Genomic DNA, 487,587 nt, shown 5'->3' with positions numbered 1-487,587 from the left:
TACAGGTTAATGCACTGAACACATTGCTGACGTGGAGCCTCAAACATCACAGGACCACTTATCTATAATACACACAGAGACAGAGGAGGGGGTGCAACTGTCTGTCTTAAGCCTCGATGGAATCAAGGCCCCCAGACTGACCTGTCCCACAAGGACTTGTCCACTGACTTCACCTGTTTTTCCAATGTCCCCATAAATGCTGGCTTCAAGCTGCTACAATTCAATTATGTTTATCGTACTTACTTGACTCCAGCCAGGCTACATTGTGTGTTTAGAGCCACCCCTCATACCTGTCCCAGATGCACACAGATTTTTATCTTATGACGTGACAATAATGCATGCTCTTCAGCCCCTCTGGAATGAGATGTGTCAATTACTTAAGCGAGTTACCAGTATAAGGCAACATGTTTACATGCAGAACCCGTGCCTGCTGGGCTTGATTGATGCCCACCATAAGACGGACAGGGCTGGGAGAAAATTTGTTCACTGCGCCCTCACTCTTGCACAACGAGCAGCAGTGATGAACTGGAGGCTGGCCTCTCCACGCCCCCCCCATTCTGCTCTTTGTCCTTAAACCAGTTGTTGCCTCGATTTTCCATGGTAAAGTTTTGTCAGTATGATGCGCTGTTGACGGCAGATGCTAAGCCTGTGTTATCTGGACATTTAAAAGCTTTCAATAAAGAGCAATTTAAAAAAACAATATTTGGAACTTGTTACGCCCATTTCTGCTATTAACAGCCACGTCGTACATGCAGACATGTTATACTATGTTTAGTATATCAGTATGGCCCATCCCATCTTTGTCCTTCTTTTCTCAGTGTTTTGGTCACCGCTCCTAACATCATCCATGTAGATGTCGCCGAGTCGGTAGCGATACAAGTGGAGGGACTCACCAGTGCCGTCACAATCGAAGTGTATTTTGAGAACCAGCTGAAAGGCAAGAGATGTTCCAACACAGAGACCTTCACCTTAAACAGCAACAACAATTACATGGAGGTCAAGAAGCTGAAGGTATGAGCCATCTTTAACTTGTTCCATCTCTGTCCCAGCACAGTGACTCTCTCTAATCTCTGAAAGCACAGTGAGAATCCTTCTCTCAGAATATTTCAGGTTAATATGGACTTAATCTACCCCCAATGCTGTGTGCAATGAATGTCCTCTCCTCTGCAGGTTGAGGATCCTCCCCTTTTTATAGATTCTTCCCTTCTGTAGATCGATGGCCCTTCCTTTTACAGGTTATTGAGAACGCTCCCCTCTGATGTGAATATCCTCCCCTCTGTAGATGAGAATCACAAACGATGTAGACTACTGAGACTCCTCCTATGTGTAGGTTAAGGAGACCCCCTACTATTGGTTATTGCAGATCCTCCCTTCTGTAGGTTGAGAATCCTCCCCTTTGTAGGTTTTATAGATTCCTTCCTTCTGTAGATTGATTACCCTCCCTTCTAAAGGTTATTGAGAATGCTCCTCTCTGATGTGAGAATCCTCCCCTCTGAAGTGAGAATCCCCATCGCATGCTGGAGACCTGAATAGCCAGGTGTTAAGTCCTTTGCGAAAGGTCCTTCCCATTGGTTCTGCTCTCAGATTTGGTGGTAAAGAGTTCCATATCTTGGCCGCCAGATAACTGAAGGAAAAAGGCCCCCACCTGGTCCTCAGCTCTTGAGGCACCTTTACTAGATTGGCCCCAACAAATCTTAAATTACGTGAGGGAGTATAGGGTATTACCATAGATTGCAGGTATCTCTGGCCTTTGCCCGTCAGAATTTTGTGTTAATGGCACATCGCCTTGTACAACATTCTTTTCTCCACTGGAAGCCAGTGTAGAGTCGCCAAGGCATTTGAGATGGATGTCCTTCTGGGAAGATTAAAAACTAAGCGGGCTGCCGCATTTTGAATCCGTTGTAATTCTTTTAACCTGCCCTTGGTAGCACCAAGGTAAAGGATGTTACAGTAGTCTATCTGCGAGGTTACTAAAGCATGTACAAAAGTTTTCCTGGTCGTTAAAGGCAATAGGTCCAGGATGTTCCTTCAGATTTGAGGGCCCCAAAGCATTTCCCGGCTACGCTACTTATTTGACTCTCAAACTAAAGTTTGTAGTCAATCCATACACCCAAATGTTTTGTTTTGGATTTAGGGATCAGGGTTTGGCCTAAGACATCCTGCCGTGAAGCTGATAAACAGATAGAAGGTACTTTGCCCACTATCATTACCTCCGTTTTGTTGCCGTTTAATTTAAGGCAATTATTGGTCATCCTGGAGGCTAGTTCTTTTAGATAAAGGGCCAGATGTACGACCGTATTTTGCGGTCGCAAAGGGGTTTTAGGCCCGTTTGAGATCGCAAAAAATGTGTGGCCCATGTACCAACACTATTTTGTGAGTCGCTAATCAATTAACGATTCGCAAAATAGGGTTAGCGACTTGCTATTAGAAAGGAGCATTTCAAGGGCGTCCCTCCCTAATAGCGACTCCAAAACACTCTCAGTCTACCACTCTTCTCAGAAGGGTGCTAAGGCACTCGCAAACGGGAAGGGGTTCCCAGGGGATCTCTGCCCCTTAGGGAAAGCGTGCACAATTATTTTTTAAGGTCAAGCAGTGGCCCCAGGGACCAGTGCCTGCCCTTAAAAAATGAAACTGAATTGTTTCATTTTTATTTTTTAAATGCTTCCCATTTTCCTTCAAGGAAAACAGGCTGTATTTAAAAAAAAAATGCTTTATTTAAAAGCAGTCCCAGACTGCTGACCCCAGCAGGCCACCATCCCTGGGAGTGCTAGCCATTCCCAGTGGGCTCAAAAATTGCAACTGCCTTAATAATATTCATGAGGCATGCAATTTGCGACCCCATTGGGAATCGCAAACAGTGTCTTAGACACTGTTGTACATAGCATTTTGCAACTCGCAATTTGTCGCCAAATGTTAAAATCATACACCCGGCCAAAAGAGAGAATTGGGCTGCAGCAGCCTCCGCATTTTGAGATGAGGTGACTATGAGCTTCGTATCGTCCATATATGACACAATTTTCACATTGTACTCTTCCACAATTTCCGCTAAGGGGCAGATGTAGAAGTTAATTTAAGTGGGACTCATGATTGAGCCCTGTGGTACCCATTCTGAAAGTGAAATGCTATCTGACATGTGTGGGATTAGGCAACTTGGAAGCTACTGGATTGGAGGAATAAAGTCATCGAACGCAGCGATGTGCCACCGACACTGCATAGCATAAGCCTCTGAAGGTGTAGGCTGTGTGATATGGTGTCAAAAGCCGCACTTAGATCTAGCAACACCATAGCGGCTGTATGCCCTTCATCTGCACACCGTCTCAAAGTTTCGGTGGCAAGACGGAGGGCAAGTATTAGCCTTAATGCCCATTGCTGCACATTTCTTGTTTAAGTTTTCAAGGAACATTCATAGTACTTCTAGTAGGGCAATCTCAGTGTGTTTTGGTGAAATTCAGATTCTGCAAATGCTGGAGAATTCTCTAAGTAATTTTGGAGCTCTATAGCAGCTGCCTTTCCCAAGAGTTTCAGCAGAAAATGTACATTAGTTATAAGGTAATAGTTCTTACAATTGTTGGAGTTTGTTGATGTTTTATTTAGTAAGAAAAAACAAACATCATGTGGAAATTCTTAATTCTTTTTTACACAGTCTGATCAAAGGAACACTCAATCGATTGATCAGTATAGGGATTCGTTAGTTTGTTCTTGCTTCAATTCAAAGACATTTCTCATAAATACCATGTTATGTACCTACACCTGTCACCTGTAAATAAATCTCTGCAATTTAATTAACATCTGGATTCCAATTTGTATGGGCCAGTTCCACAATTATTCATGGGAAAAAAACAGAAGGGGGAGAGAAAGGGTTCCAACAAGGTCTCTGAAAAATAGTCTTTTGTTTTTAGGGAAAATGTCCACATTTTCCATACGTGCAACAATGACTGTTTAGTTGTCTGTATTCTAAAACTAAGCGGTATGAATGGTCCAATTTCGCTGCTAGAAACAAAGGATTATTCATTGGTGAGAAGCAAGGCTTGATTATGTCTTGATATTCAAGTTGTGTTAGAATTTCCCTAACTGGATGTTTAGCTTCATGTTTTATGGGGTATTGTGATTACACTTGCGGGCTGGACCTTATGGGTATTATAAGGTAAGATGGAGCTCCATCCCAGTCCAAGAAGAGGTTTTAGCCATTTATAGTCATGGCCATGACCAATATATTCCATACTGTGCAGTAGGGTTTCGTACTATGGGGGCATATATATTGAGGTTCCTCATCTATTTGTAACTACTTATTCTAACTCATTTGCATCCCTGCTCCTCTCTTCTACACTACATGCCTGCGTCGGATGTTCCCAGGCAACAAGTAGTTCCTTCCACTGTTCAGCTATGGGGCGGCGTCCTAATCCATTTGATTCTTCTCTGATTAAGGCTCTACACTCTGCTCCAGCTCAGCTGGTTACATCTCCTTTCCAGGCTCCTATCAGTGGCCCAGTGGTAGATTTCCAGGGCATTGCTATTCTCCTTTTGGCTAGAGCCAATGCAAGATCTACAAATGTATTCCCCATCTTCCGCTTTGGTGGTCAGGGGAAAAGACCCAGCAAACATACATCAGCTGTGGCGTTTAACGTGGGCCCCAATATATCATCGATCCTCAATAATATTTCATCCCAAAACAGATGGAACACAGTACAGGCTCAGGTCATATGTATAAAATCTGCATCACTGTGAGAACACCTCAGCCAGCTGTGCATTTCCCCACCATATGCAACCTGGAGGCAGTGGGGAGTCACATGCCATGCGCACAAAGTTGAATTGTATGTATTTCAACCTAGTGTTGTGGGAAATCTTCTTGGGGGATGCCAAGATTCTGCCCCATTCCAATTCAGCAAACTCTCTATCTAAGACAAACTCCCAATGTCTCTGCAGTATGCACAGTGGAGTAAGGGACGCTCCAATTAATTAAGCATAAAACCATTTTACCTGATGCCCAGCCGTACCTAGTGTAACCAGTGAGTGCAGTACTACATGTGTCCCAGGATCCTCCTGGTCCATTCGCCACAACTTTTCAAAAGTGCGGGTCAGGGCTTCATACTGTAGGAACTATCTAGGCGGAAGACCACAGCTTTCCATTAGTTCCTCAAAAGGGATTAAACTTTCGCCTGATAGTAGTCACCTACTGTCTCCAGTCCCACCTCTGTCCAGGCTATCATTTGTTCGGGTGTGAATATCGACAGAGGATCCCCATGGGGCAAACTGACCATTGGCAAGACCAGTGTATATCGGGGGATCCCTGCTATTTTGGCCTTGCATCATTTCCAGCACTGCAGGGTTGTGGTCTGCAGTATCAATCGGTAAGGGAATATCACTGTGGGGTCAAGCATCTTAGCTAGTAATAGGCAGGGGCATTTACCTGGCTCCATCAGGAACGTTCCCTCCATGTTCACTCCCTCTAAACACTATGCCAACCATTGCATTTAGGAAGCCAGGAGATAAAGCACGAAATTCTGCACTCCTAGGCCCCCCTCTGCCATGGGTCGGTGTAATATCTTCAATGAAACTCTCTGCCGCCCATCTCCCAGATAAGTCCAGCGGCAAGGAATCCAATTGTCAAAACCATCCTGTAGGCATCAAGATCAGGAAGTTAACAAAAAATATAGTAGACAGGGTAACATGACCATTTTGGTCAATTAAATCCTGGCCGTGATAGGTAATCGCAAGGAACCCACAAAGACACGCAGGACCGAAGAGATCGAAGCAATCTATCTAAATTTCCCTCTCTTAGCTCGTCTAGAGAGTGGAAAATGTGAATTCCCAAATATTTGCATGTGTTGGGTGCCCAATTAAGGTCTACAGATAGGGCTGGGGGTCGGGGCAAGGCGCCAGCCAGAGGAAACAGGTAAGTTCTGTTTTGTTGACCTGTAGTACCAACAGTTGTTCAAACCTTCCCAGAAGACCCAAGGCTTTGTCAGAACCCACCACAGCCTCCTTCAAATAAATCAGGAGATCATCTGGGTATAAAGGGAAGGCATAATTTTGCCCTTCTACTATCAACCCCATCCCTTCACCTCCCTGTCCAAACAATGTGGCTAGAGGCTCAATTGCCTAGGCAAGTAAAAGGGGCAACAGAGGACAACCCTGCCGAGTGCCGCGGGAAATCCAATATTGTGCAGACACTGTTTTACCCATCTTAACTCTTGCTGTGGGGCATGTATAAAGGACTCACATCCATTTTACCCAACCTTCCCGAGACCCATACGTATCATGGTCTCGATTAAGTAGCCCTAGCCTACTGTGTCAAAAGCCTTTTCCAGGTCAATCGATAAAATAGCCACCTGCGTGAGAGATCATGCCTCTGACTATTACAACACAGAGTAAAGTCTATGCAGATTGAATGAGGTATTGCGGACGGAATAATACCATTTTGGTCAGCATGTATTAGAGTCCGCATATAGGAGAGCAATTGGCACGCCAAAACCTTAGTAAGTATCTTGACATCCATGTTTAGGATAGAGAGTGGTCAATAATCTACCACCCCGGCTCCTGAGACAATCATTTTGGGAAGCGGGATACCAAGTGTGTTCCGCATTGATTCAGGAAGTTTACTGGGTCTCAGGGACTCAGCATTGAGAGTCATCAAGTGTGGTGCTAATTTGGAAGCTTGAACTGAATAAAATTCCGCAGGGAGATCATCTGGTCCCAGCGTTTTACCTGTGGCCTTAGTTGTGATAGCCTCACAGACTTACTGTAACGTTACTGGGTCTTCCAGTGTCTCCTGCGCCTGTCTATCTAGTACTCGGAGCTGTAAGGGGGTCAAGAAGTCTCTGATCTCCATCAGCAAGACCAGAGGAGGAGCGGTATATAACATATCATAGTATTCCCGGAATAAAGCATTAATCTCTTCTGGATCACAGACAGATGCGCCCGCCTCAGACCAGTCATGTGTGATCGGTGTCCCTTGGGTCTCTGGTCTAAAAAGCTATGCAGTAGGCGGCCAGCTTTCCCCTCCTCTTTCTGTACCTTATTAAGGTATATCTTATCATCATGGCATCGTAACCTTTCCAGTGTACCGTAAAGGGTCCGCATTTCCTGTAAGCGTTTCAAAGTGGCGGCGTCCGCTCCCTGCATGTTGTCCAATCTGTGAAATCTGTACTCTAATTCTTCCACCTGCCTATGGAGTTCTCTCTGTGCCCCAACTGACTGACCCAGGCAGTGTCCCCTGCCACCACCTTAAATGCCTCCCATTCCACCAGATGCTGTATGGGCATTAGTGGAAAAGAAGGTTGTGATAAAAGTGCCCAGGGACTCCCTAAAGCGGACATCCTCCAAAATCAGGTCGCTGAGTCTCTATAGGGGAATCAGGGGCGGGTCCCCAAGGGTTGGCAGGTCATCAATAATGGACTGAGGTCTGAAAAAGTATGCCCCAGGCATTCAGTATGTATGATAGAACCACTAAAGTCCGGGGAGCACAGGAAGGCATCTAGTCTTGTGTGTAACTGATGCATGGGAGAGAAAAAGGAATATTCTGTATTCTTTGTGTGCTGTACCCTGAAAATGTCCTCCAGCCCACAGTGCTCCTTCCAGTCTCAGAACCCCGTGGCTGTATGGTGGGTCTGGGCCCCTGGTGGAGGAGGATGGGAATAGTCTAACGAGATATCTGTAACACAATTAAAATCACCCCCTAGTATCATGGTCCCTTATGTTAAGTCAGCCATCATGGCCGAGAGGTAATGAAGGAAAGTCACCTGGTCTTGATTGGGGGCATATACACTACCAAGCGTAATATCCCAGTCGAGCAGTCTCCCAGTAAGTAGCACATATCTGCCCTCCCTATCACGGCACGTACTGGTTCAAAAGGGACCCCCGCCCGTATCCAAATTACCGTGCCCATGCATAGGCTGAAAAGGAGGTCGCAAAAATCTGCCCTCTCCATCTTCTACTTAGTTTCTCCAATTCGTCATGCAGGAGGTGGGTCTCCTACAGTAGAGCTACCTGTATGCCCCGCCTCTTCAAATACCTGTGCAAGTAATGTCTTTTAATCATCAAGCCCATCCCTTTTATGTTACACATTAGGAACTTCAGTGTATGGTGTGTTGATAACATGATTGCAAATAAATTCCCAGATTCCACACACTTCCGCCTCCCTGCCGATCCGACCTTCGAACAAAGGATTCATTCCCACTCATGCAAACAAAACAAATCAAACCATAAGAAAAACACCCACATTCAACAACTCCCCAGTCCTGGAGCAGTCTGGCAACAGACAGCCGCCCAAACTGTAGACAGACCATCAACTTCCAAAGAGAACCCAAACCAACCAGAGGAGTGGTCCATCTAGGAGGTGTGGCCAGATGTAGAAGGAACAGTCACATACACAATCCGCACAGGCACAGTTCTTGACCCTGCCCAGTTAGACTCTGAAATGATTTGGTGGGGTGCAGCCCATCGCAAGGGGGGCCCAGGCACTGTATTTGTATGTTCCAGTTTCAGATAATGTCATCTGCAGTCCTCTGGGTAACTATTGGCAGGGTAACACTATCCTCACGGGAAGAATCTGAGTCCAACCCCTCGGTCCCCTTCATGGAGCGCCTCCGAGAGGATATCTTTGTCTTGCATAATCTCGGCCACTGCCTGAAGGGCCACAGCTCTTTCCCTCTCGGTTTGAGATGGACTTGGTGTCTTCTGCCCCGACGTATCCTGCTGTGGCCAAGATAAGTCTCCATTGGTGAATAATGTAGTTTCATGACAATTATCTTGTCTTAGGGGCATCTGGCAATAGTTTTTGGTTAGATCAATGGTACTTATATAGATGGCTTTCCCTAATTTCTCTATTAACTTTCCACCTGCAGGCGTAGGTTAGGCAATACAAAAAGATTCATCAAGTTTGAGAACTAGCACCATGGGAGAGAGCCACTTACTATCAGAAGGTTCTATGATGTCTATAGAAAGTATAGTTACCACCTATTTCTCAGGAATGTACGTTCTTATAACGCATTCTTTTCCCCCGCAGGGAATCACAGCGCGGTCGTTACAACGACCGCGTTGTGATTCCGCATACCATTACTCGTCAAGTCGGCACAACGAGTTGCGGAGGGGGGGGCTGGATGTTCGAATAGTATAATTTACTATTCCAACTCCAGTCTGTCCGGACACTAGGGAAGGTGTTGGATTTTAAATCCAACACCCCCCCCCCCTCCTCAAGTCGTTGTTCTGACTTGCGGATTAATGGTATGCAGAATCACAATGCGGTCGTTGTAACGACCGCGTTGTGATTCCCTGCGGGGAAAAAGATTTGTGGTAAACGTTGTTTACCATTTCTCAGTGGCTTGCCTCCGTCCTTCAGATATCTAGTATAGCCTACCCTCTTTGCAGTGCCATGTTGAAAAATAGATCTAGCTAGTGTTGTTTTGCAAGGATATTTGGAAAAACATGTCCTACTGTTTCCATGAGCTTATCTAGGTGTCTTATTTCACTGTTGTTAGTGTTTGCTGTTGTTGTCCAAGATCCATCACATTTTGTCTTGCTTGGTACTAGTCCAATTTCTATAGATTTTTGTTCAATACTTAAAGTGGTAGTTTTTGGTCCAGTTGTGGTACACAAAATGTAACTAGTACGACTGCTACAGTTATGTCGTATATAGTCCATCCTATAGGGCTAGTAATTTGCTGTCAGAGGCATGTAACAATACAAGCACTTTATCTCTTGGAGTAATCTGTTGTGAATAACTCCCCTCATTGAAGTACAGTGTCTAGATCTCTGAAACTATTTGAAGGTTGTTTGCGATTATCTCCCAGATTGCTTGCAATCTTTGTCGTAAAGCTAGCACATACTCAACAAATGAAACAATCTTCCTTTGTCCATTCTACTATGGTGAGATCCAAAATAGTCTGACAAACTGCACCCTTAAGTCAATAAAGGCTAATGGCGTACTGTGAAGGGCAAACAATGTAAGTGCTAATACTTTGGTCCAATTTTTCCCAGTAATGTTGGTGGCTTTTTGAAACATCTGTATTACTCTACTAGCCCATCGTTGGTTGAGGTTTTTATTTGCTTGATTTGCTTGATACACCTGCTTGAGTAGTTGGGACATAAAGTTAGATGCTTGATTTGTTTTGATCTCTATTGGTTGTCCAACATGTTAAAAGAATTACAACGTGAGCTACTCTAATCCCATGCATTGGAGGAAGTCAGTTTCTTTTTTTACTGCTCTTTTTATTGATTTTAGTACATTAAAGTAAAACATTACATGAACCTGTGACAAATGGCGATGAGATCTATCCCCATTTATCATTACGATCAACATTATAAAACCAGTGCAAATTCTGCCGCCACTAAGGAGCAGTACAGACCAATGTTCCTGGCTTATCCTAGGGCTGAGTTGAGCTGATTCCAGGCGTGTCATATTTTAATGTACCCCACAAGTTTTAGACCATTCTCTAATGGAGGGGGCATGGGCATCTCGCCAGTGGTGCGTTATATCTCTCTTTGGTACTAAATCATCCATAGCTTCTACGGCTCGAGTACTGCGGCATCTCCCTATGTTGTCCATGATGTCTAGAAGGAAAATGTTTTGGTCAAATTCCAGGTGTCTACCGAGAACATTTCCTGGGGCTCTGTTCACAGCGTGCCAATCACTTCAGATAACCAGGTATTCCTAGATAGTGTGATAAAATGTGCCCAGCGAGTATTCACATTGAAGGCAGTCAGGGCTGATGGCACTCCCCATACACCAGAGTCAAGAGGGAGAGTAGTAAAATTTATGAACGTATTTGAATTGAATGAATCAAAATTGCAAAGATATCGTCAACAGCCTGGTTGCCATTTTAGCCTCCGTCCACTCATCATCATCAAGGGCTCCCAGATCTGCCTGAGGTGGTAGAAGGTCCGGCGAGTGGATTACCAGGGATTTATATAACCTTGAGATGCCTCCATACCCAAGAGAGTCCAATACTTTCTAGGAGATTGTCTTCAGGGACAGCAATGAGTTTATCTCGGTGAGTATCCACGGCGTGTCTTAGCTGAAGTTTCCAATACAATTATGATTCATTGAGGTGGAAGTCTGCAGCCAACTCATGAAATGACCTTATATGACTGCCTGCTCAGACATCTCCCAGTGTAGAAATGGCTATTAAGTCCCATCTTTTGGATTGGCCAACCATGTGCCCTGCCACAGCAGTGTTTCCGCTGTTATTTTAGGAAGCCATTTGATTGTGGAATAATGAGATTGAGTTCCAACCTGTTGGTAGATCACCTCTGTTCCTGTGTAGCCAGTCATTAATGGGGACCAATTGGGAGGCCCAATAGTATAGATAGGTAACACTTCTCAAACAAGACTCAGGGGTTTACCCACTGATAGGAACGCACTGACCTGAGCCTGCAATCCTGCAAAACATGTAAGTGGCAATATGAAGGGATAGTGCTGAAGGACACAGAGAAAAAGGATCTCAGTTTCTAACACAGGTGGGTTGGGCAGACAAAGTAGTATTTTTATGGAAATATAATAGGTGTTTCCATCAACGGATCTACTTGAGAGATTGGCTAGGATTTTTTATAGGAAATTTCAGGGACCCCTGTCTGAGGCATACACAAGTAGGGATTTGCGATATTGTGTAGTCAACCATTTCTGACTGAACGCGCAGCAGTGACACCATTGATACTTCCCAAATTGTTCTTCGTCCAGGTTGCCTTTTGGGCTAATCATTTGGAACTGTAAAGGAATATAGTGGAGCCATGCGCTGGAGTAATGGATAAACATTTAGAGCAGCGGTACTCAAAGTACGGCCCGCGGGCCAGTTGCGGCCCGCCAGGCCTTTCCATGCGGCCCTCGTGTAAAACAACAGACAGTTGGAATCAACTGCAATTCCGCCTGTTGTTATTCCTCGGGGGCCGCATTCACTGGGTAAAGGATGAAAGACGCATGCGCAAAATCAGTGTCTTGCAAACTCACCCGCAAAAGGTCATCCTACTGCAGCTTCCATTAAGAAACAAACTTGATATACATCTGTTGGTAGGTATATAATATATCTTATTTTGGGCAAGAGCGTGAGAAGGAGAAACTTTCTAACTGCCGCATTAAAAAGCCCCCTTGATTTGTTTGCTTTGATGCGGTGGTTAAAGCATACATGCCAACATTTCAAAAGAGCAAAGTGGGCGATTTAAAAAAAACAAAAAAAAACGGTGAATCGGGTTACTGTCATGTATGGGCCTTGGAAGTGTGCTGCTGCAGGATCGGACATTTGAAACACAAATGCACGTTTTTTACTTACCTTTCAGAAGCATGGAGCGCAATGGCAGGCACAGAGAGGGTGATGCAAGTGTTGTGTATGGCCTGGCAGGTTGCTGGTAGTGCATACCCCCCCCCCCCTGTGTGTGGCAACCCGGGCTGAAACAGCTTCCCGAGCCGCCCCCGAGTACTTCACAGGTCTTTAAAAGACCATTCACTTGTTAATGGGGCTTTGTTGGTTTTTCACCACTTCTAGAACCCCTGCATGCCACTCTGACTATTGCTGCAAGAATTAGCACTTACATGATCCCAAGCCCTGTCAGCTGAACCCCTCCCCTCCCCCCAGGAATCGGGTTTTTGCTTGCAGGAATCGGGAGGCGGGAGACTAGCCTTGAAATCGGTAGTCTCCCGCCTGAATCGGGAGGGTTGGCATGTCTGGTTAAGTGATTGTAAATAGATATTCCTTCTTGCCACATACTGCTACAAGCAAAATGTGAATAAACATGAGAAATGAAGCATAGTTTAATTGTCCACTGATGTTGCTGGACTGTGCTTGTTTTCCATTTTACAAAAATAAATGACAGTAAAATATTTTTAAAGTACGTTTGGCCCATATTCAGGGGGCTTGTATTTGTGGGCTGGCAACTGACAAAGATCTCCGATGACGCCAGAAATCAGCACACAGAATCTAATCTTCAACCAGTTACCACTGACAGGTCAGCATGGCCTGTAGAACTTGGCGTGTTTTAGAATGGTTGCACGTTTAATTTTCGTCACAAGGACAATGAGTTCTCAGACAGAGACAGACAGAGTGGCAGAGAGACTGAGAGACAGAGAGGAAGAAAGAGGGAGAGCGAGCGAGGGAGAGAGAGGCAGAGAGACGTAGAAGACGGAGGGAGATGGAGAGGGAGGGAGGGAGACAGGGAGTGAGACAGAGGGAGGGAGACAGAGTGAGGGAAGAGAGGGAGAGAGGGAGAGAGAGGGAGGGAGACAGCGAGAGGGAGAGAGACAGCGAGAGGGAGAGAGACAGAGAGAGGGAGACAGAGAGAGAGGGAGACAGAGAGAGAGAGACAGAGAGGGAGAGAGACAGAGAGGGAGGGAGACAGAGGGAGGGAGGGAAACAGAGAGAGAGAGAGGGAGACAGGGAGACAAGGAGAGAGAGAGGGAGACAGGGAGAGAGAGAGGGAGACGGAGAGAGGGAGAGGGAGATGGAGAGAGAGGGAGACGGAGAGAGGGAGAGGGAGACGGAGAGAGAGGGAGACCGAGAGAGAGGGAAACCAAGAGAGAGACCGAGAGGGAGACAGAGAGGGAGAGGGAGAGAGGGGGAGACAGAGAGGGAGGGAGACAGAGGGGGAGGGAGACAGCGGGGGAGGGAGACAGAGGGAGGGAGACAGAGGGACACAGAGGGAGACAGACAGAGGGAGACAGAGAGAGAGGGAGACAGGGAGAGAGAGAGGGAGACAGGGAGAGAGATAGGGAGACAGAGAGAGAGAGAGGGAGAGAGAGAGAGAGAGAGAGAGAGAGAGAGAGAGGGAGACAAAGGGAGGGAGACAGAGGGAGACGAAGGGAGGGAGACAGGGAGACAGAGAGAGAGACAGAGAGAGGAAGAGAGAGGGGGAGACAGAGAGAGGGGGAGACAGAGAGAGAGGGAGACAGAGAGAGGGAGACAGAGAGAAGGAGACAGAGAGGGAGGGAGACAGAGAGGGAGGGAGATAGAGAGAGAGAGAGACAAAGGGACACAGAGGGAGACAGACAGAGGGAGACAGACAGAGAGTGGGAGACCGGGAGAGAGAGAGTCCCTGTTTGGCAGTATATCGTATGCCCAAATGGGCTGCTCTATATGAGACAGCACGTTGCGTACGATATACTGCCAAACAAGGACTCGGGAAACTTTCATTCGCATACTCCTGACTGTCTGAGCCTCTGAGGAAGAGAGTCATCGAAACGCGTTGGGCTCAGTCAGGTGTGAATAATTACAGGCAAGCGTGACGAACCATACCTAATAAAAGCTTATGGGGAAAAGCAGCCTGTGTTCGAGTGCGGTTCTTCTGATGGACAAATCCCCAATGAGCTGTATAGATATGTGTGTGTGTATGCCGGGTCTGGTGGCTCAGAGGATAAATGCGTCCGCTGCAAGGGCCTGTGTTCAACCTCATGGTCAGTCTTTTTTGTTGCACTAGCCCCACCCCCCTCCACGACTGACCCCGCCCCCACCGGTGCGGCCCTCGGCCACAAACCACACTGTAAATTTGGCCCCCGAGAGAAAGTTTGTGAGTACCCTTGATTTAGAGGATAGACGGTGGTATGATAGATTTGGCAAATGGTAATCATGGTGGTCAGCACTTCATTTGGTTCATAAAGTTTCTTTTCTGCCACCACTAGAATCTCAAAGACTTGATGAAAGTTTTGTCGATCTCCGTCTGCTTGTTGTTGCTCAGTCTGCACAGTACGGTTTAGCTGCTGCTGACTATCATCTAATTTTTGTATCTATGTTTCCATAGTTTGGTGAGGTTGTACAATATCTCGCTTTTGACATCACCTGTAATATTTTCATTAGGAACCAATCGGGAAATAGACTAAAAAGATCAGTAGAGTTTGTCTTCTCTTTTTTTTTCTTTTTCAGAAATTTATAATAGGGCTAAATCACACATTACGCCATGGGCAATGTTCTCCAAAAACACATACAGTCTTTAAGGTAGTTAGGCTTTCCCTCTGTTCAAACGGAATATTGTTGATGAGAGTTCTTTCATTGAGTCTGAGAGGCCTTCTCCCCATCACAGTCTTTTTCAATTTGAGTCCTATATGAAGAGTCCCAGGTTCGCAGGAGCCCTGAGAAAGCTATGGGTATGTAGTTAGCACTGTGTTTGGACAAAATATTAAGTTGTGAATATTGAGAGACAGAAATATTGGAAATAAAATAACATGATACAAAAATATCACTATGCAAAATATTGTTGTCAAAAGTATAGCTTTTTAGGTAAGTAATTTAGTTTTCAAGAATATTGTTATTTTTATTATCGGTTTCTGTAATAGAGTTGTAAAAAAGATCGTTTTAAAAAAATATAGTTTGTAATTTTAAGTGATTTACAATTTTGCATTTAATTGTTAGTAGTAATTTATAGTGTTGTAGAGGGTTGTTGGGGTTGTAGAGTGATATGGTGGGAAGTTGATTAAGTAATGATTCATTATTTAGTTATATTTTAGTTTGTATTGGTTAAGGGTGGGGAGTTAAGTAATGATAAGAAGTTGCGTATTGATTCTTAATTAATTATTTGATAAATAATTATGTAAATTGTGTAATATTTATATATTCTAGTTATATTTTTGGTGCAGGTTGCTAGATTTGTAGGGGTATAGGGTGGGGATTTAATAAAGCAATAAATGATTAACAATTTGTTATTAATTGATAATTATTTAATTGATTAGCAATTATTAAATTACGCTAAAATTATTTATTTTTGGTTTATTTTAAGTGTGGGCATCTAGGTTTGTAGGGGTATAGGGTGGGAATTTAATTAAGTAATAATTAAATAATTATTTTAATAAATGTTGTCAATTGTAAGGGATTACAATTACTTTTAAAATACTAAAGAATAATTATTAAAATAGTAAATAATTGTTTGTAATTGATAATTATTTTATTGATTATTAATTGTGTAAACTGCTTAATTGTTTTTTATTTTGTTAATTAGTATGTTTATGTAATGTTAATTAATAATGTTTATATTAAAAGTGTAACACTTTGTCTAAATTAATAGGGATATTCAATGTTAAGTAATAATGTTTATATTAGAGATATTCAAATAAGTGAGAATAGTAAATAGAACCCCTACTAAATCTAACACTTTCCCTAGTGTTGCTTGGACTGCAGAGGGAAGAGTAAATTTAACCCCTCTGAAACTCAGCACTATCCTTAGCGTTGAGCTGACTGGAGTGGGAATAGTAAATATGTATCAATAGTGGTAGGTATTGGTGGAATTTATGCAGTTTACATCACACTGATGATATATACTAAAATATTTAAGATGTACTACCTTAAACTATATATATATATATATATATATATATTCAGTGAAAAAACCATAGGTTTCACACACGTTATAGTTAGGAATTAGCATTTAAAAAACCTTAGAAATTCAGTGAAAAAAACCATAGGTTTCACACATGTTATAGTTAACTGGACATTTTACTCGTAAAAAACCATTGAAATTGCCCCGTTATAGTTAGTTCAGCTAACTATAACTCGCGCGCCCGCAATGCACTGCTGATGACGTCACATATTACATCACTCATGACATGGTCAGTGACATCACTCATGACATCACTGATGACATCTCAAATGACATCACTGATGACATCATCCTTGTGATAGAGTGGCAGACCTCCTCTTCCCCTAATATAACCTTTGATACACACAATCAAAAATAGAAATTAAAATTTTAAAAACAATGGACATACCAATACCAGTTACAACAACCTATACAGTAATTCTAAGATCCAAATACACATCCACTCATTCACCAACAGTCCTATACAGTCACTCATACATGTACTCACTCATCATATGTACTCATACACGTATACATCCTGTTACACAATGCCACTCATCCATAGAGGTACTCACACACATAGTTAGTCATGCTAATAAAGAATCAAACATACATTTACTTGCATATACAGTTATACACACACCACCACACTTACTTCTACGGAAACTTACATATACTTAGTCTTTTAAACAATCACTTATAGAAACACATACTTATTCATACAGGAACTCTTTCAATCTCTCACTCTCACATAAACTCACATATATACACCAATAGTCACATATACTAGTTTAAAACATATGTAGTTACACATAAAGACACTATTGAGACAGTCATTCACTCACTAACACACCCATACATACACTCATCCACCCATACAGTCCTGCACACATGCTGTCTTCAACACATACAAACAATGAGTCACTCATTCATGCACCCATGCACTACGTAATACCCCTCACCGAACCAGACACTCACACTCATACTGATACTCAAAAAACCAACTAATAACCTATTTAGACACTCATGTAGCTACACACCAACCCATGCAGCCACTTATACACAAAGTGAGAGACTGATACAGATATTTACATATTTAAACATTACTCACTAAGCCATGTATTCACTAAGATACACTTAATCAGTCAGTAATACAATCAATTTTTCAAAAACAATTCATCCATTTAGACACTTATATACCCATTTATTCTTCCATCGACCTTGAGATATACATATATAAAACATATTTAATTTTCAGAAAAACACACATTCACTGGATGATGTCATCAGTGATGTCATCAGTGATGTCATTTGAGATGTCATCAGTGATGTCATGAGTGATGTCACTGACCATGTCATGAGTGATGTAATATGTGACGTCATCAGCAGTGCATTGCGGGCGCGCGAGTTATAGTTAGCTGAACTAACTATAACGGGGCAATTTCAATGGTTTTTTACGAGTAAAATGTCCAGTTAACTATAACATGTGTGAAACCTATGGTTTTTTTCACTGAATTTCTAAGGTTTTTTAAATGCTAATTCCTAACTATAACGTGTGTGAAACCTATGGTTTTTTCACTGAATTTCTAAGGTTTTTTAAATGCTAAGTCCTAACTATAACGTGTGTGAAACCCATGGTTTTTTCAGTGAATTTGCAAGGTTTTTTAAATGCTAATTTTGTTTTTTTTCTTCTATTTTTTTAAACATATTTTTATTTTAATTTTCTATCCTTTTTTAAAGACTAAGGTTAAATTTTTAAAATTCTATAATATGTTTTTTTTAATATATTTTATAAAATAAACATGGTAAATTTATTAGCAATACATTTTTTCCTTTTTTTTTAATTTTTTTTTAGTACATGTACCGTAAGCTTACGGTAAGCGTACGGTTTACGCAACGTCCGTAATTTATCTACGCTGTTTGCGTATAGTTACGCAATTTGCATAGCCGTGCGTCCTCCGCGTGGGACGCGTACGCGTGTACGCTACACGCGCACGTTACGCGGAAGTGTCGGGTAGTGACTGTTATGCGCATGCGCGCAAGCGCGTGTCTTTTTTACGCGCATGCGCACTTTTGCCGTAAGCGTACCGTAAGCGTACCGTAAGCGTACGGTAGGTCATGTGATCATGAAACACAACTTTTGATTGGTTGAAACTACTTTCAGTTCTAGAACTCTCCTACACCACACCCATTCCCCTCATTTCTGCTTGTGATCCCTTGGGAGAAGGAGCTGGTTTGTCTTTGGGATACGATGGCAGAACAGCAGAGCTCTTCTGAGAGTGAGGCTAGCACTAGCAGCACTGTCTTGAGGCAGAGATCGAGGAAACAAAAGCCCTCTTATGTATGGGATTATTTTACTTTTCCTGAAGGCCAGCAAAAGGTGAATGCACTCTTAGTAACTTGCAGGCTGTGTCAGCGTGTACTTTCTAGAGGTAATCCTGACAGGAAGTATTCCTTTGGGAATCACACCATGAAGAGACACCGACAGGATGTACACAGAAGGACACATGGTCATCTTTTTGGAGGTAACTCTTCAGAAAGACAAGCAAGTACATCCACAGCAGCTCAGCCTGGACCATCATCTGCAGGGCTGACTCCTTCTTCTGCAGGTCAGGTGAGCCCTTCATCTGTGGGGGGAGCATCTCCTTCTGCTGGCCCTCTGGAAATTAACCCTCGATTTCGGAGGGTTGATATTCGATGTGCCTCTTGTCATGATCTAATTTGTCATAGGGAGACCAGTGTTTCCCTAGTGAACAACAAAATAGATCAGCACACTTGTCACAGAGACTAATTTTTCCATGCTTTCTTTCCTCTGTCCCTGCATGAACACAACGGTTCTTTTAAGAGCCAACCTTATCTTTCATCTTTTTTTTACATATGTTTTTAAAAACTTTTTTTTTTTTTTTTACCGTACGCGTACGGTGCGCGTACCTTTTTTTTATTTTTTAAAAAAAACACTAAAAATCAATTATCACATTACAAGGTCCTTGAGAGACTACAATTATTATTATTGACTTACCATACTCACTCAAAAAAATATTTATTCATTTGTTTTTTTAAAAAATAGTTTTAAAAATGGTTCTAGTTTTCGAAAATTTTCTATATCAATCTGAAAAAAAAGAAAAAAGTATTAATATTTTTAAAACAATTTATAATACAGTACACATATTTACATTTTTTTCCAAAAAATATTTTTGCCTTATTTTTGCTGTTTTCAGAATATATTGCATTTCACTATAAATTGTGAAAGCAATTGCATTCATCATTTTACAGCGGGCAAAAAAAAATAACAATCACAAAGATTGTAATAAAAAAGCCCAGAATCTCTTTTTACTTAAACTTAACATTATAGAAATGCATAATATTCTAAAAAAATATCATCTAATACCAATAGTTATTTCTTTAAAATACCGTCTGATATGTTTGTTTCAGAAGTATAATCACAATATTATATCTCAAATAACTCCAAAATACATCTGATTCCATTTCCTTTAGGCAAAATAGTAATTTTAAATTTTTTTTGGGAATAAATTTCAAACGGTAATCCAATAAAATTCTAAAGTTTAATTTGTCCAGATCTCACCGATTCTCTGTAACATTTTGGTTCACGACAATTTTTTGAATAATTTATTAAGTCCACAATAGAATTGGTTACTTTTCCGCATGGCCAAATAGTAATTTTTAAAATCTTTTTTGAAAAAATTTCCAATGGCAGTCCAATAACATTCCAAAATTTAAATTGTGCAGATGTTACCGATTATCTCTAAATTATTGGTTTTTCAAAGTTTCATTTAAAATTAAAAAAGTCCACATTACAATTGGTTATCTTTCCATTAGGCCAAATGATAATTTAAAAAATCTTTTTTCTATAAAATTGCAATGGTAATCCAGTAAAATGGTAAAATTATTTTGTCGAGATCTTGCCAAATCTGTCTAAAATTTAGGTTTCAGGAAGATTAGATAGGAATTTGCTAAATCAAAAGGCAAACGTTGCTTGAAAATCAATTGGGAATCATTACACAGTGTCCAGCCTTTTTCACATTTAAGATAAACTGTGTAATGTCCAGAAGTAACAGTAGGTCCATCATGGAAAATTATTGCAACAGTTACAAAAGTTTTTCCTGAAATTGATAATTGCTGTCCTGTAAACTTCTTTATTAAAGTATCCAATTTTGAACCATCAGCTCTACATCGTTGCATCATTAAAATTACATACTGTCCGTATTCCTTTAAAATTAATGTTGAAAACATGTCAGATTTACACTCACCACATTTCATGCTATGATTAGCATCTTTAACTAATTTTGCAAAAGTAACTGTTTTACTCTCTGGCAATGTCAAATAAATAAACCTTTCATTATCAACATTAGAGCCACATATATTATAACAATTTTCACAACTATGTTCCCATTTATAAGAGAGACCAAAAAAAATTTCAATGGGAACTCCTTCTTCTTCCACTACCTGAAGAAAATACAACAAGAATTCCTGTGCGTCTTGCTGTACATTTTGAGAAAACTGTGTTCGTCCTGAACATACATCTAAAAGTTTTCTAATTTCAGTAGCACTTTCTATTTGAGTTTTATCTTTACTTAGCTTTTGAAAAAGGAGAGTCAGCTCTGAACAGAATCTTTTTCCCTGATTTACTATTATCTGCTCTTGCAAACTTTCCAGATAAAATGCAACATTCAGCACTACATTTGCGTAGCAGTTGACACCAGAGCTATTTTCAAAATGACATCCTACAACCTGTTCTTCATTTTCCTTTTTCTTTTTGCTTACAATTACATCACTCCTCTTTTTTTTCCTCTTCTCTACATCTTCATTACAGATATTCTCATTTTTTCTTTTACGAGAAACTACACGTTTCTCTAACACAGGATACTGACCTAAATGAGGAGCATAGCTTCTTCTTAATCTATTATACTCCTTTACACAGTTTGTATCAGCACTAACTTTTGAGTCATCAAAGTCTATCATGAATAAACCTGATAATGTTTTCACTCGTGACAAAGCAACATATGCCATACCCTCTTTGAACACAGTTGAACCAATGTTCACAAATGCACAATCTACAGTCAATCCTTGAGACTTGTGAATAGTTACAGCATATGCTAGAGAAAACGGAAACTGCTTCCTACGTACATATAAGTCTTTCACAAGCATGAAACGAACTGTACAACGACAAATATCTTTAACTTCTTCTAACTGATCAAATTTTATTTTTAAACATTCAACTCCTTCTTTTTTCTGATAATTAATAAAACCCACAACTCTTCCCATCGCTCCATTAACTAAACCTTTTTCAACATCCAAATTTCTTCTTAAAAATACTCTACAGTTCATGCAAACATATAGATTTTTTTCTAATCCAGCAGTTTTGGAGATGTTCTTCTCTAGTGAGTCCAATTTATTTTTCATTTTGCCTGTTACTGTGACAGTAATTCTTCCATCCTCAATTTTGTCCACTGCTTCCAATTTCCTGATCTCTTCCTTTTCCAATTTCAAAAGCTCCTCATTGAATATTGAGCATTCACGTAGAGTTGGCATTAAGCAGATGACACTTTTGTTTTCTGCAATGTTCTTGTATATCTTCTCTGCAACTATTTCTTCCTTTGGAAGTAAATTATGTAGCAGCCGACTCTGTAATGCTTTTTTGCCAACTTCTGTGAGTAGTCCAATCCTGATATCTTTCAGAATACTTCCATATTCTTCATCGTTTGCTTGCCTCATATTAGTAGTAAGTTCCTTGTACTCAAAGAAGGACCAAATATTTGTATTACCGATGCTTCCCAATGACTTCTTCGTGTCTTCATGTGTGACAGTATTAAACACTGGTTGTCCTTTAACTGGAGTAAGTTGCAAAAGATCTCCAAAAACTATGACGTGTTTTCCACCAAATAACATGTCATAGTCTGTCTTCAAAATTTGCTGCATTCTTAAATGCACAAAGGCAAGCATTAAGTTTGATACCATGCTCACCTCATCAATAATGAGAACTTGCATCTTCTTCAATACTCTTGAAACTTCCAAGGATGCTTCTCCAGTTAGCTTGTTGAATTGTATTTTGTTCTCATGCTCCACTGGTAACATTAGCAAACGATGTAAAGTGATTCCTTTTATGTTATATGCTGCTAACCCAGTTGGAGCAGTAACCACACAAGACAAAGTAGAATCCGTTTTTTGCTTTAGGTAGCTTCTGATGACTTTTATTAGGAAACTTTTTCCAGTTCCAGCTTGTCCGCTTACATACGTCCTGATTGGATGAAATGATGTGCATGAGCACTCTTTTTTTTCATGTAGAAATCCGTGATCAATTTTGTTTTTGATCTCTTCATAAATTTGTTGCTGCTCTTGATTCAGTTGTCTTTCCAAATTTTCTAAGTCTATAAATTCTTCTTGAGCTTGATTCATAGCCGTTTCCACTTCATTCATGGCTATTGATGCTTCATTTTCAACGATTGGTTGTCCTAGGGGATCTTGACTGAGTGTTCCTGAACTTTGGCTGTCCTGAGAACTATCTCTAGCTATTTCTGCTGCAATTGTAGTTTCCTGTTCAATTTCTTCATTTAACATTTGCAGATAAGTTGAGAATGTACTGCATTGTATGCTGTCTTTGCAAGCATTAAAAGAATCTTCATAGCTCTGGAATTCTCCCAGTAGTTCATCCTCTGTACGCCATGGTTTAAACAACTGTAAAAGAGCCAAGTAGTAAAATTCCTTCTTGTCAGTAGTGTCGCAACTCAGCTTCCGGTGATTTATCAAACTTCCTTTTGTTTGCTTCACCAAACATCCTTCTTCACCAACGACTTTATATTTTCCATTGTTGATGTCTTCTGCAGCTTTCCGTGAATAAATGTAGTTCTGCAGCACTTCATAGAGACACATGTTCTCCAGATGATGACTTCTCTTGGGATAATATGTGTCCAACATGTTTGATTTCAAAATATCTGTACTTTCTGGGTCATTCTCGGCCAAATATTCAATTTCTCCTACAGATTTCAGTACCCGATTTCTCATTGCTGCAAGGCCTAAACTTGCCCAAATTATTCTTCTTGACTTCGAGTAGAGACTTGCAGAAGATAACCTATCTGAACATTCGTAGGATCCAATTTCTCGATGCGATAACATCTTCAAACTGAAACTGTACAGCTTCTTACTGACAGTCTTCTCGTGAGAAATCTCTTCCCACATTTCCTTCAATTCTGTTTTTTCTGATTTTGTAATGTAAGACGTTACATATCGAGCAACAGCAATGGAATTGTCAGCAACATACTGTATATCCATGTTAGCGTTCCACATGGATAAAATGACTGGGTTGTAGTCATTTATATTTTTTGATTCTTCTTTTCTTTTAAGGTTGTAGGTATTCTTAGGTGATTTTCTTGTGATAGTATGTCTCACAGCTGACATAAAACTGTTTACTCTTCCATTTGAAAGAACAGGTCTAGGAAATCCAAATCGACATTTAGTGTAGTATTTTTCTTTGCTCTTGTATTTCCGTCGACAGTATTTTCCACACCGATGACTTTGGAAACGTAAAACTTGCTCCTTTAACTTGTTCTCTTCTGTGCTTTTTGGTATAGCACATGTTGCATATTCTTCAATGTAAGATAACACTGCTTCATCAGTATCTGTTCCAAGCTTTGGGGCATCCTTGATCCACAACAGCATATGAATATGAGGAGCACCTCTTGCCTGGTACTCTTTTCTCCAAAAGAAATCCACTACTTCTCCAAGGGGTGGATTTTTTTTATTGCAGATGAAGGACATCATAGCCTCAAATCTATGATTGAAATATCTGCAAACATTAACCGGATCCAATGAGCACAGTTCTCCTGCTGTCTTGTATTCGATGTTTTTAATGTTTGAATTGGCCTCTCGTAGAAAATCCAGTAAATCATCCCAAGCATACTCGGCACAGCTTAGGGTAAGGAACCATGTTGGTGTTCCTAAATTCCGTAACATGCATTTTAGTTCACCATGGCGTCGGTACCAATATTCATTTGTCCCACGCTGACAAGCCATCAGATTGATCAGTTGTGTTTCCAAATGATCATCTCGGTGCTGCACTTTCTCCATAAAATCCTTAGCAGACACATTTTGTAAATGTACTCCACTTTTTAAAATGTGATTTACTGCATAAGACAGTGCAGACAAGTCGCTTTCAAATAAAAGATGGAACAAATAAGGAATACTTTGTCGAAATCTGGGATCTTCAGCATATAGTCTTGTAGTCCGATACTCAGAAGCTGGAATCTGTTCTGGACGTTCATCGTATCGTCCTCCTTTTCCTTTAGGAAACAGCTGGGGAAAACATCGAGCTTCCAAGCTCTCCTCCCATACACTCACGGGAGTTCCTTTTGCTTTCTTCATCTGAAAGAGATCAATATTGTCTCCCATAACTTCTTTCGAATGAAGAGGATGTATGCTAAAATGTTCATAAATTTCTTCTTCCTTTGACTTGTCCACTTTTTCAATTTGTCCAGTTGGTGTTTCTGTGTCTTCTTGTAAATCTTCTTCTTCTTCTATATAAATTGATTCATACCATTTGTTATTCTTTTTCAAATACAAATTTGCTCTTTGTACTTTCCGCACATCTACCAGCTCCTGCCAAATCTTCTTATTCTTTGTAGGTACACCATTAACCAGAATAATTAATGGTTCAGTTTCCAAAGTATCCGCATCAATAGTTTCCATATTTTTTTTCAAATCCAAGGGCAAATACACCACTCTACCTTTTAAACCTCTCAGTAAATCTGAAGGAGGTAATTTACCAGTTTTCGGCTCCATACGTACTATGGTCTGGAACGGATGAACACATTGAATGAGTATAGACTCATATGTATTTAATTCAGAAAGTTCAGCAGGAATAGCATCCAATTCTAAATTATTATGTACAGCTCTGGTCGGCATTCTATTTTCCTCGAACTTGTTGTAACAGTATTTACAAATACGCTGATCTTCACCCAATTCAAAACAATTTTCTAGAAATATATATGTGGCAAAATCCTTCCACTTATAATTATCTTCATTTTCACTCTTTCTGTAGAGATCAACATTCCTAGTTTGTTTTCTATAATGAGTTCTGCGGCAACAAATACAAGTAAAATTTGGTCTTTCATTAGAGACTATTGCAAATTTTGTTATGTGATCATTAAATGTGTTACTTACAGAGGGTTCTACATTCTCTTCCACTTCTTCCTCATTTACTGTGTCCTTCTCTGCACTGTTTTTTTCAGGACCAAAGTAACAAAACTGAATTTCATCAACAACCTTCTCTACATCTGATACCGTTCCTCGGAACAGAGCCCTATTCAATTCATTTAACTTTATTGCTGGACTTTTGGCAAAATACAACCGTCTCACAAACTTTCTCATTTCAGTATGATGAACAGCCAGCATCCTAAAATGATGGAAAACACTATTGCACACTTTTCTAGATAGACAAGCCAGAGAATGACCCTGCAAACCAGTATTCTCTCTCACTCTGCATGGATCCAGACTTTGAAGCACCTTAATCTTCTGTTTTACACTTTTTTTACTATATTCTCTTAGAAACTCTCGAAATTTGTCAATAGATTCCTGACGCACAGTGCAAATACTACTACAATTCCAAGTGTACACTGGGGCTTTAGGACGTCTCCCCATTGCCTCATCTGCCATCACTTGTACCTCATCTCTTGGAACCATTATCTCCTTCTCCATTATGCAACCATTTTTTACTTCGTATGAACGACCTCTGGTGTCAACTGCATGCAGCAAACTATTACTTTGAAAATAGCTCTCTTCATTAAAAAAAGGTTCACTACTTGAACTATGCATCCACTTTCCTAAAAACACTTTACAAAAGTTTGTTCTGTTCACTACTCTTTTCCTTTTGCTATGTGATTTCAGTACATTAACCATTTTGTCTAATGTACGCATCCTATTCAAAATTAAAATGAATAGTTTCCTTTTTAATTCTAATGCCTTTGCTGCAATGGCTTCAATTTCTTTTTTTCTCTTAAAAAACTTAGCCTTTTGCTTATATTTCTTCACATCCTTTATCAAATTGGACATAACTCTTCTCTGAAACATTTTTCTACGTATCTCTTTAAACGCTGTTTTTCTGTTTAAGTTTAACTTTTTAGTTGCAGAAGGTATATTTGCATTAACTAAATTCTCAATTTTTTCTTGTCCTTTTTGTTTGAAATCATTCTTTCCTGTACAGACATTTTGTACATTTTTCCTTTTTTTGAATATATTCCTTAGAAAATCTTTTTTTTGCTTACCAGAAGATTTTTTCTTCCTTCCAACATCAGCATCTTCTACTAACTTTGATCCTCTAGTTGTCTTCAAATATAGTTTTTTTTTTTGCGTTTTTTGAACTCTGGATTTTGTAGGCATCTTTAATTTTGTTCACTGCTCTTCAGCAATACCTGAAAAAAACTAAAAAAAAATTCCTTTATTTTATTTAAATATATTACTACATTTCTTTTCACAATAGTCACAAAACGAAATTTCTTTGCCAATTTGAATGCACACTAACTGCTCTTTTTTTTGGGCAAGTGAAAATCACTTTTACAAACTGTCACATTATGAAACCACTTTTCAGATTTTTTAAAAAGCCCATGTCCAGACTGCTACACTCCAGCAAGGGCAACCAGCCTTAGTGATGCTGAATGTATTTGCATTACAGACTGAAACCTGAAAACTCCACTCGCTTGTAAATACTGTGCATGATTATACATGGCAAGCACATGGGTGTGTGCTAAGAGTCTGCTTCTTCCCCCAAAAAATCGCTCCCCCTTTCCATCTAATGCAACTGTGAAATCACCAGAGCAATACGCAATAAATCTCTGCCTATAATTCCTCTCTGCACACAGTCATGTTTTCACATTAGTCCCAAAACGAAATTTCTTTGCCAATTTGAAAGCACACTTACTGCTCTTTTTTTTTTGGGCAAGTGAAAATCACTTTTACAGACTGACACATTATGAAACCACTTTTTTCGATTTTCTTAAATGCACATGTCCAAACTTCTTTTTCAGACCACCTCCATGTGTAACCTGGGTGGCTGCCTACACTCCAGCAAGGGCAACCAGCCTTAGTGATGCTGAATGTATTTGCATTACAGACTGAAACCTGAAAACCCCACTCGCTTGTAAATACTGTGCATGATTATACATGGCAAGCACATGGGTGTGTGCTAAGAGTCTGCTTCTTCCCCCAAAAAATCGCTCCCCCTTTCCATCTAATGCAACTGTGAAATCACCAGAGCAATACGCAATAAATCTCTGCCTATAATTCCTCTCTGCACACAGAGTCATGTTTTCACATTAGTCCCAAAACGAAATTTCTTTGCCAATTTGAAAGCACACTTACTGCTCTTTTTTTTTGGGCAAGTGAAAATCACTTTTACAGACTGACACATTATGAAACCACTTTTTTCGATTTTCTTAAATGCACATGTCCAAACTTCTTTTTCAGACCACCTCCATGTGTAACCTGGGTGGCTGCCTACACTCCAGCAAGGGCAACCAGCCTTAGTGATGCTGAATGTATTTGCATTACAGACTGAAACCTGAAAACCCCACTCGCTTGTAAATACTGTGCATGATTATACATGGCAAGGACATGGGTGTGTGCTAAGAGTCTGCTTCTTCCCCCAAAAAATCGCTCCCCCTTTCCATCTAATGCAACTGTGAAATCACCAGAGCAATACGCAATAAATCTCTGCCTATAATTCCTCTCTGCACACAGTCATGTTTTCAGTCCTTCTTTGACCCCCTCACAAATGTAAGGGGGTCTGTAACTCTCCTCATTGCCCCCTTTTCTTGTTTTCACTCTTTTTTTTCTGAGTGAAACACACAAAATGGCGGCCGCCGCTTCCTTGTTTCGGACGATTCGAATGTTTACTAAGATCTAACAGCCAATCAGAATCGCGCTCGCGCACGCCACCGTACGCGTACCGTAAGCTTACCGTAAGCGTACGGTAAGCGTACCGTAAGCGGGCTCAGATATATATATTGATTTAAAGGCTATTTTCTCAGAATCTACTGAACAGATTTACACCAAACCTACAAAAGGCACTTCCTTGACATAGGGACTACCTCTCTGCCAAATTTCTAGTAATTCTGTTCAGCCGTTCGGGCTGTAGCTCGTTCTAAAGGTCCTATGGAAAAATGCATGGGAAAAACGCGTTTTGGGACCCCCATTTTATCTCAGCCCCCGCTTGACGTATCCCCCCGAGACTTTCAGGGAAGGAGCGGAGCGTAGCGCCCCACCTATTTTGAGAAATTCGCGAGGATTCATCGACCGGCGCCAAAGTTATTCAAAATAGAATGTTGCGGATTTCCTATGGAAAAGGGGTCCTAACTATATCCTGATCTGGGCGCTTATCCAACATGGGATAATCACACAGATCTGTCCCTTGATGAATTGCAGTCATTCATTACTAATACATCCTTCAATGTTTCTACCCTGGATCATCAAGGATGGTTATTATGACAGAAAAGTTCAGATTCCTGTCAGCATCGTTTTCTGGGTCTGCTCCCTGGTTAGACACAGCTTAGGGTGGATCCCCGATTAGATCTTCCCATTCGGTCACTACCTATTCCTTAGGTAAGTTATGTCAAAACTGGCTGCAACACTCCACCTTGGCCTCTGTTAAACTTAATTTATCCAAATTAAATGACAAAGTAAATCTGAATGATTTTGTTAAGGGCCCTGTGGGTGGCAGGTCCAAAAGATGGGTGTATGCTGTTTACAACGAAGTTTGGAAATTATCTCAAACTGAAGCTGCTTCTAGATTAAGAGCTATCGATCAAGCAAATTTGAAAAAAGTGCTTTCTGTGATTGATAATAGCATTAACACCCTTTCTTCCAGAATTTACACACTAGATAATATTGTTTCATCTGTTGTGGATATTGTACAGGATGATATGTCTATTTTATATCATGGTCAAAATCAATTGCGTTCTATAATGCAGTTTGCATGGACTTTTTAAACATTGAAGGCTGGGAAAGTTCCCTGGGACTACATGAACACATCATCTTTATTCCTGCCGTTTAATCTGACTGATAAACAACAGTTCATGTCCATTAAGGATGCAACATACTCATTATTGCATATTGAAAAGTTGGAACCTTAACCATTCTCTGTGGCCAAATCGAACTCAGCTGTGTGGCTTATCCATGGATTAATCACTCTACTATTTCCATTGTTTAAGTTCAGTTCATGTATGAAACACTATGCCTTAGGCAGATATGAACCATTGGGTACCGCTTTCCTGCATGAAGTTTGGTCACTCCCATTTACATACAGGTGCCTGAGAGAGGGTAAAGAGGTTTATTTAAAAGGAGAGGAATGCACTTCCACACCTGATCACTCAGTAGTCTGTAGCAACATCCAATTGCATGATGCATGCAACGTTCACGCCCCGAATTTAGCTTGTATTTTGAAGGGAAATCCTGTGCCAGCGATCACACCCACTTTCACTTTATTAGCAAACGGTAGTTATTTGCTTTTAAATAATGAGGCATGCTGCGGGATGCTAGTAGGGATTCCGTACATTGTAAATGTCTCTCAACGAGTAGTCTGCTGTAAGAATGTCCTTTTCCCACCCCCGCATGTGAGACTGGATGTATCCATCTGGCCTTCCATACCAACCTTGAAAGCAGAGTTCAACAAGATGAGCAGAATAAGGGCTCTATTGTCTCAAAAAGAAGTCGCCCTGACTTCCTCCCATGAAACATTTGTCCTTCACATGGCTAACACCCGCACTGAGATGCATGCTCTTTTAAATACTGATCTCCCACTTCATTTCGGTGCACTGATTCACACTATATTCAATGCCTCGTCAACAACTGGCTTGGTGCATTTTTTCAAAGTTGTGGGCTCTGGCCTTGTGACCTCGTTCCAAACAATATTTGGTGTGATACTGGCATTTTTTCATTCTATTTTTTCCAGCGTCTTCGGCGGGCTTCCGTTAATTCTCGCCTTGTCTGCTGGTGAGCTGCTGTTGATTTGTTTGCTCCGCAATGGCTGCACGATCTTTGCGACACGACAGCTACCAGATGCTTGAATACTATGGAACTGTAGTGGAGACGGGGTTCTATGTGCACACATTGCTATGTTAGCATAAGCGCTTTAGATGTAAAACGCCATCTTGCCACTTTGCTACTTCTGCACACGACAGTGCAGGTAGCTGCTATTACAAGTAAAACTGCTTGCTTGCTTTTTCTTCACATGAGAACTGTCTATTATTCACATCCCTAGACGTGCACCGCGACCTTAGTCTGAACACTGTGTGCAGAAGCCGTCACTGTCAAATAACAATGTATGCTTTTGAATTCAGGTTGATCGGCCCATGCTCTAGCCATAACACGCACACAGCTGCAAATATCTGAAACTCGGGTGCCTTTAATATTGCATTTGCATGCATGATACAGACACTTGTAGAAAATCTTTCCAGACACAGAGAGCAGAGCTGATCCTGTGATGTGATTCACCTAAGCTGATATTTACGGTATGGGGTCCCCCATTCAAGCCTAGAGACCTTCGATTAGTTTCATAAAACTAGCTTACTAGCGAAGGGAGGGTGGCTGTTTTCCACTATCATTTGTAATATGATTTCTCCCTTTATTTTCTATGGTATTGTAACAATGCTGACGGTTTTGATTTTTATCATTTGTCTGCTTATGTTGGCCCAAGTACTGCACCTTAGAGCACGTAGTTAAAAATAAACATTTTAAACTTTTCCGTGTCTTTGATTACTCATGTTGTGGACTGATATGAGAATAATAACGAAAAAGTGTTTCTGATTCCCACCATTGCTGAGAGTACTCTAAGTCGCTTGTTCTGGGTTGTCTAATCATTGGTAGCTTCGAGATGATACGGAGAACGAATGAGACACTGATGCTAGTCGGATAGGGGTTCTGGGTACTGAGGTGAGTTTTTTGGTACACCACAATTCACTTGGGTCCTGGTTTCCTGTTCATAGTTCTGTGCATGAGCAGAATCCCCGCAACACCTAACGTTTTGGTCTTATGATTGAGAAGCCTTAGTAGTGCTTATTTTTGTCCACAACACCCTCACTCTTGTTTCCGGTTGACAGGAGTGACGGTTTAAACCTACTTATATAGTTGATTTATGGGTTCATTCAAGCTTGACAATTAAAAAGGTTTTCTTTTTCAATAACTACCCTTTTTATGCTATGGGTTAATATAGATTGTTTTTTCTTCTCTGCGTCCTTATGGCTGAAGTCGTTATTGCAGTGCATAGTCGCGCACCTCTCCGGTGTCATTTGACGCAGTTCGGGGTGCCTGACGATGGGATGTCTATTATATTTGTAGTGAGTGCCGATGCATCGTTCCCCTATGAGCTGTTTTACTCTTGGGTTACTTTTCCGGAGGTGAATGCAGATGATAAGACGTTTCACGCATACACTCCTACGGCTGTTCCAGTTAATTATACGCCATATAGGACGCAGGAGATTCCTATTTCTGTTTGGCAGCATCGTATTTGGTTCAATGGCGCCCTCCCCCCCACCATTACACCAGTTTGGTTAGGTCCCTTGTCTATTCCAGGGGCCACTTGGCCAGTCTTGGCCGGGTTCACACCACATCCACGGTATTTGATAGCCCCGCTGGATGAGTTACGTCAACTCCATACCGCCCTAATTGCGGTACATAGGGCTTTAGTGCAATACGTTTCACGCAATGTCCAGGTGGGGGCAGCTGGGGTTGCGGCGCAACCAGCTGGCATGGCCGGGATTACTATTAGTCCCGTCATGGTTAATTCGGTAATGGGCAAGCGCCCCCAGAATAAGGACAATATGCCTTATTGGCTTGCTGAGAAATTTGACCAGCTGGAAGCAGTTTTTCCGAATTCTACTCCTGTGAAAAAACAGAAGATCCTCACCATTAGTTTGCAGAAATACTTAGTCCCAGAGGTAGCTGATTGTGATAACTGGGGTAAAGTGTTTGCAGCAGTCTACTAGAAGTTCTTCGGCACCCCGTCTATGGCTGTACTGCCCTCCGTGATCAAACGTGTTCAGGATCAACACGGTCCGGACATTGTTACAATTCCATAGAAAATGAAGGGAGGAATCATATTAAAAATGATAGTGGAAAACAGGTCCTATAATACCTTGTGAACCACCCTCCCTTGGCTAGTAAACTAGTTGTATAAACTAATAGAAGGTCCCTAGGTTTAAATGGGGAACCCCATACCTCAAAGATCAGCTTAGGTGAATCACATCACAGGATCAGCTCTGCTCTCTGTGTCTGGAAAGGTTTTCTCCAAGTGTCTGAATCATGGATGCAAATGCAATATTATAGGCACCCGAGTTTCAGATATTTGCAGCTGTGTGCTTGTTCTGTCTAGAGCGTGGGCCGATCAACCTGAATTCAACAGCATACATTGTTATTTGACCTTGACGGCTTCTGCACACAGTGTTCAGACTAAGGTCGCGGGGCACGTCTAGGGATGTGAACAACAGACCGTTCTTATGTGAAGAAAAAGCAAGCAAGCAGTTTTACTTGTAATAACAGTTACCTGTAGTGTTGTGTGCAAAAGCATCAAAGTGGCAAGATGGCGTTTAACTTCTAAAGTGCTTATGCTAACATAGCAATGTGTGTACATAAAACCCTGTCTCCACTACAATACGATATTGTTTACTAAATCCGTTGGAACACCCCCTATAAATCTCTTTGCATGTTGCAGACCATTAGGAAATGCCGTTCTTAAATAGGGTGTAACGGTTCCTTTTGCTCCACCCCTTCTGCCCGTTAGAGTAGCATGCTAAAGATCCCCCATTTCCCAACCTGCCACCCCACATCCGAAATCTTTGAAAAATGCCCTTCTGGGCTTCCGAGTTTTTTTCACAACAGGCTGCCGAGGAAGCCTTTGTTGAGCCATTCCATGGAGTTTTCCTATCCCCTCCAGTGGATCTGTTGCCATGGGTAAGGAGAACCTTGCTGCAAGCAGCGTGGCAGCTCTTTTATCATCCTGTACCCACTGCCGTCCCTGCTGTGTCATGGAACCAGCGTAGGAGGAAGACCATACCATGCAGTAACTGCTCTACTGGCTGCTCTTTTTGAGGGGGTGAGGTTTGAAGCTTAGTTGTCCTAGATACAGAGGAGAATCTCAAATAAGGCTTGTCCACTGTGAGGAGCCCTGACGTTTTCAAAGCGGCATCACCCCTCTGGGATATGAAACTGTGTCTTCCACTCCACGGAATTCTCATATAGGTGCGCAACCAAGTGATTTCTTTTACAAGGAGCCATGCTTTACTAGGCTTGGTAACCTGAATGATCTGCTTAGCATAAGTTCTCTGGACATGATGCAACTGCAAAGTTTCTACAGCACACTGGTTCCAGTTGTCAACTGCACCTGACAGTTTCTGGTCTCTCCTCTCACAGGTCACAGCCCAGCAGGTGAAAACTTGCAAACTTGAAATTCTGAAGAAGCAAACATACATCCAACTGGTTGCTTCAGGCCCTGTGTTTCCGAAAGACAGAAAGGTTCCCATCCTGCTCTCCACCAAGAAGGGGTACCTGTTCATCCAGACAGAAAAGCCCATCTACACACCCGCCCAGGAGGGTAAGTGGCTCTCTTTGAATAAATGCTTTCCTCTGGGGTTTTTGATCACTATAATATGATTTTTTTACTGGCACTGAGGTGCTGGAACTAGGGGTGAAGGAGGTGCTGCAGCGCCCCCCCAGATAACCTTTGAGGATTTATGCTGCATAATCACTAACAAAGAGTCCTTTAAAGTGTTTTACTTGTAGCACTTTCTGCTTATTCCAATTCAGAGGTTCAAGTGTCGACCAACTCCCCATAATAAACTGCTTCTAATCATTCTAACATGGAGATCTGTGTTTACCTTTCATTTCTCTGGGTGCAAATTGAGTGTATTTTCTGGATCAACAGATCAAATGTTTCTACTGGGATTTTATATAACAGCCTGGAGGCTGGCATAGGCTGATGATTTAGGGACAATTGATATTAATGTGTTACAATTCACCTGGAAAGTGGATGGTTTGGTATCAGTATGGGTTAAGCTCATTCACTGACCAGAGAAGTCTGCATCAGGATGAAACGTGGCCTGGCATGTGCAGGCATCAATGCAGAGAAGGATGCCATTGTACCGTGAGGCGAGGATGCTGCTCAGCGTGTGCTTTATGCTGCAAGGGATCAACCCAGTAATAACTTTGTGTTTTTCAGTATTATCACTATTGAACTTACAAGTTTACTTTCTCAGCAAATTGAACCAGGAAACAGACTATGAGAATCATTTCCGTGTAGAATCTACACTTCACAATAAACCAGGTGGTGAGATAGTAGCAGCCCTTGTTTGAGACATGTGCTGTCCTTCGATCCAACTTTTCAATGTTAATTGAATTTGAATTGATGTGTGCAGTGCTACGAGCTGTCCAGTCCAGACCGATTTGACAGCATGAACAAACCACTGTAACATCTAAATGTTTTGAGGAATATAAATCCTGCATTATTTAGAGTGATATTAAAGAATAAACATGTGTAGCAGAAGATGTCCTTGTTGCAATATAGGAACATAGGGTTATTTTCTTGCTATTATAACTACTGAATTCAAAATATACATATATATGAATATTTAAATATTCACATAAGGTTATTCTTAGAGATATAAACATATGAATATAACAATTTAATACTCACCGAGTTGTAACCTATAAAAATGTCAAGTACATAATCAAAGAGTCCATCCTCGATGTATAACTAAAATTCATAAGAGTACATAAGACCTCTTAAAACCACAGTTCATTCCTCTAGGATAACACAGTAAGCATCAGAGTAAAAGATCCACCGGCTCTCATTGGTGCGCCATCTGCTTTTCAGATACCAGGGCTGATAATGGCAGTGATAGTCTACACAAAGCCTCAAATGCCATAGGCATAGCCTGTAAGGGCATTGGTACTCTCACAGACCTAACAAGTCCCTATCAGACTGGGTGCCCTGATACTCCTTCCTGACACCTTGGATTTTCACCATGAAATCCTTAGAGGTGTTGCTGTCTTCTCTGCAGGATGAGTTGGTCAGACCAATACAGGTTCTGGGGTGTTTGTAAGGGTTGGAGGTGCTGCTGCTGGAGCAGCAGGCTACCTTCAAGGGTTGTGCCTCTGGCTTTGTAAGGCAGCGTGCAAAAGCTCGCTTGCACACATACCTTTGCTCATTTTGTCATTGTTCCCTTTCTTCTTCTGCGACCAAAAACCCACTTCCAAATAACAACAGGGAAATGTTTATTAAGATGGATGAGTTTAAGGAATATTCCTGATCTGAGAGCAGCTTGAGCTCGTAATCCAGGACGCATTCCTGTTAGGGCTCTTCTGCAATGCCCGAGGTCTGGCCCATGGGCCTTGTATGCAATAGATCACATTAACCTAATTCATACTCTGTTGCCTTACAGTGAAGTTCCGGGTCTTCGTTCTCGACCACGTGATGAGGCCTGTAGAGGAATCTATCACACTCACAGTTCACGTAAGTTACTTTTAACAATTCTAGACACCCTTATCACAGATTACATGGTCATGAAAGGTAGCCCCCTGTCCTGACAACTCAATCCCATGAAATCCAAGCACATTTCCTGAAGATGTCTTCCATGCTAGAAGCTCACTTGTGGAACAAAGAGTGCACAATCCCTGTACAGCCACGGTGTAGTTCTCTTACAGTAATAATGCCCAGACCCTTTCCCAGTGAAGATATTTGCTACCACCTCTGGCCTCCATTACTGAAGCTCATAGCCCAGTCCCGTAAGGGAATCTATCCTGCAGGCCTTGAGCCAACTGGTGTGAGGGTGTTCCTTTACTTCTATCCAGTCTCATTTTGTACGTGCAACCCTCCCCTCCCCCCTCCAAAGCCTTCAGTATTGAGCCTCTCTGCGGGTGTATGGGTTCGCGTTCATCCAATTTCCAGTGCCCAATATTGCATGTTCATTACCTCCCTTCAGTGCCATCTGGTTCTCAACCGCTCCCTGTAAGTGGAAGAGCATGCATCCGTGTAGTGCTGTCTGAAGCCCAGAACCTACTAGAGCCATGGCATTTCCTCACTCGTACGCCCTCCATTACTTAGCCCAATAGCTAGTGGCCATCTCTAGGCCGTCTGAATCCTAGAGACGAGTATTACATTCCTCCCTCTTATACGCTGCGGTACTCAGGCTCATCCTCCTGGTGCTCTCCAGTGCTACAACCTATAGCCCATCACTGTAAGTGACATCCCTCCCTCTTACACTCTCCAGTACTCAGACCAGAGCCCACCCATGAGTTCGCACTTGTGCCCATTTCTGACACGAATTCCGGTGTACAACTTGAAGCTGCTGTTAAATCTCAGTAGGTCACTGCTGCTGCTGAAAGCTAAGTTGCAGGGCATGACACTTTTTATCTTGTGAATGAGGTGAATATATTCTGCATAATAGCCCTTTCCTGTTTCTTTGTCAGAATGCGCAAGGGTTGCAAGTGAAGAAGTCAGAGAAACGTTCTGATGCGGGAATTATCAACGAGCAGGTCACCATCCCAGACATCTCTGAGTAAGGCAAAGCATTTGCATCTTTTTTCCAGGTTGGGGTCTCTCACACAGAACACTCCATGGAAAGGGGTTGTAATTGTTGTCTCCATTCCTTTCACCTGGTATCGCTGTGATTCAATGTCTCCCGCAGAGACCAGATGAATTTCTGCTCCCACACATGCACAGTGTATCTCTTAGCTCCAGTATCTCTCTATAATGCCTAGAGTATCTAATCTTCAGTGTCTTGCATTGCCTTAGGCATGACCAGAGTATTGTTGAGTATTTCTCCAGGAAAGTCTTCCTCCATGTGTCTCATAATCAGTGTCTTCTTCAGTGTCTCTCATGAGCGGTGTCTTCTTCAGTGTCTCTCATGAGCGGTGGCTTCTTCAGTGTCTCTCATGACCATTGTCTTCTTCAGTGTCTCTCATGACCATTGTCTTCTTCAGTGTCTCTCATGACCAGTGGCTTCTTCAGTGTCTCTCATGACCATTGTCTTCTTCAGTGTCTCTCATGACCATTGTCTTCTTCAGTGTCTCTCATGACCGGTGGCTTCTTCAGTGTCTCTCATGACCATTGTCTTCTTCAGTGTCTCTCATGACCATTGTCTTCTTCAGTGTCTCTCATGACCAGTGGCTTCTTCAGTGTCTCTCATGACCATTGTCTTCTTCAGTGTCTCTCATGACCATTGTCTTCTTCAGTGTCTCTCATGACCGGTGGCTTCTTCAGTGTCTCTCATGACCATTGTCTTCTTCAGTGTCTCTCATGACCGTTGTCTTCTGCATCTCTTGGGACTAGTTTCTCTCCTGCCTCCAAGGAGTATCACATGGGAACACTATTTCACGCCCATACTGACAGTATCGCACTGGAAACAGCAGCAGTGACTGAGAATTTGATGGTAACACGATTCAGTGAGATATGGCAGGAGTGGTAAATCCTCTGGTGGAGGATTCTTCACCGGTGCAGAATACTCAGGCAGGCTTATAGTATGGTGAAGGCCACGACGTCAGTGAATTCTCCACTGTTGAATGCATTTTCCCCCTCCTCTGCAAAATTGAGGGTTTTCTATTAGCACCCAACTCTGAAGCTGTGGTCTCAGAATACCCTAACCACAATGCTGTCCTAAATATTGTTCAAAAGTATATTGCCCCCTTAGAGTTATTGATAGAAAATCTGCCGCTGATGAGACAATCTTTTTGTAAATGATACACGGGACGGCCTTTCTATCAGGCAGTACTTTTGCTAATGATATACTGATGTATGGGGTGGAGCAAAAATGCAGCTTCATGATAGGGAACGGTGTGTCAGGGGTGGGTGGGTGGAAAGGGAACCTTCAGCAGAGCCTCTAATCCGAGTTGTCTCCTCTTGTTACCCTGTAGCCCCGGGGTCTGGAACATCACAGCCAGGTACACCTCCTCCCCCAAGGCCAGCTCTTCAACCCAGTTCGAGGTGAAGAAGTACGGTAAGGTCTATACTGCTGCAGCATGTGTTTGCCCTGAGGAGAAGAGCACATACCCATCGATAAACGGGGTTATGAGAGCATCTTGGAAGTATACCATGCCCGCTGGTTTGCAAGCACGCCTTAAAAGAGCAGAAAGAGAGGACGCCTCCGGATATCTAAGTTCCAGATGGAAGCGTTCTCTGTGAATGGCATTAGAGTGTGGTGCACCCAGGCACACTATCTACCCCACTCCAGGCAGCCCTGGCACAGGACCACCATCAGCTGGCAGAGTCCTCCCCTCAACACATGCCCTGGCACAGGACCACCATCAGCTGGCACAGTCCTCCCCTCAACACATGCCCTGGCACAGGACCACCATCAGCTGGCAGAGTCCTCCCCTCAACACATGCCCTGGCACAGGACCACCGTCAGCTGGCAGAGTCCTCCCCTCAACACATGCCCTGGCACAGGACCACCATCAGCTGGCAGAGTCCTCCCCTCAACACATGCCCTGGCACAGGACCACCGTCAGCTGGCAGAGTCCTCCCCTCAACACATGCCCAGGCACAGGACCACCGTCAGCTGGCAGAGTCCTCCCCTCAACACATGCCCTGGCACAGGACCACCGTCAGCTGGCAGAGTCCTCCCCTCAACACATGCCCTGGCACAGGACCACCGTCAGCTGGCAGAGTCCTCCCCTCAACACATGCCCTGGCACAGGACCACCGTCAGCTGGCAGAGTCCTCCCCTCAACACATGCCCTGGCACAGAAGGCTGAATGCACTCACCAGACATTCTTACAACGTTCAGGTGCATGCAGCCGCACTGAATCACTTAATATCAATCAGTGTAATATCTTAGATGGAGGCGGGTGAGTCTGTGTTATATCAGTCCTAGGAACATTGATGGGTGCAATGAAAGAGAGCCTGGTCACATTAGCTGTCCTCTCCATCCACTGGAGTCAAGCTATCCTGCCTGATGATGGGTGATACCCCGAAACCGGTCCTACGAAGCTTGTTTCTGGTCCAGGAAGGACCTGGTCTGGCAGTTCGGGCTGGACTGTTCCCAGGAGGCACAGGGTCAAGGCTGATTTGCATATGGCCAGGTCTAAACTGGGTAGCATGATGAGCAAAAGAATGATGGGGTTCACCCAGATCTCTTGACTGGGGGTGGATGTTTTGATTTGTTCTGCATTTCGTCCATCAGTTGTGTGATATTGCTTCCAATTGCAAATAATGGCATAAAACCTGTTATATCACACAGCTACAAAATACACCGATTTTCTGACAAAAATAAACGCAAGCAGGGACAAAGTCAATAGGTTTCTATTTTGTACAACAAAACCACACAGAGGAATGCAGCATCTGGGTACAAATGCACAAAAGAGCATTTACGCAAGCACCTGCTCTCTATCAGACATAAAGGCACTCACACATACAATAACAGATGCGTCAAGTACCACAGACCAAAAGTTGTACACAATACTGTGCGCAAAGTCACTAGGTGATGTGTAGTACTAAGAGAGCAAAGAGTGATGTGCGCCAGTGAAGCACTCGCGATGCATTTCTTACGCGAAATTACACTGTTATGCCACTTTGCGTAAGCACACTGCATCCGCATTACTGTGACTACACAAGGGCAGCAGGTGAGCAGCTGTTGTTTGCGGTGCTTCATTTTTTTTATCACGAAATGCATCAACATAGTGGAAAATCCGGAGCACCCTCACTAAAAACTGCAATCTCATAAATCCTCGATTCCCCATTATTGCAAAAAAAAAAAACACGCTGGCGCCGGTCGGGCGAGGTTCACTAGGGCGCAGATCCATGCCAGTCTCACGAGGAGCTCCATGGCTGGGGTCTCTGGGAGGTTCAGTGTGCCAGATGCTTGACGTCTTTAGGATAATGTGCCTGTGGCTGAGATTTATGCCTGAGACAATCTACTGCAGGGACCACTCAGCCTTCATCCTTCCAAGTTCAATAAATAACTCTGAAAACGCAAGGCTGCAGACGCAAGGGATATATAAATAAGTTATCAACATATAGTAGGGGATCAGTGGCAAAATCAAGGTTCTGAGTGACATAATAGACAGCTCCAGGTTTGCTCTTGTGTATTTGATGTCACTCAGAACCCTCGATGAAAAACATTCCCATTATTCACTGTTACCCATCTCTAATTCTATATGATACCCTCCAGAGGCATGTAATGCTTCTGTGACGGGGCTCTCCTGGCCCATCAGCTATGTGAAAATTAGTGCTTTTCCATTCCATTTTTCCTTCACATTGGAATCCAGAATTAATAATGAATAAAATGCACTGCAAGGGCAAGGATGCAGAGTTTAAACTTGATATGTGCGAGCTTCTCATGCATCGAGTCATAAAACTTCAGATCAGATCCCTGTCAGGCTTCCAGGGACCATCTATGATACCTCTTCCCTGTCTCCTACATATAGTGTTGCCGAACTTCGAGGTGAAGATCCTTGTCGACAAGCCATACTTTCTGCTCTCAGAGAAGGCGTTTGACTTCATCATGGAAGCCCGGTACTGTGCACCGGGATTGAGGAGCTCAGAGGGTGGGCAGGCTGTCTTTGGATTGTTGCTCTGGATGCCTCTTGCCCAGAAGAAAGGGCCAAAGCATTCCTTCAGCATTCCTTGTTTCATTTTATTTATTTCTCAACAGCTTTCCCCTTCCTTCTTCTTTCCAAGACTCTGTCCAACATAGAAAATAATCTCTCAACCCTGTCGGCCAAACTCTCACTCCTGAGAAAAGATTTCAACTCCCTCAACTCCAATTCCCCCTTCAATCATTCTAATTCCCCCGGCTCTGGCTTACAACGCACCTCTAATCCTAAACCTTGGAGTACTACTCCCTTCCACTGCCGTTCTCATAGGCCTCTCCACGCTTCGAATTATCTCTCCTCCACTTACCTTCTTGACCTTTGCAACTCTTACCTTCCTAAATCCATGATGAATGATCTTCCCCTCCTCACTCCAGCATTCCCGTTATTCTGGGGACATGCAGAATCCCCTCTTCTCCCCTCTCCCCCAGACCCCCACCCCAACTTACCATCATCCATTCGTGCTCTTCCCCTAAAGACACTCCTAACCCCCTCTCCTTAGCTCTTGTGTAATGAGCATGCAAACCATCAGAGAGTTGCTTCCTAGCCAATGCTTCCCAGATTTTAATGCAGAGCATGATCCATCTGGAGATGGTCCACTTCTGCACAGCCTTGCCCTTTTTCACATGCAACTGAAGCAAGCAGAGATTTCAGGAAGCTATCCCTTAACAGTTCCCCGGAGCAGAGCCCTGCTGGGCAAGGGAAAGAAAGAACAGGAGATCCTGAAAATTGGGGGACAGAAAGGGGATCAATGTGTCTTTCTGTACACCATGACACAAATTCCGCTGATCGGCAGGTATAAACCATCTTAGTAGAGGGACGCCTGACTGCCAAGGCCAAGCAGGCATTTTATCCTACTGGGCGGTACCCCGGTTGAACGTAACCCTGAAGACTGGTTTGGAAAGCCCAGTGGCATTCCTGGTGCTTCTTACACCTTCACCAGGTGTCCATGGTTAACTACATAAAGCGAGACATAAGATGAGAGCACAAGATGAATGGAAGGAGAAGAAAGTAGAGAGAAAGCGATCAGATGGAGAAGATAGGGAGGAGATGGAGAGAATGGAAAGAAAGAGAGAGATAGCTTGAGCAGGCACAGCCGGCACAGGTAACAGCGGTGGGGTGGCGGGGTGGGAGGAAGTCAACAGACGACGGCATAGGGAAAATTAAATACATTTAAAAAAATACTTACCTTGCACTCACCGCATCTCCGAGTCGGCGATGCAGCGAGCGCCAGGTAAGTGTTCTTTTTGTAAAAAAAAAAAAAAAAATCCTATCCCGTCGTCTGTTGACTTCCCCTCACCCTGCCCCGGCACTGCCTCGCCCCTGCCCCACCCACGCCTGAGCTTGAAGAGACGAAAGGATTGGGGCTAAATTGAGCATTTTTGCTAGGGCTGCTTTTGGTTCCGCAATCTAGATGTGACTTTCACTCTACCCGAGAGGGTCTTACTTAGACCTTACATATTATTATGAGAATAAAATGAGCTTTGTGATTTGTCATGTAAGGTGTAAAAAAAGAGTGTGAATTCTCTTGCACATTTACATGAAACTGATCTTTTTCCCTAAATTACACTATATGGATATAGAATACATAAACTATTGATAAAATATCATCCTATAAAAAAGCAACATTATACTTTGAATGAATGAAAATGAAATAGCAAACAAAATAATGCACTGCAAAATTATAAATACATGCTAGTGAAAAAATGGTGAACAAGAGCAGAAAGGAGGCAAGGCATATGACAAATCTGTGTACTGATGCAAGTGTATGGGGGTATCTTCTGCCATAAACTAACTGTTTGATGTGCGTGGAGGGGGGCAAAGTTTGTCAGTAACTATGCCCAACTACATATGGAGAATATTTTTGGCTGTGAGAGAGCCACTGATCTGCTTCTTATACAGACTTCTAGCTGCAGATTCCTCACATTTTAAATATTCTCCAGGCGTCAGACTGGATCCGCAAACTTTTCAGAAGCACTTCTGTGCACAGGTAAGTCAGTGGTGCTGTGTGGCTCAACACTGATGCCTTTCCACTCCGGATATGCAATGTTATGTTAACCTCATTAGTTATAGCATAGAACAAATCCTCCCCGAAGGAATATCCCAGCGCTATGCTGATATAGAAGAGCAACAGCTGAACCAATCGACTAGAATAGTCATGTTTTAAAAAGATTTTTTAACTTTCCAAACTCTGAGTAAAGTTTGATATGCAGAGCTAGTTTGTTCCAGTGGAAGGGAGAGACCAACCTACCGCCATAACTGGCAGTGCGCATTCGCAGAATTTGCAAAAAGGCTTTGTCTTTAGAACTTAAAGGTCTGGTCAGGTTATACAGTTGGAGCCTGTTTTGCAGGTAAGATGGATTATTCACATTTAGTGACTTATGTGTGAGACAGCACATGAGCCTGGATAAGCAGTGCAAAGAGTTCAGAATCATCAGAGCAAAAGAGGATCTAGATGGACGATTGCCAACCAGTCTGGCTGCCATGTTCTGTACCACGTGGAGTTTGGACAACAGAGCCTTGTTTGCAGCGACCAATAATGCACTGCCGTAGTCTAAAAGATGTGTGATTAAGGCTTGCCCCAGTGTTTTGCTGGAAGTTGGAGGGAGCCAAGGAAAAGCTTTTTTCAGTAATCCCATGGAGGTGAAGCAGTTTCCACAGATAATAGATATATGCTCTTTTATAGAGAAAGTGAGATATGACTTTATGCCCAGGTTTTGTGCTACTATCTTCTTCATACAATCAGAGAAGCGGGATTTAACCCCTGCTAGATTGACCAAAAGAGATGACCAATTGTGTCTCATCAGCATATGAGATTGCCTCAAAACCACATGCCTTGATGAGCTGTGCCAGAGTGGCAACATAAACGTTGAATAACGGAGGGCTAAGTGTGGAACCCTGTGGTACACCTTTGTCAACAGGCGTAGTACGAGACTTAAAGGGGTTCAGAGAATTGGATTGGGTACAATGATTTAGAAAGTTGATGAATCATTTGGGCGCCTTACCATAGACTCCAATGTCGTGCAGCCTGCGAATGAGAATCCCATGTATGATCGTATCGAAGGATGCCTTCAGATCTAGAAGTACTAGCGTCGCTAGGGTGCCCGCATCCAAGGACAATCTAATAGTGTCCATGACAGCCACTAGCACTGTCGCTGTGCTGTGGCCTGCTCTAAAACGAGAGTGGGAGGACGCGAGGAGCCAGTGTTTTTCCAAGGGGCAAAGAGTTGCATGTTTATGATGTTCTCCAGAAGTTTGCAGAGGAGAGAAATGGGCCGGTAATTTGATGTAATGCCTGGGTCAGCGTTTGGCTACTTTAAGATGGGGGAGACTAGAGCAGTTTCCCATGCAATGGGGACTGGAGCTGAGGAGTGAATAAGCTGGAGATGCTTGCCATAATGCCGGGTGGGCACAGGCCCAGTGGGGATGCTGATTTGACTGATTCAACCTCAACAAGGTGTCTAGCAGTTTTGCGGTCGTGGTGCTCACCGTCCCTGTGTTCAAGGTCAACTGGCCATCCAGTCCACTCTCCCCCCTGCAGCCCCATCTGCCAAACCCCTTTAAAGAGCCCTTAGTGGAGCCCAGCTACCTAATAAGAAGCAGTATCTGATGGTTCTTGCCCAGTTGGCAGGTCACAATATGGGACAGGTGGATCCTGCAAATTGTTGGAAAGGGGTATGTCCTACCCTTCATTTCCATGCCGTTACATCTTCCACCATCCCCCTAATGACTGTTGTTAGATTATCTGTCCCTTTTAAGGCAGGAAGTGCAAGTTCCTTTAGCCAAAGGGGCTATAAGGAGGGTACCTGCACCGGAATTAGGTTGTGGTTGTTATTACTGCTACTTTCTGGTGCCAATGAAGGATGGAGGCCATCATCCTATTTTAAACCTGAGCACACTCAACGCCTTCATTTAGAATGAAAAAGCCAAGATTCTCACGCTAGCCCAGGTCTTGTCTGCCCTAGACCCTGGAGACTGGATTGTGGTGTAGTACCTGCAGATTCCTATTTCCATATGCCCATCCTACATGCCCATTGCCAATACCTGAGGTTAGTAGTGGGACTGGAGCTTTTCCAGTTCTCTGTGCCCCCCATTTGGTTTCCCCACTGCACCCCAGGTGTTCACAAAAGTGATGGTGGTGGTAGCAGCAAACCTTTGGAGGCCAGTTGTCCCATTCGTCTCTCTACCTTGATGACTGGCTGATGAAGGTGGGCTCACTCAAGGCAATAGTCAACAACCTCCAGACAATGACAAAACTTCTGTCATTTTTGGGATTCACTATGAGAGTGCCAAAGCCATACCATACACTCCTTCTCAGACACTCCCCTTCATTGGAGTCATTCTGGACATGGTTTGGTTTTGTTCTTTTGCCCCAGAAAGGACAGTCCAGGACATTGAGGCTATGGTTATCCGCTGTCCTGGATTTCAGTGAGGTCAACGCTGAGGCTACTGGGACTGATGGCCTCCTGCATCCTGCTGGTCAAGCATGCCAGATGGCTTACGAAGGTTCAGCAGTGGCATCTGAAGACTCAGTGAGCCCAATACAATATCAAGGGAACCTCTCCCACCACGTCCAGTTCTCAGTGGAGACTCCAAAAGATCCACAATAGTGGTCACTGGACCGTGACCGGGTCAGCGGCAGACACCTCTACCCTACCCAGAGGTGACTGATGCATCCCTTCTGGGTCGGAACGAGATAGGAGAGATGGAGAACAGAGGCCTCTGGTTTCTGGGGGAAGCCCAGCTCCATTTCAACCATCTGGAGCAGAGGACCATCTGTTTGGCATTGAAAGCCTTACTACCATCCATCAAGGGTAGTTTGGCACAGGTGCTCACAGACAACACTACCACCTGGTTGTACTGCAACAAACAGGTTGGGGAGCAGGGAGAGGTCATGGACACTGTGCCAGGAGGCCCTATGCCTCTGGACCTCCAGTGAATTTTTCTTGGTGGCGAGCCACCTGGCAGGATAATTGAATCCCAGTGTGGACAAGCTCAGCTCTAGGCACCTAGCAGATCACAAATGGCAGTTTCACCCGCAGGTGACACAAGGTCTTTTCCGCAAATGGGGAGAATCTTGGCTCGGTCTGTTAACCACTGAGAATGGGCAATGTCTGCCACTCTTGCCCAGAGTTCTCACAGAGGTCAGGACTGACCAGGTCCAAGACATCCTTGTGGCCCTGGATTAGGCACCAAGAGTAACTTTCTGGTTTGTGTCCCTTCACACAGCCATCTTCAATTAGGTACTGATTTGGTATCCGTTCAGAAGGTGAGGAATCTGCGGATAGATTTCTTAATCAGAAGAACAAGTTACTTACCTAAAGTAATGCTCTTTTGGTAGAAACTCTGTCTAGCTGCAGATTCCTCACTGGCCCTCCCATGCTCCCTGATCTGTGATTGAACTCAAAAGCAACTACTTTCCAGAGCACAATGGCATCACTACTGGCATACAGAAGTACAGCTGAAATGTTTCCGGATCCAGTTTGACACCTGGGGAATATTTAAAAGGTGAGGAACATGCAACTAGGTAGAGTCTCTACCAGAAAGAGTGTTCTAGAAGGTGCGTAACTTCTCCTTTGCAAGCAGGAACGCAGACTTTGTTTGAGACAGTACACCAATGAATCTAAATTCTTTTCCAGCTACGTCTATGGCAAGAGTGTTCAAGGGGTCAGCTATGTGAGGTTCGCTATATTGGACGTAGATGGCTCAAAGAAATTCCTGCGAGGCACGGAGCAGCAGATCAAGGTGAGTGGGTGTGACTTGACTGTCTGTCTTGGCGCATGTGTGGGTCCACAGAGCTCCAGGTCACCACAGGGCAATGGGAAAAGCACGGAGTGGATTGGCTCCACACCTTTAACAAAGAGGTTGCTTAATTCAGGAGCAGTGAATAGGTGCATCTACTCAGAGGATGACTCTATGCATTGCAAGCATCATCACTGTGAAGAAAGTTAAATTATGCTGACTATTTATAAAGCCCACATTGCATGAGACTATTAGGGATGTTACTCAACTCAGTGATTCTCATGCTATCAACTTAAAAAGTTGAAAACTTGAACTGACTCAGCCTAGCATAGGAACTGAGGGCCACATTGACTGCTCCCGCTCCCAATGCCATTCTCGCAAACAGATCTTCCTCTCAATTGAGTTGTCAGGTAAATACAAGTAAAGAAAAATTAGAAATCCAAGCGTCATTTCTCCCTGCTCTGCTACTTTCGTCTTGAGAAGTCGCAAGGACATCAAGGTGCCTCTCAATCTTGATCCCAGTCTCTTAGCGTGTAATGGGTCCCCCAACTTGTCCTGATGCACCCAATATTTATCAGTCTCCTTTGACAGAAACCACGATACACATATTTGGCACATTTCTGGCTCCCTCTGGTGCGCCGTCAGGTCTCATTTATAAAAGAAAGCCTCCTGTTAGGTTACTCTCAGCACAACCATCCTTGACACCGTCTGTGCCTCTTGTCCTCAATGTAGACTCTGGGGCCAACGCCCAACCTGACTCATGATTCCCGCACCATTGGCCATGCCTGTACCAATTTCAAGGCTTCAGAAGGGACATAGCGGCAAAGACAATTCGAAGGCCCGCCACTCGAGCAGTTGACCACCACCAGTCCGGCCGGAGCCAGGGATCCAGCCTACAACGGCTCAGTTTCCCATTCCCTCAACTTCAGCTCCAAAGCCGCTTTAGTTTGCCCTCTGTAGCGCATGCCACCCTGCAACATGCAGAATAAGTTATTACCTTCATGGGTGGCAGAGCATCACATCCTTACAGTGGGTGCTCCATATCATTCAACAGGGCTATGTCCTATCATTCCTGTCACACTCCTTCTTGCCCAGAGTTCTGAAGAAGATCAGGCATAACCGGGCCCAAGTCTTGAGTGTGGTAAACTTTCTGGGCCTGTTTGAGTGGTTCTTCTCTTGTCGCAGCAGCAGAGCACTGGCCTGCACCTGGGCCTAGACAATATACAACTCTATGCATGGAGATTACGCAGTGACACTTGGCTGCTTTCGCTCTTCCTCCCAAAGTAGTGGATATCATCCTAGTGACCAGGCATCTATCTACGAAAACGGTTTATGCTGGACACTGGGATAGATTTGAAGCCTGGCGCGCATCCTTTCATACAGATCCATTACAAGCAAAGTTGTTGTATATTTTAGTTTTTGTGCTGTCTTTAGCCCATCACGGACTTGCAATCGGCACCATTATTGGTTGCCAGCAGTTTTTGCCTTTTTGCATTTCCCAGACCAATGATTTGGTTCATACGTGTCAACCCGAGCCATTTATGATGCCGCGGTTTGACCTCAATTTTCTTCTCACATTTTTTATGTGTACCACAATTTAGCAGATGCACAGCTGTCCTTTGTGTCCGTTGGCTCTAAGACAGTTTATTTCACAGTGATAACTTCAGCTTGCTGCATGAGTGAGCTACAAGCTCTGTAATGCATCCATGGTACACCACCTTTTCCCCCGTAAAACTGGTGTTGCAGGATTCCTGCCGAAGTAGGTGACTTTTTCAAGTCAGAAAATCTATCACCCTTCCTAGATTCTTTGCTCCACCTCTTCCCTTGAAAGAGGAGGAGAGGCTATACTGCTTGGACGCCAAGAAGGCCTTGATCATGTACATCGATTATACTGAGGACCACAGGGTCATCGATCAGCTATTACAATCTGTTATACACTGGCCCATAAGTAGCCTCCGGAACATGTGTGGGTTCACTCGACCAGAGCGAATGCTGTACCTGTTTCAGGCAGCTGTCCACAATGTGGGCATCTGTTAACACATTCACAAAACATTACTGAGTTGATACCCAGGTAAGACTGGTGAGAGCTTATGTTCCATTACTCTGTAATGTACCTAGCAGGGCACAGGCCTGTGTCAGTGTGCATAACGCCCTAGAACACCAGAACAAAACAAGATACAGACCTCATAAGCATTTAGACATTAAAGATGACACGCCACATCTATTGGGTTATCTATCCTCAGATGTGCGGAAATGTAGCTTCTGGAACACCGGTGGCAAGGTGTCATCATTGTGGTGGGTTATTCAGTTATTGTATCAGAAAGCATAGATCAGTGTGATCAGCAAATACATTTGCTTACATATTGTATCAAAAGAAATCTATGAGTGTGATCAGGAAATCATCAATGTCTTTTGTTTATGTACTCTATCAATCAATATCTACATTTCTATCATTGTGATCAGCTAGTTATCAATGATGTTTTCTTAGTTACTTCTTTATATGTCTTTCTCTACCAACAGCTGGTGGAGGGGAAGGCTGAGGTCAGTTTGACAGGGGAAAGCATTTCAAGCATTTGTAAAACATTTAACCTGTCCCTGGCCGATCTTTTTAGGTACTTTGCCAGCACTAATCTCTGCTGATAGATCTCAGTCTTGACCTGCAGGGTCACTGCTCTTCAAGCACTGCCAATGCATCTCAACCCTGACACACAGGATCCTCTGGGCCAACTTACAACATGGACATCAGGACAGTTCTGCTAATACACCTCAAATGACCTGAAGAACTCAGTGACATAACAAACACACAATGACAACCCCCGGCCAATAATTCACCCTAAAGCGTGTCTTGAGGTAGTCCTGGGAATCCTGCTGTTTAGATATTTATTTCGTCTAAAAAAACAAAAACAGTACGAATACTATGAAAACTGGGGTTAAGATGGTTAACATTGAGCCTAAGTGATCAGTTGCGATGTCTAGTATTTGTGCAAACTATATGAGAAATTTAAGCAAACAATAAATACATTTACAGTTGCTGATGAATAGGGCAGCACTGCCTCATTTAATTCTAGTAACAATGGATTCCATTTGAATACTTTTTCCAAATCTGGAGAAAAAAAGTTTGCCATAATGACTGGTGGGAGTGAGGTCTAGTGCAGAGGATCTTGAAGATAAATACACTGCTCGGAACCTCGAGGAGGCCAAGTGCTACCAAGTGCAACTAGCACATTAGAGTTTGTAGATCTTGGATGGAGTGCAGCTGGTAAAAGATGCCAGAGAGGTTTGGGGGCAGCACCATTTACTGCTTTGTACACATGCCTGGTATGTGGCAGTTTTTTTGGGTGGAAATCCAGTCAGCTTGGCATGATAGGATGATGTGGGAGTCTGCCTAAAAAGGAGTGTAGAAGGTACCTTGTCAAGAGAGTGGAAGGCCAACTATTTAGGTTATAAAAGCCCTGTATTGCAGTACTATACTGGTGACTTGATGAGTGTTTTGCCATGTAGAATGGGATATCTGTGTGACTCTTTTGTACATTCCAAACCTGATATTATTCTGAGGTTGTTGTAGTAGTTATGTATGATTGTGTTTTGTTTCGAGAGGTGCCAATGAGGAGGAGAAATACAGGACTTCAGAATTGGAGGAGGTTCACATGAGGAACTGTAAAGCAATCTAGAAACAAATGATAGTAGGACAATTAAATACATGTGACTGAAGGAGACCAAAAAATTAGGAAATAAAAATAGATTTTAGGGCCGTATGTATGAATTTATGTAGTATTTTATGTTGAATGTGTATAATATTTATATAGAGCAAGAAGGTAGCGGAGCGCTGTACAGGGTCAAAGACAAGCATAAAGTCAATGAGTGATAGACGCAGTAGCTCGGTTATGGACGTTTAATGCATTGCGATGTTATGGACGGTTAATGCATTGTGATGTTATGGACGGTTATTGCATTGCGGTGTTATGGATGGTTAATGCATTGTGATGTTATGAACAGTTAGTGCATTGTGATGTTATGGATGGTTATTGCATTGTGATGTTATGGACGGTTAATGCATGTGATGTTATGGACGGTTAGTGCATTTTGATGTTATGGATGGTTAATGCATTGTGATGTTATGGACAGTTAATGCATTGCTATGTTATGGACGGTTAATGCATCGTGATGTTATGGACGGTTATTGCATTGTGATGTTATGGACGGTTAATGCATTGTGATATTATGGACGGCTAATGCATTGTGATGTTATAGTCCGTTAATGCATTGTGATGTTATAGACAGTTAATGCATTGAAACTTTATGGACCGTTAATGCATTGTGATGTTATGGACGGTTATTGCATAGTGATGTAATGGACGGTTAAGGCATTGTGATGTTATGGACGGTTAATGCATCGTGATTTTATAGTCCGTTAATGCATTGTGATGTTATGGACGGTTAATGCATTGTAATGTTATGGACGGTTATTGCATTGCTATGTCATGGACGGTTAATGCATTGAGATGTTATGGATGGTTAAATCCTTGTGATGTTATGGACGGTTAGTGCATTGTGATCTTATGGACGGTTAATGCATTGTGATGTTATAGTCCGTTAATGCATTGTGATGTTGTGGACAGTTAATGCATTGCGATGTTATGGATGGTTAATGCATTGTGATGTTATGGATGGTTAATGCCTTGCTATATTAAGGATGATTAATGCAATGTGATGTTATGGACGGTTAATGCATTGTGATGTTATGGACGGTTAATGCATTGTATGTTATGGACGGTTAGTGCATTGTGATGTCATGGACGGTTAATGCATTGTGATGTTATAATCCGTCAATGCATTGTGATGTTATGGACAGTTAATGCATTTCAATGTTATGGACGGTTAATGCATTGTGATGTTATGGACGGTTATTGCATTGCACTGTTATGGATGGTTTATGCATTGTGATATTATGAACGGTTAATGCATTGTGATGTTATGGATGGTTAATGCATTGAGATGTTATGGACGGTTAATACATTGTATGTTATGGACGGTTAGTGCATTGTGATGTTATGGACGGTTAATGCATTGTGATGTTATAATCCGTTAATGCATTGTGATGTTATGGACAGTTAATGCATTTCAATGTTATGGACGGTTAATGCATTGTGATGTTATGGACGGTTATTGCATTGCAATGTTATGGATGGTTTATGCATTGTGATATTATGAACGGTTAATGCATTGTGATGTTATGGACAGTTAATGCATTGAGATGTTATGGACAGTTAATGCATTGTATGTTATGGACGGTTAGTGCATTGTGATGTTATGGACGGTTAATGCATTGTGATGTTATAATCCGTTAATGCATTGTGATGTTATGGACAGTTAATGCATTTCAATGTTATGGACGGTTAATGCATTGTGATGTTATGGACGGTTATTGCATTGCAATGTTATGGATGGTTTATGCATTGTGATATTATGAACGGTTAATGCATTGTGATGTTATGGACGGTTAATGCATTGAGATGTTATGGACGGTTAGTGCATTGTGAAGTTATGGACGGTTAATGCATTGTGATGTTATAATCCGTTAATGCATTGTGATGTTATGGACAGTTAATGCATTTCAATGTTATGGACGGTTAATGCATTGTGATGTTATGGACGGTTATTGCATTGCAATGTTATGGATGGTTTATGCATTGTGATATTATGAACGGTTAATGCATTGTGATGTTATCATCCGTTAATGCATTGTGATGTTATGGACGGTTAGTGCATTGTGATGTTATGGACGGTTAATGCATTGTGATGTTATGGACGGTTATTGCATTGCAATGTTATGGATGGTTAATGCATTGTGATGTTATGGACGGTTAATGCATTGTGATGTTATGGACGGTTAATGCATTGAGATGTTATGGACGGTTAATGCATTGTATGTTATGGACGGTTAGTGCATTGTGATGTTATGGACGGTTAATGCATTGTGATGTTATAATCCGTTAATGCATTGTGATGTTATGGACAGTTAATGCATTTCAATGTTATGGACGGTTAATGCATTGTGATGTTATGGACGGTTATTGCATTGCAATGTTATGGATGGTTTATGCATTGTGATATTATGAACGGTTAATGCATTGTGATGTTATGGACGGTTAATGCATTGTGATGTTATGGACAGTTTATGCATTGTGATGTTATGGACGGTTAATGCATTGTGATGTTATGGACGGTTAATGCATTGTGATGTTATGGACGGTTAATGCATTGTGATGTTATGGACGGTTAATGCATTGTATGTTATGGACAGTTAGTGCATTGTGATGTTATAATCCGTTAATGCATTGTGATGTTATGGACAGTTAATGCATTTCAATGTTATGGACGGTTAATGCATTGTGATGTTATGGACGGTTATTGCATTGCAATGTTATGGATGGTTTATGCATTGTGATATTATGAACGGTTAATGCATTGTGATGTTATTGACGGTTAATGCATTGTGATGTTATGGACAGTTTATGCATTGTGATGTTATGGACGGTTAATGCATTGTGATGTTATGGACGCTTAATGCATTGTGATGTTATGGACGGTTAATGCATTGTGATGTTATGGACGGTTAATGCATTGTATGTTATGGACAGTTAGTGCATTGTGATGTTATGGACGGTTAATGCATTGTGATGTTATGGACGGTTAATGCATTGTGATGTTATGGACGGTTAATGCATTGTGATGTTATGGACGGTTAATGCATTGTGATGTTATGGACGGTTAATGCATTGAGATGTTATGGACGGTTAATGCATTGTATGTTATGGACGGTTAGTGCATTGTGATGTTATGGACGGTTAATGCATTGTGATGTTATAATCCGTTAATGCATTGTGATGTTATGGACAGTTAATGCATTTCAATGTTATGGACGGTTAATGCATTGTGATGTTATGGACGGTTATTGCATTGCAATGTTATGGATGGTTTATGCATTGTGATATTATGAACGGTTAATGCATTGTGATGTTATGGACGGTTAATGCATTGTGATGTTATGGACGGTTTATGCATTGTGATGTTATGGACGGTTAATGCATTGTGATGTTATGGACGGTTAATGCATTGTGATGTTATGGACGGTTAATGCATTGTGATGTTATGGACGGTTAATGCATTGTGATGTTATGGACGGTTAATGCATTGTGATGTTATGGACGGTTAATGCATTGTGATGTAGTATTCTGCATACAAAATTGAATGAGAGCTCAACAGAGGAAATTATGTCCCCGAAGAAGATGAAGTAAAAAAGAAGAGAGCGAGGGACAGAGCCTTGACTGACACCTACTGAAAGTGAAGCATATGTGGGTTTGGATTTCCAGACACGCGAGGTAGATCGGTTAGAGAGATAGAAGACAAGGCGTTTTATCACATTATGGATGTTTATAAATCCACCACAATACTGGCCAGCAATTTATGATTATGGTAAGTAGATGTGGAGTTAAGAATAGTAAATGTATACTTCCTATGTATGCTTACCTTGACAGTGTGTCTACGCATGTGACATCCAGCCCTGTGTATGTTTCCTTGTAGAGGAGAATGTGCCTGGACCATAGTGTGAGCCAGAGGCATGAGTCAGGATACCATTATTTTGATGAAATAAAAGTGGGTTGAGGATGTTGTGTATTTGGCTCAGAAATGAGGTGAGACGGAGGGCTGGAGTGTATCAGTAGCGTGTAAATGATATCTCAATCAAACAGTGGGGGGGTCAACGATCGGTAAAGAATGGGATATTATGTTGGGTAGCGGTATTGGATCCATGGGGTTCTTAGAGTAAGCACTGGCGTAGAGTATATGTTGAATAGCAAGTGATCAGAGAACAGTTTGAAAATAGGGTGTGTTATAAGCGATTATTGTGTCAAATTCCCTAAAGAGAGGACCAATTGTGCTGTTAGAAGGAAGTTATATTTTTTCTGGTGTGCAGAGAAAATAGTGGAGAAAACGTATTGTGTGGACAAAATATCTTGTTAAGAATATCGAGAGCAAAAATATTGTCAAGGTAAGTTTCTATAGGTAAGTAAAGTTTTACTATATATAATTCCACATATATGTACGTTAATGATATTTATATTTTCAAGATACGTAGATGTGGAGTTTAGAATAGTAAATCTATACTTACCATTTTGCACAAACGCTCTCGATGTTTTGGTCCTCGATATTTGTGACACAATATTCTGTCCTCACGATATTTGTGTTTCCGATATTCTGCCAGTAAAACGTTTTGTCTTTGAATGGGCAATGGCTGATGTACAGTGACATCTGAAAGCACATGGGATGGTGGCTGGTGTGCTACTGTTACACAATTTATTGGCACTCAATGCAAAAACCCCAGAAGAATGGAAGTCTAAGATGGCCCTGCGGGGATCCCAACTTGTAACCTGCAGATCACTGCATACTTCAGTCATGAGCATGCAACTCACCCATTCTGTGGACTAAAGCCACCTTGCCAGGGTCCTTTTATATTAACGCATTTCTCCATAGACACATAATAAATAAAACTCTTTGAAACATCAGACCCAAAACTTAGGTTAACTGGGGCCTCCTAAATGATACACCCCCTACACAGCTGGAGGGACCCAAGTAAGGCCCCAGACTCACAGTCTGCTGCTAAAACTAGGAGCATCTTGACTTTGCTGTTTCTGTAAATTGTGATAGAACTTAAAAGCTTAAAAGTGCTGTGTTTACAGTTTGGACCCCTTGTTTCACTCTACAGCTGGGGCCCTCGAAGAGCAGGAGCTGAGCACTGTTAAATTTGTGGCATCTCCTTACGTGGTGGACCTTTCGAAGACCGAGCGGTATTTTTTTCCGGGGACGTCTTTTAAGGTGCAGGTGAGTATGACATAAGCTAGACAAGTGCACGGCTCCTTCTGGGAGTGATGAGGCTGAACATAAGAGGGCAAACACGGTGACTGAACACATCACTATGCTGCTTTATGGGATATGTAGTCTTACTTCATCATGGGAAAGCCATAGGCAAAGGAACACACACACATTATGTAAATAAATAAAGACAAGTAATCAGCCCTTCACATCTGTTCCATTGGAGACACTATGGTGGTCCCGCAGTAGGTCAGGAATTTGTTCAAGATGGCCCAGAACAGAAGCGCTTGCTATTTCCTATGCTAGAAAATGGTGGAAAAAAATTATTACATGGAAAACACTACCAATACTTTAAGTCAGCCAACAAGCACATCACCCACTTCTGACACCATGAGAGTTTCAATGGTCTTTATCTGGATAAGCATGTATATATCTCACTGATTGACAGTATCTCTGTCTCTGTTCCATCATGAATTTGATGGGACCTCGAAAGATGAGGCTACTGCTTCCCTCCGCTAAGATGTTAAGAATATCGAGAGCAAAAATTATTGTCAAAGTAAGTTTCTATAGGTAAGTAAAGTTTTACTATATATAATTCCACATATATGTACGTTAACGATATTTATATTTTCAAGATACGTACACAGGTTTCACACAAGGATCCCTCTGGAATCATCTTCTGCATGTGACAGTACAGGCTGGTCTTGGTGCCCATTCAATCCTTGGTTGCTCAAAAATGAAGACAACTTTCTATCCATAATTAAGGCCCAATTTAGAGTTTGGCAGACAGTGTACTCTGTAGCAAATGTGGCGGAGTACACTGTCTGAAAAACCCTCAGTCCATCTGCCTCATTTAGAAACAGAAGACGGGCCTTACGCTCTCCATCGATGAAACCCCCTTTAGCTCTGTTGATGGGAAACTTCCTCCAGTGGCACGACAGAATAGGGGTTGTCAAAGTAAAGACATTTCACTGTCCACTGTGTTTAGGCTAGTTAGTATAATGTCTATTTTTCCTGTTCGTCACTGCCAGAGAAAGCCTGGCAATGAGGGACAGAAGAAAAAAAGAAAGAATGTCCTTACACTTCTGGGTGAAAAATGTGGGGGTCAGTGGTTTTTCTGAAACAAACTCCAGCTTTAGGAATTTGCTTCAGAAGAGCAAACTTTTGAAAAGTTGGGTGAACGTCTTTCAAAACTAACAGCAGCCATCCACCAAACGTTTTGAGCACTGGAAGGAACCGCTGTGATAGTGGATCCTTTCAATCTACTGAAATGACTACTAGGCCGGCAGTGATCTCTAAATTTGTTAGATGGTAGTCAATCACAATAGCAGAGGTGATGTCCTCTGTCACCCGGCTAGACGAATTACCGTTCGTCAAACAATAATTCGGGCCCGAGTCTCTGATTAAATCTAGCTTATTTTCCAGAAACTTAGCTTTTCCAATGTAGGTTTACAGCCCTGGAAAGTGATGAACTATTTTAGTCTCCATGGGCCACAATACTGTTTATTCGTCCGGTCTACTCCGTAGACCAGACGAATGGCACCATGCATGGCTCTGCATGACTTAGTAAGTCCAGAGTGATACAAGGCAGAGCAAATCGCTGTGTTGAGTTACTCTATGTTGAGAAGACATTCCGTGGGTGGAGCTTATCTTAATAGATACGTCACATTTCTGCTATCTCCCTGTCACACCCCACTCTACATATCCACCTCGCATATGCAAACATGGAATGTCAGCACTAATATCTGGGGGTCACACAGAATCCCTCTTTAGGCCATATAAGATGATCTATCTGGAGCCTCCATCATCCCTTTTTCTGCTGATCAGAGCCTTCTTATGATCTTGAGATTCCTTTTGATGACTGCCATAGCCCTTTGATGCATTTGTTAGCCATTACCCATTGTTTTTGACTCCAGCCATCTGAGTTTCTCAAACCCTTTCCGCCACCCTTCACTCCTTCACAGACGACACTCATTTTCACCCATCCACTGTCAAACTCCTCTGTCAAGTTTCAGTCCCTGTGCCCCCAGATCCTCCCTCAGGTTACTGTGCCAGCATCAGACCGTGTCTTCTACGCTCAAAGGTTAGCGCATAACAGTCCCAGCTTTATATTCACTTTGCATGCTCAGATTTTTCAGCAAATACTTATCAGTTCTATATGTGGGCTGGATAGATAGGGGTTTCTATGGGTTGGCAGTATAGAAGCATAAATAAGAACCATTTTCCTCCTGATCCTGGTACTACTGATCCTCATCCTGATCCGGCTGGTTTGCTGGATCCTTATCCACCTAGCCCTGATGTCCTGGTCCTCCTAGGGCTGGCAGTCCTTGTCTTTCTGGTTTGTGTCTTCCTGGTTTGTGTCATCCTTATTTTCCTTGCCCTGGTCCTAGTGTTCCACCTGGTACTGCCTCCATTGGTCCATTTCCTCTATATTAGGTTCTCTTGCTCTGTGCCTGGTCATTTTGGTCCTCGTCTGGTCCTATTGGTCCTTGTGATTCTGACTGTCCTGGTTCCACTGATCATCAACAAGCCTTGTCATAATACCCTAGTTCCCAGTTTCTAGTCCCCCTGCTCGGCTTGGAATGTTACTTCCTGGTTCCTTGGTTTTGACCTCTCTGGTCATCCTAGCCCTTTTCCAGGTCCTGTCTATTCTGATCCTTCAAGTCCACCTAACCCATCACCATATGGTCCTTGGCCTTAATGGCCATAGTCCACCTATTCCTGACCTGACTAGTTCTCCTGGTCCTCCTCCAACATGTCATGATACTCTTGGCCCTGGTCCTCCTGCCCGTTGTTATCTTAGACTATTTGTCCACTTTATCCTGATCCTCCTTGTTCAGGTCATTCTAGCCTTTCTTGTCCTGGTCTTCCTTTTCTTCCTCATCCTAGTCCTGCTTGTCCTGGTATGCCAGTTCCTGATTCTCTGGGCCTCTGTGAATTGAGCTTCCTTTTCCACTTCGTTGTGGGGCCACTGGTCTTCTTAGCTCGTGTCTTGTTGGCTCTGGTTGCCTAGCCAGCTCCTCTTTATTCTTCAGGTCCTGTTCTCCTAGTCTTTCTCACTCTCAGTCTGTATTTTTCTTGTAATGGTCTTCCTATTCCTGGTCCTCACAGTCTGTATTTTCTTCCTGGGTTTGTATCCACTAGACTTGATCCTTTTGTTTCTGGTCCTCCTTGTTTGGGTCCCCTTGGTTCAGGTCCTTTTGGTTATCCTCATCCCTCTTCTCCTAGCTCCATCTTTTATTTCCTGGTCTTCTTGATCCTTGTCCATTTAACCTGGCCCTACTGATCCTTCCCATCTGGCTCATCTAATTCCCAGGCCATCAGTTCCTTGTCCTGCTGGTCACCTCGGTATACCTGGCCTCTTGTGTCCTGGCCGTCTTAGGCATTGCCATCTTAGCTCTTGTCTTCCGGCTTATGATCATCCTTGTCCTCCTGGCCTCGTGCCTTGTCCTTATAGTCCTTCTGGCACCACACTCAATGGTCTGGGCCCTCTTGGTCATGATTATTTTTGTTTGGGTCCTTCTGAGCCTTGTCATTTTGGTCCTGGTTCTTCTGGACATCCAAGAAGGCCAGCCAGCACCGGGCAGACTAAGTGAAATAGATAGTGGTGGGAGGAGAACCCGGACCTAAATGACCAGGCTTAAGAGGACTCGAACAATGGATGTCCAGTCTCCTTAGCCTTAGTCTCGACTCCTGATCTTCCTCAACCTGGTCCTACTAACCCCAGGTCCTGGTCTGCTCCACTTGATATTCTGGGCACTGGTCTTATGGCTATGGTCTTTCTGGCACTTCTAGGCCTATTCCTATAGGTCTGATCCTTATAATTATCTTTGCTCTGGTACTGGTCGTCTTGACTGTGGTCCTATTCTATGTACTGACCCCCTTGTCTTGTTTGTTTAATCTAGCCTTCAGTCCTATTAGCCTGAATCTTGTCTTCCTGGATCTGGTCCTGATCCTCTTAGCCCTGGTCTTATGACTGCTTGACCTTGTGCTGCTCGTGCTGCACAAACCCATCATGCTCCTCCTTTATCTGGTCCTAATGGGCCTGGCCAGCCTTATGCTACTCCAATTCCTAGCACTGGACAGGATCTACAGGCTGTGACCACTCTAGTCCTGCTGTCCCTGCTCCTGCACCTCCATTTCCTCTTCACCCTAGTTCTCCTGATTCTGGTACTCAAGGCCCTGATGCTCTTTTTCCTGATCTTCCTGGTCCCCTTAGTTTTTCGTTTCCTGGTCCTATTAGAACTTTTTTTCTTTTCTTCTGACTCTGGCTACCTGTGAACCTTGTCTCAGCTGCCTGGCACTCGAGGCCAACATCATGCTATTTTTGTTTTTCAGAGTCCTTGTCCTTCTAGAAATTCTGTGCTCTTGGCCTTGTTCCTTATAGTTTGGGTTCTCCTGGGCTTAGTTCTCCTGGACCTACCCCAACTGCTATCTTAGTCTTGGTCTCCTTGGTCCTGGTCCTTCTTATCCCATTGAGTTTTTCATCATAAATATTTATTTTTGCCCATCATGTCCCTTCCTGGTTTCCCCAGCCTTGGCCCATCTTGCCCTGTTCCTCTGTGGTCCTCTTGGCCCTAGTCACCTTGACCATGTTTGCCTCACTGCCAACCTCCTGGCCCTGGTACCGCAGGTCCTGGTTCGTCTTGCTTCTCGTGTCCTGACACTCTTAGTCTTTGTCCTCCTGGTTTGGTTTCTCCTTGTTCTCTGGGATCTGATTCTTGTCCATTTAGTCCTACTGGTACTGCAGACATTGATCAAGGTCCTGTTGATCCAGGTTCTCCTTGTTCAGGTCCTCCTCAGCCTGGTTATTTTGGTCCTGGTTCTCCTCCCACCACTGTCTATTTCACTTAGTCTGCCTGGTGCTGGTTGGCCTTCTTGCCTCAGATCCTCCTCACCCTGGTCCTGCTACATGAAATGATTGGCCTGGCACACTTGGTATTCGGACCCCTGGTCCCCTAGGTCCTGATCTTCATGACCCTCTTAGCCCTGTTTCTGGTCCTCAATGTCATGATCCTTTTAGTTTACGTAGTCATCTTGCCCTTGTCTTCTGTGTACCCTTGGCACTGCCCCCCCATGGTCATCCAAATCCCTGTCCTTCTTATTCCTGGACATGCTGGCCATTGCCCCCCAGGTCCTGATCGACTTGAACCTCTTCAATCTGATCCTGATCCTCTTGGCCCTCGTCCTCCTGCACCTTGCTTGTATGGCTCGGCAAGAACTTGTCCTGTCACAGATCAGCCGAGCCTTCTCTAGTTCTGATGTTTCTTGGTCTTCAGTTCATGCTATTCGAAGAACTTCCTGGCCCTGTATTTCCTGGTTCTGGTTTGACTGGCCATCATTCCCATGTACTCCCGCCCATTAGCTGTTTGGATCTTAGGTCTTCCGTTTCACAGGCTCCCTGTACTGGACCTTTTCATCCTTCTCACCCTAATTCTCGTCCATCAGTCCTCCTGGTCCGTCTCCCCTGGTTTATCTAGTCCCCTGATTTGCCTGTTCCTAATCCTTCTGATACTGGTCACATTGGGCCATGTAGTCCTGGTCTTAGTTCTGGTACTCCTTTGTCAGGGCTTCATATATTGGGTCTTCTGAGACTAGTTCCACTGGCCTTCATAGCCCCCAGTCCTCCTTCCCAATCCTACTTCTAATGGTCCTCCTGCTCTCCTGGTTTGCCTATCCTACCTTCTTCTTGTCCATCTGACCATGGGCCCCTCTATCATGGTCCTCCTAGTAATGATCGTATTAAGTCTGACCTTCCTCATCCCTCTTGCTCTGGTCCTCCTAGTTCCTATGTTGTGGGTCACCCTGGTTCATGTAGTTATTGTTACCCTGGTTTAGGATGCCCCTGATTCTGACACTCCTAGACCTACTTTTTTTGTCCTTTATAACGCCTTGGTCATTCTAATCTAAGCTCTACAGATCCTGCTTATCCTGGTCCTTTTCGATTGTGCTCTTCCTGTTGCTGGTCCTTTTGCTTCTGAACCCTTGGGTCTCCTTGATCTGATGTCTGTGGTCTTGGCCCTCCTGCCACTGGTCCTTCTCTCCATTTGGTCTCCTGGTAATGGTCCTCTTTGATCTGTCTACTTGGTTTTCCTACTCCTGGCACTGGTTTTCCATATCTCTCTGGTCCAGGTAGGTGTTCACAGGCCCTCATCACCCTTCTTGTCACCCCTCTACCTCTGGTCTTTAAGTTCTGTGACCAGATCCCTGTTTTACATCCTCCTGTTTCTCATAACCCTGATTCCAGTAACTCTAGTGCTGTTTTTCATTGTACTGTTCCTCATCGTCTACTTGTTATTGGTCCCCGCTGGCATTGATAACCCTGGTCCTCAAAGATCGGATATCCCTGGGCCTGGTTCTTCTTGTCCTCTTGGCACTGGCCATCCTAGCCTTCCTAGTCGTCCACCTTTTGGCCCCTATTCTCCTACTTTTCATTCTCTTCCTCCGACTGCTTTCTTCCTCAGTGCCACATCTACAGTGTCTTTAGTCAGGTACCGCGTTCCAATACTATCACACAGATTTGTATTTATCTATATGCTTTTTTCTTGCAAATTTTCTTTTGCTGAGACTGTACTGTCAGATGCAGCAATGAGATACAGGACCTTGCCCACTTAAAACAAACACACTGCCTAACATGTTAAAAATCAAAACTACAATTCCCAAATGTATTGTGCTAATGTCAATGACGCTGAAGTGGCCACACATGACATGGGACCAATAAGCATTAATGCCGTAAACCTACCCTGCTGAGTTAATAGTATGAAAAGGCGTGCTCATTCACAGGCAACAGAGTGAACGTATCCTGGGAATTACCCAGATGCATTACTTACCTGTTTCCTACTTTCACTTACCCATTCCACAGAAGCCCCATACAGTGTCTTCCTCAATGTCCCTTCTGCAAGTGCCCCAAACCACTGTGCCCCCAAACACCATTTAGCTACTGATCGTGTCCTTTCCTGCTGCTCCTTGATGACTGCTGCTGTTTTGCCAGATTTGAAATACTAACCAAGCACAATCCCCCTCAAACAGAAGCCTAAAGCTTGCACAATGCCTTCCATAAGTACCCTAAAAAAAGGAGCCCAGCCCTCAAACACCATCAATAGGAGCATCATGAACATTAGATAAGACAATGTATTCTCCTGAGTAAATAAAACATCTGTGTAACATGTTTTAAAATCCTACTCAGTATTCTTTGCTGGCAGCCAAATACTCCCTAACTGAAGCACAAATATCTGTGTGCCAGATCCAGAAGCTTCAGTTTTATTTCCACGTCTCATTTGAATATTAAAATAACATATATGTTTTTATTCAAAATGTATTTTATGTTTTTTTCATCTGAAAATAGCTTAGCTCAATTCATGCACTTACCTTTTTGCAAACTATTGTACATGTGTATATGCACTCAGTTTCAAATACTTCACACATGTTGCATCCCCAATACAAGGTGGCTACCACACTACTATTGCCTGGAGTCCCTTTTTAGGTCTCGCCTGACCCAGCGCATGCGCTGGTCTGGCGAGACATTTTGTAAGGGCTCCAAAAAGTGCTACCATGGCCAGCCTAGAGCTACAGTGCAAATGTGCGGGCGCGCGCGCCGCGCTTGAACGCGATTGCTTTCACTTTGGCGGCAGCACGGCCGCTTGGCATAGCCAATAGGTCTCGCTTTTGGGACCTTATAAGTATTTAGTTATGCAACTGTTGCATGGCTAAACACTTATAAGGTCCCAAAGGCGAGACCTATTGGCTATGCCAATGCTTGTTTCTTTATGGCCAGCTAAATAAATACCTCTTTCACAATATTTATGTGTCCGCTGATCAACCAGCATTGCGGATGGTTGCGCTGTAATGCGAAGGGCTGGCCGGGCGTCGCGGATGGTCATTGTGGGAGCACGATGAACCCAGCATTGCGGATGATACCTGCTGTAGCGAGAAAAGCAGGCCGGGCGTCAAGGATGGTCATCGCTGTAGCACGATGATCCTGTTGGGTGTCAAGGAAGGTCGATGATGGAGTTTCACGTTGGTGTTCACTGTGGGCTGACGATGCTGCTGCACAAACTGCTGATCTTGAGTTGTTGGTCATGCTGGCAGTTGATATTGCGCAAAGGTTCAGTTTCACTGGAGCTTTGCATTGGCAGTCAGCGCTGGCACCAAGGTCTTGGTGAGAACGTGTCCAATTGCTGTCATGAAAAAACGTCAGGATTTATCCTGTAGGTTCAAATGAGTGCACTCTGATGTCTGCCAAGGGTCCAGCGCCTTGGGAGGCACCTCTTGGGGATCAGTGACTCACTCTTGCAGAGGCCCGCAGGGCTCAGGCAGGTCCAGTTGCAGTCCTAGGCAGCAGGTCAGCGGACAGATGCAGGGAGGCCCCTGGAGCATGTTGTGTCCCAGGAAGTTAGCCAGCTGATCCTTGGAGTCACTCAGGTTAGCCTGGGATGAAGGGAGCAGGTCTTGTTTTCCTTCTCAGCAAGCAGGTCAGGCCTCAAGCAGCAGGGCAGCCGGGAAGTCCTTCTTCTGCAGTAGCCAAAAGAATACTGAAGAGTAGGTCTGAGGGTCTTATTTTCATACCTGGTGCCCCATTCGAAGTGGGAGAAGCTTCTAGAGCCCCCCCCCCCCACAGAGGTGTTTGGAACTTTGGAACTTATGTCCTTCCTGACCTGGCCCAAGTTTGTCTTGGGTCACAATAGACTAGTGTGAACCCCTTTGTGAGTGTGCTGAGTCAGCCCCTTTGAATTGTGGAAGGTGACAGCTCCCCCTGCGTCTAGAGATGGCCCATACTACCAAGACCTAGTCTCCTTTGTGATACCGTTGATTACACAAAAGCCAATTGCCGGCTACACTTAGTCATGTTACCCAGGAAACAGACTGATGGTACCAAATGGTTAGGACAAGAAAATGCAAACTTAATAAATGTGGCATTTTCAAAATTTTGACTTAAAATCTGACTTTCTGTTTCATTTAAGAGGGTTTTCAATTACAATTTCTTAGACACCAGGCATGAATTTCCGCCCTGCTACTTAGCAAAGGTTATCACTCATTAAATGTAATAAGGGCATCCAATATTATCCTATGAGAGAGGTAGGCCTTGCTGTAGTGAAAAACAAGTTCAGGAGTTTTAAAATACCAGGACATGTAAAGCATAAAAGCTTAAAAGTACATGGGCAAATTTTTAAATACACTGCACCCTTCACTATTGGAAAAAAGGGAAGCTTTAGGTCTGGGAAAAGGTTTATTTTGCCAGGTTGAAATGGCAGTTAAAACTGCATACACAGGCCGCAATGGCAGGCCTATATCATGTTTTACGAGGCTACATAAGTGGGTGGCACAATCAGTGCGGCATGCTCTCTAATACCGTTTAATCCACAGGCCCTGGGTACGGCATACCACTTTAATAGGGACTTATAAGTAAATTAAATGTGCCAACTGTGTGTAAGCCAATTTCACCAAGTTTAAAGGGAAGAGCACAAGCACTTTAGCACTGGTTAGCAGTGGTAAAGGGTGCATAGTGGGTGCCCTGGTGTCACTCGTCTGATCAGTGTGCCCTTGCCCTCGCCTTGCCCTTCTGACTCGTGTTGGTGTCTGTCTCCTGCCGTTTTTCTTTTTTAACTGCTTGTTCTGCCTCTGACTCGGTAACTGCTTTGTCTGTGCTGTTTGTTCTATCTCTGTTTAACTGCTCCTTTTTGTATCCATTGTTCCTCTTAACCACTTGTTTCTGCATCTTTTGCTTCTTTCAGTGCTCCGGTTTGCATTGTGGTCTCTTCTGACCCACCCACCCTCAGACTTGCTCTGCCGATCCTGCTTCTCATCTTGCTAATCCTGCTAGACTTTCCCGCTCTCCCTGCCGGACTTTCCCAGTCCTGCTTAGCGTGCCCACTGCCCTCTGCGCTCCTCCCACTCTCCAAGGTCCTACTTACTGAAGGCCGCAGCGTCAGAGGACAGCTCGTCGGCACCGGTCCATGCCTGGGCCACACTCAGCACCAGGAACCCTGGTCAAAACTCCTCATGCAACTTCACCGTCGAGAAAATCCACCTGCTTAACCCTGAATGCCGCCACGAAAGCTGCTGCCTCAGCTCAGTCCACAGTTGGCCTCTTTGCCTGCTCGCATTGCTACTTCACCTACGTACACACACCCACTCCCACCAACGACACACACCACATATCTCACAAAGTCAGAACTCAAGACCCGCACTCACACAGCACCACCCACCCACCCCACACAACAGCACTCACTAACAATGATACTCATCAACACATGATCACTCCGCAAGCACTTCACCAAGATTTGGGACCTCATCGACTCCCATGCACAGGACCTCTTCTTCGTCACCAAAACCCGACTCAACCCCACATTGGTGCCGGAAAAAATCCTGCACCAAGACCAACCCCATAAACCAGAGGAAGGACTCACCATCATCCACAGAGACACCATCCAGTATACCTCTCACACCAATCCTCAAGCCCCTTTTATGGAACAGGTGCACTTCAAGCTTAAAACTGACAGTATAACCCCTATCAAAGGCACCCTCACCTAGGACCTCCTCACCAAATTTTTCACCACGGGCACCAAAGACTTCATACTTCTAGGAGATCTCAACTTTCATCTCGACATCCCTACAGATTCCATCACCTGGGCATGCTCGAAAGTCTACAAGACACCGGCCTCACCTAGTGTGTACAAGACCCTACCCATATTGCCGCACACACCCTGGACTCCATCCTATCTCCCAGCAATAAAGTTAAAGTCAGCCACATCACTCCACTCACATGGGATGACCACTCCATCATCTACTTCCACTTAACAGGGCCACCAACTACCCTTATGGAGTCTAGCAACACCCCAAGACGCAGCTGGAAGATAGTTACAGAAACAGAATAGAAACAGAATAGCTCAATGCCCTCCAAATAAACTACTCAGACTCCACCAACATCCTCATCACTGACACAAAAAACTTCAACAACTAGATCACCACCTTCGCACCTTGGCACCCCCGAAAAACACCAAACCCAAAAAATCCAGCTGGTACAATGATGACCTCAGAGAATCCAAGAAGGTTTGCAAACAACTCGGAAGGAAATGGAGAACCACCAAAGGAACAACTGCAAGAAACACCTAAAAGGCCGCACTTAGACACGTTCATCATCAAGTGAAAGAGGGCAAAAAAGGCCTTTATCCTGAGAATGTAATCTAGCTCCAAACACTGCTAAGAACTTTTCACCATTGTATAGGAAATCACCAACCCAACAGCAGCAACCAAGATCTACAGCCACTTCAAACCCCAGCTACCCCCTCATCGACCTTCCCAGCCTGCTAACCTCATCAACCAAAGACGACAAACTGACAGCATGGAATTCTCTTTCCATCGAGGACACTGCAGCAATGATGATGACAGTCTACCCTGGTGCTCCCACAGACCCCTGCCCCCGCCAAATCTACAACCTCGGAAGAGCCACGTTCAGTGCTGAACTCACTGCCATCATCAACATCTCTCTCAAGAACCTTCCCAGATAGGTGGAAACATGCCGAAGTCACTGCCCTCCTCACAAAAACCTTCAGCCAAATCCGAAGTACTCAGTAACTACCGTCCCATCTCGCTTCTCCCCTTCACAGCCAAAGTCATCAGGAAGACCATCAACAGACAACTCTCTGACCACCTAGAATGCCACAAGCTCCTGGACGCCTCGTCATCACGATCCCAAAACAACCACAGCACCCGAAACAGCCCTCATTGCTGCCACAGATGTCATACTCACAATACTCGACCATGGACAGACCACCGCCCTCTTCCTCCTCAACCTCTCGCCGCTTCTGACACAGTCTCCCATCACATACTCATCGCCAGACTACTCACAGCGGGAATCCAAGGACCAGCACTCAAATGGATAGCTTCCTTTCTCTCTTGAAGAACACAATGAGTCAGACTCACATCGTTCACTTTAGAATCAAAAGGACCTTATCTGCCGTGTCCTACAGACATCATCACTCAGCTCCACGCTTTTCAACATGTACATGACTCCTCCGGCAAACATCATCAGATTCCCATGAAATCAACATCCTTTCCTGCGAGGATGACACCCTGCTCATTCTTTCCCTCGAGATGCCACTGTCACCACCAAGACAAACTTCAAACAATGTATGGCAAGTGTTGCCAATTCGATAAAAGAAAACTGCCTCAAGCTCAACACAGACAAAGTGAAGTGCTGATCTCTGGGAATAAAACCTCACCTTGGGACTCCACCTGGTGATCCAATTAACATTTGACCCACATCTACCCCAGCCCACTACTCTAGAAAGCTAGGCCTCATCCTGGACATCAACCTCGCCATGAAGCCACAGGTCAATGCCGTCACAGCCTCATACTTCCACGCCCTCTGCATGTTATGTAAAATCTTTAAGTGGCTCCGACTGGACACCAGACGTACCATCACGCAGGCCCTAATCACAGGCAGATTGGACTACAGTAAGGCACTCTATGCCGGCATCCCAACCCATCTTATTCACAGACGCCAAACCTCCAAAATGCTGCTACCGCCAGACTCGTCCTCAACCTCCCACGCCAAACCCGCACCACTCCTCAGAAAGCTTCATTGGCTCCTCATCCAGAAGTGCTGCCAGTTGAAATCTCTCACACACGCATTCAAACCAGTACACAACACAGAACCCACATACCACATACCTCAATCACTAGCTTCACTTCCACCAACCCACCAGAAAACTTCGCTCAGCATCACTCTCAGCGAAACAAACACCACTCATCCACAGAAGCAGAACATCCGGGAATTACCTCCCCCTACACATCACGGACTCCTCCTCAGTTCTTGAATTCCACAAGAAGCTGAAGACCTGACAATTCAATTAGTCTTCTTGCAGAACCCTCAAGACTTCCTGTACCCAAGCCCAGCCTAACCACACGCCTACACTCACCTACTCAGCGCTTGGATGCTCACACGGGTGACAAGCTGTGCTCTACAAATCCAACTTAAATTACATTACAGAATCCTAAGGCAAGCAAAAATAAATTCTGCAAAATAAGAGGAGTGGATGCAAAGGGTATTGGGGAAGACCACCTTATGGCTGACAGGTCAAACAGTGCTTTACACGTGCAGTGCATCAGTCAGTTATGGTTTCATTACTATATTGAGATTGACACATTCTTTTGTGAATACTGTATTTCATTTGTGATTAACACTTATCAATTAAATTACCATTTCCAGTTTGGATTACCAGTGGCTAATCCTTTTAAGAGTACCAGATTGCATTGCGTATTGTATTTTTTGTATTTCTACAGATTTCATAAGTTCTTGACTTTAATTTTAACAGATAGATAGATAAACACATACACATATATATATCTATGTATGGATATGTGTAAATATCTCTATCTATCTATCTATCTATCTATCTATCTATCTATCTATCTATCTATCTATCTATCTATCTATCTATCTATCTATCTATCTATCTATCTATCTATCTATCTATCTATCTATCTATCTATCTATCTATCTATCTATCTATCTATCTCTCTCTCTCGCTCTCTCTCTCTCTCTCTCTCTATATATATATATATATATATATATATATATATATTACGAATATTCCTCCGCTGAATTTCACCAAACGGCTCTCCCGAAGGATGGACACAGACCCAGAAATTTGTGCAAAGTTATTCCTTTATTCCTTTGTCGCCATATATATTATCTACTGCCGGTCGCCAGTAGATAGTTATAGTTAGGACCGTGTTTCCATAGGAAATCTCAAAATTCTATTTTGAATAACTTTGGCGCAGGTTGACGAATCTTCGCAAAATTGTCAAAACTAATGGGGCGCTCCGCTCAGTTCCTACCCTGAAAGTCTCGGGGGGATTCGTCAAGCGGGGGCCGAGAAAAAGGGGGGTCCCAAAACACGTTTTCCCCATGCATTTTCCCATAGGACCTTTAGTCGAAGGTACAGCCCGAACGGCTGAACAGAATTACTTGAAATTTGGCAGAGAGGTAGTACTCAGGTCAGGGATGTGCCTTTTCCATATATGGAGTCAATCTGTTCAGTAGTTCCAGACAAAATTGCAGTAAAAAGCACATACATATCTATAGCCGCGCACCGTGCGCGCACCGTGCGCGCACCCTAACGTGCGCGAGCGTAATTCTGATTGGTTGTTACATGTCAGTCAACGTTCGAATCGGTCGAAATCAGGAAGTGTCGGCCGCCATTTTGTTTGTTTTCAGTGCGAGAGTGGAAAAGGAAGGTGGCGAACGTGAAAAGGGGGCAGGGTAGAGAGTTCCTGACCCCCTAGTCTTTGTCAGGGGGTCCCTGAAGGACCCCGAAGGCAGAAAAAAACATTTAAATTTTTTTTTTTTTAAATCGCGGGGGTGCGCGCACCGTGCGCGCACGGTGAAAAACCATTAAAAAAAATAATAATGTAATACGTAGTTTATTGAAAAATAAATATATAAAAAAATAATAATACATACATAACTTAGCATTTAAAAAAACCATACAAATTCACTGAAAAAACCATAGGTTTCACACACGTTATAGTTAGGAATTAGCATTTAAAAAACCTTGCAAATTCACTTAAAAAACCATAGGTTTCACACATGTTATAGTTAGGTGGATATTTCACTCGTAAAAAACCAATGAAATTCCCCCGTTATAGTTACTTCAGATAACTATAACTCGCGTGACCGCCACTCTATCACAAGGATGATGTCATCAGTGATGTCAAGAGTGATGCCACTGACCATGTCATGAGTGATGTAATATGTGAGCAGAGGATTGCGGGCGCGCGAGTTATAGTTATCTGAAGTAACTATAACGGGGGAATTTCATTGTTTTTTTACGAGTGAAATATCCACCTAACTATAACATGTGTGAAACCTATGGTTTTTTAAGTGAATATATATATATATACGCTTGACTTTAACCTTCATTTGGCTCTGCCATTCACAGTTGAGCTCGACCCCATCTTCTCTACTTTTATAGTGTATTGGCAATGCCAATCCCTCTGCCTATAAGGGAATGTTGTATGGTAATATGAAGCATTACAAATAAACTGCATGGGGATGGCTATGCTTTTGTGTGGAAGCAAAGAACTGTTGAATAATATTGGTGTAGGTCAAAAGCTCAAATGCACTGAAGAGCCAGAGCTAAACATGCATGTAGGTTAATGACTGCCCTCCTCCAATATGTGTTGCTGGCAGGTAAAAACACCATTGATGATTTAGTTATCTAAGGCACTTTAATAGCATTAGAATGTCATGTGTGCACCTGAAAGTTCAAGCTCAGACAGATGGTTAAATAAACAAAATGATCACAACTGTGTGCAGTGTAACCACATTTTGTGGATGCACACAACTTCTGCCCAGTCAAAACATATACTCCCAGCTCCCAACATGTGGGCAGAGCCAAAGCCCCTCTCTAGTGATACCCACATAATTGTCTGGTGGCGACTTTGCTGTCAAGCCAGTCCATAAAAACTATAATGCATCTTGAGGAAAATCTATCTTCCCACCTATTTCACATTTTTTATTAAATACATATCCTTTCTACTGTAAAACATGTTATGGCCCTCAACAGTCTTCCTGGTGAAATATTTAAACTCAATAAGGAATTCACAGATCCCAAGGCCTGTGAGAACTCTGCAGCTCTCCCTAGTTCTATAACTAACGGTTCACTTTTTTATTTTCTTTAAAATTAAAACCATTGACTCTTCTCTTACAGACATGGATGTTTTCTGCGCCCCCTTTGCCTCACCACCAATCTGGGAATAGGCAATGTGCGGTGTTGCAAGTGTAGCCAAATCAACATTAGCACTTTGTTCACTGACCTCTGAAATTCCTCTCTGGCACCTTTCATTTGGACTAGATGAGAGACTTGGTTTCCCACCTTTTGAACAGCCCAGTGCTGATCCCTCTCTGATTAGCAAGTCTGACTCCTTTCCCTTTTCCAATTCCCTGCTAAAGTATTAGTATTCGAGGTGAACCATCAACTCTCCCATTACATTAAATTCTATCATCTTCTCCAACCTATTCAATTGGTTTATGCCCTCTGGCGGAACAGCCCTTCTAGCCATTCTGACCATTTTGGGTGGGCTCTAGAAAATGAAGACTAAGAAGTACTTATCCTTCTTGATTTCTGCCACCTCCTTTTCGATGGTTTTCACACCATCTGCCAATGCCAGACTTAAATAGACATCCATGGCAGAACCCTTTCATAACCCATCACAATGCAGTGCAATTGCCGCCCATCGGGTTCTCTCTGATACAGGATTCCACAGGAGTACTTCCTTCGCCCCACCCTGTTGGATGCCATTGGCCATCCTCATCTGATCTTTCTGAGTCACAATGATGGATTATGCAGATGATACTCAAATTATGGTGACATTAGACTCCAGCCTTAAGAGATTTCAGTCCAAGTTTGCCAGTGGACCAGCGTAAACAAAACAAACTCCCTCCATTTGAACAGCCACTGGATGGAATTTCCGGTCTTTGGAACTGATAACTCTATCTGGAACTCCATCTTGTGCCTCGAGATCTGGGAGCAACATCTACAAGATTAGCAGGGGAGTGATTTCATCTCAGTAGCACCTGCTGTCATGGTTTTTCCCACTTTGACAGATGATGGTTTAATGGTGGTAGACCTGTGAGGTATGAATGATGATTATTGAAGGATGGAGAAGGCCTCACCTGTTTTTAAAGACAGTCTAGTGAGCCATGAGCCCCTTCTGTGTCTCTAGTATTACAGATTCTACCTGGAGTCTGTGCTTGTTATTGATTGCAGTAATGTACATGCAACAGAAGTATGACAGTGTGTTTCCTGTCTTTTTTTGGCACAATTCATTGCCATTGACCAAAATTACGTGTTTCATATTGTTTGTGTCATTTAACAGACAATGGTATCTCACACGGATGGCTCCGTGGCTGCCGGGATCCCTGTGAAGTTGGCCATGCAAACAAATGGAGCCCCTTGGCATTCTCTGGCAACTCAGAAATCAGATCAGAATGGAGTGTTGGAGTACTACATCAACACACCCACTACTGCCAAGACACTGGAGATATCGGTGAGTGTCTCTTGTCTTTGGTTATTATTAAAGAACGTACAGGCTTGGTGGATCACTAGTAAGAGCTAAAACGAAGGGTTCATCTCTCTAGATTTTTGTACCAAAGATCATCTTAGTCATACAGCCATTAATGTCTTGTCTTCTATCTTGTGGTGTTCTTTTTAGCATGTGCAAGAGAAGAAATCAACATATGTGTTACGTTTTGCTATCTGACTCTTGTATTGCTTCCAAATATCACTAGTATCTCTTGGTAGTACTTTGGTACAGCAGAGTCTTCCCACAAATACTCAGTGAGTTATAGACAAAAGTCTGATCATGGTATAGATAAGTGCTACATATAGCTAAGTTAGAGTGTACATTGCATTTTAGAGTGGAGTGGATATAATTGCCCATGGCTGGTCACTTGTGTGTACAATGGCCATTATGTGTGCAAAAGGACACTTTTGTGTTGGAGGGTGATTAAAAGCTTTGCAATAGATAGCTGTAATCGTGCCCCATGTTTTACTTCTGCATAGCTAATTTTTTCTTCCCAGTGGACCCAATGTTTGGAGGCCACTGGCTTCTTTTCGTGTTATTGGTATGCCACAGGGATGGGATTCATCAACGCCCTTGATTAAAATGGTTCCAGTCGCTCATCACTGAAGTCCTTCACTTCACTCAGAGTGTGTGTGTTGTTGTGTGGTTGTGCTTATGATTGTGTGCTGTGCGAATTGTGTCATTTGTGAAAATACTCTGCATGTTTTATAAGATAGCGGATCACTGTTAAGGTCACTGCATTTTCCCCAAGCTTGCAGCACCTCAAAGGCCCCATTGGTGTGTTAACCTCGTTTGGTTTCTGGGTTGCATTCCACATTCAGACTATGCCATGGAAAAGCACACTGGCTAAAACTTGGGATCTCTGGTCTGAGACTTCATAATACTTATCCTTCTAACCGTGTGTTTCTTCTCATCCTTCAGTGTAGGAAACCTAGGATATACAGGTGAAGCTGCTTCTTGTTCAGGTTTATGTGGACATACATTTTGAGGACGGCACACATTTTGAGCGAGCCGTCTGATTAGCACCAGTGGCTTCAATTCCGTACTCTCCCTCCATAACATCGAGTTTGTATTAATTTTGGATTCCAAATAAAACTCTGCAGCACCAGTTGAGAAAAGGAAACCATACCCAATGATGAGGTAAATGTCGTGGTGCTGTGTCCTTTTTAGGAGAGTAGAAGCTATACTATACCTACATTAACCACCGCCTGAACGTCCACCAACCAACGAGAAGACTTCTCTCTGCCCCCCTTTCACTTGTGCATTCTCCCCACATCTACAGAAGCAGAAGTGGAAGACGCTCCTTCTCCACATAGAAGCAAAGACCTGGAACAGCCTCCCCACGCACCTCTGGACCATCACCTCACTTCCAAATGGCCCTCAAAACCTTGCTATTCGAAAAAGCCTCCTGGGCCTGCAAGCACCTGGATGCCCCATCGGGTGATTAGCCGTGCTTTATAAATCCTGATTGACCGATTGATACTGTTCAGAGTGGTGATGATTATCTCTGGACCTCAAGGATGAGCTCAAGGCCCAGCTGACAGGGTCATTCTCTAGAACAGTCTGCCAGTTAGAGGCAGCCCTGCAAATTCTGTATCTCGAAAGCGCCAAAGCACAGGCTGGGCACACTGAAAGCTTGCGTCCGCTGATTAGCCAGTGTGTCCCTCTCAGACTGCCACCTAAAAACCTGCCCTGATGTAGTGAGCACCACACCCATTACCCAGTGGTGGACAGGAGCATGCATAAAAGGGGTTGCTGAAACACCCTTTAATTTGTGGAAGCCTGTCTGTTCCTCCCTGGGCCCAAGAGAAGCTCGGCTGTTGCCACCGTTAGTAGTGGGTTTCATTGGCTGAGGCTAGTTAACTTGAAGTCTTCACACAATGTTTTTACCCCACCTTTCGCCCTTTAGTACTTGCACTTCTTCTGCAACCAGGAAAACAAACCTGGTCTAGCCCCTGATGTTTCTATAAAATGCATCTTGAAGCAGCAGGTTTCATATCTTGTTTCTGAATTTTAGGGTTTCTTCTGAAACCACTTACTTAATGATTTTCTACTTAGTTGTCTCAGCTTAAAAAATTGCTTCATCTCTTTTTATTTAATGTTTTTGTTGTCACATGTATCAAACTCATCCGACATAGAGGTAACAAGGTATCTTCTCTGTTTACAATGTTACAATTGCTGTAATTTAAATGGAAGTATGCCCTTCTTGTGGCCCTGAGGGCCTTTTAGCAGTCACTAGCCAATCCGTTGGGCTCCTTGGCTGTCACTAAACCTTCTTTGTAGCACTTGCAGCATCTGAAAGAAACGTTAGTTAGTTAGATTCCTGACCTTAGAATATCCCCAGGCGTCAGGCTGGATCCGGAAAGATTTTTCATCAGCAATACCCTTGCGCGTCGCTAGGCGTCGTCTGCGGCTCCACGTCCGTCGTCGGCGTCGTGATCGCCGGGATGACGTCATCGGAGTACATAGACGCCGTCCTCGCGTGCTGACGTCAGTTCTTGTACATAGCTTTCCGCGCCAGGAATGCAGAGCCATGCAAGAGACCGACACTGGTGCCCAAAAAATTATTGGGCCCTGAAAGGGATGACCTCAACTCTACATATCGGTTCGCAGAACGGGGAGGATGGGTGGGGCGGTGAGGAATCTAACTAACTAATGTTTCTTACAGATATATCGTTACCGAAGGTAAGTAACTTGTTCATCTGAAAGAAACACGTTAGTTAGATTTCTCACCTTAGAATAGATACCCCAGCAATACCACCCCGGTGGTGGGCCTGCGATCCAAGATCACACCAGAAAGTCCTGGAGAACAGAACGGCCAAAGAAGCCGTCTCTCCGGACTTGGCTGTCCAGGCAATAGTGTTTGGCAAACGTGTGCAGCGAAGCCCACGTTGCTGCCTGACAGATGTCCTGTAAGGGGACTCCCCGGCCCAGGGCAGTGGTCGCCGCTGTGGCCCGAGTGGAATGGGCCCTCAGCCCTACAGGAGGTTCCTTTTTACCTAAGGAGTAACAGGCCTTGATACACAAAACGACCCACCGAGAGATGGTTCGTTTGTGCACCGCCCGCCCCTTCTTAGCGCCCACGTAGCCAACAAAGAGTTGGTCGTCCACCCGGAACTGTTTGGTGTGGTCCAGCTAGAAAGACAGCGCCCGCTTTGGGTCCAGATAGTTGAGCCTCTCTTCCTCTTTCGAGGGATGCGGAGGCGGAAAGAAGGTGGGCAGAGTAACAGACTGTCCGATGTGAAAGGCAGTTACTACCTTAGGAAGAAAGGAAGGACGAGTCCTGAGAACAACTTTGTCCGGATGGATAGAAAGGAAAGGAGGCTTAGAAAAGAGGGCCTGGAGCTCACTCACCCTTCTAGCAGTGGTGATGGCAACCAGGAAATCAGTCTTAAGAGTGAGGAGACGAAGGGGACAATTATGAAGTGGCTCAAAGGGAGCGCACATCAGAAAGGTCAATACAAGATTCAAATCCCACTGAGACATTACGAAAGGGACAGGAGGAAACATGTGAGTAATGCCCTTAAAGAATCGAGAAACAACAGGGTTTTGAAAAGAGAAGGCTGATCAGGAAGCCGTAAGAAAGCAGAAATAGCTGAAAGATATCCTTTAAGGGTGCCCAGAGCAGAGCCCTGATGGGCCAAGGAAATAAGAAAGAGGAGAACCTCAGAAAGAGGGCCGGAAAGGGGATCCACAGCCTTTGCCGTGCACCATGCCCCAAATTTGTTCCATCTGCAGGCGTATACCGATTTTGTGGAGGGACGCCTGGCTGCCAGAATAACATTACAGACTTCAGGAGGCAAGTCAAATGGCATCAACTGCCGCCGCTCAATCTCCACGCATGGAGGTGGAGGCTGGACAGGTTCGGGTGGAGGACCGTCCCCTGCTGCTGCGACAGAAGGTCCTCCTGAAGAGGCAGTCGTATCGGGGGATCGATCGACAGACTGAGTAGCTCAGGATCCCAGTATCTTCGTGCCCAATCCGGAGCCACCAGGATGACTTGGGCCCGGTCGCGCCTGATCTTCTTCAGCACTCTGGGCAGAAGTGGTATAGGCGGAAAGGCGTACAACAGACCCCAACTCCACTCGCTACGAAAGGCGTCCCCGAGCGAGTGCCGCCTTGAAAACTCCAACGCGCAGAACTGCTGACACTGCATGTTCTCTTCGGTGGCAAATAGATCTAACCAAGGCTCTCCCCACTGCCGAAAGAGGCCTTGCGCCACGTCCGAGTTTAGACGCCATTCGTGATCCATCATGCACCGGCGGCTGAGTTCGTCTGCTCTGTCGTTCAGAGAGCCCGTGGTGATACCCTCTGGCCTCCTTCGGCGTAGCTGCGCCTTAGGGCACACGAATCGGGGGAATTATCAGCTGTGCAAATGGTTGTGGAAACAGGAGTGCTGGGCCCCACAGTCAGGCGCGTGGCACTCCCAATACAGTGAGTGCAGTGCATGGCTCAAATGAAGCACCACACTCCAGCTCTTAAAACAAGGAGGGAGTGGGGAGAGACAGCAGAGAGCATGGTGGAGCAAACAATGAAACCATTAACAGGGCGGCGCTTGTAAAAGGGCGCCGTGCTGATTATGTATGCATGGGTGTGTGTGATGCTCGACCAAAAAAAAAGTGGTCCCCAAAATAATATATACACAATCACAGTGTATGGAAACTCTAGTTGGTCAGTGCTGCTTCCTACAAAAACGGAAGTGGCGTATCCAATCAACAGCCAACAGTAAGCGAGATAAGAAAAGCAATGCCAGAATCAACCAATGGCAAGGGACAGGAGAAATTACCCTGATTATTGTGTTTACTATAGGTCTTGCGACAGCGTATGCGCTGTCTACGCGAGACCTAACGAATAGTTTTAAAGCATGCTTAAAGCGTACTTTAAAACCATTCGTTGTTTAATTTTTAATTTAGAATGAAACACTTGGTAGAGAGCCTGGCCATGCTTAAGGGAATCCTACATGCCACAGCATGTCTTACTCGGGTCCTAAGAAATGTGATCACATCACCTCCATCCTGATGGAACCCCATTGGCTCCCCTTGCCATCCTGCATCATCTTCAAAACCAGATGCATCATTTACAAACCCATCACAATCAGCACCCTTATTTATTTTCCGGAGAAGCTCACTATCTCTGCTGGCTCTTGGCCCAGCCACAACACCATCTGACGGTAGACTAAGACCCTTGACCATTTTTAGGCAGGTCGCTCCCACGCCACACAGCACCACCTGTGTGCCCGTGCTCTTAGCCCAGCAGCCGCTGCTGCTGTCGAAGTTCAAGGCCCTCCACCACCCGCAGGCTACCACCTGCGCCTCATCCCTGGTGGCCAGTGGTAGGCCGTAGGTTTGTCTTCGCTCTAATTGTATTGCCTCTGCTGTATTTGTCTATTGTTCTTTCCCCCTTGTTCCCTGCTTATTTTCTGTGCCCTGTGCCCTTTTGCCTTCTGTCTCCTCTCTCCGTCCCTGCCCCCGTTTTCGCCGTAATTGTATTGCCTCTGTAGTATTGTCTATTTGTGCCTGTTTATTTGTTCCTCCCCCCTTGTTCCCTGCTTATTTTCTGTGCCCTGTGCCCCGTTTGCCTTCTGTTTCCTTTTGCCGTTCCTGCCCCTGTTTTTTCCCGCCGCTGTGTCCCCTACGGCCCTGCCCCCTGCTCGCCCATTCGTCCGCCCCCCCTCCCAGCTGCCTCCTCCCTCCCACCTTCCCTTCTTATGGCGGCCGCGCGCAGCGTTCGCGCCGCTGGCGTGCCGAAGGCGCGCCTAAGGCATGCCTGTCTACGCCCGTCCGCGCCTGGACCGCGCCCAGCCCGAGAACCCCTGGCCCCCGCGAACGCCACATCGCCCATCTCCCCTACGACCCCAGCACCCTCTACGCACTCAACGCCGGACGATCACGCACCTGCTGCCTGGCTGCCCCGAAGCACACCCAAGGACCCTTCTCCAGCCGGAACTGCAGCTTCACCAGCACTGGCCTGCCAACCCACCGACCAAGAAAGAACCCAACTACCTCAGATGCATTCTTCCCAACACCCGCTCTGCCCGCAAACATGCCGTTAAACTCTGGGACCTACTCGACTCAACCTCCCCAGACGTCGCCTTCCTGATGGAGACCTGGCTGAACCACTCCTCGGCACCCGACATCGCCATAGCCATCCCGGAAGGCTACAAGATCACCCGCAGGGACAGCACCAACGGAGTAGGAGGAGGAATCACCATCGTCCACAGGAACACTCTCAGAGTTTCGACCAACACCAATGACACCCTCAGCACCGCCGAACACCAGATTCACACCGACCCCAACACCACCCTCTGAGGAACCCTCGTCTACAGACCCCCCTGGACCCCGACCACAGTTCAGCGACTCCATCGCCGACTTCGTCAGCACACACGCCCTCGCCTCCACAGACTACATCCTCCTCGGGGACCTGAACTCTCACCTCGAGAACAACAACGACACCAACTCCGCCACCCTGATCGACAACCTCGCCAACCTCGGACTCAGGCAACTCGTCACCACACCCACCCACTCCTCTGGCCACACTCTTGACCCCATCTTCTCCGCAAGCACCCTTGTGTACTTCAACCACACCACCGAACTCCACTGGACCGACCATCGCTGCATCCACTTCACCTTCCGGAAACCCACCACGCACCACCGCACCCAACAGATCCCTCGCCGCTGCTGGAGCAAAGTCACCGAAGACCAGCTAACCACCACCCTCGCCTGAAGCCCCCCTACCGACCCCACCGACCCAGACACCGCCCGCAACCTCAGGCAGTGGATCGACATCTGCACCAACACCCTCTCCCCGCTCAAGAAACCCTCCAACAGCCACACCAGCAGGAAAGCCAGCTGGTTCACTGAAGACCTCCAGGCTTCCAAGCAAACCTGCCGAAAGCTAGAGAAGAACTGGCACCATGAACGAGCACCGGACAGCTACGCAGCCCACAAGAATGCCACCCGCAGACACCATCACCTCATCAGACCAAAAGGGCCTCCTTCAAAGACTGCCTAGACAACAATGCACGCAACAGCAAAGAGCTCTTCAACATCGTGAAGGAACTCTCCAACCCCAGCTCCAACACCAACGGCATCCCACCTTCACAAGACCTATGCGACTCGCTGGCCACCTTCTTCCATCGCAAGATCGCGCAGACATCCACAACAGCTTCAATGCCACGACCGCCCCGACAACCACTGAGACCTCCGCCCCCACGACCACCATCCGCACCGACCGCCTGCTCTCCTGGACCAACATATACGACGACAACGATATCAAAATCATGAACACCATCCACTCCGGATCTTCGTCAGACCCATGCCCACACCACATCTTCAACAAAGCCAGCACCGCCATCGCACCCCTTCTCCGGAAAGCCATCAACATTTCCTTCGAGACAGCAACCTTCCCGGAGAGCTGAAAGCCTGCTGAGATCAACACCTTACTCAAGAAACGCAGAACGGACCCAAGGACCTCAAGAACTTCCGGCCCATCTCCCTGCTCCCGTTCCCGGCGAAAGTCATTGAGAAGACCATCAACAAACAACTGCCACACTACCTCAAGGAGAACAGCATCCTGGACCCATCCCAGTCCGGGTTCCATAGCAACCACAGCACTGAAACTGCCCTTATCGCCGCCACTTATGACATCAGGGCCCTGCTGGACAACGGAGAAACCGCGGCCCTCATCCTCCTGGACCTGTCAGCCGCCTTTGACACGATCTGCCACCGCACACTACGCACACGCCTCCATGACGCCGGGATCCAAGAGAAGGCCCTGGACTGGACCACCTCCTTCCTCTCCAGCCGAACACAGAGCTTCCGCCTCCCCCTCTTCCGCTCCAAAGCCACCGAGATCATCTGCGGTGTACCCCAGGGCTCATCCCCAGCCCAACGCTGTTTAAACATCTACATGGCACCGCTCGCCCTCGTTGCCCGGCTGCACAACCTCAACATCATCTTGTATGCCGATGACACCCAGCTGATCCTCTCCCTCATCAAGGACCCCCACACTGCCAAAACCAACCTCCACGAAGGAATGAAAGCCGTCGCCGAGTGGATGATGAACAGCCGACTGAAGCTGAACAAGACGGAGGTGCTCATCCTCGGATCCACCCCCTCGGTCTGGGACAACTCCTGGTGGCCGACCGCACTGGGAACAGTTCCAACACCCACCGACCACGCACGCAACCTAGGGGTCTTCTCGACTCCACCCTCTCCATGACAAAGCAGGTCAACGCCATCTCCTCCTCCTGCTTCAACACCCTCCGCATGCTCTGCAAGATCTACAAGTGGATCCCCACCGAAACGAGAAGAACGGTCACCCAGGCCCTCGTCAGCAGCAGGTTGGACTACGGAAACGCCCTCTACGCAGGAGCCTCGGCCAAACTCCTGAGATGACTTGAATGCATCCAGAACGCCTCTGCACGCCTGATCCTCGACATCCATCGCCGCAGCCACATCACACCCCACCTGAGAGACCTGCACTGGCTCCCCATCAACAAGAGGATAACCTTCAAGCTCTTCAACCACGCACACAAGGCACTCCACAACACCGGACCAGCGTACCTCAACAGATGACTCAGCTTCTACACCCCCACCCGCCAGCTTTGCTCCGCGAACCTCGCTCTCGCCACAGTCCCTCACAAAGAGCGACCTCCGGCAGCAGATCGTTTTCCCACCTCGCCGCCAAGACCTGGAACACCCTCCCCATCCACCTACGGCAGACCCAAGACCTGCTGACCTTCAGAAGACTCCTCAGGACCTGGCTTTTTGAGCAGTAGCAGCATTCCCCCCCCCCCCCAGCGCCTTGAGACCCTCACGGGTAAGTGGTGCGCTTTACAAGTGCTATGATTGAGTGATTGGTTGATTAAGAAGGGTAAAAATAGAATAAGCAAGGCAGCAGGCCTTTTCTATCTATACACCCAGGCCCTCTTTAATGGACACTATCACAATGCAATAACCATCCACAAACCAGCTGTCTCTCCTATCACTTGTTGACTTCATGGTTGTCTTTGGCCCTGTACAGCGCTCCGCTGCCTTTTGGCTAGGCAATACTACATACATACATACATACATACATACGTGCAAAGACTGTGCAAATATGCGGTGGAACACTTATATAGATGGGGTAGAGGCTTTTCTCTCAAGAAATTCACAGTGACGCAGCAAATGATCCGCAGGATGTCATGATGACCCCACTAGAGACACAGGGGGCAGGGGCAGTAGAAAGCAGAGAGCTGAAAGAAAAAGTGATGGCTGCAAGGTCAGTCTGAGCAGGTCTAGAAAGGTGAGGAGAAAAGAAGCTGTGGAAGGGAACGGGAAGGCAGCAGGTAGCAGTAATGTGGACAGGGCACAAGTCCTAAAAAAGAAGTGGGGGGACGCTCCAAGTTAGGTGGTGTCACCGGAAGTGACATCATCACAGAAAGTGACACGTCACGAAATTTGCCTGTCTCCGTCTGATATGCGGTGAATACATACAAGATACAAGTAGAGGTATAAATACTTCAATAAGTGGCAGTTACTCAAAACACAAGAACACACTATACACAGGACCTATTCCTCGGATTACACGGTTATTACAGACTCGGGCCGTAGGCACTACGGGCATCTGTCGGGGTCCCTGGAAGTGACATGCTCGGCGTGTTGACAGCGCAGCTCCTTGAAGCCTTGGGGCCTCGTATGTGCTCTGAGAAAGGCTGGCAAGGGGAGGGCGCGGGGTGGAAGGGGAGATTAGTCTGAGCCTCGGGTGCATTTGAAAGGCTATTATTCGCGCGCAGGTGCAGACTCGGGTATCGGCTCCATCTTTTGGGCAGGGGGGACGGCGTCCACCCGGTAAAATAAGTGGGGGGACGCCGTCCACCCGCGTGGTACCCCGACTCGAGCCCTGAATGTGGAGAAGGAAAGCTTCGTGGTAGTATAGCGGGGAGCAGGGCAGGGAAATGGCATTGTGAAAGAAGACAGGAAATGGGGGGACTAAATAAAAGGGGCACAAAGTAAGTGCTAAATAGCAAGCAAGTTGGTGCCCTGATGTATTCAAAACACATACCATAGCAGAGTTTGCAGGGGTTGGGTGCTGAAAGTGAAAATATGTGTTCTTTTTGTATGATTGCTTTGTGTGTGCTGGAGCATGGTGAACTGGTGCGCATTCTTGGAACCAGCTGCTTCGACAGCAGGCCTGCCTTACCTCTCCTAACCTGAGCCTTCCAGTGGAATGTCCAAACGGGTCTTTTTGGTGTTGTTTATGCATTAATCTCAATCTCCATAGCTTCGTTACCTCTCCTCTGGTTTTCTCTCTCTCTCTCTCTCTCTCTCTCTTCCTCTCATCCTCCCCAACGTGAAGTGCAAGAAAAGCTTGCCTACTCACTGAAACTCAGTCACTCTCTTGCTCACTCAGTCCCATACTCACTCACTGCCTCACTCACACACCCACACGCACGCACGCACACACACGCGCGCACGCACGCACACACACGCGCGCACGCACGCACACACACGCGCGCGCGCACGCACACACACACCCTCTTATTTACTCCCTTGATCACTCTGATCTTTAGATGGACAGGCCTGATAAACAACAACGCTTTCTACTGATGTCACTCAGTAGGCCATGGGTCCCCTCTGCCTCTGTGAGACCTCGCTGAACTATGACCTTCTTTTGATGCGGCTTTTCTTATATTTATCGACAAAAACAGTGTAGCTGACCATGGTTAAGCACATCCCATTTCAAAGTAACTTAGTGAAGTCCTGGTTTGTGCACGCGACGTCCGGAGCGTGCTACACTTACGCTCCACTGCAATCGCAGATACAAAGTTTTAAGAAATGAGGACGGTGCACAATATAGCACAAATTGCGTAGTTTCAGTCTTGTGACACAGTCTTTATTTTCTTTTTACAGTACGGCACAGCCAACGCGTTTCGTTCCAGAGGAACTTCGTCAGGGCTTTTATCCGTTTGAGAACAATTCCTATCTGTTAGTTTCTTTAAAGCTTCCTGATATTTAAGGCTAAAAATTTCGTTGATCTCCCAATATAACGGGATGCATATACTCCTCGACGATAGAACAAATATCGGTCCTATTCAATCAAATGTTTCGTTTCTGGAGAAGTCTCCATGCCGACCGTAATACGGGTCCACTCGTGGCGTCTGAAGCAAAATCGTGTGCTGGAGACTTCTCCAGAAACGAAACATTTGATTGAATAGGACCGATATTTGTTCTATCGTCGAGGAGTATATGCATCCCGTTATATTGGGAGATCAACGAAATTTTTAGCCTTAAATATCAGGAAGCTTTAAAGAAACTAACAGATAGGAATTGTTCTCAAACGGATAAAAGCCCGGGCTTTTCTTATATTGTTTTTCCCTCCACCCCCCATGCTCTCTTTAGGCAGCCATCGGTGAGGGGGAAAACTCAGAAACCAGCCGGGTGACTGTCAGTGCGTACCAATCTTTAAGCCAGAGTTACCTCTACATCCAGGCACTCACTAGCTTGGCGGTGAAGCCTGGCACACTGGCATCCTTAACCTGAAGCCTGTTACCACTAAGCCGGAAGCGATCATCTTCCTGTATTATATGGTGAGTCTATGCCTGGGAGCATCTTGATGCTGCTATCATCGCCCCCGGGAGGAGGGTGCTGAAGTTGTCTAATGAAGGCAGTTAAGGGCAATATTAAAACACACGGATGTTTTGCAGACTTGGACAAGAGGGTGACTGGGGCTATGCCTTAAATGGGGCCAGAGAAAGAAAATTAATGCAGGCATCAGAACATGATAGACTTAAAGAGGTTCTAAAATGTCTCCTGTATCCCTAGGCGGGCAGGTTGCAAAGCCTTTAGCAGCATGTTGAGTCTGTGCATTGGGGGTGGCGGTTAACGAGGGCTATAATTCTGTGTAGTGTGGCTCAGTTACCAAATGCTCTAACAATGTCTGTGGATCACTTCCACTGTGGGGCAATAATAGGGGGCTTGTAGACATATTGGGGCAAATACCTGTGCCAAAGTAACTGCAGGCACACCTGCTGAGCTTCCTTGTCCGGCAGCAACAGCACTGACATGAAGTAATAATATTAAAGGGAGCCCAGAGATCAGGCACTCCACCAGGAATAGATATTCCAGGAACAGATGTCATTGAACAGGATGAGCAGGAAAGAAGCAAACAGGCAGGAGTGGATAACGTGCAAGGCAGGGATGGAAACAAAACCAGGACAGGACTCGAATCCGAGGACCCAAGATCAGTCGCAGTTCTGGTTTGAGAATCCGAAAAGTGAAAACCAACAAATAATATAGACGTCAAAGTAGGGAGCGGAGGTCCTGGTCTGCAAGGTAAGCGGATAGCCAAAGAGGGGTTGAAGGCATGTGTTTGATGCACCGGTGGAAGGTACTGACACCAATCAAAGCATGTATGCAAACATCCAGGGAGTAGTGGCAGAGTTCTGAAATTGGTCTACAGACCGAGAATTAGAGCAGGAATGTGCCGCTGTGAAAATATCTTGTGTAACTTGATGCTGAAGGTGGGTAAGGTGGAGATCACCTTCTCCAATGAGTAATAATATACTGCGACTGTGCCTTGTGGAGGGCTCTTGAAGGCACAATCATGTCTGACTGTCGTTCAGGAAGAGCAGAACAGGGCTCTAATGAAGAAAATGGACCCACAGCTCAGTCTGTGATGATAATCTGTTCCAAAAAGTGAGATATAGAAAATATCGCAAAAAACAAAGTACAAATCATAGATAGAAATCTATCAAAAATATTCAAATTCTATTCCTAAAATAACTAATTTGAAAAGGCACTTGCAGTTGGTGAGGTTGCAGTAAGTAGCCAGCACCAGAAACAGCTGTCATTGAAATCGCATCAGACTGTCAGCCTTGGCCGGCATCCCAAATCATCACGGTCTGACCTCCTGGAAGACGTCACAGATTCGAAACACTCACACAAGGGTAGTCATCATACAATGGGAAAACATATTCAAAGGGCGGCCATCATGCAATCAGTGTCCATCCAGAAATATAAAACAAACACTGGGAAAGACAATCAGTCTTCCCTTTCATAACGGGTTACAGCTCTGCTGCCTTTGTCAGTGCTTGTTAGCTTTTTTGTCGTGACAATTGTAAACATAGTTCATCCAAAATGGCATCTGGTATATCAGCACGCACATATATGCATGTCAAAGACCATTCCAAGATAGTTGGTGGTGCATCAGCACGCATGCAAACACATAGCCTTCTTGGAATGGTTCTTGACATATGGGACAAGCATTCCAAGATTTCACGTCATGCATGTGCATCCAAGCTCATGCAGGCCACAGCCAGCCTTCTTTATTTTATTGTTAGACTTTATTGTGAATTTACAATGTCAAGATGGCAGATGGTCCTTTTAGAATCAGTAAATAGGAAATATGTGATAGGAAGTATTTAGTTACATCAAATGTGTCGACCCTCCTGAAGTATAGCAGTAAGAATAGGTGGTGTTATTAGACATGTTTTAAAACTGTTTGCCAAACTGATTAAGATCCAGGTTTCAGTTATTTCTCATTTGTCCTCATGTATTTTTAGATCACAGTATGGTGTATATTTTTTTAATTTGCTTTCTTTTTTCTCTGTCTGGCCATTTTCATCTCACTGCTGTCTTGTTTCAGCTTCACTCCACCCCACAACTCACATTATATCTCATTTCACTTTTCTTCCCAAGTTTTTAGACCTTCACTTTGTTCCATTCCTTCTCTTTTCTCGTATTCCCTTTCTCCCACTCAGTTCCTCTTTCATTTCTTCCTCTCTACATTCTACTCATATACTCCGGTTCCTTGTGACTTCAGTGTTCCTTATTCAACCCCTTCGCAGGCTTTGAACAAAGGCCAGATACTCTTCTTGAGGAGAGTGGCAAAGGCAGATCTCACCAATATCCAGTTCATGGTCACTGAAGATATGATCCCATCTTTCAGGCTGGTCGTCTACTACTACCTCGGGGACGAGATCGTTGCCAACTCGGTGTTGATGGATGTGGAGGATTCCTGTGAAGGAAGGGTAAAAAAACTTGAAAGGGATGGGGAACTAACACCTTTGCAAGGGAAGAGATGTCTTACTTTCTGCAGGGGAGAAGAACGCACTTCCATTTATTTCGTTATTTGGAAAAAGGCATATGATAGCATCTTTATAAAGTTATGAATCGACCAAGATCTGCATTGCTATGAAGAGATCAACAATCTTGTCCCTGCAATTTGTGCTTTGACAGATAATGGAAATATTAAAAACAGTAAGCCTGCCAGCAATGTTAAAAAGTGAGAAGAATATAAATAAATTGAAAGACCATTGATTGCGGGACGATGGGAGAGTTCTGTACACTGTATTAGTCCCTGAGTAGAACAGAATGAAGTTCATTGGGTTAAAGTCAATTTGAACTAAAGACTGCTTGATCTACTTGCCCCAAGAATTTAGAGTTCATTTGACCACAAGGTAAATGTATACATGCAGATTTATTTACGTGTAAATTTACTCCCGCACCTATTTGTAAATCTACATTTGTTTGGTATTCATCATTTCTGAGTGTTGGACATGTCTCCAGGCACTGAAACCAGAGGGTGGAGGCATCTAAAACTGAACGTACAAGTTTAAAGTTATTACAAGTTACTTTTTTACATGCAAGCTGTGATCTCCAACCCCTGGGCAGAGATCAATACCATATGGGTAGAGGTCTCCACCACTCGGGAGGAGATCTCCAGCACTAGGGCAGAGATCTCTTTATGATAAAGTATAGTATATAGTTTAATATTTAAAAAAAAGACATTAAAAATATTTTAATGTAAAATATAATTGTAAATTACTTCAACATGATTATTATTAACCTAGATAATATAATGGAATACAATGTTACAGCACATTAACTCATCAAATTAAATGCTTATTAAATATTCAAATAAATAATGGGGAGAACCTGGCAAGGAATGAAACGCGAAAGCGCTCTATGGGAATGCATACACGATTGACTGGTAACCTTGGACAAACCTAGATTTCAAGTGCCTAGATTTTTATGAGTGGTGAAATATTGCGGGGCGATTTGGGTTGGGAAGAGCCCAACAGCCACCCCTACACACCGGAGTTCCCTCTATGGTCCCTAACTAAGTTCTGAGAAGTAGCACGCATACATGATTGTGATGCATGGATGGAAGCGGGGGTATGTATGGTTGGGGATGTGTATGACAATGGTACCCTACATACATTTGAAAAGGTAGGTGACGTATATCTCTTTGCCAGAGGTCAGTTCCTGACATTCAATGCAGTGATCGGTGTAGTCGCTGGTACATGGGATTCACATGGGAATGAAGCCCTAGGTCCAAGGCGCTTCTCGTGATCCTTACTCATGGGAGTGATATGCCGGCGGTGATGTATTTGCATAATAAACGTGCAATAGCGGGCAGATTGAAAATATCTGAGGATCACTGGTGGCGGTGTCTGGGATATGTGTCTGTGGTATCTAGGAACCCATGCTTCTACTACACTCAAATCAAATGTTTACGTCATACATACCTGTCCATGCAGTGTTTAGGGAAGATGGCTGGGGTAATTGACACTGGGTGTCCCTGATGTAAAGTAGTGAATGCAAATGTTTTGCCAAATGAATAATTAGAGGCTTTTTGGAGAAAGTGCTTTGTCTCCTTGCAAATGTTATGGGTGGGCAGGTGAAATTGGGGCAAGTCCCATAATATAAATGTCATAAACATTCGGCAGGGTTTCTGGGTCTGGCATTGGTTTCGGCAAAGTAGATTATATCCATGTGTTGGAAAGCCACGCCAGCACCAGAGTCAGAGTATGGTTAAAAGATGTGCACAGTTGAGCGCAAGCTGATGTTGGAGCACAAATGTGAATACATAAACGGGCAGAGGCGCATAAGACTTAAGACTCATTTATGATCAGGAAGGAAGATTGACAGGATAAATACGCTTATGGCTAATATGATTAATAGTGTGGTTGGTACTATCTTAAGAATAAATGTAACTGCACCATGCCAAATTTTAGAGTGCGAATGCCATGCAGAACTTATATAACCGTACCCTGACAGCTGACCACATGGTTCACGATTTATGTGAAGCAAGACATCTTTTCTACCAGCAGATCAGACTAGTTTACTATCAATCATTATCATTGATGGGCACCCATGTCATGTGATAGTAGTCAACCTAATCGGTTTAAAATACTAAACAGAATGTTCCTAAGGGCAGATCCCTTTTAGGACGTAATCCCTCACTCACCAATGGTGACATGCTTCATCATAGGGACTCTCCTCCCAAAGGAAAACCCTAGTTCCTTTGGGGGCTACAACCCCCTCACTGAGAGGGAGGAGCTCAGGGATGTTTTATTTCTAGTTTTGAGGACTAACTAAGTCCCCATGTGATGAGCAAAGATGTATGAGCAAGGATGGAGCGCAAACAATGAAAAGTGGTGAATATGTGAAAAGAAGTGATCATTAAAACTGGCTAGGAGGCATCAAAACCAAACTTTAATCAAAAGATGCCTACTGTCAGGGTTAAAAAGCAGTGCACCTGCGGTATGGATTTGAAACCGCTATGGTGTAAGTTTAGGTGGTCAACATGTTTCAGCCCTAGAAGACCCAAACTGGATCGGGCTTTCGTCAGGACCTTGCAAAAAAACGCTACTGCCAATGAAGAAGTGTAAAAGAAAAACCGAAAAGGATATGGGGCCAGAGCACTGTCATAGGCCTCTATCAAAACCTGCTGATACCTGTAATGGAAAGAGAATAGCAAACATCAGGTATACATAACGTATGTCTCAGCAATGTAAATGCGTGCTAAAAAAGATCTGCATCAACATTAATCCAAAGGAATAAACACCTTACCCGCAAAGGCTGGGTACAGGATCTCACCTCTACCTGGCAACCGCTCAGGAAGGCAGCACCGCTCTACAAAAATATATATTCAATTTGTAGGGTATAGAAAAGAGTAAGTAAAATCTCAAATATGATCGTATAGTCTGTCATTTAAAAATAACCCAAATCCGATTCAGAGCCCTTCCGAACGGGATCGTAATCAACCCCTAAGTAGTAAACCTAAATGTGAGTTTTCCCCTGTATAAAAAGACCAGGGAGGCGGCGGTGGAAATTTACACTTGGAGGCTTGTGAATTATATTTTGTAGTAAGTAGTGCTACTATAGTACGACTGTATGTACTGAAACTTTTACAATCCATCTTCTTTTATATATAATCATTGTTTTCAGATACATTCCCTGTTATTCTATACCTGTAAATTATTTTAGGTAGGTCCCATATCTGGGGAAACTGGATGAATTAGCTCCTGTGACGTATTTCTTAAAACACTCTGTGCCTCTTGAGCATCTGTTTCAGGTGAAGCATCTCACTGCCTCCCAGAGACATACTCCCAAATCCCAACTCCTGTCCATAACTTTTTTTATTATTAAGCTACTTTCACTTGCTGTAAGCCTGGGGTGCCCAACATAAGACCAGGGAGGTCAGATCCATGCCATATATTCAAGTCACAGACATGAGATATATTTACATTCTGTATAATCCTGATCAACTCACATGGATCTTGCCTTACTGAATCAGATATAGACACACTTGCTGTATTTATTCACTTGACACACAAAAGGTCCGTTGCTCTTATATCAGAAATAAACCTTCCTAATAACATTAAGAACTCAGGTGTATTGCAAAAAATGTCAAGTCAGGCATCTAAATATATATTTTTTAATCCTTTAGTTGCACGTTGAAAGCAATGTGAGGGATGTCTTGAAGCCGGGTGGTTCTTTGAAAGTGACGATTGAGACAGATGACCAAGCGAAGGTCGCTCTCGCTGCTATTGACATTGCTGTCTACATTCTAAACAAGAAGAACAAGCTGACCCAGAAAAAGGTAAGGCAGTCTGATACTAACCTGTGTGCAGCTTGATAAAGAGACCACTTTTACAGTACTTGTTCTCCATCACCAAGGCTTCCCTGTCATGTGCTATCACCTAAACCTCCACGATGAAATCACGATCATCAAAACCTCTACTACTCCTATTTTGGCAGATGTTTGTACTACTGCTTCTTGCCAAAGCATCATCATCAGTCCACTGCAATGTCTACTTTGATCACTTAGTGCCCCACTACATTATGAAGCACCATCAGCAGTAACTTTATGATTTCTACTGTGATCACTGAGCGCACCATCCATTACCAAACTTTTCAGTACCAGCAACATTACAATTTCTACTGTGATCGCTGCACACGCACAACTTCCTCTCCTCCTTTTCTGACAACTAACCCAGCTATCAAAAATATCTCTACTATTATTGCTGCTTGTACCACTGTGTCCTGAAAAACAACTATCATCAGTGCCACTACTATTAATTAAGTAGCTGTCTGAGCTACTTTTCACCACCAACAATAACTTCACTGCTTGCATATCACATCCAATCCCTCTTTTTTCAATCAGTACAATCCACGAAAAACATGTTTGTGTCCTCATTGATTGACCACTATCATGATGACAGCACTTCCACTCCTGCTTCTAAAAATTGAATCACCTCCGGACCCTAGTCCCTTCCTCATCTACAAACTCCAGCAATACTACCTGTTTTGCCGCCACAAACTTTGTTTGTAGGACCTTTACCACCACTATTACCACAACATTTGGTAAGTATACCATTAGATGCATGCTCCTTCCACTGCCACTTTATGGTGCCTGCTCAACCATGGCTATTTATACTACTTTAACTATCTCAACTTTCTTCATTATCACTGCTTGTACCACCACCTCTACCATTATTGGCACCGTTCCCTTTGTAGACACTCCCTCTATTGCTTTTCTACTCCCATCATCCGGAATACTATAGCATTCTCCCTAAGTACTTCCCCACACCACACTGCATCACTACTTATTCACCTATCTGTCACACTGAAGTCCATAATCACTTTCTCGACTGTATATTTCATCCAGCTAATGCTGTTGTCATCATTTGCCCCAAACCCTGCATCTGCTACCTCAGTGCAACCATGCACTAATGAATGGATTTACTGTTTGAAAAAGTGCAGGTGGGCTGTGAGCAGGGAATGGGTATTCTAGGGCTGGAAAAGATTGTACATTTGTGAGTATTCACAAACATACATTTTTGTGGGTATTCACATACTACTTGCCACTTTGCAAACAGTACATCTATTTCCATGGTGGTAAGAGGAGTGTAATGCCCCCAAAATTGGTGTACAGGAAGAGGTTTCTCCAGGTTTCTCTAGGAACTTAGTTTAGTTAAGAAAAAAACTAGACAAAGCCATAGAACTGTCAATTTTTTCAAGCATTAGTATTTCTGATGGATTCTTCTACCCATGTGACAATCCCCAGGGCACTAAACTAGATATGGAAACTCAAAAAGTAGTGCTCCTGTGTGTCAGTAGGTGACGCCTTGTTTCTGTGCGCCAACGTTGTCCTGCTCCAGAAGTGTTAATGTTAATGTTCTGTGGTATTTATAAAGCGCACAGCTACTCCATGGAGTGTCCCGGCACTAACAGGTCCCCCTTGACAGAAAACAGTGTGCAACCTCATCGACAAAGTCCTCATTACTGAAGGAAAAGCCAGGTCTTAAGTTGGCGCCTAAAACTAAGAAGCTCTTGTTCTTGTCTGAGAGAAAGAGGCAGACCATTCCATAGTCTTCCAACTACCACCTGGAATGAACGTCCCCCCTTTCCTAGCCCGAAAGAATTTAGGCACCGACAGCAAATGTTGGGTCGATGACCTCAAAGTCCTGGCTGGGGTATAGGGTGAACTGAGCCTCATATAAGCACCACCCAATCATCCTGACGTCAGCTCCTTTGTTTCTGCTCCTTCAGATGAAGATCAGTATCTCCGCTCGTCTATTTCTTCACTCTGTGAAGTCATTTTTTCATTAAAAGATTTTCTAGTGTGCAATGGAACATGTCACCCCCAAGATTGCAGAGTTTAAGCCTGGTAAGGGTCGTTGCAAACAGATGTCTATGACAGATCCCCATGAGGTTTGTTTGGGTTCCGCACATGACTCTAAGGCCTCAACGCTTGCACGGTGATGAATCTGAAGGATATTTGTGATCGCAAAATCCTGCAAGACTCCACTTAGGTCTCGCTACAGGTTGAAGTTGAGAATGTGGAGTTGAAGTATTTTGGTAAGTCCAAGAACAAACATAAAAATCCAAGAGAGACTGGGCCTCTTCCTGCCACTCTCGTTCTCTGCAGAAGGTGCTAGGGAGTCACCATGACTCCAAGTCTCGCTCTCATTCCTTCAAAGAGCCAAATCTGACTTTGATTCCAATGCATCCTGTGTTCCTGGGTCTATCAACAATGTTGCAGCAAGTCAAAGCCTTTTGAGAGGCCATGCAGCATATCTTTGGCACCCTTCCGTTACTCTTTGGCACACCTTCAGGCTCCAAGGATATGCAGAGTGCAGAGGCCTCCAGTCATGTTGCTGTCGATTAGTCATCATTTGGCGCTGTTTGTACCCTTTGAACAGAGTTCGAGTTCGACAACAGCATTGATGGTGATTTTGGATATGTGCTAAAGTCTGCGCTGGTCCAACGGATGTCGACAACAGCACCAACTCATCCAGAACCGGAAAAGGAGCCTCAACTCATTGTGGTCTCTGACTTGGAGCTGAATTTATCTCAACTATCTTGTAATCAGACCATGCATTGCTTACGAGTGCCTTCCTCTTCAAACCCCTGCATCCAGGTTTTCCAGGCCATGAACGAGTACGACCTCGGCTGCACGATGGGGAATGGCAAAGATTTTGACGGTGTCTTTAAGGATGCCGGTCTTTCATTCATATCCAGTCAGACCTCCTCCAAACTCCGTGAAGGTAAGGTCTTTTGACCATGTTGTCAGTCACAGATACATCTCTCAAACAGTTTTCACTCTATTTATTTTCCCTGTGTGCAGCAGTGAACGGTCTCTGTGCATTGCAACCAAGGCCATGTGGTTTACAAACATGTGACAACTCGCTAATCAAGCGAGTGAGGTCCCAGAATCTGTGTTATTTGCCAGAAAGTATATAATTTACCCTTTAACACAAGATGGCACCTTAGTGTTGACCCCTTGTCTGACGCTTAGCCCTTCCGCAACCATTCAGTCAATAGAGGACACTGCAGAATGTTAACAGATTATTTAGTAAGTATTGTATTGTAATTAGATTTATATAGCACTTACTAGCCCTAACAAGTTGTTGATGTCCTTTATGCAAAGCAGGACTCAGCTCCGGAACCGAAGTAAGAGGTTAATCCAGTGGTTATTGTTGGTGTAGGGTTTTGTCTAGTTCTCTCAAGGAGACCATTCCTAGTCTCCATGTCGGCTCCAGTGTCTTGGAGGTAGATTAGCATTAGTATCAGTTAGGTATGATCATTAGCGTGGGGGGAGGGGTGGCATGTGAGTTCATGCAGATGGTCGGTGGGATCAATAGGGGAGCTGGAGTGCATTAGGTATTGCTAGGTTGCATGGGCTGACCTTCAAAGAAGGGCAGGTTGTGATATTTATGATTTCACCAAACCAGTAATAGAGATTAAGGCAACTATGCACAAGACTCAGAGTAGGCTGTACTCCGAGGGCAGGCATGCAGAAGAGGGAGGGCAAGGAGAGGCCATTCAAAGTAAAAAGGAGGGAAGGTGACCGTTGGAAATTTTAAGACAAGGTCAACATTTTTAAGCAGGGTTTTAAGCACAGGGAGTAGACTTTTGAGAGAGCTTGCAATCCGAGGATGCAAAACTGTAAAAAGAAACATCATATTTGCATGTGAGATAGTTCTATATTGGGCACCTTTGATAGGCCATAGAATCAGGTGAACAGTCAGTCTACTTCTAGGCTATTGCTAGAGCACTGCTTCAGTACGGACAGCTGATCAGCTGAGGGGTTGCAAGTGTAAAGTAATGGCTGACAGCAGAGATAAGGAACTGTCAAGCACTTTAGACTGTGCTACATTGATGCAATACTCTCATTATCAAAGCAACGTGAAAGAATATATAAGGTAAATAATGCAAACCTCAAAAGGAGATTCTGCAATTACTCCAGCCATATCTTCTGATGTTTACCCTTAAAATGTGCCTCACAAATGCTTTGCCTACATATGAACGGAAAGCATTTGGATGCCCAGGTTTAGCATGGCACAGGATGGAGGTGAGAATAGCTTTGCAGACAGTGAAAGTGCATTGCCTCCATTACTGTAGCTGGAGTGAGGAGACCCAGACACTGAAGTAAGGAGGGAGAGACCAGGCCATTTTATTTAACAAGGAGATGCAGATTCGTCTGTCTGAGCTGCAGTTTGTTGTTCAAGGTGAGGAGGTTTCTAGGTCATATAAGTTATTTGTCTGATAATTGCTTCAGGAAGGATGACGACAGCCATGTGCCCATGTTGTGGGTGCTCCAGGTTAGAGAGAGCCCCAATGCTTCCTGCTGTGAGGTACACCACTTTGGACAAAGAATGTTTCTCAAGGGCAGCCGAAGAAAGGTATCAATAGTCCCAATCTAACACAGAGCTCATTTAGGGAAACGGGCAATACATGTAGAGGACCAGGCATATGATGTGGGATGCAGGATTTCATTTCTACTCCTGGGAGTGAAATCAGTTACACGGACCTGGGTCGGTGTGATACCTGTGCACTAGGAGGGGAGAGGCAAAGACTTTCTGTGCTACCACCATCCTATTAAGAACTTCTGGGGCATATTATCAAGCACAGCGTTAAAATTATTGCCGCTTTAGCGGCAAAAAACTGCCAGCCGTAGTGCTGTAGAGTCCTGCTCTCCGTCTCGAACTTTTCAGACTGTGATTATTTGACATCAGCGTAACGCTGATAGCCAGCACGTTCATAGCATCCCACTATAATTACCATATTCACTATCTTACTACTCAGAAGATTATCCTTGCTCGCCTTTAAGTTGGTTTCCCCTGACGAAGGGACGTGTCAGCCCCGAAATGCATCGGGCATGTTCTTAAACCTTCGATTATGATTTCAAGTGTTGATCATGATGTAATGACCACTTGTTATGTTTTGCCAAGATTATATTACTGATATCTGAGATATCTATATGTTCACTTAAAATGGATTATTGCATATGTTCATTCATGTCAATGTAACTAAATACATGTTTGAATCATAACTTCAGTTTTGATTTTTGTTAAAGTATTCTGTATTTATATGCAAATTGGTAAATGTTTTGTAAACTTATTGAACAGTGCACAGTGTATATGACCACGTCGGTTTGTGTTTTCCCTGCTTTATACAAGACGCTTGACCCGGCAGCAAGCGTTACACTGTTGCACCCTTGTTATTAATTAGAATAGCCAGTACACAGGTTCAAACAGGTGTGCACCTCCTAATATATTCATCAAATGCCAAAGATAAGGACTTACATCTTGTCCGTGTTCAACTTGAGGCAGTTGCCTTTCATCCATTTCGTTAAGTTCTTCATGCAGTTGTGGAAGTTGGTCTTTGTCTGGGTGAGGTTGGCTGAGAGTGATAGAATAGGATAGGATTTGTAAAGCGCACTATACCCGAAGGAGTCAAGCCGCTGGGCAGACAAAAACAAGGGGAAAAAAGCACAATAGCAGATTAAGAGGGGAATAGCCTTGTTTTCAGGAGTTTCCTGAAAGCTGAAAGAGAGCTTGCGTTGGCAATGGCAGGGGGAGTGAGATCAAAAGTTTGGCAGCGGCAACCGAAAAGGAGCGGCCGCCCCATCTGGATCTGCAAAATCTGGGCGAGACCAGTTTGTTCTGAGTGGATGATCTCAGAGTCCTCCTTGGAGTATACCAGTGAAACAAAGATTTGAGTTGGGGCGAGCCTTTGCTATGCATGGCCTTATGTACCGTGCTTAAGACCTTGAGTGAAATACGCTCCCTGATGAGGAGCCAGTGTAAGGTACGGATCCCTTCTCTAGCAGACTGATGTTTGGGAATAATTAAAATCAGTCTTGCTGCTGAGTTCTGTACCACCTGGTGTTTATTCAGTGATGTTGCAGTGATATTAAGGTATAGGGCATTGCAGTAATCAAGACGAGAGGTAATCAGTGCGATAATGGTGGGCCGATGTAGTTCCGAGGGAATGAATGGAAGCGCCTTTCTGAGGGTTCTTAAAATATAGAAATATGTACTAACTGTACGATTGACTTGGGCATCAAAAGTCAGGTCCTCATCAAAGTTTACCCCCAGATTTTTAGCAGTTTTTACCGGGGCTGGAAGAGATCCACATTCTGAATGCCACCAGGCATTAGACCAGACAGAGTTCTGTGGTCCAAAAACTAGGATCTGGGTCTTGTCTGTGTTGATCTCTAGAGAGTTTTCCTTCATCCAACGATTAAAAAGAGTAGGGCTAAGCGAAGAGCCCTGAGGGACCCCGCATGGGAGAGCAAAAGCTATTGTTCTGAAGCCTCCAAAACTGACTGTGTTCACTCTATCTGTTAAAAAGGAATGAAGAAGCTGCAGGGCTTTTCCCGTGACCCCCCACTTCCTGCAAACATTGGACCATGCACGCTGGGGAGACGGTGTCGAATGCTGCTGATAAATCAAGCAGAATCAACACTGCCAAGCCCCCTTGGTCTACCTGCAACCGAATGCAGTCAGTGGCTGCAATAAGGGCAGATTTGGTGCTGTGACCGGCGCGGGATCCATTCTGGGAACGATCAAAGATTTCCTGTGAGTCAATATACTTCCTCAGTTCATTATTAATGAATTTCTCCAGGATTTTTGCCGGGGCAGGAAGGAGGGGAATAGGATGAAAATTCTTTAGCTCCAAGGGATCGGCATTAGGTTTCTTAAGGAGAGGGAGAACAATAGCTTCCTTCCAGATAGCTGGGTAGCAGCCAGATGAAAGTATTCCATTGAATACCTCGCACAGGAAATTAGCTGCTGAATCTGGTGCCAGTTGAAGTGCGGAGGGCATGCAAGGGTCAGAGGGTGCTCCGGATTTAAGACCGAGGAGAAAAAGTGAGAGGTTGTCATCGGTGTAGGAGCTGATGTTGATGTTGTGTGATCTGACGATGTCTAAGAGTGGAGTCATGTAGATGTTGAAGAGGGTGGGGCTTAGAGATGAGCCTTGGGGTACCCCACAGATGGTGGCCTTGGCGTGCAAGGAGATGGGAGGGGACTCTCTGGGTACGTTCTGTGAGGAAGAACGCCATCCATCTGAGAGTGTGGCCTGTGATTCCGATCTGGCAACGTTGCTGGATGAGTGTGTGGTGTGACACTGTGTCGAAAGCTGCAGAGAGGTCCAGGAGGATGAGGGCTGCTGTTTCACCTCTATCTAGTATATAGGAGCATAGAGTAGAGTATCATAGAGTAGGGTGGAGTAGAGTGGAGCGGCTTAGAGTACAGGGGAGTTGCATGGAGTGGAATAGCGCAGAGTAGAGTGGCGTAGAATAGAGTGATGTGGCGTGGCGTAGAGTGGTGTAGAGTGGCATGGCATAGAGTAAAGTAGTTTAGTAGAGTGGAAGAGTAGAGTGGCATAGAGTAGAGTAGAGTGATGTAGAGTGGTGTGGCGTTGAGTGGTGTAGAGTGGAGTAGAAAAGCACTGTGTAGAGTTAAGTGGCAAAGACTAAAGTGGAGTGGAGTAGAGTGGCGTTGAGTGGCATGGAGTGGCATAGAGTGGAGTGGTGTAGAGTGGAGTGCAGTAGTATAGGGTAGAGTGGCACAGAGTAGTACATTTGTGGTTGTAAGGTGTCAATAGAGACAGCAGATAGGATGAAAGAAGCATAAATTAGAAGCTATATACCCGTGTTAAAAGTAGGAAAGCACATTGCAGATCCAGGAATAATGCTGAAACGCTTTTAAAATAAAATAAAATAAAATAAAAAAATAGCATGTTGCAAAAAGCTGAGGAAGTACAAAGATGAGGAAGAACACATATATGGTCCATGCTCCAGAGAAGAGCTAAGACTAGAAAGGAAGGGAAGCCTACGGGAGCTAAACAATTGAAGATTGTAAATGAAAGTGAGAATGAAAACAACTAGTGGTATGCTGTGGGCTAGTTGTAAGCCAGCTGAATTGTAAACAATACATATCACAGCACAACGCATGCTCTGTGTAGGGGAGATCTAAAAACCCCACCACCCGTTTCTTAAAACATGGCACAATTAACATAATGAATTACCAATTAATTACTTAATAATAATTAACAAGCAATTGATACATAATTATTAATACATTAATTCCCACAATTACCCTATAAATTATAAAATAAAAAAATATTAATATATAACAAATATTAATAAATTTATTAAAATTAAATTACTTCCCACCCTAATCCTCGATAAACCCTCAACCTGCTCCCCAAAAAATGACACAATTAACATAATTAACAATTAATTAACAATAATTAACAACCAATTGATAAAAAACTAATAATAAATGAATTCCCACAATTAACAGTATAAAACATAAATTAAATAAATATGAATGATTACAAAATATTAATAATTTGATTATAATCAAATTACTTCTCATCCTTTTCCCCTATAAACCCAAAACCTGTTGCTAAGAAAATTACACCATTAATATAATTACCAATAAATTAAATAATAACAATTAACAACCAACTAATATTTAATTAATAATAAATTAACTCCCACAATTAACACTATAAAATCTAAATTAAATAAATAATAAATGCAAAATCTAATTACCATAAAATGAATAACTGCTAAAAATTGAACACATATATTAAAAAACAAAAGCAATACTTATACAAAAAAATAGATCACATACTTTTAAAATACATACTAAAATACATAACACTAATTAAAAAAATCGATTTTTTTAAACAACTATATTTTTGCAAACGATATTAATGACTACGATATTTTCAAAAACGATATTTCTTACCTTAAAGTCGATATTCTTGATCACGATATTCTTGCTTTCAATATTTCTTTATCATGATATTTCCAACTCGATATTTGTGCATTTCGACATTTAAAACTCGATCTTCTGTCTGTGGACCACAGGGAACATCTCACAAGGGGAGCTTTATCTACTGCAATTGTCATCCTCCCTCAGGCCATATCTCCTAAGTCTGAGTGGTGTGTAGTATGTTTGATGGAGGAACTTAAAATGAATAATGAGTACATTTCAATTTGGGGTAAGCTCCCCTGTTTGTGTGCAGCAGAATGTCCATTCCGCTTGTGTGAGGGGTGTATCTAGAACCTCATTCCATTTGTCCCTGAGGGAGTTGCTGGACTGGGCTTTGTCTAGGTGCGATGCGTTATAGAGCCTGGTGACTAGTTTCTGTCTAGTTAGAGTAGTCAGAAATATCTGAAGTGCTGACAATGCCGGGGGTTCCTCCGGGAACTGTGGATGTAGACTGGGAATAGATGGGCACAGACTCAGGTACGCAAAATGTAGTAATCGAGTCCATTGAATAAACTTTCTGTCCGGGAACATGTCAACAACTTCACTAGTAAGCTTAGCACCTTGGGTTCCTTCGTGACTGATATTGCTGGTTGGTGACCTAACGGTAATGCCTTCCCATATAGTGGGGTTTTGCGTGCAGGGTGTCGTGCATGGGATGAGGGGCACTTTAAAAGATTTGTCCAATTTATACTTAGGCTTGACAGTCACTCAAACCAAAAGTATAAATAATCGAGTCCAGATATGTTTCCGGTTCCTGAACATATACGGCCATATTGTCTGCATACATTGAGATCGCTATGGGGCGAGGTATAAAGCATAGTGCAGACGCAGCGTGTCACTGGCGTATAACACATGCCAGGGGTTCCAGCGCTAGGGTGAAAAGGATCGGCGACAGTGGGCAGCCTTGTCTTGTGCATCTGTGTATGGGTATTGCCTCAAATGTGACCCCGTTCACCCTGAGTCGTGCCAAGGGGTCTGTATATAGTAGGTAGACCCAACGAAGAAAGTCGTGTGGCACCACCCAACCGGAGGAAAATGGTGAACATGTAGTACCATTAGATCGAGTGAAAGGTTTTTGCGGCGTCTAATAAGACCGCAGCAGCTTTCAAAGAGGGGTCGAGCTGGGCGAATAATGCAAATATGGTGCGCAGATTTTGCGCTGTTGAGCGGTTGGGAATGAAGCCATATCTATATTAATTATTGACAGCAGCCAATATGAAGAGCATTGGTTCGGGGGCTAATCTGGCTTTAAAATCGTTATCAGGAGGGCCTCCTTAAATGACGCGAGAGCACTTGCCTATCGTATGCTTCTGCAAATACCCTAAGCAATTTCGGGGCCTAAAGATCTGCATATTCCTTATAAAATTCCACCAAGACAGGTTGCGTCAGGTATTCTCTCTGGCCATCTGTCAACCATGCCTTGGCAATATCGCCCATATATTGCGAGGTCTCGGCTGCTGTCGCTCCCTCGTAAGAGCTGTATAATTGAGCATAGAACTCGGAGAATTCCGCCCCAACTGAGGGGGTGCCATAGCAGGGTATTCAGTTGAGCCAGATCAGCTCAGTTACATTGGACTGTGCCCATGGAGCTTTCAGTGACATGGCCAAGTGGCATTCTGGCCTGCCGGCTTCCCATACACCCGCGTCACAGGTCTGCGGCACATATGGTGCATTTTCTGCTCTGCCAGAGCCTCATATTCGGAGATTTGCGTCCTTATATTTGCCAAGGTTCTTATTTGTGGGTCGCTCTCGTACTCTCGCTCCAATTTCTGCAGGTTGCCTTTCAGTTTCTGTAACTGGGTGAGGATGTCCTTTAAAATCCATGCATGCGTTCACATGCACACCCCCCGGATGGTGGCCTTGAATGCTTCCCCCCAAAGGACCCCAACGCTGTCGACCAAGTCTGTATTTATGTTAAAGTATTCCACTATAGCCTTGCTCACTGTGTCTCGGAAAGCTGGATCTAATAGCTCAGTGGGGTGCAGACGTCATTGGAACTGTCTAGGTGCTTGTGTTGGGATAAACAGTGTCAACAGAACCATGGTGTGATCTGATAGCGTTTTAGTCAAGTGACGTATATTTTGCACCCATGTGTTCACCTCCCTTGTTCCGAGTCAGTAATCTAAGCGAGACCAGGAACCATGGGTCGCTGAGGTGTAGGTATTCTCCCTTCCACTCAGATGTCTCCAGATGTCTATTAGGCCAAAGTCATCCATTTCATTGCACATCAGCTGCACTGCCTGTTTCCCCCTAATCTCCCTTTTCACTGATCTGTCCATGTTCGGATCCAAATATAAATTTAGGTTGTCTCCTTATATGGTCGCTGAAGGCTGTAGTGCCCTTAGCCGGTGCCAAAAGTGCGCATAGAACTCTGGTCCGTCCACGTTGGGACCATAGGTATTAATAATAGTCAACAATGTGCCACAGAGCACGCCCTGTACTATCGCATGCCGGGCATTTTCATCAATCTCGGAATACATTGCCGCGAATGGGACCCCCTTTTTAATTAATAGCTTGAACCCCCTGGTGTAGTTAGAGGAAGAAGAGGCCACTCGGTATCCCACCCATCTGGCTCCTGTCGTCTCCGCCGCTTTGCCTCTGAGGTGCGTCTCCTGCAACAGCGCTATTTGTACCTTATGCCTATCTTGGTAGGCTAGCACTTGTCTCATTTTTTGGGGGTTATTAAGCCCACGCACATTCAATGTTATTAAATGTAGTGGTTCAACTTGTGGTGTTTTACCCATCTGCTTTAGCTGCGTACCCTTGTGTGTGTCTGGTTCATTTTGATCACAGCTTCACATCTGGCAGTTTCAGCCATCATAAATCTGTAGGCTTTTAACATAAAACTAACACTCCCTCCCCCTCCCACTTCAGCATCCCAACCATGCTAAAGGCATCATCCTTAAATACCTGAACGTCCCAAATACAGTGCATTAATAGACTATACCGTAATCGAGACATAAGACCCCCATGAACGATAACTCAAGTGGGGATCACCCAAGGGGGGCAGCAAGTCGCTCGGCGTAACCTCCTGGTAGATGGAGGCAACAAGGGCGCTCATGCACCACTGTCTATACGTGAGACGAATAGCTGAGCAGGTTGGGCGGGTAGGCCGTGTGTGCAGCCTTTAATGACTCATCTATCTCAAGGCCTTAAACATTGTCTCTTGCCACACCATTCCTATTCAGTACAGTACTTACAGACCCTTCAGATCTCACACAGGGTGGTCCTTGTTCCCACAGGATCTTGTATTCTGTACAGCCGTCCTCTCAGATTTCATCCGCTAGTTGACTGTTCACCTAGACGTGAAGCTATCTGCTGGGGTATCTGACCTGGGGCCCCTCAGTCCTCCTGTTCCTGGTCGGGCCGCTGGGTCCCTGTAATCTGCTTCACATATTCCTTTGCCGCTTTTTGGAGGTGGAGCATATCTTTTGTGTGCCCTTGTAGTCGATCTTAAGTTTGGCTGGATATAACATAGCATACTCGATGCCCTCTTTTTGCAATTTCTTCTTTACTTGGAGGTATTCCCTGCGAGCGGCCTGTACCAACGCCGTAAAATCTGGGAAAAATTAAAGGGCATTCCCTTGATATTGGATCTCCTGCCATTCTCTGAACTGGCGTAGTACAACATCCCTATCTCGGTAGTTCAAAAGAAACACAACAATGGGGCACAGAGGAGTTCCAGGGGGAGGCCTCGCCATCAGCGATCTGTGCGCTCTGTCTACCACCAACACATGCGAAAACTGCCTGGTATAAAAGATCTCCTTCAGCAAGCGATCTACATAGACTTCATTGTTTCCTGTGTTGGTGGTTTCCGGAACCCCCATATTCCGCAGGTTATTCCTTATAGATCTAGCTTCGATATCCTCGTTTTTTAGCTTAGATCACCTCCAGGACCTTCTCCATGTTTAAGCATTACTCTTGAGTGCTGCGGAGTGTGTCTTTAATGTGGATATATGTTGCTCTGTCTCCATTATCCTGGCCGATTGCTTATCCCGTTTGGTCACCATATGATCAATGCATAGGTTTAGCTTGTTGATTTTCCTGTCAATACATTGTAGGCTCTGCTGCATCACTGCCAGCATGGAGGCCAGCCCCAATGAGCTCTGGGGTTGAATGTCCTGTTCCGAGTCTGATATTGCTTCCCTGCTGGGTTTGGCCGCTCTCTTGGTTTCAAATGTTAGTCGGGATTGCTTCTTATCTGTTTTGCCCATGGTGGAGTTCTCTGCGTCCAGTGGACAGGCTTTGCAGCAGTGTATGTGTTGCAGTGGCCTTGTCGGATTACGATCGTCCTCCTGCACCACCTCTCACTCACTGGGTCTGCGCGGAGGCTAGACCCCGTCCCCTGTAGCCAGCGCGAGTTATGCAGATTCGAGAGTTAGGCTGAGGCGGGCCCAGGGTAGTTTTTGGTGGTGTGTTGTGGAGGTGCACACTCCCTTGTCTTCCTCAGCGGCGTGTTATTTCAGGCAAGTCTCTACTAAGATCCCTTCTGGGGCTTAGGCAGTGCTCTATAGTAATATAAAGCTCTGGGACTAGCCAGGGGCAAGAACAAATTGGAGGTTATTTCTGTGGTCAGCTATTTCTCTGCTGTAAGGTCACTTGGGGGAGTCGCAATTCAAGGAGCGCCGATTTATCGTTCGCACAAACTATAATATAATTTCTTGGTAGTAGTTTTGTTGATCTTTTACTTTATGTAATTTCCAGAGCAGTTTTCTCTCTGCAGGCGTGTGAGGCGCCCGCACATAGTTATGGAGGGGTCCGGTCCAGTCACAGCCTCCCGCCCGGTCAAGCTGTCAGCGTCTGTGGTCCAGGACGGCCCATCGCTCGCCTCGGGAGCTGTGTGCTCCTGGGCCAGCCGTACAAATCTGCTAGTCGGCCTCACCAGGGTCTGCCATCATCTCTCCCACCTGCCTCTTTCTGGAGTGCCTGGTGGTCCCTTTGCAGCGGGTCTCACATCTTCAACACGGTTCCACTCACCGCGGGATGGTAATTTGCTTTGCAGACCACCCTCAGCAGGTCCTGCTTCACGGAAGTGCAGCACCTCCCGCTGCCCACAGGATCTGCCGCCGCGGCTTCTGTTAGCCTCTTGTTAAAACTCTCTTCTCTTCAGTGCCAAACAACCTTCAACAGAGGGCAGCACACGCTTCACTCTGCAGGCTCAATACCCACGGCTCCCATTCACAGCCAAAGTCATCTAAAAGACAGTTAACACCCAGCTAGCAAACTTCATCGAAGCCAACAATGTCCTGGACATCTCCCAATCCGGATTCCAGAGCAGCCACAGCACAGAGACCACCCTACTCACCACCACAAAAGACATCCGCTCCCTCCTCTACCAGGGCAAAAATGGCAGCCCTCATCCTCCTGGTCTTCTCAGCTGCCTTTGACACTGTCTCCCACCGCACACTAGCCTCCTGACTATACAACGCAGGCATCTGCTCACAGGCAGAACTCAGTGAGTCAGACTCCCGCCTTTCCTCTCCGAACCAACAGAGACCAGATGCCGAGTACACCAGGGATCCTCCCTCAGCACCACCCTCTTCAATTTCTACATGGCCACCCTCGCAACCATCGTCAGAAACTACGGGCTCAACACAGTCTTCTTAGCGGATGACTCTCAGCTCATCCTCTCCCTCACCAAATAACCTAACATCACCAGGTACAACCTCCAAGAAGGGATGAAAGCTGTTGCCAACTGGATGAAGAGAAGCTGCCTGAAACTCAACTTCGAGAAAACAGAAGTCCTCATCCATGGCCCCACCCCTTCAACCTGGGATGACACCTGGTGGCCCCCTGCCCTCAGAAACTCCCCCACCCTAAGGGACCATGCACAAAATCTCGGCATCATACTAGACTCAGTGCTCACAATGAACCTCCAGATCAACGCTGTATCCTCGTCATGCTTTAACACCCTCTGCATACTCCCAAAACATTCAGATGGATCTCTCCTGAATCCAGAAAAAGGGTCACGCATACCCTCATAAGCAGAAAACTGGGCTACGGCTACGCTCTATATGCCGTAATCAACAAGAAACTACTTCACAAGCTCCAGACCATCCAGAATGCTGCAGCCAGATTAGCCCTAGACATACCCCGCCATCACCACATCACCCAAGACCTCCGCGATCTCCACTGGCTCCCCATCGAAACAAGGCCCTCCACAACATTGGACCAGCATACCTAAATGACTGCCTCTCCTTCCACGCAGCCAAGAGACACCTCTGATCAGCTGACCTCTTTCTGGCTACTGTCCCACGCATCCACAAGACCAGAGCGGGAGGGAAGTCCTTCTCCACCTCTCAGCCAAGGCCTGGATCAACCTCCCCCTCCACACTGCCCCAGTTCAGGAAGGACCTCAAGACCTGGCTCTTCGGATGACCCCAGCACACTACAGAGCCCCCCCCCCGCCTTTAGCGCCTTCAGACCCTCACTAGTGAGTAGCTGCGCTTTATAAACCACTGATTGATTGATTGGCACTATTTTCACTTAGATCTTTAAAATTGCATATCTGTGGTTCTACTGATTGGATTTTTGTCATTTTGATCTCAAATAATTTAGGGCCAGATTTGGGCCGTTTACAAGCACTATAATGGCTTTTGTGATGCACCAGCCCTAATTTGTGAGTGACTAGCCTATTACCGACTCGCAAAATAGGGTTTGCGAGTCGCTATTAGGAGGGGCCTGCCAAGGGCGTCCCTTCTTAATCGCGAGTCGTAGGGAAATGTACAATTGTTTTTTGATTGGAATGTAGTTGTAAAACAATCACAGTTTACCACCTAATCAGGTAGGTGGTAAGCCAGTCGCAAACAGGAAATGGTCCCAGAGGACCTCCCCCCCACTTTATGAATGATAGTTAAAACGATTTTAAGAGCAGGCAGTAAAAATAAACCTATACGTTTACTTTTTCTTTATGAAACACATCCCTTTCTTCTTTAAGGAAAAGGGGCTGCATTAAAAAAAAGATGTTTTATTTAAAAGCAAACACAGACATGGTGGTCTGCTGTCCCCACAATCAAAAAAGAGGGGAGATGGAGGGAATGGTTAGGTTCACCCTCCAATGTACCTGTAGTTCACAAAAAAATCTGTAAATGTCAGATCCAAAAAACCTGAGTCTCCTCACTCACCCAGGGTTGCTCCAGGTGACATGCTTCATCATTGGGGCCCTCCCAAATAGCTGCTGTTTGGAGCGTGCTGCAACTTGCGGAATTACGCAGGAGCACTTTTTTTGTGGAAAAATGTGTAGTGCAGTGTTAGTGGAGTGGTGAAAGTGATGTTAAAAAGTACCTAGCTAGTGAGCTAATATTTTATTCTTGCTCCTAGTTAGTATGGATAAAAAGGGGGTTAAGTAGTAGGGGAAAAAAGTAAGTATTATGTGTATACAGTCCCGAATATTCGGTCGACATGTTTCGAGGTATCCCCTAAACCTCCTCAGCACCACACGGGGACCAGCTCCATGGATGCCACTCCTTGTGAAAACCTATAATAAAGTGAGGATGCACACCTAATTTGTGAGCACCCGATTTAAAATACATACGGTTTTGTCTTTGACTCATGTTATCTGTTCAGGGAATAAAACAGTATTGAAAAGTTAGCTCATAATGCCTGCCCACCTCTCACGTGGGCAGGTCCATACCCAATGAGGTAATCCGATCAATGTACTCCTCTATAGTTGGTGCCTTTAGAGATAATAATTAATTAGTGCTTTAATCTAATGTGACACAATCAAACACATCAGACGTCTCCTTTGTGAGAAAGCATAGTTAAATGCAGAAATATAACTTTAAAAACACTTGTGAAAAAATTAGACACCACATGACATACAACTTATAAACACATAATGTTTTCATAATTTTCAGGAACATACTTATGCTTTGGCAATACTATGCCTCATGGCCTGCCAGGGTAGAGGGGCTTGTAGTCATACCCTAAAGAGACACAGAGCATTGTAGTTAACTGTGCGCAAAGGAAAGAAAAATAAGAAAACAACCAGCAAAGCATATTGCTGTGTCTGCACATAACGTGGATGGGAGATGCTCAAAGAGAGAAGAAAATAGTGCTTTGAAATGTCCGGAAGGGCCTTTTGAGGAAAAAGAAACGTAATAAGTCAAAGCACACCTCCGTCTAATAACACCTATTGGCTCCCGGCAGACCGCATCTTAGCGCGTCTGTCTCCTGGTGCAGTTTAAATAGGAATGAAAAAGCCCAGTCATGCTTGTAAACGAAGTTTGACTAGACTGTATATGCTGCAGCAGAACAAAGATGGCCGCTCCTGTTGGCAATACTATCGCAAAATAGGGTTTTGGAGTCGCTATTCGGAGGGGCCTGCCAAGGGCGTCCCTTCTAATCGCGAGTCACAGGGAAATGTACAATTGTTTTTTGATTGGAATGCAGTTGTAAAACAATCACAGTTTGCCACCTACTTCAGGTAGGTGGTAAGCCAGTCGCAAACAGGAAAGGGTCCCAGATGACCCCTCCCCTTTATGAATGATATCTAAAACGATCTTAAGAGCAGGCAGTAAAGATAAACCTGTACATTTCATTTTTTATTTTTGAAACACATCCCGTCCTTCTTTAAGGAAAAGGGGCTGCATTAAAAAAAAAAGTTGCTTTACTTAAAAGCAAACACAGACATGGTGGTCTGCTGTCCCCAGCAGGCCAACCCTGTGTTATTGCCTAGTTCCAATGCATCACAAAGTGCGACCTGCCTCATATTGATGAGGCAGGACAATTGAGACCCCCTTGGGAATTGCTAATGTGTCTGGGACACATTAGTACATTTCATTCAGCGAGTCTCTAATTGCGAGTCGCAAAAAATCACAAAATGAAATGGTCGTATATCTGCCCCTTAGTAAATTCTACTCTCTTTTTCTAAATTGCTGTGCAATTATTCTTGTGTTGTGCTTTCACTTTATTACGGTTTGAAGTGCTGCATAAATACTTTACACATTGGCTCTAACTTAAGCCTGACTGCTTTTGTGCCAAGCTACCATAGGGGTAAGCTCTGGTTAATTTGGGGTTTACTTAGGTTTCACCCTGACAGAGATTATGGTTGCTGCTTGAAAAGGGTTTATCCCTCCTCAACCAGTAACCCAATTTCTAACCATCACTAGAGCGAGGAGGGAGTGGGAGACAGGGGACAGATTACCAAACACTAGAACCCTGATCTCAGAGGGGACTGTATATCCTGTGTGGATAGTGGTAAAAATACGATGTTAATTTTTTGGGATAAAAGTGAGTACTTGGCTGGACAATAATTTATTGATGCACATATCGTGGGTTGTGAGCCTATGTCCATCCCTTGTATCCACCCTCCTCCCCTCCGATGGAGCACTATACTGCTTGGACCACGCTATTACTGAGAGTCAAGTGCTGAAGGGGTACTTCTCCCAGTTGCTGTGGATCCATAGTAGGTTTCGTCCCAGGACATGAGAAGTAAAAGGCCTCAACCACCAAGGTTGGGCCCAGTGGCTCATGCTTGCCCTGTGGCCTTCTGAGCGGGGTTCTGATAGTGTTGTTAACCAAGTCATTGTCAGACTGACCTCAGTCCCTTTGTTCCCAAGGGAAGGAGCGAACTACATCTGTATAGGGTCCTTCAGCCTGGCACTTCACTTCCAGCTCATTCTCATTCTTGCACTGTCTTGTCCAGCACATGGGAGATAAAAGAGGCAATTGGAGATATTCTCCAATATGTTGAGACAAACTGTTTGTTTGCAGTAATGGAGAAAAATAAGCAGAAACCTCTACATTCTCTTTTGTTTTTTTGCTCACTATTTTCTTGCGTCACCTTCATGAGTTATAATTTCATAATGAAATATCCTCTTATTTTTGGAGGAAGAGCAAAATCTAGAGCTTAGTCCATTGATGGAAATTCCATTTACTTCCAGATTTAGCACTTCCTCCAGAATTTTTCACACCTACTTAACTCTAAATCTCGATATTTTGTGCTCAGTCTTCTGTTTTGATGTTTTATCTCACAGGGTACGGGTGCAAAGCACAGCCAAGGAGAAAGAAAAGGGCTCTGGACTACCAAACCGCAATCAACAACAAACGTGAGTAGAATGGGGGAAAATAATATTTGATCTCAGGCTACCAACGCCTTTCCAGGACAGCGCTTGGTAAAAGGAAACTATTATCTTACCATGGCCCGAATCCTCTTCTTTATCGCATCCACGGCTTGATGTTTCCTCTTTCTTCCCTACCAATGGTGACCCCTCTTCTACAGTGGGAGGAAATTATGGGATTGCATTCACCAGTGAGCGTGAAAATCTGTGAAATGGAAATTTGAATGTATTGCAGGAATGATGCATTTATGTAGGCCACCTCACTGAAAAGGCATATTTCAGAGAACCACTCACCACTAATATTCAAGTATGTCACCGCTTAAGCTTGGGAGAAAGGTCCTTGTCTTTGTGGAGTCAAGCACAGGTGATGCACCAATGTGACTTGTATTTATGTATGTATACATTTATGTGACTTATGGGTTTGAGCTTTTTCTGTAAGTGGATAAAGGAGGAATCCCGCTATATCTGTGGCTATGGTGCTCTGACAATCATGATCTCAGTCCTCAAAGGTTCTCATCATTTGTCTTTATATATTCATTTTTTATGGCTTTACATATAGAAAACTTTTTTGTTAAATTTGCACATTGCACACTTGCCCATCTCAGTTTAAAAAAGGTCTGTCAAATAAATTTTCACTTAGAATTTGACCCCACCTGTGATTTGCACATTGTGCTGCATCACATGGTCGGGAGTCATTTTTTTGCAATATGCAGTGCACACAAGCTGTTATTCGCTTACGACACAGCCAAACCTTAAACTGCATGTACAAATGGTGCAATCACACATTCTCTTACACGAATGAGCTCTTGCAAATGTGCACTTACTCTACATGTGAATGTATATTATGTGTGGGGGAGCAGCTTCGAGGACCTTCCTCTCACTATTGGGGCCCGTGTGGCTCAGATCGCTCCCTCAGACGCACTGTCTACTTCTGAAATGGTGCAGCGTCAAGCATCCTTAATGAGGCCCATGATGGACTCAAAAAATGACTCCATGATGCAGAGCAAAATAGGATGCTCAATCAGTCATAGGCAAAATTCAGGAGCCCTTGTGTTTAAGCTGTTCATTTATTTTAGTTTTCATTTACATTTGCTGCGCATGAAACAATCGCCTGCAGATATCTAAGGACTAATACTCCGTGGCATATGTCGGCCAGCTAAAATGAGCACGACAAGATAAAAGAAGGAAGTTCAAACTAAGAACTGGGACACAGCCAGGTCTTCAGCAATTTCCTGAAAATCAACAAGGAGATTCATGTCACAGTTTAAGTGGAATGCATGACAGTCGGTCTGATGTGACAGAAAAGGGTCTGCACCCCACAGAGTAACACCGCAATACTCAGTACTCAGAAGAGGGAGGCTCCCTCTGATTTTAAACTGACATTGGGTTTGTGAGAAGAAAATCTCCCTGAGGGTTTGGATGTGGGTCATTCAAAGATTTATGATAAAGTCCTTTGTTGGTTTGAAAACATACAGATTATGCATTTGAAAACCCTCAGCTGGTAAAGGCAACAGAGTTCACTTGATCCTCCATTAAAAGTGGTCGATCAAGCTTAACACTCCCTTTTTTGACATACAGGATGGGTGTTAGTTCTTTGGCCCAATGAAGCATGCCACAACATGTGATTCCACCTCAGTGGTGGCCGAATGGAGATATGATTTTCTTTTTCCCCCCAATTTAATTTCAAATGGCATCCCTTGATTCCCAACAAATTGCACCTCAGAACTTCCCCATCTACACCGTTAACAGGTGTATTACCGTTGTAAAGCCACCAGGCAGCATGTCACTAGCAGTTCTTAAGTTCATGCACAATGAGGGCTTTTTATTGCATTGTTTTGTTTCTTCTTCACCCCCTCTTGTTCTGCTCATCACTTACTGCCTTTTACCTCCTGTATGCCACAGTCGGAGAGTTTACTGATATCAAACTGAAACAGTGTTGCAAAAACGGCATGGCGCTCCTGCCCCCACACATGAAGCGCAGCAGTGTACAGAGGTCCGTCAGAGTCCCAGATGAGAAATGCAGAAGTGCCCTGCTGAAGTGCTGTGAATTTGCTGCAGAGCAGCGGAAGAAATACAGGAGGGTGACCTCTGGGCTGGGAAGAAGTAAGAATCCATGCTTCTTTGTGACCTTGTTCATTGTATGTACTTGTGATATGACTATCTACATCTTACCAACATATTGGAATATATTAGCAGTCAATAATTGTACTGTGGCAGCACTATTAGAAAATATGTTCCTTTTCAGGGTGAAGCACTTGCCTATTAAATACCACTTACTATGTCTTTAAATGTGTATGTATATGTGCTCATATTCTCAGTGTATAAAAGAAACAACATTTCTCTAGTAGGGGATTTTCATGTATAGTCATAAGCGTTGAATAGTCCCACCCGCCTGCGGGTACCCCGTAGCACTTTTCCCAATATATCTTCTTAAGTGCTGAGATTTGCCTTTCTTCAGGAAGGTCTTGAAAAGTCATTAAAAAAGTCATAATTCAGCCAATAGGATTAGGCTACAGTGGACAAAATTCTCAATGTTGATGGAACAAAAGGGGACTATCCAAGGAAATAGGCGCTTAATGCATGAACAACTTTGTAAGGTCAGAGAAGAAATCCTGCACAAACCCTTTTTCTATAAGAGAGTAGGATGAAGACATGCAGGGCAATATAGCCCATAGGCTGCCATTTTTAGGAAACAAAAAGGAGAATGTGCCTTTAAGAACTGTGTGACCTCCAATATCGCATCATGCTCAGCCAGCGGCAATTACCACAATTCTTTTTTCTGGCTCCTGCTGACAGGACACTTGGAACATTGAACTCGACCTTTTGAGGTGTTTTCTCCAAAATGTAGACTTAAATATCAGTGATTTTTGCTTCACTTGACATCTTTTGTCAAGTGAAGCCCCTTGACTTTTGTCTTAAATGCTGCCTTCCGATTGGTTTGAGGGTTGTTAGTCCCTCCTCATTCATCACTTGTATCCTTCCACGGCTATTGGCCCCTTTACTCCTAACACTATTTTCTTTTAGGTCTCACCTAGCGTTGCAGCGCAAATGCGCTGTAATTACTTTGCGAGGCATGCAGTATATACTGTAGTGTGGAAGCTCCGCTCACTCTCTGCCCATTGGCTTTTGTCTTAAATGCTGCCTTCCGATTGGTTTGAGGGTTGTTAGTCCCTCCTCATTCATCATTTGTATCCTTCCACGGCCATTGGCCCCTTTACGCCTAACACTATTGTTTTCCCTGTCTCCTCACCCACCGCCCCCTTCCTCAGTCTGTGACTTCTCACCCTCCCCCACCCCCCCCTCACTCCTGTTCGTGTTTTCTTGCCTGCCGGCACTTCCGTTTTCATCTTTATGATTGCCACCTTGAAATATGCGAGTTCAAGATGCATGCTGTACAAAAACTTCTCGTGTTTAATGAACTAGATTTTAATGTTACTCTAAATATAATATGACTCTAGGCAACATTCGGGGTATGCATGGCAACTGACTACTCTTAATTCACAAATGGCATTGTTGTCGAGCGGGAGGAGCGGCAGTATTTTAACTTAAGCTTAAAACGAGCACTTTTAATAACTTCCTCTCAATTCAGTGCTATAATCTTGTGTACTGAGGTGACCCGCTAAACAAATGCACTTTTTTGAATTCTGAAGAGACCTTATCGCACATTTACATAATTTTTACTGTATGATTAACATGCCGATCATTTTCACGGCTCACCCACTGGCTCTTATATGCTTGGCCCGTCTCCGGCTGGCTCTACCTGCTAATTAATATATTGGCTCGCACACCTCTAACAAAGAGAGATGAATGGATACATGATTGTGAGCCTGGTAAATGGTAGAGAAATAGACTGGTGCAGACAAACAGACAAAGTCAGTCTCCATTGCCTCACGTCCAAATCATCACTTTCAATAACCTGGAAATCTGGCGGCAACTCCTGCGTGCCCCAACCTCATCCCCCTCACCTATTCTTAGCAGAAGCGGCATATTCTGAGCTGTGCCCTGCTGGTGCAGAGGAGCACGGCAGAGTCTGTAGAAGCGCTGGGATCCCTAGCCTCTCTGGGCAGGTACCTAAGCCTTCCGGGTGCCTTCACACTCAGGATAAATGAATACATTTGGTTCTCTGCTTTAGTCGCCCCTCTGTGAGCACTGACTGGTAGATGGAGCTCTGTGTTAATAAACACATTAAAAGAGGTGGTTGTGTACAAACAAACAACAGCCACAATACCGTACGTTTTGAACGTGTAGTTAAGTACCTCATCGAGTATCTCATTGGCTGATCATAACATGGCACCACCAAAATTACATTTGGACACATTTGCTCAACTGTAAAACACTCCCTTCTATGGGTCATTTAACAACTCAGGGCTTTGGGGTTAGGTAACCTACTTCGGATGCTGTGTAAAAGAGTAAATACAAAAATTAATGCAATTAAACTAAGCAACCAGTACTGTCTAAAACACTGTGAAAACGGACATGCATTCTGGCATTTTGTTTAGTTAAGGTCGATTTTCTCATAGATGCGAGTACAGTACTCTTAATATCTTAATGAAATCTGCACACTTTTAACTAATAGCACCGGGCGACCTTTAACAACTAGACAATGAATACATTTCCATGTACCCCCGAAGCCCCCGCCCCCTTGGCTAACTTTATTGCCTCCCAGTGTTTGGGGGATAACCAAGACGCAGGAGAGTGAGTCAAATAGTCTAGAAAATTAAAGAGAAACCGGGATTCGGTCCCATACTCCCGATCGCGTTGGTTAGTTGGTGTGCATGTGTGTCGACACTTCACCCATGAGGTACGTGCCAAGCAATTGTTGACACAATCCACACTTTGCGTCTTTTTCAATATATTACGAAGTGCAGGACCTTTCCAAGGGATTTTGCACACTACATACATTCACTCCAAAAATAAAACGTGTAGGTAAAAAACATTGCCATTTCAACGTCAATAGCTCTAACTCACAAATGTGAGACCTATTTGCATTGCAAATGCTTGTTTTTAAGGTATTGAAATCACTTGAAAACACTGGGAAAAAAACACCAGAATATACCAAAAATAGAAACTGAAAACAGAAAAGCCTAATTGTGTCTTTTCATTGATAAGGCTTGTGGATTCAACATCTAATGGCAAATGATTAGCGGGTTCAAGAACCCATAAAGCCCGACTCTAGCTCATTACTTGCCTTGACCTCTTCTTTTCTTGCATGTCTTGAACCCACAGAGCTCGACTCTAACCTGTAGGTTTCACCACTGTGCCATGACTTCTTAATGAATGCAGGAACTAATGCATACATTCCTGCCTCAAGCCCTGTGCTATTCCACACCACCTACCTCACAGCTTGAATTGTAACCCATCCATTCATAGCTAGAGTACAGAGTAAGTACCACCATACTCCAAGTTTTCTTCACAGCTAGAAAGTCAGCACTAGGCTAACCAACGCCTCCACCCTAACAGTAAAGGTGAGAACACATGGACTTATAACTTATCCATCAAAACCAAGTCTAGAGCCATGGACCTCAGAATCTCAATTGAGCTCTCACTGCTGGTTACACCTCCTCTCTCAGTCCAATTAAAAAAGCATAGACTTCTGTCTCTAGCCCACACACTTGCACTACTTGTCCACACCACTTCCTTTAAAACCCTGAGATGCTTTTGCCACCACCCCACACAATTTCTTTCAAGCGCTCACAATTATGCCAAAGTCTGTCCAAACTCTTGCAATTTGGCCACAATTACTCCCTCAGGGCAAGAAAAAAGAAGGCCCTATCGGAGTGCATAGGCAAAAGCTCCAGCAGTGGTAAACAAATATTCACAATCATCAAAGACTTAACTTCACCAGCCGCCACTACTAACTGCATCACTCCCTCGCAAGAATTAGGTGACAACTTCTCAGAATTATTCAGCGACAAAATCAAAGCCATATACAAAATCCCTCAACTGGACTTGTTCCTTCCCATAGGAAGAGCAAAAGAGTTAACTTGCAACCCTACACATTGAAGGCCCAGAACCTCATATCTGGAATGCCCCAAGGATCATCCCTCATTCCAATGTTATTCAACATTTACATGACTCCAATAGCGGACCTCATCAGATCCTCAAAATACTGTCCTAAGCATGGGATACCCAACCTACTCTCTCTGTCTAACAAGGCCCCTATTACAAAAACAACGTTGCCACATGCATGACCGCAGTAGCCACAAGGATAAAAAAAACAACTGCCTCAAACTAAACACAGACAAAACTGAAGTAGTGATCTTTGGAAGGAAAGCCTCTGCCGAGATCTCTAACTGTTGGCCAATTAATTTCTGACCTTCACCCACCCCCACCACAAATGTAAGAATTCTTGGAAGCATCCTAGACAACAAGCTCAACATCACAGCCCAAATAGGCACAGTGACCACCTCCTGCTACCACATCCTTAGGATTCTACAAAAGATCTTCAAACGGCTACCTGGGAACACTAGGAAAACAGTTACACAGGCCTTGAACACCAGCCGAGTCTATCACGGCAACACATTCTACACAGGAATCACTGAGTAGCTCCTGAGCTGGCTCCACACTATTCAAAACACCACAGCAAGACTCATACTCAATCTACCTTATTGCAACCACATCACCCGACTCCTCAGAGAACTGCACTATCCACTTAATTACCCAGATTAAACTACTCACCCACACATACAAAGTACTATACATCAGCCCTGCACACAATAACGGCATACATTTCTAACCACATCCCCAAGCTAGACCTTTGGCTGAATCACCTCACGGCCTTCAACTGCACCCCCCTCATCATAGACTCAGCCAAATCTCTCGGAATCACCCTGGACAAGCACCTGAATATGAAAAATCATATCAGCAATGTATGTAAGGGAGCTAACCACTTGATGAGGACCCTGAGAAACATCAAACAATTCCTGCCACAAAAGGATTTCAAGCAGGTGGTCCAAGCACTGGTCTTGCCAAGGCTAGACTACGGCAGTGCTACGCTCTGTGACCTTCCCAAATACACCCTTGCTCCACTAAGGGCATCACTGAAAGCTGCGGCCAGACTGGTCACAGGTACCAAATGAAATGAGCACATATCCCCAGTCCTAAAATCTCTCAAATGGTTACCCTATGAAGCTCAAATTCAATTAAAGATTGCAGTTCTGGAGCACAAAGCCCTGCATTTCAAAACTCTCAGGTACCTAGCACAAAAGCTTGAATTATCCTGTGGTGGGAGAGCCTGAAGAAGCGCTAACACTTTCGTCCTGAAACTCATTCTTAGCAAAAAGAGAACTTGTCACCAAGCCTTCTCCGGTGCTGCCCCAAAGATATGGAACTCTCTTTCACCAGAAGTACGCAGAATCTCCTCAACAACTGCTTTCAAACTGTAACTTTTGAACCCTCCTGAGGCACAGCTCGGAGTAGCATGGAAAACTGAGCATAACTTTGTTTTAAAAGTGTAAAATTTCACTTTGCTTTTAAAATCACTCACCTTCCCTGTCACATCACTGCAGTGTGCAGGCACCCTTTCCTGCTGAAAAACGAGCACTGGTAAGGGCAAAATCGCCGTTTTCCCGCCAACTTCATTCCCCTCTCCCTGACTGGGACACGCCCATCTTGAGGCCACGCCCCCCCTCTTCAAAGTTATAAAAGACGCGCTGACTACTAGCGCTTTAGATAACTTTTGAACCCTCCTGAGGCACAGCCGGGAGTAGCAAGGAAAACTGAGCATAACTTTGTTTTAAAAGTGTAAAATTTCACTCTGCTTTTAAAATCACTCACCTTCCCTGTCACATCACTGCAGTGTGCAGGCACCCTTTCCTGCTGAAAAGCGAGCACTGGTAAGGGCAAAATCGCCGTTTTCCCGCCAACTTCATTCCCCTCTCCCTGACTGGGACACGCCCACCTTGAGGCCACGCCCCCCCCTCTTCAAAGTTATAAAAGACGCGCTGACTACTAGCGCTTTAGATAACTTTTGAACCCTCCTGAGGCACAGCCGGGAGTAGCAAGGAAAACTGAGCATAACTTTGTTTTAAAAGTGTAAAATTTCACTTTGCTTTTAAAATCACTCACCTTCCCTGTCACATCACTGCAGTGTGCAGGCACCCTTTCCTGCTGAACAACGAGCACTGGTAAGGGCAAACTCGCCGTTTTCCCGCCAACTTCATTCCCCTCTCCCTGACTGGGACACGCCCACCTTGAGGCCACGTCTCTCGCATTGCTCCCTCCCTACAAATATGTGCATGTTCCGGAAGCGCAGCGGACGAGTGCAGCGGGCGCGACGAATGCACGCCGAAGGCGCGCATAAGGCAAGCTCGTCTGTGCTCGACCGTGCCGAGACCGGGCCAGGGGCCAGAACCTCTGATCAATCCCCGCGACAGGCTCCCCACATCTACCCCAAATCTACATTGATGGCACTGCGCACGCCTAACACCGACTGCGCTCAATATAATCCACACCTATGGTCAGATACCACAAAATTTACATGTCCGCACTGTAACGTGAAGCTACAGATAATGAATGAAAAAATCAAAACGCATGCTGTCACTGCATCTATGTCTTCCGACATCACCGCTGCACTAATCAATGCACGATCTCTTGTCAAGCACCGGCAAGAAATACACGATCTTATTATCAACAACAACCTTGATTGTCTCTTTCTCACAGAGACATGGACAGATGGAGCATCCGATCCTGACATGGCAGTTGCGACCCCCCCAGCCTATAACGCCTATCGCCTAGATAGAGTGGGGCAGCGCGGAGGAGGACTAGCCATCATCGCCCGCGACCACATAACGGTCAGAATATCTCACATTCACTCCACCTCCTGCGAAGCCCTTCTTTTCGATCTTAAACTCACCCCATCGTTTCTTTTTAAAGGCATCCTACTATATCGACCTCCAGGCTCTCGCACCAACTTTCTAGCAAATCTGGGTGCAATACTAGAAGCTCCAGCGCTGGAAGACTCATTTACATTATTGGGCGACTTGAACTTCCATCTTGAGAATGCATCTGACAAAGATACCCAGTCCTTGAAATCAGACATGCACACCATGAGTCTTCGGCAACTGGTAACCACCCCCACCCATATAGCCGGTCACACGTTAGACGGCATTTTTACTAATATGCAAGGCGTTAATATAATAGATACCTTACCAATGCCATGGACCGACCACTTCGCCATTTTTATAAAAATATAAGTCACATTAAATAGACTCAGACTCCACTCTGTACCGAAACCACAAACCATCAAAGTTTGGAAGGACATCGATCACGCTGAGCTAACGAGCCTACTTGAAAAAACTCGTCCTGACTCAACATTTGATCCAAACTTGGCCACACGACAATTTCAGGAGTGGATAGGTACCGCCACCCACTCCTTAGCCCCAACTAAAAAACTCTCTAGAAACAGAGCAACGCCATCAGCCCCATGGTTTACAGAGGAGCTCCGTATTAAGAGGCAATTCTGTAGAAACAGGGAGAGACATTGGCGCAGATCCTACAGCGCTGAAAGCAAGACCAGCTATAAGGAAGCACTCGGACAATACAAAGCTCTTATTGTCGAGACAAAAAAATCCTATTTCACTGAACAAATCAATTCTGCTAAAAACTCAAGTAAAAAACTTTTTGAGATAACTAAGGTCTTAGCGGGAAACGCACCGGACCTGAATCCTCCACAATCCCAAGTCTTTTGTAATTCTCTGGCTGATTTCTTTTTCACAAAGGTAAATGATATATATCAAGCATTCTCCACAAAAACAGTAATCAGCCCCCCCATATCTAACAACGGGACCAACAATATCGAACTTTTTCAGTTCTTAGACCTTGGAAAAACACAAATCAAGGAAACAACGGCCACAATCAAATCTGGCTCAGCATTAGATCCTTGTCCTCTAAAAGTCCTTCGTCCGATCATGGACTATCTCTCCCCTGACATTGTATCAATCTGCAACACAATGTTCATAACTGGGATATACCCAGACTCCCTTAAAAATACCTTGGTCAAACCCCTACTTAAGAAAGTTAATTTGGACAAGGACCAACCAAAAAACTACCGCCCCATAGCCAGTCTCCCCTTTTTAGCAAAGGTAGTGGAAAAGGCTATGAACTCACAACTCTCAGAGTTCATAGAAAAACATCAACTACTGGACAACACCCAATTTGGTTTCCGCAAGTTCCACGGAACCGAAACTGCCTTAATAAAAGCTACAGAGGACATAAGAGTGATCCGGGACCGGGGAGGTACAGCAATACTCGTTCTGCTCGATCTGTCGGCAGCCTTCAACACTGTCGACCACAAGATCCTGGTCGACCGTGCCGAAAACCTGGGCATCCGCCAAATGGCTAGAAATCTGCTCTCCTCCTTCTTGGATCACAGGTGGTCACACTGGGGCCCTTCCAATCGCACAAGCTGTCACTACCGTGTGGGGTTCCCCAAGGCTCATCCCTTAGTCTGACACTATTCAATATCTACGTGTCGGACCTGGCCTCTGTCATCAAGGCCTATGGGATGAGCCTTTCTTCGTACGCGGATGACACCCAGCTTGTGTTGGCCATTAATGGGAATGGAGACAAGGTAGCTGAAAACTTTCAAGAGGGCATGCGGGCGATCGGTGAGTGGATGGCCTCTAACTGTCTAAAGTTAAATGACGAAAAAACGAAGGTCGTCATATTTGGACATCTATCCCCAGGATGGTCAAACACCTGGTGGCCCCCCACGCACGGAACACCACCTACACCAGCCATCACCGTCAGAAATGTGGGGGTGATTTTTGACGATAAATTAAATTTTATGGCCCACTCAAATAAAATACCAGCAACAGCCCATCACAAACTTAGGTTGACCAAGAAAATCATGCCGTTTTTACCAACCTCAGCAGGTAAGACGCTGGTAAGCGCCCTCGTGCTGTCATCTCTTGACTATTGTAACGGCTTATTCATCAACGCCCAAGCAAGAGTGACCAACAAAATGCAGACCATCCAGAATGCTGCAGCCCGCCTCCTGTCTGGAATCCCTAAGTTCTCACCAATCTCTGAGACTATAAGGGACTTGCATTGGCTCAAGATTCGAAACAGGATCAAGTTTAAAGCGCTGTGCATACTCTATAAAGCATTGCACAACTGTGGTCCACATTTCCTGAAATCCCATCTCAGATACCAGTCCTCCATAAGATCGCTCCGATCTAACAACCTTAAAATCCTTCAAATACCACGAACAAAAACAGTTAACTGGGGTGATAGACGCTTCCTTGTGGCAGCTCCCAGGTTATGGAACTCCCTGCCAGCATCCATCAAAGACAGCCCATCCCTGATGCATTTCCGTAGAAAGATAAAGACCTGGCTGTTTGATCAAGAATAGTTACCGGCTTAACCTCGGGAATACCTTCAAAGTTTCTAGCGCCGAGACGCCTACGGGCAATTGTACGCGCTGTATAAATCTCAAAAATAAATAAATAAATAAATAAATAAATAAATAAATAAATAAATAAGCCAAAAGATTCCTAATGGACAAATTCCTACCTTAATCTAGGCTAGGTTCACTGGCTCGAAATCATTGATCCTACAACCATTGTTCCATCATGTAATGCTGCTCTTCTTTACCGCATTGTGTGCCCCCTTTGTTGCCCGCTATATACCTGTTTATTGTATTAATCTCCTTTGTGTCATTTGTCTGTGAATCATGCGATTATTCATGTTGTGTATTCATACTTGATGTCGATATTGGGTTTATGACCTTCCTTCCACCCTTTTGTAAAGCGCTCTGATATCCTTTGGGGTTTTGTTCATGCTATATAAAACTTTATACATAAATAAATTAATACAAATTAAATACATACCTCCCAGGCGCCTCACTGGCATGCATTCTCTGTATCCGCAAATCCATAGCCGGAGCCCGTTTCTTCTCATATCTCTCCGCCAAAACATGGAACAACCTCCCTCACCACATCCCAGCTTCCTCATTGCTTCTCGGGTTCTGCAAGAAGCTGAAAATATGGCACTTTGATTAACCTCACCAGACGACAGCTGCTTGCCCACCTGCAAAGCACCCAAAAACCCTCATGGGGGATTGGCTCACTAAACAAATAAAAATAGCATAACATGGCATGGCAAGGATTGGAATCATTGGTTGACTAGCTACTCCCTCACACCACTTGCTCCCTAGCTACTCTCCCAAGGTCTTGCTAGCTGTTGCCACTAGCCAATACCTCTTCAAAACCCTGAGGTTCTTTCACCAACAATTCACTCTTCTTCCCTAAAAGCCCTGAGGAGTTCATTCTACAAGACTACATCTCTCTGCACACACCAGGTCTAAATAGAATGGACTTGTGTGTAACTGGCAAATTTCACCACTCCTCCTGACTACCTCCTTTCTAGGAGGTCTAAAATCATTGGACTCTCCCCATCAGCCTTACGTTAAAGAGCTCTCAAGTCTAGCCTACACATCATCCTCCAAAGAACTCTTGCCACCATCTCACATCTCTTCTTTTTAGGTCATACCGAGCTTGTGTCCTTAAACCACACGTCCTCCCTCATAGTTAGAATCATAACTAGGAGACTCCTGTCTTAAGGCCTGTGATGCCACCACCACACAATACCTTAAAAGTTTTCAGCATCTCTAGCCACTAGCCCGCACTGGTTCTTCACAGTAGAACTAAAACCAGTGGACCAAAGTCTCTAGGCCTGCGCTCTCCACTTGCTCATACCTTCCTCCCTCAAACCCCAGAGGATCTCTTACCACTAGCCCACACATCATCCATGAGGAGCTCTTTCCATTAGCCCACACATATTCCCTCACAGCTAGGGTTAGAACCATGGGACTCCTGCTTATTCCCTAAGCCCCCCAGCACCAGCCCACACCTCTTCCCTCATAGTTCTAAGGAGCCCTAGCCATTAGCTCACACCTTCTACCTTACACCCAGTTGAACCAGTGGGTTCCTCTCTGTAACCCTGTGCATAGCTCTTCCCTCAAAACCCTGAGGAGCTCCTGCCCTTCTTCTCTCTCACAGTAAAGAATAGAACCAGTGGACGTCTGTATTCTTACCTGAGCACCCACCACCAGTCCATATCTCTTCCTGCAAAATCACAAGTCGCTCTTGCCACTTCTACTCCTTCTCCTTACTCTGGGGATTAGAACCAGATCACTTACGCATACAGGCCTGAGTTCCCATGACTAGTGCCCCTTTTCTTCCTTACTGCATAGTCAAAAAATCACAGATTCCTTTCTCTATCTCTAGGTTTGTCCTTAGATCACCCATGTTTATTCACAGGCAGATACAAAGAGTGCCTTCCTGATTATCTTCTTCTTGTTTTCCTAGGATTCTGTATTGCGGAACCAATTGGAGTGAAGGTTTTCCAGCCTTTTCATATTTACCTGCCTCTCCCTTATTCTGTCAAGCGTTTTGAACAGCTAGAGATTCGCCCAACCCTCTACAACTATGTTGAGCAGGATCTGGAGGTAAGCGAACATGAGGGTAATCTAACTAGAAGTGACAAGCTATTCCACATTAGTATCAACTACAGAATATTATGCTACCAGAATGTAGTAGAAAAAATATCAACAAAGTAATTATATATAGGTAAGTTCAGGATTACTTAACTCCTCTGCAAACATAGTCAGTTGCTGAGCTGGTCTGAAGACCAAGCCAGTCAGCGTAGAAGGTGAGGATCATTCCTGCAGCAAGGTGGTGTCATAATTATAAATTTACATATTGCTATGACTGCATAGACCACTCTGCAAGCTAAATACTAGCCATCATCTCTAGAAACCTCACACGGCCTCAGGTGATTATGCATTAACTGCAAACTGATTGGCCTCATGATATTCTCAAACCAAACCTCCATCCGTTCCACATAGATGAAGCACCCAGTGAGAAACAAAGAGTTTACTTATCAAGCAGGTGTGCCTCAAAGGTCAAAGTGGCTGGGCCACAGACAGGCTTGAAATCAACGTTCTCCAAGTCCTGCAGGTCAAGTCAGTCAACAAATCTCCTGACAAGGTAATCTCTGGTTACCAGTACATCTCCTTCTAAGCTCATAGGGAGCAGTAGCTGTCCTTGTTGGTTCAGCGCACATGAACGTCAAACACTTCATGTCGCATGCCCTGCTCATCACTCTGTACTGATGGTTGCCTAAGGCACTGTCACCTCTGTATCACAGTCTCACTACTCTGGAATAATTCCATGTTTAGTATTTAGTAGCTACATTCTCTAGAAGGCCAACCAATAACAGTGCCGTATGTTTACTGTTTACACGCTTTGGTCTCTGCTGGCAAACTTTTAAATAGGTCCAGGTGTCTTTGGAGAGGACAGAAGGACTCTGCAGCCGAGCCACGTCAGGTCCAGAGAAAAAATACAAGGTGCTGGTGCCCCAAAATTCTGCAGTTGCAGTGCCCTTTTCCATCGTGCCCATGACGAAGGTGAACATCCCCGTCACTGTGTTGGCTAAAGGACCACTTGGCGATGGAGACAAAATCACGAAGTTCCTAAAAATTGTGGTAAGTAACTCTCAGTAGTCTGCCTTTTTATCCCTCTGTGTCTTATTTATCTTGTCTCTTTGAATCCCCTCACAATCCTCAGTACACTTTCCAGTACTTCCTCATTCATAAAGAGTAATGAGGTAAGCGGGTGTAGTGTCTCACGTTTAGATGTCTCCTAATGGTTACGTTACGATGTGGCACAGTGGCTAGCTCGAGATGTGGATTAGTTGGTAAAATGAGATGTGGCCTTGGCATCAAGCTGACATGAGATCTACTGGCCTACTTGAAATGTTCTCTAGAGGCAACAGTGGTATGAGTTACAGTGGCCATGTCTTCGCTTGGCCTTGTTGCTACGTTATGATATGAATTGGTAGCTGATTATGAGATGTTGTCTAGATGTTATGTTACAATGAGCTCTAGTGCTCAGATACAATTGCAATAGGGTCTAGTGCCCGGATTGAGGCATGGTATAGATGCCAAGTTCAGATGTGAAGGGGTGGATAAGTTTGTTATGCTCTACTGACCTAGTGGCTTTGTTGATATGTAGTTTAGCAAGTTATCATGTGATTTAGTGGTAGGCTGGGATAAATATAAACCCTTCTGGCTTGGTGGCTAAGTGGAGAAGATAGCTGGTGGCAAACACAATCGCTCAGTTGTATGTAAGCAAGTGATTCTCACAATAAAGCCTGAAATCAGCTGCCAGATTCCTAGATATTTGATTGCAAGTGTAACTTAGAACATGCAGGTCTGCACCTAGAGGTGTCTAATTCAGTTTTCTCTAGTCTAGTCCTCTATATTCCCCAGATCTCTTCCTGGACAGTCCATATTATCAGTTACTCTACCTCCTTTCTCAATCTCTCTGTCTCACTCCATCTCTCCAGAATCACTATGGTTTCTTTACTTTTTTGGCAGAGAGAGGGAGTAACTAAACTTGAAGAACAAACATATAATCTTGACACCAATGGTAAGTATGATTCCTCATGTCCAAAGATTGGTGTTTCTTTGCTGGTCCTAGAGTACATTGTTGTTGGTTGTTGATACTCTTTTGAGTGCCTCTGTACATTGTCCAGCATGATGAGAATTTTCCTTTGGGAACCTATGGCAAGTTTGCCGATGGGAACGTTAAGGACTGGATATTGGTAAGATGCATTACAGCCTACAGAAGGAGTGTAGATATCTTTAGATCCAGGATGTTTGCATAAGATTGTTCTGGATGGTGGTAGAGTACTTTGTGGATGTTTGAAAAATATTTAGGGGGTTGGCTGGAAAACCTGTTCAACACCGGTTGAGAATCTGCTGGTCACAGGTTTCAATCCAAGAGCCTTTTAGCCTTTTACGGTGGATAAAACAAGTGACCAGCAATTGAGTAACAATAATACTAATTAATAATCACTGCAAGGAACAATTTAGTGTGTGGTGTGCCCTACACAATTGGTCAATATTGTGCTTAGGTGAAGACCTCTAAAGGCATTATATGCTACAAAATGCTGGTTTAGGGATCCAGCCTTAAATATGTTGTAGCAGTTTTGTGTTTCCTTGCAGATTATATGGAAAAAATGATCTCTGGGTTGGGTAGGGAATTTTAGTCTTCTAAAGCCCAGTTGAGTTATATCCAAAGGTGACTCTTCTTCTGTTAGGACATTAACTAAGAAAATGCCTGACATCCTAGTCCTTATTTCTTAATTAGAGCACAAACGTTGTTATCAAAACTCCCCCGGAAATGCACACATCCAGTAGAAGGGAGGGATGACTATTAATGTCATGTTTAATGAAAAACAACTATTGAGAAACTATGAGAAAACACAAAAAACTGTAACATGAATAAGTTATGGTATTTGGCCAGGTCTAATGATAAAAGTATTATTCATATCAAACATAATAGTCTAAAGTGGATACACCCATAATAATTCTAATTTGAAATTATTCTAATTTCCCAGTTCTGCTCACGCTTCATTCATCTCTGAGCACCCTGTGACATCAAATGCCATTCCCTTGTCAGATTCCAGAAGGTTAAAGAAAAAAGCTCTATTGAGTCTAATGTTTATAATATTAAACACATGTACTACTAATAACTAAATAATATTACCGTCTATTTTAAAATAATTGTAAACCCTGAGGCAGTCTCCTTCAAGAATCACAAAGTGAAATGACTAGCTGTTCTAAAACAGAATAACGCCTGGTGTAATGTATTGTGGAACATGTAAAACAAATTCAATACTTCATGACTTGCCCAATGATATTGCTGTCTATCCCATGATAAATTAACCCCTGGTGCAATGTGTGTTAGTTAATGTAAAAAACACGCAATATTGATATCAAGAGTTGCTAAATAATTACCCAGTCTATCCATTAATATGGTCCCCTGTTATTCATTATGTTGTGTAAATTATAAAGTGCAAGCAACGCCTTCTTCAAGAATTGCTTAATAATACTTTCTCGTGACATAAAATAGAGTAAACCCAGACACGGTGTGCTGTGTAAAATCTATAATGTTTATCCTAAATTGAAGTCCTTACCTTTGGTACTCTTTTCAGTCTTCCTAAAGATCTCACATTTGTATATTGAACCAGCGGAAAGAAGTTTCGTTGTTTTTGGTTTTGGTCTGCTTCAACCTTGTTTGTGTCTGCCTCACACTGTCTTCTTTTTCACTCCTCTGTCTTTTCCTATCGCAGATTTACAGGGCAGGGCATTTGAGATTCCCGGGGCAGAGCCGTCAAATTTGATCCCCGAAGGTGATGTTAGAATAAGCTTGCGGGTCAGCGGTAAGTCCAGACCTCAGTTGTTATCCTGTTGCCTCAAATACCCCAAATTGTAGATTTGTCTTAGGTTAAAAATGCCTGTTCTGGCCATTTGAAGAACCCCCCATTGTCCTGGTTAGGATGGTTAGGAAGGACAAGGATATTTTGGACTAATTTCTAATTACTTCTTAAAATAGGTTTGCTCTGTAAGTGCCACAATTCACCATACAACTACCACTGCAGTATTCAAAACGCTCTCCTGAAAAACATATGTGCCTTTTCCTTTTTACACGTTGACAGTGTAATAGGATTTTGTGACCACTTTGTAAAAAAGGTTATATAAGTTGGAAAGTGGCAAAGCCAAAGGAAGACTCCATGTATTGTTACATTCTAAAAAGCAGTCCTTAGAAGGCAGAAAAGCAACATAAATATGCATCTTTAAAGGAAGCTTTTCAATTGTGTGTTAGAAATCTTCAGTGTTCTCCAGTATTAGATCTTTCATAGATTCACATGCTTGAATCATCCCCGTCATCATCGTGGGAGTCCCACGATATACATATAAAAGAAGTAGGTAAAATTACTATAGGCTACCATGCAATGAAAAGTCAGTGCAATAGCCTATCCACATTCTTTTGTAAAGGCTAGGTTCCTCAGATTTTCTAGCACACGTCGTGTGAAAGTGAGTCACCTTGAGCTCTGCTCAGTTTTCTCTGTTTTTCAAGTTTTGTAGCAGAATTTGTCTGAATCTTCGAAGAAAGGTCTCTTCAGGTCGTGTGGATCATGTGGGAAAAAGAGACTACATGCTGAGGTTCCACATAAGAACTGCATCTACTGCCTTTACCCTCTACACAAGGTAAAAGACTGCAAAATCAGTTGAACCTTCTCTACAAAGATCCGCAAGGACAGGGAGGGTAGATTATTCATTTGGCTTCAAAAACTTAAGTCAAAATCTGGTGTTCTTTTTGAGGATGAGGAGAGCTCTACCTCACTGGCCTCAAAGGAAACACCTAAAAGGAGAGAGAGATCTCTTGAATCTCCTGAAGTTTCCAAGAAAAAGACATCAAAAAGATCTCGTCATGAGGAGGAAGGTACCTCCCAAAAAGGAAAGCTTCCATTTCCTACTGTTGAGAAAAGCCATAAAAAAGACAAATATTCTTCGATCCATTCAATGAAGATCTATGTCTCAAAGAAGCTTGTACCACTGACAGTGTTATCTTCAGAGTCCCCGTCGACGAAAAAAAACATCTTCTAAACAAGATTATCCTTCCTCATCGTCGAAAAAATCTCCATCGCCGACGACAGACTCTACGACAGTCCCATCGACGACGCTTCCGCTGATGACGATTGCGGTAGTGCCATCGACCTCATTGTCGACGGCAACACTGACGACGACTACTTCAACCTTTTTGTCAGCAACCCCGTCGGAGACGGTGAATCTCATTGACGATACCTACGACGGCTTCAGCTTATGCTATCATGTCCTTGTCGACGACGCAGACACCATTTCCGTCAATGAGCTGACGACGATGTACCCCACACGTGGTCTTAAGCGTCCATCTTCCTTGCAGTTTACGCCAATGTATCCGTCAATGACGTTCTCATCGACAACACCGTCGACGAGGCAATTTTTGCAAAATCCTGCGATAGTGTCTCCTGTACCTCCTTCAACATTCTTGGAGGAATCAGATGATGATGGGATGTTCGGACCAGATTACATGTAAAGTATAAGGAGGATGATGACGAGGATTATGGAGGATATTATCAACAGGGATATCACCCTCCTCATGCAAAAATGCAATATATGGAGCCAGTTTCTGAACCTATGGTCCACTTTCCTGTCGCAATGGTTCAAGACCTTCAGGAATTATTAAGAGATTATCGTACACGTTTTCCATCAGCACCTGTTCCTCCCCCTCCGCAGCAACCACCGCCTGTTGTTTCACCACCTCACACTTCAATACATGTGTCTGCATCCTCCCTGGTGGGAGATACTAGTGGGCCGCAATGGGAGATACTAGTGGGCCGCACCAACATCCAGATACCTCAGATGAGGGAGAAGTTGAGGATAATCAGCCTCAAAAGGAAGGTCAAACAGGAGATGAATGGGATGACTATGTCATATCTACACCAGCGTCTCCATCTCCACAGATGATAAAGTCTCCGCCAGAAGACATCAGCGGCTTTCATGCTTTAATTGAGAGAGCAGCATCACGTTTTCAACTATCCCTAACAGTAAAGCAATCAGACTGCTTTCTTTATGATTTTAAAGACTTATATAGAAAATCGGTTAGGTCTATACCTATTGTTGACCACATATGGGAAGAGGGACTAAAAGTAATGAGGACACCAGCCACAGTTATCCCTGTCTTGCCCAGAATTGACAAGAAATACAAGGCTCCGGACGATGCTCCAGCGTGTCTAATAAGTCATCCTAAGCCTGACTCCGTTATCTCTCAGGCCGCACAACGGAGATCAAGGAACCCTCTACCAGCCATTACTGCTCCACCTGACAGGGAAGGGAGGCGCTTGGAAAATATTGGGAAAAGGTTCACAACCACATCAGGAGCAACTGTTCGAGCTGCTAACGCTCTTGTGATTTTAGCTAGGTACGATCGACAGACGTGATCGGACATTGCCAATTTTTAGAATTCCTTCCAGAAGACAAGAAAATGGAAGTTAGAAAAATCCTGCTTGAAGGAGAAAGGTCAGCATCCGAGATTATTGATGCTTCCATGGATATTGCTTCTTTGGCTTTCCGTCAGCTTGCTGGAGCCGCTGTCCTGGGACGCCAGGGTTGGCTGAAGGCAACTATGTTCTGCCCTGAAGTTGAAAACAAGATCTCGGATATGCCATTTGATGGTGAATCAAGCATATCGATGACACTTTGCTGACCATCAAAACAGATACAGACAGGGCTAAGGCTCTAGGAACGCTCCAATACAGAAAGACCCTCTTTTGTGGAGCCCGGGGCAGAGGAAATTATTCTTTTCGAAGAGGTTATCAAAGATACCAGCCTCAAACCTACACCTCTTACCGGCCATCCTACCAACAGTAACAGCAATATCATGCACCGCCACAGGCTGCCTACTCCAGACAGCCTAGACGAAAACAACAGGCTTAGCCCAGAGATTTGGGCCGTAAACAGTGACGGCGCTTTACCTCCTGCCGCACCTCAGTATTCTCTGAAGAAAACCCTTCTCTCACATTTTTTGCATCATTGGGAGGAAATAACATCAGACACATGGGTCCTAGATATAATAAGGTATGGCCATACCTTAGAGTTTACCACAACGCCACCTCATCACCCACCTCAAAGATCAACGCCACCCCAACTTCAGTTATTAAAGAAGGAGGCTTTGATAATGCTTCAAAAAAGAGCAATAGAACGTGTTCCACGCTTTCAAAAAGGAAAATGTTTCTACTCTTGCTTTTACCTGATAAAAAAGAAGTTGGGGGAATGGCGTCCCATTTTCAGACCTCAGAAAGCTCAACAAGTACCTGCTGAAGAAATCCTTTCGCATGGTTACTCTTCAGGAGCTCTTACAACTTCTGAACCATTCGTATTTCTTCGCTCAGCTCCAAGGGTTTTCACCAAGTGCCTTGCTCTCGTGGCAGCATTTCTACAGCTTAAAGGCCTACAGATCTTCCCATACCTCGACGATTGGCTGGTGAAAGCCCCCTCTCTTCGTCAGGCTTCAGAAGACCTCTCTTTCTGCCTGCAACTATCCCGCTCTCTAGGGCTCGCAGTCCATCTTTGAAAATCCATTCTTGCCCCTTCTCATCGACTAACATTTCTAGGGGCACTTATAGACACTCTACAAAACAAGGTATTCTGATGGATACATCTACATGTGGATTCCTCACCTTATGAATATCCCCAGCGCCAGCATTGTGCAGAATGTTTTCCTAGCTCTCCACACCGACGAGGACGTTGGCTCCGCTCGCGACTCTGCATGACTTCACCGGAGCTATAAGAGAGCCTCGTTGGCGTGATGACGTCAGTTCCCTTTTTTCCGCGCCGTCGACACGTAATGGTTTTCTAGCACTCTCCATATTTTGTGGAGTTACTTTGTTGTTCCTTCTGTTTTAACTGTTGCTAGAAGTTATGTCGTCTTCAAGGAAGTCTGGTTTTAAACCCTGTAGGGAATGTGGGGGTCACATGTCCATCACTGACCCCCATGAAGATTGTTTATGGTGCTTGTCATCGGATCACGACGTGGAGGACTCTTCCTGTTGCAGGAAAATGAATCCTAAAGTCAAAGTCGTCGACATACATCGAAGTCGAGAAAGCACAAGAAAAAAAATAAGACATGGATCTCGGCGCCGCTCGACAAAGGGTAAGGCTTTGAGGTCGCCTTCGCCTGCCCCTAGACATTGCCGTAAGGATTTTGTATCTCCTTCGCCCTCTCTTTCTCCTCGTGCGACTCCAGAGAAGTCTGCTTCGCCTAGAGGCACTCCGGCGCAGTCTCCGGCGCCGAGGGATTCACCGCCTTCAGACGTCGAGCCGGTTCAGGGTGTCCCATCTTCTTCTGTGCCAGAGATTGAACCGGTGGATAAGGCAGTGGATCCAATCGTTCCGACGTCGGACACTCCCCGTTTACTGGCTCGAATCCATATCCTCAATTCCCGGCTCCAGGGGCGCATCTGTTGCATTTTTTAAATACTATGTACAGAGTTTTTACAAGGGCGGCTTTCCCATACGGAGAACCTTCTGGTCCTGTGGGTCCGCTGGCATTCAACTTGGGGGTGCCCCAGCACTATGCCCAGGCACCTTTCATGCCTTTCAAGCCGATGGCGCCTTCATGGAAATTTCCGGCACCGAGAGTCTCGACGCCGTTGATAGAATCCTTGGCACCGTCTGGTGAGCCTTCCTCACGGTCACATGTGGATCTCGTGCCTCCTTCGGAGCCTCCTTCGACGCCGGCCCGGAGCAATCGGCGCCACGTACGACGCCCAATGCCGCGTCCGCAGATTCGTTCTCGGAGAGAGGCTCAGAGGCTTTTAGAAGAGGAGCAGTATAGTAGAGAGGAAGTAGAGGAGGGCGAGTTGGAAGAGTCTCTGGATGAATTTGAGGGAATTCAGGAGGCAAGTGGTTGAGATACCTCTCCAGAGTGGGAACTCTCTTCTACAAGGGCTTCACCTCCTCAAGAGATAGCTCCCTACCATTTGGTGATAAGGAAAGCTGCGGAGCTTTTAGATTTGCAGTTACCTACTGCCGAATATAAACCAAATTTGTTGACAGAGGTTTTGCATTCACCTTCCTCCATAGTTGAGCCTCTGTCACCCTTATGAAGCTTTGTTGGATCCTATCCTCGAGGTTTGGTGTAAACCACTCTCTTCGCCTGCCGTTTCTAAGGCTGTGGCTAGAAGGTATAGGACTGCACCAGGGGATCCAGATTTTCTCTCTTCTATCCATCTCCAGAGAGTTTGGTGGTGCAAGCATCTTGCTCCAAGCAATCTTCAGGTGCTTTTCCACAGGCCCCAGCTGACAGGGACTCAAAGAAAATGGAACAGTCGGCTAAAAAGGTTTTCTCCTCTTCTAGCATGGCACTGAAATCGACCAATGCCACTTGTCTGTTGCATACATGCTTTGATGGACTCGGCAAAACAATTGGCTCCCAAGTTACCTGATGTGGAGAGGGGAAACTTTATGGAGGTTCTGTCAGATGCTTAGGCTGTGGCTACACAGGTTATTCAATCAGGCCTGGATACGGCTGACTCAGTAGCCAGAGTTATAGGCTCCTCCATAGCTACAAGAAGGCAGGCTTGGCTTTGTTCTTCTGGATTTTCCCCTGATGTCTAGGCCACTCTTGTTGATTTTCCCTTTGACGGGTCGAAGCTCTTTGGTGAAAAAGCAGATTCGGCCTTACAAAGGTTTAAGGATAGCAGAGTCATGGTGTAATCCTTGGGATTGTAGACCCAGTCGAGAGGTTTAGGCTACAAGAAATATCGAGGCTTTTGGAAGGTCTTCCTTTCGCAACTTCCGTCAACCTCAGCAGCAGCAGCAAAATCCACTCTATAAATCATATAGAGGAAGAGCCAAAGGTCGCCAATGTGGTTCTGCCCGCAATCTCGTCTCCTCCTCTTCTGCTGCCCCCGCTCACTCTGGTACCGCAGGAAAGCAGCCCTAGATCCCCCATCCTGGATCATGTGGGTCCTGTAGAGGGTCAGCTGTCTCACTTTCTGCAAGGTTAGAAATCGGTCACGACAGACCTTTGGGTTTTAAACCTTATGGAGAATGGGTACGCCCTTCCCTTTCGGGAATTTCCTCCTCCTTACCCTCCTTGCCAAGGTTTTAGTTCAGAGGACCATTTGCTTCTTCTGCAGAAGGAGGTTCTTGCATTACTACAAAAAGGTGCGATAGAGGTGGTTCCGGAGCAGGAGAGGGGTCAGGGATGCTACTCCCAGTATTTCCTGATCCCCAAAAAGGACGGCAGGTTACGTCCGATCCTGGATCTCAGGGTCTTGAATTTTCACCTAAAGCAGTAGAAATTCAAGATGCTGACCCTTGCTCAGGTTCTTCTGGAATTGCAGCAAGAGGACTGGATGGTGTCGATCGACTTACAGGATGCATATTTTCATATCCCCATTCTGAAGTCGCACAGGAATTATCTCAGTTTTACGGTTGGGTCGCAGCACTACCAGTTTGGGGTCTTCCCGTTCGGTCTTACTACTGCACCTTGAGTCTTCACAAAGGTGATGTCAGTGGTGCCAGCTCATCTCAGAAGGTCAGGATTCCAGTTTTCCCCTATCTGGACTACTGGCTGCTCAAAGCGGAGTCGCCAGAGATGGTGCTTCATCATCTGCGTGTAACATCTCAACTGTTGTTCAACTATGGTTTTTCAATCAATGTGTCCAAATCTCACCTGGTGCCCTCTCAGCGCAACCTTTTCATAGGGGCGGTACTGGACACTACTGTGTGTCGAGCATTTCCTCCTCCACAAAGAATTCTCGACATTCAGGAGATGATCCCTTTATTCCAGACTGGAGCGGTTGTTCCAGTTCTGAAGGTCCTTCACCTGCTTGGTCTGTTCGCCTCCTGCATTCTGTTGGTCAACCATGCACGCTGGCACATGAGGGCCCTCCAGTGGTGTCTCCGCAGGCAGTGGTATCAGCACAACGGGGATCTCAGGGAGTCAGTCAGGATCTCCAGAGAAGCTGCAGCGGATATGTTTTGGTGGAGCGTGGAGGGCAATCTGTCTCAAGGAAAGCCCTTTCATCTTCCTCCATCAGTGGCCACAGTGATAAAGGATGTCTCTACCCTAGGGTGGGGTGCTCATCTGGGGGATCTGGAGATCAAGGGTCTTTGGTCACCAGAGGAAAAATTGTCTCATATCAATCTTCTGGAATTGCGGGCGATACGTTTGGCGCTCAAGGCCTTTCTCCCTTCCCTTCGCGGTCAGTCAGTTCAAGTCCTGACAGACAACACTACCGCGATGTGGTATGTCAACAAGCAGGGAGGAGTAGGGTCGTACCGTCTCTGCAGAGAGGTGTTGCGACTTTGGTCCTGGGCTTGGGACCATCGGATTTGTTTGATGGCAAAAGACTGGGGCATTTGTTGCAAATCTGTAGGTCATGGCATTCAGTATTAGAAATCAATTAATTGAGTGAAAAACATTCTTTTTTTTAAACTTTATTTACCAGTTTCATGTGCATTACAATAGATCCATCGATATTCGTAATATAGTGACAGTTTTTAGAAAAACTGAAAAAATAAGTAAAACAGCAGAGACATGTAGATTAGACAACATATGCAAATTGGACTAGAATGGATAGTTCTTATATGACCTTCCATCCCACCTGTCTGAACACAAAACCTCAGTGTGAAAAACATTCTTAATTGTGCGAAATACATTCCTTAATGTATAGGTTGGTGGTACAGCAAGATTAGTTACGTGATTGTACAATTAATGGATACTAATTACACACACATATATATATATATATATATATATATATATATATATATATATATATTACCTACTGGCGGTCGCCAGTAGGTAGTTATAGTTAGGACCCCTTTTCCATAGGAAATCCGCAACATTCTATTTTGAATAACTTTGGCGCCGGTCGATGAATCCTCGCGAATTTCTCAAAATAGGTGGGGCGCTACGCTACGCTCCTACCCTGAAAGTCTCGGGGGGATACGTCAAGCGGGGGCTGAGATAAAAGGGGGGTCCCAAAACGCGTTTTTCCCATGCATTTTTCCATAGGACCTTTAGAACGAGCTACAGCCCGAACGGCTGAACAGAATTACTAGAAATTTGGCAGAGAGGTAGTCCCTATGTCAAGGAAGTGCCTTTTGTAGGTTTGGTGTAAATCTGTTCAGTAGATTCTGAGAAAATAGCCTTTAAATCAATATATATATCTGAGCCCGCTTACGGTACGCTTACCGTACGCTTACGGTAAGCATACGGTACGCGTACGGTGGCGTGCGCGAGCGCGATTCTGATTGGCTGTTAGATCTTAGTAAACATTCGAATCGGCCGAAACGAGGAAGCGGCGGCCGCCATTTTGTGTGTTTCACTCAGAAAAAAAAGAGTGAAAACAAGAAAAGGGGGCAATGAGGAGAGTTACAGACCCCCTTACATTTGTGAGGGGATCAAAGAAGGACTGAAAAGTACAAAGAAAACATTTATTGATTTTTAAAAAAATCACGGGGTACGCGTACGGTAAGCTTACGGTAAGCGTACGGTAGAAAAAAAAATAAAAAAATAAATGAAATTCAGATTTAAGTGTTTAGATATTAGGGGGCTCTAAAAAGAGCCGTTGTGTTTATGAAATGATTTTTTAGTGGTACCTACAAGTAAGTACCGATGCAGAGTCTAAGGTTCAAGAGGAAGACTCTGTTCCCTTCATCATTGAAGTGCACACCATCTCCTCTATAAATGTCTTGCATGTCATAACGCAAGTTGTTGTGGTAAATGGCACCCATACCATAGTCACGGAGGAAAGCAGAAACAGATTTGTTGACGTGCTTTCTTGCTTTGTCAATCTGCGGACAGAAATGATTGGACCAGTTCCATTTTTGCCTTTGGCATATGTTGGAAAACACAAAGGCAGTTTTAGGGAAAAGTGAAAACAGTTGTGCAAAGGTGTCCTTCATAAGCATTTCCAGACCTACCCCAGTCAAAGTGCCTAGGTCATTGCCACCACAGTGCACTATTATGAGGTCAGGGTGTTGGATTTGCATGAAGGATTTCACCAATGGCATCAATTGGTGCCACTTTAACCCTCTCTGACCAATCCATTTAATGTCTACATTTGGCAAAGCAAGGTCTCTCACCATATCTGTTTTCTCTGCAAACTTTTCACTCCAGAAGACATAGCTGTGCCCTACAATCCACACTGTGAACATCTTCAAAGGAGAACTGGATGCACTCAGGAGGTGTCTTTCAGTAGAATGGCAATATGAAAAGAAAGACAGTTTGGAAATGGAGGCATACATATTTTTTTCAAAACAAAAAGAACTGATTGGCTGTTTCATACCATTCTAGAATAAAAACTAGGCTGTATGTGTAAACTAATAGAAGCATGTTTTGTATTGGTACAAAAAAATGTGTTACCAAAGAACAGTACTATGGATTTGCTGTTAGGTTTGAAAAGTCAAGCACTCTTGCTCTGTGGAATTGAAACATTGTGTGGCGAACTTCTGACCTAACTCCACACAGCAGTGTTCCATGAGCTGTTGCTATGGTAGCAGGCAGAAGTCAAGTTGGGGGAAGGGTACTAGGCAGAAGTCAAGTTGGGAGCAGGGTACTTTTGGAAAAGGGTTGGTTTTCAACCAATAGAAATGTGTGATTACATTTGAAAAAAAGGGGGAAGCACTGAGATTTGAAACTTACATGTATATGTGTGGAAAAATAGAGGGAAAGTTTGCCATTATCTGGTTCTGCTGAGAGGAGAGAGGTGAACAGAACAGAGATCCTGGCTCTGATAATCTGCTGTTTGAGTGCCACATTTCTTTCACAACTAACTAATTTTAAAGGTGAGGTTAGAGTTTGAGAGGAGATGTATATGGTAAATTAAGAAATGAATAATAGAAATGGAAATTCTTTTTGTTGAAGTTGCGTTTATCATTTTCTGTTTTGGGAGAAATTTAAATGTGAGGAACATGTAAAATAATATGGACTATGTTTTCACGATAAATTAAGGTGTACTGGAAAAAAAAAGAATAGTTTAAGGGTTTGAGGTTGGACTCAGTAATGCAAATACATTCAGCATCACTAAGGCTGGTTGCCCTTGCTGGAATGTAGGCAGCCACCCAGGTTACACATGGTGGTGGTCTGAAAAAGCAGTTTGGACATGTGCATTTAAAAAAATCAAAAAAGTGGTTTCATAATGTGTCAGTCTGTAAAAGTGATTTTCACTTGCCAAAAAAAAAGAGCAGTAAGTGTGCTTTCAAATTGGCAAAGAAATTTCGTTTTGGGACTAATGTGAAAACATGACTCTGTGTGGAAATAGGAATTACAGGCAGAGATTTATTGCGTTTTTTTCTGGTGATTTCACAGTTGCATTAGTAGGAAAAAGGGGGAGCGATTTTTTGGGGGAAGAAGCAGACTCTTAGCACACACCCATCTGCTTGCCATGTATAATCATGCACAGTATTTACAAGCAAGTGGGGTTTTCAGGTTTCAGTCTGTAATGCAAATACATTCAGCATCACTAAGGCTGGTTGCCCTTGCTGGAATGTAGGCAGCCACCCAGGTTACACATGGTGGTGGTCTGAAAAAGCAGTTTGGACATGTGCATTTAAAAAAATCAAAAAAGTGGTTTCATAATGTGTCAGTCTGTAAAAGTGATTTTCACTTGCCAAAAAAAAAGAGCAGTAAGTGTGCTTTCAAATTGGCAAAGAAATTTCGTTTTGGGACTAATGTGAAAACATGACTGTGTGGAAATAGGAATTACAGGCAGAGATTTATTGCGTTTTTTTCTGGTGATTTCACAGTTGCATTAGTAGGAAAAAGGGGGAGCGATTTTTTGGGGGAAGAAGCAGACTCTTAGCACACACCCATCTGCTTGCCATGTATAATCATGCACAGTATTTACAAGCGAGTGGGGTTTTCAGGTTTCAGTCTGTAATGCAAATACATTCAGCATCACTAAGGCTGGTTGCCCTTGCTGGAATGTAGGCAGCCACCCAGGTTACACATGGTGGTGGTCTGAAAAAGCAGTTTGGACATGTGCATTTAAAAAAATCAAAAAAGTGGTTTCATAATGTGTCAGTCTGTAAAAGTGATTTTCACTTGCCAAAAAAAAAGAGCAGTAAGTGTGCTTTCAAATTGGCAAAGAAATTTCGTTTTGGGACTAATGTGAAAACATGACTCTGTGTGGAAATAGGAATTACAGGCAGAGATTTATTGCGTTTTTTTCTGGTGATTTCACAGTTGCATTAGTAGGAAAAAGGGGGAGCGATTTTTTGGGGGAAGAAGCAGACTCTTAGCACACACCCATCTGCTTGCCATGAATAATCATGCACAGTATTTACAAGCGAGTGGGGTTTTCAGGTTTCAGTCTGTAATGCAAATACATTCAGCATCACTAAGGCTGGTTGCCCTTGCTGGAATGTAGGCAGCCACCCAGGTTACACATGGTGGTGGTCTGAAAAAGCAGTTTGGACATGTGCATTTAAAAAAATCAAAAAAGTGGTTTCATAATGTGTCAGTCTGTAAAAGTGATTTTCACTTGCCAAAAAAAAAGAGCAGTAAGTGTGCTTTCAAATTGGCAAAGAAATTTCGTTTTGGGACTAATGTGAAAACATGACTCTGTGTGGAAATAGGAATTACAGGCAGAGATTTATTGCGTTTTTTTCTGGTGATTTCACAGTTGCATTAGTAGGAAAAAGGGGGAGCGATTTTTTGGGGGAAGAAGCAGACTCTTAGCACACACCCATCTGCTTGCCATGTATAATCATGCACAGTATTTACAAGCAAGTGGGGTTTTCAGGTTTCAGTCTGTAATGCAAATACATTCAGCATCACTAAGGCTGGTTGCCCTTGCTGGAATGTAGGCAGCCACCCAGGTTACACATGGTGGTGGTCTGAAAAAGCAGTTTGGACATGTGCATTTAAAAAAATCAAAAAAGTGGTTTCATAATGTGTCAGTCTGTAAAAGTGATTTTCACTTGCCAAAAAAAAGAGCAGTAAGTGTGCATTTAAATTGGCAAAGAAATTTCGTTTTGGGACTAATGTGAAAATATGACTCTGTGTGGAAATAGGAATTACAGGCAGAGATTTATTGCGTTTTTTTCTGGTGATTTCACAGTTGCATTAGTAGGAAAAAGGGGGAGCGATTTTTTGGTGCAGAAGCAGACTCTTAGCACACACCCATCTGCTTGCCATGAATAATCATGCACAGTATTTACAAGCGAGTGGGGTTTGAGGTTTCAGTCTGTAATGCAAATACATTCAGCATCACTAAGGCTGGTTGCCCTTGCTGGAGTGTAGGCAGTCACCCAGGATACACATGGTGGTGGTCTGAAAAAGCAGTCTGGACATGGGCTTTTTAAAAAATCTGAAAAGTGGATTCATAATGTGTCAGTCTGTAAAAGTGATTATTACTTGTCAAAAAAAAGAGCAGTAAGTGTGCTTTCAAATTGGCAAAGAAATTTCGTTTTGTGACTAATGTGAAAACATGACTCTGTGTGCAAATAGGAATTACAGGCAGAGATTTATTGCGTTTTGCTCTGGTGATTTCACAGTTGCATTAGTAGGAAAAAGGGGGAGCGATTTTTTGGTGCAGAAGCAGACTCTTAGCACACACCCAGCTCCATTCCATGTATAATCATGCACAGTATTCACAAGCGAGTGGGGTTTGAGGTTTCAGTCTGTAATGCAAATACATTCAGCATCACTAAGGCTGGTTGCCCTTGCTGGAGTGTAGGCAGTCACCCAGGATACACATGGTGGTGGTCTGAAAAAGCAGTCTGGACATGGGCTTTTTAAAAAATCTGAAAAGTGGATTCATAATGTGTCAGTCTGTAAAAGTGATTATTACTTGTCAAAAAAAAGAGCAGTAAGTGTGCTTTCAAATTGGCAAAGAAATTTCGTTTTGTGACTAATGTGAAAACATGACTCTGTGTGCAAATAGGAATTACAGGCAGAGATTTATTGCGTTTTGCTCTGGTGATTTCACAGTTGCATTAGTAGGAAAAAGGGGGAGCGATTTTTTGGTGCAGAAGCAGACTCTGAGGACACACCCAGCTCCTTTCCATGTATAATCATGCACAGTATTTACAAGCGAGTGGGGTTTGAGGTTTCAGTCTGTAATGCAAATACATTCAGCATCACTAAGGCTGGTTGCCCTTGCTGGAGTGTAGGCAGTCACCCAGGATACACATGGTGGTGGTCTGAAAAAGCAGTCTGGACATGGGCTTTTTTAAGAATCTGAAAAGTGGATTCATAATGTGTCAGTCTGTAAAAGTGTTTATCACTTGCCAAAAAAAAGAGCAGTAAGTGTGCTTTCAAATTGGCAAAGAAATTTCGTTTTGTGACTAATGTGAAAACATGACTCTGTGTGCAAATAGGAATTACAGGCAGAGATTTATTGCGTTTTGCTCTGGTGATTTCACAGTTGCATTAGTAGGAAAAAGGGGGAGCGATTTTTTGGTGCAGAAGCAGACTCTGAGGACACACCCAGCTTTTTGAGTGGGTATGGTAAGTCACCAATATCATGGTTCCTTTTTTTCTACTTCTCTACAATCACATTTTCAGTTTTTAATTGTAGTCTCTCAAAAAAATAAAAAATTAAAAAAACCTTGGGTGCGCGCAGGGTGCGCGCACCTCAAAAACATTTCAAAAAAAATATCTAAAAAAAAAATTTGTTTGGTTTAGTTTATAAGTGGCTCTTAAAAGAGCCCTTGAGTTAATGGAGGGAAACAGGAAGAGAAAAACGCAAAAAAAGAAAAAACATCTATGGCCTAGTGCACGGATGCGCATCAAATTTTCTCTGAAGGAGATCAAGACTGGTCTCCCCCACAGAAATAAGAGAACCGCAATCAGTGCACCGTGTAGACAACCTCGCCAAACAAGGTGGACCAACTAGAGGTATAGAAACAGGTGAAGGCACCATCGCAGCTGAAGTGCTCCCCTGAGCTGCCGAAGATGTGCTCGGCTGAGCTGCTGCTGATGTCGTCGGCTGAGCAGGTGGAGGGTTTTCTCCAGAAGCTCGACGAAAAGTTACTGGATGCATTTTGTAAACATGTCTCAACATAGTGTGAATGCTAAAAGAATATTTCTTGTTAGGATTCCCACGAGATAAGACTTTTTTACAAAGTAGACATGTAACTTTCGGTGCATTTACCTTTTTCTGACCTTCTGGAAAAGAGAAAAACTGCCATATAAAGCTGTCTTTCTGCTTCCTGTTCCTCTGCCTCTCAAGAGTGTCCTGGTCACTGTCTGAAGTAGGTTGCTGTTCAGCCATTGTCTCTCAACAACAGAATAGCTCCTTCTCCAAAGGAATCAGAACTAATAATGAGGGGAGTAGGTGTGGTTTGGGAAGAATCTGGAACAGAAAGTACTTCAAACCAATCAAAAGTGATGATTCTTGATCACATGACTTGCCATGAGGGGATTGGGTGTGGTATTGAAACAATTAGAAACTGAAAGTAATGATAACCAATAAGAAATATTGTTTTATTATGTATAAACCCGAGGTGCGCGCACTGCGCAAGCTCCGAGCGCGCACCCCGTGATGACGTATGCACGAACGCGTAAGCGCGCAGGTGCATACGTCATATGCGCGTACCTAGCGCGCATACGTTGAACACGCGTATACGCGACCGTTATTGCGCATAATTTTAGCGTATGGGGAAGTAAACCGCGTCGAGCGCGTAGGACGCATGCACGCATACGTACGTACGCATACGTACTGGGTGCGCGCTCCCAGCGCGCACCGTGAAGTATATTTGCGTACGTAAATAACGTACGCCGGAATTCATAAAAAACTTACGAAATAGTACTAGGAGCGCGCTCAGAGCGCGCACCCCAAGAATTTATATAAAAAAAAAAAAAAAGTGGACATAAAATAATTTAAAAAATTCAAAAAAAAAAAAAATTATCCTAATTGAATTTTTAAAAAAAATAATTTAAAAAAAAGATACAGATAATATATAAATGAATATATAGTAATTTTATTTTAATAAAAAAAATATCTTTAATTAAAAATACATAACTTAGCATATAAAAAACCGTACAAATTCACTGAAAAAACCAAAGGTTTCAAAAACGTTATAGTTAGGAATTAGCATTTAAAAAACCTTGCAAATTCACTGAAAAAACCATAGGTTTCACACACGTTATAGTTAGGAATTAGCATTTAAAAAACCTTGCAAATTCAATGAAAAAACCAAAGGTTTCACACATGTTATAGTTAGCTGGACATTTCACTCGTAAAAAACCAATGAAATTCCCCCGTTATAGTTAGTTCAGCTAACTATAACTCGCGCGCCCGCAATGCACTGCTGATGACGTCACATATTACATCACTCATGACATGGTCAGTGACATCACTCATGACATCACTGATGACATCTCAAATGACATCACTGATGACATCACTGATGACATCATCCTTGTGAAAGAGTGGCAGACCACCTCTTCCCCTAATATAACCTTTGATACACACATTCAAAAATAGAAATTAAAATTTTAAAAACAATGGACATACCAATACCAGTTACAACAACCTATACAGTAATTCTAAGATCCACATACACATCCACTCATTCACCAACAGTCCTATACAGTCACTCATACATGTACTCACTCATCATATGTACTCATACACCTATACATCCTGTTACACAATGCCACTCATCCATAGAGGTACTCACACACATAGTCACTCATGCTAATAAAGAATCAAACATCCATTTACTTGCATATACAGTTATACACACACCACCACACTTACTTCTACGGAAACTTACACATACTTAGTCTTTTAAACAATCACTTATAGAAACACATACTTATTCATACAGGAACTCTTTCAATCTCTCACTCTCACATATACTCGCTTATATACACCAATAGTCACATATACTAATTTAAAGCATATGTAGTTACTCATAAAGACACTATTGAGACAGTCATTCACCCACTAACACACCCATACACTCACTCATCCACCCATAGAGTCCAGCACACATGCTGTCTTCAACACATACAAAGAGTGAGTCACTCATTCATGCACCTATGCACTACGTAATACCCCCACCGAACCATGCAGACACTCAGACTGATACTCATAAAACCAACTAATAACCAATATACACACCCATGTAGCTACTCACCAACCCATGCAGCCACTTATACACAAAGTGAGAGACTGATACAGATATTTACATATTTAAACATTACTCACTAAGCCATGTATTCACTATGATACACTTAGTCAGTTACACAATCAATTTTTCAAAAACAAATCATCCATTTAGACACTTATATACCCATTTATTCTTCCATCGACCTTGAGGTATACATATATAAAACATATTTTATTTTCAGAAACACACACATTCACTGGATGATGACATCAGTGATGTCATCAGTGATGTCATTTGAGATGTCATCAGTGATGTCATGAGTGATGTCACTGACCATGTCATGAGTGATGTAATATGTGACGTCATCAGCAGTGCATTGCGGGCGCGCGAGTTATAGTTAGCTGAACTAACTATAACGGGGGAATTTCATTGGTTTTTTACGAGTGAAATGTCCAGCTAACTATAACATGTGTGAAACCTTTGGTTTTTTCATTGAATATATACATGACTCTTAGCTGAGAAGTCACTGACAAAGCATCCTGTTATAAGTATAACACAGACTGCAATAACTCCTCTCTCGTTACGGTTAGGTCAGAATTTCCATTGATAAGAAATGTTCTTGTTTTCTTAACTTTCATACCATTAAACAGATCTGTCCAAAACTCCCCCTCCCCCCCAAAAAAGTGCCTCCAATTTGGGTTCATCGTGCCAAGTTTCATGCAGATTCCTCAAGCGTGGGCCTAAAAATAGGGATGTTCCAAAAAGTGACATTTCCCATTTTAACTCCCACAAGATTCTTTGCTCCTTTTAACTGAATTACACTAAACGTGGCATGTCATCATCAGCCAAACTGTATTCGGATGACAGAGACATCTATAAAAGCACAAATGATTTAAAACAATTGTAATTACCTACATTAAAATAACTAGTGTACAGATTCATCAATTAGAATGACTAGGCAAATGTAAAATAAAATAATCTAACCTTTGCTAAAATATTCTTGTGAAGGGTGAATAAAAAGCTTATTAGTTTCTCATCCAGCCCCTGTTCAAGTAAAGTCGCTTATAGTTTTGATCAATTAACACAGTCTAACGCCATTGACTGGTCCATACATGCCAGGTATAGTGGGCAGTGCTGGGCAGTGGTTTATTTGCCTATGACCAAATCAAGGTTGGGGTACTGCTCCACAATACCCAGCCACTCCCTAAATATATATTGGCAAAAATTAAAGATGCTATTTATGTTGGCCCAATATCAGATTATGTTATAAATGACTCTGCTAATTTTGAATGAGATGTCAATAAGAGAGATGGGCCGATAACTTCTAGGGTTAGAGTGATTGCCCTTTTTAAAGACGGGTACAGTGATCAAAGGTGACCAGGATCTTGGCAGTTGTATATAAGCTAGGCTATTAAAGATGTTGGACATCAATGACACCCATAACTTTAGGTTGAATTTTAGGAGGTTGATAGGCCCCCTGCCAGGACTGGGAACTTTACCTGCTGGGTTCCGCTGTATTGCTAGTGTTACTTCATATAGCAAGAAAACGAACCTGCCTTCAGGGGTGTTGCTAGTAAAGGGCTCATAAGCACTAAGGAGCGTATTTACTAGTTTTGACGCAGGGCAGCTCAGCAAGTCACTTTACTGCACTGCCCTGCGTCAAAGGAAAGGGCAGGAATGCACCGTATCTATGAGATAGGCACATTCCTGTCCTCTTCCACTGCGCTGGCACACAATTGGATGCCTTGCACCAACACAGGCACCCATGCACCATGGTGCATGGTTGCCAAACTCGGTAAGAAATTGAGGATCTAGACAGTGTCGGCCCCACAGGATCCAAACCTCTTCGCAGGCACCACTGGTCCATCTGATCCAGGCTGACCTGTACCGTTTAATGATACTATCTGCCAATGCTGTCGAAAGTCCCAGGACCGACCAACGTCCCCTGGAATCCACCAAGCATCAGGGAGAGCGAGTTTTCCAACACCAGTCAGTGCGGCAGGCGATCCGAATTGAGAAGAAGTGGAGAAAACAGGGGGGAGTGGGATTGGAGAATCCCAGGAAAGTTCCAGAAGAACCAGAAACCAGAGATCTCTTTGTTGGTGTAATCATCACCACATCCACTTTCTGTCACCGGATCTGGGCCGTGGCCTGGGTGAGCATTACAAATAGGCAAAATGCAGAGGCCAGTCTTGCATGAAGGCGTCCTTCACCACTGCTTGTGGGTCCGGTCTCTAGCTGAAGAACCAGAGAAGTTGGTGATCCAGCTGCGATGCTAGTAGGTCCACTAAAAATGGACCCCAGCATTCTGGAGGGCGGTAAACGCTTCTGGATGAAGCCTCCACAAGCTTGAGTCCCAGAAATGCTGAGAGTGCCAACCCACCACCACGTTCGCCTGACTTGACAAGAACTCCACTGTCTCTTAGACCTGATGGTCCAGGCAGTATTGGCATAAATTTGTGGCCAGGTCGGAGAGGATCTTGGAAGCCCGTGCCCCCCTGATGATTGATGTATCGGGCTGCTGAGACATTGTCCACCTTGAGGAGAACAGAAGACTGAATCCTGCCCCTCATCCAACACTGGACTGCGAATGACACTGTGAGGCACTATAAGCAATTTATATGGGAGGTCGTCTCGTGGGGGGACCAAGAACCTCCGGTGAAAAAATCATCACACCATGCACCCCAGCCTGACCTGCTGGCCTTGGACTCGATGACGAGATCTGGGTCCGAACCAAAAATCGCTCTCCCTTTCCAGGCTTTCATGTGAGAAAGTCACCAGATTTCTCCCATTGCCTCATCTGAGAGGGACTCTGTCTGTGAGTATGTAAGACCCTTGCGCAGATGATTTGCCTTAGGTCTTTGAAAGGACCGATAATGTAGGGGTCCCAGAAAAATGACCTGGATGGAGGAAGAAAAAAGGCCGACAAGATGGGCAATTTGATGCAGCGACGTGCAGGGCTTCACCAGAGTTCTCATCAATTTGTGTCTAATCTTTGCTATTTTCTGAGATGGAAGGTTCAGGAAGGATGTGGTCGAATCAATAATAAATCCCAAGAAGGTCACTCTTCGTTGTGTCGTTGACCACGAATCCCAAGTCTTCCAGAAGGTCTATTGCCATTTGTAGTTGAAGCGACAACTGTTGTGTACACTGAGCTATAAGAAGCATATCAATAATGAGACGTTTCCCCGGCACCTGCAGGTGTTCCACCACCGGTTTGAGAAACTTGTTGAAAAACCAAGGGGTGGTGGGGAGTCTGATGGCGCCAAAGAAACTGAAGAAACCTCTGGTGAGGAGGAAAGATTGGGATTGGCAGATTAACGTTCTTTAGCTTCATACGGACCATCCAGTTGCCCGGACGCAACACATCCCGCAGGAGGTGGATGTTCTCCATCTGGAAATGGCAGTAAACCAGCCATTTCTTGAACTCTCGCAGGCTTATGACAGGACGACAACCTTCTTTGGTCTTAATGACCAGAAATAGGTTGCTTAGAAACCCGTGGGGGTGGATGGCCATTGAACAAATGCGCCTTTTTCCAAGAGTGATTGAACCTCCACCTCTACAAGCGCGACTTCCTGAGAAAATAATTGGATCAGCTGAGGGCCGGTGGGTTGGAGCGGGGTGCCGTAGAATTCTGTTTGAAATCCCTGCACTGTCTGCAGGACGCACATGTCTGTTGTGAGTGTCCTCTACCTTGTGAGAAAGAGAACTAGTCTGCTTCCCACCTGGATCAAAGGAGAATGATGAGTACTTACCAGAATTGGAGTGGTTAGATTGCCCCTTGAAGCTTCTGAAGAGTTGACTTCTAGTGGGTAAAAGATGACAAAACAATGCTTGTCCTGATAATTGCAAAACAATTGATGGACAGAATGCTGAACAATTTCAAACATTCACCCCCAGTACAGAGATCTGGGCCTAAATGTATTTTTCTGCTCACCATGCCATTTAAGTTTGCAACCTGCAATATGCAAATAAGTCTTGACCCTGCTCCCCATAGGAACAGGCCAGCCTGAACTGCCAGGCCATGTCCTCCCTGGTCCGGAAACAATAATTATGGGACCAGTTTCAGAGTATCAACCTCATCAGCCAGGCTAGCTTAACTCCAGTAACATGGTGAGCATGGGACCCACGTCTGGACATACCCTTCCCACTTAGGAGGACAAATGCAAAAAAAAACTATTGATGGACAGAATGCTGAACAATGTCAAACATTCACCCCCAGTACAGAGATCTGGGCCTAAATACATCGTTTTTTGCTCATCATGCCATTCCACTTTGGACCCAGGCATATGCAAAGCAGTCTTGATCTTGTTCCCCATTGTAACAGTCCCATGTGAACATTCCAGCCAAAATTGCTAGGCCAGGTCCTCCCTAGAAGGGAATAAAGCATCCTGGGTCCTGATTATAGCCTTGCCTGAAGTCTTGTCCTCTGGAAGGGGCTTGGGATGCGAATCAGCTGTCCGAGGCCCCCCAGGAAAAACCCAATTCGGGAAAACCCTCTTGATAGATGTTTGAGCTTTGTCTGAGGTGAACGTGTTGACAAATATACTGAGCTTGTTAATAAAAAGGCTCCCCAAACAGCCCTCCTTGGGCCACTGCCTCCAAGGTGATGAGGTTCCCAATCTTTGGGTCCACCTATATCAAGACAGAAAAACGTCCCTTCATGGATAGAGCGTAGTTGCCATTACCTAAAAAGATAATCGCCTTCTGTCTGTGCCGATCCGGAAAGCACCTGGGGGGAAATCAGGGAATCTGAAGACTTGGCATCCTCCGCCATGTCGAAGATTTTAGGATTTTAGTGGCCCACCATGTCCAGGAGCTTATCTTGGCAAGCTCTTTAGGACCTGTCGATACCCTTCTTGGGGTCCTTGACAAATTTTGCTAGGAAAGTAGCCATCCTAAGGTCGATCTTCAGTGTCAATGTAACTTTGTCGGCCAGATGTGGGAACTGCGCCCACAGGCTGCTATGCGCCGCTTTCTCCAGAGGTTTGCGTAGGCGGTTTGCCACATAGTGTGCCACTTTGTTGCCGGGGACCCATTCTGCTGATCTCGGATGAAGAATCTCATCTGGATCCATCATATCGGATCATGGCTCTGCAGCGGGGTTTTGGTGGCTGCAGGGGGGGGCACGCCACAGACTGGAGGATCCCACCTCCTCATCCGACAGTGAGTCCTCATTCTGATCAGGGGAGGGTGCTCCAGCGATTCCGCTGGATCAGAAGGGGGAACCCGCGGGGATTTGGGCCATAAAGGCCTGCTTAAGGCACACAAAGGCATCTAGATCCATTCCCTCCACACAATGGTACTTCGCCAGTGCTGGGTCAAACTTTGTAGGTTCTGGGGGCCCGAGAGGGCCCTGGAGCCTCCTGTGGTGCCTGAGGGCACTTGGCGCATTTGTAAGCAGTCAGTTGCACAATGCACTCTTCACAGGGCCCATGACCTCATTAACTGCCCCGTAAATAGAAGCGCCCACAGCATCATAAAAATCATCACCCCAGGGCAGGGCATCCAAAGGTTCCTCATATATGTCCCCTTCAACCTCCATAAGGAAGGCGTATCTTGAAAACAATGACAATACAGGCACTTATAGAGCTTTTTACCCCCCTTTAGGGCTAATGTAGGTAGTCAGGTGGCTGTAAATGGTGGACTGCGGGTTCAGTCAAGGGTTTCTAGTGGGCAAAGCCACATACAATATGGGTCTAGGCCCAGGAACACGTTCCCCCACTGCCAAAATCAGTAGGGGAAATCAAGTGCCTGGGAGCGTGTTCTCCCAGAGGCCCTTGTGGCCAACAACAGTAATAAAGACCCCTGGGGGCATAATAATGCACTTACTACTGACCCAAGCAGGGCGTCAATGCAGCAAACCTTAGGGGACTTCCCCAATCGTTTACAGACCCCAGCATGCTGGGGCGTCACGCTCCAGGGCAAAAAGGCTCCAGGCGGCAGCTACCAGCACATGATCCCAGCATCCGCTGATGTGAATTAACAGGAATCGCGCGTCAGTAGAGGAGTGTCAACCATCCCGTAGTGCCACCAAGTGGGTGGAGGATCGCACCACGAATCCACACCACACCAATAGCAGCTGCGGACGAGTGTAAAAACACATTCCTGCAGCCATAACAAGCACACACACCAAATTAGGAAGGACTATGGGACACCTGGTGGAGTCTGATTGGCTCATTGTTGGAACTGTTATCTGCCATGGTTGGGCCATTTGTGGAGTTATTCTCAAGGACTCATGGGAGTTGTAGTTTTTTTGTGCATACTGTTGGGGAAACATTTTGTTTAATGAATGGCTGCTTCAATAAAACGCAGATAAGCATAATCCTCGCCTCCGGTCCTGAAATGGAATTGGATTGGGTTGGCTGTAAGTTGTCCATCAATTGAACCTCTGGTTTTATGGTATCTTTAAAGTCTCTTTGTAAATCCACCATCAATATTTCATCTCAATCAGATGATGATTTTTTGCTGCAAAGCAATGTCTGGCTGAGCCCCTTCTGTAGATCTTGGACAGGATATGAAGGACAGAATCATGGCTATTTGATTCTCATGAATGGAGCACTATCAAAGGTCTTTTCCATGAGCACCTCAAGAGGATCATGTCTCCAAAATGCTAAGTGATCCCTTACATGACTGTATCAGTGACTAGTGGTGTTTAAGGTCAACATTAGCTCCAGTGCTTGGAGGGCATGCCACATTTTGTTTCTGCTGTTTCCTCTTTATTAAGAAAGTGCATCAGTTGGGTGACATGCCTGCATTCTCACTAAAGGGGAGTTAACAGATTATTTGTGCCGAGCCTCAAAATGTTGGACTTGCCATATATTCCCTCTGTATCCCAAATTGTATATTTTACATGTGTTTGCTTTGGTAAGGATTGTATTGATATCTTCCACCATACAATCTTGCTTAAATTCTTTTGTAGACAGACTCAAACATGAAACATTAGTCTAGTGTTAATATCCCTAGCTTATGCCAATATCCTGTGAACCTGGTGACAAACCTGAAAACTGCTTATTAACATGTTGAAACCAAATCTGCATGTGGTCAGTACCGCCCATGTCTATTTAAATAAACATGAGAAGACAGACCTCTTGAATCTCCTGATCGTTCCCCAGATTCATATGAGGGACGGAAAATTGAACTTTTGGGTTACATCAAACATGTTTTAGTTTTCAAGGGAAGGAAAATTAGAGGCAAGATCTACCTTGCCCTCAATGGATTGAACATCTTAGGCTGGTACCACCAAGGGTTATTTGGCATTATTCTCAAGCCTTGTACGAAAGAACAAGTTCTTGTAGTTTCAGAAGAGTATCAGCAATGTAAGTGGAAAGAAAGATTTCCATCTGTTTTCGGTGATGGTTTGGGAATGATACGAGGTTTCAAACACACGATCATCATAAAGGATGGAGTCCTTCCTGTTAAGCACAAGTTGAGGGGTGTGCCTTTCAACGTCTGGGACGATCTTGAAAAGGAACTAAAGTCTTTGTGTGATCAAGGGATCATCGATCCTACAGAGTCTTCTCTTTGGCTCTCATCATTGGTCATTACACGCATGAAGTGTGGGATGTTACGTGTTTGCGTGGACTTGAGATCTTAAAATAAAGAAATTTGGATTGATTCTCACCCCTTACCCAAGATCTGCGACCTGTTTGCGTGTGTCAGGGGGTCAAGGTATTTTTTACAAGTTAGATCTTGCCTGTGGGTATCATCAAATTAGGTTACATTCTGAATCACGCCATCTCACTGCGTTTGTGTCACCCCTAGGTACGTTCCAATACAAGTGAATGCACTTCAGGCTAGCTTCAGCTGCCTCTGTCTTTCAACGCATCATGCAAAATCTACTAGGTGGTATTGACAGAGTTTTAGTATTTCAAGATGATGTGTTGATTCATTCCAAAGATGTCCCATCACATGACCTCTTACTGAGCAACGTTTTGGGGATTTTTCATGAATATGGTGTGGTGGTCAAATCAGAGAAGTGTAAATTTCTCAGTGAAGAGATTGAGTACCTTGGTCATCTTGTTTCTGGTGAAGGAATTAGACCCAGGAAGGGACTGTTAGATGCTATCACTTATGCTTCTGCACCAGTGGACAAGACCGGTGTCAAATCTTTACTTGGTCTATTAAAGTATTATGAACTCTTATCTTGTTTGTGGGCAATTGAAAAGTTTTGCCCATATGTCTGGGGCAGATGTTTTATTATTGAGGACTGATCACAAACCTTTGATTAGTATACTTGGTGCTGGCACCAGTAAATGTTGTTCCCCTAGGATTCTCTGGATGGTTCTCGCCTTATACAGTATCAATTCGACATCGTCCATGTCTCCGGTGGTAGGAACATTAGGGCTGACTTTTTGTCACGGTTTCCTGTGAATGAGGATGAAGGGGAACATGGTTTCCTAGATTCTAGTGAAGATGACACTGATGACTGTTTTGTAGCTGCACTGGATTTACAGGAACATGATCTTGGCACAGAGGAGAGCTGGTTGAGTGCCCTTAGGAATGATGATGTCTTGCAGCAAGTGTGTGAGTTTGTCAGGTATGGGTGGCCCAGAGAGCGCGTTCTTTCTCCACATCTCCAACCTTTTTGAGAAGGTTGAGTGAGAAATTTCTCTGGAAGGTGGAGTTTTGCCACGCTCAGACAAGCTTATTCCCCCGCAGAGCCTTAGAAAGGGCATTATTGCCAAAGCTCATGATGGTCATTTGGGTTCTACTCTTACAAAGCGATGTATTCGTGAGGTTTTCTGGTGGCCCTCTATGGATGTTGAAATCAATGATGTGGTTGATATGTGTGTTGTGTGCTGCACAGCTGACAAGGGGTTGAAAATGTCGACTCCATCTCTCCTTCCTATCGAGTGTCCATCTGGACCTTGGACTAAAGTCGGTTTGGATATAATGGGTCCTCTTGAAATCTTGCCTGGTGGTTGTCGATTTATTTTGGTGCTTGTTGATTATAGGTCAAAATGGCCAGAAATCAAACTTGTCAAGGATCCCTCTTCTGCTGTTGTTATATGTTTCCATAAAGAAGTGTTCATGAAGGAAGGGTTTCCTGAGACCATGGTCAAGGACAATGGGACACAATTTATTAGTGCTATTTTCCAGTCTTTTCTACAGTCATGTAACATTAAACCTGTAAGGAGTTTTCTTTATCACCCCCAGTCTAACGGTCTCGTTGAGCGCATGAACAGAGTGGTGGGTGACTGTATCAAATGGGCCAAGTCTAGTGATTTTGATGTGGTGAAGTCCTTGGATAGCATGCTCTGGTTCTATAGGACGACTCCCCATTCTACGACCAAAGTATCTCCATTTGAACTTTTAAGGGGAAGGAGAGCCAGCACTAGCTTGTAGCCTGCTTGGATGAATAAATGGGTTAAGACCATATCTGATGTTGAATGTCTCATGAATTTCGCCAGAGAAAATGTCTCTATCTCACAATCCAAACAAAAGTCATGGTATGGCAAAAAGAAAGCTGTTAAGACTGTTCCTGTTGCCGTGGGAGATTTGGTGCGTGTAAAGTCCCCCATACATGTTAAAAAGGGGCAAAGCAAGTTTGGTGCTCCCATTTCTGTCACCAAGGCGGGGAGGAATGCTGTTTAAGTTGAGGGAGGAAAGTGGTGGAATGTAGGTAAGATTGTTAAAGTCAGGAACGTACCACTTGGTGTTTCTGACTCTTCTTTAAGTCATGACGTTCTTGTGCCTTCTCAGGTTCCTGTTCGGAGAAGCATGAGATCTAGAGCTATTCCCAGCAGATACCGATTGTAGTTTATTTTGTTCTTTACCTTTTCTTATGCTCCTTGGGTTGTTGTTTTCTTTTTCTTTTTTTCGTTTTATTGAGAAAACGTTGTATTCTCTGTATTACTTTACTTTGTGCTGTAGCCCTATGTTGCAGCTCAATGTTCTAATGCTGGTGTCATTCCTGTTAGAATGTTCTATGGTTGCCTTGTTGCTGGGCTTGTTGTATTCAAAAGGTTTGGAGGGCGGTTGGAGCTGGGTGGAGATTTGCCTATGTCTCCTGTCTGCCGTGTAGCCCACAACTAATAAAGTTGTGAAATCAACTCCTTTGTGCCTGCTTCATGACTACATACTCGCAAATTGTGCATGCAATTCCCATTCATTCCTATGGGACTCTAGGCCCATAGGAATGAATGGGAAGCAATTCCTTAATTGCGAGTCTCAATATGCGAGTCTCAATTAAGGAATTTGTAGGAATCGATAATTTATTTGCGATTCCTACATGCATAGCCAATAGCGAATCTTTAATTGCGATTCCTTAAAAATCGCAATTAAGGATTCGCTATTGGCTATTTTGATGCATGTGCACCTGGATCTTTTATGTATTCAAGCCCGTCGTCAGGCTGCAAATCCTTGGTACACGAACATAGCAGAAAACAGTGTAAAATATATATAGCATACTATACACAGTTCAAAAAAGGCCATAGGCCTAAACAGCATAGAATCTTTAATAGCATAACCACCTCATTAGAAAGAACCCAAGCTTCAGCCAATGAGGTGGAATCTTAAGCTCTCCTACTCCCCCTAAAGGCCACCATAGTTCTGATTGCTATTGCATGTCGTGTAAATGGGAGTCCCCTGTCAGAGCTCTGGTCTAACATATCAGTAAACCTGAAATTGTTAGTATATATTGGTCTGCCCTGAATTCAAATCAGCCCTGTCTTTAGTACTGCTGTACTGTGAGTTCTGTTTAGGGTAGATTATGATATTTTCTGGACCAGCAAGGAGATCATTTTATCTGGCAACCAACTGTCACCATGGCTAACAAAGAAAATAAATCTTTATTTAAACTGTGTTCATCTTGTGGCAACAAGAAGATCTACACTGATGACCCACAATCTAAATGTATGTATTGCCGTTATCCAACACATAGGCCAGCAGATTGCAATATTTGTAAGTTTTTCTCAACTAAAACCCTTAGAAAAAGGAGGTTGGCATTATTCCTTATGAATAAAGAGAATTTTCCTTGTTCTAAGGGAGAAGCCCCCTATTCAGGGTAGGATTCAGTGAGAAGTGCCCTTTTAAGCACTTCCACGAAGGCAGCGCACAAGACAAGAATTATACAAGATTTGATCAATTCCATGCTGTAAGAAATGGGGTGATTGGTTTAGGGGTGTGAAATCCTTCTCATGCAGCAATCACAAATGTTCTCACGGTGAAGTAACAGGCAAACCCTAAATTTACCTGTGCCCAACCCTCGGGTAGCTTGGCACTGAGCAGTCAGGTTTAACTCAGAGGCAATGTGTAAAGTATTTGTGCAACACTCGAAACAGTAACACAGTGAAAACACACTACAAAAGGAACCCACATCAGCTTTAGAACAAAATGCTTTTTTTTAATTAAAAAAAATAAGACCAAACAGACAAAAATCCAATCAGTATAACCGCAGTTATGAATTTAAAAAAAATGTAGGGTAAAATAACACCACAAAGCACCAACCGTGGCTATCTGGTTGTGTGAGACCTACAGAAAGTCACAAGTTCAGGCCGACCGCGATGGAACGTGGGTCGGATACAGGGGCCAAGTAGCTCCCGCTGAAAAGTAACCTTCTCAGTCCAGCGCCAACAGTCCTCTTCACAATGAAGGGGGCCGCAACGAGTAGGGAAGTTTCACGGATGGCCGTCGATGCTGCGCGAAGAGCAGGCCGGGCACCATGGGCGGTCATCCCTGTCGTGTGAAGATCCTGTTGTCGCCACGAACGGTCGGGCTAGTTCTGTGCGTTGTAATCATGTAATCGAAGCTATAGCACGAAGGGTCGGGCTGATGGAAATTCGCATTCCGGGGTGTGCGAGTGACAAGGATTCAGCGCCAACTGGCCCAGTCATGGAGAGTGCAAAAACTTCAATTCAGTCTTGCTGAGGCCACGCCAAGGGTCCTGGACCTGAGTGGCACCACTTGGGGGTCAGGGGTTATGTCAAGCTGGATCTGGGTAAAGGTGCAGGTGATTGGTAGCCAGTTATGTCCCTCTTGCTCAGGACAGGAAGCCAGCAGACTAGCCCTTAGAGTCACTCCGAGAGTCCTGGGTTCAGGTGCAGGTCCAAATCATTCTGCATCAGGCAGGAGACAGGCAGGCAGCACGTCAGCACAGCAGAGCAGCAGTCCAGCGGAGTGGCAGTCCCTTCAGCAGCGCAGCAGTCCCTCTTCCTGGCAAAATAGTCACAGATTTTTATACCTGGTACCCTTCATCTGGAAGGTGGGAGAAGCTTCTAGAAATGCTTTTTGAAGTCCCCAGGCATCCTGCCTTCCTTGTCCTGCCTCCAGACTAACTATCGGGGGTAAGTAGCCCCTTGAAGTGTAAGTAAGTCTGTGTCCAGGTCCGCCCTTTCATCCTGCCTGTAATGCCCACCTAAGCTATCTATGTGCATGACTGCCGGGGAGGAATACACAAAGTCCAACTGTCATCTATACCCAGTCATGTGACCCAGAGACAGGCTACAGACACTAAATGGCTAAGGCAGGAAAATGCCAACTTTCTAACAGTGGCATTTTCAAAATTGTAATTTAAAATCCGACTTCACCATAAGTTAGGATTTTGCATTACAATTCCAAAGACACCAACCATGAACAGGTTACCTGCTCCCTTTTGGAAAATACAGCTTATTTAAATGTAATAAGGTAACACCAGTGTTATCCAACAGGAGAGGCAGACCTTGCAGTATTGAAAGAAATTAATTCAAGAGTTTTTCACTACCAGGCGATGTAAAACTTAAAACTACATGCCCTCCTTTTGAAATACATTGCACCTTGTCCTGTGGCTCTTTTGGGCCTACCATGGGGGTGACTTATATGTATTAAAAATAAACGTTTAGGCCTCGCAAAAGGTTGAAACGGCTGTTTGAAATGCATGCACAGGCTGAGATGGCAGGCCTGAGACATGTTAAAAGGGCTGCTTAAGTGGGTGGTACAATCAGTGCAGCAGGCCCAATAGTAGCATTTGATTAGAGGCCCTGGGTACATGTAGTAACAATTTATTAGGGACTTATAAGTAAATTAAATGTGACAATTAGGTCAATGATACTATGTTTAGAGGAGAGAGCACAAGCACTTTAGCACTGGTTGACAGTGGTAAAGTGCACAGAGTCCTAGGGCCAACAAAAAAAAACTCAGCAAAAAGAGGAAGGTCAAGGCAAAATGTTTGGGGTTGACCCTGCAGAGATGGCCAGTTGCAGCACATGCCAAGAAACACTGCAGGAGGTGCCACAGGTTCCTCCTAAATTTATTTTTGAACGTCTGGTGTCACATCTGTAGAAGGAGTCCCATGTGTGGCAATGCAAACTTTAACAAATATGCACGCCCAGCCTGTCCAATGTCAAAGGTGTCACTGTCCTTATTTGAAGACATATGGTCAGAATTCACTTTTTTTCTTGAGGGTTAGAATGTGTCTATACTGCATCTACCTGATGTGTTTTATACACAATACTAAATGAGAGGCCTTCCTTGTTATTTTTATGTTTCCAATCACTGCATGTGTAGTTAGAAAATTAATGGCTTGTGGAGATGTGCCGTGAGGGGAGGGTACGAGGCATGGTCTGTAAGAGATACTATGAAAGCTGTTAGTAGGCCTCTTATTTCCTTTAACATAGCTAGGGTAACCTGCAAGTTCTGTCAGGCTAGGTCTTGATATGTGGGGTTCCCTTCCAACACCAGTCTGGACTACTCCAGCGACATAAGCATACCCACTTCAATAAGAACTGTGACATGTTGTAGCTATCCATGCACCCAGTAATCTGATAGACTTCTAGCCGCAGATTGCTCACCTAAGAATAGTCCCCAGGAGTCAGACTGGATCCAGAAAACTTTCATGAGCAGTACCCAGGCACGCCAGTAGGTGGCATTGTTAAGCGCCATGCTGGAAGTGATATGTGCTGTGCCTATTTAAGTGCCACCTCGGCATGCTGATGTCAGTTATCTTTTTACTGCACCAGCCAACGCGTATCTGGAGAAGACTACCCCAATCTTTTTTGACTGACTCATTTGCAACTTTTTGTCAACAATTTTTTGAGACTCTGTCTGCTGGTGTGGCAGGGATGTCCACAGTAAGTCTGATAACATCTCTCATACCATACTCCTTGAGCGTATCCAAGAAATTTGCTTCTCCCACAAGGTTCTATCCTGGATCAAACCCTTCCTGACTATCCTGTATCAAATCCTTCCTGATGGTAGCCTTAGGAAAACGCTTGTCAGCTGAAAGACCAGTTGCAATGGGAGTTCCACAGGGCTCATCTCTCAGCCCTGCTCTATTCAATATTTATATGCCCCCCCTCATTTCCCTGATAGTCTCATAGAATCGCTACTACATCCTATGCTGACGATATACAGTTAATCCTTTCCTTAGACAAAGGTTATTTCGGCTCTGAACTCAACTTCCAAAACTGCTTCTGCAATATCATACTCTGGATGCAAAACAATCACCTCAAATGCAACACAGATACATTTGAAAACTGATTTTCCATAAATCAAACCTGTTCTACTCTATCCAATGGTGGCCCATCTCCGTGTACCCCCCTCCTTTCACCGTGGAAATGGCAAAAAATCAAGGGGTCAAATTTGACATCACCCTCCCTTTTCTCCAACAAGCTGTGGCAGCGGCTGGCATGTGTTTTAACCTAATAGAAATGTTTTATCTTCTTCCTCTGAAAGCCAGGAAAACTGTTCCCTTCGCCCTAATTACTTTAAGACTTGACTACTGCAATGGTCTATACGCAGGCTGCTCCAAGCAGTCAAACCATAAGCTCCAGATGGTACAACATGCTGCTGCAGGTTTGGTGATGCAACTTCCTAAGTTCTCTGCCAATCTTTTGAAGCCGCCATCCTTTTGACTCAAATCCTGGTGGGGGGGAGTCCTTCATGGTGCTGAGCTCCAAAGCCTGTAACCAACTCTCCAGCTCTCTCTGCTTCATTGACAATGAAGATAAATTTAAAAGCTTGATATTCGTTCATTTCAAGCAATGTGGTGCCTGCCACTGACAAAGGTCAATGACGGGCTCACACCTCGCCTGTCTTTGGTGACTTGAGGTTGACCATGATGCCAAGACGTGATCCAATTTTGCACCATGCACCCCAAAGCCTTGAGGGAGAGGTCCCTCAAGCTCCTCACTACTTGACGTGCGATGCCGCAATGATCTTGATCCCGGTTGAGAGGAAGTCCCGGCATTAGTTGCAGAGTCACTCCCAGCAATCGTTGTCACAATCAAAGTCATCCGGGCGTTCAAGTAAGTCCCACAAATGGAAAAAGAGTAAGTAGGTGAAGAGATCTTCGACTTTGCCCCGTCCTGTCAAGTCATCCAATGAGACGAAGGAACTCAGGATTCAAGGTCTGGCACCACAGTTGAGCCTGCAACAGGGCCATCTCCGTGCCTCTTTGAGTTTCTGGGAGTCAGAGCGACCCACTGGGGGCACAGTCCACATACTCATCTCAACTATAATACAGAGCTGGATGTGTGTCGCCCAATGCCAACTTCGTCGCTGACTGGGGGCAGACCTCAAGGTCAAAGCCTGTGAGCTAGGACTTGGGGATTATTGGGAGGGGCCACTGGACCCTGATGAATACCAGCCCCAGATACCACTGGGGACACCGGGTGTGAGGATCTGGCGGATGCCAGAGGACTGGACACCTCCCCAGATAATGGCTTGGTTTCTCTTCCTACCGTGGCTATGCAGGAGGGAGTCTCATTCCCTAAGGTGGTGAGGAAGGCAGCTGAGATCATGGACCTTCATCTACCAACTGAGGCTGTCAAGACAAATGTCTTTACTGAGGTGCTTCAGTCAGTAGTCACCACATCTGAACTGCTTCTCCCATTTAATGAAACCCTCACAGGTCCAAGCCCTGCCCACGAGTTCCTGTGAATAGGTTGATAGCCCGTCATCATCACCCTCCAGTAGTAAGAGCAGACTGCCATAAGTTAGGAAGTGTACCGCCGGAAGGTCATACTTCTCTTGCAACTGTTCATAGGGCAATAGGACACCATCTTGGAATAATGCCCGTAGGGGGTTCACTCCCAGGCCTTTGCCCATGCTCTACCCAACATGCTCCCAAAGAGCTCAAGAGAATTCAATGGACTTTCAGGGGAGTAACAGGGTGCACACGGCATGAGTCGCAAACTGAGGTGTAGACTGATATATGCAATCCAAAACAAACTATTCGTATGCAGAAAGAGTCTGGCACTAGGTGGAAAGGCATGATGGACTATTTGCAGTGGCTGGGAAATGTCATGAAGGCCCAGTTCCTCTGTAACGCAACCTGCCAGCCAGCACGTATGCCATTGCAGCTGCACCGCCAGATAATAATGCTCAAAGTTAGGGGCTCCCCTGTTCCGCAGGCAACTGCAGTTTACGGAGCACGATGCGCCTCTTCCCTTTGTTCCAGATAAGGCTTCCTAGAGCTGAGTGTAGTGTGTAAAAGCTAGATTTAGGGAGGTGAACCAGGAGGTTATGAAAAAAGGTACAGCAGTCTAGGCAGCATCGCCATCTTTGCCAATGAGACTTGGCTCTGCACTGTGAGTGGTAGCGTACCCCAGAAAGCCATCTGAGGCAGTAACAAGCCTATAGCCCTGGTAACATTGCCATCGTTTATGTCTTGTGTCTCATGATATATGTTTATCCTGAGGTAGCGGAGTGTGCGGGGTTTCCAATGCACCAGGTAGGTATCGACCACATAATGCCGTTTGGGAAGTCTGGATGTAAGGGGAACAAGCAGGACTTAGCCCAGTTCACCGCTAGCCCTGAAGCAGCTCGAAATTCCTGCAGCATGGTCAGTATTCCATCTATGCCCTCTTGAATGTCCCTTATATATATCTCAACATATCATCCACATATAACAAGACAACGTGTATCCCCTTTTGGCAGAATGCCCCAGGGTTGTTCCTGTTGTCATAGTCATTGGGCCAAAGTCTCCATTGTCAGGGTGAAGAGCAGGGATGGCAGTGGACAGCCCTGTTCGGTCCCCTTGTTACTGAGAAGGGAGGGGAAATACACTGACCAATTTTAACTCAGTCAGTAGCCTCGGTGTACAGGAGATGTATGAGACTTTGTAGTCTCCCCGTGATGCCAAAGGCGGTCAAGGTCAAAAAAGGATACTCCCACTCCACCGCGTTGAAAGCCTTCTTCAGGTTCAGCACCAGGCAGCCGCCTAAGGCCACTGAACCCGGGAAAGCTCTAACACTTGATGTAAACGGGAGATGTTAGAAATGAGGATCTCTAGTTGGCAGAGGTAGGTACCTTTGTCCAAGTAGGGATCCTTTTTCCTAGTCAGGGTAAGGGAGTTACACTCCTAAAATAACCCCTGCTCACCGCCTTGGTAGCTTGGCATGAGCAGTCAGGCTTATCTCATACGCAGTGTGTAAAGCATTTCCACATAACCAACAGTAATACAGTCAAAACACTTCAAAAGGACACCCCACCAGTTTAGAAAAATATCCAATATTTTTATATATCCAAAACAAGACCAAAACCATAAAAATGCTCAATACAGTATATAAAAATATATACTTGGCAAGATATCCCTAAAATTGCAGAAATATCTTTAAAACACAGTTCGTACCAGTCGGTAGCTCTGTCCAGGGCTACGGCTAAGCTGATAACAACAGAGTCTAACAGTTCCAGCCGACCGTGTCGGTATGGGCCAGCGAAAGCGTGGACAGACTTGTTAACAGTACCTTTCTCGTTGCGGCTGACACGAGGATGCTAGCTGGTTGTGGCAACCTTCGCAGTTGCATTGCAAAATGGAAGCGGTGCAGGGTGTGGTGCCCTCTCGATGCGTTGTAGGCAGCGGCTCAGTGACGATCGTCCAGATGGCATTGGTGAGACCAAGGTGTACGGTGCAGGGCGAGGTGGTGCTCGATGCGGTGCTGGCAGGTTGCGGTGCAAGCGACAGAGCCAGTTAGCGGGAGTTGGCGTCGGTCAGCCCAGACTGCTGTGTGAGAAGAGAAGGTGCGTTGAGGAACTTACGAGCGGTGCCCCCAACTACGATGCAGTCATGGGCTCGAAACCAGCAGCAGCGACAGCGTCGTTGAAACAAGGGTGGCGAAGTGAAACGAGGCGGTTTGGAGTGCGGTGCCCACAGGTCATGGTGCAAGCAGCGGCTCGGTGGCATCGGTCGTCGTTGACGGTAAAACAGGGGTAGTGGTGCAAGATGCGGACAGTGCCTTTTGAGGTGCCGTCAGGTCACAGAGCCAGCGACAGAGTCGGTTGCTTTCCCCTCTTTGTGGCAACTGAAACAGCAGTTCCAGAAGCGGTACCCAGAGGTTGGTGAAGTCTTTGCAGTCTCTGAGACTTCAGAACAGGAGGCAAGCTCTATTTCAAGCCCTTGGAGATACTCAGCACAAGTAAATAAAGTTCAGTCCAGTCCTTTCACTACCCAAGGCAGAGCAGCAGCTGCAGGCCAACCCAGCAATGCAACAACACAGCAAAGGGGCAGTACTCCTCCTGGCAGCTCTTCCAGCTCTTCTTGGCAGGTTCCTTGATTCCAGTGCGTTCTAAAATCCTGTGGTCTGGGCCCCAATATTTATACTCAAAATTCCTTTGTTCTCTCAGGCAGAGAGTGTCTGTGCTTAGTCCAAACCAGCTCTGTCTGGCCCAGCTTCCTGGCAGGAGGTGGAGACAGCATTGTGGAAGGCAGACAAGTCCCATTCAGGTGAAAAGGAAATCTCCTCCCCCTACTCTAAATGCAGCCCAGGTCAATTCAGGCCAGCCCTGACTCATCGGACTCTCTGGAGCCACTGCACCTCACCAGCCCCTATCATTCCAAAACCAGACAGTCAATACACATCCTAGCAGAGGCACACTGGATGGCTAAGCAAGAAAATACCTACTTTCTAAAAGTGGTATTTTCAAACACAGAATGTAAAAATCCCCCTCACTAAAAGATGCATGTTAACATTCTGAGTTCAGGCATGCTAAACTTTATTTTCCTACCTTGTTCCCAGGGGTAGTTATGTTTATATGCTGTTATAAGCAAACTCCCCATTTAATCCTATGGGAACAGGTAGCATTGCAATAGTGAAAAACAAAATTGGCAGTATTTTACTATCAGGACATGCCACACAGGCATGTCCTGCCTTTCACATACTCTGCACCCTGCTCACAGGGGTACCTTGGGCCTACCTTAGAGGTTACTAATATGTAAGAAAAGGGAAGGTTACGGCCTGGCAGTGCACTTGCCAGGTCGACATGGCAGTACTAGACTGCACACAGACACTGCAGTGGCATGTCTGAGTTACCTTTGAAGGTCTGCTTATGTGGGTGGCACTACCAGTGCTGCAAGCCCACTAGCAGCATTTGATTTACAGGCCACTCACAGTGCACTGTACTAGGGACTGATTAGTAAATCAAATAACCAATCATGGAATCGCCAATCCATAACAACAATTTACAACAGGAGGTCTTGCGATTTAACACTGAACAGCAGTGAGAAACTGTGCAGAGACACTAAACCAGCAAAAACAGAGTCAAAACCGGGAAGTCAGAAAGCCAAAAGACAGAGTAAACATGCCAAAAGATGGCAGGTCTAACAGCGGATATTAATGGTGGTGGACGGCCCAGGCACAAAGCCGCTCTGATCCAGATGCACCAGCCATGGCATATGCTCATATAATTGCCCTACTATGATCTTACTCAGCACCTTATAGTCTGATCCTAACATGGACAGCGGTCGCTAGGAGGCAAGCTCCAAGAGATCTTTATCGGACGTTGGGAGAGACACCAAGAGAGACTCCCACATTGGAGGTGGGAGATGACCCTCCAACTGAACGTTCTGTTATACTTCCAGTAATTTTGGGGAAAGATGAGACTCACATGCCTTATAGAATTTTTGTTGAGTGCTGGGGTTTTACTAGCCCCTCATATTGTTCCGCGTACCTTCTTTAACATAAGAGAAGCATCAAATGTGTTCCTATCTAAAGGGGCCACCATATTGAGTGTCACTGTAGCAAGGAAGTGACATATGGCTACTCACCGATCTACTGGGGGGGAATCATATAGGGTCTGTTAATGTGCAGTCAATGCATCGTGTATGTTCAATTGATGCATGACCACCTGCCCACCAGGAGTTCTAATCATTGTTATCGGTGTAGCTGGAGTGGCGCTGTGCAATAGTCAGCTTAATAACCGACCCAACGTATTCCCATCTGGGGGCATTTTCACTTGGTACACGAGAAAGTCTAGACAGAGCAGCTGCTCAATGGTTTGTGCATGGCGTTCTAATGTCTCTGTGAGTGCTCCTACAGGGACACAGTCAGCTTGGGCCGCAGCCTGTAACGCACCCAGTGACTCCTCAACTCGGGCCAAATCTTTTTGCAGTGTTGCCCGTTTTCACACAGTTGATAGAATGCAATGACCTCAAATCACAACCTTCATCGCTTCTCAGTCTAATAATTTAGAAGTGGATGTACCCCAGTTGTCTGTCAGGCAAAAGTGCAATGACTCAACTGGTGAATCACGAAACACTTGATCTTCCAGTATGGCAGGTTGTAAGTGCAAGGTGGGGGATGGTGGTTGTGGTGCTCTCGATTCCAGCTGCAGCTGTAGGGTATTGTGATCCAAACAGATCTTCCCCAAATATTCTGTGTCCGCAGCTAAAAGCATAGTGGCAGGATCACAAAGTCTCCAATCCAACCGAACATACAAATCATGCTGGGCCAAATAATAAGAGAATTCCCTAGAGTCAGGATGCAATGATATCCAACAGTCTAATAAAGACCAGTGGGAAAGGTGGGCTGCAGATGTCACCACTGGGGAGGTCGGAGTTGGCAAATGCGAGCGATCCAGTTGCGGGTCGAGTATGCAATTGAAATTCCCACCCAATATCCATGGTATGTGAGCCCATTTAGTAAGGATTGCAGATAATTTCTCTAGAAAGGTAGCGACACTTGGGATCAATCTCGGACCCTATGAAGCGGAATGAGGCCCCCTGATCAAACCCAGATCAATATGTGGTGCAGAAGCATTTCCCCCTCCATCGCTTTTGGAATCTAATATCGCCTCCACCCCGACCACATGTGTCTCCTGCAGTAGAGCTATCTGTGTGGGAAACAGTGTTTACAACGCTGTTTCCACAACGCAGTGCTATTACAACGTGGTTGTTACAACAACCGCATTGCTAGTATGCAATACCTTTACATAGCAAGTCATTACAACGCCTTGCTGTAGGGGGCGCAAAGGTTTTGGATATAAAATTCAACATCTTCCCTGCTGTTGTGCAAACTGGGGTAGGAATAGTAAATAATACTATTCCTAAGTCCAGTGCACCCCCTACAGCAAGTCGTTGTAATGACTTGTGATGTAAAGGTATTGAGTACTAACAACCCGGTCGTTGTAACGACCGCATTGTAATAGCATGCAATGTATTTGCATGCGTTGTAACATGCTATATTCATATGAGCGCCCCTCCATCTGACATATTGCTGAACTGCATGTCCGTCTACGCATTGCCCGTACCGTGGACATTCCATGTGATTATGCCCACCTTAGTCATCTCAATAATGTAATATGTGTTTTAGCCCCAGGGAGAACTGCAAACCGCAACACCATATCCGTGCTAGTAAGCATTAGATCAGATTGAATGGCAAGGAACAAGATAGCACACCCATGATTCAATTAACTGCAAACAGAACCCGCAACTCCCCACCCAGGGCAACCCCTGAACACTTGGTTGCTCAAACCAGTAACAATGGGTCCCATTGTAGGGCTACTCCTAAGAATGCATGCATACACACAGAAATCGCCCAGGGGTTAGGCGAGTGAGGCTGCCAGTGTGTCCATAGTACCATCTCCTTGAGACAGGCTGAAGGGATAAACAGTTCTGGTCACTTCGGGAGACGCACTACTTCACAATCTATATCATAAGAAGTCAGGAGTCGGTCCCTAATAGGGCTCCGGTTGTAGGCATGCAGGTTGTGAGTTTCTGCGCCATCACACTATCTCCTCTGCTGTGTCACACCCAGTAATACAATTGAGGCCACACTGCTAACGGAATGTGGGAAGTCAGATATGATGTACCGTCCTCCGAGATATCAATCGATGGTGATTGGTGATCAGCCCGCAGATTAACTGCTGCTGTCAGGGCCTGAGCCTGTTCCTCCTTGGTCTGTTAAAGGGTAGGGCCCCTGTGGACCTCCACTCCGCTGGTTCCATGGGGCCCTTGATTCTTGTGACGCAAGGAGTGAGCCACTTGCCCCGGGCGCAGGCGAAGGACGCATGGAAGTTCCGTAGTGCCGCTGCTCCACCCCGTCCCAAGCATCCCCAGGCTCTGTGAAAAAATAACTCTTGCGTCCAACCATAACTTTCAGCTTGGCTGGGAAAAGCAGTGAGTAGCGTAGGCCAATCTGTCTGAGCTTATGCTCAACTCGCAGGAAAGAGACTCTGCAGCGTTGCACCGTTATGGTGTAATCCGAGAAAATTAATGCCCTCGCATTGTAATCCTGAAGTGATCAAGCAATTTGCAATATCATGTCTTTTCCTCTGTATACGGGCCACTACAGGACAGGAATGGTCCCCCACCGGAGGCCACTGTGCTGGGACCTGGTGGGCACGTTCAATAGAGTAGTGATCGGACAGCAATCCAGGAGCCACCTTCTGTGAGAGCCAGGACTCGAAAAACTGCACAGGGTCAGAACCTTACTGTTGGAAACAGCCCACTCCCACTCCGCAGGGTGGTGGTGGACTCCCCGAACACACTGTGGTAGCTTGGCTCGAGTGGTCAGGAAACAGGCGCAGTGCTAAGCATACAATATACCCATACAATAACCATGCGTGCATCCGTTCCAAAAACGACTCTACACCGTAAAAATTATGAAAATATTCTTTCTTTATCTTTTTCTCTTAGTTGCTGATTGGAAAAATAAATAAGACAATCACAATATACAAATTTAAATAGTGCAGGTCAAATAAATACTGGCTGTTTGATGAAATAAATAGGGGTGATCATAAATAACAGGGCATAAATACAAGTGCAATATATACAGACAATTAAATACTTTGAGGCAATAAATACTGTACCAATAAATATTGTACACCATCAAGTCCTGAGGACCTATAAATATAGTGCAGCAATAAATAGGTAAAAACTCAATAAATACAGTATCCCCAATAAATAATTAAAAGTATACCGCAACCCTCATATAATCAGATGACACTTCAATTCTTAAGGGCAGATTTGGCCCAGGCACAGCTTGTAGGGTTGTGGAAGGCTTGAGGGGGGCTACTCCCTGGCTGGGACAAGGCTGAGGCCTAAGCTGAGGTAGATCAAAGGGGGGAATACCAGTGCCCTGGCTTTCTCTCTCCACACAACCTCTCTAGGTTAGTCCCAGTTCACCCCTTGCACAGTCAGGTTGGTTTCAGCACCTCCCTAGCCCCTTAGAGCAGTCTCTCAGGTCTCCACAGGGCCTTAGGCGCCCTCTACTCCACTTACTGCCCTTTTTCTGATGTTCCGACGCCGCTGGAGTCGTGTCGACGCCGTGAGGCGGTTCCGGTTCGGTCTCGGCGGCCTCGGCACAATGTCAGTTCTTTGACGACGCCGGTAGGCGGTTCCGGTCCGATGTCGGTGGCCTCGGTTCGATCTCGACCTCCGATTCGACGGCGTCGGGCAGTCTCTTCACGATGTCGACTTCGGGCGGCTCCGGTCCGATGGCGCCCTCGGCTCCGATGACGTCAGCCGGCCTGGCCTCGATGTCGACTTCCGGCGACTCCGGGGTGCGATCCTCACCCCCGACCTCCGGTGCTCCTCCACACAGGTTCCGGGCGACTCCGGAGTGCGATCCTCACTCCCGACCTCCGGTGCTCCTCTACCTCGGTCTCCGACGACTCCGGAGGGCGGACTTCACTCCTCCGATGACGCCGCTCGCTCGACCTCGGTTCACTTCCTCCTCGACCTCTGGTATTCCTCACGACCTCCGTCGGCGCCCTCTCACGACCTCAGGCGGCTCCGGGTACGACGTCTGCGACTTCAGTCAGCGCCGCTTCTCCACCTCGGGCTCCAGGTCTTCAGGCTACTCGACGCCGGACTCCAGGGAAACCAGTTCTCAGGTCAGAATCTTGCTGTTTTCTTGGTTCTAAGGCCTGTTCCTGCTGTCCAGGTCCTTAGGATAAGTTTCTTCTGTCTTCTTCCCACACAGGGCTATAGGCTGGGATCCATCAGTAGGGACAAGTATCAAGGGTGGGTTTATGGACCCCACTCCAGGCACAAGTTTCCACCCCTGCTGCTTCACTCCTTCCTCCTTCACTGTTGTGCTCCTCTCTCTTCACCAGTCAGGTGCCAACTGCCAGCTCCAACTGCCAACTCTCTCTCTTAACCTCCCAACATTCTAAACGGTTTCCAACTGTCACAGAGTTCTGGAACCTCCTGGAATGTTCTGGAAGGTGCTGGTAGGTTCCAGTGGATGCTGGTGATGTCACAGGTGGCCACCATCTTGTGCTCCAGGCCCTCAGACAGAAGTTTCAGGGTTAGCTAAAATGGCTCCCTGAATCTGTAGCAACACGAAAAAGTCTGGTGGTTCCCAAAAAGGAAAAATTCAAACAGGGTTTGAGGCAAAAGTGGGACAAAATAAATAATGATGAGGAGGGACCACCCAAAGGGCTGACAGGTCTAACACGCGTCCCCCCCAGCTGAAAGTGGGGAGAGCTACCCAACCCCTTGGGAGTTCTCATCACTAAGGCGGAAATACCTTGAGAGACCGTCTGCATTGGCGTGGTCCACTCCAGGCCGATGTTCCACCTGAAAGTCCATCCCCTGTAGGGAAATAGACCACCTCAACAACTTGGGATTCTCCCCCTTCATCTGCATCAGCCAGCGAAGGGGTCTGTGGTCGGTCTGAACCAGGAAGTGCGAGCCAAACAGGTATGGCCGCAACTTCTTCAGAGCCCATACCACTGCAAAGGCTTCACGCTCTATTGCACTCCACTTCTGTTCCCTGGGAAGTAGTCTCCTGGATAGGAAGACCACGGGTTGATCCAGGCCCTCTTCGTTGAGTTGCGATAACACTGCCCCAATGCCATGTTCTGATGCATCTGTCTGGACAATGAACTTCCTGGAAAAGTCTGGGGCCCTTAAGACCGGGGCCTCGCACATGGCTTTCTTCAATCTCTCAAAGGCTTGCTGACAAGCCTCCGTCCAGACTACCCGTCGAGGTTGTTTCTTGGACGTGAGCTCCGTGAGGGGGGCTACGATGGTACCGTACCCCTTCACGAAGCGGCGGTAGTATCCCGTGAGGCCCAAAAATGCTCGGACCTCAGTCTGTGTCTTGGGGGGTTCCCAGGCCATGATGGCCTCGATCTTCGCCTGGAGGGGTTGCACCGTTCCCCTACCCACCAAGTGTCCAAGGTACACTACCGACCCCTGCCCGATCTGGCACTTGCTGGCCTTGATCGTCAATCCAGCTTGTCTCAGGGCCTGGAGAACAGCTTGCAGGTGACGCAAGTGATCCTCCCAGCTGTTACTGAAGACGGCTATGTCATCCAGATAAGCAGCAGAGAAACTCTCCATTCCGGTGAGGATCTGGTTTACCAGGCGCTGAAACGTGGCAGGTGCGTTCTTGAGCCCAAAGGGCATCACACAGAACTGGTAGTGGCCATTGGGCGTGGAGAAGGCTGACCTTTCCCTTGCTCCATCAGTCAACGAGATCTGCCAGTACCCCGAAGTAAGGTCAAAGGTACTTAGATATTGGGCAGCTCCCAGCCGGTCAATCAATTCATCCGCCCTAGGGATCGGATGAGCATCAGTTTTTGTCACTGAATTCAGTCCCCGGTAGTCCACACAGAACCTCAGTTCTGGTTGGGCACCCGGTGGTGCAGCTTTTGGTACTAACACCACCGGACTGGACCAGGGGCTGCTAGAAGGTTCAATCACTCCTAGCTCCAGCATCTTAGTGACCTCACTATGAATGCTGGCCTTCACCTTGTCTGACATCCGGTAGATCTTGGACTTCACAGGTGGGCTGTCTCCTGTGTCCACGTCATGGACGCACAGGTGAGTCCTACCCGGGACAAGGGAGAACAATGAAGAGTACTGCCCCAGGACCTGGCGACAGTCCTCCTGCTGTTCAGGAGTTAGAGATGGGGAGAGAATCACTCCCTCCACCGACCCATCCTTTTCTTGAGACGCAAACAGATCAGGGAGAGGCTCGCTTTCCACGTCCTCTCCTCCGTCAGTCACCATCATCAAGATGACTTCGGGCCTCTCGTGGTGGGGTTTGAGGCGGTTGGCATGCAGCACCCGCAGGGGCTGACGAGGGGTCTTCAGGTCCACCAAGTAGGTAGCCTTACCCTTCTTCTCCAACACCTCAAAGGGTCCTGACCAGCGATCCTGGAGGGCACTAAGCTCTCCGGGTTCGATCACCCACACCTTCTGGCCAGGCTCCAACTCCACCGGGTGAGCGTTGTGGTCATACCACGCCTTCATCACTGCTTGGCTGGCTTCCAAGTTGTCAGAAGCTTGCTTCCACAACTTAGCCATTTGGCTCCGGAAGGCCAGCATGTAGCTCACCACATCCTGGGGGAGCTTTCTGGGAGTTCTTTCCCATCCGTCTCTCACCAGGTTAAGAGGTCCACGTACAGGGTGCCCATACAGAAGCTCGAAGGGGCTGAAGCCCACTCCCTTCTGTGGCACTTCCCTGTATGAAAAAAGTAAACAGGGTAGGAGGACGTCCCATTTCCTCCGCAGGCTTTCAGGCAGACTTCTGATCATGCCTTTCAAGGTTTTATTAAACCTCTCCACCAGACCATTGGTCTGGGGGTGGTAAGGAGTCGTGAACCGGTAGGTCACTCCACACTCCTTCCACATTGCCCGCATATATGCTGACATGAAGTTGGTCCCCCTGTCGGACACAACTTCCTTGGGAAAACCCACTCGGGTAAAGATTCCCATCAGGGCCCTAGCCACAACAGGTGCTGTTATGGTCCTCAGAGGTATTGCCTCTGGGTACCGTGTGGCATGATCCACCAGAACCAGGATAAACCTGTGACCAGCTGTAGTTGGTGGATCTAATGGACCCACAATGTCGATGCCCACCCTTTCAAAGGGGGTGCTAACGACAGGGAGTGGTTCCAGGGGAGCTTTCAGCTTCACCCCTGTTTTCCCACTGGCTTGGCAAGACACACATGTCCGGCAGTAGGTATCGGACGACACTTTCATCTGAGGCCAATAAAAGTGTGGGACAAGACGGGCGAAGGTCTTGTCTTGCCCCAGGTGTCCTGCCAATGGTATCTCGTGAGCCAACTCTAAAAGGAAGGCTCGATAACGTTGAGGAACTACCAAGGCTCGTGACGATCCATGTAGGGGTGCCTTGGGTTCACTGTAGAGGAGGCCATCCTCCCAGTAAACACTGTAGTTCCCTTCAACGTTCCCTGCTGCCTGGGCTTCGGCCTGTCGCCTCAGCCCCTCAAGGGTAGGGCACTCCCTCTGGCCCTGGCAGAATTCCTCCCTGGACGGGCCTCCCTCCACGTGCCACTCGGCCGGGATGGGTAGGTCCTCCAGGTTGGTAACGTCCCCCTCCGCAGACTCCTGGTCCACCACCTCCGGTGGCCTATCCGTCCTACGGGGTGGAGACGCCGAGGCAGGCTCCTCCTGTCCTCGGTTCTTCCCTTGACTGGCAGCTGGCTGGGCCTTTGTTCCAGGCTCCAGCCGGAATGAACTCCCTCTTCGGGTAGTCTCGGACCTTGTGCTAACACAGGCCCAGTCAGGTGTACCCAGCATCTCGGTGTGAGTCCGGTATTCCACCTCCTTCCAAGCGTTGTGCTCCATGTCATTGCCCAGCAGACAATCGACTGGCACGGCAGGGCTTACGGCAACTCGAAGTGAACCTGCAACCCCCCCCCATTCAAAGGGAACCTCGGCCACGGGATAGTGGCCTGTTCTGCCGTCAGCCATCGCGGCTGGGTGGAGTACATCGGGAATTACCTGCTCTGGAGACACCAGTTGGCTACGCACCATAGTCATACTGGCTCCTGTGTCTCTCAGAGCCTCCCCTCTTTGGCCGTTGATGGTGATCCACTGCCCATACTTTGCGGTATTTGCGGGCACCTGGATCTTAGGAACCATCTCCCGTTCTCCCAGGGACACTAAAGTGACACCCGCCCACTCCCTTCCCTTAGTTAAGGGCATCTCCTCCCCGAGCACTACACTAGCTACTCCGGGGGTCTTTCCTCCAGTGGGAGGGGGTGATCGTTTCTGACACTTCGGATCTCCTTTATAGTGTCCAACGCCACCGCACTCGTAGCAATGGACAACCCTTCGCTGCTGACTCTGGCCAGGATTAGGGTTTCTGGGTGGGTTAGCCTTAGAGGTGAATCCTGTTCCCTTCCTTTGGAAGTTATTTTGGGGGCCTTTGGAGAACTCCTTTTTCTTTTCCCCTCCCTCTTTCTTCTGGGGGGCGCCCTGTCCGGCCTTTTGAGTATCCCCTCCAGTCCCCCTTGTGGACACCCGGGTACTAGCCCAAATGTCCGCCTCCTCAGCAAGCTTCCGGGGGCTGGTCAGCTTGCTATCCACCAGGTGTTGCCGCAGTTCAGGGAAACATTTCTCGAGTAGGTGTTCCTTCAGTACTAGGTCAAACAGCTCCTCGTTCCTTACTTCACTGCCCTGAATCCAACCTTCCAGTGCCTTCTTTGCATAGTCCAGGAAGTCCACCCAATTCTGTGTGCCCAGCTTGTGACTACCCCTGAACTTCTGTCTGTACTTTTCAGGTGTTAGTCCAAACTTTCTGATGAGCGCCAGTTTCATGGTGGGGTAGTGGGTCTGCTCATCCTCTTCGAGGGCCAATAAAGCATCCCTACCAGCTGGAGGCATGTACTTATACAATCCCCCTCCCCAGTACTTCACTGGGACCCCATGGGCCCTCAACGAGACCTCATAGGCTGCTAGCCACTTGGCGATGTCGTCACCCGCCCCATAGCTAGCTACTATGTCCTTTGGCAGGTAAGGTTTGGATTCCCTGGTGACCTCTTGGTTTTGGCTGCCACCATCAGGAACAGGTTGTGCCCCTATTCTTAGGATCTGAAGCTCTATCTCTTTCAGTCTTATCTCATGAGCCATCCTCTCTTTCTCCGTCTCATGAGCCAACCTCTGTTCCTCCTTCTCCTTCTCCAGCTTTGCTAAATCCCATGTGAGCTGTCTCTTCTCTCTCCGATCTGCTAACTCCACGCTGGATAAGCCCCCACTAGAGACAGTGCTGCCCTTCCTAGAAAGTGTCCTGGGCCCTGCTGACAGGTTCCCCACCTCAGGTTGGTACATCTCAGCCCCCTCGGGGTTAGGCTCTCCATCCCTGTCTTCCTCCTCAGCCTTGCTTTCTCGGCGTGCCTCCCCCCAAGCCCTTAAGCTGGTTTGGAGTGCACCCTTCTTTGCTCCTGGGGGACAGTACACCCCCTCCCGCTGGCAAAACTCCCTGAGTTGGGCCACAGTGTACGTTTCTAAATCTTCCAGTACGAACTCCATCTTGCCCACTCAGGTTAGAGGTCAGGTTTTGTGCAGTAACAATGCAGGGGGGTACCTTTAGTAATACCTCCTCCCACCACCAGAGTAAATTTGGAAAAAACAAAAACCCACAATTTGGAAGGCCGCTGTGAGAAAACTCCCGGTGTAGGCCTATGGACTACCCACAGTTATTGTTGAGTATATGTAGGCACAGCTCTATCCCACCACTGAACACCAATTTATGTTGGAAACAGCCCACTCCCACTCCGCAGGGTGGTGGTGGACTCCCCGAACACACTGTGGTAGCTTGGCTCGAGTGGTCAGGAAACAGGCGCAGTGCTAAGCATACAATATACCCATACAATAACCATGCGTGCATCCGTTCCAAAAACGACTCTACACCGTAAAAATTATGAAAATATTCTTTCTTTATCTTTTTCTCTTAGTTGCTGATTGGAAAAATAAATAAGACAATCACAATATACAAATTTAAATAGTGCAGGTCAAATAAATACTGGCTGTTTGATGAAATAAATAGGGGTGATCATAAATAACAGGGCATAAATACAAGTGCAATATATACAGACAATTAAATACTTTGAGGCAATAAATACTGTACCAATAAATATTGTACACCATCAAGTCCTGAGGACCTATAAATATAGTGCAGCAATAAATAGGTAAAAACTCAATAAATACAGTATCCCCAATAAATAATTAAAAGTATACCGCAACCCTCATATAATCAGATGACACTTCAATTCTTAAGGGCAGATTTGGCCCAGGCACAGCTTGTAGGGTTGTGGAAGGCTTGAGGGGGGCTACTCCCTGGCTGGGACAAGGCTGAGGCCTAAGCTGAGGTAGATCAAAGGGGGGAATACCAGTGCCCTGGCTTTCTCTCTCCACACAACCTCTCTAGGTTAGTCCCAGTTCACCCCTTGCACAGTCAGGTTGGTTTCAGCACCTCCCTAGCCCCTTAGAGCAGTCTCTCAGGTCTCCACAGGGCCTTAGGCGCCCTCTACTCCACTTACTGCCCTTTTTCTGATGTTCCGACGCCGCTGGAGTCGTTTCGACGCCGTGAGGCGGTTCCGGTTCGGTCTCGGCGGCCTCGGCACAATGTCAGTTCTTTGACGACGCCGGTAGGCGGTTCCGGTCCGATGTCGGTGGCCTCGGTTCGATCTCGACCTCCGATTCGACGGCGTCGGGCAGTCTCTTCATGATGTCGACTTCGGGCGGCTCCGGTCCGATGGCGCCCTCGGCTCCGATGACGTCAGCCGGCCTGGCCTCGATGTCGACTTCCGGCGACTCCGGGGTGCGATCCTCACCCCCGACCTCCGGTGCTCCTCCACACAGGTTCCGGGCGACTCCGGAGTGCGATCCTCACTCCCGACCTCCGGTGCTCCTCTACCTCGGTCTCCGACGACTCCGGAGGGCGGACTTCACTCCTCCGATGACGCCGCTCGCTCGACCTCGGTTCACTTCCTCCTCGACCTCTGGTATTCCTCACGACCTCCGTCGGCGCCCTCTCACGACCTCAGGCGGCTCCGGGTACGACGTCTGCGACTTCAGTCAGCGCCGCTTCTCCACCTCGGGCTCCAGGTCTTCAGGCTACTCGACGCCGGACTCCAGGGAAACCAGTTCTCAGGTCAGAATCTTGCTGTTTTCTTGGTTCTAAGGCCTGTTCCTGCTGTCCAGGTCCTTAGGATAAGTTTCTTCTGTCTTCTTCCCACACAGGGCTATAGGCTGGGATCCATCAGTAGGGACAAGTATCAAGGGTGGGTTTATGGACCCCACTCCAGGCACAAGTTTCCACCCCTGCTGCTTCACTCCTTCCTCCTTCACTGTTGTGCTCCTCTCTCTTCACCAGTCAGGTGCCAACTGCCAGCTCCAACTGCCAACTCTCTCTCTTAACCTCCCAACATTCTAAACGGTTTCCAACTGTCACAGAGTTCTGGAACCTCCTGGAATGTTCTGGAAGGTGCTGGTAGGTTCCAGTGGATGCTGGTGATGTCACAGGTGGCCACCATCTTGTGCTCCAGGCCCTCAGACAGAAGTTTCAGGGTTAGCTAAAATGGCTCCCTGAATCTGTAGCAACACGAAAAAGTCTGGTGGTTCCCAAAAAGGAAAAATTCAAACAGGGTTTGAGGCAAAAGTGGGACAAAATAAATAATGATGAGGAGGGACCACCCAAAGGGCTGACAGGTCTAACACTTACGCTCCCTCGGGGATGCCCACAATGCGGAGATTGTTGCAACGGGAGCGAAGCGCCCCTCTGTGTCCTCTGCGCCTTGCCTTCAATTCCTGCACCTTTGTGGTAAGGGAATGTATCTGGCCCACCAGATCCTTCATTGTGGGACGCAGTTCTGTGATCTCCTGTTCATTATGCGTGACGCGATCTGCTAGTTTACTGTGGTCTTCATGTACCAGCCCCAGTTCAATCGCTACTGCATCCACCCTAGTCTGCAAATCTTGACGGGTATCTGCTATGGCAGCAAGTATTTTGTCCAGTGTAAGGTCAGTAGTCGGCTCAGATAAGGGTGTGGCAGAGGTCAGGACACAACAGAGATGCGGATCTCGACATCGGGTCGGTGCTGCTACCGCCTCCTCTGTGACCCATGTTGTCAATTCCACCAGCAAGCAGCCTTGCCCAGGCTCAGCAATCCGGGAAGCGCAGTGGAGATGACAGATGACCAGTGCAGACCCGCCGGTCCCCCACACTCTGAGCAGTGGAGCGGCATGAGCAGTCCAACCAAGCAGGAATGTCCAAACATTGGCGGGACTCCCACTCCCAGTCTCAGACCACACGGCGTCAGCAGCCATGTACTAGTCTGCGCCAGGACATCTTCACATATGAAGCAGGGCACAACAGGGAATGTGGAGCCTGTTCCTCCCGTTGCAGGACCCACCACTTCCCTGTTCCCTGTGCCAGAGGGGCACGAACAGTCTCAAGGCTGCCTTCTTTGCGCTGCTTCCGGCTATGCTCCTAGCAATAAAGGGCAGAGGGGAGTGTCCACCACACAAGCTCCTTGGCCACTCCCAGTCAGGAAACAGGCCAGTCATCCAATGTAACATAGATACGGGTCACTTCAACTCCACCAATGTGACTGCGTCCTGCAATGCCTCATTCAGAGCTACCAGATGTCAGCACATCAGATTATAATGGGCCTAGTCCCCCATAAGTAAGTAATGTTTAAGGAGAGAGGGGAAGAGGGCGCCCCCTCCCTGGAGAATCCGGCTACAGGGGGTTCAGGGCCATCCAACATGGAGGTCCTGTGGCTTCCCCATGTTAGGAGCTTCAGCCGCTGCTCAGAAAGGGCACAATATGGGCGATGGATCCAGCCATCTGAGGCCCAGCCAACATGCCTACATGGGGCTCTTTTACCCCACCTCCTCACACGATCAGGCGACAGCCCCAAACACTCTCCAAATGCAGAGGAGAGAAAGGGGGGAAGCAGCAACGGGAAGGCAGAGAGCTGCCTGCTAACCAGGCCAGCGTCCACGCGGGCCCCTTGTCTGCCCCGAGCCCAATTCCCAGCTGCTGTATAGGAGGCGGCCACAGGAGATAAGTCATGGGCCCAGCGGGGGTCAGTATCCGGACCCCCATCCTCCACCTCCACTCACCGCACAAGCCACGGAGACCTGTCACCTGCCCGAAGGCCGCCCAGGCTCCCACAATCCGCTCTGGGCTCACGCTGCAGGGCTCTGTTGATGCAGTCATGCGGGGCACAGGTAGGCACCGGGCACCTCCTCTGCTGGTCTCCTAGGTGCTAGGGCCATACCGGCCTGGTTGCAAGAATCCAAGCTGCTCCGCTGGGCTAGTAGACACTCTACTTCAGCCACAGGCCACTTTGCAGGCCCTGCGGGCCTGAGAGGCTCACAGTCAGTAGGCAAGCTTGCAAGTCACAGGATATGTTAATACACTGTTCAATCAGTGCTGCCATTTTCCCATCCCTGAGCCACTACAAATAAACCCTTGAAGGCGCAGATGGCAGTGGCGTTACTGGATTGTGAGTCTCTCTGCGGAGCAGTCCTAAAGCCTACCCACCATCTTGCAGCACCTGGCTATGCCCCTTAAAATAGGAGTTTTTAAGAAAACAGGTTGGTAACTTGTGTTGTTTCTAATACGGTATTGTTATCCTATGGGGAAAACACATATATTGCATAAGGGTACTTAGCAGCAATTTACAGGGCCAGTCTTCTGGAGTTAAGGTAAGTATAGGGCAAGGTCCAAGATAGGACCAACACATCACCTCGGTAGGCTCTGGGGTGTCCCAGTGCAGAGGTGCTTTATGGCGTTGGGTGCCCCGTTGGTTTCAAAGGGAAACGGTCCTGGGAAAAAGAGGCTGAAATCTAGGACTGGGGGGACACTACAGTTGAACGTAGGGACACCGTGGATACACTTCTTCTTTGGCTTTCGAGCTCTGGTGAAGTGGTGTCATTAGTAAGGCTGGGTGCTAAACTACGCTCCGCTGGCAGAGTTCACTGAGTTTTTGTCACTCCACCCTCCGCTTGGAGTACAAAGTTTGGCAAAAACCCCACCTCTGCCGCATAGTGGAGTTTACCTGTGCTGCGCAGGCCACTCTCAGCCTTCACACCGAGACAGGCAATGGAGTGCTTCTGTTCAGATGGAATCAATGACACACAGCGGCAGTTGGCGCAGATCAATTCGCTGTGTCAGCCCAACGGGGAAAGTGGCACATACATGGAGACAAGTCGTTGCCATGGCTATTGACTACCACAAGCTGCACAGCCTCACACGTACAAGATGGAGCTGTGCTGCACCTTGGCTTCCACAGAGTGGGTTATGCTTGCCCCTATGGGCCGCGCTGCCACTTCACCTGCAATTTCGAGGAGTGGCGCCAGGCCGAGCGAGCCTCTCCCTCCCTCTGGGATCTCCCTCCCGTGGAGACTTCAAATGTGCAGTAGCAGCAGCACCCAGCAGAGGGGCTCCGGTGAGAGGCCTAATTTCTTACGACTTCCCCACCTCGCGGCGAACTCGGTGCAGGCTGGGCCCGAGCAGGCCGAGTCCTACACGCTTCCGTTCTCTGTGGGCCACCAGCCGACTCACCCTGCTGGCATCGCCTGCAGCGTCACTTTCTCTGGCTTCCCCACCACTGCGCAGACTGGGCCTGAGCCGGCTTAGCCGGTAGCTTCACACACCGCTGCAGCTCTATGCAGAGGAGCTGCAACTGGTCTCAGACAAATAAATGCTTTTGACTTCTTGGTAGGCCATTAGAAGAAGAACCTGCACAACCAGCACTGCCAGCACCAGCAGCGCCTCAGGGTCAGCCTTCTGCCGGAGGATGAACAACATCACAGTAAGTAAGTGCACTTTTAAATTAACCCACAATCAGTACTAATTAATGTCCAGTCACGTTTTTCTAACAGGAAAATGACATCATAACGTATTGCTTTGCTTCTCCGCCGAATTGATCTCTCATCCCTCTACCTTTCTATTTTCTGTCCCACACCTGAAGCTTGAGCTATTGTTACTCTGCCCACTCGCGGAACTCAGCTTAGCATGGCAGAGTTTTTGGGTCGCTTCGCAGGGTTCCGTGTAGCTCTGCCAACTCCGCCCAGACTCAGTCTTTAGGCGCTGTGTCCGTGCTGCAGGAGACACTTGTGGATAAGAAGGCCTGCTCAAAGAAGCTGCAGGCAGCAACTGGAAGTACAGTTTGGGCAAACCCAAGGTGGTGGGTATCAGGACCTCCCTGGCACCGTTGGCCCACATCGACTCAGACTGGGGTGCACGGGTGCAGTGGTGTTTTCTGGTGTCAAGTTTTCACGGTCCAGAGTCCTCACGGTTCTTCTTGGGTGCCTACAGGGTACAGAGAAGTAGCTCTGCTACCTCACGAGAGATGCTGGTTACTCATTGAAGAGCTGGCAGTCCTACCAGGCTTTTGGAGGCAGAACAGCTGCAGGCTGAGCCTTCTTTGGTGCCGGCAGGTCAGTTGCTACCCCGCAGTTCTAGGTCTTTCCAGCTCTTCAGTGTCTTTCTTCTTCTTAGGTCATCAGAATCTCCTTTCCTGGTGCCAGGGGCTTCCCCAAATACTAGATTTTGGGGTGTTAAGGGGAGTGAAAGATGGTAGCCAATGAGCTACTTTTCCTTTCCCCCTATATGACCACTTTCTGTGGGAAATGGCCCTAACCCTGTCCCAGAGTTCCTAAATCCAGAACCACCACACCCCACTGACCACGACCCCCTGACAACCTGGGCCAATGCGAGCATCGAAGACACCATCAAGACCATGGGCACAATCCACTCCGGCTCGCCGTCTGACCCCTTTCCACACCACATCTGCAACAAAGCCGGCAGCTCCATCGCACCCCACCTGCGCAACATCATCAACCTCTCCTTCAAGACCGCGACCTTCCCTGAAAGCTGGACACACGCCGAGATCAACCCCCTACTGAAGAAACCCAAGGCGGACCCGAGAAGATAGTCAACATCCAGCTCACCCGCTGCCTCGAAGACAACAGCATCCTGGACCTCTCCCAGTCAGGATTCCGCAGCAACCACAGCACCGAGACCGCCCTCATCACCGCCACAGCCGACATCAGAATCCTACTGGACAACGGCGAGACGGCGGCCTACATCCTTCTGGACCTCTCCGCCGCCTTCGACACCATCTGCCACCGCACACTACGCACACGGCTCCACGACGCAGGGATACGAGACAACGCCCTGGACTGGACCTCCTCCTTACTCTCTGGCAGAACCCAGAAAGTCCGCCTCCCCCCGTTCCGATCAGAAGCCTCCGAGATCATCTGCAGGGTCCCGTAGGGATCCTCCCTCAGCCCAACGCTGTTCAATGTCTACATGGCGCCTCTCGCACTCATCGCCCGACATCACGACCTCAACATAATCTCCTACGCCGACGACACGCAACTGATCCTCTCCCTCACCAAGGACCCCCTCACCGCCAATTCCAACCTCCACCAGGGAATGTAGGCCGTCGCCGACTGGATGAAGGATAGCCACCTTAAGCTGAACACAGACAAGACGGAGATCATCATCCTCGGGCCCAACCCCTCAGCATGGGACGACTCCTGGTGGCCCACGTTGCTGGGGACTCCCCCCTCACCCACCAACCACGCACGCAACCTGGGAGTCATCCTCGACTCGAAACTGACCATGACCAAACAAGTCAACGCTGTCTCCTCCACCTGCTTCTACACCCTCCGTATGCTCCACAAGATCTATAGATGGATCCCGACAGCCACTAGGAAAACAGTCACCCAGGCCCTAGTCAGCAGCAGACTCGACAACGGAAATGCCCTCTACGCCGGAGCCCCGACCAAGCTCATCAACAGACTGCAAAGAATCCAGAATGCCTCTGCACGCCTGATCCTCGACGTCCCGCGCCGCGACCACATCACCCCCCACCTGAGAAACCTGCACTGGCTCCCTGTCGACAAAAGAATCTCCTTCAAGCTTCTGATCCACGCACACAAGGCACTCCACAAGACCGGCCCAGCCTATCTCAACAGTCGACTCTCCTTCTACGTACCCAACAGGAAACTCCGCTTCGCAGACCTCTCCCTGGCTACCATCCCACGCGTCCGTAGAACCACAGCCGGAGGCAAATCCTTTTCCCACCACGCCGCCAAGACCTGGAACACCCTCCCCCTCATCCTACGACAAACCGAAGACCTTCTAACCTTCAGAAGACAACTCAAGACCTGGCTGTTCGACCAGTAGCAACAGCACCCCCCCTCCCCTCCCTCAGCGCCTTGAAACCCTTGCAGGTATATAGAGGGCTTTACAAATTTTCTGATTGATTGATTGATTGATTCTACCATCACCAAGATGGTGGAATTTTCCTAAAGGGGGGCGCATCAGGCAGGTCACCTTAGGGGTGTGACTGGCTGGTGGTGCACCACGCCTCCCTGCATATCAAATTTCCTGCCTGACCTGGTACCAAATGGGCCCAGGGCAGAGGGTTGGCATTTCCTCTGCCTGCTGATTCTGCAGTCACCTATCAAAGGTGGCAGAGGTCTTTGAAGCCTCCTGCCTTGATATGCTGATTTCTTAGCCATCCTGCTTGGAGGAGGTGACAACACCTCTGGCCAGAGCAGGCATTGTTTCTTCCCTCAGAGAGCGTAGGCTCTTACCTGCAGTGGGGTCAGACACCTGTCTGTGGTGGCAGGCTGGATTGCACCAGCCAGCCAGCACACTAGTAGATGGTAGGTTTTCAGGGGCCCTATCTAGGTTACCCTCTGGGTGAAGGATTTTAATAAATCCACCACTGGAATCAGTGTGGGTTTAAAAATATAACGTGTTTGATACCATAGATTTCAGTGAAGCTATCATGTCACTGGGAAACTCGTTTTACCAGAGTCCATCACATGTACTTAAAATGGCTTAACTGTTCACTTGTGATATCTAAGAATTGACTTAGACAACACAGGGGGCATATTTGCTCATGCAGATATGCCCACACATGTAGTATAGTGGACCTTGCCTTAGGGCTGTAGGGCCTGCTGGTGTGGTGGCTTACTTATACTGTATGCAGTGTCTACAGGCATGGCACAGAGGGATGTGTTTTATGTTGTATTTTCACTTTTCTGTGCACCATGGCACACAGCCTGCAATGGTGTTGCACAATACTTGCTGCAGCCCTTAGAGACACTCTTTAGCTTCCCTGCCCTAGGTACAAGGGGTGCCCTTTACTACAGACTTACAGGAGGTGCTGATGGTATTGACAATTGGGGGAACAATTGTACAGTTTACGGAAAGAGAGCTGCCACTGGGGACTGGGATAGCAGAAACCCAGTGCACTCCTGTCAAAATGGCATCAGATACCAGGCAGAAGGTGGGAGTGACCATCTCAAAAAGGGGCACTTTCCTACATTATGCATTGCATGCAACACAAGTGACTCAGCACTCATATTATCAGAAACAATATTAGAACACAACCATTATTCATGATCTTCTTAAAAACATATTTTGACTGCAGTCATAGCCTGTCAAAATAAGTTTTTAAGAATGAATAAAGAAATCTGTTAATTCATACAAACAAGTTATTGCATTGTGTGACTCTGTGCATATCAATATCTTACATACGCTAGAAGACCTATGGTTGTGTTCTAATTAAAACACTTTGATTGCTGAGTCACTTGTGTTGCAAACATTATCGTGGACTTTGTCCTATACTGGAGTTTACGGTGCACCTATTTCATTCTTTATTTTCCTGCATATTTACTAGCGTGGTAACTGTGATAATTGTTTCCTCAGCCATTACCATGTAAATCAATTGTGATATGCACTGTAGATTGCACATATGTACTTTAATTCACACATTCACAGTCACTGCATCGTTTCTTGGAGCACCTTTTGAAACAATGTGTTGCTAAATGGGTTTGTATATATTCTGAGTATAATCTCATTGTTGTCAATAATAAACTAAACTAATTTCTCTATAACAAGCAAGCAGTTGATAGCCTTCTTCAAATTGCCAAGGCAGCAGAGGCCTGCACTTCCCCATAGGGGACCATTGTGTTGCTGTATTGGAGTTTCCAAGATGAGTCTCACTTGTAAACGCTTTTCATCTCAAGTGGAGCTCAGGCCTCCTGTATACCTATTTACCAGTTCCACTCCTGGACAGAGTTCTCAAGAAGATCATGAAGGACCAGGCCCAACTCATTCTGGTGGCCCCAGACTGGGCTCGGAGAGTCTGGTATGTTGAGCTGTTGAGTATGTCCATCAGTCCTCCAATCAGGCTGCCTCTTCTGGAAGATCTCCAGTCCCTGCAGCAGGGGACGTTTCCCCACCAGAACCTGTCAATGCTCTGCCTTCATGCGTGGAGATTGTGCAGTGACAGTTGATGGCTTTTGACCTTCTGCCCGAAATCTGTAATGTTATTTTGGCAGCTTACGGTCCCTCCATGAAAATGGTATATGTCAGCCATTGGAGCAAGTTTGTGGCATGGTGAACAGACAAACAGTTCGAGCCCTTATCTGCACCCATTTCCCAAGTTCTTTTATTTATAAGTCCCCTGGCCCAGCCAGGCTCTGCATTAAGCATGTTGAAGGGTTATTTGTCTGCTATCTCAGCTTTCCTGCAGCTGGCAGATCAACCTTCCCTTTTGAAGTCCCCTATTGTGAATAGGTTCCCTAAAGGTCTTCAGCACATGCTTCCTCCAGCTCTCTTCATTATGCCTCAATGGGACCTCAATTTGGTTCTCACTTTTCTACTATGCGCTACTTTTGAGCTGCTTCATAACTACCCTTTTAGGCTCCTCACCATCAAGACAGCCTTCTGGTGACAATTACTTCTGCCCGGAGGGTCAGTGAACTGCAGGCGCTGTCATTTTAGCCTCCATGTATTTCCTTTTACCCAGACAAACTGATCCTTCAGACTCGAGCATTCTTCTTGCCGAAGGTAGCCACCCCTTGCAAGTAGGACAGCTCATTACCTTGCCTACTCTTTACTCTCTTCGTCATCCCTCCAAGGAAGATAAGAGTCTCTACTGGCTCAACCCAAAAAGAGTGCTTTTGTTTTGCCTTAACCTCACACAACCATTCTGGGTGGACGATCAACTCTTCGTGGGGTATTTCGGAGCCCACAAAGGGAAGATCATGCAGAAACGAACCATCTCTGCATTGATTGTGTTCTGCATTAAGAGCTGCTACACTCTGACCAAGAAGCAACCCCCGGAGGGGTTGCGTGCGCATTTCACCAGAACAAAGGCTGCGAACACTGCGTTAGCACACAGAGGTCCGATCCTAGACAACTGTCAAGCTGCAACGTGGGCTTTGTTGCACATGTTCACAAAATACTACTGCCTAGACCATCAGTTCCATTCGGATAGGCATTTTGCCTGTTTGGTCCTGCAGGACTTTCTAGTCTAAATCAGGTTTTCAGACCCACCTCCGGAGATGTAGTGATTGGATATCTATTCTAAGATAAGGAATCTGCGGCTATCCTCTTCCCCGCTCTGTGAACAGATTTTTAGGTACAAGGCTGTTTCCCTTTCAGGGCCCTAGTTTCACACACCAGTGTCAGTGTTCTTCGTGGCACTGCACTCCTGGCTTGGAAAGTTACGAAAAGAAACTGAAGTTTGGGTGTCACCTACATAGGCAATGCACGTCACTTCCAGCGCCGGCAATGCCATGGGAGTAACTGATTCCACCTATCGGCGCACAGAGGTACTGCTCCCCAAAAAATTCCAGATCCAGTATGACACTTGGGAATATTTCTAAGGTAAGGAATCTGCAGCTAGACAATGTCTCTACCAGATTAGGCATTACCAAAGGTAAGTAACATTATCATCAGTGCACAGTCCTTCCATCTCATAATGTGCTGGATTTTCTCTATATTTCCAATGTCTGCACTACTGCCTGAAGTGTATAATGTAATGGACCACAGCTGCATCAAAATGCATTCTGTATAAATGTTCTGATGGATAAAAATATAGCCTAACTGTCTCTATTAATGCTTTCTTGTTTCTTTTCAGGTCACGCGCGACTCTTGACTTTTAGGAAAGAAGATGGGTCATATGGAGCTTGGAAAACCACTCCTAGCAGCACCTGGTCAGTTTTATGCTTCCTGCACCTTACTTCTTTGGCCGGTATTTGTTAATAGATAAACCTAGATTTTCATGTCTATACACAGTACCCAAAATTCATAAGGACAAAAACAACCCACCAGGGAGACCAATAGTATCAGGTATTGGAGGTCCAACAGAGTGAATCTCTGAATTTGTAGACACGTTTTTACAACCATACGTGACTAATCTACCATCCACTATCAGAGATACAAAACCTATTTTGAACATTATCACTGATATAACTTGGGACGAATCTATGATCTTAGTTACCTTGGATGTGGTGTCCCTATACACCAATATTTTACATGAACATGGATTGTCAGCGCTTCGACATTTCCTTTATGAGAGACCAGTTGAATTTTTGGCACACTCGGAAATGCTCATCATGATGTCAAAAATGATTCTTGAACACAATGTTTTCTTCTTTGATGGGGAATGGTACCAACAGACATGCGGTACTGCGATGGGTTCCAGATTTGCGCCGTCCTTTGCCTGCCTGTTTATGGGGTGGTTTGAGGGGGCTCATATCTGGGGCCCATCCGGAGCAGCATGGCAGAACTACATCATGTATTTTGGTCGGTATATAGACGACTGTCTTCTAATATGGACTGGGAATGTCAGTGAGCTTCATGAATTTTATAACTATTTGAACAATAACACGTACAACATGAAGTTCACAATGAATTATAGTGCTAACAAAATTGTCTTTTTGGACGTTGAACTGTTTATTGAAAATGACATCATCAACTGTAGAATGTACAGAAAAGAGACTGCTTGTAATTCTGTCTTACACTCAGCTAGTGCCCACCCTAGGTCTCAAATTAACTCAATACCCTATGGGGAATTTCACAGAGCACGCAGGAACTGCAGTAAAGACTTGGATTTCCATCAAATTACTTTAGACATAGAGAGAAGATTCATAGATCGGGGAAATGACCCAAGAGTAATTGACAAAGCCAAGAAAAGAGCATACTTACTAAAGAGAAATGAGACATTGAAACCCCGTATGACTAATACCTTGTGTAAACGAGAAGTAGTGAGAATGATTACTCACTACCACCCCTGGTCACACAAAGTTTTTAATATTTTGAAACACTATTGGAACTTGTTAACTGCAGACCCTGACTTGAATACATTTTTAACCAAAAATCCTAGCCTGACATATCGGAAAGGAGTAACTATCCGCAATATGGTCAGCCCTAGCTACCCTAAGAATGATAGAGGTAACCTTACTTGGTTACATAAAAGTAATTTGGGCTTTCCCCAATGTGGAGACTGCAGCATGTGCAAACATGCTCTGTCAGGTACACAAGACTTTCAATTTAATGGATCCAAGAAGTTTTACATTAATCAATTTATAAACTGCAATACCAAATTTGTAATTTATGTTATTATCTGCAAATGTAAAATGATTTATGTAGGTAGCACTATCAGGAATCTGAAAACACGTATTTCTGAACACTTTAGAGCTCTAAAAAAACTTAGATGAGAGATATCCAATTGTACATCATGCACTGGAATGCTCAAAACAGGATAAGCACTTATCCTTTAAATTTCATGCCTTAGAATCTGTTCCTCTTAATAACAGGGGTGGCAACCGAGAATTAAGGTTACGACAGGCAGAGGTACGTTGGATCCTTAAGCTCCACGCGGTGGACAGGGGAATTAATATTGATAGTGAATTACAATTCTTTCTGGGCACCTGATGAGTTTGTGCCCAGTGTTCTATTGTTCCCTGTTTACATGCTTTTACCTGAGACATATCTTCCTGTTAGGATTACATACCAATACAGGTTAAGATGTTTACATCTAATGTTTCTCAGAATTGTAGGTTGCGAACACATATGGTTTTCCGTAATTGACAGATATGAACTATTTTTGAATTGATATACTCTTTAGGTATCTAGTAGGATGTCACACATCTAATGTCTCTACATCGTGCAATTTACTATTATGAACTAATATTATGTACAGACATTGAAGTATTGTCCTGTATACTGTTAATGTATTTTCCCATATTTACTTATGGTTAGTTGTGAAAGATAGTTATCACAGTTAATTTTCTCTTTTGCCTTTGACCTAATAGGAATGATGTACCTTTTTTTTATATATGCTCCACATTTACTTTCTTTCCTTCTCCCTTTTTTGCTCCTCTTTTGCTCCCCTTTCGATTTACTAATATCTTGTTAATTACATTCTTTTCGGTACATAACTTATGTATAGATGACTAGAGGCATAATGGGCTCTCTGCTCTAAATTGACTTCAGTAACTCTTTTACATTAATTCTCCACTATTTCCTCTCTACCTTTTCAGTGTCTGTTGCCTTCTGTACCACATCGATATGAGTGGAGACCATAGAACGCGATGTTGGTATCATGAATTGACATTTAAGAATGCCAACATTATCAAGAATTTTCTCTTTAAAAATAAGACTTAACGCTCTAACTTTATACTTTGCGACTCTTATATGAGTGGTGTTTCACCACAGATCGCATTTTCAACCCTCCGTACTAGGGACGTTAGTTTTTGGTCTGACACAGTTCATACTTGGAAAAGTAAGGCCTGTAGCCTGATAAGATCAACAGGTCATGATGATGCGCTAGTACCCTTAACTTAATACGTTTAATATCAGGTTTAATTTGAGTTCGTCAACTACAACTACCATACTAGTGACTGGAACCCACTCTAAGATGGCGCTCTAGTAATTTATCTATCATGGCTAATATCATGGCTAATATCTATGCCTTTGCTCTAGTCCGTCATTGATTACTATGATACTAGCAATATAAACCTTTTCCAAGATGGTGCGCATTGTACACGCCGTTGCAATCTCACGAGGTCCAGATGGAGGAAAGCAATATTTAGTTCCAGGTAAGCGCGATTATTGTACCTATGGATACTAGTTATGAGCAAGATAGTTTACTCTACTGTATTATTAGGATATATTTATAAAATGGCGTAATTTCTTAAACCTTGATTAAATTTGTAATGCCATAAGTGATATCATTGTGTGAATCGGGTATGTGTACTTTTCAACCCAATATCGACTGGTCCATTGACTTCTCACGCATAATAAGCTTGGACCCCTTGTGAGTTAGTAAAGATTGTTTTATTGACCCCTTATGTTTAACTAAATCTCATCTCTTGCGAGATGGTAGGACTGTACTGCTACTCAGCTGTTAAATTCTAGTGCGGACATCTTGAACCCGTTTCTCATCATTTTTTAATTGTGTAGCTGTTATGATATTTAGATACTGATTTATTCTGTCTGTCCGCCTATTGCATAGCGTAACTCGTAGCCCTTTTGAGCAATTTTTGGGTGAGAACTGATCGCATAAGACCGTTGTATTCGCTAAATTTTACTGTTATATTGCTATATGTAGCTCTTGTTCTTCTAGGATTTGAGGCTGACACTGATGTTTACTTTTTTGCAACTTAATAATATGGATACCTAAGTACATTGACTCTAAGAAGAATTTTGATTTAATACGCCAAGTATGCATTATGACTTTTTAACTGAACAATCGTGTTCTTGTCACTAGTTATCGTAACATGGTGATCTCTGTTGTATATACATTGACTGCTTCTTCTCTTTATACGGTTTTGTAATTTTGGACTTAAGACTATTTAATTAATTGACTATTCAGAGTTATAGTAGGACTATTTTATTAGTAAACTTAACTTGGTATTTATTTTCACCCTTTAGGACTTTTTGAAGCCAATATTTATACATATGCTTTTCTTTCCTTCTTATTATATTTGAAATCAGAACTTGATACTTTTGTAAGTTCTGGCCAGTTAAGACTTTATACTAGTAAGGTGCATGGTTATGTCTGATTTTCTACTTTCACTTGATTATCCTAATTGGTACAAGTGAAAAATTATGGTTCTGTTCGCCTTTTCTCATAAACCAAGAGTGCCCCTTGGATAATATCTCTTGATGGGTACATTTGAACTCTAATCCACACTTACTTTCCATGGTGGATGACTCTTATTTAGTTATATTGCACTCTTACTTTTCTTGTACTTGGTGAGCAGATTCACTATGGGTGTTTTTCTTGCAAAAAACTTTCACATTATATTAGGTTTCCTACCTATACTTCTTTTTTTTCTCTTTGGATGTTCTTGTCCCACTCTAGCTTATACTGCTATCATGTATTATCTATCTTACTGGCAAAGATTTGAGCCTAGTTTTGTCTAAAGTAATGGTGTAATTTCATCTTGCCTTTAGCCCTGAGGAAGTCCAAGACTTACTGTCTGTTTGGACGAAACACATGTTGGCAATCTGAGTGATTTGAAGATCTGTCTGAAATGTAAAGGCAATCTGAGTGATTTGAAGATCTGTCTGAAATGTAAAAACAACACTGGATAAAGAAGACTGAAATAAATTGAAGAAGAAGATAACTAAACTTGATATTTGGACTTTTGCTAGTGCTCTGAGTTGTATGCCTGTGCTCGGAATACCTAATATTGATATATGTTATGGTGGGCTCCCCACATTTACAACGTGAGGTGGTCGTTGTAGGGTATACCAGAAGCAGCGGCATTTGTAGGAGATTTTGTTACTGTTACCTTTTCACTTCTTTGCGCGGAATTTTCCCAACCATCGTTTATCTTTTGCTTATTTCTTTGGCCTATTGAGCTCATTCTGAAATCTTGATCATTGCATTGCCAGGCTACATATTAAGGTATCAAATATATCATTGGCTCAGTAAGCCGTCCACCATTATTTCGTCCCAAGATTATAATTATTTCACATTCTCTAGGTTCATCATTGACTTGGTCCCAGATGTTTATCTGTTGACTAAGTCCTAGGTCCATCACTAGCTCAGATGTGTGTCCATCATAGCCTCAGTCTCAGATTCATAAGTGGCAAATTTCGAGGCCAATTGTTGTCTCTGTCCCAAACGTGTTATTGGCTCAGTCCCAGAACCATCATTACCTCTAATTTTTGTTCACCAATGGCTCTGTCCTATGTCCATTACTGTGTCAGTCCCTGCAGTTCCTGCAGCATCATTGTCTTCGTTCCGGGTCCATTAGTGGCTAGATCCCAGTCCATCATTGCCTCAGTCAAAGGACCATAATTGGCTTGGTCTTTTAGTGGCTCAGTCTTAGTCTAGGTCGATCAGTGGCTCAGTCCCAGCTCGATTACTGGTCCATTCACCAGGCCCTCATTTAAACACCATTAGCTGAGCCCCATGGGCCTTATTATGCGCTGGTCCGCACCACAATGTACTTGGTGCACCAGGCATTGACCAGGTCAGCGCGTCCTATTTTTGTTCATATGGTACCCTTAGTACAGCTGCAAGCTAACATCTGGCCTAAGGGCAGCACGTTAGTGAAAGGCGGACCAGCAGAAGCTGTCAGTCCATCTTTCACTGTATAGTAGCTATGCAGACTGCCTTTCAATGAGGAACAATAAGTGACAGCACCCACCAACAGGGGATGTCTGGAGGGACCTTGGGAGCCACTTTCCCCTGTATTCAAGTAGAACCCTTGGAAGGGGAAATCACACTGAATGCGTGCCACCTCTTTGTGGCACACAGACAGACCCCTGACTGCTGCTTTGCATATGTGTCAGCGCCTATAATAGCTCATTGGTACAGAGGTTAAGTGTTTACTCATTTGCATGGGCCATACCGCCATGAAAATGAGGAGTGCTCCCTTAATATCGCGCTTGTGCACATGTAGTACTAGCACAAACTGTATTAGAGGAGGGGCTGTGCAGCTTCAGCCTGTTCTTTAATACCAACGTGACCCAGGAATGCAGAAAGTAGGCACACGTCTGTTGTTGCCTCGTGGTACTATGTGTAATACAGTCCCAGGTGTGTTAGGAGCTCAGGTGAAGGTTCTTTATTATTGCATCTTCCTAGGTTCATCATCTTTGCTGCACATCTAGGCCTGTCATTAGCATAGTCTAAGGTCCACCTTTGGGTTCGTTTCAGGTGCCTTTTAGACTCAGTTGCAGTTCCATTATTACCGAACCAGTCCTAGGTCCATCACCCTTGGCCCAGTCCCAGTTGTATGAATTTTGGATCCGCCTTGGGTCTATCAGTGGCCCAGCAGTATGTTCATCATTGGCTTATTGCTTAGTCCTTCATTAGCACATTCTGAGTTCCAGCATTGGTTGAGTCCCAGATGCATTTTTGAATTAGTCCAATATCCATCATTCCCTCCCAGGCTAACACTCACTCAGTTTCAGGGACATTATTGGGTTAGACTCAGGTTTAGTTGGTGCTCTGTCTCAGGCCCAGCACTGCTCAGTCCCGGTCCATCATAGGCTCAGTCACTGGGTCAGTCACAGACCCATGATTGACTCTCGCTGGTCTGTCAATAGATCAGACCAAGAGTGGCCCAGAATTAGGTAGCTCTATCTTAGGTCATTTATTAGTCCAGTCCAAGGTCCATCACGAGCTCAGTTCATGTCTATCAGTGTTCAGTTCTAGGCCCATTACTGTTGAATTTCCGAGTCCATGGGTGTTTCAGTCTCAGGCTAATTGTCACTGGTTTGGTACCAGACCTGTCATCTCTGGCTCAGCTCCTGGTGCATTATCTGCTTAGTTGCTGTCTTTTATTATTTAATCATTCCTAGGAGCATTATGCTTGCCTCAGTCCCAGGTCTATTATCATTGGAGCAGTCTCAGGTCCACCAATGGCTCCTTCCATCATTTCTCATTGGCACCTGCTCCATTATTAGCGCATTGAGAGGTCCAACATTTGATTACTCGCTGGTCCATTCCTGGCTCAGTTCAAGGTCCATCACTGAATCAGTTCCAAAGCCATAATTCGTTCAGTCCAATGCCCATTGTTCCTCATTCCAAGGTTCGGCACCAGGTCAATCAATAGCTGACAGGCAAGTCAATCTTTGGTTTTGCCCCTGGCCCATCATCATCGACTCACATGTTGGGCCATCGTTCCAAAGTCTATTATTTCTCATCCCCACATTAATTAGTGGTTCAATCCCAGGCTCGTCATTGGTTCAATGCCAAATCAATCGTTAGTTTGGCTTCATGCCATCACAATTGGCTCAGTTCAAAGTCCATCACTGTCTCAGCCACAGTTCAGTCATCATTCTCGGTTGTGGAAGATACAAATTGTTCTTTTTCTAAATACGTTTTGCTTGTTGTGTCATAGAACTGTTCTACCAATAAGCTTCTAACTTAGTAATTCTGATTTGGTAGAAATAGTTTCTAGAAAAAATATGAATATGCTGGCAAGTAAAATTGAATAATGAACAGCGACAATAAATGACAGCATGGGTTTTGAGAAACTTAAACTTAAAGCTCTGAGAGGGCAACTAACTATATGTTTTTTTTAACTGGGTATATGACTATCCCTAGTTTCATGAAAAAATGTATGCCTTTGAATACAACAGATGAATTTTTGAATATTAATAATATTTTTGTTTTCGAATAAGGAAGATCAGGTAGCCGAAGTGTAATTTAAGAAGGTTTATTTAGTCTTAGTTGTAGCTTGGTAAATTCAATGTACAGCAGCCCCACCAGGAGCAGCCTGTCCGCTGCTCAGCCCATACTCCACTGTCACACCTCACCTCACAGGCACCCAAACATTCCATTCATCATCACTACTCCAACATTTCATGCATCACATTCACACTGGCTGAGCATCTAGGTATAAAGCAACAGGGGAGAAGCATAAGTACAAATACAAGATACTACACATGTATTTACCACCTTCTTCAAAGAATTCATTGCCAGTGGAGTTGGTCAGCTTTGTTGTCTCAATCCAGGATTTGTTCTCTACGATTTAATATAATTACTAGTGACTTTAAAACCCACTTATCTAGACTGCAATCTACTGATAGAAATACCAAATCGGACGACTACTTCAGGTAAATGCCAAGCATTAGATGTAAGGGGTATTAGATCAATATTGCTAAATTTCAATGTAAGTTTCTAGCCAAATTGTCATGTTTGTTTGTGAGATTGATTACTGTCCTGAATTATAATTTTGATTCAATATTACATTTAAATTAATGTATACCTTTTGTATTTATCCCTCAATTAAATCAGCCATTACCCTCAAAATACCCATCAGTTTGAGCATCATTTATTTTCCGGTTCAAAGGGACAACAAAGATTCCATAACCAACCATTTCATTAATTTCATTTGACAAAATGGCCTTATACCTCATCCTCATCTCTTGTCATGTTGCAAGAATCGGGAGACATAGTGGTGGTTCTATTGTGGTTGTACTCTGTACCCTGATGTCATGACATTCATGTTGTTCTTTCTTTCAGGCTTACTGCCTTCATTGCTAAGATACTCTCCATTTGTCGCGATCACATTAATATGAATGATGGCACCATCCTGACAGCGGTGGACTTTCTGATGAAGCATCAGGAGGAGAATAGCGGGGCCTTCAGGGATCCAGCACCGGTCTGGCACAGGGAGATGCAGGTAATCAGGGTCATGTTCTGGCTCAGGAGGAAGAGGGAGAAGGTCCAAATAATGTGTTTACTCTACACAAGCTTCTCCTTCTTGAGAGGGTGTTGCTGTTCTTGCTTCTCCTAACCTAGGAATACATTGGGAAGATGGAGGTTTAAAGATTGTCTGTGTCTTGATGCAATGAGGGAAGGCCATAGTCCCCTGGTTTCCCTCTCCCCATTGTCCCCACTGCAGAGAATTCTGAGGCACAAGTGCTTGGAACCAGCATCCTTGCAATGGAAGAAAGTGTCCCTGCCACCTGCAGATGTGCTACCCCAACATGTCTGCCTATCTGTGTTTTGATGTCAATGGGCCACAGGTGGAACAAAAAATCAAACAGAAATAAAATACAGCACTGTGCAGTGCTAGTCTTTCACTTGATTTCAGTTAATTTCATTGGTTTATTTTGGCTGATGTGTCTCTTGACACTTTGTTAGCTGTTATTTTTACCCAGCTCACTGGTATTCTATTGACAATAAAATAATGAAGAACAGAGTCAGCCTGCTCTGTATTTTTACTAAAGTTCTACTATGCTCTATGCCATGGCATTATCCATTGTATCCATGGAATGCTGTTATGACCTGAGTGTATCCAACCTGTTCAGGCTGTAGTGGGAGATGGTAAACATAACCTAATGCATTCTTCGGCCATAGCTGCCCTCAGCCATACATAGAATATTATGTAGCTGTACAGCAACCGCTGCAACCAGCATCATCCAGCCATTGATAATATGCTGCAGGCAACATTCAAAGTTGTCAGTAAAACAAAACGTTTAGAAGCTCCTGTACAGGCACTGATGCCCCTACATGTTTTTAGTAAAATCTAGTGCCTAAAAGATCAAAGCGCCAGCTGCGGACATCTAGTCGCACAATACCATGGCAAAGTCGAATGTTATGGCAGACCGCGATGAAGTGTGGTTCGAATACACCCAGTATACGCTTACCTTTAGACTTAGAAGAAATTTCAAAGGAAAATGTCTAAGAAGGTAAAGTTTAAGTTTAGCGGGCAAGGCAGTTGGCAGAGTCCAAGAAGGAGGTGTTGTCACCGGGAAGCTGCTGGACAAAGTTGCAGTGAAGTTGTTTCCATTTGCAAGTCGAAAATCTCCAGCGATACAAGGCTGCAGGCTGTATGCGATGAGGGCTTCAGGAGGCTGGATATCCTTCCAAAGAGGAGCAGCTGAACAGGATTTACTTCTGTGGGGAAGAACTTAGCAGGAGCTTCCGCAAAGTTAGGGCAGCTTGTGCTGCACCATGGGCGGATTAGCAAGCAGGTTGGTCTCAGTCTCTTCTCGGTTCTGTAATGTAATGTAATGTGATGTAATGTAATGAGTGTCCCGGCGCTGAAAAGACCACGAGACAGACAGTAAGCACAACAAGGCCTAGATCTAATGTTGGAATAGCCAGGTTTTTAATTTCCTCCTAAAGGCGAGGAGATACTGCACCTGTCTAAGAGAGAAGGGCAAGCTATTCCGTGGCCGAGATGCCACCACTTGAAAGGATCAACCACCCATACGGGAGAGGGAAAACTTTGGAATGGTCATCAGGAGTTGTACTGAGGACCTCAAAGTCCATTGTGGGACATAGTGCTGAATCTTTTTCCTGATGTAAGGGGCCCCTGTATTATGAAGGGCCTTATAGACCAAGTAGAGGGTCATTCGCGCCCTGGGGCCAACCATAAGAATAGCTCTGGCCACCGCATTCTGAACCATCTGCAAGTGACCTAGTAGATAGTCAGGGAGGCCCAGGTACAGGGCATTGATGTAGTCCAGCCTTGATACAATGAGGGCCTGGACTACATCCTTCTGTGTGAGACCGGGAGCAGGGGAAGAAAATTCTTTAACATTTTCAATAGCCCAAAGCAGGTGCAGGCCACAGTTTGAATCTGAGCCTTAATAGACAGGTCAGTGTCTAGCTTGACCCCAAGGTTCTTCACGGTGCTACTGAGGTTACAGGGGGGGACATATCCTGTGGCCACCATTGGCGCCATGCTTCACCAGGATTAGAGACGAAGAAAATAATCTCTGACTTTTTCGGAATACACTTCAATTGGTTTTGAATAAGCCAGGAAAACACCTTCGTCAAGCAGGCGTTTATCTCACTGCCTCTAAAGTCGGCACCCTTAGCACAGGTGAACAACAATTGCATGTCATCGGCGTAGAATACTATTTTAGCACTGTATTCCTCAGCTAGGAGTGCAAGGGGGGCCATGAACACATTAAAAAGTGTCGGGCTCAAAACCGAGCCCTGTGGGACCCCTACTTTCATAGGGGGGATGGGAGCCAAAAAGGGAGGGGACCAAATTGTTTTCTGATGGCCACCTAAAAAGGAGATGAACCATCTGAGTACCGTGCTATCGATGCCACACCTCTGGAGTCTTCGCAGGAGTCGGTCGTGGGGCATGGTATCGAAGGCCGTGGAAAGGTCCAACAATACCAGTACCGCATTGCCAGCTTTGTGTAGTGTTGCTTTAATAGTTTCAGAGACTTCTAATAAGGCTGTTTCGGTACAGAAGTTTGCTCTCAAACCCGACTGACTTGGGTGAAGTAAATGGTTGTCCTCCACATATTCTGTGGTGACTGTATTTACATATTCCTCCAAAACCTTGGAGAAGAAAGGCAGCAATGATATTGGCCTGTAATTACCGGCTACCAATGGATCTGCCGCGGGTTTCTTTTAAAAGCAGGATCATTTTTGCGTATTTCCAGCTCTCTGGCATTTGCCCCTCATACAGGGAGGTGTTCAGGACCAAGTTGTCGGCTTGGTTAATCACCTCAGCAATAGATGCCAGCACTTTCGATGGACAAGGGTCGGAGGATGAACTGGAGTTTAGAGCTTTCATTATCTCGAGGGATTTATCCAAAGTGATAGAAGGAAACTGCATGAGGGAAAAACCAATATTAGGGTTAGCACGAGGGGTGGACCCGTGTTTACTACCGTCACCAGGGGCTGCGTCTCAAAAGAATCTTGGATGATTTTAATTTTGTCATAAAAATAGTGGGCCAGATGGTTAGTCCAATCACTGGTATGGGCTGTCAATTACATTAGGGGATGAGAAGTCTTTTACCATTTAAAAAAGTTCTTTACTTTTGTTCCCGGCCTGTTCGATTTTAGAGGAAAGAAAAAGTTTCTTTTCTTCGCGGACTGTACTGTAGTTGACTTTCAGGACCAGTGTGTAGGTGATTTCGTCCGCGGGATTGAAGTTATTCCGGCACGCTCTCTCAAGGCATTTGCAAGCACTTTTACTCTTTCTAAGGGCCTCTGTGAACCATGGGGCAGAGGCTCTGCTAGTTTTTGCTGCCCGAGTGGAAGGAGGGGCAAGCTCCATCGAACGGAGCTGTTGCCAGTTCTCCAAGGAGAGCACATCACTCTCGAGGTTTCCGCTGTGAGGGATAGAGTGGAGGCAAAGTGCAGAATCCAACGCCTCCGAGGTGAACTGATGAAACAGCCTAAAACTGCTGGCGCGAGGCTTGCAATAGGAATGAGGGCTACCTGACTCCCTACGGACTCTAAAACCAAGCAGAAAATGGTCAGTCCATACTATGGGGAAGGGCGCGTCCATTTCTATCCTGGCGGTGGAAAATATCTGGTCCAATGTGTGACCCCTTTCATGGGTAGGGAAGAGAACATAAGGGGCCAGGTTGAGTATGCCCAGAGATTCGCTAAGCCTAATGGGCTCAAGTTCCGCTGGTTTGTCCATAAGAATATTAAAATCCCCGAGTACCAAGCAGTGACTGTATTTGGCAGCAATAGGGTAGATAGTGTGACTAATAGACTTTGTGAACTTTCCAGCCAGCCCAGGAGGGCCGATACGGCAGATACGGCAAGAAGGAAGCCGAGGCTCTCGGCCCCCTCTATCTCCGCGGTAGGCAGTAAAGAGCAAGTAAAAGTGTTCTTAAAGATTATGGCCATCCCCCGCCCCTGCCCCCTGGCCGATCCTTTCTTAGGATCTGGTATCCAGGGGGGATCGCACTAGCAGTGGTGGGATTAGAGCCTTTGTTTAGCCATGTTTCGGTTGGAAACATAATATCGAGCGTTAAATCTATTAGAAGGTCAAAGAGCTGAAACTCATGTTTTTTCTACCTACCGGGTGTTTAGTAGGAAAGCCTTCAGTTGACTCCCTTCCCCGTGCTTTTGGTCTGAGTGGGCGCCGGTGTTAGACTTCTCTTTGCAGTCCACACTGTGAGGGGGAAAGGCCGCCTAATTGCAGTGTTTGCAGGCAAGGCAGCCTGCATCTGCCTGAAGGGAAAAGTGGCTCTGCAGTAAATTATGTGATTTATGTGATCTAGTGGAAAACCGTCAGCATTTCCGGCACCGGCTGCCTCCGGGATGCTGACGGGCGCAGACGGGCATGTCTTAGGCACACCAGCGGCGCGCCTGCTGTGCGCTTGCGCAGCGTCCCGTTTTATAATCCCCAGGTTGAAACAACTATACCACACCGTCAAAGAAAATGGCGGTTTCTAACTATCAGCTTGGCTGCCTCCCACTCAAAGTTCGATTCCCGCCTCCCTCCACACATCAAATTCAACACAGTGCAGAAAGTTAAAATGCAAGTTTAAAAGCAGTACATAAATCTAAAAAAAAACTAGAACTAGTTCCGATCTGTGCAAATAAGCAAATTAGCAGCTAGTACTACGAGCAAGGTGTAGCTGACTGCACTATCACGAGGTTGAGCGCTCTCGCGCAGCGTCCCGTTTTATAACCCCCAGGTTGAAACAACTAGACCACACCGTCAAAGGATATGGCGGTTTCTAATTATCAGCTCGGCTGCCTCCCACTCAGGGTTCGATTCCCACCTCCCTCCACACATCAAATTCAACACAGTGCAGAAAGTTAAAATGCAAGTTTAAAAGCAGTACATACATCTAAAAAATAACTAGAACTAGTTCTGATCTGTGCAGATAAGCAAATTATCAGCAAGTACTACGAGCAAGGTGCAGCTGACTGCACTATCACGGGGTCCAGGTTCTCAGTCCTCTTTTTGACAGGAATTCTTTTTAACTCCAAAGTTTTGGATTTGGGCAATCCTGGCACCTTTAGCACAACTTCCAAGGGCCCAGGTCAGGGGGTGTATCATTTGGAGGGTCAGGACTCATTCTGGCTGGTTCCAGGTGCGGGTTCAAGATGGCTGGAGCCTTTTCTCTGTCCGAGTCTCAGATCAGGAGGCCAGCGAACTGGCCCTAGAAGTCACTCTGGTAGTCCTGGGTGCAAGCAGAAAAGCAGGTGTCAAGCAGCTGGGCAGTCCTCTGAGGGCACAAGGCAGGCTTCAGGCAGAAGGGCAGTCCTTTTGGTGCAGCAGGTCAGTCCTTTGAAGTACACACCAGGCCATGGACAGCGGGGTAGTCCTTCGAGAGTCCTTCCGCAGGCCCAGAAGTGAACTGAAGAGTGAGTCTGTGGGTCCTATTTTTAGGTCGAGCATTCAAGACCTCTTGTATATACTTTAGTATATACTTATATGTGTCTGTACTTTGTGGGCTCTGGAGATCAGCCCTGGGACTTGTCTGCTTCCGCTAAGGGACTTTTTTTCTGTTCAACTGCCCCTATTTAACTGTTTTGATGGAAAACGACCAGTTGAGGCAGGGCCAGACTGGCCTTAGCGGGCACGGGGTATTTCCCCCGTGGGCCACCAGGGCGTGGGCCGATTTTGGGCCCCTGTGGGCCTTTTTTGTTACGGGGCCACTTTTTGCAGCATAGCTGCAATATCGGCCTCTGTAACAAAATCGGCCGATACCGGCCTTGCCAAACAGCTCGGCAGCACCCCCCAAGCACCCTGGGGGCCGGCCGAGCACTTTGCCAGGGACGGTTTTGGGCCCCAGTCCGGCCCTGAGTAGAGGTCTGTAAAATACCAGAACTGCTTTCTGCTTGTTCAACTGCCTCTATTCAACTGTCTTGATAGAAAACGACCAGGAGAGGTCAGTAAAACATCAGAATTGCTTTCTGCTTAGGGACTTTCTTTTTTTATTTTTCTAGCACCTGCCTCTATTTAGCCTTCTTGATTGAAAATAACCAGCAGAGGTCAGTAAAATACCAGAATCACTTTAGTATTTTCTATATTCCTGAGAGAAGTTGGCCTGATATATGCTGTCCACTAGTTATAGTGGGCACCTTGCACCAGTCCAAACAACCCCTTATTGATGAAAGGTTAAAGACAACCTTTATTGAAAGCTATCCAAGTGGTACCTATGGAGAGCAGCCTTCAGGCTAAGTCTTGAAGGAATGTAAAGCAGCTTGTTTTACCAGTCTATAATCTCCTGAATGGCTAAATGAAAGGAAACCACACCAGGTATATATATAAAATATATGTATTTATTACTAAACACACCCCTCTAGTCTCTTCATGAGGCTAGAGTCAAAAACACATAAGTTACACTTCAAATAAATAGTAAAGGAGCACGAAATACACGTTAGGCCCTAGGGGCGAGCCAAACCATATACTAAAATAGTGGTATAAGAACCACGACTGAACTAGACACAAGGCCTAGAGCCTGTAGAATCGCTGGGACCCCAAGGAACTACCCAAGGTAGTGACACAGGGGACCCACAAGGGCCGTGTGCAGTGTGAGAACAAAGCTGCGAGCTCCCGTTAGCTTATATGGGGAAAGTCGCAGTTAGATTCTTAAAGATAAAGGACACTTAGAGATGGACTAGGACCAAACCCTCTTGGACTTAGACAGTTCTAGGGTCAACACCCACAGGAGCACCGGAGTACTCGAGTTACCTCACCCAGGGAAGCCGGGTGCATAGGTGTCAAATGGTGTTGGGTCGGGTCGTCGTTTTCAATGGACGCTGGCAAAGAAGTGCTGCTGCCGGGAAGATGCGAAGTGTCTGAAGAAATCCAAGCCTGGATTGGAGATGTGAAGAACCTGAAGGCAGAGGGGACAGAGTCTGGGACACTTGCCAGTGACCAGTGGCACAATAGATGAATGCCCATCGATGGTGGGTGTTTCAGGTGAAGAAGGTGAAGCTTGACTCTTCAGCCACGAGGACCAGTAGGCGTTGAGGACAACCAGGAGCTGGATTTGAGCTGTCCCACAAAGGATGTCGAGTGCTGCAGTGTCGGTGCCCGGATTGGACACAACAAGCCTTGGCAACAGCAACCCACGCAGAAAGGAGAATGCTTTGGTGTGGACCAGCAAGGTTCGAGGGACTCCCCCAGCAAGGAGAAGTGAGGGCACGACTGGAGCAACCAGAGAAGCCCAAAGGAAGTCAGAGTTATCTTCACAGGGACCCACCAGGCGACGGACCAGGGATCGCGAAGGGACCTCAAGAGGAATCACAAAATGGTGGCCCCCGGGTCACTCTGAGTGACTAGGCCAACAATCTTCAGTGGATTTTCTGCTCGGGGTCTGGGCTACAAGTAACCCAATGCACAACCTCAGGAGATCTAGAGAAGCTGATGCACTTCCAAATGTGCACGGTGTCCAGGGGTTCCAGTTCCACGGTACCCATGAGGGCTACGGGTCTCAGCTTTGCTGGGGACTCGGTTCGGCCTCTGGGAAGTCTGGAAATCCACCTCTGGTGTTGCAAAGTCTTCGGCGTCCAGCGGAAGCCTTGGAGATGCAGACCGGACAGATGCTTCTCTGGTGCCTGCCATGCAGAGAGTAACTCCTTTACTCTAAGGGAGAATCTTCAGTCATCTGGCGTTGAACAGATCGTCGAAGTTCCAGGATTCAGCTTCAGAGTTTCGTCCAGGGATATCTAAAGTTCTGGTTACAGAGGTTCCTTCTTTATACCCAAGGAGCGGGTTGGACTAACTCAGGGGATCCACCTATGGGAGGATTTGGAAAGAGGGGTGGCTACACCCATTTCCTTTGCCCAGTTTCGTGCCAGAGCAGGGGCTGGTAGCCCCTGTGACCGGTTTGAACTGGATTATGCAAAGGGACACCAAATGGGCCCCCAGTGCAGACTTCAAAGAACTCTTGGAGTGCTCCCACCCGGCCCCAATACACTGAAGCCTGTCTGGGAGGTGGTTACACCTCCCTGTGACAGGAAACCTATTGTCCAGGCCTCCCCTGCCGGAGTTTCGGTCAGCAGCAGGAGGCCAGACTCGTGTCTGTGGCTGCAGCATCCATTTTGTGATGCCAGGGCTCTTCTAAGTTGGTACCGGGTATACCGGTGCTGTCATGTCTCTCCCTCTAGAAGGGTGGGATCATACTCCCACACCAGTTACTTGGCTGGGGGTATGATTCCAAGGTGTTTGACACCAAACATGACATGTTTCCGTGCAGCCAGTCCAAAGTTAGCATTTACCGTTGGGTTATAATGCACTTAAGAGTGTATGGTCAGGCTGCACCACTGACAACCCCGGAGGATAGATTCCGAAGGCTGCAGAGGAGCTCAGCTCATGCTTGGGCACCCTCTCACATATAACCAAGCACCCTGCCTTCAGGATTGATAAGGCCTGCCATAGGGGTGACTGATAGGTTTCTATGTGCAGTGATAGGTTAGATATAGTGAACCTATATCTCAGTAAGGGGTGCATGCACCACCTTACCCAGGCTGCAGTAACAGACATGTTGTGTCATTTTGGAGGGCTTCCCAGGGGTGGCATAATACATGCTTCAGCCCCTGGTAGGCCTCTGGGGTACCCATGCCCTGGGTACATAGAATACCATATACTAGGGACTTATAAGAGCATCCGAGAATCCAATCTGTGGTGTACCAATTTAGAGAGGAAACAGCTAGGCTGGGGTCCTGAATAGCAGGGCCCCAGCCAGACTAAAGTCGAAAAACAGTGTTACAGCAGCAAAAAGTGGGGGTAACCATAAGATGCAGATCCTACTCTCCTACAATTCCAGTCCATAGAAATTGTCTTCCACAAGCACACGTAGACAATAATATGTTTTTCAAATCTTGTATTTTCAGTGATATGACCACCGAAGGCCCTGATTTCATATTAAAAACATAGCTTTGGACTACCATTTCCCACTGAAAGGCAATATTTCTTTCCATGTGTTCCCATACCTGGCGTGTCACTCAGTTTGGTTTTTACTTTCCCTCCATGTTAAAGAACTGTAGATGTTTCAGCACCCAGGGTAATGTACTGCATAGCTAAATACATATAAGGTCCCAAAAGCGAGACCGATTACATTGCAAATGCTTGTTATACCTAGTGCTAGCTTTGAATTGGAAGAACCTTAGGGACCTTTTCCCCCACAGAAATATCTGGAGTTTCCTGCCTAACTTCCCAGGCTCTACTGGGTCTAAAGTCACAAAAGGCTAGTGTGAAGTTCTTTGTGTGTGTGCTGAGGCAGGGTCTTTGAAGTTCAAGTGGGTCTCTGCTCAGCTCTACCCCTATCCGGCTAAGGTGGCCCATCCTGCCAACACTTAGTCCCTCTATTGTTTGGCTGTCTGAGAGGAATATACAAAGACCAACTACACCTGGTCAGTCATGTGATCAAGGAAACGGGCTACTGACATAAAATGGTAAGAAAAAATGCCAACTTTTTCAAAGATGTAAAAGTGGGAGGTTGGGCCTGTTACTAGCACCCAGACTGGTTCTCTTATAAAGGAATATCAACAATGTCAGTGCCTAGGTGCTCTAGTCAAATTATAATATTTCGCTATAAGAACCACATTTACAATTATAGTTGCCTTGGTGATTTATTTCACACTCATTTTTTAGTTTGAAAACGATTTTAAACATTCATGTCTTTCTTAGAAGGGCAACTTTTTCTCTTTTTTGCATATATACATTTCACAGTGATAATTAAACATACGAAAAAATTAACATTTAATTGAAAAGGCAAAACAATTGTGAAGTAGACCAGTCCTTCAATCTAAGAACAAAGCACATGGCGGAATTTACATTTAAAATTCAATCATGTTATACATCCTGCCAGTGTAAGCTAGTTGGGATTCTGTAGTGCAAGAACAGGCAATTTGCCGTGTTTCCTGACTGTTGCTAGTCTGTTCAGGTAATATCTTCCCACAACCAGCTTGGTCAACACGTTTTGAACCCTTACGTAATTTCTGTGGTTCTCCTCAGTACCGGGACTTGGCCAGTGCATCCTCCTTATTGTACACTACTGGAGCACGTAGTGAGTTCCGTTTATAGTGGTTTCTTCAAAAGTGCAACTATTCTGTACATGTTGAAGCAGGTTTCTGCTCTTTATGGTAGTCTGTAAACTGCAGCCTTCAAACAAACTTGAATCATTCCTAACCTCAGGCAGACTGGCGTGTCTTATGAAGTGAAACACATCGATTTCTTCCCGTGGTGTAACTTCTGTGGTATTTCAGAACAATGTGTCTTTCAGAATGAAGCATGTTCAAAATTGTGACCTAAAATCCGATTTTACAATTAAAGAGGATTTTAAATATACATCTTTTAGACGCCAAACATGATATTTCCACTTGCTCCCAAGCAAAAGTTATTATTTATTAAATGTAATAACGTAACACATGTTATTCTAAGGGAGAGGTAGGCCTCACAGTAGTGAAAAATTAATTTGTGAGTTTTTTAGTACCAGGACATGTAAAACTTAAAAATTAATGTCCAACTTTTTAAATACATTGCATTGTTTAGGGCCTACCCTGGGCTGACTTATATGTATTAAAAATTGTGTTTTGGGCTTCGCAAAGGAGTTCTCTTCAAGAGGATCCTCATCAAAGCCATACACACTGAATATTCCCGCCCACGCACAGGTACCCCGGAACATATATAAAATTATATATGAAAACATAAATATACAGCTATATATATTTATTTATATTATTTTTTCACAAACCAGTGCAGCCTCCAAGAAAAAACAAAGGCTCTGGAAATCTGCTTTTGCAACAATAGATTGGAGAAAACAGAAAACAGAAGGCCAAGAAGACAATTGAACTCTCTTTAATGGACAGAAGAAAGTTGTCCTGCAAAACTGCAGGCATTGTTATCCTATAGGCTGCATTGAAAACTCAACAGCATAAAAAATGAAAGCAATTGCAAGCATAAACTGGCACCATGCCTTTAAGGCAGCCATGACCCCATGACTCAGGGGTGACAGTTAGGTCAGTTGTTTTTTCCAGCTCCTTCAGTCAGGACCCTGGAAGTCTGTTGAAGTAAGGAGTTACCTTTTTTCTGGCACAAAATTCCCTTTTTCTGTCAGACCATGCCTTCTCTTTTTGATTCTTGCCCCTCCTGTGGCAAAAGAAGGCAAAAACAGATTCCCATTCGGTTTGTTTCCTCCGCCTTCCTGAGTGTCATAATCCTAAAACCTGCCAACACTGCAAGAATCTTTCAAGACACACTCTCAAGGAGAGAGAAAGAATCCGGCTTTATGGCCTTTCAGAGAAGAAGAAATCCACAGAGGCAGATCTCCAGTGAGGCACAAGAAGAAGAGACCCAGGTCGACTTTCAACAGTAAGGTCCCGGACTGTTCTTCGGCGTAGGGCTTGGCTTCGAAAATGCCTCCAACAACAAAGAAATCGCCTGTGAGAGTCTCTCCGTTGACGAGACAGCTGGCAAGCTCAACGTCGAGGAGTCGATCTCAATTGGCACCAACTCATCGCCCAAAGTCAAAGCATCGCTCTCTGTTGTCGCAGCCATTACGGTGTTCAACGTCGAGGTGAAACCCTCCATTGCCGTCAAGTTGAGGCCCAACAGTGAATATTGAACGATCCGTTTTCAGGAAATTCCCTCTTTGGCTTGCATACGGACAAAGAGATGGCCAGAATGAGCACCGCAACATGGCCACTTCAAATATGAGGTAGGGTATAATTTTTGAGAATGTATACAGCATCAGCCACTTGGTTTATTAAGGACAGTGGAAATGTTACTTAAATCCCCACTGTGGTTGGCTTTCGAGCCTCACATTCAAGTCAAACGCACATGCTTTTCTCATGAAGCTCCTACCTTTCTGCAAGCCTCGGATCTCCAGAGACTGCATGTGCCCCGTAAGTAGCAAGCTCCCCACCAGTCATAATATCTCTATTTTCTAAAATCTTACTCTGCCTATCAAGTTTGTTTGCTTGCCTCCGTAAGGCTCCCTCAGACGTTCTTCAGCACTTTCTGGTTTGAGAATAGTGTTGAGAACATTTTTGTTTGAACATTCTGTGCTTTAGGTTAGGATTCCTGGTTCTTGCTTGGCATTCTTTCTTTTCGTTTTGATGAAAATTGCATATTGTATTTTATTTCTTTTAATCAATTCTGATTCTGCAATTTTATATTTTGGTGTAATGACCAGGTTGCTATGCATATTGTTCAGTGCACTGTTAGGTGCTTAAAAAAGAGCAGTCAGTGTTTACCTTATCGTGGGCCGTTCTACTGTACTCCACTGTATGTGCGCGACATAACATCTGAAACTCTAAGCATCACAGCTTTTGGAACACTCTTGAGCCCTTCCATTTTTACCAAAGCCTGGATGAGGGACTCTTCAATGCATCCCCTGTACCAGTGCACTGATACACTGGCCACTGTCTCTGAATTGGCCTCTCTGCGGTGCTGTTTTTGGATTTCCTCTGTTCTTGTTTATCATAAGAAGTGTAAGAAGTACAGCCATAATGTACGGGGTCTCTAAAGATTGTATCCTCCCATATAGGAATCTAAAGATATTGCATGAACAATCCGGACCTAAGAATCTGGGCCTATAGTTAGAAAGTGCTTTACAGATGGGAAACAATTTCCACTCTCTAGATTGTGTTTCTCTTATAGAAAAGAAAAACCCTCACCACCAACCTTGGTGCAGGCTTCATCAAGGGTTGCTCTTTATCCGGACCTCATATCCGGCGGCACGGATGGGCTCCAAAGTTATAATAAGAGCTCTTGGCTGTGGGTTTACTCCCTGTTTTTTTAAAGAAACACAATCTAGAGATCTGCTGCCGTTCTTCGTAACAAGCGGTCTACTACATTCTGTGATGTGGAAGATGACAGCTTCAAAATTACACTATTTTAAATTCATTACTCTGCCAAAATTGATCGTTCATTTTGTATCAACCTCTAAAGGATTAAAGAAAGGGTACACCTAAAGCCCCACCCTCCCAGAACTGTGCATCAGAGCCTCTGTACACTTTGCTCTCTTCTGGGCTGCCACCGTGTTGAGATTTGTTCCTCCAGATCCAATGTTGAGTGGCTTGTTTACTTGCTTCAGGGCGGCGTGGGAGGCTTGGAAGGCGAGGTGGCCCTCACTGCATTTGTGACCATCGCTCTACACCACACGATGGACGTCCACATAGGACCAGACAAGAGCAAAGTGGTAGGCACCATCGCACTCTCTTTTAGCCTGGCTAACTACTCCCTCTGCCCAACCTATGCTGTGCTCTCACTGTTTTGCCTGTGCTTGTTTCTCGGTCTAGCTCCTAGGTGTGACATCTTTCATTGTCTGTATTTTACTCCACTCTCTATCTTCCTAGTAATGTTAAGACGCTAACATTTTCCATTGTCTAACAGCGAGGCCCTGCCTGAGAGGTGGGTCCATGAGGCGGCCAAGATGGCTGCTGAGGTGGTCACTGATAGGCTGATGTGGTTCAAGTACAGCAGGGCACCTGTAGATTGGCTGTGCGGATCGCTAGCTTGAGCATGAGATGATTGGTTAATTGACGCTGCCACCTGGCAAGCACATCATTTGCAAGAGTGCCATGCATTGTGTACAGGACTAGACATGTCCACATGACATGACCGCGTTCAGGTCTACCAGCCAAGTTGCTACCAGATCACTGCAGTCTGGGTCCACACAATTAGATATCCCAGGGTTCTCCTGACTTTGAGGGTCTCTGATGTTTGCTTGCCTCTCTTTAACCTCTCAGAAATGAAAACATTGTGTAATTTCACAACAAAGAGCAAGGCCTGAACCTCGAAGAATCTCGAGAAACTCCAAACAGGGAAAGACCCCAACCTTCTCCAGCAGGTGCAGAGGGCAGTGGAGAAGCAGGGCAGGTGTTCAGGTTTTGATCCACACTAGGAGAGACAGTACCAGAGTGAGTGATTCCCAAGATAAATATTAGTGACTCATAACACAAAAATGTCAAGCCTGCCGCCTAATGACCTGTGACATCAAACACAGTTGTCATCCCCTATTAGGGTTCAAACCATCCTCAACTCATTGGTCTCTCCCAGTTCAGACGCTTACGTTGTTCTGGACTTCAGGGGTGGCATTTAGAGGAGAATGGAAGCGGACCTGAGAGGTTGGTCTCTGTACTGGTTGAAATAGGCCCTTTAATTGCATATAAACCTGCAGTACATGGGGTTGGATATATAGAAAAAAGTATCAATATACACGGAAATGTCAGGATAACAGCAGCACTTATCATATATGTCCCCAAATAATAACAAAATACAGAGCTGTGGTGGACCAGGGAAGAGAAAGTCATGGGGATGAAGCTGTGAAGCAGTTTTGCCACCAGACCAGGGAGGAGAAGCATGACTGGGAAAAACCTCTGACCAGGAGACAGCCAGAAGTGTCAATAGCTGTAGGAGAGTTACATATATTCAATTAGACTGTGCTTTGGGGCTTATATTTGTGTGCGCTCCTTCATAACACGAAGCTCCGCCTTCTCTTCTACCCTCTTCTGTAAGCATGGATACTTAAAGCGAGCAGTGGCGCCAAGTGCATGATGCTTATGCCGCAGAAACGGACGGACACTGAGCTGACATTTCTCCAACCCCGCTCGCCCTTCAAACAAATTATTTGACATGTGACCGACACTTTCCAAGCCCTACCAGTTTTGGAGAGTTACCAGCCTGCTGTAGAGTTTCTCATATTCCCTAAAGGCGAGACCATCATTGCTCCATCTCCTAGATTGTCCATCAGACCCTTTCACACCCCTGAGCCACTTATGTAGCTGTAGCCCCCGAAGGAACTACCCATTCCCCTCCTCGGATGTTTTCAAGTTTTAAACTGATCATTGGAAACCAATGCGCACTGATGGCAGAAGGGGCAGGAACTTGACGATGGCATTCATTGTGGCCCAAACAAACCTTCACCTGAAGTCCTAGATGTTTCCCCCGTGCGCTACAATCACCACGGAGCGGCCGGCGTGTCTCTGTGGTGGATGAACAGTAGGAATTCATTTCAGCCTGGTGTGGATGCTCTTCTTTGGAAGGCTTGATTTTTGGTCTTTACTTTGCAGAAGTGAGATGTCAGTCACATTGCTTTGGGTTTTCTTCTATCTATGGCTGCAGTTCTTGAATTTGTGTCCTAAGTTCAGTAGGCTGCCTCTGTAGAGCTGTGTCTGATACAGAGGAGTTTGAGGGTTATCTTGAGTGTCTGCGACAGCAAGTACTTGGCTTGGTTTGTTAGTGTTGCGACAACTGAAAAGCAGCAGCCACACATCTTGCTGCCGTGTGTTTAGTCCTTTCTAGAGTATTGGATTGGCCACAATCAGAGTGGGCTTAATCACCTTCTGACCCAGGATACTTTAACGAGTGCCCACAATGGTCAAAGTGGAATGACATTTGTGGCTTCGAGCAGGAGGGTGAGTTGTTACATTGTTAAATTCAGAGATGCCGAGGGCGAAGCCAGATGAACATCATCGTGAGTACTAGCGGAAGAACCACAGTATTTTACGAGTGATTTCAGAGTGCATCCTTGGTAATTAATTATTTGACCTTTGCCAGACTAAATTTGAGGAAGTTTATTGTTACTTAGTATCTTTTAGTGTGATATGTCTGGAGGTTGTTCTTTTTGTATGACTGATGGCGGACATTGATGTTGTGCGCGCGAATAGGGGCCCTGATGGATCCCTGTGTAGACGGAACTGGACCCCCAGTAGCACTGCCAGGGCAGCTGCTGATCCCACAGCAGCCTGATCTGCTATGATGTGTGCAATGAAGGTGCAGCACTGAAGCTGCCTTTTCTCCATTAGCTTTTTCTCTTATCTAATTCTCTTCCTCTGGAAATGGATCTTTGATTATGTTTTTCCATCCTACATCCGATACAACTCATCCAGTTTCTTCTGTACTATGCGTACGAGTATGGGTGCTTCGCAACCGTACACTATGCCCCACTCTTCTTTCCATCCTCTGCAGAGGCTGAGCATTGAGAGGGTGGCCCAGTACCTCCAGCAGAAGCTGCCCAGCTTGCAGCATCCTTACACCGTCGCCATCTCGGCCTACGCCCTGACTCTGGTGTCAGACAGCGATAGCGCCAAGAAGGAGGCCCACAGCTACCTGATGGACTTCGCCACAAAGACCAAGGGTGAGTAGCCCACTGCCACCAATGTGGTGAGTAGATAAGGGGAGACTGAATGAGAGAGTGGCCACATTGCACACACCATTTGCTTCCTACAAATGACTAAGACCTAAGAATAGAAACACTCAACCAAAGAACACCCAAGGACAATAATAGTAATTGCATAATGTTTTAATATAACATTCCATATTTGTATACATTTATAGATACAAGCGTAATGATGGCAGTATATTGAGAAATAGAAGTTTTTAGTCTTCTATAAATACACAAAATGTACAAGTTCATTTACAGAGTCACATTATCAATAGTAGACAGCAAAGGTTCTACTGTCGAAACGTGAGCTGACCGCGCAGTGCTCGTGTGTTTTAATAGTTCAAATGAGACAAAGATACACAGCAAAGGTTCTGTATGTGGTGCTTAGTGTTGCGACTGTACAAGATGTTCACACCTGCCTGTTCGAATAGGAGTTATTCCACTGGGCTCAATCTAAAACCGTCATTTGTCGGTGATGTACGTGTTCGGCCCTGGTAGATGGTTTGGGGAGTCTTCATCAGGACAAAGGTACAGACCACTTTGAGCAACAGCCGGTGGTAGAAAGAGGAAGAACAGTCTAAACAGTGTCCAGGGGCAGCCTGTGGTTTGTCTGATAAGCAGTCAGAAAGCACTTACCTATTCAAACCTACAAGAAATCCAGCTTCATCTGCAAACATCAGACACCAATGACAGGCAAAGTAGAAAGCAGTCAGTGTCATGTATGCAGCCTCACAGGGAACTGGCTTACTGGAACATAGTCTTTCCTGCAATGAGCTGAAGGGCATGGAAATTGAAGGAGTCCATCAATCGCAGGAACATTTTAACCAAAAAAATTAAAATGTTCAAAGGTTCTTTGGTGATCTACACAGACAGACTTACACAATGAATGAGAAAACTGGGGAAAGAAAACAGAGAGAGATCACTCCTCGCCCTCGCGGAGGGAAAGGAGCACCCACCCGGAACTCTCTGAGGGGAGAGAATCTTTTCTGACCGCCTTCCATTGATAAACTGAAAATGTTTATTGAAAACATCAAGTTGTAGTCAGGCATATTTGCCTTACTTGAAACAGTATCTGTCCCTGTCAGTGATGCACCTGGTACATATATAGTTTTTGGGGTAAAATGACAGCTTGTCTTCCAAACTGTGGGTGGGGATGTTCTGTATCATAGAATGTGTGTAAACTAAGTTAAACACTATTTCATGATATTGAGAAAACATATCTGAAGGGATTTTGTTCCATGAGTCTGTTCTCTGGGGAGAAGAATGACTATGTCAAGCTTATGTAATAACGAAAGTTTAGTCAAAACCATATTGAAACTGACTTATTGTAAGTAGGACGTGTCTTTATATAAAGAGATACGTATGTGTTGAAACAAGCCAACAAAGAACTTTCACCATGTCATTCATAATCATTTAATATTGCTCTCCCAGGGAGCAGAGACAGCATAAGTAATAGGTGTGAAATGTCACTACTTCACGATAGAGGTAGACGGACAGAAAGGGATATTGTGTCCTTATTTGACTGAAAAGGGTTAAGCGTCTGTTCTTGACCGTTGCCTCAGATGTCAATAATAGATGTCTTAGTTCATTGCAATGGAAGATATCGCTGTATAGTGTAAGATGTTAAGATCAGTGTCACCGGTACATGCATGTGTATGAAGGTTTGGGATGGACTGGTCCCATGAGGAGCCGGGTCAGTACGGCTGTGCATAGTCGTGGCCTCTGTCTAGAGTGGCCGAAGACCACTTGGTTTGACAGCTACTGAAAGTGATTGTGGGTGATCTACGCTCTTTGCAAGCGTTCCTGATGTAACGTTTTAAGTTGCCAAAGGTATGCACAGATGCTCTTTGCTTCAGCACAGGATCTAAGCAAGACCTTGCCGTGGGGCGTCACATGGCCATAACAGGTATGAAGCTGCCTGTGTTCCCTGTTGGAGGGGGCCTTGCCGTGCATTTCAGGATAGACCGTCTCCATGACAAGGCGGCCAGTACTAATTTTCCCAAGGTTTGCTCTCAGTCTGGAAACCAATTACTTGTATTTATTTGTGTCATGGTTCTAATCATCATGAATTCCACCCTCACTGAGTCTTGCGAGAGGAGCCAGGGTGATAGAGCCTAGAAAAACCGCCCAGGGACTCTCCTTCCCCACTTTGTAACTCTGGCTTCTGGCTTTCTTCTGCTGCTAGCTCTGCAGTTTTCTTTCACTCACAGACCTTTCCATTGACTCTTAGTCACTGCTCACTTCTCTGTCACTGGCTCTTCGAAAAGTAGCCAAACCATACTTCCATTCACTTGTCTTTTCAGAATGTATTTGTTTGCTGTTCTCTACTTTTCTTGGTCTCTACCGCTCAGTTCCATTTTCTGTCCTCTCATTGTCATATCCCACACTTGCTGTCATTCTCTTCTTGGTTCCATTTTGCCTCAAGATTCAAGTCCACACAGGTAAGGATTCCTCTCAGTGTGGTCCAGGGCCTTCCAGAAGCTTCTGTGGGGCCTGGGTCACAGACGTCATGCGGGGCTCCTCTCTGGTTTTCTGGCAGCACAAGCACCTCGCTCGCTCAGAACAGAAACACTGTCCGGGGAACTATTTGGAGGTTGCCACAGCGAATGGCGCCACATACGAGAGGCGGTCATCACCTGCCTCATTCCGATATATAAACACATTAAGCCTTACAGGCCTTCGAATGTTTGGGGTCAGGGGCAAACAATCCCAGCTGAGACCCCCTTGGGACGGCGACGCATGAAACACTGAAAAGTAACAGCCAAACAGAGTGATGAGGTTAAAAAGAAAACTTTCTTATTTAATATGGTGTGTACAGCAGGAATGTGCAAAGCTTTTATGTGACTAGTTTTGCATGTCAGAGTTATTGACTGCTTTTAGCTCTTGAAGCTTCTTGCTTTCCCTTCGTTAGTGTTAGTTGGCACCAAAAGTGGATATATTGTTCTTATGAATACTGTGAAACTGTATTGTGTGCGTAAGCAAGTTTACATCTTGCTTTGCTTTTCCTTGGAGAAAGTATTTCAGAGAACACTTGAATGCATGCAGAAGCAGTATAAAGCCCTGATTTTCGCAGGAAAGCTTAGCTTGTGTGCAAATGAGTGACCTTTGAATATTGTTTGCAAGAAATTCGGAAATGTTTCAATAAAAAAAAAATTGCAACTTCACTCAACCTTTAGATATAGCCTATGTTGTGATTGGCAGAGGCTCTAGTCAAACAAACTTTATGGCTGTCAGATATTCTAATTCTACAATTGTCAACGGTGTAACTACTGAGAACAAGTTTAGGATGCCTTCGTCATAGGAAGCCTACATCACTGCTAAATCATAGCTGGGACAGATGGGTAGTGAGTCCATTTCTTGACGTGATTATTCATTGAGGGGATTTATTTGTCTTTGGATCTTTCTGTGCGGGCAGCTGTTCACTTCAACTTTTGAATATTGCCAGGTGTCAGACTGGATCCGGAACCTTTTGAGCAGTACCTCTGCGTGCTGGTAGGTGGCACCTTGCAGCTCTTCACTGATGCTGTTCCACTTAGGAAATGATGTGTGGGTTCAATATAGGTGCCACTCCTGCACATTAATATCGGTCCTTTCTTAACGGGCCACCAGACATGGATCCGGAGTTACCGCTCGTCTCTTAGCGATCTATTTACCTCGGAAATATTGCAGTGTGCAAGAGAAAATCTTGCCTCCCAAAACGACATGTTTTAAACCTTGCAAGAAATGTTGCAAGCAAATGTTTTTTCAACCTGACTCCAGGAGTAACCATTCCCCTTGAAGTTAGCCTCGTGGCCTCGGTCACAGGTGTTTCTTGTCCTTCCTCTTTTCTTTTCCCTTGGGGGTCATGAGCAGGGAGTTGGAACGTGTGCTGCCATAGGTCGTTGTTGCTGATTGTGCTTGTCCAGTGGATTTGGCGGATTCTCCTCAGACAGGTGTTGATGAAGGTCTGGGCTTTGTTGGGAGATGGTTACTCTTGTCCTCCAAGTTTCTGCTCCATACAGAAGTACTGATTTATGTTGGTGTTAAAAAGCCCAAACTTGGTTTGCAGCGATAGGTCATTTGAGCTGAATGAAGGCAGCTCTTGCTTTGCCGATTCTCGCCTTGAGGTCGGCATCTGTGCCGCCCTCCTTGTCTATAACCCTGGCCAGGTAGGTGAAGGCCTCAGCCTCTTCCAGTGCTTCACCTGCAAGAGTGACTGCAGTTTGGCTGGCCTTGCTTGTCTTCAGGATCTTGGTTTTTCCCCTGTGGACATTGAGGCCAGGTTGTGCTGATGTCGCTGCCACATTGTTAGTCTTCTCTTGCATCTGTAGATGGGTAGGAGGGAGTCAGGCCAGGTCATCTGCAAAGTCCAGGTCGTCAAGTTGCTTCCAAGGTGTCCACTGGATCCCATTTATTCTCCATGCTGTGGATGTCATAATGATCCAGTCTATGGCCAGTAGGAAGAGAAAAGGCGAGAGCAAACAACCCTGACAGACTCCGGTCTTGGACGTAATTTGGAAGTAGTCAGGGGTCACAGCTGAGACCTCTAGCTTGTGCCCTGCTACTCCTGGCACTTCCTATGCAACCCCCAGCCTTAGAAGAGGTTTTGCCCCCTCTGAGGCCGGGGTTCATAAAGGAAGTGCCAGGAGTAGCAGGGAGCAAGCTAGAGCTCACATCTGCGACCCCTGACTACTCCCAAATGACGTCCATGACTCGGGTCCTCACTTGGAAGGCTTCCATGAGTTGGTCTTGCAGGTCATTCCCTTGTAAGAGTTCTTGATGCTTCTTATGAGTACATCTGGCACACCGCAATGGTGGAGGACGTGCCAAAGGGTCTATCTGGCCACTCTCTCAAGTGACTTCTCCTACTCGACAAATTTGACATAGAGGGGGGAGTTCCATTTTATGGACTGCTCAATGATGATGTGCAGTGTTGCAGTCTGGTCTGTGAAGGATCTATCTTTGCAGAAGCCCGCTTGCTGGTCTCGCAACTGATCGCTGACTTTTTCCTTCATTCTGTTCAAGATGACTCTGTTAAACACTTTGCTTGGGGTTGATAGAGGAGTTATCACACTGCAGTTTGTGCAGTTACTCGGGTCTCCTTTCTTGGATGAGGTATCTCTCTTTCCAGTCTGATGGCACCTTTTCCTCCTCCCTGAACATTCAAGACATGGGGTAGAGCATATCTACTGATATTTCAATGTCTGCATTTAGTACCTCTGCAGGAATGTTGTACGTTTTGCTGCCTTTCAATTTCTCAGATGTTTGATGGCTTGCCGTATTTCTTCCTTGGTTGGTCTACTGCAATCAATTAGCAAGTCCTTGTCAGCTGGCTGAATGTCTAGTGGAGACTGGGACACAAGTTGGTTCAGCAGTTCTTCAAAGTGCTTCACCCATCTACGTTGTTAGCCTTCGTTACACATGATTGTCTTGCCAGCTTTGTCTTTAACAGGTCTTCCAGGCTTGCTGTATGTGGCCGAATCTTTCTTTGTTATGTCGTAGAATTCTTTCAAGGTTCCATGGCTTGCTTCTTCCTGGGCCTGTGGAAAGACCATCGATAAATCTTCACTTGTCTGCTCTTAAGCGTCTCTTTGCTTCCTTGTTGGTTTTGGTGTATTCACCTTGAGCTTTCGCTTTTTCTGCTCTAGTTCGGCTGGCGTTGACTGCAGCTTTCTTTTCCTTTCTTTCTTGAATTTTGCAGAGAGTCTCGGTGGAAATCCATTCTTTCTGCTGGCATTTCTTGGGACCCAGTACCTTCTGGCAGGCTGATATCACTTTTTCTTTGATCTTCTCTGACAGATTTTCTTTCGGATCTCTCTCGTCCTCTAGTTATTGAAGGACATGAAACTTGTTACTAAAGGTGACTGAGTATTCACTCCATTTCTGTGCATTTTTGAAGACGGTGGTGTCATATCTCTGATGTTGGTTTGTCGGTTCCATCCATGCTTTCTTCAGCTTTAGCTTTAGCCTAGCCATGACAAGGTGATGGTCTGATGCCACATCTGCTCCTCTCATCACTCTCACATTCTGCAGGGACCTCCAAGTCCAAGGTTCGGTCTCATTCCTGTTCCAGATGTCTCAAGGGTCGATACTGAGGTTGATTATCATCGTGCTCTAAATCTTTGTGTAAGTTGAAGCAAAAACTAAAAGGGACTTGGCCCGTTCCTGCCACTCTCGTACTCCTAAGACAGTGCAAGGACATTACCATGCCTCTCGATCTTATTCCTGAAGTTAGTAAAAATCTAAGCCCATCTCGCAACATGTTCGTGCACAAGTTAAGTTTCTGGGGCCGTCTGCAACACCTAGGCAGATCCAAGAGCTCCACAAGGTCATGCTGAGAGTCCTTTCTCACTCCCTTTAGCAGGCCTGCGGGCACGAAGGAGCCGGGAGTCACTCCATCTGGGATACCACGGGCGGGTTTGCCCTCTTCACTAGTTTGACCCTTTGTATCACTGGATGTCTTCCGGCCCCTGTACCAACTCTACCTCTGGCTCCAGGATCCATGCCAAGTCCCAGAGCATCAACACCGATGCCGACTCCACCGATACCAGAGGGAAAAGTGCCCGTTGTGCCCTCCAACTCGGAGTCGGTGTCTATCCACCCTTGAACATGGCTGTTCTGTTTCCCTCGAACTACAGCCATTTCTATGTGATCCGCGTGATGTACCACCTCCACAAGTCAGATCTCATACACTACAATCCTTGTTTGGGAATAATTCCAATAATGACTAAGATGCAAGAGATACAAATACCGTACCCCACCACATAATAAAACTGGTATGGTGACCTCAGAAAATGATATGATGACCTGATCTTGACACCTCTCCTAATTCTGGCTTTTTCTCACCCTCAAGACCTGCCACTGGAGAAAGTGCTCCCTTTGCAATGGTCATCTGAAGGGCGGCAAAGTTATCGACCTCCAGCTCCTCCACCTTAGATGTCAAAACAACTGCTCTCACCAAAAGTTCTCCAGCTGGAGAAAACCACTCCTGAGCCCCTGTTACCTTTCAATGAGGCACTCACTGATGCACTTCTAAGGACCTGGGCCAAACCGTGCTATGGACCCCCAGTCAATCACCAAGGTGCGAGTTGCCACTGACCTCCCCGGCGACTCCTTCTCCTATTTCTTTCAGCATCCCTCCCCTCAGAGTTTGGTGGTGCAAGCTTCCACTAGTTGGACAAATCCAAATGCTTTCTAGACTACTCCTCTGGATAGGGAGCCCAAAAGAGTGGAGGCCTTTGGGAGGGGGGTATTTTCTGCCACTAGCTTGGTTTTCAGGTCTGTCAATGAGAGTTGCCTGCTGGACCACTATTCTCACATTCCCTTCTACATCATCCTCATCAATAGTCATAAGCACTAAATAGTCTCACCCACGCGCTGGGACCATGGAGCACTTATAAACGACATGTCTGCTTATATATACAACAATCTAAAAATTATTTACACTCAAAACAATTGCAGCCTATAAACAGGCAAAAAGTCCAAAATGTATTTTCATTTGAAAAAGAAAAGCATTTGCTATCATAAATGTCACCATATAATAAAGGTGAACATATCACACATTTCACAAGCTTTATTTAAAAGGAAAACAAATGAAGGACAGAATTACCTAATAGGCTGCAAGCAGTACATTCAGCTACTACAACTGGCACTGTCCATTTAAGAACCTCACAGTACCCTAAGTATTTCATAATGTCCCACACGTGACAGTTACGTCAGCTCATTTTTCTGGCACCTGGAAACAGTATCCTGGGGGAATGAGCTCTGATGTGTTTGGCAAATATCCAAAGAAAAGATTTATTACAACTTGTTTTCAGATTTTTACTCGAAGTCCTTTTAGGACTGGAGTAATTTAACACCTTTTTTCTGACTGAAAGTGGAGATTCTTCTGTCAGGGTGCCTTCACTTTTCTGAAGTGCGTATCCTGTGGGAAGAAGGTGGCTCAAACATATCCACTCAGGGTCTGTATCCACTGCCTTCCAGAAGATCACCATTCTAATGCTAGCAGACACTGTAAAAATCTCTTCAGAAGAACAATGAGAAAAAGGCAAAAAATCAGACTGCATGAACTACAGGATCAACAGCAAGAAAAACATTAGGAGAAGACTGCTGCTTCCTCAAGAAGCCATGGTGAAGGTCAGTCTACCATCGGAGCTTTTTCCTCCCACTTCAAGGACTCCCCTAGAGGCAGATCCACAGAGAGAAGGCATCAAGGGAGAGATATTGTTCCTGATCTACGTTGAGGAGTATGATGTTGAGGACCACAACATCGGGGAACCTATCTACCTGTTCGCGGTTGACAGGTACTCCATCGAAGTCAACATCACACAGTCGATCGATGTCAAGGCAAGTGTCGACGTCAAGAATCCCTCTGTCAATGGCAAGACTACTACCATCGGAGTCGAGTACACCTCTGTCGTCGGCAACATCAAGGTCGACGTCAAGGCACCCACCGTCGAAGTCAAAAACACTGCCGTCAACGACAAGCCAACTCCTGCCAACATCAACACTTCCTCTGTCGAGGACACCACCAAGCTTGAAGTCGAAGCAGCCACCGTCAAAATCAAATGACACCACCAGCGGTAGTAAAGTATCTTCCATCTACGTTGAGTCCTCCTTTGTTGGCGTTGAAGACTTCACTGTCGCATTAGTCTCGTTCAAGACCAACCTCTTTGACGACAAGGTCTAACTCTCCATCCTGGATCTCCATCAATCCACCTGTCACCAAGATGGTTGCAAAGCTTAAGTAAGCAGAGAAGTGGTACTCCTGGTTCAGATTTTTTCTGCACCTATTCACCCTCACGTAACACCCTGGAGACAGTCCGATCTATCTCGTTGTCTCCTGGTCCAGTCTCATCTACAAGACTATTTTGAGAAACTACTTCTGCTCCATCTCCAGCTAGACAGATATCCCCTTCAAGGACATAGAGATCACTGAGGAGAAGGCATCAAACTTGCTTTAGATCTAGAATTAGATCTAGAAGACAATCTACTGCAAGGTCTGCCTCATCTCATTCAAGATGATCAGGTAGAAGATCGGCATTTTCTCATTCTATGCCAGAATCTCCAACTCTCTAAGTCGGAATCTCCCAACAACTCCAACACAGACTTCAGACCATTCAGAACACCGCTGCAAGACTTATGCTGGACCTCACACTCCACGCCCACATCACACCGCACTTCAGAACGCTTCACTGGCTCCCCATTCACAAGAGCAGCCAATTCAAACTTCTCACGTACACATACAAACCCCTACACAACACAGGACCAGAATGCCTAAACAGATGCATACACTTTCACAAACCCAACAGACAGCTATACTCTGTCTCACTCTCACTCGCACACATACCCCGCATTTGCTAAAGCAAAACTGGAGATTGCTCATTCTCCTGCATCGCACCCAAGACATGGAATGACCTCCCTCAACACACCAGAGCCTTCACCTTACTTCTTGAGGTCCACAAGAAGCTGAAGAACTGTCTCTTTGTATAAGCACCCCACCTTGGGGACCACAAACCTGCCCAAGCGCCTGGATGCCTGCTCAGGTGATTACTGTGCTATACAAATCAATATAACATAACATACTACATAGGAGATATTCTCCTTCAAATCCGTCGCAATCTTCGATAAGAGATTACTCCCCAACACTGATTGATACTCCTTCAGGTAGAGTCTCTGCGGTAGATGATCTCTCCACCTTCAATGAGATATTAGTGATAGGGGCTGAGAAACATCACAATGCCCACTTCCACTACTTTGACTTCAGACTTTTTTGAGACTTTACACCAAAGACCCTCGTCTAGACTTGTGTTGCCTTTGATTCCAGGTCTTTTAGAGCCTGCAACGCAGCTATTTTTGATGCCTGCATCTATTAGGTTTGTTCTTTCCAGGTTTTCTAAAGAAGTACAAGCCACCAGATCATGACCCCTTTTTCAAGGCAAGATCCTGCGCCAGATCCAGTGATTGTAGCTTCAGCTAAAAAGATCACATACAGTTGCTCCTGCTTCTACTGCCCCACCAGACAAAAAGGGCAGAAAAATGTGCAGTACATCTGCAACAATTATGAAAGCGGCAAGTGCGAGTGTTCTCTTGGGAAGATATGATTGTTCCCTGTGGGATTCATTACAAAAATACACTCCCTAAGGAAGATAGATAAGACTTCCAAGAGATCCTTAAGTAAGGCAGGCTACTCTCAAATCAAATCATTGTTGCAGCAGCAGACTCAGCCAACTTGGCAGCGCATGGGTACTACCCATGGCATCTCCACAAGACGCAACTTTTGGTTGAGAGTTACCGGCCTAAAACCTAAAGAGCACCAGAGGATTGCTAATTTACCATTCTCAGGCTCAACATTATTTGGCTCTCATGCAGATGATGAAATGTCACGAATGAAGTCTGGCATGGACACTTTAAAAGCAGTTGGCCTGGAATAGAGAAAAGAGTTCAGAAGGCGATACAGGGCTCACGACAGGCATTATTTCCCCTCATTGTTTGCACCAACAGCAGCAGCAACCAAGGCAACTGTACCAACACAGGAAATCTTCTAGAGGGATAGGAGGTCTCCACCAACCGTTCTCCTTCTCGGTCATCTACTCAGGTAGGAGGAAGTATAAGCAATTATGTCGAAGAGTGGCACCAAATAACCAAGGACAAATAGGTCTTGAATATTGTCTAGAATGGATATTCTCTATGATTCAGATCCCATTCCTACTTCAACCAAACGATTATGTAATTGATCTGTTGCAGAAAGAGGTCAACACATTGATGTTGAAAAAAGCAGTGGAGGAGGTTCCACACTATCAAAAAGAATTGGGAGTTCACTCACTGTATTTTCTGGTTTGATAGAAGGGATCCAAACAAGAATTCAGACCCATACTAGCCTTGAGAACTCTAAACAAATTTATAAAAAAAGAAACGTTCAGGATGCTGACATTAAACTAAATATCCTCCCAGCGAAAACAAGGTAACAGGATGTGTGTTACAGACCTACAAGATGCCCATTTCCAAATACCGATCGTACAAAAACATCGAACTCTTCTTAGGTTTGTAGTAGGCTCCAAGCATCTTCAATTCACAGTTCTTCCATTTCTAAAGTCGACACCCAGGACTTTCTCAAGATGCATAGCTGACATAGCAGCACATCTAAGAAAGCAAAAATATCCATCTAACCCTGTCTGGATGATTGATTAATAACACATTTGCAGATATATATGGAAACCTTCTCACGACTAGGTCTTCATGTCAACTTACACAAATCAATAGTACACCCTGTCCAAAAGATACACTATATGGATGCTATTCTAGATACCCATGGACCCAAAAGTATATCATTCGGAGGAGAGACTACCATCTATCCACCTGAAATAAACTCATCATCCTTCAGCCCGACAGATATCGTCCTTCTTGGGATCAATGGCATCTTGCATATTCATAGTTCCCCATGCCAGACAGCACATGAGACCACTGCAACAGTGTCTGGAGGATGATTGGAAACAGGCTTCAAATAGATGTCACAGTCAGCAGTCCAGTCTCTCCCATGGTGGACCAAGTAGAAACATCTGAAAGTGGTAATCCCCTTCCATCAGGATCTCCCATCCCAAACTCTTGTTACGATGCTTCCCTCCAAGGATGGGGTGCTCAAATGGGTCATTTACAGAGTTAAGGAATATGGTTGGACAAAGAAGCGTCTTACCATATCTATCTCTCAGAACGGAGAGTGGTCCATTTAGCTTTGAAGTCCTTCCTTCCTGTGATAAAGACAAATTCCCTGTTAGTTCAGACAGACAATGCTATAATAATGCATTACCTGAACAAACAGGGAGGGGCACACTCCAGACCTCTATCCTTTGAATCACATGCCACTTACACCTGTTAGTACCTAACAATTACAGCAGTACACCTTCCAGGTGTTCAAAATACAGAAGCATATTCCCTCAGCTGTGTTATTCAAGACAATCCCGACTGGGTTCTAAATGACAAAGTACTGGAGGAAATTTTTCAAGACTGGCTATCCCCAAGTAGACTTGTTTGCAGATGCAGAAAACAAAAAATGTCAAGTCTACATTTCCAGATTTGACCAACTGGGGTCAAAGGGGAATGCCGTTTTGATCGCCTTGTCAAGCAGATTCCTCTACACTTTTCCACGATCCCTCTTATTCTGGAAGTTTTGATCAAGCTGTGCAAATCTAAAACGAGAATGATACTAATAGCTCCTGAATGGCCTTGCAGTGGTGGTTCACGGACCTTCTTCCTCTCTCTCAGCACCCGCACAAGAAGTTACCGTGCAGGCAGAATCTTCTTTACAAGCTGAGAGGTCAGATTCTCCATCCCAATCTTCCATTGCTGCGATTGGCTGCTTGGCTCCTGAATTTGGACGATATTGCCATTTAAAGTTACCACTAGACTGTATGGACATTTTGAGAGAGTCCAAACACCCTTCCACAAGAAAATCGTATGCTTTGAGGCATAGAGATTTTGTATTTGGTGTATTCAAAGCAATTCTGATACATTTAATTGTCATGTTGAAGTGTTATTACCTTACCTGCTTCATCTATCAAACTCTAATTTACAGTATTCCTCCATGAAGATACATCTTGTGGCCATAACGGCCTACAGAAAATCCCGCTCACAAACTTCATTTGTTTAAACTTTTTGTGGTTAAGAATTCCTTAGCAGGTATTGAGAAAGATTTCCCTCCAGTTAGAACTACCTCTCCCCTATGGGAGTTAAAAATTATTCTGTCTAAATGAATAGGGCCTTCTTTTGAACCACAAGGCCTCTATACAACACCTTACGTGGACTACAGCTTTCTTAGTCACAATTACTTCAGCATGCAGAGTCAGCGAAATCCTAGCCCTGTGTGCAAATGAACCATATACAGTTTTCACAAAAGCAGATTTGTAATCAGAACTCATCCTGTTTTTCTCCCTAAAGCAATCTCTTATTTCTACATTAATCAAATGATTTCTTTGTCTACTTTTTTCCAAATCCTTCAACTCAAGCAGAGACATCTCTCTACTTCCTTGTTGTTTCAAGGGTGTTGACATTCTGTTTGAACAAAACTAGAAACAAAAGAAAAACTGATGTGCTTTCCATAAATTATTGACCTGTAAGAACTGGGTTGCTCTCTACAAAATAATTGATAACATGATGGATCGTTTCTTGTATTGTTTTTGCATATCGTTTTGCGAAGAAACCCTTACCTGGTAGGCCCAAAACCCATTCTACTCGAGGTAAAGTGTGCACTCTAGCCCTTCTTAGGAATGTCCCCATTCCAGATATTTGCAAGGCTGCGTCCTGGAGGTCTGTTCATACTTTCACACGGCATTATGTCTAGATTCAGACTCCAGGGAAGATACTCAAGTTGGGCAGGCATCGTTGAAGAATATGTTTCGGTGATTGTTGGCTTGTCTCTATTTCGTGCCCACTCTCTGAGGGATGAGCTTGCTATTCTATTCAGTGCTTTTGACTATGAGGATCCCCTGAAAGAGAAGGAAAAGTTACCTACCTCTTATCCTAGTTCTCTTACAGGGGTATCCTCATCAAATTCATAAGCAACCCTCCCTCCTCTTTGAACAAGAAATGCTACAGTGCTTATTAAAGTTTACCTAGGTGCCTACATGCTCCCATAAAAATGACCTGACCTAACTGTCACCTGTGGGGCATGATGGCATACTGAGGGTACTGTGAGATTTTTTTTGTTTGTGTTGTAATGTTTTATTACTTAGTGCAGTAACGACGTACAGCAAAGTTTAAAAAACAATGGCCTGGTTACCACGGATTCTCCAGTATTGAATCTTCCCAGTTGTAGAGGTGGGAGTACCACTGTAATTATAATTAGCAGTGTAAATCAAAAGCAGAAAAGACAAACCCAAAGAGATTGTATTCCAATTCACATCATTGTAGATAGAACCAAACTTCAGCCAATCAGAATGCAGCTCCTGCCTCATTCCTCTCCTTCGGAGCCACCACGACTCAGATTTCTAATCGCATGTTGTGTGAAATGGAGTTTCCCTGAACTCTGCTCAGCTTTGCTGGAAAATTGCTATTGTCACCTCTGGTGACCTTCAGTTGAACTCTACATCTACAGAACAATCTTACTGGGCCTGTACCTTATTCTGGCAGAAATCTAACACACCAGAGGGCACCAAAAAGGTTTATTTAGGCCCTGTAAGTCTTGTGGTAATAGGAGGCAGCTTTTTTAGGACACTCACTAGGAGTGTCTGTATTGTCCATACCCTTATCATAAACCTAAGGGCTGCAAATATTGCAGAACTTTTCAGCCAAAACATTATAAAGACAGAAAAGCAAGGCCTCTCTTATTGCTTTAGAAGAAAAAGCTACAGAAACCCCAGTCTCTGGAGAAGATGGATCACTAACTCAAAAGAAAAACACCTTGGAGAGAGACAGACATGGTAAGGAGTCAGGCGGGCAGCCACATAAGAAATTAATAAAAGTGACAGAAAAGAGAATGGCTAAAAGGAGTCCGGATCAGAAGATGTCAGTCATACAGCAACTCGAGGCTCATCTTAACAAAATAATTCAGGGTCGCAGTCTTCCACTCTTTTTGTAGCTGCCTTACCGTCTGCAGATATCAAGAAACCTACCTCAGATCCAAATCACATATCACACACATCACCTACAAAAGCATCAACAAGACCATTGAGAAGACCATAGACAGCTACGGTGCCCACTTCAACGATTTCTACTACTACAGTATCAACTGCATCTTTAACATCAAAGTTAATCTCACAATCGATCGAAGAGACCGTCTCTGGCTGCAACGGCATCGAGACTGAAGACGGCTGCTCCATCGTCGACAGATGATCGATAATTACCCTCGTCAATGACCGCTCCGTTAACTGCACAAACGATGGCTACACCAATGACGACTATAGTTCTAATATGAAAGCCAGGTCCGTCAATGGGCTCATCACGGCCATTACTGAACCCTTAATAAGACAAGAGCAAACCTCACTAAGCAAGGTTTCCCATTTGCCACCATTGCGCCTGCTAGAAATAGGCAGTTCGGATGACAATGAGGATGATGGACATTTTGGGACTACAAGTAGCCAATCACAGCTGCATGTAAAATGCCAGGAAACGGATGAGGAATTTGATCAGAATGAGGCTACTTACTTCCAAGGGGATTTATCATTTACAGAAAGGCCCCATGACAAAAGAAGATCATATTGGGAGTTTCAAAAGGATTATCCTTATGAAGAAACTTTTGAAGAACTGGCATTTCAGGAACCATTGATGCAGGTTCCTATAGCCATGGTTACAGACCTTCGCATGATCCTTAAGAATTATTATAACATTTTTCCAGAAAAGGAAACTATAGCACAAAAGCATCAACAAACTTGGATGTACTCAACTGGTATTTTGTCATGTTATCCGGAGATAATGACATCGGAAAAGCGCTCTACTGCAAGTCCACTAACAACTCCCCAGCTTGTCTAATAAATCCTCTGAAGCTAGATTTAGTGGTTATACAGGCGGTGCAACCCGGGTAAAAAAAAAAACCAACAACGCCATATTCAACTCCTCGTGACAAAGAAGGGTGGAGGTTGGACAACATCTGAAAGCGTTGTTTAGCTATGGCAGCTATGAGTATGAGAGAGTCCAATGCATTAGCCATAGTGGGCAGGTATGGCCATCAGTCGTGGTCAAAATTAACACAATTTATTGACTATCTACCACATTACAAGAAACAAGATGCAAAATCTATCCTTCTGGAAGGAGAGAAAACATCCACGGAGATTATCGATGCAGCAATTTATTTAGCATTGACTGGATTCAGATAAATGACCGGAGCAGCAGTTTTAAGAACGCAAGGCTGGCAGAAAGCAACATCGTTTACACCTGAAGTACAATAAAGCTTTTGGAATATGCTGTATAATGGAGAAGCTCTTTTATAGAAGCATATTGATGATGCGCTTCAATCAATAAAGGCTGATACGGAACTAGCAAGATCACTAGGAGTTCTCCAACAAAACAGGTTTCAGTCATTTCAAAGTGCTTGGGGGTACTCCTCCTTCAGAGGAGGCTATTAGTATTAGAGATATCAGCCATATATTCACCAACAACAGGGATATTCTCAGCAATTCATTCAGCAATCTTGACCTACACCAGCAACTCTCTCCAGGTAACCCAATAGGAGGAAATAGCTGGCACAGGGAAGGGACACGAGTTCTCCAGAAGACAGTGACAGAGTAATGACACTGGTCGCCTCTCTTCAGGTTGCTCGTTTAATTGTTAGAGACACTCTCAACAACTTTTACGAAAACTGGAGATCCATATCTTCTGTCTGTTGGATGTTGGATATCATTCAGCACGGTCACACCCTACAATTTACTCAGAAACCTCCTCGCAATCCACCTTGCAGGAGGTTACATAAGCACCTTTGGCTGTTGAAAGAGAAAATAAAGTCGCTTATGCTCCAGGGAGCAAGCAAAAAGGTCCCACAAGCTCACAGAAACAAGAGTGGTGGGGCCTAGTGGGGGTGGGATTTTGACAGACGACGACGAGGGAAAATTAAATAAATAATGACTTTTCGCTCGTTGTCTGTCAACATCTCCCACCCACTCGGCCCCACCGACCCACTGCTCTTACCTGCATGGTCGAGGCTGCTACAACGTTTTCCTACTGAAGAAGAAAAATGGAAAATGGCGACAAGTAATGGATTCGAGACAGATCAACAAGTACCTCAAAAAACAATAATTCAGAATGGTTACGCTACAGGATACCATTCAGCTGATAATCCCAGGGGATCACATGGCATGGCTAGATTTACAAGATGCCTACTTCCATGTTCCCATCCATGTCAAACACAGGGGGTATCTCAGATTCAAGTGGCCAGATGTTACCACCAATTCAAAGTCCTCCCTTTTGGATTGAAATCTGCTCTAAGAAATTTCACCATGTGCATGGGACCAGTAACAGCTTGCCGGAGGAAAAATGGGCAGATATTCCCATACCTGGACGACTGGGTAATAAAAACAACTTAAGCCCAGGCGGCAGTACGTTCCATGAAAGCATCCCTTCAAATTTTCAAAAATCTAGGTCTCAAACTAAACAGGGAAAAATCATGCTTTATTCCTAGCCCACAAATTACATTCTTGGGGGCATTCTAGCCACAAAACTCATTTCCTACAGAAGAAAGAGTTACCAAGACAATAAGATTAGAGTCTGCCCTCTAAAGAAAAAAGTCTATTTCAGTCAGGCAGTACAAATCGTTCCTGGGAATGATTTCATCTTGCATTCTACTGTTTCCTAACTGTCATCCATTCATAAGACCACTACAGGAACAAATAGACAAACGATGAAAACATTAGACAGGGGTCATTCGATGATGTGATCAGCATAACGCCCTACAAGGTAAAGGCTATGAAATGGTGGAAAATAGAAGACAACAATTCCATGGGTCTAATTTTTTTTAAGAAGCCACCAAATTAGGTCATGAAAGCAGATACATCCATGGAGTGTTGGGAGCACATCTCCAAGATTTGGAAATGAGTGGCAAGTGGTCGATCAAAGAGAAAAAAATGCACATACATTTCCTAGAACTGTGAGCTGTGGCCCTGGGGCTCCATGCTTTCTTCCCAAGAACAAAAGGATCGGCAGTAATGGTCCAAACGGACAATGTGACCACAATGTTTCATATAAAACAAGCAAGGTGTAACAAGATCACATTTACTGTCCAAGGAAGCACAAGACATTTTTCAATTGGTGTTTACACCACAAAGTTTAGTTTCCATGAAAGTAGAGCATGTACAGGCAAGGACAACCAGTGGGCAGACGATCTAAGCAGATCTTTAAGAGAATGCCACGAATGGGAGATGTCACAAACATAGCTTTGAAACGATTCAACAAATGGGGAAAATTGACCTTAGACCTGTACGCTACCCCGCTTACTCAGAAATGCCAACACTATGCAAGCAGGTTCTTGCACAAGGGATCCTGGAGGAATGCATTACAGGTTGCATGGACAGGAATTTTCGTGTATACCTTTCCACCTCTACCTCTGATATCACAGATTCGGAACAAATTAAAGAGTGAACTGTGTTGAATCATCCTTATTACGTTGGTACACAAAACTTTTCCTAATGTCCGAACAGCAACATATTGCACTCAAACCAGCCCCAGGATTGCTCTCCATGAAAAATGGGCAGGTAAGACATCGGCTACGGAATCACTTAATTGAGTGGCCTGGCTCCTGAGAACAATGGGTTCCATCAGTTGAATACCTCTCAACAATGCAGAGACAGACTGGCAAAAGCAATAGCTGATTCCACAAATAGATCATATAAGGCAAAATAGCTAAGGGTTTGCAATTGTTGGTCTACAAATAATTGCCATCCTTTTCCCTCAATATCAGCACAATGCCTACTCAACTTAGCTCCCTCTGGCTCATTGTATAGCTCAATCAGAGTTCATCTTGCAGCAATATCTAGATTTCAGGAGATCCTAGAACCAAAAGTCTTTATGGTCAGACAGGCTCATAAAATCATAGCCCTTACATCTGCTAGAAGAATTGGCAATATACAGGCATTCACATACAAGGACTATACTTGCAATTTAAGGATAGTTTTATTGTACATACTAACCTTCATTTCTTACCTAAGGTTCCAACAGATTTTCACCTTAATTAACCAATTGCCTTAAAGACGTACTTTCAGAACCCTCCAAACATAGCAGAAAGAGTGCTTCATTACATGGATGTTAAAAGGTGCTTAACATTTTAGATCAATATCGAAAAGAAAAAAACAACTTGATAAACTTTTGGTCACCAAGACAGAGAAAAGCTGTGTCAAGAGTTAGTATAGCATTCAGCAGCCATAGCTTTTTGCCACGAAAAAGCAGGAAGACCGCTTGCAACCAAAGTGCGTCCTCATTCAAAAAGAAGTGTGGCAACCTCTACAGCTCTTTTTGATGGAGTATCATTACCTGACATATGTAGAGGAGCCACATGACAAACAGACATACCTTTACTAGGCACTATTGTCTAGATGCAACTACCAACCAAGATGCAGCAGTGGCTCAAGCAGACCTTCACAACTTATTTCAATGAGGTGAGGTATTGTTAAAATTGTAACATGGAAATTAATGTATATATACATGCATTTTATATATCTCGCTTATAAACTACAACCCTTATATTATATCTTGGCCTCCGCAATTTTCTATACATGTTAGATCAAGTTGTTACTGCTTGCTATTCGGATTCAAGAATGTGAATCTATGAAAAATTCAGTACTGGAGAAACAAGGAGTTACTTATCAGTACACTATGGTTCCCCAGTATTGATGAATTTCATAGATTCACATGCGAGACACCCATCTCCCCTTCAGGCGCTCAGAATATTGATTGACAGAGATACTAGTATTCCGTATTTAGTACTCTTGTGCACTGAAATCTAAGGTTTGGTAGCTCTGGAAGAGTTGAATGAAGCAGCGGCTGCTCTCTGATTGTCTGGTGTTTGGTTCTACCTACAGTGATGTGGATTAGTATACAGTCTCATGGGGTTTTCCTTTAATTTTCGTTTGTTTGATTTACTCTGATAACTATAATTGCCGTGGGCCTCCCACCTCAAGATTCAAACATGTGAATCTATGAAAGATATCAATACTGGAGAACCACAGTGTATTGGTAAGGAACTTGTTTTTTTTCATCAGCACTAGTATTGCTATTCATTGACACGCCTGTTTGCAGTCAACAGACTTTTCAAGCGGTGCCCAATTGCTCCTATGGATATACCTTTTGGATGGTGCAAGGCAGGCTCCACACTAAGATGTTTTAAAGAGAGCAGTGCCACAGTATGCTCCCTGAGCTTATCTACCCTGTCTCACCAGCTGAATGAATTCTACTGTTCCTTTCACGGTTTCAGCTGGGGTACCCCATACAGACAGCCACTTCAGCCTCAGCAAAGTACCCAGCAGTTTCACAGTTCATGGTGTGGTGACTCCCTAGTCAGGGACAACATACGTATGTCCTCCCCCACCAACCCCCCCCAGAACCCTGTGCCCCAAAAGCAGATCCACCTACCAAACCACTCTAGCGTGCTCTTAGTGGGGCACAATCACCCTTCTGTAGTCAGAATCCAATGACTCTCACCGGGTTCGCAGGCCAAAACATCTGAAAGGTAAGTCCCGCAGATTGTCTGGAAGGAATACATCTTACACTTCACAGCCACTCCCCCACACCTTCTGCTATCCCCTGGAATGGCTGACGGAGGGCCATCTGCCCATCTCACTGAGGGGAGTCAAAGCCCCTATTGGCCAAAGGGTCTATCAAGAGGGTGCCAGCTATCAAGAGGGTGCCTGTGCCACAAGTGATTGTTATTCCCGCTGCTTTCTGGTGACGAAGAAGGACGAAGACCTTCATTCTATTTTAGACCTGCACCCTCTCTCAAAATGCCTACCCTGACCTAGGTTTTGTCTCCCCTTGACCCTGCAATCTTGATGGTGGTGTTGGATCTACAGGCCTCCTATCTCCATACACCGGTCCTGCAGGCCCATCAGCTCTACCTGCGGTATGGAGGTGGTAGCAGCACAACTTCAGAGGTCAGTTTTCACCTACCTTGATGACTGGCTGTTGAAGGTGGGCTTGCCCTAGACAGTTGTCAACCACCTCCAGACTACGGCGAACACTCCTGTCATCTTTGGGGTTCACTGTCAGTGTTCCGAAGTCATACCAGACTCCTTCTCAGACACTCAGCTGTTTTGGCTAATCCCCACTCCCACCTTTGAGATTCTTTGAATTATTTAACCCAAACCTTAGTGGGGCTTTTCCGTTCTGCTTATGCAGTGCTCCTGGAGACTTGATCACCTGTCTTGTATTGATACAGGGACATTCTCTGTAGAGAACATACCACCTTATGCATAGAAAAACCGATTCAAGAAGAAATATTTGACATTTCTCTGTCGAGAGGTCATAGTAGTAAGATTTTGACACATTTGTCAAGATTCTTGAAGCATGTCAGTTTCTTCCCCTGTTAGAACCCTCACCCTTGACAAAGGTGAACGTGGAACATCGTTCTTATTCATACAAGATTGTTCATGAACCTGATATGGGAGTACCGATCGCAATGGCTCCATCCACAAGTTTCTCTAGATCCCTGAGTAAGCAGATGATTTAAACCTTTCCAGGTTTTAAAGGATTAACTCATCAACAATTCTGTTTCAGACATTGCCTCTAGCATGGCAACCTCACAACAGGCAGGCAGTGATATACCCAGATTCAAATTGATACTAATAAAATTGTCCTGAAAACAGAGGAGATATTCTCCGTCTCCTCCAAATTCTGAGTCATGCAGTGTCTGAACAACTGCGACATTTGACTTGAATTGAGGGATCAATGAACATTCACTGGCATTCACCAACCTCACTGAGGATTACATTTAAGATTAGTTTAAATTGAACCTCAAGCATTGCCATACACTTATAAATAGAAAGAAGAAGGTTGCCATTGACTGTATCTCAGGATAAGTTATTGATCAATACAATCACATTTAGAACCAGTCTCTTAAGCATTGGCAGCTGCAACATTTTGTGCATTGGAGCATAAATCCCAAGTTACTGGTTCTTTCGTATTTTATAGTGGACTGTTCTAATGCACAAAAAAAGTGGTGTCTTAGACTTAACACAGGGGAAGACAGGCTAACTCTAACCTCTCTTAATGAGCCATTAAGTGGTAAATCATGGGATGCTTCAGGTGGGGGAATGCTTTGCCAAGGCCATCATGGTAGCAACAAACACATGAAAAACATAAACATCAAGGGGCATATTTAACAAATATTCACGCAGCGCAGCAGCCACCTCACTACGCTGCGTGAAAGGGCAGGAATGTGCTTTATTCAACATTATACAGGGGTACCTTCCGACACAAAAAGGACCCACATGGGCATTTTCCTCTTTCTCACAGTGCAGCACTCATAGAAAGAGGAACAATTGAGGAGAAATAAAGATATTTCTCCTCGTTATACCTCTCCTGGGGAGGGGTAGCATGTTGACACATTCTCAGGACTACCATTAGCGGTAAATCATATAGGTTTTGCGTCACACTTATGCACCCTTGAATCGTGCATAGGTTAAACAATCCTTGATACATCTGGCACCAGGTATATAGATTTTTAGGAAGCATAACAGAAATTTAGTAAAAATGTGAGTATAAATGACAAGAAAACTGTAATGAAGTAAGAAGTGTCCAATAAGTTATCAGTGTTAATAACATAGGCAAGTGAAAAGATCTTGAGAATGTGAATGGTTTTCCTCATTACCTTCCAGTGAATTCTATCCGCTCTCCCTGGCAAGGAAGTTGGACTGATACAGTGCCTATCATTGGATAGGATCCCTAATCCAGAGGAATAAATACCTCCTGCAAATTATGCAAAATAATTTACAAGTCTCATATATCTCCTGTGGAATGTTTCAAGTTTATTTTATTATGATAAGGAACTCTTTATGAGGTCCACATAAAACCACATATACATATAAAACAAAAAATACATAATGTATTATTCCATCACAATTACTCAAGCTTAATACAGGTCCAAAAAACATTTAAAAAAGTTGTACAGTTTAAAAGCAAACATTTCATTAGGTGGATTAATCAAGGCCGCCTTAAATAAAGAAGCAGATGATATATTGAGTTGTAAGCAAATTGGTCTTAACCATCTACGCCTGCAAGACATCAGTGCAGGACAAACAAACATGACATGATCTAAGTCCTGATCATACAATTGACAAAGATCACAGCATGCCGAATGACCATACCAGCTGGCATGTAGAGCTTTCAGGGGAAGCAAATTATGTCTTACTAAGTACACAAGGCGTCTGACGCCATGAGAGATGTTCCAAGACATATACAATTGAGCTTTTCGCAGGGTATAAGATTCGATAACAGGCGAACCACCTTTTTTCGCTAAACAGAAGTCTCTATCCTGACAAAACCCCAATTCCCAAGAGGCTGACTTCAAAACAGTTTTTAATTGATGAGAGGATAATAAAAATAAAGTCCCCTCGTCCAATTTTAATTGCAGCACGGCAAATCTGAAGTTTTTTACAATCAGGGAGAAATCATTAAAAGATCCTAATAATTCATTTTTTATAAGATCTCTTAAGGTATTAGGTTCACCTTTAGATAAAGCTACAACCCAACGTATTATACTTGCCAGACCTTGAACCCAACTACTACGTAAGCCCAATTCCTGTCTCAAAGAAGCAGTCGAATTTGCTGTACCTACAGACATTAAACTGCGTAAAGTTTTCCCTTCCGCAAAATTTAAAAAATTCCACTTTTTTACATCAATTAACTCAATTCCGTATAACAGGGAGGCCGGAACTTTCGCTCTGAAAACATCTAAAAGAATAGAAAAATGCCTTCTACCTGTGGCTTTATACAGGGAAACTAAACTCTTTCCCTGAGAAATAGCCTTCCGGGAGTTATTATCAATGTGTAATTTGTCACTTAAATTATAAGTGACAATTTTACCTAGGAAGGTGTAGGATTTCACACATTCCAATTTTTTCCCCCCCACAACCCATGGATAATTAAGGCATTTAGACTTCTTTCTACCGGAAAAGCAAATCACCTTGCTTTTTGCCGTATTTATTGATAAAAAATGACTTTCCGCAAATTCAGAGAGTGCTTGCAACCGATTATTCAGGCCCCTTGGGGTGAGATCCAAAATCAGGATGTCATCTGCATACATAAGGCATGCAATTGGAACACCACCCAAGGAAGGGGCAATACCGGCGCAAGCCGAAAGTGTGACGGGTAAATCAACTGTATATAAAGAAAATAACAATGGAGCCAAAAGGCAACCTTGCTTCAAACCATTGGAAGTGGGAATTAATTTAGATACACCACGTTCACCTCCAAGTAGAACTCTGCACCAGGTGTCAGAGTAAAGGGCGCGAATTAACTTGATCAGGAATGGGGGCATACCTAAGTTAAATAACTTTCTCCACAGCAAAATTCTATCTACTTTATCAAAGGCGGTGGAGAAGTCAATAAAGGCGCCATATACCTGACCACCACGGATTTTCACATATTTTTCAGTAATAACTTGCAATGCAGTCAGGTTATCTAAAGTTCCATGATTTTGTCTGAAACCAGTTTGCTCCATGGGAAGAATTTTATGTTCAGATACCCATTGATTCATTAAAGTAAGCACACATTTTGCGAAAACCTTACCAATGGCATCAAGCAAGGCGATTTGACGGTAATTTTGCGGTAGATCTCTTGCCCCTTTTTTATATAAAGGGACAATAATACTTCCTTTCCAGGAGGGGGGGACTGTTCCACTAGAAAAACAAAATTTAAACACTGGAAAGAGTATTTTACTCCAAAGTTCACTCTGGTGTTTTAATACTGAAATAGGGATTTTATCAGGACCCATCGCACCAGAGGAACGCATATTCCTAATTGCATATTCAATTTCCCTTTCCGTAGGACAGTCAAGTATATTTGAGACATTTTCAGATTCAACATTAAAAACTTGAGAATTATTGTTACTGTACAACTTCTCGATATAATGAACCCACACCTGTTCCTCAATGGCAATAGGCGTAGGACTGGCTCTGGTACCACAACCTTTGCCAATTAAGGACCAGAAAGTCTTGGGTTGGCCATTATAAGAAGCTTCCCTCAGTTGAATCCAGAGGGCATCTTCCTTAAAACGTTTTAAACGGGCCTTAAGTCTAACTCTCCTTCTCTTTAAGATAAACAACTTAGACTTAGCTTCTTGGGTAAAGGATAAAAATTGTCCCCTTACCACTTTGTTTATTTCTCTATTTATAGCCCGTAGAGGATGAGGGACTATGAAGGATTGTTTCACACCTGGTTTCTTTTTTGCGCTAGCAGATACAGAATCTAAAAAATTAATAAAACTCAACAGCTCTCTCCCTTCCCAGAGGGGTAAATTCTCGACAGCAAAATGCAAAAGAGGCACCACATTTTCAACAGTACAAGTGTTCCAAAAACATTTCCCAGAACTGGAATCAAAATTCACAAAATCTGTATCCAGACTCCACGGGTCCACTTTCTGAAGATTAACGGAGACAGAAAGCATCAATGCATTATGGTCACTAAGAATAGACTCAATGACCTTCATATCCTTTAGTAGGTGAAAACCGGCATAGTCTACCATGATAAAATCAATAATAGATTTTCCCTTATTAGATTTATGAGTATAAGCTGCCGGGGTGTCAGACGGAAGCCTCCCGTTTACTATTAAGCATTCAACTTTAAGTAAACCATCTAAAATAAGTTTACCTCTTTTGTTAGTTTTAATTTTAGAGGGAAACTGGGCAGGAGGTATATTCAAAGATTCTTCCAATTGAATGTTTCTAAACAACTCCGACCCACAGTTAGATATATTACAATTTAAGTCCCCAAACATTAACACATGCGGGGTTGGGGAGACATCCAACACTTTAGTTAAAAAAGTGAACAAAGTTTTTAAATCAGCGTTAAAACTACAATTGGGGGGAATATAAATATTAACCACAATCAACAATCTATTAGGGCAATCCTCAAAAACCTCTTTTAGGGTTATTGCTTGAAACAGTTTCCCTGGATCTAGATAGTGTGAATAGTTCCATTGCAATCTATTAGATAACAAGCATGCTAGCCCTCCCTTAGCATGGCCTCTTCTAGTGCTGGTTGCGCTGTATTCCAAAACAAAATAGTCTTTTTCCAAAGCTAATCTTCCTTCAACCCAGGTTTCTTGCAAACAAATTATGTCTGCCTTTTGAGAATGCAAGAAACCCAATTTCTCCTTATAATCCTTGAATCCTGCAGTGTTCCATGAGATAAATTTCAGCTCTCTGTTAAAAATTGGAAGATTGTTTAGAACAGGGAGCGGATTTACTCGCTAGAACTCCAGGTAACCAACTCCATTTAGAATGGTCATCCTTCCCTGTCTGCCTAAGGGGAGCGTTTTTGTATGAAACTAGCCTTTCATTCCTAGCCACACAAATTTTTAGGTCCTCTGATCTGAGATTAGACCAATCCGACAACAGCACACCCGTATTAGAGGGAAGTGATAGTGAAGAATTGGCAAGAATCCCTTGAGTACATTTTTCCCCAAAGTGCGGCATAACATCTATCCCTCTAACTTGAAATTCCTCTGCCCACTGTAGAACAAGATTTAACACAACTTTCGAATAGAATTTCACCCTTGTTGATCTTATTGGTTTCCCTACGAAGGTGTTAAGGAGAAATACAATATCTAAGTCGGACGTTTGAATTAATTTCAAACTTTCGATCTCTTTAAAACAGATCAGTAGGGCAGATCTATTTAAAATTAAATCTGGTTCAAATAAGGGAGAAAAATCAAGATATAAAGTATCCACACTTATTTTTTCTTTTGGGAGAATAACTGACATTGAGGATGGGACCTGAAAGGTTCTTGCTGAAGGATTTAGGGAAGAAGAGGACGGGATAACCGATGAAGTGTTAACCTTAGAACTAACTTGGGAAGATCCTGCATTAACATTACAATAAGCTGAAAAAGGATTAGCGGAAGGATGGGAAACCTTAGGGAAGAAAGGATTGGTAAAGCTTATAGAACCTAGACCAGAGGCAGGGGCGACTTCTTTAGGCGAGACAACTCTAACTTCTACATGAGAGGTAGGAGACTGCTCCACCTGCGGGGAATCTTCTGCACTTAACTCAACATTCTTATCAAAAAGAAGTTTCCTCTGTCTTTTTTTAGCGAATCTTCGAATGGGTCTCCTCTTCTTCATTCTAATCTTTTTGTGTTTCAGGGGACTCACTTTTCCCATCAATCCCGTATTTACTTTGGGGATCTCCTCTTCTTTAATTGGTGGCAAGGAGAATATCGGAAAAAGAGATGGAATTTCAGATTTGGGAACGAGAGGAGATGTTGCTATTACCTCTATCTTGTCACTCATTGGAGCTATACAATTAGCACCAGCCGAAACCACTTTGGCAGGATTGGGGACAGCTGGAAGAACTACATGTTTCTTTTCCTTTTGACCTTCTGTCAAAGGAGAAGATTGAGCTGGATCCAAAACTGCCGAAGCGGAAGGAGCGCTTATTTTTGGGGTCATCAACAGAGAGACCGATGGTATGGGAAGATCTAACACTAACTCATTTTTCCTTAGCAGAAGTACTTGCAAAATTTGCGTTACAGTGTCAAAAATACATTCCGAACCTCCCACAAATTTTTCGAGTAAACTCAAAATCGAAGAAAGAATTGATTCCAGAGAGGACAAAGAATTAGAAATTAGCCTCCCATTAATGTTTGGAGACCCCTCAGTTAAATTGTTCAACACTGGACCTGAACAAGATGTAAAGTTTAATTGAGAAAGGGAAAAATCTAGTTTATTAGAAGGTGTGCTTCTTAGAGGACCGGTATTTGAGATAGTTATTGCTTCCTCTAAAGGCACACCTTTAGGGTTCCCATGTAACGATCCCACCCGCGCCCTATGAGCTGTTAAATCAATGTCAGGCAGTGTAAAATCGTTCCCTACTACAGGGGATTTAACTGACGCGGCTGACAAAAGATCAGTATTCACAGATACTTTAGGAACATCCATTGTTGCAACTTGGGAGGGGACAATTTTATCCGATTCTGAGGATAGATTACCCGAATGTACATTCTGTTTCAGATGTACATTGTTTAACGCCGAAGGCGAGCCCCTTAGTACTTCAGGGCTAACTAAAATAGGCAAAGATTGACTAGCAACCAAGCTCAAACTAGAGGAAACATCGATGACCCCATTAACAGGCACCAAGTCGTTAGACCCAGGGATTTCATTCGGGGACTGCAAATCAATGGGTTTATCTTTCCCTTTGTCCCAAAAATTGAAAAGCTGACATTGACCTTTCAATTGCATGGAAGTTGCAATTTTGTTCCGAAGGGGGTTAGATTTGGTTTTAGACCCAGATCTCCCTACAAGCACTCGCCCAGAGCGTAGTTTTTTAGCCGTCATGAGACTGAATTTGACGGGGAGTAAAAAGTCAATTAATAACAATTGTAGAATTAAAAACTAAGAATCCTAAAATACAATAAAATCTATAAAAGCAGTGTCACACAAATTTAATACCGGAGAACCAAGAGAGGGGGCCCAGCCCAGCCTTCTTCAGCCTCTGACGGCCTCAGACGGTCCCGCCCTTGTCCCGGGCTTCTCCCGGCGCGCTCCCGCGCGCTCCCGCGTTGCGGTGACACAAGGGAAGATTATAGCCGCGCTGAGGCGGGGGAGGAGCCAGCAGGGAGAGCGGGTCAGCTGCTGGTGATGCCGAGGGTCAGGCGCTCCTGGGACTTGAAGTCCTCGCTTGATCACGCTCGCAGCCCTGCACACACCACCGCCACAGAGGCTCAGTCTGGAATAAGAGTTCACAGGCACAGCGCGCTTCCAGCAGCGCTAATTAGAGAACCAGATGCGAAGCGGGACCCGCGAAGCGGGTTCCGCGAGGAGTAGATGAAAGAAAGAGCCGCTCCAGCGTGCTCGCAATCCAAAGCTCCCTCTTCAGTCTACACAGGTGACAGGTAAGGAAACCAACAGAGAAACTGACGCGCTGGTTTTAGCCGCGCTGAGGCGGGGGAGGAGCCAGCAGGGAGAGCGGGTCAGCTGCTGGTGATGCCGAGGGTCAGGCGCTCCTGGGACTTGAAGTCCTCGCTTGACCACGCTCGCAGCCCTGCACACACCACCGCCACAGAGGCTCAGTCTGGAATAAGAGTTCACAGGCACAGCGCGCTTCCAGCAGCGCTAATTAGAGAACCAGATGCGAAGCGGGACCCGCGAAGCGGGTTCCGCGAGGAGTAGATGAAAGAAAGAGCCGCTCCAGCGTGCTCGCAATCCAAAGCTCCCTCTTCAGTCTACACAGGTGACAGGTAAGGAAACAGGTGTTTCTGTTTTTAATGAGGAAGGTGTGTGGTGTCTCGTGCTTTGCAGCGCGAACGGAGTAGGCCGTAAGCGCGTGACGTCCCTATGCGCGTGTGTGGAATGAGTCTACGTCAGAGGCTCTCTAGTTGACTAGAAGTAGAAACTACCACGCTGGTAGCTGGGGTGGCACAGTGGAGGGGTAAAACGGCTATTTATACTCCTTGTGCGGTTTTTTCGCTAAAGATTTACTATTTTGTAATTTTTGACCTTATATGAATATATTAGGTAATATTTGATGATGTTGAACCCTCTGTAGCTATCTGTGCACCACATACATTTATAATAAAGTGCACAAGCACCTTTGGATAATGTCGCCGATATAAAAAAAAAAAAGCAAAATAAATATATTAATACTCGACGTCTTCCTGTTCTGAGGGGGTTCCTCGTTAAGAAATTCCCACTCATTCCGCAGAGCTCGCGCGTATGTGTTCAGGCACAGCGCCGTCCTTGCACAGCTCGAGTTGCAGCGCTATTCACCATACGTAACAGGGCATTTTTCCGTCATGAAACAATTGGCCATTCCTGTGGAATGTGGATTTTTTCACCTCTGTTAGTGTGTGCAATAACAGTAGCCAAATAAGTACAATGTGAGTATTATGACTGTGTGGGTCATCACAGTATATTTTGTGTGCACTTGATGATGGGCATCAAGGGATGAGTGAAGGTTTTGCAATTGTGGTATTCACCAATAGAATAAAGGGGTGCAGAAGCATTACAACAAAGAGAGGCTGGAGAATGTACTTAAATGAAGATATGATTCAAAAGAAGAAGTTATGTTTCACCTGGGATGGAGGTGTTTTAAGGTGAGATAGTAATACCAATTCTGTTTTGCTTAAGGACACTGTGGTTGCTTTGGAGGCCCTTTCTCGCTACTGGACGAAGACCTACTCAACAGAGAGAGGGAATCTTGCCCTCACTATCTCTTCCCCACAGAGAAGTTTCAAAAACAGACTTCACCTGGACAAACACAGCAAACAAGTGCAAGAGCAGTTGCAGGTAAGTCTTCTGAGCCAATAAACTGGTTTCAGTCTTTAGATGGTAATCCACCAGTGCTTTGGAGAGCACACACATGCAGTTCACAGCGTATAACACAGGCAAGCAAACATGCAGCAACATTGAGCACAATAGTCATCAGCATCAGCCACAAACCCACAGTGATTTCTCGACCAATTCAGCTATAGCTCATAGCATAGATTAAATTACCTGCACTAAAGAAGCCATTATCCAAGCAAACAACATCAGATATACCTGACTTCCCTCACTAATATTCCTCCTAATACATGCTGAGGATGAACGACTGGGTGAGGGTCAGATCTACAGCCTCCGTTTTCAAAAGTGAAATACAAGCATAGACATATAACTGTATAATAAACTGTAACCCAGATGCTTATGTTAGGCTAATCTTTCTTCATCCTGTGTCCCGGGTATTATAGTGTAGTATCTGCCTGTAGGCAGGAAAGGCAGAACTGTGACCTCATGATGAGGCACAGCTTGAGGCAGTTTGTTTTGGCGTACAATGCACTTCTCTTCCAGGGGATCCTCATCAATAGTCATAAGCACTAAAGAGTCCCGCCCACGTGTGTGGATCCCGGAGCACTTTTGAAAAGTATGCATATATGTATAACAGACTTAGTACATTAGTACCTTACATATATGTTTGCAGATTAAAGAAGGCTCAAAATAGGCAGAATGCACAGAATTTTCATTTTAAGAACCAGCCAATTGCATAGAAATGCATCACTAACAAGAAGTGATCATAGAAAATCTTTCCAAAAACATTTTTTTAAAGGAAAAGAAAGGAATATTTTTTTAGTAGGCTGCAATGCAAACTAATAGAAGAGAAAACTGCACTGTGCCTCTAATAACCTCACAATAATGTATCCCATCATGTCAGTTGGGTCAGTTCATTTTTCCGGCTCCTAGAAACAGGATACTGGGGCACTGAGCTTTGCCTTTTAGAAATCTTTGCAAATATTGTACTTAGAGTTTTAATTCAAAGTCTCTTGTTACTTAGAGTAGTTTGACACCTTTTTCTGACAGAAAATTATATATTTTTTCTGTTAAAAATGTTTTCACTTTTTTTGAAGTGCCCTTCCTGTGGAAAAAGAAGACACAGTGAGACCCCCACAGGCTCTGCATTATGTGTCTTCTTGAGGATAACATTCCTGATTCCTGTACCTATTGACAATCTTTCTCCAGAAGAACTTTGAAGGATCAACAATAAATCAGACTACATGGGTTCCAGCAAAAGAAGGAAGAACATGCTGCCAGATCTTCTAGAAGCCATGGAGAAGGCCAGTCTTCTACTAAAGCTTCTTCTTGCCGCTCCAAGACTCCCCTAGAGGTAGATCCAAGGAAAAAAGACATCAGAGGAAGAGACATTGCTCCTGTTCGACATCGAGAAGCAGTATATAGAGGAGCATGAGGTTGCAGACTGAACACATACCTATTTGCTTGCGCTCATCAGGTACGAAGTTGATTCACTCAACATTGAAAAAACTCTGTCAGTTGCCATCCAAAACACCTCCTTCAATGCTAAGATCTCAGTTGTTGATATTGAAACCACCTCCGTCTATGGCAAAGCTACCTCTGTTGATGTCGAGACTGCCTCCGCCAACGACGACCTACAACTCCATAATCTAAATACTCCCAAACATATCCTCGATCACGTCTTACACTGGAAGTAGTGCTTTTGGGACATTGCTTTATGGTACATCTTCACCAGGGAGGGCCACGCCACCTAACTTTTCTCCAGATTCCGTAATATCTCCAATGCTATCACCTATAATATCCCTGGCATCTCCTTCTGTCCTCACAAGTCCACAGGACAGTCCACAGTTGACTCATAGACATCGTTCTAAATTTAGATCCAGCCATAGTTTTTGAAATGGCTATAGAGAAAGAAGTCAGTTGACTCACTCTAGATCAAGAAGATCTAGTTCAAGCCATCGCAAAACACTGCCTCCCTCATGAACAACGACATTAAGATCTTCAATCGAAAATTGTTCTTCGGCTTCCTCTAACACATTTTCACCATGACTATCTCCAATTGATGAATGACTTGATAACTTTAAATGAGGTGCTTGTGAGAGGTGCAACTAAGTTGAACAACATTACTATGACTGCTCCTACTCCATCTACATCAGGCATCTTTGAAACCTTACATCAAAGAACTTCATCAAGACCTCTCCTCCCTCTGGTCCCGGGTCTTCTTGAACCTGCAATGCAAACATTCCTTACACCTGCACCTACAAAGCTGGCTCCATATAGGCTCTTGAAGAAGCATAACCCTCCTGACCAAGATCTTCTCTTTCTCAGGGCAGCTCCACCACCATATTCGTTAATTGTGGCTACAGCAAGGAAGTCACACATAGTAGCACCATTGTCTCCCATACCATCGGAGAAGGAGAGCAAAAGAATAGTCTCTGTGGGAAGAGAAATATGTAGAACATCAGCTTTTACAATGCCCTCTAAGCGAGGTATGATCAATCTCTTTGTGTCTCCCTACAAAGGTTACGGATAAACTCCCTAAGGAAGACAGGCAATATTTTCAGGATGGCATTAACAAGAGAATGCTTGTACCAATTCAAATCATTAGTTCAGCTGCTAACATATCAGATTTATCCGCTCATGGTTACTGCCATGATATATGGAGAAGCTCATGACTTAGACTAACAGGTCTAAAACCGTTGGCGCAAAATAGAACCCTGAACCAGCCAATCTCAGGAAAAAAGCGGATGGATCTCATACCGATGACGACATGCCACAGATAAAGACTGAATTAGATTCAGTAAAAGATGTGGGCCTAGAAAAGAAAAAAATAATTTAGAAGGAGGTACAGGCCCTATGATAGCTGCTAAAATCCTCAGGGGGTTGAAACCCCTCACTGGTTGCGCCACAAGCAGCAACATCTCCTAAAGCAGTCATACAATCCAAAAGAACAGGAGGTCAACATCAGCAATCTGCAGCGGGAAAGACTCTACACAATGACAATGAGTCACATCTTCCCCCAGATCTGTCAGTCACTCAGGTGGGAGGAAGTATTGTAACATGATTTTCAGAGTGGCTGCTGATAAGTGCACACAGATGGGTCTTTAATATTGTTCAGAGTGGCTGTTCTTTTCTTTTCTTTTCAAGTCCCCTTCCTCCAACCAAAACATCATCTTATCAACAAGTTCTATTTCAGGAAGAGGAACACATTTTACTGCAGAAAAAAACAGTGGAGGAGGTTTCTTTGCATCGAAATGGATTGGGAGTGTATTCATGATACTTATTGGTTCAGTAAAACGGATCAACACAGGAAGCAAAACATTTGCAAAATGGATGGCTGTTGTCGCGCCACATCTGAGGAACAAAATATTGTCTGAGTCACATTTTATATTGTGATGAGTTTAATTTGCAATGCCTTTTTAGCATCATCATCATCATTATGTGACAGGGCTGTGACACATATTCCTGTGACATCACTTCCTGTGACAAAATAAAATGATTGTGCATTGCCTTTGGTAATAAAGCCTACACCTGATTTTAGCAGGTTGCTTTCTTGGTCCCATGGAGGGCGGCTGAGATGTCCAGTGCTGGTGGGTACTAATGTCAACCAAAATATTTTTTGGTTCCCCAAATTAAATGGATCCGTGTAGCTAGCTAAGGTGTCTGCAGAACTGGGAAAACAGGGGTCTCACCAATCTCTCTTCGGGCCCGGTTCCCCAAGGCATAGTTCTCCAGCATGGAGACTACCTCAGAACTGCCAGAGATTCTGAAGAGTTAAATAATACTATTTGTGGGATCACTCATGTGCTCTGCAAACCAGAGGAACATTACAATCACTTTATAAATGTTCTTTTAATAGTTACCTAGAGTGTAGGTAATACAAGGAAATTATGATTTGATTGTGTAAAACATTCCTAGATTCCTTACCTTAGAATTACCCCCAGGCGTCAGACTGGATCTGGAAAGCTTTTTTGTCAGCAGTACCTCTGCGAGTCGGAAGGTGGCGTCAGTCGGCACCGCGTCCGTTGTTGGCGTCGTGTCGCTGGGATGACATCGCGGTAGCTACTTAGACACCGCCCTTGCGCACTGATGTCAGTTCCTTTTTTTTTCCGCTCCAGCCAGAGCAGATTTGGGAAGACCAGTACCTCCAGTCACTTTTTGACTGACTTTTTCTCGACTTTTGTCGACTTCTTATTCGAGTCTTTGACTCCTAAGGTGCACGAGGGATATCCCGGCTTCAAGCCATGCGGTTCCTCTCATCGGATGATGTCGGTGACGGATCTGCACCGCGCGTGTCTTTTTTGCCTGGAGCGCAACCACGACTTCAACTAGTGCTCTGTCTGCCGGTCGATGGTGCTGAAGGCTTTGCGGAAGCGGTCCCGGAAGCTGCTTGAGCATCTGCAGTCAGCTCCGTGCCGTTTGATGTCCCGGACACGAGGGAGGTCGAGGAACCGGTCGCGGATCCACCATCATTCCGGTTCCAAGTCTTTGAAGTCTTTGCACTCGGGGACAAGTAAGTCAAAGCATAAGAAGAAGTCGAAGAAGCATCATCGCTCTTCGACTTCTCATCGATCGGCCGATCCGACGGGGGACGCGGGTGATACCCCACCCGCAGCTCTGCATGCGGAGCCCGCAGAGTCGACTCCGCATTTCCCTCCCATTCCGGGACCCTGAGTGACTCCCGCCCAGCTTTGTACGTTCAACGAGGCGATGCACGCCATCTTTGGGTGCCCCGAACACGCCGGCGTGCCTTTGGGCCCTGCGGAATTGGTTGGGGGGCCTAGGTCTTCTCCTCCGGCGGCTCCGGCCTCAGCGCTGCAGGCCCTCTTGGATCCAGGCCTGGATCTGGATCGGCGCCAGTTGACCTCATTACACCTCCACCGGTGCCGCTTCCTCCAGCACCACTACCGCGCTCGACGCTGGTCAGCCCCTCGGCCCGCGTCGACCCCGGCCTCCGACCCAACGTGGATTCGGAGCCAGACCTGCATCGTCCGACGCCGAATCTGGTGCTGAGAGGTGTTTTTATGCCCCTGTTCACTCCTGGGGCCTCTTTTCAACCAGAATGGCACCCAGATACTGAGAAGAAGGACTGGAAGGGGTCAGGTGACTCTCTAGCTGACCAGGAAAGTGAATATGACTGGAGAGAGGAACTGGGGAATGCCATTGGTTTGGACACCTTGCCTGACCTTGGCATGTTGTCACCTCCTACCGTGGCTACGGAGGAAGGAACATTGTACTCAGTGGTGTTGCTTAGGGTGGGCGAGGCTCTCAATCTCGAGCTTCCTACAGTGGCTGACAGGACTAACGTCCTGACAGAGCTGCTTCAGCCGGCTGCAAGCTCTTCGGAGCCCTTGCTTCCGTTTAATGAGGCCCTCATCGACATCCTCTTGGGCACGTGGTCCAGGCCCAACACAGGGGCACCCGTGGACAGGATGATTGCCTGACGCCACCGCCCGCTCCGGGCGAACCCACTTTCCTTTCCCAACACTCCACCCCGGAGAGCTTGGTGGTCCAAGTCTCCACTTCCAAAAGCGCCTTCCCTACCGCTCCACCGAAAAGGGAATCCAAGAAGCTGGACCATCTTGGAAAGAAAATGTTCTCTTCCGCCAGCTTAGGACTGCGGTCCGTAAACACCACTTATCTCTTGGGATACTGTGGCGCAAGTGCTGCCTCAGTGTCCGGAGGAGACACGGACAGTGCTCTCCCAGGCTATTGCCGCCGAGAGGGATGCAGCAAAGTTTACAATACGTTGTGGGCGGGACACCGCCGACTCTCTGGGCAGGACCATTTCAACGTCAGTAGCGCTTCGTCGCTACGCCTGGATGAGGTTGACTGGTTTTTCAGGGGATGTCCAGAACACCTTGATGGACATGCCTTTTGATGGCAATCGCCTTTTTGGCGACAAAGCAGACAACGCTCTAGAGTGCTTCAAGAACTCACGGACTATGGCCAAGTCCTTGGGCCACTCCACTCACCCTGCACAGTCTGCTTTTCACCCCTTTCGTGGCTACGGAAGGGGTACCCCGCTACGTCAAGCCCAGAGCCTCAGGCTGCAGCAAGTTACCCAACCTTCACGCCCGGGGACGTGTAAACAACCGTTGTGGTTCCGGGGGCCAGCGGGCGGGCCAGTCCGCCAACACCCCCTCTGCAGCAGCCTCCAAACCCTCCACCACTGGCGCAGCATCACGTCGGACAGGTGGGTTTTGCAAATAGTCCGAAGGGGCTACTCCCTCCCCTTCGAAACTACCCCTCCGGCCATGCCACCACAATACCACTGCATGTCGGAGGATCATCTGACCCTTCTCCAGCAGAAAGTTACAGCTCTCTTGGCCAAGGGAGCCATCGAGCGCATTCCTGTCCCAGAAGTAGGTCGTGGTTGTTACTCCCACTACTTTCTGGTCCCCAAGAAGGACAAGGGCCTGCGTCCTATCTTGGATCTAAGGGACGTCAACCGCTTCCTCCGGGCGGAAGAAGTTCAAAATTTTGACACTTGTTCAGGTCTTGTCTGTCCTCTACCCGGAAGACTGGATGGTAGCGTTGGACCTGCAGGATGCTTATTTCCACATTCCATTCCTGCCGGCCCACTGGCATTACCTACAGTTCACCTTATGCCACGAGCATTTCCAGTTTACCGTGCTCCCCTTTGGCCTTACCAGCGCCCCTCGGGTGTTCACAAAAGTGATGGCGGTGGTCACATCTCATCTGCGCAGATCAGGGGTATCAGTCTTCCCCTATCTCGACGACTGTCTGTTGAAGGTTTTCCATGAATGTGCCGAAGTAACACCTGATTCCCTCTCAGAAGCTGCTCTTCATCGGAGCGGTTCTGGACACAACGTAGTTTTGGGTCTATCCTCCCGAACAGCGAGTCCGTGGTATTCAGGCTATGATTCCGATCTTTCAGGTTCTGTCCCGGGTTTTGGTCAGAATGACCCTGAGGCTGATGGGTCTCATGGCCTCCTGCATCCTGCTGGTCGATCATGCAAGGTGGCATATGCGGGCTCTGCAGTGGGACCTGAAGTTCCAGTGGGTGCAGCATCAGGGGAATCTGTCTGATTGTGTCCAGATCTCAGAGGACACTGCACGACAATTGCAGTAGTGGCTCACGAACCAGGATTGGGTTAGCAGCAGATCCCTCTCCCTTCCCCAACCAGAGCACACAGTGGTGATGGTTGCGTCCCTTCTGGGATGGGGCGACCACATGGGAGAGGCAGAGATCAGAAGCCTGTGGTCTCTGGTGGAGTCTGGTCTCCACATCAACCTTCGGAGCTTCGGGCGATTTGCCTTGCACTAAAAGCATTCCTTCCCTCTGTCCGGGGAAGAGTAGTGCAGGTGTTCACGGAAAACACCTTCGCCATGTGGTACTGCAGCAAACAGGGCGGGTGGGGTCGTGGACCCTATGTCAGGAGGCCCTCCACCTCTGGACATGGCTGGAACATCAGGGCATATCTCTGGTGGTTTAACACCTGGCAGGTTCCCTGAACGCCAGGGCGGACGAACTCAGCTGCAGGTGCATGATGGATCACAAATGGCTTCTTCACTCGAAGGTGGTGCAAGGTCTCTTTCGACAGTGTGGATAGCCTTGGTTAGATCTATTCGCAACTAAAAAGAAGGTGCAATGTCAGCAATTCTGCATGTTGGAATTTCCAAGGCGGCACTCGCTAGGCGACGCTTTTTGTTGCGAGTGGAGTTGCAGTCTGTTGTACGCCTTTCCGCCTTTACCACTTCCGCCCAGAGTGCTGAAGAAGATCAGGCACGACCGAGCGCAAGTCATTCTTGTGACTCGGGATTGGGCACGAAGAGTCTGTTATCCCGAGCTGCTCAACATGGCCATTGATCCTCCGATCCGACTGCCTCTTCGGGAGGATCTTCTCTTGCAGCAGCAGGGGACGGTCCTCCACCTGAACATTTCCAGCCTCCACCTCCTTGCGTGGAGATTGAGCAGTGGCAGTTAATGTCGTTTGACCTGCCTCCTGAAGTTTGTGATGTAATCTTGGCAGCCAAGCGTCCCTCCACTAAGACGGTATACGCCTGTCGGTGGAACAAATTTGTGGCATTGTGCACGGCAAAGGCTGTGGATCCTCTCTCTGCCCCTCTTTCTGGTGTTCTCTTGTTCTTCCTTTCTTTGGCCCAGCAGGGCTCTGCTCTGGGCACTATCAAATGCTATCTCTTGGCAATTTCTGCCTTCCTCCGGCTTCCAGCCTTCTCTTTTCAAGTCCCAGGTTGTCAATCGCTTCTTGAAAGGCATAACTCATCTCTTGCCTCCTATTCCTTTCGTTATGCCTCAGTGGGACTTGAATCTGGTTTTAACTTATTTAATGTACGCTCCCTTTGAGCCACTTCACAACTGTCCTTTGAGGCTTTTAAGTCTCAAAACTGCATTCCTGGTGGCCATCACCTCTGCCAGGCGAGTGAGTTAGCTCCAGGCTCTTTCTTCAAAGCCTCCTTTTCTCTCTGTGCATCCGGACAAGGTTGTCCTCAGAACCCGTCCATCCTTTTTGCTAAAGGTTGTCACTGCCTTTCACATTGGGCAGACCATCACTTTGCCCACCTTCTTTCCGCCTTCGTATCTTTCCAAAGAGGAAGAGAGGCTCCACCGTCTGGACCCAAAATGTGCGCACAAAACAATTCCGTGTGGATGACCAGCTCTTTGTTGGCTATGTGGGCGCCAAAAAAGGTCGGGCCGTACACAAACGGACTATCTCTCAGTGGGTCATTTTGTGTATCAAGGCCTGTTATTCTCTGGCAAAAAAGGAGCCTCCAGTGGGGTTGCATGACCATTCCACCAGGGCAACGGCAGCCATTGCTGCTTTAGGGCAAGGACTTCCTCTGAATGATATCTGTCAGGCAGCTAGATGGGCATCGTTGCACACCTTTACCAAACACTACTGCCTGGACAGTCAAGTCCGGAGAGATGGCTTCTTTGGCCGTTCTGTTCTCCAGGACTTTCTGGTGTGATATTGGTTCGCAGACCCACCACTGGGGTTGGTATTACTGGGGTATCTATTCTAAGGTAAGGATTCTATAACTAACGTGTTTCTCTCAGATGAACAAGTTACTTACCTTCGGTAACGATATATCTGTAACGAACATTAGATAGTTATAGATTCCTTACCGCCCCACCCATCCTCCCCGTTCTGCGAACTGATTTTTGGGGTTAAGGATATCCTTTCAGGGCCCTTGTTTTTTGTGCACCAGTGGATAGTGTCTTGCATGGCTCTGCGTTTCTGGCGTGGAAAGTCGTGTACAGAACTGATGTCAGCGCGCGAGGGCGGCGTCTAAGTAGCTACTGCAACGTCATCCCAGCGACGCAACAACGGACGCAGAGTCGACCGACGCTACCTTCCGACGCGCAGAGGTACTGCTGACGAAAAAGCTTTCCGGATCCAGTCTGACGCCTGGGGGTAATTCTAAGGTAAGAAATCTATTAACTAACTAATGTTTCTTACAGATATATCGTTACTGAAGGTAAGTAACTTGTTCATTAGTACTGGTGAATGTTAGAAAGATAAACCAGTATAACATAGCTTACATCGTATCAAGGGCTCGGAAGAACACTTTGGGGTATTTCTACAAATTTATAATCAAGTTCACTCATACCTCCCTTAAGTCAGCAAGAGTGTGTGGTAGAGATTGTGTTCCAAGGTCATCATAGGCAGAGCATTCAGTTTCATATTACTTTAGGAGGGTATAGGGATCAGAGGTCTTAGGTCATAAAATAATACTAAATAATGGCAGTTTGGCACTGTAGAAAATGAATAAATGAGTGATAAATGGTTGTTCAGGCATCCAGCAGATGGTTAAGGGTATTTGAGAGATGACACACATGCTTATGTGACCTGGACTCCACCAATAATTTGGTGGTCTTGGCTCACATGGAGAAGATTCTAGGGAGGGCGCTCAGGTATGCATTTCTTCAAGGGATGCACAAGAAGACCCTTTGGTGGCAGAGTGGCTGTTGTGCAGAGCTAGCAGGTCATATTTTTGAATCTTCACAACGATAACTAGAATTTCATCCTTCAGATGTACATACTTTTAGTTCCATGGTTTCAAGTCAAGTCAAGTCAGCAACATTTCTATAGCGCAAACATTTCACTCCGAAGAGTCTCATGGCGCCTGCAGCAGCTGAAAGCAAGAGAAAATGGCGGATTGGAATTACTGATCGAACAGCCAGGTCTTAAGTCTGTTTCGAAAACACCCAAGAACGGGGATGGACCGCAAGTCAGCCGGCAACTTGTTCCAGGAAAACGGAGCTAGGTACGAGAAGGATCTACCACCCTGCCTAGTGGTAAAAATTCTAAAAGGAGTGAGTAGGGACTTAGCACTTGACCACAATGCCCTCTGGGGCTTGTACCAGCAGAGTTTTCTGGACCAGTATTGTGGTTTGTTGCTATAAAGATATTTATGGGTAAGGCACAGGACCTTGAAGAGAATGCGCTTTTTCACTGGAAGCCAGTGCAGGGCTCTGAGACATGGGGCAGAGGCGGTTCATTGGGGGAGATTCAGAATCATCTTGGCTGCAATATTTTGCAACACTTGGAGCTTGTTTCAAAATGATTCATTTATGGATAACAAAAGTGCATTTCCGTAATCCATTCGGTTGGTTATCAGACCCTGAAGCAACGGTTTTCTTGCCTCCAAGGGGATCCATTTAAAAACTCTCCGTAAAGTGCGCATAATTCCGAAACAGGAACTGACCACATGATTAACCTGGGCCCGCATAGACAATTGATTGTCCAGGTAAAAACCCAGGTTGCGAACTACCTCCTTAGGGACAGGACAGGTGCCAAGGTCATAGGGCCACCATTCTGAGGACCAGTAGTTAGATGCCTTTCCAAAAAGCATAATTTCAGATTTTGCACCGTTCAGTTGCAGATGGTTATCCTTCATCCACTTGTTGACATGGGACATGCAGTTTTGGAAACGCGTCATGGTTTCCTTAGGGTCCGGGCCCAGCGTGACTATGATCTGGTTTAGATAACATAACACTTATTGTTACAACAGGAAGAGAAGTTACTTTTTGTGATTTGCTGCATATATGCTAAATATCACTAGGGCAAATTCTCTAAATGTGAGCTTTGGATATCAAAGTAAAATCCCAACACAACAATGATTTTAATTTCTATTCTGAATATTTCTTTTCCCTGACCTAGTTTTCTCTCGGAAACGATTTGCATGTGGAAGTCCAAGGGAAAGGCAAAGCAACCCTGACGGTGAGTAGTAATTTGTAAACTAAGACTGGCTTAGCTCTACAAGGTTTGTTTTCACACCCACAGGTGTCACAAGTGAACTTAGTTCAATAGAACAGTGATTGAATGTGAAAAACAGGTTGTTGTAGCCCCATACAACCCCACTCAATACATAGTTGAAGTGGCATCTGTCTTTAGGGTTACTAACGGTTCCTAAACAGGCATCCAGGGATACAGTGGCAATTTGAAGCCCAATTTTGTTCTTTACAATATCACACACAAACACTGTGTTAAAAAAAAGACTATTTAGGAATACATTTCAACAGGCTCATCTCGTTGCCTAGCACACGTAAAAAACAAAAGAACAAAATAATATTAAAATAGCAATAATGCATGTTACGAACAACCAGAATGAAATTAACATTTCTAACAAAGTTAAAATGTCATCTAGCTACCTAACCCCCTAAAAGGAGGCGAAAGGAGGCGCAAGTGGCGAGGAGCAAGTGGCGTGGAGCAGGTCTCCCGAAGGGCTCTCTCCCGCTTCCCCGGCTTTCTTGTTTTAACCGCGTCCTGTTATACGGGCGCTTCAAGTGGGGGCAGGAACGGGCAGGAGCGGCCATTGACGGCACCGCAGTGCTGCTGCAGTGCTGCTGGTGCGGCGCTGCGGGAGTAAAGAAGTAAAGGAACCTTGACCTGCGATACGGCCATTTCAAGCGGAGGTAGGAACGGCTGCTTACGCGGAGCTAAGACGCTGGGTGCTGTAGGAGGTAAAGGAGCCTTGACCGGCGGTACTGCTGGTGCAGCGGTTGCTGCTGGGTCAGAGGAGCCTTGGCCTGTTGCCTGCTGTCTGGTTCTGTGTAAACATCAAGGATACACTAAGAGCAGAGCCAAGCCGAGGAGTGGAGCGGAGGGAAGTGCTTACATCTACCGTCTATGTGACCGGCTCTTGATCCCGCTCCCGTTACCGAAGGATTGCCCAGCCTTCTCCCTGTATTTTTTTGACAACGATAAATAACAACGAACAGCAATGAATAAGTGAGTGAGTGGCGAGTGACAAGTGGTTAGAGGTGCGAGACGCGAGGCACGACGTGGGCGACAGCCAAGGTTAACCAAACAGTAAGTCGCTGAGCCGCTGGAGTCTGTAATAAATCTGTAAATCTGTAAAATCAGTGAAATAAATTAAAGGGGCAAATGATAATAGACTTTAGCCCTGTTGAAGCAACCCTTGTCCCCTGTACTACTCCACATGCTTAGTCTACAGCCCTACCCGGAGACTGGATATTAATCAATTAACAAACTAATTATTTATTTAATAAGTAACCAGTAGTACCGGCGGATTTAGTGCTGAGGTTTTGATTCAGGGGTATTTTCCTGGGAGGTTTTGTAGGTGCTTTTTGCTCCATTAAAGGACGCGTGGGTTCTGTCACTGGCCCGTATTGATTCTCTGAAAGAGGCAAAGTTTTCCTCACCTTAGAGGGTGAACTATGAGGTCGGGAAAGGAGCGACCACCTTTTCCTCCTATCAAAAGGAAAAGAAAAATACAACAAACACTTATATTGGACACGTTTAAAATAAAACAGGCAAGCGACACACAGCCCCTTAAACCATCTAAGGTCCACACATTTGGGAAACTGGGAAAATCGCTGTCAAAGTTTGATTTTATGAAAGATCCAACTGGTGCTATGCTAACAATGCTAACTAACTCATTTGATCTTCAAACTCCAATTAATCCAATTAAACCACTGAATAGAGAGAATATTATATCCCCTAAGCAAGGATTAAGTGAACCAGCCCACCCTGAGTCTGAAGTTGAAGTCGAACGAATCGCAAATTCAACTAAAGACCAACTTAGCCATTGCGGTCAAATAACGGACCTAGAGATGTTAACCATCCCACTTTCTGGTAGTTCACAACAAGAGGACCCAAAGTGCACGAGTCCAATGATAGGAGATACTCAGCAATTATTACCAACTAGGCACCCAATGCCAATAGAAGTGCAAGTAAAAATCAGAAAAGCTAACGGAATAGGGGGACCATCTAATCTGGGCCAAGTAAATCAAGCAGATCAAATAAATCAACCAGATCAAGAAGCTCCAAATGATCTAAATGGCGGGGTGAAAACTATAAGGGATGTCAATACCCCACTGAACCCGGATCTTAATTTGTCTAAAATAAATTCTGAGCAAAAACTGGACGAGCCGAAATGTAATCAAAATAACAGAGATCAAACTAATAAGGATAAATACAAGAGCAACCCAGAAACTCTGCAGCGTTGGAGTACTCCATATCAAAAAGATGTTTTGAATAGTAGTGCGCAATTTATTAATTCTTATGACGAGGGACATGATTTTCAAGGATCACAAGAAGACGAGTACAACGACCTATCATTCATAAATGGCAATATCATAGCCCAGGTACTCAGGTACCAGGAAGTGGAAACATAGGAGCAATTTGGGATTTATTTTTCAAAACCTCGCAATTAACCTTGGAAGCCTTAACATAGCAGTCCAACAAAATGGAGGTCCAAATAGATCTCCTGAGCACTATGGCTTCCTCTGTTGCCGGAATTGAGCAGAAGATAACAACGCTAAATAATTTAATAGTAAGGGCACAATCTCAGCCAATATCTACATATGAAGAGTGTAGTTGTGCCCCACTAATTAACAAATTGGCTACCATTCCGGATATTTTAAAAACAATAATTGACGATGTAAAAGGGAAATTTTCTACTGTGGGATCTCAACCCACTAAGATTGATTGCCCTTCTAAAGATACAATAAAAAGTAAAGACAATAATGTGGTTGCTAAAGAAAAAACAGTTGATAAAACAAAAGACCAAGAAGTGATAAACTTATGTTCATCACAATCAACAGTGACAGGCGCAGCTCCGGAAGTTCATCTAACAAAAAGACAGAGAAAAAAACTGCGGAAAGCAAGAAACAAAGTTTCTAAAAGTACAAAAAATAAAAACACATCGAGTATAGTGAGATTGAACACAGGAAATAACCACGACCAGATATCAGATTGCGAAGGTGATGGTAAACAAATGTCTCCAACAAAACCTTTTTATCCTCTATTTAATAATGATCTAATGGAGGTTCAAACAGTTATGAAAAATAAATGTTCAAATAAGCAAGCTGATATTATAAAAATGACAGAGAATGGAAAAAATCAGTCCATAGAAATGCTGCAAATGGAGGAAAATAATAAACAGGAGGAAAATAAATCCTCACAATTGGAAACAAAAAGATCAAAGAGTGAGAGTACCAGTGGGGATGAAACGAATAGAGATTTGTTAAAAATCCGGAAGGATAGTAAATTACCACAAGATCTGGGAACCGAAAAGAAGCAGTTATACAATCATCAACAATCATGGTCTCAAACTGTTAGTAATCATAATAGAAGGTTTACTGAGCATGGTCAAGGTGATAAAAGCCTGCAACAAAGGGAATTAAATAGTCCAGATCAAAAGGATGGAGCGGTGCAGGTAATATTTACGCTGGAATATAAATCTAGGGGTAATAATGATGTCCTGAATAGTGGAAACATATTAAAATTGTGCAATGCAGTACCCGCATTGAAGAAAATCAAATGTACTGACATAGAATCAATTGAATTCTTCACATTTAAGTACAATAATCAAGAATCGACATTAGTAACTTGGACATCATCTACTGCTGCTAGTCTTATTATGCAAGAACATAAACTCTTTTAGGACTGGGGAATACAAATAACAACTCCCCCTCAACCTTCCTATCCTAGCCCCTTTGTTTCATCAAAATTACAAAATCATGATCAAATGAGAACTGAGAATAATAAGAAGTACTCAGTATTAAAAAACCCCATAGGAATGACCAACGGGCATCTTTCAAAATCATTAGAGGAAAAAAAGGAGACCCTCTACTTGACACTGTAAAATTAGGTTGGTTAACACCAGCTCTCCATAATGTCAGGCAGGACTGACATCTAATAACTGAAGTGCCTTTAAGGGGGCCAACAATCATGAACGAAAGGGTCAGATTATGTCCTTGGAATATAAATGGGGTTCAGGCAAAGATTCAAAATAATCAACTAGCTACCCTGTGTTGTTTTCAAATCATTTGTTTACAAGAGACTTGGGCTTTAGTCCCTTTTAGATTAGAAGGGTATAAAGGCTATTACTCATTAGCTAGGAGAACAAGTAACTATGGCAGACCATGTGGGGGTCTGGCCACTTTTATATCAACTGATCTAAAAATAGAAAGTGAAATGGACGCACAAAGTCAAAAGGATTATCTAATTGTTAAAATAAGATACAAGGAACAAAATATAACTAAAACTCTTGTAATAATTAACATATACATTCATCCCGATATTAAGACACGAAGATCAATGGCGAACAATTTGATAATTATGATATTGCAGCTACTGGACAATGATACCCAACCTGAGCTCATTATTACTGGAGATTATAACATGAATATGCTATGGTCTTACGTTAGAGATGTTGATATACAATGGCAAAATTACTTATGGTCAATTCCAAGATTTTTATTAACAACGGTTACGAGGGAACAAAAGAATGAAAAAATAGCTACGACTCTTGTAAAAGAATTAGAAACTATAGGTCTAAGAGTGCTAAATGGTCGATTTTCTCAAGATTCACCACCTGCATGGACTTTCCAAGCTGGGGATCACAGGTCTAGAATAGAGTATACCATAGCATCGTTGAATCTATTTCATAAAATCTTTTCTTACCAGATTGAGAGAACAGATATAAGCGACCATGACCAACAACTAATTGAGTTAAACCTAAATAGCCTAAGATATGAAAACTATACGACACTTTCGGGAGAAATAGCGACAGTAAACTATAAGAAACTTTATTGGTCAGATAGCATCAAAGATTCTATTACAAACACTTCGAGTAATTCAAGAGACTTCTGGATTTTTGTAAACAAACTGAGTAGATCTAGTAGCAAATCTACTTCATCAACAGTGACTGAATCTGAATGGGTATCGTTTATAGATATGCATTTGAATCCTACCCCTAACATGGCTAAGAATCCTACTGATAGGGCTATAAACGGAATAGGCGGAGAAAAGAATAACTACTCAATAGACATAACAGAAAACCAAGTATGTAAATTAATAAAGAATCAGAGATCCAATGGTGCCCCAGGCCCTAATGGGATTCTCACAGTGTTGTATAAGAAGGAAGCTTCATATTGGTCGAGCTATCTAACACCAGTTTTTAACCACGCTCTCCAATCAAGAATAGTTCCGGAATCATGGAAGGGATCTATTATTTCTCCTATATATAAAAGTGGGGACTGGCCCCTCCCATCCAATTACAGACTAATCACGCTCCAAGATATTGAAGCTAAATTATTTGCATCGGTTCTACTTAAGGAATTAATTGACTGGGCTAATGAAAATCATTTAATTCCAACAAACCAATCGGGTTTTGTACAAGGGCAAGGTACAACAACAAATGTGATAACACTGGAAATCTTAATGGAAAAATATAAAATAAAAAAACAGCCATTATATTTATGTTTTGTTGATTTTAAAGCTGCCTTGGACTGTGTGAATAGGCAGATTTTATGGAGGAAATTTGGATCGTTGTGGCATTAGCTCCAGCCTTTTAAATGCAATACAATTGTTATATACCGATACTTGGACAAGAGTCCAGCTAGGGAATGGTTCAAGGCTCTCGAGGAAAATTAAAACAACTCAAGGCCTAAAGCAAGGGTGTGTTTTAGCCCCATATTTATTTAACCTATTTTTATCAGATTTTACCCTTGAAATGAACAATGAATTAGCAGACTCACCAAAGCTGGCGGAGAAACAAATATCGAATTTATTATACGCTGATGACGTCGTTCTGCTAAGCCAAACAAGGATAGGGCTGCAGCGATTAATAAACAAAACATCAATGTATTCAATTGAGAACAAAATGACTATAAACTAAACAAAAACAAAAGTAATGGAAGTTAGTACCAAGAAAAGGAAGGACAGTCAATACAAATGGTACCACCAAAAGCGGGAACTAGAAAAAGTACAATGTTACAAATATCTTGGGATACTATTTGACAAGAAAGGAACCTTTACATTCCATAAAAAGGAGGTGAGGAAAAGAGTCAAAAGTCTACAAGGGGCTTTTCGTCTACTTTATAGCTCCTTGGGAGGTCCAACTTATACCCCATTAATAAAAGTAATAAAAGCAAAATTGTTCCCAAGCCTTACATACGGAAGTGAAATACTGTGTGGAATGGATTCTGCATTATTAAATAATGCTATTACAAATACATTTAAACATCTATTTCGGCTTCCACCTAATGGATCACCTGCTCAGATAAGGCTAGAATTTGGCTTTTGTAATCAACAATATGCAAGAATGGGTCAGTACGTTAAGACCTGGAGACAAATTAAAACTAATATCAATAACCCAATGTGCACATTCTTGTGGAAAGAAATGCAACAAAATAAAAAACTGTCCTTCCATAAATATCTACAAAAAGTACTTGAAGAACTGTCAGTTGCTGAAATTTGGGAAATGTCCTTAACAGTACAAAGTTTTAAGAAAATGATTAACAAATCAGTTAAACATTTGTCCCTTTTAAAAGATAAAGAACTGTTTATTAAGAGATCCCACGCATGGATGTTGGTCCAGGAATATACAAGTCTTAAGGTCCAACCATACTTAGAAATACCATGGTCTGTAGAAACTAAAAACACCTTTATTAAAGCTTGATTTGGCAACTTACCTGGCTTGCAACATGCAGTGCCCTGGTTGAGACCATCTAAGCCGACTATGTGCAGATGATGAAATTTATGGGATGAAAGTATTTTACATCTTGTTTGTATATGTGCAGTAATGATGGTAGAAAGAAAACGATACTTGAAAAACTGCTTCATTGACAGAGGTGTTCGTACCTGCAGACACGCCATGGTAGTCTGTTTTAGACCAACGGATATTAAAATGATTTCCAATTTTACTAAATTTCTAATACTTGTTAAAAAGAAGTTGGATACCTGTGAGTTGGCCACAGGAAATCTGGAAGTCTAAAATAGTTAAGGACAAAATTTAGGACTAAATTTATGATATCATGCATAACTTATAGAAATATTAATTGACACTATTTATATTAAGTTCTGGAAAGATGACGGTCTGATGTAATGTTTATATATTGTATTTATGTCTATTTAAGAAAACTTTTTAGCTCTTAAAATTTTTTACAAAAACTTTTGAACTATATTTTTAATTGGTGCATCTTCTCTAAGAATGTAGTAATTGTAAGATTTTTTATTAACCATGCAAATACAATTTACCAACTACTTATATGTGCTATACTATGAGAGCTGGAATAGTGTAATGTGCATCTAGAGTTTCTTAGGGAGAATCAGAGCACTGAACAGAAGTTTACAGCTAAACACTGTAGTTATCAGCAGTCTAGAGCAAGTGTTGCCTCGAAGGGAAAACGTGCATCAACCATGGCTCCTCTTTCTTCAGACTTGGATTGGCATCAGCTTTCAAAGTAGAAGGGAATACTACAGAAATAATGCCTTGTATTAACCATGTAATAGGTGAATCATTACAAACAGAAAATATTGTTTCTTCCAATTGTTCGATGCTCTATATCGTGCATGTGGATTTGGATTTGATAGAGACTTATACACGCAGATTCTTCACCTTGGAATATTCCCCAGGCATCAGACTGGATTTGGAAATTTTTGAGCAGTCCCATTGTGTAGTGGTAGGAAGAGTTGTTTGTCTTTGGCATCATCCTCACCAGAAGTGACGTGCGCAGTGCCTATATAGGCAGCACCCCAGCATGCTGAACTCAGTTCCTTCTTTTCCGCACCATAACACGAATCGATTGAGCTCCCCTCAGTAATTTTTTTCACTTGGATTAAGACGGCTGAAATGCCAGAAACCGGTCCTAGGAAGCTTGTTTCCGGTCCAGGGAAGACATGGCTTGGCAGTTCGGGCTGGACTGTTCCCATGAGGCACAGGGTCAGACTGATTTGCATATGGCCATGTCTGAACTGGGGTGGCAGAGTGGGCTAAAGAACGGTGGTGGATTAAACCCAGATCAGTTGACTGGGGGTGAGTGCTTGCAATGTTCAACACTCCGTCCATCATTTCCTTTGGTTTTGCTTTGTTCGCTATAAGTTGGCAGGGTATGCTCAGACGTGAGTCCCTTGCTCACTTTGCCACTGGATTCAAGCAAGCCTGGCTGAAGACGGCTGAAATGCCAGAAACCGGTCCTAGGAAGCTTGTTTCCGGTCCAGGGAAGACATGGCTTGGCAGTTCGGGCTGGACTGTTCCCATGAGGCACAGGGTCAGACTGATTTGCATATGGCCATGTCTGAACTGGGGTGGCAGAGTGGGCTAAAGAACGGTGGTGGATTAAACCCAGATCAGTTGACTGGGGGTGAGTGCTTGCAATGTTCAACACTCCGTCCATCATTTCCTTTGGTTTTACTTGGATTTTATGCCATGCTTTGCCTTCGGGTTTAAAGGGTATTGAGCTTGCACCTGACGCTCACTGCGTAAGGGATTAACATGTGCAATAGAGGGTTTATCCCACCCCACAGTGTTTTCTGTATGAGGCCAGGTTCCTGTTTAACATCCCATCCACTGGTGTAAATTTCCTTGATATCTTCGGGTACTATGTGAGAAAAAGCTACCCTAATTACTTACTCTAAACCTCCCCCCCTCCCCCGGGTGCTTCACTAATAAAGTGATTTTCAGCTAGTATGATATCAAAACCTCAAACGCGGAGAGAAGATTGCTTTAATGATGCATTGTATATCCCCTTCAATCTGTATCTCTAGAATATAAACTCTTATCAGGAGGATTTAAATGCTTATCTGGACTCTCAACTAGTATCAGCCACCAGAAACCTTTGGAGAATTGGCTGTTATTTTTCTAGAGTATCCCTAGCTATTTCTGCATGTTTTTCCTACTACTTTCTTCTTTCTAACTGGAGTCTCAGGCCCAACCCTTTCTCTTCCCTCTTTACATTGACTTCAGTCTCTCGTCTTGTTCCACTTTTCCTGCTGTACTCTTCTTTTCTTCAGCACTCGGATAGAATCACTCTCTCTGCTTGTTTATCATCAATGACCTGAGAAGAACATTTAGAACGGCTGTCAGAATGCTGATCCTTTTTCCGACTTTTTAATCTTATTGCGGCACCTCAAATTATAACCATCCCTACAAACTTCTCGAAATACAGGAGGTCCAGTCCGTCTTTGCTCTCCCTCCCTCTGTTTCTTTCTACCTTCTGTTGTAGATTTTTCCTTAATGGAACCTTCACTGTCACTGACTGCATTACCCATCGTCCGTCCTCCCTGTCTCAGTATTAGCATACATGAGGAGTCTGCTTCCAACAGGTCACTACTAAAGTAAACCCAACAAAATTTGAAATTTGAGTCCTATCTCTATGTTGACTGACCTTCTTATAAAAGTACCTCCCTTTCCTCTCCAATCTCCTGATTATTTTTCCCTGTCGACCTTTGAATGGTATGACAGATAAGTAAACCTTTTGTTGTAGTAAGTTGTGCATGTTTTCTTTGAATGCATTTCTTATGTACTTACTGCACTGTGCATCACGTTGCGACAGTTACAGAGCGGCACTCCCAAGGCTCACTTCTTGCGGTGCAGGGGTAGGGAAAAGTCTTGCTATGGGAAGGTAGTCTTGCAGAGACCAGCATGTGGTGGTGCTCCCACTCTGGTCATGTGCTGTTCCTGGTCAAGCGACCGGATATTCGGTTGCCTCATTTTTGTCTGGCTCAAGCATCTCGAGTAACAAGAGTTGATAGCTAGGCAACTGCATATAAATAGGATGTATTCCTTATTCTGTTCACGGCTGGGACTTGCTGCCTGTTGTTGGAAGGTCTCATTGTTTCAGTCTTACAGCTTTTACATTTTGTTCTATAGATCTCTAGAGGGACTCTGCAGCTATTAAGCAGACAGTCGACCCTGCTTTGAATGAACCAGCTGTAAAAAGGATCAGGGCAGACTTGGATGGGGAGCAGGAGTCTGACCACAAAAAGAGCTACATTCAAGGTTCGCAGTTGTCGAAAGTGTTGGTATATTCAAAATGTGTTGGAATTTAAACAGACCCAGCAGAAGCAAGAGGAGCTTTATTCACAGTGTTGCTCCTCTTCTGTTGACAACCTTACATTCCATGATGTCTTTAGAGACATTGTCATGAAATAATGGAAAGACATTGATATATCCCATATTCCTCATTTTCTGGGAAAAGATATCCAATTGACCGCTTTGAGGAACAGTACCCACATATTTCAAAAGTCAGTGCTCTCCAGTCATATTTGAAGGGTTTCTTCTGGTCATCAGAACAGACAATCAGTAGCAAGTTGTTAACCGAATCATCAGGCGGGCAGAAGGAGTTGGGGACTTAACGACCTGGCCACTAAAAACTTTTCCTGAGCAGTAGATCATCTGTTGGCTGTGAGTACAGTTTACGTTCAGAGCAAGGTGAATTTTCAGGCACATGCTTTGAGTCGCAGTTTGCCTTCCATTTCTCTATCTCATTTACAACAGATACAACAGTTTGGTTTGGGCCCCCAAAGATAGACCTGTTTGCCTTCCTGATGCAATGCTCCCTCTCTTTTTCTCGGATGCTTGGTGTCCTTTTGCAGTCAATGTTGTGGCCTCAACATCTACTGTATACTTTCCCTCCAATACTCCTCCCATTAAAGGTGCTGCAGAAGATTCAGGAGGAGAAGCTTCAGATGATGATAGTGGCTCCATTCTGGCCATGACGTCGATGGTATCGCTTGATCTTGGTGATGGCAGTAGAAGTTCAGTTTCATCTCCCTCTCATCCCCCCCCTGCCCGTTTAGTATTCCATCCTCGACTTTCAGGTTCTCAAGAGGCTGAACTTGCCAGCTTGGAAATGGAGAGGTTATGTTTGGAAAAGTTGAGGTCCTCACATCAGGTGGCCTTGGATATACAAAACTCCAGAAGATCATTTACATTTAAATCTCACAAGTAACATTGGGGTACTTTTAAATCTTGGTGTTCTGAGAAATCGGTGGCCCCAGATTCCATTAATCATTTTAAGTTCTTGACGTCTTGAAAGAGGGTTTTGAGAAGGAATAAGCTCCTGCTACCCTTAGTGCTTAGTGGTTAGCAATACAGGCGCTCAGAAGCCCATCTCAGGATTTCTCATGATTCTTACACTAGTATCCTTCTTACGAGTTTTAGACTCAGGAGCCAGCCATTCACAAATATGGGTCCAACCTGTGGTTTGGTGATAGTGATTAATGGGCCTTTAGTTGACTCAGTTTGAACCACAGGAAGATGCTAGTTTACAGCACTTCTTCAGAGCGATTACATCTGCCAGAAGACCGAGGGAGTTATCTGTCCTTTTGATTATGTTCCCTTCTTTGAGGTTTTTCCCATACAGGGTTGTACTTCAGGTAGATCCCAAATTCATTCCTAAGTGTAGTCGAGATATCAGTTTTCGAAGGAGGAGTGCTTCGGTTTTTCCATCTTCTTCAAGATCAGAATTTGTTAATATAATCCCAAAGACACAACCTTTTAATCTGTCTAATTCTTAGTTTGTTTCATGTGGAGCAGTCAACAAATGGGAAAAGGTGCCTGCTCCTACTTTAAGTAGGTGGGGGAAAGGATTTTTTTACTCAGGCTTACAGGTCTTCTCAGTCTGACCCTTCTCAGCCTCCTGGGCTGAGGCAGGTGGTGATTCGCTTCTTGAGATTTGTAGGGCAGAAACCTGGGCACATCCTCAGACATTTATTTCTAATTATTGAATGGATTTATCGAATTTCACAGTCAATAAATTTGTTTATGTTGTTTTGGATACCGCAATGGAGTGATTGTACGAGTCAAGTAAAGTTTCTTGTTGTGCCCTATGAGTTAGTTAGTGCATTTTATTGGTTAGGTATATCCTCAGATATGTTAAGACTGGGACAGGAAAGACGTTCGATGGCTAATGGACTACATAATCCAAGATGGCAGCCTTGGATGCAGAACGGAGCTGGATGCCTTTGTCTCATTGAAGAGGGAATTACAGCTCAAGTCACTCTGCCTCGTCCTTCACCATACTGGCAGAGAGTGTGGTGACAAATATGAGGTTCTTTCTGAGTTTTATGGAACAATTCTGCGAGACATGGAAGAAAACGTATCACTGTGGGTGCCAAACCCGCATTTACTGGGCGAAATTGAAAATATGTGGTGTGGTATTACTTAACCTGTAATCAAGGCATTAGAGGTTTAGTGCGTCAAGTGGCATTTTGTGAGCACTCTGTTAGGGTCAGAGGCATCACTTAAAATAATATTAAATAATTAATAGTACAAGAGAGTAATATTATAAGTGAAGGTGCCTTATAGTCTTTCATGAGCATCATTGAGGGTTTCCATCCAGTTCCTGGAGGGGCCATTTATACTAATTCAGAGCTATTGCGTCACTGGTGGTGTCATGCGGCTTTGGTGACCATCATCCACTAGCATTAGGTGTTATTAAATAGTTCAAGCGTGCCATCTAGTTGCTAGAAGGAGGATGTTCTATTGAATATTTTTAATAGCCTGATAACGAATGAGTCGGGCAAAAAGTAATCTCAGCCAGATATAGCCCTCCTGACTCCGTGCCCCTTCATTTTCCTGCACCTTCAATGTATGTTTGCGGTCCAGATTGTGTTTGTAAATTTGGTCCCTTGCATTAAACTGGAGCTGTAACAGTTCAAAAGCATAAGGTTTTTCTTTGGAAAGGTGCACAGGTGTGGTCTCGGTTGCAAGGTGGGTAGAATCCTCCTCTGGAAGCCCCCATATTCCCCTATACCTTCAGATTGAACAATATACCTCTTGAGATTCCAACCCTCCCCCATGCCTCGATGAAGGATATAGGAGGCCCCATTTTCCTCTCATTGGTTGGACCCACACAGCTTCTGATCCTACGTCATCTGCACAGTGAAGCTTAGGCCAAAGTCAGAAGCCTGCTGTACTGGTGCCTTGCACAGGACTTGTGATGGCACAGTAAATACCAGGCCCAATCCTGGGAGGATTGCAGCCCCCGGGGTCTCCCAGCTGGTTTTTTCGCACAGACGTCTGTCCAAGGACATGTTAAGTATTTCGGAGGCCATCGGTCAAGCAAATTTTGGGGGCACCAATTCTGACCAGCTTTGAATTTATGATCCAGTTTCAGCTCTTTCATGTCCTCTTTGGCCAGGTTACTGACAGTGCACAGGCAAACTCGTCCATATTGTAAATGTGTTTTTATCTAATACTCAGGAATAGTGGTGGTTGCTTTCAGTATTACAATTCCGCAGCAGCTAACTAATATTATTGCAAATAATATTTGTGACCGCTCCCATTTCTCATATGTGAAGTTCAGTTTTAATCTAAAATAATTTTTTTATGAATGTTACATGGTGTTGAAAAACATAAGCATTTCTCAGCAACATGTCTGGAATAGGCTCCCATACATCTCCCACATTAAAAATAAATTAAAGGAAAACGTTATTTAAAACAATCTGTGAAAGAATTCTTTCAGGGCATCAGAGAAAGACGCTGTTGGATAAGGATGGCTCTATCAGGGTGCTCCTGAACGGCTGAGGCCCTGGCCCTATTTGCCCATGCCTTAAAGCGTCTGTGCCTCTGGCACAAGCACACGGACACAGGAGCCATGTTGGGTATGAGATACAGGTCACACGTACTTGCCTCATAGTACGTGGCTTCCACTTTTATTTAGGGGCTCATGTCAATGGTGGGCTAAACCAAAATATCCCTGGGGGCAGGGTAGGTGATTTGTTCCACATGACATGAGCTTTGGGATATGAACATGAGTCATAGTTTCGCAGTACAGACTCTTTGAGCTGGAGGTAAGGCGCCGGGTTTCTATCTCAGATGATATTTGGTGTGATCACTCCAGCCTTCCTGGAGCTGTGCTGTGAGGGATAGGCAGATTGCTAAGGGATTGGCGAATACTTGCAGAGGATCCAACTCAGGTTCACTCATCAATGGTATCCAGGATACTGGCTGTGCTGTGGCCCCTTCATCAGTTCCCAGGGTCAGCCATCTCATTGCCAATCTCCACTTTGGTAAGCTTGAAAAACAAATATTTTCCTGGTGACGTCTTTTCCTTCGCATCATGCGGTGACCATGGTTCCTTTCTGCTGAACTAAGACCCACAGGTATTGTTCAAATTGGAGCTCGGAATTTGCTCTAAGGATACCAGTCCTTAATGCACACTGGATCTCCTGGTCGAATATCTGACTCTCGGGCCCCTCAGTGGATGCTCCCACTTTGAGTGGTAGCCTTCTTCTTCTGCAGTGTTTGGTGGTCGTCAATGGGGGGAGGTCACCACTGTGGACTATGGGGAATGGTGTCCGCTATCACTCAACTCATGATGGCATGTCCTGGGGCCTGTTTGTAGTGGAATGTGGTGTCTGGCAGGACTCCTGTAAATAGGTGTATATGGCCCATTCAAGTGTTTGTTAGTTAGCATGGGATTTGAAAACTACTTTCTTAAACATCCACATGAACCTCTTGGAGTCCCCATTGGCTTAGGGCCACAGTGCGGTCACCTTCTTATGTTTAGTGTTCCAAGAGTGTACATATGTTGCAAATTCCTGGCTGAGAAAGGGTGGACCATTTTTTGTCCTGAGTTCTTTCAACAACTCGTGTCAGGACCTCATCTTCTCGAATTCTGGCAGGGTCTCACTGGCAGTCTGAGAGGTCACAATTTCCACTTCAGGGTATTTGGTGTAATCATCTATTAGGACCAGGGTGTACCGCGCAATGGGGAGGCAGCCAAAATTGAGGCAGGCACATGTCCACAATTGTTGACGGCTATGTTCTGTAAGCACAAGCACTGGTGGGTCAAGGGGACCAGCTACTTTGCACCATTGTCACAAATGTATGGTAGTCTCTACCATCTCGTTCATGAGCGAGAACCATACCTTGCTTGGGAGGCAATTTTTGGTTTTCTTTGCCCCATTAAGTCCGGTGTGTGTCAGATGCACCATGTGCACTATGAGGCTGGCAGGTATGATTAGTCAGGGCCCTCGGAGTAGGCATCCTTTGGTGTTAGTCACTAGTTCTTGGCTTACCTGGTGGAGTGAGCCTAGTATTTGACAGAGACTTGTAGCCGTAGATTCCTTAACCTAAGATTATCCCCAGGCGTCAGACTGGATCTGGAAAATCTTCGTGAGCAGTATCTGTACGCCCTGGTAGGTGGCGCTGTGCAGCTTTGCATAGCATTGTCCTCGCTGGAAGTGACGTGTGTGTGTGTCTATATAAGTGCTACCCCAACATGCTGACCTCACTTCTTTTCTTTCCACGCCAGTCAGCGCAGATCCGGATGGAGCTACCCTCAGTCGTTTTTTGACTGTCTCTTTTCAACTTTTTGTCAAAGTTTTTTTAGACTGATCTCCTGGTGTGGGAGGGATGTCAACAAGGAAAGCTGGATGTCACAAACAAATGTTTGAGATGACCCTCACCTTGTTTGTCTCTGGTGCCTTGAGTGTGACCACAGTGCCAAAACCTGCGTTGATTGTTGTGCCATGCACCCAAATGCCTTGAGGGAGCGATCCCTCATGCTCCTTCCTGCTCAACATACTATGCCACGATGGTCTTGATCCCAGTCGAGAAAAAGGCCCTGGAACTGGTCACGGAGCCATCGATCTTTTTCACAGTCAAAGTCGTATTGTTCTGGTAAGTCCCACAAAAAGAAGAGTAAGAAGTCAAAAAAATCATAAACTTCGCCCCGTCCATCGAAGTCAACCGACGACACACAGGAACATTTACACTCAAGGCCTGACTTCACGGTTGACTCTGAACCTAGGCTGTCTCAGCACCTGCAGAGTTTCTTGGAGCCAGATCGACCCCCGCCCATCTTCGTGAACTTTATGAAGCCATGCACCTCATTATTGGGCTGCCAGTACCCGCTTAAGCCCTCCGGCTGCATCATCCCCATTATAATCCCCAAATCCAACCCAGAACCATAGAGGCATCGTCCAACGTTGACTCTGGTGTGGCTGGAGCCATGCCATCCAGGCCGGGGCCTGAGCCTTATTCCTATGAGCTAGGACTTGGGGAAGAATGGCCGGGCCATTATGAATACCAGCCCCTGTACCCCATTGTGGATTAGTGTGAGGAATTGGTGAATGCCAGTGGACTGGACACCTCTTCAGATACTGGCTTGGTCTCTCCACCTACCGTGACTATGGAGGACGTGACAGAGGTGCTTCAGCCGGTAGTCACCCCCAAAGAACCTCCTCTCTGTTAATGAAGCTTTCACAGACATCCTGCTTGGGGCCTTGTTCAAGCCCTGCACACGGGCTCCTGTGAACAGAACAATTGCCCGCCACCATTGCCCCACTCAATGAGAGCCCAATGTCCTTATCCAGCACTCTACCCTGGAGAGTTTAGTGCTCCAAGCCTCCACTTCCTGTGTAAATCCTGGCACATTCCCTACCAGTACCACACCACTGGATAGGGAATTCAAAAGGATGGACACATTAAGCAAGAAAATGTTTTCCTCCACCAGCCTGGCACTGCGATCCATGAACACCACATGACTTTTCTGCCATTTCTTTGTGATCCTGTTGCACAGGTGCTGTGTATGGTCCCAGATGAGGCCCAAGCCACACTCTATCAAGTTATGGCTGATGGGAAGGACACAGCTAAGTTCACAATCCGTAATCGGCTTGAAATGACCGACTCATTAGGCAGAGCAGTTTCTTCATCTGTGGCACAATGGCTGGCAAAGGATGACCAGCTTTTCGGTGGATGTCCAGGCTCCCATCTCTTTGAAAACAAAGCTTTACCCAGTGCTGGAGTGCTTTAAGGAAAGCAGAGCTATGGCTAGGTCCTTGGGCATTTCAATGACCCCTCGCCAACCCCAGTCTGCCTTTTGCTTCTTTAGTGACCACAAAGGGGCTTCCAGCTGTGTCTCTACACGACCAACAACCACAATACACAAGCTTTCCGGGCCTGGCGTGGCCAAGGACACGGTACTCATAGAGGCTGTAGGTCATCAGCCAGAGGTCGGGCCAGTCCACCACTCCCCCGGTAGCTGCAGTTTCCAAGCCCCTTTACTTCACACTTCAACAATCATGGGCAATCAGGGGAGGCACGATACTCCATCAACTGCACCACTGGAGATCGATAACATCTAACTGCCTGGTTCTCCAGATTGTTCAAAGGGGCTACTCCCTCCCTTCGTCACCACCCCTCCACCCATGCCACCCACTTGCGACAGGCTGATTGAGGCCTATCTCTCATTGCTCCACCAGGAAGTGGCAGCTCTCTTGTCCAAGGGAGCCATAGAGAGGGTTCTGGCTTCAGAAGAAGGTTGTGTTCCTATTATAGAACTGTACCTTCTCAATTTCTTCGTGAAAAAGGAGAAATCCAAAATGCTTGCTCAAGTTCTGTCTGCCCTCAATACAGGAGACAGAATGGTAGCGTTGGACTTAAAGGACCTATATTCCATATTCCCATCCTGCCTCCCCACAGGTGTTACCTGCGGTTCACGGTGGGCCACGAATACTTTCAGTTTGCCGTGCTTCCTTTTGGCCTTACCAGCACCCCTCAGGTATCCACCATCATGATGGAAATAGTTGAAGCTCATCTGTGGAGATCAGGGGTGCCAGTATTACCCTATTTCGACGACTGGTTATTGAAGGCGGACTCCCCCCAGGCAGTCGTCTTCCACCGCCAGCCTATGTCCGACTTAATACATTCACTGGAGGTCAGTATTAACATGCCGAAGTCACACCTGACTCCCTCTCGAACGCTCCCTTTCATAGGAGCTGCTATGGACACAGTGCGGTTTCGGGCTTATCCTTCTGAATAGCAAGTCCAGGATATTCAGGCTATGATACTGATATTTCAGCCATTATCCTGGGTTTCAGTGAGACTGACTCTGAGGCTGCTGGGCCTCATGGCCTCCTGCACCCTGCTTGTGACACATGCTTGCATATGCAGGCTCTGCAGTGGGACCTGAAGTTCCAGTGGCACAGCATCAGGGGAATCTCTCTGACATGGTACAGCTCTCAAAAGGTACTGAAAAAGATCTGCAGTGGTGGTTAACGAACCGTGAATGGGGTCATTAGCAGACCCCTCTCCCTTCCGCAACCAAATCTGACAGTAGTGACAGATGCGTCACTCCTGGGCTGAGGCAGCCATCTGGGATAGGTGGAGATCAGAGGCCTCTGGTCTCTGGCAGAGTACAAGCTCTATATCAACCTGTTGGAGCTTCTGTCGATTCGTTTGGCACTGAAAGCCTTTCATCCTTCGATCACTTTGCACTGAAAGTCTTTTATCCTTCGATCAAGGGAAGACTAGTGCAGGTGTTCACGGATAACACCACTGTCATGTGGTATTGCGCCAATCAGGGCAGGGTGGGGTCATGGACCCTCTGTCAAGAGGCCATGCGTCGCTAGACATGGCTGGAACATCAGGGCATTTCCTTGGTGGTTCAACAACTGGCAGTTCTCTACAAGCCAGGGTGAAGATGCCTAGCGTATCAAGAGTGGTGTCATCTACCGGATGTGGTGCAAGGTCTTTTTCGGTAGTGGGGAGCGCCTTGGTTAGATCTGTTCGCCACTGTTGAGAACATACAATGTCAGCAGTTTTGCACGCTGGAGTTTCCAAGGCGGCTCTCGCTCTGAGACGCTTTTGATCTCAAGTGAAGCTCAAGTCCCCTGTATGCCTTTCTGCCCATGAGTTTGGAAAAGAACGGGGCCCCTGTATACAATATAAGATTGCCTTTCAACAAGGAAATATACAATTGTAAAAATGAATGCCTAAGGCAAGGCGATAAACAGTTGCTAATGTGGGCGAACAAAAACAAAAATGAGTGATATAAACACCAAATAAACAGATGATATTCAAAACATTTATATTAGATCATTTATTGTATAAAAATATTGATATATATTTTTTCTAAACATTGTTTATATATATTTAAAATACATTGGTTATTGTTTTTTGATAATTATTTACATTAGGAACAAAATTCTGTGTATGCATAACACTATTTCAGAATTGAAACATTTTCAATGTTAGTTATTTATAAGAAATCATTGTTTTTACTCATGTATCTTAAACAGCCAACACCCAGTGACAAAGCCAATCATACTGACAGGCTTTAGGTGTATGTCAGTTGTTGTGTCATGTATCTGGATAAAATTACATCTCAGAGAGAAACCAAAATACTGGTCAGGTGGCACACTATGGAAATCACAGAAATGTATTTCACATGTTCTTTTATAGAGAGCCCCCACTTTTTTCATCTCACTTAAGGACCTGTCTGCACATAATTCTATGTGACTGGTTTCAGCCAGCATCTGTGGGTGCTTCTCGAAGTTTGGTTAGAGCATATATTTCCAAAGTTAATGCTGCATGCAGTGCATTTTATAGTTGTCATGCTGTACAATGTACACATTACAGTAACTGTTGAACATATTAATGCAGGAAGATATGGGGCAGTTTTTAATGTGTTTAAGACTATACGTTTCCACTGCTTTATAAGCCTTGCTTTCTCGCTACATTCATTTGCTTTGAAATGCACCATTTGCCAATCTATTTTTTATTTCTTTCTTGGGAGAGGGACTCACCCTGGACCCCAGGTTTGTCCATTGAACTTATTCACATCATTTGCTATATAAAAGTTATGCCTGACGTTTACGCCGCACCACTTTCAAATGTCTCCAGCCGCCACTGGGATAGACCCATTTCAAGTACTGGTGATGAAGGGAAGGGATGGCAGCTAACTCAGCTTTGTCACTTGTGGTGAAGGGAGGGTATATGGGCTGGCCCAGCTCTGGTATTGGTGTTGATGGGAAGGAACATGTGCAGATCTGTCTTTTACACAGTTTATGTGTTTGAAGAAGGTAGTCAGCTTTGGCAATGGTGTTAAATGTCCAAACGACCTGAAGAAACATTTTTGCGTCCCACTGTGTGACACAGAAGCCTAATTTTTGGCTTTCCCCGTTAGTTTCAGATTCTGCGACTGTACAATGTGATGCAGGTGGAGAACAACACCTGCCAACAACTGAAGTTGGAGATCGAGCTGACCGAAGATCTCCGGGAACTGGGTAAATGATGCTGTTCCCCGGTGCAGACTGAGAAGACACCACTCTCCACTAGGCCACTATCACAAGTGTAGGGAAGTGCTAGAAACACACTCCAGTGATGCACATTTCTAGACTGAATATTCAGCAGCCTGACTGTTCACCAGTTGTGCCAGTTCTGTGGTGGAGTGGTAATCTGTTTCACATTTTGGAGACACTACAATGGTGAATGGTCAGTGTAATGAATTTGCAGTCAGACCTAAGAGATTGTCTATCAGCATGCAGGAGCCTCTATTCCTAGACAGTATTGTGTGGCTCCTATATTCTGATTATTGGCCCTTGACACCCCAGTCTGGTGTTAGGAGCTGCTTTGTAGTGACATTTAAAGTGATGGTTCATGATCTCTGCCCAGAATTGCAATAGTCTTTGAATGAATTTAGTTAGGTCCTCAATACGAGGGAAATGTTTACTTGCAATATGTATGGTATTTCCTGTTACCAGACATATCTTAATTGGGAGTTTGATACTATAACCCCACTCTTGCAGTTTTTTGTGGACAAGTCAAACCCAATAGTTACTGGGATATGCATATTTTGGCACGTTAAGCATTAAAATATGCACGTGAGTCCCTATTATTAGGGACAAACTATAAAATAGGAGGTATTTTTTGGACCCGATAAATTCCAACCCATGGAGTAGGATTTTATAAGGTGCTATAAATGTCAGCTCAAAGTGCCGACCACTCAGAATGAAAGATGAATGAGAACCATAATGTATATAGCATCTTTCTTCACTTATAATTTCTACTTATTTTCCCTTCACCCTCTTTTTTCTTCACGGTTCTCGCTGGAAATGGGCAGGAAATGTAAATACAAAGACACTGATTTCACAAAATGTTGTTGCTTATATCACAGAGTAATCACTTATCCTAGGCAGATCTCGCATAGCTGAGCTACTCGTCAGAATATGGAGAGCTTAAAATGACTGACGGTGATCCACCAAAATATTGTTTCAAAAATATCGAGAGGGAAATATTGCGGCAAAATATTGTAATGACAAAAATATTGTGTGACAGAATACTGAAGGTACAAATATTGTTTTTTAAATGTAGTCTTAATCTAGTTGTACATAAGGTTTTTTGTAAATTATTTTGTTGATTTTGATTAGATTTTGTTATATGAGTTAATATGTTTAATTATTTTGATTACAGCTTTGTATTTTTTGATTTGGCAATATATTTTAAGTTTTTTTTATTTTATTTAAATTACATTTATGGTTAATATTTTTAAAATTTACTTTTAAAATGTACTATACATATGCACACATGCACATATATATGTGTGTGTGTAGATTTAATTTTTCTCATTTTAGGTTTTGGTAAAGTAAATCTGTGCTTTTCGAAGTTCAACATTTCCATATTGTTGCTTGCGCTGAAGTAGGGATAGTAGTTATGATCCCTCCAAAGTCCAACACTTTCCCAACTGTTGCTTACCTTGGAATGGGAATAGATAGTCTGACCCCTCCAAAGTCAAAAACTTTCTTACAGTTGCTTATGTTGGAATGGGAATACTAAATCTAATTTCTTTGTCTAATTTATTTATCAGAGGTTTTTTAATGTAATATATTTTTGTGGTTTAATGTTAAAAGTTTGTTTAATGTCAAATATTTTTGTTACATACTTTTGTAGTATTTTTATAAATAATTTATATTTTAGTATCATTTAATATCTTGTCTATTGTTTAATTTTAGTATCTTGTGTTATAAATATAGTTCATCATGAGTGGTATTTTTCTTGCTATTTATGTTTGAGATTATATCTGATAGAGACATCTAGCCGCAGATTACTTACCTTTGAATCCTCCCCAGGCACCAGTCTGGATCCGAAAAAGTTTCAGCAGTACCTCTGGGGAATGTGCCTTACGGCTCCGCAGTGACGGCGTTTCCGGATAGGACGTCAGTAGAGCTATATAAGTGCCCTCCGGTGCGCGGACATCAGTTTCTTCTTTTCTCCGCTGTAACACGGTCCCGGAAAAGCGGTTCCTCAGGTCATTTTATTCTACAGACCTACTCTGGCACCTGGTGTCGGTGGGACAGTGTGCCTTGACTGATGTCGACAGGTTTTAAACCTTGTGGGTCTTGTAACAAACAGATGTGGGTGACGGACCCGCATACAATTTGTATGTGGTGTTTAGGTGAACACCATGACACAGGGGATTGTGGTTGCTGCTAGAAGTTGAAACCAAAGTCGGTGAAGGAGCGTCAGTTGAAATTGATGGTAGCGCTTGTTTCGCAATCCTCAGAGGCTTCCCAGCCTCGGACTTTGTCGTCCCGGGAAGAGAAGTGGGGTCGATCTAGAGTCCGAAGTGGGTCCAGAGGACGTTGTTCTCCGGGTAAGTCGAAAGGAAAGAGGCGGTCGAGGTCGCAGTCTCGGACTTCACTGTGGAGAGACTCCGTCCCCCAGGGCTTCTCACGGCTCCTCCCGCTCGACGGTTGAGGAAGCCATTCGAGACTCCGTGCCGCGCCTCCCTGCGTTTCCGGGAGCCGAGGCGTTGATGGGTCATCGTTGGGACCCCATCTCCCTCTGGAGCGCCCCAAGGTCCCAAGGAGGTGAGTGGGGCACCATCCTCAGTGACGGTTGGGCCTTCGGAGTTGATGGATTGGTGTCAACAGACATCGGATGAGCAGGCTCACAGCCCTTCAGTATCTTTGCCTTCGACGCCAGTCATTGACAACCCGACTCGGACTTTGACATCGGTGGTGCCGGTCAAAGTTGCCTCTCAACTCTCCTGTCGAAGTTGTGTCTGCGCCGCTTGGGCGTCGTTCGACGTCGGGGGCAGTATCTCCTATGCAACGTGAAGGAGCAGCTCATGTTGTGGCTCCTCTTCATGGAGAGGTGTCAGGAGGTCTACCGGGGGTAGAACTTTATAGGCCCATTTCAGGTGGAAGAGAACTGGCTGACAGCTCTTGGTAAGGCCTGCGGTCTGGACTCGGGGTTACTCTATCCCCCTGGCCTTGCCATGGAGACAGGTTCCTCCTTTGTGGACATGCTGAGAAAAGTGGCTGCATTTTTAGATTTGTCACTGCCCACAGTGCAGAGGTCTAGAGACCCTTTGTTTGAGATCCTTTATCAGTGACAAAAAGGGGAAGAACCTGTTCTCCCATATAGTGAGGCCATTTTTGACATATTATTAGGTGCCTGGGCTAAGCCTGAGTTAGGGGTCCCAGTGGACCGTGACATTGCACGTAGACATTTACCTGCACCTGGAGACCCCGTCTCGGAGACACTTTTTATAATGGATGTTTTTCCTTCTTCCCTTGATATTCTTGGTCAGATCGGCATTGCCTGTCTTCTGGAGGAATCTACTTATTATTCTCCAAATTCCTTGTTTTTTGAGGTTTCATAATTGTTGTTTGTTGTGGCATCAGTTATTTTAGATACCATTTGTCAGGTGACATTTTCTTACGGCAAGTCACCTTGGATGGTGGCAGGGTACTACTCTTTTTTCTCTCTGGGTGGTGTTTGTTGCCGATCCTCTCATTTTATATATTGTCTTGTATCAAAGGTGTCATATGTGCCTGTTGTTGGCAGGGATTTATTTTATGTGTAATTTAGACCTACACCTTTTGTTGCGTCCCATTCTTCAATATTATTGAGGAAGTCTTTTATAGGACTGGCTCTCAGTTCTAGTTTATTCTTATGTACACAGTATAAACAGGAAGGTATCATATGTGCTACGCATTTTTTTTTTAATAAATAAAAAAAGAGAAAAAAGAAGGATGTTTAGTCAAATATGCAGTTAATTCCCTTTTTTCGCTTGCCTTGGTGTTTGAGCTTATTCAGAGCTCGAGATAGTATTCAGTCTATTATTGTGCTATGGCACAGAAGGTTGTTTGGAGGCAAGTTTTATAGGTTCTTCTGCTGGCAGTAGTTTGTGGCCAGTTAAATTCTGTGAATTGCTGGTTCAATTGAAGTATTAGGTGACACATTTATGTTTGCAAAACTTTGTATGTCTATGTGCAAGATGTTATGCAATCGGTGCATAGAATAAATATGGATATTCTTTTGTCCAGACTAAATTATTCATACCAGGAGGTATTGTCGTTCATCTTTCCCTTGCAGAAATGAGTTCTAAAACTCCTGTTGGGAGATTTTATCAGGACAGTTGCTTTTATAATTAATGAAGTCATGAACAATGCAGATTATAGGACTTTTGTTATGCTGTTGACCCTTCTTGGTCAGTGAGCTTTCTTTTTTCCGTTTGGGGGACAGGGGTTCACGTCTGTCCTCTGACAGATGATTCTTCAAGGGCTTCAAACCCTTTTTTCTCCTTCAAAGACCGATTCTCTCGGTTTTAAATAAATGCTAATATAATGTATAATAGTTAAAAGTCAATATAATTATTTTATTAGATATTGTGGTCGTATATATTTTCGTAGTTGCTGTTTTTGACATTACATACAAGAATTTAAAGTCAATGTTTGTGTCCTCAATATTTTTGTTGCTGATATATATTTAATTTTTTAATTTTATTGGTTTTCATATAACCGGCTAAAAAGCAGCCACCCACCCGCGACAATTAAACTTGAGTCATAATGAATACAAAACAACAGGTTCTGTCATCCGAGGCACCAGCCAAATCCCTGCAGAAATTATACAAAGGAGCAGACATCAAATTGGCCCCCACCTAAAGATTCTTAGACACTTATTAGTGCCCTCAGTTCCTGGACCCAGCCGGCTCCACCACCTGAGCCCCTCCTCAAGAAATGTCTTCCTCTGCATGCTGCCTGGGTCCCCATTATATATATTTCTTGGGGCATCCATGTACCTGATACACCATTTTAGTTCGAGCCTGGGCAGAGCATGCACTGGTCTGCAAGGCCTGCTGTATTCGGGTTATGTGCTTTGGACATGCCCTCCGCTTTTGGTTGGTTTGTTGGCCTGCTTTTTAAAATTCCTTTTCTCTGGTTGGTTAATATTTTGCATCTGTCCTGCCTTTCGGTACTTGGTTCCCTCCCATCTGACTTCACCATTGTTTCTTTTGGTTGGCCAGCTCTGGCCATCTCTTGACTCCTCCCTCCCTCACACACCCTCACCCCCCCAGTCATTGCTGCTAGCTTGAAACAATTGATGGGGTAGCTATTCTAACGCCACAGTATGTTGATACAAAACTGTGAAATAAATAAAACAACAGCCCATTACAACAATAATAATTCTGTGAGCTCTCCCCCCACCCTCAGAGCACAAATACAGCATCCATCCATGCCATTATCTGAAGGGGGGGACATTTAGGCCTTCTCTACAGGCCACTAGCCTACTGTTGAAGAACGTCATGTGATCCCATAGGTGAGATCAAGTTTTCTCATGCATTTGGAATGCAATAGGACTCGCATTACTGAAAGTTTGACCCATCAGCTTTGCAAATATTAATCAGATCATGTCTGAACTGAAGAAGAGCACCGAAGAAGAACTGCCCTGCCGACTTTGGAACCAGGAAAGAGAGGCTGCACAGAAGATTGAACTTCACCTGCTCCTCCTTGGGGTAGTGAAGAAAGGACTGTGCCTGTGGTGCCTGGTTTGTGGAAAAGTGATCCCTCAGGCCCAGCTAGAAGAAGGTGATCTCCATGAGTCACTTTCTGCTACAGCACAGGGCCACAAAAGCTGAGGAAGCCTGCCAGGGCAAGTTGGTATTTCAGATCACCAGACTGAGTTCTGATGCTTAAAAGGTGTGCCCATGTCTGCTGGACCTGGAAGAGACGTTGGATAGCAGTTTAGCCACCCAGAGGGCAAGCTATCGCTAAAAAAAGAAAACCACTGAAACCGTTGTAGCCAGAGACAAGCAGATGAGTGGCAAGTTTGTCAGTGCTGGACTTCATCTGGACTACGAAGGACGTCGACCCCTGTGGCCAAAGTCGTCCCACCGTATTCGTGAGGTGGCTCAGAAAAACCCCGTCAACCAGAGTATCGCCTACAGGATCCTTGAGCATCTTCACCCTACTGCATCCCTTGCATCAGGACCACTCCATTAAATATTGTGGCAACTTTCTATTGATTCTGGAACTGGTCTGAAGACTGCTCTTCTTTTGCGGTAACTGTCTTGTTGCACCTAGTTGATCTCCTTGACCTGCTCCTTGCCGGAGACGGTCACCCAAAGTAACTCTAAATGACTGCATTCCACATTGCTATCAAGTTTCTTGAAAAATATTCTAAGTGCCAGATTAGTTGAATTTGAAGTTTGAAGTTAAGTAGAAAGCTTTAATTTACTGCTTCTTAAAGTATTTGTATCTCCAGAACTCTCAGATAGATCTTTTTCGTTTTGGTGTCTATAAATTCATAAAAAAATACAGTCTAGTTTTATAAATTGGTGTCTGATTTTTTTAATGTAGCGTTGATTTCTTATTAAAATGTTTTGTCGCAGCTAAAATGCTTTACACTAGTTACTCTGTTTAAACCTGACTGCTCACAGCCACAGTTACTGAGGGCTGAGCTAAGGTTGAACAAAAGAGCTTGACTCGACCCAAGACAGGGTTGGTCAATTTATCACACAGTGAGGTTGCACAACCACACCATATAATACCCCCCAATTTCCTCACACTCTGTCTTAGCTCTTGAACGTGGCCACAAGATACTGAAAAACGTCTTGTCTCAGAGATGACACTTTGAAGTTATGCCTATTTTCACTTCATATTCCTAGTTTACTATTGCAGCTCTACTATTAATCTAGACTACATAGAGTTGGCAATAGCGCCATTTTGAAACTCAAGACTACAATTGGACTGTGCCTGAGAAAGAGTCTCATGGCTTCAGATCTCAGGGGCTTCCAAGGGTCATGAGGTGAAGTTTTTTCTTCCCTTGAGGAAGCCATCACAAGGTTCATTACTTCCTGCAAAGGTGAAGGCACTGGCTCGATCTCTGCTGGATGTTTTGTGGTGAAGGACAGTTTCTCCCGCCAAGCGCAAGACTTTGTGCTGTGTTTCTTTTTACTCTCCTGTTCCCTCTGATTATGATGCAGACTACGACTACAAGGAAGATGATGAAGTCAAGGAAGAGCCCTCTGCCAGGATCCACTGGCAGGACCTCCGCAGCAGACGCAGGCGCCAAGCAGTGCCAGTCGAAGGAAAGACCAAGGAGGTGGTGTATATGGTGCATCTCTGGCAAGTGGAAAGAGTGCTGTATAGTATATCTGTGGTAAGTGCTGTGTAACATCCATCCAGAGTAATTAAACTGAGGACTGTATAACACATTTGTTGTAAGTGTATGGAGGACCGTGTAACATATATCTGAAGTAATTATTTGGAATGCTATATAATATGTCTTTCATCAGTGTATAGAGTGCTGTGTAACATCCATCTCTGGCGAGAATATGAACTGTTGAATAAGTCATGTGGTGCATGTATGGAGTGTTGTGTAAGCTCTGTGTGTGGTAAGTATGTGAAGTGCTGGGCAGGTCAGTGGTACACATTTGGAGTGCTATATAAGATATGTCTGTTTGTCTTTGAGTGTTGTGTTTCATCTGTCTGTGATAAGCATATGAGCGCCATGGAAGAATTGCCTTCGGTGATTACATGGAGTGCTATAAAGGGTCTGTCTTTGTTGATGAGAGTGATGTATTAGATCTAGTGGTGGTAAGTTAAATGTGTAGTTTGTTGCATAAGAAAATTGCAGTAAATACTGAACATGATCAAGATTAGGTTGTCATACGTCAAAATAATGTTGTCGGATCCCTTTGTGGTTAGTGCAGAACATGCTGTATTAGGCCTGTTTGTTGTTGGTTCTGGGAGAGAGTCTTCAGTAGGGACTTTAGGTATTCCATTATAGCATTTAGGAACTTAGGAAGAGTGGAGAAAGAAGGAGAGTCATCTACCCCAAAAATTATCTGATAAAGACTTCTAGCCGCAGATTCCTTACCATAGCATATTCCCCAGGTGTCAGACTGGATCTTGAAAATCTTGAGCAGTACCTCTGTGTGCCTGTTACATTGCCTTTGTAGGCGACGTCTGTGCCGGATATTGTGCAATGCTTATATAGGTGGAACCCCAGCGTGCGGTTCTCAGTTCCTTCCTTTCTGTGCCAACAGCACAGATTCGGAAGACCTACCTTGGTCATTTTTTGACCTCCTTCTCAACATTTGGTCAACCTATTTGAGCCTCTTTGATCCCAGTCTGCCTTAGGTATGTCCCCTAAGATCCCTGTGGGTTTTAAACCCTGTAGAGCCTGACATTGACAAATGTCTGTGACAGACCCCTATCTGGTTTACTTTTGGTACCAGGAGCTGTACCATGGCTCCTAGACCTGCCCCAACTGCCATACGATGAACTCCAAAGTGATCCGAGAGTGGGCAATGAAGTTCCAGGCCGCTTGACAACAGACGACTCGGTACTGCTCCAGGTCCTGGTCACATTTAATGTAAGGTCCCGCACCCCCTCTTAGTGTTGTTCCTACTGGTCGTCATCAAGGTCAAAGTCATTGTTGGATAAGTCCCACAGAAAGCAATCCAAGAAGCAGACCCATGCTATTGCCATTGGCAAGGATGTAGCAAAGTTCACCATCAGATGCGGGCTGGACATGACGTAATTGCTGGGGAGAGGTGTTGCTTCATCAGTGCTGCTTCTTTGTGACCCCTGGATGCGATCAAATGGCTTCACAGGGGCTGTCTATAATTTCCTTATGGCATGCCTTTGCCTTATGGACATGCCTTTCGGCTATTTGATGACAAGGCTGTATCAGCACTTGAGCCCTTAAAAGAGAGTACGGTCACAGCCCGGTCGTTTGACTCACCTTGGCAGCATGCAAACTACACTCTTCTTCCACTCCTTCCGTGGATACGTTAGAGGCTACCAACTGTGTTCATTCCAACCCAGCCAACAGGCTTCCCAGCCATTTTGCAGCTGCACACATGGCTCCCACAAGTCCCATGTGACCCAAAGGCCATAAGCTTGCCCAGTCTGACAGCCTCCCAGCCGCCGCAGCCATAGCCTCCAAGCCTCTTGCACTAACACAAGCACCATATTTGCGGCAGAAACAAGCACCACCTGCCCCAATGGCAAGCCATAACTTTGGACAAGTGGCTGCTTCAAATTGTCAAGTCATTCTATGCCCTTCCATTAACAGAAACCCCGTCACCCTTGGATCAGCTGACAGAAAGACACATCTTCTTATTGCAGCAAGAATTTGGCCAGTGTAGGTTGTGGTTGCTATTCCTGCTACTTTCCGATGCCGCAAAAGAACAGAGACCTCTGCCCTATCCTAGATCTGCACCCTCTCAATGCCTTGCTGAACAAGGAGGAATTCAAGATGCTCACACCCGCTCAGGCCCTTGAGACTGAATGGTATAATTTGACTTGCAGGACATTTATTTTCCTATCCCTGCCCTGCAGGCCCATCAGCATTACATACAGTTCATAGTGAGTCAGGAGCATTTTCAGTTTGCTATGCTCTCCTTTGGCCTCACCAGTGCCCCTCGGTTGTTCACGAAAGTGATGGTGATGGTTGCAGCACACATTCAGTCGTCAGAGTTCCAGTTTTCCCTTACCTCAATGACTGGCTGCTGAAGATGGGCTCACCACAGGCAGTCTTCATCCAGACCAGACTAAAATGATCCTCCTGCACTCTCTAGGGTTCACTAGCAATATGCCAAAGTTACACTTACCTCCTTTTCAGACACTCCCTGTCATCAAAGCCATGCTGAACACGGTGCAGTTCCATGCTCCCCCACCCCCACTGCAGAGAGTTATTGATATTTAGGCTTTGATCTCAATGTTTCAGCGTTGGTCCTGGTTCACAGTGAGACTCACTCATGGGATGTTGGGTCTGCTACATCATGGTAGTGAAACACGCCAGGTGGCACATGCTGTTCAGTCAGATGTGAAGTGCCAATGGGCACAGCACTAAGTGTTATACGGTTCCTACGAATTTAGAAGGACTGTATATTTTTATCACAAAACTTCATAATGCAGATACTGAGTCTTCCTATACAATCAATAAATGTTGGTTTGTTCGGCTAGCTCACAGTACCTCATCTAAACTCCTAATTTTACAGAGTTACAGAAGATGCCGGTAACCTCGAACATGACCACTCAGATTCCCAAGGAAATAGTGGAAACAGATCCAACCCTTTCATTTGTCACTTTTGCATGGTCAAGGTGTCACCTACAGAAAAGATACAAGAATGTATTTTCAAATGTTTATTGAAAAGCTCTAGTCTTTGTAAATAAAACATGAACTGTGATTATTAGACGGATGAGACACATCATTGTTATCAGCATTAGTAGAACGGTGAAAAACACAAACAATTCAATCATGTTAATTAGTCATAATATTACTAAGGTTACTCCTTTCTATCACTAATATCTCTATGCTAAAGAAAGTATATTGGGAATAGTCCCTTCTGCCAGACCTGTTGGAATGATCTAACCCCATACCTGGTACAATGTGTCAGGAAGCAGGCCTTAGTGCATTAACAAATGCATTCCATCTAGAGTGTGCAGGCTTGCACACTTCTATTGCACGGCTACCTTCCTTCTCAGGATGAAGGTTGGGGAAAGCAGGGCTGAATCTCAGTCACAGCTCACAGGCAGCCTCCATCATAACTCTGGCGGGAAGTGAACCTCTCACCTACTTTAGCATGGACCCTGCTTAAATAATAAAACAGCAATTTTATTGTACTATGCCTGAGGTGCAGAACAACTTGTTTAATTAGTTTGAAGCAGAAGAGTCATCTCTTACAAGCACAGAAAATAAAAACAAGCGTTGTATACTCAAATGTGTGACCCTGAAACTAATTGTGCAGATTACAGGGCGACAATGTCTATTATGAATAAATGCGTGCATGGCACATTCTCATGTTAGGGCAAAACATGTGTAAACCACCATTAAAAATAGATACTAAGGTAAAAGCAAAAAGCTAAAATGGAGGTTTAATGTAAGCTCCATAATACCCTCCTCTTGATCGGAAGGAGATGACAAAATAAAAAATAAGCAATAGAAATGAATACATTTAAAAAGCATATAAAAGTTTAACAGAATAAGCAGACACAGAAATCCTTAAAAAATACCAAACGAAAAAACCATGCAAACTACTAAGAAATTAATAAAGCAATTTTTAGAAATGAAAAAGAAAATTAAAGAGTTTTGGAGGCGCCTGAAGTGAAATGCAGCTACCCCAACATGTCTACCACATCGATATCCAGAGTGTTGGTGGGGCTGGGACGGAACCCGCATCTGAAGACAACACAACAACAGAGGCCTGAAGAGCAATATCCAAGAAATGAACATTGTCATTACTAGCCCATTCATCAGAAAACGAAGGCAATAATGGCAGGAGTGCAGCCTCCAAAGAGGTACCAGAAGCCAGACATGGTCCAGATCTCGGAGGGTACTGCAAAAGATCTGCAAGTTAATAAACCATGATTGGGTCAGTGGCAGTCCCCTCTCCCTTCCCCAACCAGACCTGACAGTAGTAACAGATCCATCTCTCCTCAGATGGGGCAGCCATCTGGGAGAGGTGGAAATCAGAGGCCTCTGGTCTCCCTGGCAGAATCCGGACTCCATATCAGTATAAAAAGAATTTCTACCCTCCATCAAGAGAAGGCTAGTGCAGTTGTTCATGGTCAACAACACCGCCATGTGGTACTGAAACAAGCAAGGCGGGGTGGGGTTGTGCACTCTTTGTCAAGACGCCCTGCATCTCTGGTCATGGCTAGAACATCAGGGAGTATCCCTGGTGGTTCAACACCTTGTGGGCTCTCTGAATGTCAGGGCGGATTAATTCAGCCAAAGATGTCACAAATGGCGTCTCCATCCGGAGGGGGTGCAAGGTCTCTTTCAGCAGTGGGGGAAGTCTTAGTTATGTCTGTTCGCCACAGCCGACAATGCACAATGTCTGTGGTTTTGTGCACTGGAGTTTCCAAGGTGGCCCTCGCTCGGAGTCGTTTTTTGTCTCGAGGCAAGCTCAGGCCTTCTGTACGCCTTTACACCTATACTACTCTAGCCCAGAATATTCAAGAAGATCAGGAATGACCAGGCCCAAGCCATCCTTGTGGCCCCAGGCTGGGCTTGGAGAGTTTGGTATCCCGAGCTGTTGAGCATGGCTATCGGTCCTCTAAATCAGGCTGCCCCTTCGCAAGGATCTTCTGTCGCAGCAACAAGGGAGTGTACTCCACCTGAACCTGTCAGTGCTCCACCTTCAGGCACGGAGATTGAGCATGACTGTTGGCACCTTTCGACCATCCGCCTGAAGTCTGTAATGTCATCTTGGCAGCCACACTTCCCTCAACCCAGATGGTATAAGCCTGCTGCAAGGTACTATGGTACATAGGTTTTTGAAAGGGCTCCTACACATGTTTACTCCTTCACCCTTTATCATGCCAAAATTTAGTACTCACCTTTCTAATGTGTGCTCCTACTGAGAAGCTACACAATCGTCCTTTCAGCCTTCTTACAATCAAAACGATATTTCTGGTGGCCCTAACATCTGCTTGGAGGGTCGATATGCTCCAGGCTTTGTCATCTTAATATCTCAACATCTTCCCAGAGAACTATTCCTTAGCACAAGAGATTCCTTCCTTCCGAAGGCGGGCACTCTCTTTCATATAGGCCAGTCCATCATTTTTTTTTTTTTGTTTAAATTTTTTTATTAGCAGTTTCCAAAACATAAAACATACCATCAACCATTGCAGCAGTATGCAATAGACTCCGTCATTTATTTGTTTCGTCAATGTAAACGAAATGTATTGCTTACAAAGGAACTTGTACAGTCGTATCCCTATTGGGGCAAGAAAAACCATGCATTGCAATAGAAAGCATTGCGTAAGTAAAAGAAAAACCTGAAACCCCCCCCCAAAGCCCCATTCGATATCCTGCAACCCCTGAACGGCCCCTTCTCGTCACCTCACTCTAGAAATCCCCTTCATCCAGTGGGGGCCTGCGTCAGTTCCGTGCCTAAGTCGAAGAGTCACAACACCCTAAGGTACTTGGGCTGTGTGATTTCATTAAATTCTTTTAAAAGCAAGGTCAGAAACGGTTTCCTCAGTTTCTGAAATGAGGCAGCAGAGCCACTCAGTGTGGCCGATATGCTTTCCATCCCAATAATATGCCATATGCGATGCAGCCACCCCACGTGATTGGGGGAAGTAATTGTCCCCCAGTGCATCAATATATTGTGTAGAGCTGCTCCCAATGCTAACCCCATCTGTCGCCCTTTCCTGCTCTTCAGGGAAAATGTAACGGGGTTAGGGAATCCTAGGACCACATATACCGGGAGCCTCGGGAGCTCAGTGTCAAATAAGTCGTCTATCTCCTCCAGAATTTGAGACCAGTAGGCGGACAACTTGGGGCAATCCCACAGTATGTGAAGTAGAGTACCCTCGTTGTCACAGCCCCATCAGCAGGTTGGGCTACGTTGGGGGTTGCCCCTGTGAAGACCCACTGGCGTTAGATACCAATATGTCGCAATCTTCATAACGGTCTCGATGCTAGCGACATTCAAGGCAGTATGCTTTGCTCTGTAATAAATGCCCACCCAGTCCTTTGCAGAAAGATCACCGCCCAACTCTAGTCTCCACTGCCATTGGCTCGGGGTGGCCTGTGGGCCTGGTACGCCCTGAAGCATATCGTGCATTTCCGATATTATCCCTTTATACATCCATTTAGTGATCAACCACTTCTCGTATTTGGTCAATTTGTGACTACCCTGTTCCCGCATCCCAGGTTGGAGGACCCAGTGTTGCACCTGCATATACCTCATTCTCTCGGTTTCGGGAATCCCATAGTCAAGCTTCAACTGGTTGAACGAAATCATCCCAGACAAATCAAATAAGTGGCCCACCGAGCGACATGGGGTGTTGCGCCAGTCTCGGAATGATTTATCAGGCAACCCGGTAGTGAAGTTGCTATTGCCAAACAAGGGGGTCAGTGGGGAAGGAAAAGTCGTAAGATTCCTGGAAGTTGCCACCCAGGCCGCCAATACCGACTTAGTGATCAGAGAGTCCATCAGGACGCGCGGCCGCTGTGCCCTCCTAAGAAAGGGGATCTTTCATAAAGGGATGCCCGCAAGTGCCCTATCTTGGAAAAGCCATCGCTTTACGGACTCCGGCCTTACCCATTCCACTAAGTAGCGTAGTTGGGTCGATTTATAGTAGGTGAGGAGATCCGGTATCCCGAGGCCCCCATGCTCGGGACACATGTAACCGAGAGCCTGTAACCGAGAGCCTTGCTCATCCGCGGCCTCTTCCCAGCCCAGACAAATTGATTGATGTGACGCTGCAGCAAAGTGAGCACACCGACAGGAGTCTGAGCCGGTAGAGTTTGGAACAAGTATAATGCCCGAGGTAGTAGGGACATTTTAACCATGGCTACCCGGCCGAGGAGGGATAAGTGGTGTTTGCCCCATGAGCCCAGGTCTTTCACCGCCTGATGCAACAACCTAGCATAATTCAGCTGGGTTGTTCGTTGGACCGTTGCCGCCACCTCTAAGCTTAGATACGGGATTGTTTCCGTCACTTTAATGCCAGTTAGCCAAGCGTCCGTTGGCAATTGCGAGGTCTGCGTGGAGGACGCCTCCGAGCCGAGGGGCAGTGCCAGAGATTTGCCTACATTAGCCCGAAAGCCGGAGACCTGGCTAAAGGCGTCCAACTCCTCCAAGAAGGCGGGTAGGGATAGTCTGGGTGCTGCCAGTGCCGACAGTACATCATCAGCATAGAGGCTAATGGGGTGGGTTTCCCCTCCAAATGGGATCCCCTTGATATTCTGGTTATCTCTGACCCGCTGTGCCAATGGCTCAATATACAAGGCAAATAATAACGGCGACAGCTGGCAGCCCTGCCTGGCCCCCCTCTGAATAACAAAGTGCATGGAGGAGATGCCATTGACTCTGATGCAAGCTGTAGGTGCAGCAAAGCAACAGCCCACCCATTCACGGAACCGCTTCCCCGGGCCGAACTTCTCCAATGTGAGCCCCAGGAACCCCCAATCCACCCGATTGAACGCTTTCTCGGCATCGATCGTTAACAGTTGAGCATACATTCGCGTCTGGTGGGCCTTATCCACAAGATGGAGCATTCTTTTCGTATTATCGCTGCATTGGTGGGATTGAATAAACCCCGCCTGGTCAGGTTCTATCAAATATGGCATGCAAGGACTCAAGAATGACGCAAGGATACCCATGAAGCTTTAGAAGTCTACATTTATTAGAGAGATCGGGTGATATGCGCTGCATTGTTGCCTATCCTTACCATGCTTGGGCAATACCACTATTGCTGCCGCCAGCATGGTGTATGGAATCTGGGTGGAGCCTCCAAACAAGTTGAAAAGCCTAGTCAGCATCGGTGCTATGATAGTGCAGAATTTCTTGTAAAAATGAGAAGGAAACCTGTCGGGGCCCGGGGATTTAAGCAATTTCAAACATGAAATCGCCATGATGACCTCTTCTACGCGAATGGGGTCATCTATAGATGCTGCCTGAGTGGGAGACAATGCAGACATGGAGATCGACTGCAAGTAAGCCGTTGCAGCGTGATCAGATCGTGGTTCCGCAGATCAAAGTTTCTGGTAAAAATCCAGGATCTCTGCATCCCCGCTAATTTCTCCTCCCCCGCCCTCTTTCCGAAGTGAAGAAACATGCCCTTGCTGTCTCTGGGCCCGCAGGCGATTGACCAGGAGCCGGCCTGTGCGGTCTCCCCCAACGTAGTAGGAATGTTTCAAGCGCACCGCCGCATATTCTGCCCCGTCCAAATCGAGGGTTGGCTAGTTGTGCCCTCGCCGCCTTCAGCTGTCTCCAGACCCGAGCGGCCCCAGTCCTGCTATGTACCTGTTCAAGTCATAGGTTCAATGCACGTCTCCCGCACTGCACAGAAAGTGGTCCAGTTGGGCGTAAGACTTATGGTCATGGGAGTAGTATGTGTATTGTCGTGATGTGGGGTTAGCCGCCCTCCAGATGTCTACCAAGCACACCTCCCTCAGCCACCTCTTCCCATCCGGTGAGAGTTCTCCTCCCGGGAAAAAGGTTGTGTGTGACCTGTCCATACCTGCGTCCATATCTATGTTGAGGTCACCCCCCCCTAACGTCATACGCCCCTGTGGGGCCAATAAATCCGCTAGGGCAGCCTGGAGAAAGGGCTCCTGCCCTGAGTTAGGGGCGTAAATGGAACCAATGACCAGGGGTTGATTACCAAATTGAAGAGTATAAGTAAGTAACCTCCCCTTGAGCTCTGCCACTTTGTCCTTCACCACCCCCTCGCATCGCCTAGAGATGAGTATGGCTACTCCGGCCTTTTGCTCCCCCAAGGAGGAGAAGTACTGGAGAAGGAAGGCCTTGGACCACATGCGGTGAGTGTCTCCGGGCAGAAGGTATGTCTCCTGCAGGAGACACACGCCTGCCTCCGCATTTTCCAAATACGACAATACCGCACGCCTCTTCACCGGATTGTTAAGCCCCTTTACATTAATTGTAAGAATTTTCACAGGCATCATATCAAGGGGGGGGAGGAAAATTGCGCATTCTAGGCGGAGCCCCAGGTGTAAGCATATTCCCAGTCTATGAGTGCTGCACTATATATACGTGTAGTGCCAAGGGTAGTATGATAGCATTGTCATGGTAGCATCAGAGTTCCCCAACAGGTCTTGCAACTGGTGATCATGGATATCGGACGTCCCTCCCCCCCCCTAACCTCAACAAGCCCAACAAAAGAAAACACACAAAGTGTCCAGAAGCCAAAGCACAAGACCGCGTCCCCTCGGTAAAACAGTCAGTGGGGTGCATCTGTGGCCGACTGTGTCCCTCCCGTCCCAGCCCACCCGCCTGCCACCCCCAGCTATGCTCTAGCACACTTATCTGACCCCAGTGCTTGTTAAGCATCTGCCCTAGGTCCAGAGTTCGCCATCAAAGAGACCAGCACTGCTCGACGTTCTAGTGCTATCGTCTCTGGTTCAGCTTCGAGGGGGTCCCGGACCGGCACGTGCCCCTAACTCTTTGTCATCGCCCCCGCCGGAATTTCTTGTCTTGACTCAAGGTTTCTTCCGGTGGGTCTTGCTCAATGTCCAGGAGCTGGCATGCCTCTTGCAGGGAGCGTATTTGCCATAACTTGCCGTCCCACTTGAAAATGATGCAGAATGGGTGCCCCCATGAGTAGGGGACACCTTGGTTGTGAAGGTGGGTTGTGACCAGACGAAAGTCCTTATGTTTCTGAAGGGTAGAGGCTGCAAAATCCTGCTATAAAGCGACAGTGTGGCCTCTGAAAACCAAGAGCTGGGCATCGTGGGCTTTGCGCAGGATAAGTTCTTTAAGTTGAAAGCCCGGTAGAAAGGCCAAGATATCAGGTGGAAGTGCTGGGGCCTTCCGCTGCAAGCCAACTCTGTGAGCCCTGTCTATTTTGATAGGAAAGTCTTGAGTTTCTTTTAGCACGTGAGGAAATAGCTCCTGGAGGTACCCATTGATATTGTTATTCTCTTCATTGGAGGGAACACCTCTCACCCGAATGTTATTCCTGCGGGAGCGGTTTTCCAAATCCTCCGCATGGGCCTGGAGGTCAATTTGTTGTGCTTGTAAGCGGATCACTTCCTGCTGCAGTTGCTCGACTTCCTCATCACGAGACTGTTCATGATCCTCCATAGACGACACCCTTTCGCCCATCGCATCATTTTATCTGCGAATTTTTTTTTTGAGAATATGGAGTTCACATCTAAAAACAGAGAACAACTGGGAGAGGAAGGCTCTTGTGACCGGTTTGTCTGTTTGCTCCATCTCCTGCCCTCCGGGCGGGGCTGGGGAGACACGGCCCCTCCCTCCAGGTGCTCCCGACATCTTGGCAAACAAGTCCTTGACGGACCGATCCTCCTTCCCCTTCTCTTTGTCTTTCTCTTTCTTTCCACGCATAGTGGACATGTCTGGGTTTCTGGCTTGGGGTAAGGCGGTCGCTGATGCGGGTGGGTCGGCCCGTGAGCGGACGAGTGAGGCCCAGGTGATGCGCACCCCTCACGCGGCATGGAAGATTTGTGGCCTCTCACATCCCCCCCCTGCTTCTGGGGTATTTCAGATGCGTAGTAGGGCTGGGTCGGGGCACAAAGTCCGTGAGGGCACCCCCCGAAGCCGAGGGAGTGCACAGCATTGCGTGACCCAGGTGTCTTCAGCCGAGAGACCACAATGGCCGCGTACCCGGGCAGAAGGGCAAGTCCGCTGTTCACACCCCCCTAGGGTTCCGCAGGGGCAGTAGCCCCATCCGCAAAGTCGGCCGCACCACTCAGGGTGTGCCCTCCCAATCCGATGCCCCACGCCGAGCAGCCCAGTTCAATCCAGCGCGGTAGCGTGGCCCTCAGGTGCAGCGGAGTGTCACGTACCAGGGCTGTGTCGCCGCCCCTCTCTTGCTCCCCAGGACTTCAAGTGGAAGGCCAGACCCCGCAACACCTCAGTCAGGGCCACTCCTACTCTCAGGCCTCCTTAAATCGTGGGTTAGTCAATAGCCTTGCCGGGGCACCCCACTGCACCCTGCATGGCCCAGGGTACCTCTGTCTGGGCCAATTCCTCCTTGCCCACCCGTGCAGCGGTCCGGATGAGTGCCCGGTCAGAGATCCCGCCCTGGCTGGCAGGGAGAGTTGCAGGGAAGCACCGGGCCGCTACCGCTGGCCTTGCGGCCGCAGATCTTCGCTGTCGCGGCCTTATTGGCTAGGGCCCCGCTTGCAGCACCAGATAGGCTACCCCCAGCATCACCTACCGCTCCGCTTGGGGCCCAGCAGCGTCTTCGTCCCTGCACTCGCCAGGCGTCCAAGGTGGGCCCGCCGTACCGTCCCTGTCAGGTCTGGGCGTCAGCAGGTCATCAGAGTCTTTTTACGTCACACAGGAGTACTCCCTGCATGTCTGCCGTCCCCCTAGGCCCTCTGTGAGAGCAGCGCACCATTTTGGAGTCCAGAGCTCGGTGCCCGAGGGCGCCGTTTCTGACTGATTGGCGGTGAGGGACGGTCCCAAAACTTGTACCCGTGCACCTGCCGCCCTCAGCCGTAGCTCCAGGGGTCCGTCATTCAAAAACTGTGCCGGAAAGCGCCCAGGCCAGCAGGCGGGGATCTGGAGACGAGCAGGCTGCGTCTTACCCGCTCGCCATCTTGGCCACACTCCCCCTGCTTACCTTTTTTGAACCGCCGCATCCCACTAAGGAAGAAGAGCAACTCCACTGACTCTACCCAAAAAGAACATTGTCGTTCCACCTTGACTGCACAAAATTGTTCAAGGTGGACGAACAACTCTTTGTGTGGTATGTCGGAGCCAACAAAGGGAGGGTCGTGCAGAAACGGCCCATCTCCCAATGGATCATGCTCTGCATTAAGACCTGCTACACATTGACCAAGCATCAACCCCCAGCGGGTTTGCATGCTCATTCCACCAGAACAAAAGCTGTGACTATGGCATTAGCACATGGAGTCCTGGTCCTAGTCATCCGCCAGGCAACAACGTGAGCCTCTCTGCACACATTCACGAAGCACTAATGCCTGGACAGTCAGGTCCTTTGGGACGGGCACTTTGCCCATTTGGTCTTGTAGATCATTTTAGCGTGAAATTGTTCGCTGGCCCACCTCCAGGGAGGTATTTCTTGGGTATCTATTTTAAGGCAAGGAATCTGCAGCTAGAAGTCTCTATCAGATGAACAAGTTGCTTACCTTTGGTAAAGCCTTAGCTGGTAAAGACTAGACGCTATCTAACAGCAGATTCCTTACCGACCCACCCATCCTCCCCATTCTACAAACTGATTTCTAGGGACAGGGCTTTTCCCCTTTCAGTGCCCTAGTATTACACACCAGTGGTCAGTGTTCTTTATGGCTCAGCGTTTCTAGTATGGAAAGTCGCAAAATAAACTGATGCCAGCATGCTGGGGTGGCACCTATATATGCACCGCGGATGTCACTTCTGGCACGCTACATGGAGCAGCACAACACCACCTACCATACATCAGAGGTACTGGTCACGAAAAACGTACGGATCCAGGGATAATTCTAAGCTAAGGAATATTCAGATAGAGTCTCTACCAGATAAGGTGTTACGGAAGGTAAGCAACTAGTTCAATTAGTACACAGCAACTCTTTAAAGGGGAGTGAATGTTGGCTGCAGCTTTTGGTCAACTGCAGAGGTCTTCTACTTTTTTTATGGTGGTGCTTAGATAGTAAAGTTTCCTTTAAGGTGAGTGCCACATCCTTAACAACTATATTTCGCCATGTATGGATCGTGATATATTCTGAGTGGCTTGCTGTGATCAGATCTGCTATTTCAAGTCTGAAATTAATAAAAAGTAATCCTTGATGTGGATCCTCATCTGTGGATCAGACGTCCCACCAGCCTTCGGGCCCATCTGTTGAATCTAGTTATCTGTGTTTATATGTCATTTAATCCAGAGAAATAATTAACTGCTAAATTTCCACACTGGATATACAAATAAAAGCACACATTTTTTTAATGGTCCCTATTGACTCCCTTGAAATTTGCTCGATATCAAAACATTTGCAATTAATAATAGTTTTCAATCAATATGTATATAAATCAATTTAAAGTTTGTGTGATAAGGACCATACATTCAAAGTATGCAAAATTATATAAATTGCCAAAAGAAGGTAATTTTAGAACATAAAAGAAAATCATCGACAGCTTGATTGAATCAAATATATTGTGAAGGGGTTGACTACTAAAGAGCTGAATTTTGACTGGGTAAAGGTATAGTCAGTGTGCGATGAAGAATTTCTTTCTTTTCTTTTAGGTACATATAACTAGGGGTAGACAGGATGCCCAACTAGCACACTACACAACACAGCTTCAGACTGAGCTGGTTTTTCAACCCCCTTTAGGATTTCTTCATTAAACTGAATCATTGGCAGAGTGTGGTTAGTGCCCCACCACTCTACTGAAGGGCCACAGGGCATTTCCATCAATGTGATTGGTTACCCTGTAATTGACTAGACTGGCCTAAATACAGGATAGATGTGTATATAAGTTAGAATGTGAGACTGTGAATTGCTCTCTGTCACATTTGTGTAAATATCGCCTTCCTATTTGATACATCACTTCTGGTCTCCCACTCACCTCTGTGTGACAAGAGGCTTGTGTGACAAGTACAGAAAAGCACTGTAAGTTTGTCTGTCAAATTTTTCTAAAAAATCTGATGCCTCAGTACCCTAAATTTGTGTGATTACTTTCTTTTTAGGCGTGAAGCACGATCAAACCTTCCTGGGATGGCCATTGTTGACATCACCATGTTGAGTGGCTTTGATCCCAGCCTAGACGACCTCAACAAGGTATAGTTATATTTTAGTACATATATGTCTGCGCATGCTTATTGTCAATGAACCTGGCAGAGACTGTTTCAGCATTCCAGTAGATCTTTTGACCACACTATATCATAATAATACAAAGCAAGAGGGGCAATGGGTCAAGCCCCATCCGGTCATCAAGTACTGATTTTTATACGTATTGTGAACATTTTGGATCAGCCTACACTACAGCTATTTGGAATTACATCAGTCATGGACATTTCACGGTTGTGAATAACTTGTACTGTGTTTCAACAGCACATGTGGCCAAGGAATGCCATTATTGGTAGTCTTTGCTTTCAAAGAAGGTTGAATAAAACATCACATTCACTAAGTTACCCACAATGCTTACAAAAACTCTCATTTATGCCTTAGAACATTCATTGTATTTAGGATTAACATGAAAATGTGTGTGCTACTGTGGTATAAGAAGCCTGGAATGGATGGAGTGTGGAACGTATGATTGGTGTTATGAGGTGCAGACCGTGTGGCTCAGGTGGGTGGGTGCAATGTGGAATATGATATGTATGAGTGGGACAGTTAAGCAGCTCTGGGGGTTGTGGATGGCCCTTGCTTCTGCTGCTCCTGTTACTATGATCTTAAATAAATGTGCGCACCATGTACTCACCCATTTGTCTCCAGACTTACGTCTACTGTTATGTTGTTCAACATTCAATCAGAAGTAAAATCCCTTAAAGGCGTGTGTCATCTATTAACCTGTAGTTTGAGATTTTAAATTTGGGGCATGGATGATTTTGGGCATTTGTAAACAAATCCCTTACAACGTTGTTCTAGACTCTGTCCAGGAGACAGTCTCAGTTTACTGTACTTAGCGTAAGAGATCTGAATGGATTGAGTAGAACGGATTGAGTGTTCAGTTAATGTTACGAGTGCATTTTTTAACCCATCGCTGCATCACATTTAGAGGTCTTGGCCATGATTATACAGTTTTCAACAGCACAGTGGCTGTGCCAACTCTGGAGATACCACTGTGGGGTGGAGTTGTCAAGAAAAACCCCTTTCTGGGGTCCACTCCAGGGAAAGTTTCCTTAGCCCCAAAGGAGGCTCTAGTTTCTGTGGAGAAAAAGGTAACAGGTATTTTCCACCCGCTTCTATGGGTTATGCTTACAGTTATGTGGTGAATTCTGGATCCAGATACAGCTTTCGGATAACCTCCTACTCTTGCAGGGTATAAGGGTCTCCAATAGAAGTCCCAGAATCAGTTCACACAAATATCTAGATATTTTGTAAGTTAGTGTTCACTATATGCTTATATGATATAAATCATATGATTTAGAATTATTACTTTATGAATAGGCAACTCAGCAATCAGGAATGTTATCAAAGTGAAAGAAATTTCAATTCTGAACATTATTCACCATTTATCTGTAACCAAGAACTTGCTGCTTGCCTTACAGCATCATATTGTTATGTCATTTATTGTGACTCCATCTAATACCTCTGCGTTCCTGCTGCAAATTGGATATTTCGCAATTAAACGTTCCAACAGATAACTCATCCCTCAGCCTCTGATTCCTCAGCCTCCTGCTCCTTCGATGAATAGTTTGGATGAATTTAAATATCTTTATCCTCCTACTTTCTCTATAGTAGGGGGTCACTCATTCAGAGTTCCAATATTGTAACATTCAGTAATAGACAATGACTAAATATTTCACACTGTCCGCTTTTCAAATGCACCACCAAAGTGGTGGCACATTGTCAGTGCCTCCAGATGTGCTCTCCCTAACATTTTGGGTTGTTGTTTCCCCACATGTTAGAAATATTACTTATACTTTAGACCACCATCCTTCCTCATGGAGAACTTTCACAGGGTTAACTCCGCCATAAATGGCGGCGGATCAGCTGCTATAAACTGGCAGATCATCTGCCACATTATGGTGGGATTACCTTTGAAAGATCCATAAGAGCCCACAAAAGCCTCATGTCCTTATCTAGAGCTTGGTGGATGGAATACTCTATCAGAATGTGACAAATATCCCATCTACCTAGTTACAGGTGCCACTGGCTATAATCAGGGGCGGAGGAGCGTCGTCCCACTGCTCTCAAAGCAGTGAAAAGAAAAAAAAGGATAATAACCTGGTTATTATCATTTTATTTTTGGTAGCTGCGAGGCTTGGTTAGGGCGGGGCTGGGTTAGGGCGGGGTGGGTCTGGGGTCACAAGGGGAGATGTGGTGGGCATACTGTAAGTGTGCATGATTGTTTGTACGGCCATTGTGGGACGGCCAAACAGTCATGCGCACTTTGCATGTAACGCACATCCTGGTGGGGAACATGCACAGGCTCCCAGTCCCCGTCAGAGTGCCCAACCACTCAGACCAATCATTGTCTTAGGGGAGCCTGTATGCGCTTCCGTTCTGGGACTTCAGCAGGGAAGCAGAGGAGAGACGCAGCCGATCAAAGAGGTAAGTGGTTTTTTTTAGTTTGTTTGGCTTCTGAGCAAAATTTTGGGCCCCATCACTTAATCTTTTCCATATTAAGCACTGCTGGCGGGGTGGAGTTTGGTGGGAGCCAGAATGCAAGGGAGCACTGTAGCGAGCTAAAGAATAATTAAAGGAGCCAGACTGATTAAAGTTCTGGCAGGGTGTGATATCAGAAAATTGGTGACATATCTCCTTGCGTAAATATTGTGTCCTAAATATTGGCGTTAATAATAGAAAACCTACACACAATGAGGAATATTTTTATGAACGATATTTATGACAGATGATATTATGCATACGATATTCTTGCATACAACCCGGGCAGTGTTGCCATATTAACGCATTCTATAGCATTCGTTTTAGCTCTCTATCAAGAGTGAATAGAGTGAAGGCAGGATAAAGTGTCAGGGGGCATATAACTGACTACTATGTACAACCGGAGAAAGACGGGTTGAAAGAGTCTACTCGACTATCCACTTGAAGGCACCAAAGAATTAAGAAGTATTTTGTTGTCAGCTGTGTTTTTGGGCAATTGTTAGATACGTCGATGCAAACAGAAATATTAATAAGGGAAGGGACCTTGTAAAGTAGACCTATACTTTACAGGCAAGGAAAATAGGACCAACATATACCAAATGGTAAAATAACTAACACACTGACCACCTTTAAAGTAAAATATTAGCAGTGTTTCAATTCAAGGCATAGTAACTCAAATGAACTACTGGAGCAGAGCTGTTCTCATTCTGCAAGTTCTTTAGTCCTGTGATTTGTGGTGGTGACCGCCATCTTGGGAGGGGCCGTAAGCATGTTGCCCTGTTTGTTTCTGCCTGCGTGTGATTTTGCCTAAATGTGTAAGTATATATTTGCCTCTGCTTGATTTTGTGTTTCTTTGCATCTCCTTGGTGTATGGTGTGTGCTTGTTTACCTGTATCTCCCTCTTAATACAGCAGTGATTTTCGACAACTCTTTACTTTGCTGTCTGTATGTGTATATTTCTATCTATGCCACTTCACGTCTGATTTGAGCCGCCTTTAGGTTGCATAGTTACTTCTTTCCTGCTTTCTTCTTTTAGTTGAAGCATTTGGACGACCGCTATATCAGCCACTATGAGTACGAGCATGGCCGACTTCTTCTCTATTTCGAAACGGTAAGATCGACATGGAAGAGCAAAGAACATTTAGCTTCTCTGATTACCTGCAAATCGGTTGTTGGTGTCAGTCAAGTCATTAGTCATCTCTCATCTAGATAGCGGCGACACTGGTGAAGTTGGTTTGCTTGCTGAGGTGGCCCATCTAGAGATGGTTCTGCATGCTGCTGGACAACCCATCATGAGTGGCATTTATAGATGTACTTCTCCATGCTGCTGGTATGCCATTCTCAATGGCCTATCTAAGCGCGTTTCTGGCCACTCCATCTAAAGGCAGTGTACATGCTGCTGCTCCGTCATTATTGCTGTCATCAGCGGCACAACAAATATAGTTCTGAATGCTGCTGATCTGCCCATCTTCTGGGGGAGGTTTGTGAGCTGTTACCTTCATGAGGTTAGAACCCTAATGCTTAGTATTATAACACTTTCTCTCTCCAGGTTCCAGCTGTAAAAGATCACATCAGCTTTAGAGCCACCCAGACTGTCAAGGTTGGTTCATTACAACCTGCCTCTGCCACCCTGTACGACTTCTACGAGCCGGGTAAGACCTGCTGGAAGACCTCCCTATGTCGCTAAATTCCCTAATTGCGCTCAGCCATGTGCCCGGCTACGAATCACTGCTTGTTTGCCCCATTTGGGTGTCTTCCATGACCGGCATATACCAGTAGGTTCAGTAGTCCAGCTGAAAACACACCCAATTCATACAGGTTATTCTGTCTGTAGGGCTGTCCTTACAGTAGCCTCTGGACATCCAAGATTGGGGCACTTTCAGACAAAGGTTGGTTTTAATCTAGTCTACATGTGCCCGTTACATTTACCATATGGGGGCCCAATACATTCTGACACCTGCAATATATTTATCCGTAGGTAGTGTCCATTATACTACTTTAGCATATTCCACGGTTCAGTTATGCACGGGTACCATAGGGTGGCCTTACTAGCAGCACATTGCAGGCAATTCCAGTCCTAATACAATATTCATTCACTTCTAATTACCAGTTAGAATCCCTCCTTTCTGTCCCAACATATGTTGCAGCGACTTGACTGGTTTCATGGGAGCGTTGGCGAGTCCGGGGCTCTGGCTCGCATGGTCGCGGAGTAACTCAGAGTTTCCCAATCCAACATGGCGCCCACACTAATACTACATTCTAGCCTTGCTCGCTTTCCGGTGAGGTACCCGGAAGTCCTCCAACCATTGGACACCATGTCCGGGTATATTACACGACTCCCGTCGATTCACACTTGTGAAATCCCGGACCGGCGACGTGGGGGTAGGTCTCCCGCCACCTCCAGTTTGGAAATCGTGAGTACTACCGACCTCGATTCATTGATTTTTTGGTCTATATTTATATTTATATTTTTTGTATGCACACTCCTGACATTACACTGTCCAGATCGTTGATCGCACGGCTACGCAGCCCTGACTTCGTGGCGGTCAACACCAGAAATGCCCCTTAATCACGCTACCGTAGGGACTGGTTACCGCACCAGTCTCTGCTCGCGTTGCTGCTCGCTTTCATCTTTATCCAACGGTGTTATTTTTACAAACTTGATTGACATTATCGGGTGGGGCTACGACAGGCTGATCATACACATCGTCGACCTTACCGTGGTTTGGCTGTATGTGGTTTTTTGCCTGCCGGCACACCAATTGCCGTCAACCGGTCTGTTTTTATCAATAATTCCTGTCTTTACCCGGTGTACCCGGCACTTTGGCGGGGTACCCATTCGGCTTATATTTTATTATTATTTTTAATCTCTGGCTCTTTGTTTGGACACACTGATTTTCTGTGTGACCTCCGCGATTACAGGCACCATTACCCTGGACTCTTTGTGCATCTCCCATGTATCAATTATGTCTCTCCTCGTTTCATTTCCCGTTTCACTATTAGGACACTACACCTTAGTGTCTCCACTAGCCGGATCTGAAACACCATTTCCATGACCCTATTGGGTGAGTTAACCTTCTTTGTGTGCTCTACTTGCTGCATTTAATCCATGTTTTTAACTCTTTGTTCATATCTGTATGACAGATACACCATTATGCATGTCACAAGCTATCTTTAATAGCATGAGGTTTGCATTGAATTGCTGCATGTCATGTCGTATACAATTGAACAATATATTGATTTTCTAATATTGTTAATCTTTTTCGCTTTGCAGGCTATTTGTTATGTTGAATTACAGGTACCACACTTTCTTTGGGTGCTGTAAGGGTGGTCATTTGTATATTATACTCTAGACTACCACCATTTAAGTGTAGGTAGTTTCCTCTGGTCCTGACGAATTGCCTTCAAAATTTGACTTAAGGGCAAGAAACATGTTGACCACTTGACAGACACGTTCAACCAGCATCCTTATAACTGGCTGCAGCGTTGGTTTGTCTTATCATTTTTTAATTAGGGTTGGGGCCACGTTCATTAAAAAATTTCCTGAGTGGACCTCCTCCCCTATTTTAGTTTTCCCTACACACCACTATCACCTACACTCTTTTAGGGCCCTCACACGCACTTCACCCACCGGCTTCCGGAAAAAAGATCTCCGCCAGGAAGGCCCCATCTCGGGTGCCGATCAGGGATTGCAGCGCCGCCCCGATAAGGAGCAGACCCGATGATGAAGCATGACACCTAGCTGGCTGGGTGTGTGAGGGTCTTTTTCCGACAAGGAGAAGTCTCTTCTCCCCTGCTCCATTTCTGGTAATTACTAGAGCCCACCCTTCAGACATATCGCCTGCTTGCATATTAGGAACTGCATACTTACTTTGTTATAGCACTTTCAGACAAACCATACCTGAGGTACAAGTCTCAGGGCAGTGAAGATAGGTGTGCTGTTATGCACTATCCCGTCCCAGCAGGAGCCAGCAAGGAACAGGCAGGCTTGCCATTTGTCACCAATGTGAGCATCAAGAACCACTAGGAGCTGCACTTGTGACACCTCTGCTCCATGAGGCTTCTTTCCTGCCCCTATCTCGGTCTGTGAAATGTCGCTGTCATAAAGTATCCATTCCACACATGTGCGATATGTCACCCTCTTCTTATAATAAAGGTCACGGCACATCTTGTAATGTCATCAGTGTCCTCAGGCATGGGAGGCCCTCTCATCCAGTGATTTAAGCCATTGTGTATTCTTGCCATGATTAGGTATTTAGACATGGAATTAGTTGCAAGTGAGCTTATGTTTTTCTGTCATTTGGCTGCATTGACCATCTCCGTTTCCACCTACAGACCGGAAGTGCAATATTTTCTACAACCTCCCATCCGGGAGCAGGCTGGTGAATGCCCACTGCACTGAAGACGTATGTCAGTGCGCTGAAGGTAAGTGAGGTTTCTGGAGTTTTTGAAGGAGGAAAAGTGACAAGAATGGTTTGCACTGGTATTTGTCTTCAACAGGGCAGTAGAGTACAGTGATAGGGAGAATGTGGCTTAGCAGCCACTGCCCATCCTTTGCACCAGCACAGTAGCTCCGTTGGTGATATCTCCAGCTGCAAAAATCCTGCAGCTTGCAAATGAGTTTGAAGAGCAAATGCGACATCCAAGAAAAAAAAAGGCAGATGTCCTGCCTCTGCTCCTTTTAATTCCACTTCCCTATTTTGAGAGTGGTAAAAAGCTTCACTTCTGATGATGGAACCACAGTTCACTCTACAATTGTGACAACCCTTTTGATGGACGTGACCCCAGCTGATAAGGAGTGGGGCTGGTTGCCCACTTTAGGGCAGCATTTTTGATATCATTTAAGCCAGATTCACTTATTTAAATCATAAGGGTCTAGGAAAAAAGCATTTTCAAATATCCTCATTTTTGTAGACTAACACTACCAGTGCTTTGGTGATATTTTGCCTTAAGGAACTGCATATGGACCCCTACCATGCTAGCCACATCCAGGATGGACATGGGCCCAACAGAGGTGGTAGGAAGGGGCAAAGTCAGGATGCAACAGAGAAGTGGTACCACAGGACGGGTACTAGGTGGGGGTGACACAGTGCAGGGTGTGTCACATGGTGAGCAGAAATAAGGGACTGTGTATTTTTTCTACAATGCAAGATTCCACTTGGGGGAAAAACCATGCTCTACATGCAAGAAAGTCTTCCTTTAGAGGTTTGTAAGTTGCTGATATAGTGGGCGCCTTGCTTACTACATTGGTAGTTTGGCAGTTAGGCATCCAAACTCTAAATACCCCTGGAAATCTTTTATCCTCTTTAAGTTGATAATGAAAGGGCACAAAAAGAAAACCTGAATTACAAAATTTGTGAAATTCACCCACTTTTCCAAACCAATGGTGAAGAGAAATTGGAAAGAAAACCACACAAATCCAGTCCATCAGTGTACCTTAAAAATAGAAGGATTTTAAGTTGGTGTGGTTATCTCTGGTCAGAAAAGCATGATCCAGGTATAACCGTATGAACCCCACACATTAGATGAAATTAATAAAGTGAGTTGGGTTGTGGTTCGTTTATTGCCTTGCACCTTGAATATTCATGGCTCTGCTCCATTTTCAACTGTATGAAAATAAAATGTGTGCAGCCCTTATTGGCAAAATGGGTCCTTTGTGAACTTTGCAACAAAAAGACCTGAACATCTCTACCTGAAGCTGTAAATCAGTCTTACATGGGAGACTCTTGCCACATAAATGCTGAAATTCAACTCTCCAAAAGCTCCAACAATTATTATTTTCTTAAAATCCAGGATTAAGCATTTTGGGAGGGTCCAGTATGGTCAAAGAACAGTTTTATGATGACTCACCAAGGGAGCTGGTCAACAGACTGTAATGGGTGATCTATTAATCGCCCTTTATCGTTCGCAAGACAAGGACCCAGATTTTGTCCCTGTAAGTCATCCTTCTCTGCATGCAGAAAACCACACTAATGCTGTTTCATGTCGAGGTGTTCATCAGAAATAATCAAAGTATATATCAAATAAAACTAAAAGCTGAATGAAATTAGATGTAGCTGCTTAAAAAAGTTATTCTGATAGATACTTCTAACTGCAGGTTCCTCACCGTTTGAATATTCCCCAGGCGTCAGACTTGATCTAGAAACTTTTTAGACCGTACTTCTGCATGTCATTAGGTGGCAACATGCAGCTATGTGCCGACTTCATTGTTTCGGAGCTGCATATTGGTGCCACTCTTGCACACTAACGTCTGTTTCTTTATTTCTGCACCACCAGACATGGATCCAAAACTGGCATGTCTGTGCTGTCTGAGGTCAGAACACAACTCCATGACCTGCAGTAACTGTGCCTTAGTGAAACCCCAAGGCCATCCGGGTCCGTGACGAGAAGTTCTGCATCTCTAAGCAAGGGAAGACTCCACACTATGACTGCTTTAAGAGAAGGTCCTTCAGACGCCCATACTTCGCCTCCACCTCGGGGGAGGGCCCAAACCCTCAATACTATTTCCGAACAGATTCTAAAACCCTGCATATGATGCTGGGGATGAATTTACCTAAACATATATTGAGGAGAATTGGTATTAGGCACCTTCAGGATGCCAGTGGCCTGGACACCTCAAAAAACACTGGGCTTGTTTTGCTTCTGGGCCATGCCACAGAAGAGAGTGCCTCCTGTGCCATGGTCCTGTGAAGGGAGGTCAAGGTTCTTCACCCTGGGCATACAAATACTGAGCCCCTGCCTCTGTTCAATAAAGCTCCCACTGTAGGAAAATGCCTGTTTTTGCATAATCACCATTTTTGTTTTTGAACTGATGCTACTGGCTTTTTGCACTAGAACTCTGCTGACCAGGCTTCAGTGTATGTGCTCTGACCTCTAAAACATTTAGAAGTTGGCTATACACCTAACTGGTATATTTAACTTACATATACATCCCCAGTATATAGTACACAGTGTACCAAGGGCCTGTAAGTTAAATGTCCCTGGTGGACTGCAGCACACATCATGACAATACTAGAGTGACAGGGCAAAACATGACTGCAGGCCTACCACTATAGCTTGTGTGTGCAGTTTTAAGACTGTATATTCGACCTGTCAAAACACCCCTTTTGACCAATGTTAACCCTCTTCATGAACAATAATAAGTCACTTCTAATGCGCCATGCCTTAATGCCCAATAATGTATGGTGCACGATATAGAAAATTAGGTCATGTTTAAGTTTAATGTAAAATATGTCCTTACAGTGACAGGGTCCCAAAAGCTATTTTCACTGTAACATGGTTAGCTATTCCACCAAAAAGCATTGGTATATAATATTTCAATAAAATAATGTTTTCTCCACTTAGGAAATAGTTGCAAAATGAATTCTTGGACTTATAAAAATGTTTATTACAAGCCCAGTTATCATAGGTAAAGTTGGATTTGTACAAAATATTTCACAAAAGGTACTTTTAAAAAGTCACCTTTTTATCTGTCTAAAGCCTGCAGAAGGCTATTTGCATGAGGTTCCAGATGTCACCCAAGATTGAATAGCCCTTTGATGAGGTGTGAACTTGCTCCTAGACCTGAGACAAAGGACTTAAGTGTGGGGAGATGTTCTATTCCTCTGGTAGGACGACCATCAGGGCAGTGCTCAGGAACTTAATTAACTTCAAAGCGGCTTACCCTGTCGCAATCATATATAGATAACCTCTGGGCCTGCCTCCTCTTTTGTCCTAGGGAGCCAGGCCAGTTTTGAGTGACCACAGAGAAGGGGTTACATATTTCCCTTACCACTGCAAAGGTTCTCCCATGTTGGACTTTGGTAGAAATGGTCACTCTGGGATTGTTTGACGTAGGGCACACAGGACCGTCTGCAAAAGCGGATATGGTTACCCCTGGGAACTTTTTCTGTATTGGTTAGGGAAGAGCGAGGGCCCCCACAGCTAGTGCAGGCACAAATGTGCACCCCTAGGCACCATCTTCAGAACACTACTAGGCCTGTAGAAGACTGAAGAAGACCTGTACCTGCTGTTGAGACCTGTGAGGAGAATCCTAAAGGGTGGACATGCTCCCACGTGTACCCAGGACAAAGATATGGACTCCAAGGGTCAGTTGGCTGGCCTCTTGTTAACTACAGGGACACTGAAGTTGCAAGAAGAAAACCTTCCTAGAAGTGTGTAACTGACTTGTTTCCACTGGCCCTGCCCTGTACCCTGCTGGTGGTGTCTGTAGAGTCCTGACCACTAAGCACTGAGGTGCTGAAACCCTTGACTGGGGTCAGAGTGTACTCCTCCTGCCTAACCCTAAACTCTGGGGGCTTAGAAACATTTTGCTAACTTTATGCCTGGAAAGCCATGGCTGGACTGGAACCAAACTGCCAGCTGATCTGCCAAGAGTGCATCGCCAGCGTGCCTGACTTTGCCTTATCTCCCGCTATGTTCTTTCTACAACAGAATCCATTGATGCTGAAGCCTTCCTTGGTTCTCAGCCACAGTTTTGTTGGCACTGCCATTCAAGGAGACTCGATTGATGTCAACGACCTTAGGGGTGCCAAGACTTGAACTCCATCCACTTGAGCTTTTCCTGCCTATGCCAACGGTTTTGGAAGAGTTCCATCTAGATACCGGAATGCATTGACCTCAAGACCCCTTCTCTTGGCGCCAGCAAGCTGCCTGCTTCCATTGAAGGCTATTGACATTGGGAGATAACTTTTCCACTGGGATGAACTTGGTCCTTGTATCTGATTTGCACTCTTTCGTGGGTTGCCTGAAAACGTAACTCTTGCCTCAGCGTAGTGTGAAGCGTTGTTGCAGTTGGTGCTTTGCACTTGCTGGCGCTGTTTTTATACAAAACTTAAAAAATCTACATTTCTGGTTCTCCTTATTGTATTTTTGTCATTTTGGAGTCATTTTGTTCATAACATTTTCTTTTTTTATTGTTTAAATTTCTTTTATTAAATTTCAAAATCAAATAAAACAGGCCATCAGGGCCGGACATTCATTGGATAGCAAACCGGCATCAAATTTCACATAGCTAGCTGAAAAAGAAAATGAAGAAACAAAGGAACTCCCTCTCCCCCCCTCTTTCTTCCCCCCTCTGTAATTATCATCTAGGTGTGGTAGGTCGCATGTGTGGGTCAGTGTCGGGCTACGTCCCTGTGGGCCCTTAAGTGGTGGTGGTGTGCGGGTCTGAAGTGCGCGGCCGGTCTGCCAAACGTTGGAGTCTAAGATATTTAGGGCAGATTAGCTCCGTGAACTCAGAGGTGAGCAGCGTGAGGAACGGTTTCGATTGATCACGGAAGGAAGCGTCAGGATGGGCCAGGGTAAGTGAGATTTTCTCCATCCCCAGGATCCTCCACAGTCTGTGAAGCCATCCAAGGTGTGTGGGTGTGGTCGTAGTGCCCCAATGTGTCAGGATGTTCTGAACTGCAGCCCCTACTGCTAAGGCCATCTGCCTGCCCCTCCAGGATATAAGGGGGAATGTGAGATCATTCGGAAGGCCTAAGAGTACATAAGCAGGAAATCATGGGAGTTGAGTATCGAAGTGTGATTTGATCTTGTCCAGTGTCTGTAATAATCCCTTAGTAGGGGGCAGTCCCAGAGAATATGGGTGAGTGTGCCTAGTGAGCCGCAGGCCCTCGAGCAGAGCGGGCTGTGGGATGGGTTGGCGCGGTGAAGTCGTACGGGAGTCAAGTACCAGTAGGTAGCCACCTTAGTGGCTGTCTCAATGGAGGCCACGTTGCAGGCTGTGTGGTGAGACCTATAGTAAATCGCTGTCCATTCCTTCCGCGTCAGCTCCCTGCCTAATTCTTTTTCCCATCTCAGCTGTCCGGGAGCCTTCCCTTCCCCAGGAACTCGGTGTGCAAATTTATATAAGTCCGAGGCCAGACGAGTATCTGAGTGACGGGTGAGGAGCCACTTTTCGAAAGGAGTAAGGCGTCTCACCGCGCCCGCGCGGATTTCGCCCTGGAGAACCCAGTGTCGAATCTGTAGATACCTATATCGTTCAGATTCAGGCACACCTTGGTCCCTGTGCATGTCCGTGAAGGAGCGGGGGCCCTCAAGGTCGAAGAAGTGACCAATGGAACGGCATGACTCACCCCTCCAATGTAGGAATCCCGTCTCATCTAGTCCCGGAGTGAAGTCGGGATTGCACACAATAGGTGTGATCGGGAAGGGAAAGATGGTTAATCCTCTAATGGTGGCCACTTTGTCCCAGTCCAAAAGTGCCGGACAGGTCACCTCTGATAGGTACAGATTACGAGGTCTCCCGTGACGGCCAAGGAAGGGAGCTCCCCATAGCGACTGGCCAGCTAGAGAGCGGTCCATAAAAAGCCAGTGCTTTTCTGACTCCGGGCTCGACCACTCCACGAGTGCCCTCAGCTGGTCCAGACGCCACCCCTCATCTAGGCTATGATATGCAAGTTCTTTAATCATGCGAGCCCGCTGGTCCCGCCAGATAAAGTGCTCTATAGCTTGCTGCAAGGAGTGAATAACCCCGGTCGGTGGGGACCAGCGGCAAAGTGTGGAATATGTAGAGGATTTTAGGCAGAATTACCATCCTTACAGCCGCTATGCGGCCCAGCCACAACAATGCATGTGGCTTCCATTTCCGGAGACACTCCTGAACCTCCCGTAGCAGTGCCGTGTAGTTGAGCGTCTTAGCGGAATCTATACCATCAGTGATTTGTACCCCCAAGTACGTAACAGACTCCTTGGCCCCTTGAATGGGGTAGGAGCACTGCAGCAGCTGCATAGTGTCAGGAGCTAACGAGAGAGCGAGTGGCTGAGATTTGTGCATGTTGATTTTGAACCCGGACGCCAAGGCAAATCTGTCCAGTTCCGCCAAGAGGGCCGGAAACGACTCCCGGGGCTGTTCCAGTGTGGCCACTACGTCGTCCGCGTAGAGACTAAATTTGTGCTCTGTTCCTCCAAACCGTGCCCCTCTGATGAGGGGGTCATCGCGGACCCTCTGGGCCATAGGCTCCATTTACAGAGCAAATAGGAGAGACGACAGGGGGCAACCCTGCCGCGTCCCACTGCGAATAGGGAAGGAGCTTGACGCAGACCCATTCACTCGTACCGTGGCGGCGGGGTTCGCGTAGCTGCAGAACACCCATCTTATAAAAAGGTCTGGGAGCCCGAAATGTGAGAGAGTTGCCCAGAGAAGATAGGGCCAGTGGATCCTGTTGAACGCCTTCTTGGCGTCGACGGAAAAGATCATACGTTCCGCCGGGAAGCGTGCAGATCGGTCCACCAGGTGGAGTAGTCGCTTGGTATTATCCGGGCACTGGCAGCCGGGGACGAACCCAGACTGATCAGGGTCAATCAACCCAGGGAGATGAGAAGAGAACCTCTGCGCTAAGATCCCAGTGAAGATCTTGAAGTCCACGTTGAGGAGTGAGATAAGGTGGAAGGAGGCACATAAGCGCCGGTCCTTGCCTGACTTGGGTATAACTGTGATCAGGGCCTCCAACATTGCGGAAGGGAGTGTCGCCTCCGGGCCGTCGCCTATAGAGTTAAAAAGACGCACCAGTAATGGGGCTAGGACCTGGCAGAATTTCTTGTCAAAAATGGAAGAGAAGCCGTTCGGTCCTGGGGCCTTGTGAGGTTTTAAGCGGGATATGGCTGCAACAACCTCCTCAATTCTGATAGGAGCCTCAAGTTTCGCCGCTTGACCTGGCCCGAATTTTGCCGTCTGGGCCTCCTCCAGGTATTGCACAGGGCTGTCAGCTGGTAGCGCCTGCACCAGGTATAGTTCCTCATAAAAGGAACGAAATGCGTCTGCTATGTTGTGATCGGTGACGAGTTCATGGCCCTGCCGGTCTAGGATGCCGGTGACATGGACAGTTGAGCTTCCCGCACCTATCCCCTCCCACGTAAAAGGCGTGCTTCAGGCGGAGGGCAGCAAACTCGGTCCTATCCCCATCGAGACCCGCCAACTGTGCCCGAGCCGCCCTGAGCTGCCTCCAAACCCTTGGTGCCCCGGTCCGTTGGTGGTTACGTTCCAATTCAGTCACCTCCCCCATGAGACGCTCCCTCTTCTCTCGCCTAGCTTTATTGTCCGCGGCCGCAATACCCAGTAGTTCCCCTCATACAACCGGATTCAAGGCCTCCCACATGGTAGTTATTCGTGTTGCACGGGAATCATTAAGGGCAAGGTAGTTGGCAATACAAGAGTCAATCGGTTGGACTACGGAGGGACGTTGGAGCATAGTTTCTCGCAGGCGCCAATATTGTCGCGTGGGCCAGTCAGCAGGGAAGGTCAACGTGGTTTGTACTGCGGAGTGGTCAGACAGTGGACACGAGAGTATGTAGGTGGTATGTATTCGTTGGGTTAGCGTGTCTGAAGTGAGGATGTAATCAATCCGTGCATAGGATGTGTTGGGATGGGAATAGAACGTGTTGTCCCTGTAGCTTGGATTGCGAAGTCCCCAAACATCCATGAGGCCCGCCTCACTTAGCCAGCATTTCCCTGAAGGGGACAATGCTCCTGCCTGGCCCCATCTCTGCACCGACCTGTCGACTGTGTCATCAAGGACCAAATTACAATCCCCCCTAGCAGTAGCGATTTATCTGGAGTAGAGGAATACGCCAGCAGTCGGACTGTTACCTTAGCCTGCTTGTTACCTATTCGGCCAGGGAACTTATTAGACACTAAAATAGCTACACCTACCGTCTTGTTGGTCCTAGAGGAGAATAGCTGGTGAGGAAAGACCCTAGAGCGCAAACGGTGTGTATCCATAGGTAAGAGGTGTGTTTCCTGAAGGAGACAGATGTGAGCGTCTGAGTTCTCCAAGTAAGACCGAATAGCCCTTCATTTAGTGGGGTTGTTGAGCCCCTTGACATTCAAAGATATTACTCTAATATCAGTCATCCCCATTGGAACCACAGAAATACCGCAAAGCTGACCCCCAGCCTGGTCGGACCCACAGGGAGAGAGAGAAGGCCAAGTCATCAAGTATCACACTGGAGAAATATGAGGGAGGAAGAAATGAACCCCAAACAATCCTGAACGAACAAAGAACAGAAAAAAACAACATTGAAAGTCGATCATTGTCCGGGGCGGTCAGCCCCATGGAGGAACGAGAGATGGACTGCAGGAACCACCGTTGCCCCGACCCTTCACCAGGCCCAAGAAGTTAAGGCAATGCACTTCCCGGCGTCAGGTAAATGAAACAGGGCCAGACCATCAGCGGGGTGGGAGTTCCCTGTCAGCGAGTTGAGGACAGCTTGGCGTGCTACTGCCATTGTCTCTGGCTCGGGACGGGTATGAGGTGGGGACCTCCCCACCCACTACCATCTTACCGCGTTGTTCCTTTTGCGCTGGGGTGCATCTCTCCCGAGAGTCACGCCGACCGCGTCTGGCAGCGGTAGGATGGATGTCACCTCCTGGAGAGAGCGCACTGGAGTAGCTGGCCTTCCCACTTGAAGACAAGCCTAAACGGGTGACCCCAAGAGTAGACTTCTCTGGAGCGACGAAACTCCGTGACAGGTCGGAACTCCCACCTTTTCTGCAGAGTGGAGGACGCCAGGTCCTGGAATAGGAGAGGCTTGCAAGAAAGATAGTCCAGAGGGTGCTTGGCTCGGGCCTCATGCAGGATTTGCTCCTTCAGTTGGGAATTGTAGACACAAGTCAGAATGTCAGGAGGGGGGGCTGTTGCCAGTCGCTTAGGTCTGACGCGGTGCGTTCGATCGAGCTTGATCCGTTGCTCCGGAGAGGCCCCTAGGATGTGCCGGAACAGGTCCTCAATGAAGCCCTCGATGGCTCACCCTCCAGGCCCTGTGGAACCGCTAAAATGCGGATATTGTTCCGCCGGGAGCAGTTCTCCAGGTCTTCAGTATGGGCCTGGAGGTCTAGTTGCTGTTCTTGGGAGTCGTAGTACCTCTTGTTGGAGATGAGTTACTTCGTCATCCCTCGCCGCCACTTGCGTCTCCAGATCATCTACGTGTTCTCCCACCAAATCAATGTCTTTGCGCAGATCCCTGAGTTCAGCCGCCAGCTCCTTTTTCATGGTGTGAAATTCCCCCAGTTAGGGTGGCGAACAGGGACTCGAGGATGCCCTGCGTGACTGGGCCGTCCATCTCACTTTGACCCTGGGTCTTCGGGGAGCGACCCTTTGCTCTAGGTGATTCGGACGCTCCTGTCCCGGGCTTGAGAAGGAGCCCCTTCACTGACCTCTCCTTCCGCTGCTTGGCGGCGGCCGCCATCTTGCCACAGGGGGACGGGCCTGAGTGTGTCCGCAGCCCAGCTCTTCCCGGTCATAGCCAGAATCACCAGTAGGCCGACCTGCCCCTTCGCTTCTCTGTCGATTGGGCCTTTGCGTCCGGCCCGGACGCCTCCTCCTCGCAGTGAGCTCCCACCTAGTGTCTGCCTGTCAGGGATCAGGTTGGGTGCAAGGCAGATGCTCCACCCACGTCTCAGGTCCTCTGCATTGGGGAGCGTATGGGGGTGAAGGTGGTCTCTCCTGCTGCGGCGACTGCTAGTCGGTACAGTGCCCTTAGGTAGGGGCCAGCCCTGTGATGACTGTTAGGGATGGTACAGTCACTGAATACGCGCCACGGCCAGCAAGGCCTCGCCGACCAGACCCCACGGCTCCCACCGCTCGCAGCGCGGTCTTGGGGGCCCGGCTGCGCAACTCTGTCCGCTTCTGCTCACCTTGCAAAGGCCGTGTGGAGCTGGTGACCATCGTCAGTGCCTGCTGGGAGGTCCCGGCCGGGACACGCGCATACAGTGTCAGGGGACCCTCGTCGGGGGTGCTTCGCGGGGAACCAAGCCCCCTTCCTCGTGGTTGCTGCACACACCTCAGAGCTGCACGTCACCCGTCCTGGGGTCTAGTGCCGCTCTCCGGTCCGGCCTCGGCTGAGCACACGGCAGACTGCCACTCCTCTCCGCACAGCAGTGAAGTGCAGGTCCCAGATCCCGCCGCCCCAGACGGAGTGCCACGGGTCAAGCCGGTCCTCTGCTCCACCCCACACAGCAATCACGGCACCGGAGGACTCCGGCAGTGTAGAGGGAAAGTGGTGTTGCTGGGCGCGTGTTTACAGCATCACCGGTGGTGCTAGGGGTCTCCGGTCTGGAACTTTTAACTGTTTTGGTACTCTAAAGCGCTTTACACATTTTCTTCAGTAAAGCCTGTCTGCTCTGTGCCATAGCTACCAGGTGTTCAGCTCAGGTTTAAGTTACTGAAACCCTTACTGGACCCAACACGATTAGTGACCATATTATTTGAGGTGGATTCCCATCCAACCCAGCTAATAATCCACTTTCTCACAGACACCCATCTAGGGGCTTGGGTAAAATCCTGTTCCGGGCCTCTGGTCCCATCAACAGACAGATAGCATGGAGCCATTGTCCTGTCCCGGGCGACCAGGACTTTTTTGTTCAGCACTCCACACCTGAAAGCTATTCATGCAGGCCTCAATGAGTAATGTCAAACCCAATGCATTCCCTCCCACCTTACAGGACAGGGAAAGGAAATGTATCGAGACCTTTGGAAGAATTATGTTTTCCTCCACCAGCTTAACACTAGTCTCCATCAATATGGCTGACTTATTGGGCATTATACCCATGCTGTTGCACAGATATTGACTCGTCTCCCTGATGATTTATGTCCTGTCCCCACACCAACAATTCAGGGTTATTGCAATGCCTCAAAATGTACTATCCATTGTGGCTTGGACACCACTGATTGCTTAGACAGGGCAATTGGCACAAGTGTGGCTCCCAGGAGGCCTGCCTGTATGAGGTCCACAGGCTCCTCAGGAGACGTCCAATCCACATTAATGGACATATCTTTCTGTGGCTCTTGCCTTTTTGATGAGATGACAGACTTGGCCCTTGAGCGCTTTAATGATAGTAGGGCCATGGTGCACTCCTTAGGCCTGTCATGCCTACCATGTCAACCACACTAACAGTTTTGCCCCTTTTGTCGCTACGGGATGGGCATCCAGTATAACCAGCACGTTCAGCCTACCCAACAAATTCTTCAATCTGCTCAGCGCAGAGGCCAAGGTACTAACAGGTCATATGGACAACAGGGCTAGAATGTAGCTGAGTCTGATGCCCATCCAGCTACTGCTGCCTCAAAAGCTCTTATGTTTGCCCTTTGAGACACACTGCCATCCTGTCCTAAGCAGTATCTTACATTTTCTGCGAGATTGCCACTTCAATTACTTCAGACAAGTGGGTCCTAACAGATTATTCAGTGGGATAATGCACTACCATTTCTTGTCAACCTGCTGCACCTTTCATCATCCTAAGAATGGCAGAAAAAGGACCATATGTCCCTCTTGCTACAGGAATTGCTAGCCCTTCTGGTCAAAGGAGCCATAGAGAGGGTGGCAGTATCAAAAGTAGGCTTTGGTCCTGTCACTTCCTGGTGGCGAAGAAGGACTTCATTCTATTTTTTACCTTCATCCTTTCAACGTCTTCCTGCTAAAGGACAACTTCGAGATGCTCATCTTGGCCTAGGTCTTGTCTGCCCTCAACCATGAAGACTGGATAGTAGAGTTGGACAAGCAGAATGCTTCTTTCCACATCCCTGTCCTGCAGGCCCACAGGCACTATCTCCAGTTCATGATGGTAAAGGAGCATTTTCAGTTCACTGTGCCTCTTTTTGGCCTCACCAGTGCCCCTTGGGTGTTCTTTAAAGTGATGGCAGTAGTTGCTGCACATTTTCGGAGGTCAAGATTTCCAGTCCTCCCCTTCCTCAATTAATGGCTGCTGAAGGCGGGCTCACCCCAGGCAGTTGTCACACACCTCCAGGCTACGGCGAACCTCCTAGCATCATCGGGGGTTCACTACCTACGTGCCAAAGTCACATCTGGCTCCTTCACAGACACTCCCCTTCATCTGACCCATTCTGGACATTGTACAGTTTGTGCCTTCCTCCCTGAACAGAAAGTCCAAGACATTCAGGCTACAATAACAATGTTTCAGCCTCTGTCCTGGATTTCAGTGAGGATGACTCTGAAGCTACTGGGACTTATGGTCTTATGCATCCTGTTGATCAAGCATGGCTGGTGGCATAAGGGGGCTTGTCAGTGAGATTTGAAGTCCCAGTGAGCACAGCATCAGGGAGACAGCTCCTATTATGTCCACATTTCGGAGGAGACTGCAAAAGACCTGTAGTAGTGGTCGCTGCACCACCATTGGGTCAGCAGTAGACCTCTCTCCCTACCCCACCCAAAGTTAACAGTGGTGGCCGAAACTACGGCTCTGGATAGGAGCAACCTCTTGGGAGAGGTGGAGATCAGAGGACTTGCTCCACATCAACCTCCTGCATTTGCAAACCAGCCGCTTGCCGTTGATGGCCTTCCTCCAATCCATCAATGGGAGGCTGGTTCAGGTGCTCACGAACACCACCACATGTTATTGCAAAAGAGGTAGAGTGGCCTCGTGGACCCTTTGCCATGAGGCACTATGCCTCTGGAATTGGCTGGAACACCTGCGTATTTTCCTAGTGGTACACTACTTGGCGGGATCTCTAAACACCAGGGTGGACAAAATCAGCCGCCGACGCCTAGGGGATCTTGAGTGGCACTTATTTTTAGAGGTAGCACAAGGTATCTTCAACAAATGGGGAATACCTTAGATCGATCTTTTCACTACCACCAAGATTGTAACAGTTGTGCTTTTGGCTCCCCACAAAAGTCAGCTATGAAAGTGTCACATTGGTCAAAATAACCTTGAAGTTGGGGCATTTAGTTTTGATGCTTACAGGGATGTTCCAGATCCTCTGTGCATAGATGAAGAAGCCCTTTTGCCTTGTCTTTTTTTCTTTCTTGCACTTCTTTGTCTGCAGTCTGATGGTACCTTACATCGGTGTTCCAAAATCCATTCAGGTGGCAAGTTTATCATCAAGTCAGGCGAGGTGCTTGTCAAGATGGCATTGTAAAGACTGCCGCTGGCTATAAAGATGAAAGTGGCCTGTGCACACCCAAACATACCCTCTCTCTGGTTCACGAACAACAAAATCCTGTTGGCTGTGCCTCACACGTCTTTTTGCCATTCATCTGGGGAACATTGGCTCTATTATCTACTCCACAATTCTTTGAAGAGAGTTTTTCTGAAATCCCAGATACCTAAGTTCTACACATGACATTTACATGTCATTGGACAATAGTGAAGCAGATGCACATTGAGAACTTAGAACCCTAATCCACCCTGAGGGGGGAGGCTGCACCCTATCCCAGGGACTTGCCCGGTGCTCATCGGTGCTTATAAATGAGTTTTATACTTAACATATTCGTTTTAAGCTGATGTGCTTTCATGCTTCAGGAGAATATTACAGAACAGCAGTTGACTTCGGTTGATTAGGGTGCAGCAGTTGACGTCGGTTGATTAGGGTTCGGCAGTTGACAATGGTTGATTAGGGTGCAGCAGTTGACGTTGGTTAATTAGGGTACGGTAGTTGAGGGCAGTTGATTACAGTATGGCAGTTGACATCGGTTAATTAGGGTTTGGCAGTTGACATTGGTTGATTAGGGTACGGCAGTTGATATCGGTTAATTAGGAATCTATCTCCTCATCCCGCAGTCTTTTTCCCCACAGTGAATCACAATGCGGTTGTTACAACGACCGCGTTGTGATTCCGCATACCATTACTCCGCAAGTCGGAACAACGACTTGCGGAGGGGGGCTCTGGATGTTGGAATAGTATAATTTAATATTCCAACTCCAGTCTGTACGGACACTAGGGAAGGTGTTGGATTTTGAATCCAACACCCCCCACCCCTCCGCAAGTCGTTGTTCCCACTTGCGGAGTAATGGTATGCAGAATCTCTATGCAGTTGTTGTAACGACCACGTTGTGATTCCCTGCGGGGACAAAGTTTTGCTGTAAACGTTGTTTACCGCTAATTAGGGTTCGGCAGTACTCTGCCATAATACTGAAGTTTAAATAATGACCTGCACTTCTATTGACCCCATAGTATGGACTTGCAGGATGTCATCAAGATAAGCAGGTGTGGAATTCATAATAAATGTATACTTCCCAGTGCATAGCTTACCTTGATGATAAGTGAAAGTCAACCTCGTTGAGTCGATAAATGTGCTGGCCTATACTGTGATATACACCCAGGTGCAACATATTTAGAACACAGTTGTCATTGTGAGTTTCTTGATAAATCCGTACTTAGGCAAAACTACCTGAATCCAGATGTGGAGTTGCGCTAACTTTCTGCACGGACTTGTGGTGTTACCTGAAATTATTTACTCTGGGAAAATTGGGCAATAATACACAAAATTTGTATTAAAACTGGAGCCAGGTGTTGTTCCCCATCCCAGCCTGGGCAACTCATAATAGAGGGGTAAAAACAATTTACTATGGGGGAATCAGAATGGGCCTTGGTTCCATGGGGTATTTTGGGGCTATATGAGATTATGCCGGAGACTTTGATAAATGGGCATCTTCTGCCTACTTTTTCCAGTAAATCCAAAAATACAGTTTTAAGTTGACTGATGGATACACGTCTAGAGGTGACAAAATACAGTATAAGATATTTCCCTTTATCCTTGGGTGTGGAAAGCTGATGTAGAAACTAAGGTCAAGATGATCTAACCAGATGATGGAAAGGTTGGTCAGAGCATAAATCTGTACACTGATAGCAAGCCATAAGTCTAAAATATGATTATTGACCTTCGTGGCAAAGTCGATAACTTGTTGTACTTGGGTCAGAACATGACTTATGAAGGCTTTGTGTTTATTTTAAAGGCCCCTGTCCTAAAAAGACTACGACTTTGAGCATAGAAGATGACGTGGACCCCCGACACAACCATGCCTGTTACAGCCCCAGAGTCAAGTATGGTAAGTGAGGAGGAAGGATGGGTAACAGGTAGGCTAAGAGAAACAGAGATTGGATTTGGAGAACAGTTGGATCCAAATTTATCAGAGTTGAATCAACCTTGTGCCACGAAACGGGGCGCAAGAGCGACGCAGCTTGCAAGTTAGATTTATCAAGCCACATAAGGCCACCTTGTGTGGCTCCGTGTGACTTGATAAATCTAGAGTCGCTGCATTGCATTACTCTGCCCCAGGGAGGCGATCCCTTGTTGGAGCGTAGGTGTTCCAATGCATTCACCCATTGATTTTGGTGCATTCCCAGATTTAACATTTCTGGTAGACCTGGGACGGGGTCAGAATGCTTTGTGCTGCCAGGGGAGGCGTAACAGTGCGAAATATCAATATTTCGCCTCATTTTTCTCCTCTTTCTATGTGTGCTGCAGCACACATAGAAAGATTTTTGTGCAGGAAGGCACTCCTTCCTGCACAAAAACAATCCTGCTTACAATGCGTGGATTGGCGGTAGTCAGCACACTGTGCGCTAGCGCAGGGAAAGAGCCATATAATGTTAAATGCAGCGCATTCCTGCCCTTTTCCTATAGCTCAGCGCAGCGAGGTGGCTTGCTGCGCTATGGGATTATTTCTCAAAATATGCCCCTTAGACTGGAGCCTCTGGAGTCCCTGTAATATGAATGACTGAGTGAGGGTCTGTTAAAGCCAGCTTTAGGGTCCGTATGAGGCTGAGGGGCTCAGGCCCTTCCCAGAGGTTTTCAACAGACTAAGACACTATAAAGGAGATTAAGCGACCTTTGCTTGTCTGTAATGTGTATACATAACATATTGACTCCAAGCAGTGCTTAATATGTAAAAGAAAGAGTGCTGGTGCCCGTAGTTCTGCGCAAAAGCCTGAATAGGATGTTAGTCCTATATCCACCTCATGCCTCTTTACTCCACTACCAGACACTGCTGCACCTTTATCTCATCCTTGCAGCTTCCTGCTTTCTCCCTTTGTGACGTTTTTTCCATACTTTTCTTCTGTTTCTTTGATTTTGGTGGTTTTCCCTCTGTTGCCCTTAGTAAATGTCTGAGGTAGAAAAATAAGTGCTAGTCCCTAAAAATAGGTGCCAGTGTCCCAGCCGGCAACCACCGGCTCAAATTAAGCACTGATTACATTTATAAACAGAGGGATGTATTGGGTGGATCCAGGAAGTGCCTGTTAGCTCCCAGGACTAGTGCTCTTTCAGAGACCTGACGTGGGTGACTCACTGTACCGCAACCAGTCTTTCAGAGGCACCATCATGTCATGACACCTCCTGGTTTTCTTGCAATGTTGAAATAAATGAATTGTAATTGACCGCGTCCCAAAGCGCCATCTTTACTAACCCCAAAATTCGCCTTTCAGGATACAAAGTCAAGGTGGTGGAGTCTGCGGAGCTGAACAGTTTTGTGGTTTACAAGGCACAGATCCTCGAAGTCCTGCAACGTTGTATGTATCAAAAGGCACAAGGCCTGCTGAAATGCCGGGGACTGTAGGGTGAAGGCTAAGTTGGAGGGCTTGGGTCCAAGGTGGAAGCAAAGTTGTATAGTTTGGGGCTGATGGGAATACAGATTTGTAGAGTTTGTGTCTGAAGTTGGAGCATGGGGGGAGTTCTTGCTTCCTCTGGATATGAATGTCCCTATTCATATAATTTTGCTCTCTGCCATTAATAGCTATTTATTGTATTGTATTTATTTGACATATTTTTGTCACTGCATAAGATAACATGTATTTGTAAGGCGCGCGTTCACCCACAGGTATCTTGGCGCTGAATAACAGATGTTTATTGTTACCCAACTCAATGGTACTCATTTTATCGACCTCAGATGAATGAAAGGCTGAGTGGACCCTCCAGGATTTGAACCTGTGACCATGAGGTCGAACACAGATCCCTGCAGTGGAAGCATTAGTCCACTGAGCCACCAGACCCAGTCAGACTGTCATCTAAAAGGTTTTGGTGGGAAGAAGGTAGTCTAGAAACAAGTGATCCTAACATCATGAGTGAGAATGCTGGGGGCTGGACACCCGTCAACAAAGAGTGGATTTCCAAACAGTAAATCCTCTGTGGTGTTGAGCTGGATGGATGGGGGGGTTTGGAAACAGTGGTGGCTTAAGAGCGCAGGAACCCCCTACTAACCGGCTTATGTTTGGCAGGTTAGGTGTCCTGCAGGTTCAGAGGCATTTGGTCTGCAGATATTTTTGAAGATGGTAATTAGGTGAGCTTGAGCCCACCAGTGCAGGTCTCAACTGTGTTTGCTCTTTTATCTGTGGCAAGTGTAGAGACTTTCAGTGCCGGGGTCATGTGTGCTGCGTGACGCAGTCTTAAAGTGAGGCGTGCATTTGTTGCCCTTCACAGACTCCTGATTCTTTTAGCTAGTAGCCTAGTGTAGTCATCAGTAGAGTGCCCCACACTGTGGGAGGGCCAGTGAGGGTAAATGTCTTCCTAGTGTACATGGATGCTGGAAGACTCTTTTGACCACCCTTTTAAGTCCGTACATAAACTTCTCTTCTGAGTCAGGGGTGACCGCAGTTCAAGCACTGAAGCTCTTCCCAAGGACGTACAAGCCAATAAGAATAATGGACAAGGGAGTCGGACCGTCACTCAGACTCCCTCACTGAGGCTGAACTGGCTTCGCTGCACCCAGTCTTGCCCCTCGCTAGGCATGGTCTGGTCAAATGTTGGTCACATAACCCGTCCTGCAGCTTTGGGTGCAGCTGGGTATCATCAGCGAACATGTGAAAATCTGAGGTACTACTCAGTGATCTTGGAATGAGGAGCCTTGTATGCAATAAAAGGCGGGAAAAGTGCAGAATCTGCTGGCATCCTGCTGGAGACATGGACATTGTGGAAAGGAAGGTGGCAAACTCACCATGTATCATCCTCTTTGGATTTCTACCTTAAGAGTGCAATGATTTAGCTATCAGTCACAACTCTTGAGAGCAGAGAGCCAAAACTATTGCCCTTTCTACTAACTGTTTGCAGTTGGCAAGTGTATTTGAGAGAAGTCACAAATCTGATCCCATGACTCCACAAATAGCCCCTGAGGCTACCTGTGCAACACCTGTGGCCACACAGCAAACCACCATAGCAGAGAGGAGGCGGGCTGGTCTCTGTGAAGACCCTCTCCCACCGGTGACACTGCAGCCATCAGCAACCCTTCCCATCATGCCTTGTATTCATACAACTTTCCACACAGTGTTAAAAGCCTACAGATGTCCTCTGTAACTGAACAAAGACTATGTTCTAGCTCTGGTGTCAACATCCCCCTATGTCTTTATTGCAGTCACCTTCTCTGTATGTCTGCTGTAAACTGGTGATGCCTTTGGTATAGACTGTATTTGCATAATGTGATCCAGTGCTCTTCAGGGTCACATTCTTCTACAGAGAAGAGCCTCTGCATAAAAGGTTCCTCAGAAGAAGTTCAAGCTGGGCACTTATGCACCAGGGACACAGGGCTCCTACACAGGTCTGAATCCAATGGGCAGTACCCATAGGGCCATCACCTCGGTCCTGTAACTGAGGGGACAGCACTTGTTTAGCACATTATAGGGAGATAACCACCTCTAGCCACCTAATGCAGACTGTTTTCTGTCCCAAGCTCCTTGGCGAACTGAAGGCTGGGTGCAGAGAGTGTTTTTGCCTAAATCTGGATTCTGAGTTGTGCACAAACTCGGCAGAAAGCCATGAATTTACCCTCAGAATTCCTGAAGATAGTACTGAAAAAGCAAGATAAAATGTGCAGTAAGACGATGGCGTTAAGTCACATGTTATGCCTCATCCTGTGGGACTTTGAATTGAGAGGTCAAATATCCAGGGGCAGGCTAGCACGGCAAACCGGTGTGACCTCTGGTGTGACCTCTGTCGTGATGGTCCTAGTCCAAGTCCCTATTACCTAGGGTCAAATGCCTGGTTTTCATAGTTTCTAATGGCCGATCATATCTTTCTATTTATAAAACAAAGCTGAACTTGCAGCATGAAAGTATCAACAAGACTAAACAATATGGCGTAAACGTGTCATCTCGATTCACATATTAATGATAATCTACATAACTAAAAAATAGAATAAAAACATGCTAGCTACTACAGTGAGCTTCCATGACATTATGGCAGCATCCCTGGCTGACAGCAATACATATGTCATCCTAGACAACAAGCACATATGATGCAAACATCTCTGTGCATGGCTAAGAATGTCACGCTTTCTAAAAAGAGATAAATGACGCTGAAATTAGGCATAGGCCAGAAAATAGAACAGGCACACATGGCAGCCGTCACAACAGTACAACTGATGCAGCTGATACCGCCACACTTCCTGATTTGACCATAGACACCAATGACACCATCCATTTCCATGCTGCCATTTGGCAACTAATCCTCAGGCTGAGACACTCGATTCCACAAACCCTCACATACACAATGTATTTATTTATTTGAGAGGTTTTATATAGTGTTGGCTAGACCTAGAGGTATCAGAGCGCTTTACATGCGTAAGAAGATGGTAATTGTATAGAACAAAAATTCAACAGAATGGAATACCAACAAGTTAACAATATAGAAACGTCTAGAATTTACACATATAAAATAGTTAGATAGATAGAGCGAGGGCTATATACATGTATAACATGGAAGTGGGAGATCAGATTTTGTATAATGGTATGTGATGGAGAAGGGCAGGAAGGGCAGCAGGTATTAGGAAGTTAGACGTGAGAAAGGGGGGGGGGAGCAGAGGGGGACATTTTGGTGGGAGAGGGGGGAGTGGGAGGGGGATGGGAAGGATTATGAGAGGTAGCGGATAAGAGCAGTGGGGAAGGGAGAAAGCTGGGCGAGTGGAATGTAGAGGGAGGGGAGGGGGGATGAGAGAGACAGTAGGAAAGTGGGGGGAACCAGAAGACCCCCAATATTGATTGAGGAGGTGGATTTTGAGGTCTTTTTTGAAGCTGATGTAGGAAGGGTTGCATCACAGGTCTTTGGGGAGGGCATTCCAGATGTTTGGGGCATTACCAGAGAAGGAGCGGGATTGTGTGGATTTCTTTTTTAGTAGGGGTTGTAGGAGAGTAGGATCTGCTTCACATGGGTACACCCCACTTTTTTGCTGGTGTTTCACTGTTTTTCGACCTTATTCTGGCTGTGGCCCTGCTAATCAGGACCACAGCCTAGCTGCTTCCTCTCTAAAATGGTTTGCATGTACATTAGATACATATCTAATTGGATTCTGGAGTGCCTTATAAGCCCCTAGTATATGGTATACTATGTACCTAGGGCATAGGTACCTCAGAGGCCTACCAGGGGCTGAAGCATGTATTATGGCACCCCTGGGAGCACTCCAAAATGGCACCACAGGTCTGCTACTGCAGCCTGGGTAAGGGTGTGCTTGCACCCCTTACTGTGGTATAGGCTACCTATATCACTATCATTGCACACACATATAAAACCTATAAGTTACTCCTATGGCAGGCCTTAACAATCCTGAAGGTAGAGGTCTTGGTTTTTATGTGAGAGGGTGCCCCTGCATGAGCAGAGACCCTCTGCAGCGTTCGGAGTATCTCCTCTGATGCTGTTTGTGGTGCAGCCTGACCATATACTCTTAAGTGCAGTATAACCTCGCGGTAAATGCTAACTTTGGGATGGCTGCACAGAAACATGTTGTGTTTGGTGTCAAACGCTTTGGAATGCTACACCCCCCCCCCGGTTCTGGCGGCAGGGGTAGCATTCCACCCTTCTAGAGGGAGAGACATGTTCACACTGGCACACTGGTCTAACCCGGTAGGACCTTCTTGAGCCCTGGCATCACAAAATGGATGCCTCTGCCGCAGACACGGGTCTGGCCTCCTGCTGCTGACCGAAACTCCAGCACGGGAGGCCTGGACAGTAGGTTTCCTGTCCCAGGGAGGTGTAACCACCTCCCCAGACAGGCAGTTGTTTATTGGGGCTGGGCGGGAGCACTCTCTGGTGGTTTGAAGTCCTGCACTGGGGGCACACTTGGTGTCCCTGTGCATAGTCCAGTTCAAATCGGTTGCAAGGACTACTGCTCTGGCATGAAACTGGACAAAGGAAATGGGTGTAACCACCCCTCTTTCCAAACCCTCCCATACGTGGGTCCCTAGAGTATGTCAACCCAGACTTTAGATTACCCTGGATGAAACTCTGCAATATATATCCTGGACCTTCGACGTTCTACTTTGCTTAGAAGACTGAAGAAATCTCCCTTGGGGTCAAGGAGTGACTTCCCTGCTTCGCAGGCACCAAAGAAGCAACTGACCGGTCTGCATCACTGAAGCTCCCGCCGGACGCCGAAGGCTTTGCATCACCAGAGGTGGATTTCCAGACCTCCCCAGGGCTACCCTCAGTCCGCAGCAAAGCTGAGGCCAGTGTCTATCGTGGGTGGCGTGGAACCGTGACCCCTGGACACCGTGAACGTTTGCAGCAACACTATCTTCCTGATCCTCCTCGAAGCTGTGCTTTGGGCTCCGAGTAGCCCCAGCCTTGAGCACCTCCTGCACCGAAGATTTTTGGCCTCCACTCCACGAGTGACCCGTGGGCCAGTTTCAAGTGCGACCGCTCAAGGCTCCTTCGCAATCGCTAGCCCATTGGCTAGTAGGTCCCCTCGAAGGCAACTCCGCTTCTCATTGGGCTTTCCTGGTTGCTCCAGACGTGCCCCGACTTACCCTTGCTGGGTGAGTCCCTCAGACCTTGCTGGTCTGCACCGCAGTCCTTTCTCTGATTTCCAGTGACTTGCCGTTGCCAAGGGTTGTTGGGTCTAATCTGGTCGCCGACACCGCAGCACTCGACAGACTTCATGGGACAGCTCGAATCCAGATTCTGGTCATCATCGGTGCCTCCTGGACCTCATGGCTGAAGAGTCAAGACACCCATCAACTCACCTGAAGCACCCGACATCTGTGGCCATTGGTCCATCCTGCCCTCGGTCACTGGCAAGTGACCCAGACTCTGTCCCCTCTGCTTTCAGGTTCCTTCCATCCTAGATCCAGGCTGGGATCTCTGCGGACACTTCTCCTCTTCACTGCAGCAGCAGTTCTTTGCCAGCCTCCATTGCAATCGACGACGCGACCAAACACCAAAAGACACCTATGCATCCGGCTTCCCTGGGTGAGGTAACTCGAGTACTCCGGTGCTCCCGTGGGTGACTTCTTAAGTCCAAAAGGGTTTGGTCCTGACTCGATTCTAAGTGTCCCTAATCTTTAAATTTCCAACCGCAACATTGCCCATAGAAGCTAACGGGAACCCGCGGTTGTGTTTACACACTGCACACGGCCCCCGTGGGTTCCCTGTGTCACTACCTTGGGTGGTTCCTTGGGGTCCCAGCGATTCTACAGGCTCTAGGCCTTGTGTCTAGTTCAGTCGTGGTTCTTATACCACTTTATTGGTATATGGTTTGGTACACCCCTGGGGCCCAAACGTGTATTTGTGCTACTACTGTTGATTGCTAACTTGTAAATTAAGTACTTCGAACTCCAGTCTCATAAAGAGACTAGAGGGGTGTGTTTTATCTTAAATACATATATTTTAAATATATACCTGGTGTGGTTGTCCTTTCATTTGATCATTCAAGAGATTATAGACTGGTAACACAAGCTGCTTCACATTCCTTCAAGACTTAGCCTGAAGGCTGCTCTCCATAGCTACCACTAGGATAGCTTTCAATAAAGGTTGTCTTTAACCAATTCACCATAAAGGGTTGTTTGGACTGATACAAGGTGCCTACTAGAACAAGTGGACAGCATATATCAGGCCAACTTCTCACTAGGGTGGGACTAGTAGGAGGAGAGCATTGCTGCTTCTCATGGGTTGTGTGCTGCCCACTTTGCAGAGTTTATTGACGAGGTATGGCGGTGTATTTTGATGGAGGACTTTGTGAGTAATGCAAGGAGTTTTGTAGGCGGATCTGCCTTCGATGGGGAGCCATTTAAGGGATTTGAGTGGTGGGGAGATGTGGTTGAAGCGTTTGCAGTCAGTGATGAGCCTGGCTGCAAGTTTGAGCACAGATTTGAGTGGAGCAAGGTGAACCTTGGGGATTCCGGTGAGGATGGCGTTACCATAATCAATACGTGAAAAGACCAGAGATTGAACTACTCATTTAAAGTCATCTGAAGGAATAAAGGGCTTAATTTTCTTTAGATGACGGAGAGCGAAGAGGGCTCCTTTAGCCGAGTTTCTGATGTGCACATTTAGAGTTAGGCTATTATCGATGGAGATACCAAGAGATTTTACTGAGTTGGACAGGGAGAGTGTGAAGTTGAAGGCATTAAGGTCGGAGATCCAGGTTTGAATGGGGAGATGGTTGTTTTTAGGGGAGAAGAGAATGATTTCAGTTTTTTGGGGGCTGAGTTTGAGATGATTTAATTGGAACCAGGATTGAATCTTAGAGAGGGTGTTGTTAAGGTGTAGGATGTCTGCGTCGGTGTCGATCTTATAGTAGAGTTGGGTGTCATCGGCATAAAGGTGGTAGTTGATTCCCGCTTGTTTAAGAATGAAGGTGAGGGGTTCCATAATGAGGTTAAAGAGAGAGGGAGAGAGAATGGATCCCTGGGGGACTCCTAGGGAGACCGGAGTGGGGTTTGATAAGCAATCGAGAATTTTGATTTGCTGTGTACGGTGCTGGAGATAGGAGACAAACCATTTATGGGCAGTACCATTGAGTCCGAAGCGATCTCTGAGAACATTTAGAAGGGCTGAGTGGTTAACTGTGTCAAACGGAGCAGAGACATCAAGGAGGATAAGTAGGCAGTTCTCGCCATTGTCGAGGGAGTGGTGGATGTCATCGACAATGTTAAGCATGGCAGTTTCGGTGCTGCAACCTTTCCTGAAGCCTGACTGTAGGGGGTCCAGTAGGTTGAAGTTTTTGATGTGTTTATCTAATTGGAGCTGGACACACTTTGAGGGCTTTGGAAAGAAGGGGGAGGTTAGAGATGGGGCGAAGATTGTTAAGGTCATTGGGGTCGGCCGTAGGGTTTTTAAGAATGGGAGTGATTTGCCCAAGTTGAAGGCAATCCATGGCAAGGGAGGTGTTGATGATGGAGGTCCAGGAGGGGGCAATGGTGTGCTTTAGGTCTTGGACAAGGTTAGAAGGGAGGGGGTCTTTAATGTGGGAGGACGGTTTAAGTTTAGCAATGATGTTAAAGACAATAAAACATGACTCCATCCAAACAGCATGGTTACTTCCCACCCCCTCCTGACACAATGTGTGAGGGCACATTAGTCCCTTTCAAGCTTCTTCCTGTCATGCAAGTCCCGCCATGTTGCATCCGCATGAGGCCAAGAGTTGAAGGGGAGCAGTTTGAAAGCTTTGAGTGGCCATGCGATGGGCGCAACCTGTAAAGTGTGCCACAGTATGGTCGCAAAGGTATCTTTAGCCTCTAGCTTCCTGCAGCTATTTTGCTAATTCTCTCTTTCTTCAAATCCATTTGAAGTCAAATGATTCATGATGTAGTAATTCTGCGTAGTAGACAATATTTTGGGCAGTCCATATGGACGTTGGTTCACCAAAATGCCTGGTACAGTGGCAGTGAGATCACATTCCTTAAGATTGAGTCCCAGTCTCGCCCTTTGCCCATCACTAGCCTCTTACTTGAAGGCATGAAGGGAATACTACAAAAAGTAAGTATAGTTAATTGATTTATCCTGATCTTCATTCCTGTGGCTGCCTATATGCCCCCTGAGACCATGGGTAGCAGGAGCAGTGCCAGGGATAGCAAAGGGTCAGCTAGGAGCAGCGGCTGAACTGCCTAATTATGTTTATTCAAAACTCAATTTCATGGTTTTGTGGTACCAGAATCTCATAGTCAGAATATCTTCTGCCCTCCCTGCCAAGATACCCATAAAGATCTTATAATCTGCATTCAGCAGGGAAATTGGGCGATAAGAGTCCGCTTTTACTGGATCCTTCCCCGGCTTAAGGATTAAGACAATGATTGCCTCCTTCCATGAGCTAGGGATATGACCTGTTGGACTGTAGATTGAATGAAACAGGGAACCCAGGACTGGGGTTACTTCCTCGGAGAGGGACTTGTAAACTTCATTTGGCAGGGCATCCGTACCAGAGGCTTTACTGTTTTTTGAGATCTTTATTTGGGTTCTTATTTCCTGCAATGTAATTGGGGAGTCGAGGAAATCTTTGTTGGCCTGAGTCAACGGGGAAAGGGATTTTGAGCTCAACCACCCACGGATTCGTTGTTTAGAGGGGAATAAATTCTCCCTATATAAATCTGCGAATAGGGTAAGCAAAGAATTTTATATATCACCTGTGTCTGTTGATCTATCCCCTTGGTTGTTTATCACCAGCTCGGCGATATCGTATTTCGAGCGATCAAATCTCACCTTCCACGCCAAAAGAGCCCCAGCCTTCTCCCCGTATTCATAGTTCTCCATCTTACTCCTTTCCCATTGGATCCTGCACTTCTTTTCTAGGATACCTCTATAGTTTTGTCTGGCCTGCTCAAGTTCAACCAGCACCTTTCTTTGTCCTTCCGGAGAATTTGATAGCTTAAGAAGGTTAGATTCTAGCAGTCCGATCTTTTCTTCGCCCAATTTTAATTCACGCCCTTCAGCACGATTTTTAAAGCATACGAGACTGTGTAATCGGCCTCTTAGGGTAGCCTTGTATGCATCCCAAACGACCTCTATGGCTACTGAACCTATATTAAGATCGAAAAACTCCAAGGATGATGTTTTAACTACCTGAATTAATTCTGGATCATCTAGCCTTCCCCTACTGAGTGTCCATCTCGATTGAACATTTTTTATAAATTTTTTGATGGTACAGAAAACAGGGGAATGATCCGATAGATGGCTAGGAAGAATGGATATATCCGAACCCTTTTCGAGTAAGCACTTACTGGCTAACAAGTAGTCAATCCTTGAGGAGTGATGAAATCTCTTGCTGTAAAATGTGTACCCAGCCCTATCCCCTTTCGTAAACCTCCATGTATCAGCCAAGCCAAGGTCGTGAATCAGATTCTTCATTGCCCGTCTAACGAGAGGAGTCACAATGGAGCGCCCCTGATTCGACCTATCCATGTAGGGGTCTAACAAGGCATCAAAATCTCCTCCAACAATTATCGGGGGAGCCACCAACAAGAGCTTAGACTGCAGCTTAACGATACAAGAGGGGTCGTCGACATTCAGGCCATAGAATGAAGCGCACGTTAAAACAGGACCCCCAAAGTCCAGATGCCCGATCACCCACCTCCCTGATTGGTCGGTCTGGATGGATTTAATCAAACAGGTTAACCCCCGTTTGACCAAGACTGCCACCACACGGCTATTCATGTTTTGGTCCGAAACACCATAGGCTTTAATCCAGGGTACTCCTGAGAATAGTTTATCTGACTCCCCGGCAGTCAGATGGGTTTCCTGTAAGAGGCAGACCCGGGCTTCTGCGAGTTACAGATATTTCATTTTCAACCTTTGCCTCCGAATACATCTTAAGCCATTTACGTTCTAGGAGAGAAGGCCCAGACCAGCCTGATCTATAATTACACCTGCCATCCGTTTACCAAGCCCTTTCCCCTTAATGTCCATTCGGTGGTCAAATCCATAAAGTAAGATGAGGTAATTTTTTTTCTATTTTTAATCCCTGTCCACCCCTGGTGAACCCCCCCCCCGTGCTCCCCCCTGACCCCCCTCCCCTCCCGTGTCCCCATAAGTGTCCCTAACCCCTTGAGGAACCCTCCCTTAAAGATGGGTAAACCCATTTGGTCGCCCTCACCTCGGGCTCAACTAAATAAACATACTAAGGAAAAAAGAAAAGGGTGAAGGGAATAGGGAATAGGGGCAGAATAAAATATCGAAAAATATGTTTATCCTACAAGGAGACCCATCGCTGATTTACTTAGCTTTTGCTCACTTTGCCTGCTCTGCTTTCCTCAATCCGGCCATGAAGAGATCCACCTCTTCGACTGTGTGGAATAAGTGCATCTGATTATTATGCATAGCACGCAGCTGAGCCGGAAATTTTAATTGCGCCTTAACTCCCAGAGACCTCATTTTCTCCAGTCTACTTCCCATCTCCCACTGCCTTGTAGCCGTTCTATGGGAAATGTCAGACCTAATCTGAAAGGTAAATGCATCCGAGCCATTAGGGGAAAAAGTCAATGACCCCTCCTTAAGACCCAGTGATAAGACTAGATCCTTTACTGAGTAAGAAAGAAAATTGACCAGAATCTTCCGGGGTTTCTGTTTTTTCGGGTTTTTCCTAAAGGGGTCACGATGAATTCTTTGAATTTCTGATATCAAGTCGATATCGGGCTGCCATTTCAAAACTGACCCTTTTAAAATGAAAATAACGAACCCCTTTAAATCTGATCCCTCTAAGTTCTCGGGGATATTTAGGAGTCTTAAATTGTTCTTTCTTGAGTGGTTCACCAGCCTTTCAATGTCGTCCTTCAGAATCTTTTGTTGTAGAGTTAACTTCCCCATATCCCTTGTGGCCTCACTTATAGCTTCTTTGATGCCAGGTATTTCTGCTTCGAGGAGGCCTGTCCTTACCACCACCTCATCGAGCCTCTGAGACAAAACTACACAGGATGCCTTGATCGCCGCCTGGTTGGCTTCGGAGACAGAAAACCTACCAGCAAGTTCTGCTTGGTTTAGTTCCGATACCTTGAATCCACTTAACATCTCCTTTTTCATGGCGATCAATAAATCAGACAAAGATCGCGCTTCGGAACCGACTACTGCTTCCATGCTCCCAGAAGGAACCCCCGTTAATATGTCTCTAGAGGAATCTTTAATTGATACAGGCAACTCCTCATCCTGTGACCTCAAGACATTAAACCTGTTTGAAAGAGTCACACCTTGCTGCAAAGCCTTAGGTGCCGGAGAGTCAGTGAGAGGCCCAATGTGTTGCTTAGTAATTTGCTTAGCCCCCCTTTGTTTACATTGAGAAAAGGGGGTCATAGGGGAGGAAGTACTCCCATCGCTAATGGCAGATTTCTGTTTGATCTTTGGTTTTACTTTGGTGAAGATTCCCTCCAGTTTATTAACGTTCGCCAACATTGTTTCATTGGGCTCCACAGTGGTGGCCATGACTCTATAATAAGTCTTTAGCGAGGGGGTAATTTTTTAGATAAATACGGGTTTCTTTTTTGCTCTAAATTTGGTTTTAGAAACCCCTCTTTGTTTCAATTCCTCCTCCTCTTCTTCGTCCCCCCCAAATCTGGCTCCCGACCTCCTTAGCTTCGCCTTAGTTAAATTAACAACAGACGTTTTCTGTGGGATCACTGTGGCCTGGGTAATTTCTGAATTCTATAAGCAGGGAGATTGGGTAAATTAGTCCCTGGACTGGTTAATACAGACCAGTAAGGGTTCATTTCTGGGAGACATATCCAGGAACAAACCCAGCTCCTTATTGGTAATATTGATCTGGCGATCACTAGAGCGGAACCCTTGGCGGTGGTCGCGTTAGACGCTGCCAAGGCTTTCGATAGGGTGTGCTGGGCCTACCTTTGGGAGGTGCTAGAGGAGATGGGTTTTATTCACACTCTGAGAGGGTGTTATCAGGATGCCTCAGCTAAAATCCTCATCAATGGTCTACTCACTCCTAGCTTTGAAATTCAGAGAGGGACTAGGCAAGGTTGCCCTATTTCTCCCTTATTATTTGATCTATACATTGAGCCTCTCGCTAAGGCTAGATGAGACAATTTCCCCGTTTAAGACCCAGCAATATCGGTCTAAAATCGCATTATATGCGGACGACCTAATTATTTACACAGATAATCCCGAGACAACACTGCCAAAGGTTGGGGCCCTGTTGGAAGATTTTGGTTTAATTTCCGGTTATCTGGCTAACTCCACAAAGACGGAGGTTATGTGTTGGGATATCGATCAGTGGAGCGGGGCCACCAGCAATAAATTTAAATATCTTGGCATTATAATTGTGAAAGATCTCGAAAAGATTCCATTAATAAATGTTGAAAAAATAATAAAAGAAATAGATCAGCTGTTCGCAAGGTGGAGGAATCTCCCCCTGACTATTTTCGGGAGAGTGAATCTAGTAAAAATGATCATCCTCCCGAAATTAACTTATTTTTTAACGCGGTTCCTCTAAACACTCCATCTCAAAGGCGCAAAGTAAAATCGGGAGTTTCATCTGGGGGGAGAAGGGTGTTAGGCTATCTTGGAAAAAACTGAGGCACCGCTTAGCTAAAGGGGGTTTGGCCCTCCCCGATATCCGCTGCTATTTGGTCGCCTTTCAATTCAAGGCTATCAGGATGGTCCTAGGTGAACCAACTGCAAGTGCCTGGGGTAAACTGTTGGGGGAGTCGGTCACCACTGAAGGTGGGGGGGTAAGGTAGGGTTCCTTTATAAGATTGGTTCACCAAAATTCTTTAAACGAGTAAGGTTGAAGGTGATTAAAAATGCCTTGGAAGTCTGGTATAGCATTCGGTCTAGATGTGGGATAGGTTACTACTCTGATCAGGCTCCGATCTGGGACTCCCCTGGGACCCCCCTCTGTCTTCAGGACAGTATGGCTCTCCTCATTAAAAGCGCCGGAGTTACCATATGGTCCGGCTTGGGGGATGAAAATGGTATACACCCTTGGGAGGTATTAAAAGCAAGAATAGGCTCTGGGTTTTCAAGATTTAATTTCATCCAATTAAAATCCTGGTTTGAAACAGAAAAGGAGAATTTAAGGGGCAATGGAGAGGTGGAAGCTGTGCTTAAAAACACTCATCAGCTGAAGAAGGAAATCGCAATTCGGTATAGGTTCCTGATTAACGCAGACGATGTAGGTATTCCACAACAGGTGTCAGCTTGGAATGACTCTCCTTTTGAAGCTGATATCGGAAACCTTTTGGAACCTTCCCTGATCCTGCTCTATAAATATACAAACTCAGCCATTTTGAAGAAAAATCATTTCTTTGTTACTAATCGAATCTACTATACTCCGGAGAAGATTTCGAAATTTGCCCCAATCCCCGAACCGAGATGTCCTAGGTGCTTGCTCCCCAAAGCCAATGATATACATACCTTTTTTGAATGTCCCAAATTGGAAACATATTTGGAAGGGGTGTGTAGATATCTATGTAAGACCTTCGGAATTGATATTGTTTTGAGTGGGTCTTTGATTTTTTTTGCAAATGACCAGGTGTCTACTGTTCATATGGAACAATCCCACAGAGGTCTGTTGTTATGTCTGATTTTGCTGTCCCGAAGGGAAATCTTACTTAAATGGGAAGACCCCCTCCCTCCGAAAGTTGAAGACTGGCTAAAGTCTGCACTGGCAATGGCTCGGCTAGAAATAATAAGATCCAGCCCCAGCCCCCCCACACTCTGGGCATCTTTTATACGTCTGGGTCAGGAATTGAGACTTTGTTAATTCTATTCTGTCGATTTTATGGGTCAATAAATATCATGATCCTATGATTAACACCTAAATCCCGGATGATAAAAGGGGATTGGTTGAATAACCTAAACAAGTGCAGGCGGTCGGAGGGCGCCCCACTATCAACGCAGACCGGATATGTCCTGCTAGCAGTTTATAGGTGAGATGAGGACACAAAAAACAAAAAAACAAAAGAATATCTTCTGCCATCACTATTGTGTTGTAAACATAGTTTACAAATATAGTAGCCCCATGAAGCTAATAAGATGAATTGTACATCCAATGGCACGATATTTAAGTAAACTATAATTAGAGCACAAGATTTACGTCAGACAATATGTGTATATATGATATTTTGACATCCATCCATTGAGATCTGTATTTGAGGTAGGAACAATGCCTTTCTGTATAACATTTTGGTAATTGTTACCCGCAAATGGGATACTTGGTATACTTCCTTCATGTGAATCAACCATACAAAAATTGTATTTTTGAATACAAACTAATGAAGATTCTGTTATCCATTCTCTCTCTCTCTCACACATCTTTCTCCCTCTCTCTTTCTCTCTAATTCTCCCTCTCTCTCTCTCTCCCTTCCTCCCTCCCTCTCTCCATCTCTCTCTCTCTCTCTCTCTCACCTCTCCTCCTCTCTCTTTCTGTCTCCCTTTTTCTCTCCCTCTCCCTCCCTCCCTCCATCTCCCTCTCTCTCTTTGCCTCTCTCTCCCTCTCTCTGCCCTCTCACCATCGTGCAGCCAAGGATGAAAAGATTAAGGCGGGACATTTCCGAAATTTCATTCAGCGCAAAGCATGCCGGATGGAGCTGAAGAATGGAAAGGAGTACCTTTTGATGGGCCAGGATGGGGACACAAACAACACTGATGGAGAGTGAGTGACAGCTTAGAGACACACATATCCCCTCCCCCGTCTCTCAGTCTCTCCTCTCTCGACTGTCTTAATCCACGGAAATAATTTAGTGTATCAAGCCATTACAGTTTAGCTATAATATAACTATCAGGATCATTTGTGGAAAGAAAAGGTATAACATCCTTACAGTGTTTCTTCCCATTATCCTTGCCTGAACCACATCCATAAATCAAAATATAATACCCAGAAGTAGCTCCTTACCTCTTGCTGGTGTTTCTTCCAGATTGAGTGCCGTACCGAATATTTAGTATAAGATTAAGATTATTAGTTGGGAAATAATATTTACAGAACTGAGCTGCTTAAGTGTCACTTAGGTGCACAAAATGTTAGATTTGTGTATTTAAATTTAAAATCCTGATTTCACAGAATCAGGATTTGTGCATTTTTCCAAACAAAAATGTCTGCATGTAGGGAGAGTGAAATGGAGCAATGGAATGACATGTTTTGGGATGCCCATGCAGCCTCTGGTGAACACAAACCTATTCAGGTCGTTTTTGTCATCCACAAATGTCACATCATGAATTCCAATCTAGAGGCACACAGAAAACTGCTCGATGAGTCAGGGTCCTTCCTTGTGTGAGAGGGACCAGAGCCAATGAGGCCTTTTGCCTGACACTGATACCTGGTGTCTATCCTGAGAGAGGACACTCTTCCCTGAATCTTGCTATGTGTCTCTGAAAACACGCAAACATCAGCATCTCACCTTACAGAGGACGTCACCTTTAAAAATCACAGATGGAGGCATCTCTGGATCTTGCTCACAGGTAAAGCACTGACAGGGGCAAAGACTGCCTTTTGGCCCAGTTGAATTTATTTTCCAGCATAAATCTTGCATCATGCTGGAAAGTAATCTTGAAGTAACACTAAGTAGCTCTATGCCCTGCATTGTTTGGGTAGACCAGGGATGGAACATGGGCTTTCCCAAGGAACCACCCGTGGTTCATGACACGGAGCCCAATGCACTAAAAAGGTAACAGGGGCTTTGCGCCAAAAATGAATGCCTCCTTGAGGCAGGTATGACATTGGAGGAAAGGTTTCTTTTCTCCAAACCTTTCCAGCTTTCTATGTGTGCTGTACTGTAAAGGCCACATGCACATGTGGAACAGATTTAAACTATGTCTAAGCATTGTAATCTGAACTGGAAGATTATCCATCCAGTACAAAGCCCATGCTAAACATCACACACTTGCAGCCTCGCACCATGAATGTGGATGGTCTTAAGTGTGCTCAGTGATGCTCCACCAGGAGCATTTTTGTGGGGGCCTCATACCAGAGGTGTCCATTCTACAATGACCCATTGGCACAGTAACTGTCTGCCTCCGAGATCTAAAGGTTGTATTTATTTTCTTGACCAGGGCCAAGGCATCGTTGAACTGGTCATCGTTCAAGGCTAAGGCCTCCTAGTCAGTGACTGCTCGTCATTACAGGTGCAGGGGCTCCACCTCCCCCCTCTTTCTCATAATATAATAAATGTTTGTCAGACTGAGCAAAGGGCAGACTAACAGACACTCACCATGTCAGGGTCAGACATTTGCACTAATAGGTGCTGGCAGCCAGTGCCAAGGTTTGAGGGCAGTGACTTCATCAGCCTGGGAAAGCTCTAAGAGAAACCTCCCTTCTCACAGCGAGGGGTAGCGTCATGGATAGAGTCACTGATTTAAGCCCTCAATGGCCCAGGACTGACTGTCTGACAGAGGTGATGCTTCACATCACCCTTCACTAATCATCCACAGTATGAGGTGGGATCCACAAGTCTCAATGATTCCACCCCTCTCTGTGGATTAGAGAAGATCCTAGTCTCATTGGCTAACCCTTAACAAGGGGTAGCCAATGAGAGGAGGTGGTGGGATCTTCTGCTTTCAGCCTCCCACCTGAAGCTTGCAGCTCCTTCCCGAGCCATTGTGCTTCTCCCTCCCTCACCCGCTGATTCTGCCATGGCTCAGTAAGCACCTTAATAGAAATTTGGGTGCTTGTGTTTATGTATGGATGTATATGTACTAACATATGTGTGCTTGTGGAAAGGTGTGTATGTTTGCGCGCTGGTGAATAGATAGGTCTGAATGTGTGTGCGCATATGTGGTTGTGAAAGGATGGGTATAAGTTGTGTTCATGGATGGTGGTCCTGAGTGTGCACATGTGTCTCTGACCCATTACTTCTCCAGGTTACCAGATGCCACTAAATGCTGGTAATATTAGCATCAATAGAGTCTAAACCAATTGTAACTTTTCCTTAAGCAATGGTTGTGAATTCACCAAGACTGAGGACCAAGGCACACGTTTAAGTGTGTGATTTTGTGCAAACACACTCAGAGCCATTGTCCTAACGTTTGGTGTCTGCATTTCAGTTGCTAGCAATAAAAGCAAATACCTCAGCCCTTTCTTCTCTATCGAACACTCTGGCGTGTTACAAGTGCATGTGATAGAGAGGAGCATAGACATCTCTCGACAGATAGGGAAAGTAAAACATAACAAACTAAGCCAGTTTAACCTGTTGGTAATATGTGCAGTAATATGTATCAGGATATCATGGGAAAAATATTGTGATACAAAAATATTGTTGGGAAAATATCAAAGACCAAAATCTTGTGATGGTAAATATATATAGGTCAATATAGGCTTATTATATTAAAATCCATATGTAGATAACTTGACAATATTTAACTACACGACACCTAGATGTGGAGTTAAGAATTGTAAATCTATACTTATCTATATTTAATCTCACTATATTTTGGTTGTTTAGGCAATATCTATATACTCAATATTCTGACACACAACCATGTGCAACTGTGGGACAGTATAGTGTGTTTTACATCAGAATTGTATTCATGTAAAGAATAACCTTACTTAGTGCATCCCTACTCATACACATGTTATAATCCAAAAATTAATTTTGAGCAGCAGCTCATCACTGGTAGTCGTACCATCCCTGAAGAGTTTCCCTCCTTCCTGCAGCTCTGCCACCTTTGTTGCCCTTACACTTCCTGTGAGCTTCACCCAAGCCCTATTCCACTCTCCATTTTAAACCCCAACCCCTAATGCTACATCTCCAGCACCCTACCCTAATTCCTTCCTTTGTTCCAAGCGCTTTAAATCCCAATATTTACAAGTCATATTCATATGTAATTCTTCCTTTTGTCTCTTGCTCTCTTTTTTCCCTAATAGGCTGCAGTACTTTCTTGAGTCCAACTCCTGGATCGAGGAACTTGCGACTGAAGGGAACTGCAGAGCCTCCATCCACCGTAGCAAGTGCCGGAAGATGCAGAAGTTCATGGAGGACTATCGGAACAATGGCTGCATGGTCTAGGGAGCCAGTACAGGGCTCCCGGAGCAAGACCGTATAACCTTTAGTTTTTGGCACTAGTCCTGTCCACTACAACTCTATTGATCTTTTCTTGAAAAGTAGATGGGATCTACTTTATGCACAGTCAGTTTTAATAAACAGAAGTAGATTTTGCTTTTCCTGTTTCTATGGTGACTGGAATGTGTAATTTCTTGATTTTCCTGTGTAAGACAGTGTTAGTTGTGTGATAGTCACATGATAGTCAGTGTTTGAATTTGGCACAGCAGAGGGTCTAAAGGAAACTATAGAAAGGAGGCAATCCTTGCTATGGTGTCGAGCAGAAATCATAAATGCAGCTAGATTGTAATTCCTTCAGTGTGTTGCATGTGGAGGTGGGGCAGAAGAAGATGCCTACTGAGTTGTCTGAGTGTGAGTTATTTTCATGTCTGTTACAGAGCAACTCAGGCCATTGTTTGCTCCTTAGATCCAGATGCAGCCTCTACCCAAGTCCAATCCCCTGCTTCACCCTGCCACCTCCCTCTAGCTGGGCATAGGTTGACAATTTCAGGGCACAAGTGGACTTCAGTATGGCAGTGCAAGCACCAACATGCCCCTGCTCCAATTGGCAGCCCTTGGTGAACTCAGATTTGTCATTGATCCCTGGGGACCTGCAGAATTCCCAGATTTCCCATCCGCACTGCTGTGTGTGTAAATAACAGTGTAAACAGAATCCTCAGGATTCCTTGGGACCAGTGACCCAAAAACACAAAGATAATCCTGAGGTTTAGCTTTGTGCCTTGGCCTGCAGGTTATGTTATGTTGAGGATTTATAGAGGGCAAGGCTACCCAAAGGCTTCCCAGTGCTAGGTATGAGATATGGTGTAGCTTTCAGTTTTTTTCTGAAGGTTGCGTCCGAGGCTGTGAATCTGATCTCCCAGGTATGAATCTACTTGTCTTCCACTCTTGTGGTCTCAGGGAATTCATAGGTGCTCTCTCCCACCTGCATGCTCGACACGCAAGCTCAGGATGCCCTGGGGTGAATTCTTGGAGATTTCTTGAGCCCCGGAGCTGTAGAGATGCAGTTCTACTTATGTTATAGCTAGCAGACCCCGCTAGTCTTCTACCCCTCCAAGTTGTGATAAAATCGGGCAGTCACTCTTGGCAGGTGACTGGTTGGATGTTGGCGGGGCAGAAGTACGGATAATGCCAATCCAAGAGACCTTTGCCTTGTAATTGGCAAATGGCAGCAGGAGGTGAAACATTGGCATATTGCGGGCCAGTCACCAAAGTTTATATAGAGATTTACGTACAGACCTTCCAGCTTTACTTCCAGAATCCTGGAGTTTTGTAAAAGAAAATGGGACTAGTCACAATATTTTCGGGGTGAGTTATTAATATTGATGCCAATGAAGATCGACTTGCACTATTTTGTCAAGGAAACATGGGCCGAAATTTTCTAACACTATGCAGAGTGTTGTGGTGGTATTTACTGTCCAACACAAATCAGGATTTGCATTTGAAGGTAAAGCAAAGTAGCGCTATTTGCAACTTTACAATGCTTTGCATCATGGGCATTCACATGCAACCACACTTGGTTGTGGCACAAACCCCTATCTACTAAAAACTGCAGACAAGGATTTAATCCAAAACCTTATGCCTCCTCGAGGCAGTAGCAACTGGGTAGCAAGCTTTAAAACTCTCCACATTTTTCTAGCTTGACGTGTACACTACACTGTACGGCACACATACAAAGAAGGAAATGTATTAAATCATAATTTTTGTACTGGAATGTTCTCCTTCCAGGAAAAAAACAATGCTTGATGGAACGCACACATATTTGCAGTATAGTGCAAGGGTATGTTTGGTGGTGCAATGCAGTCTAGAGTGCACCAGAGGAAACAATTCTGTCTCTTTCACGTTCTCTCAGTTTCACACAACTCAGTGCAGCAATTTTGTTTGCGGTGCTGCATTGCATGAAAAATGTATGTGTCTGCCTCTAAATGAAGAGTCAGAATAGTAAATCTATTCTTATCCAGTATTGGATCTTTCATAGATTCACATGCTTGAATCATTCCACGGTACTCTAATAAAGCAGTAAGTATAACTAACATAGACTACAGTGGCAGTAGCCTATATTTGTCCTTCTTAAAAAAGGACCAAACATTGAACTATGACCAATCAGTTCGTAACACCCTCTAGAACCTTCCCAAGAGAGGCTGACTTCCTCAGATTTTCACTGTACGTCGTGTGTGAAGGGAGTCTCCCTGAGCTCCGCTCAGTTTCTCTTATTCCGAAGCTATTTTCAACTACTACTCTACTATGTCTGACACAAAAAGCCTCTTCCATCCCTGTAAGGCTTGTGGGAAGAAGAGAGTGTACGTGGATGACACCCATAAGAACTGCATTTACTGCCTTCATCCCAAACATTAGGAAAAAGAGTACAAGATCTGTCACACTTTCTTCTCAAAACCTCTTGAGGGACAGAGAAGGTATGCTACTACTGTGGGTTCAGAAGACGAAAGCTTAAATGTCGTTTTCTACGGAAGATGGTGACACCTTTTCTGGGTCTCACAAAAGGGCTAGATCCAATGATGGCGCGCCAGAGGAGTCCAGAAAATCGGTGAAGACTTCTCACCAGTCTCACAGCTCTAAGAAAAAGGAGAACCAAAGACATTTCTCCTAAGAATCATCCTTACCTGGCTCTTCAACATGAAAGGATAAAGATTGCCCTCATGCCTCATCTGCTGAGCCATCCACAAAGCCAAAATCCTCTTCAAAATCCTTCTCGACGACACCTTCTCTGTCGACACCAAGACTGTTGATGACCACCAGTACCACCTTCTCGTTGAAACCGTTGACCACGACACCAAAGAAAGACAGCACTCCTGTGATAACAACACTGCTGACGCCCCCATCGATGACAATTAAGATTTCTAAGATTTCCAAAACCTTTCTGCATCCTGAAAGGTAGCCGGCAAAGTCTCACTTCTACCTCAAAGTCATCTATTGGACATTGAGCAGTCTGATGATGATGTCGCCTGTTTGGTCCAGCTCATAGTCTGTAGGAACGGAACGTTAATTTTCAGGAGGAAGATGGGAATTATGAGGAGTATAGTCATTATTACCAACATTACTATCCTCTATGAGACAGAGTGTGTTTTTCAGATCTTTTTCCTCAGTGGGATACTGCACACATTCCTGTTTCCTTGATACAGGACCTCCAAGCAATGCTAATGGATTATGTATGTATGTATGTATGTATGTGCGGTCTTATATAGCGCTCAAATTACCCTTGGGCATCTCGGCGCTTGCATTGGGAACCCGTCCTGGTTTTTCCCTGTGAGATAACCCGTACTGGGCATTCCCAAGGTGAAAGCCAGGCATCCCGCCGCGGGGGGCCATTGTGGAGATTAAGCAAGCTTGTTGCTCAGAGCTGCATAGTGTGAACTCATGCTTAGAGTAGGCACCGAAGCGAGAATTATCAAGTCCGTGGACAATTGGGCTCCAGACCCTGCCGCGTCGGGAATCAAACCCTGGTCCCGGGTCTGACCTCTGCTTCAGGGTATGCCTCCTCTAACCAGTGAGCTACAGTTCTTATCTGAGGCATTTCCCCGTGAATAGCCTGGTGCACCACCACAACCTGCCACCCCTCTTCCTCCACCACCTCTCCCTCAGCCAGGTACTCCTAGAATGCTGCCTGCCTCCCATTTTGCAGTGCCACCAAGATATCCATTATCACCTGATGATGAAAGAGAAGAGGGTGAGATTCCTGACACACAGCCGCCTTTGGATGAATGGGATGACTATGTCATGCCAGCACTATCCCCGCCTCCGCACCACCCTTCTTATTCGCCTCTAGAAGATATAGGTTTCCACAATCTGATGGACAGAGCAGCAACCAAGTTCATCTTCTCATGTCGGTGAAGCAGTCTGGCTGCTTCCTTTATGATTTTAATGTGCAAGCAAGAAAATCGCTGCGCTCAATACCAATCGTAGACTACATCTGGCAGGAAGGAGTCATGGTAATGAAAAACCCTGGCAGGGTAGTGCCTGTCCTTCCTCACAGTGAAAAAAAGTACAGGGTGCTTGAGGATTCCCTAGCAAGTTTGACAGGACATCCCAAACCTGATTCAGTAATATCTCATGCGGCACATCGGAGTTCTAAGACCCCATCTACTCCGATTTCGGTGCCACCTGATACAGTTGGATGTAGTGTAGACAATATTAGCCAGATATTTTCCACTATATTTGTGATTACAGCGCACACAGCGAATGCCTTGGCGGTTCTCTGCTGTTATGATCACCAAATGTGGTCGCATGTCAGATCCATCATTGATCTCATCCCGGAGGATAGACAGTCGGAAGCCAGAAAGATTTTATTGGCTATGGGCATCGCATTCACAGGCTTCCGCCAACTAGCCAGCGCATTGGTGTTAAGGCGCCAAGGTTGACTTTGGGTGACCTCTTTCGGATCCGAGGTCCATTCCAGTTTTTGCATGGAATATAATGGGGACACATTATTTGGCAAACATATTGACGATGCCTGCTTGCCACTAAAATGGGCACAGATTCCGCCAACTGCCTTGACACCCCTCAATATTGCATTGTGCTTTTTTGAGGAGTGCGAGGGTGTGGATTCCAACAGTATATGTGGCTTTCAACAGTATCAGTCCTACCAGCCTCAGTTCAGGCAGGGGGTATCAGCAACAGTCTTACCGGCAATCCTCTATGGCAGGTTTCTCTGAACAAGGGCCTTGCATAAGGCCACCATCTCAAAGCCGCGAAACAGGCCGCAAACAGTGAGCTTCTCCAGGGACCAGCTACACCACCTTCTCATCCCGTAGGTGCGAAGATATTCAGTTACCTCCATCAATGGCAAACCATCACTTTCAGACTGATGAGTATTGGACCTTGTTAACTTTGGCCATACCCTGGAATTTATGGAGAAACCACCAACTAATCCACCATGGGGATCGCACCCCTGTCATCTTCACTTACTGTGCAATGATGCTTTCTTAATACTTGCCAAAGGAGCGATAGAGAAGGTCCAGCATGCTCAAAAAGAGAAAGGATTCTACTCCCATGTTTTCCTATTCTCAAGAAATCAGAGTGGAGACCTATCCTAGATCTCAGGAAGCTTACAAATACCTCTGCAAGCAATCTTTCCAGGTGATAACTCTCTCTGACATTCTTCATCGTATCAACAGCGAAGATTTCATGACATCCCTAGACCTAAAAGACACTTACTTCCATATCCCCATCCATCCCAAGCGCTGCAAATATCTTCGTTTCACAGTAGCTTGTACCCATTTACAATTCAAGGTTCTACGCATTGGTCTAATTTCCACCCCTCGTATATTCACCAAGTACATGGCCCCAGTAGTAGCAGCAGCACTCAGGAAGCAAGGCCATCAGGTATTCCCTTACCTAGACGACTGGCTGCTAAAAAATTGAACCCCAGGACAGGGTGCCAGAGTGACAAAGGTATTTTTCTCAAACTGGGCCTCACCGTAAATTGGCGCAAGTCCTCTACCAGTCCCAGTCAGGCTATGGCATTTCTCAGAGCAAACTGGACACAATACAAATCAAAGCCTTCCTCTCTCTGGACAGACAAAGGAGGCTAGCGTGCTTGGCTCAAAAAATTACAAGAAAACAGTAAGTTTCTGTGAGACTGTTTAAGTTGCTCCTCGGCAGGCTCTCTTCTGCCATAAACTTGGTACCATTGGCGTACCTCAAAATGAGACCTTTACAATCAATCAATCAATCAATCAATCAATCAATCAATCAATCAATCAGGGAATTGTAAGCTTGCTACTCACCTGTGAGGATCTCAAGGCGCTGAGGTTGGGGGTCCACAGATCTGTTTAGCCCAAGAGCCAGGTCTTGAGGGTCTTCCTCAAGGTGTTCAGGGAGGGGGCACGTCTGATGTCTGCTGGTAGCTCGTTCCAGGTCTTGGCTGCAGTATGAGAGAAGGATCTTCCACCTGCTCTGGCTCTGGGGATGCGCGGGGTTTTGGCCAGGGCGAGGTTGGAAGATCATAGGTTTCTTTTGGGTACGTGGAAGTTGATTCTGTCATTGAGGTATTTGGGTACAAGAGGAGCTGCAACAACTTAAACCCATTCCATGCTTCCCTGGAACAGATCTTACCTTATCTTCTTTCTCTGGCCAAGTCAGGCTTGGTTTATTCATCAGTTAAGGTTTACCTTCCTGCAATCTCCAGATACAGTCGCTCGGCACAGGCTCCATCGTGCTGTTCTACAAGGCTTACAAAGCAATTCTTGAAAGGACTCTTCAGAGCTTTGCAACCAGTATGAACGAACTCCTCCCCCAGAATGGCATCTCAATGTGTTCCTTGTGTAATTAATGAAATAGCCTTTTTTAACCATTTATAAAGCTGAATTAACGTTTCTCACATGGAAAGTTGCTCTTCTCACTCTCACATTTGCCAGAAGGGTTAGTGAGATAAATACCCTTAAAGAACCTTTTCTTTGTTTCATCGATGAATCCATACTTCTCCATGCAAACCCTTTGTTCATCCCTAAGGTTCCTTCTCAATCCCACCTCAATGAGCCTATCATCCTTCGGACATTTTTCCCCAACCCAGCCACACCGGCTGAGCAGGCTCATTAAGAGATGTCTCAAATTTTGCTTTCACGGAACAAAGCTCATTCGCAAGACTGACCAATTTTTTGTAACTTACGGTCAAGGTCATCAGTTCAGAGAAGTGACAAAATTTATGATAGTAAGATGGATTTTGGTGACAATTCAGGTTTGCCTTTCCAAAGCGGACAAACCCTTAACGAGAAGAGCTAAAGTGCATTCGACAAGAGCAGTGTCCACTTTGGTTGCTCTGTTTGTAGGTATTCTGCGGAAGAAAATATGGGTGCTGCAACATGGAAGAGCACCCACATGCTCACGCAGCACTTCTGCCTGGAATCGGCACAGCAAAGTGATGCAGCTGTAGGCCAGGTGTTGTTACGCCACTTATAAGGTGGCCCTCTTTAAATAGAGGAGTTTATTTATTTGAAAGTCTAATTTTCCTAGCTATGGTATTTTGCTATTTTATTTCTATATTTACATACTTTGTCTAAATGCTATGCACATGATTATGTTCTCTATATATATATTACCTACTGGCGGTCGCCAGTAGGTAGTTATAGTTAGAACCTATTTTCCATAGGAAATCCGCAATATTCTATTCCCAATAACTTTGGCGTAGATTGACGAATCTTCACGAAATTTTCAAAACTTTTGGCCAGCTCCTATCCTGAAAGTTTCGCGGTGATTCGTCAAGCGGGGGCCGAGAAAAAAGGGGGGTCCCAAAACGTGTTTTCGCCATGCAATTTCCCATAGGAACCTTTATTCGCAGCTACAGCCCGAACTGCTGAACGGAATTGCACCAAATTTGGCAAAGAGGTAGTCCTTGGTTCAGACTCGTGCATCTTTGTTAAATGGTGTAAATCCGTTCAGTAGTTGCTGAGAAATTCAAAAGTAAAAACACATATATATCTAGGGCCGCGGATCCTCCCGAGCACGAGCTTTATGCTAATTGGCTGTCAACACTTCAAACCAGGAAGTGTTGGCAGCCATCTTGTGCCTCGGTAACTGAGGCACAAGAAAGCAGAGAAAAAAAACGTGCAAAACACGTAAAGGGGGAAGGGTAGAAACACCCTAACCCCCTAAGCCTGCTCAGGGGGTTCCACAAGGACCCCCAAGGCCTCCCAATTTTAGTTTTTTAATAAAAAATCGCGGGATGCGCTTAGGATCCACGCATCCTGCTGCCGGAAAAAAAAAACAAAGCGCGGGCTCCCGAGCATAGTTTCTAATTAGCCCCCGGGGGGGCCAAGTCCCGGGGGCAATATATTATAGTGATGGGGGGCCCACCCCCAGGGCTTTTTTGAAATTATGTGGGGGGCTCTCAGCCCCCCCAGCCCCAGGGACCGCCACTCCCCGGGGCTACAAATTGAAATGGGTGGGGGGGCTCAAAGGCCCCCCAAGCCCCGGGGACTGCCACACCCCAGGGCTTGTTTAAAAAATACTACCTGTGTGGGGGGGCTCGAGCCCTCCACACGCCCTGGGGACTGCCACCTCCCCGGGGCACTAAATATTTAAAATAGGGGGTCCGTTACTGACTCCCAAGTCCCGGGGACCACCACCCCCCGGTGTTTTGAATTAAGTGGGAGGGGGGGCCGTGCGTCCCCTCCTGGATGGCCCTGGGGACCGCCACCCCCCAGGGCCGGCTCCTGCAGTGTCCCGGGGTGCCCACCCCCGGGACACTGTAGTTTGCAATGACAGGGCGGGAGGCTCGCGGCTCCCGCCCTGTCATTCCAAACTGCTTTGCTTCATTGTAGCGAGAGCAGGTTTCCCTGCTCTCGCTCCAATGAAGCAAAGCAGATTGCTTTTCCACATGGGGAGCAGCATGTTAGCTGCTCCCCATGTGGACAAGCAATGCCGGCTCCCGTAGAGCCGACTGGGACCATGGGTGGATTGGGGACCCCCCCACGGTCCCACACAGGAGATCAGGCCCCGTGGGATGGGGTCCCTGGGGCCATAAGTGGCCCGGGAGGGGGGCCACGCAGCCTCCTACTCTAAAAAAGTAAAAAAAACAACGAGGCAGAGCCCCGGGGGATGGGGTCCCCGGGGCTAAAAGAAGCCTCAGGAGGGGGGCCACGCAGCTCCCCTCCTTGGTATAATTAATAAAAAATAAAGAGGCCATGCCCTGGAGGATGGGGTCTCCTGGGCCATAAGTGGCCCGGTTGGGGGGCCACGCGGCCCCCTCCGCATTTTTAACATTAAAAAAAAAAAAATTAAGGGGTCAATGTTCTGGGAGATGGGGTCCCCAGGGCCCGAAAAACAGTAAAGGTGGGGGGGCCACTAAGCCCCCCTTCTGAAAAATAAAAATAAAAAAAAGCCGGCATTGTGCTGGAGGCCTTGCCCCCTCCCACCAACACTATGCAAATGCGCCTTGTGGCGCTTTTTAAGATGGGGAATTTTTTCCCCTACAATCTTGAGGGTCCCTGGGGGCTAACAAGCCCACCAGGTACCTCCAGTTAGCGCCACAGGGCTAAGTTGCAGAGAGGTGGTCTGAGGCCACGCCCCTTTTTACACCTCTCTGCAATGCAACTCTGTGGCGCTTACTGGAGGTACATGGTGGGCTAGTTGGCCCCCAGGGACCCTCAGGATTGAAGAGGAATTAATTCCCCAACTTAAAACGCACCACGGGGCGTGTTTGCACAGTGGTGAAGGCAGGGGGCGGGGCCTGAGGTGACATGTGTGCAAACACACCCTGTGGCGCGTTTTAAGTTGGGGATTTAATTCCTCCTCAATCCTAAGGTCCCCTGGGGGCCAACAAGCCCACCAGGTACCTCCAGTAAGCGCCACGGAGTTGCGTTGCAGAGTGTTGTAAAAAGGGGCGTGGCCTCTGAACACCTCTCTGCAACACAGCTCCCTGGCGCATACTGGAGGTACCTGGTGGGCTAGTTGGCCCCCAGGGACCCTCAGGATTGAAGAGGAATTAATTCCCCAACTTAAAACGCACCACAGGGCGTGTTTGCACACATGTCACCTCAGGCCCCGCCCCCTTCCTTCACCATTGTGCAAACGCGCCCCCTGGCGAGTTGTAAGTTGGGGAATTAATTCCCCTTCAATACTGAGGGTCACAGAGGGCCAACTAGCCCACCAGGTATCTCCAGTATGCGCCAGGGAGCTGCGTTGCAGACAGGTGTTCAGAGACCACGCCCCTTTTACACCTCTCTGCAACGCAGCTCTGTGGCACTTACTGGAGGTACCTGGTGGGCTAGCTGGCCCCCAGGGGACCTCAGGATTGAAGAGGAATTAATTCCCCAACTTAAAACGCGCCACAGGGCGTGTTTGCACACATGTCACCTAGTTTGACTTTAGGGACCCTTAGGATTCAAGGGGACTTAATTTCCCAACTTAGAATGGACACAGGGCGTGTTTACACAGTGGTGAAGGGAGGGGACGGGGCCCAAGGTGACGTGTGCAAACACGCCCTGTGGCGTGCTTTATGTTGTGGAATTAATTCCCCTTCAATCCTGAGGGCCCCTGGGAGCTAACTAGGCCACCAGGTGCTTCCAGTAAGTGACACCGCGCTGCGTTGCAGAGAGATGGTGCAGGCCGTGTCCCTTTTTACACCTCTCTGCAACGGCGCTTACTGGAGGTACCTAGTGGGCTAGTTTGACCATAGGGACCCTCAGGATTCAAGGGGACTTAATCTCCCAACTTAAAACGGCCACAGGGCGCGTTTACACAGTGGTGAAGGGAGGGGATGGGGCCCGAGGTGAAGTGTGAAAACACGCCCTGTGACGCATATTAAGTTGGGGAAATAATTCCCCTTCAATCCTGAGAGCCCCAGGGGGCTAACTAGCCCACCAGGTGCTTCCAGGCCTTGCCCCTTTTTACACCTCTCTGCAACGCAGCTCTGTGGCGCTTACTGGAGGTACCTAGTGGGCTACTTGGACCCTAGGGACACTCAGGATTCAAGGGGACTTAATCTCCCAAATTAAAACGGACACAGGGCACGTTTACACAGTGTTGAAGGGAGGGGATGGTGTAGGAAAGTGGCTCTATATATACTGGACCAAAGTAAGGTACAGTGTGTATAGAGTCCCCAGAGGTTTGGCAGAGGTTAAAGTAAGATATAACCTTACTCTCTAAAGTGGTAGCTTGGTCGAGCAGTAAGGCAGTATCAGAGGCTAGTGTAAAGCATTTGTTGTACACACTCAGTCAGCAAATGGTCTCACACACTCAAGAACTGGACTCTAGGCCAATTGTTTTATATCAAAAGATATAGTTGTTTTATTTTAGAACCAACAAGGCATCAAAATAGACTTTCTCAGGATGAGTTACTTAAGTTAAATACTTTTCAAATAGGCAATAGACTTTTTGAATGCAATAGTTACAGTTTGTTGCAATAGGCAACACAATTTCAAACACAATGCAACATTGAGCTCAATGGGAATTTCCGATCAAATGCAATTAGTTACTTTGTAGATTACTTTTCTAACCACAGGACTGGATCCTAGATTCAGTTCCGGGACATGAGCTGTAAACAGTTAAGTAAAAGCGTTTTGTTTACAGTAGTGATTTTTAAGGAATATTATTGTATTTTAAAAGTTGACACTTAAAATTTTTTTCAGTTGGTACCAATGTTATCCAATGGAAGGAAATGCAATTTGCAGGTAAAGTATGTTCACGTTACTTTTGTAATCCAGTGCTGGACTCCTAGGTTCACCGCTGGGACCTCTATCTAAAACAGGCAAGTAATTACGTTTTTATCGTTGGCACGATTTTTAGAGAATATTTGCAAGTTTCAAAAATCGACAGAAAAATTTTCTGCAAAAAGCAGGCAATGATATCCCATGGAAGGAAATTCAAGTTACTGGTAAGTACGGTTAAAATTACTTTTCAGGATCAGTACTGGGCTCAAAGATGCAGCACTGAGGTCTTTCGTGATAACAGGTGAGTAAATCAGAATTCGTAGTTCGGCTGACTGTAGAGGAATATTTGTAAGTTTCAAAACTCCACACTTAGAAGAATTTCCAAGTGAAACCAGTCAATGTTAGACTACGGAAGAAAAGTGAGTTATCAGCTTTTAGGTAAGTACTCGACTGGCAGAGTTAAGGTTATGGGCATACACTCAGGGGTCTCTGAGGGTCAGGTAAGTACAGTTGGTACACCCTCAGTGGCACAGGGGCAGCCGGGTGCAGAGGTAGTTAGGCCCAATGTTATCCAATGAGAGGAAGGGGGCCTTCGGTTGGTGGCTGCTGGCTAGCAGGCCACGCGGCTGTGGGAGCTGGGCTCCTGGTCACTTGCTCATGGCAAATGGGGAAGTAGGATAGGACAAAGGTTGCACTGCCAGGGGCACTCGGGCGGCTGCGTGCAGGGTGCTTTTGAGCCATCGGGCTCTCAATGTTATTCAATGGAGATCTTTAAAAGGGAACAAAGCTGCAGGCTCGGGGACGGTGGATCTTCTGGGGCGACCAACACTTCGAGGGGTAAGTTGGGATCTTGGAGGGTAGGTAGGCACCCTGGAGTTGGGCACAGTAGGCCGGGAGCGCCAGGTGCACGGGTGTCTTTGGACATCGGGAAATCTTACCCTCTGCTGGTCGCGGTTGGAGGGGTCCCTGGTTCTGAGTCTGCAGGTGTCATCTGGATCGTCGAGGAGGGTCCTTGGGCACTGGATTCCAGGTCAGAAATGCTGGGGGGACGTCCTCAGGGTGTTTGTCTACTCGGGCACAGGCCGGGCTCGGCGGGTGCAGAGTGGGCTGGATTCGCGGTGCCTGGCTGGCACCAGGGGTGTTGCTGTTTGAGCAGAGCCACTGCTCATGGAAGTACCAGTCTCTAAGAGGGTCAAGGCAGGCAGGTCCTACGGGGTTCTTGAGGTTGCTGTCCGCAGGAGATGCTGGGATTTAGCAGGAGCAGGTTCAAGGATCAACAGGCCTCTAGGGCTGGGGCCAAGTCAGTTGGTGTGTTCCTCTTGTTAGCAGCTGTACGGCAGGTCTTCTTCTTCTTGGTCTTGTTTCTTGTTTCATAATCGGGATCTGAGGAAGGAAGGTTCAGGGTGCCCCTAAATACTAAATTTAGGGGCGTTACTGGTAGGGGAAGGGCAGGGACCAATAGGTCCCTGTCCTGGGGTGAGTACACCCCCTATCCTTCTCCTCTCCTGTGGGAGGGGGGCAGGAGCCTATCTCTGATTGGGCAGGGCTTCCCATCCTCAAGATGGCCGGGGCCCGGAGTTGTGCTTCTCCTCCCACCTGAGGGGTGGAGGTGGCACAGGCTGACACACCTCCTTTCTTCACGTAGGGTTTCCCGCCAGTCTTCCCGCCAGTGTGGGGGTCAGAACCGGTGGGGGCCAGTTGCTGAGTACAGCAAGTGGTCTGGAGAAGCTCACAAAGGCGGTATGCCTTTGAAACTTCCCCCTGCCCATCCTGGGGGAGGAGACCTAGCACCTCGCCCAGGATGTGCATTGTTGCAGGCCTAGGAGAGCGGGGGGCTCTCCACCCAGGGGTCCAGCAACATGTCTGCTGTGTGGCAGCCTAGGTAGCGTCTCAGACAAGACGTGGATTGTAGGTTAAGTTTCAGGGGGCATCTCTAAGATGCTCTCTGTAGTGCATTTTACATTACATCCCACACTGGCATCAGTGTGGGTTTAATGTGCTTAGAAGTTTGATATAAAACTTGTCAGTCTTCAGTGTAGCCATTATGGTGCTGTGGAGTTCGTAATGACAACCTCCCAGCACCATATACTCTTAATGGTATCACTGCACTTACAGTGCCCAGGAATGGCCCTGGGTACTGTAGGGGCACAGGGCTCATGCACCTGTGCCCACACCACTGGCATAGGGCACCCAGCTAGAGAGGTGACTGATGTATGCCAGGGCAGTGGGTTTGTGGGCATGGCACACAGGGATGTGTGCCATGTCGGCTCTTTATTGAGTTCTGCACCAGGACACTCAGTCTGCAAAGGCAGTGTGTGGGTGTCAGGGTGCAGGGCCCCTAAGGGGGCACAATAAGTGCTGCAGCCCTTAGGGGTCTTCTCTGGTCACAATGCCCTAGGTACCTAGGGTACCATTTACCAGGGGCTGACATGTGGCCAGAGATGCCAATTGGGTTTCAGCTTCAATACAGTTTTAGGGAAGGAACACAGACCCTGGGCACCTGATTGGCAGGAGCCCAGGGCACACTCAGTCAAAGCACATCAGCAATTCAGCAAAAAGTGGGGGCATACCATGCAAGAAAGATGGCACTTTCTCACAGATGGGGCCTGAGGTGACGTGTGCAAACACGCCCTGTGGCGGGTTTTAAGATGGGGAAATAATTCCCCTTCAATCCTGAGGGACCCTGGGGGCCAACTAGTCCACCAGGTGCTTCCAGTAAGCACCACTGCACTGCGTTGCACAGAGGTGGTCCAGGCTGTGCCCTTTTTTACACCTCTCTGCAATGCAGTTCTGTGGAGCTTACTGGAGGTACCTAGTGAGCTACTTGGACCCTAGGGACCCTCAGGATTCAAGGGGACTTAATCTCCCAAATTAAAATGGCCACAGGGCGCGCTTACACAGTGGTGAAGGGAGGGGATGGGTCCCGAGGTGACGTGTGCAAACATGCCCTGTGGCGCGTTTTAAGATGGGGAAATAATACGCTTTCAATCCTGAGGGCGCCTGGGGGCAACTAGTCCACCAGGTGCTTCCAGTAAGCGCCACTGCGCTGCGTTGCAGAGAGGTGCTCCAGGCCGTGCCACTTTTTATACCTCTCTGGAGATACCTGATGGGCTAGTTCGACCCAAGGGACACTCAGGATTCAAGGGGACTTTATCCCCCAAATTAAAACGGCCACAGGGCGTGTTTGCACATGTCTGCTCAGTCCCCCCCTCCCTTCACCAGTGTGCAAACGAGCCCTGTGCCGCGTTTTAAGAGGTAGTTTTAATCCCCCTGCCCTATTATGTACTAGGGGCTTACAGAGGAGGCCATGGTAATCACAGGGGTACCCCAACGCATAGTGTTCCATAGTGTATGTAGGTGTTTTAACTGTATTCTCAGTGTCTTTTAGCATAGCACTGTCTCTAGGACTGGTTAGTCAGAGTCAGTTACCACCAGTACCCGTCTGAAAAATTTGTGAAAACTGCACTAAAACCCAAACACATATAAATTCACCCAGGCACTCTCCTTGCAGTACTCTAATAATTCAGTCAGTACCCAAGTACTCATGCACTGAGCCAGGCCTTAGCACATGGATTGCTTCAAACGCCTATCCACTATGCATGCAGTCCTCTAACCACCTACACACTTGTCTTTCACAACTTCAATTCCCCAGTCAGTATCCATACACTTCAGCAAACACCCTGTCACTTCCCTTGCACTCCTCGAGTGACCCATTCAGCATCATGTACTAATCCATTCACTGCGCCAATACCCAACCACTTATAAATTCACCCAGGCACTCTCCTTGCAGTACTCTAATAATTCAGTCAGTGCCCAAGTACTCATGCACTGAGCCAGGCCTTAGCACATGGACTGCTTCAAACCCCTATCCACTATGCATGCAGTCCTCTAACCACATACACATTTGTCTTTCACACCTTCAATTCCCCAGTCAGTATCCATACACTCCAGCAGACACCCTGTCACTTCCCTTGCACTCCTCGAGTGACCCATTCAGCATCATGTACTAATCCATTCACTGCGCCAATACCCAACCACTTATAAATTCACCCAGGCACTCTCCTTGCAGTAGTCTAATAATTCAGTCAGTACCCAAGTACTCATGCACTGAACCAGGCTTTAGCACATGGACTGCTTCAAATGCCTATCCACTATGCATTCAGTCCTCTAACCACATACACACTTGTCTTTCACACCTTCAATTCCCCAGTCAGTATCCATACACTCCAGCAAACACCCTGTCACTTCCCTTGCACTCCTCGAGTGACCCATTCAGCATCATGTACTAATCCATTCACTGCACCAAAACCCAAACACTTATAAATTCACCCAGGCACTCTCCTTGCAGTACTCTAATCATTCAGTCACTACCCAAGTACTCATGCACTGAGCCAGGCCTTAGCACACGGACTGCTTCAAACGCCTAGCCATTATGCATGCAGCCCTCTAACCACCTACACACTTGTCTTTTACACCTTCAATTCCCCAGTCAGTATTCATACACTTCCAGGAAACACCCTGTAACTCCTCTTGCACTCCTCTAGTGACCCATTCAGCACCATGTACTAATCCATTCACTACGTCAAAACACAACCACTTATAAATTCACCCAGGCACTCTCCTTGCAGTACTCTAATCATTCAGTCAGTACCCAAGTACGTATGTAGTGAGCCAGGCCTTAGCACATGGATTGCTTCAAACACCTATCCACTATGCATGCAGTCCTCTAACCACCTACACACTTGTCTTTTACATCTTCAATTCCCCAGTCAGTATCCATACACTTCCAGCAAACACCCTGTCACTCCCCTTGCACTCCTCTAGTGACCCATTCAGCACCATGTACTAATCCATTCACTGCGCCAAAACCCAACCTCTTATAAATTCACCCAGGCACTCTCCTTGCAGTACTCTAATCATTCAGTCAGTACCCAAGTCCTCATGTAGTGTAGGGGGTTGTGTTGGGTGTAGATTTAGGGTTTCAGGGGTGTTTTGGTAGTGTATGGGGTCATGCTGGGGGTAGTGTTTTAGTGTTTAGGGTAGTGCAGCGGTGTTTGGGTAGTCTAGAGGGTCGTGCTGGGGTAGTGTTTTAGGGTTTAGGGTAGGGCAGTGGTGTTTGGGTAGTATAGGGGGTCGTGTTTTAGGGTTTAGGGTAGTGCCGTGGTGTTTGGTAGTGCAGGGGGTCATGCTGGGGGTAGATTTAGGGTTTAGGGTAGTGCAATGGTGTTTGTGTAGTGTAGGGGCAGTGCTTGGGGTAGTGTTTTACAATTTAGGGTAGTGCAGTGGTGTTTGTGTAGTGTAGGGGGTCGTGTTTTAGGGTTAAGGGTAGTGCAGTGGTGTTTGGTAGTGTAGGGGGTTGTGCTTGGGGTAGATTTAGGGTTTAGGGTAGTGCAGTGGTGTTTGTGTAGTGTAGGGGCAGTGCTGGGGGTAGTGTTTTAGGGTTTAGGGTAGTTCAGTGGTGTTTGGGTAGTGTAGAGGGTCGTGTCTTAGGGTTTAGGGTAGTGCAGTGGTGTTTGGGTAGTGTAGAGGGTCATCTTTTAGGGTTGAGGGTAGTGCAGTGGTGTTTGGGTAGTGTAGGGGGTCGTGCTGGGGGTAGTGTTTTAGGGTTTAGGTAGCGCAGTAGTATATGTGTAGTGTAGGGGGTCATGCTGGGGGTACTGTTTTAGGATTTATGGTGGCGCAGTGGTGTTTGTGTAGTGTAGGGGGTTGTGCTTGGCGTAGATTTAGGGTTTAGGGTAGTGCAGTGGTGTTTGTGTAGTGTAGGGGGAGTGCTGGGGGTAGTGTTTTAGAGTTTAGGGTAGTGCAGTGGTGTTTGGGTAGTGTAGAGGGTCGTGTTTTAGGGTTTAGGGTAGTGCAGTGGTGTTTGGGTAGTGTAGCATGTCGTCTTTTAGGGTTGAGGGTAGTGCAGTGGTGTTTGGGTAGTGTAGGGGGTCGTGCTGGGGGTAGTATTTTAGGGTTTAGGGTAGCGCAGTAGTGTATGGGTAGTGTAGGGGTCATGCTGGGGGTAGTGTTTTAGGGTTTATGGTTGCGCAGTGGTGTTTGTGTAGTGTAGGGGGTCGTGTTTTAGGGTTTAGGGTAGTGCAGTGGTGTTTGGTAGTATAGGGGGTTGTGCTTGGGGTAGATTTAGGGTTTAGGGTAGTGCAGTGGTGTTTGGGTAGTGTAGAGGGTCGTGTTTTAGGGTTTAGGGTAGTGGAGTGGTGTTTGGGTAGTGTAGCAGGTCATCTTTTAGGGTTGAGGATAGTGCAGTGGTGTTTGGGTAGTGTAGGGGGTCGTGCTGGGGGTAGTGTTTTAGGGTTTAGGGTAGCGCAGTAGTGTTTAGGTAGTGTAGGGGGTCGTGCTGGGGGTAGTGTTTTAGGGTTTATAGTGGCGCAGTGGTGTTTGTGTAGTGTAGGGGGTCGTGCTGGAGGTAGTGTTTTAGGGTTTAGGTTAGCGCTGTTGTTTTTGTGTAGTGTAGGGGGTCGTGCTGGGGGTAGTGTTGTTGCAGGGATTCTGCCTATGCACAGAACTATGCACAGGAAACCAGGACCTCAGTGAATTGTGGTGTACCAAAAACTCACCTCAGAACCCAGAACCCCTTATCCGACCAGCATCAGTGTGCTCACATCACAGGATCAGCTAGGCTCTGCTCCTGGGAAAGCTCTTCTTCCAAATGTAATGAAAACATGTAACACTGCAATATTAAAAGCACCCGACTTTCAGGTATTTGCAGCTGCGTGCGTGTTATGGCTAAATAGTGGGCCAATCAACCTGAACTCAACAACATGCACCGTCTAGCGACCCAGACTGTTTCTTTACACGATGTGCAGACCAAGGTCGCTGCTCACTGTTTGGGATGTGAACAACAGACAGTTCTCATGTGAAGCAAAGTCGAGCAAGCATTTCTCAATTTAATAACATGTGACTACAGTGTCGTGTGCAAAAGCAGCAAAAGCGGCAAGATGGCTTTCTAACATCTAACGCGGTTGTGCTAACTTAGCATTGTACATATATAGATAACGATCTTCACTACACCCCCCCTTGATCGGACCACTAACCAGTAGGGGCGCACTTGCAAGAACGCAGAGTTCAAGTTTGATAGAACGGAACCAAGGGCATGAACTGTAAGTCCATATAAGGTAAGTGAAAAAGTTCGAAGAGAAAAAATAAAGAAAAAATAAAAAGAATTGAAAAAAACCATTTAAAGGATAAAAAAAAAACATAATTGAAGGACGTATGACGAAATGAAGGTGAAAAAAAGTCAATCCATCAATGTATAAGCACAGTAAGTTGCAACAGCTTCCAAGAGGAAATCATTGGAACGTTCTGCAAAATTATCTGCCATCCAGTTCAGCACGGGGAAGGAACATACATGCTCCTCGACCACCGGAGCCTCCAGCACCATTCGAGGACAACTGGCGTGCTCTTCAAGATAACTTCTCGCTAAGAAGTCAGTTGCAGCCGTTCCGATGTCCCAATTCCCAAGGACTCCATGTGCTGCTCCACAGGCCATAATCCCGACGCCAGAACAGTCCAACTCATGAGCCACTAAGGGGCTCATCGGCCGATCATAATCCGGGGCAGGAGACACCGAGTTCGACAGACACAAATCCAGAGCCCATTGGAATGGACAATCTAGGCAATGAAAGACGGGCTGTACACAAGTAAAGTAGGGAAACCGGAAGGACAATCCATAGGCTATGCTTAAGGTCGCCAGTGGTAAAGTGCCATAGTATTCAAGCATCCGGTTACGAAGATGTAACAGCCGGGACCTGCTGTCGTGAGACGCAAGTTGTGCATCCATAGCGTAGTGCGCAGATCAACAAAAGTACCCCGGCTACGAGGGCGAGAAGCAAAGGGAGACCTCTGAAGACGCTGGAAAAAATAGAATGAAAAAATGCCGGGATCACACCAAAAATAGTTTGAAAGGAGGTTACGAGGCCGGAGCCCACAATTTTAAAAAAATGAACCAGGCCACTTGTTGACGAGGCATTAAAGATAGTCTGAATCAGGGTCCCAAAATGAAGTGGGAGATCAGTATTCAAAAGAGCTTGCACCTCAGTGCGCGTGTTTGCTATGTGAAGGACAAATGTTTATCGGGGTGAAGTCAACGCGACTTCTTTGTGAGACAATGGAGCCCTTATTCTGCTCATCTTATTGAACTTTGCTTTCAAGGTTGGAATGGAAGGCCAGATGGATACATCGAGCCGTCCATGGGGGGGTGGGAAAAGGACGTTATTACAGCAAACCACTCTCTGTGATACAGTCACTATGTAGGGAATTCCCACTAACATCCCACAGCAAGCTTCATTATTTAATAGCAAATAACTACCGTTAGCAAGCAGCGTAAAAGACGGTGTTATAACTGGCACAGGGATCCCTTTCAGGACACAAGCTAAATTAGGGGCGTGCACATTACATGCACCATGCAATTGAAGGTGCCAACACACAACAGAGTGATCCGGAGTGGAAGTGCACTCTTCACCTTTCAAGTATACCTCTTTTCCGTCTCTCACACATCTATACGTGAATGGGAGTGACCAAACTTCGTGCAGGAAGGCAGTACCAAGTTTTTCATATCTGCCAAGGGTATAATATTTCATGCATGAACTGAACTTAAACAGGGGGAAGAGTAATGTTATCAACCCATGAATAAGCTACACAGCGGAGTTTAATTCAGCAACAGAGAAAGGTAAAGGTTCTAACTTTTCAATGTGCAGTAATGAGTATTTAGCATCTTTCATGGACATGAACTGTTGTTTAGCAGTTAAATTAAAAGGAAGGAACAAAGATGAAGTGTTCATGTAATCCCAAGGGACCTTCCCAGCCTTTAACGTTTGCAACGTCCATGCAAACTGCATAATAGAACGCAATTGATTTTGACCATGATACAATACAGACAAATCATCCTGCACAATGTCTACCACAGACGAAACAATATTATCTAAGGTATAAATTCTGGAAGACAGGCTGTTAATGCTATTATCTATTACAGCCAATACTTTCTCCATATTGGCTTGGTCAATAGCTCGTAATCTGGATGCAGTCTCAATCAGTGAAAGCTTCCACACTTCGTTGTAAATAGCATACACCCATCTCTTGGACCTGCCAACCGCAGGACACTTAACAAAATCATTCAAATCTATTTTGTCGTTTAATCGTGATAAATGAAGTTTAACAGATGCTAAAGTGGAATGTTGCAGCCAAGATTGGCATAACTTCCCTACTGAGTAGGTAGTTACAGTGTGAGAAGATTCAAAACGGGGGTCTACACGAACTTGTGTATACCCCGGCGCTAAATCTAAAGCTTCTGTTCCCTCTACCTGCCAGGGTTTAGAACCCCAAACCGATTTAAGATCGATAGTAGCTTTCCACAGATCATATCCTCCAATTGCCAACTCGTCCATAAAGGACTTGGAATACAACAATTTGGTGTGTGTCAGTCTAACTTTAGAAGCAGACTCAGGCGCAACCTTAAAATAAAAGGAGGCCGGATTTGACACACTGAAATCAGAAAAATATGTGAATTTGTCCACTAACGTGGTGGAGCTGCCCAGCCTAGGGGCGGGACAGTGTTCCCATTGTGTAAAATTTACAAAATTTCTAAACGTATTTGCTTTGTGTAGGAAATGCGTGCATAATGTTGATAGCAGAATTGCTCATCATAATTAGCAGTATCTAAATACAAATCCTCAGCATCAAATGCAGCATCATATTTCAAATCAGAAAACAGTGCTTCTATGGCTTGAACATCCCAGTCATCCGAGTGAATGTTCTGCTTAACTACATCACCCATAGAAACACGAAATACATTTGGCACATTAATTACTTCAGTGGGGCCATGAATTTGAAATTTTACAGCATCCCAAGCGATCCCATCACGTACAGGCCAGGCAGTAATGTTCACAAAAGTCTGGTCCCTTTTCATGATATGTGATGAGGAGTGGGGGGCCAAAGTTCCATCAATTAGTCGAATTGTAGATCTTTCTTTCAGGTAGTGTCCATTGATAAGTCTAAAAAACACTACCACAAAGCCAATGGACATAAACAAAAAAATACATATGAGCACCAGCCAAATGTAAGTCCAAGGGGGAATTAAAAAATGTCTTTTGAACCAGGCCACTAAAATCGAAACTTTGGACGGGGCAATGGAAGTCATTGAATTAGAGTCAAAAGAGTCTCGTGAGTGGGCAACTGTGGTGGATTGTAAAACAGGCAATGTAACATCCGCAGGATAAGCATACTCAACATCTTCAGGTACACCACCAGGTGTCGGTGGCAATAAAGGACCAGTAACTGTATGCATCTCGACGGCAACATCAGGCACGGTGTTAGAAGCTTGGGCCACAACAGAATTTCTCAGCATCGAAGGGCAAGAAACTGCCGGTGTCATACTAAGAAGAATCGACCACTCGCTGTAGCTTGACATTGTCAATAGAGATGTACCTGTTATCCTTTCGACCAGGAAGTGGAGGTAAAATGACATTTCGTGTACCCTGTATGCCAAGCACTGGAACTGGTGCACGATAAGAGGGGCCGAACTCCTTCTTGTTCTCCACCTTCTCACGGACCAGATCACAAACTCGAGGTAGCCAGCCGACTACCGGAACCTGAAGCGCAGCATCAGATGAGGAGGGTACGTGTTCCTTCGCTAGACTGTCTCTGGCTTCTTGAAAATTCTGCAACACAGCACAGTGATCATCTGCGTCAAAGGGTGCGGCTGACGCCGCCATGTCTAGACCATCAAGGTCCGGGACAAACATTCGTATGCCAAAGAGCATCATGTATGGGGTCCGCCCACCCAGAGACCTTCTAGGAAGATTTTTAAGTGCACGTTGCACGTCATATAAGTGGGCTAGCCAGTTCCGGCCAGTACCTAAAACCCTGGCTGTCAAAGATTGCTTTAAGTCACGGTTCATTCGCTCCACTACACTATTACCCTCAGGTCGGTATGGAGACGAAAATTTGACTTGGACCCCCAAATTTCTCATGGCTTCTTTGTACGCCTTAGAGGCGAACGCAGGGCCCTGATCAGAATGAAAGGTACCACATGCAAAACTTCCAACAAAGACACGCAAATCCTTTATGACAGTACGGGCATCAGAACTCCTTTGTGGCCACACCCACAGAAAACGTGTGCACGAATCTACTGCAACCAAGATGTATTTGTACGCAGTATCAGAGGTAAATGGACCGCAATGATCTAAATAAACACAACCTAGTGGCTTATTAGATATGTACAACTGAGTCTGTGGTGGGCGCGCCGCAGTTGAAGGTTTTATCTGCTGGCAAATGTCACAATTAAGAACATAAGCTCTGGCTTGTTTATATAAACCACACCACCAGTAACGTTGTTGTAACAGAGATACAGTAGCTGCAACGCCGGCATGCGCGGACGCCATGCCCTCGTGAGCCGCTAATATCAAAGATGGTCTGCAGTCCGCGTTGGGAATCAATCTGTCACCAACGTCATTAATCCTCACTAATGGGACGTTATCAGGACTTAAGCGATAATGGTAACGAGAAGGGAAACCTCTTGGATATTTCGTTCCCTTCTCTGTAGCAGCAATAGCTACCAAGATGTCATCATCGATCTTACTTTTGGATCTTGTAACTGCTGCTACTAAGTATGTTGCCACTGCTGTTTTTGCTGCCTCGTTAGCCAGGCTGTTGCCGACAGCATGGACACCAACTCGTTGGTGACCAAGAGTGTGAATAACATTCACGAGAGGCAGATGTTCTTTAAGTTCTGTCTTTCAAACCCAAAGCGTTTTGTGCTTAATCGTGCTACCTTTGGAATCATGGTAGTCATTCTGAGACCAAAAATGTAGATTGTCGTTGTATGATTAGACACAATAAAATGAGTCACTCACTATAAGAGTACCGACCACAATTGCGCAGGCCGCTGAATAGGCGTGCTTTGATCCAGTTGCCGGTTGCGCAGAACCGTCAGTGTAAATGACACAATGGTAATCCTCGAGCGGGCGCAAGGACAGAGGAGCTGGATGAACAAATTCATACTGCAAAAACTCCTGAGTCTGAAGTGCCGCGTCAAAGATATATGTGACGTCAGGCGATGTCAAGGAAGTGGCCCATTGTATCCACCTTGGATGCAAAGCCTTAGAATTTGGTACACTAGCTTTTGTCACTGCCTCAAGGGCAGGATATGGAGTTACCACCAACATGCGTTTACCTGGCGATAGCACTCGTTCTTTCAGAATCGCCATCTGCACTGCTGTCAAAACTTTCTCAACAGCGGAAAATCGCAGTTCAGCCGAAGTGTACAAGTGTGATTTGTAGGCAATGGGGACGGTGTCTCCCTCATTGAACGTTAAGTATGTGAAACCCACTGCGCCTGGAACAATTCTTATGACCAGGTTAGTGTGGTTATCACGCGTCAGTAAGTATTTTGAAGCAAGAAGATCAGCTTGCAATGACTGCAATATAGCTGAATGCTCTGGCAGCCAACATGATTTGGAAAAAGTAGGTTGTATCAAGGCATAAAGCGGCTTGATACGCTGGGCATAATCCGGAATGTAAGTTCGACCGAAATTCAGAAAACCCAGCAGAGATTGTAATTTCTTCAGTGTCGTGGGAGCACGTAGGCATGCGCATTTCTCTAGGAAGTGCGGAGCCAATTCTCGACCTTCATTGTTGAGTTCGTACCCCAAGAACAACACTGTATATTCCGCAATGTGAGACTTCGCAAAGTTGAATTTGTAACCGAAGTCTGCAAACAAAACAATAATGCGATCAACGCGACGGAGATGCAGTTCCAACTCGTCATCTGTGAGATAAATATCATCCACATACGAGTACGCATCAGGGTCTATGCTCTCTAACAGAGAGACCACGCGAGCGGCGAAGACACCAGGGCTGTTTTTATATCCCATCGGCAATCTTTTGAAATGTTTTTGTTTGCCACCCGAGGTAAATGCCGTCCACTCACTACTAAGAGAGGACAGGTTATGGCTATAAAAGCCATTGGAGATGTCAAGCATGGTTTTAAACCTTTTTCTCACGAGACTATCGACGAGAGCCGAACCGTGGGTATTTTGTACTGCGCATGTCCGGCAATGAGAGTTTAAATGCCGGTAATCCAAAACTAGGCGGTACGACCCGTCAGGCTTCGTCACAGTGAATAAAGGATTAATCATTGGTGACACACAAGTTTCAATCACTCCTTGATATTCCAATTGTTCAAGGATAGCCGCGACGTGAGGTCTTGCTTCGCGACGCATGGGATATTGGGGCTGTGGCTGGGGCGTGGACCGCAACGGAATTTCATGGCTTGGGGACAATTTATCCCAGCCTACCTGATTACGATACAGAGCAGGTGCAAGCACCAGAACCCACTCCTCAGCGAATTTTTTAGCTTGGACCTTCGGCACTGTGTGCGCAAAGGACGGGAAGATTACCTCCTCCCCTCTAGGAGCTTCTAAAACGAAAGCCGGGGGCCAATCTGCCTCTGCTAATAGAATATCATATGAAGTGGTCAGGGGATCCCAAACAATCCCTTTTATCGTGCGTTGTATGTCACATTCAATTAAAAGGACTATGTTATATAGTCTGTCAGGGGGAGCCACTCTAGTGTCAGCAGTTTCTACAGTAATGAACGTATCAGTTGCTGTCGCCACCAGATATGGACGCAGTGCTTGTCACACTACTGTAACTTCCGCCGCGCTGTCGAGCAGCATTAGTGCCCATGTCAGGTCCAGAAGCTTCGTCCGCACCATCTGTGGCATACCTCGCTGTTAGTGCAGCAACTTTCTTCTTCTGAAACGGGTGTCGTTGACGCGCAGACTCGTCCTGCTTGCCTTTGCCGTCAGTCTGGCGGGGTTGCTCACGACCTTGGGCACCCCTTCCTTTCCCACGGTCTCCGCCACCGGATTGTGAAGCTGATGTTTCCTGTGAAGAACGAGGAGAGCGTTGTTCAGAAACCTGAAATCTATCAGGTGACTTAATACGAGATCGGTCGCGCAAACCATATGTGCGTTCACTAGACGACTGGACGGGTGAGGCAGGACGAGACCCGTGTTTCTGTTGCTGCTTCCCCTGTTTCTTTGCTCTCCAACTTTGTTTAGGAAAATTGGGGCGTTCGTCTTTAGTAGACGAGCTCACCTTAGTTTGCTGTACTATATCAGGAATGATTACAGTTGGTTTTACACCCAAAGCACTACGACTCACGGTCCTGTATGCCTTCGCAATTATTTTAGCGAACTCCTTGGGCTTGTCGAGTTCATCCACGCGGTCCATCATATTTGCAACTTGGAACTGCATGGCATCTCCTTTGAGGTTGCCCATTACCATGGAGCATACCACATCGAAGCTGTCGACAAGCCTCATTCCCAATTCAATAGCAGCCTCCGCACCGTGATTCTCTTGAACCTTTTTGATGACGGACGGTAGTACAGACATAGACAGAGTGCCATAGCACTCTAAATAGGTCGCCGCAAAGACCTTACCCCAGTTAGTGCAATCGGCCATATCCGGGACAAGGTCTTTCGAAAAAAATAAGGGTGAGGATCCTGTGTTTCTCCACAGGAGTGGTATGCGGAAAAACCGCCTCCAGTTGGTCAAATTTCTCAGCAAGCCAGTAAGGAAATTCATCCTTATTTTGGGGGCGCTTGCCGACCACCGAAATAACCATAACAGAACTAATAACCACCACGTGGTGGTCCGTTGGTTGTCCCACAAAAGCAGGTGCCCCCACCTGCACGTTGCGTGACACGTACTGCACCAAAGCCCTATGAACGGTAATTAGGGCTGTGTGCAACACCCGCAACTCTGCCACCGCCACCGTGAGATAACGGGGATGAGGCGTAAAACCGGCCAGCACCGGCCATGTGGCCCCTGCAATAGACAACGGGCCCATTCTTGCCGGTGCAACCGAATGGGGAAGGGCGTCATTAAACCAAATGGTATGCTGCCAGGTAGAGATTGGAATTTCTTGTGTCCTATACGGGGTATAGACCGCAGGTAGCTGTGTGGGAGTAAAGGAATGAAACGTATCATCGTCATCCACTGCCGGAAAAGTCACCCAAGAGTAAAACAACTCATATGGGTAAGACGCATCTGCGCTCACCACAAAAATAATAGCCATCCCATCATCCGGCACCTCGTAGTCGTCAAATGACGGCGTAGAGCTGCACGACTATGCACGGCGTTCTCAACCGCCATTAGGACACACTAAAGAGTATCAACGATATCAACAGTAGCACTGGGGTTCAGTAAAAACAACCTTTTTAATGATCAAGCTTGAAGGAACCTATTAGTCGAAACACAGGTAGGTTAAACCGTCACTCCCGTCAACCGGAAACCAGAGTGAGGGAGTTGTGGACTAATATAAGCACTACTAAGGCGTTTCAAATCAATAGACCAAACGTTAGGTGCGCCATGTTGCAGGGATTCTGCTTATGCACAGAACTATGCACAGGAAACCAGGACCTCAGTGAATTGTGGTGTACCAAAAACTCACCTCAAAACCCAGAACCCCTTATCCGACCAGCATCAGTGTGATCACATCACAGGATCAGCTAGGCTCTGCTCCTGGGAAAGCTCTTCTTCCGAATGTAATGAAAACATGTAACACTGCAATATTAAAAGCACCCGACTTTCAAGTATTTGCAGCTGCGTGCGTGTTCTGGCTAAATAGTGGGCCGATCAACCTGAATCCAACAACATGCACCGTCTAGCGACCCAGACTGTTTCTTTACACGATGTGCAGACCAAGGTCGCTGCTCACTGTTTGGCATTGTGAACAACAGACAGTTCTCATGTGAAGCAAAGTCGAGCAAGCAAGTCTCAATTTAATAACATGTGACTACAGTGTCGTGTGCAAAAGCACCAAAAGGCAAGATGGCTTTCTAACATCTAACGCGGTTGTGCTAACTTAGCATTGTACATATATAGATAACGATCTTCACTACAGTGTTTTAAGGTTTAGGGTAGCACAGTGGTGTTTGGGTAGTGTAGGGGGTCATGCTGGGTTAGTGTTTTAGAGTTTAGGGTAGCGCAGTGGTGTTTGGGTAGTGTAGGGGAGTGCTGGGGGTGGTGTTTTAGGGTTTTGGGTAGCGCAGTGGTGTTTGGGTAGTGTAGGGTGTCATGATGGTGGCAGTGGGTTAGGGTTTAGGGCAGCGCATTGGTGTTTGGGTAGTGTACAGGGTTGTGCTGGGGTAGTGCTTTAGGGTTTAGGATACTGCTTTGATGTTTGGGTAGTGTAGGGGGTCATGCTGGGATAGTGTTTTAGGGTTTAGGGTATCACAGTGGTGTTTGGGTAATGTAGGGGGTCGTTCTGGGGGTAGTGTTTTAAGGTTTAGGGTAGCGCAGTGGTGTTTGGGTAGTGTAGAGGGGAGTGCTGGGGGTGGTGTTTTAGGGATTTGGCTAGCACAGTGGTGTTTGGGTAGTGTAGGGGTGGTGTTTTGGGGTTTTGGGTAGCGCAGTGGTGTTTGGGTAGTGTAGGTTGTCGTGCTGGTAGTAGTGTTTTATGGTTTATGGTAGCGCATTTTTGTTTGGGTAGTGTAGGGGGTTGTGCTGGGGGTAGTGTGTTAGTGTTTAGGGTAGCGCAGTGGTGTTTGGGTAGTGTAGGGGCCGTGATGGGGGTAGTGTTTTAGGTTTAGGATAGCGCAGTGGTGCTTGGGTAGTGTAGGGGGTCGTGCTGGGGGTAGTATGTTAGGGTTTAGGGTAGCGCAGTGGTGTTTGGGTAGTGTAGGGGGTTGTGCTGGGGTAGTGTTTTAGTCTAGCACAGTGGTGTTTTTGTAGTGTAGGGGGTTTGGGTAGTGTAGGGGGTCGTGATGGGGTAGTGTTTTAGGGTTTAGGATAGCGCAGTGGTGCTTGAGTAGTGTAGGGGGTCGTGCTGGGGGTAGTGTTTTAGGGTTTAGAGTAGCGCAGTGGTGTTTGGGTAGTGTAGGGGGTCATGCTGGGGGTAGTGTTTTAGTTTAGCACAGTGGTGTTTTTGTAGTGTAGGGGGTTTGGGGTCACGTTGGGGGTAGTGTTTTAGGGTTTAGGGTAGTGCAGTGGTGTTTGTATAGTGTAGGGGGTCGTGCTGGGTGTAGTGTTTTAGGGTCTAGTGTAGCGCAGTCGTGTTTGGATTCTGTAGGCGGTCGTGCGGTGGGTAGTGTTTTAGGGTTTAGGGTAGCACAGTGGTGTTTGGGTAGTGTAGAGGGTCGTGCTAGGGGTGGTGTTTTAGGGTTTAGAGTTGCGAGTGGTGTTTGTGTAGTGTAGGGGGTCATGCTGGTGGTAGTGTCTTAGGGTTTATGGTAGCGCAGTGGAGTTTGGGTAGTGTAGGGGGTCGTGCTGGGGGTAGTGTTTTAGGGTTTATGGTAGCGCAGTGGTGTTTTTGTAGTGTAGGGGGTCATGCTGGGGGTAGTGTTTTAGGGCTTAGGGTAGTGTAGTAGTGTTTGTGTAGTGTAGGGGTCGTTTGGGGGTAGTGTTTTAGGGTTTATGGTAGCACAGTGTTGTTTGGGTAGTGTAGGGGGTCGTGCTGGGGGTAGTGTTTTAGGGTTTATGGTAGTGCAATAGTGTTTGTGTATTGTAGGGGGTCGTGCTGGGGGTAGTGTTTTAGGGTTTAGGGTAGTGCAGTAGTGTTTGTGTAGTGTAGGGGTCGTGGTGGGGATAGTGTTTTAGGATTTAGAGTAGTGCAGTGGTAGTTTTGTAGTGAAGGGGGTAGTGTTTTGGGGTTAGGGTAGTGCAGTGGTGTTTGTGTAGCGCAGGGGGTCGTGCTGGGGGTAGATTTAGGGATTAGGTAGTGCAATGGTGTTTGTGTATTGTAGGGGGTCGTGCTGGGGGTAATGTTTTAGGGTTTTGGGTAGTGCAGTAATGTTTGTGTAGTGTAGGGGGTCGTGCTGGGGGTAGTGTTTTAGGGTTTAGGGTAGTTCAGTAGTTTTTGGCTAGTGTAGGGGGCATGCTGGGGGTAGTGTTGTAGGGTTTAGAATAGCACAGGGTTTAGGGTAGCATAGTAGCGTTTGGGTAGTGTAAGGGGTTGTGCTGGGGTAGTGTTTTAGTTTAGCACAGTGGTGTTTTTGTAGTGTAGGGGGTAGGAGGTCGTGCTGGGTGTAGTGTTTTAGGGTTTAGAGTGGCGCAGTCGTGATTAGATAGTGTAGGCCGTTGTGCGGTGGGTAGTGTTTTAGGGTTTAGGGTAGCACAGTGGTGTATGGGTAGATTTAGGGTTTAGGTAGTGCAATGGTGTTTGTGTATTGTAGGGGGTCGTGCTGGGGTAGTGTTTTAGGGTTTTGGGTAGTGCAGTAATGTTTGTGTAGTGTACGAGGTTGTGCTGGGGGTAGTGTTTTAGGGTTTAGGGTAGTGCAGTGGTGTTTGGGTAGTGTAGGGGGTCGAGCTGGTGGTAGTGTTTTAGGGTTTAGGATAGCGCAGTGGTGCTTGGGTAGTGTAGGTGGTCGTGCTGGGGGTAGTGTTTTAGGGTTTAGGGTAGCGGAGTGGGGTTTGGGTAGTGTAGGGGGTTGTGCTGGGGGTAGTGTTTTAGTTTAGCAGAGTGGTTGTCTTGTAGAGTAGGGGGTAGGGGGTCATGCTGGGGATAGTGTTTTAGGGTTTTGGATAGTGCAGTGGTGTTTGTGTAGTGTAGGGGGTCGTGCTTGGGTAGTGTTTTAGGGTTTATGGTAGCGCAGTGTTTTTTTTTAGTAATGTAGGGGGTCATGCTGGGGGTAGTGTTTTAGGGTTTATGGTAGCGCAGTGGTGTATGGGTAGTGTAGGGGGTCATGCTGAGGGTAGTGTTTTAGGGTTAAGGGTAGCGCAGTGGTGTTTGGGTTGTGTCGGGGGTCGTGCTGGGGGAAGAGTTTTAGGGTTTAGGGTAGTGCAGTGGTGGTTGTGTAGTGTAGGAGTTCTTGTTTTAAGATTTAGGGTAGGGCAGTGGTGTTTTGGTAGTGTAGTGGGTAGTCCTGGGGGTAGTGTTTTAGGTTTTATGGTAGTGCAGTGGTGTTTGTGTAGTGTAAGTGGTCGTGTTTTAGGGTTTAGGGTAGTGCAGTGGTGTTTGGGTAGTGTAGAGGGTCGTGTTTTAGGGTTTAGGGTAGTGCAGTGGTGATTGGGTAGTGTAGCGGGTCGTCTTTTAGGGTTGAGGATAGTGCAGTGGTGTTTGGGTAGTGTAGGGGGTCGTGCTGGGGGTAGTGTTTTAGGGTTTAGGGTAGTGCAGTAGTGTTTGGGTAGTGTAGGGGGTCATGCTGGGGGTAGTGTTTTAGGGTTTATGGTGGCGCAGTGTTGTTTGTGTAGTGTAGGTGGTCGTGTTTTAGGGTTTAGGGTAGTGCAGTGGTGTTTGGTAGTGTAGGGGGTTGTGCTTGGGGTAGATTTAGGGTTTAGGGTAGTTCAGCGCTGTTTGTGTAGTGTAGGGGGTAGTGTTGGGGGTAGTGTTTTAGGGTTTAGGGTTGTGCAGTGGTGTTTGGGTAGTGTAGAGGGTCGTGTTTTAGGGTTTAGGGTAGTGAGTGGTGATTGAGTGGTGTAGCGGGTCGTCTTTTAGGGTTGAGGGTAGTGCAGTGGTGTTTGGGTAGTGTAGGGGGTCGTGCTGGGGGTAGTGTTTTAGGTTTTAGGGTAGCGCAGTAGTGTTTGGGTAGTGTAGGGGGTCATGCTGGGGGTAGTGTTTTAGGGTTTATGGTGGCGCAGTGGTGTTTGGGTAGTGTAGCAGGTCGTCTTTTAGGGTTGAGGGTAGTGCAGTGGTGTCTGGGTAGTGTAGGGGGTCGTGCTGGGGGTAGTGTTTTAGGGTTTAGGGTAGCGCAGTAGTGTTTGGGTAGTGTAGGGGGTCGTGCTGGTGGTAGTGTTTTAGGGTTTATGGTGGCGCAGTGGTGTTTGCGTAGTGTAGGGGGTTGTGCTGGGGATAGTGTTTTAGGGTTTAGGGTAGCGCTGCTGTTTTTGTGTAGTGTAGGGGGTCGTGTTTTAGGGTTTATGGTAGTGCAGGGGTTTTTGGTAGTGGAAGGGGTTGTGCTTGGGGTAGATTTAGGGTTTAGGGTAGTGCAGTGGTGTTTGTGTAGTGTAGGGGGTAGTGCTGGGGGTATTGTTTTAGGGTTTAGGGTAGTGCAGTGGTGTTTGGGTAGCGTAGAGGGTCGTGTTTTAGGGTTTAGGGTAGTGCAGTGGTGTTTGGGTAGTGTAGCAGGTCGTCTTTTAGGGTTGAGGGTAGTGCAGTGGTGTCTGGGTAGTGTAGGGGGTCGTGCTGGGGGTAGTGTTTTAGGGTTTAGGGTAGCGCAGTAGTGTTTGGGTAGTGTAGGGGGTCGTGCTGGTGGTAGTGTTTTAGGGTTTATGGTGGCGCAGTGGTGTTTGCGTAGTGTAGGGGGTTGTGCTGGGGATAGTGTTTTAGGGTTTAGGGTAGCGCTGCTGTTTTTGTGTAGTGTAGGGGGTCGTGCTCGGGGTAGTGTTTCAAGGTTTAGGGTAGCACAGTGGTGTTTGGGTAGTGTAGGGGGTCATGCTGGCTTAGTGTTTTGGGTTTAGGGTAGCGCAGTGGTGTTTGGTTAATGTAGGGTGTTGTGCTGGGGGTAGTGTTTTAGAGTTTAGGGTAGCGCAGTGGTGTTTGTGTAGTGTAGGGGGAGTGCTGGGGATGGTGTTTTAGGGTTTTGGGTAGCGCAGTGGTGTTTGGGTAGTGTAGGGTGTCATGATGGTGGCAGTGTTTTAGGGTTTATTACAGCGCATTGGTGTTTGGGTAGTATATGGGGTTGTGCTGGGGTAGTGTTTTAGGGTTTAGGATACTGCTTTTATGTTTGTGTAGTGTAGGGGGTCGTTCTGGGGGTAGTGTTTTAGGGTTTAGGGTAGCGCAGTGGTGTTTGGGTAGTGTAGAGGGGAGTGCTGGGGGTTGTGTTTTAGGGATTTGGGTAGCGCAGTGGTGTTTGGGTAGTGTAGGGGTGGTGTTTTGGGGTTTTGGGTAGCGCAGTGGTGTTTGGGTAGTGTAGGTTGTCATGCTGGTAGTAGTGTTTTAGGTTTTATGGTAGTGCAGTCGTGTTTGTGTAGTGTAGGTGGTCGTGTTTTAGGGTTTAGGGTAGTGCAGTGGTGTTTGGTAGTGTAGGGGGTTGTGCTTGGGGTAGATTTAGAGTTTAGGGTAGTGCAGTCCTGTTTGTGTAGTGTAGGGGGTAGTGCTGGGGTAGTGTTTTAGGGTTTAGGGTTGTGCAGTGGGGTTTGGGTAGTGTAGCGGGTCGCGTTTTAGGGTTTAGGGTAGTGCAGTGGTGATTGGGTAGTGTAGCGGGTCGTCTTTTAGGGTTGAGGGTAGTGCAGTGGTGTTTGGGTAGTGTAGGGGGTCGTGCTCGGGGTAGTGTTTTAGGGTTTAGGGTAGCGCAGTAGTGTTTGGGTAGTGTAGGGGGTCATGCTGGGGGTAGCGTTTTAGGGTTTATGGTGACGCAGTGGTGTTTGTGTAGCGTAGGGGGTCGTGTTTTAGGGTTTATGGTAGTGCAGTAGTGTTTGTGTAGTGTAGGGGGTCGTCCTGAGGGTAGTGTTTTAGGGTAGTGCAGTGGTGTTTGGGTAGTGTAGGGGGTTGTGCTGGGGGTTGTGTTTTAGGGTTTAGAATAGCGCAGTGGTGCTTGGGTAGTGTAGGTGGTCGTGCTGGGGGTAGTGTTTTAGGGTTTTGGGTATCGCAGTGGTGTTTGGGTAGTGTAGAGGGTTGCGCTGGGGGTAGTTTTTTAGTTTAGCACAGTGGTGTTTTTGTAGTGTAGGGGGTAGGAGGTCGGGCTGGGGGTAGATGTTTTAGTGTTTAGGGTAGTGCAGTAATATTTGTGTAGTTTAGGGGTGTGTGCTTGGGGTGGTGTTTTAGGGTTTGGGTAGCACATTGGTGTTTGGGTAGTGTAGGGGGTTGTGCTGGGGGTGGTGTTTTAGGATTTTGGGTAGCGCAGTGGTTTTTGGGTATTGTAGGGGGTGGTGTTTTGGGTAGCGCAGTATTGATTAGATAGTGTAGGCGGTCGTGCGGTGGGTAGTGTTTTTAGGTTTAGGGTAGAACAGTGGTGTACGGGTATTGTAGGGGGTCGTGCTGGGGGTAGTGTTTTAGGGTTTAGGGTAGCGCAGTGGTGTTTGGGTAGTGTAGAGGGGAGTGCTGGGGGTGGTGTTTTAGGATTTTGGGTAGCGCAGTGGTTTTTGGGTATTGTAGGGGGTGGTGTTTTGGGTAGCGCAGTATTGATTAGATAGTGTAGGCGGTCGTGCGGTGGGTAGTGTTTTTAGGTTTAGGGTAGAACAGTGGTGTACGGGTATTGTAGGGGGTCGTGCTGGGGGTAGTGTTTTAGGGTTTATGGTAGCGCAGTGGAGTTTGGGTAGTGTAGGGGGTTGTGCTGGGGTAGTGATTTAGGGTTTAGTGTAGTGCAGTAGTGTTTGTGTAGTGTAGGGGGTCGTCCTGGGGGGTAGTGTTTTAGGGTTTAGGGTAGTGCAGTAGTGTTTGTGTAGTGTAGGGGGTCGTCCTGGGGGTAGTGTTTTAGGGTTTATGGTAGCACAGTGGTGTTTGGGTAGTGTAGGGGGTCGTGCTGGGGGTAGATTTAGGGTTTAGGTAGTGGAATATTGTTTGTGTATTTTAGGGGGTCGTGCTGGGGGTAGTGTGTTAGGGTTTTGGGTAGTGCAGTAATGTTTGTGTAGTGTACGGGGTCGTGCTGGGGGTAGTGTTTTAGGGTTTAGGGTAGTGCAATTGAGTTTGGGTAGTGTAGCGGGCGTGCTGGTGGTAGTGTTTTAGGATTTAGGGTAGCGCAGTGGTGTTTGGGTAGTGTAGGGGGTTGTGCTGGGGTAGTGTTTTAGTTTAGCACAGTGGTGTTTTTGTAGAGTAGGGGTTAGGGGGTCGTGCTGGGGGTAGTGTTGTAGGGTTTAGGGTAGTGCAGTGGTGTTTTTGTAGTGTAGGGGGTCGTGCTGGGGGTAGTGTTTTAGGATTTATGGTAGCGCAGTGGTGTTTGTGTTGTGTAGGGGGTCATGCTGGGGGTAGAGTTTTAGGGTATAGGGTAGTGCAGTAATGTTTGGATAGTGTAGGGAGCGTGCTGGGGGTGGTGTTTTAGGGTTTTGGGTAGCGCAGTGGTGTTTGGGTAGTGTAGGGTGTCATGATGGTGGCAGTGTTTTAGGTTCAGTGTAGCGCATTGGTGTTTGGGTAGTGTACGGGGTTGTGCTGGTGTAGTGTTTTAGGGTTTAGGACACTGCTTTGATGTTTGGGTAGAGTAGGGGGTGGTGCTGGGGGTAGTGTTTTAGGGTTTATGGTATCACAGTGGTAGTTGGTTAATGTAGGGGGTCGTGCCTGGGGTAGTGTTTCAGGGTTTAGAGTACCACAGTGGTGTTTGGGTAGTGTAGAGGGGAGTACTGGGGGTGGTGTTTTAGGAATTTGGGTAGCGCAGTGGTGTTTCTGTAGTGTAGGGGTGTGTTTTGGGGTTTTGGGTAGCGCAGTGGTGTTTGGGTAGTGTAGGTTGTCGTGCTGGTAGTAGTGTTTTAGGGTTTATAGTAGTGCATTTGTGTTTGGGTAGTGTAGGGGGTTGTGCTGGGGTAGTGTTTTAGGTTTTAGGATAGCGCAGTAGTGCTTGGGTAGTGTAGGGGGTTGTGCTGGGGGTAGTGTTTTAGGGTTTAGGGTAGCGCAGTGGTGTTTTGGTAGTGTAGGGGTGTTGTTCTGGGGGTAGTGTTTTAGAGTTTAGGATACCGCTTTGATGTTTGGTAGTGTAGGGAGTCATGCTGGGGATAGTGTTTGAATTTTTAGGGTAGCGCAGTGGTGTTTGGGTAGTGTAGGGGGTGGTGTTTTGGGGTTTTGGGTAGCGCAGTGGTGTTTGGGTAGTGTAGGGTGTCGTGCTGCGGGTAGTGTTTTAGGGTTTAGGGTAGTGCAGTGGTTTTGTGTAGTGTAGGGGGTCGTGCTGGGTATAGTGTTTTAGGGTTCAGTGTAGCGCAGTCGTGTTTTGATAGTGTAGGGGGTTGTGCGGTGGGTAGTGTTTAGGGTTTAGGGTAGCGCAGTGGTGTTTGTGTAGTGTAGAGGGTCGTGCTGGGGGTACTGTTTTAGGGTTTAGGGTTGTGCAGTAGTGTTTGTGTAGTGTAGGGGGCATGCTGGGGGTAGTGTTTTAGGGTTCATGGTAGCGCAGTGGAGTTTGGGTACTGTAGGGGGTCGTGCTGGGGGTAGTGTTTTAGGGTTTAGGGTAGTGCAGTAGTGTTTGTGTAGTGTAGGGGGTCGTCATAGGGGTAGTGTTTTAGGGTTTAGGGTAGTGCAGTAGTGTTTGTGTAGTGTAGGGGGTCGTCCTGGGGGTAGTGTTTTAGGGTAGTGCAGTGGTGTTTGGGTAGTGTAGGGGGTCGTGCTGGGGGTAGTGTTTTAGGGTTTATGGTAGCGCAGTGGAGTTTGGGTAGTGTAGGGGGTTGTGCTGGGGTAGTGATTTAGGGTTTAGTGTAGTGCAGTAGTGTTTGTGTAGTGTAGGGGGTCGTCCTGGGGGGTAGTGTTTTAGGGTTTAGGGTAGTGCAGTAGTGTTTGTGTAGTGTAGGGGGTCGTCCTGGGGGTAGTGTTTTAGGGTTTATGGTAGCACAGTGGTGTTTGGGTAGTGTAGGGGGTCGTGCTGGGGGTAGATTTAGGGTTTAGGTAGTGGAATATTGGTTGTGTATTTTAGGGGGTCGTGCTGGGGGTAGTGTGTTAGGGTTTTGGGTAGTGCAGTAATGTTTGTGTAGTGTACGGGATCGTGCTGGGGGTAGTGTTTTAGGGTTTAGGGTAGTGCAATTGTGTTTGGGTAGTGTAGCTGGCGTGCTGGTGGTAGTGTTTTAGGGTTTAGGATAGCGCAGTGGTGCTTGGGTAGTTTAGGTGGTCGTGCTGGGAGTAGTGTTTTAGGGTTTAGGGTAGGGCAGTGGTGTTTGGGTAGTGTAGGGGGTTGTGCTGGGGTAGTGTTTTAGTTTAGCACAGTGGTGTTTTTGTAGAGTAGGGGTTAGGGGGTCGTGCTGGGGGTAGTGTTGTAGGGTTTTGGGTAGCGCAGTGGTGTTTGGGTAGTGTAGGGTGTCATGATGGTGGCAGTGTTTTAGGTTCAGTGTAGCGCATTTGTTTTTGGGTAGTGTACGGGGTTGTGCTGGGGTAGTGTTTTAGGTTTTAGGATAGCGCAGTAGTGCTTGGGTAGTGTAGGGGGTTGTGCTGGGGGTAGTGTTTTAGGGTTTAGGGTAGCGCAGGGGTGTTTTGGTAGTGTAGGGGTGTTGTTCTGGGGGTAGTGTTTTAGAGTTTAGGATACCGCTTTGATGTTTGGTAGTGTAGGGAGTCATGCTGGGGATAGTGTTTGAATTTTTAGGGTAGCGCAGTGGTGTTTGGGTAGCGTAGGGGGTGGTGTTTTGGGGTTTTGGGTAGCGCAGTGGTGTTTGGGTAGTGTAGGGTGTCGTGCTGCGGGTAGTGTTTTAGGGTTTAGGGTAGTGCAGTGGTTTTGTGTAGTGTAGGGGGTCGTGCTGGGTATAGTGTTTTAGGGTTCAGTGTAGCGCAGTCGTGTTTTGATAGTGTAGGGGGTTGTGCGGTGGGTAGTGTTTTAGGGTTTAGGGTAGCGCAGTGGTGTTTGGGTAGTGTAGAGGGTCGTGCTGGGGGTACCGTTTTAGGGTTTAGGGTTGTGCAGTAGTGTTTGTGTAGTGTAGGGGGCATGCTGGGGGTAGTGTTTTAGGGTTCATGGTAGCGCAGTGGAGTTTGGGTACTGTAGGGGGTCGTGCTGGGGGTAGTGTTTTAGGGTTTAGGCTAGTGCAGTAGTGTTTGTGTAGTGTAGGGGGTCGTCATAGGGGTAGTGTTTTAGGGTTTAGGGTAGTGCAGTAGTGTTTGTGTAGTGTAGGGGGTCGTCCTGGGGGTAGTGTTTTAGGGTAGTGCAGTGGTGTTTGGGTAGTGTAGGGGGTCGTGCTGGGGGTAGTGTTTTAGGGTTTATGGTAGTGCAGTGGAGTTTGGGTAGTGTAGGGGGTTGTGCTGGGGTAGTGATTTAGGGTTTAGTGTAGTGCAGTAGTGTTTGTGTAGTGTAGGGGGTCGTCCTGGGGGGTAGTGTTTTAGGGTTTAGGGTAGTGCAGTAGTGTTTGTGTAGTGTAGGGGGTCGTCCTGGGGGTAGTGTTTTAGGGTTTATGGTAGCACAGTGGTGTTTGGGTAGTGTAGGGGGTCGTGCTGGGGGTAGATTTAGGGTTTAGGTAGTGGAATATTGGTTGTGTATTTTAGGGGGTCGTGCTGGGTGTAGTGTGTTAGGGTTTTGGGTAGTGCAGTAATGTTTGTGTAGTGTACGGGATCGTGCTGGGGGTAGTGTTTTAGGGTTTAGGGTAGTGCAATTGTGTTTGGGTAGTGTAGCTGGCGTGCTGGTGGTAGTGTTTTAGGGTTTAGGATAGCGCAGTGGTGCTTGGGTAGTGTAGGTGGTCGTGCTGGGAGTAGTGTTTTAGGGTTTAGGGTAGGGCAGTGGTGTTTGGGTAGTGTAGGGGGTTGTGCTGGGGTAGTGTTTTAGTTTAGCACAGTGGTGTTTTTGTAGAGTAGGGGTTAGGGGGTCGTGCTGGGGGTAGTGTTGTAGGGTTTTGGGTAGCGCAGTGGTGTTTGGGTAGTGTAGGGTGTCATGATGGTGGCAGTGTTTTAGGTTCAGTGTAGCGCATTTCTTTTTGGGTAGTGTACGGGGTTGTGCTGGTGTAGTGTTTTAGGGTTTAGGACACTGCTTTGATGTTTGGGTAGAGTAGGTGGTGGTGCTGGGGGTAGTGTTTTAGGGTTTATGGTATCACAGTGGTAGTTGGGTAATGTAGGGGGTCGTGCCTGGGGTAGTGTTTCAGGTTTTAGAGTACCACAGTGGTGTTTGGGTAGTGTAGAGGGGAGTACTGGGGGTGGTGTTTTAGGAATTTGGGTAGCGCAGTGGTGTTTCTGTAGTGTAGGGGTGTGTTTTGGGGTTTTGGGTAGCGCGGTGGTGTTTGGGTAGTGTAGGTTGTCGTGCTGGTAGTAGTGTTTTAGGGTTTTTAGTAGTGCATTTGTGTTTGGGTAGTGTAGGGGGTTGTGCTGGGGTAGTGTTTTAGGTTTTAGGATAGCGCAGTAGTGCTTGGGTAGTGTAGGGGGTTGTGCTGGGGGTAGTGTTTTAGGGTTTAGGGTAGCGCAGTGGTGTTTTGGTAGTGTAGGGGTGTTGTTCTGGGGGTAGTGTTTTAGAGTTTAGGATACCGCTTTGATGATTGGTAGTGTAGGGAGTCATGCTGGGGATAGTGTTTGAATTTTTAGGGTAGCGCAGTGGTGTTTGGGTAGTGTAGGGGGTGGGGTTTTGGGGTTTTGGGTAGCGCAGTGGTGTTTGGGTAGTGTAGGGTGTCGTGCTGCGGGTAGTGTTTTAGGGTTTAGGGTAGTGCAGTGGTTTTGTGTAGTGTAGGGGGTCGTGCTGGGTATAGTGTTTTAGGGTTCAGTGTAGCGCAGTCGTGTTTTGATAGTGTAGGGGGTTGTGCGGTGGGTAGTGTTTTAGGGTTTAGGGTAGCGCAGTGGTGTTTGGGTAGTGTAGAGGGTCGTGCTGGGGGTACTGTTTTAGGGTTTAGGGTTGCGCAGTAGTGTTTGTGTAGTGTAGGGGGCATGCTGGGGGTAGTGTTTTAGGGTTCATGGTAGCGCAGTGGAGTTTGGGTACTGTAGGGGGTCGTGCTGGGGGTAGTGTTTTAGGGTTTAGGGTAGTGCAGTAGTGTTTGTGTAGTGTAGGGAGTCGTCATTTAGGGTAGTGCAGTAGTGTTTGTGTAGTGTAGGGGGTCGTCCTGGGGGTAGTGTTTTAGGGTAGCGCAGTGGTGTTTGGGTAGTGTAGGGGGTTGTGCTGGGTGTAGTGTTTTAGGGTTTAGAATAGCGCAGTGGTGCTTGGGTAGTGTAGGTGGTCCTGCTGGGGGTAGTGATTTAGGGTTTTGGGTAGCGCAGTGGTGTTTGGGTAGTGTAGTGGGTTGCGCTGGGGGTAGTTTTTTAGTTTAGCACAGTGGTGTTTTTGTAGTGTAGGGGTAGGAGGTCGTGCTTGGTGTAGTGTTTTAGGGTTTAGTGTAGCGCAGTCTTGATTAGATAGTGTGGCCGGTCGTGCGGTGGGTAGTGTTTTTGGGTTTAGGGTAGCACAGTGGTGTATGGGTAGTGTAGGGGGTCGTGCTGGGGGTAGTGTTTTAGGGTTTATGGTAGCGCAGTGGAGTTTGGGTAGTGTAGGGGGTCGTGCTGGGGTAGTGATTTAAGGTTTAGGGTAGTGCAGTAGTGTTTGTGTAGTGTAGGGGGTCGTCCTGGGGGGTAGTGTTTTAGGGTTTAGGGTAGTACAGTAGTGTTTGTGTAGTGTAGGGGGTCCTCCTGGGGGTAGTGTTTTAGGGTTTATGGTAGCGCAGTGATGTTTGGGTAGTGTAGGGGGTCGTGCTGGGGGTAGATTTAGGGGTTAGGTAGTGCAATAGTTTTTGTGTATTGTAGGGGGTCATGCTGTGGGTAGTGTTTTAGGGTTTTGGGTAGTGCAGTAATGTTTGTGTAGTGTATGGGGTCGTGCTGGGGGTAGTGTTTTAGGGTTTAGGGTAGTGCAGTGGTGTTTGGGTAGTGTGGGGGGGCTTGCTGGTGGTAGTGTTTTAGGGTTTAGGATAGCGCAGTGGTGCTTGGGTAGTGTAGGGGGTTGGGCTGAGGGTAGTGTTTTAGTTTAGCACAGTGGTGTTTTTGTATAGTAAGGGGTAGGGGGTCGTGCTGGGGGTAGTGTTTTAGGGTTTAGGGTAGTGCAGTGGTGTTTGTGTAGTGTAGTGGGTCGTGCTGGGGTAGTGTTTTAGGGTTTATGGTAGCGCAGTGGTGTTTGTGTCGTGTAGGGGGTCGTGCTGGGGGTAGTGTTTTAGGGTATAGGGTAGTGCAGTAGTGTTTGTGTAGTGTAAGGGGTCGTCCTGTGGGTAGTGTTTTAGGGTTTATGGTAGCGCAGTGGAGTTTGAGTAGTGTAGGGGGTCGTACTGGGGGTAGTGTTTTAGGGTTTAGGGTAGTGCAGTGGTGTTTGTGCAGTGTAGGGGGTCGTGCTGGGGGTAGTGTTTTAGGGTTTATGGTAGCGCAGTGGTGTTTGTGTCGTGTAGGGGGTCGTGCTGGGGGTAGTGTTTTAGGGTATAGGGTAGTGCAGTAGTGTTTGTGTAGTGTAGGGGGTCGTCCTGGGGGTAGTGTTTTAGGGTTTATGGTAGTGCAATGGTTTTTCTGTATTGTAGGGGGTCCTGCAGGGGGTTGTGTTTTAGGGTTTAGAGTAGTGCACTGGCGTTTTTGTACTGTAGGGGGTAGTGTTTTGGGGTTTAGGGTAGTGCAGTGGTGTATGTTTAGTGTAGGGGTTGTGCTGGGGGTAGATTTAGGGTTTAGATAGTGTAATGGTGTTTTTTTATTGTAGGGGGTCGTGCTGGGTGTAGTGTTTTAGGGATTAGGGTAATGCAGTAATGTTTGTGTAGTGTAGGGGGTCGTGCTGGAGGTAGTGTTTTAGCGTTTAGGGTAGTGCAGTGGTGTTTGTGTAGTGTAGGGGGTCATGCTGGGGGTAGTGTTTTAGGGTTTAGGGTAGTGCAGTAGTGTTTGTGTAGTGTAGGGGGTCGTGTTTTAGGGTTTAGAGTAGTGCTGTGGTGTTTTTGTAGTGTAGGAGGTAGTGTTTTGGGGTTTAGGGTACTGCAGTGGTGTTTGTGTAGTGTAGGGGGTCGTGTTGGGGGTAGATTTAGGGTTTAGGTAGTGCAATGGTGTTTGTGTATTGTAGGGGGGTCATGCTGGGGCAGTGTTTTAGGGTTTAGGGTAGGGCAGTAATCTTTGTGTAGTGTAGGGGGTCGTGCTGGGGGTGGTGTTGTAGGATTTAGGGTAGTGCAGTGGTGTTTGGGTAGTATAGGGAGTCATGCTGGGGATAGATTTAGGGTTTAGGATAGTGCAATGTTGTTTGTGTAGTGTAGGGGGTCGTGCTGGGGGTGGTGTTTTAGGGTTCATGGTAGTGCAGTAGTGTTTGTGTAGTGTAGGGGGTCGTCCTGGGGGTAGTGTTTTAGGGTTTAGGGTAGTGCAGTAGTGTTTGTGTAGTGTAGGCGGTCGTCCTGGGGGTAATAATTTAGGGTTTATGGTAGTGCAGTGTTGTTTGGGTAGTGTAGGGGTTCGTGCTGGGGGTAGTGTTTTAGGGTTTTTGGTAGTGCAATGGTGTTTGTGTATTGTAGAGGGTCGTGCTAGGGGAAGTGTTTTAGGGTTTAGGGTAGTGCAGTAGTGTTTGTGTAGTGTAGGGGGTCGTCCTGGGGGGTAGTGTTTTAGGGTTTAGGGTAGTGCAGTAGTGTTTGTGTAGTGTAGGGGGTCCTCCTGGGGGTAGTGTTTTAGGGTTTAGGGTAGTGCACTGGTGTTTGTGTAGTGTAGGGGGTCGTGCTGGGGTAGTGTTTTAGGATTTATGGTAGCGCAGTGGTGTTTGTGTCGTGTAGGGGGTCATGCTGGGGGTAGTGTTTTAGGGTATAGGGTAGTGCTGTAGTGTTTGGATAGTGTAGGGGGCGTGCTGGGGGTGGTGTTTTAGGGTTTTGGGTAGCGCAGTGGTGTTTGGGTAGTGTAGGGTGTCATGATGGTGGCAGTGTTTTTGGGTTTAGGGTAGCACAGTGGTGTATTGGTAGTGTAGGGGGTTGTGCTGGGGGTAGTGTTTTCGGGTTTGTGGTAGCGCAGTGGAGTTTGGGTAGTGTAGGGGGTACTGCTGGGGTAGTGATTTAGGGTTTAGGGTAGTGCAGTAGTGTTTGTGTAGTGTAGGGGGTCGTCCTGGGGGGTAGTGTTTTAGGGTTTAGGGTAGTGCAGTAGTGTTTGTGTAGTGTAGGGGGTCCCCCTGGGGGTAGTGTTTTAGGGTTTATGGTAGCGCAGTGGTGTTTGGGTAGTGTAGGGGGTCGTGCTGGGGGTAGATTTAGGGGTTAGGTTGTGCAATAATGTTTGTGTATTGTAGGGGGTCATGCTGGGGGTAGTGTTTTAGGGTTTTGGGTAGTGCAGTAATGTTTGTGTAGTGTACGGGGTTGTGCTGGGGGTAGTGTTTTAGGGTTTAGGGTAGTGCAGTGGTGTTTGGGTAGTGTAGGGGGGCTTGCTGGTGGTAGTGTTTTAGGGTTTAGGATAGCACAGTGGTTCTTGGGTAGTGTAGGGGGTTGTGCTGGGGGTAGTGTTTTAGTTTAGCACAGTAGTGTTTTTGTATAGTAAGGGGTAGGGGGTCGTGCTGGGGGTAGTGTTTTAGGGTTTAGGGTAGTGCAGTGGTGTTTGTGTAGTGTAGGGGGTCGTGCTGGGGGTAGTGTTTTAGGGTTTATGGTAGCGCAGTGGTGTTTGTGTTGTGTAGGGGGTCGTGCTGGGGGTAGTGTATTAGGGAATAGGGTAGTGCAGTAGTGTTTGTGTAGTGTAAGGGGTCGTCCTGTGGGTAGTGTTTTAGGGTTTATGGTAGCGCAGTGGAGTTTGAGTAGTGTAGAGGGTCGTGCTGGGGGTAGTGTTTTAGGGTTTAGGGTAGTGCAGTGGTGTTTGTGCAGTGTAGGGGGTTGTGCTGGGGGTAGTGTTTTAGGGTTTATGATAGCGCGGTGGTGTTTGTATCGTGTAGGGGGTCGTGCTGGGGGTAGTGTTTTTAGGGTATAGGGTAGTGCAGTAGTGTTTTTGTAGTGGAGGGGGTCGTCCTGGGGGTAGTGTTTTAGGGTTTATGGTAGCGCAGTGGAGTTTGGGTAGTGTAGGGGGTCGTGCTGGGGGTAGTGTTTTAGGGTTTATGGTAGTGCAATGGTTTTTCTGTATTGTAGGGGGTCTTGCAGGAGGTTGTGTTTTAGGGTTTAGAGTAGTGCACTGGCGTTTTTGTACTGTAGGGGGTAGTGTTTTGGGGTTTAGGGTAGTGCAGTGGTGTATGTTTAGTGTAGGGGTTGTGCTGGGGGTAGATTTAGGGTTTAGGTAGTGCAATGGTGTTTGTGTATTGTAGGGGGTCGTGCTGGGTGTAGTGTTTTAGGGATTAGGGTAGTGCAGTAATGTTTGTGTAGTGTAGGGGGTCGTGCTGGAGGTAGTGTTTTAGCGTTTAGGGTAGTGCATTGGTGTTTGTGTGGTGTAGGGGTTAATGCTGGGGGTAGTGTTTTAGGGTTTAGGGTAGTGCAGTAGTGTTTGTGTAGTGTAGGGGGTCGTGCTGGGGGTAGGGTTTTAGGGTTTAGAGTAGTGTTGTGGTGTTTTTGTAGTGTAGGAGGTAGTGTTTTGGGGTTTAGGGTACTGCAGTGGTGTTTGTGTAGTGTAGGGGGTCGTGTTGGGGGTAGATTTAGGGTTTAGGTAGTGCAATGGTGTTTGTGTATTATAGGGGGTCATGCTGGGGCAGTGTTTTAGGGTTTAGGGTAGTGCAGTAATCTTTGTGTAGTGTAGGGGGTCGTGCTGGGGCTGGTGTTGTAGGGTTTAGGGTAGTGCAGTGGTGTTTGGGTAGTATAGGGAGTCATGCTGGGGATAGATTTAGGGTTTAGGATAGTGCAGTGTTGTTTGTGTAGTGTAGGGGGTCGTGCTGGGGGTGGTGTTTTAGGGTTTAGGGTAGTGCAGTAGTGTTTGTGTAGTGTAGGGGGTCGTCCTGGGGGTAGTATTTTAGGGTTTATGGTAGCGCAGTGTTGTTTGGGTAGTGTAGGGGGTCGTGCTGGGGGGTAGTGTTTTAGGGTTTAGGGTAGTGCAGTAGTGTTTGTGTAGTGTAGGGGGTCCTCCTGGGGGTGGTGTTTTAGGGTTTATGGTAGCGCAGTGGTGTTTGGATAGTGTAGGGGGTCGTGCTGGGGGTAGTGTTTTAGGGTTTAGGGTAGTGCAGTAGTGTTTGTGTAGTGTAGGGGGTCCTCCTGGAGGTAGTGTTTTAGGGTTTAGGGTAGTGCAGTGGTGTTTGTGTAGTGTAGGGGGTCGTGCTGGGGGTAGTGTTTTAGGATTTAGGGTAGCGCAGTGGTGTTTGTGTCGTGTAGGGGGTCATGCTGGGGGTAGTGTTTTAGGGTATAGGGTAGTGCTGTAGTGTTTGGATAGTGTAGGGGTGCGTGCTGGGGTTGGTGTTTTAGGGTTTTGGGTAGCGCAGTGGTGTTTGGGTAGTGTAGGGTGTCATGATGGTGGCAGTGTTTTAGGGTTCAGGGTAGCGCATTGGTGTTTGGGTAGTGTACGGGGTTGTGCTGGTGTAGTGTTTTAGGGTTTAGGATACCGCTTTGATGTTTGGGTAGTGTAGGGGGTGGTGCTGGGGGTAGTGTTTTAGGGTTTATGGTATCACAGTGGTAGATGGGTAGTGTAGAGGGGAGTGCTGGGGGTGGTGTTTTAAGAACTTGGGTAGCGCAGTGGTGTTTGGGTAGTGTAGGGGTGTGTTTTGGGGTTTTGGGTAGCGCAGTGGTGTTTGGGTAGTGTAGGTTGTCGTGCTGGTAGTAGTGTTTTAGGGTTTATAGTAGCGCATTTGTGTTTGGGTAGTGTAGGGGGTTGTGCTGGGTTTAGTGTTTTAGGTTTTAGGGTAGTGCAGTGGTGCTTGGGTAGTGTAGGGGGTTGTGCTGGGGGTAGTGTTTTAGGGTTTAGGGTAGCGCAGTGGTGTTTGGGTAGTGTAGGGGTGTTGTTCTGGGGGTAGTGTTTTAGAGTTTAGGATACCGCTTTAATGTTTGGTAGTGTAGGGAGTCATGGTGGGGATAGTGTTTTAATTTTTAGGGTAGCGCAGTGGTGTTTGGGTAGTGTAGGGGGTAGTGTTTTTGGGTTTTGGGTAGCGCAGTGGTGTTTGGGTAGTGTAGGGTGTCGTGCTGCTAGTAGTGTTTTAGGGTTTAGGGTAGTGCATTTGTGTTTGGGTAGTGTAGGGGGTTGTGCTGCGGGTAGTGTTTTAGGGTTTAGGGTAGTGCAGTGGTTTTGTGTAGTGTAGGGGGTCGTGCTGGGTATAGTGTTTTAGGGTTCAGTGTAGCGCAGTCGTGTTTTGATAGTGTAGGGGGTCGTGCGGTGGGTAGTGTTTTAGGGTTTAGGGTAGCGCAGTGGTGTTTGGGTAGTGTAGAGGGTCGTGCTGGGGGTACTGTTTTAGGGTTTAGGGTTGCGCAGTAGTGTTTGTGTAGCGTAGGGGGCATGCTGGGGGTAGTGTTTTAGGGTTCATGGTAGCGCAGTGGAGTTTGGGTACTGTAGGGGGTCGTGCTGACGTTAGTGTTTTAGGGTTTAGGGTAGTGCAGTAGTGTTTGTGTAGTGTAGGGGGTTGTCATAGGGGTAGTGTTTTAGGGTTTAGGGTAGTGCAGTAGTGTTTGTGTAGTGTAGGGGGTCGTCCTGGGGGTAGTGTTTTAGGGTAGTGCAGTGGTGTTTGGTTAGTGTAGGGGGTCGTGCTGGGGATAGTGTTTTAGGGTTTATGGTAGCGCAGTGGAGTTTGGGTAGTGTAGGGGGTTGTGCTGGGGTAGTGATTTAGGGTTTAGTGTAGTGCAGTAGTGTTTGTGTAGTGTAGGGGGTCGTCCTGGGGGGTAGTGTTTTAGGGTTTAGGGCAGTGCAGTAGTGTTTGTGTAGTGTAGGGGGTCGTCCTGGGGATAGTGTTTTAGGGTTTATGGTAGCACAGTGGTGTTTGGGTAGTGTAGGGGGTCGTGCTGGGGGTAGATTTAGGGTTTAGGTAGTGGAATATTGGTTGTGTATTTTAGGGGGTCGTGCTGGGTGTAGTGTGTTAGGGTTTTGGGTAGTGCAGTAATGTTTGTGTAGTGTACGGGATCGTGCTGGGGTAGTGTTTTAGGGTTTAGGGTAGTGCAATTGTGTTTGGGTAGTGTAGCTGGCGTGCTGGTGGTAGTGTTTTAGGGTTTAGGATAGCGCAGTGGTGCTTGGGTAGTGTAGGTGGTCGTGCTGGGAGTAGTGTTTTAGGGTTTAGGGTAGGGCAGTGGTGTTTGGGTAGTGTAGGGGGTTGTGCTGGGGTAGTGTTTTAGTTTAGCACAGTGGTGTTTTTGTAGAGTAGGGGTTAGGGGGTCGTGCTGGGGGTAGTGTTGTAGGGTTTTGGGTAGCGCAGTGGTGTTTGGGTAGTGTAGGGTGTCATGATGGTGGCAGTGTTTTAGGTTCAGTGTAGCGCATTTGTTTTTGGGTAGTGTACGGGGTTGTGCTGGTGTAGTGTTTTAGGGTTTAGGACACTGCTTTGATGTTTGGGTAGAGTAGGTGGTGGTGCTGGGGGTAGTGTTTTAGGGTTTATGGTATCACAGTGGTAGTTGGGTAATGTAGGGGGTCGTGCCTGGGGTAGTGTTTCAGGTTTTAGAGTACCACAGTGGTGTTTGGGTAGTGTAGAGGGGAGTACTGGGGGTGGTGTTTTAGGAATTTGGGTAGCGCAGTGGTGTTTCTGTAGTGTAGGGGTGTGTTTTGGGGTTTTGGGTAGCGCGGTGGTGTTTGGGTAGTGTAGGTTGTCGTGCTGGTAGTAGTGTTTTAGGGTTTTTAGTAGTGCATTTGTGTTTGGGTAGTGTAGGGGGTTGTGCTGGGGTAGTGTTTTAGGTTTTAGGATAGCGCAGTAGTGCTTGGGTAGTGTAGGGGGTTGTGCTGGGGGTAGTGTTTTAGGGTTTAGGGTAGCGCAGTGGTGTTTTGGTAGTGTAGGGGTGTTGTTCTGGGGGTAGTGTTTTAGAGTTTAGGATACCGCTTTGATGTTTGGTATTGTAGGGAGTCATGCTGGGGATAGTGTTTGAATTTTTAGGGTAGCGCAGTGGTGTTTGGGTAGTGTAGGGGGTGGTGTTTTGGGGTTTTGGGTAGCGCAGTGGTGTTTGGGTAGTGTAGGGTGTCGTGCTGCGGGTAGTGTTTTAGGGTTTAGGGTAGTGCAGTGGTTTTGTGTAGTGTAGGGGGTCGTGCTGGGTATAGTGTTTTAGGGTTCAGTGTAGCGCAGTCGTGTTTTGATAGTGTAGGGGGTTGTGCGGTGGGTAGTGTTTTAGGGTTTAGGGTAGCGCAGTGGTGTTTGGGTAGTGTAGAGGGTCGTGCTGGGGGTACTGGTTTAGGGTTTAGGGTTACGCAGTAGTGTTTGTGTAGTGTAGGGGGCATGCTGGGGGTAGTGTTTTAGGGTTCATGGTAGCGCAGTGGAGTTTGGGTACTGTAGGGGGTCGTGCTGGGGGTAGTGTTTTAGGGTTTAGGGTAGTGCAGTAGTGTTTGTGTAGTGTAGGGAGTCGTCATTTAGGGTAGTGCAGTAGTGTTTGTGTAGTGTAGGGGGTCGTCCTGGGGGTAGTGTTTTAGGGTAGTGCAGTGGTGTTTGGGTAGTGTAGGGGGTTGTGCTGGGTGTAGTGTTTTAGGGTTTAGAATAGCGCAGTGGTGCTTGGGTAGTGTAGGTGGTCCTGCTGGGGGTAGTGATTTAGGGTTTTGGGTAGCGCAGTGGTGTTTGGGTAGTGTAGTGGGTTGCGCTGGGGGTAGTTTTTTAGTTTAGCACAGTGGTGTTTTTGTAGTGTAGGGGTAGGAGGTCGTGCTTGGTGTAGTGTTTTAGGGTTTAGTGTAGCGCAGTCTTGATTAGATAGTGTGGCCGGTCGTGCGGTGGGTAGTGTTTTTGGGTTTAGGGTAGCACAGTGGTGTATGGGTAGTGTAGGGGGTCGTGCTGGGGGTAGTGTTTTAGGGTTTATGGTAGCGCAGTGGAGTTTGGGTAGTGTAGGGGGTCGTGCTGGGGTAGTGATTTAAGGTTTAGGGTAGTGCAGTAGTGTTTGTGTAGTGTAGGGGGTCGTCCTGGGGGGTAGTGTTTTAGGGTTTAGGGTAGTGCAGTAGTGTTTGTGTAGTGTAGGGGGTCCTCCTGGGGGTAGTGTTTTAGGGTTTATGGTAGCGCAGTGATGTTTGGGTAGTGTAGGGGGTCGTGCTGGGGGTAGATTTAGGGGTTAGGTAGTGCAATAGTTTTTGTGTATTGTAGGGGGTCATGCTGTGGGTAGTGTTTTAGGGTTTTGGGTAGTGCAGTAATGTTTGTGTAGTGTATGGGGTCGTGCTGGGGGTAGTGTTTTAGGGTTTAGGGTAGTGCAGTGGTGTTTGGGTAGTGTGGGGGGGCTTGCTGGTGGTAGTGTTTTAGGGTTTAGGATAGCGCAGTGGTGCTTGGGTAGTGTAGGGGGTTGGGCTGAGGGTAGTGTTTTAGTTTAGCACAGTGGTGTTTTTGTATAGTAAGGGGTAGGGGGTCGTGCTGGGGGTAGTGTTTTAGGGTTTAGGGTAGTGCAGTGGTGTTTGTGTAGTGTAGTGGGTCGTGCTGGGGGTAGTGTTTTAGGGTTTATGGTAGCGCAGTGGTGTTTGTGTCGTGTAGGGGGTCGTGCTGGGGGTAGTGTTTTAGGGTATAGGGTAGTGCAGTAGTGTTTGTGTAGTGTAAGGGGTCGTCCTGTGGGTAGTGTTTTAGGGTTTATGGTAGCGCAGTGGAGTTTGAGTAGTGTAGGGGGTCGTACTGGGGGTAGTGTTTTAGGGTTTAGGGTAGTGCAGTGGTGTTTGTGCAGTGTAGGGGGTCGTGCTGGGGGTAGTGTTTTAGGGTTTATGGTAGCGCATTGGTGTTTGTGTCGTGTAGGGGGTCGTGCTGGGGGTAGTGTTTTAGGATATAGGGTAGTGCAGTAGTGTTTGTGTAGTGTAGGGGGTCGTCCTGGGGGTAGTGTTTTAGGGTTTATGGTAGTGCAATGGTTTTTCTGTATTGTAGGGGGTCCTGCAGGGGGTTGTGTTTTAGGGTTTAGAGTAGTGCACTGGCGTTTTTGTACTGTAGGGGGTAGTGTTTTGGGGTTTAGGGTAGTGCAGTGGTGTATGTTTAGTGTAGGGGTTGTGCTGGGGGTAGATTTAGGGTTTAGGTAGTGTAATGGTGTTTTTTTATTGTAGGGGGTCGTGCTGGGTGTAGTGTTTTAGGGATTAGGGTAATGCAGTAATGTTTGTGTAGTGTAGGGGGTCGTGCTGGAGGTAGTGTTTTAGCGTTTAGGGTAGTGCAGTGGTGTTTGTGTAGTGTAGGGGGTCATGCTGGGGGTAGTGTTTTAGGGTTTAGGGTAGTGCAGTAGTGTTTGTGTAGTGTAGGGGGTCGTGCTGGGGGTAGTGTTTTAGGGTTTAGGGTAGTGCTGTGGTGTTTTTGTAGTGTAGGAGGTAGTGTTTTGGGGTTTAGGGTACTGCAGTGGTGTTTGTGTAGTGTAGGGGGTCGTGTTGGGGGTAGATTTAGGGTTTAGGTAGTGCAATGGTGTTTGTGTATTGTAGGGGGGTCATGCCGGGGCAGTGTTTTAGGGTTTAGGGTAGGGCAGTAATCTTTGTGTAGTGTAGGGGGTCGTGCTGGGGGTGGTGTTGTAGGATTTAGGGTAGTGCAGTGGTGTTTGGGTAGTATAGGGAGTCATGCTGGGGATAGATTTAGGGTTTAGGATAGTGCAATGTTGTTTGTGTAGTGTAGGGGGTCGTGCTGGGGGTGGTGTTTTAGGGTTCAGGGTAGTGCAGTAGTGTTTGTGTAGTGTAGGGGGTCGTCCTCGGGGTAGTGTTTTAGGGTTTAGGGTAGTGCAGTAGTGTTTGTGTAGTGTAGGCGGTCGTCCTGGGGGTAATAATTTAGGGTTTATGGTAGTGCAGTGTTGTTTGGGTAGTGTAGGGGTTCGTGCTGGGGGTAGTGTTTTAGGGTTTTTGGTAGTGCAATGGTGTTTGTGTATTGTAGGGGGTCGTGCTAGGGGAAGTGTTTTAGGGTTTAGGGTAGTGCAGTAGTGTTTGTGTAGTGTAGGGGGTCGTCCTGGGGGGTAGTGTTTTAGGGTTTAGGGTAGTGCAGTAGTGTTTGTGTAGTGTAGGGGGTCCTCCTGGGGGTAGTGTTTTAGGGTTTAGGGTAGTGCACTGGTGTTTGTGTAGTGTAGGGGGTCGTGCTGGGGTAGTGTTTTAGGATTTATGGTAGCGCAGTGGTGTTTGTGTCGTGTAGGGGGTCATGCTGGGGGTAGTGTTTTAGGGTATAGGGTAGTGCTGTAGTGTTTGGATAGTGTAGGGGGCGTGCTGGGGGTGGTGTTTTAGGGTTTTGGGTAGCGCAGTGGTGTTTGGGTAGTGTAGGGTGTCATGATGGTGGCAGTGTTTTTGGGTTTAGGGTAGCACAGTGGTGTATTGGTAGTGTAGGGGGTTGTGCTGGGGGTAGTGTTTTCGGGTTTGTGGTAGCGCAGTGGAGTTTGGGTAGTGTAGGGGGTACTGCTGGGGTAGTGATTTAGGGTTTAGGGTAGTGCAGTAGTGTTTGTGTAGTGTAGGGGGTCGTCCTGGGGGGTAGTGTTTTAGGGTTTAGGGTAGTGCAGTAGTGTTTGTGTAGTGTAGGGGGTCCCCCTGGGGGTGGTGTTTTAGGGTTTATGGTAGCGCAGTGGTGTTTGGGTAGTGTAGGGGGTCGTGCTGGGGGTAGATTTAGGGGTTAGGTTGTGCAATAATGTTTGTGTATTGTAGGGGGTCATGCTGGGGGTAGTGTTTTAGGGTTTTGGGTAGTGCAGTAATGTTTGTGTAGTGTACGGGGTTGTGCTGGGGGTAGTGTTTTAGGGTTTAGGGTAGTGCAGTGGTGTTTGGGTAGTGTAGGGGGGCTTGCTGGTGGTAGTGTTTTAGGGTTTAGGATAGCACAGTGGTGCTTGGGTAGTGTAGGGGGTTGTGCTGGGGGTAGTGTTTTAGTTTAGCACAGTAGTGTTTTTGTATAGTAAGGGGTAGGGGGTCGTGCTGGGGGTAGTGTTTTAGGGTTTAGGGTAGTGCAGTGGTGTTTGTGTAGTGTAGGGGGTCGTGCTGGGGGTAGTGTTTTAGGGTTTATGGTAGCGCAGTGGTGTTTGTGTTGTGTAGGGGGTCGTGCTGGGGGTAGTGTATTAGGGAATAGGGTAGTGCAGTAGTGTTTGTGTAGTGTAAGGGGTCGTCCTGTGGGTAGTGTTTTAGGGTTTATGGTAGCGCAGTGGAGTTTGAGTAGTGTAGAGGGTCGTGCTGGGGGTAGTGTTTTAGGGTTTAGGGTAGTGCAGTGGTGTTTGTGCAGTGTAGGGGGTTGTGCTGGGGGTAGTGTTTTAGGGTTTATGGTAGCGCGGTGGTGTTTGTATCGTGTAGGGGGTCGTGCTGGGGGTAGTGTTTTTAGGGTATAGGGTAGTGCAGTAGTGTTTTTGTAGTGGAGGGGGTCGTCCTGGGGGTAGTGTTTTAGGGTTTATGGTAGCGCAGTGGAGTTTGGGTAGTGTAGGGGGTCGTGCTGGGGGTAGTGTTTTAGGGTTTATGGTAGTGCAATGGTTTTTCTGTATTGTAGGGGGTCTTGCAGGAGGTTGTGTTTTAGGGTTTAGAGTAGTGCACTGGCGTTTTTGTACTGTAGGGGGTAGTGTTTTGGGGTTTAGGGTAGTGCAGTGGTGTATGTTTAGTGTAGGGGTTGTGCTGGGGGTAGATTTAGGGTTTAGGTAGTGCAATGGTGTTTGTGTATTGTAGGGGGTCGTGCTGGGTGTAGTGTTTTAGGGATTAGGGTAGTGCAGTAATGTTTGTGTAGTGTAGGGGGTCGTGCTGGAGGTAGTGTTTTAGCGTTTAGGGTAGTGCATTGGTGTTTGTGTGGTGTAGGGGGTAATGCTGGGGGTAGTGTTTTAGGGTTTAGGGTAGTGCAGTAGTGTTTGTGTAGTGTAGGGGGTCGTGCTGGGGGTAGGGTTTTAGGGTTTAGAGTAGTGTTGTGGTGTTTTTGTAGTGTAGGAGGTAGTGTTTTGGGGTTTAGGGTACTGCAGTGGTGTTTGTGTAGTGTAGGGGGTCGTGTTGGGGGTAGATTTAGGGTTTAGGTAGTGCAATGGTGTTTGTGTATTATAGGGGGTCATGCTGGGGCAGTGTTTTAGGGTTTAGGGTAGTGCAGTAATCTTTGTGTAGTGTAGGGGGTCGTGCTGGGGCTGGTGTTGTAGGGTTTAGGGAAGTGCAGTGGTGTTTGGGTAGTATAGGGAGTCATGCTGGGGATAGATTTAGGGTTTAGGATAGTGCAGTGTTGTTTGTGTAGTGTAGGGGGTCGTGCGGGGGGTGGTGTTTTAGGGTTTAGGGTAGTGCAGTAGTGTTTGTGTAGTGTAGGGGGTCGTCCTGGGGGTAGTATTTTAGGGTTTATGGTAGCGCAGTGTTGTTTGGGTAGTGTAGGGGGTCGTGCTGGGGGGTAGTGTTTTAGGGTTTAGGGTAGTGCAGTAGTGTTTGTGTAGTGTAGGGGGTCCTCCTGGGGGTAGTGTTTTAGGGTTTATGGTAGCGCAGTGGTGTTTGGATAGTGTAGGGGGTCGTGCTGGGGGTAGTGTTTTAGGGTTTAGGGTAGTGCAGTAGTGTTTGTGTAGTGTAGGGGGTCCTCCTGGAGGTAGTGTTTTAGGGTTTAGGGTAGTGCAGTGGTGTTTGTGTAGTGTAGGGGGTCGTGCTGGGGGTAGTGTTTTAGGATTTAAGGTAGCGCAGTGGTGTTTGTGTCGTGTAGGGGGTCATGCTGGGGGTAGTGTTTTAGGGTATAGGGTAGTGCTGTAGTGTTTGGATAGTGTAGGGGTGCGTGCTGGGGTTGATGTTTTAGGGTTTTGGGTAGCGCAGTGGTGTTTGGGTAGTGTAGGGTGTCATGATGGTGGCAGTGTTTTAGGGTTCAGGGTAGCGCATTGGTGTTTGGGTAGTGTACGGGGTTGTGCTGGTGTAGTGTTTTAGGGTTTAGGATACCGCTTTGATGTTTGGGTAGTGTAGGGGGTGGTGCTGGGGGTAGTGTTTTAGGGTTTATGGTATCACAGTGGTAGATGGGTAGTGTAGAGGGGAGTGCTGGGGGTGGTGTTTTAAGAACTTGGGTAGCGCAGTGGTGTTTGGGTAGTGTAGGGGTGTGTTTTGGGGTTTTGGGTAGCGCAGTGGTGTTTGGGTAGTGTAGGTTGTCGTGCTGGTAGTAGTGTTTTAGGGTTTATAGTAGCGCATTTGTGTTTGGGTAGTGTAGGGGGTTGTGCTGGGTTTAGTGTTTTAGGTTTTAGGGTAGTGCAGTGGTGCTTGGGTAGTGTAGGGGGTTGTGCTGGGGGTAGTGTTTTAGGGTTTAGGGTAGCGCAGTGGTGTTTGGGTAGTGTAGGGGTGTTGTTCTGGGGGTAGTGTTTTAGAGTTTAGGATACCGCTTTGATGTTTGGTAGTGTAGGGAGTCATGGTGGGGATAGTGTTTTAATTTTTAGGGTAGCGCAGTGGTGTTTGGGTAGTGTAGGGGGTAGTGTTTTTGGGTTTTGGGTAGCGCAGTGGTGTTTGTGTCGTGTAGGGGGTCATGCTGGGGGTAGTGTTTTAGGGTATAGGGTAGTGCTGTAGTGTTTGGATAGTGTAGGGGTGCGTGCTGGGGTTGATGTTTTAGGGTTTTGGGTAGCGCAGTGGTGTTTGGGTAGTGTAGGGTGTCATGATGGTGGCAGTGTTTTAGGGTTCAGGGTAGCGCATTGGTGTTTGGGTAGTGTACGGGGTTGTGCTGGTGTAGTGTTTTAGGGTTTAGGATACCGCTTTGATGTTTGGGTAGTGTAGGGGGTGGTGCTGGGGGTAGTGTTTTAGGGTTTATGGTATCACAGTGGTAGATGGGTAGTGTAGAGGGGAGTGCTGGGGGTGGTGTTTTAAGAACTTGGGTAGCGCAGTGGTGTTTGGGTAGTGTAGGGGTGTGTTTTGGGGTTTTGGGTAGCGCAGTGGTGTTTGGGTAGTGTAGGTTGTCGTGCTGGTAGTAGTGTTTTAGGGTTTATAGTAGCGCATTTGTGTTTGGGTAGTGTAGGGGGTTGTGCTGGGTTTAGTGTTTTAGGTTTTAGGGTAGTGCAGTGGTGCTTGGGTAGTGTAGGGGGTTGTGCTGGGGGTAGTGTTTTAGGGTTTAGGGTAGCGCAGTGGTGTTTGGGTAGTGTAGGGGTGTTGTTCTGGGGGTAGTGTTTTAGAGTTTAGGATACCGCTTTGATGTTTGGTAGTGTAGGGAGTCATGGTGGGGATAGTGTTTTAATTTTTAGGGTAGCGCAGTGGTGTTTGGGTAGTGTAGGGGGTAGTGTTTTTGGGTTTTGGGTAGCGCAGTGGTGTTTGGGTAGTGTAGGGTGTCGTGCTGCTAGTAGTGTTTTAGGGTTTAGGGTAGTGCATTTGTGTTTGGGTAGTGTAGCGGGTTGTGCTGCGGGTAGTGTTTTAGGGTTTAGGGTAGTGCAGTGGTTTTGTGTAGTGTAGGGGGTCGTGCTGGGTATAGTGTTTTAGGGTTCAGTGTAGCGCAGTCGTGTTTTGATAGTGTAGGGGGTCGTGCGGTGGGTAGTGTTTTAGGGTTTAGGGTAGCGCAGTGGTGTTTGGGTAGTGTAGAGGGTCGTGCTGGGGGTACTGTTTTAGGGTTTAGGGTTGCGCAGTAGTGTTTGTGTAGCGTAGGGGGCATGCTGGGGGTAGTGTTTTAGGGTTCATGGTAGCGCAGTGGAGTTTGGGTACTGTAGGGGGTCGTGCTGACGTTAGTGTTTTAGGGTTTAGGGTAGTGCAGTAGTGTTTGTGTAGTGTAGGGGGTTGTCATAGGGGTAGTGTTTTAGGGTTTAGGGTAGTGCAGTAGTGTTTGTGTAGTGTAGGGGGTCGTCCTGGGGGTAGTGTTTTAGGGTAGTGCAGTGGTGTTTGGTTAGTGTAGGGGGTTGTGCTGGGGGTAGTGTTTTAGGGTTTAGAATAGCGCAGTGGTGCTTGGGTAGTGTAGGTGGTCCTGCTGGGGGTAGTGTTTTAGGGTTTTGGGTAGCACAGTGGTTTTTGGGTAGTGTAGTGGGTTGCGCTGGGGTAGTTTTTTAGTTTCACACAGTGGTGTTTTTGTAGTGTAGGGGTAGGAGGTCATGCTGGGGGTAGTGTTTTAGGGTAGTGCAGTGGTGTTTGTGTAGTGTAGGGGGTCATGCTTGGTGTAGTGTTTTAGGGTTTAGTGTAGCGCAGTCTTGATTAGATAGTGTGGCCGGTCGTGCGGTGGGTAGTGTTTTTGGGTTTAGGGTAGCACAGTGGTGTATGGGTAGTGTAGGGGGTCGTGCTGGGGGTAGTGTTTTAGGGTTTATGGTAGTGCAGTGGAGTTTGGGTAGTGTAGGGGGTCGTGCTGGGGTAGTGATTTAGGGTTTAGGGTAGTGCAGTAGTGTTTGTGTAGTGTAGGGGGTCGTCCTGGGGGGTAGTGTTTTAGGCTTTAGGGTAGTGCAGTAGTGTTTGTGTAGTGTAGGGGGTCCTCCTGGCGGTAGTGTTTTAGGGTTTATGGTAGCGCAGTGGTGTTTGGGTAGTGTAGGGGGTCGTGCTGGGGCAGTGTTTTAGGGTTTAGTGTAGTGCAGTAATCTTTGTGTAGTGTAGGGGGTCGTGCTGGGGCTGGTGTTGTAGGGTTTAGGGTAGTGCAGTGGTGTTTGGGTAGTATAGGGAGTCATGCTGGGGATAGATTTAGGGTTTAGGATAGTGCAGTGTTGTTTGTGTAGCGTAGGGGGTCGTGCTGGGGGTGGTGTTTTAGGGTTTAGGGTAGTGCAGTAGTGTTTGTGTTGTGTAGGGGGTCGTCCTGGGGGCAGTGTTTTAGGGTTTAGGGTAGTGCAGAAGTGTTTGTGTAGTGTAGGGGTCGTGCTGGGGGTAGTGTTTTAGGGTTTAGGGTAGTGCAGTGGTGTTTGTGTAGTGTAGAGGGTCGTGCTGGGGGTAGTATTTTAGGGTTTGTGGTAGCGCAGTGGTGTTTGTGTCGTGTAGAGGGTCGTGCTGGGGGTAGTGTTTTAGGGTATAGGGTAGTGCAGTAGTGTTTGTGTAGTGTAGGGGGTCGTCCTGGGGGTAGTGTTTTAGGGTTTAGGGTAGTGCAGTAGTGTTTGTGTAGTGTAGGGGGTCCTCCAGGGGGTAGTGTTTTAGGGTTTATGGTAGTGCAATGGTTTTTCTGTATTGTAGGGGGTCTTGCAGGGGGTTGTGTTTTAGGGTTTAGAGTAGTGCACTGGTGTTTTTGTACTGTAGGGGGTAGTGTTTTGGGGTTTAGGGTAGTGCTGTGGTGTATGTTTAGTGTAGGGGTCGTGCTGGGGGTAGATTTAGGGTTTAGGTAGTGCAATGGTGTTTGTGTATTGTAGGGGGTCGTGCTGGGGGTAGTGTTTTAGGGATTAGGGTAGTGCAGTAATGTTTGTGTAGTGTAGGGGGTCGTGCTGGAGGTAGTGTTTTAGCATTTAGGGTAGTGCAGTGGTGTTTGTGTAGTGTAGGGGGTCATGCTGGGGGTAGTGTTTTAGGGTTTAGGGTAGTGCAGTAGTGTTTTTGTAGTGTAGGCGGGAGTGTTGTGGGGTTTATGGTAGCTCAGTGGAGTTTGAGTAGTGTAGGGGGTCGTGGGGGGTAGCGTTTTAGGGTTTAGGGTAGTGCAGTGGTGTTTGTGTAGTGTAGGGGGTCGTGCTGGGGGTAGTGGTTTAGGGTTTAGGATAGTGCAGGATTGTTTGTGTAGTGTAGGGGGTCGTGCTGGGGGTGGTGTTTTAGGGTTTAGGATAGTGCAGTATTGTTTGTGTAGTGTAGGGAGTCGTCCTGGGGGTAGTGTTTTAGGGTTTAGGGTAGTGCAGTAGTGTTTGTGTAGTGTAGGGGGTCGTCCTGGGGGTAGTATGTTAGGGTTTATGGTAGCACAGTGTTGTTTGGGTAAAAAAGGGGCCTGCTGGAGGTAGTGTTTTAGGGTTTTTGGTAGTGCAATGGTGTTTGTGTATTGTAGGGGATCGTGGTAGGGGAAGTGTTTTAGGGTTTAGGGTAGTGCAGTAGTGTTTCTGTAGTGTAGGGGGTCGTGCTGGGGGTAGTGTTTTAGGGTTTAGGGTAGTGCAGTAGTGTTTGTGTAGTGTAGGGGGTCGTCCTAGGGGGTAGTGTTTTAGGGTTTAGCGTAGTGCGGTAGTGTTTAGGTAGTGTAGGGGGTCCTCCTGGGGATAGTGTTTTAGGGTTTATGGTAGCGCAGTGGTGTTTGGGTAGTGTATTTGGTCGTGCTGGGGGTAGGTTTAGGGCTTAGGTAGTGCAATAGTGTTTGTGTATTGTAGGGGGTCATGCTGGGGGTAGTGTTTTAGGGTTTTTGGTCGTGCAGTAATGTTTGTGTAGTGTAGGGGGGCTTGCTGGTGGTAGTGTTTTAGGGTTTAGAATAGCACAGTGGTGCTTGGGTAGTGTAGGTGGTCGTGCTGGGAGTAGTGTTTTAGGGTTTAGGGTAGCGCAGTGGTGTTTGGGTAGTGTAGGGGGTTGTGCTGGGGGTAGTGTTTTAGTTAGCACTGTGGTGTTTTTGTATAGTAAGGGGTAGGGGGTCGTGCTAGGGGTAGTGTTTTAGGGTTTAGGGTGGTGCAGTGGTGTTTGTGTAGTGTAGGGGGTCGTGCTGGGGGTAGTGCTTTAGGGTTTATGGTAGCTCAGTGGTGTTTGTGTCGTGTAGGGGGTCGTGCTGGGGGTAGTGTTTTAGGGTATAGGGTAGTGCAGTAGTGTTTGTGTAGTGTAGGGGGTCGTGCTGGGGGTAGTGTTTTAGGGTTTAGGGTAGTGCAGTGGTGTTTGTGTAGTGTAGGGGGTCGCACTGGGGGTAGTGTTTTAGGGTTTATGGTAGCGCAGTGGTGTTTGTGTCGTGTATGGGGGCGTGCTGGGGTAGTGTTTTAGGGTATAGGGTAGTGCAGTTGTGTTTGTGTAGTGTAGGGGGTCGTCCTGGGGGTAGTGTTTTAGGGTTTAGGGTAGCGCAGTGGAGTTTGGGTAGTGTAGGGGGTCGTGCTGGGGGTAGTGTTTTAGGGTTTATGGTAGTGGAATGGTTTTTCTGTATTGTAGGGGGTCTTGCAGGGGGTTGTGTTTTAGGGTTTAGAGTAGTGCACTGGCGTTTTTGTAGTGTAGGGGGTAGTGTTTTGGGGTTTAGGGTAGTGCAGTGGTGTATGTTTAGTGTAGGGGTCGTGCTGGGGTAGATTTAGGGTTTAGGTAGTGCAATAGTGTTTGTGTATTGTAGGGGGTCGTGCTGGGGGTAGTGTTTTAGGGATTAGGGTAGTGCAGTAATGTTTGTGTAGTGTAGGGGGTCGTGCTGGAGGTAGTGTTTTAGCGTTTAGGGTAGTGCAGTAATGTTTGTGTAGTGTAGGGTGTCATGCTCGGGGTAGTGTTTTAGGGTTTAGGGTAGTGCAGTAGTGTTTTTGTAGTGTAGGGGGTCGTGCTGGGGGTAGTGTTTTAGGGTTTAGAGTAGTGCTGTGGTGTTTTTGTAGTGTAGGAGGTAGTGTTTTGGGGTTTAGGGTACTGCAGTGGTGTTTGTGTAGTGTAGGGGTCGTGTTGGGGGTAGATTTAGGGTTTAGGTAGTGCAATGGTGTTTGTGTATTGTAGTGGGTCGTGCTGGGGTAGTGTTTTAGGGTTTAGGGTAGTGCAGTAATCTTTGTGTAGTCTAGGGGGTCGTGCTGAGGGTGGTGTTGTAGGGTTTAGGGTAGTGCAGTGGTGTTTGGGTAGTATATGGAGTCATGCAGGGGATAGATTTAGGGTTTAGGATAGTGCAGTGTTGTTTGTGTTATGTAGGGGGTCTTGCTGGGGTGGTGTTTTAGGGTTTAGGGTAGTTCAGTAGTGTTTGTGTAGTGTAGGGGGTCGTGTTTTAAGGTTTAGGGAGGTGCAGTAGTGTTTGTGTAGTGTAGGGGGTCGTCCTGGGTGTAGTATTTTAGGGTTTATGGTAGCGCAGTGTTGTTTGGGTAGTGTAGGGGGACGTGCTGGGGGTAGTGTTTTAGGGTTTTCGGTAGTGCAATGGTGTTTGTGTATTGTAGGGGGTCGTGTTGGGGGAAGTGTTTTAGGGTTTAGGGTAGTGCAGTAGTGTTTCTGTAGTGTAGGGGGTCATGCTGGGGGTAGTGTTTTAGGATTTAGAGTAGTCCAGTGGTGTTTTTGTAGTGAAGGGGGTAGTGTTTTGGGGTTTAAGGTAGTGCAGTGGTGTTTGTGTAGCATAGGGGGTCGTGCTGGGGGTAGATTTAGGGTTTAGGTAGTGCAATAGTGTTTGTATATTGCTGGGGGTCGTGCTGGGGGTAATGTTTTAGGGTTTTGGGTAGCGCAGTGGTGTTTGGGTAGTGTAGAGGTGTTGTTCTAGATGTAGTGTTTTAGAGTTTAGGATACCGCTTTGATGTTTGGTAGTGTAGGGAGTCATGCTGGGGGTAGTGTTTTAATGTTTAGGGTAGCGCAGTGGTGTTTGGGTAGTGTAGGGGGTGGTGTTTTGGGGTTTTGGGTAGCGCAGTGGTGTTTGGGTAGTGTAGGGTGTCGTGCTGCTAGTAGTGTTTTAGGGTTTAGGGTAGTGCATTTGTGTTTGCGTAGTGTAGGGGGTTGTGCTGCGGGTAGTGTTTCAGGGTTTAGGGTAGTGCAGTGGTTTTGTGTAGTGTAGGGGGTCGTGCTGGGGGTAGTGTTTTAGGGTTTAGGATAGCGCAGTGGTGCTTGGGTAGTGTAGGTGGTCGTGCTGGGAGTAGTGTTTTAGGGTTTAGGGTAGGGCAGTGGTGTTTGGGTAGTGTAGGGGGTTGTGCTGGGGTAGTGTTTTAGTTTAGCACAGTTGTGTTTTTGTAGAGTGGGGGTTAGGGGGTCATGCTGGGGGTAGTGTTGTAGGGTTTAGGGTAGTGCAGTGGTGTTTTTGTAGTGTAGGGGTTCATGCTGGGGGTAGTGTTTTAGGGTTCATGGTAGCGCAGTGGAGTTTGGGTACTGTAGGGGGTCGTGCTGGGGGTAGTGTTTTAGGGTTTAGGGTAGTGTAGTAGTGTTTGTGTATTGTAGGGGGTCGTCCTGGGGGTAGTGTTTTAGGGTAGTGCAGTGGTGTTTGGGTAGGGTAGGGGGTTGTGCTGGGGTAGTGTTTTAGGGTTTAGAATAGCGCAGTGGTGCTTGGGTAGTGTAGGTGGTCGTGCTGGGGATAGTGTTTTAGGGTTTTGGGTAGCGCAGTGGTGTTTGGGTAGTGTAGTGGGTTGCGCTGGGGGTAGTTTTTTAGTTTAGCACAGTGGTGTTTTTGTAGTGTAGGGGGTAGGAGGTCGTGCTGGGGGTAGTGTTTTAGGGTTTAGGGTAGTGCAGTAATGTTTGTGTAGTGTAGGGGGGTGTGCTTGGGGTGGTGTTTTAGGGTTTGGTTAGCACATTGGTGTTTGGGTAGTGTAGGGGGTTGTGCTGGGGTAGTGTTTTACGGTTTAGGGTACTGCTTTGATGTTTGGGTATTGTAAGGGGTCATGCTGGGGATAGTGTTTTAGGGTTTACGGTATCGCAGTGGTGTTTTGGTAATGTAGGGGGTCATGCTGGGGGTAGTGTTTTAGGGTTTAGTGTAGCGCAGTGGTGTTTGGGTAGTGTAGAGGGGAGTGCTGGGGGTGGTGTTTTAGGGTTTTGGGTAGCGCAGTGGTCTTTGGGTATTGTAGGGGGTGGTGTTTTGGGTAGCGCAGTGGTGGTTGGGTAGTGTAGGGTGTCTTGCTGGAAGTAGTGTTTTAGGTTTTAGCGTAGCGCTTTGGTGTTTGGGAAGTGTACGAGGTTGTGCTGGGGGTAGTGTGTTAGTGTTTACGGTAGCACAATGGTGTTTGGGTAGTGTAGGGGGTCGTGCTGGGGGTAGTGTTTTAGGGTTTAGGGTAGCGCAGTGGTGTTTGTGTAGTGTAGGGGGTCGTGTTGGGGGTAGATTTATGGTTTAGGTAGTGCAATGGTGTTTGTGTATTGTAGTGGGTCGTGCTGGGGTAGTGTTTTAGGGTTTAGGGTAGTGCAGTAATCTTTGTGTAGTATAGGGGGTCGTGCTGGGGGTGGTGTTGTAGGGTTTAGGGTAGTGCAGTGGTGTTTGGGTAGTATAGGGAGTCATGCTGGGGATAGATTTAGGGTTTAGGATAGTGCAGTGTTGTTTGTGTTATGTAGGGGGTCGTGCTGGGGGTGGTGTTTTAGGATTTAGGGTAGTTCAGTAGTGTTTGTGTAGTGTAGGGGGTCGTGTTTTAGGGTTTAGGGAGGTGCAGTAGTGTTTGTGTAGTGTAGGGGGTCGTCCTGGGTGTAGTATTTTAGGGTTTATGGTAGCGCAGTGTTGTTTGGGTAGTGTAGGGGGTCGTGCTAGGGGAAGTGTTTTAGGGTTTAGGGTAGTGCAGTAGTGTTTCTGTAGTGTAGGGGGTCGTGCTGGGGGTAGTGTTTTAGGATTTAGAGTAGTCCAGTGGTGTTTTTGTAGTGAAGGGGGTAGTGTTTTGGGGTTTAGGGAGGTGCAGTGGTGTTTGTGTAGCGTAGGGGGTCGTGCTGGGGGTAGATTTAGGGTTTAGGTAGTGCAATAGTGTTTGTGTATTGTTGGGGGTCGTGCTGGGGGTAATGTTTTAGGGTTTTGGGTAGCGCAGTGGTGTTTGGGTAGTGTAGGGGTGTTGTTCTGGATGTAGTGTTTTAGAGTTTAGGATACCGCTTTGATGTTTGGTAGTGTAGGGAGTCATGCTGGGGGTAGTGTTTTAATGTTTAGGATAGCGCAGTGGTGTTTGGGTAGTGTAGGGGGTGGTGTTTTGGGGTTGTGGGTAGCGCAGTGGTGTTTGGGTAGTGTAGGGTGTCATGCTGCTAGTAGTGTTTTAGGGTTTAGGGTAGTGCACTTGTGTTTGGGTAGTGTAGGGGGTTGTGCTGCGGGTAGTGTTTCAGGGTTTAGGGTAGTGCAGTGGTTTTGTGTAGTGTAGGGGGTCGTGCTGGGTATAGTGTTTTAGGGTTCAGTGTAGCGCAGTCGTGTTTGGATAGTGTAGGGGGTCATGCGGTGCGTAGTGTTTTACGGTTTAGGGTAGCGCAGTGGTGTTTGGGTAGTGTAGAGGGTCGTGCTGGGGGTACTGTTTTAGGTTTTAGGGTTTAGGGTTGCGCAGTAGTGTTTGTGTAGTGTAGGGGTTCATGCTGGGGGTAGTGTTTTAGGGTTCATGGTAGCGCAGTGGAGTTTGGGTACTGTAGGGGGTTGTGCTGGGGGTAGTGTTTTAGGGTTTAGGGTAGTGCAGTAGTGTTTGTGTAGTGTAGGGGGTCATCATAGGGGTAGTGTTTTAGGGTTTAGGGTAGTGTAGTAGTGTTTGTGTATTGTAGGGCGTCGTCCTGGGGGTAGTGTTTTAGGGCAGTGCAGTGGTGTTTGGGTAGTGTAGGGGGTTGTGCTGGGGGTAGTTTTTTAGGGTTTAGAATAGCACAGTGGTGCTTGGGTAGTGTAGGTGGTCGTGCTGGGGGTAGTGTTTTAGGGTTTTGGGTAGCGCAGTGGTGTTTGGATAGTGTAGTGGGTTGCGCTGAGGGTAGTTTTTTAGTTTAGCACAGTCGTGTTTTTGTAGTGTAGGGGGTAGGAGATCGTGCTGGGGGTAGTGTTTTAGGGTTTAGGGTAGTGCAGTAATGTTTGTGTAGTGTAGGGGGGTGTGCTTGTGGTGGTGTTTTAGGGTTTGGGTAGCACATTGGTGTTTGGGTAGTGTAGGGGGTTGTGCTGGGGTAGTGTTTTAGGTTTTAGGGTACTGCTTTGATGTTTGTGTAGTGTATGGGGTCGTGCTGGGGGTAGTGTTTTAGGGTTTAGGGTAGTGCAGTGGTGTTTGGGTAGTGTGGGGGGGCTTGCTGGTGGTAGTGTTTTAGGGTTTAGGATAGCGCAGTGGTGCTTGGGTAGTGTAGGGGGTTGGGCTGAGGGTAGTGTTTTAGTTTAGCACAGTGGTGTTTTTGTATAGTAAGGGGTAGGGGGTCGTGCTGGGGGTAGTGTTTTAGGGTTTAGGGTAGTGCAGTGGTGTTTGTGTAGTGTAGTGGGTCGTGCTGGGGTAGTGTTTTAGGGTTTATGGTAGCGCAGTGGTGTTTGTGTCGTGTAGGGGGTCGTGCTGGGGGTAGTGTTTTAGGGTATAGGGTAGTGCAGTAGTGTTTGTGTAGTGTAAGGGGTCGTCCTGTGGGTAGTGTTTTAGGGTTTATGGTAGCGCAGTGGAGTTTGAGTAGTGTAGGGGGTCGTACTGGGGGTAGTGTTTTAGGGTTTAGGGTAGTGCAGTGGTGTTTGTGCAGTGTAGGGGGTCGTGCTGGGGGTAGTGTTTTAGGGTTTATGGTAGCGCAGTGGTGTTTGTGTCGTGTAGGGGGTCGTGCTGGGGGTAGTGTTTTAGGGTATAGGGTAGTGCAGTAGTGTTTGTGTAGTGTAGGGGGTCGTCCTGGGGGTAGTGTTTTAGGGTTTATGGTAGTGCAATGGTTTTTCTGTATTGTAGGGGGTCCTGCAGGGGGTTGTGTTTTAGGGTTTAGAGTAGTGCACTGGCGTTTTTGTACTGTAGGGGGTAGTGTTTTGGGGTTTAGGGTAGTGCAGTGGTGTATGTTTAGTGTAGGGGTTGTGCTGGGGGTAGATTTAGGGTTTAGATAGTGTAATGGTGTTTTTTTATTGTAGGGGGTCGTGCTGGGTGTAGTGTTTTAGGGATTAGGGTAATGCAGTAATGTTTGTGTAGTGTAGGGGGTCGTGCTGGAGGTAGTGTTTTAGCGTTTAGGGTAGTGCAGTGGTGTTTGTGTAGTGTAGGGGGTCATGCTGGGGGTAGTGTTTTAGGGTTTAGGGTAGTGCAGTAGTGTTTGTGTAGTGTAGGGGGTCGTGTTTTAGGGTTTAGAGTAGTGCTGTGGTGTTTTTGTAGTGTAGGAGGTAGTGTTTTGGGGTTTAGGGTACTGCAGTGGTGTTTGTGTAGTGTAGGGGGTCGTGTTGGGGGTAGATTTAGGGTTTAGGTAGTGCAATGGTGTTTGTGTATTGTAGGGGGGTCATGCTGGGGCAGTGTTTTAGGGTTTAGGGTAGGGCAGTAATCTTTGTGTAGTGTAGGGGGTCGTGCTGGGGGTGGTGTTGTAGGATTTAGGGTAGTGCAGTGGTGTTTGGGTAGTATAGGGAGTCATGCTGGGGATAGATTTAGGGTTTAGGATAGTGCAATGTTGTTTGTGTAGTGTAGGGGGTCGTGCTGGGGGTGGTGTTTTAGGGTTCATGGTAGTGCAGTAGTGTTTGTGTAGTGTAGGGGGTCGTCCTGGGGGTAGTGTTTTAGGGTTTAGGGTAGTGCAGTAGTGTTTGTGTAGTGTAGGCGGTCGTCCTGGGGGTAATAATTTAGGGTTTATGGTAGTGCAGTGTTGTTTGGGTAGTGTAGGGGTTCGTGCTGGGGGTAGTGTTTTAGGGTTTTTGGTAGTGCAATGGTGTTTGTGTATTGTAGAGGGTCGTGCTAGGGGAAGTGTTTTAGGGTTTAGGGTAGTGCAGTAGTGTTTGTGTAGTGTAGGGGGTCGTCCTGGGGGGTAGTGTTTTAGGGTTTAGGGTAGTGCAGTAGTGTTTGTGTAGTGTAGGGGGTCCTCCTGGGGGTAGTGTTTTAGGGTTTAGGGTAGTGCACTGGTGTTTGTGTAGTGTAGGGGGTCGTGCTGGGGTAGTGTTTTAGGATTTATGGTAGCGCAGTGGTGTTTGTGTCGTGTAGGGGGTCATGCTGGGGGTAGTGTTTTAGGGTATAGGGTAGTGCTGTAGTGTTTGGATAGTGTAGGGGGCGTGCTGGGGGTGGTGTTTTAGGGTTTTGGGTAGCGCAGTGGTGTTTGGGTAGTGTAGGGTGTCATGATGGTGGCAGTGTTTTTGGGTTTAGGGTAGCACAGTGGTGTATTGGTAGTGTAGGGGGTTGTGCTGGGGGTAGTGTTTTCGGGTTTGTGGTAGCGCAGTGGAGTTTGGGTAGTGTAGGGGGTACTGCTGGGGTAGTGATTTAGGGTTTAGGGTAGTGCAGTAGTGTTTGTGTAGTGTAGGGGGTCGTCCTGGGGGGTAGTGTTTTAGGGTTTAGGGTAGTGCAGTAGTGTTTGTGTAGTGTAGGGGGTCCCCCTGGGGGTAGTGTTTTAGGGTTTATGGTAGCGCAGTGGTGTTTGGGTAGTGTAGGGGGTCGTGCTGGGGGTAGATTTAGGGGTTAGGTTGTGCAATAATGTTTGTGTATTGTAGGGGGTCATGCTGGGGGTAGTGTTTTAGGGTTTTGGGTAGTGCAGTAATGTTTGTGTAGTGTACGGGGTTGTGCTGGGGGTAGTGTTTTAGGGTTTAGGGTAGTGCAGTGGTGTTTGGGTAGTGTAGGGGGGCTTGCTGGTGGTAGTGTTTTAGGGTTTAGGATAGCACAGTGGTTCTTGGGTAGTGTAGGGGGTTGTGCTGGGGGTAGTGTTTTAGTTTAGCACAGTAGTGTTTTTGTATAGTAAGGGGTAGGGGGTCGTGCTGGGGGTAGTGTTTTAGGGTTTAGGGTAGTGCAGTGGTGTTTGTGTAGTGTAGGGGGTCGTGCTGGGGGTAGTGTTTTAGGGTTTATGGTAGCGCAGTGGTGTTTGTGTTGTGTAGGGGGTCGTGCTGGGGGTAGTGTATTAGGGAATAGGGTAGTGCAGTAGTGTTTGTGTAGTGTAAGGGGTCGTCCTGTGGGTAGTGTTTTAGGGTTTATGGTAGCGCAGTGGAGTTTGAGTAGTGTAGAGGGTCGTGCTGGGGGTAGTGTTTTAGGGTTTAGGGTAGTGCAGTGGTGTTTGTGCAGTGTAGGGGGTTGTGCTGGGGGTAGTGTTTTAGGGTTTATGATAGCGCGGTGGTGTTTGTATCGTGTAGGGGGTCGTGCTGGGGGTAGTGTTTTTAGGGTATAGGGTAGTGCAGTAGTGTTTTTGTAGTGGAGGGGGTCGTCCTGGGGGTAGTGTTTTAGGGTTTATGGTAGCGCAGTGGAGTTTGGGTAGTGTAGGGGGTCGTGCTGGGGGTAGTGTTTTAGGGTTTATGGTAGTGCAATGGTTTTTCTGTATTGTAGGGGGTCTTGCAGGAGGTTGTGTTTTAGGGTTTAGAGTAGTGCACTGGCGTTTTTGTACTGTAGGGGGTAGTGTTTTGGGGTTTAGGGTAGTGCAGTGGTGTATGTTTAGTGTAGGGGTTGTGCTGGGGGTAGATTTAGGGTTTAGGTAGTGCAATGGTGTTTGTGTATTGTAGGGGGTCGTGCTGGGTGTAGTGTTTTAGGGATTAGGGTAGTGCAGTAATGTTTGTGTAGTGTAGGGGGTCGTGCTGGAGGTAGTGTTTTAGCGTTTAGGGTAGTGCATTGGTGTTTGTGTGGTGTAGGGGTTAATGCTGGGGGTAGTGTTTTAGGGTTTAGGGTAGTGCAGTAGTGTTTGTGTAGTGTAGGGGGTCGTGCTGGGGGTAGGGTTTTAGGGTTTAGAGTAGTGTTGTGGTGTTTTTGTAGTGTAGGAGGTAGTGTTTTGGGGTTTAGGGTACTGCAGTGGTGTTTGTGTAGTGTAGGGGGTCGTGTTGGGGGTAGATTTAGGGTTTAGGTAGTGCAATGGTGTTTGTGTATTATAGGGGGTCATGCTGGGGCAGTGTTTTAGGGTTTAGGGTAGTGCAGTAATCTTTGTGTAGTGTAGGGGGTCGTGCTGGGGCTGGTGTTGTAGGGTTTAGGGTAGTGCAGTGGTGTTTGGGTAGTATAGGGAGTCATGCTGGGGATAGATTTAGGGTTTAGGATAGTGCAGTGTTGTTTGTGTAGTGTAGGGGGTCGTGCTGGGGGTGGTGTTTTAGGGTTTAGGGTAGTGCAGTAGTGTTTGTGTAGTGTAGGGGGTCGTCCTGGGGGTAGTATTTTAGGGTTTATGGTAGCGCAGTGTTGTTTGGGTAGTGTAGGGGGTCGTGCTGGGGGGTAGTGTTTTAGGGTTTAGGGTAGTGCAGTAGTGTTTGTGTAGTGTAGGGGGTCCTCCTGGGGGTGGTGTTTTAGGGTTTATGGTAGCGCAGTGGTGTTTGGATAGTGTAGGGGGTCGTGCTGGGGGTAGTGTTTTAGGGTTTAGGGTAGTGCAGTAGTGTTTGTGTAGTGTAGGGGGTCCTCCTGGAGGTAGTGTTTTAGGGTTTAGGGTAGTGCAGTGGTGTTTGTGTAGTGTAGGGGGTCGTGCTGGGGGTAGTGTTTTAGGATTTAGGGTAGCGCAGTGGTGTTTGTGTCGTGTAGGGGGTCATGCTGGGGGTAGTGTTTTAGGGTATAGGGTAGTGCTGTAGTGTTTGGATAGTGTAGGGGTGCGTGCTGGGGTTGGTGTTTTAGGGTTTTGGGTAGCGCAGTGGTGTTTGGGTAGTGTAGGGTGTCATGATGGTGGCAGTGTTTTAGGGTTCAGGGTAGCGCATTGGTGTTTGGGTAGTGTACGGGGTTGTGCTGGTGTAGTGTTTTAGGGTTTAGGATACCGCTTTGATGTTTGGGTAGTGTAGGGGGTGGTGCTGGGGGTAGTGTTTTAGGGTTTATGGTATCACAGTGGTAGATGGGTAGTGTAGAGGGGAGTGCTGGGGGTGGTGTTTTAAGAACTTGGGTAGCGCAGTGGTGTTTGGGTAGTGTAGGGGTGTGTTTTGGGGTTTTGGGTAGCGCAGTGGTGTTTGGGTAGTGTAGGTTGTCGTGCTGGTAGTAGTGTTTTAGGGTTTATAGTAGCGCATTTGTGTTTGGGTAGTGTAGGGGGTTGTGCTGGGTTTAGTGTTTTAGGTTTTAGGGTAGTGCAGTGGTGCTTGGGTAGTGTAGGGGGTTGTGCTGGGGGTAGTGTTTTAGGGTTTAGGGTAGCGCAGTGGTGTTTGGGTAGTGTAGGGGTGTTGTTCTGGGGGTAGTGTTTTAGAGTTTAGGATACCGCTTTAATGTTTGGTAGTGTAGGGAGTCATGGTGGGGATAGTGTTTTAATTTTTAGGGTAGCGCAGTGGTGTTTGGGTAGTGTAGGGGGTAGTGTTTTTGGGTTTTGGGTAGCGCAGTGGTGTTTGGGTAGTGTAGGGTGTCGTGCTGCTAGTAGTGTTTTAGGGTTTAGGGTAGTGCATTTGTGTTTGGGTAGTGTAGGGGGTTGTGCTGCGGGTAGTGTTTTAGGGTTTAGGGTAGTGCAGTGGTTTTGTGTAGTGTAGGGGGTCGTGCTGGGTATAGTGTTTTAGGGTTCAGTGTAGCGCAGTCGTGTTTTGATAGTGTAGGGGGTCGTGCGGTGGGTAGTGTTTTAGGGTTTAGGGTAGCGCAGTGGTGTTTGGGTAGTGTAGAGGGTCGTGCTGGGGGTACTGTTTTAGGGTTTAGGGTTGCGCAGTAGTGTTTGTGTAGCGTAGGGGGCATGCTGGGGGTAGTGTTTTAGGGTTCATGGTAGCGCAGTGGAGTTTGGGTACTGTAGGGGGTCGTGCTGACGTTAGTGTTTTAGGGTTTAGGGTAGTGCAGTAGTGTTTGTGTAGTGTAGGGGGTTGTCATAGGGGTAGTGTTTTAGGGTTTAGGGTAGTGCAGTAGTGTTTGTGTAGTGTAGGGGGTCGTCCTGGGGGTAGTGTTTTAGGGTAGTGCAGTGGTGTTTGGTTAGTGTAGGGGGTCGTGCTGGGGATAGTGTTTTAGGGTTTATGGTAGCGCAGTGGAGTTTGGGTAGTGTAGGGGGTTGTGCTGGGGTAGTGATTTAGGGTTTAGTGTAGTGCAGTAGTGTTTGTGTAGTGTAGGGGGTCGTCCTGGGGGGTAGTGTTTTAGGGTTTAGGGCAGTGCAGTAGTGTTTGTGTAGTGTAGGGGGTCGTCCTGGGGATAGTGTTTTAGGGTTTATGGTAGCACAGTGGTGTTTGGGTAGTGTAGGGGGTCGTGCTGGGGGTAGATTTAGGGTTTAGGTAGTGGAATATTGGTTGTGTATTTTAGGGGGTCGTGCTGGGTGTAGTGTGTTAGGGTTTTGGGTAGTGCAGTAATGTTTGTGTAGTGTACGGGATCGTGCTGGGGTAGTGTTTTAGGGTTTAGGGTAGTGCAATTGTGTTTGGGTAGTGTAGCTGGCGTGCTGGTGGTAGTGTTTTAGGGTTTAGGATAGCGCAGTGGTGCTTGGGTAGTGTAGGTGGTCGTGCTGGGAGTAGTGTTTTAGGGTTTAGGGTAGGGCAGTGGTGTTTGGGTAGTGTAGGGGGTTGTGCTGGGGTAGTGTTTTAGTTTAGCACAGTGGTGTTTTTGTAGAGTAGGGGTTAGGGGGTCGTGCTGGGGGTAGTGTTGTAGGGTTTTGGGTAGCGCAGTGGTGTTTGGGTAGTGTAGGGTGTCATGATGGTGGCAGTGTTTTAGGTTCAGTGTAGCGCATTTGTTTTTGGGTAGTGTACGGGGTTGTGCTGGTGTAGTGTTTTAGGGTTTAGGACACTGCTTTGATGTTTGGGTAGAGTAGGTGGTGGTGCTGGGGGTAGTGTTTTAGGGTTTATGGTATCACAGTGGTAGTTGGGTAATGTAGGGGGTCGTGCCTGGGGTAGTGTTTCAGGTTTTAGAGTACCACAGTGGTGTTTGGGTAGTGTAGAGGGGAGTACTGGGGGTGGTGTTTTAGGAATTTGGGTAGCGCAGTGGTGTTTCTGTAGTGTAGGGGTGTGTTTTGGGGTTTTGGGTAGCGCGGTGGTGTTTGGGTAGTGTAGGTTGTCGTGCTGGTAGTAGTGTTTTAGGGTTTTTAGTAGTGCATTTGTGTTTGGGTAGTGTAGGGGGTTGTGCTGGGGTAGTGTTTTAGGTTTTAGGATAGCGCAGTAGTGCTTGGGTAGTGTAGGGGGTTGTGCTGGGGGTAGTGTTTTAGGGTTTAGGGTAGCGCAGTGGTGTTTTGGTAGTGTAGGGGTGTTGTTCTGGGGGTAGTGTTTTAGAGTTTAGGATACCGCTTTGATGTTTGGTATTGTAGGGAGTCATGCTGGGGATAGTGTTTGAATTTTTAGGGTAGCGCAGTGGTGTTTGGGTAGTGTAGGGGGTGGTGTTTTGGGGTTTTGGGTAGCGCAGTGGTGTTTGGGTAGTGTAGGGTGTCGTGCTGCGGGTAGTGTTTTAGGGTTTAGGGTAGTGCAGTGGTTTTGTGTAGTGTAGGGGGTCGTGCTGGGTATAGTGTTTTAGGGTTCAGTGTAGCGCAGTCGTGTTTTGATAGTGTAGGGGGTTGTGCGGTGGGTAGTGTTTTAGGGTTTAGGGTAGCGCAGTGGTGTTTGGGTAGTGTAGAGGGTCGTGCTGGGGGTACTGGTTTAGGGTTTAGGGTTACGCAGTAGTGTTTGTGTAGTGTAGGGGGCATGCTGGGGGTAGTGTTTTAGGGTTCATGGTAGCGCAGTGGAGTTTGGGTACTGTAGGGGGTCGTGCTGGGGGTAGTGTTTTAGGGTTTAGGGTAGTGCAGTAGTGTTTGTGTAGTGTAGGGAGTCGTCATTTAGGGTAGTGCAGTAGTGTTTGTGTAGTGTAGGGGGTCGTCCTGGGGGTAGTGTTTTAGGGTAGTGCAGTGGTGTTTGGGTAGTGTAGGGGGTTGTGCTGGGTGTAGTGTTTTAGGGTTTAGAATAGCGCAGTGGTGCTTGGGTAGTGTAGGTGGTCCTGCTGGGGGTAGTGATTTAGGGTTTTGGGTAGCGCAGTGGTGTTTGGGTAGTGTAGTGGGTTGCGCTGGGGGTAGTTTTTTAGTTTAGCACAGTGGTGTTTTTGTAGTGTAGGGGTAGGAGGTCGTGCTTGGTGTAGTGTTTTAGGGTTTAGTGTAGCGCAGTCTTGATTAGATAGTGTGGCCGGTCGTGCGGTGGGTAGTGTTTTTGGGTTTAGGGTAGCACAGTGGTGTATGGGTAGTGTAGGGGGTCGTGCTGGGGGTAGTGTTTTAGGGTTTATGGTAGCGCAGTGGAGTTTGGGTAGTGTAGGGGGTCGTGCTGGGGTAGTGATTTAAGGTTTAGGGTAGTGCAGTAGTGTTTGTGTAGTGTAGGGGGTCGTCCTGGGGGGTAGTGTTTTAGGGTTTAGGGTAGTGCAGTAGTGTTTGTGTAGTGTAGGGGGTCCTCCTGGGGGTAGTGTTTTAGGGTTTATGGTAGCGCAGTGATGTTTGGGTAGTGTAGGGGGTCGTGCTGGGGGTAGATTTAGGGGTTAGGTAGTGCAATAGTTTTTGTGTATTGTAGGGGGTCATGCTGTGGGTAGTGTTTTAGGGTTTTGGGTAGTGCAGTAATGTTTGTGTAGTGTATGGGGTCGTGCTGGGGGTAGTGTTTTAGGGTTTAGGGTAGTGCAGTGGTGTTTGGGTAGTGTGGGGGGGCTTGCTGGTGGTAGTGTTTTAGGGTTTAGGATAGCGCAGTGGTGCTTGGGTAGTGTAGGGGGTTGGGCTGAGGGTAGTGTTTTAGTTTAGCACAGTGGTGTTTTTGTATAGTAAGGGGTAGGGGGTCGTGCTGGGGGTAGTGTTTTAGGGTTTAGGGTAGTGCAGTGGTGTTTGTGTAGTGTAGTGGGTCGTGCTGGGGGTAGTGTTTTAGGGTTTATGGTAGCGCAGTGGTGTTTGTGTCGTGTAGGGGGTCGTGCTGGGGGTAGTGTTTTAGGGTATAGGGTAGTGCAGTAGTGTTTGTGTAGTGTAAGGGGTCGTCCTGTGGGTAGTGTTTTAGGGTTTATGGTAGCGCAGTGGAGTTTGAGTAGTGTAGGGGGTCGTACTGGGGGTAGTGTTTTAGGGTTTAGGGTAGTGCAGTGGTGTTTGTGCAGTGTAGGGGGTCGTGCTGGGGGTAGTGTTTTAGGGTTTATGGTAGCGCATTGGTGTTTGTGTCGTGTAGGGGGTCGTGCTGGGGGTAGTGTTTTAGGATATAGGGTAGTGCAGTAGTGTTTGTGTAGTGTAGGGGGTCGTCCTGGGGGTAGTGTTTTAGGGTTTATGGTAGTGCAATGGTTTTTCTGTATTGTAGGGGGTCCTGCAGGGGGTTGTGTTTTAGGGTTTAGAGTAGTGCACTGGCGTTTTTGTACTGTAGGGGGTAGTGTTTTGGGGTTTAGGGTAGTGCAGTGGTGTATGTTTAGTGTAGGGGTTGTGCTGGGGGTAGATTTAGGGTTTAGGTAGTGTAATGGTGTTTTTTTATTGTAGGGGGTCGTGCTGGGTGTAGTGTTTTAGGGATTAGGGTAATGCAGTAATGTTTGTGTAGTGTAGGGGGTCGTGCTGGAGGTAGTGTTTTAGCGTTTAGGGTAGTGCAGTGGTGTTTGTGTAGTGTAGGGGGTCATGCTGGGGGTAGTGTTTTAGGGTTTAGGGTAGTGCAGTAGTGTTTGTGTAGTGTAGGGGGTCGTGCTGGGGGTAGTGTTTTAGGGTTTAGGGTAGTGCTGTGGTGTTTTTGTAGTGTAGGAGGTAGTGTTTTGGGGTTTAGGGTACTGCAGTGGTGTTTGTGTAGTGTAGGGGGTCGTGTTGGGGGTAGATTTAGGGTTTAGGTAGTGCAATGGTGTTTGTGTATTGTAGGGGGGTCATGCCGGGGCAGTGTTTTAGGGTTTAGGGTAGGGCAGTAATCTTTGTGTAGTGTAGGGGGTCGTGCTGGGGGTGGTGTTGTAGGATTTAGGGTAGTGCAGTGGTGTTTGGGTAGTATAGGGAGTCATGCTGGGGATAGATTTAGGGTTTAGGATAGTGCAATGTTGTTTGTGTAGTGTAGGGGGTCGTGCTGGGGGTGGTGTTTTAGGGTTCAGGGTAGTGCAGTAGTGTTTGTGTAGTGTAGGGGGTCGTCCTCGGGGTAGTGTTTTAGGGTTTAGGGTAGTGCAGTAGTGTTTGTGTAGTGTAGGCGGTCGTCCTGGGGGTAATAATTTAGGGTTTATGGTAGTGCAGTGTTGTTTGGGTAGTGTAGGGGTTCGTGCTGGGGGTAGTGTTTTAGGGTTTTTGGTAGTGCAATGGTGTTTGTGTATTGTAGGGGGTCGTGCTAGGGGAAGTGTTTTAGGGTTTAGGGTAGTGCAGTAGTGTTTGTGTAGTGTAGGGGGTCGTCCTGGGGGGTAGTGTTTTAGGGTTTAGGGTAGTGCAGTAGTGTTTGTGTAGTGTAGGGGGTCCTCCTGGGGGTAGTGTTTTAGGGTTTAGGGTAGTGCACTGGTGTTTGTGTAGTGTAGGGGGTCGTGCTGGGGTAGTGTTTTAGGATTTATGGTAGCGCAGTGGTGTTTGTGTCGTGTAGGGGGTCATGCTGGGGGTAGTGTTTTAGGGTATAGGGTAGTGCTGTAGTGTTTGGATAGTGTAGGGGGCGTGCTGGGGGTGGTGTTTTAGGGTTTTGGGTAGCGCAGTGGTGTTTGGGTAGTGTAGGGTGTCATGATGGTGGCAGTGTTTTTGGGTTTAGGGTAGCACAGTGGTGTATTGGTAGTGTAGGGGGTTGTGCTGGGGGTAGTGTTTTCGGGTTTGTGGTAGCGCAGTGGAGTTTGGGTAGTGTAGGGGGTACTGCTGGGGTAGTGATTTAGGGTTTAGGGTAGTGCAGTAGTGTTTGTGTAGTGTAGGGGGTCGTCCTGGGGGGTAGTGTTTTAGGGTTTAGGGTAGTGCAGTAGTGTTTGTGTAGTGTAGGGGGTCCCCCTGGGGGTGGTGTTTTAGGGTTTATGGTAGCGCAGTGGTGTTTGGGTAGTGTAGGGGGTCGTGCTGGGGGTAGATTTAGGGGTTAGGTTGTGCAATAATGTTTGTGTATTGTAGGGGGTCATGCTGGGGGTAGTGTTTTAGGGTTTTGGGTAGTGCAGTAATGTTTGTGTAGTGTACGGGGTTGTGCTGGGGGTAGTGTTTTAGGGTTTAGGGTAGTGCAGTGGTGTTTGGGTAGTGTAGGGGGGCTTGCTGGTGGTAGTGTTTTAGGGTTTAGGATAGCACAGTGGTGCTTGGGTAGTGTAGGGGGTTGTGCTGGGGGTAGTGTTTTAGTTTAGCACAGTAGTGTTTTTGTATAGTAAGGGGTAGGGGGTCGTGCTGGGGGTAGTGTTTTAGGGTTTAGGGTAGTGCAGTGGTGTTTGTGTAGTGTAGGGGGTCGTGCTGGGGGTAGTGTTTTAGGGTTTATGGTAGCGCAGTGGTGTTTGTGTTGTGTAGGGGGTCGTGCTGGGGGTAGTGTATTAGGGAATAGGGTAGTGCAGTAGTGTTTGTGTAGTGTAAGGGGTCGTCCTGTGGGTAGTGTTTTAGGGTTTATGGTAGCGCAGTGGAGTTTGAGTAGTGTAGAGGGTCGTGCTGGGGGTAGTGTTTTAGGGTTTAGGGTAGTGCAGTGGTGTTTGTGCAGTGTAGGGGGTTGTGCTGGGGGTAGTGTTTTAGGGTTTATGGTAGCGCGGTGGTGTTTGTATCGTGTAGGGGGTCGTGCTGGGGGTAGTGTTTTTAGGGTATAGGGTAGTGCAGTAGTGTTTTTGTAGTGGAGGGGGTCGTCCTGGGGGTAGTGTTTTAGGGTTTATGGTAGCGCAGTGGAGTTTGGGTAGTGTAGGGGGTCGTGCTGGGGGTAGTGTTTTAGGGTTTATGGTAGTGCAATGGTTTTTCTGTATTGTAGGGGGTCTTGCAGGAGGTTGTGTTTTAGGGTTTAGAGTAGTGCACTGGCGTTTTTGTACTGTAGGGGGTAGTGTTTTGGGGTTTAGGGTAGTGCAGTGGTGTATGTTTAGTGTAGGGGTTGTGCTGGGGGTAGATTTAGGGTTTAGGTAGTGCAATGGTGTTTGTGTATTGTAGGGGGTCGTGCTGGGTGTAGTGTTTTAGGGATTAGGGTAGTGCAGTAATGTTTGTGTAGTGTAGGGGGTCGTGCTGGAGGTAGTGTTTTAGCGTTTAGGGTAGTGCATTGGTGTTTGTGTGGTGTAGGGGGTAATGCTGGGGGTAGTGTTTTAGGGTTTAGGGTAGTGCAGTAGTGTTTGTGTAGTGTAGGGGGTCGTGCTGGGGGTAGGGTTTTAGGGTTTAGAGTAGTGTTGTGGTGTTTTTGTAGTGTAGGAGGTAGTGTTTTGGGGTTTAGGGTACTGCAGTGGTGTTTGTGTAGTGTAGGGGGTCGTGTTGGGGGTAGATTTAGGGTTTAGGTAGTGCAATGGTGTTTGTGTATTATAGGGGGTCATGCTGGGGCAGTGTTTTAGGGTTTAGGGTAGTGCAGTAATCTTTGTGTAGTGTAGGGGGTCGTGCTGGGGCTGGTGTTGTAGGGTTTAGGGAAGTGCAGTGGTGTTTGGGTAGTATAGGGAGTCATGCTGGGGATAGATTTAGGGTTTAGGATAGTGCAGTGTTGTTTGTGTAGTGTAGGGGGTCGTGCGGGGGGTGGTGTTTTAGGGTTTAGGGTAGTGCAGTAGTGTTTGTGTAGTGTAGGGGGTCGTCCTGGGGGTAGTATTTTAGGGTTTATGGTAGCGCAGTGTTGTTTGGGTAGTGTAGGGGGTCGTGCTGGGGGGTAGTGTTTTAGGGTTTAGGGTAGTGCAGTAGTGTTTGTGTAGTGTAGGGGGTCCTCCTGGGGGTAGTGTTTTAGGGTTTATGGTAGCGCAGTGGTGTTTGGATAGTGTAGGGGGTCGTGCTGGGGGTAGTGTTTTAGGGTTTAGGGTAGTGCAGTAGTGTTTGTGTAGTGTAGGGGGTCCTCCTGGAGGTAGTGTTTTAGGGTTTAGGGTAGTGCAGTGGTGTTTGTGTAGTGTAGGGGGTCGTGCTGGGGGTAGTGTTTTAGGATTTAAGGTAGCGCAGTGGTGTTTGTGTCGTGTAGGGGGTCATGCTGGGGGTAGTGTTTTAGGGTATAGGGTAGTGCTGTAGTGTTTGGATAGTGTAGGGGTGCGTGCTGGGGTTGATGTTTTAGGGTTTTGGGTAGCGCAGTGGTGTTTGGGTAGTGTAGGGTGTCATGATGGTGGCAGTGTTTTAGGGTTCAGGGTAGCGCATTGGTGTTTGGGTAGTGTACGGGGTTGTGCTGGTGTAGTGTTTTAGGGTTTAGGATACCGCTTTGATGTTTGGGTAGTGTAGGGGGTGGTGCTGGGGGTAGTGTTTTAGGGTTTATGGTATCACAGTGGTAGATGGGTAGTGTAGAGGGGAGTGCTGGGGGTGGTGTTTTAAGAACTTGGGTAGCGCAGTGGTGTTTGGGTAGTGTAGGGGTGTGTTTTGGGGTTTTGGGTAGCGCAGTGGTGTTTGGGTAGTGTAGGTTGTCGTGCTGGTAGTAGTGTTTTAGGGTTTATAGTAGCGCATTTGTGTTTGGGTAGTGTAGGGGGTTGTGCTGGGTTTAGTGTTTTAGGTTTTAGGGTAGTGCAGTGGTGCTTGGGTAGTGTAGGGGGTTGTGCTGGGGGTAGTGTTTTAGGGTTTAGGGTAGCGCAGTGGTGTTTGGGTAGTGTAGGGGTGTTGTTCTGGGGGTAGTGTTTTAGAGTTTAGGATACCGCTTTGATGTTTGGTAGTGTAGGGAGTCATGGTGGGGATAGTGTTTTAATTTTTAGGGTAGCGCAGTGGTGTTTGGGTAGTGTAGGGGGTAGTGTTTTTGGGTTTTGGGTAGCGCAGTGGTGTTTGTGTCGTGTAGGGGGTCATGCTGGGGGTAGTGTTTTAGGGTATAGGGTAGTGCTGTAGTGTTTGGATAGTGTAGGGGTGCGTGCTGGGGTTGATGTTTTAGGGTTTTGGGTAGCGCAGTGGTGTTTGGGTAGTGTAGGGTGTCATGATGGTGGCAGTGTTTTAGGGTTCAGGGTAGCGCATTGGTGTTTGGGTAGTGTACGGGGTTGTGCTGGTGTAGTGTTTTAGGGTTTAGGATACCGCTTTGATGTTTGGGTAGTGTAGGGGGTGGTGCTGGGGGTAGTGTTTTAGGGTTTATGGTATCACAGTGGTAGATGGGTAGTGTAGAGGGGAGTGCTGGGGGTGGTGTTTTAAGAACTTGGGTAGCGCAGTGGTGTTTGGGTAGTGTAGGGGTGTGTTTTGGGGTTTTGGGTAGCGCAGTGGTGTTTGGGTAGTGTAGGTTGTCGTGCTGGTAGTAGTGTTTTAGGGTTTATAGTAGCGCATTTGTGTTTGGGTAGTGTAGGGGGTTGTGCTGGGTTTAGTGTTTTAGGTTTTAGGGTAGTGCAGTGGTGCTTGGGTAGTGTAGGGGGTTGTGCTGGGGGTAGTGTTTTAGGGTTTAGGGTAGCGCAGTGGTGTTTGGGTAGTGTAGGGGTGTTGTTCTGGGGGTAGTGTTTTAGAGTTTAGGATACCGCTTTGATGTTTGGTAGTGTAGGGAGTCATGGTGGGGATAGTGTTTTAATTTTTAGGGTAGCGCAGTGGTGTTTGGGTAGTGTAGGGGGTAGTGTTTTTGGGTTTTGGGTAGCGCAGTGGTGTTTGGGTAGTGTAGGGTGTCGTGCTGCTAGTAGTGTTTTAGGGTTTAGGGTAGTGCATTTGTGTTTGGGTAGTGTAGCGGGTTGTGCTGCGGGTAGTGTTTTAGGGTTTAGGGTAGTGCAGTGGTTTTGTGTAGTGTAGGGGGTCGTGCTGGGTATAGTGTTTTAGGGTTCAGTGTAGCGCAGTCGTGTTTTGATAGTGTAGGGGGTCGTGCGGTGGGTAGTGTTTTAGGGTTTAGGGTAGCGCAGTGGTGTTTGGGTAGTGTAGAGGGTCGTGCTGGGGGTACTGTTTTAGGGTTTAGGGTTGCGCAGTAGTGTTTGTGTAGCGTAGGGGGCATGCTGGGGGTAGTGTTTTAGGGTTCATGGTAGCGCAGTGGAGTTTGGGTACTGTAGGGGGTCGTGCTGACGTTAGTGTTTTAGGGTTTAGGGTAGTGCAGTAGTGTTTGTGTAGTGTAGGGGGTTGTCATAGGGGTAGTGTTTTAGGGTTTAGGGTAGTGCAGTAGTGTTTGTGTAGTGTAGGGGGTCGTCCTGGGGGTAGTGTTTTAGGGTAGTGCAGTGGTGTTTGGTTAGTGTAGGGGGTTGTGCTGGGGGTAGTGTTTTAGGGTTTAGAATAGCGCAGTGGTGCTTGGGTAGTGTAGGTGGTCCTGCTGGGGGTAGTGTTTTAGGGTTTTGGGTAGCACAGTGGTTTTTGGGTAGTGTAGTGGGTTGCGCTGGGGTAGTTTTTTAGTTTCACACAGTGGTGTTTTTGTAGTGTAGGGGTAGGAGGTCATGCTGGGGGTAGTGTTTTAGGGTAGTGCAGTGGTGTTTGTGTAGTGTAGGGGGTCATGCTTGGTGTAGTGTTTTAGGGTTTAGTGTAGCGCAGTCTTGATTAGATAGTGTGGCCGGTCGTGCGGTGGGTAGTGTTTTTGGGTTTAGGGTAGCACAGTGGTGTATGGGTAGTGTAGGGGGTCGTGCTGGGGGTAGTGTTTTAGGGTTTATGGTAGTGCAGTGGAGTTTGGGTAGTGTAGGGGGTCGTGCTGGGGTAGTGATTTAGGGTTTAGGGTAGTGCAGTAGTGTTTGTGTAGTGTAGGGGGTCGTCCTGGGGGGTAGTGTTTTAGGCTTTAGGGTAGTGCAGTAGTGTTTGTGTAGTGTAGGGGGTCCTCCTGGCGGTAGTGTTTTAGGGTTTATGGTAGCGCAGTGGTGTTTGGGTAGTGTAGGGGGTCGTGCTGGGGCAGTGTTTTAGGGTTTAGTGTAGTGCAGTAATCTTTGTGTAGTGTAGGGGGTCGTGCTGGGGCTGGTGTTGTAGGGTTTAGGGTAGTGCAGTGGTGTTTGGGTAGTATAGGGAGTCATGCTGGGGATAGATTTAGGGTTTAGGATAGTGCAGTGTTGTTTGTGTAGCGTAGGGGGTCGTGCTGGGGGTGGTGTTTTAGGGTTTAGGGTAGTGCAGTAGTGTTTGTGTTGTGTAGGGGGTCGTCCTGGGGGCAGTGTTTTAGGGTTTAGGGTAGTGCAGAAGTGTTTGTGTAGTGTAGGGGTCGTGCTGGGGGTAGTGTTTTAGGGTTTAGGGTAGTGCAGTGGTGTTTGTGTAGTGTAGAGGGTCGTGCTGGGGGTAGTATTTTAGGGTTTGTGGTAGCGCAGTGGTGTTTGTGTCGTGTAGAGGGTCGTGCTGGGGGTAGTGTTTTAGGGTATAGGGTAGTGCAGTAGTGTTTGTGTAGTGTAGGGGGTCGTCCTGGGGGTAGTGTTTTAGGGTTTAGGGTAGTGCAGTAGTGTTTGTGTAGTGTAGGGGGTCCTCCAGGGGGTAGTGTTTTAGGGTTTATGGTAGTGCAATGGTTTTTCTGTATTGTAGGGGGTCTTGCAGGGGGTTGTGTTTTAGGGTTTAGAGTAGTGCACTGGTGTTTTTGTACTGTAGGGGGTAGTGTTTTGGGGTTTAGGGTAGTGCTGTGGTGTATGTTTAGTGTAGGGGTCGTGCTGGGGGTAGATTTAGGGTTTAGGTAGTGCAATGGTGTTTGTGTATTGTAGGGGGTCGTGCTGGGGGTAGTGTTTTAGGGATTAGGGTAGTGCAGTAATGTTTGTGTAGTGTAGGGGGTCGTGCTGGAGGTAGTGTTTTAGCATTTAGGGTAGTGCAGTGGTGTTTGTGTAGTGTAGGGGGTCATGCTGGGGGTAGTGTTTTAGGGTTTAGGGTAGTGCAGTAGTGTTTTTGTAGTGTAGGCGGGAGTGTTGTGGGGTTTATGGTAGCTCAGTGGAGTTTGAGTAGTGTAGGGGGTCGTGGGGGGTAGCGTTTTAGGGTTTAGGGTAGTGCAGTGGTGTTTGTGTAGTGTAGGGGGTCGTGCTGGGGGTAGTGGTTTAGGGTTTAGGATAGTGCAGGATTGTTTGTGTAGTGTAGGGGGTCGTGCTGGGGGTGGTGTTTTAGGGTTTAGGATAGTGCAGTATTGTTTGTGTAGTGTAGGGAGTCGTCCTGGGGGTAGTGTTTTAGGGTTTAGGGTAGTGCAGTAGTGTTTGTGTAGTGTAGGGGGTCGTCCTGGGGGTAGTATGTTAGGGTTTATGGTAGCACAGTGTTGTTTGGGTAAAAAAGGGGCCTGCTGGAGGTAGTGTTTTAGGGTTTTTGGTAGTGCAATGGTGTTTGTGTATTGTAGGGGATCGTGGTAGGGGAAGTGTTTTAGGGTTTAGGGTAGTGCAGTAGTGTTTCTGTAGTGTAGGGGGTCGTGCTGGGGGTAGTGTTTTAGGGTTTAGGGTAGTGCAGTAGTGTTTGTGTAGTGTAGGGGGTCGTCCTAGGGGGTAGTGTTTTAGGGTTTAGCGTAGTGCGGTAGTGTTTAGGTAGTGTAGGGGGTCCTCCTGGGGATAGTGTTTTAGGGTTTATGGTAGCGCAGTGGTGTTTGGGTAGTGTATTTGGTCGTGCTGGGGGTAGGTTTAGGGCTTAGGTAGTGCAATAGTGTTTGTGTATTGTAGGGGGTCATGCTGGGGGTAGTGTTTTAGGGTTTTTGGTCGTGCAGTAATGTTTGTGTAGTGTAGGGGGGCTTGCTGGTGGTAGTGTTTTAGGGTTTAGAATAGCACAGTGGTGCTTGGGTAGTGTAGGTGGTCGTGCTGGGAGTAGTGTTTTAGGGTTTAGGGTAGCGCAGTGGTGTTTGGGTAGTGTAGGGGGTTGTGCTGGGGGTAGTGTTTTAGTTAGCACTGTGGTGTTTTTGTATAGTAAGGGGTAGGGGGTCGTGCTAGGGGTAGTGTTTTAGGGTTTAGGGTGGTGCAGTGGTGTTTGTGTAGTGTAGGGGGTCGTGCTGGGGGTAGTGCTTTAGGGTTTATGGTAGCTCAGTGGTGTTTGTGTCGTGTAGGGGGTCGTGCTGGGGGTAGTGTTTTAGGGTATAGGGTAGTGCAGTAGTGTTTGTGTAGTGTAGGGGGTCGTGCTGGGGGTAGTGTTTTAGGGTTTAGGGTAGTGCAGTGGTGTTTGTGTAGTGTAGGGGGTCGCACTGGGGGTAGTGTTTTAGGGTTTATGGTAGCGCAGTGGTGTTTGTGTCGTGTATGGGGGCGTGCTGGGGTAGTGTTTTAGGGTATAGGGTAGTGCAGTTGTGTTTGTGTAGTGTAGGGGGTCGTCCTGGGGGTAGTGTTTTAGGGTTTAGGGTAGCGCAGTGGAGTTTGGGTAGTGTAGGGGGTCGTGCTGGGGGTAGTGTTTTAGGGTTTATGGTAGTGGAATGGTTTTTCTGTATTGTAGGGGGTCTTGCAGGGGGTTGTGTTTTAGGGTTTAGAGTAGTGCACTGGCGTTTTTGTAGTGTAGGGGGTAGTGTTTTGGGGTTTAGGGTAGTGCAGTGGTGTATGTTTAGTGTAGGGGTCGTGCTGGGGTAGATTTAGGGTTTAGGTAGTGCAATAGTGTTTGTGTATTGTAGGGGGTCGTGCTGGGGGTAGTGTTTTAGGGATTAGGGTAGTGCAGTAATGTTTGTGTAGTGTAGGGGGTCGTGCTGGAGGTAGTGTTTTAGCGTTTAGGGTAGTGCAGTAATGTTTGTGTAGTGTAGGGTGTCATGCTCGGGGTAGTGTTTTAGGGTTTAGGGTAGTGCAGTAGTGTTTTTGTAGTGTAGGGGGTCGTGCTGGGGGTAGTGTTTTAGGGTTTAGAGTAGTGCTGTGGTGTTTTTGTAGTGTAGGAGGTAGTGTTTTGGGGTTTAGGGTACTGCAGTGGTGTTTGTGTAGTGTAGGGGTCGTGTTGGGGGTAGATTTAGGGTTTAGGTAGTGCAATGGTGTTTGTGTATTGTAGTGGGTCGTGCTGGGGTAGTGTTTTAGGGTTTAGGGTAGTGCAGTAATCTTTGTGTAGTCTAGGGGGTCGTGCTGAGGGTGGTGTTGTAGGGTTTAGGGTAGTGCAGTGGTGTTTGGGTAGTATATGGAGTCATGCAGGGGATAGATTTAGGGTTTAGGATAGTGCAGTGTTGTTTGTGTTATGTAGGGGGTCTTGCTGGGGTGGTGTTTTAGGGTTTAGGGTAGTTCAGTAGTGTTTGTGTAGTGTAGGGGGTCGTGTTTTAAGGTTTAGGGAGGTGCAGTAGTGTTTGTGTAGTGTAGGGGGTCGTCCTGGGTGTAGTATTTTAGGGTTTATGGTAGCGCAGTGTTGTTTGGGTAGTGTAGGGGGACGTGCTGGGGGTAGTGTTTTAGGGTTTTCGGTAGTGCAATGGTGTTTGTGTATTGTAGGGGGTCGTGTTGGGGGAAGTGTTTTAGGGTTTAGGGTAGTGCAGTAGTGTTTCTGTAGTGTAGGGGGTCATGCTGGGGGTAGTGTTTTAGGATTTAGAGTAGTCCAGTGGTGTTTTTGTAGTGAAGGGGGTAGTGTTTTGGGGTTTAAGGTAGTGCAGTGGTGTTTGTGTAGCATAGGGGGTCGTGCTGGGGGTAGATTTAGGGTTTAGGTAGTGCAATAGTGTTTGTATATTGCTGGGGGTCGTGCTGGGGGTAATGTTTTAGGGTTTTGGGTAGCGCAGTGGTGTTTGGGTAGTGTAGAGGTGTTGTTCTAGATGTAGTGTTTTAGAGTTTAGGATACCGCTTTGATGTTTGGTAGTGTAGGGAGTCATGCTGGGGGTAGTGTTTTAATGTTTAGGGTAGCGCAGTGGTGTTTGGGTAGTGTAGGGGGTGGTGTTTTGGGGTTTTGGGTAGCGCAGTGGTGTTTGGGTAGTGTAGGGTGTCGTGCTGCTAGTAGTGTTTTAGGGTTTAGGGTAGTGCATTTGTGTTTGCGTAGTGTAGGGGGTTGTGCTGCGGGTAGTGTTTCAGGGTTTAGGGTAGTGCAGTGGTTTTGTGTAGTGTAGGGGGTCGTGCTGGGGGTAGTGTTTTAGGGTTTAGGATAGCGCAGTGGTGCTTGGGTAGTGTAGGTGGTCGTGCTGGGAGTAGTGTTTTAGGGTTTAGGGTAGGGCAGTGGTGTTTGGGTAGTGTAGGGGGTTGTGCTGGGGTAGTGTTTTAGTTTAGCACAGTTGTGTTTTTGTAGAGTGGGGGTTAGGGGGTCATGCTGGGGGTAGTGTTGTAGGGTTTAGGGTAGTGCAGTGGTGTTTTTGTAGTGTAGGGGTTCATGCTGGGGGTAGTGTTTTAGGGTTCATGGTAGCGCAGTGGAGTTTGGGTACTGTAGGGGGTCGTGCTGGGGGTAGTGTTTTAGGGTTTAGGGTAGTGTAGTAGTGTTTGTGTATTGTAGGGGGTCGTCCTGGGGGTAGTGTTTTAGGGTAGTGCAGTGGTGTTTGGGTAGGGTAGGGGGTTGTGCTGGGGTAGTGTTTTAGGGTTTAGAATAGCGCAGTGGTGCTTGGGTAGTGTAGGTGGTCGTGCTGGGGATAGTGTTTTAGGGTTTTGGGTAGCGCAGTGGTGTTTGGGTAGTGTAGTGGGTTGCGCTGGGGGTAGTTTTTTAGTTTAGCACAGTGGTGTTTTTGTAGTGTAGGGGGTAGGAGGTCGTGCTGGGGGTAGTGTTTTAGGGTTTAGGGTAGTGCAGTAATGTTTGTGTAGTGTAGGGGGGTGTGCTTGGGGTGGTGTTTTAGGGTTTGGTTAGCACATTGGTGTTTGGGTAGTGTAGGGGGTTGTGCTGGGGTAGTGTTTTACGGTTTAGGGTACTGCTTTGATGTTTGGGTATTGTAAGGGGTCATGCTGGGGATAGTGTTTTAGGGTTTACGGTATCGCAGTGGTGTTTTGGTAATGTAGGGGGTCATGCTGGGGGTAGTGTTTTAGGGTTTAGTGTAGCGCAGTGGTGTTTGGGTAGTGTAGAGGGGAGTGCTGGGGGTGGTGTTTTAGGGTTTTGGGTAGCGCAGTGGTCTTTGGGTATTGTAGGGGGTGGTGTTTTGGGTAGCGCAGTGGTGGTTGGGTAGTGTAGGGTGTCTTGCTGGAAGTAGTGTTTTAGGTTTTAGCGTAGCGCTTTGGTGTTTGGGAAGTGTACGAGGTTGTGCTGGGGGTAGTGTGTTAGTGTTTACGGTAGCACAATGGTGTTTGGGTAGTGTAGGGGGTCGTGCTGGGGGTAGTGTTTTAGGGTTTAGGGTAGCGCAGTGGTGTTTGTGTAGTGTAGGGGGTCGTGTTGGGGGTAGATTTATGGTTTAGGTAGTGCAATGGTGTTTGTGTATTGTAGTGGGTCGTGCTGGGGTAGTGTTTTAGGGTTTAGGGTAGTGCAGTAATCTTTGTGTAGTATAGGGGGTCGTGCTGGGGGTGGTGTTGTAGGGTTTAGGGTAGTGCAGTGGTGTTTGGGTAGTATAGGGAGTCATGCTGGGGATAGATTTAGGGTTTAGGATAGTGCAGTGTTGTTTGTGTTATGTAGGGGGTCGTGCTGGGGGTGGTGTTTTAGGATTTAGGGTAGTTCAGTAGTGTTTGTGTAGTGTAGGGGGTCGTGTTTTAGGGTTTAGGGAGGTGCAGTAGTGTTTGTGTAGTGTAGGGGGTCGTCCTGGGTGTAGTATTTTAGGGTTTATGGTAGCGCAGTGTTGTTTGGGTAGTGTAGGGGGTCGTGCTAGGGGAAGTGTTTTAGGGTTTAGGGTAGTGCAGTAGTGTTTCTGTAGTGTAGGGGGTCGTGCTGGGGGTAGTGTTTTAGGATTTAGAGTAGTCCAGTGGTGTTTTTGTAGTGAAGGGGGTAGTGTTTTGGGGTTTAGGGAGGTGCAGTGGTGTTTGTGTAGCGTAGGGGGTCGTGCTGGGGGTAGATTTAGGGTTTAGGTAGTGCAATAGTGTTTGTGTATTGTTGGGGGTCGTGCTGGGGGTAATGTTTTAGGGTTTTGGGTAGCGCAGTGGTGTTTGGGTAGTGTAGGGGTGTTGTTCTGGATGTAGTGTTTTAGAGTTTAGGATACCGCTTTGATGTTTGGTAGTGTAGGGAGTCATGCTGGGGGTAGTGTTTTAATGTTTAGGATAGCGCAGTGGTGTTTGGGTAGTGTAGGGGGTGGTGTTTTGGGGTTGTGGGTAGCGCAGTGGTGTTTGGGTAGTGTAGGGTGTCATGCTGCTAGTAGTGTTTTAGGGTTTAGGGTAGTGCACTTGTGTTTGGGTAGTGTAGGGGGTTGTGCTGCGGGTAGTGTTTCAGGGTTTAGGGTAGTGCAGTGGTTTTGTGTAGTGTAGGGGGTCGTGCTGGGTATAGTGTTTTAGGGTTCAGTGTAGCGCAGTCGTGTTTGGATAGTGTAGGGGGTCATGCGGTGCGTAGTGTTTTACGGTTTAGGGTAGCGCAGTGGTGTTTGGGTAGTGTAGAGGGTCGTGCTGGGGGTACTGTTTTAGGTTTTAGGGTTTAGGGTTGCGCAGTAGTGTTTGTGTAGTGTAGGGGTTCATGCTGGGGGTAGTGTTTTAGGGTTCATGGTAGCGCAGTGGAGTTTGGGTACTGTAGGGGGTTGTGCTGGGGGTAGTGTTTTAGGGTTTAGGGTAGTGCAGTAGTGTTTGTGTAGTGTAGGGGGTCATCATAGGGGTAGTGTTTTAGGGTTTAGGGTAGTGTAGTAGTGTTTGTGTATTGTAGGGCGTCGTCCTGGGGGTAGTGTTTTAGGGCAGTGCAGTGGTGTTTGGGTAGTGTAGGGGGTTGTGCTGGGGGTAGTTTTTTAGGGTTTAGAATAGCACAGTGGTGCTTGGGTAGTGTAGGTGGTCGTGCTGGGGGTAGTGTTTTAGGGTTTTGGGTAGCGCAGTGGTGTTTGGATAGTGTAGTGGGTTGCGCTGAGGGTAGTTTTTTAGTTTAGCACAGTCGTGTTTTTGTAGTGTAGGGGGTAGGAGATCGTGCTGGGGGTAGTGTTTTAGGGTTTAGGGTAGTGCAGTAATGTTTGTGTAGTGTAGGGGGGTGTGCTTGTGGTGGTGTTTTAGGGTTTGGGTAGCACATTGGTGTTTGGGTAGTGTAGGGGGTTGTGCTGGGGTAGTGTTTTAGGTTTTAGGGTACTGCTTTGATGTTTGGGTATTGTAGGGGGTCATGCTGGGGGTAGTGTTTTAGGGTTTACGGTATCGCAGTGGTGTTTTGGTAATGTAGGGGGTCATGCTGGGGGTAGTGTTTTAGGGTTTAGGGTAGCGCAGTGGTGTTTGGGTAGTGTAGAGGGGAGTGCTGGGGGTGGTGTTTTAGGGTTTTGGGTAGCGCAGTGGTCTTTGGGTATTGTAGGGGGTGGTGTTTTGGGTAGCGCAGTGGTGGTTGGGTAGTGTAGGGTGTCTTGCTGGAAGTAGTGTTTTAGGTTTTAGCGTAGCGCTTTGGTGTTTGGGAAGTGCACGAGGTTGTGCTGGGGGTAGTGTGTTAGTGTTTACGGTAGCGCAATGGTGTTTGGGTAGTGTAGGGGGTCGTGCTGGGGGTAGTGTTTTAGGGTTTAGGGTAGCGCAGTGGTGTTTGGGTAGTGTAGGGGTTAATGCTGGGGGTGGTGTTTTAGTTTAGCACAGTGGTGTTTTTGTAGTGTAGGGGGTCGTGCTGGGGGTATTATTTTAGGGTTTAGGGTAGTGTAGTGGTGTTTGTGTAGTGCAAAGGGGTTGTGCTGGGGTTAGTGTTTTAAGGTTTAGGGCAGTGCAGTGGTGTTTGGGTAGTATAGGGAGTCATGCTGGCGGAAGTGATTAAAGGTTTAGGGTATTGCAGTGGTGTTTGGGTAGTGTAGGGGGTCGTTCTGGGGGTAGTGTTTTAGGGTTTAGGGTAGTGCAGTGGAATTTGGGTACTGTAGGGGGTCATGCTGGGGGTAGTGTTTTATGGTTTAGGGTAGTGCAGTGGTGTTTGGTAGTGTAGGGGGTTGTGCTGGTGATAGATTTAGGGTATAGGGTAGTGCAGTGGTGTTTGTGTAGTGTAGAGGGAATGCTGGGGGTATTGTTTTAGGGAGTAGAGTAGTGCAGTGGTGTTTGGTGGTGTAGGGGGTCGTGCTGGGGTTAGATTTAGGGTTTAGGGTAGTGAAGTGGTGTTTGTGTAGTGTAGGAGGTAGTGCTGGAGGTAGTGTTTTAGGGTTTAGGGTAGTGCAGTGGTGTTTGTGTAGTGTAGGGGGTTGTGTGTTAGGGTTTAGGGAGGTGCAGTGGAGTTTGGGTAGTGTAGGAGGTCGTGGTTTAAGGTTGAGGGTAGTGCAGTTGTGTTTGGGTAGTGTAGGGGGTCGTGCTGGGGTAGATTTAGGGTTTAGGGTAGTATTGTGGTGTTAGGGTACCGAAGGGGGCCGTGCTGGGGATAGTGTTTTAAGGTTTAGGGTAGTGCAGTGGTGTGTGGGTAGTGGAGAGGGTTGTGCTGGGAGTAGTGTTTTAGGGTTTAGGGTAGCGCAGTGGTGTTTGGGTAGGGTAGAGGGTTGTGCTGGGGGTAGTGTTTTAGGGCTTGGGGTAGCGCAGTGGTGTTTGTGTAGTGTAGGGTATCATGCTGGGGGTAGTGTTTTAAGGTTTAGAGTAGCGCAGTGTTTTTTTGTAGTGTAGGGGGTTGTGCGGGGGCTAGTGTTTTAGGGTTTAGAGTAGCACAGTGGTGTTTGGGTTGTGTAGGGGGTCGTGCTGGGGGTAGTGTTTTCGGGTTTAGGGTACCGCTTTGATGTTTGGGTAGTGTAGGGGGTCGTGCTGGGGGTAGTGTTTTAGGGTTTACGGTATCGCAGTGGTGTTTGGGTAATGTAGGGGTTGTGCTGGGGGTAGTGTTTTAGGGTTTAGGGTAGCGCAGTGGTGTTTGGGTAGTGTAGCAGGGAGTGCTGGGGATGGTGTTTTACTTTTTTGGGTAGCGCAGTAGTGTTTGGGTATTGTAGGGGGCGGTGTTTTGGGTAGCGCAGTGGTGTTTGGGTAGTGTAGGGTGTCTTGCTGGTAGTAGTGTTTTAGGTTTTAGGGTAGCGCATTGGTGTTTGGGAAGTGTACAGGGTTGTGCTTGGGGTAGTGTGTTAGTGTTAACGGTAGCGCAATGGTGTTTGGGTAGTGTAGGTGGTCGTGCTCGGAGTAGTGTTTTAGGGTTTAGGGTAGCACAGTGGTGTTTGGGTAGTGTAGGGGGTCATGCTGGGGGTGGTGTTTTAGTTTAGCACAGTGGTGTTTTTATAGTGTAGGGGGTCGTGCTGGGGGTTGTAGTTTAGGGTTTAGGGTAGTGCAGTTGTGTTTGTGTAGTGTAGGGGGCGTGCTGGGGATAGTGTTTTAGGGTTTAGGTGTCAGATCCAGGTTCCTCGGGAGCAGTACCCTCAAGTAGCCCACCTTCCGGCAGCCTCGACTCTGTACAAAAGTAACAGAGGATCAAGATGGCCAGACGAGGGGAAGGGAAATTAGGGAGGGTACTGCTAGGAAGGAGATCTGTAAAGGAAAGCAGGTTAAATTGCACAACACTATATTCAATATACGTAAAACAATCCAATATTAATCACCTTGATTTGTACAATTCTCTAATAAGTAGTGAACTTCACACAATAAATGATTCTGGTTCAAATATTAATACTGCAACCACTTCTGTAAAGTCCTAATATGAAAAGTAGCGACTGTAACTAGAATGTTAGAAAAGAGAGTATCTCTATTTAGCCATTTCTTCACATAAATGAAATGAGTTTCAATACATGATTAATTATGCGGTGCAAATCATTAATCGGTAACCAAAATCTCTGAACATGATTCCCCAATCTTTAAATCAAGACTTGGAACTTTCCACAAGGTCAAATAAACTAAATTAGTAGCGTGCATTTAAATAAACACTAGCTATGCAGTTAAAATGACAAGCTGCTGGAACACAGTCTCTAAAATAAACATGACTCGAATCGAAGTTCTAAAATTAGATTTAGTACTTCCTACCGAGATGCTGGAGAAAAGGAAATGGCTCGAAATACCCAGGAACTGACACCAAGGAATGTTTTCAGAACTCAGCAAGGGAAAGCACGATCTCAGAAGAAAAACGTTCCGAAAATCGGAAGGCTCCAGAAGCGAGCAAGGAAACTCTCAATTACCCGCAAGTACGTAAGGGTGGGGCTGCTATTTATAGCATCGTGCGTCTCTACGGCAAAAGGCTCAGGTCAAAAGAGTACATACAAATGCCCAAATAAATAGTGCGCTTAGCTTGCAATTGTTGAATCTTAATAAACAAAATATTGAGCAACAAACCAAATCATTATTTCGTCTGAAACAAAACATCAGGCATCATGAACAATGTTAACATGTCATTTTGAATTGTGAAAATAAAGGAAACCTTTGCACCATGACATTTAGCATAAATAAAAAGGGCACGAACAAGCGCTATAAAGGACTCAAGCGCTACTATCTTTTTGCACAATAAACAAAACATAAAGCCGGACATGCAAATCAGGCTTAAAAGTCTAACACACACATGAATACTTTTAAGTGGCAAAGAGAGTCATGACAGTCCTCCCCATTAAAACCAGAGCCACCCTTCCTCCCACATTTATGCTGGAGACTGAGGATGAGAGGCATGAAATTGTCGCAGTAAGCGTGGTGCATGAATAGCATGTTTAGGTTCCCAAGAATCTTCTTCAGAACCATAGCCTTTCCAGGACACTAAATACCACACTTGTCCATTCTTAAATTTGCTATCCTTGATGCGTTGGACTTCGTATTCCAAGTGGTCCCCCACTACTATAGGAGGTTTTTTTGCGGATTTCGTAGAGTATTTTGATACTCTTGCAGGTTTAAGTAACGATGTATGAAACACCGGGTGCACTTTGAGAGAAGACGGCAATTGAAGTTTAAAAGCTACTGGATTTACACATTCAACGATAGTATACGGCCCAATGAACCGTGGGTGAAAAGGACTTCGCTTTTTAAACTGTAAATTTCTTGTGGAAAGCCACACCTTGTCTCCAGGTTGATACATTGGTCCTGGGGTTCTTTTCTTGTCCGCAAAGTTTTTATAAGCCACTTTGGATTTGGCTACGTTTTGTTGTAAAGCTTTCAATATAGTTTCCATCTTTTTTAGTTTTGTGGCCACATGAGGAATTTGAACGTACATCAAAGGTGTCAGTGGTAAGGACCGAGGGTGCCAACCTTGTGTGGCAAAAAATGGTGACATTTTGGTGGAGGTATGCAGTGCATTATTGTATGCGAATTCAGCTTCCCATAACATATCAACCCAAGAGGCATAGGTTTGGTGCAGATAGCATCGGAGGTATTGTTTTAGAACCTGATTTACACGTTCAGTTTGTCCATCCGACTCGGGATGAAAGCTGGTGGATAAGTTACTTTGAATTTGTAGGGCTGAACACCATGTTTTCCACAGTCTGGAAGTGAATTGAGACCCCCTATCAGTGGTTATGGATCGTGGTAAACCATGTAATCGAACCACGTGAATAAACAGCATATCCACTAAAGAGGCAGTGGTTGGTAATCCGTCACAGGCAATAAAATGAGCCATTTTTGATAAGCGATCTACTACTACCAGAATGGCTGTCTTGTCTTTATCCTTTGGGAGATTAGTGATAAAATCTAAGGAAATGTCTTCCCAAACATGTGTAGGAGTTGGTAAAGGGAGTAATTTTCCTCTCTTAGCTACATGTTCAGATTTGGCACGTACGCAAATGTCACAACCTTGCACATAGTCTATGGCATCCTTTCTCCAAGTTGGCCACCAGAAATTTCTTCGTACCAAATCTAGAGTTTTGGCACAACCTGGATGTCCCGCCATAGGATGAGTATGACACCATGACAGTACTTTGTGTTGTAATCTTTTCTGTGGAACATAAAGAAGACGTCCTTGAAATGGAAGACCATCAATCATTTGTCTTCCTTGATCTAGAGTTTTCCAGTTTAGTACCTTTGCCATTGGCATAATTTTTCTGATATCATCCAAAAATTCCCCAGACATTGTTATTCCAATTATGTGTTCTTGTGGGACTATGGATCTTACTTCTTGTTTGTCACATGAATTTTGCGTATCCTCGTAGCGTGAAAGAGAGTCAGCTTTTGTATTCGCACTACCAGGACGATAGGTTATGTGGAAATTAAATTCTGCAAAGAACAATGTCCATCGCAATTGCCTTGGGGTTAATGCTTTAGCACAACGAAGGAATTGCAAGTTGCGGTGATCAGTGTAAACCGTAATTGGATGGCACGCACCCAACAAATAATGTCGCCATTCTTTGAATGCTAATCGAATTGCCAAAAGTTCTTTTTCTGCAATAGTATAGTTCTTTTCTGCAGGCAAATATTTTTTTGACAAAAAGGCTACTGGGTGCAAATGATTATTTTCATCTCGCTGTGACAAAATAGCTCCGACCGCTGTGTTAGAGGCATCCGCCTCGACTATGAAAGGTTTAGAAAGATCAGGATGTTTTAACACAGGAGCTGTTGTGAAGGCCTTTTTTAGATCTTGAAAAGACTTCTCAGCTTCTGGTGACCATAAGAATTTTTGTCCTTTTTGAAGGAGTCTAGTTAAAGGTGTAGCTCGGGCCGAGAATTCCTGAATGAATCGCCGATAAAAGTTGGCGAAACCTAGAAACCTTTGTATGTCTTTTACTGATTGTGGCTGAGTTCAAGACTGTATTGCTTGTATCTTTCGGTCTGCCATGGTTATTCCTTGTGGTGAAAGGATAAATCCCAAAAATTCTACTTTGCTTACATGGAACTCACATTTTGACAATTTGCAATATAGACCATGTTTTCTTAAGGTAGTTAAAATTGTTTTGACATGTTGTTCGTGGTATTCGTCTGAATTGGAATAAATGAGAATGTCGTCTATATAGACGATAACAAATTGGTCCAAAAATTCTCGTAAAACATCATTTAGAAAAAACTGAAATGCCGCCGGGGCATTACAAAGCCCAAATGGCATTACACAGTACTCGAAGAGACCATAACGAGTTCGAAAGGCTGTTTTCCACTCGTCTCCAGAACGGACGCGAACCAAATGGTAAGCGCCTCGTAAGTCTAATTTGGTATAGATCTTGGCTGATCTAACCTGATCGAGGAGGACGGGGATAAGTGGCAATGGGTATCGATTTTTTACTGTGATAGAGTTTAACGCTCTATAATCGATACATGTGCGTAAATCTCCGTTATCTTTTGGCACAAAAAAAAGAGGAGACGCTGCAGGTGACTTAGAGGGTCTGATAAAACCGTTTTTAAGATATTTATCAAGATAAGCACGTAGATGATCGCTTTCTGCCTCTGTGAGTGCATATATTCGGCCACAAGGAATCTTTGCTCCTGGTATTAGCTCGATTTCACAATCGAAAGGACGATGTGGAGGAAGAGTTTCAGCTCTAACTTCACTAAAGACATCCAGAAAGGTGGCATATTGAGATGGTAAAGACGTATCTTGCTCAGCGGCTGTGGCAATAAGATGTGCTCCTGATACTGGTGATGGAACAACTGAATTTTTCTCATCTTGTGCTCCTTGTAGAGCGAGGCACTCTTGGTGACACCAAGTAGAAGTAAAAGATAAACATCTCTTGGCCCAATCAATAGTGGGGTTGTGCTCAGTGAGCCAAGGCATACCCAAAATAACCCCAAATTGAGGTGCATCAATTATATCGAATATGTATTTTCTCAGAATGTCTCATTTTTTCGGCTTGACAAACCATAGTAAACACAATAGTAGAATGAGTGATAGGTCCAGATGACAGTACTGACCCATCTACAGCATAGACTGATTCGAGCCTAGTCTTTTTCACTGTCGGAATCTGTAGTTTGGTGCAATAGTTAGAGTCTATAAAATTTCCGGTAGCACCTGAGTCTACCATGACAACTACTTCATGTTTGAAGAAGCCTTCTTTAATAAATTGCACATTTAAGGTTAAATGTGAAACAGAAACTTGGAGCGTATTAGCTAAATATTGGTCAGAGGAATCCAAAAGATCACTCGGGGAATTCCCCTGTTTGTTCCTCGAGTAAATTAGTTTTCCTGCTTGGGTGGAATTGGTTCTAAACTTTTCTGAGCTTTAAATCCCTTTGGTCGAGTGGGACACTCTCGAACAAAATGTCCTTTTTTCCCACAATATAAACACATTCCTAATCTTCGACGGGTGTCTTTTTCCTCTTGAGAAAGAGGTTTCCGAATACCACCAATTTCCATGGGTTTACTAGTATCATTTTGAGTGGGATAAGATCTTTCTCGAACTCGGACAGTAGATCTGAATTCTAACTTCTTTTTATCTCCTTTCCTTTCGTTAAGGCGATGGTCTAGCCGAAGTGTTAGTGCTATTAGCTCAGAACAATCTCGGGGTTGCGGATCTATGGAAGCTAGTAAGTCTTTTAAGTCATCTTTCAGGCCTTGGTAAAAGAGTGCTGACCTTTTTTCTTCGGGCCAATTTGTCTCAGAAATCAGTCTATTGAATTGCGTCAAATAATGGATAAGGTCTTTATTTCCTTGTTTTAGTTCCAAAAGTTCTCTGTCTGCTGAACCCGTGATTGATCTTCTATCAAAAACCTTTTCAAATTCGTCCTTAAAATTACGCCAGTTATATAAAATGGGATCATCTGCATTCACAAGAGGGACTGCCCACATTGCAGCATCGCCACTTAGATAAGATATTAAGAATGCAATTCTTGATTGAGCGTTAGGAAAGGAAGCTGGTTTAACCATGAAATGCAATTGAATCTGAGTTAAGAATGTTTGAAACTTGGATGAATCTCCAGAAAACTGCTCTGGGGAAGCCAACGGTACTGTAGAAGGAACAGTAACTGAAATACTAGGTGTGGCCGACTCTGACAAGGCTCCTCCATGGTTTACAGAAGGACTTGGAGCGATCTGTAGTTGAGTTTGAATATGAGCAACCTTATTTGCCAAGGTTGCTGTTTCCAACCGAGCTGCTGATAAATCTTTCTGCATGGAACCCAGCATTTTGCAAATATCATCCAAGGAAGCCATCTTGGCGGTACTGCTCAGGAGGAACGAAAATCCGTGGGCGGGTAATTCTGTCAGATCCAGGTTCCTCGGGAGCAGTACCCTCAAGTAGCCCACCTTCCGGCAGCCTCGACTCTGTACAAAAGTAACAGAGGATCAAGATGGCCAGACGAGGGGAAGGGAAATTAGGGAGGGTACTGCTAGGAAGGAGATCTGTAAAGGAAAGCAGGTTAAATTGCACAACACTATATTCAATATACGTAAAACAATCCAATATTAATCACCTTGATTTGTACAATTCTCTAATAAGTAGTGAACTTCACTCAATAAATGATTCTGGATCAAATATTAATACTGCAACCACTTCTGTAAAGTCCTAATATGAAAAGTAGCGACTGTAACTAGAATGTTAGAAAAGAGAGTATCTCTATTTAGCCATTTCTTCACATAAATGAAATGAGTTTCAATACATGATTAATTATGCGGTGCAAATCATTAATCGGTAACCAAAATCTCTGAACATGATTCCCCAATCTTTAAATCAAGACTTGGAACTTTCCACAAGGTCAAATAAACTAAATTAGTAGCGTGCATTTAAATAAACACTAGCTATGCAGTTAAAATGACAAGCTGCTGGAACACAGTCTCTAAAATAAACATGACTCGAATCGAAGTTCTAAAATTAGATTTAGTACTTCCTACCGAGATGCTGGAGAAAAGGAAATGGCTCGAAATACCCAGGAACTGACACCAAGGAATGTTTTCAGAACTCAGCAAGGGAAAGCACGATCTCAGAAGAAAAACGTTCCGAAAATCGGAAGGCTCCAGAAGCGAGGAAGGAAACTCTCAATTACCCGCAAGTACGTAAGGGTGGGGCTGCTATTTATAGCATCGTGCGTCTCTACGGCAAAAGGCTCAGGTCAAAAGAGTACATACAAATGCCCAAATAAATAGTGCGCTTAGCTTGCAATTGTTGAATCTTAATAAACAAAATATTGAGCAACAAACCAAATCATTATTTCGTCTGAAACAAAACATCAGGCATCATGAACAATGTTAACATGTCATTTTGAATTGTGAAAATAAAGGAAACCTTTGCACCATGACATTTAGCATAAATAAAAAGGGCACGAACAAGCGCTATAAAGGACTCAAGCGCTACTATCTTTTTGCACAATAAACAAAACATAAAGCCGGACATGCAAATCAGGCTTAAAAGTCTAACACACACATGAATACTTTTAAGTGGCAAAGAGAGTCATGACATTAGGGTAGTGCAGTGGTGTTTGGGTAGTGTACGGTGTCGTGCTGGTACTAGTGTTTTAGGGTTTAGGGTAGCGCATTTGTGTTAGGGTAGTGTAGGGGATTGTGCTGGGGTAGTGTTTTAGGGTTTAGGGTAGTGCAGTCTAGTTTGGGGACTGTAGGGGGTTGTGCTGGGGGTAGAGTTAGGTTTTAGGTAGGGAAGTGGTGTTTGTGTAGTGTAGGGGGTCGTGTTTAAGGGTTTAGGGTAGTGCAGTGGTGTTTGGGAGTGTAGGTGGATGTGCTGGGGGTAGATTTAGGGTTTAGGGTGTTTCTGTAGTGTAGGGGGTAGTGCTGGGGGTAATGTTTTAGGGTTTAGGGTAGCGCAGTGGTGTTTGGGTAGTGTAGGGGGTCGTGTTTTAGGGTTTAAGGTAGTGCAGTGGTGTTTGGGTCGTGTTGGGGCTCGTGTTTTAGGGTTGAGGGTAGTGCAGTGGTGTTTGGGTAGTGTAGGGGGTCGTCTTGGGGGTAGTGTTTTAGGGTTTAGGGTAGCGCAGTGGTGTTTGGGTAGTGTAGCGGATCGTGCTAGGGGTAGTGTTTTAGGGTTTAGGGTAGCGCAGTGGTGTTTGTGTAGTGTAGGGGGTCATGCTGGTGGTAGTGTTTTAGGGTTTATGGTAGCGCAGTGGTGTTTGGGTAGTGTAGGGGGTCGTGCTGGGGGTAGTGTTTTAGGGTATATGGTGGTGCGGTGGTGTTTTTGTAGTGTAGGGAGTCGTGCTGGGGGTAGTGTTTTAGGGTTTAGGGTAGCGCTGTTGTTTTTGTGCAGTGTAGGGGGTCGTGCTGGGGTAGTGTTTTAAGGTTTAGGGTAGTGCAGTGGTGTTTGGGTAGTGTAGGGCGTCGTGCTGGGGTAGTGTTTTTGGGTTTAGGGTAGCGCAGTGGTGTTTGTGTAATGTAGGGGGTCGTGCTAGGGTTAGTGTTTTAGGGTTTAGGGTAGTGCAGTAATGTTTGTGTAGTGTAGGGGGGTGTGCATGGGGTGGTGTTTTAGGGTTTGGGTAGCACATTGGTGTTTGGGTAGTGTAGGGGGTTGTGCTGGGGGTAGTGTTTTAGGGTTTAGTGTACTGCTTTGATGTATGGGTATTGTAGGGGGTTGTGCTGGGGGTAGTGTTTTAGGGTTTACGGTATCGCAGTGGTGTTTTGGTAATGTAGGGGGTCATGCTGGGGGTAGTGTTTTAGGGTTTAGGGTAGCGCAGTGGTGTTTGGGTAGTGTAGAGGGGAGTGCTGGGGGTGGTGTTTTAGGGCTTTGGGTGGCGCAGTGGTTTTTGGGTATTGTAGGGGGTGGTGTTTTGGGTAGCGCATTGGTGTTTGGGTAGTGTAGGGTGTCTCTCTGGAAGTAGTGTTTTAGGTTTTAGCATAGCGCATTGGTGTTTGGGAAGTGTACGGGGTTGTGCTGGGGGTAGTGTGTTAGTGTTTACGGTAGCGCAATGGTGTTTGGGTAGTGTAGGGGGTCGTGCTGGGGTAGTGTTTTAGGGTTTAGGGTAGCGCAGTGATGTTTGGGTAGTGTAGGGCGTTGTGCTTGGAGTAGTGTTTTAGGGTTTAGTGTAGGGCAGTGGTGTTTGGGTAGTATAGGGATTCATGCTGGCGGAAGTGATTAAAGGTTTAGGGTAGTGCAGTGGTGTTTGGGTAGTGTAGGGGGTAGTGCCGGGGGTAGTGATTTAGGGTTTAGGGTAATGCAGTGGAGTTTGGGTACTGTAGGGGGTCATGCTGGGGGTAGTGTTTTACGGTTTAGGGTAGTGCAGTAATAATTGTGTAGTGTAGGGGGTCGTGCTGGTGGTAGTGTTTTAGGGTTTAGGTTAGTGCAGTGGTGTTTGGTAGTGTAGGGGGTTGTGCTGGTGATAGATTTAGGGTATAGGGTAGTCCAGTGGTGTTTGTGTAGTGTAGAGGGAGTTCTGGGGGTAGTGGTTTAGGGATTAGAGTAGTGCAGTGGTGTTTTGTAGTGTAGTGGGTCGTGCTGGGGTTAGATTTAGTGTTTAGGGTAGTGAAGTGGTGTTTGTGTAGTGTAGGAGGTAGTGCTGGAGGTAGTGTTTTAGGGTTTAGGGTAGTGCAGTGGTGTTTGTGTAGTGTAGGGGGTTGTGTGTTAGGGTTTAGGAAGGTGCAGTGGAGTTTGGGTAGTGTAGGAGGTCGTGGTTTAACGTTGAGGGTAGTGCAGTTGTGTTTGCGTAGTGTAGGGGGTCGTGCTGGGGGTAGATTTAGGGTTTAGGGTAGTGTAGTGGTGTTAGGGTACCGAAGGGGGTCGTGCTGGGGGTAGTGTTTTAGGGTTTAGGGTAGCGCAGTGGTGTTTTGGTAGGGTAGAGGGTCGTGCTCGGGGTAGTGTTTTAGGGTTTGGGGTAGCGCAGTGGTGTTTGTGTAGTGTAGGTATCATGCTGGGGGTAGTGTTTTAAGGTTTAGGGTAGCGCAGTGGTGTTTGTGTAGTGTAGGGGGTCATGCTGGGGCTAGTGTTTTAGGGTTTAGAGTAATACAGTGGTGTTTGGGTTGTGTAGGGGGTCGTGCTGGGGGTAGCGTTTTAGGGTTTAGGCTAGCACAGTGGTGTTTGGGTAGCGTAGGGGGTTGTGCTGGAGGTAGCGTTTTAGGGTTTAGGGTAGCGCAGTGGTGTTTGCGTAGTGTAGGGTTCGTGCTGGGGTTAGCGTTTTAGGGTTTAGGGTAGCGCAGTGGTGTTTGGGTAGCGTAGGGGGGAGTGCTTTGGGTACATTTAGGGTTTAGGGTAGCGTAGTGGTGTTTGGGTAGCGTAGGGGGTCGTGCTCGGGGTAGTGTTTTAGGGTTTAGGGTAGCGCAGTGGTTTTTGGGTAGCGAAGGGGGTCGTGCTGGGGTAGTGTTTTAGGGTAGCACAGTGGTGTTTGGGTAGTGTAGGCGGTAGTGTAGGGGGTAGTGTTGAGGGTAGTGTTTTAGGTATTAGGGTAGCGCAGTGGTGTTTGTGTAGTCTAGGGGGTAGTGCTGGGGTAGTGTTTTTTGGTTTGGGGTAGCGCAGTGGTGTTTGTGTAGTGTAGGTGGTCTTACTGCGGGTAGTGTTTTAGGGTTTAGTGTAGTGCAGTGGTGTTTGTGTAGTGTAGGGGGTCCTGCTGGGGGTAGTGTTTTAGATTTTAGGGTAGTGCAGTGGTGTTTGTGTAGTATAGGGGGGTCGTGTTTTAGGGTTTATGGTAGTACAGTTGTGTTTGTGTGGTATAGGGGGTCGTGTTTTAGAGTTTATAGTAGTGCAGTTGTGTTTAGGTGGTGTGGGGGGTCATGCTGGGGGTAGTGTTTTAGGGTTTAGGATAGTGCAGTGGTGTTTGGGTAGTGTAGTGGGTCGTGCTGGTGGTAGAATTTTAGGGTTTAGGGTAGTGCAGTGGTGTTTGTGTGGTGTAGGGCTCATGCTGGGGGTAGATTGAGGGTTTAGGGTAGTGCAGTTGTGTTTGGGTAGTGTAGGGGGTCATACTGGGGGTAGAGTATTAGGGTTTAGGGTAGTGCAGTGGTGATTGGTTAGTGTAGGGGTCATGCTGGGGGTAGTGTTTTAGGGTTTTGGGAAGTGCAGTGGTGTTTGGGTAGTGTAGGGGATCGTCGTGCTGGGGGTAGCGTTTTAGGGGTTAGGGTAGTGCAGTGATGTTTGAGTAGTGTAGAGGGTTGTGCTGGGAATGTTTTAGGGTTTAGGGTAGTATAGTAGTGTTTGGGTAGTGTAGAGGTCATGCTTGGGTATTGTTTTAATGTTTAGGGTAGTGCAGTGGTGTTTTTGGATTGGGCAGCGCTTGCGTTGCTTTGCTAGGCGAGACCTAAAAAGCATTGCACCAATATGGCTTCTGACACTTCCTGGATTGAAGTGTTGGCAGCCAATTAAAGCCAAGTTTGTGCTTGTGTAGTTAGGTCCCGCCCAGATATATAAAGATTTTTTTCCTTTAATATCTCAAAAACTACTGAACAGATTTACACCATTTAAAAACAAGCATTGGCATAGCCAATAGGTCTCACTTTTGGGACCTTCTAAGTATTTGGTTATGCAGCACAATATCCTTGGTGCAACCACATCAACTGTTGCGTGGCTAAACCCTTATAAGGTTCCAACGGCGGGACCTATTGGCTATGCCAATGCTAGGTGTGGTTGTGTGTGTGTGTGTGTGTGGTTGTGTGTGGTTGTGGTTGTGTGTATGTGTGGTTGTGGTCGTGTGTGTGTGTGGTTGTGGTCGTGTGTGTGGTTGTGGTCGTGTGTGTGGTTGTGGTCATGTGTGTGGTTGTGGTCGTGTGCGTGGGGGTAAGGGGGTGTGGGTGCGGTTGTGTGGGTGCGGTTGTGTGGGATCGGTTGTGAAGCAGCTGCTGCGATCAGAAATAAACACTGTGAACGTTGTCCAGTTTCACAGTAACATTTCCTTGATGTTCTTTAAGTCACAAAACAGTAATACTAAAAGCATCTCAAAATAAAGGAACACAAACATCGAGTTTGTGGAAAGAGAAAGCACATTGTAAGTCAAACGGGAGCAGCAAAGCATTAACACAACAACATGTTCTTTGATGTTTGATGTTCTTTGAACGAGAACATCAAAAGGGCGCCGCGAAAGTGATCGCGGGCGCTTAATGAGCACGACAAGGTTTGCCAGCCTCTGCTCCTAAGCGCGCGCCCGCACACATGCACTGTAGCTCTAGGCTGGCCATGGTAGCATTTTATGAGCCCTCACAAAAAGTCTCGCCAGGCCAGCGCATGCGCTGGGTCAGGCGAGACCTAAAAAGGACGCTTTCTGAACCAAGCACTACCTTTTTGCCAAATTTGTTGTAATTCCGTTCAGCAGTTCGAGCTGTAGCCGTGTCTAAAGTTTCCTATGGGAAATACATTTTTCAACCTCTTGTGTTTTTTTTTTATCTCAGGAACTACTGAACGGATTTACACCATTTAAGAAAATGGTCTCTTTCTGAGCCAAGGGCTACCTTTTTGCCAAATTTGGTGTAATTTCGTTCAGCGGTTCGAGCTATAGCTGTGTATGAAGTTTCCTATGGAAAATAACATGGAAAAAACACGTTTTGGGACCCCCCTTTTTTCTCGGCCCATGCTCGGTAAATCATCCCGAACCTTTCAGGATAGGAGCTGACCGGAGCGGGCCATAAGTTTTGAAATTTTCGCGAAGATTTTTCAACCGGTGCCAAAGTAAATGGGAAAACAAAAAATGCTTTTCCTATGGAAACTAGGTCTAACTATAACTATCTACTGGCGACCGCCAGTAGGTAATATATATTAGATAGTTATAGTTAGGACCTATTTTCCATAGGAAATCTGCAACATTCTATTGGGAATATCTTTGGCGCCGATTGACGAATCTTCGTGAAATTCTCCAAACTTTTGGCCAGCTCCACTCCGCACCTACCCTGAAAGTTTTGCGGTGATCCGTGAAGCGGGGGCTGAGAAAAAAGGGGGGTCCCAAAACGCGTTTTCCCCATGCAATTTCCCATAGGATTTGTTGCCGCAGCTACAGCCCGAACCGCTGAACGGAATGACACCAAATTTGGCAAAGAGGTAGTCCTCAGTTCGGACTCGTGCCTTTTGCATATTTGGTGTGAATCTCTTCAGTAGTTCCTGAGAAAATTAGGGTAAAAAAGTTAGTGATATCTATGGCCGTGGAGGATCCGCGGACCGTACCCGCACCGTAAGCGCACCCTCCCCGAACGGAGCGCGCACCCTCCCGATCGCGTGCTGAATGCTAATTGGCTGTCGAGCGTCTCTCTACATTCGAAACCAGGAACTGTTGGCGGCCATTTTCGGCCTCGGTAGAAGCGAGGCTGAAGATGGAAGGGGAATAAGTGTGTAAAAGATATAAAGGGGGCAGAGTGGAAATACTCTGACCCTCTAGATCTGCTTAGGGGGTCTCAGAAGGACCCCCTGTGGCCTCCCTTTTTTAAAAAAAAAGCGACGAAATGGACGGTGCGCGCATCCTATCGCGTTGGATGCACGGATTCTCTTGCAGTGGGTGCGCGGATCCACAGCAACGTTTTTTGAAAAACGACAAGAAATCATTGGTTGTATAACAACTTTCTACACTGGTAGGGTGTATATTTTTGTTTTTTAAAGATATGATTGTTATTGGTTAACAAAAACAGATTGTAAGGAACATTATATATGATAAGCTGATATGTTGAAAAGTCAAGCACACTTCCTGTCTTGTGTAGGAACATTGTGTGCTGAACTTGTGACCTGTGAGCTCAGTGCAGTGTTCCATGATCTGTTTCTATGGTAACAGGCAGAAGGCAGATTGGGGGAAGGGTTGAAATGTATTTCAGTTGGAAAGGGTTGAAATGTTTAACCAATAGAAATGTGTGTTTGCTTTTGAGTTTATGTGCGAAGGATTGTGATTTGATGTTTACATGTATATGTGTGGAAAATGAAAGGGAAACTTTTCCATTCTTTGCTTTTGCTGAGAGGTGCACAGTGCAGAGATTCTGTAAAAGAAAATATGGTGAGTGATTGATATACTCCATAATCTACAAAAGAACTTGAAAGATGAGTTATTTAATTGTGAGGGGATGTATGTAGACTATTTTGATTTTAATCAGACTAATGTATTTTTCCTGCTAAGGTGTAGGGAGTACTTTTTTTCTCTACAATGTGTGTGCATGTAGAAACCATTCTGTGATAGGCATTTGTGTTTTTCATGTGTTTGTAGACAGATAACTGTGCAGTTTTTATATTTTGGTAGAATTAGAAACCAGTCATTGTTTATGAATTTGTGAAATGAGTTATGTTATGTTTCTATACTAAAATGTAGTACTACTTCTAGATGAAAAAATGTGTTTTGGTATAGTGCAAGGGATAGTGTTATTTGTCTAGAATCACACAGTGAGTCTGTGTGCATTTGGGAACCACTGTGAGAGAAGCATTTGGTAATATCGTGTATTTGCTGACAGATAACTGTTTTAAAACCAGTCAGGTTGTCAAGTTTTAGTAGCATTAGAAGACAGTTATGGCTTATGCTTTCATTAAACGAGTGAGGCATTGACAGTAAATTGCAGTCGTGAAATATGTAGATTGTGTGCAGTTCCCTTACCACTTGCACTGTAGTGAATGAGTTTTGGTAAGCTCATAGGGATAGTGGTGCTTGTCTAGAATCACACTGGGAGTTAGTGTGTATTTGGGATCAGTGTGAGAGAATCATTTGGTAACATCATGTATTTGCTGACAGATAACTGTTTTAAAATCTGTCATGTTGTGAAGTTTTAGTAGCATTAGAATCCAGTCTTTGCTTATATGTTGATTAAATGAGTCATGCTTTGACACTGATGTGCTGTACTTAAATATGTAGATTGTGTGCAGTACCATTAACTCTTCCAGACTAGTGAATGAGTTTTGGTAAACTCCTAGGATAGTGTTGCTTGTCTAAAATCACACTGTGAGTCTGTGTGCATTTGGGTAAGAATTGTGAGAGAAGCATTTGGTAACATCGTGTATTTGCTGACAGATAACTGTTTTAAAACCTGTCATGTTGTCAAGTTTTAGTAGCATTAGAAGCCAGTCATTGCTTATGCGTTGATTAAATGAGTCAGGCATTGACACTAAAGTGCAGTCGTGAAATATGTAGATTGTGTCCTGTTCCCTTACCACTTCCACTTTAGTGAATGAGTTTTGGTAAGCTGCTAGGGATAGTGTTGTTTGTCTAGAATCACACTGTGAGTCTGTGTGTATTTAGGAACCACTGTGAGAGAAGTGTTTGGTAACATCGTGTATTCACTGACAGAAAACTGTTTTAAAACTTGTCATGTTGTCAAGTTTTAGTAGAATTAGAAGCCAGTCTTTGCTTATGTGTTGATTAAATGAGTCAGGCATTGACACTAAAGTGCAGTCGTGAAATATGTAGATTGTGTGCAGTTCCCTTATCACTTCCAGTGTAGTGAATGAGTTTTGGTAAACTCCTAGGAATACTGGTGCTTGTCTAGAATCACACTGTGAGTCTGTGTGCATTTGGGAACCACTGTGAGAGAAGAGTTTGGTAACATCGTGTATTTGCTGAGAGAAAACTGTTTTAAAACCTGTCATGTTGTCAAGTTTTAGTAGCATTAGAAGCCAGTCTTTGCTTATGTGTTGATTAAATGAGTCAGGCATTGACACTAAAGAGCAGTCGTGAAATATGTAGATTGTGTGCAGTTCCCTTATCACTTCCAGTGTAGTGAATGAGTTTTGGTAAGCTGCTAGGGATAGTGTTGTTTGTCTAGAATCACACTGTGAGTCTGTGTGTATTTGGGAACCACTGTGAGAGAAGTGTTTGGTAACATCGTGTATTTGCTGACAGATAAGTGTTGTAAAACATGTCATGTTGTCAAGTTTTAGTAGCATTAGAAGACAGTTATGGCTTATGCTTTCATTATATGAGTCAGGCATTGACAGTAAATTGCAGTTGTGAAATATGTAGATTGTGTGCAGTTCCCTTACCACTTGCACTGTAGTGAATGAGTTTTGGTAAACTCATAGGGCTAGTGGTGCTTGTCTAGAATCACACTGTGAGTTAGTGTGTATTTGGGATCACTGTGAGAAAAGCATTTGGTAACAACATGTATTTGCTGACAGATAACTGGTTTAAAACCTGTCATGTTCTGAAGTTTTAGTAGGATTAGAATCCAGTCTTTGCTTATGCGATGATTAAATGAGTCATGCTTTGACACTGATGTGGTGTACTTAAATATGTAGATTGTTTGCAGTACCATTTACTCTTCCAGAGTAGTGAATGAGTTTTGGTAAACTCCTAGGATAGTGTTGCTTGTCAAAAATCACACTGTGAGTCTGTGTGCATTTGGGTATGGATTGTGAGAGAAGTATTTGGTAACATCGTGTATTTGCTGACATATACCTGTTTTAAAACCGGTCATGTTGTGAAGTTTTAGTAGCATTAGAAGCCAGTCTTTGCTTATGCTTTGATTATATAAGTCAGGCTTTGACATAAAAGTGCAGTCCTGAAATATGAAGATTGTGTGCAGTTTGCTTACCACTTCCACAGTAGTGAATGAGTTTTGGTAAGCAGCTAGGGATAGTGCTGTTTGTCTAAAATCACACTGTGAGTCTGTGTGCATTTGAGAACCACTGTGAGAGAAGCATTTGGTAACATCATGTATTTGCTGACAGATAACTAATTTAAAACCTCTCATGATGTCAAGTTTTAGTTGCATTAGAAGCTAGTCTTTGCTTATGCATTGATAAAATGAGTCAGGGGTTGACACTAAGGTGCAGTACCATGTACTATTCTGTTCACTGTGGCAGACCTGACAATTTAAAAGTTTTACCTAAGCACTGTCCTAGAAGTAGTCTGATTATTTAGTCCGTTTCTAAGTACCAAATAGATTGCTTCAAATAAAAGTGTTCTGACATACTATACACTTGTCTTTTACACCTTCAATTCCCTAGTCAGTATCCATACACTTCCAGGAAACATCCTGTCACTTCCTTTGCAGTCCTCTAGAGACCCATTCAACAGCATGTACTAATCCATTGACTGTGCCAAAACTCAAACACTTATACATTCACCTAGACACTCTCTTTTCAGTACTCTAATGATTCAGTCACTGCCTAAGTATTCATGCACTGAGCCAGGTCTTAGCACATGGACTACGTCAAACCCATATCCACTATGCATGCAGTCCTCTAACCACCTACACACTTGTCTTTCACACCTTCAATTCCCCAGTCAGTATCCGTTCACTTCCAGCAAACACCCTGTCACTGCCGTTGCACTCCTCTAGTGACCCATTCAGCATCATGCACTAATCCATTCACAGCGCCAAACCCTAATAAATTCACCCAGGCACTCTCCTTGTAGTACTCTAATCATTCAGTCAGTACTCAAGTACTCATCCAGTGACCCAGGCATTAGTATATGGACTGCTTCAAACCCTTATCCACTATGCATGCAGTCCTTTAACCACCTACACAATTGTCTTTCTCAAATTCAATTCCCTAATCAGTATCCATACACTTCCAGGAAATACCCTGTCACTCCCTTTGCAGTCCTCTAGTGACCCATTCAGCACCATGTACTAATCCATTCACTGTGCTAAAACCCAAACACTTATAAATTCACCGAGATGCTATCTTAGCAGTACTCTAATCAATCAGTCAGTGCCTAAGTATTCATACACTGAGCCAGACCTTAGCACATGGACTGCTTCAAACCCCTATGCACTATGCATGCAGTCTTCTAACCACCTAGACACTTGTCTTTCACACTTTCAATTTCCTAGTCAGTATCCATACAGTCCAGCACTTGACACTGCCTTTGCACTCCTCTAGTGACCCATTCAGTACCAAGTACTAATCCATTCCCTGTGCGAAAAGCCTAGCACTTATAAATTCACCTAGGCACTCTCCTTGCTGTACTCTAATTATTCAGTCAGTACCCAAGTAGTCATGCAGTGAGCCAGGCCTTAGCACGTGGACTGCTTTAAATGTCTATGCAGTATGGATGCAGTCCTCTAATCACCTACACAGTTGTGTTTCATACCTTCAATTCCCTAGTTAGTATTCATACTCTTCTAGCAAACACCCTGTCACTCACCCAGTGTGTCTCCTTATAATACTGTAATCATTTAGTCAGTTAGCATGTAGTCTTTTAGTGAGGTAGGCTTTAGGGCATGAACTGCTTCAAAGTAGTATGCACTATGCATGTAGTGTTTTAACGATCGTCACACTTGTGGTTCAGGGCTATAGTTTCTTAGTCAGTTTTTATATAAAATATGTTTGTACAGTAATGGAATAGTATACATTTGAAAGTTATTAATATACATTTATTTGTGATTCTTTTTTACAGATACAGAACAGGAGGGTTTCTCATCTGTTTGCACTCTTCTCGTGCAAGATTGTTTGGATGAAGGGTCCTTAGGTGTTTCATCATACTTGCTGTGCCGCACGAGTATTTTTTGTTAGGATCCCCTCGTAACAGAACTCTTTGGCAAATCTTGCAAGTGACGAAGGTGGCATTGGTATTTGTTTGCTCCTTGGAAAAAGTAAAAAATGTCCTCACCACTGAAGAAAAACGTTGTTGGTGTGGTGCCTTCTGCAAAACATTTTCTTCAGATTCTGTAAATATTTTAAAGCGGCAACATTTACAGTTTTTGTAAGTTAAACTTATAAAATTTTCTTAGCTGTATGCATTTTATATATCTGTGATTTGTTTCTTGTGGTATTTTGTTGAGAATACCATGTTGGTTTTTTTTTTAACAATCTTTCTTATTTTCCAGGTCTGTCGTCGACATCCATTGTCCCCCACAGTAGTGTTCCGCCTTGTTGTTTTTTGTTATTGTTGTTACATTTTGTTTATTTGTTTATTGTTCATATATGTGTTAATAAAAAAATAAAGTTTGAAAATAGTTTTTTGTTTATATATTTATTATTATAAAAAATAAAGTTTGGAAAAAAAATTAATAACGTTTTTGGTTGTTCTCTTAACTGCTGTGTGACTCTTTCTTGTTCTTATTACTGTTATTTGATGGAGTCCACCATGGGGTTACATTTTGGGGCACTTATCGCTGGAATACTGGTGATATCTGCAGTTTGCACGAACGTCTGAATAGTGTGTTAGATTTATCTCAACTTTACTTCCGTTAAAGTGCTGATAATGAAATGGAGAGTAGCCGTTCCCGTGCAAAAAGACATGAGGTGCACCTTTGCGATTTATTCTAAATACTAAAATCCTGTATTGTATTGCACTGAGGTATTGGCTGCACTTACAGTGTACATACAAAATCTATTAAGAAATCTCATTGTATTTATATTGATTGGGAATAGTGCGTCAGGTGCTGGATCTTGACGAGATACACTGCTCAGTTCGTATATTGTTGTGCACACAAAAAAAATCACATCACAACTTTCACACCAATTGCAATGCGAAACAAATTCCGGCGATAAGACACGTTAGCACCAGGGATTTTACACCTGCTTTCTGCTGGTGTTAAACAGGACAACTACCTGCACCATGAAAGGGAACACAGCCAAGAGCCACACCAGAACATAGAATCAATGAGCATGATACAGGGATACCCATGAGGGCCAGAAGACTCATCTCAACAACTCCAGGACCGCCAATGCCCCCCAAACCCACATCTTAGTAAGTGTGTCCCTGTGGTCATTGTCTTAGCATGATAGGCACGAGCCCTGCAACATCACAGTGTGCTGTCACCTCAGCGTTGGCAGTGAGTCTGGATGTGTAGCTACATCCTGCATGCACAACTGGCGTGTGCTGGTCTGTTGTTCACAGGTCAGTGCAGGGGTGTGCCTATCTGGCAAGGGGAACGGGGTGTCTCGGACATGTCTGTGAACAGGAAGTGCGGTAAGTGTGTCTCTGTGTTGTGGTGTGGCCTGTTACAAGAGCCGCAGCAGTTGATGTTGTAAAGTGGCATGCACCACCTCCAAACGGCACTGTGATGTTGTAGTTGGAATGTAGCAGGACATGCGCAAATAGGCATTACAATGGCGTGCCGTACGAGAGCACGAGATACAACAGCTCACCGTACAAAAGTGTGGGGGCTCGCGGGAGGGAGGAGAAGCCGTTTGGCAACATAACACACAGTCAACTCGACCATGTGCCACATGCTGGGCATCTCATCCATGATGACCACGGTCGCAGACATCCCACAACACCAACAACTGGCCTTTGTACACATCCTGTATGAATGCAGCGTGGTTTTCACTTCTATGCTCGTTCAGTGGTGTGATGTTGGCAGGTTGTGTGACTTGTGCTCCTTGTTGGTGTGTTTCATTTTGGCCATTGTTAGTCTATATGTGTGTTGTACTTAATTGTGCATGTGTGCCATTCTGCCCATCTCCCCCCCTCCCCCCACTCCATGCTTCTTCCTCTTCCTAGTGCTGTTGTGTCTATAATTTTGTTGCTGCACACATAAATACATGTAAAGAATAAATTAGAATAGTTCCTTGATTCTTTTAGGTTTCAAAACTTCTCTATTAGTTTCTTTTTAATTTTCCATATGAACCGTTTTTTTTAATATTCAACAACACATAGAAGTCAGAAGTGCAACGTATTCTATCAACACACTTTCCAGAACATTCTACAATACGTGCAGGTTAAAAGTTCAGCAATTTTTTAAAACTTTACGATATTTTTTTGTAACATTTTCTTGAACATTTAACGACACGTGCAGGTTAAAAGTTGACGATTGTTTTGAGTTCGAACAGTGCCTTCCAAATGCAAGTAGCAGGTGTAGTTGAGCTGAGCAAATTTTATCCTATGATATATACTCCACGTTGAAACTGCTTTTTCTTAACCAATCACAAAGATGCTTTTCCACAATACTAATGTGCACCCTACTTTTAAAAAAGACTGGTTTTCATGATATCTTCAGAGATAAGTTATAGATAGGAATTAGCATTTAAAAAACCTTTGAAATTCACTGAAAAAACCATAGGTTTCATGCACGTTATAGTTAGGAATTGGCATTTAAAAAACCTTTGAAATTCACTGAAAAAACCATAGGTTTCAGGGGCGTTATAGTTAGCTGGACATTTCCCTCGTACAAAACCCTAGAAATTCCCCTGTTATGGTTAGTTCAGCTAACTATAACTCGCGCCCCCGCAATGCACTGCTGATGACGTCACATATTACATCACTCATGACATGGTCAGTGACATCACTGATGACATCACTGATGACATCTCAAATGACATCACTCATGACATCACTGATGACATCATCCATGTGATAAATTAGTGCATCTTCTCACACCCTAATATAACCTTTGATACATCGACTCAAAATTTCAGACGGCCATTTTGACAACCATAGATACTCCAATACCAATAACTACTCACCCACTCATTGACTTTTAGGTCTACATACATGTTCACTCACTCACCTCTACAGTCACTCATACTTACAATCACTCTGTGCATTTATACACCTATATAGACACTCACACACCGCCAATCATCCATTGAGGTACTGACACATCTAGTCAGTAATGCAAATAATTAATCACAGTCCAATTTACTCACCTATACAGTTAAACACACTCAAGTTCACTTACTCATAAAAATACTAACAAATTCTGTGTCTTCCTGCAGAAAAAACAAACAGCACATGACACAGATATCCTTGCACTATGGCGTATACAGCCACTCCCAAAATCTCACACACTCAGATATAGATAGTTATATACTCTTACACACATATACACTGTGTTTCACATATGTAGTTACTGACACATGTACAACTGAGATATACATTCAATCACTAACACACCCATACATACACTCACCCAACCATACAGTCCATCACAGATGCACTCTTAAAACCATGCACCCAGTGAATCACCCCCCACTCACACATCTAGTCACAGAGTCACACACACCCTACCCACACAAACACTCAGGCACCCATACAGATACTCAGACAACTAATCAATAACCCATATAGACACTCATATAGCTATTTACAAAACCATGCAGCCACTTATACACCAACACACAGACACATACAGACATTCACACAGTTTAGTCACTAGTCTGCAGTAAGATACATTTAATGACTCACTTATAGAGTCAGTTACGCACCTAGAAAATCATCCATTCACACACTTGTACACCCACTTATTCTTCAACAGGCCTTTCCCTATATATATTAAACATAATAAAACTGTTCAGAAACACATACTCAATGGATGATGTCATCAGTGATGTCATCAGTGATGTCATTTGAGATGTCATCAGTGATGTCATCAGTGATGTCACTGACCATGTCATGAGTGATGTAATATGTGACGTCATCAGCAGTGCATTGCGGGGGCGCGAGTTATAGTTAGCTGAACTAACTATAACAGGGGAATTTCTAGGGTTTTGTACGAGGGAAATGTCCAGCTAACTATAACGCTCCTGAAACCTATGTTTTTTTCAGTGAAAAAAAAAATATATATATATATATATATATATATTATCTACTGGCGGTCGCCAGTAGATAGTTATAGTTAGGACCGTGTTTCCATAGGAAATCCGCAACATTCTATTTTGAATAACTTTGGTGCCAATTGACGAATCCTCGGGAAATTTTTAAAATAGGTGGGGCGCTCCGCTCCGCTCCTACCCTGAAAGTCTCGGGGGGATTCGTCAAGCGGGGGCTGAGAAAAAGGGGGGGTCCCAAAACGCGTTTTCCCCATGCATTTTTCCATAGGACCTTTAGTCCAAGCTACAGCCCGAACGGCTGAACAGAATTGCTTGAAATTTGGCAGAGAGGTAGTCCTCAGGTCAGGGATGTGCCTTTTGCAGGTCTGGTGTAAATCTGTTCAGTATTTCCTGAGAAAATAGAATTTAAATCAATATATATATCTATAAGCGCGCTCCGAGCGCGTACGGTAAGCTTACCGTACGCGCACGCTGCCGTGCGCGAGCTTAATTCTGATTGGTGGTTACATGATGGTAAACATTCGAATCGGTCGAAGTCAGGAAGTGTCGGCCGCCATTTTGTGTGTCTCACACTGATAAACAAAGGTGGAGAACGTGAAAAGGGGGCAACGAAGAGAGTTGCAGACCCCCTAGTGTTTGTCAGGGGGTCCAAGAAGGTCCCAAAAGTATGAAAAATACATTTAAAACTTTAAAAAAAAAATCGCGGGGTGCGCGTACGGTAAGCTTACCTTACGCGCACGGCAGAAAAAATAAATAAAAAAAATGGAAGCAAAAATCAAATTTAAGTGTTTAGATATTAGGGGGCTCTAAAAAGAGCCGTTGTGTTTATGAAGTGTTTTTTTTGTGGTACCTACAAGTAAGTACCGATGCAGAGTCTAAAGTTCAAGAGGAAGACTCTGTTGCCTTCATCAGTGAAATGTACACCGTCTCCTCTATAAATGCCTTGCATGTTGTAACGCAAGTTGTTGTGGTATATAGAACCCATACCATAGTCTCTGAGGAAAGCAGAAATAGATTCGTTGACGTGCTTTCTTGCTTTGTCAATCTGTGGACAAAATTGGTTGGACCAGTTCCACTTTTGCCTTTGGCATATATTAGAATATGCGAAGGCAGATTGAGGAAAAAGCGACATTAAGTGCACAAAGGTGTCCTTAACAAGCATTTCCAGACCTACCCCAGTTAAAGTGCCTAGGTCATTTCCACCACAGTGCACAATAATAAGGTTAGGCTGTTGGAGGTGTAGAAAAGATTTCACCAAAGGCATTAATTGGTGCCACTTTAACCCTCTCTGACCAATCCATTTAATGTCTACATTTGGCAAAGCAAGGTCTCTCACCATACCTCTTTTTTCTGCATACTTTTCACTCCAGAAGACATAGTTGTGACCTACAATCCACACTGTGAACATCTTTCAAGGAGATCTGGATGCACTCAGGAGCTGTCTTTCAGTAGAATGGCAATATGAAATGAAAGACAGTTGTAAAATGGAGGCATACATATTTTATTTTAATAAAAAGAACTCATTGGCTGATTCAAACCATTTTACAGTTAAAACTAGGCTGTATGTGTACATTTTTAGAAGCATGTTTTGTATTGGTTCAGAAAATTGTGTTCCCACAGAAGATTAATTTGGATTTGCTGTTAGGTTTGACAGGTGAAGCACTCTTGCTCTTTGGAATAGAAACATTGTGTGCTGAACTTCTGATCTCTCTGCTCACACCAGTGTTCCCTGAGCTGTTGCTATGGTAGCAGGCAGAAGTCAAGTTGGGGGAAGGGTTCATTTGGAAAAAGGTTGAAGTTTTCAAGCAATAGAAATGTGTGATTTCATGTGAAAAAATGTGGGAAGCACTGAGACTTGTAATTAACATGTATATGTGTGAAAAAAGAGAGGGAAACATTGCCATTTACTGGTTCTGGTGAGAGGAGAGAGTTGTACAGCTCTGAGATTCTGACTCTGATAATCTGCTGTGTTCTCCTCTCTCTGCTTTTCTAATTTCCATTGTACTCCCTCAAGGACCTTGTAGGGTGAATTTTTTTTTTTTATTTTTTTTTAAATACGCGTACCGTAAAAAAATAAAATTAAAAAATTAATTAAAACATTTTAAAAAAATTTGTGAGGTAAGGTTGGCTCTTAAAAGAGCCGTTGTGTTAATACAGGGACAGAGGAAAGAAAGAATGGGAATATTAACAAGGACCACAGATGTGCTGGTCTATCTTATTGTTTATTAGGGAAATACTGGTCTCCCCATGAATAATTAGACCATAACATCTGGTGCACCTCATTTGTACCCTCTGAAATCGAGGGTTCGTTTCCAGAGGAGCAGAAGAGGGTGATGCTCCCACCGCAGAGGAAGTGCTCGGCTGAGCTGCCGAAGATGTACTCGGCTGAGCTTCTGCGGGTGTGCTCGGGTGACTTACTGAAGGGTTTGCTTCAGTATGTCGAGCAAAAGTCCTGGGATGTACATCCCTAATGTGTCTCACCATAGTGTGATTACCAAAGGAATACTTCTTCCTTGGGTTACCTCTAGATAAGACACGCTCACAAAGTGAGCAGGTGACTAATGGAGCATTTACCTTTTTCTGCCCCTCTGGAAAAGTGAAAAACTCCCAAACAAAAGAATTCTTTTGTTTCCTCCTTCTCTGTCTGATGATGCTGCTGCCCTGCTCACTCTCAGAAGAGGTCTGCTGCTCTGCCATTGTATCCCAAAGACAATTCAGCTCCTTCTCCTAGAGAATCACAAGCAGTAATGAGGGGAAGGGTGTGGTGTAGGAAGATTCTGGAACTGAAAGTAGTTTAAACCAATCAAAAGTGTTGTTTCTTGATCACATGACCAACCGTACGCGCACGTTAAGCTTACCGAGCGCGTACGGTAAAAGTACGCATGCGCGTACGAAAGACACACGCACGCGCGCATGCGCATTACAGGCACGCTCGTACGCTTCCGCGTAACGTGCGTGCGCGCGTGCGCGTATGAAGCATGCGCTTACGCGTCGCGTAGGAAGTACGGACGCATACGCAAATTGCGTAAGCATGCGCACACGGAGTATAAATATTGCGTACACTCAACGTACATAAAGCGAACCGTGCGCTTACTGTAAGCTTACCGTACGCGCACGGCAAAAAAAAATTAAAAAATAAAAAATGAAAAAAAGATAGAGGTTTGTTGAAGATATTAACTATGTTATACAACTATATCTAACCATTTATTTAAAAAAGGTGAATCTTACTATATTGAAGAATGCATTAAATCCATGAATATATACAGAGGTAGCATAGTGTTTAAAGGAAAAAAGAAAAAGAAAAAAAATGATGTAAAAAAACAAACAAATGCAATGAAAAAACCATAGGTTTCAAACACATTATAGTTAGGAATTAGAATTCAAAAAACCATGCAAAAACACAGAAAAAAACATAGGTTTCACACACGTTATATTTAGAAATTAGCTTTTAAAAAACCTTGCAAATTCACTGAAAAAACCATAGGTTTCACACACGTTATAGTTAGGAATTAGCATTTAAAAAACCTTGCAAATTCACTGAAAAAACCATAGGTTTGACACACGTTATAGTTAGCTGGACATTTCTCTCGTAAAAAACCATTGAAATTCCTCCGTTATAGTTAGTTCAGCTAACTATAACTCGCGCACCCGCAATCCACTGCTGATGACGTCACATATTACATCACTCATGACATGGTCAGTGACATCACTCATGACATCACTGATGACATCTCAAATGACATCACTGATGACATCACTAATGACATCATCAATGTGATAAATTACCACATCTTCTCACACCCTTATAAAACCTTTGATATACCAACTCAAAATTACAGAGTTCCATTCTCATATCCATAAATAATGCAATACCAATAACTGCATACCCACATATTAACTTTTAGGTCTTCATACACCTCCACACACTCACCTGTGAAGTCACTCATAGTTACAGTCACTCCATAAAAAAGTATCATATGAATTTATACACACACCTATATAGACACTCACACACTACCAATCATCCATAGAGGTACTCTCACACCTAGTCATTCATACAAATAATCACACTGCCATTTACTTACCTATGCAGTTATACACACTCAAGTTCCCTTGCTCACAAAAATAGTATCACATTTTTATGCTCTATTAGAATCATTGACAAAAGCACACACTCATCCATACAGTCACTGTCACAATCACACATTCTCACATCTAGCCACTTATATACTCTTACACACATATATACTGCCTTTCACATATGTAGTTAGTAACAAATGTACCACTGAGATATACATTCAATCCATAACACAGCCATATATACACTCGCTCAACCATACAGTCCATCACAGATGCACTCTTAAAACCATGCACCCATAGAATCACCCACTCACTCATCTATGCACAGAGTCACACACAGCCTACCCAAACTAACACTCAGGCACCCATACAGATACTCAGACAACCAATCGATAACCCATATAGACACTCATATAGCTATTCACAAAACCATGCAGCCACTTATACACCAACAGACAGAAACATACAGACATTCACACATTTTAGTCACTAGTCTGCAGTAAGATACATTTAATGACTCACTTATAGAGTCAGTTACGCACCAAAGAAAATCATACATTTACACACTTGTACACCCACTCATTCTTCAACAGGCCTTTCCCTATATATATTAAACATATTAAAATTGTTCAGAAACACATACTCAATGGATGATGACATCAGTGATGTCATCAGTGATGTCATTTGAGATGTCATCAGTGATGTCATGAGTGATGTCACTGACCATGTCATGAGTGATGTAATATGTGACGTCATCAGCAGTGGATTGCGGGTGCGCGAGTTATAGTTAGCTGAACTAACTATAACGGAGGAATTTCAATGGTTTTTTACGAGAGAAATGTCCAGCTAACTATAACGTGTGTCAAACCTATGGTTTTTTCAGTGAATTTGCAAGGTTTTTTAAATGCTAATTCCTAACTATAACGTGTGTGAAACCTATGGTTTTTTCAGTGAATATATCTATATATATATATATATATATGCTAATAACTTTGGCGTTGTTTGATGAATCTTCGCGCAATTTTCAAAACTAGTGGCCCGCTCCGGTCAGCTCCTGTCTTGAAAGTTTCGGGGTGATTCGCCAAGCGGGGGCCGAGAAAAATGGGGGGGTCGCAACACGTGTTTTTTTCCTATGTTATTTTCCATAGGAAACTTTAGACACGGCTGCAGCCCGAACTGCTAAACGGAATTACACCAAATTTGGCAAAATGGTAGCTCTTGGTGTAAATCCGTTCAGTAGTTCCTGAGATATTCAAAAAATAAAAAGTTTCGATATCTGGGAGGAGCCTAACCCTCAGAGCAAGAGCTTGGCTCTAATTGGCTGCCAACACTTTAAACCAGGAAGTGTTAGCAGTAATCTTGTACTCCCAGGCTGCTCGGAGACTCGGCCACAAGTAACCAGAAACCCAACTTTTTTTCTGCTCTGCAAAAGTTTACAGTCGCTGCAACTGTGAGTAGAGCGAGGGTGCTCCAGACGGCCAAGAGGAACTACTGCTCTGTGCAGAGGGAGCGGGATCGATAGGCAGGCTCCGGGCTGATGGGCGTCAGAGAGAGGAGCTCGGCACAGACAGCGGGCCCTGGGGAGCAGGGAGACACCCGGCAGATGCTGGAGCCTCCAGCGAACAGCACTATTTACACTGGCGGAGGCTCTGCAACCAGAATAGCGGATCCGAGGCCACAAGGGGGCTCCAGACGGCCAAGAGGAACTGCTGCTCTATGCAGAGGGAGCAGGAGGGAAAGACAGGTTCCGGGCTGATGGGCGGCAGAGAGAGAAGCTCTGCACAGACAGAGGGCGCTGGGGAGCAGGGAGACGCCTGGCAGATGCTGGAACCTCCAGCGAACGGCGCTATTTACACTGGCGGAGGCTCTGCAGCTGGAATGGCAGATCTGAGGCCACGAGCAGTGCAAGCTGATGCCGCGGACCGTGGAGAGCTGAAGCCCCAGACCGCGGAGAGCTGAAGCCCCAGACCGCCGAAGCCCCGGACTTTGGACCGCTGAGATCTGCAGCCCAGTTGTATGAATTGGACGGTGATTCACAACGGAAAGAGTTCCTTGATGACCTGTTCAGAGGTGAGGCTCCATGCTAGGGTGCGAGGGGTGTGGTGGGAGGGCTGGGACTGGTTGCGGCTTGAGTGATGGTTGGAAGCCATGAGGGCTGGGACTGGCTGCGGCTCGAGTGATGGAGGCCACGAGGGCTGGGACTGGCTGTGGCTCGAGTGATGGATGTAGGCCATGAGGGCTGAGGGATGGCTGGTTGCATGAGGAATGGAGCGGCTGCTGGCATAATGGACTGGGGGTGGCACAACGGTTTGTGGGGGGTGACTGGGCCTTGAGTGTAGGGTGGGTGGCTGGAGCACGTGAGCTGGCTGAGGGGTGGCTGGGGCACGAGAGCTGGCTGAGGGGTGGCTGGGGCATGGGAGCTGGCTGAGGGGTGGCTGGGGCATGAGAGCTGGCTGAGGGGTGGCTGGGGCACGAGAGCTGGCTGTGGGCATGAGGGCTGGGGGATGATTGATTGCATGAGAGTTGGGAGTGCCTCTTTTGAAATCCTTTGCTGGCATCCTCTCTGCTCGCCCTCCCTGCTGGTTGGGTTATTGTCTTTGCTGGCACCCACTCCACTCACTCTCAGTGCTGGCTGGGCTGTTATCCTCGCTGCAACGCTCTGTTCACCCTGCCTGCAGGCTGGCCTCACTGGCATCCTCTCTATTCACCATCCATGGTGACTGGGCCTTTGCCAGTGGTCATTCACACTACTTCCTCTCCCTGCTGGTTGGACCCTTGCCTTCTCTGGTGCCCTCTCCATTCACAGTTGGCTGGGCCCTTGTCATGCCAGGTACTCATTGCTCACCCTGTGTGATTGCTGGGTCCTTGCTGGCACCCTTTCTGCTTGCTCTCACTCCTTGCAGGGCCCTTTCCTCACTGGCACCCTCTGCATGCCCTCGATGCTAGATGCGCCATTGCCCTCGCTGGCACCCTCTCTGCTAACCCTCACTACTGGCTAAGGTCTCACTGGCATCCTTTCCACTCATCCTTGCTGGGCCCATGTCCTCACTGGCACCCTTTCCACTCGTCCTTGCTGGGCCCATGTCCTCACGGGCTCCCTCTCCGCTTAGCCTCACTACTGGCTAAGTCCTCACTGGCACCCTTTCCACTCGTCCTTGCTGGGCCCATGCCCTCGCTGGCACCCTCTCCGCTAGCCCTCATTACTGGCTAAGTCCTCACTGGCACCCTTTCCACTCATCCTTGCTGCTAGCTCGGCCCATGCCCTCACTGACACCCTCTCTGCTTACCCTCAATACTGGCTAGGTCCTTGTCAGCACCCTTTCTACTCACTAGGCACTTCCAGGCACCAGGCATCTCCAGGCATTGCTACTGGCTGGGCCATTGCAGGCATCCTCTCTGCTCCCTCTCGCTCCTGGCAAAGTGCTTGTCCTCACTTGCACCTTCCTTGTTTGCCCTCCATGCTGGCACTCTCTTCCCTTGCAGGCACCCTCTCTCCTCCCCTTCCTGCTGGTTGGGCCCTCTCTGTGCACGCTTCCTTCTGTCTGGCCCCTCCCGGTACTCTTTCTGCTCACTCTCTTGTCGCGTTGTTGCTGCTTTAGTTTGGTATCTGAATGGCTCCTGGTGTGGCCAGGGTCTCAGATTCCTCGGCCTCCATGAGCTCTGGTTTGTGTTTGTACACGTGCTCATCTGGTCTCTGACATCACCAGCAGGAATGGCATCTTTGACTGGTGAACACATCACCCGAGATGACAGGAATCTGAGTGTTACCCTGCAGGAGTCCTCGCCCGCGAAGTCCCCCAGGGACCGCTGACAGGCCTGACCTGGTGTTGGTTGTGACTTTTGACTGCAGTGCCAACCACCTGCCTCAGGCTTGCTTTAGTTTGCGTGGATTGAAACATGTCAACTCCTCACACCATTGGCACTACTTCATTTGCCAGGACAGGCTGGTGAAAGGACCAGCACATGTCCGGCACCGGAAGCAGACTGCACCCCTCCAAAGCCCCTGGAAGGTTGACTACCTAAATGTCTGTTTGCCCCCATGGCCTGATGAGCATTGCTGTCTGCAGAAGAGGGAGGGCAGGGCCAGGTTTTCTAGTCATCTGAAGATCTGAATATCCCCAGGCGATGGTAAACATGATCAAACAATATGGGGGTGTCGAGTTATCCTGTGAACTACATCCCACCCCATGGATGTATGACGTTACAACGCATACTATTACAACGCATACCATGACAATGCATTTTTTACAACGCAAACACTGTTACAACGCATTATTTTACAACGAATACTGTTACAACGCAAAAGTGAGTAAATTACTTAAAAGTGCATTTACAACGAAAACAATTACAACGCATACCATTACAACGCCAAAATATATATATTTTTTTTAAAGTACAATAAAATCTGGCACGGGATGCAGGGAAATTTGGGGTTTTTGGGTGGGGAAGTGTATTAAAATGTGGAGCAAAACTGAACGTTAATTAACTAAAATGCATTACAAAAGTATTACTCGAGTATTAAAATTAATACTCGAGTATTAAAATTAGTACTCGAGTATTAAAATTAATAATCGCGTATAAAAATGAATACTATTATTTCAACAAAAAAAACACGATGCAACAAATTTAAAAGTTTTACACAAATAACGAATAATTAAACAACAGTTCATATACATGCAAATCATGATTATATCACAAAATAAGTAAACGGATTAAAACACAAAACACATACACATAGTCGCCATTTTAACCATCCCACTTCTAAAACTTGTCCTACAACACTTTCTATGAAAACAATACCAAAATACATGTTCCAAAATGGATGCCAAAACGGAGCGAATAAGTGAAAACAACACATCTTTTAATGCTTTTTTAAATTATCATTTTCCACAGCAAATTAACCCCTTCAGTGCGGCGCGGATTTCCGCGCCACGCTGAAGATTCCGTGCGCGGGCGGGGCCATGACGGAACGGTTCCGTCATAAGCACAGCCCAACCGACGTGCATGACGGAACCGTTCCGTCATGCGCGTCGAAGGGGTTAAAGTGTACTAAAAAACACAACGAACGCTGTTTTTAAAAAAATTAATAATGACACTGACTAAAACTTATAAATACCAGCAAGACACCATTTTACAATCAGTTGATTATCAACTCCCAGAGAGACCAGACGCAAAAACCTGACCCTCTGACTCCTACACTGAGAGAACACTGCAATCCATTGGAGAATCATTTTTTCTTTCCTACTACAAGTAAGTTACTGTTATATTTAAACACCATGTTTTCTCATAAATCATGTTTCATTTCCATCCAAACAGTGCAGCAAATATAATTTAAATATTTTTTAAAATGTACTCTAAACAATATTTTTTTGTGAAGTAATTTTAATATATACGAACTTATAAAATCTATTTTTTTTTACCTAAAACAGGAATTTGTTTTTCTATGACAACCAACATATAGTTTGCAAAAAAAAATTTCAACACAAGCTGCACGACTCACCTTTATTAATGTGAAGGTAAATTACTTAATACTTCTTTTATTTTTAATTTTGTAAATAAACACATTAACTTTACCAGTAGGAAAAGTGTTGAATGGTGTAGGGGTAACAATTACTTTTTTTACTCCAGGAAGGTGCATCATTAGGGAAAGTGTGGGATGGTGCAGGGGTAACAATTACTAATGTAACTCCAGGAAGGTGCAGCAGTAGGGAAAGTGTGGGATGGTGTATGTTTAACAATTAGTATTCTTACTCCCGGTAAGTGCAGCAGTAGGGAAATTGTAGGATGGTGTAGGGGTAACAATTACTATTCTAACTCCAGGTAGGTGCAGCATTAGGGAAAGTGTGGGATGGTGTAGGGGTAACAATTACTATTCTAACTCCAGGAAGGTGGAGCTGTAGGGAAACTGAGGGATGGTGTAGGTGTATCCATTACTATTCTAACTCCAGGAAGGTGCAGCAGTTTGGAAAGTGTAGGATGGTTTAGGGGTAGAAATTATTAATCTAACTCAAGATAGGTGCAGCACCAGGGAATGTGTGATATGTGATGTAGTTAGACTTAAATAAAATATCACATTTACACAGAAGTTTTCAAATTTTGCAATTTTCAACAACGTTGTCAAAGTTGTTCATTTCTTAATTGTTTTTTCTTTCTTTTTCTCAGATAATTATTTGCAACTTTGTCGAAAAAGTCAAAAAACAGAAGACCAAACACCCAAAAACTCCAGCCAGCAGGCAAAAACCATAGCAGAAGCAAAACCAAGAAAGAAACACAAAAAACAAAAGGTATTTTAAATAAACACTGTTATAAATCCAACAATATAATAGTCAAACCTTTTTTTTAATAATTAAAATAAGCTCCCACAATACAGAAAATATGGGTTGTAGTAGGAATAACAATTACTATTCTAACTAAAGGAAAGTGCAGCAGTAGGGAAAGTGAAAGATTGTGTAGGGGTAAAAATTACTATTCTAACTCCAGGAAGGTGCAGCAGTAGGGAAAGTGTAGGATGGTTTTGGGTAACAATTACTATTCTTACTCCAGGTAGGTGCAGCATTAGGGAAAGTGTGGGATGCTCTAGGGGTAACAATTACTATTCTAACTCCAGGTAGGTGCAGCAGTAGGGAAAGTGTGGGATGGTGTAGGGGCACCAATTACTATTCTAACTCCAGTTAGGTGCAGCAGCAGAGAAAGTGTTTGAATGTGGTGGGGTTAACAAATATTAATGTAACTCAAGATAGGTGCAGCATCAGGGAATGTGTGATATGTGATGTAGTTAGAGTGAAATAAAATGTCAAATATACACAGATGTTTTCACATTTTGCATTTTTTGCAAACATTGACAAAGTTTTCCATTTGTGAATTGTTTTTTCTTTCTGTTTCTCAGATAAATCTTGGCTACTTTATATAAAAAGTGGAAAAAAAGAAGACCAGACACCCAAACACTCCAGCCAGCAGGCAAAAACCATACCAGAAGCAAAACCAAGAAAAAAACTCAAAAAGCAAAAGGTATTTTAAATAAACACTCTTATAAATCCAACAATCTTATGGACTAACCTTTCTTATTAATAATTAAAATAAGCTGCCACAATACATAAACTATGGGTTGTAGTAGGAATATCAATTACTATTCTAACTCCAATTAGGTACAGCAGTAGGGAAACTGTGGGATGGTGTAGGGGTAAAAATTACTATTCTAACTCCAGGAAGGTGCAACAGTAGGGAAAGTGTGGGATGGTGTAGGGGTAACAATTACTATTCTAACTCCAGGAAGGTGCAGCAGTAGGGAAAGTGTGGGATGGTGTTGGGGTAACAATTACTATTCTAACTCAAGGAAGGTGCAACAGTAGGGAAAGTGAAAGATTGTGTAGGGGTAAAAATTACTATTCTAACTCCAGGAAGGTGCAGAAGTAGGGAAAGTGTGGGTTGTAGTAGGAATAACAATTACTATTCTAACTCCAGGAAGGTGCAGCAGTAGGGAAAGTGAGGGATGGTGTAGGGGTAAAAATTACTATTCTAACTCCAGGAAGGTGCAGCAGTAGGGAAAGTGTGGGATGGTGTAGGGGTAACAATTACTATTCTAACTCCAGGAAGGTGCAGCAGTAGAGAAACTGTGGGATGGTGTAGGGGTAAAAATTACTATTCTAACTCCAGGAAGGTGCAGCAGTAGGGAAAGTGTGGGATGGTGTAGGGGTAACAATTACTGTTCTAACTCCAGGAAGATGCAGCAGTAGGGAAAGTGTGGGATGGTGTTGGGATTACAATTACTATTCTAACTCCAGGAAGCTGCAGCAGTAGGGAAAGTGTGGGATGGTGTAGGGGTAAAAATTACTATTCTAACTCCAGGAAGGTGCAGCAATAGGGAAAGTGTTGGATGGTGTAGGGGTAACAATTACTATTCTAACTCCAGGAAGGTGCAGCAGTAGGGAAAGTGTGGGATGGTGTAGGTGTAACAATTACTATTCTAACTCCAGGAAGGTGCAGCAGTAGGGAAAGTGTGGGATGGTGTAGGGGTAACAATTACTATTCTAACTCAAGGAAGGTGCAGCAGTAGGGAAAGTGTGGGATGGTGTAGGGGTAACAATTACTATTCTAACTCCAGGAAGGTGCAGCATTAGGGAAAGTGTGGGATGCTGTAGGGGTAACAATTACTATTCTAACTCCAGGTAGGTGCAGCAGTAGGGAAAGTGTGGGATGCTGTAGGGGTAACAATTACTATTCTAACTCCAGGAAGGTGCAGCATTAGAGATAGTGTATTTACTTTAATAGACTAATTTATTTTTCTTCTCTTCTCTTCACAGATAATGTCTACTCTTGAAGCTGCAAGATATATTAAATCTAGGAAACGGAAAAATGTATTGAACCATGCAGGATACATATATAGTAAAGAAAGAATAAGTTTTCCTAGAAATCATTGGAGGTGTGTGCAATACTACTCTTCCCATTGCAGTGGCAGAGCGGTTACACTTGATAATTTCGTTGTAAAAACAACAGAACATAACCACTCTGCCTCTGCAATGGAGGTAGAAATAAGAGAAACAGTAAATGAAATGAAAGCCATTGCAAGCACCTCCAATGATTCTACAGGATCCATTTTAAGAGAGGTTGCACAGCATGTCCCCAGTCATGTTGCTAGTAATATGCCTATAATTCCTAATTTGAGACGAATTATTCAAAGACAAAAGCAGGCAAGTAACATCCAATTATCTACACCACATACATTTTTCTGATATTAGAATTCCACATGATCTTTCTATTTCTTCTGCTGATGAACCTTTCCTTCTGCATGATAACGAAAACCCTCAAAAACAAATTCTTATTTTTAGTACCCCACGTAACCTTGCTAAGTTAGAAAATAGTGAAATTTGGATGATGGATGGGACGTTTAAAAGTACACCCCATCCTTTCACTCAAATTTACACTATACATGCAAAAATTAACACTAATGTAATACCCTTAGTATATAGTTTGCTACCTGATAAGACTTCTGCAACATACTCTGAACTTTTGTCAGTTATTAAAAATAAAACTTCCAAAAGTCCTAGGAAAATAATAGTAGATTTTGAATTGAGCATGATCAATGTGATCACTAAAACGTACATGGATACCCAAATTCAGGGATGTTTTTTCCATTTTTCCCAGGCATTCTGGCGTAAGTTACAAAAAACATCCCTAGTTGCAGAATACTGTCGAGATAGCAAGCTACAGTTTGAATTAAAAAAATTAACAGCACTTTGTTTTGTTCCTCCCGATAGTGTGGACGAGTACTACACTGCTATTACAGAATCTGAATATTTTACAAGTAATGAAGAAAAATTGGCACCCATTTTAAATTATTTCGAAGACACATGGATTGGGCACCTAAGCAGATCGGGTCGCAGGAGGAAGCCACGATTCCATGTGGAGTGGTGGAACTGTTACACGAGCTGTTTAGAGGGAGAAGCGAAAACAAATAATGCCATTGAGGGATGGCATAACTCCTTCAACCATACAATTGGCAAACCACATCCTAATTTCTACTCTTTCTTGGAAACTTTGAAGAAGGAGCAAAGTTTTCAGGAAATGAGACTTTCCCAAACACTAGCTGGTAGTCTAATCCCACGAGTAACTCTAAAAACAAAGGAAATGTCTGAGAGACTATTGGGTATTTTACAACAATTTACATTGTGTGTGGCTCTAGACTACCTCGAAAATCTTGCTAACATTCTTTCTTTTTAAATATAGATATCTACTTACTTTCCTGCTTTGCATTAAATTTAAATAACCATTCATTACAATTGGTATACACATTTTTCACAAACATTTTTTCGAAATTACTAGTCGGGTCTACTTATTTTTAACTTTTTCTTTTTCAATCTACTTTTTTTCCAAAACAACCAAAGTATCAAAAACTAATTCCCTAGAATATGTTTCTCATTTTCCAATTATCAAATTCAAGATATTAATTACTACTACCAAAAAAACCAAAATGTCTCTACCTCTTCAAATATCCCTATGACAAACCATGAAACGAAATGCTCATTGAAGCATAATCAACAGTAAAAATACATTTATTTTTTCACAAATGGCGAAAAGGCAAAACGTTTTTTTTTTAAAAACAAAGTTTTAAATCATTTCAATTTCAACCGAAGTGATTTAATGAACATTTTTTTACAAACTTTAATTAATGTTACACTTAAACAAGTGTTTTTTTTGTTTCAATTAACTTTCATCGACCCGACATAGGCATACACTAATGACATGAACGTGGACATGCTTTTTTACATTTAAAACATCAATTAGTTATTCCGCAACCTCTCCTTATTCTGTATTTACTATATATGTATCCATTTTTAACTTTATATCTATAAATAAATGTAAATAAGTTTCCTACCTGGACGCAGATCAGCTTCCTGCTGCTTCCTCCTCCGATGCTCTACAAAATGGCGCCTTAAGTTTACGTTCACGTCATGACGTCATCGCGTGCTACAATGTTAAAAAGGGATTATTTTCTTTATTGTTTCTTTAAATATATGTTTTAAATTATTAATAAATACTGTATTATTTTTTAAAAATATGTACATTATGTTATAAAAAAGATTAAAACCTTAATGTTTTTCCTATGCTTTTTTCAATAAAGAGTTATTTTTTACACCTTCTTTGTTTATGGTTATTTATTATTAATTTGTTATTTAAAGATGTTATATATATATTAAAATTTCTAAATGTACTAAATTTCTTCCTTACCTCGACTCTACTTTCTTTTTTCTTCCAAACTTTACTTTTCGTCTTTTTTCACTCCTTCCTTTCTTGTTCCGCGGGTTGTATCTTCTTAAGCTGCCAAAATAAATGAAGGACAATTATTCTCATAGACTTCAATACAAAAGCGTGGGAATTTTTTCCAAGTATGTTCTATTTTCCTTTTTCTTAATTTGTTTTAAATTATTATATGTAATCTATTTTTTTTAATACTCAAATAATAATATTTAAATGATTTCTTATTTTTAATCTTTATTTTTTTAATATTATTTTTTTGTTAATATTTTAATATATTTATTTATTAACATAATCTTTTTAATATTAATATCTTGTATCAATACTACTTTTTTTTATTATTTTTTTAATTATGTATCCTACTTATATTTTGTTTTTTTTATTACAGTAAAAGTAAAAAATAATACATATATTAAATATGTATTTAATAAATATTATTTTATTAATACATTTATTTAAATTATTTTTTTGTAGCTAATACTGAAGTATTTAATATTATCTTTAATATTTATTTTTTAGTAATCAAAAAATACTCAATCAAAATTATTATTATTATTACTTACATTTTAAATAAATACTCTTTAAATACTCAAGTATTTATCATTATTTATAATACTCAACTATTTTACAATATCTTAATTATTTATTTTTTAATACTCAAAAATTACTCAATCATATTTATAAATTATTATTTTTATTACTTACATTTTAAATAAATACTCTATAAATACTCAAGCATTAATCATTATTTATAATACTCAGGTATTTTACATTTTCTTTATTATTTATTTTTTAATACTCAAAAATTACTCAATCATATTTTAATTTTTTTAAATATTTTTACTTACATTTTAAATAAATATTCCATAAATACTCAAATATTAATCATTATTTATTTTAAAAATTCTGTAATTATTTTTTTTTAATTAATATGCTTGCGTTGTAAAGGTCTATGCATTGTAAAAGTACTTACCATATAAAAGCGTGCGTTGTAAATGCATGCGTTGTAAAAGCTTTTGCGTTGTAAAAAATGCGTTGTAATAGCATTGCGTTGTAAAAGTTGCGTTGTAAAGGTTGTTTACCCCACCCCATGCCTTCCTCTTACTTAAGCTAATGGATAATCCCCCCTCCCCCACAGGGTTAGGGACTGCTTTGTACTAATAAGTTCATAACACAATCATCTTGCAGCCAGCTCTTAATGCGACAGAGACAACTGGCAGGGTGATTAAAAATAACAACCCCCCCGCGTGGGCTTCCCTGGGAGGCAGGGTTGTTGTTGTGGCGCTGCTTCAGGGTTGGCGCTAGGCTCAGGGGTTTGGAATAATTGCTCTCCTGGAGGCTTGGGTTTTGTTTGTACACAGGGTCACCTGAGTTAATGAGGGCTGAGGCCTGGGGGGGCGCATCAGTGTCTCCAGTCTGTTATTTGCACCCTGTGAGCCAAGGAGCGGCTGCCTTGCAGCTTGGAGGGTCACTGAAGCTATCCCATAGTGACTCCGCCTTTTTGTTTGTGTTCAGGCTGGCAGGCTGCAGTTCTTTGCATCCCATGCATTTTTGGGGAACCCTTCTCACAGCCTTCCCCTACATGGCTTCTCACAGCCTTCCTTTGCATGCCTCAGTAGGTCTTCAGAAGCTCCCATTGAGACTTTAGCATCCTCTTCTCACAGCCTTTCCCCTACACACCTTCTCACAGCCTTCCCCTACACACCTTCTTACAGCCTTCGCCTACATGCCTCAGCAGGTCTTCAGAAGCATCCTCATTGGGACTTCAGCAGCCTCCTCTCACAGCCTTCCCCTAAATGCCTTCTCACAGCCTTCCCCTACATGCCTGCTCACAACCTTCCACTACATGCCTGCTCACAACCTTCCCCTACACACCATCTCACAGCCTTCCCCTAAACACCATCTCACAGCCTTCCTCTACATGCCTTCTCACAGCCTTCCCCCTACACGCCTTGGCAGATCTTCAGAAGCGTCCTCATTGGGACTTCAGCAGCCTCCTCTCACAGCCTTCCACCTACATACCTTCTCACAGCCTTCCCCCACAGGCCTTCTCACAGCCTTCCCCTACACGCCTTCTCTCAGCCTTCCCCCTATACGCTTTCTCACAGCCTTCCCCTACACGCCTTCTCACAGCCTTAGCCCAAAACATAATCTCACAGCCTTCCCCCTACACGCCTTCTCACAGCCTTCGCCTACATGCATCAGCAGGTTTTCAGAAGCATCCTCATTGGAACATCAGCAGCCTCCTCCTCTCACTGGGATATAAGCAGCCTCCTCCTCTCACTAGGACAATAGCAGCCTCCTCCTCTCACTGGGACATCAGCAGTCTCTTCCTCTCACTGGGACATCAGCAGCCTCCTCCTCTCACTGAGACATCAGCAGCCTCCTCCTCTCACTGGGACATCAGCAGCCTTCTCCTCCCACTGTGACATCAGCAGCCTCCTCCTCTCACTGGGACATCAGCAGCCTCCTCCTCTCACTGGCACGTCAGCAGCCGCCTCCTCTCACTGGGACATCAGCAGCCTCCTCCTCTCACTGGGACATCAGCAGCCTTCTCCTCTCACTGGGACATCAGCAGCCTCCTCCTCCCACTGGGACATGACCAGCCTCCTCCTCTCACTGGGACAATAGCAGCCTCCTCCTCTCTCTCCTACAAACCCCTGTCCACTATGCATGCAAACCTCTAACCACCTACACACTTGTTTTTCACACCTTCAATTACCCAGGCAGTACCAATACACTCCAGCAATCACCCTGTCACTCCCCGTGCATTCCTCCACTCAGCCATCCAGCACCATGTACTACTCCATTCACTGCACCAAAACCCAAACACTTATAAATTCACCCAGGCATTCTCCTTGCAGTACTCAAATCATTCAGTCAGTACCCAAGTACTCATGCAGTTACCCAGGCCTTAACACATGCACTGCTACAAACCCTTGTCCACTACGCATGCAGTCCTCTAACCACCTACACACTTGTCTTCCACACCTTCCATTACCCAGGCGGTACCTATGCGCTCTGGCAAACAGCCTGTCACTCCCCGTGCACTCCTCCAGTCAGCCATCCAGCACCATGTACTAATCCAAACACTGCGCCAAAACCCAAACACATATAAATTCACCCATGCACTGTACTTGCAGTACTCCAATCATTCTTTCAGTACCCAAGTACTCGTGCAGTGACCCAGGCCTTAACACATGCACTGCTACAAACCCCTGTCCAATATGCATACAGTCCTCTAACCACCTACACACTTCTCTTTTACACCTTCAATTACTCAGGTAGTAGCCATACACTCCAGCAATCATCCTGTCACTCCCCATGCACTCCTCCAGTCAGCCATCCAGCATCATATACTAATCCAAACACTACGCCAAAACCCAAACACTTATAAATTCACCCAGGCACTCTCCTTGCAGTACTCTAATCATTCAGTCATTACCCAAGTACTCATGCAGTGACCCAGGCCTTAACACATGCACTGCTATAAGCCCCTGTCCACTATGCATGCAGTCCTCTAACCACCCACACACTTGTCTTTTACAACTTAAATTCCCCAGTCAGTATCCATACACTCCAGCAAACATCCTGTCACTCCCCTTGCACTCCTCTAGTGACCCATTCAGCAGCATGTACTAATCCATTCACAGCGCCAAAACCAACCACTTATAAAATCACCTAGGCACTCTCCTTGCTGTACTCTAATCACTCAGTCAGTACCCAAGTACTCATGCAGTGACCCAGGCCCTAACACATGCACTGCTACAAACCCCTGTCCACTATGCATGCAGTCCTCTAACCACCTACTCACTTGTCTTTCACACCTTCAATTACCCAGGCAGTACCCATACACTCCAGCAATCACCCTGTCACTCCCCTTGCACTCTTCCAGTCAACCATCCAGCAGCATGTACTAATCCATTCACTGCGCCAAAACCCAACCACTTATACAGTCACCCTGGCACTCTCCTTGCAGTACTCTAATCATTCAGTCAGTACCCAAGTACTCATGCACTGACCCAGGCCTTAACACATGCACTGCCACAAACCCTTGTCCACTACGCATGCAGTCCTCTAACCACCTACACACTTCTCTTTTACACCTTCAATTACTCAGGTAGTACCTATACACTCCGGCAAACACCCTGTCACTCCTCATGCACTCCTCTAGTCAGCCATCCAGCACCATGTACTAATCCAAACACTGTGCCAAAACTAGGGGTGGGCGGAATTTGCGAAGTAGCCTTTCACAAAATTTCGCGAAACTGCAAGAAATCTCCGCGAACACGCGGAATTTCGTATGCTCACGGAGATTTTGCTGCGCCCCTTGAGGTTTAATTTTTGTGACAGGAGCATCGTACCAGAATTAATCCTGCCCTGATATTTATCAAAGAAGAGGCCACCGTTTTGCGCCATACCTCTACTCATCTCTTGATAGGGTCAGAGACTGATCAGAGCAGCAGATGAGGGAAAAGCAGCCTCCTGGTCACAGGAACTACACGGCGATTGCGCGCGAGAAACTCATGGATGCAAAGACCTCCATCAAGGACTACAGCTAATTGTAGACGTTAGATATGGGGAGAAAGCACACCTGTCTAGCCTCGACAGTGCTCACTAATTTTCTGGAGTACTTTCTACTGGCTAATCAGTGACCATATGTGTCTGTAACTTTGTGTCCGGGGGCGGGACTTCTTTGCGAGTTCACATGCCTCTTGATAAGGTCAGAGACCGATCAGAGCAGCAGATGAGGGGAAAGCAGCCTCCTGGTCATAGGAACTACACGGGGATTGCGCTTGAGAAACTCATGGATGCAAAGACCTCCATCAAGGACTACAGCTAATTGTAGACGGTAGATATGGGGAGAAAGCACACCTGCCTAGCCTCGACAGTGGTTAGAAATAAAGGGGTAAACCCGGAATCCCTGGGACCTGGGTACAAGACAGTATATATTGAGGTGGTCCCAGTATTAGAACATCAATGGTGTCAAAAAGGAAAAGATACAGTAAAATTCAAATACAAAAATCAGAACACCAATAACTTAATGCTCCAGTGTTATTTAATCACACTGAAACTAGTTAACATTTCGTCAGAAAAGCATTGATGGACATACATTTTTGTAAAAATATCAACATTGCAGTGCCCAAAGTGGGAGCTGGAAAAAGGGGAAGGCGGTGATTCAAGTGAGGTAGATAAAGTACAAGTGGTGATAAAGTATCACAAGCAAACATTCAAGCATATATTATCCGTATGCCAGGAAATCAAAATCAATTAGATATTCATCACAGTACATAACATCTGTACAAAATTGCCATGTAGCACACAATTACACAGTAAAGTAAGTACTGTTGAAGAGACTGGCATTTACAAAGTGTTGACGTTTCGACGCCTGTGTATGTGTAGGTTCTTCTAGACCTTACTCGCAGGGTCTTCCACAGGACAAAGGATGGGTGGTGAGGGGTGGCGGGCACCATGAGTGGATATGGAGGGGCCTCCCACTATTCAATGGTGGAGGGTCAATGGGCTCTGTGGCTCTCAAGCAAATGGAGGAAGGAGTGAGATAGCACTCGAGAAACTACTGAAGATGAGGTCCTAGTAAATCAAGGATCCATGAACAAAGGGGTAATATTCCCATATCCTACGAGAGACAGCATTCCCGATTCAATCTGGGGAGTATGGAGATCACTAGTTCCTCCGTTGTTCACCGGGTGATGAGATCAACCCTGAGTGAGAGGCCCCTCCATATCCACTCACGGTGTCCCGCCACCCCTCACCACCCACCCTTTGTCCTGAGGAAGACCCCACGAGTAAGGTCTGGAAGAACCTACACATACACAGGCGTCGAAACGTCAACACTTTGTAAATGCCAGTCTCTTCAACAGTACTTGCTTTACTGTGGAATTGTGTGCTACATGGCAATTTTGTACAGATGTTATGTACTGTGATGAATATCTAATTGATTTTGATTTCCTGGCATATAAATAATATATGCTTCAATGTTTGTTTGTGATACTTTATCACCACTTGAATCACCGCCTTCCCCTCTTTCCACCTCCCACTTTGGGCACTGCAATGTTGATATTTTTACAAAAAAGTATGTCCGTCAATGCTTTTCTGACGAAATATTAACTAGATTCAATGTGATTAAATAACACTGGAACATTAAGTTATTGGTGTTCTGATTTTTGTATTTGAATTTTACTGTATCTTTTCCTTTTTGACACCATTGATGTTCTAATACTGGGACCACCTCAATATATATAGCCTCGACAGTGCTCACTAATTTTTTGGGCTGATTAATGCGTTACTGAATTTGAGCTTCAACTCGGGCATCTGCTTTATTTATATCTGTAAGTGCATCCTGTTGAGGTTTAATTTTTGTGACAGGAGCATCGTGCCAGAATGAATCCTGCCCTGATATTTATTATTTACCAAGAAGATGCCACCGTTTTGTGCCATACCTCTACTCAACTGGAGTACTTTCTACTGCCCTCATGCCCCCAAAATCCATTCCACCGCGTATCGCTGAAGTTTCGGCATTTTCGCGTGCTGAGCGAAACCCGAAAATTCCGAAATTTTGCAAGTTCCGCGAGCGGAACGGTATTTTCCGCCCACCCCTAGCCAAAACCCAAACACATATAAATTCACCCAGGCACTCTCCTTGCAGTACTCTACTCATTCTTTCAGTACCCAAGTACTCATGCAGTGACCAGGCCTTTACACATGAACTGCTACAAACCCCTCTCCAATACGTATGCAGTCCTCTAACCACCTACACACTTGTCTTTCACACCTTCAATTACCCAGGCAGTACTTATACACTCCAGCCATCACCCTGTCACTCCCCATGCACTCCTCCAGTCAGCCATCCAGCACCATGTACTAATCCAAACACGGCACCAAAACCCAAACACTTATAAATTCACCCAGGCACTCTCCTTGCAGTACTCTAATCATTCAGTCAGTACCCAAGTACTCATGCAGTGACCCAGGCCTTAACACATGCACTGCTACAAACCCCTGTCCAGTATGCATGCAGTCCTGTAACCACCTACACACTTGTCTTTTATACCTTCAATTCCTCAGTCAGTATCCATACACTCCAGCAAACATCCTGTCACTCCCCTTGCACTCCTCCAGTGACCCATTCAGCACCAGGTACTAATCCATTCACTGTGCCAAAACCCAACCACTTATAAATTCAGCCAGGCAATCTCCTAGCAGTACTCTAATCATTCAGACAGTACCCAAGTGACCCAGGCCTTAACGCATGCACTGCTACAAACCCTTGTCCGCTACGCATGCAGTCCTCTAACTACCTACACACTTGTCTTTCACACCTTCAGTTACCCAGGCGGTACCCATGCACTCCGGCAAACACCCTGTCATGCCCCATGCACTCCTCCAGTCAGCCATCCAGCACCATGTACTAATCCAAACACTGCGGCAAAACCCAAACACATATACATTTACCCAGGCACTCTCCTTGCAGTACTCTAATCATTCTTTCAGTATCCAAGTACTCATGCAGTGACCCAGGCCTTAACACATGCACTGCTACAAACCCCTGTCCACCACGCATGCAGTCCTCTAACCACCTACACACTTGTCTTTTACACCTTCAATTCCCCAGGCAGTATCTATACACTCCAGCAATCACCCTGTCACTCCCCATGCACTCCTCCAGTCAGCCATCCAGCACCATATACTAATCCAAACACTACGCCAAAACACAAACACTTATAAATTCACCCAGGCACTCTCCTTGCATTACTCTAATCATTCAGTCACTACCTAAGTACTCACGCAATGACCCAGGCCTTAACACATGCACTGCCTTAAACCCCTGTCACAATGCATGCAGTCCTCTAACCACCTACACACTTGTCTTTCACACCTTCAATTACCCAGGCAGTATCTATACACTCCAGCAATCACCCTGTCACTCCCCAGACACTCCTCCAGTCAGCCATCCAGCACATATACTAATCCAAACACTACGCCAAAACCCAACCACTTATAAGTTCACCCAGGCACTCTCCGTGCAGTGCTCTAATCATTCAGTCAGTATCCAAGTACTAATTCAATGTCCCTGGCCTTAGCACATAGACTGCTTCAAACCCCTATCCACTATGCATGCAGTCCTTTAACCACCTACACACTTGTCTTTCACACCTTCATTTCCCCAGTCAGTATCCATACACTCCAGGAAACACCCTGTCACTCCCCTTGCACTCCTCTACTGATCCATTCAGCACCATGTACTAATCCATTTACTGACCAAAACCCAACCACTTATAAATTCACCCAGGCACTCTCCTTGTAGTACTTTAATCATTCAGTCAGTACCCACATACTCCTGTAGTGACCCAGGCCTTAACACATGCACTGCTATAAACCCCTGTCCACTACGCATGCACTCCTCCAACCACCTACACACTTGTCTTTCACACCTTCAATTCCCCAGTCAGTATCCATACACTCCAGCGAACACCCTGTCACTCCCATTGCACTCCTCCAGTGACCCATTCAGCACCATGTACAAATCCAAACACTGCACCAAAATCCAAACACATATAAATTAACCCAGGCACTCTCCTTGCAGTACTCTAATCATTCTTTCGGTACCCAAGTACTCATGCAGTGACCCAGGACTTAACACATGCACTGCTACAAACCCCTGTCCACTATGCATGCAGGCCTCTAACCACCTACACACTTGTCTTTCACACCTTCAATTACCCAGGCAGTACCTATATACTTCAGCAATCACCCTGTCACTCCCCATGCACTCCTCCAGTCAGCCATCCAGCAGCATGTATTAATCCAAACACTGCGCCAAAACCCAAACACTTATAAATTCACCCGGGAACTCTCCTTGCAGTTCTCTAATCATTGTGTCAGTACCCAAGTACTCATACAATGACCCAGGTTTTAGCAAATGCACTGCTACAAACCCCTGTCCACTACACATGCTGTCCTCTAACCACCTACACACTTGTCTTTCACACCTTCAATTCCCCAGGCAGTACTTATACACTCCAGCCATCACCCTGTCACTCCCCATGCACTCCTCCAGTCAGCCATCCAGCACCATGTACTAATCCAAACACGGCGCCAAAACCCAAACGCTTATAAATTCACCCAGGCACTCTCCTTGCAGTACTCTAATCATTCAGTCAGTACCCAAGTACTCATTCAATGACCCAGGCCTTAGCACATAGACTGCTTCAAACCCCTATCCACTATGCACGCAGTCCTCTAACCACCTACACACTTATCTTTCACACCTTCAATTCCCCAGTCAGTAGCCATACACTCCAGCAAACACCCTGTCACTCCCCTTGCACTCCACCAGTGACCCATTTAGCACCATGTACTAATCCATTCATTGCGCCAAAACCCAACCACTTATAAATTCACCCAGGCATTTTCCTTGCAGTACTCTAATCATTCAGTCAGTACCCAAGTACTCATGCAGTGACCCAGGCCTTAACACATGCACTGCTACAAACCCCTGTCCAGTATGCATGCAGTCCTCTAACCACCTACACACTTGTCTTTTATACCTTCAATTCCCCAGTCAGTATCCATACACTCCAGCAAACACCCTGTCACTCCCCTTGCACTCCTCAGTCAGCCATCTAGCACCATGTACTAATCCAAACATTGAGCCAAAACCCAAACACTTATAAATTCACCCAGGCACTCTCCTTGCAGTACTCTAATCATTGTGTCAGTACCCAAGTACTTATGCAGTGACCCAGGCCTTAACACATGCACTGCTACAAACCCCTGTCCACTGTGCATGCAGTCCTCTAACCACCTACACACTTATCTTTCACACCTTCAATTACCCTGGCAGTAGCTATACACTCTAGCAATCATCCTGTCACTCCCCATGCACTCCTCCAGTCAGCCATCCAGCACCATATACTAATCCAAACACTGCGCCAAAACCCAAACACCTATAAATTTACCCAGGCACTCTCCTTGCAGTACTCTAATCATTCAGTCAGTACCCAAGTACTCATGCAATGACCCGGGCCTTAACACATGCACTGCTTCAAACCCCTGTCCACTATGCATGCAGTCATCTAACCACCTACACACTTGTCTTTCACATATCTTTAATTCCCCAGGCAGTTTCCATACACTCCAGCAAACACCCTGTCACTCCCCTTGCACTCCTCCAGTCAGCCATTCAGCACCATGTACTAATCCAGACACTGCGCCAAAACCCAACCACTTATAAATTCACCCAGGCACTCTCCTAGCAGTACTCTAATCATTCAGTCAGTACCCAAGTAGTCATGCAGTGACCCAGGCCTTAGCACATGCACTGCTACAAACCCTTGTCAACTGTGCATGCAGTCCTCTAACCACTTACACATTTGTCTTTCACACCTTCAATTACCCAGGCGGTACCTATACACTCCGGCAAACACCCTGTCACTCCCCATGCACTCCTCCAGTCAGCCATCCAGCACCATGTACTAATCCAAACACTACGCCAAAACCCAAACACATATAAATTCACCCAGGCACTCTCCTCGCAGGAAACCTATTGTCCAGGAGTTTCGGTCAGCAGCAGGAGTCCAGACCTGTGTCTGTGGCTGGAGCATCCATTTTGTGATATCAGTGCTCTTTTAAGTTGGTACTGGGTATACCAGTGCTATCATGTCTTTCCCTCTAGAAGGGTGGGATCATACTCCCACACCAGTTACTGGTGTGGGGGTATGATTCCAAGGTGTTTGACACCAAACACTACATGTTTCCGTGCAGCCAGTCCAAAGTTAGCATTTACCGTTTGGTAATAATGCACTTAAGAGTATATGGTCAGGCTGCACCACTGACAACCCCGGAGAAGAGATTCTGAAGGCTGCAGAGGGGCTCAGCTCATGCCTGGGCACCCTCTCACATATAACCAAGCACCCTGCCTTCAGGATTGATAAGGCCTGCCATAGGGGTGACTGATAGGTTTCTATGTGCAGTGATAGGTGAGATATAGTGAACCTATATCTCAGTATGGGGTGTATGCACCACCTTACCCAGGCTGTAGTAGCAGACTTGTGGTATCATTTTGGAGGGCTTTCGGGTGGCATAATACATGCTTCAGCCCCTGGTAGGCCTCTGGGGTACCTATGCCCTAGGTACATAGTATACCATATACTACGGACTCACAAGGGTACCCCAGAATCCAATCTGAAGCGTACCTAAAGTACATGGAATCAATTTAGAGAGGAAACAGCTAGGCTGGGGTCCTGAATAGCAGGGCCCCAGCCAGACTAAAGTCGAAAAACTGTGTTCCAGTAGCAAAAAGTAGGGGTAACCATGTGAAGCAGATCCTACTCTCCTACACAACGCCCCCCAAACGCAGGGACATTAAACTAACCTGGACCAGTTGAGGCTTCATGTCCTAAGTGGAAATATCTGGAGAGTCCATCTGCATTGGCATGGTTGCTCCCAGGTCTATGTTCCACTGTATAGTCCATCCCCTGTAGGGAATGGACCACCTGAGAAGTTTGGGGTTTTCACCCTTCATATGTTTTAGCCATAACAGGGGCGTATGGTCTGTCTGAACAATGAAGTGAGTACCAAACAAGTATGGCCTCAACTTCTTCAAAGCCCAAACCAGAGCAAAGGCCTCCCTCTCAATGGCTGACCAAAGTTTCTTTCTGGGGGTCAACCTTCTGCTTATGAAAGCTACTGGTTGATCCTGACCTTCATCATTCAACTGTGACAGTACAGCCCCTACCCCCAACTCAGATGCATCTGTTTGTACAATGAACTTTTTGGAGTAATCAGGACTTTGCAGAATGGGAGCAGTGCACATGGCCTGCTTCAGGTTATCAAATGCCTTTTGACAGCTAACTTTCCACTGAACCTTTTTGGGCATTTTCTTAGAGGTTAAGTTATTCAGGGTTGTCACTATGGCTCCATACCCCTTGACAAATCTTCTGTAATACCCAGTCAGGCCTAAGAAGGCTCTCACCTGAGTCTGGGTAGTGGGAGCAACCCAGTCCATTCTGGTCTGGATTTTGCTCTGCAATGGTTGAACCTGGCCTCCACCTACAAGGTGGCCCAGGTACACAACCTGACTCTGCCCTATATGGCACTTAGTAGCCTTGATAGTTAGGTCTGCTTTTTGCACGGCCTCCAAAATATTCCTCAGGTGCACCAGGTGATCCAGGTGGAGCTAAAGACAGCAATATCGTCAAGATATGCTGCATTATAGTCTTCCAGGCCTGTAAGGACTTGATTCACCAACCTTTGGAAACTGGCAGGTGCATTCTTCAAACCAAAGGGCATTACCACAAATTAATAGTGCCAACTAGGGGTAGAAAATGCTGTCTTTGGCTTTGCATCATCAGCTAGTCTGATCTGCCAGTAGCCAGTTGTCAAGTCAAATGTGCTTAGAAACTTGGCTGAGGCCAAAGTATCTATTAGCTCATCTGCCTTTGGGATGGGATGGGCATCATTCATAGTGACTGCATTGAGACCCCTGTAGTCCACACAAAACCTCATCTCTCTCTTGCTATCTTTGGTGTGAGGTTTAGGTACCAGGACTACTGGACTAGCCCAACGGCTATCTGAGGGTTCAATGACTCCCAAATCCAATATCATTGGACTTCTGTCCTAATACAGTCCCTGACATGGTCAGGGGACCTGTAGATCGTATTCTTCACAGGCAGACTGTCCCCAGTGTCAACTTCATGAGTGCACCAGGTGGTCTGACTTGGAGTTAGAGAAAACATATGTCTAGACTGGCTGAGAAGTTTTCTGCAGTCAGTATGTTGCTGGACGGTGAGGCTGCCTGTCAAGGCTACACCATCTACTGATCCATCATCAGGGTTCTGAGAGAGCAGGTCAGGGAGTGGGTCACTCTGTTTCTCCTGTCCCTCATCTGTAGCCATGAGCAAGCCCATGTCTGCCCTGTTAACATAAGGTTTTATCTGTTGACATGAAAGTCAACAGACTAAATATCCCTATAGGGACTCCTAGGGGTTCCAAGGTCTACCAAATAGGTGACCTCCCCTTTCTGTTCAACAATTGTATGGGGGCCACTCCATTTGTCCTGGAGGGCTGCTTGGGCCACAGGCTCCAACACCCACACTTTCTGCCCTGGCTGGTAAACAGTCAGTGCAGCCTTTTGGTCATGCCAGAACTTGTGTAATTCCTGGCTAGCCTCAAGGTTTTTAGTTGCCTTTTTCATGTACTCAGCCATCCTAGAGCGGAGACCAAGTACACAGTCCACTATGTCCTGTTTAGGGGGTTTGAGAGGTAACTCCCATCCCTCCTTCACCAGACACAAAGGACCCCTAACAGGGTGGCCAAACAAAAGTTCAAAAGGGCTGTAGCCAACCCCCTTTTGTGGCTCCTCCCTGTAGGCAAACAAAAGGCAGGGCAAAAGGATTTCCCATCTGCGCCTAAGCTTTTCTGGGAGGCCTTTGATGATGCCCTTTAAGGTTTTGTTGAATATATCAACTAAACCATTGCATTGTGGGTGATAGGGTGTGGTGAATTTGTAATTCACTCTACACTCCTTCCACATTGTAGTTAAGTAACTTGACATAAAGTTTGCATCTCTGTCAGATACTACCTCCTTAGGAAAGCCTACTCTTGAGAATACACCCAAGAGAGCTCTTGCCAGCACAGGTGTTGTAGTGGTCCTTAGGGGAATGGCTTCTGGGTACCTGGTGGCATGGTCCACCACCATCAGTATAAGCCTGTGCCCAGATGCTGTCTGAGGATCCATGGGACCAACAATGTCCATCCCAACCCTCTCAAAGGGAACCCCCACCACGGGTAGTGGTATCAGGGGGGGGGGCCTTTGTGGTTCCACCTGCCTTCCCACTGGTTTAGCAGGTCACACAGGAGCGACAAAACTCCTTAGTGTCTTCAGACATGTGGGGCCAGTGAAAGTGAGGGACAATTCTGTCACAAGTCTTGTTCTGGCCGAGGTGTCCTGATAGGGGAATATCATGGGCTAGTGTCAATAGGAAGCCCCTAAACTTCAGAGGTATAACCAACCTCCTGGATGCACCAGGCTTGCGGTCTCTACTCTCTGAGTAAAAGGAGTCCATCATCCCAATAAATCTTATGGGTGCCACAAGCATTCCCAGCAGCCTCATCAGCAGCTTGCTGTCTGAGGGTTTCATGAGAGGGGCAGGTTTTCTGCTCCTAGCTCAGATCAGACCTGGAAGGGCCCCCTGTCCCCAAGAACTCCACCTGGTCAGGTTCAAGCTCCTCTGGGACAGTTCCTTCTTCAGGCTCAAGATCATCTCCCTGATGATACTGATCAGCATTCTTAGTCAGGGGGGAAGGCACTGTCTTAACCCTACTGCTCCTCCTCTTGGGAGGCACCTGGTCCATTATTCCAGAATCCTGGGCCTGTTCAGTGTTAGACATGTTGGCCTGTGACCTAGTCACAGAAAAGACATGAGCAGGGATCCCTAACATTTCTGCATGTGTCCTGAGCTCTACTTCAGCCCAAGCTGAATATCCTAGATCATTGCCAAGCAAGCACTGTACTGATAGGTCTGTACTTACCACAACCTTCTTAAGGCCAGTTACCCCTCCCCAGTAGAAGTTAACAACTGCCAGAGAATGGTCTGTTCTGACATTGGCATTGGTCACTTGGTACATTTCACCAAGTATAATCTGCCCAGGATCTACAAGATCTTTTGTCACCATTGTGACACTTGCTCCTGTGTCCCTGAATGCAAAAAGCCTCTCTTCCATTTATCAAAGGCTGTTGTCTGTATGTGCCAAGACTACTGGGACTCACAAAGGAGGACATACCCATGCCTCCATCACAGCCTAGAACAGCCTGAGTTGGAACTCTGACTAAGCCAGAGTCCATCTCAGAACCCAGGGTCAACCCTATTACACCCTTATTCCGACCATTACCACCACCAATTGTAGCTGTACTAGGGGGAACAGTTGCCTTAGGGGCAATGGTGGCTGGAGTAGATTATTTGGACTTGGTGCAGTCACTTGTCCAGTTTTTCTGTTTACATATCTTGCACCATGGTTTCTTTTGGCCTTTTCCCTTGTTAAACTGTAAATCCCCACCTGAAGAAGATTTGTGGGGGCCTTGTGAAGGCTTTTGGTCTTTACCCTTCTCCCCACCCTTGTCAGAGCTTTTAGGATCTTGCTTCTTAGGTTCACCACCTTGGTTCTGTACCTTCTGCCTCACACTGGTTCTGATCCACTTGTCTGCCTTCTTTCCTAATTCTTGGGGAGAGGTCAGATCTGAGTCCACCAGGTACTGGTGCAACAGCTGATTCTGACAAATATTAAGGATCTGCTCCCTCAAAATTAAATTGTACAATCCTTGAAAGTCATGCACTTTACTGCCAAGAAACCAACCTTCCAGAGCCTTAGTAGCACAATCTACAAAGTCTACCCAGTCTTGATTCTGTGCCTTTTGGGTATCCCTGAACCTTAACCTGTATTGTTCAGTGGTTAGGCCAGACCATTCAATTAAGGACCTCTTCAGACTGTTGTAATAATCTGCCTTCTCCTCTCTAACAGTGAGGAGCTTATCTCTACCTTTGTCTGCAAAGGAGAGCCGTAAGATTGCTGCCCACTGCTCCTGGGGGACCCATTAAACTTTACAGGCCCTTTCCCGTGCAGTTATCAATTTGTGGATGTCATCTCCACTCTGGTAGGGAGGGACAATCTTATACAGGTTTCTATGGTCATGAGACATCTCCCTATCTCTAGGGATGTTGCTGCCACCATGGGACTCTAGTCCAACTTTTTTCTAGCTCTGTAGAGCTCTAGGGCTTCCTTATCTAGGGGTACCTGCTGTTGTCTGATTTTAAGCTGAGCTTCCTCATACTTAAGCAATCTCTCCCTCCTCTCCTGAGAGGTTTCCCTCCTATGAGAAGAGACAGAGGTCCCTACAGATGAGTTAGAATGGTTAGACTCCACTGAGGGAGATCTTGTCCTTCTAGGCCCACCACCAACTCTTCCAGGAGGGACAAAGAGGGGTCCAATGTGGTCCTCTCCATCACCTACTAGGGGAAATGGATTTTCCAGGTCCAGATCATTGTCATCTGCCTGGCCAGCATCAGAGGTCAGGTCATGGGGAGTTACACCCCTAGGCCCTTCCTCAGGTGCTGTATCACCCACTCTGCCTAACCCTTCAGATCCTAAAGATCTGCTGAGGTCATCCAGCCTGAGTACCTCTATGAGATGCTGGGTGGTTGGACGTTTACCTGTCTTCAGTTTCCTAGCTGTACATAATGCTCTCAGTTCCATGAATGGGAGGTTATCATACTGGGAATCTTGAAGCCCATTGGCTTCTGGCAGGGACCTACTGGTTCCTGGCCTTGAAGACATAACTAGTGTGGTGTGGTGTATTGCACTACCTACTATAGTGTGGCCTACTAAACTCTCTTGAGTTGTAGAAAGGGTGTGCTAAGCCCTTAACACACAACTCTAAGTTCAGTAGACCTTACTGTATTCTAAAGCTTGTATTTTATGTACCTAGGGTACCTTTGTGGTTTTCAGTTAGTCACTCAGTTGAGATTATCTGGTAAAATAATAGCAAGCTAGAATCCCACCGCTGCCACCAATGTGAGAAGTTGGCCTGGAATATGCTGTCCACTAGTTATAGTGGCACCCTGTACCAGTCGAAACAACCCCTTATTGGTTATAGGTTAAAGGCAACCTTTATTGAAAGCTATCCTAGTGGTAGCTATGGAGAGCAGCCTTCAGGCTAAGTCTTGAAGGAATGTAAAGCAGCTTATATTAACAGTCTATAATCTCTTGAGTGCCTACATGAGAGACATCCACACCAGGTATATATATATAAAATATATGTATTTATTACTAAACACACCCTCCTAGTCTCTTTATGAGACTGGAGTTCAAAACACATAAGTTACACTTCAAATATCACAATAAAATAGCACAAATACATGTCAGGCCCTAGGGGCGAGCCAAACCGTATACTAAAATAGTGGTATAAGAACCACGACTTAACTAGACAAAAGGCCTAGAGCCTGTAGAATCGCTAGGACCCCAAGGAACCACCCAAGGTAGTGACACAGGGGACCCACAGTGCCGTGTGCAGTGTGAGAACACAGTCACAAGCTCCTGTTAGATTCTATGGGGAAAGTCGCGGTTAGATTTTTAAAGATTAGGGACACTTAGAATTGAGTCAGGACCAAACCCTTTGGGACTTAGGAAGTTCTAAGGTGAACACCCACGAGAGCACCGGATTACTCGTGTTTCCTCACCCAGGGAAGCCGGGTGCATAGGTGTCAAATGGTGTCGAGTCGCGTCGTCAATTTCAATGGAAGCTGGCAAAGAAGTGCTGCTGCCGGGAAGATAGAAAGTGTCCGAAGAGATCCAAGCCTGGATTGAAGATGAGAAGAACCTGAAAGCAGAGGGGACAGAGTCTGGGTCACTAGCCAGTGACCAGGAAAGCAATAGGCAGATGCCCACCGATGTCGGGTGATTTCAGGTGAAGGAGGTGAAGCTTGACTCTTCAGCCACGAGGATCAGGAGGCATCGAGGATGACCAGGAGCTGGATTTGAGCTGTCCCACAAAGGATATCGAGTGCTGCAGCGTCGGTGCCTGGATTGGACACAACAAGCCTTGGCAACAGCAACCCCCGCAGAAAGTGAAGAAATGCTTCGGTGCAGTCCAGCAAGGTCCAAGGGACTCACCACTTGGTTGGGAGTCAGGTCATATCTGGAGCAACCAGGGAAGCCCAAGGAAAATCAAAGTTACCCCCTCAGGGACCCACCAGTCAACAGACCAGGGATCGCAAAGGGACCTCAAGACAAAACACAAAATGGCAGCCCACAGGTCACTCAGGGTGACTAGGCCAAAAATCTTCGGTGGATTCAGTGCTCAAGGTGGGGGTTACAAGTCAGCCCAAGCACGACTTCAAGAGACGTCGAGAAGTCAATGCACTTGCAGAAATGAACGGTGACCAGGGGTTCTGGTTCCACGCTACTCACGAGGGCTGCGGGTCACAACGTTGCTGGGGACTCGGTCGACCTCTGAGATGTCTGAAAATCCTCTTCCTGGGCTGCAAATACTTCGGAGTCCGGCAGGAGTTTCGGAAATGCAGACCAGCAAATTGCTTCTTTGGTGCCTGCCAAGCAGGGGAGTCACTCCTTGACCCCAAGGGAGTTCTTCCATCCTCTAGTCTTTGCTAGAGCGTCGAAGTTTCAGGATTCAGCTTCAGAGTTTCGTCCAAGGTAATCTAAATCTCTGGTTACAGAGGTTCCTTACTTATACCTAAGGAAGGGGTTGGACTAGCTCTAGGGACCCACCTATGGGAGGGTTTGGAAAGAGGGGTGGCTACACTCATTTCCTTTGTCCAGTTTCGCCCAGAGCAGAGGCTGGAAGCCCCTGAACTGGTTTGAGCTGGACTATGCACAGGGACACAAAGTGTGCCCCCCGTGCAGGACTTCAAAGATCTCGGAGAGGGCTCCCACTCAGCCCCTATACACATAAACAAGAGCAAATGAAGGGCAAACCCAATATACCCTTGAGGGCTTGGGCGGATGAATTGAAAAGGTAAAAATGCCAACAAGGGATTTTATTTGAAACAAACTAATTAGTTGTATATTTCAAAAAATTTATTGGTAGGTGTATTTAAACAAATTAACACCGAAAGGATATCAATCAACTGATATAATCGTCAAATATAAAGATCACAAACACGAGAATTCTTTTTGTGAATTGAACACAAGTCTTTTTATATATAAATCAAAGTAAAAAAGGAGTACAGGTAAACCATTGGTTTGAGCAATACTTCATGAAAAAAAGGGGGTTACATCAAATCCGCATTTCATCAAGAGACATCTATTCCAATGCAATTTAAACAGAGACTAATCTCATTCTTGAGAACATAATCAACTGTGTATAGCAAATAATCTGAAAATAGATGATAGAGTCGACGTTTCGGTCTTGGGTGGTGTCAATCCGAAAGACCATCTTCAGGACAATTATTGCATAAAAAAGACCCTTCATAAATCACAGAAATTTCACGATACTCGTTTTAAAATCGTGGTATAGGCATTTCTAGGTGCCAATTCCGATCCGGTAAAAACCGGGTACGAACCGTCGGACGGAGCCTTTTCTCCGTCCGACTCGTACCCGGTGCGAAATCCATCCGAAAATGCAAGTACGATTCATACGGAAACACCATTTCCGTACGATTCGAACAAAACACCGACCGAACAGAAACTAAACACAATTCCGATCCTGAAAGGAGCCGACGTGACGTCGGTACGCATCCAGCCTACGTTTCACGAACCAGGAAGTACGATTCGAACCGACGTCATCCCGCACGGAAAATATTTACCGGCTGCCAAAAACTGCCGGGAAATCAGGACGACACACGCAAGGAGCAGCTGGACGCGACGAACAGACATGGACCCGAACCTACGTGCCATCCCTGCCCTCCTAGCAGTCCACCTGGCGTACAGGAACCGACGCAGACGCCGCAGAAGGTCAGCACAACAACCAGGGGCAAAGGGGGGGGCAGGGGCAGGACACACAACACCAACACATGGTACCAAATCACACATGGCCTGGACATACCTGACCATCAGGGCCTGGTCACTTCCAGGGGGTGGGGGCAAGGCCAGCAACGCAAGCGTCCGCCACAACGGAAGTGGATGGTCACGCGAACCGGTACGTACCCTACCCAGGCCGCAAGAGCGTGGGTACGGAACGTACCACGCGTCCCCCTACGTCACTCCAACAATAGCGGTACGGCCCGTACCCACGTCAGAAAGGCCTTGGTACAGCTCGTACCAGCATTGCTGGGGTCATGTAGGGGTACGCGTGGTACGACCCGTAGCCACGCCCCCAAGGCCTGTGTACGGTGCGGACCCCACGGCCCGCAACAATGGTGGGACGCACCGTACCCACACACCAAAGGCATGGGTACGGCCCGTACCCAGGCACGCAGAGCGTGGGCAGGGGTATGTACGGACCGTACCCCCACCCGTGGAAGTACGGCCCGTACCCCCACCCGTGCATGTACGCCCCGAACCCCCACTCGTGTATGTACGCCCCGAACCCCCACCCGTGTATGTACGCCCCGAACCGCCACCCGTGTATGTACGCACCCAAGCGCCACCCGTGTATGTACGCCCCGAACCCCCACCCCACCCTGGTATGTACGCCCCGAACCCCCACCCGTGTATGTACGCACCCAAGCGCCACCCGTGCATGTACGCCCCGAACCCCCACCCCACCCTGGTATGTACGCCCCGAACCCCCAGCCGTGTATGTACGCACCAAACCCCCACCCGTGTATGTACGCACCAAACCACCACACCAGCCGTGTATGTACGCACCAAACCCCCACCCCAGCCGTGTATGTACGCACCGAACCACCACCCGTGTATGTACGCACCGAACCACCACCCGTGTATGTACGCCCCCGAACCCCCACCCCAGCAGAGTATGTACGCCCCGAACCCCCACCCGTGTATGTACGGACCGAACCCCCACCCCAGCCGTGTATGTACGCACCAAACCACCACCCGTGTATGTACGCCCCCTAACCCCCCCCAGCCGTGTATGTACGCACCGAACCACCAGCCGTGTATGTACGCACCAAACCCCCACCCGTGTATGTACGCACCTAACACCCACCCCAGCAGAGTATGTACGCCCCGAACCCCCACCCGTGTATGTACGGACCGAACCCCCACCCCAGCCGTGTATGTACGCACCAAACCACCACCCGTGTATGTACGCACCAAACCCCCACCCGTGTATGTACGCACCAAACCACCACCCCAGCCGTGTATGTACGCACCAAACCACCACCCGTGTATGTACGCACCAAACGCCCACCCGTGTATGTACGCACCAAACCACCACATACACGGCTGGTGGTTCGGTGCGTACATACACGGCTGGGGGGGGTTCGGGGGCGTACATACACGGGTGGGTGTTTGGTGCGTACATACACGGGTGGGGGTTCGGGGCGTACATACGCGGGCGGGGGGTGGTGGGGTGTTCGGCGCGTATGCGGGCACATGTCTCCATGGTTGCTATGGGAGTTCGGTTCGGACGGTGTTTTTTGCGTACGGTTGTGAAATGGGGAGGACGGGAGGGATCGTACTTGCGCAGTCGGACTTTATTTTTCCGCACGGTGGGTTTCTCGCCCGGGGACGTGTCGGTGACTTTTCCCGACCCGAGGACGTGTGGGGAAATCTTCCCAATGCGATTCGTATGGACTTTTTTCCGTTCGAATCGTACTTGGCAGTTTGTACGCTACTTTGACGATTCGGACGGAAAAAAATCCGGATACGAGTCGGACGGGGAATTTTTTTACCGGATCGGAATTGGCACCCTAGTTGGTGCGGATAGTCTTCAACATTTCTGACAGCAAAAAGTCTAAGCGCGAGGGAATCCTTCCTCGTATGATTGCACAGATGTCTTGTAGAGAAATACGGACGCACGAAGGTCTGTCCGGGTCAGGAAAGCCTCTACACATAAGCCTGTCTGGGAGGTGGTTACACCTCCCTGTGACAGGAAATCTATTGTCCAGGCCTGCCCTGCCGGAATTTCGGTCAGCAGCAGGAGGCCAGACCCGTGTCTGTGGCTGCAGCATTCATTTTGTGATGCCAGGGCTCTATTAGGTTTCTATCGGTAGAGCAGTACTGTCATGTCTCTCCCTCTAGAAGGGTGGGATCATACTCCCAGACCAGTTACTGGTGTGGGGGTATGATTCCAAGGTGTTTGACACCAAACACAACATGTTTCCGGGCAGCCAGTCCAAAGTTAGCATTTACTGTTTGGTTATAATGCACTTAAGAGTATATGGTCAGGCTGCACTACTGACAACCCCGGTGGATTGATTCCGAAGGCTGCAGAGGGGCCTGCCAAAGGTGTGACTGATAGGTTTCTATGTGCAGTATATGGTGAGATATAGTGAACCTATATTTCAATAAGGGGTGCATGCACCACCTTACCCAGGCTGCAGTAGCAGACCTGTGGTGTCATTTTGGAGGGCTTTCCAGGGGTGGCACAATACATGCTTCAGCCCCTGGTAGGCCTCTGGGGTACCTATGCCCTGGGTACATCATATACTAGGTACTTCTAAGGTCACTCCAGATCCTATTTGTAATGCACCTAAAGTACATGCAATCAATTTAGAGAAGAAGCAGCTAGGCTGGGGCCCTGAATAGCAGGGTCCCAGCCAGACTAAAGTCGAAAAACAGTGAAATACCAGCAAAAAGTGGAGGTAAACATGTGAAGCAGATCCTACTCTCCTGCACACACCATAAATGCTCTATTAATGCGGGATTTCTAAGGATCTGGACCCATTACCCCTATTCTCAGACTATTCACTGTTTTAAGCTGCTAGAAAGTCACGTTTGTACGGCTGTGCAATTTCTCTATATCCCTCTGTTTGCATTTCAATCCTCCAGTAAACTGGAACCCAGCAAAGAGTTAGTCTCAGAAGCCGTGTGGTGCAGGGCCGGTGTTGCCCCTTCGTACTTGCGTGTTGCTGAATCCACAGGTCTGCCTCTGGACTGCCCCCCTCTCCCTGACCAGGGGCGCGGCTATGAATGAGGATGCTTCCCACACGTGTCAGGCGTCCCGTTCATTATATCCTTCCCATCCATAATCCTTACCAGTTTCAGGGAGCGCTGAAAAGTAAAATGTAAACCCTATCATGTCTGCCTTTGTGATTTGTAAATTGTCTCAATACTGACCAGAACATCTCAGTTGAATGGACTCCATTGTGCTTTTGTTTCTTTATCACTTTTAATAAAAGACCGAAAGCCTCCACACTTGTTTTAAAAAACAGGACCTTGCTGGACACTTTCTATCAGTGGGTGGTGTGGGGTTTGTAAAGCTGCACTATGGGGCGTATTTAGCTGATGATTGCCAAATTCAAGCATTAAAAGAGGGGACAGATTCACCGGATAGTCTAAGCAGCCCCACATGATGGATTGGGAGCTTTTGTCAGTCAGCAAACAAACATAAACAAGCATTGGCATAGCCAATAGGTCTCGCCTTTGGGGCGTTATAAGTGTTTAGCCATGCAACAGTTGATGTTGCACCAAGGATATTGTGCTGCATAACTAAATACTTATAAGGTCCCAAAGTCGAGACCTATTGGCTATGCCAATGCTTGTTCTGCTTGCTTTTTTCACTTTAGACAATAACCGTGACATGGAAGAAGGGCAAAATGGTAGTAGTCTGATTATTTGTCATTAATCTTCATTACACAAAGTCCTGTTCCGTCTTGCCATAGTCCTGCTTCCCTACTCAACCATTCCTCCCCTATCATAACTCCACGCCCCCACCCACCTTTACTGGTGGTTACAGTGTTATTGATCTGGTTTATGACTTTCTGTGGGAAGTTCACCCTGTTATATTTGTCCCCGTTAAAAAGCGTTAAAGGAAAAGAGGCCGATGCAGCTAAAGATTAATTACAGCGTTTTTGTAGGATTAGGGCACTGAGGAGCTTGTTTGAGCTGGGTCCCCCCTATAAGCATGGACCTCGAAGAGGACTCCTTGTAAGGTTGATAAGTAATCATGGCAGCCACGTTTGTCATCTTTGAGTTGGAAAAGCTGGCTCATTTCAAAATTGATCCAAGCTCGTTGACATTTGCAGGGAGACTGCCTGGTATGCACAGCTAGAGCCTTGCAACCCGTACCCTGTTGTTGTGAACTTGTTTTCACTGAACTTTGCGCTCCTTGAGCTAGCACCAGTTTGGTCATTTCAGTGACAATGCAGTTATCTCCTCCAGTCTTCTTGTTGGGCTCTTTGTCATGTGGAGAGGAGCCATGACTCAAGAGACAGTGTCTCAAGTTCTTCAGAATGCCCCTCTCCACCCTCAACAATGGTAGTGCATTGCGTATTAGGCGGTGCAGGTCTGCATATGTGCTTTATGCCATTCTGTTCTTTCATGTGCATTAATTCTAAACATAGGTATTTTAAGCAGACCCAATCTTATTGCATCGGCTCTTAGAATGAAGCTGTGATAATCTAGAACTTGACTAGATGAAGCTTTACTGTAGCAAAAACTCAGGGTTTGACCTTTGCACTGACGTAATGATTGCCTCAAACTGCTCTTATTAGTACACTTGCTCCCAATAGCATGTTTATTGGCCCACATTTATTTCACTAGTGTGGTGTGAATATATATGGTATATATGCATATGTGGAGAGCGAGCTGTGCTTTTTATTACCTCTGTTGAATGTGGGGAGGGTGCTATGACTCATCAGACAGTTTGTGTCATGTTGTCTGTGTCCTTCCTCAACAATGGTAATAAATAACATATCTGATTTATGCTAGCTGTTCTCTCATATGTATTAGTTGTACGTACAGTCATTTAAGCAGATCCAGGGCACACTCTTCTTACAGCAGAGAAACACCAAGGATCAAGAGGTTGTGCCTGAGGAATCTCCTCTGTACTTTGGGAAGAACATGGGATTTGACCTTTGCACTCTAGTAATATCTGAATCTGTGTTTGTGAGAAATTGGTTTGTTGGTTGAGGTAGGTGTGAAAACCCTTTTCAAACAGCCACATTCCTTTTCAAAGTGAACCACAAAAAGTCACTAAATTAACGTGTGCTTAACTCTGATAGCTTCGCGCAAAATTACTCTGGCTTAACTTGGAGGCAAGGTGTAAAGTACTTATGCAGCATACAAACAGAAATAAAGTGAAAACACAACAAGAAATATCCCACACTAATTTACAAAAATAAAGTAAACTGTAATAAATTATTTAATACCGAAACAATAAAAATCCCATCAGTAGAACCGGAGATATCCAATTTCAGAAAGGAAGCATCTGGAACAACAAGGCCAGAGCCACGAGTCCTGGAAGCCAGCAGGCCGAACAACGACTTGCCTGAACAATGACTTTGCCTTAACCATGCACATGCATGGTTAAAGCAAAATCAGTCTAGTGTTCGGGATGGGCGGTGATAGAGGAGCGTTGGAAAGCTAACAGGACAGGTAAGAGTCTTTGGAGTCGTTTTTAGGGATGGGGGTTTGGGGTAGTTTTTAGGGGGTGGGGGTACAGGGTATTTTTTAGGGGGTGGGGGTAACGGGTAGTTTTTAGGGGGTGGGGGTTACAGGGTAGTTTTTAGGGGTGGTGGGTATGGGGTAGTTTTTTTAGGGGGTGGGGGTGGTTCATGGTAGTTTTAAGGGGGTGGGGAGGTTTGGGGTCGTTTTTAGGGGTGGGGGCACATGATAGTTTTTAGGGGGTGGGGGTGTTTGGGTAGTTTTTAGGGGGTGGGGTTTGGGATTGTTTTTAGGAGTGAGAGGGGATCGGGGTACTTTTTAGAGGGTAGGGGCTGTTCAGGGTAGTTAGGAGTGTATTTACGGCTCAGGGGGGAGATGGAGGGGGTGGTAACATTAGCCAAGGATAGCCGTTTACCATCTATGACTTTAGCACAAACATTTGTGGTAAAGCAATTCGTGGTTCAGACGCGGTCGATGTAAGACCGCGTTGTAAAGGTAGGCATTGTAGAGGAACTCGTTGTTCCGACATACAACCATTTCAAAGATTTAAGGTAAGTATAGCGGCTAAAAGCACAAAGCGCCACTCACTTTTATCTGGTCATGCGAGACCAAGTGAAAGTCCTAAGTTCAGGCCGATCACTAGGGCGTGCAGACCGGATACAGGGACCAGGTTGGTCCTGTTTAAAAAAAGTTACCTTCTCAATATCCGTCACGAAGAGTCCATCCAGTTTGTGGTAGAGGTGGTTGCGATGGGCAAAGAGAGCATTGTGGATGGTCATCACTGTAGCGTGAAGAGCAGCGCTGAGTTTCTACAAATAGGTGTTACTTTGACCCAATTACTACCACTAAAATTAGAAGGTTGAAGGTTTGGGAAGGCCTAAATGGGATTGAAGCTTGTGACCACCTGAGCCACTTATCCATAAAGTAACATTATTCAAAGTTACTCCTAAGCGTTTTTTCTATGTTCAGTATTAACTGGTTGAGTCTATAGATGTGTTGTGGTCGCATGGCACGCCTCGTGTTTACCTTAATATGCTATAAAAAAAATACCTGCTTAATCATCCATCTTATTAACGCTGTATATATCCGTTCACCTACAGGCTTGTGTATTGTGCTTGAATATTGCTGCTATGATAACTTGGCATTGCCTCCTAATTAATTGTACACATTCTTGTTTCATCCTCAGAGTCGTGCCTCGTGAGTCCGTGCAGACCGTGAGCGGACATACCTTCACCGGCTTCATGCCTCACACCGATCAATACCCCTGTGCGTAGCTCAACACCGCCTCCGCCGTCGGAATGAAGAGGCAGGATGTGGATTTATTCACTAAAAGACTCGACCGGTGCCTCAGGCACGTAAGGAAGGAGAAAAATTCCGCAGGAAATGTACTTGCAAGTGGAAATGCTGAACTGACTACAGAATTGCACATGGGGGAATTATCAGAAAATTTACAAGATGTTTTACCAGCGGAAACAACGGACGATCTCCCCTCAGCCGGAGCCCTGTAAAATCCATGCAGCCGCGTCACCGAGTGCATAATTCAAGAACTTTAGACTGTGGAAACGACCAGTAGAGGGGATGGGCGGCGCCGCCTACTGACATGGATTCGCCTTCACCTGTAGGCCGTGGGTTTAAATCTCGACACTTTGGGGGTCGGTCATGAATATTTGCACTACATGTATGAAATTAATATTATTTTTATTTTTTTTATCTCAGTGCAGTTGCTAGTAGACATGATGGTTGCTTAAATGAAATTGGAGTTATAGATGTCTCGGTAGTATCGGATTGAGTACTTAGTCTGTATTACCCTCTCACCCACATCACCGGGATTGCAGTACAATGGTAGCCCGTTTGAGGAACTACGACAGCAATGGAAAAATTACGATTCCACTTCTTTAGTTTGCCACTTTTAATCCCCAAATCCTCTCAAGCAACTAGAGGTATGTCTCTCAATAGTATGCACCGTGCGTGCGTTTCGCTTAAAAAATGACTGCATACATTTTTTTACATTTTTTATTTTTTTATTTTGAATGCAAAGTATCTCTGTCTGTTTTTGATGGCAGTAACGAAGTTGAGCAGTCCGACGAATAATCACCAGAGCGTGTACTCTGACAGCAGCTTTCCACATTGTAGGACTCGGTTAGAGTAGTCCTAGAAAGAGCATCTTTGGAAAAATAGATGTCTGTATATGCCATGGTCGCCCCATGCTCGAAGGAATCGTGAAGGCTGGGGAGTGCAATCTGTACTATAAAGAATTCTAACAAACAGATTCAGTATTACTCTTCTGTTTGGGTCCCTGTAAAACAAGCATTTTGCAAAGTAATCGGTCCGATTGCATTGCAAATGCTTAAGTTTAAAACTGAGCGCGGCGCCACTTCACGGACACCCTTTCTTTATATATTTCTTGGTTGTATGACATAATTTCGACAGACAGAAAATCGACCTACAAATATATCGCAACAAAAATATCGATGTCAAGAATATCGACATCCTATCTACAACATGGTAAGTACAACAATATCGAAAATTAAATATCGATGTCAAAAATATCGTTATTAAAAATATCGTTTTTCTTTTACTTTAAAAATATATGTAAAATAAACCAAATTATACTTAAAAATTAAATAAACATAATTAAATATATTGTATAATATTTAAAATGTATAATTAATATATATAATTTAATAAAACTTTAATTAAATATATACATATAATATATAATATATATACTTACTTAATAATTAATTTAAAAAATAATTTTTGTAACATATAAATTATTAAATGTTTTTAAAAATTACCAATACATCTATACACATAAAACAATAACATTAATAAATATTTAATAATTACATATAGCAAATAATAATCAATATTTTTAATGTGAATAATTTTTATTATTAATGATATATTACAATAGCTAAAATAATACAAAACATATTAAATATCAGACACAATGAAACTACTAGTCCAACTCCAACAAAAACAACAGTAAGGAAAATGTTGGATAGCGTAGGGGTAAAAATTACTATTCCAACTCCAAAGAGTGCAACAGTAGGGAAAGCGTTGGATAGCGTAGGGTTAAAATTACTATTCCAACTCCAGAGAGTGCAATAGTAGGGAAAGTGTTGGATAGCGTAAGGGTAAAAATTACTATTCCCACTCCAGAGAGTGCAACAGTAGGGAAAACGTTGGATAGCGTAGGGGTAAGTAAAAATTACTATTCCAACTCCAAAGAGGGCAACAGTAGGGAAAGCGTTGGATAGCGTAGGGGTCAAATTACTATTCCAACTCCAGAGAGTGCAATAGTAGGGAAAGCGTTGGATAGCGTAAGGGTAAAAATTACTATTCCAACTCCAGAGAGTGCAATAGTAGGGAAAGCGTTGGATAGCGTAGGGGTAAAAATTACTATTCCAACTCCAGAGAGTGCAACAGTAGGGAAAGTGTTGGATAGCGTAGGGAAAAAAATTACTATTCCAACTACAGAGAATGCAACAGTAGGGAAACCACTGGATAGCATAGTGGTAAAAATTACAATTCCCACTCCAGTGAGTCCAACAGTAGGGAAAGCGTTGGATAGCGTAGGGGTAAAAATTACTATTCCCACTCCAGAGAGTGCAACAGTAGTGAAAACGCTGGATAGCTTAGGAGTAAAAATTACTATTCCCACTCCAATGAGTGCAACAGTAGGGAAAACATTGCATAGCGTAGGGGTAAAAATTACTATTCCCACAACAGAGAGTGCAACAGCAGCGAAAACGCTGGATAGCGTAGGGGTACAAATTACTATTCCCACTCCAGTAAGTGAAACAGTAGGGAAAGCGCTGGATAGCGTAGGGGTAAAAATTACTATTCCAACTCCAAAGAGTGCAACAGTAGGGAAAGCGTTGGATAGCGTAGGGGTAAAAATTACTATTCCAACTCCAGAGAGTGCAATAGTAGGGAAAGCGTTGGATAGCGTAGGGGTAAAAATTACTATTCCCACTCCAGAGAGTGCAACAGCAGTGAAAACGCTGGATAGCGTAGGGGTACAAATTACTATTCCAACTCCAAAGAGTGCAACAGTAGGGAAAGCGTTGGATAGCGTAGGGGTAAAAATTACTATTCCAACTCCAGAGAGTGCAATAGTTGGGAAAGCGTTGGATAGCGTAGGGGTAAAAATTACTATTCCCACTCCAGAGAGTACAACAGTAGTGAAAACGCTGGATAGCGTAGGAGTAAAAATTACTATTCCCACTCCAGTGAGTCCAACAGTAGGGAAAGCGTTGGATAGCGTAAGGGTAAAAATTACTATTCCAACTCCAGAGAGTGCAACAGTAGGGAAAGTGTTGGATAGCGTAGGGGTACAAATTACTATTCCAACTCCAGAGAGTGCAACAGTAGGGAAAGTGTTGGATAGCGTAGGGGTACAAATTACTATTCCAACTCCAGAGAGTGCAACAGTAGTGAAAACGCTGGATAGCGTAGGGGTACAAATTACTATTCCCACTCCAGTAAGTGAAACAGTAGGGAAAGCGCTGGATAGCGTAGGGGTAAAAATTACTATTCCAACTCCAGAGAGTGCAACAGTAGGAAAAGCGCTGGATAGTGTAGGGGTAAAAATTACTCTTCCCACTCCAGATAGTAAAACAGTTGGGAAAGCACTGGATAACATAGGGATTCTATAAACATACTAACCAATTAAATAATTAGTTATAAAAAAATAGCATATTAATAATTAATTTACAAAATAATTATTATTAAATACCAATTATTTAAAATAAATATTTATATAAATAACTTTAAATTACATCCCACACTATTCCCCCTTTAACACACAACACACTACACATACAAAATACACAATACATTTAAATATCAGTTTATCAATTATTTACAATTAATAATACATTCTTTATAATTAATATACTTATTATTTACTAATTTATACATATTAACTACCAAATTACAATTATTCACAAATTAATTCTTAATTAACAATACATTAATTAGCAATAACAACAAATAACATGAAATAATAAATTATTTATATTTACTATATTTAACGTACTAATAACAATTAATTACCAATTAATAATTAATTAACAATTAATTATTATTAATTACAAATAAATAAAAATTATCAGTAATTATTTGAATTTAATTACATCCCACCCTATTCCCCTATAAACCCACAACCCACTACACATAAAAATTCACATAATGAATTTAATCATCAATTAATCACTTAATAAAATTAAATCACCAATTAATTAGTAATTAACAATTAATTATTTAACACTACCAATAAATAAATATTAATATTAAACTAATTATAACTTATATAATTAACCAATTAATAAAATTAATTTACAATTAATAATTAATTAACAATTAATTAATCAATTAATATATTTAATTTACAATTAGTAATTAATTAACAATTAATTAATCATAAATACCAATTAAACAATACATATTAACTAATTAATTATAATTAAATTACTTCCCACCCTATTCCCCTATAAACCCACAACCCGCTCTGATACTAAAACGCTAAATTATATTTAAAATAATTATTAATCTCTAAACATTTATTTTTAAATGTATTAAAATACATTACAATAATCTTTAACATACAAATAAAATACATATTAAAATACATTACACTAATAAAATATCGATATTATTGACATCGAAATTTTTGATTACGATATTACTTACATCTATATTAATGACTTCGATATTATTAACTTCGATAATACTTACCTTGGGGTCGATATTCTGTCCATCGATATTCTTGACTTCGATATTCTTTACCTACGATATTAACAACTCGATATACTTGTAGGTCGAAATTTAAAACTCGATATTTAGACTAACCACCATATTTCTTAACTTCAACACTGAGCGCGGTGTCCTTGAAGTGGGCACTGCGCTCAGTGCTAAAGTTAAGAAATATATTAATAAACCGAGCGCGGTGTTCATGAAGTGGCGCCGCGCTCAGTTTCAAAGTTTAAAAAAAGTTTAAAAAAAAAGACTCGCAGAGCGTTTCCCTTGCGGGGGCGAGCAGGGGCAGCATATGTTTGCAAGTTAATTACAAACATATGGTGTCAAGCTCGCTCCCGCAAGGGAATCGCCAAACGGGCACGCGTTGCCATTAAAAGCAATGCAACACATGCACGTTTTTTGGACAAAAAGCGAGTTGATTCCAAAAGGTCTTTTTCCTAAGCAACGCATGCGCGCTGCGTAGGCGAGACCTACAAATTTTATTCAAACATTGGTGTCAAGAGAACATTTTGTTTACCATCATGGACACTGTTACCAATTTAAAAGTTATTTAGAGAGAGCAAACACGTAAGCTGGGCTGGGACGACACCACCAACCTCTCCGTTCTCTGAAATACCCCACTGGGGCAGTGTGCACCACACCGGGCGACAATGATGCCAGCATCTGCAACCGGCCGCAAGGAACACGTGCTTTGGC

The 487,587-nt window shown here is 45.6% G+C and overlaps 1 protein-coding gene across 1 annotated transcript; it reads left to right on the top strand.

Moving 5' to 3' along the window:
- Positions 1 to 334: 334 nt before the first annotated feature.
- LOC146870299 (complement C4-B-like) lies at positions 335 to 332,894 on the top strand. Its single transcript, XM_085642540.1, has 36 exons — positions 335 to 399; positions 819 to 1,011; positions 33,676 to 33,856; positions 35,703 to 35,773; positions 36,730 to 36,818; positions 38,173 to 38,255; positions 40,684 to 40,771; positions 46,488 to 46,593; positions 49,111 to 49,202; positions 55,329 to 55,470; positions 72,346 to 72,516; positions 86,381 to 86,563; positions 90,271 to 90,423; positions 93,247 to 93,373; positions 109,381 to 109,452; positions 111,367 to 111,567; positions 122,775 to 122,914; positions 123,743 to 123,952; positions 124,847 to 124,898; positions 126,607 to 126,696; positions 183,807 to 183,882; positions 192,162 to 192,321; positions 205,415 to 205,519; positions 208,291 to 208,459; positions 238,222 to 238,380; positions 249,525 to 249,584; positions 269,537 to 269,636; positions 276,508 to 276,798; positions 290,784 to 290,874; positions 294,404 to 294,478; positions 294,917 to 295,019; positions 297,703 to 297,792; positions 313,064 to 313,156; positions 314,535 to 314,618; positions 329,266 to 329,398; positions 332,603 to 332,894. Exons 1-36 carry the CDS (start codon positions 335 to 337, stop codon positions 332,742 to 332,744), a joined length of 4,440 nt encoding a protein of 1,479 aa, XP_085498666.1. The 3' UTR covers positions 332,745 to 332,894.
- Positions 332,895 to 487,587: the final 154,693 nt, after the last annotated feature.

This window comes from Triturus cristatus, chromosome 1_1, assembly GCF_964204655.1.
Source record: "Triturus cristatus chromosome 1_1, aTriCri1.1, whole genome shotgun sequence".
Lineage (NCBI taxonomy): Eukaryota > Metazoa > Chordata > Amphibia > Caudata > Salamandridae > Triturus > Triturus cristatus.
Note: the sequence above shows the minus strand (reverse complement) of the source record. Positions and strands in the feature narration are given on the sequence as shown.

What these genes read in the sequence shown, in the direction of transcription:
- LOC146870299 (XM_085642540.1), top strand. Translation starts at nt 335, where the DNA reads ATGCATGCTCTTCAGCCCCTCTGGAATGAGATGTGTCAATTACTTAAG. An exon ending in CCAAGACACTGGAGATATCG is followed by an intron (nt 72,517 to 86,380) that starts GTGAGTGTCTCT and finishes ACCCCTTCGCAG; the next exon opens with GCTTTGAACAAAGGCCAGAT. An exon ending in CGAAGATCTCCGGGAACTGG is followed by an intron (nt 269,637 to 276,507) that starts GTAAATGATGCT and finishes GCAAAGGTGAAG; the next exon opens with GCACTGGCTCGATCTCTGCT.